Source organism: Triturus cristatus, chromosome 2_1, assembly GCF_964204655.1.
Source record: "Triturus cristatus chromosome 2_1, aTriCri1.1, whole genome shotgun sequence".
Lineage (NCBI taxonomy): Eukaryota > Metazoa > Chordata > Amphibia > Caudata > Salamandridae > Triturus > Triturus cristatus.
The window spans coordinates 10262164-10838879 of record NC_140581.1 but is presented as its reverse complement, the minus strand read 5'-3'; the positions used below and the strand labels follow the sequence as shown (position 1 = coordinate 10838879).

Sequence of the window (576716 nt, the reverse complement as noted above, 5' to 3'; positions counted from 1 at the left end):
TATAATCAGGTACTGTGAGATGAAGAAATAATGCACTGCGCCACGTTATAATCAGGAACTGTGAGATGAAGAAATAATGCACTGCGCCACGTTATAATCAGGTACTGTGAGATGAAGAAATAATGCAATGCGCCACGTTATAATCAGGTACTGTGAGATGAAGAAATAATGCAATGCGCCACGTTATAATCAGGTACTGTGAGATGAAGAACTAATGCAATGTGCCACGTTATAATCAGGTACTGTGAGATGAAGAAATAATGCAATGCGCCACGTTATAATCAGGTACTGTGAGATGAAGAAATAATGCAATGCGTCACGCTACAATCATGTACTGTGAGATGAAGAAACAATGCAATGCGCCACGCTACAATCATGTACTGTGAGATGAAGAAATAATGCACTGCGCCACGTTATAATCAGGAACTGTGAGATGAAGAAATAATGCACTGCGCCAGGTTATAATCAGGTACTGTGAGATGAAGAAATAATGCACTGCGCCACATTATAATCAGGTACTGTGAGATGAAGAAATAATGCACTGTGCCACGTTATAATCAGGAACTGTGAGATGAAGAACTAATGCAATGCACCACGTTATAATCAGGAACTGTGAGATGAAGAAATAATGCAATGCGCCACGTTATAATCAGGTACTGTGAGATGAAGAACTAATATAATGCGCCACGTTACAATCATGTACTGTGAGATGAAGAAATAATGCACTGCGCCACGTTACAATCATGTACTGTGAGGTGAAGAAATAATGCACTGCTCCACGTTATAATCAGGTACTGTGAGATGAAGAAATAATGCACTGCGCCACGTTATAATCAGGAACTGTGAGATGAAGAAATAATGCACTGCGCCACGTTATAATCAGGTACTGTGAGATGAAGAAATAATGCAATGCGCCACGCTACAATCATGTACTGTGAGATGAAGAAATAATGCACTGCGCCACGTTATAATGAGGAACTGTGAGATGAAGAAATAATGCACTGCGCCACGTTATAATCAGGTACTGTGAGATGAAAAAATAATGCACTGCGCCACGCTACAATCATGTACTGTGAGATGAAGAAACAATGCAATGCGCCACGCTACAATCATGTACTGTGAGATGAAGAAATAATGCGATGCGCCACGCTACCATCATGTACTGTGAGATGAAGAAACAATGCAATGCGCCACGCTACAATCATGTACTGTGAGATGAAGAAATAATGCGATGCGCCACGCTACAATCATGTACTGTGAGATGAAGAAACAATGCAATGCGCCACGCTACAATCATGTACTGTGAGATGAAGAAATAATGCAATGCGTCATGCTACAATCATGTACTGTGAGATGAAGAAACAATGCAATGCGCCACGCTACAATCATGTACTGTGAGATGAAGAAATAATGCGATGCGCCACGCTACAATCATGTACTGTGAGATGAAGAAACAATGCAATGCGCCACGCTACAATCATGTACTGTGAAATGAAGAAATAATGCACTGCGCCACGTTATAATCAGGTACTGTGAGATGAAGAAATAATGCACTGCGCCACGTTATAATCAGGTACTGTGAGATGAAGAAATAATGCACTGCGCCACGTTATAATCAGGAACTGTGAGATGAAGAAATAATGCAATGCGTCACGCTACAATCATGTACTGTGAGATGAAGAAACAATGCAATGCGCCACGCTACAATCATGTACTGTGAGATGAAGAAATAATGCACTGCGCCACGTTATAATCAGGAACTGTGAGATGAAGAAATAATGCTATGCGTCACGCTACAATCAGGTACTGTGAGATGAAGAAATAATGCACTGCGCCACGTTATAATCAGGTACTGTGAGATGAAGAAATAATGCACTGCGCCACGTTATAATCAGGAACTGTAAGATGAAGAAATAATGCACTGCGCCACGTTATAATCAGGTACTGTGAGATGAAGAAATAATGCACTGCGCCACGTTATAATCAGGAACTGTGAGATGAAGAAATAATGCACTGCGCCACGTTAGAATCAGGTACTGTGAGATGAAGAAATAATGCACTGCGCCACGTTATAATCAGGTACTGTGAGATGAAGAAATAATGCACTGCGCCACGTTATAATCAGGAACTGTGAGATGAAGAAATAATGCACTGCGCCACGTTATAATCAAGTACTGTGAGATGAAGAAATAATGCAATGCGCCACGTTATAATCAGGTACTGTGAGATGAAGAAATAATGCAATGCGCCACGTTATAATCAGGTACTGTGAGATGAAGAAATAATGCAATGCATCACGCTACAATCATGTACTGTGCAATGAAGAAATAATGCACTGTGCCACATTATAATCAGGTACTGTGAGATGAAGAACTAATGCAATGCGCCACATTATAATCAGGAACTGTGAGATGAAGAATTAATGCACTGCGCCACGTTATAATCAGGTACTGTGAGATGAAGAACTAATGCAATGCGCCACGTTATAATCAGGAACTGTGAGATGAAGAAATAATGCACTGCGCCACGTTATAATCAGGTACTGTGAGATGAAGAAATAATGCAATGCGTCACGCTACAATCATGTACAGTGCAATGAAGAAATAATGCACTGCGCCACGTTATAATCAGGTACTGTGAGATGAAGAACTAATGCAATGCGCCACGTTACAATCATGTACTGTGAGATGAAGAAATAATGCACTGCGCCACGTTATAATCAGGAACTGTGAGATGAAGAAATAATGCAATGCGTCACGCTACAATCATGTACTGTGAGATGAAGAAACAATGCAATGCGCCACACTACAATCATGTACTGTGAGATGAAGAAATAATGCACTGCGCCACGTTATAATCAGGAACTGTGAGATGAAGAAATAATGCACTGCGCCACGTTATAATCAGGTACTGTGAGATGAAGAAATAATGCACTGCACCACGTTATAATCAGGAACTGTGAGATGAAGAAATAATGCACTGCGCCACGTTATAATCAGGTACTGTGAGATGAAGAAATAATGCACTGCGCCACGTTCTAATCAGGTACTGTGAGATGAAGAAATAATGCACTGCGCCACGTTATAATCAGGAACTGTGAGATGAAGAAATAATGCACTGCGCCACGTTATGATCAGGTACTGTGAGATGAAGAAATAATGCAATGCGCCACGTTATAATCAGGTACTGTGAGATGAAGAAATAATGCAATGTGCCACGTTATAATCAGGTACTGTGAGATGAAGAACTAATGCAATGTGCCACGTTATAATCAGGAACTGTGAGATGAAGAAATAATGCACTGCACCACGTTATAATCAGGTACTGTGAGATGAAGAAATAATGAAATGCGTCACGCTACAATCATGTACTGTGCAATGAAGAAATAATGCACTGCGCCACGTTATAATCAGGTACTGTGAGATGAAGAAATAATGCAATGCGTCACGCTACAATCATGTACTGTGAGATGAAGAAATAATGCACTGCGCCACGTTATAATCAGGAACTGTGAGATGAAGAAATAATGCACTGCGCCACGATATAATCAGGTACTGTGAGATGAAGAAATAATGCAATGCGCCACGTTATAATCAGGTACTGTGAGATGAAGACATAATGCACTGTGCCACGTTATAATCAGGTACTGTGAGATGAAGAAATAATGCACTGCGCCACGTTATAATCAGGTACTGTGAGATGAAGAAATAATGCACTGCGCCATGTTATAATCAGGAACTGTGAGATGAAGAAATAATGCACTGCGCCACGTTATAATCAGGTACTGTGAGATGAAGAAATAATGCAATGCGCCACGTTATAATCAGGTACTGTGAGATGAAGAAAAAATGCAATGCGCCACGTTATAATCAGGTACTGTGAGATGAAGAACTAATGCAATGTGCCACGTTATAATCAGGTACTGTGAGATGAAGAAATAATGCAATGCGCCACGTTATAATCAGGTACTGTGAGATGAAGAAATAATGCAATGCGTCACGCTACAATCATGTACTGTGAGATGAAGAAACAATGCAATGCGCCACGCTACAATCATGTACTGTGAGATGAAGAAATAATGCACTGCGCCACGTTATAATCAGGAACTGTGAGATGAAGAAATAATGCACTGCGCCAGGTTATAATCAGGTACTGTGAGATGAAGAAATAATGCACTGCGCCACATTATAATCAGGTACTGTGAGATGAAGAAATAATGCACTGTGCCACGTTATAATCAGGAACTGTGAGATGAAGAACTAATGCAATGCGCCACGTTATAATCAGGAACTGTGAGATGAAGAAATAATGCAATGCGCCACGTTATAATCAGGTACTGTGAGATGAAGAACTAATATAATGCGCCACGTTACAATCATGTACTGTGAGATGAAGAAATAATGCACTGCGCCACGTTACAATCATGTACTGTGAGATGAAGAAATAATGCACTGTGCCACGTTATAATCAGGTACTGTGAGATGAAGAAATAATGCACTGCGCCACGTTATAATCAGGAACTGTGAGATGAAGAAATAATGCACTGCGCCACGTTATAATCAGGTACTGTGAGATGAAGAAATAATGCAATGCGCCACGATACAATCATGTACTGTGAGATGAAGAAATAATGCACTGCGCCACGTTATAATGAGGAACTGTGAGATGAAGAAATAATGCACTGCGCCACATTATAATCAGGTACTGTGAGATGAAAAAATAATGCACTGCGCCACGCTACAATCATGTACTGTGAGATGAAGAAACAATGCAATGCGCCACGCTACAATCATGTACTGTGAGATGAAGAAATAATGCGATGCGCCACGCTACCATCATGTACTGTGAGATGAAGAAACAATGCAATGCGCCACGCTACAATCATGTACTGTGAGATGAAGAAATAATGCGATGCGCCACGCTACAATCATGTACTGTGAGATGAAGAAACAATGCAATGCGCCACGCTACAATCATGTACTGTGAGATGAAGAAATAATGCAATGCGTCACGCTACAATCATGTACTGTGAGATGAAGAAACAATGCAATGCGCCACGCTACAATCATGTACTGTGAGATGAAGAAATAATGCGATGCGCCACGCTACAATCATGTACTGTGAGATGAAGAAACAATGCAATGCGCCACGCTACAATCATGTACTGTGAGATGAAGAAATAATGCACTGCGCCACGTTATAATCAGGTACTGTGAGATGAAGAAATAATGCACTGCGCCACGTTATAATCAGGTACTGTGAGATGAAGAAATAATGCACTGCGCCACGTTATAATCAGGAACTGTGAGATGAAGAAATAATGCAATGCGTCACGCTACAATCATGTACTGTGAGATGAAGAAACAATGCAATGCGCCACGCTACAATCATGTACTGTGAGATGAAGAAATATTGCACTGCGCCATGTTATAATCAGGAACTGTGAGATGAAGAAATAATGCAATGCGTCACGCTACAATCAGGTACTGTGAGATGAAGAAATAATGCACTGCGCCACGTTATAATCAGGTACTGTGAGATGAAGAAATAGTGCACTGCACCACGTTATAATCAGGAACTGTAAGATGAAGAAATAATGCACTGCGCCACGTTATAATCAGGTACTGTGAGATGAAGAAATAATGCACTGCGCCACGTTATAATCAGGAACTGTGAGATGAAGAAATAATGCACTGCGCCACGTTAGAATCAGGTACTGTGAGATGAAGAAATAATGCACTGCGCCACGTTATAATCAGGAACTGTGAGATGAAGAAATAATGCACTGCGCCACGTTATAATCAGGTACTGTGAGATGAAGAAATAATGCAATGCGCCACGTTATAATCAGGTACTGTGAGATGAAGAAATAATGCAATGCGCCACGTTATAATCAGGTACAGTGAGATGAAGAAATAATGCAATGCGCCACGTTATAATCAGGTACTGTGAGATGAAGAACTAATGCAATGTGCCACGTTATAATCAGGAACTGTGAGATGAAGAAATAATGCACTGCGCCACGTTATAATCAGGTACTGTGAGATGAAGAAATAATGCACTGCACCACGTTATAATCAGCTACTGTGAGATGAAGAAATAATGCAATGCATCACGCTACAATCATGTACTGTGCAATGAAGAAATAATGCACTGTGCCACATTATAATCAGGTACTGTGAGATGAAGAACTAATGCAATGCGCCACATTATAATCAGGAACTGTGAGATGAAGAAATAATGCACTGCGCCACGTTATAATCAGGTACTGTGAGATGAAGAACTAATGCAATGCACCACGTTATAATCAGGAACTGTGAGATGAAGAAATAATGCACTGCGCCACGTTATAATCAGGTACTGTGAGATGAAGAAATAATGCAATGCGTCACGCTACAATCATGTACAGTGCAATGAAGAAATAATGCACTGCGCCACGTTATAATCAGGTACTGTGAGATGAAGAACTAATGCAATGCGCCACGTTACAATCATGTACTGTGAGATGAAGAAATAATGCACTGCGCCACGTTATAATCAGGAACTGTGAGATGAAGAAATAATGCAATGCGTCACGCTACAATCATGTACTGTGAGATGAAGAAACAATGCAATGCGCCACACTACAATCATGTACTGTGAGATGAAGAAATAATGCACTGCGCCACGTTATAATCAGGAACTGTGAGATGAAGAAATAATGCACTGCGCCACGTTATAATCAGGTACTGTGAGATGAAGAAATAATGCACTGCACCACGTTATAATCAGGAACTGTGAGATGAAGAAATAATGCACTGCGCCACGTTATAATCAGGTACTGTGAGATGAAGAAATAATGCACTGCGCCACGTTATAATCAGGTACTGTGAGATGAAGAAATAATGCACTGCGCCACGTGATAATCAGGAACTGTGAGATGAAGAAATAATGCACTGCGCCACGTTATAATCAGGTACTGTGAGATGAAGAAATAATGCAATGCGCCACGTTATAATCAGGTACTGTGAGATGAAGAAATAATGCAATGCGCCACGTTATAATCAGGTACTGTGAGATGAAGAACTAATGCAATGTGCCACGTTATAATCAGGAACTGTGAGATGAAGAAATAATGCACTGCACCACGTTATAATCAGGTACTGTGATATGAAGAAATAATGAAATGCGTCACGCTACAATCATGCACTGTGCAATGAAGAAATAATGCACTGCGCCACGTTATAATCAGGTACTGTGAGATGAAGAAATAATGCAATGCGTCACGCTACAATCATGTACTGTGAGATGAAGAAATAATGCACTGCGCCACGTTATAATCAGGAACTGTGAGATGAAGAAATAATGCACTGCGCCACGATATAATCAGGTACTGTGAGATGAAGAAATAATGCAATGCGCCACGTTATAATCAGGTACTGTGAGATGAAGACATAATGCACTGTGCCACGTTATAATCAGGTACTGTGAGATGAAGAAATAATGCACTGCGCCACGTTATAATCAGGTACTGTGAGATGAAGAAATAATGCACTGCGCCACGTTATAATCAGGAACTGAGAGATGAAGAAATAATGCACTGCGCCACGTTATAATCAGGTACTGTGAGATGAAGAAATAATGCAATGCGCCACGTTATAATCAGGTACTGTGAGATGAAGAAATAATGCAATGCGCCACGTTATAATCAGGTACTGTGAGATGAAGAACTAATGCAATGTGCCACGTTATAATCAGGTACTGTGAGATGAAGAAATAATGCAATGCGCCACGTTATAATCAGGAACTGTGAGATGAAGAAATAATGCAATGCGTCACGCTACAATCATGTACTGTGAGATGAAGAAACAATGCAATGCGCCACGCTACAATCATGTACTGTGAGATGAAGAAATAATGCACTGCGCCACGTTATAATCAGGAACTGTGAGATGAAGAAATAATGCACTGCGCCAGGTTATAATCAGGTACTGTGAGATGAAGAAATAATGCACTGCGCCACATTATAATCAGGTACTGTGAGATGAAGAAATAATGCACTGTGCCACGTTATAATCAGGAACTGTGAGATGAAGAACTAATGCAATGCGCCACGTTATAATCAGGAACTGTGAGATGAAGAAATAATGCAATGCGCCACGTTATAATCAGGTACTGTGAGATGAAGAACTAATATAATGCGCCACGTTACAATCATGTACTGTGAGATGAAGAAATAATGCACTGCGCCACGTTACAATCATGTACTGTGAGATGAAGAAATAATGCACTGCGCCACGTTATAATCAGGTACTGTGAGATGAAGAAATAATGCACTGCGCCACGTTATAATCAGGAACTGTGAGATGAAGAAATAATGCACTGCGCCACGTTATAATCAGGTACTGTGAGATGAAGAAATAATGCAATGCGCCACTCTACAATCATGTACTGTGAGATGAAGAAATAATGCACTGCGCCACGTTATAATGAGGAACTGTGAGATGAAGAAATAATGCACTGCGCCACGTTATAATCAGGTACTGTGAGATGAAAAAATAATGCACTGCGCCACGCTACAATCATGTACTGTGAGATGAAGAAATAATGCGATGCGCCACGCTACCATCATGTACTGTGAGATGAAGAAACAATGCAATGCGCCACGCTACAATCATGTACTGTGAGATGAAGAAATAATGCGATGCGCCACGCTACAATCATGTACTGTGAGATGAAGAAACAATGCAATGCGCCACGCTACAATCATGTACTGTGAGATGAAGAAATAATGCGATGCGTCACGCTACAATCATGTACTGTGAGATGAAGAAACAATGCAATGCGCCACGCTACAATCATGTACTGTGAGATGAAGAAATAATGCGATGCGCCACGCTACAATCATGTACTGTGAGATGAAGAAACAATGCAATGCGCCACGCTACAATCATGTACTGTGAGATGAAGAAATAATGCACTGCGCCACGTTATAATCAGGTACTGTGAGATGAAGAAATAATGCACTGCGCCACGTTATAATCAGGTACTGTGAGATGAAGAAATAATGCACTGCGCCACGTTATAATCAGGAACTGTGAGATGAAGAAATAATGCAATGCGTCACGCTACAAACATGTACTGTGAGATGAAGAAACAATGCAATGCGCCACGCTACAATCATGTACTGTGAGATGAAGAAATAATGCACTGCGCCACGTTATAATCAGGAACTGTGAGATGAAGAAATAATGCAATGCGTCACGCTACAATCAGGTACTGTGAGATGAAGAAATAATGCACTGCGCCACGTTATAATCAGGTACTGTGAGATGAAGAAATAATGCACTGCGCCACGTTATAATCAGGAACTGTAAGATGAAGAAATAATGCACTGCACCACGTTATAATCAGGTACTGTGAGATGAAGAAATAATGCACTGCGCCACGTTATAATCAGGAACTGTGAGATGAAGAAATAATGCACTACGCCACGTTAGAATCAGGTACTGTGAGATGAAGAAATAATGCACTGCGCCACGTTATAATCAGGTACTGTGAGATGAAGAAATAATGCACTGCACCACGTTATAATCAGGAACTGTGAGATGAAGAAATAATGCACTGCGCCACGTTATAATCAGGTACTGTGAGATGAAGAAATAATGCAATGCGCCACGTTATAATCAGGTACTGTGAGATGAAGAAATAATGCAATGCGCCACGTTATAATCAGGTACAGTGAGAGGAAGAAATAATGCAATGCGCCACGTTATAATCAGGTACTGTGAGATGAAGAACTAATGCAATGTGCCACGTTATAATCAGGAACTGTGAGATGAAGAAATAATGCACTGCGCCACGTTATAATCAGGTACTGTGAGATGAAGAAATAATGCACTGCACCACGTTATAATCAGCTACTGTGAGATGAAGAAATAATGCAATGCGTCATGCTACAATCATGTACTGTGCAATGAAGAAATAATGCACTGTGCCACATTATAATCAGGTACTGTGAGATGAAGAACTAATGCAATGCGCCACATTATAATCAGGAACTGTGAGATGAAGAAATAATGCACTGCGCCACGTTATAATCAGGTACTGTGAGATGAAGAACTAATGCAATGCGCCACGTTATAATCAGGAACTGTGAGATGAAGAAATAATGCACTGCGCCACGTTATAATCAGGTACTGTGAGATGAAGAAATAATGCAATGCGTCACGCTACAATCATGTACAGTGCAATGAAGAAATAATGCACTGCGCCACGTTATAATCAGGTACTGTGAGATGAAGAACTAATGCAATGCGCCACGTTACAATCATGTACTGTGAGATGAAGAAATAATGCACTGCGCCACGTTATAATCAGGAACTGTGAGATGAAGAAATAATGCACTGCGCCACGTTATAATCAGGTACTGTGAGATGAAGAACTAATGCAATGCGCCACGTTACAATCATGTACTGTGAGATGAAGAAATAATGCAATGCGCCACGTTATAATCAGGAACTGTGAGATGAAGAAATAATGCACTGCGCCACGTTATAATCAGGTACTGTGAGATGAAGAACTAATGCAATGCGCCACGTTACAATCATGTACTGTGAGATGAAGAAATAATGCAATGCGCCACGTTATAATCAGGAACTGTGAGATGAAGAAATAATGCACTGCGCCACGTTATAATCAGGTACTGTGAGATGAAGAACTAATGCAATGCGCCACGTTACAATCATGTACTGTGAGATGAAGAAATAATGCAATGCGCCACGTTATAATCAGGAACTGTGAGATGAAGAAATAATGCACTGCGCCACGTTATAATCAGGTACTGTGAGATGAAGAACTAATGCAATGTGCCACGTTACAATCATGTACTGTGAGATGAAGAAATAATGCACTGCGCCACGTTACAATCATGTACTGTGAGATGAAGAAATAATGCACTGCGCCACGTTATAATCAGGTACTGTGAGATGAAGAAATAATGCAGTGCGCCACGTTATAATCAGGAACTGTGAGATGAAGAAATAATGCGATGCGCCACGCTACAATCATGTACTGTGAGATGAAGAAACAATGCAATGCGCCACGCTACAATCATGTACTGTGAGATGAAGAAATAATGCGATGCGCAACGCTACAATCATGTACTCTGAGATGAAGAAACAATGCAATGCGCCACGCTACAATCATGTACTGTGAGATGAAGAAATAATGCAATGCTTCACGCTACAGTCATGTACTGTGAGATGAAGAAACAATGCAATGTGCCACGCTACAATCATGTACTGTGAGATGAAGAAATAATGCGATGCGCCACGCTACAATCATGTACTGTGAGATGAAGAAACAATGCAATGCGCCACGCTACAATCATGTACTGTGAGATGAAGAAATAATGCACTGCGCCACGTTATAATCAGGTACTGTGAGATGAAGAAATAATGCACTGCGCCACGTTATAATCAGGTACTGTGAGATGAAGAAATAATGCACTGCGTCACGTTATAATCAGGAACTGTGAGATGAAGAAATAATGCAATGCGTCACGCTACAATCATGTACTGTGAGATGAAGAAACAATGCAATGCGCCACTCTACAATCATGTACTGTGAGATGAATAAATAATGCACTGCACCACGTTATAATCAGGAACTGTGAGATGAAGAAATAATGCAATGCGTCACGCTACAATCATGTACTGTGAGATGAAGAAACAATGCAATGCCTCACACTACAATCATGTACTGTGAGATGAAGAAATAATGCACTGCGCCACGTTATAATCAGGAACTGTGAGATGAAGAAATAATGCACTGCGCCACGTTATAATCAGGTACTGTGAGATGAAGAACTAATGCAATGCGCCACGTTACAATCATGTACTGTGAGATGAAGAAATAATGCACTGCGCCACGTTACAATCATGTACTGTGAGATGAAGAAATAATGCACTGCGCCACGTTATAATCAGGTACTGTGAGATGAAGAAATAATGCACTGCGCCACGTTATAATGAGGAACTGTGAGATGAAGAAATAATGCACTGTGCCACGTTATAATCAGGTACTGTGAGATGAAGAAATAATGCAATGCGTCACGCAACAATCATGTACTGTGCAATGAAGAAATAATGCACTGCGCCACGTTATAATCAGGTACTGTGAGATGAAGAACTAATGCAATGCGCCACGTTATAATCAGGAACTGTGAGATGAAGAAATAATGCACTGCGCCACGTTATGATCAGGTACTGTGAGATGAAGAACTAATGCAATGCGCCACGTTACAATCATGTACTGTGAGATGAAGAAATAATGCCCTGCGCCACGTTACAATCATGTACTGTGAGATGAAGAAATAATGCACTGCGCCACGTTATAATCAGGTACTGTGAGATGAAGAAATAATGCACTGCACCACGTTATAATCAGGAACTGTGAGATGAAGAAATAATGCGATGCGCCACGCTACAATCATGTACTCTGAGATGAAGAAACAATGCAATGCGCCACGCTACAATCATGTACTGTGAGATGAAGAAATAATGCAATGCGTCACGCTACAATCATGTACTGTGAGATGAAGAAACAATGCAATGCACCACACTACAATCATGTACTGTGAGATGAAGAAATAATGCGATGCGCCACGCTACAATCATGTACTGTGAGATGAAGAAACAATGCAATGCGCCACGCTACAATCATGTACTGTGAGATGAAGAAATAATGCACTGCGCCACGTTATAATCAGGTACTGTGAGATGAAGAAATAATGCACTGCGCCACGTTATAATGCGGTACTGTGAGATGAAGAAATAATGCGATGCGCCACGCTACAATCATGTACTGTGAGATGAAGAAACAATGCAATGCGCCACGCTACAATCATGTACTGTGAGATGAAGAAATAATGCGATGCGCCACGCTACAATCATGTACTCTGAGATGAAGAAACAATGCAATGCGCCACGCTACAATCATGTACTGTGAGATGAAGAAATAATGCAATGCGTCACGCTACAATCATGTACTGTGAGATGAAGAAACAATGCAATGTGCCACGCTACAATCATGTACTGTGAGATGAAGAAATAATGCACTGCGCCACGTTATAATCAGGAACTGTGAGATGAAGAAATAATGCAATGCGTCAAGCTACAATCATGTACTGTGAGATGAAGAAACAATGCAATGCGCCACACTACAATCATGTACTGTGAGATGAAGAAATAATGCACTGCGCCACGTTATAATCAGGAACTGTGAGATGAAGAAATAATGCACTGCGCCACGTTATAATCAGGTACTGTGAGATGAAGAAATAATGCACTGCGCCACGTTATAATCAGGAACTGTGAGATGAAGAAATAATGCAATGCGTCACGCTACAATCATGTACTGTGAGATGAAGAAACAATGCAATGTGCCACGCTACAATCATGTACTGTGAGATGAAGAAATAATGCACTGCGCCACGTTATAATCAGGAACTGTGAGATGAAGAAATAATGCAATGCGTCACGCTACAATCATGTACTGTGAGATGAAGAAACAATGCAATGCGCCACACTAAAATCATGTACTGTGAGATGAAGAAATAATGCACTGCGCCACGTTATAATCAGGAACTGTGAGATGAAGAAATAATGCACTGCGCCACGTTATAATCAGGTACTGTGAGATGAAGAAATAATGCACTGCGCCACGATATAATCAGGAACTGTGAGATGAAGAAATAATGCACTGCGCCACGTTATAATCAGGTACTGTGAGATGAAGAAATAATGCACTGCGCCACGTTATAATCAGGTACTGTGAGATGAAGAAATAATGCACTGCACCACGTTATAATCAGGAACTGTGAGATGAAGAAATAATGCACTGCGCCACGTTATAATCAGGTACTGTGAGATGAAGAAATAATGCAATGCGCCACGTTATAATCAGGTACTGTGAGATGAAGAAATAATGCAATGCGCCACGTTATAATCAGGTACTGTGAGATGAAGAACTAATGCAATGTGCCACGTTATAATCAGGAACTGTGAGATGAAGAAATAATGCACTGCACCACGTTATAATAAGGTACTGTGAGATGAAGAAATAATGCAATGCGTCACGCTACAATCATGTACTGTGCAATGAAGAAATAATTCACTGCGCCACGTTATAATCAGGTACTGTGAGATGAAGAACTAATGCAATGCGCCACGTTATAATCAGGAACTGTGAGATGAAGAAATAATGCACTGCGCCACGTTATAATCAGGTACTGTGAGATGAAGAACTAATGCAATGCGCCACGTTATAATCAGGAACTGTGAGATGAAGAAATAATGCACTGCGCCACGTTATAATCAGGTACTGTGAGATGAAGAAATAATGCAATGCGTCACGCTACAATCATGTGCTGTGCAATGAAGAAATAATGCACTGCGCCACGTTATAATCAGGTACTGTGAGATGAAGAACTAATGCAATGCGCCACGTTATAATCAGGAACTGTGAGATGAAGAAATAATGCACTGCGCCACGTTATAATCAGGTACTGTGAGATGAAGAACTAATGCAATGCGCCACGTTACAATCATGTACTGTGAGATGAAGAAATAATGCACTGCGCCACGTTATAATCAGGTACTGTGAGATGAAGAAATAATGCACTGCGCCACGTTATAATCAGGAACTGTGAGATGAAGAAATAATGCACTGCGCCAGGTTATAATCAGGTACTGTGAGATGAAGAAATAATGCACTGCGCCACATTATAATCAGGTACTGTGAGATGAAGAAATAATGCACTGTGCCACGTTATAATCAGGAACTGTGAGATGAAGAACTAATGCAATGCGCCACGTTATAATCAGGAACTGTGAGATGAAGAAATAAGGCAATGCGTCACGCTACAATCAGGTACTGTGAGATGAAGAACTAATGCAATGCGCCACGTTACAATCATGTACTGTGAGATGAAGAAATAATGCAATGCGCCACGTTATAATCAGGAACTGTGAGATGAAGAAATAATGCACTGCGCCACGTTATAATCAGGTACTGTGAGATGAAGAACTAATGCAATGCGCCACGTTACAATCATGTACTGTGAGATGAAGAAATAATGCAATGCGCCACGTTATAATCAGGAACTGTGAGATGAAGAAATAATGCACTGCGCCGCGTTATAATCAGGTACTGTGAGATGAAGAACTAATGCAATGTGCCACGTTACAATCATGTACTGTGAGATGAAGAAATAATGCACTGCGCCACGTTACAATCATGTACTGTGAGATGAAGAAATAATGCACTGCGCCACGTTATAATCAGGTACTGTGAGATGAAGAAATAATGCACTGCGCCACGTTATAATCAGGAACTGTGAGATGAAGAAATAATGCGATGCGCCACGCTACAATCATGTACTGTGAGATGAAGAAACAATGCAATGCGCCACGCTACAATCATGTACTGTGAGATGAAGAAATAATGCGATGCGCAACGCTACAATCATGTACTCTGAGATGAAGAAACAATGCAATGCGCCACGCTACAATCATGTACTGTGAGATGAAGAAATAATGCAATGCGTCACGCTACAGTCATGTACTGTGAGATGAAGAAACAATGCAATGTGCCACGCTACAATCATGTACTGTGAGATGAAGAAATAATGCGATGCGCCACGCTACAATCATGTACTGTGAGATGAAGAAACAATGCAATGCGGCACGCTACAATCATGTACTGTGAGATGAAGAAATAATGCACTGCGCCACGTTATAATCAGGTACTGTGAGATGAAGAAATAATGCACTGCGCCACGTTATAATCAGGTACTGTGAGATGAAGAAATAATGCACTGCTTCACGTTATAATCAGGAACTGTGAGATGAAGAAATAATGCAATGCGTCACGCTACAATCATGTACTGTGAGATGAAGAAACAATGCAATGCGCCACGCTACAATCATGTACTGTGAGATGAATAAATAATGCACTGCGCCACGTTATAATCAGGAACTGTGAGATGAAGAAATAATGCAATGCGTCACGCTACAATCATGTACTGTGAGATGAAGAAACAATGCAATGCCTCACACTACAATCATGTACTGTGAGATGAAGAAATAATGCACTGCGCCACGTTATAATCAGGAACTGTGAGATGAAGAAATAATGCACTGCGCCACGTTATAATCAGGTACTGTGAGATGAAGAACTAATGCAATGCGCCACGTTACAATCATGTACTGTGAGATGAAGAAATAATGCACTGCGCCACGTTACAATCATGTACTGTGAGATGAAGAAATAATGCACTGCGCCACGTTATAATCAGGTACTGTGAGATGAAGAAATAATGCACTGCGCCACGTTATAATGAGGAACTGTGAGATGAAGAAATAATGCACTGTGCCACGTTATAATCAGGTACTGTGAGATGAAGAAATAATGCAATGCGTCACGCAACAATCATGTACTGTGCAATGAAGAAATAATGCACTGCGCCACGTTATAATCAGGTACTGTGAGATGAAGAACTAATGCAATGCGCCACGTTATAATCAGGAACTGTGAGATGAAGAAATAATGCACTGCGCCACGTTATGATCAGGTACTGTGAGATGAAGAACTAATGCAATGCGCCACGTTACAATCATGTACTGTGAGATGAAGAAATAATGCACTGCGCCACGTTACAATCATGTACTGTGAGATGAAGAAATAATGCACTGCGCCACGTTATAATCAGGTACTGTGAGATGAAGAAATAATGCACTGCACCACGTTATAATCAGGAACTGTGAGATGAAGAAATAATGCGATGCGCCGCGCTACAATCATGTACTGTGAGATGAAGAAACAATGCAATGCGCCACGCTACAATCATGTACTGTGAGATGAAGAAATAATGCGATGCGCCACGCTACAATCATGTACTCTGAGATGAAGAAACAATGCAATGCGCCACGCTACAATCATGTACTGTGAGATGAAGAAATAATGCAATGCGTCACGCTACAATCATGTACTGTGAGATGAAGAAACAATGCAATGCACCACACTACAATCATGTACTGTGAGATGAAGAAATAATGCGATGCGCCACGCTACAATCATGTACTGTGAGATGAAGAAACAATGCAATGCGCCACGCTACGATCATGTACTGTGAGATGAAGAAATAATGCACTGCGCCACGTTATAATCAGGTACTGTGAGATGAAGAAATAATGCACTGCGCCACGTTATAATGCGGTACTGTGAGATGAAGAAATAATGCGATGCGCCACGCTACAATCATGTACTGTGAGATGAAGAAACAATGCAATGCGCCACGCTACAATCATGTACTGTGAGATGAAGAAATAATGCGATGTGCCACGCTACAATCATGTACTCTGAGATGAAGAAACAATGCAATGCGCCACGCTACAATCATGTACTGTGAGATGAAGAAATAATGCAATGCGTCACGCTACAATCATGTACTGTGAGATGAAGAAACAATGCAATGTGCCACGCTACAATCATGTACTGTGAGATGAAGAAATAATGCACTGCGCCACGTTATAATCAGGAACTGTGAGATGAAGAAATAATGCAATGCGTCACGCTACAATCATGTACTGTGAGATGAAGAAACAATGCAATGCGCCACACTACAATCATGTACTGTGAGATGAAGAAATAATGCACTGCGCCACGTTATAATCAGGAACTGTGAGATGAAGAAATAATGCACTGCGCCACGTTATAATCAGGTACTGTGAGATGAAGAAATAATGCACTGCGCCACGTTATAATCAGGAACTGTGAGATGAAGAAATAATGCAATGCGTCACGCTACAATCATGTACTGTGAGATGAAGAAACAATGCAATGTGCCACGCTACAATCATGTACTGTGAGATGAAGAAATAATGCACTGCGCCACGTTATAATCAGGAACTGTGAGATGAAGAAATAATGCAATGCGTCACGCTACAATCATGTACTGTGAGATGAAGAAACAATGCAATGCGCCACACTAAAATCATGTACTGTGAGATGAAGAAATAATGCACTGCGCCACGTTATAATCAGGAACTGTGAGATGAAGAAATAATGCACTGCGCCACGTTATAATCAGGTACTGTGAGATGAAGAAATAATGCACTGCGCCACGTTATAATCAGGAACTGTGAGATGAAGAAATAATGCACTGCGCCACGTTATAATCAGGTACTGTGAGATGAAGAAATAATGCACTGCGCCACGTTATAATCAGGTACTGTGAGATGAAGAAATAATGCACTGCACCACGTTATAATCAGGAACTGTGAGATGAAGAAATAATGCACTGCGCCACGTTATAATCAGGTACTGTGAGATGAAGAAATAATGCAATGCGCCACGTTATAATCAGGTACTGTGAGATGAAGAAATAATGCAATGCGCCACGTTATAATCAGGTACTGTGAGATGAAGAACTAATGCAATGTGCCACGTTATAATCAGGAACTGTGAGATGAAGAAATAATGCACTGCACCACGTTATAATAAGGTACTGTGAGATGAAGAAATAATGCAATGCGTCACGCTACAATCATGTACTGTGCAATGAAGAAATAATTCACTGCGCCACGTTATAATCAGGTACTGTGAGATGAAGAACTAATGCAATGCGCCACGTTATAATCAGGAACTGTGAGATGAAGAAATAATGCACTGCGCCACGTTATAATCAGGTACTGTGAGATGAAGAACTAATGCAATGCGCCACGTTATAATCAGGAACTGTGAGATGAAGAAATAATGCACTGCGCCACGTTATAATCAGGTACTGTGAGATGAAGAAATAATGCAATGCGTCACGCTACAATCATGTGCTGTGCAATGAAGAAATAATGCACTGCGCCACGTTATAATCAGGTACTGTGAGATGAAGAACTAATGCAATGCGCCACGTTATAATCAGGAACTGTGAGATGAAGAAATAATGCACTGCGCCACGTTATAATCAGGTACTGTGAGATGAAGAACTAATGCAATGCGCCACGTTACAATCATGTACTGTGAGATGAAGAAATAATGCACTGCGCCACGTTATAATCAGGTACTGTGAGATGAAGAAATAATGCACTGCGCCACGTTATAATCAGGAACTGTGAGATGAAGAAATAATGCACTGCGCCAGGTTATAATCAGGTACTGTGAGATGAAGAAATAATGCACTGCGTCACGCTACAATCATGTACTGTGAGATGAAGAAACAATGCAATGTGCCACGCTACAATCATGTACTGTGAGATGAAGAAATAATGCACTGCGCCACGTTATAATCAGGAACTGTGAGATGAAGAAATAATGCAATGCGTCACGCTACAATCATGTACTGTGAGATGAAGAAACAATGCAATGCGCCACACTACAATCATGTACTGTGAGATGAAGAAATAATGCACTGCGCCACGTTATAATCAGGAACTGTGAGATGAAGAAATAATGCACTGCGCCACGGTATAATCAGGTACTGTGAGATGAAGAAATAATGCACTGCGCCACGTTATAATCAGGAACTGTGAGATGAAGAAATAATGCAATGCGTCACGCTACAATCATGTACTGTGAGATGAAGAAACAATGCAATGTGCCACGCTACAATCATGTACTGTGAGATGAAGAAATAATGCACTGCGCCACATTATAATCAGGAACTGTGAGATGAAGAAATAATGCAATGCGTCACGCTACAATCATGTACTGTGAGATGAAGAAACAATGCAATGCGCCACACTAAAATCATGTACTGTGAGATGAAGAAATAATGCACTGCGCCACGTTATAATCAGGAACTGTGAGATGAAGAAATAATGCACTGCGCCACGTTATAATCAGGTACTGTGAGATGAAGAAATAATGCACTGCGCCACGTTATAATCAGGAACTGTGAGATGAAGAAATAATGCACTGCGCCACGTTATAATCAGGTACTGTGAGATGAAGAAATAATGCACTGCGCCACTTTATAATCAGGTACTGTGAGATGAAGAAATAATGCACTGCACCACGTTATAATCAGGAACTGTGAGATGAAGAAATAATGCACTGCGCCACGTTATAATCAGGTACTGTGAGATGAAGAAATAATGCACTGCGCCACTTTATAATCAGGAACTGTGAGATGAAGAAATAATGCAATGCGTCACGCTACAATCATGTACTGTGAGATGAAGAAACAATGCAATGCGCCACACTACAATCATGTACTGTGAGATGAAGAAATAATGCACTGCGCCACGTTATAATCAGGAACTGTGAGATGAAGAAATAATGCACTGCGCCACGTTATAATCAGGTACTGTGAGATGAAGAAATAATGCACTGCGCCACGTTATAATCAGGTACTGTGAGATGAAGAAATAATGCACTGCACCACGTTATAATCAGGAACTGTGAGATGAAGAAATAATGCACTGCGCCACGTTATAATCAGGTACTGTGAGATGAAGAAATAATGCAATGCGCCACGTTATAATCAGGTACTGTGAGATGAAGAACTAATGCAATGTGCCACGTTATAATCAGGAACTGTGAGATGAAGAAATAATGCACTGCACCACGTTATAATAAGGTACTGTGAGATGAAGAAATAATGCAATGCGTCACGCTACAATCATGTACTGTGCAATGAAGAAATAATTCACTGCGCCACGTTATAATCAGGTACTGTGAGATGAAGAACTAATGCAATGCGCCACGTTACAATCATGTACTGTGAGATGAAGAAATAATGCACTGCGCCACGTTATAATCAGGTACTGTGAGATGAAGAAATAATGCACTGCGCCACGTTATAATCAGGAACTGTGAGATGAAGAAATAATGCACTGCGCCAGGTTATAATCAGGTACTGTGAGATGAAGAAATAATGCACTGCGCCACATTATAATCAGGTACTGTGAGATGAAGAAATAATGCACTGTGCCACGTTGTAATCAGGAACTGTGAGATGAAGAACTAATGCAATGCGCCACGTTATAATCAGGAACTGTGAGATGAAGAATTAATGCAATGCGCCACGTTATAATCAGGTACGTGGGATGAAGAACTAATGCAATGCGCCACGTTACAATCATGTACTGTGAGATGAAGAAATAATGCACTGCGCCACGTTACAATCATGTACTGTGAGATGAAGAAATAATGCACTGCGCCACGTTATAATCAGGTACTGTGAGATGAAGAAATAATGCACTGCGCCACGTTATAATCAGGAAATGTGAGATGAAGAAATAATGCACTGCGCCACGTTATAATCAGGTACTGTGAGATGAAGAAATAATGCACTGCGCCACGCTACAATCAGGTACTGTGAGATGAAGAAATAATGCACTGCGCCACGTTATAATCAGGTACTGTGAGATGAAGAAATAATGCACTGTGCCACGTTATAATCAGGAACTGTAAGATGAAGAAATAATGCACTGCGCCACGTTATAATCAGGTACTGTGAGATGAAGAAATAATGCAATGTGCCACGCTACAATCATGTACTGTGAGATGAAGAAATAATGCACTGCGCCACGTTATAATGAGGAACTGTGAGATGAAGAAATAATGCACTGCGCCACGTTATAATCAGGTACTGTGAGATGAAAAAATAATGCACTGCGCCACGCTACAATCATGTACTGTGAGATGAAGAAACAATGCAATGCGCCACGCTACAATCATGTACTGTGAGATGAAGAAATAATGCGATGCGCCACGCTACAATCATGTACTGTGAGATGAAGAAATAGTGCGATGCGCCACGCTACAATCATGTACTGTGAGATGAAGAAACAATGCAATGCGCCACGCTACAATCATGTACTGTGATATGAAGAAATAATGCAATGCGTCACGCTACAATCATGTACTGTGAGATGAAGAAACAATGCAATGCGCCACGCTACAATCATGTACTGTGAGATGAAGAAATAATGTGATGCGCCACGCTACAATCATGTACTGTGAGATGAAGAAACAATGCAATGCGCCACGCTACAATCATGTACTGTGAGATGAAGAAATAATGCACTGCGCCACGTTATAATCAGGTACTGTGAGATGAAGAAATAATGCACTGCGCCACGTTATAATCAGGTACTGTGAGATGAAGAAATAATGCACTGCGCCACGTTATAATCAGGAACTGTGAGATGAAGAAATAATGCAATGCGTCACGCTACAATCATGTACTGTGAGATGAAGAAACAATGCAATGCGCCATGCTACAATCATGTACTGTGAGATGAAGAAATAATGCACTGCGCCACGTTATAATCAGGAACTGTGAGATGAAGAAATAATGCAATGCGTCACGCTACAATCAGGTACTGTGAGATGAAGAAATAATGCACTGCGCCACGTTATAATCAGGTACTGTGAGATGAAGAAATAATGCACTGCGCCACGTTATAATCAGGAACTGTAAGATGAAGAAATAATGCACTGCGCCACGTTATAATCAGGTACTGTGAGATGAAGAAATAATGCACTGCGCCACGTTATAATCAGGAACTGTGAGATGAAGAAATAATGCACTGCGCCACGTTAGAATCAGGTACTGTGAGATGAAGAAATAATGCACTGCGCCACGTTATAATCAGGTACTGTGAGATGAAGAAATAATGCACTGCTCCACGTTATAATCAGGAACTGTGAGATGAAGAAATAATGCACTGCGCCACGTTATAATCAGGTACTGTGAGATGAAGAAATAATGCAATGCGCCACGTTATAATCAGGTACTGTGAGATGAAGAAATAATGCAATGCGCCACGTTATAATCAGGTACAGTGAGATGAAGAAATAATGCAATGCGCCACGTTATCATCAGGTACTGTGAGATGAAGAACTAATGCAATGTGCCACGTTATAATCAGGAACTGTGAGATGAAGAAATAATGCACTGCGCCACGTTATAATCAGCTACTGTGAGATGAAGAAATAATGCACTGCGCCACTTTATAATCAGGTACTGTGAGATGAAGAAATAATGCACTGCACCACGTTATAATCAGGAACTGTGAGATGAAGAAATAATGCACTGCGCCACGTTATAATCAGGTACTGTGAGATGAAGAAATAATGCACTGCGCCACTTTATAATCAGGAACTGTGAGATGAAGAAATAATGCAATGCGTCACGCTACAATCATGTACTGTGAGATGAAGAAACAATGCAATGCGCCACACTACAATCATGTACTGTGAGATGAAGAAATAATGCACTGCGCCACGTTATAATCAGGAACTGTGAGATGAAGAAATAATGCACTGCGCCACGTTATAATCAGGTACTGTGAGATGAAGAAATAATGCACTGCGCCACGTTATAATCAGGTACTGTGAGATGAAGAAATAATGCACTGCACCACGTTATAATCAGGAACTGTGAGATGAAGAAATAATGCACTGCGCCACGTTATAATCAGGTACTGTGAGATGAAGAAATAATGCAATGCGCCACGTTATAATCAGGTACTGTGAGATGAAGAAATAATGCAATGCGCCACGTTATAATCAGGTACTGTGAGATGAAGAACTAATGCAATGTGCCACGTTATAATCAGGAACTGTGAGATGAAGAAATAATGCACTGCACCACGTTATAATAAGGTACTGTGAGATGAAGAAATAATGCAATGCGTCACGCTACAATCATGTACTGTGCAATGAAGAAATAATTCACTGCGCCACGTTATAATCAGGTACTGTGAGATGAAGAACTAATGCAATGCGCCACGTTACAATCATGTACTGTGAGATGAAGAAATAATGCACTGCGCCACGTTATAATCAGGTACTGTGAGATGAAGAAATAATGCACTGCGCCACGTTATAATCAGGAACTGTGAGATGAAGAAATAATGCACTGCGCCAGGTTATAATCAGGTACTGTGAGATGAAGAAATAATGCACTGCGCCACATTATAATCAGGTACTGTGAGATGAAGAAATAATGCACTGTGCCACGTTGTAATCAGGAACTGTGAGATGAAGAACTAATGCAATGCGCCACGTTATAATCAGGAACTGTGAGATGAAGAATTAATGCAATGCGCCACGTTATAATCAGGTACGTGGGATGAAGAACTAATGCAATGCGCCACGTTACAATCATGTACTGTGAGATGAAGAAATAATGCACTGCGCCACGTTACAATCATGTACTGTGAGATGAAGAAATAATGCACTGCGCCACGTTATAATCAGGTACTGTGAGATGAAGAAATAATGCACTGCGCCACGTTATAATCAGGAAATGTGAGATGAAGAAATAATGCACTGCGCCACGTTATAATCAGGTACTGTGAGATGAAGAAATAATGCACTGCGCCACGCTACAATCAGGTACTGTGAGATGAAGAAATAATGCACTGCGCCACGTTATAATCAGGTACTGTGAGATGAAGAAATAATGCACTGTGCCACGTTATAATCAGGAACTGTAAGATGAAGAAATAATGCACTGCGCCACGTTATAATCAGGTACTGTGAGATGAAGAAATAATGCAATGTGCCACGCTACAATCATGTACTGTGAGATGAAGAAATAATGCACTGCGCCACGTTATAATGAGGAACTGTGAGATGAAGAAATAATGCACTGCGCCACGTTATAATCAGGTACTGTGAGATGAAAAAATAATGCACTGCGCCACGCTACAATCATGTACTGTGAGATGAAGAAACAATGCAATGCGCCACGCTACAATCATGTACTGTGAGATGAAGAAATAATGCGATGCGCCACGCTACAATCATGTACTGTGAGATGAAGAAATAGTGCGATGCGCCACGCTACAATCATGTACTGTGAGATGAAGAAACAATGCAATGCGCCACGCTACAATCATGTACTGTGATATGAAGAAATAATGCAATGCGTCACGCTACAATCATGTACTGTGAGATGAAGAAACAATGCAATGCGCCACGCTACAATCATGTACTGTGAGATGAAGAAATAATGTGATGCGCCACGCTACAATCATGTACTGTGAGATGAAGAAACAATGCAATGCGCCACGCTACAATCATGTACTGTGAGATGAAGAAATAATGCACTGCGCCACGTTATAATCAGGTACTGTGAGATGAAGAAATAATGCACTGCGCCACGTTATAATCAGGTACTGTGAGATGAAGAAATAATGCACTGCGCCACGTTATAATCAGGAACTGTGAGATGAAGAAATAATGCAATGCGTCACGCTACAATCATGTACTGTGAGATGAAGAAACAATGCAATGCGCCATGCTACAATCATGTACTGTGAGATGAAGAAATAATGCACTGCGCCACGTTATAATCAGGAACTGTGAGATGAAGAAATAATGCAATGCGTCACGCTACAATCAGGTACTGTGAGATGAAGAAATAATGCACTGCGCCACGTTATAATCAGGTACTGTGAGATGAAGAAATAATGCACTGCGCCACGTTATAATCAGGAACTGTAAGATGAAGAAATAATGCACTGCGCCACGTTATAATCAGGTACTGTGAGATGAAGAAATAATGTACTGCGCCACGTTATAATCAGGAACTGTGAGATGAAGAAATAATGCACTGCGCCACGTTAGAATCAGGTACTGTGAGATGAAGAAATAATGCACTGCGCCACGTTATAATCAGGTACTGTGAGATGAAGAAATAATGCACTGCTCCACGTTATAATCAGGAACTGTGAGATGAAGAAATAATGCACTGCGCCACGTTATAATCAGGTACTGTGAGATGAAGAAATAATGCAATGCGCCACGTTATAATCAGGTACTGTGAGATGAAGAAATAATGCAATGCGCCACGTTATAATCAGGTACAGTGAGATGAAGAAATAATGCAATGCGCCACGTTATCATCAGGTACTGTGAGATGAAGAACTAATGCAATGTGCCACGTTATAATCAGGAACTGTGAGATGAAGAAATAATGCACTGCGCCACGTTATAATCAGCTACTGTGAGATGAAGAAATAATGCACTGCGCTACTTTATAATCAGGTACTGTGAGATGAAGAAATAATGCACTGCACCACGTTATAATCAGGAACTGTGAGATGAAGAAATAATGCACTGCGCCACGTTATAATCAGGTACTGTGAGATGAAGAAATAATGCACTGCGCCACTTTATAATCAGGAACTGTGAGATGAAGAAATAATGCAATGCTTCACGCTACAATCATGTACTGTGAGATGAAGAAACAATGCAATGCGCCACACTACAATCATGTACTGTGAGATGAAGAAATAATGCACTGCGCCACGTTATAATCAGGAACTGTGAGATGAAGAAATAATGCACTGCGCCACGTTATAATCAGGTACTGTGAGATGAAGAAATAATGCACTGCGCCACGTTATAATCAGGTACTGTGAGATGAAGAAATAATGCACTGCACCACGTTATAATCAGGAACTGTGAGATGAAGAAATAATGCACTGCGCCACGTTATAATCAGGTACTGTGAGATGAAGAAATAATGCAATGCGCCACGTTATAATCAGGTACTGTGAGATGAAGAAATAATGCAATGCGCCACGTTATAATCAGGTACTGTGAGATGAAGAACTAATGCAATGTGCCACGTTATAATCAGGAACTGTGAGATGAAGAAATAATGCACTGCACCACGTTATAATAAGGTACTGTGAGATGAAGAAATAATGCAATGCGTCACGCTACAATCATGTACTGTGCAATGAAGAAATAATTCACTGCGCCACGTTATAATCAGGTACTGTGAGATGAAGAACTAATGCAATGCGCCACGTTACAATCATGTACTGTGAGATGAAGAAATAATGCACTGCGCCACGTTATAATCAGGTACTGTGAGATGAAGAAATAATGCACTGCGCCACGTTATAATCAGGAACTGTGAGATGAAGAAATAATGCACTGCGCCAGGTTATAATCAGGTACTGTGAGATGAAGAAATAATGCACTGCGCCACATTATAATCAGGTACTGTGAGATGAAGAAATAATGCACTGTGCCACGTTGTAATCAGGAACTGTGAGATGAAGAACTAATGCAATGCGCCACGTTATAATCAGGAACTGTGAGATGAAGAATTAATGCAATGCGCCACGTTATAATCAGGTACGTGGGATGAAGAACTAATGCAATGCGCCACGTTACAATCATGTACTGTGAGATGAAGAAATAATGCACTGCGCCACGTTACAATCATGTACTGTGAGATGAAGAAATAATGCACTGCGCCACGTTATAATCAGGTACTGTGAGATGAAGAAATAATGCACTGCGCCACGTTATAATCAGGAAATGTGAGATGAAGAAATAATGCACTGCGCCACGCTACAATCAGGTACTGTGAGATGAAGAAATAATGCACTGCGCCACGTTATAATCAGGTACTGTGAGATGAAGAAATAATGCACTGTGCCACGTTATAATCAGGAACTGTAAGATGAAGAAATAATGCACTGCGCCACGTTATAATCAGGTACTGTGAGATGAAGAAATAATGCAATGTGCCACGCTACAATCATGTACTGTGAGATGAAGAAATAATGCACTGCGCCACGTTATAATGAGGAACTGTGAGATGAAGAAATAATGCACTGCGCCACGTTATAATCAGGTACTGTGAGATGAAAAAATAATGCACTGCGCCACGCTACAATCATGTACTGTGAGATGAAGAAACAATGCAATGCGCCACGCTACAATCATGTACTGTGAGATGAAGAAATAATGCGATGCGCCACGCTACAATCATGTACTGTGAGATGAAGAAATAGTGCGATGCGCCACGCTACAATCATGTACTGTGAGATGAAGAAACAATGCAATGCGCCACGCTACAATCATGTACTGTGATATGAAGAAATAATGCAATGCGTCACGCTACAATCATGTACTGTGAGATGAAGAAACAATGCAATGCGCCACGCTACAATCATGTACTGTGAGATGAAGAAATAATGTGATGCGCCACGCTACAATCATGTACTGTGAGATGAAGAAACAATGCAATGCGCCACGCTACAATCATGTACTGTGAGATGAAGAAATAATGCACTGCGCCACGTTATAATCAGGTACTGTGAGATGAAGAAATAATGCACTGCGCCACGTTATAATCAGGTACTGTGAGATGAAGAAATAATGCACTGCGCCACGTTATAATCAGGAACTGTGAGATGAAGAAATAATGCAATGCGTCACGCTACAATCATGTACTGTGAGATGAAGAAACAATGCAATGCGCCATGCTACAATCATGTACTGTGAGATGAAGAAATAATGCACTGCGCCACGTTATAATCAGGAACTGTGAGATGAAGAAATAATGCAATGCGTCACGCTACAATCAGGTACTGTGAGATGAAGAAATAATGCACTGCGCCACGTTATAATCAGGTACTGTGAGATGAAGAAATAATGCACTGCGCCACGTTATAATCAGGAACTGTAAGATGAAGAAATAATGCACTGCGCCACGTTATAATCAGGTACTGTGAGATGAAGAAATAATGCACTGCGCCACGTTATAATCAGGAACTGTGAGATGAAGAAATAATGCACTGCGCCACGTTAGAATCAGGTACTGTGAGATGAAGAAATAATGCACTGCGCCACGTTATAATCAGGTACTGTGAGATGAAGAAATAATGCACTGCTCCACGTTATAATCAGGAACTGTGAGATGAAGAAATAATGCACTGCGCCACGTTATAATCAGGTACTGTGAGATGAAGAAATAATGCAATGCGCCACGTTATAATCAGGTACTGTGAGATGAAGAAATAATGCAATGCGCCACGTTATAATCAGGTACAGTGAGATGAAGAAATAATGCAATGCGCCACGTTATCATCAGGTACTGTGAGATGAAGAACTAATGCAATGTGCCACGTTATAATCAGGAACTGTGAGATGAAGAAATAATGCACTGCGCCACGTTATAATCAGCTACTGTGAGATGAAGAAATAATGCAATGCATCACGCTACAATCATGTACTGTGCAATGAAGAAATAATGCACTGTGCCACATTATAATCAGGTACTGTGAGATGAAGAACTAATGCAATGCGTCACATTATAATCAGGAACTGTGAGATGAAGAAATAATGCACTGCGCCACGTTATAATCAGGTACTGCGAGATGAAGAACTAATGCAATGCGCCACGTTATAATCAGGAACTGTGAGATGAAGAAATAATGCACTGCGCCACGTTATAATCAGGTACTGTGAGATGAAGAAATAATGCAATGCGTCACGCTACAATCATGTACAGTGCAATGAAGAAATAATGCACTGCGCCACGTTATAATCAGGTACTGTGAGATGAAGAACTAATGCAATGCGCCACGTTACAATCATGTACTGTGAGATGAAGAAATAATGCACTGCGCCACGTTATAATCAGGAACTGTGAGATGAAGAAATAATGCAATGCGTCACGCTACAATCATGTACTGTGAGATGAAGAAACAATGCAATGCGCCACACTACAATCATGTACTGTGAGATGAAGAAATAATGCACTGCGCCACGTTATAATCAGGAACTGTGAGATGAAGAAATAATGCACTGCGCCACGTTATAATCAGGTACTGTGAGATGAAGAAATAATGCACTGCACCACGTTATAATCAGGAACTGTGAGATGAAGAAATAATGCACTGCGCCACGTTATAATCAGGTACTGTGAGATGAAGAAATAATGCACTGCGCCACGTTATAATCAGGTACTGTGAGATGAAGAAATAATGCAATGCGCCACGTTATAATCAGGTACTGTGAGATGAAGAAATAATGCAATGCGCCACGTTATAATCAGGTACTGTGAGATGAAGAACTAATTCAATGTGCCACGTTATAATCAGGAACTGTGAGATGAAATAATGATGCACTGCACCACGTTATAATCAGGTACTGTGAGATGAAGAAATAATGAAATGCGTCACGCTACAATCATGTACTGTGCAATGAAGAAATAATGCACTGCGCCACGTTATAATCAGGTACTGTGAGATGAAGAAATAATGCAATGCATCACGCTACAATCATGTACTGTGAGATGAAGAAATAATGCACTGCGCCACGTTATAATCAGGAACTGTGAGATGAAGAAATAATGCACTGCGCCACGTTATAATCAGGTACTGTGAGATGAAGACATAATGCACTGTGCCACGTTATAATCATGTACTGTGAGATGAAGAAATAATGCACTGCGCCACGTTATAATCAGGTACTGTGAGATGAAGAAATATTGCACTGCGCCACGTTATAATCAGGAACTGTGAGATGAAGAAATAATGCACTGCGCCACGTTATAATCAGGTACTGTGAGATGAAGAAATAATGCAATGCGCCACGTTATAATCAGGTACTGTGAGATGAAGAAATAATGCAATGCGCCACGTTATAATCAGGTACTGTGAGATGAAGAACTAATGCAATGTGCCACGTTATAATCAGGTACTGTGAGATGAAGAAACAATGCAATGCGCCACGCTACAATCATGTACTGTGAGATGAAGAAATAATGCGATGCGCCACGCTACCATCATGTACTGTGAGATGAAGAAACAATGCAATGCGCCACGCTACAATCATGTACTGTGAGATGAAGAAATAATGCGATGCGCCACGCTACAATCATGTACTGTGAGATGAAGAAACAATGCAATGCGCCACGCTACAATCATGTACTGTGAGATGAAGAAATAATGCAATGCATCACGCTACAATCATGTACTGTGAGATGAAGAAACAATGCAATGCGCAACGCTACAATCATGTACTGTGAGATGAAGAAATAATGCGATGCGCCACGCTACAATCATGTACTGTGAGATGAAGAAACAATGCAATGCGCCACGCTACAATCATGTACTGTGAGATGACGAAATAATGCACTGCGCCACGTTATAATCAGGTACTGTGAGATGAAGAAATAATGCACTGCGCCACGTTATAATCAGGTACTGTGAGATGAAGAAATAATGCACTGCGCCACGTTATAATCAGGAACTGTGAGATGAAGAAATAATGCAATGCGTCACGCTACAATCATGTACTGTGAGATGAAGAAACAATACAATGCGCCACGCTACAATCATGTACTGTGAGATGAAGAAATAATGCACTGCGCCACGTTATAATCAGGAACTGTGAGATGAAGAAATAATGCAATGCGTCACGCTACAATCAGGTACTGTGAGATGAAGAAATAATGCACTGCGCCACGTTATAATCAGGTACTGTGAGATGAAGAAATAATGCACTGCGCCACGTTATAATCAGGAACTGTAAGATGAAGAAATAATGCACTGCGCCACGTTATAATCAGGTACTGTGAGATGAAGAAATAATGCACTGCGCCACGTTATAATCAGGAACTGTGAGATGAAGAAATAATGCACTGCGCCACGTTAGAATCAGGTACTGTGAGATGAAGAAATAATGCACTGCGCCACGTTATAATCAGGTACTGTGAGATGAAGAAATAATGCACTGCGCCACGTTATAATCAGGAACTGTGAGATGAAGAAATAATGCACTGCGCCACGTTATAATCAGGTACTGTGAGATGAAGAAATAATGCAATGCGCCACGTTATAATCAGGTACTGTGAGATGAAGAAATAATGCAATGCGCCACGTTATAATCAGGTACAGTGAGATGAAGAAATAATGCAATGCGCCACGTTATAATCAGGTACTGTGAGATGAAGAACTAATGCAATGTGCCACGTTATAATCAGGAACTGTGAGATGAAGAAATAATGCACTGCGCCACGTTATAATCAGGTACTGTGAGATGAAGATAATGCACTGCACCACGTTATAATCAGCTACTGTGAGATGAAGAAATAATGCAATGCATCACGCTACAATCATGTACTGTGCAATGAAGAAATAATGCACTGTGCCACGCTACAATCATGTACTGTGAGATGAAGAAATAATGCACTGCGCCACGTTATAATGAGGAACTGTGAGATGAAGAAATAATGCACTGCGCCACGTTATAATCAGGTACTGTGAGATGAAAAAATAATGCACTGCGCCACGCTACAATCATGTACTGTGAGATGAAGAAACAATGCAATGCGCCACGCTACAATCATGTACTGTGAGATGAAGAAATAATGCGATGCGCCACGCTACAATCATGTACTGTGAGATGAAGAAATAATGCGATGCGCCACGCTACAATCATGTACTGTGAGATGAAGAAACAATGCAATGCGCCACGCTACAATCATGTACTGTGAGATGAAGAAATAATGCAATGCGTCACGCTACAATCATGTACTGTGAGATGAAGAAACAATGCAATGCGCCACGCTACAATCATGTACTGTGAGAAGAAGAAATAATGCGATGCGCCACGCTACAATCATGTACTGTGAGATGAAGAAACAATGCAATGCGCCACGCTACAATCATGTACTGTGAGATGAAGAAATAATGCACTGCGCCACGTTATAATCAGGTACTGTGAGATGAAGAAATAATGCACTGCGCCACGTTATAATCAGGTACTGTGAGATGAAGAAATAATGCACTGCGCCACGTTATAATCAGGAACTGTGAGATGAAGAAATAATGCAATGCGTCACGCTACAATCATGTACTGTGAGATGAAAAAACAATGCAATGCGCCACGCTACAATCATGTACTGTGAGATGAAGAAATAATGCACTGCGCCACGTGATAATCAGGAACTGTGAGATGAAGAAATAATGCAATGCGTCACGCAACAATCAGGTACTGTGAGATGAAGAAATAATGCACTGCGCCACGTTATAATCAGGTACTGTGAGATGAAGAAATAATGCACTGCGCCACATTATAATCAGGAACTGTAAGATGAAGAAATAATGCACTGCGCCACGTTATAATCAGGTACTGTGAGATGAAGAAATAATGCACTGCGCCACGTTATAATCAGGAACTGTGAGATGAAGAAATAATGCGATGCGCCACGCTACAATCATGTACTGTGAGATGAAGAAACAATGCAATGCGCCACGCTACAATCATGTACTGTGAGATGAAGAAATAATGCAATGCGTCACGCTACAATCATGTACTGTGAGATGAAGAAACAATGCAATGCGCCACGCTACAATCATGTACTGTGAGATGAAGAAATAATGCGATGCGCCACGCTACAATCATGTACTGTGAGATGAAGAAACAATGCAATGCGCCACGCTACAATCATGTACTGTGAGATGAAGAAATAATGCACTGCGCCACGTTATAATCAGGTACTGTGAGATGAAGAAATAATGCACTGCGCCACGTTATAATCAGGTACTGTGAGATGAAGAAATAATGCACTGCGCCACGTTATAATCAGGAACTGTGAGATGAAGAAATAATGCAATGCGTCACGCTACAATCATGTACTGTGAGATGAAGAAACAATGCAATGCGCCACGCTACAATCATGTACTGTGAGATGAAGAAATAATGCACTGCGCCACGTTATAATCAGGAACTGTGAGATGAAGAAATAATGCAATGCGTCACGCTACAATCAGGTACTGTGAGATGAAGAAATAATGCACTGCGCCACGTTATAATCAGGTACTGTGAGATGAAGAAATAATGCACTGCGCCACGTTATAATCAGGAACTGTAAGATGAAGAAATAATGCACTGCGCCACGTTATAATCAGGTACTGTGAGATGAAGAAATAATGCACTGCGCCACGTTATAATCAGGAACTGTGAGATGAAGAAATAATGCACTGCGCCACGTTAGAATCAGGTACTGTGAGATGAAGAAATAATGCACTGCGCCACGTTATAATCAGGTACTGTGAGATGAAGAAATAATGCACTGCGCCACGTTATAATCAGGAACTGTGAGATGAAGAAATAATGCACTGCGCCACGTTATAATCAGGTACTGTGAGATGAAGAAATAATGCAATGCGCCACGTTATAATCAGGTACTGTGAGATGAAGAAATAATGCAATGCGCCACGTTATAATCAGGTACAGTGAGATGAAGAAATAATGCAATGCGCCACGTTATAATCAGGTACTGTGAGATGAAGAACTAATGCAATGTGCCACGTTATAATCAGGAACTGTGAGATGAAGAAATAATGCACTGCGCCACGTTATAATCAGGTACTGTGAGATGAAGAAATAATGCACTGCACCACGTTATAATCAGCTACTGTGAGATGAAGAAATAATGCAATGCATCACGCTACAATCATGTACTGTGCAATGAAGAAATAATGCACTGTGCCACGCTACAATCATGTACTGTGAGATGAAGAAATAATGCACTGCGCCACGTTATAATGAGGAACTGTGAGATGAAGAAATAATGCACTGCGCCACGTTATAATCAGGTACTGTGAGATGAAAAAATAATGCACTGCGCCACGCTACAATCATGTACTGTGAGATGAAGAAACAATGCAATGCGCCACGCTACAATCATGTACTGTGAGATGAAGAAATAATGCGATGCGCCACGCTACAATCATGTACTGTGAGATGAAGAAATAATGCGATGCGCCACGCTACAATCATGTACTGTGAGATGAAGAAACAATGCAATGCGCCACGCTACAATCATGTACTGTGAGATGAAGAAATAATGCAATGCGTCACGCTACAATCATGTACTGTGAGATGAAGAAACAATGCAATGCGCCACGCTACAATCATGTTCTGTGAGATGAAGAAATAATGCGATGCGCCACGCTACAATCATGTACTGTGAGATGAAGAAACAATGCAATGCGCCACGCTACAATCATGTACTGTGAGATGAAGAAATAATGCACTGCGCCACGTTATAATCAGGTACTGTGAGATGAAGAAATAATGCACTGCGCCACGTTATAATCAGGTACTGTGAGATGAAGAAATAATGCACTGCGCCACGTTATAATCAGGAACTGTGAGATGAAGAAATAATGCAATGCGTCACGCTACAATCATGTACTGTGAGATGAAGAAACAATGCAATGCGCCACGCTACAATCATGTACTGTGAGATGAAGAAATAATGCACTGCGCCACGTTATAATCAGGAACTGTGAGATGAAGAAATAATGCAATGCGTCACGCAACAATCAGGTACTGTGAGATGAAGAAATAATGCACTGCGCCACGTTATAATCAGGTACTGTGAGATGAAGAAATAATGCACTGCGCCACGTTATAATCAGGAACTGTAAGATGAAGAAATAATGCACTGCGCCACGTTATAATCAGGTACTGTGAGATGAAGAAATAATGCACTGCGCCACGTTATAATCAGGAACTGTGAGATGAAGAAATAATGCACTGCGCCACGTTAGAATCAGGTACTGTGAGATGAAGAAATAATGCACTGCGCCAGGTTATAATCAGGTACTGTGAGATGAAGAAATAATGCACTGCGCCACGTTATAATCAGGAACTGTGAGATGAAGAAATAATGCACTGCGCCACGTTATAATCAGGTACTGTGAGATGAAGAAATAATGCAATGCGCCACGTTATAATCAGGTACTGTGAGATGAAGAAATAATGCAATGCGCCACGTTATAATCAGGTACAGTGAGATGAAGAAATAATGCAATGCGCCATGTTATAATCAGGTACTGTGAGATGAAGAACTAATGCAATGTGCCACGTTATAACCAGGAACTGTGAGATGAAGAAATAATGCACTGCGCCACGTTATAATCAGGTACTGTGAGATGAAGAAATAATGCACTGCACCACGTTATAATCAGCTACTGTGAGATGAAGAAATAATGCAATGCATCACGCTACAATCATGTACTGTGCAATGAAGAAATAATGCACTGTGCCACATTATAATCAGGTACTGTGAGATGAAGAACTAATGCAATGCGCCACATTATAATCAGGAACTGTGAGATGAAGAAATAATGCACTGCGCCACGTTATAATCAGGTACTGTGAGATGAAGAACTAATGCAATGCGCCACGTTATAATCAGGAACTGTGAGATGAAGAAATAATGCACTGCGCCACGTTATAATCAGGTACTGTGAGATGAAGAAATAATGCAATGCGTCACGCTACAATCATGTACAGTGCAATGAAGAAATAATGCACTGCGCCACGTTATAATCAGGTACTGTGAGATGAAGAACTAATGCAATGCGCCACGTTACAATCATGTACTGTGAGATGAAGAAATAATGCACTGCGCCACGTTATAATCAGGTACTGTGAGATGAAGTACTAATGCAATGCGCCACGTTACAATCATGTACTGTGAGATGAAGAAATAATGCAATGCGCCACGTTATAATCAGGAACTGTGAGATGAAGAAATAATGCACTGCGCCACGTTATAATCATGTACTGTGAGATGAAGAAATAATGCGATGCGCCACGCTACAATCATGTACTGTGAGATGAAGAAATAATGCGATGCGCCACGCTACAATCATGTACTGTGAGATGAAGAAACAATGCAATGCGCCACGCTACAATCATGTACTGTGAGATGAAGAAATAATGCAATGCGTCACGCTACAATCATGTACTGTGAGATGAAGAAACAATGCAATGCGCCACGCTACAATCATGTTCTGTGAGATGAAGAAATAATGCGATGCGCCACGCTACAATCATGTACTGTGAGATGAAGAAACAATGCAATGCGCCACGCTACAATCATGTACTGTGAGATGAAGAAATAATGCACTGCGCCACGTTATAATCAGGTACTGTGAGATGAAGAAATAATGCACTGCGCCACGTTATAATCAGGTACTGTGAGATGAAGAAATAATGCACTGCGCCACGTTATAATCAGGAACTGTGAGATGAAGAAATAATGCAATGCGTCACGCTACAATCATGTACTGTGAGATGAAGAAACAATGCAATGCGCCACGCTACAATCATGTACTGTGAGATGAAGAAATAATGCACTGCGCCACGTTATAATCAGGAACTGTGAGATGAAGAAATAATGCAATGCGTCACGCAACAATCAGGTACTGTGAGATGAAGAAATAATGCACTGCGCCACGTTATAATCAGGTACTGTGAGATGAAGAAATAATGCACTGCGCCACGTTATAATCAGGAACTGTAAGATGAAGAAATAATGCACTGCGCCACGTTATAATCAGGTACTGTGAGATGAAGAAATAATGCACTGCGCCACGTTATAATCAGGAACTGTGAGATGAAGAAATAATGCACTGCGCCACGTTAGAATCAGGTACTGTGAGATGAAGAAATAATGCACTGCGCCACGTTATAATCAGGTACTGTGAGATGAAGAAATAATGCACTGCGCCACGTTATAATCAGGAACTGTGAGATGAAGAAATAATGCACTGCGCCACGTTATAATCAGGTACTGTGAGATGAAGAAATAATGCAATGCGCCACGTTATAATCAGGTACTGTGAGATGAAGAAATAATGCAATGCGCCACGTTATAATCAGGTACAGTGAGATGAAGAAATAATGCAATGCGCCATGTTATAATCAGGTACTGTGAGATGAAGAACTAATGCAATGTGCCACGTTATAACCAGGAACTGTGAGATGAAGAAATAATGCACTGCGCCACGTTATAATCAGGTACTGTGAGATGAAGAAATAATGCACTGCACCACGTTATAATCAGCTACTGTGAGATGAAGAAATAATGCAATGCATCACGCTACAATCATGTACTGTGCAATGAAGAAATAATGCACTGTGCCACATTATAATCAGGTACTGTGAGATGAAGAACTAATGCAATGCGCCACATTATAATCAGGAACTGTGAGATGAAGAAATAATGCACTGCGCCACGTTATAATCAGGTACTGTGAGATGAAGAACTAATGCAATGCGCCACGTTATAATCAGGAACTGTGAGATGAAGAAATAATGCACTGCGCCACGTTATAATCAGGTACTGTGAGATGAAGAAATAATGCAATGCGTCACGCTACAATCATGTACAGTGCAATGAAGAAATAATGCACTGCGCCACGTTATAATCAGGTACTGTGAGATGAAGAACTAATGCAATGCGCCACGTTACAATCATGTACTGTGAGATGAAGAAATAATGCACTGCGCCACGTTATAATCAGGAACTGTGAGATGAAGAAATAATGCACTGCGCCACGTTATAATCAGGTACTGTGAGATGAAGTACTAATGCAATGCGCCACGTTACAATCATGTACTGTGAGATGAAGAAATAATGCAATGCGCCACGTTATAATCAGGAACTGTGAGATGAAGAAATAATGCACTGCGCCACGTTATAATCAGGTACTGTGAGATGAAGAACTAATGCAATGCGCCACGTTACAATCATGTACTGTGAGATGAAGAAATAATGCACTGCGCCACGTTACAGTCATGTACTGTGAGATGAAGAAATAATGCACTGCGCCACGTTATAATCAGGAACTGTGAGATGAAGAAATAATGCACTGCACCACGTTATAATCAGGTACTGTGAGATGAAGAACTAATGCAATGCGCCACGTTACAATCAGGTACTGTGAGATGAAGAAATAATGCACTGCGCCACATTACAATCATGTACTGTGAGATGAAGAAATATTGCACTGCGCCACGTTATAATCAGGTACTGTGAGATGAAGAAATAATGCACTGCACCACGTTATAATCAGGAACTGTGAGATGAAGAAATAATGCGATGCGCCGCGCTACAATCATGTACTGTGAGATGAAGAAACAATGCAATGCGCCATGCTACAATCATGTATTGTGAGATGTAGAAATAATGCGATGCGCCACGCTACAATCATGTACTCTGAGATGAAGAAACAATGCAATGCGCCATGCTACAATCATGTACTGTGAGATGAAGAAATAATGCAATGCGTCACGCTACAATCATGTACTGTGAGATGAAGAAACAATGCAATGCACCACACTACAATCATGTACTGTGAGATGAAGAAATAATGCGATGCGCCACGCTACAATCATGTACTGTGAGATGAAGAAACAATGCAATGCGCCACGCTACAATCATGTACTGTGAGATGAAGAAATAATGCACTGCGCCACGTTATAATCAGGTACTGTGAGATGAAGAAATAATGCACTGCGCCACGTTATAATCAGGTACTGTGAGATGAAGAAATAATGCAATGCGTCACGCTAAAATCATGTACAGTGCAATGAAGAAATAATGCACTGCGCCACGTTATAATCAGGTACTGTGAGATGGAGAACTAATGCAATGCGCCACGTTATAATCAGGAACTGTGAGATGAAGAAATAATGCACTGCGCCACGTTATAATCAGGTACTGTGAGATGAAGAACTAATGCAATGCGCCACGTTACAATCATGTACTGTGAGATGAAGAAATAATGCACTGCGCCACGTTACAATCATGTACTGTGAGATGAAGAAATAATGCACTGCGCCACGTTATAATCAGGTACTGTGAGATGAAGAAATAATGCACTGCGCCACGTTATAATCAGGAACTGTGAGATGAAGAAATATTGCGATGCGCCACGCTACAATCATGTACTGTGAGATGAAGAAACAATGCAATGCGCCACGCTACAATCATGTACTGTGAGATGAAGAAACAATGCAATGTGCCACGCTACAATCATGTACTGTGAGATGAAGAAATAATGCACTGTGCCACGTTATAATCAGGAACTGTGAGATGAAGAAATAATGCAATGCGTCACGCTACAATCATGTACTGTGAGATGAAGAAACAATGCAATGCGCCACACTACCATCATGGACTGTGAGATGAAGAAATAATGCACTGCGCCACGTTATAATCAGGAACTGTGAGATGAAGAAATAATGCACTGCGCCACGTTATAATCAGGAACTGTGAGATGAAGAAATAATGCAATGCGTCACGCTACAATCATGTACTGTGAGATGAAGAAACAATGCAATGCGCCACACTACAATCATGTACTGTGAGATGAAGAAATAATGCACTGCGCCACGTTATAATCAGGTACTGTGAGATGAAGAAATAATGCACTGCGCCACGTTATAATCAGGAACTGTGAGATGAAGAAATAATGCAATGCGTCACGCTACAATCATGTACTGTGAGATGAAGAAACAATGCAATGTGCCACGCTACAATCATGTACTGTGAGATGAAGAAATAATGCACTGCGCCACGTTATAATCAGGAACTGTGAGATGAAGAAATAATACAATGCGTCACGCTACAATCATGTACTGTGAGATGAAGAAACAATGCAATGCGCCACACTACAATCATGTACTGTGAGATGAAGAAATAATGCACTGCCCCACGTTATAATCAGGAACTGTGAGATGAAGAAATAATGCACTGCGCCACGTTATAATCAGGTACTGTGAGATGAAGAAATAATGCACTGCGCCACGTTATAATCGGGAACTGTGAGATGAAGAAATAATGCACTGCGCCACGTTATAATCAGGTACTGTGAGATGAAGAAATAATGCACTGCGCCACGTTATAATCAGGTACTGTGAGATGAAGAAATAATGCACTGCGCCACGTTATAATCAGGAACTGTGAGATGAAGAAATAATGCACTGCGCCACGTTATAATCAGGTACTGTGAGATGAAGAAATAATGCAATGCGCCACGTTATAATCAGGTACTGTGAGATGAAGAAATAATGCACTGCGCCACGTTATAATCAGGAACTGTGAGATGAAGAAATAATGCACTGCGCCACGTTATAATCAGGTACTGTGAGATGAAGAAATAATGCAATGCGCCACGTTATAATCAGGTACTGTGAGATGAAGAAATAATGCAATGCGCCACGTTATAATCAGGTACAGTGAGATGAAGAAATAATGCAATGCGCCATGTTATAATCAGGTACTGTGAGATGAAGAACTAATGCAATGTGCCACGTTATAATCAGGAACTGTGAGATGAAGAAATAATGCACTGCGCCACGTTATAATCAGGTACTGTGAGATGAAGAAATAATGCACTGCACCACGTTATAATCAGCTACTGTGAGATGAAGAAATAATGCAATGCATCACGCTACAATCATGTACTGTGCAATGAAGAAATAATGCACTGTGCCACATTATAATCAGGTACTGTGAGATGAAGAACTAATGCAATGCGCCACATTATAATCAGGAACTGTGAGATGAAGAAATAATGCACTGCGCCACGTTATAATCAGGTACTGTGAGATGAAGAACTAATGCAATGCGCCACGTTATAATCCGGAACTGTGAGATGAAGAAATAATGCACTGCGCCACGTTATAATGAGGTACTGTGAGATGAAGAAATAATGCAATGCGTCACGCTACAATCATGTACAGTGCAATGAAGAAATAATGCACTGCGCCACGTTATAATCAGGTACTGTAAGATGAAGAACTAATGCAATGCGCCACGTTACAATCATGTACTGTGAGATGAAGAAATAATGCACTGCGCCACGTTATAATCAGGAACTGTGAGATGAAGAAATAATGCACTGCGCCACGTTATAATCAGGTACTGTGAGATGAAGAACTAATGCAATGCGCCACGTTACAATCATGTACTGTGAGATGAAGAAATAATGCAATGCGCCACGTTATAATCAGGAACTGTGAGATGAAGAAATAATGCACTGCGCCACGTTATAATCAGGTACTGTGAGATGAAGAACTAATGCAATGCGCCACGTTACAATCATGTACTGTGAGATGAAGAAATAATGCACTGCGCCACGTTACAGTCATGTACTGTGAGATGAAGAAATAATGCACTGCGCCACGTTATAATCAGGTACTGTGAGATGAAGAAATAATGCACTGCGCCACGTTATAATCAGGAACTGTGAGATGAAGAAATAATGCGATGCGCCACGCTACAATCATGTACTGTGAGATGAAGAAACATTGCAATGCGCCACGCTACAATCATGTACTGTGAGATGAAGAAATAATGCGATGCGCAACGCTACAATCATGTACTCTGAGATGAAGAAACAATGCAATGCGCCACGCTACAATCATGTACTGTGAGATGAAGAAATAATGCAATGCGTCACGCTACAGTCATGTACTGTGAGATGAAGAAACAATGCAATGTGCCACGCTACAATCATGTACTGTGAGATGAAGAAATAATGCGATGCGCCACGCTACAATCATGTACTGTGAGATGAAGAAACAATGCAATGCGCCACGCTACAATCATGTACTGTGAGATGAAGAAATAATGCACTGCGCCACGTTATAATCAGGTACTGTGAGATGAAGAAATAATGCACTGCGCCACGTTATAATCAGGTACTGTGAGATGAAGAAATAATGCACTGCGCCACGTTATAATCAGGAACTGTGAGATGAAGAAATAATGCAATGCGTCACGCTACAATCATGTACTGTGAGATGAAGAAACAATGCAATGCGCCACGCTACAATCATGTACTGTGAGATGAATAAATAATGCACTGCGCCACGTTATAATCAGGAACTGTGAGATGAAGAAATAATGCAATGCGTCACGCTACAATCATGTACTGTGAGATGAAGAAACAATGCAACGCCTCACACTACAATCATGTACTGTGAGATGAAGAAATAATGAACTGCGCCACGTTATAATCAGGAACTGTGAGATGAATAAATAATGCACTGCGCCACGTTATAATCAGGTACTGTGAGATGAAGAACTAATGCAATGCGCCACGTTACAATCATGTACTGTGAGATGAAGAAATAATGCACTGCGCCACGTTACAATCATGTACTGTGAGATGAAGAAATAATGCACTGCGCCACGTTATAATCAGGTACTGTGAGATGAAGAAATAATGCACTGCGCCACGTTATAATCAGGAACTGTGAGATGAAGAAATAATGCACTGTGCCACGTTATAATCAGGTACTGTGAGATGAAGAAATAATGCAATGCGTCACGCAACAATCATGTACTGTGCAATGAAGAAATAATGCACTGCGCCACGTTATAATCAGGTACTGTGAGATGAAGAACTAATGCAATGCGCCACGTTATAATCAGGAACTGTGAGATGAAGAAATAATGCACTGCACCACGTTATAATCAGGTACTGTGAGATGAAGAACTAATGCAATGCGCCACGTTACAATCAGGTACTGTGAGATGAAGAAATAATGCACTGCACCACGTTATAATCAGGAACTGTGAGATGAAGAAATAATGCGATGCACGCGCTACAATCATGTACTGTGAGATGAAGAAACAATGCAATGCGCCACGCTACAATCATGTACTGTGAGATGAAGAAATAATGCGATGCGCCACGCTACAATCATGTACTCTGAGATGAAAAAAAAATGCAATGCGCCACGCTACAATCATGTACTGTGAGATGAAGAAATAATGCAATGCGTCACGCTACAATCATGTACTGTGAGATGAAGAAACAATGCAATGCACCACACTACAATCATGTACTGTGAGATGAAGAAATAATGCGATGCGCCACGCTACAATCATGTACTGTGAGATGAAGAAACAATGCAATGCGCCACGCTACAATCATGTACTGTGAGATGAAGAAATAATGCACTGCGCCACGTTATAATCAGGTACTGTGAGATGAAGAAATAATGCACTGCGCCACGTTATAATCAGGTACTGTGAGATGAAGAAATAATGCAATGCGTCACGCTACAATCATGTACAGTGCAATGAAGAAATAATGCACTGCGCCACGTTATAATCAGGTACTGTGAGATGGAGAACTAATGCAATGCGCCACGTTATAATCAGGAACTGTGAGATGAAGAAATAATGCACTGCGCCACGTTATAATCAGGTACTGTGAGATGAAGAACTAATGCAATGCGCCACGTTACAATCATGTACTGTGAGATGAAGAAATAATGCACTGCGCCACGTTACAATCATGTACTGTGAGATGAAGAAATAATGCACTGCGCCACGTTATAATCAGGTACTGTGAGATGAAGAAATAATGCACTGCGCCACGTTATAATCAGGAACTGTGAGATGAAGAAATAATGCGATGCGCCACGCTACAATCATGTACTGTGAGATGAAGAAACAATGCAATGCGCCACGCTACAATCATGTGCTGTGAGATGAAGAAATAATGCGATGCGCCACGCTACAATCATGTACTCTGAGATGAAGAAACAATGCAATGCGCCACGCTACAATCATGTACTGTGAGATGAAGAAATAATGCAATGCGTCACGCTACAATCATGTACTGTGAGATGAAGAAACAATGCAATGTGCCACGCTACAATCATGTACTGTGAGATGAAGAAATAATGCACTGCGCCACGTTATAATCAGGAACTGTGAGATGAAGAAATAATGCAATGCGTCACGCTACAATCATGTACTGTGAGATGAAGAAACAATGCAATGCGCCACACTACAATCATGTACTGTGAGATGAAGAAATAATGCACTGCGCCACGTTATAATCAGGAACTGTGAGATGAAGAAATAATGCACTGCGCCACGTTATAATCAGGAACTGTGAGATGAAGAAATAATGCAATGCGTCACGCTACAATCATGTACTGTGAGATGAAGAAACAATGCAATGCGCCACACTACAATCATGTACTGTGAGATGAAGAAATAATGCACTGCGCCACGTTATAATCAGGTACTGTGAGATGAAGAAATAATGCACTGCGCCACGTTATAATCAGGAACTGTGAGATGAAGAAATAATGCAATGCGTCACGCTACAATCATGTACTGTGAGATGAAGAAACAATGCAATGTGCCACGCTACAATCATGTACTGTGAGATGAAGAAATAATGCACTGCGCCACGTTATAATCAGGAACTGTGAGATGAAGAAATAATGCAATGCGTCACGCTACAATCATGTACTGTGAGATGAAGAAACAATGCAATGCGCCACACTACAATCATGTACTGTGAGATGAAGAAATAATGCACTGCCCCACGTTATAATCAGGAACTGTGAGATGAAGAAATAATGCACTGCGCCACGTTATAATCAGGTACTGTGAGATGAAGAAATAATGCACTGCGCCACGTTATAATCGGGAACTGTGAGATGAAGAAATAATGCACTGCGCCACGTTATAATCAGGTACTGTGAGATGAAGAAATAATGCACTGCGCCACGTTATAATCAGGTACTGTGAGATGAAGAAATAATGCACTGCGCCACGTTATAATCAGGAACTGTGAGATGAAGAAATAATGCACTGCGCCACGTTATAATCAGGTACTGTGAGATGAAGAAATAATGCAATGCGCCACGTTATAATCAGGTACTGTGAGATGAAGAAATAATGCAATGCGCCACGTTATAATCAGGTACTGTGAGATGAAGAACTAATGCAATGTGCCACGTTATAATCAGGAACTGTGAGATGAAGAAATAATGCACTGCACCACGTTATAATCAGGTACTGTGAGATGAAGAAATAATGCAATGCGTCACGCTACAATCATGTACTGTGCAATGAAGAAATAATGCACTGCGCCACGTTATAATCAGGTACTGTGAGATGAAGAAATAATGCAATGCGTCACGCTACAATCATGTACTGTGCAATGAAGAAATAATGCACTGCGCCACGTTATAATCAGGTACTGTGAGATGAAGAACTAATGCAATGCGCCACGTTATAATCAGGAACTGTGAGATGAAGAAATAATGCACTGCGCCACGTTATAATCAGGTACTGTGAGATGAAGAACTAATGCAATGCGCCACTTTACAATCATGTACTGTGAGATGAAGAAATAATGCACTGCACCACGTTACAATCATGTACTGTGAGATGAAGAAATAATGCACTGCGCCACGTTATAATCAGGTACTGTGAGATGAAGAAATAATGCACTGCGCCACGTTATAATCAGGAACTGTGAGATGAAGAAATAATGCACTGCGCCACGTTATAATCAGGTACTGTGAGATGAAGAAATAATGCAATGCGCCACGTTATAATCAGGTACTGTGAGATGAAGAAATAATGCACTGCGCCACGTTATAATCAGGTACTGTGAGATGAAGAAATAATGCACTGCGCCACGTTATAATCAGGTACTGTGAGATGAAGAAATAATGCACTGCGCCACGTTATAATCAGGAACTGTGAGATGAAGAAATAATGTAATGCGTCACGCTACAATCATGTACTGTGAGATGAAGAAACAATGCAATGCGCCACGCTACAATCATGTACTGTGAGATGAAGAAATAATGCACTGCGCCACGTTATAACCAGGAACTGTGAGATGAAGAAATAATGCAATGCGTCACGCTACAATCATGTACTGTGAGATGAAGAAACAATGCAATGCACCACACTACAATCATGTACTGTGAGATGAAGAAATAATGCACTGCGCCACGTTATAATCAGGAACTGTGAGATGAAGAAATAATGCACTGCGCCACGTTATAATCAGGTACTGTGAGATGAAGAAATAATGCACTGCACCACGTTATAATCAGGAACTGTGAGATGAAGAAATAATGCACTGCGCCACGTTATAATCAGGTACTGTGAGATGAAGAAATAATGCACTGCGCCACGTTATAATCAGGTACTGTGAGATGAAGAAATAATGCACTGCGCCACGTTATAATCAGGAACTGTGAGATGAAGAAATAATGCACTGCGCCACGTTATAATCAGGTACTGTGAGATGAAGAAATAATGCAATGTGCCACGTTATAATCAGGTACTGTGAGATGAAGAAATAATGCAATGCGCCACGTTATAATCAGGTACTGTTAGATGAAGAACTAATGCAATGTGCCACGTTATAATCAGGAACTGTGAGATGAAGAAATAATGCACTGCACCACGTTATAATAAGGTACTGTGAGATGAAGAAATAATGCAATGCGTCACGCTACAATCATGTACTGTGCAATGAAGAAATAATGCACTGCGCCACGTTATAATCAGGTACTGTGAGATGAAGAACTAATGCAATGCGCCACGTTATAATCAGGAACTGTGAGATGAAGAAATAATGCACTGCGCCACGTTATAATCAGGTACTGTGAGATGAAGAACTAATGCAATGCGCCACGTTATAATCAGGAACTGTGAGATGAAGAAATAATGCACTGCGCCACGTTATAATCAGGTACTGTGAGATGAAGAAATAATGCAATGCGTCACGCTACAATCATGTGCTGTGCAATGAAGAAATAATGCACTGCACCACGTTATAATCAGGTACTGTGAGATGAAGAACTAATGCAATGCGCCACATTATAATCAGGAACTGTGAGATGAAGAAATAATGCACTGCGCCACGTTATAATCAGGTACTGTGAGATGAAGAACTAATGCAATGCGCCACGTTACAATCATGTACTGTGAGATGAAGAAATAATGCACTGCGCCACGTTACAATCATGTACTGTGAGATGAAGAAATAATGCACTGCGCCACGTTATAATCAGGAACTGTGAGATGAAGAAATAATGCACTGCGCCACGTTATAATCAGGTACTGTGAGATGAAGAAATAATGCAATGCGCCACGTTATAATCAGGTACTGAGAGATGAAGAAATAATGCAATGCGCCAGGTTATAATCAGGTACTGTGAGATGAAGAAATAATGCGATGCGCCACGCTACAATCATGTACTGTGAGATGAAGAAACAATGCAATGCGCCACGCTACAATCATGTACTGTGAGATGAAGAAATAATGCGATGCGCCACGCTACAATCATGTACTCTGAGATGAAGAAACAATGCAATGCGCCACGCTACAATCATGTACTGTGAGATGAAGAAATAATGCAATGCGTCACGCTACAATCATGTACTGTGAGATGAAGAAACAATGCAATGCACCACACTACAATCATGTACTGTGAGATGAAGAAATAATGCGATGCGCCACGCTACAATCATGTACTGTGAGATGAAGAAACAATGCAATGCGCCACGCTACAATCATGTACTGTGAGATGAAGAAATAATGCACTGCGCCACGTTATAATCAGGTACTGTGAGATGAAGAAATAATGCACTGCGCCACGTTATAATCAGGAACTGTGAGATGAAGAAATAATGCACTGCGCCACGTTATAATCAGGTACTGTGAGATGAAGAAATAATGCAATGCGCCACGTTATAATCAGGTACTGTGAGATGAAGAAATAATGCACTGCGCCACGTTATAATCAGGTACTGTGAGATGAAGAAATAATGCACTGCGCCACGTTATAATCAGGTACTGTGAGATGAAGAAATAATGCAATGCGCCACGTTATAATCAGGTACTGTGAGATGAAGAAATAATGCACTGCGCCACGCTACAATCATGTACTGTGAGATGAAGAAACAATGCAATGTGCCACGCTACAATCATGTACTGTGAGATGAAGAAATAATGCACTGCGCCACGTTATAACCAGGAACTGTGAGATGAAGAAATAATGCAATGCGTCACGCTACAATCATGTACTGTGAGATGAAGAAACAATGCAATGCGCCACACTACAATCATGTACTGTGAGATGAAGAAATAATGCACTGCGCCACGTTATAATCAGGAACTGTGAGATGAAGAAATAATGCACTGCGCCACGTTATAATCAGGTACTGTGAGATGAAGAAATAATGCACTGCACCACGTTATAATCAGGAACTGTGAGATGAAGAAATAATGCACTGCGCCACGTTATAATCAGGTACTGTGAGATGAAGAAATAATGCACTGCGCCACGTTATAATCAGGTACTGTGAGATGAAGAAATAATGCACTGCACCACGTTATAATCAGGAACTGTGAGATGAAGAAATAATGCACTGCGCCACGTTATAATCAGGTACTGTGAGATGAAGAAATAATGCAATGCGCCACGTTATAATCAGGTACTGTGAGATGAAGAAATAATGCAATGCGCCACGTTATAATCAGGTACTGTGAGATGAAGAACTAATGCAATGTGCCACGTTATAATCAGGAACTGTGAGATGAAGAAATAATGCACCGCGCCACGCTATAATCAGGAACTGTGAGATGAAGAAATAATGCAATGCGTCACGCTATAATCATGTACTGTGAGATGAAGAAACAATGCAATGTGCCACGCTACAATCATGTACTGTGAGATGAAGAAATAATGCACTGCGCCACGTTATAATCAGGTACTGTGAGATGAAGAAATAATGCACTGCACCACGTTATAATCAGGAACTGTGAGATGAAGAAATAATGCACTGCGCCACGTTATAATCAGGTACTGTGAGATGAAGAAATAATGCACTGCGCCACGTTATAATCAGGTACTGTGAGATGAAGAAATAATGCACAGCGCCACGCTATAATCAGGAACTGTGAGATGAAGAAATAATGCAATGCGTCACGCTATAATCATGTACTGTGAGATGAAGAAACAATGCAATGTGCCACGCTACAATCATGTACTGTGAGATGAAGAAATAATGCACTGCGCCACGTTATAATCAGGAACTGTGAGATGAAGAAATAATGCAATGCGTCACGCTACAATCATGTACTGTGAGATGAAGAAACAATGCAATGCGCCACACTACAATCATGTACTGTGAGATGAAGAAATAATGCACTGCGCCACGTTATAATCAGGAACTGTGAGATGAAGAAATAATGCACTGCGCCACGTTATAATCAGGTACTGTGAGATGAAGAAATAATGCACTGCGCCACGTTATAATCAGGAACTGTGAGATGAAGAAATAATGCACTGCGCCACGTTATAATCAGGTACTGTGAGATGAAGAAATAATGCACTGCGCCACGTTATAATCAGGTACTGTGAGATGAAGAAATAATGCACTGCGCCACGTTATAATCAGGAACTGTGAGATGAAGAAATAATGCACTGCGCCACGTTATAATCAGGTACTGTGAGATGAAGAAATAATGCAATGCGCCACGTTATAATCAGGTACTGTGAGATGAAGAAATAATGCAATGCGCCACGTTATAATCAGGTACTGTGAGATGAAGAACTAATGCAATGTGCCACGTTATAATCAGGAACTGTGAGATGAAGAAATAATGCACTGCACCACGTTATAATCAGGTACTGTGAGATGAAGAAATAATGCAATGCGTCACGCTACAATCATGTACTGTGCAATGAAGAAATAATGCACTGCGCCACGTTATAATCAGGTACTGTGAGATGAAGAAATAATGCAATGTGTCACGCTACAATCATGTACTGTGCAATGAAGAAATAATGCACTGCGCCACGTTATAATCAGGTACTGTGAGATGAAGAACTAATGCAATGCGCCACGTTATAATCAGGAACTGTGAGATGAAGAAATAATGCACTGCGCCACGTTATAATCAGGTACTGTGAGATGAAGAACTAATGCAATGCGCCACGTTACAATCATGTACTGTGAGATGAAGAAATAATGCACTGCGCCACGTTACAATCATGTACTGTGAGATGAAGAAATAATGCACTGCGCCACGTTATAATCAGGTACTGTGAGATGAAGAAATAATGCACTGCGCCACGTTATGATCAGGAACTGTGAGATGAAGAAATAATGCACTGCGCCACGTTATAATCAGGTACTGTGAGATGAAGAAATATTGCAATGCGCCACGTTATAATCAGGTACTGTGAAATGAAGAAATAATGCACTGCGCCACGTTATAATCAGGTACTGTGAGATGAAGAAATAATGCACTGCGCCACGTTATAATCAGGTACTGTGAGATGAAGAAATAATGCACTGTGCCACGTTATAATCAGGAACTGTGAGATGAAGAAATAATGCAATGCGTCACGCTACAATCATGTACTGTGAGATGAAGAAACAATGCAATGCGCCACGCTACAATCATGTACTGTGAGATGAAGAAATAATGCACTGCGCCACGTTATAACCAGGAACTGTGAGATGAAGAAATAATGCAATGCGTCACACTACAATCATGTACTGTGAGATGAAGAAACAATGCAATGCGCCACACTACAATCATGTACTGTGAGATGAAGAAATAATGCACTGCGCCACGTTATAATCAGGAACTGTGAGATGAAGAAATAATGCAATGCGCCACGTTATAATCAGGTACTGTGAGATGAAGAAATAATGCAATGCGCCACATTATAATCAGGTACTTTGAGATGAAGAACTAATGCAATGTGCCACATTATAATCAGGAACTGTGATATGAAGAAATAATGCACTGCACCACGTTATAATAAGGTACTGTGAGATGAAGAAATAATGCAATGCGTCACGCTACAATCATGTACTGTGCAACGAAGAAATAATGCACTGCGCCACGTTATAATCAGGTACTGTGAGATGAAGAAATAATGCACTGCGCCACGTTATAATCAGGTACTGTGAGATGAAGAAATAATGCAATGCGCCACATTATAATCAGGTACTTTGAGATGAAGAACTAATGCAATGTGCCACATTATAATCAGGTACTTTGAGATGAAGAACTAATGCAATGTGCCACATTATAATCAGGAACTGTGAGATGAAGAAATAATGCAATGCGTCACGCTACAATCATGTACTGTGAGATGAAGAAACAATGCAATGCGCCACACTACAATCATGTACTGTGAGATGAAGAAATAATGCACTGCGCCACGTTATAATCAGGAACTGTGAGATGAAGAAATAATGCACTGCGCCACGTTATAATCACGTACTGTGAGATGAAGAAATAATGCACTGCGCCACGTTATAATCAGGAACTGTGAGATGAAGAAATAATGCACTGCGCCACGTTATAATCAGGTACTGTGAGATGAAGAAATAATGCACTGCGCCACGTTATAATCAGGTCCTGTGAGATGAAGAAATAATGCACTGCGCCACGTTATAATCAGGAACTGTGAGATGAAGAAATAATGCACTGCGCCACGTTATAATCAGGTACTGTGAGATGAAGAAATAATGCAATGCGCCACGTTATAATCAGGTACTGTGAGATGAAGAAATAATGCAATGCGCCACGTTATAATCAGGTACTGTGAGATGAAGAACTAATGCAATGTGCCACGTTATAATCAGGAACTGTGAGATGAAGAAATAATGCACTGCACCACGTTATAATCAGGTACTGTGAGATGAAGAAATAATGCAATGCGTCACGCTACAATCATGTACTGTGCAATGAAGAAATAATGCACTGCGCCACGTTATAATCAGGTACTGTGAGATGAAGAAATAATGCAATGTGTCACGCTACAATCATGTACTGTGCAATGAAGAAATAATGCACTGCGCCACGTTATAATCAGGTACTGTGAGATGAAGAAATAATGCACTGCGCCACGTTATAATCAGGAAGTGTGAGATGAAGAAATAATGCACTGCGCCACGTTATAATCAGGTACTGTGAGATGAAGAAATAATGCACTGCGCCACGTTATAATCAGGTACTGTGAGATGAAGAAATAATGCACTGCGCCACGTTATAATCAGGAACTGTGAGATGAAGAAATAATGCACTGCGCCACGTTATAATCAGGTACTGTGAGATGAAGAAATAATGCACTGCGCCACGTTATAATCAGGAACTGTGAGATGAAGAAATAATGCACTGCGCCACGTTATAATCAGGTACTGTGAGATGAAGAAATAATGCACTGCGCCACGTTATAATCAGGTACTGTGAGATGAAGAAATAATGCACTGCGCCACGTTATAATCAGGAACTGTGAGATGAAGAAATAATGCACTGCGCCACGTTATAATCAGGTACTTTGAGTTGAAGAACTAATGCAATGTGCCACATTATAATCAGGTACTTTGAGATGAAGAAATAATGCACTGCGCCACGTTATAATCAGGTACTGTGAGATGAAGAAATAATGCACTGCGCCACGTTATAATCAGGTACTGTGAGATGAAGAAATAATGCAATGCGCCACGTTATAATCAGGTACTGTGAGATGAAGAAACAATGCAATGCGCCACGCTACAATCATGTACTGTGAGATGAAGAAATAATGCACTGCGCCACGTTATAACCAGGAACTGTGAGATGAAGAAATAATGCAATGCGTCACACTACAATCATGTACTGTGAGATGAAGAAACAATGCAATGCGCCACACTACAATCATGTACTGTGAGATGAAGAAATAATGCACTGCGCCACGTTATAATCAGGTACTGTGAGATGAAGAAATAATGCACTGCGCCACGTTATAATCAGGAACTGTGAGATGAAGAAATAATGCACTGCGCCACGTTATAATCAGGTACTGTGAGATGAAGAAATAATGCACTGCGCCACGTTATAATCAGGTACTGTGAGATGAAGAAATAATGCACTGCGCCACGTTATAATCAGGAACTGTGAGATGAAGAAATAATGCACTGCGCCACGTTATAATCAGGTACTGTGAGATGAAGAAATAATGCAATGCGCCACGTTATAATCAGGTACTGTGAGATGAAGAAATAATGCAATGCGCCACGTTATAATCAGGTACTGTGAGATGAAGAACTAATGCAATGTGCCACGTTATAATCAGGAACTGTGAGATGAAGAAATAATGCACTGCACCACGTTATAATCAGGTACTGTGAGATGAAGAAATAATGCAATGCGTCACGCTACAATCATGTACTGTGCAATGAAGAAATAATGCACTGCGCCACGTTATAATCAGGTACTGTGAGATGAAGAAATAATGCAATGTGTCACGCTACAATCATGTACTGTGCAATGAAGAAATAATGCACTGCGCCACGTTATAATCAGGTACTGTGAGATGAAGAAATAATGCACTGCGCCACGTTATAATCAGGAACTGTGAGATGAAGAAATAATGCACTGCGCCACGTTATAATCAGGTACTGTGAGATAAAGAAATAATGCACTGCGCCACGTTATAATCAGGTACTGTGAGATGAAGAAATAATGCACTGCGCCACGTTATAATCAGGAACTGTGAGATGAAGAAATAATGCACTGCGCCACGTTATAATCAGGTACTGTGAGATGAAGAAATAATGCACTGCGCCACGTTATAATCAGGAACTGTGAGATGAAGAAATAATGCACTGCGCCACGTTATAATCAGGTACTGTGAGATGAAGAAATAATGCACTGCGCCACGTTATAATCAGGTACTGTGAGATGAAGAAATAATGCACTGCGCCACGTTATAATCAGGAACTGTGAGATGAAGAAATAATGCACTGCGCCACGTTATAATCAGGTACTTTGAGATGAAGAACTAATGCAATGTGCCACATTATAATCAGGTACTTTGAGATGAAGAAATAATGCACTGCGCCACGTTATAATCAGGTACTGTGAGATGGAGAAATAATGCACTGCGCCACGTTATAATCAGGTACTGTGAGATGAAGAAATAATGCAATGCGCCACGTTATAATCAGGTACTGTGAGATGAAGAAACAATGCAATGCGCCACGCTACAATCATGTACTGTGAGATGAAGAAATAATGCACTGCGCCACGTTATAACCAGGAACTGTGAGATGAAGAAATAATGCAATGCGTCACACTACAATCATGTACTGTGAGATGAAGAAACAATGCAATGCGCCACACTACAATCATGTACTGTGAGATGAAGAAATAATGCACTGCGCCACGTTATAATCAGGAACTGTGAGATGAAGAAATAATGCAATGCGCCACGTTATAATCAGGTACTGTGAGATGAAGAAATAATGCAATGCGCCACATTATAATCAGGTACTTTGAGATGAAGAACTAATGCAATGTGCCACATTATAATCAGGAACTGTGAGATGAAGAAATAATGCACTGCACCACGTTATAATAAGGTACTGTGAGATGAAGAAATAATGCAATGCGTCACGCTACAATCATGTACTGTGCAATGAAGAAATAATGCACTGCGCCACGTTATAATCAGGTACTGTGAGATGAAGAAATAATGCACTGCGCCACGTTATAATCAGGTACTGTGAGATGAAGAAATAATGCAATGCGCCACATTATAATCAGGTACTTTGAGATGAAGAACTAATGCAATGTGCCACATTATAATCAGGTACTTTGAGATGAAGAACTAATGCAATGTGCCACATTATAATCAGGAACTGTGAGATGAAGAAATAATGCAATGCGTCACGCTACAATCATGTACTGTGAGATGAAGAAACAATGCAATGCGCCACACTACAATCATGTACTGTGAGATGAAGAAATAATGCACTGCGCCACGTTATAATCAGGAACTGTGAGATGAAGAAATAATGCACTGCGCCACGTTATAATCAGGTACTGTGAGATGAAGAAATAATGCACTGCGCCACGTTATAATCAGGAACTGTGAGATGAAGAAATAATGCACTGCGCCACGTTATAATCAGGAACTGTGAGATGAAGAAATAATGCACTGCGCCACGTTATAATCAGGTACTGTGAGATGAAGAAATAATGCAATGCGCCACGTTATAATCAGGTACTGTGAGATGAAGAAATAATGCAATGCGCCACGTTATAATCAGGTACTGTGAGATGAAGAACAAATGCAATGTGCCACGTTATAATCAGGAACTGTGAGATGAAGAAATAATGCACTGCACCACGTTATAATCAGGTACTGTGAGATGAAGAAATAATGCAATGCGTCACGCTACAATCATGTACTGTGCAATGAAGAAATAATGCACTGCGCCACGTTATAATCAGGTACTGTGAGATGAAGAAATAATGCAATGTGTCACGCTACAATCATGTACTGTGCAATGAAGAAATAATGCACTGCGCCACGTTATAATCAGGTACTGTGAGATGAAGAAATAATGCACTGCGCCACGTTATAATCAGGAACTGTGAGATGAAGAAATAATGCACTGCGCCACGTTATAATCAGGTACTGTGAGATGAAGAAATAATGCACTGCGCCACGTTATAATCAGGTACTGTGAGATGAAGAAATAATGCACTGCGCCACGTTATAATCAGGAACTGTGAGATGAAGAAATAATGCACTGCGCCACGTTATAATCAGGTACTGTGAGATGAAGAAATAATGCACTGCGCCACGTTATAATCAGGAACTGTGAGATGAAGAAATAATGCACTGCGCCACGTTATAATCAGGTACTGTGAGATGAAGAAATAATGCACTGCGCCACGTTATAATCAGGTACTGTGAGATGAAGAAATAATGCACTGCGCCACGTTATAATCAGGAACTGTGAGATGAAGAAATAATGCACTGCGCCACGTTATAATCAGGTACTTTGAGATGAAGAACTAATGCAATGTGCCACATTATAATCAGGTACTTTGAGATGAAGAACTAATGCAATGTGCCACATTATAATCAGGAACTGTGAGATGAAGAAATAATGCAATGCGTCACGCTACAATCATGTACTGTGAGATGAAGAAACAATGCAATGCGCCACACTACAATCATGTACTGTGAGATGAAGAAATAATGCACTGCGCCACGTTATAATCAGGAACTGTGAGATGAAGAAATAATGCACTGCGCCACGTTATAATCAGGTACTGTGAGATGAAGAAATAATGCACTGCGCCACGTTATAATCAGGAACTGTGAGATGAAGAAATAATGCACTGCGCCACGTTATAATCAGGTACTGTGAGATGAAGAAATAATGCACTGCGCCACGTTATAATCAGGTACTGTGAGATGAAGAAATAATGCACTGCGCCACGTTATAATCAGGAACTGTGAGATGAAGAAATAATGCACTGCGCCACGTTATAATCAGGTACTGTGAGATGAAGAAATAATGCAATGCGCCACGTTATAATCAGGTACTGTGAGATGAAGAAATAATGCAATGCGCCACGTTATAATCAGGTACTGTGAGATGAAGAACTAATGCAATGTGCCACGTTATAATCAGGAACTGTGAGATGAAGAAATAATGCACTGCACCACGTTATAATCAGGTACTGTGAGATGAAGAAATAATGCAATGCGTCACGCTACAATCATGTACTGTGCAATGAAGAAATAATGCACTGCGCCACGTTATAATCAGGTACTGTGAGATGAAGAACTAATGCAATGCGCCACGTTATAATCAGGAACTGTGAGATGAAGAAATAATGCACTGCGCCACGTTATAATCAGGTACTGTGAGATGAAGAACTAATGCAATGCGCCACGTTACAATCATGTACTGTGAGATGAAGAAATAATGCACTGCGCCACGTTACAATCATGTACTGTGAGATGAAGAAATAATGCACTGCGCCACGTTATAATCAGGTACTGTGAGATGAAGAAATAATGCACTGCGCCACGTTATAATCAGGAACTGTGAGATGAAGAAATAATGCACTGCGCCACGTTATAATCAGGTACTGTGAGATGAAGAAATATTGCAATGCGCCACGTTATAATCAGGTACTGTGAAATGAAGAAATAATGCACTGCGCCACGTTATAATCAGGTACTGTGAGATGAAAAAATAATGCACTGCGCCACGTTATAATCCGGTACTGTGAGATGAAGAAATAATGCACTGTGCCACGTTATAATCAGGAACTGTGAGATGAAGAAATAATGCAATGCGTCACGCTACAATCATGTACTGTGAGATGAAGAAACAATGCAATGCGCCACGCTACAATCATGTACTGTGAGATGAAGAAATAATGCACTGCGCCACGTTATAACCAGGAACTGTGAGATGAAGAAATAATGCAATGCGTCACACTACAATCATGTACTGTGAGATGAAGAAACAATGCAATGCGCCACACTACAATCATGTACTGTGAGATGAAGAAATAATGCACTGCGCCACGTTATAATCAGGAACTGTGAGATGAAGAAATAATGCAATGCGCCACGTTATAATCAGGTACTGTGAGATGAAGAAATAATGCAATGCGCTACATTATAATCAGGTACTTTGAGATGAAGAACTAATGCAATGTGCCACATTATAATCAGGAACTGTGAGATGAAGAAATAATGCACTGCACCACGTTATAATAAGGTACTGTGAGATGAAGAAATAATGCAATGCGTCACGCTACAATCATGTACTGTGCAATGAAGAAATAATGCACTGCGCCACGTTATAATCAGGTACTGTGAGATGAAGAACTAATGCAATGCGCCACGTTATAATCAGGAACTGTGAGATGAAGAAATAATGCACTGCGCCACGTTATAATCAGGTACTGTGAGATGAAGAACTAATGCAATGCGCCACGTTATAATCAGGAACTGTGAGATGAAGAAATAATGCACTGCGCCACGTTATAATCAGGTACTGTGAGATGAAGAAATAATGCAATGCGTCACGCTACAATCATGTGCTGTGCAATGAAGAAATAATGCACTGCGCCACGTTATAATCAGGTACTGTGAGATGAAGAACTAATGCAATGTGCCACGTTATAATCAGGAACTGTGAGATGAAGAAATAATGCACTGCGCCACGTTATAATCAGGTACTGTGAGATGAAGAACTAATGCAATGCGCCACGTTACAATCATGTACTGTGAGATGAAGAAATAATGCACTGCGCCACGTTACAATCATGTACTGTGAGATGAAGAAATAATGCACTGCGCCACGTTATAATCAGGTACTGTGAGATGAAGAAATAATGCACTGCGCCACGTTATAATCAGGAACTGTGAGATGAAGAAATAATGCACTGCGCCACGTTATAATCAGGTACTGTGAGATGAAGAAATAATGCAATGCGCCACGTTATAATCAGGTACTGTGAGATGAAGAAATGATGCAATGCGCCACGTTATAATCAGGTACTGTGAGATGAAGAACTAATACAATGCGCCACGTTATAATCAGGAACTGTGAGATGAAGAAATAATGCACTGCGCCACTTTATAATCAGGAACTGTGAGATGAAGAAATAATGCACTGCGCCACTTTATAATCAGGTACTGTGAGATGAAGAACTAATACAATGCGCCACGTTATAATCAGGAACTGTGAGATGAAGAAATAATGCACTGCGCCACGTTATAATCAGGTACTGTGAGATGAAGAAATAATGCAATGCGTCACGCTACAATCATGTACTGTGCAATGAAGAAATAATGCACTGCGCCACGTTATAATCAGGTACTGTGAGATGAAGAACTAATGCAATGCGCCACGGTATAATCAGGAACTGTGAGATGAAGAAATAATGCACTGCGCCACGTTATAATCAGGTACTGTGAGATGAAGAAATAATGCAATGCGTCACGCTACAATCATGTACTGTGCAATGAAGAAATAATGCACTGCGCCACGTTATAATCAGGTACTGTGAGATGAAGAACTAATGCAATGCGCCACGTTACAATCATGTACTGTGAGATGAAGAAATAATGCAATGTGTCACGTTGCAATCATTTACTCTGCAAGGGAAAAATAACACAGTGCGTAGCACACCAAGCATGTGGTTTGTCAGGCACAAATGAGGTCAGGCATCATACAACAGTTCGATAGTTCGTTAGCAGCAATAATGCAAAGTGTAATACGACAGTTTAGGTGCTCCGTTAACAGTGCCCCCAATATGGATCAACGATGACACAAAAGTACTGCTTCTCAGTCCGGCCCCAGTGCTGCTCCTCCTTTGGCCAGCACGGGCCGAGATCCGAGCCGAAGCAACAGGCTCCCGCAGCTGTCGGAAGCAAGAGGCCGAGAGAATGTCCTTCCGGGCCCGCACTCCACTCCAGGTGGTGATCCACGTTACCTGGGGGGGGCGCAACCCCACTCTCCTCTCCTACTTCAATGACTTGTGCCTTGATCCAGAACACCGTCACAGGGTACGGCGATCTTGGGCCGGCGGCTCAGCTCCTCTGGGGCTGCTGGTCCGGGCAGCTGCTGTTTCACTCCGAGGGCCCAATTACCTGGCCCTCATTCCAGAAGTCTCAGTGAAGACCGAGACCCGTCCTCAGCACTGTGGAGGCTTACTTTGAATTTGGTGCACACACTACCCAGGCACTCCTCACCAGTGCCTCAGTTTGCCCCTCGACATGCACTCTGTGAGTTCGAGACTCGCCTCTCCTATGGTGCTCACATTGACCCGGCGCTTTTCACCAGCACCTCTGCTTGCACCTTGACATGCACCCTGAGCGTCCGAGTCTCTCCTCTTCTCCTGGTGCACACAATGTCCAGGCACTCTTCACCAATGCCCTGGCTGCACCACGACATGTACTCAATGCGTTCGAGTCTCACCTCTTCTCCCGGTGCTCACGATGACCAGGCGCTCCTCACCAATGCCCTGGTTGCACCATGGCACATACTCTGTGCGTCCAAGACTCACTTCTTCTTTCGGTGCACACAACGACCAGGCGCTCCTCACCAACGCCCTGGCCTGCACCATGACATGCACCCTGCACTTCCGAGACTCAGCTTACTCTTGCATGACCACGATCACAAGACACAATTTCTGAGGGTCTCAAGCTGCAAAGGCACGTGCACACCGCGTTGCTTGGGACTGCTTGGGAAACTTTTATGTTACTGTGTTTCCAAACAGGGAGCCAGCTCACCTCAGGCCCTTGGGGGTTACAAGACACAGCACAAAGCACAGTCGTCGTCAAGCAGGGGGACCCAGCGCCTCCAAGTACAGTCCCAACAGCCTCTCCCTTGGTTCGAACAGCAAACTGCAGACCAGCCCCAGATCACAAAGCAAGGATTGGTCTTTCCACAGCAGTCTCTTCAGTAGCTCTTTCTTTTTACAGAGGTTCCTCTTAACCACAGAATGGGTCCAAGCCTTTTCAGTCTCAATCCATCTCTGTTTCATTCCAATGTTAAGGGTTTTCAGCTCTCATAGTTATACCCCTTAATGTCTTTGAAGTCTGTTTGTGCTCAGGGGTCCCTGACCCCTCCCTCAATCAGTTCTGGGTGTCTCCCTCCCAGTGTCACCTTTCTCCCTGGGGGTCTGGATCTTTAGTCACTCAGCAGGAGATGGGACAATTGGTTTATAGCACCAGCCCAGGCCTTTTCACCTCCCGGGCTTCTCCTCTCCCTACTCTCTAGATCCAGACAGACAATCCACATTTCAGCAGAGACACACAGAAATGCCTAAAGCACAAAACTCAGCCACTTTCTAAAAGAGTGGTTTCTGAACACACAGTGACAAAAACACATTCACAGAAAGATGTGTTATGACACTGTGAGTTTATACATGCTAAACTTCACCTTTCCATTATAAACTTACAGGAAACTAGGCTAACAAACACAACACCCAGCCTCCCCCATTCTGTCCTATGGGCAGGATGGCCTTTCAGTAGTGAAAAACGAAATGGAGTGTTTTTCACTGTCAGAACATAACACACACCTTAATTATATGTCCTGCCTTTTACCTACACTGCACCCCGCCCAGGGATTACCCGGGACCTGCCACAGGGGTGCCCAATGTGTATGCAAAAAGGAAAGTAAGGCCTGACAAGTGGTTGCACTTGTCAGGACAACATGCTAACTTAGCAAACTGTGCACAGGCCCTATACTGCAGGCCTGAGTGCCCTTCTCCCGCGCTCCTTTGCATTTCTAGCCTTGGCACACACAGTGCACATCACTAGGGACTTTACTAGTAAGGCAAACATACCAATCATGGCCAATCAATTACCATTGCACTTTACATAGGGAACACTTGTACTTTGACACTGATCAGCAGTGGTAAAGTACCCAAAGCATCTAAATTGGCAACTCTGTCAGGAAAACGGTCTGAGGGAAAGCAAAGTGTTTAGGAAACTTTAGCCAAAAAGGCCAAGTTCTACAATGAGCATCTGTCTTGGTGACAGAGTTGAGCCCTCTATAGTCCACACAGAACCTCATTTCTATTTTCCCACCCTGGGGATGAGGTTTGGGGACCACAACCACTGGGCTAGCCGAGGGGCTCTCAGAGGGTTCAATAACCCCTAACTCCAGCATCTTGCTGACTTCAGCTTTGATGCTTCCCTTGACTTGGTCAGACTGACAATAGATCTTGTTGTTGACAGGTGCACTGTCACCAGTGTCCACATCATGGGTACACCAGCTTGTCAGACCAGGGGTCAGGGAAAAGAGCTTAGCATACTGTTGCAAGACTTGCTTGCAGTCAGTCTGCTGTTGGGCAGAGAGGGTGTCTGAAAAGACAACTCCATCCGCTGACCCATCTTTAGGGCTGTATGAGAGGAGGTCAGAGAGAGGTTTACTCTCTATCTCCTGATCCTCATCAGTCACCTTGAGCATGGTCATGTCAGCCCTGTCATTGAAGAGTTTAAGGCGGTTCACATGGATAACCCTCTTGGGTGTCCTGCTAGTGCCCAGGTCAACTAGATAGGTGACCTCACTCTTTTTTTCTAGGATAGGGTAAGGGCCACTCCATTTATCTTGGAGAGCCCTTGGTGCCACTGGCTCCAAAACCCACACCTGTTGCCCAGGTTGAAATTCAACCAGTGCAGCTTTTTGGTCATACCAGTGCTTCTGGAGCTCCTGGCTGGCCTCATGGTTCTTGGATGCTTTTTCCATGTGCTCAGCCATTCTGGACCTTAGGCCAAGCACATAGTCCACTATGTCTTGTTTGGGCTCTTGAAGAGGCCTCTCCCAGCTCTCTTTTACAAGACAACGTGGTCCCCTTACAGGATGACCAAACAGAAGTTCAAAGGGTGAGAAACCTACTCCCTTCTGTGGCACTTCTCTGTAAGCAAAAAACAGGCATGGTAACAGGACATCCCATCTCCTTTTGAGTTTTTCAGGGAGACCCATAATCTTCAGGGAAGAGGAGCTGACACCAGTAGGTGCACCCGTGAAAGGCGCACTTTGATGTAAGTTTGATTACAGGGATCTTTCCTCCACTCTCCTCCCATGGGGCATGTAGGATACTACCTAAGGGTTTGTTGAGAGCCCTCGTCTGGTAGAGTATGACATAGGTCAACCTACCAAGTGGTAATCTCATACCATCATTTTGGTAAGAACGTAGCCCTTATTAATTTGTTTGCTTTTTTGTCCTGATGAATGCCGCGGACCCTTTGGGCAAAGAAGGCAGAAATATGTGGACTAAAGTAACCACTACGGTGAGGGGACAATAATTTCCACCATCTTTGTATTGTCAGATACCGCCAGGCCATTCCTACACTACCAGGGTCCAGGACACTGTCACACCAGGCAGGGATATCCCCATTCCCCACTTCAGCACTTCTGTTCACTCTCTTCATTAAAACCCCTGGCCTGCCTGTTTCACAAAACGGAATCGGTCAGACTCAGAGAAATAACGTTTGGGGCCAGCCAGGGAATGTAAGACTAAGAGCTCACTTTGAGGGGATGGTGATGCTACGGTCACTGCGGGCTCCCTGCACACACCACTACCAGTGCTTTTTGGATCTTCTTAAATCTTTTGAGCTGGTCTCCAGGGTATAAAATTAACTTATATAAATTGGAGGCATTACATTTAACACTGGGAGACAATATAAAAAGTGGCTTGGTTAAGAACTTCACTCCCTTTCAGATGGGCAGGGCTAAGTCCTCCATTAAATACCAAGGTGTTAAAATACATAAAATTCCAGGGGATCTTTTCTCTGTCAACCTAGGCTCCGCCCTTCCCCCACCAGCAGACCTAATGTAGGAACGGGGGGTGCAGGAAAATTTGATTCTCGACTGGACTGGTCGAATAAACACAGTAAAGATGTCCATCACGCACTGCGAATATGGCTCAATTGAGCATACTCTGATGGCTGCAGTCACTAACACACTTTATTGGCAGAGTTCGAGCATCATGGATTCCGCAGCAGGTCTGACTCTTGATTCATCAAAGGGAAAGGGGGCGGGGGTGTCGCAGACGCCCAGGCAGCTACGAACTGTTGTTTAATGGTGGGGGTCCATGTTAGACTCTGAAAAGAACAGGCATAGTTAACTGCCCTCTCTGGGATCCTAGGTGAATAAGTAAGCAACATCGACCCCCCCCGAATGCCTATCTTGGTACTTACTTCCATGGGTACCACGTTGAAAAGATTGGACCGCTAATACTATGTTACTGCAAGGGTGTCGGTGACAGACTCGTCACAGGCAGCACACACCAATCCACTATAATCCACCTTTTAATCCGGACTCCTGCCCTAGTAATACCTTAGAAGGTCAAGCTTTTAGACTTTATAGCAGGGGTAGCGGTCAGAATATTTCTGATTACAGGGGTGGCTGCTCCAAAGACCATTTTGCCATGTGACGTGTATTTTGACCACCCCAAAAAAGAACACATATTATGCCCAGATTCATCGCTGCATCACTTATCCCCTTGTTCGCGCCACACAGCCACCCGAGACAAAACCTCATTCAAAACACTTTTCCCTAAGCTGAAGAGTACTAGAGGCACCATTTCTAATCTTTATCGAATGTTACTGTCATTAAAAGCTCCCACCTCCCACCATATGCACATAAGACAGCATGGGAATGCGCTTAGGGGAAAAAGAATACATTGCAGCAGTGAGAACAACTAGGAAGGGCTAGCCACTCATCTTCCATGTCAAACTGAGGCAGAGAAATTCATTACAAAGTATGGTACGGGTGTCATCAGACACCCCCACCTGGAGCTTAATGAAGCTTATTTATGCCTCTACTTTCTTAACTTCATTATTACTACCAGCCGCCGCAGAAGCAAGAGAGAGGTGGGGTGAAGTCAGAATAACTTACAAGATGATAGGGAAGGGAGGAGAGGGTAAGAAGCAGAGAGAGAGACAGAGGTACAGAGGGGTGAGCTGTGAGGTCACATACCAAGAGAGAGATGACGGAGCAAGAGATGGGTGAGGAGAGAAGGAAATATATATAGAAAGACAGGGTGTTGAGGGAGGGATACGTAGAGAGAAAGTAAAGACAATCAGTTAGAGGTAGACATGGGGGTGTGGGGTTTAGAGAGAAAAATTGAAGCGAGTAAGAGAGAGAAAGAATACTGAGGACTCCGCTACATTATGCTCCCAAACAGGGCGTTAGCTAACACGTCTGTGATTGTTCAACAACTTTGAGCGATGTTTGTAATTTTTAGGACAACAAGGTTATGGTGAAAATGTACTCTATTTTGCTCTGTAGAAAAAAAATATTTCTCTACTGTGGCCTACAACAAAACTCTAGTCCAAATTATCTATAATACTTTAGGCCTTCGATTCCCACTCCCGAATGTCACAGGACTCACTTTACTTCAGAGACCTATGTCGAGCCATCTTGAATCGTTACCGTTGTTTCATAGACTTACATACATACATAGATATCATTAATAAATAACAACTAGCGATGTGTGGTAGCTACTCAACTGTCCAAAGCATCAGCCGATATGCAGGAATTCTACCACAGCACCGGATAGAGCAGGACGTTGAGGCACTTGGGTTTGGTCCTTTTAGGACTGTGGGAAGATTTGGCTCATACAGTTCAAAGTGCTCACACCACTCAACAAGCAGTGGGCTTCAAAATGCTCCACTGCAGCACACCTAACACACCCTCACCACCTCCGTCGGAATGGGCAAGGCTCATTTGCTGTGTTTGTCTTTAGTGTGATGTTTGGATTTTTCACAATCTTATGACTGCTTCAGTGATGTAACATTGAGGGCAGCGCCAACACTCTGACAACTGTTCCAGCGCCACAGGCTTGGGCGCCTTTTTTGACATTTTCATGCGTTCAGGCCTTGATGCCTTTGTGTGACGTTTCCATGCTTCCTTGTCTGAGTACTTATGTGTGAGATGTCCATGCTTTGTGGCCTGGGTGCTTATGTCAGGTCACCATTTACGATTTGCTAAGATTTGAAAGTTAATACAGCTAAATATGGAAAATGTGATGTGCACCATTGGTTTTTCTTTTACAAAATGTTCTTGAGGGGAGAATTTCCCCCATGCAAAAAGCTCTACCAGTCGTTAAGCCCGCTGCGCTCGCTTGCTACGCACCGTATGGGGGCTGGTTTAACAAAACTTGTCAGGGCTGCTTTCAGTTCCCAGTCCGGCCCTGAGTGTCGATTAATTAATAATTTTTGTCAATCACAGTATGTCACTAACTTTGCACACTGCCACCTCACCCTGCTTGTGTTGTAATACCGGAAGCCAAAGCTTAAAAGTGAGGCAAACTTTAAAGACTTTGTGTGTCTTTTGAGTGAGCGCTGCAGGGCAGCCAGGGGTATGAATTGAAAAAGGCCTGAATGTGGATTGGCAAAGTACAATCCATTTGGCTTGTACTTGTAGTCATTCATGGATGGTAATGTATGTGCCGATGCAGAAATGCCTTTGGTGCAAACTGCAAATAAATATTAATTGTGCATGTTACTTAGATAAATTGACATCACACTTCGCACAGTTCTAGCGTGTTCTCTTTCACTTTGCTTCCCTATAATGTAATACACTGGACAGAAGAACATTTCAAGGATGATGAGGAGCCTGAGAGCAAACTTGCTAGAAAAGACCATGTTCTTACAACGGGCAAAGGGAGCAAGGAAGATGATGAAGTGCGAGAGAAGGCACTAGTTGAGAGTAACACCATGCTAGCAGCAGCGTTATCACCCCTACAGAAGAAAAAACACTAGATCGTCATCTTAAAGATGAGCAGCAGTATGCTGTGGAGATTACTGCAGAGACAGAGGAAACGTCAAACATTAGCAAACAGTTTGACATATTATCACTGAAACCACATTCAGACAGAGCTTTTAGGAGAGGCATTCTTCCTAAAGGTTGGATACTTGACCAAAACATGTATTTCCAACGCAAGCATCCGTGGTTAATAGTTAAAGGCCCTAACCTTGGCCGTTCTGTGTGTCGCCAAGTCCGTGATCTTGGTGCTGAGAGATCCAGGGGAATGAAATTATCCAAAGAGTGGACTGAGGCTACTGTGAAGGCATATGGCACGAGTATAGAACAACAGCAGAAGTCATTGAGGAAAAAGATTGGAGAACATTCACAAAGCAAGGCTGATGTTGCAACTTTAAAGAACTTATAAAACGCTTAAAGAGATCCTTCATTGCAAGTAACTGCAAAAGCGCAATCTGCACAAATGTCAGCAACAGCCAGAATACTCCGTGTAGCTTATAAGGAAGCAAAGCGGAACAGGCCAGCGTATGGTTTTGAAACAGAGACAGACTGCCACCAGTTAAATGCACTGGATGTGGGGCGAACTTTGCACTCCAATGTAGCTTGCTCAAACATACAACGCCACATATCCTCAGAAACTAAGAGAACAATATTTGACCAAATGGTTGAACTTTCCCCAAAAGTAAGTCTTTTACCAGATGAAGCCACTGCGTTAAATAGGAAACGTTCTTTAATTGTGAACATGCAAATGCAGCTACCTGGCATGGACTCCCCAGCTAATATTTTTGTTGACTTCATTGAGCTGAGTGATTTGTCAGCTGACGGCATAGCAAACAGTTTACTGTCTGCACTAAAAAAAGATGCAGTTAATATAAGTGAGGACTTTCTCTCCAAATGCCTGGCATCGTTGCTGACTGAAAGAATATCTTCTTTCATGTTTCTAAATCTTGTTGGTCCACCTTTTAATAGATTCATCCCCATCCCCTATGTCCAGTCATGGCTAGAGCAGCGGGTGACACTAGGAGTAAAGCAAGGAAAGGGGGAGACTTGGAACGCACAAGCAATTTAGACTGTTTCTGGGCTTTTCTAGAAAAATAGATAGTAGCCCAGTCCAACTGACGAAACACGAGTCATTGCAATGTTTTGAAAACGTTCGGCTTTACTGTGTTTGGATATTTAATTATTCTAGTTTATATAGTTATTTATTTGCATTTATAACACTTTGTTGACAGTGCCAATTTTATTTAATATTTTGTTATATTTACGTCTCTTCCTTGTTTGGATGTTATATTTATTGTTCTATTTTATATATTTTGTTTTATAAGACTTAACTTTTTCGTTTTTCATTTTAGAACAGTTATTTATTTGTATTCATATATTTTACTTTTAGTTATTTTATCTTAATATATTTATATTTTGTATGGCACTGTGGTCATTTTGCACTAATAGGTATGACTTACTTGAGAGACACGGCCAAATTCAAACTGCGCAGCCACTACCTATTCCTTTGGTCTAGGTACCTCTTGGACTGTTTGGGTTATATGTTCTGTGCTTTATGTTAAGATTCAAATCTTTAATTAAAAACTCATATTTTGAATATGTGCCTCTTTTCTAATCTCTGTGTTGTCTGTGTGATACAGAACTACATAGTTCCATGTTTTATTTATTATTCTGAATGTCTAGTAAATGCACATACAGCTCTAGGGGAGTAAGTTATCGTAACAAGCCCAATTAGTGATCATCTTTTATCAATTGTTTCTCTAATAGTAAATACTCTACTATATTGATTGACTCCACACCCCTTCGGCCGCTGAAAGAGACAGTGGCTGACTCATTCATGTATATTGCATGATTGTTTTCAGTTTATCTGTTTAGAGTGTTCTCACAACATTTTGGTTTATTTTGTCAGATAACTTGAGCTATGTCAAAGCTGTATCTTTGAACTCATAGACTCTCTTAAAAATGGCATGCCCTACCCCCAGTAATGTGCTTTCCACAAATCAGCACATAGAGCACTGAAACTGTCCCTTTTCAATGCATTAGTGATTTTAGCTAATTTATTCCAAAATTGTGCTTTAAATGCACTTTTGATTTAATCTTTTTCAACATGTTTCACAGGGCAGGAGAACCTCCTATCAAAACCTTACTCTGAGGAAGGCTCCCTTTCTGAAATTCAGATCGGGTATTATATCTGACTTTTAGCAGTGCCAGGTGAAGATGTAGGTGGAGCTAATAGAATAAGTGGGTGGAGCCAGAGAAAAGTGGATGTGGCCTCCGACAAACCTTTCACCACCTGCACTTCATATTTTGCAAATTAAGCACTGTGCACACTGACTGCAGAGTGCAGACAGTGCACTGCGGTGCGTGGGATATTAAGTGCGTGAATATTAGGGTACTGGGCCAGGTCTGACAGCCTGCCGGCTCCCCTGGTGCCTCAGCTGTTCTTGCCGGTACTGGCTACTACACTGCTACTGCTGCGCTGCCAGTGCCAGTCCTCAACCAACCTGTGTAGTCGTCGGGTCACGCTGGCTGGGGACTTAATTGGGCGCTGTTGATCGAAGTTAAACCACCACCAGTCCAGTCACGATGACTCGGTGGTGGGGTGCAGCCGGCCCGTGCGAGTACCCAAAATCCAGCCCAAATCAGTCGCCCATGCACCGGGACCAGTGGTCGAAGTGGGGGGGAACGGCAGGGCACGGAGTGCCCCTACTACTTCAATTCCAGCGATTCCGTTCCCCTACTTTTTTATTTTGAAAATGCGTCCCGGGACGCAAGAAATCACCATCGCCTATAAAGCTCGGTGTTCGAGCATGGGCGTAGGAAGTGTGGGGGACGCGGGGGACAAGGGTGGGGGGGACGAGGGGACAAAGGAATTTCCCCTCTCCCTTCTGTTATCGCAGGGCCATTAGCACGCGAAAGCGCTCCCTAATGGCCCTGCACTTGACCTGCCTGGAGTCAGAGGCCGCCCGCGCTCTGCCTTTTGTTCTGCTGCAGGAAGGCTCAGCCGTTCTGGGAAGGGCAGAGAATGGAGGAAAAATAAACGCTGTCTCTTTTCCTTCATGGCAAGGACCGTGCCCACTCCTCCTGACCTGCCTCTGGCGGCTGCCCTCCTCTCTTTATTCCTCCATCTCTTTCTGTCTCTGTCTCGCTCCTGCTTACGTGCTGATTTCAAGAGGCAGCTCTTAAGGTACTCTCTCTCGCCTCTCCTTTTCTTTATTTGTTCCCCTGTGAAATTGATCCAAAAAAGGCTGAACACTTTGGCTGTAAATGTCCTCATTTTCTGACCGTTTTCTATTGAATAGAAAAACTTCGGAATGGAGAGAAAAAATAGTTAAATACCTAAATAACGCAATGCAGAGTGGACAGCAGACAGGCCAGACTGTTATTCACACCCACACACATTAGCGCCACTTTACAGAGTTTGCCAGTGAAAGCGCTACTTTCTTTTTATCTTCTTTCTTTGAACAACATTGTTTTCCCAGGGTGGGTAAGTGCGCCATTCCTAAAGGGACTGCAATACCTGGTTGATGGGTAGAGTGGAAACGTTTAATATGATCGTTTTCAACTTTTTAATTATTTAAGCTTATAAAATGCGGCTCTGTGTTTGGGGATGTGGTCTTTTTTTAAACCAAACTGCATACATTTTGAAAGGATCTAAGCAATGGACATTGAAAGGGGTCCCTTCCTGGTCCTGTAGCCATGTCTTGAACTTTTCAGGCAAAATCACTTACTGATTTCTGAATAATGAGTTTAAAACCGTTAAGGTAACCATGTTTTTTTCTGATTACAGTTCACATGTTTTGCTTATTCTTGCATTCCCTATGAGTGTTTGCTTTTTCCAGGGTGTTGTTCATTTTTTCTCAGGCAGCATTTTACTGTTGTCTAGTGCATAATTTGAATTTAGTCGCAGCACAATTGAGTTGTGCTGAAGGCAGTGCGAGTTTCTCTCAGCGGGGCAGTATGGTGTTCAGTGTGGGAGAGAATGTGGCACTCTGGCCAGAGCTGCTGAATTTGGAACTGGAGAACCATGTTCAGACCTTCATGACCAGTTCACCATACCACACTCCTGACAGAGCTTATTCCGATGCTACACCTTAGAAGGCCCGATAGACCTTAGAAGCCCAGGTGTCTTAGCAACCGCAGGTGGACCTGTCCACCACAATCCATACTGCAGTTCACTTCCAGTCTTACGGGCAGGCATATGAAGAAGCACATCCTAGATCGACAGTGAATCTGTCACTGAGGTCACAAGACCCTTGAGGCCAGTCCACCTCACCCATTGGTACCTCCATTGGCCTTTTTCCAGCACTAGCAGTGCAACTTGCCAGGGGTTGGCAATGTAGGATTTGCATGCACACCAAACTTAGGGGGTGATTATAATGGCAGTGGGACCGCCACGTCACCCCGTCGGTGGCGGTCCCACCGCCATTGGTGACGGCATCACAGCCCGCCATATTACAATGGCGGGTGGTTACCTGGCGGTCGGAAAGACCAACCACCACGCACCCGACGGGCTTCTTGAGCCCGCCGGTGTGGTGGAGGGGCTCGTGGTTCCTACAATGCTGGTGGTGCCTACCATGCACCGCAGCAGGGATTACGATGTCCCTTACCCGCCAGCTTATCAATGGCGGTTCACCTGCCATGGAAGTGCTGGCGAAAGGGACATTGGGGGCCCGTAGCAGGCCCCTTTACCCCTGGCCCTCAGAAATTGGTCCTGGGGGGCATCTATGATGCCCCACAACATAGCACTGCACCATGTGACAGGCACCGATATATTTAACATGTTCCTTTTTTTTTTACTTTGCGGCGGATGATGCAGCCAGCAGCACCTGCTGCAATGTAAAAGATAGGCACTGCGAACACCGTAGTGGCAGTCGCATTGTATTGCCTATCGTGGGGCCTCCACCTTGAAGGCCAGCGGTCCCATTCCCCGATTCGATGGCGGTGGTACTGAAGTCCGCCTGCCATCGTAGTCAGCCCCTAAGTTTGCATTTTATGAATATGATTCAGCGGGAAATAAATTGATGTTTGCAATTTAATTGACTTTGGTTGGCCTCTTATCTATGAGATTTCCCTGTTGAATGTGCCTTTACATTATACATTTTCGGTTGTATGAATTGATTGCATACTACACTCTCCTACAGGTATTAACTTGAGTGTCATTAGGAGTGTCTGGGACCAATTGTTTTCTTAGGAATTGTTTTCTTTACTAACCTTTGCAAAGGGCCCTAAACTTCACAGCAACACAAGTCACATTTCTTTTAGTAATTTGGGATCTGTTTGAGCTACAAAATTGTTTTGGAGGAAATCGTTAGATTATGCAGCAGATGATGTATTATGTGGCAAATATGATACAGCCATAGTTAAGTGGAAAACATTTTTCCACTTAATTTTGCCCCAACATTGTAGATGATCAATTTGTAAGTTCCCCAAACCCAAAAGTCGAGTTTGGGCACAATTTGCATTTTAAAAGCAGCCCTATAACACAGGGCTGCTTTTAAACTGACCTCAGGCTTCAGCAGTGCACACATGCAAGCGCAGAAAGGGCTGCTGGCCTCTAAACTGCCATGCCCTATTATATTCTAGGGACTTAAAAGTAGTTCTAATCCCCCTGCCCTATTATGTACTAGGGCCTTATAGGAGAGGTCATGCCAATCATAGGGGTACCCTAACCCACAGTGCACCCTAGTGTGTGTAGGTGTTTTCACTGTATTTTTAAGTGCCTCTTTCAGAATAGCACTGGCTGTTTAGGCAGAGGCCAGGGTCAGTCCGTCAGGTACCACCAGTACCAGTCAGCAAAAAGTTGGGGAGTGCCCAGGGCGGCTTTGCAACACTAGAGAAACACAAACTCAGAATGTAAAACAAAACACCAGCGTTGGGGGCTTCTCTTCAATAATCAGAATTGATTTCTATCCTAATGAACCCATTTTCCAACATTAGGATAGGGAAAGACTGGGGAAAAATCATAACGTTCTAATCTATACATTTAAGTTTTTATGCAGCTCTTTGATGACGGTTAATAGCTCACTGTTCAATGTCAGGATTTTAACTTATAAACTTCAAATACCAAAAGAATATCTCAGACAAAAGTAGTAACTCACTGACCTATTGAATTAAAACTCTCACTAGACAAGCCTTCGATCTCTCTCAAAAAAAGAACATTAATCACCAAAGTTATCTTCACATTTTTATTGTTGCCTGAAAATTGCTGGAGACCAGGAATGCAGCAGCAGGTACTTTTCAAACCATAATGCACTTGCAAACACGACGCCCCCACCCTAAGTCAGCGGCCTTTGTTTGCTTTGTGCATTAAGATGCAAGATTCATATATGGTTTTTTTTAACATTTGGTCTCATTACTATATGAATGTAAATAACAATAAAGCATACATGCAAACTGTGACTACATGCCTGCTTTTCTCAATATTTCACTTCGAAAGTATGCAATTGTATTTGTGTAACGGGCGGTGATTTGTATAGGGTCACTGGAAAATGCACAAGGTTGTCCCTGTCCCCCCCAGAATTTTAGTGTCTCCTACGCCCCTGCGTTCGAGGACGGCGGCAGAGAAGTAACAGGACTCTGTCTTTTTCTTCTAAACCCAGAGAAGAAAAATACAGTGTCCGCTTCTGCTGTAGCTTCAGCTGCCTTCCCCCCTCCCCCCAACTCTTTCCCTCTTCCCTCTCTTTCTATCTAGCAGTTCTTCTCTTACAGAAAACCGGGATTTCAAGACGGGGTTTTACACTCTTTCCTCTCCTTTCTTTTATTTCCTTCCCTGTGAAATGGATCCAAAAAAGAAAATAATTTTTGCTGGAAATGTCCAGCATCTGGAATAAAAGGTTAAAAATAGGAAAAATAACTAAGTAAAGTAAGACAGACTGGTAGCCAGAGGCACTACTAGAGCCAAATTTCGGGGGGGGGGGGCTTAATCTCTAAGCAATAGGCAGAGTGGAGCTGCAGGGGCTCCTGGAGGTGAGAAACAGCAGCGAGGCCTCATTAACATGCAAATGGTCTTTAAAAGACCTGTGAAGTGCTCGGGTGCGGCTGTGTGTGTGCCAATGGGTGTTGCGCACCTGCTGGTAGCAAACTGACCAGATTGATTTTATTCACACCCAAACACATTAGCGCCACTTTTACAGAGTTTGCCAGTGAAGCGCTATTTTTGTTTTCTTGTCTTTGTTTTCCCTGGGCTTGCAACTAGTGCCCCAATCCTGGAGGTACTGCAAAGTGTGGATTGGAAAACAAAATGCGTCCAGAGATGTGGTCTTTTTACCATACTGCTTACGTTTTGTAAGGATATAAGCAATGGGCATTGAAAAGGGTCCATTCAGGGCCCAGTAGTCATGTCCTTAACTTTTCAGGCAAAAGCACTCACTGGTTTCTGAATAGTGAGTGTAAACGCATTAAGGTAACCATGTTGTTCCTGCTTACATTTCACATGGTTTGATACATTTTGCATTCCCTATGAGTGTTTGCTTTTTCCAGGATGTGGTCACTTTTTTTTGTAGGCTGCATATTGCTCTGCGTCATTTAAATTGAGCCGCATCCAGGTGTTTATAGCTGGCAACAATTGGGTTGTAGTTAAAGGCAGTGTGTTTTTCTCAGTGGGGCAGTTTGGTGTTTAGTGGGGGAGAGGATGTGGCCTATGGCCAGAGCTACTGAATCTGTAACTGGGGAACCAGGTTCCGCCTTAATAACCAGTCCACCAGACCACTCTCCTGAGAGAGCACAATCCCATGCTAGACCTTAGAAGGCTTCGCAAGGCCTTAGAACCGCTGGTGTCTTAGCACCAGCAGGTGGTTTGGTTATAATGCACTTAAGAGTGTATGGTTTGGCAGCATCACAAACAACCCCAGAATAAAGGTTCTGAAGGCTGCTGAGGGGCTCTGCTCATGCATGGGCACCCTCTCACATAAAACCCAGCACCCTGCCTTCAGGATTGATAAGGCCTGCCATAGGGGTGACTGATAGGTTTGTATGTGCAGTGATATGGAGAGATATAGTGAACCTATATCTCAGTAAGGGGTGCATGCACCACCTTACCCAGGCTGCAGTAGCAGACCTGTGGTGTCATTTTGGAAGGCTTCCCAGGGGTGACACAATACATGCTGCAGCCCCTGGTAGGCCTATGGGGTACCTATGCCCTTGGTACATAGTATACCATATACTAGGGACTTAAAAGGGTACCCCAGAATCCAATCTGGAGTGCACCTATAGTACTTGTAATCAATTTAAGGGAGAAAGCAGATAGGCTGGGATCCTGAATAGCAGGATCCCAGGCAGACTAAGTCAAAAACCAGCAAAACACCAGGAAAAAAGTGGGGCAACCATGCAGTCAGATTCCACCTTCCTACACAGATCACAAAGTGCACATAATGTAAATAGGTCAGTGGGCTACTGCTTTTGTCAGAGAGATACTTTTGTTACTTGCAGTTTAGAAGTTAAAATCCTAACATACAACAGTGAGCTATTAACTTTCATCTAAGAGCTGCATACAACCTGCAAGGTATAAATTAGAGCGTTATGTTCCCCCCCCAGTCTTTGATTATTCTAATGTTGCAAAAAGTGTTCTTTTGGACAGAAATCAATTCTGATTATTAAAGAGAACCCCCAACCATGGTATTAAGTTTTAAAATTCTGAGTTTATGTTTCTCCAGACCAATCTCTATTAAACTATACGGCCTACTAGTATGGTTGTCATGTGACTCCTACACCTTGTAGTCCTTAATCTTATGTAACATTTTCTATACAGTGATTTACACACATATTGATTGTCTCTGAGTAATGTGTGTGATGTAAAGTGCTCTGACACCCTACACTGGTATGAGCGGCGCTGTAAATCAAATTAAATGCATCTGAGAGAGTGTGGTTATGGAGACTTGAGGGTCACTGTTAAGGGGTGGTAGTGAGGGAATCTATTGCAGAGGTAGCCATTAGAGGGTAATAACAAACATTAATGCACAGGGCACCGCCAGTGCTAAGACCGGCCCTGCCCTTGAGGCCAGTCTGCCTCACCCATAGTTAGCTCCATTGGCCTTGTTTCAGAAGTAGTAGCTGCAACTCAAGTTCGCAAACTTCACAGTTTCTCTCCTTCATTCACAAGCACTTTTAACATGTGCTGCTTGCTGTGTGGTCACTGGAATTAAATATGCAGCAAAGGAGGACACAATTATGCCACAGTGTTGACTAAATTATGCATTTAAAAAAAGGCTGCAGCGTATATTTTCTGATATTTTATTATTTTGAGATTTGTACACATGCTAACAGTCTCTGGAAAGATTGTGCCTCAATAGTACCAGTGCAACGTACAAATGCAACAGTGAGAAAGGTGACCAGTCAACCTTTGCAATAAGCCATCCACTCTGGAGCAAAACAAGTCACATTTTTTATTAACTTTTGATACATTTGAGCTATAAACAATTTATTAGTTTAAATGATCAGATCATGCAGCAGATCTTGCATTAGGAGGCAAATATGGCAGAGCCAGAGTTATATCGAAAACATTTGCAAACTAGGATATTTTGCCATTCATGTTTGAACTGCTGTGGTGGAAAAAGGGAGAAGTGCTGATTGTAAACACCATGGCTCGGCGAATAATTGCTTGTGCTTCCACATTTTATCGTATTTGGGACATTCTGTGATTAGAAGCATATCCCACTTTGTGAATGTGTTTTACTGTCAATAACTCATTATAACCTTATATAATCATGTGTATCCATTGGTTGATTAAACTGGGCAGTGAAATGCCAAACAAATTCTAAAAATTGAGATATTTGCGCATTCTGGCCACACCTCTGGCTCCGCCCACTGAGCCAATCCTTGGGTTATTCCCGCCCTCTGATTCTCCGCCCACAGTTCCCCTACTTTTTTTCCCCCACTTCGACCACTGACCGGGACGGCAACACTGAACTAAGGGCCACGCCCGCGCGGAACACATCATCATTCATCAGAGATTGGTCATTACGGCACTGTGCCAGGCCTGACAGCCTCCTGCCTGCCACACCTGCTGCTGCAGCTGTTCTTGCCGGTACTGGCTACTACACTGCTACTGCTGCGCTGCCAGCCGTGCCAGTCCTCAACCAAAGTCGTCGTCGGGTCGCGCCAGTACTGGGTCGCGCTCAGTCGCACTGGCTGGGAAGTTACTTGGCTTGCCGTCATTGATTGAAGCTGAACCACCAGTCCAGTCACGATGACTCAGTGGTGGGGTGCGGCCAGCCCGTGCGGGTATGTTGGGGCATGGCAATGCGCAATAAGGAATCTGTGCATGCCTGCTGCCACCTGCCGCACAGCCCCAACCCAAAATCCAGCCCAAATCAGTGTCCCGACCCGCCCACGCACCGGGCCGGCAACACTGACGGAACTGACTAAGGGCTGCACTCGCGCAGAACATATCAGAGATTGATAATCATTGATCATTCAGTGTACTACTGTACAGTACTGGAATAATCGATGAGAAGAAGACATCAATTCTCCTCTTGGCTCAGGCTCAGCCAGGGCAGCACAGCACAAGCCAGGGCCAGGCAGGCTCAGTCACTGTACAGCCACACCCGCAAGTTCACCTGGAGTACTGTGTGGGACAGTGGGGACCGGGAGCCGGGACTAGTGTCAGGAAACTCAACTGTCGGGACTCAGGAGACAGGGGACGAGCTCAGTAGACAGCACTTACTGCGGACGAGTTCCTTAACACAACAGTAACACTCTGTGACACACTGCAATCCAGTAGTGAGGTAAATTAATATCAAAGTCAATGACGTGCAGCAATGCGTGTAGACCCTGCCCTGATAATTAAGTGCCGGTGCTAAGCACCAGAAAGCACCGGCACAAATTAAGCACTGGAGAAGTAGGATTTGCTGAGAGCATTCAATTCCAGCACAGAGAGAGTGCAGTGTGCACGGTTAGGCCAATCGGGCTCCCGGCAAAGGGGAATGGTAGACCAAGGGGGGCACTGAGAGGCGCAAGGAGTACTTGTAAGTGAAGTATGGTAAGTGTAAGAGCGGGCCAGGGTGTTCCGGTTCAAGAGACCCTGTCTAAGATGCGCTAATTCTGTCACAAGAGAGTTGAGTTTTTGCTCCATTCGGTTCAGAATCTTTGCAAGAGATTTGGAGGCGCATCCTGCATTGAGGGTGGGGTGAGGCGCAGTGGGATCTGTGTAAAAGGGGGAGGCGATCACCTTGTCAAGGGGATGGTCCATGGTGTCAGGACTAGGATTGGAAATAATCTCGGAGAGATGCTTGAGTCTGCCTTGTGAAGGGGAGTGTTGGAAGTGTCATTAGCCGATGATGTTCGTGAGACAGGTGCCTCTTCACATGGATTGCAGAGGACCTCTTTAGTTGCAGAGTAAATGGACGTCGAGGGGAGAGCAGGAGGTGACCATCTAGAAGGCGATTGTCTGGGGTGAGTGTGAGAGGGGGAATCTAGGCTGTTGGTTGTGTCCGGTGAGAGGAGGAGAATAGGCGGTCAGTTTCGAGTAGGGCGGGGCAGGGAGCTCTGAGCTATGTTGCTGGTCCATGTCCAAGGCCCTGGGATTGTCCCGCATCAGCGTGAGTGGAGTAGTGGTACCGCCCGGAGGAAGGGCCTCTGCTCCAGGCTTTGAGGAGGCGGGACTGTGAGAGGGGCCCTAATCCTAGGCAAGGCATGCGCACAATGAAGGTCTGTATTAGAAAGGTTGCAGGATAGGGGGGCATGAGAGAATACGTTGTGGAGGGCTGGATTAGCTGTGTGTGTTGGAGGACGTGGTAACATTGATGGAAGTATTCAAGGGGGACCCCTGATAAAGATGGAGGATTCTTAGGAGGAAGAAAGTGTGACTGTTCAGGGTGTGTGAGTTGTGTAACGGGGAGAGAGGCGATTGGGGTCTTTGGTCTAGTTGTGTGAGAGAAGCGGCCAATGTACTGAAATGTCTATCAAAGATGGTGAGGTGAGGGCCAGTGGCCTGTATGAGTATATCGCCCGTCCTGAAGATCGATATATCAATCTCACTTCTAAAAGAAAGGGAGGGGGATGTCGTCAGTTTTACTCCATACAAGTTTTCCTTGTTTTAGTGGCTGGAAGGGGGAGAAGAAAGATGTTTTTCCTTTTAGCCAGACGTTTGAAATAGAAAACAAAGTCGGTTTTCTTCACCCCCTAGTAGTTTATGTTTGAGATTCTTCTAAGCGTTCATGAGTCACGAGCACGGCTGGGGCTGAGTGATCCAGGCGCAAAAAGCATCCCCTGAGAAAAAATCCTACCTAGAGACAGGCTTGCGTCATCCCGCCAGGCTCCTAAAGAGCGAGCCGAACAGGCGGACCTCAACGCTCCCTGTGCTGTGTTATGGCTACCTCAATGCTCCCTGTGCTGTGTTATGGCTGCCACAATGCTCCCTGTGCTGTGTTATGGCTGCCACAACGCTCCCTGTGCTGTGTTATCCCTGCCTCAACACTCCCTGTGCTCTTTTATGGCTGCCTCAACGCTCCCTGTGCTGTGTCATGGCTGCCTCAACACTCCCTGTGCTCTTTTATGGCTGCCTCAACGCTCCCTGTGCTGTGTTATGGCTGCCTCAACACTCCCTGTGCTCTTTTATGTCTGCCTCAACGCTCCCTGTGCTCTGTTATGGCTGCCTCAACGCTCCCTGTGCTGTGTTATGGCTACCACAACGCTCCCTGTGCTGTGTTATGGCTGCCTCAACGCTCCCTGTGCTGTGTTATGGCTACCACAACGCTCCCTGTGCTGTGTTTTCCCTGCCTCAACACTCCCTGTGCTCTTTTGTGGCTGCCTCAACGCTCCCTGTGCTGTGTTATGGCTGCCTCAACACTCCCTGTGCTCTTTAATGGCTGCCTCAACGCTCCCTGTGCTCTGTTATGGCTGCCTCAATGCTCCCTGTGCTGTGTTATGGCTGCCTCAACGCGCCCTGTGCTCTGTTATGGCTCTCTCAACGCTCCCTGTGCTGTGTTATGGCTGCCTCAACGCTCCCTGTGTTGTGTTATGGCTGCCTCAACACTCCCTGTGCTGTGTTATGGCTGCCTCAACGCTCCCTGTGTTGTGTTATGGCTGCCTCAACACTCCCTGTGCTGTGTTATGGCTGCCTCAACGCTTCCTGTGCTGTCTTATGGCTGCCTCAACGCTCCCTGTGCTGTGTTATGGCTGCCTCAACGCTCCCTGTGCTGTGTTATGGCTGCCTCGGCCAGTCCTCCAGGGAGAATACGAGTGTAGGAAGAGGCCGCTGTGCTGCAGCCAATCAGCAACCTCGAGCCCCGGTGGTCCTCACCTGTAGCTCCTCTTTTGTAATGATTCCCACATCGAAGGCCGGCAGCCTGCCAGGCGGATGAGAGCCTTATTATGGGACGGATACCCCCGCGGAGGCAGAGGGGCAAGGCATTCACCACAGGCTTAATAAGACTCTTCAGGGAGCCTCAGATATTGAAGGCAGACCAGAGAGGAGAGAGGACAACCGCAATGGGGTAGCCACCCCCGCGAGTCCAGGAGGCCTCAGACTCAGACTCAGCACATGTTTCAGGCAGCCTCCGCTGTTAGGCAGACAGCCAGCGATGGCGGAAGGGTAGCTACAAGGGACTAAAGGTCCCCGCAGGTCCGGTAGGTAGGAAGCGGCCGAAACAAATGGGCACACACAAATGTCATCGACTGACTTGGGCTCACTGAGGCCTTGCAGCAAGAAGGGATGGAGGCTGGATTTGCGGATGCCATCGGATTCCCCAAAACTGGGTGGTCACTCCCTGGGTGGGTTTTACACATCTGGGTGCTCAGACTCTCGTTCTGAGTAAATCTTCTTTCCAGGGCACGAGCAGGGTCTTCTCGCTTTCCTCCGAAACGGTCTCGACCTCGTTACAATTATTTCAAGCGCAGAGCTGGTTACAAGGCAGGACCAAAGCAGGGGTGTTTTAAGATGAATGGATCCCTAGTCCAGGAGCTTCTCCATGGAGCTCCGTCTCAGTGACCATTTTGGCTACTTCAAATTTTTGCGCTAGTTGATTTTATCGCCCTTCGGATGAGGCGTGGGTGTTATGAGCCCCAATGCATCCCTACATAGGCCTATGTAGCTGCACAAACTTGTATCTACATTTTTCCTACCTTGCTCAACCTTGCTCTACATAACGACTCTGGCGCTGACCTTTTACCTAGTTAGGGGCTGAATAATTGTTGTGTGGTTTTCTTCAAAAACTAGCCGTATTTATTATGCATGAGGATTCTTAGTATCATATCTTAATCCCCTAGTTGAGGATTACCATCTTCTGAATAATATCTCTGTACAAAAGTCACCGCTATCATCATCCTTGGACAACAGGCCCACAGTACCATGACACATCCAGGTAGAACGCCTGAGGGTACCTTTCAGGTATAAATGAAGAACATCTTCACTGACAACCAGAGGAGGAGCATCCATGCTGACGCAAGATGCTGAGATTCCTGCGCGCAGAAACTCCAGCACGCAGTGGTCCGACATCCCTTGCAGGGGGTGTGACTCGAGACCAAGATGGGGCCCTTCGTTCTCTCCCATCAGGTAATGGGGTTGGCTCTTTCCTAGGGGATTCTTGGCTTTGCACTTACATACATGCCTGCTGGGAACACTTAGGTACTCTTAGCTAGGATTCGCATCTTAAGAGTACGCTCGATTACTGCCATGTACGCTTGAATACTGCCATGTATCTATATGCCTGCATATAAATTTCAATGGGCATTTTGATATTTCACTTTCCGGGTTCAGGAGTCCAGGCCGGCGGTTACTTCCTTAGTCCCTCTCCTTGCCAACTAGAGGCGCCATCTTTGGGCAGTGGGCACTCTAGTCTTTCAGCACCCGGGGCTATTTAAATGTGCGCCGCACGGATGCGCACTGCCTTGAGGGGTTTGTTTGATCTCTATTGCTCGTTTGCACATATCTGTTGATACCGCTTTAAAAAAAAGAACAAACACACATTTTTATTGTATTTTATACGAATCTGAATTGAAAGGAGGAAACTGTTTTAACTGATTGGGAATTTAGAAGGGTAGGGGCTCTGGGTATTTCGATATTTCACTGTCCAGGTTCGGGAGTCCGGGCCGGCAGTTACTTCCTTAATCCCTCTCCTTGACAACTAGAGGCGCCATCTTTGGGCATTGCGCACTCTAGCCTTTCGGCACCCAGAGCTATTTAAATGCACGGTGCATGGACGCACAGTGGACGAGCGCAGCAGGCGTGCCGCTGGTGCGCCAAAGGCGCGCCTAAAACAAGCCCGTCTGCACCCTTCAAAGTCCCGAAAGTGGCGAGCGCCAGCCATGCTGCCCGTCGGGTCCCAGGACAGGAGGTCAGAATATGCTACTCAAGGGATGTTTTGTGGGGTTGGAACTCCAACATTGTCCCCTTCGAGGTAATTGGATGTTTCCATTGGCAGCAACAACGTATGGCCGATTTGTAGTCTCAGGATGGGATTGGGACTTGCGATTTTCGACCAAGTTAGTTCCCCTTCTCCCCGTCCTATGAGGCCTCCCTCATTTCGGCAGCCCTGATTAATGTTCAGTCCCTTAGGAAACATTACACAGAGGTTTTTGTTCTCCTTGAAGACAGTTCCTTAGACCTGTTGTTCATTAAGGAGTCCTGGCTTGATTCTACCTCAGACATCGTTGTTACCCTTGCAACACCTGAGGGTTATAAGATTGCTAGGGCCGACGGCCCAGAAGGGAGGGGGGGCAGGATGGCCATTTTCCATAAGGAGAAATGGGATTCCCGCAGGGGGTTTGTGACCTTTTGGGGAGGCTGCGAGGCCCTTGATTTTAGTATTCACTTTTCAGACCATTTTACTTTGCAAGGTTCTTTGCTTTATAATCCCGCTGGTCTGGTGGGACCTTTCATAAAGGCTTGTGGGGATACTATAGTTCCCAGGGCGTTGAGATTTTCCCATTACATTGTCTTAGGGGATCTCAATATTTATTTTGACCAGGCTGAGGCTAAGGATGCGTGTGATTTCCTGGACATTCTTCATTTGGCCCAGTTGGACCAGCGGGTTAGTTCCCCCACCCATCAGGCTGGACACATATTAGAAATCTAGAGGGACAAGAGGAGCCCTCCTTTACTTGGCTTCTTATTAAACCTTTTTGTTCAAATTTTTAAACCTAGCGTGCTGCAGGGGCGGCCACATATCAGATCCAATTTGCTCTAACTTCCCCATCTCGATCAGTAACCCATGCATGGTTTCCTGGTCTAACCACTTCATGACAGACTTTTCATGGGACGTGATGAATGCGGGGTCTTGGACGCGTTCATTTTGCAAACCTGCATTTGGAAGAATTGACCCTGGAGCGTTCAATCAAGTTTTAGAAACCTCTAGACTTACCCTCTTGGGAGACCTCGAGGATCAACTTGATGGCCTTACCAGTTGGGTTTCCAATGCAGTTGGCATACTCACCCCACAGTGCTCTCCTAGGCTGTCTAGGGAATCTCCTTCTAAACCCTGGTTCAGCCAGGAACTTAAAGCACTCAAACAAAATGCAAGACTCTTGAGCGAGCGTGGCTTCGCAGTGATTACTGCCCCGCAGCTAAGCTGAAGCTCAGAATCAAACAGACAGTCTAATATAGGGCCATAACTTTAGCCAAAAGGCAATTTCATTCAAACCGTATTGACTCTGCTAAATACAACGCTAAAGAAATATTTGCGATTGTTCAGAGCTTTACATCTCTATCGGCTCAAGCTAGCGTGTCATCCACCTTTGTCTCCTGGTGCGACACCGTTTTGAATTTCTTCGTGGATAAGATTTGCACTATTCAGGTCGCGTTCTTATTTGGTGGCAATGAGACTCAGGCAACTGGTCTGTCTTCACCGGCTGGTGTTGAACATCGTTTGGATGTCTTCAAGCCGGTGGACTTGTCTTAACCTCTTAAAATTCTCAAGAGTTTCAAATCTGGCTCACCTTCGGATCCCTGCCCTGCTGGACGGCTGGCAGCAGCAGCAGAGGCGATCAATGCAGAGGTGAACAGCATTATCAACTTGTCGCTCCAGACAGGCAGTGTCCCATCAGTGTGGAAACAAGCTAAGATCTGGCCACTTCTAAAAAAAAATCGCTAGACCCTCTTAACCCGGGGAACTACCGGCCTATCACTCTTCTGCCTGACTTGGCCAGGTGTGCAAGAAGGTCGTTAACAAACAACTAATGCCATTTGTTGAGAGGTAGGGTATTTTGCATCCAGCACAGTCTGGGTTTCGGGACGGTCATAGCACCGAATCTGTGCTGGTGGAGGTCGTTGAGGCTATTCCGGGGTGTCCAGACACAGGGGGGAGGGCAGCATTGATTCTGCTTGACCTCTCGGTGGCATTCGACATGGTCCCGCATTCTCTTCTTCTCAAGAGACTTAACAGGATTGGTGTGTCAGGTACGGCCTGGAACTGGCTTAGATCCTTCTTGGAGGGGCAGGCCCAGCAGATTTGGATTCCTCCATCCTCCTCCTCTCTACAGCCTGTGACTACGGGAGTCCCCCAGGGGTCCTCCATTAGCCCCCTTCTCTTTAGCATCTATATGACTCCTTTAGTCTATCTGGCCGAGAGCCTGGGGGCTAAGGTGATGGCTTATGCCGATGACACCCAGCTGCTATTTATGTGGGACGATAGTGATGAGTCCGTCTCCTCGGTTCACTACTGTCCATCGTCCATTTTTAAATGGTTAGCGGCTGTGCATTTAAAATGTCATGAGGAGAAGTCAGAGATTCTCCTTTACGGTAAATTTCCGCCCAACTTGCGGGAATCTCTTTGGCCTCCTGAGTTTCCCTTGCCCACCTCTGCTGGGAAGCCGGCCAAGAACTTGGTGGATTGGTTCGACAAGAGCCTTTCTGTCTCAAACCAGATCAAGAAGTTGGCCGGCAACTCTTTTGGTCTTCTCAAGACTCTGAGGAAGTTGCTCCCTCTCCTTCCCCAGGCAGCGAGAGAAACGGTCACCCGTGCACTCATTTTATCCCAATTAGACTATGCTAATGCTCTTTATATGGGCATCCCGGGTTACTTGTTGAAAAAGCTCCAGGTGGTCCAAAATGAGGCGGCCAGACTTCTTCTGGGTGTTTCTGCCAGGAACAGCGCGCAACATCACCTGCGCTTTCTACACTGGCCGCCTGTGGTGGAACGGGCGAAGTTTAAAGCACTGGTTTTGGCCCACCGAGCTCTGCACGGCCTCAGCGCATACTACCCTCAAAACGGTTCTCTTTTTAAATACCAGCTATTCATTCCGTTGCCTTGTTCAGGTTCCCCAGTTCAAACCGCAGAGGCTCGGTGGCAGTTCGTTGGCAAGGAAGGCCGCTGTTGCCTGCAATGCGCTGCCCCTCGCCCTCCGTAACATTCAAGACCCAGCAGTATTCAAGAAAAACTTGAAAACACATCTTTTTGTCCAAACAGACACTCTCACCCTTCTTGTAGGCCTTGTGCCTGGACACTCGTGAGTATCCGTGCGCGCTACAAATTAAAATAACATAATTTAACATAACATATATTCACTGTGTTGGCACCATGGTCGAATTCAACCCTCTATTTACGCTGATGGTGCTCATAACTGTATGTATCTGCTTCTGTCGTATGGTTGTTGCAGCACACATATTTTATTCTACTATGACGCTGGTTCAATAAATTCTAATTGAAAACACCCCCATTGTTTATTCTCTGCATCTCTCTGAGAGAAAGTGAGCAGGAGAGACTGAGCGGAAAGTACTGTCTGTTTTCACGATCCCTGAAGGATCAAGGGTTGTCATGTTCAATAGTTGCCAGAAACTGTTCGCTCCTTGGTAAGGTTCGGCGACTCATAGTGGTGCTGTGAGCTAGCTGGTCTAAAGGCGAACATATCGTTTGGGGGGGTGTAGAATCAGTCTGGACACTAATCCTGTAGTTTATGTTGTCTACACGCACAGATCCTATATAGATTTGTAGGAGCTACATAACACTGGCCTCATGGGCTGCCTGGAGAAGGGTCGAGAACCCCAGCAGCTCCAGGCCGCCTCTTGTTTTCTTCGGCCTTACAGTCCCAAGTGTTTGGCGAACGAGACACAAGCAGATGCAGGGGAATGCTCCTCAGTACAGTGGGCCTGCTTCGGTGTCTGAAGTGGAGTTTTTACAGCATGTGTGTCAATTGTGGGTTGTGTAGCTAAGCATAACCAGCCATTTGCAGGATTTTTTTAAAACAATGTATAACTATAACTTGACTTAAAATGTTTTTTTAATGAAACATGTTTTTTTTGTCTTATGAGCAGATGAATCCAGTTTTTCTCAGTGAATGTTTGAGGCTTTTGATGGTGTACTGCGCCACTGACTGCTGCTGGTCACGGCTTCTGTTGTGCGCAGCTAGGGTCTGCCGCAGGGCTGGGCTCTGGCCAGCCCCACTGCCACCGGGGGTAACACAGAGTGAACTGTCAGCTGATGCTTCCAAGATTATAGCTGTCAGGGCCACCTGGGAGCAGCGAAAAACCATACATCATATCGCCTCAAAGGCCCTGATGTTAGAGAAAGTAGGTCAGCAGTGGGGAGAAACCGGGGCAAAATAAGCAAAAACACCCCTGGGCTGAATGGGCTGTGTTTGGGAGTTTCAAGGACTGTACTTCTGAGAAATAAAGCTGCCGAGAGGCAGTCCCTTGCACATTTATTGCTGAGTCAACACAAGCGGAATTGTCTGCTCACGCGGTGAATACATTATGTGGACTGAATCGCAGCCACTTTCTTTGCTTCTTAGTGACTTGCACTCCTTTTAGAGAGACATCTTGAGTAAATCCTGAGCAAATTCAGCACTTATGAGCATTTCCCTGTAAATCTCTTCAACGTCTCCAATGACATATTCTGTCTAATGTTTACCTCGTGGTTACAGGCCTTGTATTCTGATGGGGCTGGGATTTCCTAAAGCTGAAGAGGTTGTGAAGTGAGCACCATGTTTATTGTGCCTCCTCAGCAAAGGTTTTTATCGGGAATATAATCAGAAAAGAGTTTATTCATAAAAAACAAAAATCAATAACCCTTAGGAGCCACACATGTCTTCTTGCACGGCTCTCAGTGGCGGCCATGTCCTGAACAGACTGCACTGCTCCTCCTGCTGCTAGTGTCTTGCACTAATGCTGCTGGTGCCAGTGTGCTGTAACTGCCATGTTTGTGTAAAGGGAAGCTTGCACTGGGCTCTCAGAGGCGGCCATATCCTGAACAGACTGCACTGCTCCTGCCTGTGCTGTACCTCTTGTGAGAGGAGCTCACACTGCTCCTCCTGCTGCTAGTGTCTTGCACTAATGCTGCTGGTGCCAGTGTGCTGTAACTGCCATGTTTGTGTAAAGGGAAGCTTGCACTGCTCCTCCTGCTGCTAGTGTCTTGCACTAATGCTGCTGGTGCCAGTGTGCTGTAACTGCCATGTTTGTGTAAAGGGAAGCTCACACTGCTCCTCCTGCTGCTAGTGTCTTGCACTAATGCTGCTGGTGCCAGTGTGCTGTAACTGCCATGTTTGTGTAAAGGGAAGCTTGCACTGCTCCTCCTGCTGCTAGTGTCTTGCACTAATGCTGCTGGTGCCAGTGTGCTGTAACTGCCATGTTTGTGTAAAGGGAAGCTCACACTGCTCCTCCTGCTGCTAGTGTCTTGCACTAATGCTGCTGGTGCCAGTGTGCTGTAACTGCCATGTTTGTGTAAAGGGAAGCTCACACTGCTCCTCCTGCTGCTAGTGTCTTGCACTAATGCTGCTGGTGCCAGTGTGCTGTAACTGCCATGTTTGTGTAAAGGGAAGCTCGCACTGCTCCTCCTGCTGCTAGTGTCTTGCACTAATGCTGCTGGTGCCAGTGTGCTGTAACTGCCATGTTTGTGTAAAGGGAAGCTTGCACTGCTCCTCCTGCTGCTAGTGTGCAGTAACTGCCATGTGTCTGTAAGGGGAGCTTGCACTGTTGCTCCTGGTGCTAGTGTACTGTAACCATCATGTGTGTCTAAGGGTAGTTTGCACTAATACTGCTGGTGCTAGTGTGATGTAACTGTCATGTGTAAAAGGAAGCTCGCACTGTTCCTCCTGGTGCTAGTGTGCAGTAACTGTCATCTGTGTGTAAGGGGAGCTTGCACTAATGCCACTGGTACTAGTGTGCAGTAACTGTCATCTGTGTGTAAGGGGAGCTTGCACTAATGCCACTGGTACTAGTGTGCAGTAACTGTCATCTGTGTGTAAGGGGAGCTTGCACTAATACTGCTGGTGCTAGTGTGATGTTACTGTCATGTGTAAAGGGAAGCTCGCACTGCTCCTCCTGCTGCTAGTGTGCAGTAACTGTCATCTGTGTGTAAGGGGAGCTTGCACTAATGCCACTGGTACTAGTGTGCTGTAACTGCCATGTGTGTGTAAGGGGAGCTTGCACTAATGCTGCTGGTGCTAGTGTGATGTAACTGTTCTGTATGTGTAAAGGGAAGCTTGCACTACTCCTCCTGGTGTTAGTGTGCAGTAACTGTCATGTGTGTGTAAGGAGAGGGAGCTTGCACTGTTGCTCCTGGTGCTAGTGTACTGGAACCATCATGTGTGTGTAAGGGGAGCTTGCACTAATGCTGCTGGTGCTAGTGTGATGTAACTGTTCTGTATGTGTAAAGGGAAGCTTGCACTATTCCTCCTGGTGTTAGTGTGCAGTAACTGTCATGTGTGTGTAAGGGGAGGGAGCTTGCACTGTTCCTCCTGGTGCTAGTGTACTGGAACCATCATGTGTGTGTAAGGGGAGCTTGCACTGTTCCTCCAGGTGCTAGTGTACTGTAACCGTCGTGTGTGTAAGGGGAGCTTGCACTAATGCTGCTGGTACTAGTGATTTGTAACTGTCATGTGTGTGTAAGGGGAGCTTGCACTAATGCTGCTGGTGCTAGTGTGATGTAACTGTCATGTGTGTGTAAAGGGAGTTTGCACTGCTACTCCTGGTGCTGTAACTGTTCTGTGTGTGTAAATGGAGCTTGAGCTGGTGCAAGTCTGCAGTAACCGTTCTGTGTGCTGCTGATAGTTCAGCCATTCTTATATTTTGTAATTTCATCTGCACATGCAGCACAAGTTCTGTTTGGGTGCGAAAGAGTACATTTTTGCCTGTGTTGTAATTAGTACCATGCCTTAAAAATCATAAACCACTACTGTGGATACTGTGTCATTTGTGTGTGCACTGTTGTGGTGATGTAAAACCTTTTCCTATTCCCAAACTGGAAAAATTGGCTTTGTCATTATGGGTTTTATATCTGTTATCCTTGTCTTGTGACTTTGTTATCTATCTGCACTACATGAGCTGCACAGTAGTAGTTGTGCATCTGGTAGCAATGTTGACAGACTATAAATGCCCTTTTCTATTACCAACTGAGCGTTAGAAACGGATGGATCCTATATGAATTGGTGTGTGACCTGTGTAACCTGCTTCTTACCTAGGTGCCACCAGTGTCTGACCCACCTATCTCCTGTTTGCAGAGTGCATGAAATCTGCTACTCGGCAAGGTGCCACCTTTGAGAAGTTGGCCTGATATATGCTGTCCACTAGTTATAGTGGGCACCCTGTATCAGTCCAAACAACCCTTTATGGTGATAGGTTAAAGACAACCTTTATTGAAAGCTATCCTTGTGGTAGCCATGGAGAGCAGCCTTCAGGCTAAGTCTTGAAGGAATGTAAAGCAGCTTGTTTTACCAGTCTATAATGTCTTGAATGACCAAATGAAAAGACAACCACACCAGGTATATATTTAAAATATATGGGGCAGATTTATGGTGCACTTGCGCCACTTTTGCGCCGCCGTTGCGTCACTTTTGTGATGCAGCAGCGGCGCAAATCCTGCGCCATGGTGCGGGGTATTTACAACGTGACGCATCTGGGAGATGCGTCATGTTGTAAAGCCCTGCGCCACATGTAGGCGTTCCAGGGCAGGTGGGGGCGTTCCGGCGCAGGAACGCCTCCTAAAAGTGGCTGAGTGAAATCTACAAGATTTCACTCAGTCACTTTTAGGCCCATGCTGCGTCAAAACCCTGCGCCTGCTTGAAGCAGGCGTAAGGATTGACGCAGCATTGTACAGATAGGGCCCCCCAGAACATTGCTGGAGCTGCGTCGCACTTGCGACGCAACTCCAGCAATGCGTCACTTTTACTGCACAGATGCGTCACGCATCTGTGCCGTTTTTGCCCCATGGTGCGCCGCATTATAAATGCGGCGCATCCATGGTGGCGCAGCTGTGGCGCATAATAACTGGCGCATCCCTGCTGATATGCAGGGATGCGCCAGTTAACATAAATCTGCCCCGAAGTATTTAAGATGAAACACACCCCTCTAGTCTCTTTTAAGGGTGGGCGTAGTTCGCGAAGTAGCACTTCGCGAAGCTACGCAAAGTGAAGTTCGCACTACGCGAGCTACGCGTAGCACTTCGCGAACTGCGTAGTAACATGTTCGCACTGTGCAAGATGTTGTTTTCAATGATTGCACAGTGCGGACAAGCAACCGGCACTGTGCAATCATTGAAAATGGCATCTTGCACAGTGCCAGCTGTAGTTTTCTGCTGCTCGAGTAGATTTTTACTCGAGCGGCAGCTTTCTCAACGCAAACTGGTAGTTTCTCATCGCGAGCGGTCGCGAGCATACGCGACCCCTCGCAATGAGAAACCTCGCGTTGGGAATCTCGCCGGGAGGTTTATTTTCCATGCTCGCGATCGCCAACTTGATGTTGCTGATCGCGAACAAGGAAAAAGTTTCGCCGGGATGTCATTTTGCTTGCTCGCGGTCGCCAACTTGACGTTGAGGACCGCGAGCAAGCAAAAAATGACTGCAGCACTACGCAAAACTACGCTACGCGTGTTCGCACTGTGCTACGTGCAGTTCGCGTAGGGCGAAGTAGCGCGAACTTCGCAAACTACGCGAGCGTAGCGTAGTGCTTCGCCCAGGCCTAGTCTCTTTATGAGGCTAGAGTTCGAAGTACTTAAGTTACAAGGCAGTATTCAACAGTAAAAACACAAATACACGTTTGGGCCATAGGGGCGTACCAAACCATATACCAATAAAGTGGTATAAGAACCACAACTGAACTACACACAAGGCCTTGAGCCTGTAGAAGTGCTTGGACCACATGGAATCCCCCATGGCAGTGACACAGGGGACCCATGGGGGACGCGTGCAGTGTGAGAACACAGCCGTGAATCGCCGTTAACTTCTATGGGGAAAGTCACGGTTGGAAGTTAAGGTCACTTAGAGGATGACTACAAGCAAACCCTTTTTGACTTAGAGGTGTCTAAGGCCAACACCCACGGGAGCACCGGAGTACTCGAGTTACCTCACCCAGGGAAGCCGGGTGCATAGGTGTCAAATGGTGTCGGGTCGCGGCCTCGATTTCAATGGAAGCTGGCGAAGAAGTGCTGCTGCCGTGAAGAGGAGAAGTATCCGAAGAGATCCAAGCCCGGATCGAGGATGGAAGAAACATAGAAGCAGAGGGGACAGAGTCTGGATCACTTACCAGTGACCCGGGGCACGATAGTCCAATGCCGACAGATGTCGGGTGCTTCAGGTGAGTTGATGGGTGTCTTGACTCTTCAGCCACGAGGTCCAGAAGGCGTTGACGATGACCAGGAGCTGGATTCAAGCTGTCCCACGAAGTCTGTCGAGTGCTGCGGTGCCGACGACCAGAATGGACCCAACAAGCCTTGGCAACGGCAAGTCAAGTGGAAATAGAAGAAAGACGTTGGTGCAGACCAGCAAGGTCTGGGGGACTCACCCAGCAAGGGTAAGTCAGGGCACGTCTGGAGCAACCAGGAAAGCCCAAGCAGAAAAGGAGTTGCCTTCGTGGGGACCCACTTGCCAACGGGCTAGCGATCGCGAAGCAGCATCAAGCAGTCACACTGCAGACTGGCCCACGGGTCACTCGTGGAGTGGAGGCCAGAGATCTTCGGTGCAGATGGTTTTCAAGGCTGGGGCTACTCAGAGCCCAAAACACAACTTCGAGGAAGACCAGGAAGAGGATGTACTGCAAAAGATCACGGTGTCCAGGAGTCACGGTTCCACATCACCCATGACAGCCACGGGCCTCAGCTTTTCTGTGAACTCAGGGTAGCCTCGGGGAAGTCTGGAAATCCACCTCTGGTGATGCAAAGACTTCAGGGTCCGGTGGGAGCTTCAGAGTTGCAGACCAGACAGTTGCTTCTTTGGTGCCTGCCAAGCAGGGGAGTCACTCCTTGACCCCAAGGGAGATTTCTTCAGTCTTCTAGTCGAAATAGAAATTCGAAGGTCCAGGATATATGTTGAAGAGTTTCATCCAGGGTAATCTAAAGTCTCAAGGACTGGGTTCCCATACTTATACTAAGTTTGGGGGTTGGACATACTCTAGGGACCCACCTATGGGAGGGTTTGGAAAGAGGGGTGGTTACATCCATTTCCTTTGTCCTGTTTTGTGCCAGAGCAGGGGCAGGTAGCCCCTGCAACCGGTTTGAACTGGACTATGCAGAGGGACACCAAGTGTGCCCCCAGTGCAGGACTTCAAAGCACCAGAGAGTGCTCCCGCCCAGCCCCAATACACATCTGCCTGTCTGGGGAGGTGGTTACGCCTCCCTGGGACAGGAAACCTATTGTCCAGTCCTCCCCTGCCGGAGTTTCGGTTAGCAGCAGTAGGCCAGAACCGTGTCTGTGGCAGTGGCATCCATTTTGTGATGCCAGGACTTTAGAAAGTCTTTACCGGTAGACCAGTGTGAACATGCCTCTCCCTCTAGAAGGGTGGAATGCTACCCTGCCGCCAGAACTGGCAGGGGGGTAATATTCCAAAGCATTTGACACCAAACACAACATGTTTCCGTGCAACCAGTCCAAAGTTAGCATTTACCACGAGGTTATAATGCACTTAAGAGTATATGGTTAGGCTGCACCACAAACAGCATCAGAGGAGGTACTTCGAACGCTGCAGAGGGGCTCTGCTCATGCAAGGGCACCCTCTCACATAAAAACCAAGAACTCTGCCTTCAGGATTGTTAAGGCCTGCCATAGGATTGACTTATAGGTTTTTTATGTGTGTGTGCAATGGTAGTGATATAGGTAGCCTATACCACAGTAAGGGGTGCATGCACCACCTTACCCAGGCTGCAGTTGCAGACCTGTGGTGTCATTTTGGAGTGCTTCCCAGGGGTGGCATAATTGAGCCCCTGGTAGGCCTCTGAGGTACCTATGCCCTGTGTACATATTATACCATATACTAGGGGCTTATAAGGCACTCCAGAATCCAATTAGTGATGTACCTAATGTACATGGAAATCATTTTAGACAGGAAGCAGCTAGGCTGGGGTTCTTATAAGCAGGGCCACAGCCAGACTAAGGTCGAAAAACAGTGAAACACCAGCAAAAGTAGGGGTACCCATGTGAAGCAGATTCTACTCTCCTACACAACCCCCCAAACGCAGGGACATTAAACTAACCTTGACCAGTTGAGTCTTCATGTGCTAAGTGGAAATACCTAGAGAGTCCATCTGCATTGGCATGGTTACTCCCAGGTCTATGTTCCACTGTAAAGTCCGTCCCCTGTAGGGAAATGGACCACCTAAGCAGTTTGGGGTTTTCACCCTTCATTTGTTTTAGCCATAAGAGGGGCTTATGGTCTGTCTGAACAAGGAAGTGAGTACCAAACAAGTATGGCCTCAACTTCTTCAGAGCCCAAACCACAGCAAAGGCCTCCCTCTCAATGGCTGACCAACGTTTCTCTCTGGGGGTCAGCCTTCTGCTAATGAAAGCTACTGGCTGATCCTGACCTTCATCATTTAATTGTGATAGTACAGCCCCTACCCCCAATTCAGATGCATCTGTTTGGACAATGAACTTCTTGGAGTAGTCAGGACTCTGCAGAATGGGAGCAGTACACATGGCCTGCTTCAGGTCATCAAATGCCTTTTGACAGCTGACTGTCCACTGAACCTTTTTGGGCATTTTCTTAGAAGTTAAGTCATTCAGGGGTGTCACTATTGATTCATTTTTTTTTCTAATGTATTTTTATTGACTTTCTACTGCAATTATCCAGACATCAAAATGCAAGGCAACAACATATTCGTGCAGAGCACCAGTTACAGAGAATTGCAATATGCCAACGGGATACATATATAACACTGTCGCCAGTATCTGAATACTCCATGCGTCATTTTAGTTTAATATCGTAACATTTTGTTCCAAACTATGCTCTTCTAAAACACAACAACTACCCACCCCTCCTCCCCTGCAAGCCCGGCCAACAAGTCCCAATAATGACACATTTGCATGTCCAACACACAATCCTCTGTGTACCCTGGCTCCGCGTTCCGTGCCGTGTGTATCCTATATCCCTGATGTAATGACAGCTATACTCCCCGATGACGCCAGGGGCCCGCACGACCTTCGATCAGTAGTCTAAAGTCTGTGTAGACCCCACCCTGGTCCCTCAATAGGATAATATATCTACCGCCGCGTATTCTTCTATCATTGCATTCCAGTCTGTCGATATCGGTGTCCTACGTAGGCCTCTATATTCCTCCCTCTGTAGTTCAGCCCCCTCCGCCCTACCCCATCAAATTACCTCTGCATGCCAGTCCTGCAGGGACGGAGCCCTAGCGGCCTTCCACCTTGTGGTTATCGTTCTTTAAGCCAGGAGAAGCGCAAGGGTAGCAAACCTGTATATAGGGTTGCTCTTTTTCCCACAGGGGCCTAGTCCCAGTATGCAATATTCCAACGTGTCGTTACTGCGTGTTGGGGCAATGTCCTTCAGTATCTTGCTCACAGTCATCCAGTAGTGCCTCAGTCTCAGACAGTCCCATACCATATATATCAGTCCCGCATTGGGTGTGTGGCAGCGCGGGGACGTGTCGCTGGCATCGGGAAACATAGCGCACAGTCTACGCGGGGTCAAATAGGCTCTGTGGATAAGCATCAATTGAATAAATGTAAACTTAGTGTTACGAGACACTTTCTTGGGGAAGCTCAGTACAGTTTCCCAGTCATTGTTTGTGAACGGGCGTCCTTCATCCCTTTCCCATTTATCTCGTAGGGAGTGTAGCGAGATCGCTGTTTCAGTGCGAATCCCATAAGTTAACCATTTAGTCAGTCGTGCGCCATCACCCATTAGATATTGCATGGTGAACAGCTCATTTGTGGCGGGCTCAGTGTCCTCTGGTGACCATGTAGTGCGTATAAACCTGGAGATATGTGCATGTAATAGGAACAGAGTGTCGGGGGCAGCACGTTTGCGCACAAATGTGTCGTGCAGCATTAAAATACCCTACGAGAAGAACTCCCCTACGGTGGTGATGCCCACTTCTGACCATACCTGTATAGCTTTGCCAGTGACCACTCCTGCACGCGTGAGTATCCCCAGTAGCGGAATGGTGGGGGCATACGGCGGGGCCCCACTAGTATACCTCACTGCGTTTCTCCAGTAGGAAATGGCTATTCGCAGCAGGTGGGGTGTGGATGCTGGAATCAAGGCCTTTGGTAGCAATAGTCTGTGGATGACCCCTTTATCTCTGTCTTGCTGCGACATGTCTAACTCCTGTAAATTACGTCCTGCCATCCAGTACGCCAGCCATTGCAGCTGGCTAGCATAACTGTACGCTCTCAAGTCTGGCACTCCCAGTCCCGCCTGTTTCGTATTCAATTGTAACTTTGCCAGATTTATGTGTCTGCGTCCCGCGCCCCAAATCAGCTCTACCAATAAGGAGTTCAAGGATTTGAAAGTCGCCGTAGGCACTAGGACGGGCAAGTTGGTAAAAAAGTAAAGCAACCTTGGCAAGAGCACCATTTTGGTTATAGCTACACGGCCCGCCACCGATAGGAGCAACGAGATCCAGAATTTAACTTGGGATTTAGGAGCAGTGATGGCGCGTGTCAAATTGCCATCCAGGAGATCCGCGGCCTCACGGTATACTTGTATTCCGAGGTATCGGAAGGTGTCAGGCACTATATTGAAGGTGCAGGACCGTCAAAGTAATAGACATAAGACTTGGTAGCATTGATAGCCAAGCCCGAAATCTCCTGGAAGGTCACAAACATGGAAGGCATTGGGTCAAGATCCCCATCCATGTCTCTAATATAGAGAATGAGGTCGTCCACATACGTGGAGACCATGTGAGACATATGGCCATGCAGTATCCCCCTGCAGCCCAAATCGGATCGAAGACTATGAAGCAGGGGTTCCAGCGCCAAAATAAATAACAGCGGGGACAATGGGCACCCCTGGCGAGTGCCCCGGGCCACAGTGTATTGCTGAGATATATGTTGTCCGGTATGCGCCCGCGTACTAGGGTCCGTGTATAATAATCGCACCCATGCAATATACTCTTCCGGTATGCCAAACAGAGAGAGGGCATAGAACATATAGTCCCGGTGTAATTAGTCAAATGCCTGACGCAGATCAAGCGAGATGCAACCTTCCATGATACCCGTGCCAAGCGCGCCCAGAATAATTTGGTGGAGGCGCCTGATATTCAGCGCCGTATTCCTACCAGGCACGAACCCACACTGGTCGGTGTGTATCAGTTTGGGAATGAGCTTACAGAGCCAGTTAGCCAACAGTTTACTCAATATTTTATAGTCCGAATTAAGGAGCGATAAAGGTCTATAACTCGACAGGTCCAGACCTTCCCTCCCAGGCTTCAACAATGAAACCAACACCGCTTATAGAGTAGAAGTGGGGAGCACTCCTGCCCCGAATGACTCTTGATAAATGCACTGTAAGTGAGGTATTAGCAAGTCAGCATATACTACGTAGAATTCAACCGGCAAACCGTCGTTATCCAGGGTCTTATTACGTGGCATAGCTTTAATCGCTTGTCGAATTTCCTGTCCTGTTATTGGTCATGTTAAGTCGTCGCTCTGTTGCTGCGTGAGCTGTGGTAAGTGTAATCCGTCAAAAAAGGGTTCAAAATCTGAGTTAGTATGTCCACGTGGCGCTCTGTAGAGATGCTTATAGTAATCTCTAAATGCGGTGTTAATATCGAGTTGCGTGTTAACTGTGAGGCCCTCACTATTTCGAACCTCTAATATAGGAAAGGGTAAAGGAGCATTTTTCATGAGCCGTGCCAGTAGGGGCCCTGACCTGTCCGCCTGCGCGTGCTGCTTCTGTGTGTGGAGATGGTGGTCCACAATGCGCAGCTCCTCAAGGAGCGCTGCATACTGTATGTGGGCCTCCCGCAGTTGCGTCAACTGTTCATTTGTCCCCATTGCTTCCCCCTCCAAGACAGCCAGCTTGCCTTCGAGGTCAGTGAGCCATTCCAGGACCGCTGTCCGAACTCCTGTTTTTGTGCTAATAGCCACTCCCCATATAACTGTTTTGAAAGCGTCCCATTCCACCTGGCAAGTACTGGCAGAACCGGCGTTCTTCGAAAAATAAAGGGTAATCGCTTCCGATAGTGCCTGACAGAAGACTGAGTCCTCCAACAGAGTGGGTTGCAGTTTCCAGGTCGGTATCGGAGTGGGGATCTTACTCCAGTGAAGGGTTAGCTCCACGTGGTTATGGTCTGAGAAGGTCTTGCCCATATGAAGCACACTAGTGACAGACCCTAAGAGGGTCGCAGAGCACAGGAATCTGTCTATTCGGGTATGCAGATTAAGTGGTGTGGAGTAAAAGGAATATTCTCTATGGTCTGGGTGTTTTGCTCGCCAGGCGTCGTGTAAGCCCCATCCCTCTACCTATCCCCTCAGTGCCTCAGCTTGTTTTGTACTTTCAGTGGCGTGTAAAGGGGGGTGGGATCTGTCGAGCTCAATGTCCAGTACAGCGTTAAAGTCGCCCCCTAACACCCAGGAATAGTCAGACCACTCCGTCAGGATCACCCCCAGAGCCGCCAGATATTTATCCTGATCTGTGTTAGGAGCATAAACGCAGCCCATAACCACATGGGCCCCATCTAGTAGGCCATGAATCAGCACATATCTGCCGTTGAGATCTATCTTTTGCTCCAGTAGCTGAAAAGGGACACTGTTGCGCACCCATATCGCCGCCCCCCCTGGCAAATGTGGAGTAGGTTGTGGCAAACAACTGACCCTTCCACTTTTTTTGAAACATAGAAGCTTCAGCAGCGTTGAGGTGAGTTTCTTGCAGGAAAGCTATAGCAACCCTTCTCCTGTTTAATTGTGCTAGAATCCGATGTCTCTTATGATTTGAACCCATGCCCCTTATATTCCAGGTGCAGTAGGTGTATTTATTATGTGATGCCATCGTCGCGCAGGTAGCTTCGGTGTCATGCAGCATGTGTAGTGCGAATGTGCCCTGTGCCCTGTGTGCCCGCTCCACACTATATAGGGCTGTAAGGCCTTCCTTCGTCACATGATCTCATACGAATTGGGTAGGGTTAGACCCCTCGCTGCGCTCCAGTATTCCAAGGATTCGAACATTATTCCGGCGGGACCTCCCTTCCGCGTCATCCACCCTGTTTTGCAAACCCCGGAGTTGTCGTTGGAATTGTTCAAGTTGGGAGGTATGGGCAGTCTGTTGGGGTATAAGATCAACAAGCCCTAATTTGTTCGATTTGACCTTGTGCGGGAGCTTTTTGTGGTCCGCTTGGAGCAAGCCCAGGCTGGTGGACAATGCCCCCATCTGCGATTCTAGTGCTGAGCGTGAATCTCGTATCTCCTTTAGAATTAAGTCCAGCTTTGCAGCGTGGGGATCCGTTCCGGTAGGCGGGATCACGTCACCATCTGAATTATTGGAGGGGTCACTGCCGAAAGCAGGATGCGTGTCCTCGCTGGTGGTCACATCAGCTTGTTTGTTTTTAGGGCATCCCATTGTGCCTCAGCGACCGTATGTGCATCGCTGCTTCAGGATATGTACTGAAGGAGCTACTGAAGCTCCACTCCGCAGACACAAACACAGATTTAGGCCCAGTCCATAGGTTTGAGCAAGCAGCGCTCGCAGTGGCGTGCCCCAGGTCACAACCCCCAGTAATGCACCGGGCTCCATCCTACAGGGCATATTAACACCAATTTCCGTCTCCAGGCTGGTCAAGAGGCTCGTCTCAGCAGCTGCAATTGAGGCACATCACCGGCACCCCCCACCTCGGGCCGCAGATACATAGAGGGCAGCTCGATAGATCATGTCATTACAATCAGATGAAGGGAGCAGATGGCCACTTGCGCCCAGTAGCTGCCGCGGCAGCATCGCAGTCCCCCGGTCCTGGCAGCCGTACTGCGTCCCACAGGCGAAATCAACAACAGCAAATATAGACCACTGTGTCACGGGCGGCGCGCAGACATCCAGTCGTGTTTCATTCACCAGTGGGGTGGCGTGGTAGTATCAGTCCAGATGCCCCTGGCAATCCCGAAGTTAGGCCACGAACAGGCCTCCTCTCAGAAGCGTGCAATGCGGTCAAAAGAGTAGGATACGCAAATAGGAGGGCCACCCTCTAAAGACAAGTGTCTGTGGAGATGATTATGTGCTCACCGCACTTCCGCACGCGTCCGCAATTATGGTAGCGGGACAAGCTCGCGCCTGATAGCAGCCGCCATTTTGTCCTCCCTGCGTGGGCTATGTCGGAGGAAATCGGACCGCAAGCTGCCCGTCGTGGCCCCCCCCCCCCGCTGGTACCTGCCTGACACAGCCTCTGCTGCACCCCCATTGCGATCGCCTGTGTCGGCTGTCAGCGCCTCGGGAGCAAGCGGTGCATCCCTCCGAGTCGCGGCTCTCTGTGTCTGTTCGTCTTGCAGTCCTCACGCCTCACGGGGCCTTCATGCAGCACGAAACACAGGATCCACCGAGTCTAAAGTTGGCAGCTCGCAGCTATCAGGTGCTAAGGCATTCCGCTGTCGGGAGTGGTGGAGTACAGCCGTGTGGGTCTGGGTAAATGCAGGATTTTAGCAGAGTGTCAGGGTATGGGACGGAGCTCTCTCAGCTCCAGTGCGTAATGCTCAGCAGTTGGCAACACCCCCCCACTATTGATCCATACCCCTTGACAAATCTCCTATAGTACCCAGTCAGGCCTAAGAAGGCTCTCACCTGAGTCTGGGTGGTTGGAGCAACCCATTCCATGATGGTCTGGATTTTGCTCTGCAGTGGTTGAACCTGGCCTCCACCTACAATGTGGCCCAGGTACACAACCTGACTCTGCCCTATCTGGCACTTGGTGGCCTTGGTAGTGAGGCCTGCCTTTTGCAGGGCCTTAAAAACATTCCTTAGGTGGACCAGGTGATCCTCCCAGGTGGAGCTAAAGACAGCAATATCACCTAGATATGCTGCTCTAAAGGCTTCCAGGCCTGTGAGAACTGTATTCACCAACCTTTGGAAAGTGGCAGGTGCATTCTTCAAACCAAAGGGCATCACCAGAAATTGATAATGCCCACTGGGGGTCGAAAATGCTGTCTTTGGCTTTGCATCATCAGCTAGTCTGATCTGCCAGTAGCCAGCTGTCAAGTCAAATGTGCTAAGGTACTTGGCTGAGGCCAAAGTATCTATAAGCTCGTCTGTTCTTGTTATTGGATGGGCATCAGTCCTAGTGACTGCATTGAGACCCCTGTAGTCCACACAAAACCTCATCTCTCTTTTTCCACCACTGGTGTGAGGTTTTGGCACAAGGACTACTGGACTATCCCAAGGGCTATCTGAGGGTTCAATCACTACCAAATCCAACATTGTCTGGACTTCTGTCCTGATACAGTCCCTGACATGGTCAGCTTGCCTATACATCTTATTTTTAATAGGCAGACTGTCCCCAGTGTCCACTTCATGAGTGCACCAGGTAGTCTGACTTGGAGTCAGTGAGAACTTGTGTCTGAACTGATTGAGAACCTGTCTGCAATCAGTTTGCTGCTGGGCAGTGAGGCTGCCTGCCAAGGCTACACCATCAACTGACCCATCATCAGGGTTCTGTGAGAGCAGGTCAGGGAGTGGGTCACTCTCTTCCTTCTGTCCCTCATCAGTAGCCATGAGCAAGTCCATGTCAGCCCTGTCTACATATGGCTTTAGCCTGTTCACATGGAGAACCCTGTGGGGACTCCTGGGAGTTCCTAGGTCTACTAAGTAAGTGACCTCTCCCTTCTGTTCAACACAAGTGTGGGGTCCACTCTATTTGTCCTGGAGGGCTGCTGAGGTCACAGGCTCCAACACCTACACTTTCTGTCCTGGCTGGTAAACAGTCAGTACAGCCTTTTGGCCATGCCAGGCTTTTTACAGTTCCTGGCTGGCCTCAAGGGTTTTAGTTGCCTTTTTCATGTACTCAGCCATTCGTGAGCGGAGACCAAGTACAAAGGGGCAGATTTATGTAGCACTTGCGCCACTTTTGCGCCGCCGTTGCGTCACTTTTGTGACGCTCGAAAGGGTAAACTTGCCAACAAGGGATTTTATTTGGAACGAGAAAATTATTTGAAAGTTTCAAAGAACTTAATTAATGAGTGTGTTAAGATAAATTAACACCACAGTGAAATCAATCGACTTATCTAATCATCAGTCATTAATAACAACACACACGGGGGTTCATTCTGTGATTTAAACACAATGATCTTTATATTTTCTCGTTCCAAATAAAATCCCTTGTTGGCAAGTTTACCCATTCGAATTTATCTGCCCAAGCTCTCAAGGGTATATTGGGTTTGTCCCTTATTCAATCTCACTTTTGTGACACAGCAGCGTCGCAAATCCTGCGCCATGGTGCGGGGTATTTACAACGTGACGCATCTGGGAGATGCGTCACGTTGTAAAGCCCTGCGCCACATGTAGGTGTTCCAGGGCAGGTGGGGGCGTTCCGGCGCAGGAACGCCTCCTAAAAGTGGCTACAAGATTTCACTCAGTCACTTTTAGGCCCATGCTGCGTCAAAACCCTGCGCCTGCTTGAAGCAGGCGTAAGGATTGACGCAGCATTGTACAGATAGGGCCCCCCAGAACATTGCTGGAGCTGCGTCGCGCTTGCGACGCAACTCCAGCAATGCGCCACTTTTAAGGCACAGATGCATCACGCATCTGTGCCGTTTTTGCCCCATGGTGCGCCGCATTATAAATGCGGCGCATCCATGGTGGCGCAGCTGTGGCGCATAATAATTGGCGCTGATATGCAGGGATGCGCCAGTTAACATAAATCTGCCCCATAGTGCACTATGTCTTGCTTTAGGGGCTTGAGAGGTAACTCCCATCCTTCCTTCACCAAACACAGTGGACCTCTGACAGGGTAACCAAACAAACTTCAAAGGGGCTGTAGCCAACCCCCTTTTGTGGCACCTCCCTGTATGCAAATAAAAGGTAGGGCAAAAGAATGTCCCATCTACGCCTGAGCTTTTCTCGGAGCCCTTTAATCATGCCCTTTAAGATTTTGTTGAACCTTTCAACCAAACCATTGCATTGTGGGTGATAGGGGGTGGCGAACTTGTAAGTCACACCACACTCCTTCCACATTGCCCTTAAGTAACCGGCCATTAAGTTTGTATGTCTGTCTGATACAACCTCCTTAGGAAAACCCACTCTTGAGAAAATTCCCAAAAGGGCTCTTGCCACCACAAGTGCTGTAGTGGTCCTTAGGGGAATAGCTTCTGGGTACCTGGTAGCATGATCCACTACCACCAGGATAAATCTGTGCCCAGATGCTGTTTGGGGATCCATGGGACCAACTAGGTCAGTCCCCCCCTTTCAAAGGGCACGCCCACCACAGGTGGTGGTATCAGGGAGGCCTTTGTAGTGCCACCTGCCTTGCCACAGGCTTAGCAGGTTACACAGGAGCGACAAAACTCCCTTGTGTCTTCAGACATGTGAGGCCAGTGAAAGTGAGGGACCAGTCTGTCCCAAGTCTTGTTCTGGCCCAGGTGACCTGCTAAAGGGATATCATGGGCTAGGGTCAGTAGGAAGCCCCTGAACTTCAGAGGTATAACAAACCTTCTGGTGGCACCAGGCTTGCGGTCTCTACACTCTGAATACAGGAGTCCATCATCCCAAAACACCTTATGAGGACCACTACCATTCCCAGCAGCCTCAGCGGCAGCTTGCTGTCTGAGGAGTTCAAGAGAGGGGCAGTTCTGCTGCTCCTGGCTCAGATCTGCCCTGGAAGGGCCCCCTGTCCCCAAGAACCCAACCTGATCAGGCTCAAGCTCCTCTGGGACAGTTCCTTCTTCAGGACTGTGATCATCTCTCTCAAGAGACTTAGCCTTCTTCTGAGTCAGGGGGGAAGGCTCTGCCTTAACCCTTCTGCTCCTCCTCTTGGATGGCACTTGGTCCATTATTCCAGAATCCAAGGCCTGTTCAGTTTCAGACATTTTGGCCTGTGACCTAGTCACAGCAAACACATCTGCAGGGATGCCCAGCATTTCTGCATGAGTCCTGAGCTCTACTTCAGCCTAAGCTGAAGTCTCTAGATCATTGCCAAGCAAGCATTCGACTGGTAGGTTTGCACTCACCACAACCCTCCTAATACCAGTTACCCCTCCCCAAGAGACGTTGACAACTGCCAGAGAATGGTCTGTTCTGACGTTGCTAGCATTGGTCTCTTGGTACATTTCACCAAGTATAATTAATCTGCCCAGGATCAACAAGATCTTTTGTCACCATAGTGACACTTGCTCCTGTGTCCCTAAATGCCAAAGCCTGCACCCCATTGATTAACCCCTTCCACGCTCATGACGGAACCACGCCGTCATGAGTCACGGGCGGCGTGTGCTCATGACGGCGTGGTTCCGTCATGCCTCGGCCGCTCCGCCTACGCGGCACTAATTCCCCGCCTGTGCGGGCGAAGTACTGAGTGGGCGCAGTCGTGACGCAACCACGCCGTCATGAGCCCAGCTCGCCGGTGACTCATGACGGCGTGGTTCCGTCACGAGCATGGCGGCGCCGCGCTCACCCCGAACACCCCCAGCACTGCGGCGGAATTCGCGCCGCAGCGAAGGGGTTAAAGGCTGTTGCCTGTACTTGCCCAAGTTACTGGGACTCACATAGGGGGTCATATCCATGCCCCCATCACAGACAAGAACAGCCTGAGTGGTTTCTCTGATTAGGCCAGAGCCCATCTCAGTACCCAGGGTCAACCCTACTAAACCCTTGGCTTGTGTATTCCCACCACAAATTGTACCTGCACTAGGGGGAGCAGGTGCCTTAGGGGCATTGGTGGGGGCTGGAGTATTCTCTTTGGACTTGGTGCAATCACTGGTCCAGTGTGTCTTTTGCTTATAGACTTTGCACCATGGTTTCATTTGGCCTTTCCCTTTGTTAGACTGTGAATCCCCACCTGAAGAAGTTTTTTGGGGCCCTTGTGAAGACTTCTGGTCTTTACCCTTCTCCCCACCCTTGTCAGAGTTCTTGGAATCTTGCTTCTTTGGGTCACCACCTTGGTTCTGTACCTTCTGCCTCACCCTGGTTCTGACCCATTTGTCTGCCTTCTTTCCCAATTCTTGGGGAGAGGTCAGATCAGAGTCTACCAGGTACTGGTGCAACAGCTGATTTTGACAGTTATTAAGAGTCTGCTCCCTCATTATCAGATTGTACAATCCTGTGAAGTCACACACTTTACTGCCCAATAACCAACCTTCCAGAGCCTTAGCAGAACAGTCAACAAAGGCCACCCAGTCCCGATTTTGTGCCTTTTGGGTATCTCTGAACTTTAACCTGTATTGTTCAGTGGTTAGGCCAAACCCATCTATTAGTGCACTTTTCAAGACCTAGTAATCATCTGCATCTTCTTCTCTTACAGTGAGGAGCTTATCTCTTCCTTTGTCTGCAAAAGAGAGCCATAAGATTGCTGCTCACTGCCCTTAGGGGGCCCTCTGTATTTTACAGGCCCTCTCCAAGGCAGTTATCCATTTGTGGATGTCATCCCCACTCTGGTAGGGATCGACAATCTTACTTAGGTTTCTATGGTCATAAGACCTCTCCCTATCTCTAGGGAAGTTGCTGCCACCAAGGGACTCTAGTCCCTCCTTTTTACAAGCTCTGTAGAGCTCTAGGACTTCTCTATCTAGGGCCATCTGCTGCATTCTGAGGTTAAACTGGGTTTGCTAATCCAGCAGTCGCTAAGCAGTCACTCTATCCTCTTCTGGGAGGTTTCCCTCCCTCTGTGAGAAGAAATAGAGGTCCCTACAGATGAGTTAGACTGGACAGACTCCCATGAGAGAGATCTATCCCTTCTAACCCTACTTTCAACTCTTCCTGGAGGGACAAAGAGAGGGCCAATGTGCTCCTCATCCTCATCCAGGGGAGCTGGGTTCACCAGATCCTGATCATTGTCATCAGTCTGGTCAGCAGCAGAGTTTGGGCCAGGGGGAATTCCACCCGTAGGTCCACCCTCAGCTGCTGCCCCACCCACTCAGCTTACCCCTTCAGGCCCACTAGGCCCTGAGAGATCATCCAGCCTGAGTATCTGCAAGAGATGCTTGGTGGTTGGGCTGTTGCCTGTCTACAGTTTTCTAATAGAACATAAGGCCCTAAGCTGAGCAAAGGTGAGATCCTAATATTTATAGGGGAGAAGTCCACTGGCTTCTGGCAGGGACCCACTGGTTCCTGGCTGATTAGACATTACTAACGTGGAGTGGTGTATTGCACTACCTACACTAGTGTGGCCAACTAAACTCTCTTGAGTTGTAGAAAGGGTGTGCTAAGCCCTTTACACACAACTCTAAGCTCAGTAGAACTTACTGTAGCTAAACTTGATATTATATGTACCTCAGGTACCTTTAGTGGTTTTCAGTTGATCAAATCAATTGAGATTATCTGGTAAAACAATAGCAAGCTGGAATCCCACACGCTGCACACCAATGTGAGAAGTTGCCCTGATATATGCTGTCCACTAGTTATAGTGGGCACCCTGTATCAGTCCAAACAACCCCTTATGGTGAATTGGTTAAAGACAACCTTTATTGAAAGCTATCCTAGTGGTAGCTGTGGAGAGCAACCTTCAGGCTAAGTCTTGAAGGAATGTAAAGCAGCTTGTTTTACCTTATAATCTCTTGAATTACCAAATGAAAAGACACCACACAGGTATATATTTAAAATATATGCATTTAATATAAAGCACACCCCTCTAGTCTCTTTATGAGGCTAGAGTTCGAAGTACTTAAGTTTCAAGTCAGAATTCAACAGTAAAAGCACAACTACATGTTGGGCCCTAGGGGCGTACGAAACCATATACCAATAAAGTGGTATAAGAACCACAACTGAACTAGATGCAAGGCTTAGACCCAGTAGAAGTGCTTTTACCACAAGGAACCACCCAAGGCAGTGACACAGGGGACCCACGGGGGACGCGTGCAGTGTGAGAACACAGCCGCGAATCGCCGTTAACTTCTAAGGGGAAAGTCACGGTTGGAAATTAAGAGTTTAAGGACACTTAGAGGATGACTACAGGTAAACCCTTTTGGACTTAGAGGTGTCTAGGGCCAACACCCACGGGAGCACCGGAGTACTCGAGTTACCTCACCCAGGGAAGCCGGGTGCATAGGTGTCAAATGGTGTTTGGTCGCGGCGTCGATTTCAATGGAAGCTGACAAAGAAGTGCTGCTGCCGTGAAGAGGAGAAGAGTCCGAAGAGATCCAAACCTGTACTGAAGATGGAAGGAACCTGAAAGCAGAGGGGACAGAGTCTGGGTCACTTACCAGTGACCAGGGGCACGATAGTCCAATGCCCACAGATGTTGGGTGCTTCAGGTGAGTTGATGGGTGTGTTGACTCTTCAGCCACGAGGTCCAGGAGGTGTAGACGAAGACCAGGAGCTGGATTCGAGATGTCCCATGAAGTCTGTTGTGTGCTGCGGTGTCGGCAACCAGAACGGACCCAACAAGCCTTGGCAACGGCAAGTCAAGTGCAAATAGAAGAAAGAAGTCGGTGCAGACCAGCAAGGTCTGGGGGACTCACCCAGTGAGGGTAAGTCAGGGCACATCTGGAGGAATCAGGAAAGCCCAAGCAGGAAAGGGGTTGCCTTGTGGGGACCCACTAGCCAACGGGCTAACACTCGCGAAGGAGCCTCAAGCAGTCGCACTGGAAAGTGGCCCATGGGTCACTCGTGTAGTGAAGGCCAGATATCTTCGGTGCAGACTGTGCTCTAGGCTGGGGCTACTCGGAGCCCAAAGCACAACTTCGAGGAATACCAGGAAGAGGATGTACCGGCAAAAGATCATGGTGTCCCGGTGTCATGATTCCACATCACCCACAATAGCCACGGGCCTCAGCTTTGCTGTGGACTCAGGGTAGCCTCGGCGAAGGCTGGAAATCTAGCTCTAGTGATGCAAAGACTTCAGGGTCCGGTGGGAGCTTCAGAGTTGCAGACCAGACAGTTGCTTCTTTGGTGCCTGCCAAGCAGGGAGTCACTCCTTGACCCCAAGGGAGATTTCTTCAGTCTTCTAGTCAAAATAGAAAGTTGAAGGTCCAGGATATATGTTGCAGAGTTTCGTCCAGGGTAATGTAAAGTCTCAAGGACTGGGTTCCCATACTTATACTAAGTTTGGGGGTCGGACATACTCTAGGGACCCACCTATGGGAGGGTTTGGAAAGACGGGTGGTTACACCCATTTCCTTTGTCCAGTTTTATGCCAGAGCAGGGGCATGTAGCCCCTGCAACCGGTTTGAACTGGACTATGCACAGGGACGTCAAGTGTGCCCCCAGTGCAGGACTTCAAAGCACCAGAGAGTGCTCCCGCCCAGCCCCAATACACATCTGCCTGTCTGGTGAGGTGATTACACCTCCCTGGGACAGAAAACCTATTGTCCAGGCCACCTCAGCCGGAGTTTCGGTCAGCAGCAGGGGGCCAGACCTGTGTCTGTGGCATCCATTTTGTGATGCCAGGGTTTTAGAAAGTCTGTACCGGGTAGACCAGTGTGAACATGTTTCTCCCTCTAGAAGGGTGGAAAGCTACCCTGCCGCCAGAACTGGCGGGTGGTAGTATTCCAAAGCGTTTGACACCAAACACGACATGTTTCCGTGCAACCAGTCCAAAGTTAGCATTTACCGCAAGGTTATAATCCACTAAGAGTATATGGTCAGGCTGCACCACAAACAGCAGGGGCACCGTCTCACATAAAACCAAGCACTCTGCCTTCAGGATTGTTAAGGCCTGCGATAGGAGTGACTTATAGGTTTTATATGTGTGTGCAATAGTAGTGATATAGGTAGCCTATACCACAGTAAGAGGTGCAAGCACACCCTTACCCAGGCTGCAGTAGCAGACCTGTGGTGTCATTTGGGTGTGCTTCCCAGGGGTGGCATAATACATGCTGCAGCCCCTGGTAGTCCTCTGAGGTACCTATACCCTAGGTACATAGTATACCATACACTAGGGGCGTATAAGGCACTCCAGAATCCAATTAGTGATGTACCTAATGTACATGGAAACTATTTTAGAGAGGAAGCAGCTAGGCGGGGTTCCTGATCAGCAGGTCCACAGCCAGACTAAGGTCGAAAAACAGTGAAACACCAGCAAAAAGTGGGGGGTTCCCATGTGAAGCAGATCCTACTCTCCTACACCACCTGTGTGTGAAACACTTGTCTCCTGTTTGCAGCTGCATGTAACTTGCAGCCTGTTTCCAGTCCCAATGTAACCTGCTTCTTACCTAAGTGCCACCTATATCTCACCCACCTGTCGCCTTTATGCAGCCGGTACATAACCTGCTTCTCGCCTAGGTGCCACTTGCCTGTAACTCTTCTGGCTCCATTTTGCAGCCTGCATGTAACCTTCTTCTTGCCTAGATGCTAACTGCGCCTAAACCTCTTGTCTCCTCTTTGCAGCCTGCATGTAACCTGACTCTTGCATAGGTGCCACCTGTGTCTAACCCACCTGTCCCCTGTTTGCAGCCTGCATGTAACCTGCTTCTCATCTAGGTGACACTTGTGTCTAAACCCTTTGTCTCCTGTCTGCAGCATGCATGTAACCTGCTTCTTACCAAGGTGCCAACTGTATCTCACCCACCTGTCTCATTTATACAGCCGGTACATAAACTGCTTTTCACCTAGGTACCACTTGTGTGGAACCTGCCTGTCTCCTTTTTGCAGCCTGCATGTAACCTGCTCCTCACCCAGGTGCCACTTGTGTGTAAACCCCTTGTCTCCTGTTTGCAGCCTGCATGTAACCTGCTCCTCACCCAGGTGCCACTTGTGTCTAAACCCCTTGTCTCCTGTTTGCAGCCTGCATGTAACCTGCTCCTCACCCAGGTGCCACTTGTGTCTAAACCCCTTGTCTCCTGTTTACAGCATGCATGTAACCTGCTCCTCACCCAGGTGCCACTTGTGTCTAAACCCTTTGTCTCCTGTCTGCAGCATGCATGTAACCTGCTCCTCACCCAGGTGCCACTTGTGTCTAAACCCTTTGTCTCCTGTCTGCAGCATGCATGTAACCTGCTCCTCACCCAGGTGCCACTTGTGTCTAAACCCTTTGTCTCCTGTCTGCAGCATGCATGTAACCTGCTCCTCACCCAGGTGCCACTTGTGTCTAAACCCTTTGTCTCCTGTCTGCAGCATGCATGTAACCTGCTCCTCACCCAGGTGCCACTTGTGTCTAAACCCCTTGTCTCCTGTTTGCAGCATGCATGTAACCTGCTCCTCACCCAGGTGCCACTTGTGTCTAAACCCCTTGTCTCCTGTTTGCAGCATGCATGTAACCTGCTTCTTACTTAAGTGCCAACTCCGTCTGACCCACCTGTCTCCTGTTTGCAGCCTGCTTGTAACCTGCTTTTTACCTCGGTGATACCTGTGTCTAACCCACCTGTGTCCTGTTTGCAACCCGCATGTAACCTGTTTCTTAGCTCGGTGCCACCCGTGACTGACCCACCTGTTTCCTGTTTGCAGCCCGCATGTAACATGCATTCTATCTAGGTGCAACCTCGGTCTAACCCAAATGTCTCCTCCCTGCAGCTGCATGTAACCTTCTTCTTACCTCGCTGCCACCTGTGTGTGACCCACCTGTCTCCTGTTTGCAGCCTTGCATGTAACCTGCTACTATCCTCGGTGCCCCAAGTGTCTAACCCACCTGTCTCCTGTTTGAAGCTGCATGAAACCTGCTTCTCGCGTAAGTGCCAAATGTGTCTAACCAACCTGTCTCCTGTTTGCAGCTGCATGTAACTTGCTTCAATCCTCTGTGCCACCTGTGCCTAACCCACCTGTCTCCTGTTTGCAGCCTTGCATGTAACCTGCTACTATCCTCGGTGCCCCAAGTGTCTAACCCACCTGTCTCCTATTTGCAGCTGCATGTAACCTGCTTCTTACCTAGGTGCCACCTGTGTCTGACCCACCTATCTCCTGTTTGCATAGTACATGAAACCTGGTACATGGCCAGATGCCACCTGTGTGTAAAACACTAGTCTCCTGTTTGCAGCTGCATGTAACTTGCTTCAATCCTCTGTGCCACCTGTGCCTAACCCACCTGTCTCCTGTTTGCAGCCTGTTTCCAGTCCATATGTAACCTGCTTCTTACCTAGGTACCCCCTGTATCTCGCCCATCTGTCTCCCTTATGCAGCTGGTACATAACCTGCTTCTCACCTAGGTGCCACTTGTCTGTAACTCACCTGTCTCCTGTTTGCAGCCTACATGAAACCTGCTTCTCGCGTAAGTGCCAAATGTGTCTAACCAACCTGTCTCCTGTTTGCAGCTGTATGTAATCTGATTCTTACCTAGGTGCCACCTGTGTCTAAACCGCCTATCTCCCGTTTGTAGCCAGCTTGTAACCTGCTTCTATCCTCAGTGCCACCTGTGCCTAACCCACCAGTCTCCTGTTTGCAGGCTGCATTTTAACCGCATCTTACCTTGGTGACAAATGTGTCTAACCCAGCTGTCTCCCGTTTGTAGCCAGCTTGTAACCGGCTTCTTACTTAGGTGCCACAGGTGTCTAACCTACCTGTCTCCTATTTGCAGCGTGCATGCAACCTACTTCTCTCCTTGGTGCCAGCTGTGTCTAACCCACCTGTCTCCTGTTTGCAGCTGCATGTAATCTGATTTTTACCTAGGTGTCACCTGTGTCTAATTCACCTGTCTCCTGTTTGAAGCTGCATGTAACCTGCTTCTTACCTAGGTGCCAGCTGTGTCTAACCCACCTGTGTCTTGTTTGCAGCCTGCATGTAACCTGTTTCTTACCTCAGTGCCACCCGTGACTGACCCACCTGTCTTCTGCTTAAAGCTGCATGTAACCTGCTTCTTACCTCGGTGCCACCCGTGACTGACCCACCTGTCTCCTGTTTGCAGCTGCATGTAACCTGCTTTTTACCTCAGTGTCACAAGTGACTGACCCACCTGTCTCCTGTTTGCAGGCGGCATGAAACCTGCTTCTTACCTCGGTGCCACCCGTGACTGACCCACCTGTCTCCTGTTTGCAGGCGGCATGAAACCTGCTTCTTACCTCGGTGCCACCCGTGACTGACCCACCTGTGTCCTGTTTGCAGCCTGCATGTAACCTGTTTCTTACCTCGGTGCCACCCGTGACTGACCCACCTGTCTTCTGCTTAAAGCTGCATGTAACCTTCTTTCCACCTAGTTGCCACTTGTGTGTAACCCACTTGTCTCCTGTATGCAGACTGCATGTAACCGGCTTCTTACCTCGGTGGCTCCTGTGTCTGACCCACATGTCTCCTGTTTGCAGCCCGCGTGTAACCTGTTTGCAGCCTAGGTGCTACCAGAGCGTAAACAGCTTGCCGCCTCCTTGTAGCCTGCAATTAACTTGCGTTTGAGCTGCTTGTAACGTGTGGGTAGTATGCAGGGAAACAGTACAATCCACATTTAATCTGCTGGTAAACTGCATGTGGTGTGTATGCAACCTCAGTCAGCATGTAACCAACACGTCGGGTATCCTGCTTGTAACATGCATGTGAATTATTAGTAACCTGCATGTAACTGTCATGAATTGAACATGCAAATTGTGTGCATTCCCCAACCAGCATTAAACCTTCATTTAACAAGCATGCAACCTACGTGTAACTTGAGCTTATCATGGCCGTTTTCTTGCTTGTAACCTTCCTGTCCCTGGGTGTAGCCTGCATATAACATATATCAAGTCAAGGGTAATGTGCATGTAACATATATCCAGTCAAGGGTAATGTGCATGTAACATATATCCAGTCAAGGGTAATGTGCATGTAACATATATCCAGTCAAGGGTAATATGCATGTAACATATATCCAGTCAAGGGTAATGTGCATGTAACATATATCCAGTCAAGGGTAATGTGCATGTAACATATATCCAGTCAAGGGTAATGTGCATGTAACATATATCCAGTCAAGGGTAATATGCATGTAACATATATCCAGTCAAGGGTAATGTGCATGTAACATATATCCAGTCAAGGGTAATGTGGATGTAACATATATCCAGTCAAGGGTAATGTGCATGTAACATATATCCAGTCAAGGGTAATGTGCATATAACATATATCCAGTCAAGGGTAATGTGCATGTAACATATATCCAGTCAAGGGTAATGTGCATGTAACATATATCCAGTCAAGGGTAATGTGCATATAACATATATCCAGTCAAGGGTAATGTGCATGTAACATATATCCAGTCAAGGGTAATGTGCATGTAACATATATCCAGTCAAGGGTAATGTGCATGTAACATATATCCAGTCAAGGGTAATGTGCATGTAACATATATCCAGGGTAATGTGCATGTAACATATATCCAGTCAAGGGTAATGTGCATGTAACATATATCCAGTCAAGGGTAATGTGCATGTAACATATATCCAGTCAAGGGTAATGTGCATGTAACATATATCCAGTCAAGGGTAATGTGCATATAACATATATCCAGTCAAGGGTAATGTGCATGTAACATATATCCAGTCAAGGGTAATATGCATGTAACCTGCAGGTCAGAGTTTGGAATAAGAACAATGCAGCCTACGTTGTCACCGCTGAAAGCCACTACAGCCAAGCTAGCGGGCATCACCTTGGAATGTTTGGCATTACGACGCATGCCTTTACTACAAATTCCTTTTTGATGCAATTTTTGCCACACATACCTATACCACGAGGATGCCTGTACAACACATAACTTTTCTCCAAATATTAAGTGTATTTAAGGAAAGTTAAACATTATGTTTGTGTGTGTGTATGTGTGTAACTTTCATTTGTTTGGTAACATATTTGTTCAATTTTTCCTAAACTCCCTTTACCACTATCCACCCTTAAAACCTAAAATGACCCATGCCTGCCTTTGCCACTACCTAACCCCAAATCCGTAAAATCAATTTTAACACCCTTTAGCACTACACCCACCCAAACATCAAATTTACCTTTATCTCCCTTTACCACTACCCACCCATAAACCCTAAAATAAATATAACCTCCCTTTACCTCTAACTACCATAAGATCTACATATGCCCTTACCTCCCTTTACCACTACCTGACCCTAAACTCTAAATTACCTATACTTCACTGTACCACTGGCCACCTTGAAACCCTAAAATGAGCCTTACCACCCTTTTCTACTACCACCCTCATACTCTAAAATTACCCTAACCTGTAAAATACCTTAAAATTAGCCTTAGTATTCATATAGCTAAACTTACCTCAAGTTTGCTTACCATTCGTGGTGAAAGCATCTGTGTGGTAAAGGCATGCATGGTTAAGCTGTGTGGTAAAGGCATTGTTTGGGTAATGCATTGCTGTAAATGCTGTTTCACATGCCCTCAGTCCCCTCTATTCCCTAAGTTTTAGACCTTTACAGGAGACAGGAGCATTTCTCACCTTCCCAAGCATCACCTTGGCATCAGTACCAGGACCTTCAGAGGGAGGGGCTAAGGTGGGGGCAGATCTTGTTCAAACAAATGATCTCTGTGTCACGTCACATTCTAACACACGGACTATACCACATGTCAGGGGGATGACTGAGAAATGGGAATAAATATCAGCCCTCCTCCATCTAACAGCACCTCCCTGGCTCTGGGAGGGATAGCATCTCTCTGTCTGTCTCTGAGGAGCAGTGCCTCTCTGCCTCACTCTAAGACGCCTCTCTGCCTCACTCTGAGGAGCAGAGCCTCTCTGCCTCAATCTGAGGAGCAGAGCCTCTCTGCCACACTCTAAGAGCACCTCTCTACCTGACTCTAAGGGCACCTCTCTGCCTGACTCTGAGGAGCAGCACCTCTCTACCTGACTCTAAGGGCACCTCTCTGCCTGACTCTGAGGAGCAGCACCTCTCTACCTGACTCTAAGAGCATCTCTCTGCCTGACTCTAAGGGCACCTCTCTGCCTCACTCTGAGGAGCAGCGCCTCTCTGCCTCACTCTAAGACGCCTCTCTGCCTCACTCTGAGGAGCAGAGCCTCTCTGCCACACTCTAAGAGCACCTCTCTACCTGACTCTAAGGGCACCTCTCTGCCTGACTCTAAGGGCATCTATCTGCCTGACTCAGGTGCAGCACCTCTCTACCTGACTCTAAGGGCACCTCTCTGCCTGACTCTAAGGGCATCTCTCTGCCTGACTCTGAGGTGCAGCACCTCTCTACCTGACTCTAAGAGCATCTCTCTGCCTGATTCTAAGGAGAGAGCACCTTTGTGCCTGACTGTGAGGACAGAACACCTCTCTGCCTGACTCTGTGGATGACGAACCTGTTTGCGGCCTCATTCTGAAAGTAAGAGTGGCTCTGTGCCTAACTTTATCTTTACAGAACATTTGTGTCTACTTCTGAAACTTTACCACCTCTGAAACAAACTAATTCCTGCCTCCGATGGTCTCTGACTATAGAGCACTTCTCTCACTTTCTCTGAGGATAGAAAAATTATCTGATTTTCTCTGATGCACGACCACCACTCCGATGCAAAACTGCCTCTCTATCTCACTCTTATTCTGGAATGCATCTTTACCAGGCTCCCTCTGCTTCTAGAACACCTCTCTGCTTCTATCCGAGGATTGAACACCTTTCTGACTCTGAGGATAAACCACCTCTCACCCTCTTAGGAGAGCCCACATCTCTTTCTCTCTCTGAGGATAGACCACCTCTCTGCCTCTGAGGATAGACCACCTCTCTGCCTCTGAGGATAGACCACCTCTCTGTCTCTGCAGATAGACCACCTATCTTTCTCTGTGGATAGCCCACCTCTCTGCCTCACTCTGAGGATAGATCACATCTCACCCTCTGAGGATAGACCACCTCTCTGCCTCTGCGGATATACCACCTCTCTGCCTCACTCTGAGAATTGACCACCCCACTGCCTCTTAGAATAGCCCACCTCTCTGCCTCTGTGGATAGCCCACCTCTCTGCCTCACTGAGGATAGACCACCTCTCTGCCTCTGAGGATAGACCACCTCTCTGCCTCTGAGGATAGACCACATCTCTGCCTCTGATGATAGACCACCTCTCTGTCTCTGCAGATAGACCACCTATCTTTCTCTCTCTGAGGATAGACTACCTATGTGTCTCACTCTGAGGATAGACCACCTCTCTGCCTCTGAGGATAGACAACCTCTCTGCCTTTGAGATTAGACCACCTTTCACCCTCTGAGGATAGACCACCTCTCTATCTCTGAGGATAGACCACCTCTCTGCCTCTGAGAATATACCACCTCTCTATCTCTGAGGAAAGGCCACCTCTTACCCTCTGAGGATAGACCACCTCTCTGCCTCTGAGGATGGACCACCTCTCACCCTCTGAGGATACACCACCTCTCTGCCTCTGTGGATAGACCACCTCTCTGCCTCACTTTGGAGATAGACCACCTTTCTTCTTCTGAGGATATACCACCTCTCTGCCTCTGAGGATAGACCACCTCTCTGCCTCTGAGGATGGACCACCTCTCACCCTCTGAGGATACACCACCTCTCTGCCTCTGTGGATAGACCGACTCTCTGCCTCACTTTGGAGATAGACCACCTTTCTTTTCTGAGGATATACCACCTCTCTGCCTCTGAGGATAGACCACCTCTCTGCCGCTGAGATTAGACCACCTTTCACCCTCTGAGGATAGACCACTATTCTGCCTCTGAAGATATACCACCTCTCTGCCTCTGAGGATAGACCACCTCTCTGCCTCTGAGGATATACCACCTCTCTGCCTCTCTCTCTCTGAGGATAGACCATCTCTCTGCCTCTAAAGATATACCACATCTCTGCCTCTGTGGATAGGCCACCTATCTTTCTCTCTCTGAGGATAGACTACCTCTTTGTCTCACTCTGAGGATAGACCACCTCTCTGCCTCTGAGGATAGACCACCTCTCACCCTCTGAGGATACACCACCTCTCTGCCTCTGTGGATAGACCACCTCTCTGCCTCACTTTGGAGATAGACCACCTTTCTTCTTCTGAGGATATACCACTTCTCTGCCTCTGAGGATAGACCTCCTCTCTGCCTCTGAGGATGGACCACCTCTCACCCTCTGAGGATTCACCACCTCTCTGCCTCTGTGGATAGGATAGACCGCCTCTCTGCCTCACTTTGGAGATAGACCACCTTTCTTCTTCTGAGGATATACCACCTCTCTGCCTCTGAGGATAGACCACCTCTCTGCCGCTGAGATTAGACCACCTTTCACCCTCTGAGGATAGACCACCATTCTGCCTCTGAGGATATACCACCTCTCTGCCTCTGAGGATAGACCACCTCTCTGCTTCTGTGGATATACCACCTCTCTGCCTCTCTCTCTCTGAGGATAGACCATCTCTCTGCCTCTGAGGATATACCACATCTCTGCTTCTGTGGATAGGCCACCTATCTTTCTCTCTCTGAGGATAGACTACCTCTTTGTCTCACTCTGAGGATAGACAACCTCTCACCCTCTGAGGATAGACCACCTCTCTGCCTATGAGAATAAACCACATCTCTGCTTCTGAGGATATACCACCTCTCTGCCTCTGAGGATAGATCACCTCTCACCCTCTGAGGATAGACCACCTCTCTTCCTCTGAGGATAGACCACCTCTCTGCCTCTGAGGATAGACCACCTCTCTGCCTCTGTGGATAAACCACCTATCTGCCTCACTCTGAAGATAGGCCACCTTTCTGCTTCTGAGGATATACCACCTCTCTGCCTCTGAGGATAGACCACCTATCTGCCTCATTCTGAGGATAGACCACATATCTCCCTCTGAGGATAGACCACCTCTCTGCCTCTGAGATTAGACCACCTTTCACCCTCTGAGGATAGACCACCTCTCTCTCTGCCTCTGAGGCTAGACCAACTCTCTGCCTCTGAGGATAGGCCACCTATCTGCCTCTGTGGTAGACCACCTCTCTGCCTCACTCTGAAGATAGACCACCTTTCTGCCTCTGAGGATATACCACCTCTCTGCCTCTGGGGATAGACCACCTCTCTGCCTCTGGGGATATACCACCTCCCTGCCTCTCTCTCTGGGGATAGACCATCTCTCTGCCTCTGAGGATGTACCACCTATCTGCCTCTGTGGATAAGCCACCTATATTTCTCTCTCTGAGGATAGACAACCTCTCTGCCTCTGAGGATAGACAACCTCTCTGTCTCTGAGGATAGACCACCTCTCTGCCTCTGGGGAAAGACCACCTCTCTGTCTCATTCTGAGGACATACCACCTCCCTGCCTCTGGGGCTAGACCACCTATCTGCCTCTGAGGATAGACCACCTCTCCGCCTAACTCTGAAGATAGACCACCATTCTGCCTCTGAGGATATACCACCTCTCTGCCTCTGAGAATAGACCACCTCTCTGCTTCTGTGGATATACCACCTCTCTGCCTCTCTCTCTCTGAGGATAGACCATCTCTCTGCCTCTGAGGATATACCACATCTCTGCCTCTGTGGATAGGCCACCTATCTTTCTCTCTCTGAGGATAAACTACCTCTCTGTCTCACTCTGAGGATAGACCACCCCTCACCCTCTGAGGATAGACCACCTCTCTGCCTATGATAATAAACCCCAGCTCTGCCTCTGAGGATATACCACCTCTCTGCCTCTGAGGATAGATCACCTCTCAACCTCTGAGGATAGACCACCTCTCTATCTCTGAGGATCGCCACCTCTCTGCCTCTGTGGATAGACCACCTATCTGCCTCACTCTGAAGATATACCACATCTCTGCCTAAGAGGATAGACCACCTCTCTGCCTCTGACGATAGACCACCTCTCTGCCTCTGTGGATATACCACCTATCTGCCTCATTCTGAGGATAGACCACATCTCTGCCTCTGAGATTAGACCACCTTTCACTCTCGGAGGATAGACCACCTCTCTGCCTCTGAGGCTAGACCAACTCTCTGCCCCTGAGGATAGGCCACCTATCTGCCTCTGAGGATAGACAATCTCTCTGCCTCACTCTGAAGATAGACCACCTTTCTGCCTCTGAGGATATACCACCTCTCTGCCTCTGGGGATAGACCACCTCTCTGCCTCTGTGGATATACCACCTCTCTGCCTCTCTCTCCGAGGATAGACCATCTCTCTGCCTCTGAGGATATACCACCTCTCTGCCTCTGTGGATAAGCCACTTATATTTCTCTCTGAGGATAGACAACCTCTCTGCCTCTGAGGATAGACAACCTCTCTGTCTCTGAGGATAGACCACCTCTCTGCCTCTGGGGAAAGACCACCTCTCTGCCTCATTCTGAGGATATACCACCTCTCTGCCTCTGATGATGGACCACATCTCACCATCTGAGGATAGGCCACCCCTCCAGCTCTTTGGATAGACCACCTCTCTGCCTCACTCTGAGGATAAACCACCTGTCTGCCTTTGAGTATAGACCACCTCACACCCTCTGAGGATAGACCACCTCTCTGTCTCTGTGGATAGACCACCTCTCTGCCTCACTCTGAGGATAGACCACCTCTCTGCCTCTGCAAATAGACCACCTCTCACCCTCTGATTACAGACCTCCTCTCTGCCTCGGAGGATACAACACCTCTCTGCCTCACTCTGAGGATAGACCACCCGCTGCCTCTGGGGATAGACCACCTCTCTGCCTCTGAGGATAGACCCCCTCTCTGCCTCTGTGGATAGACCACCTCTCTGCCTCACTCTGAGGATATACCACCTCTCTGCCGCTGAGGATAAACCACCTCACACCCTCTTAGAATAGACCACCTCTCTGCCTCTGTGGATAGCCCACCTCTCTGCCTCACTTTGAGGATAGACCACCACTCTGCCTCACTCTGAGAACAGACCACCTATCACCCTCTGAGGATAGACCACCTCTCTGCCTCTGAGGACAGACCACCTCTCTGCCTCTGTGGATAGACCACCTCTCTGCCTAACTCTGAGGATAGACCACCTCTCTGCCTCTGAGGATAAACCACATCACACCCTCTTAGAATAGACCACCTCTCTGCCTCTGTGGATAGACCACCTCTCTGCGTCTCTCTAAGGATAGACCACCTATCACCCTCTGAGGATAGACCACCTCTCTGCCTCTGTGGATGGAACACCTCTCTGCCTCCCTCTGAGGATAGACCACCTCTCACCATCTGAGGATAGACCACCTCTCTGCCTCTGAGGATGGAACACCTCTCTGCCTCACTCAGACCACCTCTCTGCCTCTGAGGATAGACCACCTCTCTGCCGCTGAGGATAGACCACAACTCAGCCTCTGAGGATAGACCACCTATCTGCCTCTTTGGATAGACCACCTCTCTGCCTCACTCTGAGGATAGACCACCTCTCTGAGGATAGACCACCTCTTTGCCTTAGAGGATAGACCACATCTCTGCCTCTTGGATAGACTACCTCTCTACCTCACTCTGAGGATAGACCACCTCTCTCTCCAAGGATAGACCACCTCTCTGCCTCTGAGGATATACCACCTCTCTGCCTGACTCTGAGGATAGACCACCCCGCTGCCTCTGGGGATAGACCACCTCTCTGCATCTGTGGATAGACCGCCTATCTTTCTCTCTCTGAGGATAGACCACCTCTCTGCCCCTGCGAATAGACCATCTCCCTGCCTCTGAGGATAGACCACCTCTCTGCCTCTGAGGATAGACCCCCTCTCTTCCTCTGTGGATAGACCACTTCTCTGCCTCACTCTGAGGATAGACCACCTCTCTACCTCTGAGGATAAACCACCTCAGACCCTCTTAGAATAGACCACCTCTCTGCCTCTGTGGGTAGCCCACCTCTCTGCCTCACTCTAAGGATAGACCACCTCTTTGCCTCACTCTGAGGATAGACCACCTCTCACCCTCTGAGGATAGACCACCTCTCTGACTCTGTAGATGGAACACCTCTCTGCCTCACTCTGAGAACAGACCACCTATCACCCTCTGAGGATAGACCACCTCTCTGCCTCTGAGGATAGACCACCTCTCTGCCTCTGTGGATAGACCACCTCTCTGCCTAACTCTGAGGATAGACCACCTCTCTGCCTCTGAGGATAAACCACATCACACCCTCTTAGAATAGACCACCTCTCTGCCTCTGTGGATAGACCACCTCTCTGCGTCTCTCTAAGGATATACCACCTATCACCCTCTGAGGATAGACCACCTCTCTGCCTCTGTGGATGGAACACCTCTCTGCCTCCCTCTGAGGATAGACCACCTCTCACCATCTGAGGATAGACCACCTCTATGCCTCTGAGGATAAACCACATCACACCCTCTTAAAATAGACCACCTCTCTGCCTCTGTGGATAGCCCACCTCTCTGCCTCACTCTGAGGATAGACCACCTCTCTGCCTCACTCTAAGGATAGACCACCTCTCACCCTCTGAGGATAGACCACCTCTCTGCCTCTGTGGATGGAACACCTCTCTGCCTCACTCTGAGGATAGACCACCTCTCACCATCTGAGGATAGATCACCTCTCTGCCTCTGTGGATGGAACACCTCTCTGCCTCACTCAGACCACCTCTCTGCCTCTGAGGATAGACCACCTCTCTGCCACTGAGGATAGACCACAACTCAGCCTCTGAGGATAGACCACCTATCTGCCTCTTTGGATAGACCACCTCTCTGCCTCACTCTGAGGATAGACCACCTCTCTGAGGATAGACCACCTCTTTGCCTTAGAGGATAGACCACATCTCTGCCTCTTGGATTGACTACCTCTCTACCTCACTCTGAGGATAGACCACCTCTCTCTCCAAGGATAGACCACCTCTCTGCCTCTGAGGATATACCACCTCTCTGCCTGACTCTGAGGATAGACCACCCCGCTGCCTCTGGGGATAGACCACCTCTCTGCCTCTGTGGATAGACCGCCTATCTTACTCTCTCTGAGGATAGACCACCTCTCTGCCCCTGCGAATAGACCATCTCCCTGCCTCTGAGGATAGACCACCTCTCTGCCTCTGAGGATAGACCCCCTCTCTTCCTCTGTGGATAGACCACTTCTCTGCCTCACTCTGAGAATAGACCACCTCTCTACCTCTGAGGATAAACCACCTCAGACCCTCTTAGAATAGACCACCTCTCTGCCTCTGTGGGTAGCCCACCTCTCTGCCTCACTCTAAGGATAGACCACCTCTTTGCCTCACTCTGAGGATAGACCACCTCTCACCCTCTGAGGATAGACCACCTCTCTGACTCTGGAGATGGAACACCTCTCTATCTCACTCTGAGTATAGACCACCTCTCTGCCTCTGAGGATAGACCACCTCTCTGGCTCACTCTGAGGATAGGCCACCTCTCTGCCTCTGAGGATAGACCACCTCTCTGCCTTAGAGGATAGACCACCTTTCTCCCTTTTTCGCATAGGCCACCTCTCTGCCTCACTCTGGGATAGACCCCCTCTCTGCCTCACTCTGGGGATAGACCACCACTCTGCCTCGGAGGATAGACCAATTCTCTGCCTCTGAGATAGAGCAAATCTCTCCCTCTCTCCGAGGATTAAACACCTCTCTGCATCTCTCTGAGGATTGAACACTTCTCTGCATCTCTCTAAAGATAGACCACTTCTCTGCATCTCTCTGAGGATAGAACAATTATCTGCATCTCTCTGAGGATAGACAATGTCTCTACCTCTGAGGATTAAACACTTCACTGCATCTCTCTGAGGATAGAACTCTTCTATGCCTCTCTGTGAGGTAACAAGGAACACCTCTCAGCCTGTTTGACACTATAAACCTCTTTACCACCTCTGTTTCTAGAAATTCTCTTTGTCTGAAAAAGGAACACATATCTAGATGCTTCTGACCCCTGAGCACATCTCTTTTTTTCTGAGAATAGTACATTTCTCTGCCTCTCTCTGAGCACAGAACACATCTCTGTCTCTCACTGAGGCATTCCGCCTCCCTACGTGCCTCTGATATTAGATCATCTCTCTACCAGCCTCTGACTCTAGAACTCCTCATACTGGGCTCTGACTAAAGAGCACCTCCCTACCTGTCTCTCAGTCTAGAACACCCCATACTGGCCTCTGACTCTAGAACTCCCCATACTGGGCTCTGACTAAAGAGCACCACCCTACCTGCCTCTGACTATAGGACACCCCATACTGGCCTCTGACTCTAGAACACCCCATACTGGCCTCTGACTCTAGACACCTCATACTGGCCTCTGACTCTAGAACACCCCATACTGGCCTCTGACTCTAGACACCTCATACTGGCCTCTGACTCTAGAACACCTCTTTACCTCCCTCTAACTTTAGAGCACGTCATACTGGCCTCTGACTCTAGAACACCTCCCTACCTGCCTCTGACTATAGGACACCCCATACTGGCCTCTGACTCTAGAACACCCCATACTGGCCTCTGACTCTAGACACCTCATACTGGCCTCTGACTCTAGAACACCCCATACTGGCCTCTGACTCTAGAACACCCCATACTGGCCTCTGACTCTAGACACCTCATACTGGCCTCTGACTCTAGAACACCCCATACTGGCTCTGACTCTAGAAAACCTCATGCTGGCCTCTGACTCTAGAACACCTCCCTACCTGCCTCTGACTACAGGACACCCCATACTGGCCTCTGACTCTAGACACCTCATACTGGCCTCTGACTCTAGAACACCTCTTTACCTTCCTCTAACTTTAGAGCACGTCATACTGGTCTCTGACTCTAGAACAACTCCCTACCTTTCTCTGATACTAGATCATCTCTCTACCAGCCTCTGACTCTAGAACACCTCATACTGGCCTATGATTCTAGAACACTCCATAATGGCCTCTGTCTCTGGAAAACCTCATACTGGCATCTGACTCTAGAACACCTCCCTACCTGCCTTTAAGTCTAGAGCACGTCTTACTGTCCTCTGGCTCTAGAACACCTCATACTGGCCCCTGACTCTAGAAGACCTCATACTACTCACCCCCGACTCTAGAACACCTCATACTGGCCTCTGACTCAAGAACACCTCCCTACCTGCCTCTAACTTTAGAGCACGTCATAGTGGTCTCTGACTCTAGAACACCCCCATACTGGCCTCTCTCTCTAGAAAACCTCATACTGGCCTCTGACTCTAGACACCTCATACTGGCCTCTGACTCTAGAACACCCCATACTGGCCTCTGACTCTAGACTCCTCATACTGGCCTCTGACTCTAGAACACCCCATACTGGCCTCTGACTCTAGAAAACCTCATACTGGCCTCTGACTCTAGAACACCTCCCTACCTGCCTCTGACTACAGGACACCCCATACTGGCCTCTGACTCTAGACACCTCATACTGGCCTCTGACTCTAGAACACCTCTTTACCTTCCTCTAACTTTAGAGCATGTCATACTGGCCTCTGACTCTAGAACAACTCCCTACCTTTCTCTGATACTAGATCATCTCTCTACCAGCCTCTGACTCTAGAACACCTCATACTGGCCTCTGATTCTAGAACACCCCATAATGGCCTCTGTCTGTAGAAAACCTCATACTGGCATCTGACTCTAGAACACCTCCCTACCTGCCTTTAAGTCTAGAGCACGTCTTACTGTCCTCTGTCTCTAGAACACCTCATACTGGCCCCTGACTCTAGAAGACCACATACTACTCACCCCCGACTCTAGAACACCTCATACTGGCCTCTGACTCAAGAACACCTCCCTACCTGCCTCTAACTTTAGAGCACGTCATAGTGGTCTCTGACTCTAGAACACCCCCATACTGGCCTCTGTCTCTAGAAAACCTCATACTGGCCTCTAACTCTAGAACACCTCCCTACCTGCCTCTGAATATAGGACACCCCATACTGGCCTCTGACTCTAGAACACCTCATACTGGCCTCTGTCTCTAGAAAACCTCATACTGGCATCTGACTCTAGAACACCTCCCTACCTGCCTTTAAGTCTAGAGCACGTCTTACTGTCCTCTGGCTCTAGAACACCTCATACTGGCCCCTGACTCTAGAAGACCTCATACTACTCACCCCCGACTCTAGAACACCTCATACTGGCCTCTGACTCAAGAACACCTCCCTACCTGCCTCTAACTTTAGAGCACGTCATAGTGGTCTCTGACTCTAGAACACCCCCATACTGGCCTCTGTCTCTAGAAAACCTCATACTGGCCTCTAACTCTAGAACACCTCCCTACCTGCCTCTGAATATAGGACACCCCATACTGGCCTCTGACTCTAGAACACCCCATACTGGCCTCTGACTCTAGACACGTCATACTGGCCTCTGACTCTAGAACACCTCCCTACCTTCCTCTGATACTAGCCCATCTCTCTACCAGCCTCTGACTCTAGAACACCTCATACTGGTCTCTGACTCTAGAACACCCCATACTGGCGTCGGTCTCTAGAAAACCTCATACTGGCCTCTGACTCTAGAACACCTCCCTACCTGCCTCTAACTCTAGAGCACGTCATACTGGCCTCTGGCTCGAGAACACCTTATACTGACCCCTGACTCTAGAAAACCTCATACTGGCCTCTGACTCTAGAACACCTCCCTACCTGCCTCTAACTCTAGAGCACGTCATACTGGCCTCTGGCTCTAGAACACCTTATACTAACCCCTGACTCTAGAACACCTCATACTGGCCTCTGACTCTAGAACACCTCATACTGGTCTCTGACTCTAGAACACCTCATACTGGCCTCTGACTGTAGAACACCCCACACTGGCCTCTGACTCTAGGTCACCCTAAATTGGCCCCTGGCTCTAGAAAACCTCATACTGGCCTCTAACTCTAGAACATCACATACTTGTCTCTGAATCTAGAACACCTCCCTACCTTCCTCTGATACTAGAACATCTCTCTATCAGCCTCTGGCTCTAGAACACCTCATACCGGCCTCTGACTCAAGAACACATCATACTGACCTCCGACTCTAGAACAACTCTGACTGGCCTGCGACTTTAGAACAACTCATACTGGCCTTTGACTCTAGAAAACCTCATACTAGCCTCTGGCTCTAGAACACTTTTCTACCAGCTTCAGAATCTAGAGAATCTTTCTACTTCTCCCTGAGGATAGAACCTCTCTCTGAGGATAGAGCACGTCTCTGCCTCTCTCTGAGGATAGAACCTCTCTCTGCCCCTCTCTCTGAGGATAGAGCACGTCTCTGCCTCTCTCTGAGGATAGAAACTCTCTCTGCCCCTCTCTCTGAGGATAGAACCTCTCTCTGCCCCTCTCTCTGAGGATAGAGCACATCTCTGCCTCTCTCTGAGGATAGAACCTCTCTCTGCCCCTCTCTCTGAGGATAGAGCACATCTCTGCCTCTCTCTGAGGATAGAACCTCTCTCTGCCCCTCTCTCTGAGGATAGAACTTCTCTCTGCCCCTCTCTCTGAGGATAGAACCTCTCTCTGCCCCTCTCTCTGAGGATAGAGCACATCTCTGCCTCTCTCTGAGGATAGAACCTCTCTCTGCCCCTCTCTCTGAATATAGAGCACATCACTGCCTCTCTCTGAGGATAGAGAACGTCTCTGCCTCTCTCTGAGGATAGAGCACGTCTCTGCTTCTCTCTGAGGATAGAACCTCTCTCTGCCCCTCTCTCTGAGGATAGAGCATGTCTCTGCTTCTCTCTGAGGATAGAACCTCTCTCTGCCCCTCTCTCTAAGCCCCTCTCTCTGAGGATAGAGCACATCTCTGCTGCTCTCTGAGGATAGAACCTCTCTCTGCCCCGCTCTCTGAGGATAGAGCACGTCTCAGCTTCTCTCTGAGGATAGAACCTCTCTCTGCCCCTCTCTCTGAGGATAGAGCACGTCTCTGCCTCTCTCTGAGGATATAACTTCTCTCTGCCCCTCTCTCTGAGGATAGAACCTCTCTCTGCCCCGCTCTCTGAGGATAGAGCACGTCTCAGCTTCTCTCTGAGGATAGAACCTCTCTCTGCCCCTCTCTCTGAGGATAGAGCACGTCTCCGCTTCTCTCTGAGGATAGAACCTCTCTCTGCCCCTCTCTCTGAGGATAGAGCACGTCTCTGCTTCTCCCTGAGGATAGAACCTCTCTCTGAGGATAGAGCACGTCTCTGCCTCTCTCTGAGGATAGAACTTCTCTCTGCCCCTCTCTCTGAGGATAGAACCTCTCTTTGCCTCTCTCTGAGAATAGAACCTCTCTCTGCCCCTCGCTCTGAGGATAGAACCTCTCTCTGCCCCTCTCTCTGAGGATAGAGCACATCTCTGCCTCTCTCTGAGGATAGAACCTCTCTCTGCCCCTCTCTCTGAGGATAGAGCACGTCTCTGCCTCTCTCTGAGGATAGAACCTCTCTCTGCCCCTCTCTCTGAGGATAGAACCTCTCTCTGCCCCTCTCTCTGAGGATAGAGCACATCTCTGCCTCTCTCTGAGGATAGAACCTCTCTCTGCCCCTCTCTCAGAGGATAGAGCACGTCTCTGCTTCTCTCTGAGCATAGAGCACGTCTCTGCCTCTCTCTGAGGATAGAACCTCTCTCTGCCCCTCTCTCTGAGAATAGAACCTCTCTCTGCCCCTCTCTCTGAGGATAGAGCACGTCTCTGCCTCTCTCTGAGGATAGAACTTCTCTCTGCCCCTCTCTCTGAGGATAGAACCTCTCTCTGCCCCTCTCTCTGAGGATAGAGCACGTCTCTGCTTCTCTCTGAGGATAGAGCACTTCTCTGCTTCTCTCTGAGGATAGAGCACGTCTCTGCTTCTCTCTGAGGATAGAGCACGTCTCTGCTTCTCTCTGAGGATAGAGCACGTCTCTGCCTCTCTCTGAGGATAGAACCTCTCTCTGCCCCTCTCTCTGAGGATAGAGCACGTCTCTGCCTCTCTCTGAGGATAGAACTTCTCTCTGCCACTCTCTCTGAGGATAGAACTTCTCTCTGCCCCTCTCTCTGAGGATAGAGCACATCTCTGCCTCTCTCTGAGGATAGAACCTCTCTCTGCCCCTCTCTCTGAATATAGAGCACATCACTGCCTCTCTCTGAGGATAGAGAACGTCTCTGCCTCTCTCTGAGGATAGAGCACGTCTCTGCTTCTCTCTGAGGATAGAACCTCTCTCTGCCCCGCTCTCTGAGGATAGAGCACGTCTCAGCTTCTCTCTGAGGATAGAACCTCTCTCTGCCCCTCTCTCTGAGGATAGAGCACGTCTCTGCCTCTCTCTGAGGATATAACTTCTCTCTGCCCCTCTCTCTGAGGATAGAACCTCTCTCTGCCCCGCTCTCTGAGGATAGAGCACGTCTCAGCTTCTCTCTGAGGATAGAACCTCTCTCTGCCCCTCTCTCTGAGGATAGAGCACGTCTCCGCTTCTCTCTGAGGATAGAACCTCTCTCTGCCCCTCTCTCTGAGGATAGAGCACGTCTCTGCTTCTCCCTGAGGATAGAACCTCTCTCTGAGGATAGAGCACGTCTCTGCCTCTCTCTGAGGATAGAACTTCTCTCTGCCCCTCTCTCTGAGGATAGAACCTCTCTTTGCCTCTCTCTGAGAATAGAACCTCTCTCTGCCCCTCGCTCTGAGGATAGAACCTCTCTCTGCCCCTCTCTCTGAGGATAGAGCACATCTCTGCCTCTCTCTGAGGATAGAACCTCTCTCTGCCCCTCTCTCTGAGGATAGAGCACGTCTCTGCCTCTCTCTGAGGATAGAACCTCTCTCTGCCCCTCTCTCTGAGGATAGAACCTCTCTCTGCCCCTCTCTCTGAGGATAGAGCACATCTCTGCCTCTCTCTGAGGATAGAACCTCTCTCTGCCCCTCTCTCAGAGGATAGAGCACGTCTCTGCTTCTCTCTGAGCATAGAGCACGTCTCTGCCTCTCTCTGAGGATAGAACCTCTCTCTGCCCCTCTCTCTGAGGATAGAACCTCTCTCTGCCCCTCTCTCTGAGGATAGAGCACGTCTCTGCCTCTCTCTGAGGATAGAACTTCTCTCTGCCCCTCTCTCTGAGGATAGAACCTCTCTCTGCCCCTCTCTCTGAGGATAGAGCACGTCTCTGCTTCTCTCTGAGGATAGAGCACTTCTCTGCTTCTCTCTGAGGATAGAGCACGTCTCTGCTTCTCTCTGAGGATAGAGCACGTCTCTGCTTCTCTCTGAGGATAGAGCACGTCTCTGCCTCTCTCTGAGGATAGAACCTCTCTCTGCCCCTCTCTCTGAGGATAGAGCACGTCTCTGCCTCTCTCTGAGGATAGAACTTCTCTCTGCCACTCTCTCTGAGGATAGAACTTCTCTCTGCCCCTCTCTCTGAGGATAGAGCACGTCTCTGCTTCTCTCTGAGGATAGAGCACGTCTCTGCCTCTCTCTGAGGATAGAACCTCTCTCTGCCCCTCTCTCAGAGGATAGAGCAGGTCTCAGCTTCTCTCTGAGGATAGAACCTCTCTCTGCCCCTCTCTCTGAGGATAGAGCACGTCTCCGCTTCTCTCTGTGGATAGAACCTCTCTCTGCCCCTCTCTCTGAGGATAGAGCACGTCTCTGCTTCTCTCTGAGGATAGAGCACGTCTCTGCCTCTCTCTGAGGATAGAACCTCTCTCTGCCCCTCTCTCTGAGGATAGAACCTCTCTCTGCCCCTCTCTCTGAGGATAGAGCACGTCTCTGCCTCTCTCTGAGGATAGAACTTCTCTCTGCCCCTCTCTCTGAGGATAGAACCTCTCTCTGCCCCTCTCTCTGAGGATAGAGCACGTCTCAGCTTCTCTCTGAGGATAGAACCTCTCTCTGCCCCTCTCTCTGAGGATAGAGCACGTCTCCGCTTCTCTCTGAGGATAGAACCTCTCTCTGCCCCTCTCTCTGAGGATAGAGCACGTCTCTGCTTCACCCTGAAGATAGAACCTCTCTCTGAGGATAGAGCACATCTCTGCTTCTCTCTGAGGATAGAGCACGTCTCTGCCTCTCTCTGAGGATAGAACCTCTCTCTGCCCCTCTCTCTGAGGATAGAGCACGTCTCTGCTTCTCCCTGAGGATAGAACCTCTCTCTGCCTCTCTCTGAGGATAGAACCTCTCTCTGCCCCTCTCTCTGAGGATAGAACTTCTCTCTGCCCCTCTCTCTGAGGATAGAACCTCTCTTTGCCTCTCTCTGAGAATAGAACCTCTCTCTGCCCCTCGCTCTGAGGATAGAACCTCTCTCTGCCCCTCTCTCTGAGGATAGAGCACATCTCTGCCTCTCTCTGAGGATAGAACCTCTCTCTGCCCCTCTCTCTGAGGATAGAGCACGTCTCTGCCTCTCTCTGAGGATAGAACCTCTCTCTGCCCCTCTCTCTGAGGATAGAACCTCTCTCTGCCCCTCTCTCTGAGGATAGAGCACATCTCTGCCTCTCTCTGAGGATAGAACCTCTCTCTGCCCCTCTCTCTGAGGATAGAACCTCTCTCTGCCCCTCTCTCTGAGGATAGAGCACGTCTCTGCCTCTCTCTGAGGATAGAACTTCTCTCTGCCCCTCTCTCTGAGGATAGAACCTCTCTCTGCCCCGCTCTCTGAGGATAGAGCACGTCTCAGCTTCTCTCTGAGGATAGAACCTCTCTCTGCCCCTCTCTCTGAGGATAGAGCACGTCTCCGCTTCTCTCTGAGGATAGAACCTCTCTCTGCCCCTCTCTCTGAGGATAGAGCACGTCTCTGCTTCTCCCTGAGGATAGAACCTCTCTCTGAGGATAGAGCACGTCTCTGCTTCTCTCTGAGGATAGAGCACGTCTCTGCCTCTCTCTGAGGATAGAACCTCTCTCTGCCCCTCTCTCTGAGGATAGAGCACGTCTCTGCTTCTCCCTGAGGATAGAACCTCTCTCTGCCTCTCTCTGAGGATACAACCTCTCTCTGCCCCTCTCTCTGAGGATAGAACTTCTCTCTGCCCCTCTCTCTGAGGATAGAACCTCTCTTTGCCTCTCTCTGAGAATAGAACCTCTCTCTGCCCCTCGCTCTGAGGATAGAACCTCTCTCTGCCCCTCTCTCTGAGGATAGAGCACATCTCTGCCTCTCTCTGAGGATAGAACCTCTCTCTGCCCCTCTCTCTGAGGATAGAGCACGTCTCTGCCTCTCTCTGAGGATAGAACCTCTCTCTGCCCCTCTCTCTGAGGATAGAACTTCTCTCTGCCCCTCTCTCTGAGGATAGAGCACATCTCTGCCTCTCTCTGAGGATAGAACCTCTCTCTGCCCCTCTCTCTGAGGATAGAGCACGCCTCTGCCTCTCTCTGACGATAGAACCTCTTTGTGCCTCTCACGAAGGGAAGAAACCTCTCTCCCTGCCTCTGACTTTAGAATATCTGCCACGTGGTGTCTGCCTGTCTGTGTCTGGCACCGGGGCAGCCCTCTGCCTGGCACTGCTGTTAGAACACATCTGGACTCCCTGTGACTCTAGATTACCCTCTCGCTGTCTTCTGTGAATCACGTGTCTCTTTCTCGCCTACAGGGGGTCCCAGGCAGAAGGAGCAGCTCCAGACGGAAACACAAACAGTAAGTACCGAGAGATGTGCCTTATAAGCATCCGTAGATTGTGATGTGTCTGTTTATATAGGCTTAGCCCAACAGGAAATGCATATTTTGTTTTAGTAATAACTGCAAATGTTTCATAAATATGTTCAACATTTTAAAAACCATCCTTCTGGTTGAATCCAAGACACCATGCACGCATTGCTGGAGGTGACCTAAAGTTATACAATCCTCCATGTTTGTCCTTTGAGAAACAAGCGCTCAAGACCACGGCTGGCATCAGGAGCTCCTTCATGCAGTCACTCCATGCAGCCACTCCATGCAGCCACTCCATGCAGCCACTCCATGCAGTCACTCCATGCAGCCACTCCATGCAGCCACTCCATGCAGTCACTCCATGCAGCCACTCCATGCAGCCACTCCATGCAGTCACTCCATGCAGCCACTCCATGCAGCCACTCCATGCAGCCACTCCATGCAGTCACTCCATGCTGCCACTCCATGCAGCCACTCCATGAAGTCACTCCATGCAGTCACTCCATGCAGCCACTCCATGCAGCCACTCCATGCAGCCACTCCATGCAGTCACTCCATGCAGCCACTCCATGCAGCCACTCCATGCAGTCACTCCATGCAGCCACTCCATGCAGTCACTCCATGCAGCCACTCCATGCAGTCACTCCATGCAGTCACTCCATGCAGCCACTCCATGCAGTCACTCCATGCAGTCACTCCATGCAGCCACTCCATGCAGCCACTCCATGCAGTCACTCCATGCAGCCACTCCATGCAGCCACTCCATGCAGTCACTCCATGCAGCCACTCCATGCAGCCACTCCATGCAGCCACTCCATGCAGTCACTCCATGCAGTCACTCCATGCAGTCACTCCATGCAGCCACTCCATGCAGTCACTCCATGCAGTCACTCCATGCAGCCACTCCATGCAGCCACTCCATGCAGTCACTCCATGCAGCCACTCCATGCAGCCACTCCATGCAGTCACTCCATGCAGTCACTCCATGCAGCCACTCCATGCAGCCACTCCATGCAGTCACTCCATGCAGCCTCTCCATGCAGTCACTCCATGCAGCCACTCCATGCAGCCGCTCCATGCAGCCACTCCATGCAGCCGCTCCATGCAGCCACTCCATGCAGCCACTCCATGCAGTCACTCCATGCAGCCACTCCATGCAGCCACTCCATGCAGTCACTCCATGCAGCCACTCCATGCAGCCACTCCATGCAGTCACTCCATGCAGTCACTCCATGCAGCCACTCCATGCAGCCACTCCATGCAGTCACTCCATGCAGCCACTCCATGCAGTCACTCCATGCAGCCACTCCATGCAGCCACTCCATGCAGTCACTCCATGCAGTCACTCCATGCAGCCACTCCATGCAGCCACTCCATGCAGTCACTCCATGCAGCCACTCCATGCAGTCACTCCATGCAGCCACTCCATGCAGCCACTCCATGCAGCCACTCCATGCAGCCACTCCATGCAGCCACTCCATGCAGTCAGTCCATGCAGGTGCCATCACCCACCCTTAGGAGTTCAACTCTGACATGCCATTCTCATGCATGCTTAGGGGAGGGCTGTAATACAGACCCCCCAGCAGAGATCTGCTCTCACCACCCTCGTCACCGACCTCCGCTCCTGATAGCGAGGAGTCCGCCTGAGTGGGGCCCCGGCGGCTTCTCTGCACAGGCCTCATGAAGGAAGGTGTCTGTGACCCCAACCCTAAGAGGGGCTGGCAGAACAACCTGGGAGAAGGACAGGCGGGGGCATGTTTATGAAGAAACCATGCAGTGCTGCCAGCCACCTTGCATGCGAGGCTGCGTTATAGGGAGAGGGCAGGAACGTTGATGGGGGGCGGGGCGGGGGAGGGGGGGTGTTCACACGCGCTCAAATCAAATCATACAATTTTTATTCAGATTTTTTTAGATCCATAAAAGAGCATAAAATGTACAAGATAAGAATATATATATCTTTGGGATCACTGACATAATATCGACTACAAAAATATAGACTTACAAAAATATCGATGCCAAAATATAGAATGCCAAAATATCGAAGTCCTATCTCCAAACAGGAAATTACAAAAATATCGAATCCAAAATATCGTTGTAAATAATATAGTTAGTCAAAATATCGAATTTTTTAAATGTTTTAAAAGTAATGTTAAATTAATTAAATAATACATATAATTAACTGACACATACTTAAAAATACTTAAATAACAGTAAACTTAATGAATAATTAAAGTAAGTAAAAAAAAAAATTTAATACATATATCTTAACGTGATATTAATTAAAAATATTCAATATTTTCTGTGTAGGATAGCGGGCGCGTAAAATTTACTATTACCACTCCAGTAAGTGCAATAGTAGGGAAAGCGTTGCATAGCGGGAGGGTAAAAATTACTATTCCCACTCCAGAGAATGCAACAATAGGGAAAGCGTTGGATAGCGGGAGGGTAAAAATTACTATTCCCACTCCAGAGAGTGCAACAGTAGGGAAAGCATTGGATAGCGGGAGGGTAACATTTACTATTCCCACTCCAGTGAGTGCAACAGTAGGGAAAGCGTTGGATAGCGTAGGGGTAAAAATTACTATTCCCACTCCAGAGAGTGCAACAGTAGGGAAAGCGTTGGATAGCGGGAGGGTAAAAATTACTATTCCCACTCCAGAGAGTGCAACAGTAGGGAAAGCGTTGGATAGCGGGAGGGTAAAAATTACTATTCCCACTCCAGAGAGTGCAATAATAGGGAAAACATTGGATAGCGTAGGGGTAAAAATTACTATTCCCACTCCAGAGAGTGCAACAGTAGGGAAAGCGTTGGATAGCGGGAGGGTAACATTTACTATTCCCACTCCAGTGAGTGCAACAGTAGGGAAAGCGTTGGATAGCGTAGGGGTAAAAATTACTATTCCCACTCCAGAGAGTGCAACAGTAGGAAAAGCGTTGGATAGCGGAGGGTAACATTTACTATTCCCACTCCAGTGAGTGCAACAGTAGGAAAAGCGTTGGATAGCGTAGGGGTAAAAATGACTATTCCCACTCCAGAGAGTGCAACAGTAGGGAGAGCGTTGGATAGCGGGAGGGTAAAAATTACTATTCCCACTCCAGAGAGTGCAACAGTAGGGAAAGCGTTGGATAGCGGGAGGGTAACATTTACTATTCCCACTCCAGTGAGTGCAACAGTAGGGAAAGCGTTGGATAGCGTAGGGGTAAAAATTACTATTCCCACTCCAGAGAGTGCAACAGTAGGGAAAGCGTTGGATAGCGGGAGGGTAACATTTACTATTCCCACTCCAGTGAGTGCAACAGTAGGGAAAGCGTTGGATAGCGTAGGGGTAAAAATTACTATTCCCACTCCAGAGAGTGCAACAGTAGGGAAAGCGTTGGATAGCGGGAGTGTCAAATTTACTATTCCCACTCCAGTGACTGCAACAGTAGGGAAAGCGTTGGATAGCGTAGGGGTAAAAATTACTATTCCCACTCAAGTAAGTGCAATAGTAGAGAAAATAATAAATGTATTTTAATTTTTAAATTAATTAATTATTAATACAAAAACAAGTATTACAATTAATTACCAATCACACAAGAATTGATTATTTATTAATACCAATACATTTTTGTTTAATTAATTAACAATTAATAATTAATTAACAAACAATTGTTTTTCAATAACAAACATTAATAAATGCAAATAATACCAATTAATAATTAATTTATAATATATTAATTAAGGATATACACAAATTATTTAAATAATTATTTTTTTCCAATTATATTACTTCCCACCATATTCACGTATAAACACAATACCCGCTACAAATATTAATTGAATACAATTAACATAATTATCAATTTACCTATTAATACTAATTAATTACCAATTAATACTAATTATTTACCAATTAATAATTAATCAACAACCAATTAATTTGCAATACCAATTAATAATTAACTAATAACAATTAAATTACTTCCCACCCTATTCCCCTATAAACCCACAACCCGCTACAGAAGTAAAATGCAAAATTAAATTAAAGATATATTAATTAACAATATACACAAATAAATTAAATAATTATTTGTTTACAATTATATTACTTGCCACCATATTCCCCTATAAACACACTGCCCGCTACAAATATTAAATGAATACAATTAACATAATTATCAATTAAACAATTAATACAAATTAATTACCAATTAATACTAATTATTTACCAATTAATAATTAATCAACAACCAATTAATTTACAATACCAATTAATAATTAACTAATAACAATTAAATTACTTCCCACCCTATTCCCCTATAAACCCACTACCCGCTACAGAAGTAAAACGCAAAATTAAATTAAAAATAATTAATAATTCCTATAAATTATTATTTAATAATCTATAATTAAATTACTTCCCACCCTATTCCCCTATAAACCCACAACCCGCTACAGAAGTAAAACGCAAAATTAAATTAAAAATTATTAATAATTCCTATAAATTATTATTTAATGTACTATAATTAAATTACTTCCCACCCTACTCCCCTATAAACCCACAACCCGCTACGGAATTAAATTACAAAAAAATAAAAAAACATAAAATTCAATAATTTAAAAATATTCTAACATACATTCCAATAATAATACATACTTTTAACACATATACTAACACTTAAAACACTATAAAAAATTCGATATTTTTAACAACTATATTATGACTGTCGATATTACTTACTTCTATATTATTGCAATCGATATTTCTTACCTGTTTTTCGATATTCTTCACCACTATATTTTTGCAAGTCGATATTCTGTCCATTCGATATTTAAAACTCGATATTCTGGCTACTCGATATTTTTTTTTCGATATTATGTCTAGTTACCATATCTTTGATATAAGAACACAGTAGATAAAAAGAAACGTGCAAAGTAGTCCTTCCCAGAAGTGTACACATGTGCACAAAGATGCGTAGAGAGTGTCCTGTGGTACACACTGCGCGTTCAAGTGCCAACAAGTGCGACCGTTGGGCAAGGCCCCGGTATAATTTGGCTCATCAGGTGGCAGGTGGCGAGGGGCTGCTGCCTGAGGATCACCCGTAAGCTAACCCACCAATCTTGGCATTGTTGTAATGCTAATAAACCTACAGCAATATTTCTTTCCACACAAAAGGTGTCGTGTCTGGTTATTTCTCTAGCATTGCTGTAGAAGGGGCGGGGTGGTGAGTGTTGCCGATATTGGCACTATGTCCTGTGGTACAAACTGGGCGTTCAAGTGCCAACAAGTGCGACCTAATGTCTCCTACAAAATACTACAGCCAGCAGCAGCCACTGCGCGTCTGCCCCAGATCACACCCTCAGTGCAGCGGCGCTGTTTGTCGTTCTCTGAGTCATGCCATTGCTCCGGCCCATTTTAGTATCTCCCAATCATCTACTGGAACCCACTCTGGTCAGATGGACCTTTTTACTTGACCAATAGCGTGGAGGGAAAACAACACAATTATCAAAATTACTGTCCGCAATTTGCCATAATCAAGGACTCGAGACTTAATCTCTTGGCTCTCTGGTTTTTATTATCAGCATGAAGATTTGCAGATACAAAGTCCTCAATACGAGGCACAACAAGTACATAGGCACTAACACAAAAGCTACTCTACGGAGAATCCGCATACGGCTAAAAATAACTAAAAGTACAATCTCTAAAAGCATGAGGTAGAACACCACCAAGCAAATGTCGATACTAGGGACACTGAACCATACCATCTCTGTCCCTACTCTGCACTAGATGACATCCCTACTTAGCAATCCCTTGAGACCCTCATCGAATAAAAGGTGTCAGAGTGAAACTTCATAAGAAGACTTCACTTAGAGAGCTTGGTCTAAGTTGCCCCCTCTATCTCTTCGCCTAGCCTTCCTCTGCTCTGGGCTGCTCTGATCTGCCTCCACCCTCGGGGCGCTGTCCCTAATACAGAACCCCAAAACTCAGAACACGCCCTTTGCGCCTCCTCTTCTGCGGGGTCGTCTTTCAGTAAATTTCCACAGAGCGCTGTCCAGTTCCATCGTCCATCGCTTGGCCTTGAGTCCCAGACGCCATCCGCACTAGGAGTTACGATTGGCACATTCCAATACACTCCCATGTCTGGCTTTTACTACATAAGTCAATTTGTGAACAAAGAGCTTCTCTACTAACTACTACTAACTACTACTAACTACTAACGAGCAACTGTCCTTGCACCTGGGGTGAGATCATGCAAAGCAGACATTCTTCACATCTTTTAAGTTGCAATTTACTACAGCCTAAAACCTCTACTGGAATAAATCCCTTTTGGCCTATTGCCCTTGGCTAACATAAGAAAATACCAGGCCTTTCGCCTCAACGATATATGCGAATTCTGGCCACTACTTCGGTTACACAAGCAGGTTTAAATCACAGTATTGACATTTACGTCTTTCTTTCATGTGTGGTCAAACTAAACAGTCCACAGACACGAAGTCTAAGTTACACATTTCTAATACCACATTACTTTTCAGGCTAAACTCTATACATTTCTCTAATACCTTTACAATGTGCTTGTACATAGCTGGCACTTCTATTAAAATCGATATAGGTTATACAATTCGTAATACATTGCACACAAAATACCTGAGTACACATTTGATTATATGCGGGTGCCAACTAACAGTGAGTATAATGCACCCCTACAATTTTCAAACTTTTAAGCGCTACATCAGTTCCCCCCTTTGATGACATCCGTCATCACACCATTACATTTCTCTTCTTTAGAACTGATTTAGACCGCGCTAGTCATAACTTTGCCATGTCGAACTCCCTCCAGTCTCTTAAGACTCTCATATTGCTGCTCCTGGAGCTTCGCCATCCTTTTCTCGTTTGCCTTAAGAGCCCTTTCAACCTTGCCTCCTTGATACCACTTCCATGCCTTCACGCATCCCCACAAACAAATCACGGAAACCACAGCAATGATAATCGGCTTCAACACTGATCCCAGAAATCCTCTTCCCAAATTTGCAAACCAAGTTCCCACTCTTCCAAATCCTAATCCAATCTTCTCCCACACATTCTCCTCCGTCAAATCCATAATCTCCTTGTGAATAGTCGTGATGTTATCTATGTACTTCCCTATCTCCTTCGTGTTGTCTGGAATATATGTGCAGCATTCCTGAACCTTCAATAATTTGCAGACTCCGCCTTCTTTGGCTAGTAATACATCTAAAGCAAGGCGATTCTGCATAACCATATTCCGTATCGACAACATCTCTCCAGCCACCAACAACAAAGATCTCGCCGTGTTTATAGACAACTCATCAACCACAGTCGCCAACCTCCTAATCTTCACATCATTCAACACCACACCCATACTAGGTATCATTGCTCCGTATATGTCCCCAATCACTGCACCGGCATTCGTAGCCCTACGTTTCCTAGACTGTCGCTTCGTCTCTAACAACTCCAAGTCCTCGGTGTGATAGATCTTCGGGAATATAATAGCCAAATAGCATATGCCATACCAATTCGCAGGTAGCCTGACATAAGCATTCTTCCCACATACATAATATACTGTCGGAATTACCTCTACTGGACCTACCATAAAATTCTTAGCAGAAGCTTCCACTGTAAAGGTCTGAGAACAAGTGCTATGTCCTACTGCGACCTTATCCGTATCGGATTGAGGCCGTCCAATACACAAATTCCCTCTCTGTACCTCATCTAACGCTATTGGTCCATAACTTCCCTTGGATCTGTGAGCCCTCTCCTCGTCTGTCCAATCTACTGGACTATCTCCGGTGTGTCGTGTCTGGGTCAACTGTCTGTATCTGTCCTCTACCTGGTCTATGAATTTCTTCTCTATCTCAGATAACGCACATGTCAGGTTATTCCTGTGAGCATGCGCCGTATCCAACTTCATAGTCGGTCTAAAATACTTCAGGAGTCTGTCCTCTTTCTTGCTAGAATCATATTTGTTCAAATGCTTGATTGCTGGAACTTCAGGAAGTACCGTGTCAAAATTTGAAAAGAAATACTCGAACTGTCTCCTGTCATAAAATAAACTGAGTAATAAACTACAAGAAATCCCATATGTCAATGGGAGATGATGATACTTGATACCCTCATCCACTGAAGCAGGCAACTGCATGCACACATAGCAATCCTTCACATCTATCGCATCAACATACTCATACAGCAACCTTGCATACGCGTTAAGCTTGAAATCACCCTTCGACAAATCCCTGTGGAGTCTGCGATCTTCCCTCAACTTCGATATTTCCTGTTCTCTGATACTGTCACCTCTCTGCCCTGGGGTAATAGGTGTGGGTGCTCCCTGAACCTTCCCCTCTTGCCTGTGAGCCACCATGTATGAACTTATCACTACCGCAAATATGGTGACTACCACAACTCCTATCAATGTGCCTATTATCAGTTTAGCCCTACGATGTGGGTTTGCAGGATCTGCCATCTTCGGAATGTACTCAGTGTCCAATACAGTCTCTGAAAGGGTATGTCTTCTTCTCATTAATGTCTCTTTCGTGAACTTAGGCAAACCTCCCTAACTTTTCTTCGTTCTATAACGGAAAAATCCCTAATTTTGTTCTTCTTCCGCTCGGATCTAGGTTATCTTCTTCTCTGCTTGCAACCTTCTCAAATCAATCTAACATAAGCGCTGGTCCCAACAGTTCCAAGACTCCCTGCAATATTTCGAGCTTAAGAATGATCAGTTCTTGTGGGTCTGGCACAGTCGTGAACGTCGGGAACTCCAAATTGTCCAAGATCATACCTCGAATGACACTTAGGAATGGCGGACTCGGAATATGAATCGTCAAAATTCCTTCGATCTCCAATCCCGGAACCTTCAGCAACACTTCCACCCTCTGGAGCGGGACACTGTTGACCAATGTCATCGACCTCAACCTTCCCGTGCTCGGTAACCCTGGCATCAGTCACTTGATATGCCCACTCGGGTGAAGCGTACTTCCGACTTGGCACTCTAGTTCTCTTGGACCTTCTCACACCACCTTGAGGATTCTCCTCGTCTCCTGATTCTTCTTCTGGTTCTTCCGAAACTGGTGCAAGGTCTGTGTCTGGAGCCAACCTCAGGTTTACCCGGTTCTGTCTGGCGGGCCAAACCCTTTCTGCTTCGGTAGCACCTCCGATCTTCTCTTCGATACCCTGTGCACTGACCTCCTCTTCTTCGGCCGAACTTGATTCTGTGCTACCCACTGCACCTCTTGCTCCTTCGCCGGTTTCTGGGTCAGTACTTCTTTCACGTTCTTCCCCAGCTCGATTCAGTGCACCATCAGCCGCTTCAGCAACCCTTACAGCTTGACTGGCCCTCTCAGGAGGCTCTGTCGGCTCTCTGGGATCTTGGTTCTCGAGAGGGGCTGTATCTTCCAAGGGTGCTGGAACTCTACGGGTATGAGAAGCATGCACCCAGTTCGGTAAACCTTCACACTTGACGGCTGTGTTCGTGACAAGAATCACTTGGAAAGGGCCGCGCCACCTAGCATCCAAACAACTCTTCCTCACGTGCTTTCGGACTAGGACCCAATCGCCTGGGTCCAAGTCGTGGCACCGGTCACTCGCAGCTGGAACCGTTGCTGTCTGCACCTGCTGAGACACAGAACGGACCACGTCAGCAAGGCCTTTACAATAGTCCAGGATCATATCATCAGTGATATTTACCAGGGCAGTGGCAGGTATTGCAGGCAAACGCATCGCTCTTCCCATGAGGATTTCATGGGGTGACAACCCAGTCCTTCTATCAGGCACACTTCGGAGGCTCATAAGGACCAAAGGTAATGCATCAGGCCATTTCAGAGACGTAGACGAACACACTTTCGCCATCCGAGCCTTCAGAGTCCCATTCACCTGCTCCACTATCCCTGAAGCTTCAGGTCTATAGCTACAGTGTAACTTCTGATCTATATTCAAAGCAGCACAAAGCAACTTCATAACTTCGCTGTGGAAATGAGTTCCTCTGTCCGATTCAAAGGACGTCGGGAACCCGTACCTTGGAATGAGTTCTCTCAATAAGAGTTTCGCTACTGTGAGTGTGTCACATCTGCGTGTAGGGTACGCCTCCACCCACCTGGAAAAGACACATACTATCACTAATATGTACCTCAACCCATTACACTTCGGCATTTCGACAAAATCCAACTGCATCCTATTGAAAGGTCCCCCAGACCTCCCTATGTGGCTCAACGTCACAGCAGTTCTTTTCCCTACATTCATCTGTTGACAAGTGACACACCTCTGGCACACAGTTTCAGCCACTGCACGAAACTTCGGATTGTACCAAGTCTGACGAAACACTCTCATCATGGCATCCCTACCCAGATGTACAGCACCATGTATCAACCTCGCCATGGGATTCAACAAACTTTCCGGCAACACCGCTCGTCCATCATTCGAAACCCATATATCCACATCTCCCTTCTCACATCCCGCTCGTATCCAGCTGTCACGTTCCTGTTCCAAGACCCCTTCCTGAAGCTGTTTCAGTTCCTCCCATGAGTCTGCCATAGCCAACATCTGACCATACACCACTTCCTCCCCATTTGCTTCCATGTAGGTCTCAGTAAAGTTGCATCCCTGTTCTGCACAAAATCGGGCTACTTCATCAGCATAGTTATTTCCCAACGAAACAAAATCGTTCCCCTTTGTGTGTGCAGCACATTTAACAACAGCAATTTCATCAGGACCTTGCAATGCTTTTAACAGTTTCCGTACATGTTCACCATTTCTTATGGGTGAACCTGAAGACGTCATAAACCCTCTCTGGGACCATAGCTGTCCGAAGTCATGAACCACACCAAACCCATACTGGCTGTCCGTATAAATAGTTACACGGATCTTCTCGGCTGCCAAACAGGCACGAGTCAAGGCAATGAGCTCAGCCACCTGCGCGGAGTGTACTCCTTCTAAACAAGAGGCTTCAACCACACCCGTGATGGTGCATACAGCAAACGCTGCTCTCAATCGACCGACACTGTCTCTTAAACATGAACCGTCCACAAAGAAAATCTCATCTGACACTGGGAGTGGTTCATCGACAATGTCAGGCCTCGGTTTGGTGCATAGTTCCGTAACGTCAAGACAATCATGGTCCTCACAATCTTCATTATCATCTATAATTGGAACAGGTAACAATGTAGCAGGATTTAAAACAGCACACCTCTTCAATGTCACATTATCGGCTGCAAGGATAACTTGCTCATAACGAGTCAGCCTATTATTCGTGAGGTGCTGTGTTTTAGTCCTAGTCATCAACAATTCAACAGAGTGTGGCACATGTACAGTAAGAGGATGCCCCATCACAATGCTCTCACATCTCTCGATGCTGACACCTGTTGCCGCAACGGATCTGAGACATCCGGGCAACGCAGAAGCTACTGGATCTAAAGTAGCTGAGAAATAAGCAACTGGTCTACGGACACCTCCATGATTCTGGGTTAACACTGCTAATGCGCAACCTTCTCTTTCGCAGCAGAATAATGCAAATGCCTTGTTGTAATCCGGCATTCCCAACGCAGGAGCGCTACATAAGGCTTCTCTCAGCCTCAGAAATGATTTCAAACAGTCGTCGTCCCATGGTACCGGATCACTTACATCCTTTCGCGTCAGCCGCTGTAAAGGCTTCGCTTCAAAGGAAAAGTTTGGGATCCACTGGCGGCAATAGCCCACCATTCCCAAAAACATTCTAACTTCCCTCTGCGTCGAGGGAACTGGCATCCTCAGAATCGCATCAATGCGATCTGGAGACACTTTCCTTTTACCCTTCTCAATTCTGTGCCCCAAATACTGTACCTCAGGTAAACAGTATTGCAGCTTGTTTGGAGACACCTTGTGACCGTTCTCTCCCAGGAAATTCAACAACGCAATGGTATCGACCCTGCAAGCGTCTTCTGTCTCTGATGCGACAAGCAGGTCGTCAATGTATTGTACCAAAACAGAGTTTTTCGGCAACACAAGACTTTCAAGATTCTTCTTTAGGAGCTGATTAAAAATCGACGGGCTCTCCGTATACCCCTGTGGGATACGACACCATGTTAATATACGATTCTCTAGCCTAAATGCAAAAAGAAATCTACTCTCTTCATGTAGGGGAATCGAAAAGAATGCCTGACACAAGTCAATCACTGTGAACCATCCAGCTTCGCATGGGATCTGGAACAGTATCACAGATGGATTCGGTACCACTGGACAACATGGAACAACTATGTCGTTTATTTTCCGCAGGTCTTGCACTATCCTGAACTTCCCACTTGGTTTCTGCAGTCCCATAATGGGTGAATTACATGGACTACCCATGATCTCCACCAGAATTCCCTGCCTAATCATAGACTCGATCACAGGTTTAATCCCTGCAATTGTTTCAGGCGACAGTTTATACTGAGGTGTTCTCGGGAATTCCGCGTTCGGCTTAACCTGTATTTTCACTGGTTCCACTCCCCTGACTAAGCCGATCTCCTCTCCGCTTAGATCCCACACATCGGTCGATACAGACTCCCTCAAATCCTGTGGAAGCTCCTCCACTGTCAAAGCCGGGTACATTTCCACGCACACCCGCTGATTTGCAACCTTAAAGGTCGCGTCATCATCCCTTGTCTGTACCTCTACTCCTTTCGGGGTACAGTAGATTGTGCAATTGAGCTTACACAATAAATCTCTTCCCAACAGACAAACGGGACTAGAATCGCACACCACGAACTGATGTCGATCCCTAAAGTTTCCTATCCTGACTGGAATCGGTTCCGTTAAGGGGCTCACTAGCCTCTTGTTCGCCACTCCAACCACTTGTATGCATTCCCCCGAAAGGGCTACCCCCGGAATTACTGCTGATCTTATAGTTGACCTGGTAGCCCCCGTATCTACCAAAAAGGTAGTAGGGTGTCCATCGAGTTCTGCTTCCACAAAGGGTCCTCTCTGATCTACCTCTAGAATAGCCCTAAGTATGCAATCATCATCCTGACCTAAACTTAGCTGCGCCAGCAAATCTGCATCCCTCTCCTCTCCCACTTCGAACATGGGCATCTGCAAATAAGTCCGAGCTCCCTGCTGTATGTTCTGCATCCTGGGTGGCTGGGGAACCTGCACCTGCGAGACGCCGGTCCCCCCTTGCATCATTCTCGGTACAGTCACCGTCTGTACCTGCTCCGCCCCAGGGACCTGACCCATTCCTCCCTCCATCTGCGGTTGATTATAGGGGTTCAAGGGACACTCGCGCCTCCAATGTCCCACCTGGTGACACTGGTGACAAGCAGTCGTCTTCTTCAAGATCGCTACATCTATGCCTGTCCTAGGGTCAACGGGCCTCGGCCTTCCCTGACCCTGCGCGTTCTGATTCCCTGTCTGATAGTTTCCCTGTCTCCGCACCACCGGACCCCCATTCGGCGGTCCCTGAGCAGCTTGCATCTGAATGAGCAATAGGTTATCCTTCATCTTCTTGTGCTTAGACTCAATCTCATCCGTGCAGTACCTGGCATACCGCAAGATCTCATCTACGGGCTTATTCTGCCAACAGATCAAATGCTGCTGTATCATAAGACTGACCTCGGGCTTCAAACCCAGCACGAACTTAGACACGAACTGTCCCATGTCCTTCGTTTCCAGCTCATCTAAACCACTGTACTGCTTAAAAGCCTTCAAAAGTCTCTCATAAAATTCATGTACTGTCTCCTTTGGCTCCTGCACCGTCCTATCTATCTTCACCCAATCAATGTCTTGGGGCGAAACCTTCGATTTCAACCAGGTAATTACCTTATCGTACAGCCTCATTACCACGGGCGACGGACCATTCGTAACCATGTTCCTATCAGGCTCATAGTCCGGCCAATCAACAGCAATTTTACATGCGTTCCACAGATCTCCCGGAACCACGATATCAAATAAGGTGTTCAGATCTATCCAAAACACCTTCGAAATCTTAACGAAACGCTCAACTTGCTTGTACCACTCTGCAGGCTTCTCCCTGAGCCTGGGAAAATCATTCGTAAATGATGCCAAATCCCCCCTGCTCCATGGTACATGCACATATCCTCCATTCGCCACCTCTCTCAAGGGAAGGATCTTTACCTCCTGCAAATCTCCTTCAGAGCTCCCTCCTTTCGCTCCCCTAGAATTCTTTTTCCTAGCCCATTTCTCTTGCCATTTGTCAAGCATCAACCATATTCTCATAGCTACAATCAGTTCCTTAGTATGTGACCTTAGACCAACAACTCTTTTCTCTTCCAATTCCCGCTCGGTACAATGCATCCTATGGTTCCCTTGTAATGCTCTAGTCTTGGATAGATCCACCCCATATTCTCTAGCCAAACCCGCCAGTTTCTCATGTGCCGCTCGTGCTTTACGAGTCACATCTTTTGCTACAAAAAGCAATTCATCTGGAGTATATGTCACTACTCTCTCAAGAGGTAGGTTCCCATATATTATTTCATCCGCCTCTGCTTTAAGTCTTACTACATCTATCATTCCTGCCTTCAAGGCCCCTTTCAACACCTGACAACTTGCTCCACGTCCCTCATCATACTCGCATTCCGGCTCCTGCTCTCTCCTTTCTTCTGGTGGTTCTATGGGAGCAGAATGGCTCGTAAAGGCAACTGGGGTTGTCCCCGCTCGGCCCATATTCCAGCTCATTTGCTTCTTTGGCGGTACCCATGACCCTAAATCTGATCTCGACTCCATCAGAGTCCTCGGCCTCACCGGTCTCTCGTCCTCTTCGCCCCTAGATGTGTCTGACACCGCTGCTAATGGTGTACTCCATTGTACAGGGCTTGGAGGTCGGGCCGTTGCCCCTTCCAACTCACTTTCCCCACTTTCTCTCCTCGTTCTTTCTGCCACTCGTTCTGACCTCTCTATTTCCTCTGATTCCGGACTGTATATCGACACAATCGGTCCAATGGTGACCGGTACCCTCAAGGCATCCGGTAACCTCATCTCTCTTCCAATCCTTCCACTGGTCTCCGACTGACCCTGTGAACTCGCTGTCTCAAACGAGACCAACCCTTCCACTCGGGTCTCAGGCTGGATTGTTACCCTCCTAGAGTCTCCCCTATCACCCCACCTATCGTCCACTTCGTCTGGATTATAAGGGGGTGGTCTCTCGTCTAGCAATCTTTGCAATACCCCATCATCAGAATCACTATCCTCTTCCTGTGCTTTCCCATGCCTTATCCCCGTCTCCTCCATTAGCGCGGGATACAGTTTCGCTTCCTCAATTGTCTGCACTCTCCATCTTTTCTCCGCTGCGTCCCACTTGGCGTCCTGAAATGCCCTAATCGACTTCCTCATTCTCTCCTGACTTCTTCCCTTTTCCTTATCATGCGCTGCTCTAATCCACGCATGTAATGCTTCAAACTGTGCTGGTCTTGGCAAGGGTTTTAAGGACCCCATCACCGTCTTCAGTTGGTACAGCACTGCTAGTCTAAATGAGCCGTACCTCGGGAAAGCTAATTCCCCTTCACCTTGTGTAACCTTGTGCCAATTCTCGATCCAAACTATAGTATGTAACCCCACATTCTGTGCCATATAATGTGCCGGGGTATCCTCGGGAGGGGCTTCTTCTCCCCCACGAACAACCACATGCTTATCGCCTCTACACAACTCTCGCAAAGCCCTAAGGCACTTCATGATGAGCAAATTCGATCTCGCGCTCTATTTACTTCTGGTTCTCCAATCCTCCAATAACAGCGCGACTCACACCAACCGGCCTATCACAGCGCGACACTCTCTGACGTCACCTTCCTTCGTTCGCAGCAGTTCCCTTCTCCAAACTCGTTTCACGCTTACTCACGTCCCATTCATACACTGAAATAACCGATTAAGTTACTTCTCTGGCTGTCCGTCCACAGCCTCTGACTGTTCGTCCACAGTCTCTCGACCTTGTTGACCTCGATTGGCGCCCGTCTGCCCCCGTCCGGCCAGACAAATCGCCTCTGATAGGTTACTAACACTCCGATCTGCACACCACAACCCACGACCAGCGTTAAGTTGCCATACACACACGCATTCGCTCCCCCTATCTCGGTCCAGGTGATCGATGGTACCTCACGATCTCCTTTGGGTGGTCAACAAAATCTATCTCAGGTATCTTCTACACCACAATTCCCGGGCTGCGCGCGCTCACAGCCTGATCTCACATTCACACGACATACACAACAACTCCGCAAGACATCACACAACACATCAACACCGCAATCTACAACATCTCATTATGTTCATACTCACTCCTGGAACTGCTGCTTTCTGCCGCACCGCTACTCGCCGTCGATGCTCATCTGCTGCCGTCTGCTGCTCGCCATCTGATGATTCAGCATCACTTATCGTCTCTTGGGCCTCAAGGGTCACTTATCCCTATCTAATCTTCCCTCGCTATCAGAAAGAAACCATCCTCGTTTGCTACCAACTGCTCCGGCCCATTTTAGTATCTCCCAATCATCTACTGGAACCCACTCTGGTCAGATGGACCTTTTTACTTGCCCAATAGCGTGGAGGGAAAACAACACAATTATCAAAATTACTGTCCGCAATTTGCCATAATCAAGGACTCGAGACTTAATCTCTTGGCTCTCTGGTTTTTATTATCAGCATGAAGATTTGCAGATACAAAGTCCTCAATATGAGGCACAACAAGTACATAGGCACTAACACAAAAGCTACTCTACGGAGAATCCGCATACGGCTAAAAATAACTAAAAGTACAATCTCTAAAAGCATGAGGTAGAACACCACCAAGCAAATGTCGATACTAGGGACACTGAACCATACCATCTCTGTCCCTACTCTGCACTAGATGACATCCCTACTTAGCAATCCCTTGAGACCCTCATCGAATAAAAGGTGTCAGAGTGAAACTTCATAAGAAGACTTCACTTAGAGAGCTTGGTCTAAGTTGCCCCCTCTATCTCTTCGCCTAGCCTTCCTCTGCTCTGGGCTGCTCTGATCTGCCTCCACCCTCGGGGCGCTGTCCCTAATACAGAACCCCAAAACTCAGAACACGCCCTTTGCGCCTCCTCTTCTGCGGGGTCGTCTTTCAGTAAATTTCCACAGAGCGCTGTCCAGTTCCATCGTCCATCGCTTGGCCTTGAGTCCCAGACGCCATCCGCACTAGGAGTTACGATTGGCACATTCCAATACACTCCCATGTCTGGCTTTTACTACATAAGTCAATTTGTGAACAAAGAGCTTCTCTACTAACGAGCAACTGTCCTTGCACCTGGGGTGAGATCATGCAAAGCAGACATTCTTCACATCTTTTAAGTTGCAATTTACTACAGCCTAAAACCTCTACTGGAATAAATCCCTTTTGGCCTATTGCCCTTGGCTAACATAAGAAAATACCAGGCCTTTCGCCTCAACGATATATGCGAATTCTGGCCACTACTTCGGTTACACAAGCAGGTTTAAATCACAGTATTGACATTTACGTCTTTCTTTCATGTGTGGTCAAACTAAACAGTCCACAGACACGAAGTCTAAGTTACACATTTCTAATACCACATTACTTTTCATGTAGGCTAAACTCTATACATTTCTCTAATACCTTTACAATGTGCTTGTACATAGCTGGCACTTCTATTAAAATCGATATAGGTTATACAATTCGTAATACATTGCACACAAAATACCTGAGTACACATTTGATTATATGCGGGTGCCAACTAACAGTGAGTATAATGCACCCCTACAATTTTCAAACTTTTAAGCGCTACATCACCATCGAGGTGGTGAGGTCATTTCCTCCTACAGATCAGAGACTGCACAGCAGACATCAGACTCACGTTTCCATAAACCCTTCAGGACATCTTTATAAAATGCCAATTTCTAAGGTAAAAACAGGGGACATAAGAAGCGCTTTCTAACATCAACTTAAAACAAACAGAACAGAATAAAACGTGCAGTTGACTGGGTGGCTTCCCATCACATGGGCATGTGGGTACATGTTTGTCCATGCCTCCTTTCTGACTGCTTTCATTGTGTGGGGTGGCATCTCTCCTGGACCTTTGTTACCCTGTTTAAGGAGCCCTGTCGGCCCTGGTGTAAGGCCCCTCCAGACACCTTGATGCAGCCAGTCCTGGCTCTGTCCTCCTCTCTCGCTCCCTTTTCCTGATAACGTTTATTTGCAGCTCTTTTTGCTGAACTGTGAGGGACCGGCTGGACTCTTGGGGGAGGTTTTGTCATCTATGTCTCTCTCGGTAGTTTATTCATAAACAGCAGCCAGGGATTCTTGTCGCGGCGCTCGAGCAGAAGACAAACTCCAAACTAGGGCCCCATTCCCAAAGTAATCTGAGACAAAATCCCAACTTTACGACTTTCGTTATTCACAAAAGGCATTTAGGAGTCGTAAGGTCAGGATTTTATCTCAGATTACTTTTGTGAATGGGGCCCTTGTCTTGTGCATGTTGTTCCAGTCTCGCGCCATCTGTGACCCCTGTGAATATTCGCCCTGGGCTGAGCTGTGTCTTCCGGGTGTGATGCATTTATGCTCTGTGGGTCCTGACGCTGGCAGCCAGCAGGGGGCAGTCAAACGTCTTTGAGGGAAAGGGTTCTTCCTGAAGTTCTGAAACTGTAATCTCTGCCCTGATTCATAGGGTGCCCATGGGGTGGCTGCATAGGGTGGACCCATAGGGTGGCCCCATAGGGTGGCTGCATAGGGTGGCCCCATAGGGCGCTCCATAGGGAAGCGGCTGGGATGCATTTACACTTCTACAGCTGCAACATGTTGTGAATGACGATGTATGACCCAGTCTCTTTGCAGCTCTAAAGAGAGCCGCAGTTGCACCTATAGATTAAACGTGGCCAATCCTATGGGAACACCAGGGGCCAGAGAGGGAAAACCCACATCCGATAGGAACAGTTTTGCACTTCTCGCGCGTATGCTCTCTCACAAAGTGGGTCATTTTCCCCGCTCTCCCCCTTCCCCGACCATCCAGAGGTTTTAGTCCGAGTGAGCTTGAGATCTCTTTGCTAAAAATGTATTATCGACTTTGAAGTTCATTAAGCGTTCCAGATAGTAATCCCGCACCCTGTGCACATAGGAGCATCGGTGCTGTGTGAGAGCCTATTTTGTGCACGTCAGCATCCGCCTCCTCTTACACGCTGTCCACCTCATTTACGTACTTAGGGGCAGATTTACAAGAAAGTGACGCATTTGTAGAGATGCGTCACTTTCCCTGCGCCAACATTCCAAATCCTTGCGTCACCATGGATGCGCCGTATTTACAATACGGCGCACCATGGCGCAAGGATTGACAGATGCGTCAGAAATTTTGACGCATCTGTTGACGGACAAGTCACGCATTGCTGGAGTCGTGTCACAAGCACGACGCAACTCCAGCAATGCTCAGGGGCGCCCTATGCCTAACATGCTGCGTCTTTCTATACGCCTGCTTCAAGCAGGCGCAGGGTTTTGACGCAGCATGGACGTAAAAGTGACTCAGTGAAATCTTGTAGATTTCACTGAGTCACTTTTACGGGGCTTCCTGCGACGGAACGCCCCCCCCTGCATACATTAAACCTGACGCAGGTTTAATGTGGCACAGGGCTTCACAACGTGACGCATCTCCCTAGATGCGTCACGTTGTAAATGGGCCGCAACTTTTAAGCTGCCGCTGCGTCACAAAAGTGACACAACGACGGTGCAAAAGTGACGCAAGGGGCTTGTAAATCTGCCCCAGAGAGCATAGAGATGGGCGCGGGCGCAGCCTTGCCTAGCGCCCCCAGTAACCCACACTCATTTTAGATCCCGGCACTTCATTTTCGTTATCAGACTCTGACCCAGAGCAAGAGAGAAAAACATAGAAGAGGGACAGGAAGAGGAGAAAGATGGAAAACCAGTACAAGGAAAGGGGGATTCAAAAATGACATAATATGGTGAAATAAGCAGGCGGAGCCTGTCATGTGAAGAATGAAAGAGGTGAGAGATGCGATTGACTGCCTTCATATTCCATAGCCCAAACTTTGATGGCGGTGACTGTAGGCTTCTCGGCACACATGTCCCTCCAGCACTTTTAGGCCCTAATTACAATGCCTGACCGACATTGTTGCAGTAATGGAAACATCCAACAAGGAGTCCGCGGTCCCATCTGCCGCATTAGGATGTGACTGCCAGAATGGCGGTCCGAAGCGTGCCCTTTTTTATTGCCTCAGGTGCTGCCGGTCAGAAAAGGGCCGCAGCACTAGCCGCAATGATAAAGGGCATGTAAACAAACATCCTCCCACATGGTGCTTGGCACAAGGTGCATGGATGTTTGGGTGGGCACCACAGGGGCCCCCAGGCCTCAAACTGGAGGCTGCATAGGGCCGGGGACCCGGCTAGAGGCCCAAAAAGTCCTTTTCAGACAGCCTTTCAATGGCAATCGGACCACATTGAAAGGCTGCCTCAAAGTTGCATCGTAATCCCTACAGCGGTGCGTGAGCAGGCACCGCCCCATTGTAGGAGATTAGTTTCCGACTGATGGTCAGACGAGCCCCTTGAGTCCGTCGGGAATTGTCAGTCAGTCCATCCGCATGCTGCTTCTAACCGCTGCGCATCTTAATGTGGCAGTCGGACTGCAGCACCAGATGTCGGTGACCGACATAATATATAATGATACATATATACAATCAAAGCATGCACCATGGTACTGCATGATACCCATCAGGAAATGTGCTTCAACACACTAGAATGGAGCAGAAGGCACTTTATAAATACTGAATTACATTAAGGAGCATATTTATCAAAGGTCCGGGTCGCCCTTGTGCCACACAATGGGGAGCACGAGCGACGCAATGCTTGACTTTGATTCACCAGGGCTTGCAAGGCCACCGAGCACAGCCGTGCGTGGCTCGGCAAGTCTATAGTGCAAAGCAGAGCGCATGGCTGTGTTGCGCTACTCTGCCCCAGGGAGGTATTCCATGGGTCGAACATAGGTCTCCCAACGCATCCACCAATGGATGTTGGTGCATTCCCAGATTTACCCTTACAAGTAGACCTGGGAATGTGTTAAAATGCTGCACCTCCCAGCTGCGGCGCTACTTGGAGAAATACCTTTATTGTTTCCTGTTCCTTCCTCTTTCTATGTCTGCTGAATTCTGCAGCAAACGTAGAATGAAGAACATTTCTCAGGACAAACTTGCTTCAACTCACGCACCCTTGCACCATGGTGCATGGTGCCCGCATTGGTGCTATGCAGCGCATTGTGCACAGGCTCTGGGAAATGAGAGTAACGCACCGTATACCGTTAAGTACAGCTCATTCCTGCCCTTCCGCTATCACACACCACGGAGTAGCGGTCACCTTGCTGAGATCAGAGTTTTAAGATGGTCGAAGAACATTCCCTTGAAGCCCCAGGTGAGAGGGGGCAGACACAAGCAGGCCGTCTCTATGGAGGGCGGCTGAGGACCAGGGGTGTGCAAAGTTCTCATAAACCGCTCGACTGATGAATAGCTACGTTCACTCACAGGGGTTGCAAACTCACCGTCATCTGCTCAGAATCTGTCCTGGACCTCATGCATGTAACATAGATTAATCAATCAGGATTTTAAAAGCGCTGTTATTCACCCGATGGGGTATCCAGGCACTTGGCAGTGCTGGTTGGCTTATTCGACCAGCTAGGTCTAGAAACTACATTTCTGACAATAAATGCCCATAGGTCATATGAGGGCACCCCTGCTATGGGCAGTACCCCGTTGGAGAGAGTTAACACCTTTGATTATCTGGGAATCACTGTGGCATAAAACTGCAGCTAAAGCGGCGATAATGGGCTTGATAATATGCCGCAGAGAATTCCAATAGAAGCCCATGTTGACACCAGAACATGGGCTTCTAGGGGCATTCTCAAGGGCATATTATCAAGCCCATTATCGCCGCTTTAGCAGCAGTTTTCTGCGGCTAAAGCGGCGATAATTTTAACGCCGTCCTTGATAATATGTCCCTAGATCTCCCTGAATCTCTCCAGCTATACGAATCCAAAGCCGTGAGAGCAGCCCCTTGTGGTGCAGAGCTGTGAGGCTTTGAAAGGCTGGGCGACCCCTTCAGAGCTGAGAACCAGCTCCTGAGGAGTGGAGCCCAGCTTCCCCGTGCACGCCGCTCCAATCCCCATGGCTTGATTTAGGTAAGAAAAAGATTTCCGGTTAAGGCTAGCTGTGTCCACTACTGTTTGTCGGAGGATCTGGTCCACCCTAGAGCTATCCCCTTATGCTGAGACCCTAGACGCAGTGATCTCCCCAAACAAGCAGAACAAGCTAGGCTGGGTAAGGAACACCAAAGTCATGCTGCCAATATAGCGCTGGAGGCGCAGTGGGCACATGGGCATCCCGCCTCATTCCCAAGCAAAGAGCACACACCACTGAAGTATTGAGGCCGGGCCGCCCAGACAGTACCCGCTGGGCCGAGCAAGGGTGGGCTCAGTCTGGAGTTCACAGATTTGAATGGATCGTCCTGCTAGAAGCTGATCTAGATCCCATCCGAGTCCCTCGGATAGGAAGCTTTCCATGCAGCTCAGGTTTGGGACACTTCGCGCTTCGTCGCCTCTTCGAGGCGCAGCCGCATAGACTGAGCAGTCTTGGGGTCACCCAGTGTGTGAATAATAATGCAGGTTTAAACCCCGGGCCTCGTGCTAAGAATATGGGGGCAGATTTATGTTGCACTTGCGCCTCATTTACGCCGCCGTTGCGTCACTTTTGTGACGCAGCAGCGGCGCAAATCCTGCGCCATGGTGCAGGGTATTTACAAACGTGACGCATCTCCCAGATGCGCCACGTTGTAAAGCCCTGCGCCACATGTAGGCGTTCCAGGGCAGGTGGGGGCGTTCCGGCGCAGGAACGCCTCCTAAAAGTGGCTGAGTGAAATATACAAGATTTCACTCAGTCACTTTTAGGCCCATGATGCGTCAAAACCCTGCGCCTGTTTGAAGCAGGCGTAAGGATTGACGCAGCATTGTACAGATAGGGCCCCCCAGATCATTGCTGGAGCTGCGTCGCGCTTGCGACGCAACTCCAGCAATGCGCCACTTTTCGGCACAGATGCGTCACGCATCTGTGCCGTTTTTTCCCATGGTGCGCCGCATTATAAATGCCTACCCTGGCTGATGACGGCTGATAGCCAGAAACCGGTCCTAGGATGCTTGATTCCGGTCCAGGGAAGACATGGCTTGGCAGTTCGGGCTGGACTGTTCCCATGAGGCACAGGGTCAAGACTGATTTGCATATGGCCATGTCTAAACTGGGGTGGTGTAGTGGGCAAAAGAACGATGGATTTAACCCAGATCTCTTGACTGGGGGAGAATGTCTGCATTGTCAGCATTCCGTCCATCATTTGTTTGTTGTAACGCATTATAAATGCGGCGCATCCATGGTGGCGCAGCTGTGGCGCATAATAACTGGCGCATCCCTGCTAATATGCAGGGATGCGCCAGTCGTCATAAATCTGCCCCATGATGTATGGAATGCATTGTATCCTTCCAGCAGGTTGCATACCCAGGCACCATCTTAACGTTTCAATCAGTCATATAGGAGCAAATTGCACAGGGCACAATTATGGTTTTATGACAGATTAATGTTTGCTGCTGTGAATGACTATGTTTTATTAAACCAAAACGATTACCGGTTTTAACATGTGTTCTTTAAAAATGCTTTTATGGTTTTAACTGAAATAAAGCGAATGAATGAATGGATTCATATTGAGTATAACTTTACAGATCCGGTGTTAGGGGTTTGGAGCCAGAGTCAAAATTACATTTGGCTGCTTGGGCACTCCCGTTCCCTCCCACAAGGCCACATTTAGGTCATTTGTTGGAAAACTTTGCCCTCTTGTGGTCGTGTGTGGTAGTGCAGTTTGTCTTCATCAATATTTGCTATTAAGAACATCTAGGCCCTGATACTATGTCATTGAATTGCCCTTGATTCATTCAAGGAGACCCCGGGCAATGCAAAGGCTCGTTTGGAATTATAAAGACACGCAAAGTCTGATGTGTGTGGCCATGCATGAGTTTGATAAAAAATGTAAGGTTAGCGCAACGGCTTGTGGGGGTTGGGTTCCATTCCCTGGGTGGAGTATGGGCGTTTCTATGCATCCACCCATGAATTTTATGCGATTCCAGATAGACTCAGGTTTTTGAAGCTTGAATTGCGAGAACTCGGTATGCGCGCCACAAAGGGGCGCTCCGAGGAGGTTATGTGACATAGAAAGAGGAAATGGCTCCTTGGATTGTTTTTGTGCAGAGAAAGACTGACAACGAAGCACTCCAGAAACATTACCCTTATTCCAAAGCCCAAGGAGGTATAAACAGGGCAACTCTAGGGCAATGCGGCTTAGCCACCACACTGGGCGCGGACCTCCAGGGGGTGGGAGGCGTGCTGTCTTTTTCTAAAATATATTATTCGTTAAAAGCACCTGTAGCTGCATTCTTTGCCTCCAGCAATTTTCCTGCAACAATAAAAAGTCAAGATAACTCTGGTGATTAATGGACTTGCTGAGAGAGATGGAGTTTTGTCTCGTGGAAGTTTTGACTCTCATAAACTAGCATAGAGGGTTAACATGCCTGTTGCAAAGAACATGTACCTTGCAGATCACAGAACTGCATTTAATGTAGATGGGTCAGTGGTTCCCTGCTTTTGTCAAAGAGATCCTTTTGTTACTTGTAGTTTACAAGTTAAAATTCTAATATATAAGAGTGAGCTGTTACCTTTCGTTCAGGAGCTGCATGCAGAAATGCATGTGAGAGAGTGTGGTTATGCAGACCTGAGCAGCACTGCTAAAGGGTGGTAGTTAGGGAGTCCGTGCAGAAGGTGGTCATTGGGGGCACTGATAAACGCTGTCAAACTGGGCGCCACCAGCACTGAAGCCAGCCCTTGGTATAAATATACCACTAATGAATGCAGCTTGCCAGGTGCTGAAAAACCTGTCTTTAGATATCGTTTCCAAGTCCTGCATTCAATCTATTTTCAGGTTTAGCATCCAAGACCTCTTGTATATACTTTAGTATACACTTATTACTACAGAGGAAGAAAAAAGCAATTTATATTGGAACTACCCCAGTAGAGGACACCCTAACATTTCCCTATCTAGGGGTCTTAATTGATAGCTCCGGGCTATGGAACAATACAATTAAGACAAGGAAACTGCTGTACTGTAAATCTATCATGGCTTTAAAAAATTTTAGTCGGAAAATAGGGAGGAAACCAATTAAGGAAATATTGACTGTTTACAAAGCAACTTGTGTAGCTATCGTCACTTATGGAGCAGGCCTATGGGGATATGCAAACGTCAGCATATTACAAGTTGTCGAAAACAATTTTATGAAATATCTCCTGGGCGTCCCACAGAGTGTCTCAACATATTCTTGCCATATAGAACTAGGGGAACCATACTTAGAAGATATAATAAAAACTGCACCAGTACTATTATGGCATAGAATATGGACCGCAGATGAATCTGGTTTACACCGAATGATTATGGAAAATGCAATGGGCTTAGAGAAGTGTGGGAAAATCAGATGGCTGCATTATATTAATAATTTTCTCATGCTATTAGGACTAGGAGATTATTATACTGACCCGCCCTCTCTTTGTAATATTTCTAGGAAATGTTTAAAAGATAGATGTATGACCTATTTGCAAGAGACCAGAGCTAGAACAGAGTTTAAGAAATCTACGGTAGTAGCTCATGAGCAAATTGTAATTTGCAATAGTTTACAGCCATATTTAAAGCTACAAACGAGTGATTACGAAAGGTTTTTATTGACACGTTTTAGATTTAATCTACTATTCAGATCACTCAGCTTTCCAGCTATGAATAATTGGTCAAAAAACATGAGCAAATGTCCCTGCGATGATTTATCAGTGCAATCAGATATGCATATACTTTTCTTTTGTAAATTTTATACCAGACCAAGACAAATGTTTGTTGTTCCTTTGCTAAAAATGATGGAAATTAATCGGTGTCGCCCTGCTTTTTTAGCTGTACAGAAACTGGATAATATTTTAACTGTCGTATTTATTTCCTCATTCCTTAAAAATGTTTTTAAATTACGGAAAACAATTGAGATCTGAACTTACTCGTTTTTTTATTATATGTGGCCCTATAATTGTAAGTTTTATATAAGTGTAATTTTGTCTTTGTACTTTTATGGTTATTTTGTACTAATAACCGAATAAAGATTAACTTGACTTGACTTGACATACTTATATGTGTAGGTACTTTGTGGGCTCTGGAGATCAGCCCTAGGACGTGTCTGCTTCCAGTTAAGCACTTGGGGGCATATCAACAAGGGCTTTATCTTTGCTTTTTTGGCTTTAAAAGCCAAAAAAGCAGAGATAAAACTAGCGCCCTATCAACAACAGGGTGCTAACATGCAAATTTGCATGTTAGCACCCTTTTACTCTACGCTTCCCCTTGCATCTCTAATGAGATGCAAAGGGGGCGTTCCAGAGTAAAATAATAGGAGAAATGTCGCTAAGCGACATTTCTCCTATTATCAAGAATGTCGCTAACCCTGTTAGAGACAAAAAAAGCAGCGCTAACCGCGGTTAACGCTGCTTTTTTACGTCTGCTAATTTTCAGACTTAGCCATGATATCCTATGGAAGGAGGATATCATGGCTAAGTTTGCCTGTCCCTATCAACAAGGTAACGTGTGATTATCGCTGGGTTTCCAGCGATAATCACACGTTAGCCTGTTAGCGTGTAGATTTTTATCGCTATTGAGATAAGCGTTGCTAATAGCACGCTATCTCAGCGATAAAAATTCACACTAGCCGTCGATAATTATCCTCACGCTAAGAGCGCTGAGCGATAATTATCGCCGGTTGTTGTTGATATGCCCCTTAATTTTTTTATTGAACAGCCTCTATTTAACTTTCTTGAAAGAAAACGACCAGCAGAGGTCAGTAAAATACCAGAATCACTTTAGCATTCTCTGGATTCCAGTCCATAGCAATTGTCTTCCACGAGCACCCGTAGACAATAATATTTTTTCAAATTTTGTATTTTCAGTGAAATGACCACTGAAGGTCCTGATTTTATTTTTAAAACAGAGCTTTGGACTATACCATTTCCCGCTGAGAGGCAATATTTCTCTCCATGTGTTCCCATACCTGGCGTGTCACGCAGTTTGGTGCTCACTTTCCCTCTATGGTAAACAACAGTAGATGTTTCAGCACCCAGGCTAATGTGCTGCATAGCTAAATACATGTCAGCTCTCAAAGGCGAGACCAATTGCATTGCAAACGCTTGTTTTATTTGTTTAACTGAAAGAAAATATAGCGATAGGTCACCTCCCTTACCATTATTATTATTATGATCGAGATTTGATAAGCGCTTGGCAATGCGTGGGCACCCCAGGGCTTTTTGAGTCCCGCGGACCGTGATGGTACACTCCATGGGGTCACATCTCAAACAACAGAGCTTGAAGCCATTTCCTAAAGGGTCGTGCAGCAGGAGCGGCCCCACTCCGAGCCCACGAGACGGGTGGGATCACACGCATGTAGATGATTGGCCGACAAGGACACTTAGGTAGGGTCCAGTCCTCAGCCACACTGGGCGTCTTTAGGGGCATATTTACAATGAGGCGATAATAAATTATCGCCACTTTAGCTGCCGTTTTCGGCTGAAAAGCTGCGATAATTTTATCGCTATATTAGCAAGGTCACGCTAACACGTGAAACCTTGCTTTAGCGTGGGGATCTCTAACGCCCAGCTTTGCATTTTTAATGAGATGCAAAGTGGGCGTTCCTGACCTGACATGATAGGAGAAATGTCTGTCGCTAAGCGACATTTCTCCTATCATCAAGCACCACGCTATGAAGCATAGCGTCAGGAAAAGTAGCGATAACACCTGTTATCGCTACTTTCCTAACACCTGCTTCAGGACTGACTTAGCCATGATATCCTATGGAAGGAGGATATCATGGCTAAGTTTGTGAGTCCATATCAACAAGCTAACGTGAGATTATTGCTGGGTTTCCAGCGATAATCTCACGTTAGCCAGTTAGCGTGAGGATTTTTATCGCTATTGAGATAAGCGTTGCTAATAGCACGCTATCTCAGCGATAAAAATCCATGCTAGCCGGCGATAATTATCCTAGCGCTAAGTGAGCTTTGCGATAATTATCGCCGGTTGTTGTAAATATGCCCCGTAGTGACTCAACTTGGTGTACGAGATTCCCTCATTCCGCAGTGTTGCCCATGGTCAGAAACCCCCTCTCTGATTTGTGTTTCTGACCCGGGTTCATTCTCAGGTGCAGGACCGTGAGCTGGAGGGGCACTGGTGTGCCCTAACCTCACGCATGTTCCATAGGGCTCTCAGGAACCTCTGCGTCTGGCCTTGGGGTGCATGAGATGGCTGCACCCCTCTATGGCCGCACATCTGCCTTCGGCGCCCGGCTCCCTCTCACTCAGCCGCCACCAGGCCAGTGATGCCAAGCGCTGTACCCACTGGGGAAGGTCGTTTGTCAGCCCTAGAGGGACACGCTCAGGTGTGGCATTCAAAGGGACCTTCAGCTGTCTGTGAAGGGAGCCATTAACTTTCCCAAAATAGGTCGATGCAGAACAGGCCGAGGCTACATGCAAAAGGCAGTGACCCCTACCGCCAGGTGTATCAGGCCATGCATTAGGGTTCGTAATATAACCAATGTAGGACTTTGCAGTGGATTAATTTGTGCCTGTGCGTGAAGGGGACATTCTTCACTTGAGCACAGCCATATTGCCAGGCCTTGTCCAGAACACCTCTCCCCAAACCTGTTTGATATTCTCTTTTAGCGACAAATGTCGACGGTGTGGGGGCATCTGCTACTTCTTGATGGAAATATGAAATTATTTTAGTCACGCCTGTCCCTTCAATCCATTCAGTGAACACTATCAGCTCAGTGGGGGCTCAGGAGTGCGGGAAGCCTTGTCCTAGCAGCGTGTCCCAGTCCACGGGGAGCATTGCCCCCTCTCTCCTGACATGTTTGAAATGATAAAAACTCCCCACCAGGGAGTAGATGGGTCTCTCAGTACCTCCAATGCCTGCTGCTGTGGGAGAGCTGGCTAACATTAATCAAGGAGGGGATTGTTATCCACTGGCAAGAGAGGGGAGTATACCATACCTACGCCCAGAAGTTCCGCAGTGGCCCACCACACGCGGACCGTGATGGCATAACGTCCACTTCATCCCGTCTCCTATGGGGTTTTCAAACCACCACCGTGGTTCCCAGCTCTGGCCAAACCAGGGTTCTTTCATTAAACATAAGTAAGTCCTGCAGTGTCATGGTCCCAGTGTTGGGGATAGTGAGCCTGCGCCACTGGATAGTAAACAATGTACACAGGGTGGGCAGCCCAAGCCCCCCGCTAAAGCAAGGGGATTCAGATCTAGGAGGTAAGATGATAGCAAGGGGATTACTTATAGAATACTTTGTCCTAAAGGTATTCATTTAAAAAGACATCGGTCCTGATTGTGATCTTGGTGGACAGGTTACTCCGATATAAATCCCACAGGATATAACGGGATTTATATTTCGGCGGACGGGATATCTGTCAACGTTCTGACAAAGTAACCCGTCCACCAAGATCACAATGAGGCCCTGAGTCAAATGCAAGCAAAGATACTTCATCTAATAAGTCAAAGAAATAGGAAAGAGAAAGCGGCGTACATATGATCATTCAAAAAAGTCAAATGTATTATACACATGTGAATGTATTGTTTGCATGACGAAAGACCTGGCCAGCTGGATGAAGAACAACTGTCTCAAATTCAACACCAACAAGACACAAGTACTCATCTTCAGGAAAGGAAAGGACACCCTTTGGAACAACGCATGATGGCCAACTGAGCTGGGCCCAACCACAAAGCCCACCCAACACACCGGCAACCTCTGCATCATCCTCGACAGCCAACTATTCATGAAGAAGCAGGTCCGAGCCGTCTCCTACACTTGCTTCCTCACCCTCTGAATCTCAGAAAGGTCTTCAGATGATTCCAATCTAACTCCTGGCGAATAGTCCTGCAAGATCTCGTCACCAGCAGACTAGACTACAGCAACTCCCTCTATAGAGGAAACCCAGCCCAACTCATGATCAGACCCCATACTACCCAGAACACAGCAGCCAGACTCACCCTGGACCTCCCCAGAATGACCCATATCATGCCACAACTCAGGAAACTCCACTGGCCACCAGTTGCGAAGAGATGCCAGTTCAAGCAGTTCACCCACACTTACAGGGCACAGCACAATGAAGGACCAGCGTCCCTCAACAATTGAATGAACTTCCACCAACCTACCAGGAAACTCTGCTCTGGATCCCTCTCTCTAGCAGCCACAAGACGCCTCCGCCGGACAAATAGTGGAGGCTGCTCCTTCTCCCACCTGGCAGCTAAGACCTGAAACAACCTTCCCCTCCACCTCAGAGCCTCACCATCACTCAGGCCATTCAGGAAGGACCTCAAGACCTGGATGTTTAACCAATAGAACAGGCAGCATGATCCCTCAGAGCCTCGAGGCCCTCACAGTTGATGCAGCCATGCTCTACAAATCCTAATTGATTGATTGTTTGATTGATTGATTGACTGATTGATCGATTGCATAAGAGTCAATGAAGGCCATAGGATAAAAAAATAAAGAAACCTAACATACATTGATCTTGGACATAAAACCAAAAAGTTAATATCAGATACTCATAGAATAATGCATGAAAGTCCACTCTCTAAATGATTGGAATCAGTTTGATTGTGCATATCAATCAATCCAGAAGTCCATAGATGAATGTATGAGAAGGGGAGCAGCGTCCATTCTCTTTCTGATTTCGTTGACTTATTAGATTAAGCATCTTTGATTACATTTTGACTGAGGGCGTGATTAGATATTGGTCGGACTCCCTCCGTCCTTTTGTGGTGGTTGTTACAAGTACTCCATTGAGCTGATGGATTCCCACCTGCCCTATTCAGATGAGGCTGGCTGAACCACCGCCCGCCTCAACAGACTGTTTACCGCTGAGTAAGCGCCACACCTCGATGGTCGCGGCGGTCTCCTCTGCTGGCTTAAAGTACTCCATCATTTTCCTGTTGTTCTGGCGGTGTTCTAGCAGTGGATTCTGATGGAGTGAGTCACTGGTGGAGTGGAGACTGGTAAGTGCTCCCCACTTTGAACTAAACCAGTGATGGCACCAGGAAAATGAAGCAATTGAGCCTATCTCTCCCTAGAAGAGCTCCCTTGTCTCTTCCATCGAAGCACCTATCCATTCATCCTTTCACATTCTATCCATCTGCTGACATCCACTATTTCACTTTTATATTCTATCACATATTAAGTCTTTCATCCATCTTTCAAACATCCATAATTCCTTCCTTGCATCATCCATCTATCCATTTACTCTGCCATTCATCTATCCATTCCTCCATCCATTCTGCCAGCCATTCATCCACTCTACGATGCATCCATCCAACCACCCTGCCATCAACTCATTCACCTACTCTTCCATCCATCCATCCATCCATCCATCCATCCATCCATCCATCCATCTATCCATTCAGCAATCCATCTAACCATTCATCCATCCATCCATCCATTTATACACCCACTCTGCCATCCATCATTCCATTCCTTCATGCATTCTGCTAACCATTCATCTACTCTGCTATGCATCCATCCATCCTCCCTGTCATGCATCCATCCAACCCCCTGTTGTGTAGTTCCTATATATTCCTATATAGAATCTGTGCGTTCGGATAACACAAACTGTGAGTTTGGTGGCAGACTGAGTCTGAGCACCCCCACCCAGAATGTTAGCCTGTTTGCATTAGCTAGCTCACAGTGCCCCTAGGATCTCCTCTTTTCGGGGAGAGAATAGTTTCTGGCAACCTTAGAACATGACAACCCTGATCCCCCAGGATCGTGCAAACAATGTACTACCTTTCGCTCAGTCACTCGTGCTCACTTATTCGGTTTCAGAGAGTTACACAGAAAAAACAGGTGAGCGTGTTACAATAAGAACGTATTGCACAGTTGTTATTCTAGTGTAAAGTATATGTGCTGCGACAACCGTTAGACAGTAGCAGAGATAGATGATCAGCACTACAGTGAATATAAAAGGATTGTGCAGTTCCACCATTTTGCAATGATCATGAATACATACATGAATATACAATGTGTGATAAAAACAAAGCACATTCTCCTACGGTGCATATCAAGATGTACCTAAGTGTACCTAGCATGTGAGTAGGTGTGAAGCCAAGAATCCCTCTAGGATTAGTATAACCCCATTACCTGATACAAGAGAGTGTGGGACCCCGTCCTAGTCACGAGTTAGACACCCCTCAAGGGATGTGTCAGACCACTATTAGCTGGAGCGTCTGCATGCAGGAGCCTCAGCGTCTCTGGTCAGTGTGTCGGCCTGGAAGTCTCAGTTCCATCTAACTAACACTAGCAAGAGCTGCCGTATTTATACAGAAAGTATCTAGGGTTCCTATGTCCCTTGTTTCTTGTATTAGCATTGTTTGATTTGAGGATGACGTATGGGATGAACCTTGTATGTAGATATTATGCAGGTGGATGTAGCCCCTGCCTGGTTTCCAAGAACCCTTATGAATATTCATTCATACTTTGTTAGTCTAATGATGAAGTCATAGAACGCTATTTTTCAGGGAAAACCCTTCTTCTGAGCTCAGGACTAGAACTAGGTAAAGGTTCAATCCTAAAAGGCTTGTTATTGTGTAGTGTAGGGTGAGGTAATTTAGCTCAAAGGGTATGATGTTACCCGGGCCTAGATTAGGGTACCTATATGGAACATACCACCCACTCCTCTTCCGAATAGTCAACAATAAGAAAATGCTAGCAAACTACTATTTTTACTAGGTAGCAGTGCATAAAATTGAGCCTTGTAAAAACATATTTCTAAAATATTAATATCTTTTAAAATTAGTCTAAGAGGGGAAAAAAATATTCTGAAAATTAGTTTTTTGAATTGTTCCTTAAGCCAAAGTCCTAGACAAGTTTGTTTATATACTGTGATCAACTACAAGTGTTTAGAAGGCCATGCTTTTCTAGTGAAAGTGTCAATTTAAGGAAATGTTCCAAATTTAGTTGCGTTTTGAAGAAAGGAAAACATCTGAATTTTTTCCGAGCACACGATGAGCCAATTATAGATTAAGTGTCCTGGCTGGGAGACACAACATCGTTGTTGCTTGCTGCTGCAGGGGAAGGTGCTTTTAACACCTCATAGAGTGCGTCAATGGAGCGCAGATGATATTCAGCACTGCCAATTGCTAGTGTAGAGACAACCGGTGCTGTAGTCGATACCTGGGTGCTAGTGGTGCTACTGGTAGAGCTGATGCTCAACCCACTTGTAAAAGGCACCTGCCTGTTCTCGAAGAATGCAGCCATCAGTATAGGAATAAACTTGGGACATTGCTGAGCATGAGACTTCAAGTGCGCCAGCCTGGTATTCAAGTCCGAAGGCGTTTCAGTTGCAAGTGTCAAACAGAGATCCAACACGCATACTTCTCCACAGAACAGGCCTCGAAGAACAGGTAAGATGCAGTCCATTCAGACTGGTCTAAACGATAGGAACCAAGAGGCGCTCAGTTCCCGTAGGCGAGGTGTGCCCAGATGTTGTATCATGCGCTCACTGTATATCCGCTCCAGGAGCGCTTTTGCCATCTCGTTGGTGATTGGGCCGTCCATTACGTAGCAGATAAATGACAATCAGGATTCCTGCTATTGAGAGCAGGATCAGAGGTAAACCTCCAAAAATGCTTCCAAATACGGAGGGGCCGATTCACAGAACTAACTTAAGACAAAATCCTAAACTTACTACTTTTGGTATGCACAGAAATTAGGATTTTGTCTTAAATTTGTCTTAAGACAAACTTAAGACAGACTTAGGACAGACTTAAGACAAACTTAAGACAGACTTAAGACAAACTTAAGACAGACTTAAGACAGACTTAAGTCAGACTTAAGACAAACTTAAGACAAAATCCTAACTTAAGTCTGTCTTAAGTTTGTCTTAAGTCGTCTTAAGTTTGTCTTAAGTCTGTCTCAAGTCTGTATTAAGTTTGTCTTAAGTCTGTCTTAAGTCTGTCTTAAGTTTGTCTTAAGACAAACTTAAGACAAAATCCTAACTTCTGTGAATACCAAAAGTAGTAAGTTTAGGATTTTGTCTTAAGTTAGTTCTGTGAATCGGGCCCGGAGTGTTTAAAATTTGGAATAACTTCGAGGATTGTCTGAAAGGTGCTTAGAAATCCTTACTCTATGGTCTTAAATAGGTGTCAAATAGCACTTGTATCAGACATATTAAAGATACGACTCACCATTTCTACGAAATAAAAGGGGCAATTTGTACATATAAGTGCCTGTATCTCAGTCGAGGTCCTTGCGATTTAAAGATCAAAGGTCTCTCGAGCGGAGGTTAAGGGTACGGTTTGCTGTAAATGCATGGCTTTCAGTCTGCTCAAAGTATCAAACTGTATGAAGGAAACATTCAACGAAGGCCATAACGGCACCTCCCTGACTGTATTCATTGGGGGAAACAATACTTGCATACAGCAAGTAACCCTGGAGATCACAGTAACCAGATAGGCAATGCCCGGAAGCATCCCACAGCAACCTTGATTGTTCAGCATCAAGTAACTCCTATTCGAGAGCAGCTTGAATACCGGAGTAATCAAGGCCGCTGGAGTCCCTTTCATGTGGCAAGACAAATTTGATACCAAAGCATTACATGCTCCATGCAGTGAAATGTCCTGGCACATGAGAGAACTGCTTAAAGCGTTCTTGCAGTTTGTACCACTTAGAAACACTTCTCGATCCCCACTCAGGCATCGAAATCCGTATGGTAATTCCCAGGATTCCTTAATGTATTCCTTACCAATTTTTTCATATTTGCCTGCCTGCCTCTGCTCAAGGCAATATTGAAACTGAAAAGTAGTGACCGGTAGAGTTATGTGGCAATGGATTAGCCATTCAGTTGATGGTGATTCTGCTACAGTGAATGGTAATCTATCCAGTTTGTCCATACGCAGCATTGCATATTTAGTTCCCCTTTGTGCCATTTCTACCTGTTTATCTGTTAGATTGTATTCAGAAAACAGAGACGTCCTGTTGATAAAACACCAAGGCACATAGCCTGCCCGCAAAGAGTGCAGCGTCCAGCTTAATAACATAATAGAACGTAACTGAGATTGCCGGTGTTGTAATTTGGCTAAATCTTGTTACAGTATGTCTATCGCCTAAGGATTATATCCTGGAGGTCAAAGTTGTTAACCCTTTGTCTACCAGAGCTAGAGATTTCTCTAAGTTAATACGGTCTATTTCCCGTATTCTCTCTGCGGCCTCTTGTTGGGAAAATTTCATTATAGGCAGCATAAATGCCAGCATATATAAAACGTTTCAGACGGGGTTTCCTGGGACCAATAAAAAATCCCTAAAATCCATGTCTTGTGTGAGTAAGGATAAGTGTTGCTTCACTTCTGTGGGTGTTGAGGATTCTAGCCAATCAAAGCACAACTTCCCAACACTGTAGGATGTCACTACCCCTGGATGTCTTCTATTGTACATAAAGTGGGTATAGATACTGTACCCTTTGGTAATACCCAAGAATCTTTATTGACATCTGTTCGTGTCTAAGGGCCAAACCAGCCATTCTTTCCAACAAGGGTCTAATCCATTATACTATAAAATGTCATCTACTGTCGTCCCTTCCTGTGAAGTCGAATTTTGCCGCCCCTGTGATGGTGTTGGAAACCGAGGAGTGTTAAAGTGCTTGTTCTTGGCTAATCCAAGACAGGAAGTCTGTTGCACAGTTTCATTTCGAAATATCATCTGCTGTGGAATGTTGCTTTTCCTAAATAGCGCTTCTGTTCCCTGCACTTGCCAGTCCCTAGAACCCCAGACTGATTTTAAGTCCATTGTGTCCTTCCATGGGTCAAAACCCTGTTCAGACAAATGGGCAATAAAGGAAGCAGAGTACATCTGTTTGGTGTTTGTCAACATCATTTTCAGTGCAGTTGTCGCTGTAAGCTTATAATAATATGAGGTTGGGTCAGTAGTGTTAAAGAATGAAAAATATTAACATTTCTGTGCAAATGTTTGCAAGCTACTTTTTGGTGGTGTAGGGCAATGTTCCCATTGGTGGTATTCAAAAACATTTCTAGGTGAAATAGATATGTGCAGGAAATGATGACCATAATGTTGGTAACAGTAGAAAGTGTCATAGTCTGAAGTACCTTCTAACATTTCAGGGGCATATTCACAAGGAGATGTCGCCGAACCAACGTCACTTTATCGCAGCCAAAGTCATGATAAAAATACCTCCCCATTCACAAGCCGGTGTAAACAGCCCACAACACCAGTTTACCCGCGATAGCAGCCGCAAAAAACATCGCCACAGAGGACCCGCGCAACTATCGCTAATGAGATGCAGACTGGGCGTTCCCGTGTCAAAATCCGCAACAACATCACACCACAACATTCTCAACGACCAGCCACATCAGGCGGTAAGGCGCGTTAGCACCAGGGAATCTACACCTGCTCTGTTCTGGTGTAAAGTCGGACGCAGACTGTACCACAAAAGGGAGACCAGCCCAGGGCCACACCCGAAGGGCAACAGAAGCCATGGAGCCACCCATCATGAGGCCCAGACACCCAAGAGGGCCAAAACACCCTCCAACACCATACCCAGGCCCACAACACCCCTCCCACGGACCACCCCCAACCCTGGACTAAGAAACTGCACACCAACACCACAAATCCAAATACAAACATTTTGCCTGATGTTGCACAAGTAGGAAAATCAGCAGACATGCATGGCCAGGAAATTGAGACCCAGTCAAACAACAATGCAATAACCAACACAAAACACCATACAAAAAAAAGCCCAGACAACCCGTAGGATGAGTCCTAGCAGCTCCTCACTGGACAATCCATAGCACACAGCCTGGAAGACCAAATCCAAGAGAAGAAAGTGTGCCATGAGTCCATCAAAGGAAAGAGAGGGAGAGAGCGAGGGAGAGAGATGGAGTGAAATTGCACATGCAGCATAGGCCCCTCGGGCATCTGCCTCCACATGCCAACATGTGTGTGTGTATCGCCATCTGTACACCATGAGCCCAAGGCCGTGTCCCAATCTCAGCACCAAAGCCACATCACATTCCGAAAACGCAAGTAGTAGTCAGACAAACATCAGGGATGAAAACTCCATTATTCCAATGCAGAAGGTGGGAGGACACCTACACCTCTGACCTTGGTCCAGAACGCGCCTGAAACACCCTAAGAGAGATGCCATGGCAGATGGGGACGACTCTCACACCACGCAATCCGCAAATGAACTATCCGACTCATCCACACCCCACACACAGAAGCCCCTGCCTGTGGTACACCCGCATGGCATGCCCTTGACACTCAAGGAAACAGCAACCCACTCTCCTCAACTTTGTACACAGAAGCAAATCATTGCTCAGAGCTGTGGCATTTCCTCCACACAACTGTCGCAGTTCAGAAGGGTGCCGGATCCACGATACGCACCAACGCAATGGCAGGCCATACCAGGCACATGCACAACCCCGTCACGTGGAACAGTACGGTGCACGTATGCTGCATTTACTGGGCACAGTGCCACTGGCAGTGCTGCGGATCAGTTACCGGCTCAGCTTCCGCATTGCCTACGTCACATGCGTCCAGCCCTGGTTCCACTGTCGAACATGCACATTCGAGTGTCCCATGGATGTCTGCCTATCCAACACAACTGTTGATGAATTGGACTATGACTTGTGTCTGCGCCCCCTGTTGGATCACGAAGAGGAGTGTAACCGAGACAGCCGTGCATGGAATGACTTGACATACTGCGTATGTATTGCACAATTCCTCGTGTGCAGCTCCCTATTGGGCTTTGTTGCGGATTGGTGAAATGGCGTGGGCTGAGCACACCTGCCCGGACCACTTAATGGATTGGCTCACCCTGGGGTTCCTTGAACACGACAACGACGTACTATTGGAACACATTTCACATGAAGCTGCACGGGCATTCATGGACGAGTAACTATGTTTCTGCAGCCACATTCGATTGGTACCCACAGCACATGTCCCAACAACTTGTTGCATTGTGGAGATAGCTCACATTTCCCACCACAACAGAGGATACGTCTGCCTTCGTCTGGGCTCTGGTGCATGTGCATGGAACAACGCGTGTGTACACACACCTGTTCAAGGTGATGCAGGTCCATGTCCGGTGCAACACAGCGTCAGTTGACACACTGCTGGGGGAGAGCACAGACATGGCAATGTAGCACAACATGTGAACCTGTCGGACCCTCACACCTGATCACTGTCAGCGGAACAGACAATCGGTGCACTCCAGAGGCAGAGCACTATGCAGATCCCATGGGCAGTGAGTCGTGCCCCCTCACACGGGGAAATCGACAGACGCCAAACAACACATGACTCATCCAGCAAGGCAAGGTGGGCTGAGACCGTTGCCATAGGTGATGAATGTTGCCCATTTTAGCCCCAACATTTTCTGAACTTCGACGTGTACCCATGCTGCGTGTAAGTGTCTTAAGCATGTCCCTGCCTGTTGTGGCCGTTGCCTCGTCTGTACTGACACACACATGCCAATAAAGTCTATGTAACTCCACTGGTGTCTAACTGTGAGGTGTGTTGTTTGGATTGTCCACTTTTGCACCACAATGAGCATCGTCCCTACATAGGGAGGAACTGACTGATGCATGTGCAATGGGGGGTGTCCCTTTGGCAAGCTCCACCTCTGTGAGATAGACATTGTTATTGGATATCTGCTGGACGCCATGTGCACTTACGTGCCTTCAGCAATGTGAGTATGGTGTCCAACCCCATACCATGTGGAGCAATGTCATATATCACAATAGAATGTGTCCATACAGATGTGTGTGATTGGGTATGCGATGTGAACTTCTGGGGTCACATGTGCTGTAGGACACCACTCCTGGCCTGCTTTCGTTTGGATCAGTCCGACACACAGCCGTATTCAATACATGGACGTGTGCCTACGTTGGGGGTTGTGAGATTGTTGTTGATGTGCAATGGGGACACAGCTAGTACTCACCTTCACAGTCATCCAATTGGCCATGTGTCTCAGGGATACACATGCGCATAGATGTCAGTTTCCAGGGTGTACCTTAATGTGCGATCATTGTACCTACATCCAGCCATACCTCCATATGTGAGTGAACATAGTCATGACACATCTGTGTGATTTAGAATGTTTTGTTCACATTCAGGTGATTGCGGAAGCTGGGGTTGTACATGGCCATCCAAGCCCACATCAGATGGAAGCCCAGTGGTGGGCCAACCAGAGTCCTTTGGGGACTGCACAGTGATTGGGAAGAGGGAGAGTGCAGTCCGCAGCAGGATATATGTGTAATTGGCCAGCAGTGAAGAAATGGCAGTCCGTGTCAGGGTCCGGGTGAAAGTCGCAGAGTGTTCCGGGGGTCACTATGAGGTGTTTCCCAGGCAATGAGGCATAGGTCATAACCAGGCAGGGACAGGCCATACGGCGATAATGGCTGCAACTGCCTCCTTCCCCACACAGTAGTTCACATCCCTTTCTTACTCCCCTGATACAGGTTCTGTGTCTGGTGTGTCTGGTGTGTGGGGTGGGGTGATGGCTGCATCACTGTGTGCCACGGACACATCAGGGACGGAGCTGTGTGTGACGATGATCCTGCTGCAGTCATCTGGGAACGGCTCAGTGGCAGCAATGGCAAGATGAAGTACTGCAGGACTATGAAGTCCCCAGCTACTACTCGCTGGTGTCCATCCGTGTCAGACATCCTTCCAGCCTGCATCTGCTCCATGGTCTCCATTGACCTCCGCATCTGTCCTAACTCTGTGCTGTCATGGCTGGTGCCTGTCTTCCCACACAGTTCGTGTGTACGATTCATGGCACCAGCGAGGTCAGCCAAGGTCTGTGGCGGAGCATGGTGCGGGCAGGGGGTGTCCAATAGGGACTGTACGTGGTCCATGATGGAACTCAGACACCCACGTATGGCATCGAGTTTGCTGCCATGAGCTCAAAACCCACCCACAGCTGTTCAGCCAACTCCACCTGGGAAGACCACACATGTTGTATGTGCTCCATGTATTGGTCGGGGAGGATCCTGGGAGACAGCCGTGGTGGTGTGTGTTTCCTGCTGTGTGCTCTTTGCAGGTGGTGGGGTAACCTCGAGGCAGATGGCCTGCCCTGCTCCTGGGGGTGGGGTGCAGAGGCTGTCCAGTATACGTTGGAGGGTATCTTGACATATGTGCAGATTGTCCTCTACATCATCAATGATGGGGTTTGTGGTCTGCTCTGCAGTAAATGTTGATTGTCCCTCTGCAATGTTAATGGGAGATGCAGATTATCAGAGTTTCCCCTGTATGTTGATGCTTTTCAGATGTTTAAATACAGACTGCATGACAATGCACATTGGGCCCGATTCACAGAACTAACTTAAGACAAAATCCTAAACTTACTACGATTTTGGTATTCACAGAAGGCACTTACTCATTTTGGTATTCACAGAAGGCACTTACTCATTTTGGTATTCACAGAAGTTAGGAGTCCTAAGTTTAGGACTCCTAAATGCCTTCTGTGAATGCCGAAAGTCATAAAATTAGGATTTTTCGCAGTTTAGTAGTAGTATAGTTAGGACTCCTAACTTTAGGACTCCTAAATGCCTTCTGTGAAAACCGAAAGTTTTAAAATTAGGATGTTTCTCAATTTAGTAGTAGTAAACTTAGGACTCCTAACTTTAGGACTCCTAAATGCCTTCTGTGAATATCGAAAGCCTTAAAATTAGGATGTTTCTGAGTTCAGTAGTAGTAAAGTTAGGAGTCCTAACTTTAGGACTCCTAAACTGAGAAAAATCCTAATTTTAAGACTTTCGGTATTCACAAAAGGCATTTAGGAGTCCTAAAGTTAGGACTCCTAACTTCTGTGAATACCGAAGTGAGTAAGTGCCTTCTGTGAATACCAAAATGAGTAAGTGCCTTCTGTAAATACGAAAATGGTAGTAAGTTTAGGATTTTGTCTTAAGTTAGTTCTGTGAATCGGGCCCATTGTGTTTTGGTGGAGCTGGCTATTTGATGGCAGACAATGGGATTTTCGACTATATGATGGATGTGTGGTAGTACCCGTACATTATCATCAAACAATGTCAGTCAATGCCAGATGTGAGTGGCCAGTTACTACACACAAGCGGAACCTTATGTGTCCTCTGTCCTGTGGTGTAGGTGTTGCACTTTAAACAACATTGCCGTCATTGCTGATGTTCTGTGATTGCTATGTGTGTGTGCTGCATTGTGGGGTAGTTGCCCCTGCAGCTCTGATTTCGTGTGGCCTTCTCCCTTTGAGGCGGAGTGCATTTGAATTGTTTGCTTTTCGGGGCCTGATTTGCTTTTGACTTGGGTCATATGTGCTCTCGGACAGATTTTGTGGCCTGGTGCATTGTTCGTCTGCTGCGTGTATTGTAAGGCATGGGTTGTGGGTGCACGTGGACATGTCAGGGTTAGGTGAACTGCTGGTGAACTGTCACCAGTATACTGAGTGCACAGCTGAAAGTCTGAAGAGAACTAGTATTTCAAATTTGCAATATAGTAATGAAAACAGAAAACATCAGCATTGTTTAAACGACACATGTGTCAGTGAGACAATAATCCAAAAGTTTGAATCAAAACAATTTTTTTATGATCCAATCATAACAAACAGAAGGATTGCACATGGCGTCAATGCAAGAATAACATTGAAAATAAGAATACATTCATGTATGGAAACTTAAAAGGTAACAACAAAGTTAGACGTCAATTCATAAAGGAGTGCCCAATGCATTTCGGGATGAATTAACATCCCTTCTTCAGGGGCTGTGAAAATGAAAAGACGAAGGAAAAAATTCCTTGAGACTGAAGGCCGCAGTATCAGTCAGTTAAGTCAAAAGCTTCAAAATCAAACTTGGATGAAATCCCCAGAAGTTACTGTTCAGGTAGTTATATAATGACTGTGAACCGGCGTGGCAAGAATTGCCACTACACTGAGTTTCAGTATACTACGGGCATCATGGCCAGCTATGAGGGACGTCAACTTTGCTGTTCCACAAATTCAGTAGCGCGTTGTGACTGCAACTTCTGCACTCCGCTCGCTGCAACCCATGTCAGGGTTAGACCTTTTCCTTTACGGATGTGATCCGTACTGGGCAACCTCCATGTCGATTCGTGGGCCATGTCATTTTTATTTTGCTGCTGCCATGCTATCGGACATGCAGTGTTACTTGCATAGTCGGTGTGGGACACAAAGGCGCTGCTTTGTTGAGTCGGTGGTGATATTGGTGATAGGGGGTGGCTCTGTGCACATTGTGGATGGGGGCCTACTTGGCATTTCAATGTGTGCTGCAGTGTGCTAAGGCAATCAGGGACATGTTCCACAGTCATTGTGGGTGTGAAGTGTGCTACGCATATGTGTGCCCATCTCCCCCCGTCCCCTCCGACCCTGGTCGTTACTCACCCTGTTGCTGTTGGGTCAGGTCATATCGTGCTGTGTCCAGGCCCCCCAATCCAGCCATTGTCTCCTCACTGCTGACTGTGGCCACCAGTTGCTCCAGCTCATCCAGCTCCTCCTGTGTCGCAGGAGGCCCACCTCCAGTCGCCGTTGCTGCCTCCCTGTTGTCGGCGAGCTTATGTTTTGTCTGCCTTTTCAGATCATGCCAGCGCCTTTTGACCTCCTCCAGTGACCTCCTGGACACTCCGACTGCATTGATGTTGGTTACGTGTCCCTGCCATATTTGGGTTTGGGCTGCCAGTGCCACAGTGGAGGTGCCGAACAGATGTTGATTGTGTTTGGTCACCTCCGTGACGAGGATCCGGTCTTCTTGCGGACTGAACCCCGTCTTTCTCTTCCTCCTGTCCTTGCCCTTCGATGAACGCGGGGTTACTGGCTGGTGCTCCATGGGGCTTGTGGTGTCCATTTTTGTCCTCTGCACTTGGTCCGTGTGCATCCATATTGCTAAGCAGTTTGAAATGTTTTTTGGCTTTTTTTTCTTGCTTTTATGTTGCTTTTTCCCGCCAGACGTATGGGATTTGCAGGCCTGTGGCTGGTCTTCGCTGATTTGTGTACCGCGATTGTCCTCATCGCATGATTTTTCACGTTTGCGTTTCGCATTTTTGCGGCGTGGCGTCGATTTTGACGCTGACATTTGACGTGTTATCTGGTGTCTATCGCATGCTACCACCTTGTTGTGAATGCCACGTTGACACAGGGTTATTTTCCCGCGATGGGCTGCGATATTGAAAGTTGCATTACGCTACTCTTGTGGTAGTTATCACACGTTCTTGTGAATATACCCCTCAGTGTTTGGAAATGCAGCAGTTTTCTCTAAGTCAGACAACATGTTATTAGCAGTTTCAGTGTCCCAATCATCAGAAAATGTGCTGGAGGTAATGATATCACTTAATGAACTTTTAAATATATGAGAAATGTTTAAAAGTTTAGTCGGGACGAATATATCGAAATCCACCTTGTCCCAAACTATACCGTCCGGTATAGGAACTGCTGTAATGTTCACTGATGACAAGTCTCTTTGTTCACAATGTGAGGACTGATGTGGCTTCAGAAGAAAATTAACATTTTGGGCTGTTGAGCTTTGTTGAAGGTATCTTTCATTAATAAGCATGCTAAAAGTTATAACTAAGCCTAGCCAGAAAAAGAAGAACATTATCCCAGTAATTACCCAGAGTTCTACCCAAGGCGATGCCAGGTAAGTCTTTTTGAGAAAGTGCAGAAAGTTTGTGACTTGTTGCTTGCGTGTTTGTTTGGCTGGCATCGTTTCTAGTTCACCTAGATCCAAAGAAAAAGTCTCAAAGTTCATGAAGTAGCCAGAAGCAGTTCGATCAATTGTTGGAATTGCATCGGGATTTGTTGAAATCACATTTTGCTCTCGTCGAGGCATGTTGACGTAGATATCGGTATTTGGTCTGAGTGCAAATTGAGTGTCACTTTGAGTTCCATTTTGAAGATGAATTTCGGGTTCAAGAGGAACGAGTTCCATAGCATTGTTGTATAGTCTTTCATACTGTACAGGAGGATCCTCGAACGTGATGAGTCTTTCCATTTGAACTTCTTGGATTGTGGTGTGAGGAGGGCCTCTGCTACTTTGGAGTCCACGAGTCCTACTGCTTAGTATCCGCCACATAGTGTGGTTTGATTAAGTCGATGGAGAAGAATCTTTTCTCCTTTTTTCCTGGCAAGAGGTGGCAAAAGTACAATTCTTGTTCCTTGAATTGCTAGAACTGGTACAGGCTTTCTGTAGGATGGTCCAAATTCTTTTTTATCTGCAATTTTCTCTCTGACCAGATACCCGACTTTTGGGATCAAGACAGGTCTTGCCGTGACTACCTTGACTTCCCCAGTGGTGGTCTGTTTTATGTGGATGTTACTTTGTTGTGTCCTGGATTCATTTAGCTGCTGTAAAACAGCCAAACGATCATGGATATCAATTGTTTTTCCATCTCCCACTGCGCTTTCACAATCAAGCTCAGGTATCCAGATTCTCATACCAAACAAGACCCCGTAAGGAGTGACACCCCCCAGAGAACTTCTTGGCTGGTAGTTGAGGACTCTCTGTTCCTCATGTAAGTGATTGACCCAACTACCGCCCTTGCCTAATACCCTAGCTGTTAAAGATTGCTTTAGGTCCCGGTTTTTCCTCTCCACAACCAAATTTCCCTCAGGATGGTATGGAGAGGAGTACAGCAATGTTACGCCCATACTTTTCATGGCCTCTTTGAAAGCCTGCGAGCTAAATACCGAGCCTTGCTCAGAATGTAACATGGCAACTGCGTTTGGCCCCATAAAGACTCGCAAATCTTTGATAACAGTTTGAGCGTCCGCTGAGCGCTGAGGCCAAACCCATAGAAATCTTGAGCATGAATCCACTGCCACCAAGATATACTTGTAAGCCCCATCAGATTGTAAGGGGCCGCAGTAGTCCAGATGCACACAAGCAAGAGGTTTGTCTGATTTTAATAATGGTGTCTGTGCCGGGCGTGTTATGGTAGAACCTTTCACCTGTTGGCAGATGTCATATTTCAAGACATAGTCCTTAGTTTGTTTTGTTAGTCCTGGCCACCAAACGCACTGTTTCAATAAAGAAATCGTCGCTGTAGCACCTGTATGCGCAGAGCCCACACCCTTGTGTGCTGCAACTATCAAACCTTGCCTACGATCCATATTTGGTATTACTCTATCCCCCACTCCAGGAATCTGAGCATATGGAATGTTGTTTGCATCTAACTTGTAGGAGTATTTGAGTGGAAATATTTTAGGTACTGCTGTGCTGCCTTTGCCTGAAGCAATGACAGCTACCATAATATCACCGTCTATCCTCGTTTTTGAAGGAGTGATTGCAGCTACGGAAGCCGTGCGTACAGCCTCCTTTGCGGCTTTATCAGCCAATGAATTCCCTTCAACTTGAACGCCATCACTCTGATGACTCAGTGTGTGAATCACGTGCGCCCTTGGTAGATGGTTTTTCAACTCAACTACCTGTTCCCATAGCATTTTATACTTAATTGTGCCACCGTTTGCATCTTTGAACCCGTTTTGTTCCCAACCATGTGTACACAGTAAAAAGAATCACACACAATTAGTGTGGGAGTTTGTGATCCGTATTTACCAGTGCCAATATTAATGCTTTTAACTCTGCCAGCTGTGCTGTGCAGTCTCCTAGAGATTGCATTTAGGAGCAACTTGGATGGAACTTCCCATCCCACATGTGAACTTTAATGATAGCACATGCTGCGCTGTATTGTTGCTTACTCCCTACGGCCGGTTGAGCAGATCTGTCAGTGTAAATTATGTATTCAGACTGATCTAGAGGCAAGATTTCATTCTGTAGAGGATATTCCTGTTCATATTGCAGAAATGCCTGTGTTATTAGACTTGGATCAAATCTGTATTTAACGTTCATTGCAGTAAGAGAATTAGCTTATTTTATCTATCTCGGATGTAAGGCTTTTCCATCTGGAATACTAGCCTTTGTAACAGCTTCTAAAGCTGGTACCGGGGCTAAGACAATTATGCGTTTCCCCTGAGCCAGTGCTCTTTCTCTTGCTGCAGTGGTCTTAACAGCTGTCAGGATTTTCTCTGTTCAAGTGAAACGCATTTCTGCATTTGTGTACAGGTGTGATTTGTAAGAGATTGGTACTGTTTCGCCTTCATTAAAGGTTAAGTAGGTGTACCTGCATTGACCCGCTATTACACGGATCACCAAGTGGCGGACGTTTACGTGTGTTTGTAAGTATTTTGTAGCTATCATGTTTTCTTGTAGTGAACATAGGATATTTGTGTGCTCCTGTGTCCAATGTCTAACTGAAAAGTCAGGTTTTATTAAGTCGTAAAAAGGTTTTACTCTTTCTGCGTAATCCAAAATGAATGTTCTGCCAAAATTTAGGAATCCCAGTATTGATTGTAGATTTTTTAATGATTTTGGAGGTTGGAGCAGGGCACACTTTTCTAAAAAGTTATCTGCCAGACTCTTCCCCTCACTTGACAGCTCATATCCTTACAACAGGAGTTTGAGATGGGCAATTTTAGATTTTTTTAATTTAAATTTGTAGCCCTCAGATGCCAATCCCATAATGATGGTGTTCACCCTGGTCAAGTGCCTTTCTAAGTCATCGTCCATCAGATAAATATCATCCACATAGGACAACGATTCCTCATCAAAATTTTGGACTAACTCAGTTACTCTTGCTGAAAATACCCCGGTGCTGTTCTTATACCCCTGGGTGAGATGACAAAATTGTCGCTGGGACCCTAACGCGGAGAATGCGGCCAGATACCTGCTTTCAGGTGCTATATTTTGCCAGAAAAATCCATTTGAGATATCAAGTGTTGTTTTGTATTTTTTCCGCACAATGTTATTCATGAGTGCGGCACTGTGTGCATTTTGGACAGTGAATGTCTTTGTGCATGAGTTTAAATGTCTGTGATCTAAAACTAGACAATATGAGTTGTCCGTTTTTGAAACGGGAAAAAAAGGATTGTTCATTGGTGAAGTGTATGTTTCAATGATCCCTTGATATTCAAGTTGATCTAAGATCTCCCTGACCTGTTTCTTAGCTTCGTGCTTTCTTCGATATTGCCTTTGTGCATTTGGTGAAACCTTTAACGGGATCACGTGGTGGGTTGAATTCTTTTCCCATCCGGCATTTTTTTTGTAGAATACTGGAGCCAGAGCAAACGCCCACTTCCGTCCATATGTGTATTTAATATGTATGGGAACGAGGTTGGAGAGGGATGGAAAAATTATATCTTCTCCCCTAGTGCACTCGATAACGAATGCTGGCAACCAGTCTTGCTCTGCTAATAGGATGTCATATCCAGATGACAAGTTCTCCCAAAAGAGACCTTTAACTTTCCTGGGCTTGTTCCCCTCCATTTGTAGTGTTATCTCATGTAACGTATCTGGGACGCTCACCCTTGTATCTGGTGTTTCCACTGTGATGTAATCATTCAAGTCCGCTGTTACCAGAAATCCCATCAGATTCTGGCGAGATATTGTTACTTCTGCCGCACTGTCTAGCATCGCCTGAGCCCATTCCCCGTTTAGACGTTGTATCCTCAGACTTCTGGGCATGTCTGATCTTCAGCCCTGCAACTTTCTTATTTTTAAACTGATGTTTTGATTTTGGCTTTTCTTCTTTTTTGGAAGTATAGTCTTGAGTGTGCTGCTTGTCTCTGGACTTAGTATGCTCTTCTTTGTGTACTGACCATCCTTCTCTCTCTGAGGTTTTCTTCGAGCCCTGAAAGGAACAAGAGGAACGTGTGGCAGTTTCCTGATGCCTGTCAGGTTTCCTAATATTATCCTTATTCCGAAGGTTATACCTCTTTTCAGAGGCCTCCTGCGGAGGAGACCTACCTCGGGACTGAGATCTGTTGTCTTTAAACTTTTATTGTTTTTTATTATCCCGCTTCTTTTTAGAAGCAGTCGGTGTCTGCTTAGAAGTGTCCTTTTCGGGCTTGCCCATTAGTTGAGGTTTTACAGCTTTTCCCTCCAAACTATCCCTGCCTAAATCTGCATAAGCAGTTTCAATTATTTTGGGTAGTTCATTCTCCTGAATTAATGGAGAAAGCTCCCGTAGGCGTTGGCGGATTGCCACTGATGCTGCTTCCCCTTCAAAGTTAGCTCGTATTATGGCTGATACCTGGTCATAGTTATTTAATAACTTCATCCCTAGGTTCCGAGCAGGCTCTGCTCCGTACTCAGTTTGTATTTGTCTTGATATATCTGGTATTGCTGCTAATGAAGGAATACCATGAGTCCTGATATAAATGGCAACAAAGACTTAACCCCAAGTGGTACAATCCTCTAATTCTGGTGTTCTAACCATGGGCAAGCAGATTGTTAGCATTCTGTGTTTTTCAAATGGGGTAGTATTCGGGAACACTGCCTCAAGCTGTGTTATTTTCTAAGCTACCCAGAATGGCATTTGTTCACGTTTTGTGGGCATTTTGCCCATCACTGCATGTAGTGTTTTTGGTGTTATTTTAGTTGCTGTACCCTGAGAATCAGTACCTGTCACTGCAACTGTTGCTGGTTGGACTGTGAATGTTCTCTTGTCAAATTGCGTCAAGTTCTGTAAATTTTAATGAACTCTTTGTGTTGAGTGAGTAAGTCTCCTTGTGGCATTGTTTCAATGTCAGGATGAGGTGTGTAGGCTGCTAATATCAGCCATGTTGCTTCTGGTCTTCCTAAGGGACTGAGCCTTACTCCTCCTCTAACGTGGGGTAAGGTGGATGGAAAGGTGAAAGGATGGCAGGTTAAATGGATCAATAGATGGATGGATGGATGGACAGGGGAAAGGATAGCAGAGTGAATTATTCCTTGGATCCAGGACTGACATCAACTGATCTTTATTCGGCCTTCAACAACTGCCTTCACCACACTCACTGCACGTTTAGGCCCCACTCCAGTCAGCACAGTGTGACTCCACAGACACACCCCCCTCCCTTTGCACTGATATTCCTCTTCTATGGAGCCATCCGACACTCTTCTAGTCTTCGCAGCACTTCCCTACGTGACTGATAGTGGCCCCTTTCTGAGTTCCCTTTATTTCACATGTCATCTAGAAAGTACAATGTTTTATCAATATCTCTAAGTATCTCTTGCACAATTCTCTTAAGAAACCCTGCAGATGATGCTCTGAATCTCTCTTGCCCTATTCTCTAAAGAAACCCTGCAGATGATGCTCTAAATCTCTCTTGCACTATTTTTCCAAGAAACCCTGCAGAAGTTGCACTAAATCTCTTTTGCACTATTCCTACAAGAAACCCTGCAGAAGGTGCTCTAAATCTCTCCGGCACCATTCTCTTAAGAAACCCTGCAGATGACGCTCTAAATCTCTCTAGCATTATTCTTTCAAAAAACTCTATAGATGGTGTTCTAAATCTCTCTTGCACTATTATTCAAAGAAACCCTGCAGATGATGCTCTAACTCTCTCTTGCACTGTTGTTTCAAGAAACCCTACAGAGGTTGCTCTAAATCTCTAATGCACTATTCTTTCAAGAAACCCTGCAGATGATGCTCTAAATATCTCTTGCACTATTCTTTCAAGAAACTCTGCAGACGATGCTCTAAATCTCTCTTACACTATTCTTTCAAGACGCCCTGCAGATGATGCTCTAAATCTCTCTTGCACTATTCTTTCAAGAAACCCGGAATATGATGCTCTAAAGCTCTCTTGCACTATTCTTTCGAGAGAAACTCTGCAGATGATGCTCTAAATCTCTCTTACACTGTTCTTTCAAGAAACCCTTCAGATAGTGCTCTAAATCTCTCTTACACTATTCTTTCAAGAAACCCCGCAGAAGGTGCTTTGAATCTCTCTTGCACTATTCCTTTAAAAAACCCTGCAGAGGATGCTCTAAATCTCTCTTGCACTATTCTTTCAAGAAACCCTGAAGATGATGGTCTAAATCTCTCTTGCACTATTTTTTCGAGAAACCCTGCAGATGATGCTCTAAATCTCTCTTACACTATTCTTTCAAGAAACCCTGCAGAAGGTACTCTAAATCTCTCTTGCACTATTCTTTCAAGAAACCCTGCAGAAAGTGCTCTGAATCTGTATTGCACTATTCTTTCAAGAAACCCAGCAGAAGTTGCTCTGAATCTCTCGTGCACTATTCTTTTAACAAACCCTGCCGAGGATGCTCTGAATATCTCTTGCACTATTCTCTTAAGAAACCCTGCTGCGGATACTCTGAATATCTCTTGCACTATTCACTTAAGAAGCCCAACAAAGGATGCTTTGAATATCTCACGCACTCCTAAGAAACTCCGCAGATGATGCTCTAAATCTCTCCTGCGCTATTCTTTCAAGAAACCCTGCAGATGATGCTCTAAATCTCTCTTGCACTATTATTTCAAGAAACCCTGCAGATGCTCTAAATCTCTCTTGCACTTTTCTTTCAAGAAACCCTGAAGATGATGCTCTAAATCTCTCTTGCAATATTCAATCAAGAAACCCTCCAGATGATGCTCCAAATCTCTCGCACTATTATTTCAAGAAACCCTGCAGAGGATGCTCTGAATATCTCTTGCACTATTTTCTTAATAAACCCTGCCGAGGATGCTCTGAATATCTCTTGCACTATTCTCTTAAGAAACCCTGCTGCGGATACTCTGAATATCTCTTGCACTATTCACTTAAGAAGCCCAACAAAGGATGCTTTGAATATCTCACGCACTCCTAAGAAACTCCGCAGATGATGCTCTAAATCTCTCCTGCACTATTCTTTCAAGAAACCCTGAAGATGATGCTCTAAATCTCTCTTGCACTATTCTTTCAAGAAACCCTGCAGATGCTCTAAATCTCTCTTGCACTTTTCTTTCAAGAAACCCTGAAGATGATGCTCTAAATCTCTGTTGCAATATTCAATCAAGAAACCCTCCAGATGATGCTCCAAATCTCTCGCACTATTCTTTCAAGAAACCCTGCAGAGGATGCTCTGAATATCTCTTGCACTATTTTCTTAACCCCTTCCCTGCTCATGACGGAACCGTTCCGTCATGAGCCACGGTTGTCGTGTGCTCATGACGGAACGGTTCCGTCATGACAATCCTGCCGGCGGCCGCTCCGCCTGCGCGGCGCTGTTTCCCCGCCTGTGCGGGGCGACAACGCAAATGGGCGGAGTCATGACGGAACCGTTCCGTCATGAGCACAGCTCAACTGTGGCTCATGACGGAGCGGCTCCGTCATGAGCACAGGCCCGCCGCGCTGCCCCCCTGCCCCCCCCAGCGCTGCAGCGGAATGTCCGCAGCAGCGAAGGGGTTAATAAACCCTGCAGAGGATGCTCTGAATATTTCTTGAACTTTTCTCTCAAGAAACCCTGCCGTTGATGCTCTAAATTTCTCTTGTACTATTCTTTCAAGAAACCCTGCAGATGATGCTCTAAATCTCTCTGGCAAATTGCTTTCAACGAACCCTGCAGATGAGGCTCTAAATCTCTCTTTCAGTTTCAAGGAACCCTGCAGATGATGCTCTAAATTTCTCTTGCACTATTCTTTCAAAAAACCCTGCTGATGGTGTTCTAAATCTCTCTTGCACTACTCTCTTAAGAAACCCTGCTGAGGATGCTCTGAATATCATTTGCACTATTCACTTAAGAAGCCCTGCAAAGGATGCTCTAAATCTGTCTGGCATTGTTCTCCTAAGAAACACTGCAGAGGATGCTCTAAATCTCGCCTACACCATTCTGAGAAGATACCCTGCAGAGGATGCCATAAATCTATCTTGCATTATTCTTGCAAAAAACCCTGCAGAGGTTGCTCTAAATTTCTCTTTCCCTATTCTTTCAAGAAACCCTGCAGATGGTGCTCTAAATCTCTTTTGCACTATTCTTTCAAGAAACCCTGCATATAGTGCACTAAATCTCCCTTGCACTATTCTTCCAAGAAGCCCTGCAGATAGTGCTCTAACACTATTCTTTCAAGAAACCCTGCAGAGGTTGTTCTAAATCTCTCTTGCACTGTTCTTTCTAGAAACCCTGCAGATGATGCTCTAAATCTCTCGCACTATTATTTCACGAATCTCTGCAGTTGATGCTCTAAATCTCTCTTGCACTATTCTTTCATGAAACCCTGGAGATGATGCACTAAATTTCTATTTCACTAATATTTCAAGAAACCCTGCAGATGGTGCTCTAAATCTTTTGCACTAATCTTTCAAGAAACAATGCAGATGGTTCTCTAAATCTCTTTTGCATTATTGTTCCTAGAAACCCTGCAGATGGTGCTCTAACACTATTCTTTCAAGAAACCCTGCAGAAGGTGCTCTAAATCTTTCTTGCACTGTTCTTTCAAGAATGGTGCAGGAGAGATTTAGAGCATCCTCTGCGGGGTTTCTGAGGAGTGCGAGAGATATTCAAAGAATCCTTTGTAGGGCTTCTTAAGTGAATAGTACAAGAGATATTCAGAGCATGTTCAGCAGGGTTTCTTAAGAGAATAGTGCAAGAGATATTCAGAGCATCCTCTGCAGGGTTTTTTAAAAGAATAGTGCAAGAGATATTCAGAGCGCTTTCTGCAGGGTTTTTTGAAAGAATAGTGCAAGAGAGATTTAGAGCATCCTCAGCAGGGTTTCTTGAAAGAATAGTGCAAGGGAGATTTAAAGCGCCATCTGCAGGGTTTCTTGAAAGAATAGTGCAAGAGAGATTTAGAGCATCATCTGCAGGGTGTCTTGAAAGATTAGGGCAAGAGTGATTTAGAGCATCATCTGCAGGGTTTGTTGAAAGAATAGTGCAAGAGAGTTTTAGGGCATCATCTGCAGGGTTTCTTGAATGAATAGTAGAAGATACATTTCGAGCATCATCTGCATGGTTCCTTGAAACTGCAAGAGAGATTTAGAGCATCATCTGCAGGGTTTCTTGAAATAATAGTGGAAGAGAGATTTAGAGCACCCTCAGCAGGGTTTCCTGAGAGAATAGTGCAAGAGATATTCAGAGGGGAACAGCCATTACAACGCGGTTTTTACCTCGCGTAGCCATTACATCGCATGCGTTACAACGCATGCGATGTTACAACGCTATGCCATTACAACGCAAGTCTTTACATCGACTTGCGCTAGATTGCGTGCTAACATTACAAATAGTGTAGTTTACTATCCCAACACCTTCCCTACTGTTAAGTGGACTGGAGTTGGAACAGTAAATTACACTTTTCTAATGTTAGCACGCCATCTAGCGCACGCGTTGTAATGACTCGCGTTGTTACGTCATACATCCATATTCAGAGCATCCTCCATTGGGTTCTTGAAAGAATAGTGCAAGAGATATTTAGAGCACCTCCTGCGGGGTTTCTTGAAATAATACGTCTAGAGAGATTTAGAGCATCATCTGCAGGGTTTCTATAAAAAAGAGTGCAAGAGAGATTTAGAGCACCCGCTTCAGGGTTTCTATAAAAAAGAGTGCAAGAGAGATTTAGAGCATCATCTGCATTGTTTCTTGAAAGAATAGTACAAGCGAGATTTAGAGCATTATCTGCAGGGCGTCTTGAAAGAATAGTGCAAGAGAGATTTAGAGCATCCTCAGCAGGGTTTATTAAGAAAATAGTGCAAGAGAGATTTAGAGCATTCTCTGCAGGGTTTTTTGAGAGAATAATGCAAGAGAGATTTAGAGCACCCTCAGCAGGGTTTCCTGAGAGAATAGTTCAAGAGATGTTCAGAGCATCCTCCGTTGGGTTCTTGAAAGAATAGTGCATGAGATATTTAGAGCATCATCTGCAGTTTTTCTTGAAAGAATATTGCAAGAGAGATTTAGAGCACCCTCTGCAGGGTTTCTCTAAAGAATAGTGTAGGAGTGTTGGATCTGCTTCACATGGGTATCCCCACTTTTTGCTGGTGTCTCACTGTTTTTCGACCTTAGTCTGGCTGTGGCCCTGCTAATCAGGACCCCAGCCTTGCTTCTTCCTCTCTAAAATGGTTTCCATGTACATTAGGTACATATCTAATTGGAGTCTTTAGTGCCTTATAAGCCCCTAGTATATGGTATACTATGTACCTTGGGCATAGTTACCTCACAGGCCTACCAGGGTCTGAAGCATGTATTATGCCACCCTGGGAAGCACTCCAAAATGGCACCACAGGTCTGCTACTGCAGCCTGGGTAAGGTGGTGTTTGCACCCCTTACTGTGGTATAGGCTACCTATATCCCTACCAATGCACACACATATAAAACCTATAAGTCACTACTATGGCAGGCTTTAACAATCCTGAAGGCAGGGTGCTTGGTCTTTATGTGAGAGGGTGCCCATGCCTGAGCAGAGCCCCTCTGCAGAGTTCGGAGTACCTCCTCTGATGCTGTTTGTGGTGCAGCCTGACCATATACTCTTAAGAGCATTATAACCTCGCTTTAAATGCTAACTTTGGGGTGGCTGCACGGAAACATGTCGTGTTTGGTGTCGCTTTGGAATACTACCCCCTGCCAGTTCTGGTGGTGGGGGTAGCATTCCACCCTTCTAGAGGGAGAGACATGTTCACACTGGTCTGAACCCGGTAGGACTTTCTACTGCCCGGGCATCACAAAATGGATGCCTTTGCCACAGACACGGGTCTGACCTCCTGCTGCTGACCGAAACTCCAGCAGGGGAGGTCTGGACAATAGGTTTCCTGTCCCAGGGAGGTGTAAACACCTCCCCAGACAGGCAGATGTGTATTGGGGCTGGGCCGGAGCGCTTTCTCTTTTGCTTTGAATTCCTGCACTGGGGACACACTTGGTGTCCCTGTGCATAGTCCAGTTCAAACCAGTTGCAGGGGCTACCTGCCCCTGCTCTGGTGCAAAACTGGACAAAGGAAATGGGTGTAACCACCCCTCTTTCCAAACCCTCCCATAGGTGGGTCCCTGGAGTATGTCCAACCCCCAAACTTAGTATAAGTATGGGAACCCAGTCCTTGCAACTTTAGATTACCCTGGACGAAACTCTGCAACATATATCCTGGACCTTCAACTTTCTATCTCGACTAGAAGATGGAAGAAATCTCCCTTGGGGTCAAGGAGTGACTCCCCTGCTTGGCAGGCACCAATTAAGCAACTGTCCAGTCTCCAATTCCGAAGCTCCCTTTGTATGCCGAAGTCTCTGCATCACCAGACGTAGATTTCCTGACTTCACCGAGCATACCCTGAGTCCCCAGTGAATCTGAGCCCCGTGGCTTTCGTGGGTGACGAGAAACCTTGACCCCTGGGCATTATGTACTATTGCTGGTACATCAACTTCCTGTTTATCCTTGAAGTTTTGCTTTGGGCTCTGAGTAGCCCTAGCCTTGGCACTGACTGCACCGAAGATCTCTGGCCTCCACTCCATGAGTTATCCGTGGGCCAGGTTCCAGTGCGACCGCTTGAGGCTCCATCGCGATCGCTAGCCCGTTGGATAGTGAGTCCCCACGAAGGCAACTCCTCTTCTGCTTGGGCTTTTCTGGTTGCTCCAGATGTGCCCCGATGTACCTTTGCTGGGTGAGTCTCTCAGACCATGCTGGTCTGCACCGACGTCCTTCTTCTCTTTCCACAAGACTTGCCGTTGCCAAGGCTTGTTGGGTCTAATCTGGTCGCCGACATGACAGCACCCGACAGACTTCGTGGGACAGCTTGAATCCAGCTCCTGGTTGTCATCGGTGCCTCCTGGACCTCATGGCTGAAGAGTCAAGACACCCATTAACTCACCTGAAGCACCCGACATCTGTGGGCATTGGTCCATCCTGCCCTCGGTCACTAGCAAGTGACCCAGACTCTGTCCCCTCTGCTTTCAGGTTCCTTCCTTCCTAGATACAGGCTTGGATCACTTCGGACACTTCTCCTCTTCACGGCAGCAGCACTTCTTCGCCTGCTGCCATTGAAATCGACGAAGCGACCCGACACCAAAAGACACCTATGCACCCGGCTTCCCTGGCTGAGGTAACACGAGTACTCCGGTTCTCCCGTGGGTGCAAGCCCTAGAAATTCCTAAGTCCAAAAGGGTTTGGTCCTAACTCGATTCTAAGTGTCCCTAATCTTTACATTTCCAACCGCGACATTGCCTATAGAAGCTAATGGGAACCCGCGGTTGTGTTTACACACTGCACACGGCCCCCGTGGGTCCCCTGTGTCACTACCTTGGGTGGTTCCTTGGGGTCCCAGCGATTCTACACGCTCTAGGCCTTGCATCTAGTTCAGTCGTGATTCTTATATCACTTTATTCGTATATAGTTTGGTACGTCCCTAGGGCCCAAACATGTATTTGGGCTATTACTGTTGATTGCTAACTTGTAAATTAAGTATTTCAAACTCCAGTCTCATAAAGAGACTAGAGGGGTGTGTTTTATCTTAAATACATATGTTTTAAATATATACCTGGTGTGGTTGTCCTTTCATTTGGTCATTCAAGAGATTATTGACAATTAAAACAAGCTGCTTTACATTCCTTCAAGACTTAGCCTGAAGGCTGCTCTCCATAGCTACCACTAGGATAGCTTTCACATAAAGGTTGTCTTTAACCTATCACGATAAGGGGTTGTTTGGACTGATACAAGGTGCCCACTATAATTAGTGGACAGCATATATCAGGCCACCTTCTCACATTGGTGTGCAGCGGGTGGGATTCCAGCTTGCTATTGATTTACCAGATAATCTCAATTGAATTGATCAACTGAAAACCACTAAAGGTACCTGAGGTACATATAATATCAAATTTAGTAACAGTAAGTTCTACTGAACTTAGAGTTGTGTGTTAAGGGATAGCACACCATTTCTACAACTCAAGAGAGTTTAGTTGGCCACACTAGTGTAGGTAGTGCAATACACCACTCCACGTTAGTAATGTCTAATCAGCCAGGAACCAGTGGGTCCCTGCCAGAAGCCAGTGAGCTTCTCCCCTATAGATATGAGGATCTCTCCTTTGCACAGCTTAGGGCCTTATGTTCCATTAGGAAGCTGAAGACAGGCAAACGCCCAACCAACCAGCATCTCATAAAGATACTCAAGCTGGATGATCTCCCAGGACCTAGAGGTTCTGGTGAGATAGGCAGAGTGGGTGGGGCAGCAGCTAAGGGTGGGCATAGGGGTAGAAACTCCCCTGACCCTACCTCTAATGCTGACCAGACTGATTACAATGATCAGGATCTGGTGAACACAGCTCCCCTGGATGAGGATGTGGAGGATGACAACAATGCTCCTTCCTTTATTCCTCCAGGAAGACTTGAAAGTAGGGCTAGAAGGGATAGATCTCTCTCAAGGGGATCCTTCCAGTCTAACTCCTATATAGGGACCTCTGTCTCTTCTCACAGAGGGAGGGAAACCTTCCAGGAGAGGAGAGAGAGACTGCTGAAGCATGAGCAAGACAAGGTCAACCTCAGAAAGCAGCAGATGGCCTTAGATAGGGAAGCCTTAGAGCTCTACAGAGCTAGTAAAAAGGAGAGACTAGAGTCCCTTGGTGGCAGCAATTTCCCTAGAGATAGGGAGTGTTATTATGACCAAAGAAAACTAAGTAAGATTGTCCCTCGCTACCAGAGTGGGGATGACATCCACAAATGGATAACTTCCTTGGAGAGGGCCTGTAAAGTACAGAAGGGTCGCGTCGTCGATTTCAATGGAAGCTGGTGAAGTGGTGCTGCTGCCAGGAAGAGAAGTGTCTGCAGCGATCCAAGCCTGAATCTAGGATGGAAGGAACCTGAAAGCAGAGGGGACAGAGTCTGGGTCACTTACCAGTGACCTGGGGCATGATGGACCAATGCCCACAGATATCGTGTGCTTCAGGTGAGTTGACGTGTGTCTTGACTCTTCAGCCACGAGATCCAGGAGGCACCGATGATGACCAGGAGCAGGATTCGAGCTGTACCACGAAGTCTTTCAAGTGCTGCGGTGTCAGCGACCAGATTGGACCCAACAAGACTTGGCAACTGCAAGTTACTGGAAATCAGAGAAAGAACTGCAGTGCAGACCAGCAAGGTCTGGGGGGCTCACCCTGTGAGTGTAAGTTGGGACACTTTGGGAGAAACCATAAAAGCCCAATCATAAGAGGAGTTGCCTTCATGGGGACCTACTAGCCAACGGGCTAGCGATCGCAAATGAAACTTGAAACTGGCCCACGGGTCACTCGTGGAGTTTAGACCAGAGATCTTTAGTGCAGTTTGTGCTAAAGGCTGGGGCTACACGGAGCCCAAATCAGATCTTCAAGGATGAACAGAAAGTCGATGTACCAGCAATAGTACACGGTGCCCAGGGGTCAAGGTTCCTCATTACCCACGATAGCCACGGGCCTCAGCTTTGCTGTGGACTCAGGGTAGCCTCTGCGAAGTCTGGAAATCTACCTCTGGTGTTGCAGAGACTTCGTCGTCCAACAGGAGCTTCGGAATTGCAGACCGGACAGTTGCTTCTTTGGTGCCTGCCAAGCAGGGGATTCACTCCTTGACCCCAAGGGAGATTTCTTCCATCTTTTACTCGAAATAGAAAGTCGAAGGTCCAGGATATATATTGCAGAGTTTCGTCCAGGGTAATCTTAAGTCGCAAGGACTGGGTTCCCATACTTATACTAAGAGTAGGGGTTGGACATACTCTAGGGACCCACCTATGGGAGGGTTTGGAAAGAGGGGTGGTTACACCCATTTCCTTTGTCCAGTTTCGTGGGAGAGCAGGGGCAGTTAGCCCCTGCAACTAGTTTGAACTGGACTATGCATAGGGACACCAAGTGTGCCCCCAGTGTAGGACTTCAAAGCACCATAGAGTGCTCCCGCCCAGCCCCAATACACATCTGCCTGTCTGGGGAGGTGGTTACACCTCCCTGGGACCGGAAACCTATTGTCCAGGCTTTCCCTGCCTGAGTTTCAGTCAGCAGCAGGAGGACAGACCCGTGTCTGTGGCAGAGGCATCCATTTCGTGATGCCAGGGCCCAAGAAAGTCCTACCGGGTTAGACCAGTGTGAACATGTCTCTCCCTCTAGAAGGGTGGAATACTACACCCCCGTCACCAGAACTGGTGGGGGGGTAGTATTCCAAAGCGTTTGACACCAAACACGACATGTTTACGTGCAGCCATCCCAAAGTTAGCATTTAGCGCGAGGTTATAATGCACTTAAGAGTATATGGTCAGGCTGCACCACAAACAGCATCAGAAGAGGTACTCCGAATGCTGCAGAGGGGCTCTGCCATGCAGGGGCACCCTCTCACATAAAAACCAAGCACTCTGCCTTCAGGATTGTCAAGGCCTGCCATAGGAATGACTAATAGGTTTTATGTGTGTGCAATGGTAGTGATATAGGTAGCCTATACCACTGTAAGGGGTGCAAGCAGACCCTTACCCAGGCTAGTGGTGTCATTTTGTAGTGCTTCCCAGGGGTGGCATAATACATGCTTCAGCCCCTGGTAGGCCTCTGAGGTACCTATGCCCAGGGTACATAGTATACCATATACTAGGGGCTTATGGTTTAAGTCTGTTGACATTAAATACCCTGTGGGGACTCCTAGGGGTCCAAGGTCTACCATGTAGGTAACCTTCCCTTTCTGTTCAACAATTGTATTGGGGCCACTCAATTTGTCGTGGAGGACTGCTGGGGCCACAGGCTCCAACACCCACACTTTCTGTCCTGGCTGGTAAACAGTCAGTACAGGCTTTTGGTCATGCCACGCTTTTTGCAGTTCCTGGCTAGCCTCAAGGTTTTTGTTTGCCTTTTTCATGTACTCAGCCATCCTGGAGCGGAGACCAAGTACATAGTCCACTATGTCGTGCTTTGGGGGCTTGAGAGGTAACTCCCATCCTTCCTTCACCAAACACAACGGACCCCTGACAGGGTGACCAAACAAAAGTTCAAATGGGTTGTAACCAACCCCCTTTTGAAGCACCTCCCTGTATGCAAATAAAAGGCAGGGCAATAGTAGGTCCCATTTTCGCCTAAGCTTCTCTGGGAGTCCTTTAATCATGCCCTTTAAGGTTTTGTTGAATCTCTCAACTAAACCATTGCATTGTGGGTGATAGGGTGTGGTGAACTTGTAGTTCACTCCACACTCCTTCCACATAGCAGTCAAGTAACTAAGATATGAAGTTTGCCCCCCTGTCAGATACTACCTCCTTAGTAAAGCCTACTCTTGAGAATACACTCAAGAGAGCTCTTGCCACCACAGGTGCTGTAGTGGCCCATAGGGGAATTGCCTCTGGGTACCTGGTGGCATGATCCACAACCACCAGTATAAATTAGGCCTGGGCGAAGCACTACGCTACGCTCGCGTAGTTTGCGAAGTTCGCGCTACTTCGCACTACGCGAACTGCACGTAGCACAGTGCGAACACGCGTAGCGTAGTGTTGCGTAGTGCTGCGGTCATTTTTTGCTTGCTCGCGGTCCTCAACGTCAAGTTGGCGACCGCGAGCAAGCGAAATGACATCCTGGCGAGACTTTTTCCTTGTTCGCGATCGCGAGCATGGAAAATAAACCTCCCGGCGAGATTCCCAACGCGAGAAGGTCAGGTTTCTCATTGCGAGGGGTCGCGTATGCTCGCGACCGCTCGCGATGAGAAACTACCAGTTCGCGTTGAGAAAGCTGCAGCTCGAGTAAAAATCTACTCGAGCAGCAGAAAACTACAGCTCGCACTGTGCAAGATGCCATTTTCAATGATTGCACAGTGCCGGTTGCTTGTCCGCACTGTGCAATCATTGAAAACAACATCTTGCACAGTGCGAACATGTTACTTCGCAGTTCGCGAAGTGCTACGCGTAGCTCGCGTAGTGCGAACTTCACTTTGCGTAGCTTCGCGAAGTGCTACTTCGCGAACTACGCCCACCCTTAGTATAAATTTGTGCCCAGATGCTGTTTGGGGATCCATGGGACCAACAATGTCAATCCCTGCCCTTTTAAAAGGGAAACCCCACCACAGGTAGTGGTATCATGGGGGCCTTTGTAGTGCCACCTGCCTTGCCACTGGCTTGGTAGGTTACACAGGAGCGACAAAACTCCTTTGTATCTTTGAACATGTGGGGCCAGTGAAAGTGAGGGACAATTCTGTCCCACGTCTTGTTCTGGCCTAGGTGTCCTGCTAGGGGAATATCATGGGCTAGTGTCAATAGGAAACCCCGAAACTTCAGAGGTATAACCAACCTCCTGGATGCACCAGCCTTGGGGTCTCTACTCTCTGAGTAAAGGAGTCCATCATCCCAATAAACTTTATGGGTGCCACTAGCATACCCAGCAGCCTCGTCAGCAGCTTGCTTTCTGAGGGGTTCAAGAGAGGGGCAGGTTTTCTGCTCCTGGCTCAGATCAGACCTGGAAGGGCCCCCTGTCCCCAAGAACTCAACCTGGTCAGGTTCAAGCCCCGAGGAGACTGATCAGCATTCTGAGTCAGCTGAGAAGGCTCTGCGTTAACCCTACTGCTCCTCCTCTTGTGAGGCACCTGGTCCATTATTCCAGAATCCAGGGCCTGTCCAGCTTTAGACATTTTGGCCTGTGACCAAGTCACAGCAAAGACATGATCAGGGATCCCTAACATTTCTGTATGTGTCCTGAGCTCTACTTCAGCCCAAGCCGAAGTCTCTAGATCATTGCCAAGCAAGCACTGTACTGGCAGTTCTGCACTTACCACAACCTTCTTAAGGCCAGTTACCCCTCCCCAGGAGAAGTTAACAACTGCCAGAGAATGGTCTGTTCTGACATTGCTAGCATTGGTCACTTGGTACATTTCACCAAGTATAATCTGCCCAGGATCCACAAGATATTGTGACACCATTGTGACACTTGCTCCTGTGTCCCTGGAGTCCCAAGCCTCTACTCCATTTATCAAAGGCTGTTGTCTGTATTTGCCCAGATTACTGGGACTCAGACAGTGGGACATATCCATGCCCCCATCACAGAGAAGCACAGCCTGAGTTGGAACTCTGACTAGGCCAGAGTACAGCTCAGAACCCAGGGTCATCCCTACTACACCCTTATTCAGAACATTGCCACCACCTATTGTATCTGTACTAGGGGGAACAGTTGCCTTAGGCGCAATGGTTGCTGGAGTAGATTCTTTGGACTTTGTGCAGTCACTGTTCCAGTGAGTTTTCTGTTTACAGATTTTGCACCAAGGTTTCTTTTGGCCTTTTCCCTTACTTGACTGTGACTCCCCATTAGAAGAAGATTTTTGGGGCCCTTGAGAAGACTTCTGGTCTTTACCCTTGTCCCCACCCTTGTCAGAGTTCTTATTATCCTGCTTCTTTGGGTCACCACCTTGGTTCTGTACCTTCTGCCTCACCCTGGTTCTGACCCATTTGTCTGCCTTCTTTCCCAATTCTTGGGGAGAGGTCAGATCAGAGTCTACCAGGTACTGGTGCAGCAGCTGAGTTTGACATTTATTAAGAATCTGCTCCCTCATTATCAGATAGTACAATCCTTTGAAGTCATACACTTTACTGCCCAATAACCAACCTTCCAGAGCCTTAGCAGCACAGTCAACAAAGTCAACCCAGTCCTGATTTTGTGCTTTTTGGGTGTCTCTGACCTTTAACCTGTATTGTTCAGTGGTTAGGCCAAACCCATCTATCAGTGCACTTTTCAAGACCTGGTAATCATCAGCATCCTCTTCTCTTACAGTGAGGAGCTTGTCTCTACCTTTGTCTGCAAAGGAGAGCCATAAGATTGCTGCCCACTGACCTCGAGGGACCTTCTGTACTTTACAGGCCCTCTCCAAGGCAGTTATCCATCTGTGGATGTCATCCCCACTCTGGTAGGGAGTGTTAGAAATGGGGGTCTCTAGTTGGAAATGGCCGGCCACTGTCCAAGTAGGGACTATTCTTCCAGAGTAAGAGAGCTACACCCTTTGATAACCCCTGTTCAACCCTCTGGTAACGTAGCACGAGCAGCCAGGCTTTTCTCAGAGGCAGTGTGTGAAGCATTTATGACCATACACAGTAACACAGTGAGGAACACTACAAAGGGAACCACACAAGTAGTTATAAAAAATAAGTATCTTTATATATAGACTTAACACAAGACCAATAACAGTAAAAAGCCACAATACTGTAAAAATAGGATTACTCTTAAAATGCTGCAAAAATAGTTCAAAGTGTGCAAAGAGGAGTTCAGTTCAAAGCAGTGGTCTCTACTACTCTTTTATTTACAAAGTACATGGATTTCATAGCAAAACAAGCAAAATGTCGCAAAGGAGCTGTAGCGATGATTTTCCACACGCAAGGCCGGCGATGCGTTGAATCCTTGCTGTGAGGGAGGATGATGCGCCGATCTGCGGAAGCGTGCGGGGACAAGGCGACAAACTTCTGCACGCTAGGCCGTTGATGCGATGACTTCCTGCCACGAGGGTGGAGACGATGCGATGATCCTGTTGTGTGTGCGATCAGGTTGCGATGAGAGAAAATAGCGCTCCGCGAGGGAGCGACGATCCTGATGCAATGCGATGAAATGGCAGACGCCCGGCGTCCGCGCTGCGATGTCGTGAAGCGATGAACTTGATGTGATGATATTTGGTTAGCGAGCACTTGGAGGCCCGCAAACGTGCGATGATTTTTGGTTGCGAGCACTCCTTGGCAGCAGCGTGATGATTTTACAGGCGCTTTCAGCTGTAGCGGCTCGCAAAAGGGCGTTAGCAACGATTTTCAGCACTCTCTTCTCCACAGTAGAACTAGAGACCCTGGAACTCACAGGAGCCTCACCTGCAGATAGAAATCCTCGCTGGGAGGAAACAGGAGGCTGGTGGTGGAGTCTGATGTGCCTGACACTCCTGCAAGAGGCTAGCTCTCTTCTAGCCCTTGGGTGATTGCTGTAGCAAATATAAAAGTTCCTTCAAAGTCCTTTTCCTCTTCTTCCAAGTCCAGTAGTAACCACTGCAGGCCAGTCCAAGAAACAGCACACAAGCACAAGGACAGTCACCTCCTGCAGATTCCTTCAGTTACACGGACAGAGGTTCTTCTTGTTGTCCAGGAGCACTACAAATTGTAGGTGTTTCAGCACAGATATTTATACCCCAAAAGTCTTTGTTCCTAGGGGTCACAAGCCTCTGAACCCAGCCAGAACCAGTTCTGCTCAGTCCTGGAGCACTTTATTTACCAGGCTGCATCATTCCTTTCAGAGTGCAGGACAGGGACATCAGACGCACCACAGGAGGTGGAGCCAGCATTGTGGAGGGAAGGCACAGCCCTATTCAGGTCCCAGGTGCAACTCCTCCCACCCATCTAGATGCAGATCTCTCCATTCACCACTGGGACACCTCACCCTGTCTCCTGGAATTCCCCAGCCCTGTCCCTCCAAAACCAGACAGCCAATACACATACCAGCAGAGCACACTGGAAGGCTTAGGCAAGAAAATACCTACTTTCTAAAAGTGGTATTTTCAAACTCAGAATATAAAAATAAACTTCACTAAAAGATATATTTTAATATTCTGAGTCCAGGCATACTAAATTCGTTTTTAGGTCTCGCCTGACCCAGCGCATGCGCTGGTCTGGCGAGACTTATTGAGAGGGCTCCAAAAAGTGCTACCAGGCCTGCCTAGAGCTACAGTGCCTGTGCGCAGGCGCGCGCGCCGCACTTTTCCGAGATTACTTTGACTTTCGCGGCTGCAGGGCCGCTTTGATGTTTGATCACGATCGCGGTCACTTTTGCGGCCCCACGGCCTCCCTATAAAACCTAATAGGTTCATTTGTCTCGTCTTTTCTTGGGTTTTGACAGTCTTGCTGTTTTTGGTGTTTTATTAATCTGATTTCTTACTGCATCTATTCACATTAAGGCTTAAGACAAGTCTGTGTCGGTTTTTGCATGCTGGCTTATATTTGCATTTCTTGAAATTGGTTTCTGCTTTTCATGGTGGTGTATTTTCAAAATTCCAGCAGAACACATATCTTACTTTTAATTTAGGTTTGTCCTCTAAAGGTGCCTCATTGCCACTCTGGGAACTTCAATCCCGCTATAACCTAACATCCCACATACTTCAGGGATAGAAATCCCATCACCGTGTGCTTAGACGTCCATCCTCCAACCATCACTCTAAGGCGAGAACTGTATGAAAGGCAGCTCAGCATTTAAAAACCAAGGGAGTGCAATATATAATCCTTTTTTTTTCTTTATTATAGTTCTTCATTCACACTTTTGCTGCTAAGAGGTGTGTAACTAACCGGGGTAGTTCTTTGTTAATTGAACGGTCCTACGTTTACCAGTGTTAGATTGATAGAGGACTCAGTTGTCCTTACTGGGATTTGGACTTGTGACTTGCGGATGTCCGCAGCTAGCGTTCACCTCACTGTACTACAATTTAATGATTCAGCCAGTGTGTGTGAAATCCCATCTGCCCCATTATGTAACCCGTGTTTTTTGTTCTTTCCAACACAGCTCACTGTTCATTTGCCTCGGTGAAACTCAAAACAATAAAATGGATTTTGAATGTTTCGATAGTTTGTGAAAATGTCAAGTGGCTAAACCTTTTGTACTTGGTATCTATCCGGAAAACACAAGTCAAGCCTAGTTTTGGGAGGGAGTCCAATCATAATTTATATGTCGTCTGATTTGGGAAACATGTGCCCTGCCAAGCATTTGCTCTTCCTGACAGAATTACTGTGGAGTCCTTTGCTCCACGGAGCAGTGCTCCTCCCGCTGCAACAAAGCTCGCTGGTGCTGCACACCTCTTATGCACTGAGGCGACACTGGCCTTTTCAGTGGAAGGGGAGAAAAAAATCAAAGAACGAGATCTTAAGACAGTAGCTTGAGAGGTTTGGTGCGCATGATCCAGCTAATAATTCTATGATGTCGCACTACGAAAGGAGAGCTTGCCCACATATGGAACTTGAAATTAACTTTTATATCTGGCATTAGCCAAGAGCTTTTGATTATAATAATAAAAAAATACATATAAAAAATGTACAGCTACATATATTTTAAGTCTATATATATATATTTTTTATGTACCCCCACACACACTCATATATGTGCTTGTATACTTTTGCAGCGAAAAATGCAGTGGTATAGAAAAAAACATATTTCACAGTAAACAACGGACCTGATTTACAGTTCCCTGTGAAATGCGGATGTCATATTAATGAGAGCGCCCACACCACTATTCCAGAGGTATAGCATTGTATGGGCTGCTAGGATTTTCCGCAAAGGATTACCAAATTATTCAACAAGGTTTTTTACCTGCGTTCCACGGTCTGCTTTATCTAGTCTATGAGCACTGTTTTCTTTAATGATTTTCCCCTGTTCAACCCACGACGTGCTTTCCTACAAGGCAGCACACCACCCTCTTTTATACTTTAACTAGTAATTGCGGTTTGCTTTAATTATAGCGGCGCGCTTCTTTATTTATTTACTTTGGCAGCGTGGTCTGCTTGAAGTACAAAGTCTCCCACAAACAATCACGCAGCCAGTTTACAGCACAACAATTTTGTAGAAGCGCTGGGCCCGGTGACCGCTCAGATTGTGACAGTGGGCTGCCCTGGAGGGCTCTGTCTGCATCCCAATTGCTGAAAATTTCTCTTTCCTCTTCCCCCCTCCGAGTGCCCCCTCCATTGCCCTAACCTCCATCCTGCCCCTCCCCCCGCTGCAATACTTTAATCTACTTCTTTCTGTTACAGTCGGAGCCACCGGAATTATGCAGATTTTTGGCCGCCGTGTTTTCTGCATAATTATTGATTTGTGGGACTTTATCGACATAATTCGTCATCTGCTATACAATCTACAGATTTTAACAACAACAAAAATGTTTCCAACTCAAACGGAACAAACATTAATAAAATCACGGTGATCTGTTTGCCCTGCAGTGTAAGGCCCTATGTTACGGTTGACTGGTCATCTTTCAGATGCTTATGACTGCATTTGGATGTTAAACTGGTAATAAGGTGAGACCTTTGCCCAGACAGTGATAACCTGTGGAACAAGCATTGGCATAGCCAATAGGTCTCGCTTTTGGGACCTTATAAGTGTTTAGCCATGCAACAGTTGATGTTGTTGCACAAAGGATATTGTGCTGCATAACTAAATACTTATAAGGTCCCAAAAGCGAGACCTATTGGCTATGCCAATGCTTGTTCTACCATGTTCTTTGGGTCAGTTAGGACTATAGGATGTAATAGCCAAACCTCCCATTCTGGCCTATGGAGAACAGGTAGCCTTACAGTAGTGAAAAACGAACTTGGGTGTAATTCACTACCAGGACATGCTACACACACCAGGGCATGTCCTACCTTACACATACAATGCACCCTACCAGAGGGGTGGCTTACATGATGCCAAGGGAAGGCTCAGGGGCTGGGAAGTGGGTGCACTTCACAGCCAAGATGGCAGTTCTGGACTGCACACAGACTCTGCAGTGGCAGATCAGAGACACACTTTACAAGCTGCTTCTGTGGGTGGTGCAAACCAGCGCTGCAGGCCCACCAGCAGCATTTGGTTTACCAGCCCTGGGCACACACAGGCCATGCTACTAGGGACTAACAGGTAAACCAAATAAGCCAATCATGGATATACCAATTCGCATGTCATATTTACACAGGAAGCATTCGCACTGTGGCACTGAATGGCAGTGGCACAGCGCCCAGAGCATCTATTACCAGCAAAAACAGAGGACACAACAGCGAAAAATGGAAGGGAGACCCACGCCAATGGTGTCAGGTCTAACACCTGGACAATAGGTTTCCTGTCGAAGGGAGGTGTAACCACCTCCCCAGACAGGCAGATGTGTATTGGGGCTGGGCAGGAGCACTCTCTGGTGCTTTGAAGTCCTGCACTGGGGGCACACTTGCTGTCCCTGTGCATAGCCCAGTTCAAACCGGTTGCAGGGGCTACCTGCCCCTGCTCTGGCGTGAAACTGGACAAAGGAAATGGGTGTAACCACCCCTCTTTCCAAGTCCACCCAAAGGTGGGGCCTCAGAGTTAGTCCATCCCCTAAACTTAGTATAAGTATAGGAATCCAGTCCCTAGGACTTTAGATTACCCTGGATGAAACTCTGCAACATATATCCTGGACCTTCGACTTTCTGTCGTGACTAGAAGATGGAAGAAATCTCCCTTGGGGTCAAGGAGTGACTCCCCTGCTTGGCAGGCACCAAAGAAGCAACTGACCAGTCTGCATTGCTGAAGCTCCCGCCAGACGCTGAAGTCTTTGCATCACCAGAGGTGGATTTCCAGACTTCCCTGTGGTGACCCTGAGTCCACAGCAAAGCTGAGGCCCGTGGCTACCGTAGGTGACGAGGAACCATGACACCTGGACACCGTGATCTTTTGCAGCAGCAGCATCTTCCTGGTCCTCCATGAAGTTGTGCTTTGGGCTCTGAGTAAGCTCCAGCCTTGAGCACCTTCTGCACTGAAGATTGCTGGCCTCCGCTCCACGAGAGACCCGTGGGCCAGATTCAAGTGCGACCTCTTGGGGCTCTTTCGCGATCACTAGCCCGTTGGCTAGCAGGTCCCCATGAAGGCAACTCCTCTTCTGCTTGGGCTTTCCTGGTTGTCCAGAAGTGCCCTGATTTACCTTCGCTGGGTGAGTCCCTCAGACCTTGCTGGTCTGCACCGCAGTCCTTTCTCTGAATTCCTGTGACTTGCCGTTGCCACGGCTTGTTGGGTCCAATCTGATCGCCGACACCGCAGCACTCAACAGACTTTGTGGGACAGCTCGAATCCGGCTTGTGGACTTCATCGAGACCTCCTGGACCTCGTGGCTGAAGAGTCAAGACACCCATCAACTCACCTGAAGCACCCGACATCTGTGGGCATTGGTCCATCCTGCACTCGGTCACTGGCTAGTGATCCAGACTCTGTCCCCTCTGCTTTCAGGTTCATGACATCCTAGATCGAGGCTTGGATCTCTTCGGACACTCCTACTCTTCACGGCAGCAGCAGTTCTTTGCAGGCTTCCATTGCAATCGACGACGCGACCCAACACCAAAAGACACCTATGCACCGAGCTTCCCTGGGTGAGGTAACTCGAGTACTCCGGTGATCCTGTGGGTGCTAGCCGTAGAACTTCTTAAGTCCAAAAGGGTTTGGTCCTGACTCGATTAGAAGTGTCCCTAATCTTTAAATTTCCAACCGCGACATTGCCCATAGAAGATAACGGGAACTCGCGGTTGTGTTCTTACACTGCATTCTGTCCCCGTGGGTCCCCTGTGTCACTCCCTTGGGTGGTTCCTTGGGGTACCAGTGATTCTACAGGCTCTAGGCCTTGTGTTTAGTTCAGTCATGGTTCTTATACCACTTTTTTGGTATATGGTTTGGTACGCCCCTAGGGCCCAAACGTGTATTTGTGCTATTACTGATGATTGCTCACTTTTAACTTAAGTACTTCGAACTCCAGTCTCATAAAGAGACTAGAGGGGTGTGTTTTATCTTAAATACATATATTTTAAATATATACCTGGTGTGGGTGTCCTTTCATTTGATCATTCAAGAGATTATAGACTGGTAACACAAGCTGCTTTACATTCCTTCAAGACTTAGCCTGAAGGCTGCTCTCCATAGCTTCCACTAGGATAGCTTTCAATAAAGGTTGTCTTTAACCTATCACCATAAGAGGTTGTTTGGACTGATACAAGGTGCACACTATAACTAGTAGACAGCATATATCAGGCTACCTTCTCGTGTGGGATTCCAGCTTGCTATTGTTTTACCAGGTAATCTCAATTGAGTTGATCAACTGAAAACCACTAAAGGTACCTGAGGGACATATAATATCAAGTTTTGCTGCAGTAAACTGAACTGAACTTAGAGTTGTGTGTTAAGGGATAGCACACCCTTTCTACAACTCAAGAGAGTTTAGTAGGCCACACTAGTGTAGGTAGTGCAATACACCACACCACATCAGTAATGCCTAACCAGCCAGGAACCAGTGGGTCCCTACCAGGAACCAGTGAGCTCCTGCCCTATAAATATGAGGATCTCTCCTTTGCTCAGCTTGGGGCCTTATGTTCCATTAGGAAGCTGAAGACAGGCAAAAGTCCATCCACCCAGCATCTCATAAAGATACTGAAACTGGATGATATCACATGGCCTAGTGGGCCTGATGGGATAGACAGTGTGGGTGGGGCAGCACCTGAGGGTGGGTCTAGGGGTGGAAACTCCCCTGACCCTTCCTCTGATGCTGATCAGACTGGTGACAATTACCAGACTCTGGTGAACCCAGATCTCCTGGATGAGGATGAGGAGGATGACAATAAGGCTCCTTCCGTTATTCCTCCAGTTAGACCTGACAACAGGGCTAGAAGGGATAGATATCTGTCAAAGGGATCTATCCAGTCTCACTTCTCTATAGGGACCTCTGTCTCTTCTCACAGAGGGAGGGAAACCTCCTAGGAGAGGAGAGAGACTGCTGAAGTATGAGCAAGACAAGTTCAACCTCAGAAAGCAGCAGGTGGCCTTAGGTAGGGAAGCCCTAGAGCTCTACAGAGCTAGTAAAAAGGATGGACTAGAGTCCCTTGGTGGCAGCAATTTCTCTAGTGATAGGGAGAGGTCTTATGACCATAGAAACCTAAGTAAGGTTGTCCCTCCCTACCAGAGTGGGGATGACATCCACAAATGGATTACTGCCTTGGAGTGGGCCTGTAAAGTACAGAGGGTCCCTCAAGGTCAGTGGGCAGCAATCTTATGGCTCTCCTTTGCAGACAAAGGTGGAGATAAGCTCCTCACCATAAGAGAAGAGGATGCTGATGATTACAAAGTCTTGAAAAGTGCACTAATAGATGGGTTTGGACTACCAGAGACACCCAAAAAGCACAAAATCAAGACTTTGTTGACTGTGCTGCTAAGGCTCTGGAAAGTTGGTTATTGGGCAGTAAAGTGTGTGACTTCATAGGATTGTACAATCTGATAATGAGGGAGCAGATTCTTAATAATTGTCAAAATCAGCTGTTGCACCAGTACCTGGTAGACTCTGATCTGACCTCTCCCCAAGAACTGGCAAAGAAGGCAGACAAATGGTTCAGAACCAGGGTGAGGCAGAAGGTACAGAACCAAGGTGGTGACTCAAAGAAGCAAGATGCTAAGAACTCTGACAAGGGTGGGGACAAGGGTAAAGACAAGAAGTCTTGTCAAGGGCCCCAAAAATCTTCTTCAGGTGGGGATTCACAGTCAGGAAAGGGTAAAGGCCAAAGAAAGTACTCCAGCCCCCACCAATGCTCCTAAGGCACCTGCTCCCCCTAGTGCAGTTACAATTGGTGGTGGGAATACACAGAATAAGGGTGTAGTAGGGTTGACCCTGGGTTCTGAGACGGACTCTGGCCTAGTCAGAGTTCCAACTCAGGCTGTGCTTGTCTGTGATAGGGGCATGGATATGTCCTCCTGTGTGAGTCCCAGTATCCTGGGCAAATACAGACAACAGCCTTTGATAAATGGAGTAGAGGCTTGGGCATTCAGGGACACAGGAGCAAGTGTCACAATGGTGACAAAAGATCTTGTGGATCCTGGGCAGATTATACTTGGTGAAATGTACCAAGTGACCAATGCTAGCAATGTCAGAACAGACCATTCTCTGGCAGTTGTTAACTTCTCCTGGGAAGGGGTAACTGGCATTAAGAAGGTTGTGGTAAGTGCAGACCTACCAGTACAGTGCTTGCTTGGCAATGATCTAGAGACTTCAGCTTGTGGTGAAGTGGAGCTCAGGACACATACAGAAATGTTAGGGATCCCTGCACATGTCTTGGCTGTGACTAGGTCACAGGCTAAAATGTCTAAAACTGGACAGGCCCTGGATTCTGGAATAATGGACCAGGTGCCTCACAAGAGGAGGAGCAGTAGGGTTAAGGCAGAGCTTTCCCACCTGACTCAGAATGCTGATCAGTCTCCTCAGGGGGATGATCTTGAGCCTGAAGAAGGAACTGTCCCACAGGAGCTTGAACCAGACCAGGTTGGGTTCTTGGGGACAGGGGGCCCTTCCAGGTCTGATCTGAGCCAGGAGCAGAAAACCTGCCCCTCTCTTGAAACCCTCAGACTGCAAGCTGCTGACGAGGCTGCTGGAAATGCTAGTGGCACCAATAAAGTTTATTGGGATGATAAACTCCTTTACTCAGAGAGTAGAGACCCCAAGCCTGGTGCTTCCAGGAGGTTAGTTATACCTCTGAGGATTAGGGGTTTCCTATTGACACTAGCCCATGATATTCCCCTAGCAGCACACTTAGGCCAGAACAAGACTTGGGACAGAATTGTTCCTCACTTTCACTCGAACAGCATGTCTGAAGATACAAAGGAGTTTTGTCGATCCTGTGTAACCTGCCAAGCCAGTGGCAAAGCAGGTGGCACTACAAAGCCCCCCCTGATACCACTACCTGTGGTGGGCGTGCCCTTTGAAAGGGTAGGGATTGACATTGTTGGTCCCGTGGATCCCTAAACAGCATCTGGGCACAGATTTATACTGGTGGTAGTGGATCATTCCACCAGGTACCCAGAAGGACCACTACAGCACCTGTAGTGGCAAGAGCTCTATTGAGTGTGTTCTCAAGAGTAGGCTTTCCTTACGAGGTAGTATCTGAGAGGGATGCAAACTTCATGTCTAGTTACTTGACTGCTATGTGGAAGGAGTGTGGAGTGAACTACAAGTTCACCACACCCTATTACCCACAATGCAATGGTTTAGTTGAAAGATTCAACAAAACCTTAAAGGGCATGATCAAAGGACTCCCAGAGAAGCTTAGGCGAAAATGGGACCTGCTCTTGCCCTGCCATTTATTTGCATACAGGGAGGTGCCTCAAACTGGGGTTGGCTACAGCCCATTTGAACTTTTGTTTGGTCACCCTGTCAGGGGTCCATTTTGTTTGGTGAAGGAAGGATGGGAGTTACCTCTCAAGCCCCCAAAGCAAGATATAGTGGACTACGTACTTGGTCTCCGCTCCAGGATGGCTGAATACATGAAAAAGGCAAACCTTGAGGCTAGCCACGAACTGCAAAAAGGCTGGCATGACCAAAAGGCTGTACTGACTGCTTACCAGCCAGGACAGAAGGTGCGGGTGTTGGAGCCTGTGGCCCCAGCAGCCCTCCAGGACAAATGGAGGGGCTCCCATACAATTGTTGAGCAAAAAGGGGAGGTTACCTACTTGGTAGACCTTGGAACCCCTAGGAGTCCCCATAGGGTACTTCATGTCAACAGACTTAAACCATATGTAGACAGGGCAGACATGGACTTGCTCATGGCTACTGATGAAGGACAGGAGGAAGAGAGCGACCAACTCCCTGACCTGCTTTCTCAGAACCCTGATGATGGGTCAGTTGATGGTGTAGCCTTGGCAAGCAGCCTCACTGTCCAGCAGCAAAGTGACTGCAGAAACCTTCTCGGCCAGTTTAGACATATGTTTTCTCTTACTCCAAGTCAGACCACCTGGTGCACTCATGAAGTGGACACTGGGGACTGTCTACCTGTGAAGAATAATATCTACAGGCAACCTGACCATGTCAGGGACTGTATAAGGACAGAAGTCCAAAAGATGTTGGATCTGGGTGTGATTGAACCCTCAGTTAGCTCTTTGGCTAGCCCAGTAGTCCTGGTACATAAACCTCACACCAGTGGTGGGAAAAGAGAGATGAGGTTTTTTGTAGACTACAGGGGTCTCAATGCAGTCACTAGGACTGATGCCCATCCCATCCCTATTGCGGATGAGCTGATAGATACTTTGGCCTGGGGGTGTAGGAGAGTAGGTTCTGCTTCACATGGGTACCCCCACTTTTTGCTGGTGTTTCACTGTTTTTCGACTTTAGTCTGGCTGTGGTCCCTCTGTGCATAGCGAACTCACCGCCGCTGCCCGAGTCGTTGGTGAGGAGGACTCTCTTGACCAGCAACTATCGTGGCAGGAGCCGCGTCACCACCTCGCGCCAGCCGGCGCTATAACTCCCCGCCTTGTCCCCGGCAGCGCGGGTCCCTCTGTGCATAGCGAACTCATCGCCGCTGCCCGAGTCATTGGGGAGGAGGACTACCTTGACCAGCACCTATCACAGCAGGAGCCGCGTCACCACCTCGCGCCAGGTGCGCTATAACTCCCTGCCCTGTCCCCCGCAGTGCGGGACGCGCGCGGGCGAAGCCCGGGCCAAGGGCGGGCCCGTCCCTCGTCAGGAAGAGGCAGGGCCATTCCCCCTTCACCGGCCTAAGGATTGATGAAGCAAGGTACTGTTGGTCTGGCTTAGTCCTATTCCATCGTTACTACAAATATGCTGAACTGGTGAGAGTGGACTAATGGATGAAAAGGGTGGTAATTCCAAACCACAGGTTATTTTGTCATTTTTCCTTGCTCTTGTCTTGTGGACTCAAAGGGGCATATTAACAAGCCAGGCGATAAAATTATCGCCGCTTTAGCGGCAGAAAACTGCCGCTAGAACGGCGATAATGGGCTTGATAATATGCTCTAGGGAATTCCATTTGAAGCCCATGTTAGATGTCCTTCACGTCTAACATGGGCTTCAATTGGAATTCCATAGAGCATATTATCAAGCCCATTATCGCCGTTTTAGCGGCAGTTTTCTGCCGCTAAAGCGGCGATAATTTTATCGCCTGGCTTGTTAATATGCCCCTTATTTAGTAGCACTAGTAGCACTAGGGTGCTTGTTACAGTGGGGGGTTTAGCGAACCCACTAAGATTTGGTTCCATATCTTTCTAATTATCTATAATACAACTGTTTGGTAGTTAAGCATGGGGAAAAGGAAGGCTATTGAAGCTCCGGGAGGGGGTCCATCTGGGAAGGGGAAAGCCCAAAAAGGGATTTAAAAATGTTGTCACTAAAAGGAATAATGGTGTCATGGACCGTATAGATAATTTGATAAAAGACTGTGAAGAGATGTTGATAATTCCACACCAGACGCAGCGAATAGGGCTAGTAGTTCTCAACATTCTTCCCCTAAAAATCAATCCTTGTCTACAGGCTCTATATCTATACCGGCCATGTTTAAAAAATCAGCAGACAAGGGCATAACTGAGCCCATCGTAGTGGGGAATTTATTAAGCGAGATTGTTCAACCCTCTGATGAGCAAATAGTAAATGCTAGCGATTTGAAGTGTATTGTAGAATGCAGTAATAGATTTACCCCACTACTGACCCTAGCTGAGAATACTGTGTTGGCTAAATCGAAAGAATGTACAGGCTCCGAGGGTGTTGTATACCAAACAGCATCATCACACCCTTGTAAATGTGCATGCATGAGGGAGATCCGACCAGAACAAGCACGCTTGATACTACAGCCGGGTGTACTTATAGAACTCGTTAATGTCTTAACGGCCTTGATTGAAAAGCTAACTGAAAAATTAAATGATATGACTAAAATGACTAACAATCAAACGCTGTCAGACTTCGTACATCCGGGGGGTCTTCGGGGGATGTCTTAGATATGGCAACCAAGGGTAAGCCCCAGGATGGGGCTGAAACAGTATTGTCTGTTCCCCACTCAATCCCAAATGAGACTCAACCGATTATCTATGGGACCCCGCATCCCTATGCCCAGTCCTACTGTGAAAGTCACCTCGTTTCCCAGCAAGATAACAGGAGTTATGGCGACCAAGCCAATAAAAGATTGTTATATCTCCGAAGCCATGTAGGCCTCCTTCAGTATTGGCCATATCAGTCTCAACGAAGTCCTTTGCCTTATAGTACAAAAAATCAAATATATTTAATAAATGTACCTAAAAAAAAGCCTAGTCTACTCAGGGAAGACGAAAAATCCCTGATCAATAAAAGTACCCAGTGGCTTCGGCATGTGAGGAACTGTAGGTCATTAATAAGGGAAGACATTCTTGCTGTCCATGATTTGAGAGGACTGACTATAGTTCAGATTACGTATGCCTAACTCTAAATTCAGCCGAATTAGCGGACAATTTAGTGGCATTTGACCTAAGAACGTCTCATTTGAACCCACCCATAATTAGGAGAAAATATAATGCCCCCGCAAAGTTCCCGAACCAGAAAGGAGTTACCCCCCAGGAACTTCACAATGAGGATTCCCTTTTGGAAAAAATAGATTGATGCCTAAACCCATCCCTCTTTCAAATCAGCAAACTATCCATAAAACTAATATAGTTGGTGTTAGAATTAGTCCCCCCCAAACGACCATAAGAATAGTAAGAAGGGCCGTGTTCCTGTGGAGGGAGGGATTAGGATTCTTTCCACCCCGCCCCAGACCACTTGTGCTCTGGATATGCGGACAGAGGTCCAGGGAGCTTGTGTGCAGGAGGCCTCCTGTAATATTATGCATGATTATGTGAAACCAGGATTAGACTTTGTTTCCTGGAACATAGCAGGGCTACACTCTAAGATAGTCTCATCCAATTGGTCAGACTCTATAGAAAACAACGATATATGTATCTTTCAGGAGACTTGGTCTCTTGAAAGTATATTCCGTCCAGGGTATTTGAACTTTTCAAAACCGGCTGTTGGAGGTGGAAAAGGTAGACTATCTGGAGGGTTAACAATTTGGGTGAGACAAAATGCCGGGTATAGGGTTGAGGAAGTATCGATTAATAGTCATGATATACAAGCCATCCAGTTATGCCATGATCATCAACCAAAAGTGATAGTGCTAAATGTATATGCCAGGGGCACAGTGGGAGGGAAGTCGTCAGAAACTGTTTCCCTACTTGATACCTTTGTGGGTGACAACAGAGGTAAATGCATTATAGTAATCGCTGGTGACTTTAATTGTTGTTTTGAGCTATTGGACTCAGAGGATGGCTATCTTGGTGAAGAAGAAGATTCTCAGTGGAGTATACCTGCTCTGACCCTCGATCCAATAAATAAATGGACTGCGGCTGCCCTCCAATTACAAAAAGGGCTTAAAAACAGTGAATGGGAGGTCAAACTCTGACAGTAAGGGCTCCTATACGTACTGTAATGGTTTACAAAGGAGCCAAATAGATTATTTTTTATTAATCTGGAGCTGTGGGCTCTACTCATTGATATGGAAGTCTGTGAGAGAACAGAAAGTGACCACAATCCCCTGTTATTATCTTTACGGTTGCAAGTTTCAAATATCCTGGCACACCCGTTGGAGCATGTTACGGCGGGTGTTGTTCTTACAAAAGATATGAGAAGATTAAAATGGTAATGCTAATCGACAACAGTACCATACTGGAGCAGATGACAGCTGAGGTTGAGAATTCACTAGCCGTCCTTGCAAACTTAGAATCTCAGGAAGTTATTAATCCAAATATCCTACAGGTGCATGACTCACTGTTTGCTAACTTAAAAACCCTTTTTATTAAACCATGCAATTCTAAAAGATATGTCGCCCCCAAGTCTGCTAAATGGTACAACAAGGCATGTAGAGTAGCTTATAAAAACTTGTCCAAAGCTATTAAATCGAAAATTCAATCAGATATAAAGAATGCTAGGCCTTTTTTATAAAGCTACTCAGCTTAAAGCTAAGAAAGAGGCTGATGATCAACGATGGTGTGATCTCTTACAAGCAAGTAAGGAAAGGGGTATGCAGAAGTTCTGGGAACTTGTTAAATTGGGCAGTAAAATACCCCACAACTTTGTAGCCCCCGAACAGTGGGTGCTTCACTTTCAGGCCCAATTTAATTCCACAAGTGCCATCGTAGTCCAACCTCAAATAGATAAGTCTGACTTAGCTGTGATTTTTAATAGGCCAGAGGTGGAAAAAGCTCTAAAATCTATACCCAAAGGAAGAGCTCCTGGCCCGGATTGTATCCCAGCGGATCTGTTTTTATATGATAAGGATAACTGGCTTGAATATATCTTAACACTCACAAATGCAATAGCTAGTGGTGCTCCAGTCCCTGAGTCATGGCGTGGAGCAGAAATCCTCCCAATTTACAAAAAAGGAGACCGCGCCAATCCTAGTAACTATAGGCCTATAAGTTTGATTGATTCAATGATGTCTCCCTTACAGGCTGGTTTTCGTCCAAACGTCAGTACGATAGACCAAGTGTTTAGGTTTATATTAATTTACTGGCGTGTGGCAATTATCGCAGGTGGTACGATCTACGCTGCCTTCATCGATCTCAAATCTACATTTGATCTAGTTCCCCGTAGTAAGATATAGGGGGCTTTGGAAGTTTTGGGCATGCCTCCAGAACTGCTATCTCTGGTGGTCAAGCTACATAAGTCACATTTTGCCCAAGTAAGGTGGGGGTCCCAGGGTAAGACTACCGAAAGATTCACAGTATCTAAGGGGGTTCGCCAAGGATGTGTCTTGGCGCTAACCCTATTTAGCTTATTTATAAATAGGGTTGTTAACTACTTTGCCTCGTTGCCTACTGACGTTCCCTCTTGCAGGTATGAAGGTCCCTCTGCTTATGTTTGCAGATGACACCCTGATTATTTCAAAAACACAGAAAGGGTTGCAACGGGCACTAAACCGATTTGAGGAATTTTGTGCACATCATGAGTTGCTGATAAACGTGGACAAAACCAAATTTATGGTCTTGCACAAATATAAATCAATTAGAGGGAATGTGTACCTGAATAACATCAAGCTAGAACAAACTGATGTTTTCACTTACATGGGGGTAACCCTGGGTAGAAAACTAAACTGGCAACCTCAAATCAATTTGATGGCGCTTAAGCACGCCCAATTAGCTGGTGTGCTGGGGAAAGAACACAGATTATCTCAGACCAAGCCGGTGGGACCAGCACTTCAGATCTATAATACCAAGGCCAAAGCCTCAGTTCTATATGGCGCAGAGTTATGGGGCCCAGAATACATTTCTAAGAGCTCTAACTGGCCTCCCCCAATCCAGCCCCCTGAAACCCCTTTACCTAGATCTCGGGTGCTATACGCTTGAGGAGGCAGCACAATTTATACCAGTAGCCTTCTGGAGAAGGCTTTGGTCTATTCCGGAGCTGGCTGTTTACGCTAATGCATTGAAAGATGTCATTGAAGACATGGGACAAAGCCATTTATGGGAGGATCCTGTCGGCAACCCTTTTCCCATTAAGAGGATTTTCAAAGAAACTTACTGGAATATGGTTAGAATAAAGTCAGTGTTCCACCCTCTGAATACCTCTTTGACCAGGTTATTTCTGGAGCAGAAATGTGTGGCCCAATACGAGGATTACTGGGATTTTACATCAAAACCAGGTGATAAAAAACTTTATTCCCAGTTCAGAGTAGGTACCATCCCGGTCAAAGCTTTCACCTGTAAATGGAAGAGTGTATCGGGCAACACATGTGTATTTTGTCTAGAGCAGGTCGAGACAGTCCCCCATATACTCTTTGTTTGTCCGGCGTATCAATCCCCCAGAGCCAAATGGATTAAAGTTCACTGTTCCAATATGGGTACCCGATCTTGTGCCACGGCTTTCCGATTATAAATATCAGGTACAGAAGTGCATATCGTGATTGCCGTGGCCAAATTTCTGAGTTGGGCATGGAATATAAGGGCGAATAAGATGAAGACAATCTGAACACGTCAGTACTTTAGGTTTAGGTCTAACAATCCTCGGGCCCAGGGGGGAAAGAAAACTTATAAACAGTCATGAGTTGTGCTCTGAGTATCTTCCCTTCATTTTAATGTACTGTTTTTATCATAGAGTCTTATAATGGAATGTAAGTTTTTTTACTGATACGTTTTTAATTGTTAGTGTTTTCTATATTGTGTATTATTGCCAAATGAATTTATACAAAAATGTTATTATTGTATATAATGGTTGTGTCTTTTATGATCATAATGATCGCAATAAAGACGTTTTGACTGACTGGCTCTAAATCTCTCTTGCACCATTCTTTCAAGAAACCCTGCAGAGGATGCTCTACATCTCTCCTGCTCTATTCTCTTAAGAAACCCTGCTGTGGATGCTCTAACTCTCTCTTGCACCATTCTTTCAAGAAACCCTGCAGAGGATGCTCTAAATCTCTCTTGCAGTTTCAAGGAACCCTGCATATGATGCTCTAAATTTCTCTTGCACTATTCTTTCAAGAAACCCTGCTGAGGATGCTCCGAATATCCCTTGCAATATTCACTGAAGAAGCCCTGCAAAGGATGCTCTGAACATCTCTTGCACTATTCTCTTAAGAAACCCTGCAGATGATGCCATAAATATATCTTGCATTATTCTTGCAAGAAACCCTGCAGATAATGCTCTAAATTTCTCTTTCACTATTCTTTCAAGAAACACTGCAGATGGTGCTCTAGATCTCTCTTGCACTATTCTTCCAAGAAGCCCTTCTAGATGGTGCTCTAATACTATTCTTTCAAGAAACCCTGTGGAGGATGCTCTAAATCTCTCTTGCACTATTCTTTCAAGAAACCCCTCAGATGATGCTCTAAATCTCTCTTGCACTATTCTTTCAAGCAACCCTGCAGATGATGCTCAAAATCTCTCCTGCACTATTCTTTCAGGAAACCCTGCAGAGGATGCTCTAAATCTCTCTTGCACTATTTTCCTAATAATCCCTGCAGAGGATGCTCTGAATATCACTTGAACTATTCTATCAAGAAACCATGCTGAGGGTGCTCTAGATATATCTTGCACTGTTCTCTTAAAAAACACTGCAGATGATGCTATAAATCTCTCTTGCACTATTCTTTCAAGAACCCGGCAGAGGATGCTCTGAATATCCCTTGAACTATTCTATGAAGAAACCCTGCTGAGGATGCTCTAAATATCTCTTGCACTATTCTTTCAGGAAACCCTGCAGATGATGCTCTAAATCTCTTTTGCACTATTCTCTTAAGAAACCCTGCAGATGATGCTCTAAATTTCTCTTGCACTATTCTTTCAAGAAACCCTGCTGAGAGTGCTCCGAATATATTTCCCACTGTTCTCTTAAGAAACCCTGCTGAGGATGCTCTGAATCTCTCTTGCACTATTCTTTCAAGAAACTCTGCAGACGATGCTCTAAATTTCTCTTGCACTATTCTTTCAAGAAACACTGCTGAGGATGCTCCGAATATCTCTTGCAATATTCAATGAAGAAGCCCTTCAAAAGATGCTCTGAAAACCTCTTGCACTATTCTCTTAAGAACCCCTGCAGAGGATGCTCTAAATCTCTCTTGTACTATTCTCTTAAGAAACCCTGATGAGGATGCTCTAAATCTCTCTTGTACTATTCTCTTAAGAAACACTGCAGAGGATGCTCTAAATATCTCCTGCACCATTCTCTTAAGAAACCCTGCAGATGATGCTCTAAATCTCTATTGCACTATTGTTTCAAGAAACCCTGCAGAGGATGCTCCAAATCTCTCTTTCACTATTCTTTCAAGAAACCCTGCAGATGATGCTCTAAATCCCTCTTGCAAATTGGTTTCAAGAAACCCTACAGGTGATGCTTTAAATTTCTCTGGCACTATTCTTTCAAGAAACCCTACAGATGATGCTGTAAATTTCTCTTGCACTATTCTTTCAAGAAACCCTGCTGAGAGTGCTCCGAATATATTTCCCACTGTTCTCTTAAGAAACCCTGCAGATGATGCTCTAAATCTCGCTTGCACCATTCTCTTAAGAAACCCTGCAGTTAATGCCATAAATCTCTCTTGCATTATTCTTTCAAGAAACCCTGCAGATGGTGCTCTTAAACTCTTTTGCACTATTCTTCAAAGAAGCCCTTCTAGATGGTGCTCTAACACTATTCTTTCAAGAAACCCTGCCGAGGGTGCTCTAAATCTCTCTTGCGCTATTCTTTCAGGAAACCCTGCAGATGATGCTCTAAATCTCTCTTGCACTATTCTTTCAAGAATCCCTACAGATGATGCGCTAAATCTCTCTTGCAATATTCTTTCAAGAACCCTGCAGAGGATGCTCTGAATATCTCTTGCACTATTTGTGAGAAGTTGGCCTGATTTATGATGTCCATCAATTATAGTGGGCACCTTGTATCAGTCCAAACAACCCCTTATGGTGAATAGGTTAAAGACAACCTTTATTGAAAGCTATCCTATTGGCAGATATGGAGAGCAGCCTTCAGGCCAGTCTTGAAGGAATGTAAAGCAGCTTGTTCTACCAGTCTACAATCTCTTGAATGACCAAATGAAAGGACAACCACACCAGCCAGATATCTAAAATGTATGTATTTAAGATAAAACACACCCCTCTAGTCTCTTTATGGGACTGGAGCTCTAAGTACTTAATTTACAAGTCAGCAATCAACAGTAATAGCACAAATACATGTTTGGGCCCTAGGGGCGTACCAAACCATATACCAAAAAAGTGGTATAAGAACCACGACTGAACTAGACTCAAGGCCTAGAGCCTGTAGAATCTCTGGGATCCCAAGTAACCACCCAAGGTAGTGACACAGGGGACCCACGGGGACCGTGTGCAGTGTGTAAACACAGCCACGTGTTCCCGTTAGCTTCTAAGGGCAATGTCGCGCTTGGCTATTTAAAGATTCGGGACACTTAGAATCGAGTTAGGACCAAACCCTTTTGGACTTAGGAAGTTCTAGGGCTAGCACCCACGGGAGCACCGGAGTACTCGTGTTACCTCACCCTGGGAAGCCAGGTGCATAGGTGTCTTTTGGTGTCGGGTCATGTGGTGAAGAAGTGCTGATGCTGTGAAGAGGAGAAGTGTTCGAAGTGATCCAAGCCTGGATCTAGGATGGAAGGAACCTGAAAGCAGAGGGGACAGAGTCTGGGTCACTTGCCAGTGACTAGGGGCACGATGGACCAATGCACACAGATGTCGGGTGTTTCAGGTGAGTAGATGGGTATCTTGACTCTTCAGCCACGAGGTCCAGAAGGTGCCGATGACAACCAGGAGCGGGATTCAAGCTGCACCACAAAGTCTGCCGAGTGCTGCTGTGTCGGCAACTAGATTGGACCCAACAAGCCTTGGCAACAGCAAGTCACTTGGAATCAGAGAAAGGATGGCGGTGCAGACCAGCAAGGTCTGGGGGACTCACCCAGCAAGGGCAAGTCGGAGCAAACAGGAAAGCCCAATAAGAAGAGGAGTTACCTTCGTGGGGACCTACTAGCCAACGGGCTAGCGCTTCGCGAAGAAGCCTCAAGCGGTCGCATTGGAAACTGGCCCATGGGTCACACATGGAGTGGAGGTCAGAAATCTTCGGTGCAGTAGATGCTCAAGGCTGAGGCTACTCTCAGCCGAAAGCACAACTTCGAGGAGGACCAGGAAAATGATGGTGTTGCAAAAGTTCACAGTGTCCAGGGGTCCATGGTTCCATGTCACCCACGATAGCCACGGGCCTCAGCTTTGCTGTGGATTCAGGGTATTCTCGGGAAGTCTAGAAATCCACCTCTGGTGATGCAAAGACTTCAGCGTCCAGCGGGAGCTTCAGCGATTCAGACTGGTTGGTTGCCTCTTTGTTGCCTGCCAAGTAGGGGAGTCACTCCTTGACCCCAAGGGAGATTTTTTCAGCCTTCTAGTTAAAGTATAACATCGAAGGTCCAGGACATATATTGCAGAGTTTCGTCCAGGGTACTATAAAGTCGCATGGACTGGGTTCCCATACTTATACTAAGTTTGGGGGTTGGACATACTCTAGGGACCCACCTATGGGTGGGCTGAAAAAGAGGGGTGGTTACACCCATTTTCTTTGTCCAGTTTCGTCCCAGAGCAGGGGCAGGTAGCCCCTGCAACCGGTTTGAACTGGACTATGCACAGGGACACCGAGTGTGCCCCCAGTGCAGGACTTCAAAGCACCAGAGGGTGCTCCCGCCCATCCCCAATACACATCTGCCTGTCTGAGGAGGTGGTTACACCTCCCTGGGACAGGAAAACTATTGTCCAGGCCTCCCCTGCCGGAGTTTCGGTCAGCAGCAGGAGGCCAGACTCGTGTCTGTGGCAGAGGCATCCATTCTGTGATGCCCGGGGTTTTAGAAAGTCCTACCGGGTTAGACCAGTGTGAACATGTCTCTCCCTCTAGAAGGGGGGAATGCTACACCCGCCGCCAGAATTGGGGGGGGGGGTAGTATTCTAAAGCGTTTGACACCAAACACAACATGTTTCTGTGCAGCCATCCCAAAGTTAGCATTTACCGCGAGGTTATAATGCACTTAAGAGTAAATGGTCAGGCTGCACCACAAACAGCATCAGAGGAGGTACTCCGAACGCTGCAGAGGGGCTCTGCTCATGGAGGGGCTCCCTCTCACATAAAAACCAAACACTCTGCCTTCAGGATTGTTAAGGCCTGCAATAGGAGTGTCTTATAGGTTTTATATGTGTGTGCAATGATAGTGATATAGGTAGCCTATACCACAGTAAGGGGTGCAGCACACCCTTACCCAGGCTGCAGTAGCAGACCTGTGGTGTCATTTTGGAGTGCTTCCCAGGGGTGGTACAATACATGCTTGAGCCTCTGGTAGGCCTCTGAGTAACCTATGCCCTAGGCACATAGTATATCATATACTAGGGGCTTATAAGGCACTCCAGAATCCAATTAGATATGTACCTAATGTACATGCAAACCATTTTAGAGAGGAAGCAGCTAGGCTGTGCTCCTGAATAGACGGGCCACAGCCAGACTAAGGTTGAAAAACAGTGAAACACCAGCAAAAAGTGGGGGTACCCATGTAACGCAGATCCTACTCTCCTACACTGTTCTCTTAAGAAACATTGCAGAGGCTGCTCTAGATCTCTCCTGCACCATTCTTTTAAGAAACCCTGCAGCAGATGCCATAAATATCTCTTGCATTATTCTTGCAAGAAACCCTGCAGAGGATGCTCTAAATCTCTGTGGCATTATTCGTTCAAGAAACCCTGCAGATGATGCTCTAAATGTCTTCTGCACTATTCTTCCAAGAAACCCTGTAGATGATGCTCTAAATCTCTCTTGCACTATTCTTCCAAGAAACCCTGTAGATGATGCTCTAAATCTCTCTTGCACTATTCTTTCCAGAAACCCTGTAGATGATGCTCTAAATCTCTCTTGCACTCTACTTTCATGAAACCCTACAGATGATGCTCTAAATCTCTCTTGCACTGTTCTCTTGGGAAACCCTGCAGATGATGATCTAAATCTCTCCTGCACCATTCTCTTGAGAAACCCTGCATAAGATGCTCTAAAACTCTCTTGCACTATTCTTTCAAGAAACCCTGCAGAGGATGCTCCAAATCTCTCTTTCACTATTCTTTCAAGAAACCCCGCAGATGGTGCTCTAAATCTCTCTTGCACTATTCTTTCAAGAAACCCTGCAGAGGGTGATCTAAATATCTCTTGCAGTATGCTTTCAAGAAGCCCTGCTGATGATGCTCTAATTCTCTCCTGCACCATTCTCTTAAGAAACCCTGCAGATGATGCTCTAAATCTCTCTTGCACTATTCTTTCAAGAAACCCTGCAGAGGATGCTCCAAATAAACTTTCACTATTCTTTCAAGAAACCCAGTAGATGGTGCTCTAAATTTCTCTTGCACTATTCTTTCAAGAAACCCTGCAGAGAATGCGCTAAATCTCTCTTGCACTATTCTTTCAAGAAACCCAGCAGATGATGCTCTAAATCTCTCTGGCAAATTGCTTTCAACAAACCCTGCAGATGAGGCTCTAAATCCCTCCTGCACTATTACTTCAAGAAACCCTGCAGATGATGCTCTAAATCTCTCTTGCACTATTTTTTTCAAGAAACCCTTCAGATGATGCTCTAAACCTCTCTTGCACTATTCTTTTAAGAAACCCTGCAGAGGGTGCTCTAAACCACTCTTGCACTATTCTTTCAAGAAACCCTGCAGAGGATGCTCTGAATATCTCTTGCACTATTCTCTCAGGAAACCCTGCTGGAGATATTATAAGTATCTCTTGCACTATTCTCTCAAGAAACCCTGCAGAGTATGCTTTAAATCTCTCTAGCCCTATTCTCTTAGTAAACACCACAGCAGACGCTCTGAATATTTCTTGAACTATTTTCTCAAGAAACCCAGCTGAGGATGCTCCAAATATTTCTTTCACGATTCTCTTTAAAAAACCTGCAGAGGATGCTTTAAATCTCTCTTGCACTATTCTCTTGAGAAGCCATGTAGAGGATGTTCTAAATCTCTCTTCCACTATTCTTTCAAGAAACCCTGCAGATGATACTCTAAATCTCTCTTGCCGCATCCTTTCAAGGAATCCTGCAGATGATGCTCTAACCTTTTCTCGTACTATTCTTTCAGGAAACCCTGCAGATGATGCTGTAAATCTCTCTTGCACTATTCTCTCAAGAACCCCTGCAGAGTATGCTTTAAATCTCTCTAGCCCTATTTCCTTAGTAAACCCCACAGAGGACACTCTGAATATCTCTTGAACTATTTTCTCAAGAAACCCTGCTGAGGATGCTCCAAATATCTCATGCACGATTCTCTTAAAAAAAAAACCTGCAAAGGATGCTCTAACTCTCTCTTGCACTATTCTCTTAAGAAGCCATGTAGAGGATGCTCTAAATCACTCTTCCACTATTATTTAAAGAAACCCTGCAGATGATGCTCTAAATCTCTCTTGCCACATCCTTTCAAGAAACCCTGCAGATGATGCTCTTTTTCTTGCACTATTCTTTTAAGAAAACCTGCAGATGATGCTTTAAATCTCTCTTGCACTATTCTTTCAAGAAAACCCTGCATATGGTGCTCTAAATCCCTCTTGCATTGTTCTTTCTAGAAATCCTGCAGAGGGTGCTCTAAATCTCTCTTGCACTATTCTTTCAAGAAAACCCTGCATATGGTGCTCTAAACCTCTCTTGCACTATTCTTTCAAGAAACCCTGCAGAGGATGCTCCAAATCTCTCTTTCACTATTCTTTCAAGAAACCCCGCAGATGGTGCTCTAATCCTCTCTTGCACTATTCTTTCAAGAAACCCTGCAGAGGGTGATATAAATCTCTCTTGCAGTATGCTTTCAATAAACCCTGCAGATGATGCTCTAATTCTCTCCTGCACCATTCTCTTAAGAAACCCTGCAGATGATGCTCTAAATCACTCTTGCACTATTCTTTCAATAAACCCTACAGAGGATGCTCCACATCTCTCTTTCACTTTTCTTTCAAGAAACCCTGCAGATGGTGCTCTAAATCTCTCTTGCACTATTCTTTCAACAAACCCTGCAGAGGATGCTCTAAATCTCTCTTGCACTATTCTTTCAAGAAACCCTGCTGATGATGCTCCGAATATCTCTTACACTATTCATTTAAGAAGCCATTCAAAGGATGCTCTGAAAAATTCTAGCACTATTCTTTTAAGAAACACTGCAGAGGATGCTCTCAATCTCTCCTGTACCATTCTCTTAAGAAACCCTGCAGATGATGCCATAAATATCTCTTGCATTATTCTTGCAAGAAACCCTGCAGAGAATGCTCTAAATCTCTCTGGCATTATTCGTTCAAGTACTCATGCAGATGATGCTCTAAAGGTCTTCTGCACTATTCTTCCAAGAAACCCTGTAGATGATGCTCTAAATCTCTCTTGCACTATTCTTTCAAGAAACCCTGTAGATGATGCTCTAAATCTCTCTTGCCCTAATCTTTCAAGACACCCTGCAGATGATGCTCTAAATCTCTCTTGTACTATTCTTTCAAGAAAGCCTCCAGATGATGCTCTAAAACTCTCTTGCATTGTTCTCTTAGGAAAGCCTGCAGATGATGCTCTAAATCTCTCCTGCACCATTCTCTTAAGAAACCCTGCAGAGGATGCTCCAAATCTCTCTTTCGCTATTCTTTCAAGAAACCCTGCAGATGGTGCTCTAAATCTCTCTTGCACTATTCTTTCAAGAAACCCTACAGAGGGTGATCTAAATCTCTCTTGCACTATGCTTTCAAGAATCCCTGCAGATGATGTTCTAATTCTCTCCTGCACCATTCTCTTAAGAAACCCTGCTGATGATGATCTAACCCTCTCTTGCACTATTCTTTCAAGAAACCCTGCAGATGATGCTCTAAATCTCTCTTGCACTATTCTTTCAAGGAACCCTGCAAATGAGGCTCTAAATCTCTCCTGCACTAATACTTCAAGAAACCCTGCAGATGATGCTCTCAATATCTCTTGCACTATTCTTTCAAGAAACCCTGCCTATGATGCTCTGAACCTCTCTTGCACTATTCTTTCAAGAAACAATGCAGATGATGCTCTAAATCTCTCTTGCACTATTCTTTCAAGGAACCCTGCAAATGAGGCTCTAAATCTCTCCTGCACTAATACTTCAAGAAACCCTGCAGATGATGCTCTCAATATCTCTTCCACTATTCTTTCAAGAAACCCTGCCTATGATGCTCTGAACCTCTCTTGCACTATTCTTTCAAGAAACAATGCAGATGATGCTCTAAATCTCTCTTGAACTATTTTTTCAAGAAACCCTTCAGATAGTGCTCTAAATCTCTCTCGCACTTTTCTTTCAAGAAATCCTTCAGATGATGCTTTAAATCTCTCTTGCACAATTCTTTCAAGAAAACCCTGCATATGGCGCTATAAATCCCTCTTGCATTGTTCTTTCAAGAAATCCAGCAGAGGATGCCCTCAATCTCTCGTGCACTATTTTTTCAAGGAACCCTGCAGAGGGTGCTCTAAACCTCTCTTGCACTATTCTTACAAGGAACCCTGCAGATGATGCTCTAAATCTCTCTTGCAAATTGCTTTCTAGAAACCCAGCAGGTGATGCTTTAAATCTCTCTGACACTATTCTTTCAAGAAACCCTGCCTATGATGCTCTGAACCTCTCTTGCACTATTCTTTCAAGAAACAATGCAGATGATGCTCTAAATCTCTCTTGCACTATTCTTTCAAGGAACCCTGCAAATGAGGCTCTAAATCTCTCCTGCACTAATACTTCAAGAAACCCTGCAGATGATGCTCTCAATATCTCTTCCACTATTCTTTCAAGAAACCCTGCCTATGATGCTCTGAACCTCTCTTGCACTATTCTTTCAAGAAACAATGCAGATGATGCTCTAAATCTCTCTTGAACTATTTTTTCAAGAAACCCTTCAGATAGTGCTCTAAATCTCTCTCGCACTTTTCTTTCAAGAAATCCTTCAGATGATGCTTTAAATCTCTCTTGCACAATTCTTTCAAGAAAACCCTGCATATGGCGCTATAAATCCCTCTTGCATTGTTCTTTCAAGAAATCCAGCAGAGGATGCCCTCAATCTCTCGTGCACTATTTTTTCAAGGAACCCTGCAGAGGGTGCTCTAAACCTCTCTTGCACTATTCTTACAAGAAACCCTGCAGATGAGGCTCTAAATCTCTCCTGCACTAATACTTCAAGAAACCCTGCAGAGGTCGTGGGGTCTCAGGATCCGAAGTTAGGATTGCCAGGAGGACCTCCTTGGGGTATTGGGCCACTCAGTCTCGGGCTTTGATGGTCGGGCACAGAGTGGTGCAGGATCCGGAGTCTGAAGTTTAGTGAGTTTGAGCAAGCCTGATGCTAAAAGGTGATAGAGTTTGTTAGAGGCAGGACCTCGGGGCTCCGGGGGGTCTGCTTCTGCTGTACATACTGTTTCTTTGCTGTATGCAGGTTATGGTCAGGTAGGGCTGGGGCCAAGTCAGTTGATATGCTCAGTTTCTTCCTGTCAACACAGCTCTGCGGGCCTTTTTTCTGGCTCGAATCTGCGGAGGTAAGGTTCAGGGTCGGCCCAAAATTCAAATTTTAGGGGCATTAAAGTGTTGTGCATGTCAGGACCAATGGGTCCCATCCTTTGGGTGGGTACACCCCTATTATGCCACCCTCCAGTGGGAAGGGGCATGAGCCTCTTCCTAATTGACTGAGTCCCACATCTTCAAGATGGAGAGGCCTGAAATGTGTGCTTCACCTCACCTCTCTCACCTGAGGGGTGGGGTTGGCAAATGTGGGCACACCTTTCTTCCTAGTTTGGATTTCTCACCAATTCTCCCACCTAAGTGGGGGGCCAGAACCGAATAGGGCCAGAACCGAATAGGCTGCCATCTTTACCTCCAAATTGACATACCCCCTCTCTGCCAGCACATACGTCAAAACAGTGCCCAAAGCATTTCTATTTTTTTTCACTGAAAATGGCTGAAATATGTGGACTCTGGGTCAGCTGGAAGACATGGAACTGGACCAACCATGGCAATTTCTGGATCCAAGAGACCCAGAAAACCCAGGTTGGTTTGACTCACATGCGTCTCAGTGTTTTCTTGCACAGTAAGTCCTGCAAATGTCAAAGGATGGGTCAATAGAGAATATGTTCCACTTAAATATGTTACAGAATACTTCTCCCAACTAAAATGTTGTGCCCCATGTTCAGATTGACCTCACACACCTAATGAAACTAAACCTTAGCTAGAACCAAAAGAAGGCTTTACTGGAGCACTTTGACCTCCTCTTGTGGATGAGGGACCCACTCGGAGAAGGAGGACTCCATTCCTATCAGGAAAAGTGACAGAATGCCGGTGGGTAAAGGCTGTTGTTGGCATTCACAGATTCTGAAACTTTCTCTCACAAAACTTTGAGGAAATTCTGTGATTTTAACCAGACTGTGACATTTATAGGGCAGTCTAGGTAAAAACAAAATGTTGTTGCAGCCACAGACTTCATGCCAGCCTGGAATACTGCAGCTAACCACATCACCAGAAAGACTGAAATCTTTATGTCTCCATGTTGAATTTTGGGGCTTTTCCATTGAGGTTGACATAGCCCACTCATACAAGCAGGGTACTTCTTTAATTGGAAGAAGTTTAGAAATACAACATTATTTAACATTTCATATTGCTCTAAAATTTTTTAATTTATTGGGTATTCAAAATATGTCAGTGTGAAAGCATGAACCCAGCTTGCAAACCGTCCTCTGAATCGCACGAAATTAAGTCTCATTTGTGATGGAGTAACCCGTCCGCCATACTCGAAATCAGGCCCTAAGTCAAATAGCCAATTTTCCTAAACATTGATTCTTGGGGACATTTAAAAAGTGCATTGCGTTTCTGCGTACCCATTTTTCATTCATTAGATTTTCATTTTCAGCTGCAGCTCAGTTGATACTAGAGTGATTTTTTGGATAACCAACATGCTCCATATATCCCAGGGAGTAGAACATTTTGTCCGGTTAGACTACATTGGCAATTGCTGCAAGAACGTTCCAGATTAAAGCATTTCCATCTACTTTCATTTTTTTCCAATGATTTTTTATTTCAACGATTAGTTTCTTTGAGAAAGCCACACACAGTTTATAAAATTACCCTTTGCAGAATTCTGAATTATGTCCCTTTTCAGAAAAGTACAGCCTTCTGAGTTTCACACGTTCTTACCACTATTGCTAGTTTATAACTGCAGCAATAAATATGAAAAATTGATTACCATTTGAAAATTAAAAAATCTGTGGTAAATAAAAAATAAAAAAATTCAAGACTGTTGCTTTTGGTAGATAGGAAGAAGAGAATGTTGCAGCACAGCTGCCATTTTAATTGCTGACATTTCCGGAGCAATGTTATACTTTCTTGTTTGCATATTTTTCCAATGTTTTCCCCAAAACACAACATACTGCTACATTTTAGTATTCTTTCAGCTTCCTCCAGGGGGATCAACTAACCCTGGGCACTAGGGGAAGATTTGCATGGTTTTGCGACAGGTTGCATGAGGTTTGAGGCAGAGCCTTGACACAAAATCATTTTTGGGCTTTTACTAAGCCACACAAATCTATTTTGCATGGCTTAGTAAGTGCAAAGTAATGCAACGCAGCGTTGTGTCACGTAGACATCACATGGGTGAGGCACAGTCGCTCCCGTGCTTCCACCCTTGTATTTTGAAGCAAACCCAGATGTACAATGACTTGTAAACCTGAGGTAGGCCGCCCGACAGAGGCTGAACCAGGAGGATATCTTTATTTCTCCTTGTTACTTCCTCTTTGCATTCTGCAGCGCACATAGAAAGAGGGAAATGCCCCATAGGATTGCATTGGTTCGGGAAGGTGTCCTTACTTGCACAAACCTGTCCTGTCAGTAACACAGGCACTCTTGCACCACAGTGCGAGGGTGCCTGAGTATGCCATTGCACGACGAGGGCTGAGGAGCACCATATCTTAGTAGACATGGCGCTTTTCATCTCTCTCCCACACACACAACACACTCTGGCAATGTGCCTTGCTGCACTGGTTTGTGATAATTCTTAATAAATCTGCCCCTAAGTTTTCAAGAACATTAAAATAAATATCTGGCTTTCACATGGAGACTGCACCAGGGGGCAGTGGTGTTTTGTGACCATACCTTGGCAAGCATGCTCGAGTCAGGAGACATGGGATGGAAGAGAGCCCAGGAGAGCTCTGGCAAGGCTCAGCTCCACAGAACAATGCGGCGGTGCTGCAGACCCAGGCTGCTGTAGACAGCTCTGATCAGGGCTTTCATTTTATTTTATTTTCTAATAACCCGCTTTCCCCCATGTCCTCCAGCCCTCCCACCCCTCACACATCCTGCCCCCCTAACTCCTATTCATGCCAGCCGCCACTGTGTTTTTCTCATATACATCTTTATAATGCATGCCTTTACCACACATTTATGGTAAGTTGGGAGTTCCCCCCCACAACCTCTACTGTAGCCTAGTAAGGATGCGTAAGACAGGCTCTTCTGTGGCCATGCCCTAGTCGACTCTCTGGGGAATCCTGCATCATACCTGCTGATTGAATGCGCTTGAAATGTCGATTGTTTGCAGATAGCAAGAGCCATGAGCCCCTCTGCAGTGACTCTGTAGCCTCCAATATCGGTGACCCTCTCATCCTCCCCAGCCAATCCCTCTGTTTGCAAAGCGTCACTTGTTTTCCACGGACACGCCATTTTCATTTTATTATCTCTGTCCTGGCTGGTAAATGTTGCTTCTGTTCCTTAATATCATAACAAAACATAAATTCCACTTTTAAATTGCTTTTCGGGAGGAATTAAAATGTGAAGGTCATTCCTTGAACCCAAACAGCCGCTCTCCTGTTGCCTTTTCTTGTGTTCACATCTCTCATTTGTGTCCCTCTCAATTCCATCGCCTTACCCTTCAAATTCGGAGTCACTGACCCTGTTTGTTGTCTTGTTCCCTCAGGCAGCTGACACCTTTGGGACCCCCTGGATCCTTGGGGCGCCGCAGGCGTGAGGACGCGCGCCCACCATGGGGAACTACTGCGTGACGTTTGTCAACGAGACCCCCTACGTGTTCAGCTATGCTCACACCTATTGGGGCAGCGAGTGGAACATTCAGGCAAGTACGGCCCTAATGGACGTCCCCATTTGTGTCGGATGGATGCGCCCTCTATTTCTCTCACCTGCATCCCATGTCCGAGTCGCTGTTCTTTCACTGCTGACAGTTGTCGCCTTGACAGGAATCCTCGTCCAATCGAGTGGTAGGACTCCTGCTTTCACTCTCCGCTCCATCTTTTTTTTTAAGTTCAAAAGATTTTTATTGGATAAGTAAAGGTGTCAATACATGAGAAAAAATACAAACATGTCTTCAATTGGAGGAGAAAGGTAATACATGGTAGTGAAAATATACAATTAATCAGAGGATAACAAAGGTTTGAGGCTAAATATCAAAAAACAGCGCTGGTAATAATGAACAATAAAGTAGCTTATATAAAAAGAATAATGCAAATGAAAAACAATGTCACTCAGGGAGGCTTAGAGACCTCTTGCTGAATAGGCGATACATGGGAAGAGCGTTTAGCACAGATATCTAGATACAAGGTTACAGGAAGCCATAAATCATGTCGTTTAGCAGCTAAACTAAGGGGGTGCACAAAGACAGTATCTAGCCTGTGATTATAACACACATTGTACCACCATGCTTTGAAAGAGATATTCGTAAAGTTTTTCCAGTTGACGGTGATTTGCTGGAACGCAACAGCTAACAACAAATCAACAATTTGCGCATTAAGATGAATGTCATCCCAACAAGGAGAGAGGCTCCCTAAAAAAATATTGACAAAAGAGAAGGGGGATGTAGTATGGAATATGGCATTGATTTGGGCCCAAACTAGTGTCCAGAAATTTTTCGTGAAAGTGCAAGAGAAAAGCATGTGAAAAAGAGTTGCGTTAGGAGCAGAACAGGACCAACAGAGATCAGGTGTGGAAGAAAAGCTCTTATTCAACATCTGGGGAGAGAAGAGAAGTCTGTTGTAAATGAAGAAAAGAGTTTGTGTGAGGGAAGCAGCCCTAGATGTCTTGCGAAGTTTGGTCCATAGTTTATCCCAAAGGGAGGTGGGCCAAGAGATGGCAAAATCAGATTCCCACTGTTCCTCAACTTTGGATTTTGGTCTTGGTGTGAGAATCATATGGAATGAGTGGTATAATGAGGAGGCTGTAGGGTGAGTGCGCAGGAAGGAATGAAGCTGTGAGGTAGGGTTGGGAGGGCGAGGATGCATGGGGTGGTTAGAGAGAAGAGCATAAGTGGACATGACTGCATTTTTAAGCGCAAGATACTTGCAGGCAAAAGAACGGGGGAGATGGAAGTGTTGGCTGAGAGCGGAGAAGGATAAGAAATCAGAATTAGAGAAGAGTTGAGATACCCAGATTAAACCCCTCTGTCTCCAGGTTTTCCAATAAAAGGGTTTGCGATTGATGGTTATACTGTTGTTGTGCCAGATAGTGGAATTGAGAAACTCTGCTATAGAGGAAGGGGGGCTTGGAGAGGTGGAGAGAAGCAGCTTGGCTGTGAACTTGTGGATAGGAATGGAGGAGAAGTGAGGCTTGCGAGAGAATGAGAGGTATTCAGCAAAAGTGAAAGGGGATAAGGAAAGTCGCTCAATGACAACCCATAAGGGGGACGGCTCAGCAGGGTCTTGCAGCCATTGGGAAGCTTGCCGCAAAAGGAATGCCTTGTGGTAAGCGGGAAAATTTGGAAAGTTAACTCCACCCTCAGACTTGGGGAGTTGCAATCTGAACAGGGACATACGAGCTTTTTTGCCGGACCAAAGAAAGGAAGAGAGAATAGTGTTGATTTTCTTAAAGAACTTAGCAGGGATAGGAATTGGGATGTTAGAAATGGTGTAAAGGACTAACGGGGAGAGCATCATTTTAATCGTGTCAAGACGGCCCCACCAGGAGAGGTATAATGGGTGCCATCTAGAGGTGAGGTCGGACAATTTTTGGATGCATTTATTGAGGCATAACGAAACAGTGTCAGAGAGGGAGGAAGTAATGTGTAAACCTAGATATTTGATATGTGAGGGGCTCCAAGTAAAATTGGACGCCATAAAGTCCGGTTTAAAAGTGAACTTGGTAAGGGGTAAAATCTCACACTTGTCATTGTTTAGCTTATAACCTGAAATCTGAGAGTAGTCATGGACTTCAGCTAGGAATGCGGGAATGGAAGATGTGGGGTTAGACATGAATAGTAGAATATCGTCTGCGTAGGCAGCAAGTTTAAAATTAGTTTGGGAGATTTGGAAACCATGTAAGTTGGGATTTTGACGAAGCTTTGAAAGAAAAGGTTCCAGGGCCAAATTAAAAAGAAAAGGGGAAAGAGGGCATCCCTGACGAACACCCCTACCCAGATTGAAAAAAGAGGAGACTAGACCGTTGGCGCAAACCGCCGCTCTAGGACTGGAATAAAGGAAGGAGATAAAAGAGATGAAATGTGGGCCAAATCCAAACCATTTGAGGGCGGAGAAAAGGAAAGTCCACTCCACCCTATCAAACGCTTTTTCCGCGTCTAGGGCAATGGCTGCTAGTGAGTGTTGGAACTGTGGAGATTTGGAAAGGACATTAAATAAAAGTCTGGTGTTATCTGTGATGAAGCGACCTTTAACGAAGCCAGATTGTTCAGGGCCTAGCAGATCGGGAAGAAAAGGGTCTAATCTAATGGCGAGAGATTTGGCATACAGTTTATAATCAATGTTAACCAAAGAAATTGGTTTGTAATTCTTACAATGCTGGGTGTCTTTGCCTTCTTTGGGTATAACACAGATGTGGGCATCAGAAAATGTACCTGAGGAAGAGCCATTCAATATGAAGGAATCAATAAGGGAATGGAGTCTGGGCAACAACAATTTGGAAAAATGCAAATAAAATTAAACTGTGAATCCGTCTGGGCCAGGGGCCTTATCTTTCTTGAGTGATTGAAGTGCTGAAAGTAATTCATCACTAGAGATTGGTGATTCAAGGGCGGATAAATCAACAGGGAAATTGGAGGGTGGTTGGATGGTGGCAAAGAAAGTAGCAAGAGAATGAGGAGTGGGGTGCGTCTCAGAAGAGTAGAGTTTGGAATAAAACTGGGAGAATTGCTCTAAAATATCAACATCCGTATGCTTTAAAACAGAATTAACATCGTAGATAGATTCAATATTCAGTTTGTTTTGCTTGACTTTTAAATAATTGGCTAAGACCTTCCCCGCCTTATTTTTACCCCCATAGAATTTTGAACTGGATTTCAACAAATACAATGAAGCATCCTCAGTGGATTGTTTGTTAAATTGCATCTTAGCAGCAATGAGAGCAGTCAAACTTTCTTGCGAATGGGATGTATAGAAGGAGTGTTCTAATTTTTTAATCGTACAAAGGAGGTCACTGGTGCGTTTACGAGCGTTCTTGCGTTTAGTAGCCACAAAGCCGATAATAAAACCTCTGGCTGCTGCTTTATAGGCGTCCCAGACAACGTGAGTAGGCATAGTGGGTGTGTCGTTAATGTTGAAAAATTCTGTGGTAAAGTCTACAAAGGAGGCGGAGAATTTGGGGTCAAGGAGTAAAGTGTTGTTAAAGCGCCATCTCTTTGGTCCAGTGGACTTGGGTAAAATGTCAATGTTTATCAAAACGGGGGCGTGGTCAGAAAATAAGATGGGGCCTATGTCAGCGTGGGTGAGGGATTGGGACATATGATGGGAGAGGAAAATATAGTCAATACGGGACTGGGAATGATGAGTCGGGGAGTAGAAGGTGAATTCTTTAGAGGTGGGGTTGCAGAGACGCCAAGAATCAATGAGTTTATGCTGGGATATCGCTTGAGTAAAGAGCTTATGAGACTTATTAGGGATAAAAGATGCCTTGGAGTTCCTGTCTAAAAAAGGATCAAAGGGTAGGTTACAATCACCTGCTAAAATAAAATTATCATCAATATATTCAGTGATGCGGGAGGCCATTGCGCGCCAGAAGACCTGATCACCTCCAGTAGGAGCGTAGATATTAAGGAGGGAGAGAGGGACGCCTTTTGAGGAGAGTTTGACGTACAACCATCTACCATCAGCATCTGATTCAGAAGCCAAGAGCAAATGGGTAAGAGACTTGCGGACTAATACAACCACACTGTTTCTCTTACCATCACCCGGAGATGAAAATACAGCCCCCACCCAACCTCTCTTCAGTTTAGCAGCTTCAGCGTCAGACAGATGGGTTTCTTGTAAAAAGGCAATGTCTACATTTAATTTGGCTAAATGAGAGAGGATTTTTTGTCTCTTGATAGGAGAATGCAGACCTTTAACATTCCAGGAAACAATTCGAACTGACATTAAAGAATAATCAAAAAGTGGACCAATTGGAGAGTAGGACAGCAAGGAAATGCCTCACAACGGGCAAGAGCATAAGAGGAAAAGAGAATGAGGTGAGAACTTATGTGAAAAGACAAGGGTAGAAGAAAAAGTGAGAGAGGAACCAGTGAAGCCATAAAAATAGGAAAGAGCCAAGAAAATAAAAAGAATGTTAAGAAGATACAGCAATACTCAAAGATAATGGTAAGTAAGGGCCAAGGGGGAATAGAATAGGTAAAGGGAGATGAATACAAGCAAGAGAGCCAATGTACAATGGGGAGAAGAAAAAATGAAGAAAGAAAGATAAGGGAGAAGCCTGAAAAATGCAATGACACCAGTAAATCTGAAAACAACGAGGGAAAAGGTAAAATAAGAAAATATAAAACAAAGAGAAACATGATAAATAAGGAATGAAGAGTACTTACGAGGGGTAGCATGGGAAAAATACAATCAGGAACTGGGAATAAGCGGAAACACACGTGGAGATGAGGGGAGGGAGGTAGGGCCAACTGGGAGAGGCAGGGCATTCGGGGTGAGGGAGACGTCCAACCAGGGATAACACAACGGAACGCAAAACAATGATCTGTGAAGGGAGAAAGAGAACATAGTTAGAAACTCGAATACACGATGATAAAGAACAAACATATGACCAACTGAGGAGCCCGATTAACACTGTCAGACGATAAAATGAGAGGTATAATCTTAACGAAAGGTCATACAGTCTGAAGAACATGCAAAAAAATGAAAGCATTAAAGCAGGACAAATTAGAGAATCAAGCTGCAACTGCAAAAATAAGTCATGGTGGGTGGGAAGAGGGACCAGCTATCTCCATGTCGGGTTGACCGCAGGAGTTCAGGAAACTCCGAAGTCGGGCAGGGTCCTCATATGTCATAGTCTTGTTATTATAAGTGACCTTAAAAAGACAAGGATGAAAAAGCCCATATCTGGCACCAATGGAGCGTAGGTCAGGTCTCATATCTAGGAAGGCCTTGCGACGGTTTGCAGTGGTCCTGGCATAATCTTGTGCAAAGAACAGGGTGGAGCCTGACCAAGTGAGGCGAGGAGAGGCTTTGGCGGCTAAGAGGACTTTCAACAAGTCTGTGTACTCTAGAAAGTACATTATTACCCCTCTAGGCTTCGTTGATGTGGAAGGAGAGGAGGATGCTCGACCAAGTCTGTGGGCACGCTGGATATTCAATGAGGTGTCTTCAGGTAAGTGGAGAAGCTTCGGGAGAAAGGACTTGAAAAAACTGATGGGATCATTCCCCTCACAACCCTCCACCAGGCCGTAAAGGCGAAGATTGTTGCGTCTGTTACGATTTTCGAGGTCCTCCACCTGCTTCTGAAGAAATGAAATCTGCGTGTGCATGTGGGAGACCTTGGACGCGGATTCCTGAAGAGAGGAGACGTCACGTTCCACCAGCGATACTCTTTCGTCCATCGAAGCCCAATTGTCAGTGAGAATCTGCAACTTAGCATTAGTCTCCTCCATGTAAGGGCGCAGGGCCCGTATCTCTTCGAGGATTAGCTCCATAGAGATGGGCGAGGAGGACTTAGGAGGCGAAGGTGGGTCTTTCTTTAACCTCTTAGAGTTCACTTTTGCCGAAGGCTGTGAGGAGATGTCCGCAGTCGATGTCATCTCAGTTGAAGGTAGAGACTGAGAGGCTTCCAAGTGGGCCAGTGCCGTGAATAATTTGGAGTTCTTAATGTAACTACGTTTTTGAACCTGACTAGAGCAATGCGCCATCAGCACGCCAATGGAGCGTGAAGTCAAAAAAGAAGAAAAAATATCTTATTGCCCAACTGAAAAAGGAGCAGGGAGCAAATTAATAAAGGAAGGAAAATGCCAGGCCACAGAATTGGAGTCAAAGGTGTTGGAGACTGGAAGCGTAAGATGGCCGCCATATATGAGGGAAGTTGAAAATTCCAGTCAGCAGAAAAAGGCAGCGGAAATAATCATATTGAAGAGAAAAAAGTCACCTTAGAGTGCAGAATGTCCACATCTGTGCTTCAGGAGGTGCTGGGGTCAGTAGTTTAAGCACGAGGCGTCCAGGGGATCCATGCGCGGCAAAGCGCACTGCTGAGGCAATCACGGGCGAAAATAAACAAGATGGCGGCCGCGGCCGATGACGAGCCGCGACCGAAAATAAAATGGGATGTAAAACCCAAAATAACTGTGCCTCAGCGCCAGAAAAGGATTAAAAATGATCCTGGCATGTTCCGACAGGGAAGACTGCCCTTCGTTGGTGGAAACTGAGGCGCGAACCGCCAGTAAACCCTGGTGTGAACGGAGCTCCTAGCCGAACGCCGCCATCTCCTTCGGGCGCCAAGCCACGCCCCCCCTCTCCGCTCCATCTTACAAGCCTCTTTTTTCCTTCAAACTTCCCCTCCTCTTAGTTTTCTAAAGGATTGAAAGGGCTATGAAGATGTATTTTAAGCCAGTAGTGTGAAGTTCACAACTCTATCACTGTGACATTTGCAGAAGTTGCGCAAAATTCCCGGTGTAAATATACCCTAAAAACTGTTGCACAGGTTGGTACTTACACAATCTCCTAAAAGCATCTTTCTTCACTAAGATATATTCAAATTTAACAAATGCTACTTCATTGTATTATTTCAGTAAGTAAGTCTTGTCTTAATATTCTCGTAACTGAGGGTTCAAGTTAGAGTTTGGGTACTCCATTTCAAACATGGCGGATACACAGGCGACCCAAGCCTTGGTGTGACAGCCTCACCTAGAGGGCTCCAGGTGGCCTTAAGTGTTCTTTCAATGGCGCACCCATCGGGTTCATCAGCCTGATGACGTACGGGGGGTGCAGGAAAACACAGCAGAGTGCCTGCTCGGATGGATGGAGAAATAACTTTTCTTTCCTGTCACAGCCTGGGACATCCTTGCAGCGAGGGTCAGGAAAAACTCAACTATGCCCCCCACTCCCTAGGAAGGAAGCCCCAGGATGGGGGGGGGGACTCAAACAGACTCCTGCTTGATATGGTTTTGAAAAACACAAAAATAGTAGTAAAATGTTTGGTGGATGGTTGTTGAAAATCAACTGCGGCTGTCTCCACTAAGCGTTTGCTCCAAGGGATGAGGGTGACCGCGGTTCCTTTCAATGGACAGAGATGTCTACTGGTCTGGCGGTCATCTCTATGTGGCATATTTACAAGCGGGCGATAAAAAATTATCGCCGCTATTGCGGCCGTTTTCGGCTGAAAAGCGGCCATCATTTTATCGCCTAATTAGCAAGGCCACGCTAACGTGTGAAACCTTGATTTAGCGTGGGGATTCCTGACCTGACATGACAGGGGAAACGTCGCTAAGCGACATTTCTCCTATCATCAAGCCCCACGCTATGAAGCATAGCGGCAGGAAAAGCAGCGATAACCCCAGTTATCGCTACTTTCCTTACGCCTGCTTCAGGACTGACTTAGCCATGATATCCTATGGAGGGTGGATATCATGGCTAAGTTTGTGAGTCCCTATCAACAAGCTAACGCCACATTTCGTGAGATTATCGCTGGGTGGTTTCCAGCGATAATCTCACGTTAGGCAGGTAGCGTGAGGATTTTTATCGCTGAGGAGATAAGCGTTGCTAATAGCACGCTATCTCAGCGATAAAAATCCATGCTAGCCGGTGATAATTATCCTCACGCTAGGAGTGCTGAGCGATAATTATCACCGGTTGTTTTTGATATGCCCCTAAGTTTGTAAGACGCAGTACCGTTGAGATGGGGAGGAAATATTCTTCACTATGCATAAACGAACTACTTTATCGGCCAACCTTAACTCAGGCCTTACCTGTTAGTCTCTTTAACTTACAAAGCAGGATTCTTCCTCTCAGCCTCAATGTAGATGAATGTGTAAGACTTAGAACTACAAGATTCCTTCTCTCCTCCATCCCAGAACCTTCCTCTGATCAGGAAACAGCAGTCTGCGTTTTGTGAGAAAAGGCAGAGACATTGGTTACACATCTGTCAAAGACATCTGCACACAGGCCATTTGGTTCTCAGCCAGACTAGACTGCCTTCATCTCAGCCACCATGAGTGCCCTACTGCTGCACCTGGAGCTGAGACTCCCCAACCATTGGCATGGAAAGCCGGCTGCGGCCGGTAAGATGCTGCCACCTGATTGCAACTGCCTTTCAAGGCACTATTGATGCCATGGTGAGCATTGTTTATGTGAACCCTTGGAGTATCTACTACACAGGGAAGCCACCTTCATTGATGGATCCAACTCCCAGACCTTTCAGGATGAAGCTACCAGGGAAGGGGTGTGGCGCCGCTGAGGCTGGAATCTGGGGCTCACGGTTCGATCCCCGGCGCCGGCGGCAGTTCAGCCCAGCACCATGTGACTCTGGGCAATCGCTCGCTTAATCTTCCCGAGGGCCCCCAGCGCCGGGATGCCTCCGGGCAGCTGTTCGCGCTTTACAAATACTGGATTTACATTTACATTTACCAGTTCAACCTCCAGTTCTTCAACTCTTACTTCACTGGTGAGAGCTGTGTGACCCTCAACTCCAAAAGCCAATCAAGGGCTGCACAGGATGTGACCTCACAAGAAACCCATAGAAAGTGCCAGGCCAGTTCTTTGGGGTCCGTAGGAGTCAACATCGACCCTTGCGACACGTTTCCTGTTGTCGCTGGCATGACAGGAGCCAGATACAACTGAAGGGCCACAGAATTGAAAAGTCCTTTCGTTTAAGGCAAATGCTTACAGGAAGTAGTGAGGTCAAAGGTATAAAAGGTTCACTCTTAAAGTTTAGTATGGGAAGTGCAAATAAATAGCGTATATTAAATAGGATGTCCACTCTGAGGTAAAACTTTTATGCCGTAAATACCTTTTGCTGCTCTGAGACCAGTAGTCTGGTGAAAGCAACCATGGTGCAGCCATTGGCCAGATACATGTTTTTCCAGAAGTGCGGACTTCCGCTGATAGCAGCGGCACTTCTAGGCGCACATACTATAAAAGGTGAAGCCTGCACATTCTGTGGTAAGTGCGATCTAAGTGAGGCGAATCTGATTTCAAATTTGACGAAGCCAATACGAATGTCCCGGCAGCACCTTAGCAAGCAGCACAGTCGGTGCAGGAGTTTGCCACACGCAGCTAATGTTCGGGCGGATGGGGAGCGTGAGTTGGGTTAAGGCATAAATCACCCACTCTCAGTCCCAAAGCACTTTCACGCACACCATGTTTAGCACTTAGATTCCCTCTGGTGCTGCACAGCTCGTTGCCTCATCACATCCATTATTCTCTCCTGATTCACCCCTAAGGACCTCTTTTCGATACATGGGGATGTGTCTTAAACAATGCTAAAATCCCCCTCAAATTTCGAAATATATTGCTCCCCGCCACTATTGCTCAGATATGAATTTACCTTAAAAAATCAAAAGACAAGAGGTGTTTGGCAAAAGAGGGACAGGTTGGTTTAATGAAATGCCGCTGCCTGAGGAGTACTGACAGAGCTGAGTCTGAAGAAAGTCTCTCATCGAACACAAGTTTTGGTCCACAATTGATCCCGTTCATGAAGTACAATAAACCGATCTGTAAATCTTGGCCAAGTCATAAACAACAAGTACAACCACCTGATAAGGGGGACACAGGTGGCGCTCGCCCTCAGCGAGAGCTGGTGTGGGCCAGTGTGTATGTGTCCAGATGTCCGGGATGGGGAGGGCATGATCCCTGCATTTGGTGTGTACACTGTGTCCTGACTGACTGAGTGTTCCTAACTTTATGTCGCATCTATCTTTGTGGCATTTTGGGAACGTGCACCTTTGGCGCAAAGTGTTTTATTGGGGCCAATTTCCTTGGACCTGTTGGTGGTGTACCTCCATCTCTGCTTTCCTTTTTCACATGTTTGTCGTCAGGCTAAGTGCGACCCCACCTCTGACCTGCCAATCAGTAGGCTGGATTTTGGGTTGCAGGGCCTGTCTGACCACATGTCTCTGACTCGGGGTTGATGGGGAGGTCACCTTGGATGAATCCGACTGAAATGGTATGAGTTCATTAAATTATGTACAATCAACATGGCGTCATTGCTCTCGTTCTTTCAGACATCCTCAGTATCTTGTGTTCAGTTGTCATAGCGTACATGGATATGGTCTTAACTGATATTATCATTGTTATGCGTGCATATTATGCCGTATTTCTATTGGTATCAACAATGTTTGCATACATATATTGTGGCGTACGTTGACATGGTTTTTACTGGTATTAACATTGTTATGCCAGCATATTTTATAACGTGCACCAACATTGCACTTATTGGTATCCCCGTGTCGGGCCTGCGTGCGCACCCATTGCAGGATGTTAACAGTTTCCCAAATCTCTATGTTATGTTAAAATGAATTTATAAAGCGCACGTACACTGGGGAGGTTTCATGGCACTAATTTGGTTGAGATACAGGTCATAAAAGAGGGTTTAGAAAGCCTGTCGGAAGCGCCAAGTTTTTAAAAGACTTCAGAAACCAAGAAGATTGGTACAGGAGCGAATTTTGGGGGGAAGAGAATTCAAAAATATGGGGGCCAAGGTGGAGAACCTGGCACCATCAGTACGCTTTAGTCTGAAATGAGGAATAAGTAATACATTTTTGTGAGCTGAGCGAAGATTTCGTGTAGGAGCGTGTTGGAAGGCGGACCCCGAGGGGGGGGGCCCTCTCACGGCACGAAGTAGCCGAGCGCTGCCGAGAAGTCTCCTGAGAGATCCTTCTCCTATCCCGTACTAGCACAGTAACACCACCACACCGGACTCAAGGAGGTTGTCTCAAGACAAGCAATTCTTTATCATCAATAAAAGGTTACGAGTTCAATATTTACACGAAGGGATCGAGGGATCCACCAAAAGTCTCAATGTCTCTTTGGAAGGGTAGGGGTAGCGGGACAGTCTTTGGCAGGAATGTGGTATGAGGGTACCTGGGGCCCAGTTCTTATCCTCACGCTGGAGGACCTCCGATCTCGGAGGGGTCGAGCCGCGACGGCGTCAGCAGGGCTCTGGCGTACAGTTCGTGGAGAGCCGCGATTCAATCAGCAGGGCTCTCAAGATGGTCTCTGTTCAGCTCGAGCCGCGACGTCGTCAGCAGGGCTCCGAGGAAGGTTCCAGCGAGGTTGGGCCGCGACGGCGTCTGCAGGGCCCCGATGTTCCAGGTGGTTCAGCAAAGGGTTCACAGGAGGGAGCCGCGACGCAGTCAGCAGGGCTCGTGATGGTTCCGGCAAGAGTTCGTCTCCGTAGGGTCAGCCGCGATTCGATCAGCAGGGCTCTCGACTCCGGGATACAACTGCCGAGCTGTGGTGGGGTCGCCCCAGATATAGGTCTGGAGCCCTTTGATGTCCGGACCTATGCGCCCGAGGGGGCGGAGTGGCCGGGTGAAGGTGGCCAGACGCCCAGCAGGGGAGGCGCCAGGCCCATGGGAGTTTGCAGGATGATCACACCTCGAGAGGGGAGGACAGTTGGGGGTCCCATCGATACTGTCCCCCGCCGGGGCGATGAATGGTTCCTGCGGCACCCCCTGGCCAGTTCGTGGTGCCTCGATGTCGGGGCTTCGTTGGGGTCGAGGCTGGGTTGAGCGGGGTCGCGCCGGCTGGGGCACGGTGTGACGTGGATGCCAACAAGATGGCGGAGCCACGAGGCGTATGCGACCACGTGTAGCTCCGGGTGAAGGGCCTTGGTGCAGTCCAGACGGGTGGCCCGTGACGGCCGGGGCGGGGAACGGCCACAATCCAGGGGGTTAAGGACCACGCCACGAGGCCAGGTCCAACAGGCGTCCCCCCCAGCCGAAGGCATGGAGAGTCACCCATCTCCTTGGGGATTCTCCTCGTCAAGGCGGAAGAAGCGGAACAGGCCGTCGGCGTTGGCGTGGTCATTGCCGGGCCGGTGTTCGACGTCAAAGTCCATCCCTTGTAGCGAGATGGACCATCGCAGCAGCTTGGGGTTCTCGCCCCGCATTCGCATTAACCATTGCAAGGGCCGGTGGTCGGTCTGGACCCGGAAGTGGGCGCCAAAGAGGTAGGGCCGGAGCTTCTTGAGGGCCCACACCACAGCGAAGGCCTCACGCTCAATAGTGCTCCAGCGTTGCTCCCGGGGCAGTAGTCGCCGGCTGATGAAGGCCACTGGTCTGTCGAGCCCCCTTTCGTCAGTTTGGGAGAGGACGGCCCCGATCCCATACTCGGAGGCGTCCGTCTGTACCACGAACTCCTTCTGGTAGTCCGGGGCTTGCAGCACCGGAGCAGTACACATGGCCGTTTTGAGGGTGTCGAAGGCTGTTTGGCAGCGGGGTGTCCAGTGTACCTTCTTGGGCTGTTTTTTGGACGTTAACTCTGTGAGGGGGCCAACAATGCTCCCATAGTCCCGGATAAACCGCCGGTAGTATCCGGTGAGGCCCAGGAAGGCCCGGACAGCGGTCTGGGTAGTGGGGGGTTCCCAGGTCTGGATGGCATCTATCTTCGCTTGGAGGGGGGCCACCTGCCCGCTCCCCACTTGATGGCCCAGGTAGGTCACGGATCCGTGGCCGATTTGGCATTTGCTGGCCTTGATTGTGAGCCCGGCCCGCTGGAGGGCGGCCAGGACGGCCTCCAGGTGGAGGAGGTGCTCGGCCCAGTGGTTGCTGTACACGGCAATGTCATCTAAGTAGGCCGCGCTGAAGGCCTCAAGCCCGGCCAAAACCTTGTTCACCAGTCTTTGGAAGGTGGCCGGGGCGTTCTTCATTCCGAAGGGCATCACCCGAAAGTGGTAATGCCCATCCGGAGTCGAAAAGGCGGATCTTTCTTGGGCGCCGGGGGTGAGCTGGATTTGCCAGTACCCGGCGGTGAGGTCCAGCGTGCTCAAGTAGCGAGCGGCCCCTAGGCGGTCGATCAGTTCGTCGGCCCGGGGTATCGGGTGTGCGTCCGTCTTGGTTACTACATTCAGGGCTCGGTAGTCCACGCAGAATCGCAACTCCGGGGGGTGACCGGGAGCTGCGGCCTTGGGCACCAGGACGACAGGGCTGGCCCATGGGCTGTCGGAAGGCTCGATGACCCCCAGGGCCAGCATCTTCGCTACTTCGGCCTGGATGCAGGCCCGCACTCGGTCAGGCGCCCGGTAGGCTCTGTGTCGTATGGGGGGGTTCTCCCCGGTGTCGACGTCGTGGACGCACCAGTGGGTCACCCCCGGGGTGAGAGAGAAGAGGGCTGCGTAGTCCCGCAGTAATCGCTGGCAGTCGTTGCGCTGCTCCGGGGTCAGGGACGAGGCGAGTTGGACCCCTTCGATCGATCCATCGTGACTGTCGGATTGCAAGAGGTCGGGCAAGGGCTCGGAGTCGTCCTCGCTCCCCTCGTCGGTCGCCAGCAGCAGGCTCAGCTCGGTCCGGGCGAAGTGGGGTTTTAGCCTGTTCGCATGTAGGACCCGGAGGGGGTTCCGGGGGGACTCCAGATCGACCAGGTAGGTGACGGGACTTTTCTTCTCCACCACCTTGAAGGGCCCGGTCCACTTGTCCTGGAGGGCGCCGGGTTCGACCGGGGCCATGACCCATACTTTCTGACCTGGCTCGAATTCTACCGTAGAAGTGTTGCGATCGTACCACCGCTTCATGTCCTCCTGGCTGGCCTCGAGGTTGGCTTCGGCTATGGCTCGGAACTTGCGGGTCTGGTTTCGGAGGGTCAGGAGGTATCGGTAGACGTCAGGAGGGGCGCCTCGGGGCTTCATCTCCCAGCCCTCCTTGACCAGGCTGAGTGGTCCGCGGACCGGGTGCCCATACAATAGTTCAAACGGGCTGAACCCCAGGGACTTCTGCGGGACCTCCCGATAGGCAAACAGGAGGCAGGGCAGCAGGACATCCCATTTCCGCCTGAGGGGTTCTTCCAGGCCCTGGATCATCCCTTTCAATGTTCGGTTGAACCGCTCAACCAGCCCGTTCCCCTGAGGGTGATATGGGGTCGTGAACTTGTATGTGACCCCGCCATGTTGCCACAGGGACCGCATGTACCTGGAGATAAAGTTCGTGCCACGGTCGCTCACCACTTCGCTGGGGAATCCCACTCGGGAGAAGATCCCCATCAAGGCCCGGCCTACCACAGGGGCCGTTATAGTTCTGAGCGGGACCGCCTCCGGGTACCTGGTGGCGTGGTCCACGAGGACCAGGATGAAGCGGTGGCCCAGGGCGGTTTGGGGGTCCAGGGGTCCCACAATGTCGATTCCGACTCGTTCAAACGGGGTGCTGACGGCGGGAAAGGGCTGTAGGGGGGCCTTGACCCGACCCCCCGTCTTTCCGCTGGCTTGGCAGGTCTGGCAGGACCGGCAGTGGTTGTCCACATCTCTCCGCATCCGAGGCCAGTAGAAGTGGGTCACCAGACGACTGTACGTTTTGTCTTGCCCCAAGTGTCCGGCGAGGGGCACATCATGGGCCAGGTTGAGAAGGAACTCCCGGAAGCGGAGGGGGACCACCAACACGTGGCCGGCCCCGAGTTCTGCCACTTTCTGTTCACTGTACAACAGGCCCTCGGCCCAGTAGATCCAGTGGGTGCCGGTCTGGTCACCGTTGGCTTGCGCGGTCGCCTGCTGTCGGACCCCTTCGAGAGAGGGACAGGACTGTTGCTCTTGCTGGAACTGCTCTCGGGTGGGGCCCCCTTCATGTTGCCATTGCGTCAGTTCTGGTAGGGCACTCGGAGAAGCCATCTCTTCGGGGGAGGATTCGCTGGGCCCGGAGTCGGTGCCTGCCTCCTCCTCGCTGCTGGCGGGAGGGGGTGTGAGCCCCTCGGGTCGGGCCGTCCCGGAGGTCGAGGAGGAGCGGGGGGCCTGGGCGGTCATGGACCGGGTGATGGCGCAGGCCCAATCAGCCAGTCCCAACATTCGGAGGTGCTCTCGTCGTTCTACTTGAGCCCAGGGGGAACTCTCCAAGTCGTTCCCCAGGAGGCAGTCGACCGGGGCGTCGTCGCGCACCGTCACCTTCAGCAGGCCCGTCACCCCTCCCCACTCGAAGGGGACCAGGGCCATCTGGCATAGGCTTTCACTGTTGTCGGCCGTCCGCACAGGGCACAGCACATTCGGTAGAATCTGTTCAGGGGTCACCAGGTGGCAGCGGACAGCGGTGATACTGGCGCCGGTGTCGCGAAGGGCTTCGGCCCGTTGTCCGTTGACCGTGACCTGCTGCCGGTACTTCTGGGTGTTGGTTGGGATGGGGGTGCAGGGTACCATCTCTCGGCTACCCAGGCAGACCAGGGACATGGCTGCCGGCTCCCACTCAGTGTTTTCTCGGTCGAGGGCCTCTTCTTCCTCCTCTCCCCCCAAGGCGGCGGCTGTCAGCTGCCGGGGCGGGGGCCCGCCGGCCCCGTTTCTTCGGTTCAGGGGGCAGGCCGGGTCGCTGGCAAAGTGTCCGGTTTGTTGGCAGCCATAGCAGGTCACTGGTGGCCGTGGTCCGGGTCGGGCCGGGCCCACCCTTCGCGCTAGGCTCGGGGAGAGATGTGGCTGCGGTGGCCCTCGAGGGGGGCTCCTGGGGGCCCCAGCGGGAGGGTCTCGGTTACTGTTCGGCCCTCCCCCCCCACCGCGCTGGCGTGGGGGTCCGTTGGGGTTCCTCTGGTACTCCCCTATTGAGCTCCGGGGGACCCGGGAGTTGACCCATCGATCGGCCTCGACGGCAAGTTTTCGCGGGTCGGTCATTTTGCTGTCGAGGAGGTGCTGTCTCAGTTCCACGAAGCAATTATTGGAAAGGTGTTCCCAGACGATGAGGTCGACCAGTTGTCCGTAGGTGGTTACTTTGCTGCCTTTGATCCACCCTTCTAGGGCCCGACTGAAAAAGTCCACATATTCCACCCATGTGGTACCCGGGATTTTCTTGCAGTCTCGGAACCGCTGGCGGTACATCTCCGCTGTTAGCCCGTATCGGGTGAGCAGGGCCTCCTTCATGTGATCGTAGGAGGTCATCACCTCCTCCGGTAGCTGGAGCAGCGTGTCCCGCCCTTCACTCAGGAATCGCCCCCACAGGCCTGCGCCCCAGTCTTTTCGGGGCACCCGATGGGAGGTCATGGCCACCTCGTAGGCCTTGAACCATTGTTGGATATCGTCATTCTTGTAATACTCCTTGACGACCTCCTTCGGGATATGCACCTTGGCCTCGGGGGGCGGTAGAGTGTCTCTAGTACTGGGGGTGTTGGTCCCTCCGTTCTTGGCCTTGATCTCGAGCTCCTTGAGACTGCGCTCGTGCTCAAGAGTTAGTTTCTTTTCCTCCAACTCCCGGTGTCGTCTCTTCTCTTCTATTTCTTCTTGAAGGCGTAGCTGCTCGAGGGCCAGTTTCTTTTCCGCCAGCTGGAGTTCGCCGTCCAGCCGCAGTCGGGCGAGCTCTAGTTCGTGGCTCCGGACCTTTTCCCGCTCTCGTATTTCTTCCTCGGAGAGGCCGGTTTCTAGGCTCTTTCTTCCTCCGGTTGCCGGGGTCAGTGCGGTTGCTGTGGTCTCCGTCAGGGGCAAGGGCCCTTCTTCCTGGGAGGGGCCTGCCCCAGCCTCCAACCATGCCCTCAGAGCTTTCTGCATCTCTTCCTTGGTACCGAGGCTGGTGGTTGCAATGCCTTTGTCTCTGCAGAACTGTTTTAATTCTTTGTGCGTATATTCTTCCAGCCGTTCGGGCTGGAACTCCATTGTCGCGTTGTTTTCCTGGCTGCTCATGACGCTATTCGTTTGGATGGGTAGCTAGTGGGTACTGGCTGGTACGTACTGCGTTCGGCTCGGATCCCGTCGCTGGCCACCAAATGTTGGAAGGCGGACCACGAGGAGTCGGTGAGACCACCAAGGGGGGGGGCCCTCTCACGGCACGAAGTAGCCGAGCGCTGCCGAGAAGTCTCCTGAGAGATCCTTCTCCTATCCCGTACTAGCCCAGTAACACCACCACACCGGACTCAAGGAGGTTGTCTCAAGACAAGCAATTCTTTATCATCAATAAAAGGTTACGAGTTCAATATTTACACGAAGGGATCGAGGGATCCACCAAAAGTCTCAATGTCTCTTTGGAAGGGTAGGGGTAGCGGGACAGTCTTTGGCAGGAATGTGGTATGAGGGTACCTGGGGCCCAGTTCTTATCCTCACGCTGGAGGACCTCCGATCTCGGAGGGGTCGAGCCGCGACGGCGTCAGCAGGGTTTTGGCGTACAGTTCGTGGAGAGCCGCGATTCAATCAGCAGGGCTCTCAAGATGGTCTCTGTTCAGCTCGAGCCGCGACGTCATCAGCAGGGCTCCGAGGAAGGTTACAGCGAGGTTGGGCCGCGACGGCGTCTGCAGGGCCCCGATGTTCCAGGTGGTTCAGCAAAGGGTTCACAGGAGGGAGCCGCGACGCAGTCAGCAGGGCTCGTGATGGTTCCGGCAAGAGTTCGTCTCCGTAGGGTCAGCCGCGATTCGATCAGCAGGGCTCTCGACTCCGGGATACAACTGCCGAGCTGTGGTGGGGTCGCCCCAGATATAGGTCTGGAGCCCTTTGATGTCCGGACCTATGCGCCCGAGGGGGCGGAGTGGCCGGGTGAAGGTGGCCAGACGCCCAGCAGGGGAGGCGCCAGGCCCATGGGAGTTTGCAGGATGATCACACCTCGAGAGGGGAGGACAGTTGGGGGTCCCATCGATACTGTCCCCCGCCGGGGCGATGAATGGTTCCTGCGGCACCCCCTGGCCAGTTCGTGGTGCCTCGATGTCGGGGCTTCGTTGGGGTCGAGGCTGGGTTGAGCGGGGTCGCGCCGGCTGGGGCACGGTGTGACGTGGATGCCAACAAGATGGCGGAGCCACGAGGCGTATGCGACCACGTGTAGCTCCGGGTGAAGGGCCTTGGTGCAGTCCAGACGGGTGGCCCGTGACGGCCGGGGCGGGGAACGGCCACAATCCAGGGGGTTAAGGACCACGCCACGAGGCCAGGTCCAACAGAGCGTATTTGTTAATCATATTATCAACAAATTTCGGGCTCTTTCTGAAAAGTGACTTAAAAATAAGACATCCAGTCTTGAAAGCACACCGCGGAACAACCGGACGCCGGTGTAAGTGCTTCAAGAGCGGAGTAATGTGATGATGCCTAGGATGGTGGACAATCAGACGTGCAGCCTGGATTTGTACTATCTGCAAGCCTCTGGAGAGATAGAGGGGGATGCCCGAATATAATGAATTGGCATAGTCGACATGGGACAAGGCGATAATCACCTGAACCCGGGCATCATGAGTGAGAAATCTACAAATCTTTTTTATTTTGTGAAGTTGAAAAAAGAGGTGGAGATCACTGAACTAATCTGAGGCTTCAGAGTAAGATCCTGACTGATGATCACCCCTAAGCTTCCAGCCGAACTAGAAGGAACAGGGGGCTGACCCAGCTCCATAGGCCAGAAATGAGGTCCCGATGGATTTTTAGCAATGCCACCTGTTAAAACCAGCCCCGCCTTGTCCGGATTGAGTTTTAAATGGTTCTTGCTCATCCATTGGTCGATTGAAAAGCATGAACCGACTCTGAGGAGTTACTGGTGAAGAAAATAAGCAGAAAATCATCTGCATAGTGGAAAGTGCAGACTTTGCGTAAAGATTGAACAACAGGGGAGAAAGAGAGGAGCCCTGAGGGACTCCACAAGAGATTTTGACTCTAGGGGCAGTGAACTGGGCTGTACAGATTGCCTGGGAGCTGTTTTCCAAAATGGAGCTAATCCGGCTGAGGGCAGGACCCGCAATTCCTGCATCCCTCACATGGTCGACCAAAAGGGAGTGGTGGACCATGTCGAATGCAGCGGAGAGATCAAGCAGGACAAGGGCCTGCGAGGAGCCACTGTTGACCTCACCACGGAGGGTGTCTAGAATTGCAAAATGCGCCGGACGAAAGCCAGGTTGATGGGAATCAAAAAATTCGGATTCCTCCAAGAAGTCTATAAGACAATCTGTAACATAGGTTTCCAAAATCTTAGCTAAATAGGAAAGAAGGGAGCTAGGGCGATAGTTTGTCAGGATGAGTGGATCTGATCCCACCTTCTTTAAAAGGGGAACAACAATTGCCTCTTGAAAAGTTACAGGGACAGTTCCTTGAGACAAAGACTCATTTAAGAGGTTGAGAGCAGGACTAGGAAGGATGGTAAAAATTTCCTTCAAAATGCTGGGAGGGCAACAGTCAGTGGGAGAGCCCGATTTGACTTTTGAAAGAAGGTTTATAAAAGTGTGTGAAAGAGCTTCGGTTTAAAATGGGATGAGAACTAAAGTCCAGATTTTGACAGACTGGGATGCTGGACTTAACTTTATTAATTTTTTGTCGATAAAAAAGAGGTTCAAAGCATTGCAAAAAGTTTGTGAGGAGGAGGGTTTGCGTAGTATTCTGTCGGGGTCTATCTTATTCCTTACTGTCCATGTGACACACCACCTAAATGATAGTTCACACGCTTTGCAAAACCATTGGTATGGAGATGATAGTGGTAAATCATACGACAGCTAGATATGGCATTGCCTTAGAAGCTCAAACATTTCTTGTGACACAAATTGAACTCCTTTATCTGTAAACCCTTACCTCATAAAATTACATTGCCAGTTCCCCTCCTTCCACTTTTTATAATAATCAGCAAGCACTAGAGCAAATTTACCACATATGGCCAATTTACAGATTGCAAAAATGGAAAGGATTCCTGCAAATTCTTAAGAGTCAAAGAACATATAATAAAACCTTAACCACCTCAGCAATCTTAATGACACACAGCACAAATGTTCTTTGTAGTAATCAGTTGACCCAGACGTCCCTCTTATTCCATCCCAATGACTCTGAGCCTCAAACCGGAATGGAAAACACATGTCTCCCCAACATCTGCATTTTGTCCCACTCCAAAGGCAACTACTCTACCATCTTGGCAAAGGGTTGAATGCTTCTTGGGACCTGTCTCTGGGCCACCCTTTAACAACAAACTTACAACCCATGCACAGGTCTTCATAACTCTCCAAAGCTTGAGAGCTCTCCTCTTCTGAACAAGCATCAATGGCTGCCATCAAACTTTTGCCATCTCCCACTTTTGATCGCTCTTTTGAATAAGAGGCAATGGAATCCTAGGCAGATAATCTGCTTTGCTTTGATGAGGTGAACTCAAAAATAATACTGAAGCAACTTGGAGTACAGTCTTGCAATCCTGGGGGTCGGATGCCTAGCAACATTGTCACTAAAATAAATGTCAGTAGCTTATGGTCTATGTAGGAGAGTAGGATCTGCTTCACATGGGTACCCGCACTTTTTGCTGGTGTTTCACTGTGTTTCGACCTTAGTCTGGCTGTGGCCCTGCTAATCAGGACCGCAGCCTAGCTGCTTCCTCTCTAAAAGGGTTTCCATGTACATTAGGTACATATTGAATTGGATTCTGGAGTGCCTTATAAGCCCCTAGTATATGGTATACTATGTACCTAGGGCATAGGTACCTCAGAGGCCTAACATGGGCTGAAGCATGTATTATGACACCCCCGGGAAGCACTCCAAAATGGCACCACAGGTCTGCTACTGCAGCCTGGGTAAGGGTGTGCTTGCACCCCTTACAGTGGTATAGGCTACCTATATCACTACCCTATACAGACACATATAAACCTATAGGCCACTCCTATGGCAGGCCTTGCCAATCCTGAAGGCAGAGTGCTTGGTTTTATGTGAGAGGGTGCCCAAGCAGGAGCTGAGCCCCTCTCCAGCATTTGGAAATACTTCCTTATGGCTGTTCTGTGATACAGTAGAAAATTGTGTGATGCACACCATTGTGTTCTCTGAAGACATCATAATATTCACCTTGTTTAATAGTTTTAAGCTTATAAAGGCGTGCAAGCACGGTCCGCGCCCTGTCCGATTGCGCATACAATGTAAACTAAACACAGAGGAACCACATTCCGGGAACCCTTCCGGCTGCACAGCCAAATCCTGGACTGTTATGAGTCCAATAAATCAATTTGTCTTCTTTATACTCTTAATTACTTCATGTACTTTAACCGTTTCTTCCAATTTCTCATCAATTTATTTTACTCATACGTCTGTTATACTGCAAAGAGTGACACAAACAAGGAAGGAGTGTACGTTTCCACATGTCGCAATTTTATTGGCAACACCCACAAACAGTGGCCAACCCCTTTGATTCTCTGTGGGGATTTAAATATCTCTCTGGACCATGGGTCTGGGGCATACACGGGTCGGAAGCCCAGGGTTTATAGGGCTTTTAATTCTTTAAAAACTAGTCATGACCTGGTAGATATCTGGGCTTCAAAGAACCTCAACGATCCCGGGTATACGTATTTTTCCTGCCCACATCAAAAATACGTTAGGATTGATTATTTCTTCTGTACAAGGGATCTTGCCTAGCAAGCCAGGATTAAGAAACTCCCTAAAATAATCTCTGACCATAATCTCCTGATTTTAGAACTTGAAATATCCAGTTTTAAAAGACCACGGAGTAGGTGGACTTTCGATAGGAAACTCCTTGTGAACAGTGAATATATTATTCATATGAAAAAGTGGGCACAGGAATTCTTCGATATAAATAGGTTCAGGGCTAGTAGGGGGGTGGTCTGGGACACATTTAAGGCTGCCCTCCGAGGCGAGACCATCTCTTTTGTTATTAGGTCTAGAAAGCAGCAGGAATTAAAAAAGCAACAATTGATGCAAGACCTAGTTGGGGCAGAAGAAGAGCCCATTACGCAGATAGTACAGGGACTGGAGAGAGATCTAACTCAGTATCGAATTATTGCACTGAAAGCAGAGCTTACTAACTGGCTAAATCAGAAATCAGCTGAGGAGTATCAGTCGCACCGTAATAGTGTTTATGAAACCGGAGATCAAGTCGGTCGGAGGTTAGCGCTTCCCACTAGGCAGAAGAGAAGCCTATACCGATCCGGAAGACATAATTAGGGAGTTCCAAAAATACTACCAGGCTCTCTATCAAGATGATATTAATAAAACTCGAGAAGAGGTCTCTCAAGGTATGGTAGGGCTGTTTGCAGGCATTACTATTAGTGAAGGGATGGACGGATCTATGAGAGAGGGACTAGAGGCAGAAATTACATTTGAAGAAGTTCAACTTGCATTGTCAAGGTTGGCATCAGGAAAGGCGGTGAGCCCCGATTGTATACCTCTCGAGGTCTACAAAATCATGGGATCAACTATTACACCCTTGCTTTTAGATCTGTTTAAGGGTGTACAATACAGTGGAGCCCCCCTGAGTCTTGGAAAGAGACCGCCATTGTAATCTTTCCTAAGAAAGGGAAACCGTTGGATAATCCATCATCCTCCCGCCCGATTTCCCTGATTAATTCTGATATAAAAATCTATTAAAATATTTTGGCCAATCGGCTAGGGAGGGTCATAGAACACCTGGTCTTCCCATGGCAGCATGGGTTTATCCCGGACAAAGGAACAACGGACCATACCATTAAATGATGGCCTCATGGTCCCTGTACCCATGTGTCTTTGAAAGTGAAGCTTAATGTGCCGCTGTTGCAAGTGTTTTATGTGTTCTGCTAGGAGTAGAATGTTGTCACCATCCAGATGGAAGAACATGAGAGCTGGGACAGCGGGTCTGAAGTTGTTTCCTAGGAGGAATGATTTTCCTGTCTTCAGGAGAGAAAGTAGAGAACATGTTTTCCAAGAGTGGGGCTGGCTGTTATACAGGGGGGATCGTCGTGACTTGTCATTATATGAATGGTGCGGTTTGAATCTATTTGGCTTCTTGCTTTTGATATAATTGTTCCTTCTGGTTCTTAACGAAATGTAGTGGCCTGAGAGACTTGGGGTGCAAGCAGATTTCAGCAGAGGGAGCTTAACTCATCTGCGTTATATCATGACCAGTTATTAGACTATTCAGGCAATTACAAATTATTCTGGCGAGGGTTAATGTTACTAGAAGTATGCATTATGAACGAATGGATCACGCATCCGTATGCATTATGAACGAATGGATCACGCATCCGTATGCATTATGAACGAATGGATCACGCATCCGTACGCATTATGAACGAATGGATCACGCATCCGTATGCATTATGAACGAATGGATCACGCATCCGTATGCATTATGAACAAATGGATCACGCATCTGTATGCATTATGAACGAATGGATCACGCATCCGTAAGCATTATGAACGAATGGATCACGCATCCGTATGCATTATGAACGAATGGATCACGCATCCGTATGGATTATGAATGAATGGATCACGCATCCGTATACATTATGAACGAATGGATCACACATCCGTATGCATTATGAACGAATGGATCACGCATCCGTATACATTATGAACGAATGGATCACGCATCCGTATGCATTATGAACGAATGGATCACGCATCCGTATGCATTTCTTGAGCTTCAAAACTTTGCTTAAGGAAAAAAGTTTTTACTTTCTTCATTTTACAAAATATTTAAAGGGCAGTGAAAAAAGGAAGATCCAAAGTACTGTAATGTTCTCTTTGCACTGGAAACACCATATATAACCAAATGGAAATACATTAGATGGAGCGATTTTATGACTGAAAAACATAAAAATATATGTCTCTATTTCCATTGCCTCCATGCTGGGCCACCCTTCGCAAAAACAGCACTGGATTCTATTCTTCAACTTTCAGAGCAAACGTAAACTCCCGCTGACAAAGTTAGTAGGCGCGGGAATGGATGCCGTAGAACGATTCATGAAAAGAGTGCACGCAAGACTTTCGTTTCGAAGTGAAACTCATGACACTGAGCATTTGGCAGTCGAGGTTTCACGAGACACATGAAACTCATGGGAAGAGGCACTTTCCGAATATTCCCCATGTTCTTTTCACTAACAAGACCAAACACCTCTGCCTGAAAATGCTGCATTGTTCCAGGCTAGCTTTAGCATCATGCCCCAGCTGCAGAACACACCCTCACTGCGCCATATTTACACTAACCTCTCTTAGGAGTAGAGCTCTCTGGCTGCCTCCAGGAAGTTGCCTTCACCCCCCTTGCTGCTGGGAGCTCACGTCACCAGCACCCACGCACCATGTCATTTATGAGGCCCCGACTGAACAGGTGCAGCGCCGGCGACGCACTACGGTGCGGTGGGCGCTACAGCCACTGCCCGCTGAATGGCTGAGGGGGCGCGGGAGCCCGAGGGCTGCGGGGCCTATATTTCGTTTTACTCTGACTTACTCATGCCCAGTATGCCCATATATGCCAACAGACCGGATCCAGGCTGGAGACCCCCGATTTTTAAAGCCGAACGTTGCTTTGTTTTACGTCATTTTCTTCGGAATCTCCCCCTTTCCTGCTCTGAAATGTTCTCATGTGTGCCTGCCCCCCCTCTGATTGAAACTCTGATGGTCTCGCCTGAGGCCTGCCGTGCAGCTTTGGTGGCAGGAGACCGGCGAGGCTCACTAGCTATTATGAAAATATGGCTGCACGGTCCCTCTTGCTGCCTCGGATGCCTCACGTCACGTGCACTATTTTAAGTGCGCATAGCAATGCCACTGAGTGAAGCCCCACCCTATGCCCCACCCTAAGCGCACCGCGCATAATTTAATTTATGATGACTGATGATGCGAGCGTAAGGAAACTACAATACACATCCCATAGTGCCAATATCGGCAATTGTAGTCACATAAACACATGATACATCAATAAACCACACAACACTTTGTAAGTGGAGAAATATTGCTGCAGGTTTATTAGCATAACCGATATGCAAACATGGTGGGTTATCTTACGGGCGATCCCAGGGCAGGCCAACACCTATACCGCCTGCCCGTCTGATAAGCCTAAATTACACCGTGGCAGTCGCCAATTGGTGCATACCAAACATTGGGAGGGGCCACCCCTCCCATCCGTGGACCACCAGTCCACTCGCTTACTCACGCCCCCCCCCCCCCCGAAAGAGGTGGGCGGAGCGTTCATGGCAGCCCCCGGTTGCTCAGACCCACAACCGCCCGTAGAACTAACGGGGCGCCGTAGTTCTTCCAGGGGACAACGCTAAGACATCCCTGGGTATCCTTGGCTTAGCACCACGCTGTGCTGCTGCATGAAGTACCCCTTGGTATCTGCAGACTCTGGATCTCCCTGTAACTCCTCCACAGCCTTGGGAGTGGCCACCGTCACTACCAGGGCCCCACACCAAGGTAGGCCTTTTTACCTACAACATACTGAATACCGGGCTTCTCCCGGTCCAGCCAAACAAGTCTTAGCCCATACAGGACCGGAGGCCAGCATGCCCCATCAGGAAAGGTGCCTCCATCCTTTCTAAACTCCCCGTTGATTTTTGACTGATATGACCCAAAACCAATAATAGGCGTTGGTCCAATGTTACCAATGCCTGGCTCAAGAGCAATACCTTTAACAAGCCACTCCTGCCAGGAGGTGCCAATGCGGGTGGAGGTAAGAGATGATAAGCCCGCCTTACTTCCTCTTTCACTCAGTATCTGAGTCTAGCCGAGTCGGAGTATGTCCATCGCATTCCGTCAGTCACCACCTTATGTGAAGCCTTGCCCTCCCAAACTTCTGCTCGCATACCAGGGAGCAGACAGGACAGCGCGACCCAGAGAGGAACCAAAGTATAAATACCTCTCTTCTTTGAATACTGGGAATGCCAAGTGTCCTCCTAATACTTTGAAGCCCAATTGTGTTTAACCCAGGGGTTTCCCCCAGTCATATGGACCATATCGCCCTAGTTGGATGACAACTTCCACACCTGGATCGCTGCCAGGCAAGGCTGCAGGGCAGGGGAAATTGGCCGTTACCGTTACTCAAATCAATGGTACCTGTTTAAATCGAACTCAAGGACGGGATACTAAGTGAACCTACCAGGATCTGCACCTGTGACCAGAGGTCGGACCCAAGCCCCTCTAAGTTCTGCCGCTCGACCTGCCTGTTAACATGAACCCCAGGGCAGACCTCAGGCATCTAACCCACGCTTGGCCATGCCTGAGCTAAAACACCTCTGAAAGGCATGACAACAGGCTAACCACCAACCTTGCATTCTGAATGTTCGCTGACAACTGCCAAGGAAAATGCGCATAACCGAAGCAACTGGTACCATGCCATCAAATTTTCAATTTAACCTTCTATGACTGCCAAAGTGTGCTCTTGTGGTTGTCCAGCTTAGTGCTCCCTCCCATCCATATCAGCCCTAACCAGGCAACCCGCACCCTCTTTGCACTGGCACACTCCCGCCCCAGCAGACAGAGAGTGCCTGTTCGTATGTAGCCCCAACTTTACGTATGTCACTGACGGTATACCATGGTATGATGACACTCAGCTGACTCTACTGCTGAGTACATGTTGCACCATCACCGGTATGTCTTTGCCTGTACCGTGCCTGGCTGCAAAGAGTGAGACATTGCCAGCCCCAGTCCTGTGCGAAAATAGGAGCTTTACAGCTGCTGGTGCTATGGATGATACACTTAGCCCGATGAAACAGGATGTACTTCCCTTCCTGCTGGTGTGCACGAACCCACAGCCGTTGGCTCTCCATGGTTCAATACCTTCCTGCTAATAATGGTTTCCTTGAAGAATGTTGACAAAACTATGTACTGCAAAGGCGGGACTGCAAGGTCTAATAAGTTTCTGGAAGGACACCTAGTTCACACCCCCAAAATTACCAATTGTCGCCGTGTTGCCTGCGCAGGGGCAACCTGTCAAAGTATCCAACGCAACCAAGAAGTCTAGCCTTACCCAGAACAGTGACCCCAACTGGTCCTGAAGCAAGACAAACCATGCAAGGGCAACTCGGCCGCCTCCCTCCGACTTTCATGCTGGTTTTAAGCTGAACAGATTGACAGCTGATAGCTCCGATCCCCGTGTGACCCCTGCTTGCCATCTTTGCCGGGGGGGGGGGGGCCTTCAGGACTACTTAGCATGCCCCATTCTACCAGTGCCTGAAAGACCTTTGTCATGCTGCCTGGACTAATGATTCTGGCCCTGCACTAGAAGCTCCCGCTTCGGCCTTGGGTCAAAACAATTCGCCAGGAACATTGCTTAGCAGAGTGTGCTGCAGGGTTCTGCCTCCTCATCCATCGCATCCAGTTATGTAATCAACACTCCTCAGCCACCTACAGCAAGCAGGACTGGACTCCAAGAGTCACAACAGGAATCACAGCCACAACCCCGGGAACGGACGTGCTCACCCCAACCTACTGATGCACAGACCGCTTGCATATTGCTCACCGTATGGCTGAGACCAGAGAGGCTGTTAACTTAAAGCCCTTTTAGATGAACGTTAGACAAACCCGACAGGGAGCATCATGTGAATTGTGGTCTTGACCACTACACCCGCCTGTGGATCAGCCCCGGTGAATTTTGTCGTGACCCCTACTAAGCCCTTAGCGATCACCATCAACAACCTGCAGTGGCCAAGTGGCAGGCACCCAGCGGGACCTTCAAATCCCAATTATATCCAAACCCATTATCTATTTTCTCTGACCGCAAGTGACAGGATAATGTATTCACCAAACCCAATGTAACTGAAATTGCACGCGGCACTTGTCAGGAGACATTCAACATCTGTCCTTGAAGCGCAGCAGACGTGGCAATCGAACTAGAGAGCTGACACGCCTCTATTTCCCTTGAACTCCATGTATGACAAATGAGACAATCCAGCCACCCTCCCCCTCCAAGGTTAGAAGGATCGCTTGGGCAGGAGGAAAGCTCACTGTAACCAACAAACCAAATCCTACCACAGGGAAGCACAGTTACTGCGAAAATGGGTACCCGACCTTCCACAGGGGCCAACAAAATATCGCCACGATAGCCCGAGTGGTATCGGTTCAACTGCCTCACTCATAAAAGTACCGGGCACTCAAAGTAAAGCCCGCCCTCCTGTATACTCATGCAAGCTTTCAGGTTGGCACTGGGCAAACTGCCCACGATCGTTAAAATCATTTTGGGTCGACAAATGACTGTCCTGCCGTTAGCAATGGAGTCTTGGAGCAGACCTAAACCCGGGCCTCCCGGGGTTGCACGCTGTGTTTCAATCAGGTAGACATACTGCACAGTACAAGTATGTAAAGCGTGTATCACTGTGGCCTTATGTGGTCGGGGAGAAAAATTTGTATGGGTCCCTCCCCTTGGAGTATAAACTACCCAATAGTGAATCCAATAAGTATAAGTCTCTGTTGATCCTACACTGTCTTGTAAATCCTGAGACTACCCTATGCGGAGATACTCTCATGCGCAATGCTGCCCAGGTATAGCGCGTTGCACATGATCGCCAGTTGGCTTGGAGCCCAAATAAACTAGATCCCCTCGAATTCTCATTCTGCAGTTCCTGTCTTGTTGTGAGCTACTGTTTTTGATGTTGCACGAAACCACACATAAAAACTGACCGTGCAGTGAAGAGCTATACCAGAAGCCCTGTAGCATGGCTCCTGAACCAGTGTGTAACTGCTCTGCTGTCTTTGACCAGACCTATGCACAGCCCCTGTGCATGCCCTACCCTGGCGAGCCTGGCATGTTGACCGATCCGGACACGACCTGGCAAAGCATGCCCATAGCCTGCTAACGAAGGAGACTATCCTACTCTGATAAGTGTAGTCTCAACCCTCAGAGTTCTGAAATCTGTGTCCTCAGAAGTGGTTACAGGATCAAAATTCGGAGCCCATGGCAGCACGACGGTTGCTGCTGTGCATAATTCTGCGGTGTTCCTATGGGTCACCAGATTTGATGTGCCCTGGATATATTCTCGCAGTCAGTGAAGGGTATTAAGAAAGTGATTAAAGCACTCTGCTAGCTAAACATAGTGACGCTAGACTCAATAGGCCCTTACAGGGTGGAAGCTACACCTAGCATGAAGTGACATATGCTAGGGTTAACTGTGCCAATAGTAAATCTGCCATAGCCACTGCTACATCTGTACAATCGATCTCTGAAGTACTCCATAGCACGATAAACTCACTCCCCTTATACAAGCAGACTCTGCAATTTATGAAAAACAAGTAAGAGACGGAGCCGCACTTCTAAACGTCCAGGGTTGCCTATCAAACCTTTGTGAATTTAAGCGAAATGATGCTGAAATGTAATGACAGTTCAATGCAGAAAGTTGATGCTATCTAACAGCTAATTAAACCAAATACACGCCGGCTGATGGCAGGGTAAAGCACAAGTTTCACCTAAAGCTGTTCACTTCGGCACGTACATCGAGACGCCCCATATTTGCACAAACTTAGAATCGGCATACTCCCGCGCTACAGTCCGCAAAGAGTTCCACAGAAAAACCTGACACTTGTGCCACCATATGCCAAGGCTCCCGTCCGGCGGCCACATCCTTCCGCCCACACCTAGCTCCTGCCATGCTGCCACCCTTGGTAACACCACCTACTAACCCTGACACACGTGCAAGCACGGCACTTGCGCCTATTCCAAGCCCGCAGAGCTATGTGAATGGCTTGGGGTGCGGGCAATAGTGATTAATGTAGAATAAATTAGTCCCTGCCTGTTGTGGTCATCTCTAAATAGACAGACAGCGCCAACTCCTGACCGGCTGTCACAAGCGCCCGGTGTGCAATAAGTGACGTGCAGCGCACTCTGCATGTGTGCTGCGGAGGCAGCACAGGACCAACCAGCAATGGCCCGTCCCGCCGTTGTGACAGGACTTGAACTCGCGGACCACAACGCGCACAACCAGGATATAACTTAAGAAAGGTTAACATCGACGTCACTCACAACTACTGCGATGGACGGGAGTGATTTGCCCAGAATCACAGAATGATGAGCGTAGTTACCGAGACCCGAACCCGGTTTCCCTTATTTGAGTCGACTGCCCTAACCGTTAGGCTACATCCTCTCCCCAAGGGCGTCCACGTGTACAGCTGACCCCCGACATCTACAGTACCATCCTGATCCGCATCAACATATTACCAAGGGCAGAAAACCCCTAAATTGTGCCCCTGCTTCCACAGCATGGCGGAGAAAGAATGCCCGAGTAATGGGAGTGACCACAGCACCCCGGTGTAGCCGCCAAACGTGTCCAGTCCGCCCCATGCAGTTTGTGCTGGCCAAGTCTCCTTTCGCCGCTCCCCAGCTATAGAAGTACTGATCCTCAGGGCAGGGCCTCGGTCGGAGGCCCCCGCATGTACTTTTTAGTCCGCGGAAAATGGCGAGCGGTAGCAAGGCCTTTCAGTGCATCGAAACCAGCACTCTGCGGGGGGCAGCGCTTGGAGGCAGCTGAGCGGCCCGAGGAGCGGTATCTGGGCCAGGGGCAGCCCAAGAGTACATGGCTCTTAAAGGCGCAGCACTGCGGAGCAGCTTCGGCTTTCGATCGGGAAAATAGCAGCCGACCTAGAAGTAGGGACAGATGTTATGTGCGGATTGCGAGCTGCCGTCCAGAGTGATCATTTCTGCCTAGTCTCCCTGCAGGTCCCTTTGTCTGCGGAGTATGTTGCCGCGTGATGTCTGCTTTAAAAGCCCACTGCCTCTCTTCTAAGACCGTTACTACGGCGCTAGAGTCGTGCACGGGAAGCCATTGGCCTCATATGGTGTGCACTATAAGGGCCTCTCCTACATGATGCACCGACGTACAGCAATGATTAAAATTGCAGCTTCCTAACATACTTCGGTTCTGGAATACTCCTTCTGAATTGCCGAGTGCTATAGACACATCCTCAATAACACTGGCGCCGTTGTGCAGCCATATGACCTAGTGGCATCGCACGGTCCATTCTGGCTGGGTCAGCGGAGCGGAAACATCTTGCACTTATCAAAAGCCGCACACATCGAACTGCTCGCGCTCAATACATGGTCAGCCTTGGGGTTGGATCCAGCGGATACGGCAGCGTGTGCAAGCTGCACAACCTAAATTAAACACAAGCCACCGCATGGGAGGTAATGAAAACCAGGAAATTGGGGCCTTAACCCCTGGTTTAGTAGAGAAAGAACAGCCATTAATCAGGGTGAGCTCGGCGCTCACACCTTGGACCATGGTGCCACTGCACTGATGATGGATAACTTGCCTGGTGTCAGTGCACCCCATGCGTGTGCGAAACAGAAACGCCCGTTACAACCCGAGCACAGTAAGTGTGTTTGTTGGACTTGGCCCTTTTCCCTGAATTTTTTCGCTTTTTATGGGAAACCACGTTGTGTGAATGCATGTTAAATGCAAATGTTCAGTGTTAAGGTGCAGGTGCTCTCTTCCCCCAATATGGCTGCCACAGGCCCCTGCTACTGTGGAGTGGCCTTTTTAGTAGCACCCTAGTTGCCAGGAGCTGGCTGGGACCCTACAACATTGTTGCAACACCAGCCCGCCATTTTGTCCTATGGCTAGAGTGGGGAAGCTCCTGGAACTTGCTGGAACCTTCTAGAAGAAGGGTGGGGTTTACTTTTGCCGCCTTAGAGAGGGGTCACCTGACCTAGGGATACTTAAGGGAAGGAGGGAACATTTTCTAGTCAGTTGGGGCGACGCAGACCTGGGGAAACCCACGCAGGAGTTTTAGGCGGTAGGGCCTAGTCAGGGACTTATGCCACTGAAAGTGACAGGGCTTAGGTGCTGCCTTTCAAGTTGAGTGAGGGATCCTGAACTAGCCCACTGATCTGGCCCAGCGGGAGGGGAACCCAGGGACAACCTACCAAGCCTGACTGGAAACTCCCTTCAGTCACCAACTCAACCTACCCCCCCATGGAACAAACCTACTAAGGGCGCCAGAACCAGCAAGCGCCAAAAGGACAACAGAAACCTACAACTGAAACTTACCACAGAAACCTACAACTGAAACTTACCACAGAACTGCTGGGGGATCGACCAGGTATCTGCGCTGTACCACTCCTGCGCTCCCTGACTTAACCTGGGCCCCCTCTCTAGCAGGTTCTGCCGCTGGCGTGTGGCCTGCCACCTACCAGCCTACTTGCCCTGAGCTGGGGCATCTCGGAGGGAAGAAGGGGCGCTAGGCGCCAAAGCACTTGCCACCCCCCAAGCTGCAGGCCACCCCTTAATTTCTACCCCCCCCCCTGCTGAGGGGGGACCTGAAGAGCACTCACCGCTGCGGCCCGGGGCCAGGGCGACGATCCCCATCATCTCTGGGGCCCGCGGGGAAGACCGGGGCCCCGCCGCTGTGGTCGCCGCCTCTGCGACGTGGCCCTCCGCAAGGAGAGGGCTGCCAGAATCCCCGGGAAGGCCTCGTTAGGCCGAGCCATCCTGTCGAGGCCGCGTAGGCCTGAAGCCAACGACTCCGATCACCTGACGGGGGGCGGACTGCCAAACGCCGCCCCCGCCGCTGAGCCATTGGTCGAGAGGGCCGCGCCCCCGCAGACCGTGCTGTCATTGGCGGCTGCGGGCGCGGGCCTCTGAAGCCTGCAGGGAGATCCCTGAGTCCCCCGGAGCCATCTACGATCACTGCCGATCTCCCCGGCCACGTCTGGCCCGGCAGGGAGCCGCGCGCCATCTTCCTCGGCCCAGACATCGCCGGGAGACCTACGCGGCTGGCGGGAGGGGCTGAAGAACCAGAACCTTATGGGCCTGGCGGCGCAGGGTACGCCTAATATCTTCTGGGTTCTCCTGCTCAGCTACAGAGAGACACGGGACACTCTGTCAGGCGTAAAAGATCAGGTTTATTAGCTGCAGCTAGTACAGTTGCCCCAGAAGTACACGAGGTAGCTTCTCAGGAGACTGCCACTTCACTCCATGGCGCACAGTCTTTTATAGTACATAGGTGATATATACATTAACCAAGAACACACCTAAAACATACAGGGATAGCCAGTAAGAAAAGTCAGAAAATAGACCAGAACCAATAGGGATAGTTGGAAAACAGAAGTGTCATGTAACTCGGGGAAAACCTCTCCTCCATGTGTGTCTGTCACCCCTCCCCACAAGTTAATCAGTCTAAGGGCCTGTAACTGACTTCGCAGATGGCGAGACACCTTTGTGTGTTTTAGAGGACAGTTGTGAAATGAGAGAATACGAGCAGAGGACAGCGAAGGCCATATGATAAGATAGAGTCAGGAAAGAATAGTGCGAACCAATAGATAGTTGAGACAGGGATTAAGGAAACCAGACGTGGATTAGTGTACTCGGCCAGTCCCTGACACCAGCTTTGTAAACAGAGGCAGAAGGCTTATTTTGACACAATGTTGCAGAACAGAGCAGAAATGCAGAAATGACTTCGTTCGCCGTGCTGCCTGAGTGAGGGCAACATAAAATGGCGGTGGTGCACAAAATGGCGGGTCGATTCGATCGTGATCGAAAATCGAATTTCCTCAGGGCTCCGTGGAGAGTGAGCCCCCGCCCGGCCTGTGCGCAAGGGCCTAGCAGAGGCCGAAGATACAGGTAATCCCCAGGGAGGAGGGCAGGAGGCCCACGAGACCCGGAGCACGCCCCTCCCCCGGGGAGATCTGTCATGGGGCTTTTGGGCCCCCCACTGCCGCGGAGCGGGAACAAACTGGGATACGGCCCCCCTTTAATAGGTGCCTGACTTAACGAACAGGGTGGGGATCCAAGGATAGCATTACGAGGCCTCGGGCCAACTGGAACAGTGGAACTCCTGCCCCAAGGGCCCTATCCAATGTTAGAAGTGATGAGATGTAATGCTTTAATTAATGGCTCTGATACCATGCTGCAGCTACTGCTGTAGTGCCCTGAGTCCTTCCCAGCCTAGCGCTGTAATAAAATTACAAGGCTGAGTGTCCTAATGAAACGCCTAGTTCAGCGCTATGTTTACAGGCGATGTTTTGAAGCGCTAAGGATATGCTATTTGCAGCGCTATGGTAAAAATGCCCATTTCGCAGCGCTATTGATTGGCTATGAGCAGTGCTATGTTTAGATGCTAGTTTTGAAGCGCTATTGTTCTGCTATGTGCAGCGCTATGCTTGAAGGCCATGTTTGGAAGCGCTATTGATTTGCTATGTGCAGCGCTTTACTTGGATGCCATGTTTTGAAGCGCTAGTGATTGGCTATGTGCAACGCTTTGCGTAATTGCTGTGTTTGACGCTCCCCAGGATCGCCAGGTGCTGCGCTTTGATTACATGCCAGGTTTTATTGTGTTAATGAACGGCCCAATGGACTCCTAATGAAATGCTTTTGATTCTAAGGTTGATCTAGATAAAGCTATTTGGTTTTAATCAACCTACTGGGTTGGTGTCAATTATTGCGTGCGTTCCCTGTTTCAGTGGATGTGTGTGCTGTATGGTCACTTTACACGTAAGCCTTTGGGTGCCTACCCGCTCGAGTCACGTTACCCCCAGAGGGCCTGGTGACCCCCGGTCCTACAGTGTTCTTCTCAAAACCGGATGTGGCCAGGAGAAGGGGCCAACAGTTAATTCCAGGGAATTTACCATAACTATAAACTGAAAAGAGGGTGTTTCCCGGTGGAATACGCAAATCCACAGCCTCTGCTAGTGCCTCGGGGTGAACATCCTCAGTGTGGCGCACGACGGCTGTGTGGCGTGTACAGTCATGCAGCAATGTTTATTTCCCAAATCCCCAGACGTTTGAAAGCGTGTGACAAAAGTGCAACGGGCTTGACTCGGAACGGAAAGACCCAAAAAACAGCCCACGCTTGTACAGATACGCTCGTTTGCATTTGAGGGGGACACGCTCATAACTGGGGTTAAACGTAGCAGAACACTCCCGTAATTATAGGTACAGAGGCGGCAAGCGCCCTCTGCTGAAAGCCCTACATGCTGCGCATTGTGCTCTCGCCGAATTCAATGCTGGGTGGGGGCAGGCCCTAGGGGTGCAGTGATGCGAGGAAATGGAAGGCTGTTGAGTGGTATGGAGTGACCCATGTGCCGTGGAGGCATATTTGTGGCTCCATGCCACCGGGCTGGGGTAGTGATCCCGGGCCCCGCCGCTACTTATGCCGCGCTGATCCCGCCAGTGAGGAGCCTGCACCCCGAGGGCTTGCGGGTCCCAGTAAGGACTTCGAGGGACCTGACCCACCTCCTAGCTCCGCAGCATGCCCCGCCCCCCCACATGGCCCCCACAAGCGACCGCAACATGTTCGGGAAGATGCATCCGCAGCAATCTCATAGCTGGGTGCGAGGCGGCCTCTCTTATGGTCCAGGTCCGCCGTAGATTGCTCTGTGCCGTCTCCGATCCGAGCAGCTTGTCGGTGGAAGTTAACACCGCAAACCCGCTCAGTGAGCTGTTCCCCACCCCCTCCAGCGGTGGACCGGGAATGGGCAATGGCCGATACCGGCCGCAAAGACCAGTAGGGGAGGAGGGTGGGGGTGGGGATACACTCACCGGGGCATTGGATCGACGTGGAACTCGTTGATGGACGTGGCACAAGGCGAGACGGCGAGGGTCAAGAGGCCAAAAGATGGGCGGGAACAGCCTAAATACTCCTGTCCCCCTCCCGGAAGTGAGGTCGGCCGGACGTCTTCTATGGACGTGGCTCAAGGAACTAGACCGGCGACTCCAGTGCCTTCCTATGGCACTAAGGCGGCCGCCCTTTTGAGGGGCTGCTGCGCAACCCCCCGGGCAGCCTTGCAGACGGACGTGTGTATTGTTTACTGGCTCCATTACCTCGGAGGGCCCCCCCTCAGCAGCTGATGGTGAGGCTGAGGAGCCCCTGCTGTATCTGAAGCCAGGGTTCATGGCTTTACCAAAGAGCAGAAGACACGCTATGACTCACAAGGGACAACAGGTCTGAAGGGCTGCTCATGCCGTCTGAAGGGCTGCTCTTGCCATCTGAAGGGCTGCTCTTGCTGTCTGAAGGGCTGCTCTTGCTGTCTGAAGGGGTGCTCTTGCTGTCTGAAGGGCTGCGCTTGCTGTCTGAAGGGCTGCTCTTGCTGTCTGAAGGGCTGCTCTTGCTGTCTGAAGGACTGCTCTTGCTGTCTGAAGGGCTGATCTTGCTGTCTGAAGGGCTGCTCTTGCTGTCTGAAGGGGTGCTCTTGCTGTCTGAAGGGCTGCTCTGGCTGTCTGAAGGGCTGCTCTTGCTGTCTGAAGGGCTGCTCTGGCTGTCTGAAGGGCTGCTCTTGCTGTCTGAAGGGCTGCTCTTGCTGTCTGAAGGGCTGCTCTTGCTGTCTGAAGGACTGCTCTTGCTGTCTGAAGGGCTGATCTTGCTGTCTGAAGGGCTGCTCTTGCTGTCTGAAGGGCTGCTCTTGCTGTCTGAAGGGCTGCTCTGGCTGTCTGAAGGGCTGCTCTTGCTGTCTGAAGGGCTGCTCTTGCTGTCTGAAGGGCTGCTCTTGCTGTCTGAAGGGCTGCTCTTGCTGTCTGAAGGACTGCTCTTGCTGTCTGAAGGGCTGCTCTGGCTGTCTGAAGGGCTGCTCTTGCTGTCTGAAGGGCTGCTCTTGCTGTCTGAAGGGCTGCTCTTGTTGTCTGAAGGGCTGCTCTTGCTGTCTGAAGGGCTGCTCTTGCTGTCTGAAGGGCTGCTCTTGCTGTCTGAAGGGCTGCTCTTGCTGTCTGAAGGGCTGCTCTTGCTGTCTGAAGGGCTGCTCTTGCTGTCTGAAGGGGTGCTCTTGCTGTCTGAAGGGCTGCTCTTGCTATCTGAAGGGGTGCTCTTGCTGTCTGAAGGGCTGCTCTTGCTGTCTGAAGGGCTGCTCTTGCTGTCTGAAGGGGTGCTCTTGCTGTCTGAAGGGCTGCTCTTGCTGTCTGAAGGGGTGCTCTTGCTGTCTGAAGGGCTGCTCTTGCTGTTTGAAGGGCTGCTGTTGCTGTCTGAAAGGCTGCTTTTGCTGTCTGAAGGGGTGCTCTTGCTGCCTGAAAGGCTGCTCTGGCTGTCTGAAGGGCTGCTCTGGCTGTCTGAAGGACTGCTCTTGCTGTCTGAAGGGCTGCTCTTGCTGTCTGAAGGGCTGCTCTTGCTGTCTGAAGGGCTGCTCTTGCTGTCTGAAGGGCTGCTCTTGCTGTCTGAAGGGCTGCTCTTGCTGTCTGAAGGGCTGCTCTTGCTGTCTGAAGGGCTGCTCTGGCTGTCTGAAGGGTTGCTCTTGCTGTCTGAAGGGCTGCTCTTGCTGTCTGAAGGGCTGCTCTTGCTGTCTGAAGGGCTGCTCTTGCTGTCTGAAGGGCTGCTCTTGCTGTCTGAAGGGCTGCTCTGGCTGTCTGAAGGGGTGCTCTTGCTGTCTGAATGGCTGCTCTTGCTGTTTGAAGGGCTGCTCTTGCTGTCTGAATGACTGCTCTTGCTGTCTGAAGGGCTGCTCTTGCTGTCTGAAGGGCTGCTCTGGCTGTCTGAAGGGCTGCTCTGGCTGTCTGAAGGGCTGCTCTTGCTGTTTGAAGGGCTGCTCTTGCTGTCTGAAGGGCTGCTCTTGCTGTCTGAAGGGGTGCTCTTGCTGTCTGAAGGGCTGCTCTTGCTGTCTGAAGGGCTGCTGTTGCTGTCTGAAGGGCTGCTCTTGCTGTCTGAAGGGCTGCTCTGGCTGTCTGAAGGGGTGCTCTTGCTGTCTGAAGGGCTGCTCTTGCTGTCTGAAGGGCTGCTCTTGCTGTCTGAAGGGCTGCTCTTGCTGTCTGAAGGGCTGCTCTTGCTGTCTGAAGGGCTGCTGTTGCTGTCTGAAGGGCTGCTCTTGCTGTCTGAAGGGGTGCTCTTGCTGTCTGAAGGGCTGCTCTTGCTGTCTGAAGGGCTGCTCTTGCTGTCTGAAGGGCTGCTCTTGCTGTCTGAAGGGCTGCTCTTGCTGTCTGAAGGGGTGCTCTTGCTGTCTGAAGGGCTGCTCTTGCTGTCTGAAGGGCTGCTCTTGCTGTCTGAAGGGCTGCTCTTGCTGTCTGAAGGGCTGCCCTTGCTGTCTGAAGGGCTGCTCTTGCTGTCTGAAGGGCTGCTCTTGCTGTCTGAAGGGGTGCTCTTGCTGTCTGAAGGGCTGCTCTTGCTGTCTGAAGGGGTGCTCTTGCTGTCTGAAGGGCTGCTCTTGCTGTCTGAAGGGCTGCTCTTGCTGTCTGAAGGGCTGCTCTTGCTGTCTGAAGGGCTGCCCTTGCTGTCTGAAGGACTGCTCTTGCTGTCTGAAGGGCTACTCATGCCGTCTGAAGGGCTGCTCTTGCTGTCTGAAGGGGTGCTCATGCTGTCTGAAGGGCTGCTCTTGCTGTCTGAAGGGCTGCTGTTGCTGTCTGAAGGGCTGCTCTTGCTGTCTGAAGGGCTGCTCTGGCTGTCTGAAAGGGTGCTCTTGCTGTCTGAATGGCTGCTCTTGCTGTTTGAAGGGCTGCTCTTGCTGTCTGAATGACTGCTCTTGCTGTCTGAAGGGCTGCTCATCTTCATGGGTACATTGGTAGGGGATCAGTTTTAATAACTGACAAAAAGAGTTCAGGAGCAGGTTAAGCAGTGCTTAGCAGGTAGGATAACTCCGTAAACTGCAGGGCACTGAATGCAGGCAAAAGTCAATGAATGGATGAATACATGCATGAGTGCAAGAATGAGTGAGTGAGTGTGTGGGTGGGTGGTGAGTGACTGAGTGCATAGACTGTGTGGATGGAAGGATACAGATACTGTCAGTTATAAATGAGACGTAGTCGTTTTGCCAATAATTCTTGCGCATTGAACCAGTGAATTAGGTAGTTTACATCATGGCTTACATTTTGTCCGCTGGTCCTATATTTTGTGACTTTAACTCTTTTTTGTCATTTATGGGATGATGTCTCTCAGTACTGAAATACAAGTTTTTTTCTTTTCTCCCTTAGGGCCAGGCTGTCCTTTTGCCAGGTCAGAGAAGGCAGTCCAGGCAGCAAGGAATCATAAGTCGCTTGTATGTAAAATATGGAAGTCACAGTGGACATGCTTGTCTTCAGTCTTGTGACTTATGGCGCCAGTACACAGGCATCGACAGCCCATCATTCTACATCCGTGTCATCAATTGGGACCGGTCCAAGATACAGATGGTGTGTAATCGTGGTGGACCTGCCCCCATCTGCCCCAACTATGGTAAGATTATGGTGCAGGTGGTTAGAAATATCCTTGTGAAAAGGGAGTCAGTGTTAAGATCTGCACCTTCTCCAGACTCAGTGTGTTTGATTAAAGTTGCTAAAGTCAAGGTCAAAGGGCTGCCTGGTCCCCATGGAGGGTCCTTCATCCTGTGTTTCATCAAACATGTCATCCATGAAGCACCACTTCAGCTGGATTTAATGTTTTAATGAGCTATACACCATAGGTCTTAATGGCTTAAGAGGGCAATCAGCAAAGATCCCACATGCTTCTTACTCCATAGATGATAAAATACCTGAATTTAGCCCTGAAGTAAGAACCACCATTAAGGAGGAAGTCATTTAATTACGGCAGCCTACAGGATTTTAGTTAAACAAAAAACTCAAGATGATGCCTGGGTTTTTTCCCCTCTTGGCAGGGTATGCTCAGATGTGGGTTCCTTGCTCACTTTGCCACTGGATTCAAGCTAGCCTGGCTGATGAGGGGTGTTACCCAGCAACATGTCCAAGGATGCTTGTTTCTGGTCCCCTGTCCACCTTCAGTACATTAGAAACAGTTTGAGTTCTTCTGTGGTCTGTGAGCTTCGTGGCAACATTGTGTTGCACAATATTACTTGTTAATCTATTGCGTACAGTCTCTAAGACATCCTCAGTGCAGGATTTCAAACTCCGGAAGCATCTGCTAAACATCAGAAGATGCACATGGATAACCACAAACCTTTGATATGATTGGTTGAGCTACCATACCATGAATGTCTTGGTTCCCATTAGAAAATAGCCACTTACACTTAAACAACTCACACATGATCAATGAGGTGATCAATAGTTATCATCTGTGGCACATAATTGTTCATTAGAAATCAGTGTGCCAGCCCTCTTGGTTCAGTGTCTCACACAAGCTCAATTAGATGATCGGCTAATGGCCCCAGACACTTTTGTTCTCTTTTTAGGTATTGTAACCTCAAGAATGACACAGGACCACGTGCGGCGTGGGTCCTCAGCTCTCTTCTTTTGAGGGGATCCTCTGTAGTCCTTCACACTTGATTCAGGCTCCACTGTGCGACCATGCAAAGCACCCCACTCTCCATCAAAAATCCCATGAGTGTGGCTTATATCGGAACAGTCAGAAAGGCTCCTGAGATTTCCAGGTCTTGTTCAATCTGCATATCTTGCAAGACTTTGTTAAATATGAGGGGCCTAATTCACAAAAGTAAACTTAGATCAACAGTCTAAGTTTAGACCTGAAGTCTAACTTTACTACTACCAAAGTTACACTTTTGGTCTAAGTTTAGTAGTAGTAAAGTTAGACTTTAGGTCTAAACGTAGACTTCTGATCTAAACTTAGACTTTTGGTCTAAGTTTACTTTTATGAATCAGGTCTTTGTGCTTGGCCACATTTTGCTTGCAGGCTTTGTTGGGACCAAGTGGCATTCAATTTATTCGTATTGATCAAGATTAAAAAAGTTATGGATCTGCATTTAACATAACTTATGTTCCAAACAAGTGGACACCTTCATAAAGTGCAATGTCCAATGGGATGCCAATAAAGTTGTTGACCAGATACTTTCATTTCTGGCCTTTGATGGTGTTTAAAACACCTTGATGGTCCTGACACACAAATCTTGATTAATTATTTTTTGTATTTTTTTGTTTTCATATCACAAGTACTTGCTGTAACTGTTAAGAAGCTACAACTTTAGTAGTTTAAGATCTGCTTTCTTACCTTTGCAAGTATTATTATATCCTTCGATTGTTCGTGCTGTGGGTTGCTTTTTGTTCCTTGCCATCATATTAGGAAGTGTTATGCTGGTTAATTGCTAGGCCAGTTTTATGTTGAAATTATTAGGAATGGGCATTGAAATACTTTGTTTTTATGATATTTCTTTACAGCTGTCTATATTTATTTTGACAAAAATAAACCGATTTGACTGCTATCAAAGAGGTCTGCTTCTGATGTCTCTGTTTCACACTTCAGGACTGAGACAATCGCTAAATACCTCAGTGAGAACCCAAGAGTGTTTCTCGCCTTCGGAAGGAGTAGTTGTTATTAAGCAGTGAGGTGAGAGCTGAGATACTGGAGACACTTTGACAGTGTACATCCCCTCATGGCCCTCTGAATGTTGGGTGCTCCTGAAGTCCCATCTGGCAAATCTGTGACTAGTGAGTCGACAAGCGAACTCCCTCTAACAAATGAGTTGTGTCTCACATTTGCCCTTTTTTACCAACAGTACTTATTCAACATACCAGCTTTGACATTCGCGGCACGGCCTACTTACTTTCTGCCCCTCAAATTTTATGATATATGTGCCTTCTCAGTTTACTCTATATTCGCTTCACATTTGTTTGTCTTGAACAGAGATGAAAGGAATTGATGGAGTTTCATTTTGTGGAATTACATGGAATTACAATAAAATTCTGTGGAATTCTGGAAAAGGTCAGAGTTGGCACCACAATGTGCAGTGCACACCACTCAGTGCTGTTATATAAGTAAGTGAGGGCACTGAGGGGTATCCACTCCAGTGTGATGCACACCCCTCGGTGCCCTGACATAAGTATGCCAGGGCACCGAGGGGTATCCACTCCAGTGCAGCACACACCCCTCAGTGCCCTTACATAAGCATGCCAGGGCACCGAGGGGTATCCACTCCAGTGCAGCACACACCCCTCTGTGCCCTTACATAAGTATGCCAGGGCACCGAGGGGTATCCACTCCAATGCAGCACACACCCCTCAGTGCCCTTACATAAGCATGCCAGGGCACAGAGGGGTATCCTCTGCACTGCAGCGCACACCGCTCAGTGCCCTTCCATAAGTATGCCAGGGCACCAAGGGGTATCCATTCCAGTGCAGTGCACACCCCTCAGTGCCCTTACATAAGTATGCCAGGGCAGAGAGGGGTATCTACTCCACTGCAGCACACACCCCTCAGTGCCCTTACATAAGTATACCAGGGAACCGAGGGGTATCCACTCCGCTGCAGTGCACACCCCTCGGTGCCCTTACATAAGTATGCCAGGGCACCAAGGGGTATCCATTCCAGTGCCGCTCACATCCCTCGGTGCCCTGACATACATATGCCAGGGCACCAGGGGTATCTACTCCACTGCAGTGCACACCCCTCCGTGCCCTTACATAAGTATGCAAGAGCACCAAGGGATATTCACTCCAGTGCAGCGCACACCCCTCGGTTCCCTCACATAAGTATGCCAGGGCACAGACGGGTATCCACTCCACTGCGGCACACACCCCTCGGTTCCCTGACATAAGTATGCCAGGGCACCAAGAGAAATCCACTCCACTGCAGTGCACACCCCTCTGTGCCCTTACACAACTATGCCAGGGAACCGAGGAGTATCCACTCCACTGCAGCGCAGACCCCTCAGTGCCCTGACATACATATGCCAGGGCACCCAGGGCTTTCCACTCCACTGCAGCACACACCCCTCGGTGCCCTAACATAAGTATGCCAGGGCACAGAGGGGTATCCACTCCACTGCAGCACACACCCCTCGGTGCCCTTACATAAGTATGCCAGGGCACAGAGGGGTATCCACTCCACTGCAGCACACACCCCTCGGTGCCCTTACATAAATATGCCAGGGCACCGAGGGGTATCCACTCCAGTGTGGTGCACACCCTTCGGTGCCCTTACATATTTTTTTTTTATTTTATAAGTTTTATATAGCGCTAGCTCCACCCGGGGGTATCAGAGCGCTTTACATTTGCATAAAAATTATTTAGGAAAAAACAGAGCAAATTGTTAAATAGTAGTAAGGCAATTATACATGGAGGACTAAAAGATTCAGTTGAGCACATACCAATAATAACAGTAAGAGGAGCAAGAGGGTAGGTTCAGTGGATAAAATAGCGCATGGAGGGATAGGGTATGTGAGAAGGCGATGGAGGGGAAAAGTTAGGATAGGAAGAGGGGGGTAGGGTGGAGAGGAGTGGGGGCTGTAGAAGTGTGAGAGGCGAGGGGGAGAGCGGTGGGGTCAAAGGGAGGAGGGGTGGGTAGCACAAGTATAGTAAGAGAGGAATTAAGTACCCCAATATTGATTGAGCAGGTGTACTTTAAGGTCTTTTTTGAAATTGATATAGGAGGAGGTACAACGGAGAGCTTTGGGGAGGGCATTCCAGAGGCTGGGGGCTTTTCCAGAGAAGGAGCGTGCCTGCGAGGCTTTTTTCTTTAATAGCGGGGGGACGAGAAGAAGTGCGTTTGAGCTTCTCAACGTCCGGGAGCATCCTGCTTTAGTGAGTTTATTGGAGAGGTGACTTGGTATCTTTTGATAAAGGGCTTTGTGTGTAATGCAGGCAATTTTATACGAGGATCTGCCTTCAATGGGAAGCCATTTGAGTTCTTTGAGGGCAGGAGAGATGTGTTCAGAACGTTTACAGTCGGTTGTTAGTCTGGCCGCTATGTGGAGGACGGATTTGAGGGGGGCAAGGTGAACTTTGGGTGTTCCAGAGAGTAAAGCGTTTCCGTAGTCAATCTTGGAACGGACTAAAGATTGGATAACCGATTTGAAATCTTCCGAAGGAATGAACGGTTTGATTTTTTTGAGACAACTACTACAGCCTCACGTCCCAGATTAAAACCAACTACATTTTCTACACTAAACGACCCTCCAAATGGAAAAGCACCTTTCTGCGCAGCCTACCAGTATCCAAATCAAGCAAAATCCCTTACGGTTTTAAACTATCCACCACTCCCTCATCACTGTTCCCTGGGGAAATTGACATTTCCATTTTCAAAACTGGCAACAACCTGATTCAAGCCTCTGAACGCCACCTCACAATTTTCCAACACCACTTCAACACCTTTTCCCACCAGTTGTCCACACACGCTCCTCTCCCCACTCCTACACATCCCCATGACCCCCCAATGCCTTTCCCTGCCTCCCCGACGCTAACCCCTCTCCCTCCGGTCATACCTAACCCCAATGCCACTCCCCTTTCTCTGTCCCACACTCTTTCACCCACTCCTGAACCCCTCCTAGAGTCCTTTTCTACGCCTCTTCCCCCTTCTGCTCACCCGCAAGACCCCTATGAGATCTCCACTGCTTCACCAACACTACCCCTCTCCTTCCTGTCATTCCAGTCCCTTACGATACTCCACTTTCTTGGTCCTCCATTCCGGCCTTCCCTCTGGTATCTACCCCCTCGAACTCATTTAACTCACATTCCATCCCCCAAACTTCCTGGCTCCCCAGTGTCCAACCCCCTCCTACCCCTAATCATTTCGTAAATTCCCCTCTAGTCCAAACCCTGGATACCACATGCCTCCCCGCCCTCCCTCCCCCTCTCCTAACTACACCCCTACCCCCAACTCTGATATTACATCTCCCTACAACCCGTACGCCCTTTCCTCTCCTCAGTCCCTATCTCCTACCTCCATTATTACGTCATCCTGTACCTCGCCCCTCTATATTTCCCAACCCCTGACCCCACCTCCTGACCTTCCCCTGACCTCCCCCACTTACACAATCCCAGTCCTACCCCCTCCCCATGACCACTCTCCCTCTCCGAACAACAATCCGCCACCCATGAGCAATACTGACCCCACCCCACCCCCTACTTCTACCACAACCTCACCTCTCCTCACTCGCTTAACTCAGACACTTCGCAACATTGACTGCAATATCTCTACCTTGGTTTCTGAACTTGCGCGATTTCAATCAATTCAATTCTCTCAACTCCAGAACCCGCCCCTGTTTGACCTCCTCTTCATGCTCCAGCCCCCCAAAACGCCCATATCCTAAGCGTTGGCCAACTACACCTCTACTCAGCCGTACACTCAGGCCTCTTCGCTCCCTGAGAGTCTACTCCACGTCCGACATCTCTGACCTCTGCGACTCTTACCTTGACAAGTTCCCTCCTAATGACCCATCCCTCCCTCACTCTATCATCCCTGTTATCAAGGGGACCTGCAGAATCCACTCTTCCCCCAGCTCCCCCAGACCTCCCCCTCAACTTACCATCATTCACGTACACCCTCCTCCCAATAACATCCCCAAACCCCTATCGTGCATGCTCGTGAACTGCCGCTCAGCTGTTCGACATGCAACCGAAATATCAAAAACCATCCTTAACGACGATATTGACATCGCCTTCCTCACAGAAACCTGGCTCCAAGATCACTCTACACCTATCCTTCACCTACTCACCCCCCCTGGCTACTCCACACTGAAAATATGAAAGAGCACCGAGGGGTATCCACTCCAGTGTGATGCACACCCCTCGGTGCCCTGACATAAGTATGCCAGGGCACCAAGGTATATCCACTCCACTGCGGTGCACACCCCTCTGTGCCCTTACATAAGTATGCCAGGGAACCGAGGAGTATCCACTGCACTGCAGCGCAGACCCCTCAGTGCCCTGACATACATATGCCAGGGCACCGAGGGCTATCCACTCCACTGCAGCACACACCCCTCGGTGCCCTTACATAAGTATGCCAGGGCACAGAGGGGTATCCACTCCACTGCAGCACAGACCCCTCGGTGCCCTTACATAAATATGCCAGGGCACCGAGGGGTATCCACTCCAGTGTGGTGCACACCCCTCAGTGCCCTGACATAAGTATGCCAGAGCACTGAGGGGTATCCACTCCACTGCGGTGCACACCCCTCGGTGCCCTTAAATAAGTATTCCAGGGCACCAAGGTGTATCCACTCCGGTGCAGCTCCCACCCCATGTTGCCCTTACATACATATGCTAGGGCACCAAAGGGTATCCCCTCCAGTTTGGTGCATACCCCTAAGTGCCTTTACATACGTAGCCCGGGCATCAAGGGGTATCCACTCCAGTGCAGCACACACCCCTCGGTGCCCTGACATACATATGCCAGGGCATTGAGGGGTATCCACTCCACTGTGGTGCACATCCCTCGGTGCCCTTAAATAAGTATTCCAGGGCACAAAGGTGTATCTACTCTGGTGCGGCTCCCACCCCACGTTGCCCTTACATACATATGCCAGGCCACCGAGGGGTGTCCACTGCACTGCAGCACACACCCCTCGGTGCTTTGTCATAAGAATGAAAGTAAACCGAATACTATGATCTGCAATTGTTTAAATGGGGCTGGAAGAGGGAGCAGTCCTTCCAGTCCCTCTATGTTTAACCTGCAGTCGTTTTTAAAAATAGAGGGGCTGCTCCCTCTACTAGCCCTGTTTGAAAACTAATTACACTGTTGATTAAGTCCGCTGGTGCAGTGGCAGAATTTATTACTAACTGTGAGAAAACTGCCCTGTTTGTAGGTGTTCCCCCACATTTTGCTTGAATTTGGATAACAGGATGCTGGTGTGTGACTCTGACAGTGCACTGAAGCCTGATAACCAGACCCTAGTGCCAGTGCTCTCTCCCTAAAACTGAGAGATATAAATTGACAAGTCCCTAGTATATGGTACCAGTAGTACCCAGGGCATGGGTGGTAAAGGTGTCCACAGGGCTTGTAGCACTGTTTATGCCACCCTGACTTACCCAACAAAAGATACGACAGCAGGCTTGCCGTTGTGGACTGCAGGAGCTCCGACATTTTCAAAACACAGGGATGCACCATATTCACAAGAATAAGTCGCACCCTTGTGTGTTCCCTAGCACTGGCACTAAATCTATCTGCCTAGCGCCAATGTAGGCACCCTTGAATCATAGTGCAAGGGTGCCTGGGCTGCAGGGAATGATTGTTTATGTGCCTGATTGGGACTCTTCCTGCACATAAATAGGGACTAATGGTGATTTGTTACTTCTATGTGTTCTGCATTCTGCAGAGCGGGTAGGGTGGCCGACAAGATGGCCGAATAAGAAGTGGTTTTCAGTGCTCCTACTGGAACACAGGGAGATTCGTTAATATTCTGCGATGCTTCTCTAGCATTGACCCCACGATCATTGTCGCAAACAGGCACTACTCCCTCGGGTGATTAAGATCGTGACTTAACATGTTGACACTGCGAAACAGATTGCAGTGTACAGACGCCCGTGAGATGAATGCGCTATCTTGGGTCAACATAGACGGCTCCGCTTTCAGGTTCTTAACAGAGCATTGGCAGCTAGTTACGCTCCCTGGCTCTGTGATAGCAGCAGACTGTGGGGGTGGCTGGCCCTGCTCCCAGCCTGGGAAGTGCACAATGCTAATTGGGAGCTCACCCACTGTGGTCCTCAGCAGGGAGTGGCCTCGCTACACACAGGGTGGCCTGGAGATCGGGCTGAAGTGGTGGGACTATGTCAGGACTGTCAGACCTCTAGTCAGGAAAAGACTGTCAGTGAACACCGTAGTGGTTAAAACTAGAGGAAGAATCAGGAAGGCTAAGGGGCAATGTAAATTACTGGCAAATACAGATTTAAAGATGGCCGCCAAGACTCAACAGTCAGGTCAGCAGCTTAGCGCTCTAGCGTTCGCTCTCAATCACGAAGATCCAGGTGAAGCGCCCGTGCTGTGGCGCACTTCACCTGAGAACTGAGGAGGAGAGAAGTTGTTACTGAGGTGCGCCGTGAAAGATAGATAGGGAAAAACTTTGTTGCGCATCACAAACCGTGATATTGGGCAAGTTCGGAATTCCTGTGGAAGATGTCTTTGGAGTGCGGTAAGACTGTTCCGTGAGAAGCATTTGAGGGGCATGCGAAAGGAGATATTTGGAAGTGTTGCATGTGCGGTCATGCGCATTTATTAAAAAGAACACTGAGAGGCACTGAGAGGCTTAGAGCATGCACCTTGTTGAACCGCATTAGTTATTCAGTGAACGAGAAAAGCGGAGTCAGCACAGGTTACGAGTAAATCCTTTAAAGCGCTTGTAGATTACAATTGCCAAATAAGTACCGATGCTGAGAGAATAATTACGGAGTAAACATACCGGCTAGTAGAAGATTTATAGGAAAAGAGATGAGTAATTCATTAACAAGTTATTATTGGAGTTAGTAAAACCTAAGAAGAATTAGGACTAAAACAAAACAGTGAATTATAAATACCTCAAGTAAGGTGAAGCAAGACTTGATTAAATTGACACTTACCAATACAGAATCCAATTATACGCCCTGCTGTTTTCCAGAATAGATGAGGAAGCTGTAAAAGAAAAAGATAATGTAAGAAAGAGAAAAAGAAACAACTAAGAATTAACACAATTTAAACCTTTAGTTACAGCACACAGAAGCAAGAATAAATAGAAATAGAAGAGAGGCAAAGGTCACACCAAGACGGGGTAGGTGTACAAGTTACATTAAGTTAGATAGGATGAATAGCAGATAGGGTACAGGATTAACTAATGTCATTATATCTTGCAGTCTAAAAGAACTCGTGTAGCCTGAAGAAGACAAAAAGGAAGAGTCAGAAGCAGAGGAAAAGATTAGAAGCAGTGTGACTGTCTCTTCTCTGTCCCATCCCCTTTCCCCCCTGGGGTTTGTTTGGCATACACGCTACTATGTGCGTGTTGCTGAAGAACCCTGGTGAGGCATTGGGAACTTGCGGCATTCTGCTCCTGTGCATTGAATCGAGCGTGGTTTGACAGAGTGAAGTGCCCACGAGTTTAATAGCACCTGAGCAGAATGACGGAAGGTTTGGATTTAAAGAAACTAGGAGAAATCTTAGAAGGAATACAAAGCAAGTTAATAACAGTTCGGGAAGAGAATAGGGAGCTAAACAAAGAGACTACAGATTTAGCCCAAAAAGTGAGTCGTTTAGTATCCAGTCCCAGTTTTAAATAATCAGCTTCACTTGAAGGGAATCTTAGTGAAACTATAGTTCCCCAACCCAAGATTACTACTCAAGTTATTCATTCTCTGTCCCCGGTAAATCCTTTGGCACCTCCTGAGCATTTTGGCGGAGACCCCCAGAAGGCTCAGGTGTTCCTGACACACTGCACTTTACACTTCATGTGCCGTCCGGCAGTTTTCCCTGATGCGCAGTCTCGAGTGGCATTTATTTTGTCGTACTTAAGCGGGGACGCTGCGTCTTGGTCAATGCCTCTGGTGACCAGAAATGATCCAATATTATATGATTTGGATGAGTTTAAAAAAGAATTTCTTCGAATATTTGACAGACGAAGGGTCTCCCAAGCAACAGACAACGAGTTATTGGAAATTAAACAAGGCAATCGAGATTTGGTTGCCTATTTGGCCCAGTTCAATAGGTTGATTGTGGAAACTGAATGGCCAGAGAACAAACGAGCTGCAGTGTTGTATCGTGGTTTAAAAGATTAATAAAAGATGCCTTGGCGCAAGTGCCCAATAGACCCATGGAGATTTCAGCACTAATAGATCTGGTTTTAGAAATTGACTTCCGCCAAAGTGAAAGAAGAGGAGAGAGAAAAAGAGATTATCGTCCCAGTGTTCCTAGATTTGATCGAGTCAGAGTAGAAGGCAGCAAAGAAATGGACTCAATCAAGGGTGGAAAACCTATGCAAATCGGAACTATTCGAGGACCTCTCTCTAAGGAAGAGAAGGAGAGGCGAATAATAAATAAACAATGCCTTTATTGTGGAAACAGTGGACATTTCGTTCGTAATTGTCCACAGAAACCCAAGCAATCACCGACGGAAAACGCCTCGCACCACCAGTAAATGGAGTTGGACTGGTGGTTGCAGAGGCAAAGACAACTCCGGCAGCTCATACATTGGCAAATACCCTACAATCGGCATCTCCACATCTGGTGCTAATGATGATCTTACGGTTCCGGGAAAAGATGGAATGGAATGGAATGGAAAGAACATTTGTAGAGCGCGATAGCTACCCTGAGGCGTCCTAGCGCTATAGACAGTCGAGTGTGGAGGGGCGGAGAGGGAGCCTAGTCTGATTTGTTAAACAGCAGGGTTTTTAGCTTTGTAGGGGAAGAGACTTCCAGAGTTTAGCCAAGTTGTAGGAGAACGACCGGCCCCGGGATCTGGCTCTTGTTGGAAAGGCGTTCGCCGGAGGGGGGTTCGATGCCCGTCTTGCCCACCCCTTTGACCCACCTCTCCCACGTAGGCCGAACCAGGCGCGCACACCCTGAGATACACTACGAACAGAGTGACACCACACGTATTCTTTGTAGGACAATAGGTTCTTTTATCGATGATTTCAAGGGATCTTTATGATCCAAGATGCAAGCAGTACAGCAGTAGCACGTAGTACCACAAATCGGTCTTGGGAAATGGGGGTAGCGGGACAGTCTTTCAAGATAGTGTCTCTGCGAAATACCCTGCGGATAGCTCACAATCCTCGAGCTGGAGGGTGTCGTGTCTCTGGGCGATCTCTTACCGAGTCGTCCTCAAGGGGAGCGCCGCGAGGTTCTCAGCAGGCACAGGTGGTCGGAGTTCGGGAGCCGCGATTACGTCAGCAAGGCTCAGATGGTTCAATAGCTGGGGGCCGCGAGTCACTCAGCAGGCCTAGGTGGTTCAGTGTTCGGGAGCCGCGACCTCGTCAGCAGGGCTCAGATGGTTCAATAGCGAGAGGCCGTGAGTCACTCAGCAGGCCCAGGTGACTTCAGCGTTCAGGAGCCGCGACAGCGTCAGCAGGCTCGGATGGTTCCAGGTCTTCTCTGCATTCGTTTCTCCGGCACCCCTTGTTATACTCCGCTGGCTCTTTGAAGTCCGGAGTCCTCGCAGAGGGGGGACTGGGGTGACGGAGGGGGTTCGGCGGGATTTCCTGCCGCCGCTCACTTCTTTGGTCTTTTCAGGTGGGTCTGGGAGGGACCCCAGACGCTCGGCAGGGGAGGCGCCTGCTCCCCAGGGGCCTGGTGGCCGATCGAGTCCTCCCGGGGAAGGCGACCCGAGGTGTGACTGGGCTGGCACCTATGGGTCTGGTTCGAGGGTTCCCGCTCCCTCGGTCGGACATGCGTGGTAGGGTGTCGAGTCTGTCAGGGCTCTGGCCGGCCCTCGGATCTGGGTGGCTGGGGCGGCCGGAGTCGGAGATGTTGTGTCTTGAGGGTGGTTGCAGGTTGGCTGGGTGATGGGGAGGGCAACGCCGTGAGGCCGGTCTCACACGCGTCCCCCCCAGCTGAAAGGCGTGGAGAACTACCCATCCACTGGGGGGTTCTCCTCGCCGAAGCGGAAGAACCGGGACAGGCTGTCGGCGTTGGCATGATCCGTCCCGGGGCGATGTTCGACAGTGAAATCCATCCCTTGGAGAGAGATGGACCATCGTAGTAGCTTGGGGTTCTCCCCCCTCATCTGCATTAGCCACCGCAAGGGCCGGTGGTCCGTCTGTACTCGGAAATGGGTTCCGAACAAGTAGGGCCGTAGTTTCTTGAGGGCCCAGACTACGGCAAAGGTCTCTCGTTCTATAGTACTCCAACGCTGCTCCCGCGGCAGCAGCCTTCGGCTGATGAAGGCTATGGGCTGATAAATGCCCTTGTCGTCGAACTGCGAGAGGACGGCCCCGATGCCGTGTTCGGATGCGTCGGTCTGGACCACAAACTCTTGGGAGTAGTCGGGGGCCTTGAGTACGGGGGCGGTGCACATGGCGGTTTTCAAGGCGTCGAACACCTGCTGGCACGGGGTGGTCCACTGCACCTTCTTCGGGAGCTTTTTGGAGGTCAACTCCGTGAGGGGCCCCGCGATACTACCATAGTTTTTAATGAACCTCCGGTAGTACCCTGTAAGGCCCAGGAAGGCCCGGACCTCCGTCTGCGTGGTGGGGGGCTCCCAGGACTTGATGGCGTCGATCTTCGGTTGGAGGGGGGCGACCTGGCCGCTGCCCACCTAATGCCCCAGGTAGACCACGGAGCCTTGCCCGAGCTGGCATTTGCTGGCTTTCACTGTTAGGCCGGCTTGGCGCAGGGCCATTAGTACTTGTCGGAGGTGCTGGAGATGCTCGTGCCATTGAGAGCTGAATACGGCGATGTCGTCAAGGTACGCCGTGCTGAACTCCTCGAGTCTGGCCAGGACCTTGTTCACCAACCGCAGGAACGTGGCTGGGGCGTTCTTCATCCCGAACGGCATGACCCTGAAGCGGTAGTGGCCATCTGGCGTGGAGAAGGCAGAGCGTTCTTTCGCTCCCTCCGTGAGAGCAATCTGCCAGTATCCGCAGGTCAGGTCGAAAGTGCTGAGGAACCGGGCGGCCCCCAGGCGGTCGATGAGTTCGTCGGCGCGGGGAATAGGGTGAGCGTCTGCTCGGGTGACCGCATTGAGCCCCCGGTAGTCCACACAGAATCTTAGTTCGGGGGCGACCCCTGGGGAAGCCGACTTCGGGACCAGGACCACGGGGCTGGCCCAGGGGCTGTCGGAGGGTTCGATTACTCCCAGGGTGAGCATCTTCTGTACCTCGGTCTTGATGCAGGTGCGGACCCGGTCAGGCACCCGGTAGGCTCGGTGTCTCACAGGCGGGCTGTCGCTGGTGTCCACGTCGTGGACACACCAGTCGGTGACCCTTGGAATGAGGGAGAAGAGGTCTGCGAATTGTCTGAGCAGCTGGCGGCAGTCGTCGGACTGTTGGGGAGTGAGGGTGGTTGAAAGTCTCACTCCCTCCACGGAACCATCCAGGTCTTTAGCGCACAGGGGGTCGGGCAGGGGCTCGGTGTCTTCTTCCGCCCCATCATCGGTGGCCAGTAGCAAACTTAATTCTGTTCTCACAAAGTGGGGCTTGAGACGGTTCACGTGGAGGACCCGGAGGGGGTTCCGTGGGGACTGTACATCGACCAGGTACGTGACCTGGCTCTTCCGCTCGATCACCTTGAAGGGACCAGTCCATTTATCTTGTAGGGCGCAGGGCTTCACTGGGGCCATGACCCAAACCTGCTGGCCCGGCTGGAACTCGACCAGGGTTGCGTTCTGGTCATACCAGCGCTTCATTTCCTCTTGGCTGGCCTCGAGGTTCGCCTCTCCGAGTTCTCTGAACTTCCTCGTCTGGTTGCGGAGCGCCAGGATGTAGCGGAACACATCAGGGGGTGTCCCCCGGGGGCTTGTCTCCCAGCCCTCTCTGACCAGGCTCAGGGGCCCTCGGACGGGATGTCCGTATAGCAGTTCGAAGGGGCTGAACCCCAGAGACTTTTGGGGAACTTCTCGGTATGCGAACAGGAGGCAAGGGAGGAGGACGTCCCATTTCCGGCGCAGGGGCTCTTCGAGGCCCAGGATCATTCCCTTCAGGGTTCGGTTGAAGCGTTCCACTAGGCCGTTGCCCTGGGGGTGGTAGGGGGTCGTGAACTTATACGTGACTCCGCACTGCTGCCACAGGGACTTCATGTAGCGGGATATTAAGTTAGTGCCGCGATCACTCACAACCTCGCGGGGAAATCCGACACGGGAGAAGATCCCCATGAGAGCCCGGCCCACCACGGGAGCCGTCACAGTGCGGAGGGGGATGGCCTCGGGGTAGCGGGTGGCATGGTCCACCAGGACAAGGATGAATCTGTGGCCCTGGGCGGTCTTCGGATCCAGGGGTCCCACAATGTCGATGCCGACCCGCTCGAACGGGGTACTCACAACGGGGAACGGTTGTAAGGGAGCTTTGCGTTTTCCGCCACTCTTCCCACTGCCCTGGCACGTGAGGCAGGATTTGCAGTGTACTTCTACATTCGCTCGCATCTTGGGCCAATAGAAGTGGGTCACCAATCGCTGATATGTCTTGTCTTGGCCTAAGTGTCCTGCCAAGGGTACATCGTGGGCCAGGCCCAGGAGGAGGCTCCGGAAACGCAGGGGTACCACCAGTACCCGGGCTGCGCCTAGCTCGGTGGACTTTTGCTCGCTGTATAGGAGGCCATTGTCCCAATAGATCCAATGTGTGCCGGTTCGGTCACCGGCGGCCTGGGCTTTGGCTTGTTGTCTGAGTCCCACGAGGGAGGGGCAGGTGGCCTGTTCCTGGCAGAACTCTTCACGGGAGGGCCCCCCCTCACAGCGCCACTGGGCCATCTCGGGCAGTTCTCCGAGCTCAGTCAGGGCCTCCGGGGCGGAAGGGTCCGGCCCTTCTCCCGGGTTTGTGTCTTCTTCTCCCTCTGAAGGAGGGTTGTCCGCTTCTGGTAGGGTGTCCCGGCTCTCGGGGATAGTGTTCGGTAGGAGGGCTTCACCGCCCTCGGAGAAAGGCAATCGCGCGGTCATGGAGCGCGTGGTGGCGCAGACCCATTCTGGTAGGCCCATCATCTCCAGATGGGCTCTTCGTTCTACTTGCCCCCACGGGGAACTCTCCAGGTCATTGCCCAGGAGGCAGTCTACGGGCTGTGATGTCCGGACCGCTACCTTCAGTTCTCCGGAGACCCCTCCCCACTCGAAGGGCACCAGCGCCATCTGGCAGAGGCTCTCAGAATTGTCAGAGGATACGACCGGACAGAGGGCACCGGTTAGGATCTGGTCTTCTGAAATTAGGCTGCGGTGGACCGCGGTGACACTCGCCCCGGTGTCGCGGAGGCCCTTGACTCGGTGGCCGTTGATGGTCACCTGCTGTCGGTATTTCTTTGTGTTGGCGGGAAAGGGTGTCCAGGGGACTATTTCTCGATCACCAAGGGAGACCAGGGCCATGGCCGCCGGTTCCCATTCTTCGGAGTCCTCCATCTATTCCCCCAGAGCCACGGAGGCCATCTGCCGGGCCGTGGGGTTGGTCGTTGTGGTTCGCTGATACTGGGGACACTGGGGGTCATTGGCGTAGTGTCCGGGCTGTTGGCAGCGGAAGCATTTGATCCTAGCTCGTGGACCTAGCCGTCCTGGGGCTCCGGTGCTTGCTGGGGACGGGGCTGAACCCGCCGCTGGTGGGCTGCTGGGGGGGCTGGTTGAGGACCCCCCGGGGAAGTCTCTTGGTCGGCCGTGGTTCCCTCCGCCCCTCTGGCGGGGGGGGCCTTGACTGTGGCGGCCGTAGTCCCCCACGGGGCCCCGGGTGGCTCGGGTATTCACCCAACGATCAGCCTCAGCGGCCAGCTTCCGAGGGTCGGTGAGTTTACTGTCCAGGAGATGCTGGCGCAGTTCTACAAAGCAATTGGCCGCTAAATGTTCCCAGGCAATCAGATCAAACAGTTCTTCGAAGGTGGAGACCTTGCTGCCCTTGATCCACCCGTCCAAGGCTCGGCTGTAAAAGTTCACGTATTCTACCCACGTGGTGCCCGGTATCTTCTTGCAATCTCGGAACCGTTGTCGGTACATTTCGGGGGTGAGTCCATACCGGCCCACGAGGGCTTCCTTCATGTGGCTGTAGGAGTTCATGACCGTGGAGGGCAGATCTAGCAGGGTGTCTCTTCCTTCGCTTAAGAACCGGCCCCATAGGCCAGCCCCCCAATCCTTCTGCGGGACTCGGTGAGAGGTCATGGCGACTTCGTAGGCCTTAAACCACTGCTGGATATCGTCGTTCTTGTAATACTCCTTTACCACATCCTTGGGGATGTGGACTTTGGTTTCCCCGGTGGAAGCGGACGGTGGATTCCCGGGTGGCTGTGACTTTTCGCTTTTAGCCCGCCACTCGATCTCCTTCAGGCTGCGTTCATGTTCTAGCTGGAGTTTCTTTTCGTCGTGCTCTCTTTGGCGTCTCTTCTCTTCGAGTTCCCCTTGTAGCCGTAACTGCTCGACGGCCAACTTTTTCTCTGCCAGTTTTATTTCTCCCTCGATTTTTAGTTTTGCCAGTTCAAGTTCGTGGTTGCGGCTTCTCTCTCGGTCCGCTAGCTCCTCGGGGGACAGGTTCCCCTCTGGCCCGTTGTTTCTCGCCGGGATGCTTGGTGGTTCATGGGCAGAGTCTCCTTCCGTTTGGGTCGGGGGCGCCCCCGTCTCGACCCAGGTTTTCAGTACTTTCTGGAGGTCTTCCTTTGTGCTTAATCCGGTGGTAGCGATGCCAAGGTCTTTGCAAAGCTGTTTTAATTCTCTATGTGTGTAATAGTCCAATTGATCCTCTCGGAACGGTGAGCTTATTTCGGTACCTGCGGCACCCAGGGAGGTTTCTCCTTCCATCTCTGTTTGGTAGTGCGTCAGTCGTTCACTGCACGCTCTCTTTCGGTGTCGGCTCGGATCCCGTCGTCTGCCACCAAATGTTGGAAAGGCGTTCGCCGGAGGGGGGTTCGATGCCCGTCTTGCCCACCCCTTTGACCCACCTCTCCCACGTAGGCGGAACCAGGCGCGCACACCCTGAGATACACTACGAACAGAGTGACACCACACATATTCTTTGTAGGACGATAGGTTCTTTTATCGATGATTTCAAGGGATCTTTATGATCCAAGATGCAAGCAGTACAGCAGTGGCACGTAGTACCACAAATCGGTCGTGGGAAATGGGGGTAGCGGGACAGTCTTTCAAGATAGTGTCTCTGCGAAATACCCTGCGGATAGCTCACAATCCTCGAGCTGGAGGGTGTCGTGTCTCTGGGCGATCTCTTACCGAGTCGTCCTCAAGGGGAGCGCCGCGAGTCACTCAGCAGGCCTAGGTGGTTCAGTGTTCGGGAGCCGCGACCTCGTCAGCAGGGCTCAGATGGTTCAATAGCGAGAGGCCGCGAGTCACTCAGCAGGCCCAGGTGACTTAAGCGTTCAGGAGCCGCGACAGCGTCAGCAGGCTCGGATGGTTCCAGGTCTTCTCTGCATTCGTTTCTCCGGCACCCCTTGTTATACTCCGCTGGCTCTTTGCAGAGGGGGGACTGGGGTGACGGAGGGTTCCTGCCGCTCACTTCTTTGGTCTTTTCAGGTGGGTCTGGGAGGGACCCCAGACGCTCGGCAGGGGAGGCGCCTGCTCCCCAGGGGCCTGGTGGCCGATCGAGTCCTCCCGGGGAAGGCGACCCGAGGTGTGACTGGGCTGGCGCCTCTGGGTCTGGTTCGAGGGTTCCCGCTCCCTCGGTCGGACATGCGTGGTAGGGTGTCGAGTCTGTCAGGGCTCTGGCCGGCCCTCGGATCTGGGTGGCTGGGGCGGCCGGAGTCGGAGATGTCGTGTCTTGAGGGTGGTTGCAGGTTGGCTGGGTGATGGGGAGGGCAACGCCGTGAGGCCGGTCTCACAGCTCTCTTAATCTTGGGCACTCTGGCCAGAAACAAGGAGGCTGATCTAAGTTATCTATTGGGTAAATAGGGAGAACTCAGGGAGTGGTTAATAATGGTGCCCGTTTTCCAGAAGGCTCGATGAGCAATACATAGACTCTTGAATGATATTCTTTCCCTTATTGGGAGCCAGTGAAGTTTCCTTAATTCAGACTTAACAGAGAGGCGGCAAGGGATCTGAAGGAGAGTTCGTGCTGCACAGTTCTGGATGACCTGGAGCTTATTTAGAGTAGCCTGGGGGGCTCCTAGGTAGAGGGCATTCCCAAAGTCCAGACGAGACAAAACAAGACCCTGGATCATAATTTGTCTAGCTTTAAAGGGTAGTAGAGGAAGAATTTTCCGGATTAGCCTAAGTATACCGACGCAGGTTGCTGAAAGTTTGGCTGCCTGGTAGTTAAAGTCAAAAGATTTGTCCAGCCAAATGCCCAGGCTCTTGATTGAGTCCTTGGGAATGGGGGTGGTCCGAGACACACTGGCCAGAAGGAATTGATGATGTTGTTAGAGGAGTTACCTAGGAACATCAGCTCTGTCTTGTCACCATTTAGTTTGAGACAAGAGGATGTCATCCATGAGGTCACCACTTCTTAACAATCCCTCAAGTTGTTATTTGCCCGGGTGTGGGGTTGATTTAGGGCTACCACTAACTGAGTATCGTCCGCATAGGTAACAATTTTTGTCCCAAAGGGGCGGACGATCTCAGCAAGGGGGCTCATATAAATGTTAAAAAGCCTAGGGCTCAGGGAAGAGCCCTGCGGCACACAACATCCGACCGGTTTGCTCGGAGAGCTGACGTCGCCCTTGAAGACCTAGAAGGAACGGTCAGAAAGGAAGGATTCAAACCATCTGGGGATTTTTGTTGATATTCCTAGGCTGGTGAGTCTTTGCAGTAGGATGCTATGATTTACAGTGTCAAAGGCGGCACTTAGGTCCAGGAGGTAAATGGCTGCAGTGCCTCCCTGATCCATGATCCTCCTTGCCTCCTCTGTCACGGCTACAAGGGCGGTCTCAATTCCATGCATGGGTCTAAATCCTGTCTAGGAGGGGCCAAGCAAGTGATTGGTCTCAAGAAACTCTGTCAATATCTTATTGACATGTTTCTCTAAAATCTTGCTGAGCCAAGGTAATAAGGAGATTGGACGGTAGTTCCCAGGGTTATTTCGATCCAGGTTTTTTTTTTTTAGGAGGGCTTTAACCACAGCCTGTTTCCAGAGGAGCGGGGCTGTCCCGGTAGCTAGGGAGGCATTGAGTAGATCAAGAATAGTCGGTAGAATATGTGTGGTGACTGACAGCAGAGAGCGCGGGGGTGCTGGGTCATTAGGAGAGCCCGATTTAACCTGAAGCATGATGGACTGTAGCATGGAACAATCAAGAAAGGGAAGTTTGTCAAGTGTTGCTGGGAAATGAGGCTCTGTCTCAGTAGGTTTAACGGCCGATGTGGGAATCTGGGTATGAGGAAAGGAGGTGTAAATAGTTTGTATTTTATTATAGAAGAACTCTACAAGGTCATTGCAGCGGGATTGGGCATTAAGGGGATTAGGGTTTTTTTCAGGAAGTTTTGAAAGGGTCTTTACAATTTGATAGATTTCTCTAGGCTTGGAGGCCGCTGCGTTGATCTTGTTTTCGTAGAAGGCCGCTTGAGAGATTATAATTGCGTTTTTATAAGATTTTATCACGGCTCTATATGCGATTTTTCTGGGAAGTGAGTAGTCCAGACGCCATTTACTCTCCAATTTTTTATATTGACGTTTTCTTTCTCGCAGATCTTGGGAATACCAGGGGGCCGTCTTAGTGCCCCGCTTAGGCTTAATACTCTTTATAGGGAGTACAGAATCCAAAGAGTTTGAAATCCATCTGTTGTAGTTTTCGTTGGCTAGGGTAGGGTCAGGGTTGAAAAATGGTCTGAACACTTTGAGGGTCACTGCCCATTCACAGCCTGAGAAAGTTTTGACCAATTACGTTCCTTCCGAATAACTATAGTGGGGGAAGGAAGGGTATGTGCAGTGGCCCAAAAGATGGGAAGCAGGAAATGGTCCGTCCATGGCAGACGGGAGGGGTTTCCCACAAGTAAATCTATGCAATTACTAAAAATAGGATCAGGAGGTGACCCTTAGAGTGAGTGGGTTTCATTACTAGTTGTTGAAGTTGTAAAGCCGCAAGACTAATAGTCAAATTATCTGAGGCATTGTGGTCAGTGGGTCAGATGCTAACACAAGTAACCGTCATGATTGATTCTGGAGCTACGGGCAACTTTTGTGATCTTAAGTTCGCCGAAAAAATCGGATTGAAGGCTATCAAGAAGGAAAGGAGTGAAGCCGTGCGAGCCGTCGATGGAATGAATCTTTCATCGGGACCCATTGTGAGCCATACTGAGCCAGTAGAGTTGGAATCTGAAGAAGGACATTTAGAGATACTGCAATTCAACTTAATAGATGCCCCACAATTTCAATTAATACTAGGCCTCCCTTGGCTCACGGAGCATAATCCAACTATCGATTGGGAGGCTCGATCAATAGCCTTGGATTTTAAGTATTGCAAGGAGAATTGTCATAAGGAATGTGAAATAAACCAAGAGAAATCACCGGCATTTCATTTGAGTGAGAAGGAAATAAGTACAACAAAATTACCAGAAGAATACAATGAATTTCAGGATGTTTTTAATGAGGTGAAGGCCAAAAGACTCCCTCCACATAGAGACTATGATTGTAAAATAGAGCTGGAACCTGTGTCCAATCTTCCCTGCAGTAGAATATATGCTTTAACTGAGCGAGAAGATGAGCACCTGAAGAAGTATATACAAAGATACCTTGAGAATGGATTCATTAGACCGTCCCAATCTCCTGTCTCTTCTCCACTATTTTTTATTCCAAAGAAGAATGGAGAATTGAGAACCTGCATTGATTATAGAGCAATCAATCGAATAACCATCAAAAATCGATATCCTTTGCCCCTCATATCAGTGCTGTTGGATCAGGTGAAAGGAGCAAGAGTCTACACAAAATTAGACTTGAGGGGGGCTTACCATCTTGTCAGAATTCGTGAAGGAGACGAATGGAAGACGGCATTCAGAACCAAGCATGGGCTTTATGAATATCAAGTAATGCCATATGGATTGTGCAACGCTCCAGCCGCCTTTCAACATTTCATTAACGATGTATTGAAGGAGTTCATTGATCGGAATGCTATAGTATCTATAGATGATATACTAATTTATTCGGACACAGAGGAAGAACATAAGGAACATGTTAAGAAGGTCTTACAGAGATTACGAGAAAACTGTTTGTTTGTCAAGTTAGAGAAATGTGCCTTCAATGTAACTACAGTGGAGTTTCTGGGGTCTGTGCTTGCATCAAGCGGGATAACCATGGATGAACATAAGATCAAGGCAGTCAGAGATTGGGAAACCCATAAAACCGTGAAAGAAATTCAAAGTTTCATTGGATTCGCGAACTTCTATAGAAGGTTTATTCAAGACTTCTCCAAAAAGTTGATACCCATTACCAGATTATTGAAAAAGGGTGTCCAATTTGAATGAACGAAGGAAGCAGAGGAGGCGTTCATTCAATTAAACAAAGATTTCACAAATGCGCCGATCTTACTTCATCCAGATCCCACAGAACCTTTCTTTGTGGAAACTGATGCTTCCAACCTGGCACTTGGAGGAGTATTGTCTCAAAGGCACAAAACTACAGGACAGTTGCATCCGGTGGCTTTCCGTTCAAGGAAATTGACAGCAGCGGAGGTAAACTATACCATAACGGAAAAGGAGATGTTGGCCATCAAAGACGCCTTTAAAGAATGGAGACACTATTTGATGGGTGCAAGACATGTGGTCGCCGTATATACAGATCATAGGAATTTGAAATTTTTGAAGTCAGCCAGAACGTTAACACCAAGGCAATTGCGATGGTCATTGTACTTTTCAGATTATGACTTCATCATAACTTATCGCAAAATGGTAAGGCAGACGCCTTATCCAGATTGGGTACAGAAGGAGTTTTGGAAGAGGTCAAGGATCAGGCTATCATTCCAGCAGAGAAGGTGATTGGAGCAGTCTTGCAAGATTCACTAGAGGAAAAGAATCAGAATGCAATGACGTTGGAAGAGATGACAGATTGGGTGGAAGGTGATTCAAGACGAGAAATTAGAGAAGGGTTACCATATCACGATGGTGCACTTTATTTGCCCACACCAGAAATGCAACAAACAGCCTTGAGAGCATGTCATGATAGCATTTTGGCAGGGCATAAGGGCATTACAAAGACAAAAGAATTAGTGAGACGACGTTTTTGGTGGCCAGTTGTAATAAAAGATGTACGACAGTATGTAGCCACATGTGAGATCGGCGCTAGGGGTAAATCGGAGCGGCAAACACCCCAAGGGTTATTGCGACCGTTACCCACACCACCTTACCCATGGCATACAGTCACCTTAGATTTAATAGTAGACTTACCATTGAGTCAAGGGTTTGACACCATATTGGTTTGTGTGGATCCTTTTACCAAAATGGCCCATTTTGTACCTTTAAAAGGACTACCCACAGCTAAAACCCTAGCACACACTTTTAGCCAAAATATTGTTCGAGCACATGGTATTTCAAAGGTAATAATATCAGACAGGGATTCTCAATTCTTATCCCATTTTTGGAAGGCCTTCACCAAAAAATTGAACATTGAAACTAGATATTCCACTAGTTATCATCCTGAGTCTGATGGGCAGACGGAACGTGCCAATCAAGAATTAGAACAGTATCTGAGACTGTGTTTGTTAGATCAAGAGGGTGATTGGCCAGATTACCTGTGGGCAGCGGAGTTTGCGCATAATAACGCGAAAAACGTGTCCACAGGGTATTCCCCTTTCTATTTGAACTTTGGAAGGCATCCCCATCAATCATTAAGTTTCCAGGAAGTGGATGTTCCCGCAGTTACAGATTTAGTCGAACACATGACACGAGTGCATAGTTTAGCCACAAAAAATGTAACCAAAGCTAAAGAGGGTTACAAACACTATGCAGATAAAAAGAGAAGAAGGGAACCTGAGTTACAGGAAGGAGATAAGGTTTGGTTGAACACTAAAAATCTGAAACTAAAAGGAGTCAGGAAGATGCAGCCAAGATTTGTAGGTCCCTATCAAATAGACAAAAAATTGAGTGCCTTAAACTATCAGTTGAGGTTGCCCAAGGGGTTGCGCATACATCCAGTATTCCAGTCTCTTTATTAAAAAAGACATCGAGTGGTGTACGAATCAACAAACCCCCAAAACCAATCCAAACAGAGAGAGGAGAGGAGTTTGAGGTACAACAGATTTTAGATGCTAAGGTGCGGAAAAGAAAACTGTACTACCTGTTGGATTGGAAGGGTTATGGCCCGGAGGAAAGATCTTGGGTATTGTCTTCAGATGTTCATGCCCCTCAGTTAATTAAAGAGTTAAACAGCAAATTCCCAAAAAAGCCCAAGGAGAAAGGAAGCACTTTGAGGGAGGGTACTGTCAGGACTGTCAGACCTCTAGTCAGGAAAAGACTGTCAGTGAACACCGTTGTGGTTAAAACTAGAGGAAGAATCAGGAAGGCTAAGGGGCAATGTAAATTACTGGCAAATACAGATTTAAAGCTGGCCGCCAAGAGTCAACAGTCAGGTCAGCAGGTTAGCGCTCTAGCGCTCGCTCTCAATCACGAAGATCCAGGTGAAGCGCCTGTGCTGTGGCGCACTTCACCTGAGAACTGAGGAGGAGAGAAGTTGTTACTGAGGTGCGCCGCGAAAGATAGATAGGGAAAAACTTCGTCATGCATCACAAACCGTGATATTGGGCAAGTTCGGAATTCCTGTGGAAGACGTCTTTGGAGCGCGGTAAGACTGTTCCGTGAGAAGCATTTGAGGGGCATGCGCAAGGAGATATTTGGAAGTGTCGTGTGTGCGGTCATGCGCTTTTGTTAAAAAGAACACTGAGAGGCACTGAGAGGCTTAGAGCATGCACCTTGTTGAACCGCATTAGTTATTCAGTGAGCGAGAAAAGCGGAGTCAGCACAGGTTACGAGTAAATCCTTTAAAACGCTTGTAGATTACAATTGCCAAATAAGTACCGATGCTGAGAGAATAATTACGGAGTAAACATACCGGCTAGTAGAAGATTTATAGGAAAAGAGTTAAGTAATTCATTAACAAGTTATTATTGTAGTTAGTAAAACCTAAGAAGAATTAGGACTAAAACAAAACAGTGAATTATAAATACCTCAAGTAAAGTAAAGCAAGACTTGATTAAATTGATACTTACCAACACAGAATCCAATTATACGCCCTGCTGTTTTCCAGAATAGATGAGGAAGCTGTAAAAGAAAAAGATAATGTAAGAAAGAGAAAAAGAAACAACTAAGAATTAACACAATTTAAACCTTTAGTTACAGCACACAGAAGCAAGAATAAATACAAATAGAAGAGAGGCAAAGGTCACACCAAGACGGGGTAGGTGTACAAGTTAGATTAAGTTAGATAGGATGAATAGCAGATAGGGTACAGGATTAACTAATGTCATTATATCTTGCAGTCTAAAAGAACTCGTGTAGCCTGAAGAAGACAAGAAGGAAGAGTCAGAAGCAGAGGAAAAGATTAGAAGCAGTGTGACTGTCTCTTCTCTGTCCCATCCCCTTTCCCCCCTGGGGTTTGTTTGGCATACACGCTACTATGTGCGTGTTGCTGAAGAACCCCGGTGAGGCATTGGGAACTTGCGGCATTCTGCTCCTGTGCATTGAATCGAGCATGGTTTGACAGACCCGGCAAAGACTGAGACGGCTCGGCAGGCCGTGAACTACATTCACCAAAAAGGGGGGCGTCGTTGAGTGGGTAAGGGCTCCTAGATGACCTGCCAGCTTCCCCTTAGAACTAGACTGAGGCCTGCTGACCAGGAGATATCTGGTTATCAGGGCAAGGCCTAGACACAGCTGGCTGCCGCTTTGCGGATATTGTAGCCCCTGGAGTTGCAGGACATGAACCTGGGGCTGGTGGGAGCCTGAGGAGCGACTGAGGCCTAATGGGGTTATAACAGCCAGGACCCGGCTGGCTCGGAGGTGAGACGATACAGTACCAGGGGGCTCCCCACCGCACACAAGGATACCCTAGCGCCAATGCTGAATGTGCTGGGACCCTGGGAAATAACGCAGAGGTAAATACCACGACTGTTAGTGGAGTTCTCTCGTAACCAGGAATTTACCACCACTATGCATCACTTCCTGAAATACCGGGAGATAATCCTCAGACGCTGGATTCTTGACCTCTGGTCCTTGGATGACCAGGTTGGTGGAGCAGAGGCAAGTTTAAAACTAGAGACGATCAGCCAACCATAAGACCACCGGGGTTGTGCAAGAGGAGGAGTGTACCTGATTCGATCAGACTACTCAGGGTTCAATTCTATACTCGAGGGGAGGACACTCCTGTTGGCGGATGAGAATGTGCTGAGGCCTTGGATTCTCTGGGGTGGCTTCACACAAGGCACGATAACTAGAGTGGAAGTAAGCACCAGCGACTCGAAGTGTTGTTAATATTGCTCAGCTCTTGAGGTGCATCGAGAGGACTGGGCCAACATGGTGAAAGAAAAATCCAACCGAGCGCAGTCCAACAAGATCCTAAATTATGTGCATCCCCTGCCTCAGATCAGCAAGACCTGCAGGGGGGAGACAGTGCTGAGGAGACTCTGACCGTTGTCCACTGAGACCCTTCATTAACGATGTCTTGGCAAAAATCCAGTCTCCCAGAGATGACATGGTAAATAGGATAGATGCAGTAGCCATCAATGTCAACTTCCTGCGCTGTGACTTGCGCAAGGTCTCTGATAGAGTCAGCATGACTGAACAACATGTAGAAGACCTCCAGTTGGAAGTTATATCACTCATGGAAATGGTCATGGACTTGCAGAAAAAGACGAATAAGCTTGATGACCGGTCCAAAGATCAGGAAGGTCAATCGAGAAGGAATAAACTACGGTTCGTGGGGTTTCCGAAGCGAGCGGAGGGTCCCTCAGTGGAGCTGTTTCTGAAGGACTGGATTACGAAGGTCCTTGCACCTGGGAGAATCTCCAGGTTCTTTAAGATTAAAATGACTCATAGAGCGCTAGTCCCTCTGCCGTGGCCTGGGGCCCCACGAGAGCCATCATTGCCAGAGATTGGGACGTGATCCTGCAAGCCACCCGTACAAAGGATGCCCTGCTCTTTGTAGGTCACCCGATCGCAATTTACCCTAATTACATACAGCGGGTGCAAGACCAATGGAGAAATGTTGTGACCATCAAGAGATGATTACAGGATGCAGGGAAAAAGCACAGCCTCCTTTTTCCAGCCAAACTACAAATTGAACATAAAGGCAAAGCCCTGTTCTTTCTTCTCCGCAGCGGAGGAATCTGACTGGATGGATACTACAGGGGAGCCTGGAATCTACCGGAACTCACAGCCTAGATCAAAAAAGGCAGCAGGACCATCAGATCCTACTATGAGGCAAAGCCGACCATTTAGGGGGCCGTCGCGAAAAAACGCCAGCGATTCTGGACGTGTTTGGGTGTGTGCAGATGGCATCCTACAATTGGCAGAAGTCTTCTGAAATGGCCTCATCGGACATAGTACCTGACTGTAACTTTTCCTGACAAACACGGACACCTATCAGAATTCTCGGGGAAGTACATATTGGGGACACACTTCAAATGTGTTTTAAATAGGGGAACGGTAGAGTATTGACCCCCTGTGATCAGAGAGGAACGTGTCTCTCTTTAGAGACTGGGTCCTTTCCGGGGAGCTTGAGGCCTTGACCTTGCACTCCATCGAGTACCCGGCCACTTGCAACGCATTTCCTTAAAGGGGCATGGCTACTTCACATTGAGAGAAAAGGGAACACTTAGCATACAACTATGGCCAGTGATGCCGCGGATGGGTATTTTTCTCAAGGAATTTGTGGGGGTTGGAATAGGTCAGGAGATTTGGATGCTAGCTCCCCTTGAGACCGGGAGGGATGGACCCATGTCACTGCCCAAAGGGTGGGGGGAGGAATTGGGGGTTCAACCAGTTATGTCTGTTATGCAAAGGTTATGGGGGTTCAGGGGATACATGTCTGGGATACAGTCTGTTGATATGTGGCCTGTCTCTGTGGAGGGTGTAAAGGTGGGAACCTAGAGACAATATCAACCGCGAATCACCATGGTTTCCCCCATGATGAAATTGCTTACCTGGAATGTGCGAGGTATGGCAATTCTCAAAAAGCGGAGACGGGTGTATGCCTACTTAAGAATGTATAGATTATCTATAGCATGCCTCCAAGAAACTCATGTCTGGGGTGATACACTGCCTTATATAAAACGTAGATGGAGAGGGCAGCTATACACCACTTTATATTCAGGATTTGCATGCGGGCCCTCATTTGTGTGGCCTAGGGGTCACCTTTCAACACTTACGTCATGTGGTTGACCCAGAAGGAAGTTATGTGATTTTACATGGCAGGATTAATGGCCAGGAGATCTGTCTTATCAATGTATAGACTCCTCTCTTGTATAGCCCGAGCTTCTTCCCTGATGTAGTGGCTGCAGCGATTCCATATTTAAGGGTGGGGGTGATTATGATGGGGGATGTTAATTGTGTGATGGATGGGACATTGGACGGTGAGCCTCCCCGACAGAACGCTAAACCAGGGATGACAGAGCCCCTTGGAGACACCTGGAGGGATTGCGGTTGTGGGATGTATTGAGGATGAGTTATCCACACAGCAGAGTCTTCTCCTGTCATAAGCCAGCAACTAACACATTCAATAGACTTGAAAGTGTTTTGTATCAGCAGAGCTGGTCCCTATGGTGGAGTAGATAGCATGCCCACTGAGGGATATCTTGCACCACTCTCCAATAACGCTATCCGCCGATACTAGGAGGCCCAGATCTGAAATCCCCACATGGAGGTTGTGGGCAGAGGTGCTCACAGCCCCACCCTATGCTGCCACAGTGGAAGGAGAGCTTTCCAGATATTTTGAAGCGAGTTGGAGTTTGTCATCCTCAAGAGCGGTGGAATGGGAAGCAATGGAGGTAGTGATCAGGGGGGTTTACATTAAAACACCATATGGAGTGCGCCAACAGCTTCAGCAGGACATCAAGGTGCAGGAAGAGAAACTAGCAGAGATAGAGACGTCCCTCCCGATGGCTCCCTATCTTCTGGAAGAGTGGCGCGCAGCTCAGGAGCCTCTGTAGGCAGCTCTATGCCATTTATAAAAGTTTCACTACACAACGTACGGGCAGCATCTGCATATGGAGGAAGACCGGTCCGGGGCCCTGCTCCCAAAGCTAACAAGAGAGAGATGCCTGCGCCCCCCACAGTCCACAGAGGGAACCACAGTCTAGCATCAAAAGGCCATTCTGGACATCCTATTGGATCAACTGGCCAAAGTGTGTTTGGAGCGGCCTTCCTCGCCCTCAGAGGAGATTGCTGGTTTTTTCGCCACCCTGGGATTTTCCCAATAAGAAGATATGGCAAGCCACTTGCTAGAGACCCCGATATCTAAAGGAGAACTGATGGAGGTTACATAAGCTTCAAAACAATCAAAGACCCCGAGAGTGACAGATGTTAGTCCGAGTCCTATAAGAGGTTTGCACCGATACTGGTGGACTGCCTTTTGGGGTATATCATGAAGCGCCCCAGAACCAAACTCTACCGACCTCTTTGAGAGAAGCCCCAGTATTCGTGATCGGAAGGGCAGACAGGGACCCCCGGTAGCCAGGTTTGTACTGACCAATTTCCCTGTTAAATAGAGATCTAAGTATCGTGAGCGGAATTATGGCGGCCTGGCCCCTTCACAGATGCAGCACTTTATACCTCCCCACCAGGCGGGCTTTATCCCCAAGCGCGGTACCACCTCTAACCTGCGGAGGGCGCTCTTCCACCTTAGATCGCGAGGATCATGCCGTGGCGTTAATAGACATAGAGCGAGCCTTTGATTCGGTGAATTGGTCTTACATCTGGGAGGTCTAGCAAATAATGGGGGTAAAGTTGGAGTTACTTGAATGGATGCAATGACTGTACTCGGCTCCCCGTGCTGGAATACCAATGGGGAGGCTGGCATCGAGGGCTGTTGCACTGCAGCCCGGCACGAGGCAGGGATGCCCGTGGTCGCCCCTCCTATTGGCGATGGTGATAGGGCCGTTAGCAGCGGCTTTTAGAGCGGAACTAGGTGCGTGGGGGATCCCATTGGGAGACACTAATCAGGTGGTTTCAATGTACGTGGACATTCGACAACCCCTTCAAGCGATTCCGATACTACTAGATATGCTCCAGGGGTTTGGTAATATTTTCGGATTCCAAATAAATCTTGGAAAATCAAAACTACTTCTGATTGGATGGTTGGCCGTACATGCGATGCTTCCAGAGGTGGGACTCCCATGGGGGCAGCACTTCCTCTATAGGGCACCTCAGTGTGTTGTTTGCTACACTGGATGGCTGACAGGAAGACCTGTTATTGGGCATTAAGCATAAAAGGGTTAGCCTGACCTCACTGCAGCGAACATGGCACACTGGGGGGTTCGCGGTGCCATGTCTCGAGTTCTATTCTATGGCCTCTCAGTGACCGCGCGCCGGCCACTCTCGGGATGGGCAGCCGAAGGGGAAGCGCCCTTCACAGCAAAGCATTGGATTCAAATATTCAAGGGGATTGAACACGTGGACTCGAATACCTGATTTCGACTGATACAATACAATTTAGTCCACAAAACCTACGTTCTCCCCAAACATTCAACAGAATTTACCAAGTCACAGGGGCAAAGTCCCCGCTGTGGTGAGGTGGGTGCAGACTTCACACATATGTCTTGGTCTTGCCCAAGTATGAGCCCTTACTGGACCAATATTTTGGCCAAAGTGGAGGAGGCTCTGGGTTGGGTGGTCCCTCGGGAGATGTGCGCGGTCCTGCTGGGCTTACTTCCTCATTCTAAAAATAAAAACCTCAGTCGGAAATGTGTGACGTCAGCGCTTGTACTTGCAAAGCTCCGAGGAGCCCTATCACGGATGAGCGGGCCGCTCCCGCCAAAAGTAAGGGTGTGTTATTGAAGCTTGTTTATGAATGCCTCGGAGCCTGCCAGTGAATGCGAAAACAGCAAGGGCTTGGAGAGGCAAAAAGCAATGCTGCAGGTGTGTGGATGTGTTAACAGCAAGCGCTTCGATGAAGAAATAGCTTGGATAAGGCCACAAATAAATCGCAAACCCTATTCAAGCTGGTTAACAACTTATCTAATCCATTCTGTACAGCTCCAGCTATCCCGGCCTCTCAGGATCTGTGTGATTCTCTGGCCGCTGCATTTGAGGAGAAAATAAGAACCATCTTGAATGGACTCTCAGTGCCCGGACAGCTGGTGTCACCGTTACCTCCTTCACTGGAATCTCTCCGCTACTCGGTGTCGCTCCGGGATAATAACAGGGTAGATACCTTTTGTTTACCTTGCTTTCCCATTCCTACATCGGAGGAATTTGATTCACTGGCCAATGGAGTGTCTTCGGGCTCACCATTGGATCCAATGCCTCATAAGATCTGGAAGGCATTTCAGGATGAGCTGTTCCCTCCACTTTACTCCATCTGCTGTCAGTCACTGATGACGGCGACAGTTCCAGTTAGCTGGAAAGTGGCAATAGTAACTCCACTATTAAAGAAGGCTTCTTTAGATCCATCATGTCCAGCTAACTATAGGCCCATCTCGCTCCTACCTTTTGTAATAAAGGTCCTCGAGAGATGGGTCACAAGAGCCTTGTCCAACTATCTGGAATTAAACTCCTGCCTGGACACAGCTCAGTATGGCTTTAGGCCGGCACATGGCACTGAGACCGCATTGGTTACCGTGTTAGATGATCTACGAACGCGTGTCGACAGGGGCAGGTCAGTTTTCCTGGTGCTGCTGGACATGTCGGCCGCGTTCGACACGGTTGACCATGCGGTTCTCCTGGAGCGTCTCCATAGTGCGGGAGTAACCAATTTAGCTTTTGATTGGTTAACGTCTTATCTCAGTGACAGACAGCAAGCGGTGGCTTTACCACCATTTCGATCAGCCACTCGACAGGTGAATCAGGGAGTTCCTCAAGGGTCGGCGATTAGCCCGATCCTGTTTAATTTATATCTTCGACCCCTTATAGTACTGATTAAGTCATTCGGCATATCAGTCATCAATTATGCCGATGACACTCAACTGATTTTCTCATTTGAGGGTAGTGAGTCGGTTTCGAAAGACACCTTTCATCGTTGTATGTCGGCTACAGCTGAATGGCTGCGAACTAACTCACTCCAGTTCAATGGGTCCAAAACGGAGGTTCTCCATTGCTCTCCTGACCGCCTCCCCCGTGCGCTGCCTGATGATTTTTGGCCACCTTCTATTCCTGGCTCTGTGGCAGGAGCTAAATCGGCTCGTAATTTAGGAGTGGTATTCGAACCGGACCTACAGCTGGATGGTTCAGTAAATAAGACCACAGCGACTTGCATGGGCCTGCTTCGTGCCTTACGCAAAATCTTGCCAATACTCCCCCAAGGTTTTAGAGCAGAGGTGGTGCGTAGTATTATACTCAGTAGATTAGACTACTGTAACGCACTGCTTCTAGGAGCTCCTAAAAAACTGATCCTTAAGTTGCAGAGGATCCAGAACATGGCGGCGAAACTGGCTTTATCGCGCCCACGCTCTGCTTCCTCCTCTGCAGCCCTAGCTGATCTACACTGGCTGCCGATACAACAGAGGATCGCGTTCAAGGCGGCATGTCTTGTATTTAAGGCGTTGCATGGACTTGGACCAACTCCACTCCAGGGCCTGTTTTCATGGTACCAAGCTGCCCGGCCTCTGAGATCCTCATCGGCGTTTCTGGTGCGGATCCCAAGGATCACTAGAGTAAGGATAGGTGGCCGCGCTTTTAGCTACGCGGCCGCCTCACTATGGAACTCCCTTCCTCTAGTGCTGAGGGGTAATCAAGATCTGCTTTCCTTTAAAAGGGACCTTAAGACCTATCTGTTCCCTAGGGCAATGTAAACATTCTTCCGATGGTTTAATGGGGTCTCAGCGCCAGGATACCCTTGGGGTGACAGATGCGCTTAATAAGAACTAAATACATACATACATACAAATATCGAAAATAAAAGGAAAATATTGATAAAACGACCTCTATAAGGACAAGAGCGCACGAGACTTTGTAACCACATTTACTCTGCACATATTTTAAGACTACACCAGGATTCTGACCTGCTTACTCAAGGTGACTGCTGTGCCACTGGTACAGCATTGACAGGTCACTCTCAGGGCGCCTCCACCCCGACAGCCCATCAGCGATGGTGGGACTCTCTGGCTCCTTCCCTTGGAGTCCTCATCGTGGGCTCCTCGGAGGGAACCACATGGCTGTAGGCAGCGCAGCGCAGCGCAGCCGCACCAGGCACAGTGGAAGCCCCTGGACAGGGGTGTGGGCAGGAGCGCCGAGCCCTTGATGGCGAGGGCATCCTGGGAAAGGGCGGGTGTTCCCCTCTTCCTCCCCAGATTCACATCTCATGAGTTTAGCAGACAGTCTGACAGACTGGCATCTTTCAAGTGTCCCAACCTGCCCCCTGGTCATCCGGCCAATCAGAAGCAAGGAGCCTTTCTTGCGAATCTCTGCCTCTGGGAGGCACAGAGCCCACGAGGGACAAGCCCCGCCGATGCCCCATGGCCTCCTGCCCTGTACAACCTGGAACATGGACATGCACTTCAAACCCCTTAGTTGGGGTCAGCGCCGCTCACATGGGAGCAGCTGGATGATGTCATCACTCATCAGTCGAAAATCACCCTTCTTCTTGTGTAGCGTCTAAAGCAAAAAACACATTCTTCACTCTGATCTCTGCCATTCCCTGCACATGACCTCACACATGAGATCAGTTATGAGATCACAGTTTACATTACTGATGACATCACTGGTGACATTAAATATGACATCTACATAATCAGTGATAGCCGTTGCCGGTCTGCATGGCTGGCACAATATTCCTCTCGACCTCCTAGATCGACACATGTTCCTCCCCTCCTGACTCCGCAGCTTCAGACCATGAGTATAAATGTTGTCATTTTGGTATCTCAGGTGATAACAGATGCAATGTGCTTACTTTACAGCTCTGCACTCTTAAAGCAGGCACTGCATAAACCCACCATTGTTATCACATCCTCCTCTGCGAAGGAGCGTTAAAGAGGCATAACAAAGTGTCCCTATTCAGAGATAGGAAAGCTTCCCTGGGACCATCAGTATGTGTGCTGTGTGTTGGTGTTGTATCACAAGCGCTTTAATTGACACTTTGGGGCAGATTTACCTGCCCCTTGCGACACATTTACGCCGTTGTTGCGTCACTTCTGTGACGCAGTGGCGGCATAAATCATGCGCCATGTTGCGCCGTATTTACAACGTGACACATCTAGGGAGATGCGTCACGCTGTAAAGCCCTGCGCCACATGAACCCTGCGTCAGGTTTCATATGGGCGTTCCAGTGCAGGGTGGGCATTCCCTCGCAGGTACGCCTCGTAAAAGTGACGCAGTGGAATCTACAAGATTTCACTGAGTCACTTTTACGGCCATGCTACGTCAAAACCCTGCGCCTGCTTTGAAGCAGGCGTAAGAATTGACGCAGCATGTTAGGCATAGGGCACCCCGAGCCTTGCTGGAGCCGCATTGTGCTTGCGATGCGACTCCAGCAATGCGCCGCATTTCCGCTGGGGGATGCGACACGCATCTGCCCATCCATGCACCATAGCGCGCTGCATTGTAAATGTGGCGCATCAGTGGTGGCGCGCGGGGGGTTTTGCGGGTTTGCAGAGATGCGCCAGACCTTGTAAATCTGCCCCTTTGTGTGAGTCAGCACCACTTAGCATAGCCAACCATAAAAAACCATAAAAAGCTGCCACGGCACACAATATTCTCATTTATTTACATGCTATGGTAATGCTACAATGTTATGGCATCTTCATTTATATCATATTTTGTCCTTAAATTTTCAGGAAAAGAAGCAGAAGACCAACTGAAACGACAAATAGTGGAGGCAGAGCGACAGCAGCGAGAGGAGGAAGAGAGGAGGCAACACGAGGAGGCAAAACGGAAGAGGAAGGAGGCAGAGAAGCGAGAACAGGAGCGGCAGCAGAGGATGAGGCAGATCGAAAAACAAATGGAGAGAGAAACGCGCAGCCTTGAGAAAAGGCTGAAGAAAACGTCAGAGAAACTGAGAAACATGAGCCTCCAGCGAGGGCAAAGCAGCGAAGAGCGCCTGCGCGTCATGGACTTTGGGACGGACGATGACTCTGAAGCGGTGGAGATCAATGAGGTATGGTGGACCGAACCAGTCATCCAACATCTGTGACTGAAGTGAACACATGTGGGGATGTGGGGTCTAGAGCGGCACAAAGCTTGGAAGCGAAAGAGAAAGCCTGGGAGCGGGAAACTTGATGGAGCAAGAGGGAGGAGGGAGGGCACGGGGGGGGCAGAATTAGTGGCAATACTAAGAGAAGAACACCAAACACTGGATCTAAAGCTAGGAATGCACTCATCTGCTTTGTCATATCCAACAGCCCATGAATGTCAGACCGTCATTTGTTGATTATTTTTTTATACCTTATGTCCCAGCAGGAAACCAAGGGGCGTATTTACAAGCTGGAGATAAAAAATTATCGCCGCTTTTCCCGCCGTTTTCGGCCGAAAAGCGGCCATCATTTTATCGCCTAATTAGCAAGGCCAGGCTAACGCGTGAGATACAAAGTGGGCGTTCCTGACCTGACATGACAGGAGAAATGTTGCTTAGTGACATTTCTCCTATCAGCAAGCCCCACGCTATGAAGCATAGCGGCAGGAAAAGCAGCGATAACCCCTGTCATCGCTACTTTCCTTAGGCCTGCTTCAGGACTGACTTAGCCATGATATCCTATGGAGGGTGGATATCATGGCTAAATTTGTGAGTCCCTATCAGCAAGCTAACGCCACATTGTGTGAGATTATCGCCGGGTTTCCAGCGATAATCTCACGTTAGGCAGTTAGCGTGAGGATTTTTATCGCTGAGGAGATAAGCGTTGCTAATAGCACGCTATCTCAGCGATAAAAATCCATGTTACCCGGCGATAATTATCCTCACGCTAAGAGCGCCGAGCGATAATTATCGCCAGGTGTTGCTGATATGCCCCCAAATTTGATAAACGTTTTATTTAACCAACACCTACATCGTGACAGTCTTCTCTGGCTGGACTCCAGTCTACTCGTGGGCATGCCTACCCTTCCATGGCTCAACTGGCAACGCCCCCACACACTCACCTGTATGGAGACTTAATAATAATTGAGGCTCCCAGTTTTATGGCATTTATTTTTTTAACAATTCCGTCTGCATTTGTCCATATTTATTTTTGGGCCTTTTTATTCGTTTTAATCCACATTAATTTTGTGTTTTGAGAATTAATGGAGTCATAAAATTGTATATTTCCACACTTATTTTAGCCGATAAACATTCACTCAAACTATGATGTCTGCCGCATATTAGCAAATGAAGCAGTTAATATCACAAAATGCAACACCCACAGATACATTTCAGCATTATAACCATGTATATGTTTAACAAATGTCTGCATTTAAGGGAAGTTCATCCTGCTTTTTAGCTCCACGTGCTGTCGGCAACATGGCGAGTCTCTCACAAAAACACTTACAGAATAAATACAGAAGAGAAGCACATTGTTTCCAGTAAGAATGGATATCTGGGAGCCTTAATAATACAGACTGGCATGTACATGTGCATTGAACGTAAAAGAGAGTCCGTCACTCACTCACTCTCTAAGCAGGATGATGAACAAACACTCCTTCTTGTAGGAAATATCGAGCTCCTCATATCACCCTAGTGACATCACGACAACTTCATACGTTTTCAAACTGAATGTTTAAAATTAGTTTCTTCCAAACTCCGATTTTCTCCGATCCTCCGAAGAGCAGGTCAGCATCATTTCACAGCCACTGCCACTGCCACTGCCACTGCCACTGCCACAGCCACTGCCACTGCCGCTGCCACTGCCACTGCCACAGCCACAGCCACTGCCACTGCCACTGCCACAGCCACTGCCACTGCCACTGCCACTGCCACAGCCACAGCCACTGCCACTGCCACTGCCACTGCCACTGCCACAGCCACAGCCACTGCCACTGCCACTGCCACTGCCACTGAAGTCTGAGCTTCTGAAGGTTAGACGTTGTTGGACTTAAGAATAGTACCAGTTATAAGTAATTGGCTCACTATAACTCACGCCCCACCAAGCAGTTCATGACTCAGGACATCTTCAATGACATCATTGATGACATCACAGATGACATCTCAAATAGCATCACAGATGGCATCACTGATGACATCATCCACCAGGCATCTTTTCAATTTATCCTACAAACCAATGCAGGTGTTGACCGCGTCCACAACTATTCAAGGAGAGACCACTCCCTCCACACACTAAGGTCTCATGATGTCCCCAAGCCTTCACTGTGGGTCACATCACATAGGGTTTCCAGTACCTACAGACACTCTAATCCTGTTACGTGATGAAGCCCTTAGTACGCACAGCCTCTGTCCTGTGGACAGCTCTTCAGGGAGAACCCATACTTTCCACACAACCAAACCCCATTTAGAGGCAAAATATAGAGCAAACAGTACAAACGTTATAGAATATTAGTCCCAAATTTAGCTTACTAAACGTCTTTCAGTGTGATAAGCATCAACAGAACTGTCAGTCATAGGGTGATGTCATTAGTGATGTCGTTTAAGATGTGACTTGAGATGTCATCAGTGATTCCATCAATAACATCATTGAACATGTCATGAGTAATGCAGTATGTGAGCTCATAAGCGGAGCATGCGATGGACACAAGCCACTTAACTATAACTGGTGAATGTAAGTGTTGTGTGATGATATTTTAACTTACATTTCACCTAAGTATATCCTTATAGTGTCCCTTAAACCGTTGTTTTGTTTTATTGTGAGTTTTACCTATTTATATGGGCCCACTCCCAGTTTTTTTTTTACTAATAATTTCTTTTTAAAAATGATTAGGCCCTGGTGAATGGGGTACCTGGGGCCCCAAATGGTCCAGAGAAGGGGGCCAGGTGGCCCTTCTTCCTGAAAAAGAAATTTAAAATAAACTGTAACTTGTGGGAGGACAGCCTTTCTTCACCACCCTGCAAATGCACCTCCTGTGGAACTCCTGTTCGGGTAAGGACGTCGCCTTGGCTGCTGAGAGTCCTTAAGGGGCCAAGAAGACCTCTTGTTTCCTCCAATAAGCCCTACACAGTGGGATTGCTGAGAGGTAGTCAGAGGCCATGTCCCTTTCTCCACCACTCTACAAATACACCTCCTGGTGCGGTCCTGGCTGCGGGATGTTGTTGTCTTGGCTGCTGAGGGTCCTTAGTGACCAAGAAGACCTCTTGTTACCTCCAGTAAGCCCCACACAGTAGGATTGCTGAGAGGTGGTGTGAGAAGGTGGCCTGATATATGCTGTCCACTAGTTCTAGTGGGCACCTTGTATCAGTCCAAACAACCCCTTATGGTGATAGGTTAAAGACAACCTTTATTGAAAGCTATCCTAGTGGTAGCTATGGAGAGCAGCCTTCAGGCTAAGTCTTGAAGGAATGTAAAGCAGCTTGTTTTACCAGTCTATAATCTCTTGAATGACCAAATGAAAGGACAACCACACCAGGTATATATTTAAAATATATGTATTTAAGATAAAACACACCCCTCTAGTCTCTTTATGAGGCTGGAGTTCAAAGTACTTAAGTTACAAGTTACCAATCAACAGTAAAAGCACAAATACACGTTTGGGCCATAGGGACGTACCAAACCATATACCAATAAAGTGGTATAAGAACCACGACTGAACTAGACACAAGGCCTAGAGCCTCTAGAAGTGCTTGGACCACAAGGAACCGCCCAAGGTAGTGACACAGGGGACCCACGTGGGACGTGTGCAGTGTGAGAACACAACCGCGAATCGCCGTTAACTTCTATGGGGAAAGTCGCGGTTGGAAATTAAGAGTTTAAGGACACTTAGAGGACGACTACAAGCAAACCGTTTTGGACTTAGAGGTGTCTAGGGCCAACACCCACGGGAGCACCAGAGTACTCGAGTTACCTCACACAGGGAAGCCGGGTGTATAGGTGTTAAATGGTGTTGGATCACGTCGCTATTTTCAATGGAAGCTGCTCAGGAACTGCTGCTGCTGTGAAGAGGAGAACTGTCCGGAGAGATCCAAGCCTGGATCTAGGATGGAAGGAACCTGAAAGCAGAGGGGACAGAGTCTGGGTCACTTACCAGTGACCAAGGGCACGATAGTCCAATGCCCACAGATGTCGGGTGCTTCAGGTGAGTTGACGGGTGTCTTGACTCTTCAGCCACGAGGTCCAGGAGGCGTAGATGACAACTATGAGCTGTATTCGAGCTGACCCATGAAGTCTGTCGAGTACTGCGGTGTCGGCGACCAGATTGGACCCAACAAGCCTTAGCAACGGCAAGTCACTTGGAAACAGAGAAAGGAAGTCGGTGCAGACCAGCAAGGTCTGGGGGACTCACCCAGCGAGGGTAAGTCAGGGCATGTCTGGAGCAACCAGGAAAGCCCACTCAGAAGAGGAGTCGCCTTTGTGGGGACCCACTAGCCAATGTGCTAGTGAGCGTGAAGGAGCCTTGAGCGGTTGCACTTGAAACCGTCCCACAGATCACTTGTGGAGTGGAGGCCAGCAATCTTTGGTGCAGGAGGTGATCAAGGCTGGGGCTACCCGGAGCCCAAAGCACAACTTCAAGGAAGACCAGAAAGATGATGGATCAGCAAAAGATCATGGTGTTCAGGGGTCATGGTTCCACGTCACCCAGGGTAGCCTCGGGAAGTCTGGAAATCCACCTCTGGGGATACAAACTCTTAGGCGTCAGGCGGGAGCTTCAGAAATGCAGACCGGACAGTTACTTCTTTGGTGCCTGCCAAGCAGGGGAGTCACTCCTTGACCCCAAGGGAGATTTCTTCAGTCTTCTAGTTGAAATAGAACATCAAAGGTCCAGGATATATGTTACAGAGTTTCGTCCAGGGTAATCTAAAGTCTCAGGGACTGGGTTCCCATACTTACACTAAGTTTGGGGGTTAGACATACTCTAGGGACCCACCTATGGGAGGGTTTGGAAAGAGGGGTGGTTACACCCATTTCCTTTGTCCAGTTTCGCTCCAGAGCAGGGGCAGGTAGCCCCTGCAACCGGTTTGAACTGGACTATGCATAGGGACACCAAGTGTGAAGGACTGGGCTATTCTAAGACCCAGCGGTGCCAGGGGACAACACCTGAAACCTTCGTGGGTTACCTGTTCTGGCGTACAAAACACAGAGACACGGGACACTTCCTGCGGCGTCAAAGATCAGCGTTTATTTACTGCAGGGATACAGAAATCGCAAGAAGTACACAGCGTGTAGGTTCTGAGAGACTGCTTCAAATTGCACAAGTGGATCGCTCCTTCTATACACATTTTCGTCATTTGGACACCATAACGAACAAAAGGTTACAACTCAGTTCCCACAGTAAAGTTCAATAAGGTCGCATTCATGTTTTCAGAAACCCGGAACATAATTACAGCAGCATTGCCGGTTCCCAACTGTAAAAGCACATTATCCTCACATTAAGCACATTCCATTCTGACCGTAACGAATTAGAGGAAGGGACAGAAACAGATGCAAAGGGAATAAACAAGGATGTGCACAAGTTTAGAAAACAGTGTAGAGAGCAATATAGAAAACTTGATTGCAGGATCAAAGGACTCGTGCCTAATGTATGCACGACTGAAACAATAACCTAGCACACCAAGATGAGCCTCGAGCGGAGCCATCTGCACTTGCCGTGTCATCCCCCTCACCATAAAGACCTTCAAAGGAACATGTGTCCCACGCGAAGGTTTGGGAATCCCAGGGTCACGAAGCGGACAGTGTCCGTTCGCTGGCTACTTGAGGGCAAGAGACAAAATGGACGCCGTATCTAAAATGGAACCCAAGGGTTGAGATGGACATACCTACAAATGAGACGAACCATCCATAGTAGCGTAGCGAAAACGCGTACACCCACTAAACTCGTCATTTGCGGTTCGTAGATACCAAACTCGTCCCTATTCGAACGCACCCAAAATGTCGTTCCGATTCCCACGGAACCTCAGACGCTCCTTTTGCCCTCATGTAGGCAAGCACTAGTCGAGATCAGAATCGATTTCGATATTCATCAAATCGTTCAGTTGCTGCTGGAACATCATTCTATTCATCAACGTCTCCTTGGTAACTGATGGCCGTCTTATACACGTCGTAGCACAGAGGCCACATAAAGCCGGACCACACTGCACGCAAAGACAACACGTGAACAGAAACGTTACAACAACTCCTACGATCATCAGAATCTTCCAACCCCAGGTTGATATCAGGCCCCAAAACCATCCTAGAAGCGTCCAATTACCCTCGTCCACGTGTATGGACTCGGAAATCTTATGCAACTTCGAGATGGCTTGGTAAACGGTTGGAGCGTTGTCAGGAATGAAAATGCAACAGCTCGAATGAATCACTTTGCACACACCACCTCTGTCTGCAAGAACAACGTCTAGAACCATACAGTTCTGCAACGTCATGAGTCTATCCGCTTGAAGTTCCGCTGTCAAATTACCAAGAGCACTCGCAGTTATGTTAGCAGTCAATTCTACCACACGGGTCAACTGTCTCAGGTTCCTACTATTAACCTTAGGTCCCCAAAACGGCAAGAAACCCTTAAAGAAATCTCCTGCTTCTTGACCCGCAGTGTCCTCTTTGCTGACAACGCCTCTCACAACTCTAGTTTGGTGATAGTCTGAGGCAACCGTAAAAGTCGGTGGCAAAAGATTCGCAATATAACAGGTTCCCGAGAAGTCACGAGGCAACCATGTATATGCACGCTCATAACATACGAAATAGGTACCCTTGGCAGTCAGGAAAACAGGGGAAGAGAGCATCGGTAGAACGTACGTGTCAGTACAAGCACTCTCCCCAAGCTGGGCTCTCGGATTTCGACCAAGACCTTTCAAGCAGAAATTACCGAGGTGGGGTACGATCCATATTGGAGACGAGCTCTTGAGCTGTCTATCACCCACTGACATACTATACTCAGTCTCACTCAGATCTTGATAGGCTTGTACCTCTTCATCTGGAATAAGCGATGCATCAAAAATATCTCGATCTAGATCAGCAATCGCTATCGCCAAAGGCTTGTGGTACGGACCAGGACCAAAGTTTGCAGAACGTGGCTCTCGAATGGGGTAGGAATCTAGTGCACTACGGAACATAGTTTGGAATGCTTGAGCTGACCCTTGGGAACTGTAAGGAAGAACCAAATACGGAATACCTCTATCCATGGTATGTGGCATTAACCCACACACCCAACAGTTGGTAGTATTCATCACCAACTGATGCTGATGCAAGAGCTGAACGAAAGAGTTATTCATGAATTCCGCACGTCTAACCTGTTCATGTTGGGGCAGAGGATGAAAGGAATGTGGGGAAACAGTAGTAATAGAACTTAGTTTAGGAGGAAAAGTAGGTGAAACGGAAGGCAATAACGACTGTATTCCAAAATACACTCCGCCCACCAATAGCATAGAAACAGTCAGGAACAGTAGAAATACCTGAAACAAAAAGCATTTCGTTCGTACAATCTTATGCAATTTTGATCTTTGCGCCGACATCCTTTCTACTTCCAACAGCTTACAGAACGCCATCCTCTAAAAACCGTCCGTGACGTCCTTGACGCACTTCGTTCTGAGTAGCGATTATCAATCCCCAGGAATTCCCAGGAATCGACAAAAGGTAACTGACCTAGTGTCAGGACCCTGCTAAACAGGAGGAAGTACCCGCACGGCCCTACGGTTAACCCGGATGATAGGTTTTCCTAAACAAACATCAAAAAAATCTCTCAGCTGTAAAAAGTACACATAGAAAGAAACTCAAAAATCAGCAAAGGATGCAATTGTTCTTAATATTCGTAGCAACAGTAACGATAATATGAGTCCAAAAAGGTTTATTAGTCTTTGTCATGTGAACGAAGAAAATATCGACTTCTTCCAGGTCGAGTCTGCTCTTCAAATAATTGTTCAGCTGATGAAACAGTGTTTAATCGATCAGATGACAATTCAAACCTTGAGTTCTCCAAAACTGATGACTCAACAGATGTGTCTGGCTGCAATGAATTGTCTACTACAGGTTGAGCATCGCTAAACGGCACGTAACGTAGAGGAGTCTCGGTTTCCGCTGTCGCAATACCAGTTCTCACCCAATTATCTGCTGGTGAAGGGATCAGAACCTTTTTGGTATGGGTGGCATGCACCCAGTTCTTTCTGCCTTCCAACCGAACTGCAGTCCTTGTAGCTAACAACACTTGAAAGGGACCCACAAATCTTGGCTCCAAGTTGCGTTTTCTGCCAAAATTTCGGGTAACAACCCAGCCACCCGGTTGGAGCCGATGTCCAGGACCCTCTGTCTGTGCCGGCAAAGCTTCAAAGACCTGTTGATGAATTAACCTCAGTTTAGCAGTCAGATCATGAAGATAATCAATTAACATTGGATACTCAAGGCTATCAAAGGCCTTAGGCCTCGGGACTCCCCAAATGTTTGCAGGGCGGCCGAACACAATCTCATATGGGCTAAGCCCTACTCGAGAGTGTACAGTCGCCCTGGTTGACAAGAGAGCCAGAGGCAAAGCATCAGGCCATGACAAACCAGTCGTAGCTTGTATCTTTGCAAGTTTCAGTTTCAGAGTACCATTGTACCCTTCAACCAAACCTGCTGCCTGAGGATGATTGGCGCTATGGAATTTCTGTCGAATTCCAAGGCCCTTACACACACTCTGCATCACACTTCCCACAAACTCACTTCCGTTATCTGACCACACAATCCGTGGCATTCCATACCGAGGAAAGTATTCCTTCAGTAGGACTTTCGCTGTGGACAGGGCAGTATTATCTTTAAGAGGATAGGCCTCTATCCATCTGGAGAACGCACAAACCACAACTAAAACGTACTTCAGGTTATTGCATCTCTCCATATGGATGAAGTCCAACTGGATAACCTCAAAGGGACATGTAGGAGGGGCAAAATGGCCAGGTGGAGTGGGAGTGCCCTTGCCAGGATTATACATCAAACACACCATACAATTCTTAACCACCCTCTCAGCACATTTAGCAATACCATCATTCTTCCATACAGGAGATAATACCTTACATATACCTTTCGCGCTAATGTGTGACAAGCCGTGAGCCATAGTCACAACGGCTAGCACATATGCATCCGGTAACATCCACCTCTGACATTCCGACAAATCAACCCAACATCCATGGGTGTCTAACTTTCCCGTACCTTCTTTCTACTTGGTCTTTTCAGTTTTAGTGGCCTCATTCTGAATTGCTTTCACGCTCTCAACAGTGTCTTCACACATACCAGTCTCCGTCGGCCACCTCACCGAACTCATAACCTACATTCGGGACGCAAGATTATTAGCCGTTTTTTTAGCAATCTCATCCGCAAATGCATTACCGCGACCAACATCATCCGTAACCTTTCGATGCGCACTACATTTAACGATCGCCACCTGTTTAGGCAATGTAAGTGCATCCAAAAGATCGTTCACAAGCTGTCCGTGTTGGATCTTCGTACCATGCGATGTCATAAATCCTCTCTCTCTCCACAATCGGCCAAAGCTATGTGCAACACCAAACGCATACTGTCAGTAAATACATTCACTCGCTTTCCTTTAGACAGAACACACGCTCTCGTCAACGCAATCAACTCTGCCGCTTGCGCTGAATTCTGACTCAACCTCGCAGTTTCCACAACCGTTCTCAATGTCACTACAGCATACGCAGTCGTCACATCACCATTCGTCAACTTAAAACATGAACCATCAACATACAAAGTGCCATCGGGGTCTGTCAATGGAGTGTTTTTCAGGTCCACACGACCCTTCGTTTCTTCTTCGGTTCGCAAATAACAATCATGTGGTGGTACATCATTTGATTCCACATTAGTCGGCAACAATGTCGCCGGATTCAGCACATTACAACGCTTGATCTGTATATGACTTGCCAAAAGTGTTAACTCGTAACCGGACAACCTTGCACTCGTCAGATGTTGAGTTTTTGTACGATTCAGGAGAGTGTCAACTGCATGCGGAACCATCACTGTGAGCATATTATCCATAACCAGACCTGCGGATTGTCGAATAGACACCGCAGCTGCCGCTGTCGCTCTCAAGCAACTCGGCAACGCTCTAGCTACCGGGTCTAAGGTCGAGAAAAAATATGCACATGGGCGCTGCTTACCACCAAATTGTTGCGTCAAAACACTCAACGCACAACCTTCTCTCTCGTGAACGTATAGTAAAAATGGCTTACCATAATCAGGTGTACCTAACACAGGAGCCGAACACAACGCATCACGCAGTTCAGAAAAACTTTTCTGACATTCTTCCGTCCAAGGCAAAGGAGTCGAAACATCCTTGCACGTGAGAGCTATCAATGGCTTCACTAACAGTGAAAAATTTGGGATCCACTGTCTGCAGTATGACGTGATACCTAGAAAGGCACGCACATCTCTTTGAGTTGTTGGCACAGTCATTCGAGCGATCGCTGCAATTCTCTCTGGGGTCAACCTTCTTCCCTCCTTTGACAATAAGTGACCTAGATAGGTTACTTCTTGACAACAATATTGCAATTTAGAAGGTGACACCTTGTGATGTAAGTCACATAAATGCTGCAACAGTGATACTGTAGCAGTTTTGCAAATCTGGTCAGTGTCAGCAGCTACCAACAGATCATCAACATACTGAATCAAGGCCGCACCAGCCGGTAACACAAACGCATCAAGTTGACTCTTAAGAGCTTGGCTGTAGATCGATGGACTCTCACAGTTGCCCTGAGGTGCGCGTTTAAACCTGAAACTGCGACCACCTAAGGAGAAACCAAATAGATCTCTGCTTTCCTCAGCAATCGGAATGCTAAAGAAAGCATTCTTCAGATCGATTACCGAGAACCAAGATGCAGAAGCTGGAATCAGAGTCAGCAAAGCCGTAATGTCAGGCACCACGGGAAACTGTGGAATCACAATTTTATTTACCTCCCTCAAATCAATAACAAAACGATACACAGGAGGCTTGGATGGATCAGTTCATTTCAAAATAGGTAACACAGGACTATTACACACGTTACCCCGGGTTTCTTCGATGACATCCTTATCGATCAAATCGTAAATGATCGCTAATAGTGCTCACTCTCCATCAAGAGAGATACGATATTGGGGAATGCGTGGTAGTCGCACATTCGATTTCAATTGAACAACTTAAGGCGGTATATCCAACAGGCCCACGTCGTTGGGACCCGTCGCCCACAAAGACTTAGGAAGAGAACTCAATTCCGATGGGAGCTTATCAGTCGACAAATACATAGGAGAAATCACTTTCTGACCGAACGTAAGCTCCACTCCCGCAGGAGAACAGTACAGAGTCGCGTGTAACCGCTTCAACAAATCCAGGCCCAAAAGATTCTCACCACAACCAGTAGTCAAAAGCAAAGGAGCTTCTAACTCACAAGACCCAATCGTAAGGGGCAACGGACAAGAAACTGGATTCCGAACGGGGGCGCCAGAGAATCCAACGGAAACATTCGTTAAGCCAGACAAAGGCGCGCCAGGGAGTTTCGAATGCATGATGGAGCTTTTCGCTGCACCCATATCCAGCAGAAAAGGTTCAACTACACCCATTGTGGCAACTGCGACGTAAGGCCCTCTCTGATCAACCGGAACTGATACCACTCCCTTTCTTTGTCTATGGCTGTCCTAATAATTACCGTCAGCAGCAACATCATGCTCGACATAATAGTCATCCACATGATACTGTGCAGATCTACCAGATGATAAATCGCGCCGATCAAAGCAATTTTGCGAGTCTGCTGGAATGGCAAAATGCTCATTCTGATTCTGAGTAACACCGCGACCCCTACCACGTGATGCTTGTTGAGGACCACTACGACCTCCTCGAGCCGAAACGCCATTGTTTCGGTCACGCAAGACTGGACAATTAAACTTCAGATGGCCCTCACCCCGACAATATGCTCATTGATTATACCCCAACATAGTTCGTGGTGTAGAGGAGGCAGTACGCGGCTGCGACCTAGTGAACTGCGACTGTAATTGATTGTGCTGTTGCGAATCATTTTGAATCGAGCGCGGAGGATACGCTTGCTGCAATAAGACCTTAGTTTTAAGATCCTTCGTTTTCTTATCTGCACGTTCGCTTTCTTCTTTCTCTCTATTTTCGTAGTATTGGGCCGTAGCTAATATTTGAGCAGTGGTAGAAACAGCCCACGAACTTTCAGAATTCTTCAATTTGTTGCTTAGTTCAGGCAACAGATTCGATACAAATTTATCAACTAACAGTCGCTGACCTCCCTCAGTGCCCATATCCTGACCACTATGATCGATGAATGCCTCCTCAAATCTCGTGAAGAAATCGGAGACACTCTCGTCCTTCTTTTATTTGCACGCGGACAGTTTGTCCCAGTTAACTCTTATTGCCGGCATAAGCGTCTTCCTAAGTGTAATTATCCTCTGGGGCAGATTCCCAATGAGCTGCTCAGGTTTAGCCCCACCAACTTGCCGTGCGTCAGCCGCAGCAAGAGCAGCCCAATCACCGCCTAACTCGGCTACGTGATTCTCTTGGCGGATTTTCGCCCAAATCGGTTGAGGTACTACATTACCGAACAACATGTCGATGTCAGCAAGGTTCATAATAGTAGCATCCACTAATTGGGATAACTCTTTATAATAACCTGCCGGATTTTTGCGGGGGTCAGGCAAAGTTTGCTTCACCTGCAAAACTTCCGATCCCTTCCATGGGAGGTGTATCCAAACTCTCTGAAAGTGTGGTGGAATAGCAGGGACAGCAGCAGCATCACCTGGCATCCACACTGGGGGAACTTCCCGCATAGGGTACTGACCAGGTTGTGCCATCCACTCCTCAGTTTCACCCTTAAACAATGCTCGAGGTGATACCGTAGATCGAAAAGAGAACAGACGCTCTAAAGCATGTCGAACACTAGCACCCACAATCATACCACTCGAAAATTGATTCTGAAGTTCAGTGATCTCGGGCGGTACATTGTCTACCACATCATTATCCAACTCTTCTCTCAAAGATTTGCACATTTCCTCATACACAAATCTTTGTGTGGGCTCATTAAACTGAGAAAACGTCTCGAAAACTATACGCGAAGTGTACTTCGCAGGATGACTAATCCATTTACGCGCCAGTTTCACTAACGACTCACGTTCTCTACCATCAGGAATTTGACTGCGCCTCTGAGAGACATCAGAAAGATCAGACCCAAGTATCGGCCCAAAAAGCGGAGAATAGAGATTAGCGACAGCACTAAATATACGCCTACGAACAGAAGGGGAAGAAGAAGGAAGTACAGGAGTAACTACATTAGGGGTAACCGTAGAAATAGTAGAAGTAGTCGAGATAGCAGGAGTAGTAGCAACAATAGGCTGAAGAGGTACAGGCAAAGGAGCAATAGGGAAAACAGCGGGTAGCGGAGGAGGAACAATTTGTGGCACAAGGGGATTCGGAAGAACAGGAGGAACAACAGGCTGTCCAGCAGCCGCCAAGACAACAGGTTGAGGAGCAGGAGGAATCACAGGACCCACAGTATCTGGTGCATAGGGAGGTGGTGATTTCAATAGATAAGACAATAAGGGGTCCTCGACCGTTTCTTCTCCCATCTTATCAGGACTAGACGGTAAAACCGGATAACATTTATCCACCGCCATATGATGTAATCTAGCAGAAACTTCCTGCTCCTTCTCATCCTTGTCTCGCTGATACTGTTCTGCATTTCGCATTACCGCAATAACACCGTCCCTCTATTTGTCTTAGACTGTTTAATTTCTTTCTGCTTGGCCTCTTTACGCCATAACCGAAAGGAATCAAACATGGCCGGCCTAGCCTTCTTTTTAAACAATTTAATTTCAATATTATCCAATATCGCAGTTTCGAAACTACCATGTGGTGGCCAACTAAGAACACCATCATTTTTAGTATATCGAATCCAACATTCATTATATACGATAGGACCTACTCCGTGGCGACTATAGAGCTCATAAACTGGAGTTCCAACTGGATGTATCGGACATGAATCCTCCAGTCGGGAATCCATGCTGCAACATTTAAGGAAACCAAACAAAGTACTACGGCCAGGCATCGTGCACACTAACCGAGTTTACAAACTTCAAGGGCTATCGAATTACGATGTCCTCGCAAAAAATGCAAGACCCTCGGTTTTTGGCAATTGCAATTGTCAAATAAAACCCAACAACTAAGAACCAACAACTAAGAACCATAAATGCAATGGAACCATGCAAACAACCAAGTCTACTCTGGGAGCGACCCACAAATACTTAACTGAAAGAGCAATGGCGTCACCAGGAAGGCCCGTCTATCGTCTTGCCGTACAAAGGACTACGCCAGGTGCCAAAACAGGTCGACAGTCAGGGCATCAGTCCGTCTCAGCCGTAAGGAGGCGGGAATCTTCGCGGGAAAAGTCTTCAGGCCACTTATTTCGACAACTCGATCGATGAAGCGGGGTGCACCTTCCCTCGGAGATTTCACACGAAGTTCCTCACGATCGTCGGGCTTTGGACCGGTACCGCTGATGTCGCCCCACGTTGGGCGCCAACTGAAGGACTGGGCTATTCTAAGACCCAGCGGTGCCAGGGGACAACACCTGAAACCTTCGTGGGTTACCTGTTCCGGCGTACAAAACACAGAGACACGGGACACTTCCTGCGGCGTCAAAGATCAGCGTTTATTTACTGCAGGGATACAGAAATCGCAAGAAGTATACAGCGTGTAGGTTCTGAGAGACTGCTTCAAATTGCACAAGTGGATCGCTCCTTTTATACACATTTTCGTCATTTGGACACCATAACGAACAAAAGGTTACAACTCAGTTCCCACAGTAAAGTTTAAAAAGGTCGCATTCATGTTTTCAGAAACCCGGAACATAATTACAGCAGCATTGCCGGTTCCCAACTGTAAAAGCACATTATCCTCACATTAAGCACATTCCATTCTGACCGTAACGAATTAGAGGAAGGGACAGAAAAAGATGCAAAGGGAATAAATAAGGATGTGCACAAGTTTAGAAAACAGTGTAGAGAGCAATATAGAAAACTTGATTGCAGGATCAAAGGACTCGTGCCTAATGTATGCACGACTGAAACAATAACCTAGCACAGCAAGATGAGCCTCGAGCGGAGCCATCTGCACTTGCCGTGTCATCCCCCTCACCATAAAGACCTTCAAAGGAACATGTGTCCCACGCGAAGGTTTGGGAATCCCAGGGTCACGAAGCGGACAGTGTCCGTTTGCTGGCTACTTGAGGGCAAGAGACAAAATGGACGCCGTATCTAAAATAGAACCCAAGGGTTGAGATGGACATACCTACAAATGAGATGAACCATCCATAGTAGCGTAGCGAAAACGCGTACACCCACTAAACTCGTCATTTGCGGTTCGTAGATACCAAACTCGTCCCTATTCGAACGCACCCAAAATGTCGTTCCGATTCCCACGGAACCTCAAGTGTGCCCCCAGTGTAGGACTTCAAAGCACCAGAGAGTGCTCCCGCCCAGCCCCAATACACATCTGCCTGTCTGCGGAGGTGGATACATCTTCCTGGGACAGGAATCCTACTGTCCAGGCCTCCCCTGCCGGAGTTTCGGTCAGCAGCAGGAGGCCAGACCCGTGTCTGTGGCAGTGGCATCCATTTTTTGATGCCAGGGCTGTAGAAAGTCTTTACCGGGTTAGACCAGTGTGAACATGTCTCTCCCTCTAGAAGGGTGGAATGCTACCCCCCGCCAGAACTGGCGGGGGGGTGTATTCCAAAGCGTTTGACACCAAACACAACATGTTTCTGTGCAGCCAGTCCAAAGATAGAATTTACCGCAAGGTTATACTGCACTTAAGAGTATATGGTCAGGCTACACCACAAACAGCATCAGAGGAGGTACTCCGAATGCTGCAGAGGGGCTCTGCTCATGGAGGGGCACCCTCTCACATAAAAACCAAGCACTCTGCCTTCAGGATTGTTAAGGCCTGCAATAGGAGTGTCTTATAGGTTTTATATGTGTGTGCAATGTTAGTGATATAGGTAGCCTATACCACAGTAAGGGGTGCAGCACACCCTTACCCAGGCTGCAGTAGCAGACCTGTGGTGTCATTTCCCAGGGGTGGTATAATACATGTTCGAGCCCCTGGTAGGCCTCTGAGGAACCTATGCCCTAGGCACATAGTATATCATATACTAGGGGCTTATAAGGCACTCTAGAATCTAATTAGAAATGTACCTAATGTACATGGAAACCATTTTAGAGAGGAAGCAGCTAGGCTGGGGTCCTGATTAGCAGGGCCACAGCCAGACTAAGGTCGAAAAACAGTGAAACACCAGCAAAAAGTGGGGGTACCCATGTGAAGCAGATCCTACTCTCCTACTGGTGGTCAGAGGCCACGCCCCTTTCTCCACCACTCTGCAAATGTGCCTTTCGGCACACTGCTGGTGGTGGGATGATGGGCCTCAGAACTAAAGTGGACTTCTTCCCCCAAACACAGTGCGCCAGGAGGCGTGTTTGCAGAGTGGTGGAGAAAGGGGGCACTAGTCAAGGGGACTTCATACAACTATCAGTTGTGCTGCAGGAGTGGTTTAGACAGGGTTGTGGCCTGCTATCAGATCTCAGCAGTCCAGCTTTATGGAACCTACTTGAGGTAATAGGAGTGGTAGTTGGCTCCCAAGGACCCTCAATAGTCAAGAGGACTTCATTCTATTACTTGTAGTGCACCAGGAGGTACGTTTGCAGAGTGGTGGAGAAAGGGGGTGTGGCATGCTATCAGAACTCAGCTATCCTGCTGTATGGGACTCACTTGAGGTAAGAGGAGGGGTAGGTGGCCTTGGAGGCCAACCACCCCTCCTACTACCACAAGTAAGTCATACAGAGCAGGATTGCTGAGTAGTTGTCAGAGGCATGCCCCCTATTTTCCACAACTCTGCAAACATGCCTCCTGGCACACTTCTAGTTGGGGGATAAAGTGCCTTGGCTCCTGAGGGACCTTGGGGGCCAAGAAGCCCTCCTGGTACCTCCTGTAAGTTCTACACATCAGAATTTGTTCAAGATGGTCAGGGCCCGCCCCCTTGCTCCACTACTCTACAAACGTTACTACTACTTTAAAAGCCATAGAAATTCACTGAAAAAACAGGTTAGCGGGACATTATAGTTAGGCTCAGGTTTCACTCATACAAAAGAAGAGAAATTCAGCAGTTATAGTTAGCTGAGCTAAATATAACTTACGCCCCTGCAATGCACTGCTTATGACCTCACATATTACATCACTCATGACATGGTCAGTGACATCACTGATGATGTCTCAAATGACTTCACTTATAACATCGCTGGTGATATCATCCTCAGAATCTTACAATATAACTTTTCATTCACTCACCCCAACTTCCACACTACCAGTCTCAAAAACATTGACACAACCATACCAGTATGTGCACACCCACTCACTGATTCATAGGTCTACATGCACATTCACTCATACACCCACTCATACACCAACTCACTCACTCATACAGCCCCTGATATATCCACTCATACTCCCATACAGCCACTCACGCAATGTCAGTCATCCACAGAACTACTTGCACACATACTCACTCATTCTAACGGGATTTTTTGTTGAAACCTCTATACTGTAAAGGGCGATTTTTAGTGCACTGAACTCGCCCACAGTGCAATTGCCTATGTTTGCTCTGTTTTTAACTGATTTTATTGTTAAAACATAAACTGTAAACGGCGATTGTAGCGCTTTTGTTTACTCACCACATTTGCGATTTTGCACAATTCACTCACTCCCCGGGACCGCTGCTACACGCGGGACGCCATCTTGGGAGGACGCAGGTCAGCGGGCCAGGCTTCTTCTTTCATCCCCAGACTCTATAAATAATGAGGCTGGCATGAGCGCGCCGCTGGCGTGCCGAAGGCTTGCCTAAAGCAAGCCAGTCTGTGCCCGTCCGCGCCAAGGCTGCGCCTAGCGCCAGTCCCCCTGCCCAATCTGACTCAGGGAACCCAAGTACTATCTCCTACTCTAGTGAAACACTTCATAGCATGAATCCAAACTAATACCCAAACTGCCTATATCTGCAGCCCATACATTGGCTCCCACACTCTCAGCTGACTTGTGCAGGCTGCCGTACCACTCTGCCTGAACTAACTCTTCTCCTAACTAAAATTCCAACTAACTTTAGCAGTTACAAAAAAAAAAAAAACTTTGCCCAATCAATCATGGAAATGTGTCCTTTTAAACGCACGCTCTTTTGTCAAGCACAGTTCAGAGTGTCATACATTTATTGTAGATGAGGAAATAAACATTGCGTTCATCACAGAATCCTGGACAGATGACGCCTCGGGCCCAGACATGGTTAATGCCACCCCGCCCGATTACCTGTGCTATACATTGAATAGACCAAACAGGAAGGGGGGAGGTCTCGCGGTTTTATACCATAACTCCATTAGGGCTTCTTTTAACCCTCTTGCTAATTCAGAATATGAAGCTTTAGACTTTTGCTTCTACCTCTCTCATCACTTCACTTTCAGAGGTACTCTCACTTATAGAGCACCGGGCCCTCGAAGTCAATTTATCAGGCATGCAGACAGCTTACTGTCAAATGTTCTCAGCACAGACTCACACACGATACTCGAAGATTTTAACTTCCACTTGGAAAATCTCTCGGATCACAATACCTCTAACTTGCGGGACTTTATGAGTAACGTTGGTTTTGAACAATTGGTGATTGGTGCCACACATACAGCCGGACACACACTCAACGGCATCTTTACTAACGAATCACAATTGCACTTTACTGACACTCTCCCAGTAGTTTGGTCAGATCACATGGCAGTACATTTTGAACTAACCGCTCCCAATCGTCACACTTATATTCCAGAAAAAAATATACAAATAACTAGCAGAGCCTGGAACAAGATCAATGATGAAGAACTACAGGAGCTGCTAACTGCAACATTGCCCTCTCTCTCCACAGATTTGGAAGAGACTGCCCAATCATATACTACATGGCTTGAGGCAGCCGGCAATAAACTTGCGCCAAAAAAACTCATCCGCCCTAATAGGGCACGTCCATCCTCCCCCTGGTACTCTCAGGAATTAAGAGACCAAAAATTGGTCTGCAAACACCTAGAGAGAAACTGGAGAAAGAAATATGTAGACAGCAATAAGAACGAATATAAACTTAGCTTAATACACTATAAACAGCTGCTTCTTAAAGCCAAACGAGAGTACTTCACCAATCGAATTAACATCTCAAAAAACTCAAGCAAAGAACTATTTAAAACAGTTACCTCATTAGCATATCCGTCTACCCCCACTGTTTTGGCGAATCAGGAATTATGTGACAATATTGCTCAATTCTTCCAGCTTAAAGCGGAGTCAATTTTCTCAAACTTCACCAATGCAACAGCTAAATCTGCTATCCTTCATTCCGATGACAATCCATTAGGAAGGGGCCCTAATATACACTTTGATAGATTTGACCCTGCAACACCCATAGATACATTACATCTTATCATGATAACGAAATCTGGCTCTCCCTATGATCCCTGTCCAATCTCCATTATAAAACAAGCATTGGAACCAGTAGCTCAGGTTCTATCTTCCCTCATAAACTCTATGTTCTCAGAAGGCTACTTTACCAAAATCTGGAAAAGCGCATCTATTTTGCCTCTGCAGAAAAAAACCACCCTGGACCCTAAAGACCCAAATAATTTCAGGCAATTTCTAGACTCCCCTTCCCGGCGAAAATAGCAGAAAAACTTATGAACTCACAACTAAGTAGGTTCCTGCTAGACTCACAGGCATTGAATCCCTCACAATATGGCTTCAGCGCTGGGCATAGCACCGAGTCAGCCCTTATCAAGTCAACTGAAGAGATCAGGTCCTCACTTGATCTAGGAGGTAAAGCTGTGATGATCATGTTGGATCTTTCCGCGGCCTTCGACACGGTCCATCACGTTCTATTGATGGACCGTCTGCGGGAGATTGGAATCCATGGTACCGCCCTAACCTCTTACGCTGACGACACCCAAATCGTGGTGACATTAGTGCCAGGTTCAATGATGCGAACAGCATCACGTCTCCAAGAGTGCATGTCAGCGGTAGGCAGCTTGATGGATCAGAACTGCCTTAGACTAAACTCTGGTAAAACGGAGGTGGTGCTGTTCGGCAATGACCCCAGCTTTTGAACTCCAGCCTGGTGGCCGGACTCTCTTGGCCTCTTACCCACCCCCAAGAAAAAAGCTAAAAATCTGGGAGTATGGGTTGATAACAAACTCAGTTTTAAAGACCATGTAAATGCGGTTGTATCCTCCACCTCCTTTACTCTCACAGCATTCAGAAAAATAATGCCTTACCTCCCCAAAGATAGTATTCAAACAGTCATCACCACGTTAGCTCTGTCCAAACTTGACTACTGTAATGGGCTCTACCTCACGCTGCAAGAAGGGCTCATGCACAAACTGCAGATCCTCCAGAATGTAGCAGCACGATTGATCAATAGTACACCAAAATATGCATCTATCTCAGCTGAGGTGAAAAACCTCCACTGGTTGCCTATAAGGAAAAGGACTCAATTTAAAGCTCTATGCCTGGTCCACAAGGCACTACATGGAGAAGGCCTCGAGTTTCTTAAGCAACAATTCGCCTGGTATGTGCCAAAAAGATCGCTGCGCTCGTCAGAGGCAAAGCTGATTTCGGTACCCAGAGTGCATAAACCTAGCTGGGGAGGCAGAAGTTTTGTAGCATGCGCAGCTAAGGCCTGGAATGGCCTTCCGCTGCACCTTAGATCCACAACAAATCTATTCTCTTTTAGGAAGGCCTTAAAAACCTGGCTTTTCTCTGCGTAATCTTTGGCCTGGTCGCCTTCCTGTGGCCTCCGTAAGACTTCACACAGCGCCAGGACACCCTTGGGTAACAGTGCGCTCTATAAATTGCAATAATATAACATAACATATAGTCAATCACACAGCCACTTACTCACCTATATATTTATACACACAACAACTCACTTATTCATACAGATAGTAACACATACTCACTCACCTATACAATCACTGACACAAACACACTCACCCATACAGCCATTCTCAAAATCACTATGTCACACATACAGTCATGTATATACTCCAGCACTCACCTATACTGCTTTTCACATATGCAGTTACTCACCAATATACCACTGACATATCCATTCACTCACCGACACAGCCATACACACACTCAGTTACTCACACAGCTCCTCACAGATGTACTCACTTACCCATATAGCCACTGACTCACCCACTCGCTCATCCATACAGGCAGTCACACCCCCTCTCCCACCCAGACAGACATTCATACACCCATACAGATACTCAGACAACCAATCAATGACCCATACAGCCACTCATGTACCCACTCACCAACCCATACAGCCTCTTAGATATCAACTGACAGACTGATAGAGGCATTCCGACAAACTTGTCACTCACTCACCCATACATTCACTGATACACTTAATCACTCACTTATACAGTCAGTCACTCACCCACTAAATTAACTATACAGGCACTCATACACTCACTGATTGACCAATACACATTGGTATATATTTTTAACACTCATAAACTTTTTAAAAACACTCTCAGTCATCAGTGTTGTAATTTGAAATGTCATCAGTGATGTCACTGACCATGTCATCAGTGATGTAATATGTGAGTTTATAAGCAGAGCACTACGGGGGCATGATTTCTAGTTAGCTCAGCTAACAATAACTGCTGAATTTCTCTGGTTTTGTGTTAGCGAAACCTGAGCCAAATTCTAATCTCTGGGTTTTTTTCAGTGAATTTCCAACTTTTTTTAACAATTCCTTTTCTTAACTATGATGTCCCTGTAACCTTTGTTTTTTCAGCCATTCCAACGTAATCAGTAGACCCGGGGCTGTGCATCCAAGCAGTCCGGGATGTGCTCCAGCAGCCCTATCGTACACAAACATGTCCCTTTCTACAGGAGCTTCTTAAATAATTTATTTATGCTTGATGCCTCGTCACCAACACGTTTCGGCCTTCGCCTTTCTCATTGTGTGGTGCGAGAGCCAACACTACTCATGCATATTCTGTCTATTCCAAGCTCTACAAATGAAGTCATTTTGCTCAATATTATTGCAAAATGCACAGCTAATAAATGAAAAATTATATATCCAGGTTAAAATTAATTGTTGTTAATATACAATTGTGTAATGAGCATTATCTCTTCATTCTTTTTGTTTAATTTATATCTACCCATTCATTGTGTAATCGTAGCCTTAAGCATTGCTGATGAAAAGTGGTCGCCAAAACAGTCTTCCATTTAGAGGCTTGACAGCACCAATAATAATTAACATACATATATATATATATATACTTTTCCTGTTCTACTGACCAATGATTCATTATGACAATTGACCCAAGGGGGCTGGAGTGAGTCAGATCAATGGAGTTTGCATATTGGCAATAGTCGATACAGAGTACACTAGGTATCTAATCCCATACATATTAATTACTCAAATAGTTATAAAATGGGAATTTCCTACCATTTACCACTCATGGGAGCTCTAAATGCCCCTACGAGCAAGTGTCTAGGCCAGGTGGGCTAATCTCATAATGCTTTTCTCAGAGCTGAATTTGCTACAATGCTCTTCACCCTTGAATAGGAACGTTACTCATCTTGCCACTCTCCTTATTTACTCAAGTGCCTAAAACTTACGTAAAAAAATAATAAATACTAAATAATAAAAAAATTCTATTTGATACTATTTATATTAAAATTGAATTTTATTGAGTCAGCTCTACAAAAAACCAACCATGATAAACAGTGCTTAAACTTGACGAAGAGAAGACACAGTATTATTAAGGAAAAATACATTATTTCTTACATCGGAAGATCACATTCACTATGTTAAAAATGAGAGTATTAACTATGCATGGTTTGATAAACCACGCTAACCACCTAAATTGTATTGTATACGCGATATCTGTATACTTTCCCAGGTGCACTGCTAATTCTTCACTGGGGTTGAGTCCTATAGATGTAAGTGTCTCAAAATTAATAATGAACCGGGATTCTAAGATCCTTCATTCCCATTCCCTGTCGCCCCATCTTGTTTTCCTATGTAATCTAACACCACAAATGACAAGAGTTTATCCTTCTGTGACTATTTTTCCTTACAATGTTGGGCCACTGGGTAATGGTCATCATTTTGTCTTATAGCTCTCTTATGTTGCAATACCCTCTTCTTCACTTTGTGAATGGTTCTAGCAATGTAGTACTTCCCACAAGGACAAACAAGGCAATAGATGCAAAAAACTATGTTGCAGTCAAAGCTCCCTCTAATCTCAAATTCCCTGTTACTGTTTGGGACCCTGATTTTGGTGCAGTTCGAACAACTTACACAAGTCTTGTATCTCATGCAACATGAAAAGCCTGTTCTATCTGCATTTCGTTGATGGATGGCCACATTAGATGCAAACATTTTATGACTGAGATCATCTTGTAGAGATCTACTTCTTCTGAATGTTATTTGCTGTGTCTCATGCAAGTATCTGTTAAAACCTAGTCAGTCTGTTAGATGTACCCGTTCTTGTTAAAAATATTTCTAATTTCAAATGACTGATTAGAGTTTGTGGTAATAAACCTAACCTGATCTTGCTCATCTTTTGTGATTCTCTTGTCCAGGTGGAGTAAGTTGGACCTCGGTAAGGTATCAACTCTAGTACATGAGTTTGTTAATTTAGCATCTTTCCCTGAAACTTTTGATCATCAACCCCTTTTCCTGTTTATATTCTTCCTGGGTGCTACAGTTTTGTTTAGCCCTTAGTAACTCTCCATGAGGGATGCTGCAGATAAGATTTGTTGGATGTGTGCTAGTGGCGCTCAAAATACTATTTCCAGCAGTTTATTTACGATGTTGTGTCATGACAAGTTGGTTCTTGTGGACTACTATCTCTACGTCTAGAAGGACTATCCTCTTTTTACTGGAATGTGCTGTGAGATGAAGGTCGAGATTTTTCAGAATTAGATTTTTGACAAATGCTAAGGCTGAGTTTTCATTTCCCTTTCAAATCACAAAAATGCCATCTATAAACGTGGTTCACATCACAATATAGTTATCCAACCCTTCCATTTGGGTTGACACCTGCTCCACCCACCAGCCCATTAAAAGATTTGCCTAGCTGGGGGGAAAGAAGGTGCCCATTGCTGCTCCCTGGTCCAGTTTATATGTCATTTGTTCAAAATATATAAGGAATTGTTCTTCAAACTATACCAAATCATGTCAATGAGCATTTCTGTATGAAGCAGTAAGGACACTGGTCTTGCCCACAAAATATTTCAAACGGCCGGGATTCCCAGGCCACGCCTGATAGACGTATACAATCTGGTCACATCTAGTGTTACTAGTACATAATCCTCCTCCCAAGCAACCCCTCAATCAAGGTAAGAAAATGAGCGGTATCTTTTAGATATACCAGTAAGGCTATCACAAAATGGCTAAAGTAGTCATCAATGTATTTCAAACTTTGTTCTAATAGAGAGCCAAGAGAAGGCACAATCTCTCTCTCTGGGGGTTTGAGAGCATTCTAATGCAGTTTAGGCCACAGATATTGAACAGGGATTATAGTATGCTCACATTTAAGAAATTGAAACTCTTCCCATTCAATCAAACCTTTATCCTTCCATTCACCCAACATTTCTACATACTTTAAGTTGGCGGACAAAACCTCAGTCTTACTATAAAGTTTGTAGCATAATAGGCCAATAAGTTGTCTTTCTACTTCTGCCAAATATTTTTTTGTTCAGGACAAACAATTATGTTGTCAGACTATCTAAGTACTATAAACATGCCCTCTTAAGATTTTCAAGGGCTGTTATTTGCTCACTTTAAATATTTCTTCTAGCTTTACCCTTGGTACGTATCTAATACCCTTCAGTTCTTTCATGATATCTTCCCAAGGCATCACAATGTATAACTGGTGTAAAAGTGGACTTAGGGCATGTATGTTCAAAAAGGGGTCCTCCTGGTTCACACTTGCTACATTCATTTGGGCTAGTGAATGCAATAATCCTATATCCACAATACATAGTATGTTCAACCTCTCTCTTTATCTTTTTACTCTAGGTTTCGGTTGTTGTAAATCGAACCACTTCTTAAAATTAAACTTTCTAAGGAAGCAAAGTGAATTGATCTTAGTCTGTAGGAGGAGAATAGGATGAGCCTAAGGATGAAAGCCTAATGTCAACTTGTGATAACTCACGATCTGATAGATTCACTACAGTAATTTTGTTGTTTTCCTCGGCCCTCGTTGTTACTTCTATGGGTTTGGCTTGTTTTCCTCTTCCATCTTGCCCTTGATTTTCTGTTTCTCTTGTTCCACTTGTTTTTCCCCGTACTCCGCATCCCCACCATCACAGAAAATCCTGATCCATGTGCTGCTGCTTGGATTTGTCTCTATTCAATAGTTGGAATTGTCTCAGAAAGTGTTTTCTGCTCAATTTGCTAGATTGCATGTTACATGCCAGAGTACCTGCTGTTGTATCAGATACATTACTGCCTGACACATGACTCTCCTCTGTGGTTTTATCTCTGTAACTGACAGTGGTCGCTGCATTACCTATGAATTTTGCAATAATATTGAGCAAAATGAATTCATTTATACTGCTTGCCATAGACAGAATATGCATGTTAAGATGACACCTATTTTGTGAAACTCTCCTGAAACTGAACATGTTTGTAGTCCATCATCGATAATTGTGACTTTGTGTATGTAACGAGTTGTGTAGGCTCTCACACAACTCCATGAAAAAGCTGTGATTTGTTGGCATCAAGCATAAATACATTAATTAAGAAGCCTGGAGGGTCATGGTCACTCCAGCTCAGCTCAGCTCAGCTAACTGTAACAGCTGAATTTCTCTGGTTTTGTACGAGTGAAATGTCAGCCTATCTATAACGTCCCTGTAACCTTTGATTTTTTTCTGTAAATTTCTAGGGTTTTTTAAATGCTAATTCCTAACTATAAGGTGCCTGTAACCTTCCTCATGATTGTGCACTGTGGTGGCAATGACCTAGGCACAATAATTAGGGTAGGACTAGAAATCCTAACGAAGCATACGTTTTCTTAAAATGATTATGCTTTTCCCTCACACTGACTTGGTGTACTCTAACATATGCCAAAGACAGAAATGAAAGTGCTCCCTTCAATTCTGTCGACAGATTGACAAAGCCAGAAACAAGTTAATACAACTTTTTATGCATTCCTCAGAGACCATCACATGGGCTGTATCTATAACAACAATCTGCGTTTTGACAAGCATGGAATTTATAGAAATGATGCAGCGCACTTTACAGACGAGGCAACAGAGTGTTTCTAAGTAACCTGAAACGCTGCATCCGGCCTTATTGTTGTGTAGTCCCTGTAAATCTATATAGGCTCTGCATGTTTAGACAAAATAGACTGTGGGGTTGGTATGCAGACTGATTCCAGACACCCCCACTGGGTATGTTAGCCTGTTGTACCAGCTCGCTCACAGCGCCACTGCAAACTCCTCTTAACAAGGAGAAAATAGTTCTTGGCAACTATCAAACATGACCACTCTGTCCCATCAGGGATTGTGGAGACAGTGCAGTACTTTTCGCTCAGTCACTCGTGCTCACTTTGCCTCAGAGAGATACACAGAATAAACGGTGGGGATGTTTTCAATAAGCATTTATTGAACAAGTGTCATTCTAGGGTAAAATAGGTGTGCTGAAACAACCATAAGACAGAAACGGATGTCAATGATTCTAAGCACCAACAGATTAAAAGAATGGTAGATTTCTACCATAGTGCTAAAACAATTAATACAGGCAGGATAAAAATACATGACAGTAATAATGGGTACTCCTACGATGCAACCCTAACTAGATGTACCAAAGTGTACCTAGCATATATGTAAGTGTAGAACCAAGAATCCCTCTAGGATAAAATCAACCCCATTACCTGAAGTGAGAGACTGTGGGACCCATGTTGGTCACAAGATGGACACCCTGCAAGGAATGTCAGAACACTGCGAGCTGGACAGTCATGCATGGAAGTCCTTTTTCTCCTCTTCCTGCCTCAGCAAAGATATGGTTTTATATACCTAAAGTGGTACCCTCGGGGGATCTACCTTGCTTTGTCATGTTGGACTTTGGATGATAGAAGAAATTACCCTTATACATAGGAGATGGTAGTACTTCTGAGTTTCCAAGAATCCTCATGCATAATGAGTGAGGCTAATTTTCAGGAAAAACCCCACATCCTGTAAGTAGTACCATAACTAGGCAAAAAGTCAGTCCCAATTATTTTTATGTAGTATAATGGCAGGGTAAATGTAGGTGAAAGATTTGGTTGCTACCTGAGCTTATATTGGGGTACCTAAATAAAACATAACATTATGTGTAGCAGACATATACACACAACTAATGCAACAGCCCTTGTGAGAGCCACCGTTGTACCCAAATATTGTAAAGCTATTTTTTGTTGCTGACAGTCTTTGCAACAATGCCCGATCACCCGCAGACACCTAGCAAAAACAGAAAACAAAAGCAGACATTCAATGACCACCAAAACGTCTTTCAAAACATGTTTAAACTCATATTTTCTACTAAGTTTCTTTAAGAACCACCTTTCAGGCCTATTTTCAGTTCTCACGGTTATTTGGGATGTCACGATGACGTCGTTAACCGCGATGATCATGCAATTTCCATGAAGTGTCAAAGACATTATCCACACATATTACAGTATTTTACACACTAGGGGTTTCTTACACTATTCTCTAAAAAATATTTTATCTTTTGTGTTGACACCAGAGATAGCGATGGCGTCGGTAATTGTGATGCCCGCCGATACGTCGCGAAAGTGGAAAAAAAAACAGACATTCAAGGGACAGCGACACACCCAAAAATAATAAATAAAAAAATTCATTTTGAACATTGCAATACACAGAATACTATATACATATTTCTTTCAATGCATGCTTAAACTCGTATTTTTCTACTAAGTTTCTTTAAAAACCATCGTTCAGACCATCTTTCAGACCTATTTTCCATTTCCGCGGTTATTCGGAATGTCGCAATGAGGTCGTTAACTGGGACGATCACTCCTTTTCATAAAGTGAAAACCCATATATGCACACATTTTACAGTATTTCACACACTAGGGGTTTACTACCGTACACTTCAGACTCATGTTTGTCTTGCGTATTTCTAGAACAACCAACTCTGCAACCTATTTTCCGATTTTGTGGTAAGGCCGGAGTTCATGAGGGTGTTGGTCATTGAGAACTCCGTGGTTATGTTGCAAAGGCAATAAACCAAAAGCAGGAATTCAAAAGCCACCACTACATTAAAAAATGATAACTGTATGAATAATTCTAACCATCACAGTAGATAACTCACTAAATAAATAACTCTATAAAAATATTGATCAAAATCTCAATATCTTTATCAGAATGTGTATTAATGATTTACAGATTTGTTTTATATTCAACCATTATTCACGATGTCTTTGATAGTCGCGATGTCCCCTTGATGGTCCACGGGGGGGCCACACCGGCAGTCGCGGCGTCTATCGCACATATCGCACGTGATAAAAAAATCTATTTTAGACACGTAACTTGTAACTTGTGTCACTAACCTCAATTTATCAAACAAGGGGTCAGAGTACCTCTACTCTGACCCCTTATGTGGGCTTTCACACAAATTTCAAGTCCCGAAAACTGTTCCCGATAGATAAAATGGCGGTCACAACTTTCTGTTCCGGTTCTATTGAGCCAATCAGAGAATTCCCGTTAGCGCGTGTATTTGTGATTACCCATGAAACATACGCAAAATATACGCAGTCGGAGATATCACAATAATTTTGGGCTTCAATTTAGCAAAAACTACTGAACAGATTTACAACAAATAGGCAAAAGGCACTTCCTTGAACCAATATCTACCTCCCTGCCAAATTTGGTGTAAGTCCGTTCAGCGGTTCGGTCTGGAGGTGTGGCTAAAGTTTCCGTTGGAAATTAACATTATGAAACGCACCCTTATTTCGCTCCCCAAAATCTCAGTCCTCACTGCACAGATCAACGCCAAACTTTACACAGCAACCAGAACCTACCTTGACATTTTTTCCAGATTGGTCAAACAACGCCACAGTTATAGGCAAGTCAAAAAAACCTTTTCCTATGGATATAAATATCTGTATCTATAGATATAAAAAAGTAAACAATATATATATATATATATATATATATATATATATATATATTCACTGAAAAAACCATGGGTTTCACACACGTTATAGTTAGGAATTAGCATTTAAAAAACCTTAGAAATTCAGTGAAAAAACCATAGGTTTCACACACGTTATAGTTAGGAATTAGCATTTAAAAAACCTTAGAAATTCAGTGAAAAAACCATAGGTTTCACACATGTTATAGTTAGCTGGACATTTTACTCGTAAAAAACCAATGAAATTGCCCCGTTATAGTTAGTTCAGCTAACTATAACTCGCGCGCCCGCAATGCACTGCTGATGACGTCACATATTACATCACTCATGACATGGTCAGTGACATCACTCATGACATCACTGATGACATCTCAAATGACATCACTGATGACATCACTGATGACATCATCCAGTGAATGTGGGTTTTTCTGAAAATTAAATATGTTTTATATATGTATATCTCAAGGTCGATGGAAGAATAAATGGGTATATAAGTGTCTAAATGGATGATTTGTTTTTGAAAAATTGATTGTTTAACTGACTGATTAAGTGTATCATAGTGAATACATGTTTTAGTGAGTAATGTTTAAATATGTATATATCTGTATCAGTCTCTCACTTTGTGTATAAGTGGCTGCATGGGTTGGTGAGTAGCTACATGGGTGTCTATATAGGTTATTAGTTGGTTTTTTGAGTATCAGTCTGAGTGTCTGCATGGTTCGGTGGGGGGTATTACGTAGTGCATAGGTGCATGAATGAGTGACTCACTGTTTGTATGTGTTGAACAGACCATGTGTGCAGGACTGCATGGGTGGATGAGTGTGTGTATGGGTGTGTTAGTGAGTGAATGACTGTCTCAATAGTGTCTTTATGAGTAACTACATATGTTTAAAACTAGTATATGTGACTATTGGTGTATATATGTGAGTATATGCAAGGGTGAGAGATTGGAAGAGTTCCTGTATGAATAAGTATGTGTTTCTATAAGTGATTGTTTAAAAGACTAAGTATGTGTAAGTTTCCGTAGAAGTAAGTATGGTGGTGTGTGTATAACTGTATATGCAAGTAAATGTATGTTTGATTCTTTATTAGTACGAGTGACTATGTGTGTGAGTAACTCTATGGATGAGTGGCATTGTGTAACAGGATGTATAGGTGTATGAGTACATATGATGAGTGAGTACATGTATGAGTGACTGTATTGGACTGTTGGTGAATGAGTGGATGTGTATGTGGATCTTAGAATTACTGAAGAGGTTGTTGTAACTGGTATTGGTATGTCCATTGTTTTGAAAATTTTAGTCTCTATTTTTGAATGTGTGTGTCAAAGGTTATATTAGGGTGAGAGGAGGTCTGCCACTCTATCACAAGGATGATGTCATCAGTGATGTCATCAGTGATGTCATTTGAGATGTCATCAGTGATGTCATGAGTGATGTCACTGACCATGTCATGAGTGATGTAATATGTGACGTCATCAGCAGTGCATTGCGGGCGCGCGAGTTATAGTTAGCTGAACTAACTATAACGGGGCAATTTCATTGGTTTTTTACGAGTAAAATGTCCAGCTAACTATAACATGTGTGAAACCTATGGTTTTTTCACTGAATTTCTAAGGTTTTTTAAATGCTAATTCCTAACTATAACGTGTGTGAAACCTATGGTTTTTTCACTGAATTTCTAAGGTTTTTTAAATGCTAATTCCTAACTATAACGTGTGTGAAACCCATGGTTTTTTCAGTGAATTTGCAAGGTTTTTTAAATGCTAATTTTTTTTTTTTTTTTTTTTTTCTAACATATTTTTAATTTAATTATCTTACCTTTTATAAAGACTATGATTAAATTTTTAAAATTCTTTAATATGTTTTTTTAAATATATTTTTTAAAATAAACATGTAAAATTTATTTGCAGTACTTTTTTTTAAAAAAAAATATTTTTTTAGTATGCGTACCGTAAGCTCACGGTAAGCGTACGGTTTACGCAACGTCCGTAATCTATCTACGCTGCTTGCGTATAGTTACGCACTTTGCGTAGCCGCGCGTACTGCGCGTGGGACGCGTGCGCGCTTACGCTACACGCGCACGTTACGCGGAAGTGTCGGGTAGTGACTGTTATGCACATGCGCGCAAGCGCGTGTCTTTTTTACGCGCATGCGCACTTTTGCCGTAAGCGTACCGTAAGCGTACCGTAAGCGTACGGTAGGTCATGTGATCATGAAACACAACTTTTGATTGGTTGAAACTACTTTCAGTTCTAGAACTCTCCTACACCACACCCATTCCCCTCATTTCTGCTTGTGATCCCTTGGGAGAAGGAGCTGGTTTGTCTTTGGGATACGATGGCAGAACAGCAGAGCTCTTCTGAGAGTGAGGCTAGCACTAGCAGCACTGTCTTGAGGCAGAGATCGAGGAAACAAAAGCCCTCTTATGTATGGGATTATTTTACTTTTCCTGAAGGCCAGCAAAAGGTAAATGCACCCTTAGTGACTTGTAAGCTGTGTAAGCGTGTACTTTCTAGAGGTAATCCTAACAGGAAGTATTCCTTTGGGAATCACACCATGAAGAGACACCTCCAGGATGTACACAGAAGGACACATGGTCATCTTTTTGGAGGTAACTCTTCAGAAAGACGAGCCAGTACATCCACAGTAGCTCAGCCTGGACCATCATCTGCAGGGCTGACTCCTTCTTCTGCAGGTCAGGTGAGCCCTTCATCTGTGGGGGGAGAATCTCCTTTTGCTGGCCCTCTGGAAATGAACCCTCGATTTCGGAAGGTTGATATTCATTGCACATTTTGTAAAGATCTAATTTGCCATAGGGAGACCAGTGTTTCCCTAGTGAACAACAAAATAGATCAGCACATTTGTCGCTTTGAATAATTTTCCCATGCTTCCTTTCCTCTGTCCCTGCATGAACACAACGGTTCTTCTAAGAGCCAACCTTATCTTTCATCTTTTTTTTACATATGTTTTTAAAAACTTTTTTTTATTTTTTTTTTACCGTACGCGTACGGTGCGCGTACTTTTTTTTTTTTTTTTTAAAAACACTAAAAATCATTTATCACATTACATTGTCCTTGAGAGACTACAATTATTATTATTGACTTACCATACTCACTGAAAAAATATTTATTCATTTGTTTTTTTTAAAAATAGTTTTAAAAATGTTTGTAGTTTTCGAAAATTTTCTATATCTATCTGGAAAAAAAGAAAAAAGTATTAATATTTTTAAAACATTTTATAATACAGTACACATATTTACATTTTTTTCCCAAAAATATTTTTGCCTTATTTTTGCTGTTTTCAGAATATATTGCATTTCACTATAAATTGTGAAAGCAATTGCATTCATCATTTTACAGCGGGCAAAAAAAAATACCAATCACAAAGATTGTATTAAAAATGCCCTGATTCTTTTTTTACTTAAACTTAACATTATAGAAATGCATAATATTGTTTATCTTTTTAGTTGCAGAAGGTATATTTGCATTAACTAAATGCTCAATTTTTTCCTCTCCTTTTCTATTGAAAACATTTTTTCCAGTACAGACATTTTGTACATTTTTCCTTTTTTTGAATATGTTCTTTAAAAAATCTTTTGTTTGCTTACCAGAAGATTTTTTCTTTTTCCCAACATGAGCATCTCCAACTTAACTTAGGTCCTCCAGTTGTCTTCAAATATAGGTTTTTTTTGTGGTCTTTCTTTACTCTGGATTTTGTAGGCATCTTAAATTTTGTTCACTGCTCTTCAGCAATACCTGAAAAAAACTAAAAAAAAAATTCCTTTATTTTATTTAAATATATTACTACATTTTTTATGTTCTTTAGAAATCTTAAAATACTATAAACCCCTTTCCTATAAATGAAAATCACAATAACACCTTCACAAATTAAATTTCTAAAAATAATTCCTGTGTGCACACAAAGTCATGCTTTGAAATTAGGCAGAAAACTGCTTTTTCAGACCAGCACCATGTGTAACCTGGTTGACTGCCTACACTCCAGCAAGGGCAACCAGCCTTAGTGATGCTGAATGTATTTGCATTACTGACTGAAACCTCAAACCCCACTCGCTTGTGAATACTGTGCATGATTCCACAGGGTAAGCAGCTGGGTGTGTGCTAAGAGTCTGCTTCTGCACCAAAAAATGGCTCCCCCTTTCCATCTAATGCAACTGTGAAATCACCAGAGCAATACGCAATAAATCTCTGCCTATAATTCCTCTCTGCACACAGAGTCATGTTTTCACATTAGTCCCAAAACGAAATTTCTTTGCCAATTTGAAAGCACACTTACTGCTCTTTTTTTTTTCGGGGCAAGTGAAAATCACTTTTACAGACTGACACATTATGAAACCACCATGTGTAACTACAACAAAAACAATTTCCATTTCTATTATTCATTTCTTAAGTTACCACATACATCCCCTCTCAAACTGTAAACTCACCTTTAAAATTAGTTAGTTGTGAAAGAAATGTGACACTCAAACAGCAGATTATCAGAGCCAGGATCTCTGTTGTGTTCACCTCTCTCCTCTCAGCAGAACCAGATAATGGCAAACTTTCCCTCTATTTTTCCACACATATACTTGTAAGTTTCAAATCTCAGTGCTTCCCCCTTTTTTTCAAATGTAATCACACATTTCTATTGGTTGAAAACCAACCCTTTTCCAAAAGTACCCTTCCCCCAACTTGACTTCTGCCTAGTACCCTTCCCCCAACTTGACTTCTGCCTGCTACCATAGCAACAGCTCATGGAACACTGCTGTGTTGAGTTAGGTCAGAAGTTCGCCAAACAATGTTTCAATTCCACAGAGCAAGAGTGCTTGACTTTTCAAACCTAACAGCAAATCCATAGTACTGTTCTTTGGTTACACATTTTTTTTTACCAATACAAAACATGCTTCTATTAATTTACACATACAGCCTAGTTTTTATTCTAGAATGGTATGAAACAGCCAATCAGTTCTTTTTGTTTTGAAAAAAATATGTATGCCTCCATTTCCAAACTGTCTTTCTTTTCATATTGCCATTCTACTGAAAGACACCTCCTGAGTGCATCCAGTTCTCCTTTGAAGATGTTCACAGTGTGGATTGTAGGGCACAGCTATGTCTTCTGGAGTGAAAAGTTTGCAGAGAAAACAGGTATGGTGAGAGACCTTGCTTTGCCAAATGTAGACATTAAATGGATTGGTCAGAGAGGGTTAAAGTGGCACCAATTGATGCCATTGGTGAAATCCTTCATTCAAATCCAACCCCCTGACCTCATAATAGTGCACTGTGGTGGTAATGACCTAGGCACTTTGACTGGGGTAGGTCTGGAAATGCTTATGAAGGACACCTTTGCACAACTGTTTACACTTTTCCCTAAAACTGCCTTTGTGTTTTCCAACATATGCCAAAGGCAAAAATGGAACTGGTCCAATCATTTCTGTCCACAGATTGACAAAGCAAGAAAGCACGTCAACAAATCTGTTTCTGCTTTCCTCCGTGACTATGGTATGGGTGCCATTTACCACAACAACTTGCGTTATGACATGCAAGACATTTATAGAGGAGATGGTGTGCACTTCAATGATGAGTCTTCCTCTTGAACCTTAGACTCTGCATCGGTACTTACTTGTAGGTACCACTAAAAAAATGACTTCATAAACACAACAGCTCTTTTTAGAGCTCCCTAATATCTAAACTCTTAAATCTGCTTTTCATTTATTTTTTTTTATTTTTTTTACCGTACGCTTACCGTAAGCTTACCGTACGCGTACCCCGTGATTTTTTTTAAAATCAATAAATGTTTTTTTTGTACTTTTCTGTCCTTCTTTGACCCCCTTACAAATGTTAGGGGGTCTGTAACTCTCCTCATTGCCCCCTTTCCTTGTTTTCACTCTTTTTTTTCAGAGTGAAATACACAAAATGGCGGCCGCCGCTTCCTGGTTTCGACCGATTCGAATGTTTACTAAGATCTAAGAGCCAATCAGAATCGCGCTCGCGCACGCCACCGTACGCTTACCGTAAGCGTACGGTAAGCGTACCGTAAGCGGGCTCAGATATATATATTGATTTAAAGGCTATTTTCTCAGAATCTACTGAACAGATTTACACCAAACCTACAAAAGGCACTTCCTTGACCTAGGGACTACCTCTCTGCCAAATTTTGAGTAATTCTGTTCAGCCGTTCGGGCTGTAGCTCGTTCTAAAGGTCCTATGGAAAAATGCATGGGAAAAACGCGTTTTGGGACCCCCCTTTTATCTCAGCCCCCGCTTGACGGATCCCCCCGAGACTTTCAGGGTAGGAGCGGAGCGTAGCGCCCCACCTATTTTGAGAAATTCGCGAGGATTCGTCGACCGGCGCCAAAGTTATTCAAAATAGAATGTTGAGGTTTTCCTATGGAAACGTGGTCCTAACTATAACTACCTACTGGCGACCGCCAGTAGGTAATATATATATATATATATATATATATATATATATATATATATATATATATATATATAAAAATTCAATTTACTAAAAATATGTAACATGTTAAAAAACATTACTATTTAAAAATATTATATTTTTAGCTACACAAAAGCATAATATTACAAAAGACTTCCTGAAAACAGGGTATTGAGACTGGGTCGCACAAGCCGAGCTTAACAATACATCATGGGGGTGGTTTACAAATGAGTGTATGGATTTAAAAACCAACACACCATATATATGATGCCGTGGCTATCCTCAGAAGAAGGTCATAGTCTGACCGAAATGCATTAGGAAGTGCCAACGTTTTAAATTAATAAAAGGGGTTACCCTAAGGAGTGCGACTCAATCCTTTCCCAGGTGAGAGGTTGTGAATAATATATATATATATATATATATATATATATATATATATATATATATATATATATATATATATTTTTTTTTTTTTTTTTCCACAGTTTTACTCCCTTGCTTGGAGGGTCAAGTTCAAACAGCGTGAATGGAAAACTGGATTCTTCACAAACAACCCACTGGAGGGAAATAAAAAGGATTGAAATGAAGGACTATTGATGACAGCAATCACTGCAGGGCGTCGGTACACGAAGGAAGACTTCAAGCTCCATAATGCCTCTTAATTGTTTTGCACCGAAGCAAGCCCACCAGGGAGCGGGCAACTGATATTTAAAGGAGCTGACCTGGCGCCCTCGAGAATCTGCCAGGAAATAGCACACCAGCCCGTGAACAAGGTGCAAGCAGCACTGAAACGCGTAGGGCATCTGTATTGGTTTTAAAAGAATGCCGGTTTGCTGAAATTAAAGGACTCTGTACCAAAAGATGGGGTCCAGCTTGATTCCTGAGTGCACCTCCAAGCAAGGGAGTAAAACTGTGGAATATATATATATATATATATATATATATATATATATATATATATATATATATATATATATATATATATATATATATATATTACCTACTGGCGGTCGCCAGTAGGTAGTTATAGTTAGGACCACGTTTCCATAGGAAATCCGCAACATTCTATTTTGAATAACTTTGGCGCCGGTCGACGAATCCTCGCGAATTTTTCAAAATAGGTGGGGCGCTACGCTCCGCTCCTACCCTGAAAGTCTCGGGGGGATTCGTCAAGCGGGGGCTGAGATAAAAGGGGGTCCCAAAACGCATTTTTCCCATGCATTTTTCCATAGGACCTTTAGACAGGGCTACAGCCCGAACGGCTGAACAGAATTACTAGAAATTTGGCAGAGAGGTAGTCCTCAGGTCAAGAAGTGCCTTTTGTAGGTTTGGTGTAAATCTGTTCAGTAGATTCTGAGACAATAGCCTTTAAATCAATATATATTTCTGAGCCAGCTTACGGTGCGCTTACGGTACGCTTACCGTACGCGTACGGTGGCGTGCGCGAGCGCGATTCTGATTGGCTCTTAGATCTTAGTAAACATTCGAATCGGCCGAAACCAGGAAGCGGCGGCCGCCATTTTCTCTCTCGCACTGAGAGCGATTTTTAAAATATAAAGCCCAAAAACATGTAAAGGGGCTGTTTAGACAGCTCCCACACACATAGCCATGTTGAGGGAGTCCCCAAAGATCCCCCAAGGCCAAAAACGGAATTTTTATTTTTTCGGTAATTTCGCCGATTACGCTTACCGTACGCGTACGGTAAAAAATAAAAAAAAAAAAAAAATATCCTCACTCTCTCCACCCCGTGTGCAATTGGTGCCCGCGGTGCACCAATTGTGCATGGCTTATTAGAGGTTGAGATAAACTAAAATATTTTAAAAAAAATAATAAAAAAAACAATTATCCACACTCTCTCCACCCCGTGTACAAATGGTGCCCGAAGGGCACCATTTGTGCATGGCTTATAAAATATACGAAAAATTAAAATATTACCTTTCAAAACGAAGTGCATCATATGTCCTCCATGTGCGCACGGTGCGCGAAGCGCATCGTGCATACATGGCCCATCTAGCGTAACGTGGGCACGCGGTGCGTGTAGCGCACCGTGTGCCCACCGTGCGTGCACGGCACTAACTGCGTAAAGTGGGCGCGCGGTGCGCAAAGCGCACCGCTTGCTCACTGTGCGCGCACGGTGCGCGAAGCGCACCGTGCGCACACGGAACGAACTGCGTTAAGTGGGCGCGCACGCCACGAATGGCGTAAAGTAACTTAGCATTTAAAAAACCGTACAAATTCACTGAAAAAACCATAGGTTTCACACACGTTATAGTTAGGAATTAGCATTTAAAAAACCTTGCAAATTCACTGAAAAAACCATAGGTTTCACACATGTTATAGTTAGCGGAAATTTTACTGATAAAAAACCAATGAAATTCCCCCGTTATAGTTAGTGTAGGCAACTATAACTCATGCGACCGCAATCTTCTGCTGATGACGTATGTGTCTTTATGAAAAAAAAATATTTGTAATATATGTATAGCTAAAAATGTATGGAAGAAGACATGGGCAAATAAGTGTCTAAATACAGTATTAGCATCAGCAGAGGATTGCGGTCGCGTGAGTTATAGTTGCCTGCACTAACTATAACGGGGGAATATCATTGGTTTTTTATCAGTAAAATTTCCGCTAACTATAACATGTGTGAAACCTATGGTTTTTCAGTGAATATATATATATATATATATATATTAATATATTATTCACTTAAAAAACCATAGGTTTCACACATGTTATAGTTAGGTGGATATTTCTCTCGTAAAAAAACAATGAAATTCCCCCGTTATAGTTAGTTCAGATAACTATAACTCGCGCGGCCGCCACTCTATCACAAGGATGATGTCATCAGTGATGTCATGAGTGATGCCACTGAGCATGTCATGAGTGATGTAATATGTGACGTCATCAGCAGTGGATTGCGGTCGCGCAAGTTATAGTTATCTGAACTAACTATAACGGAGGAATTTCAATGGTTTTGTACAAGTGAAAAGTCCAGCTAACTATAACACCCCTGAAACCTATGGTTTTTTCAGTGAATTTCTGAGGTTTTTTAAATGCTAATTCCTAACTATAACGTGCCTGAAACCTATGGTTTTTTCTGTGAATTTCAAAGGTTTTTTAAATTCTAATTTCTAACTATGCCTACAGAGATAGGACATGTGAAGAAAGAAGAAAAAATGCACAGAAAGAAAAAAAAGAAGTGCAGAAAGAAGCAACAGAAGTCCTCAAAGACGAAGAAAAGTGCAGGAAGAAGGATAACGTGCAGAAGGAACAAAAAGAAGAGCAGAAAGAATCCTTGGTGCAAAATCATCCTGTACCCTCAACTTTTTCAGACGGATACTGGTGGTAACTGAGTCTGACTAACCAGTCCTAGAGCCAGTGCTATGTTAAAAGACACTTAGAATACAGTGAAAACACCTACATACACTTGGGAACATTATGCATTGGGGTCCCCCTGTGATTAGCATGACCTCCTCTGTAAGCCCCTAGTATATAATAGAGCAGGGGGGTTAAAACTACCTCTTAAAACAGGCCACAGGGCGTTTTTGCACACGTTAACTCAGGCCCCGTCCCCTCCCTTCACCACTGTGTAAACACGCCCTGTGTCCGTTTTTAGTTGGGAGATTAAGTTCATTTGAATCCTGAGGGTCCCTAGGGTCCAACTAGTCCACTAGGTACCTCCAGTAAGTGCCACAGAGCTGCGTTGCAGAGAGGTGTAAAAAGTGGCACGGCCTTGACCACCTCTCTGCAATGCAGCTCAGTGGCGCTTACTGGAAGCACTTGGTGGGCTAGTTAGCCCCCAGGGGCCCTCAGTATTGAAGGGAAATTATATCCCCAATTTAAAACGTGCCATAGTGCGTGTTTGCACACGTCACCTCAGGCCCCGTCCCCTCCCTTCACCACTGTGTAAACGTGCCCTGTGGCTGTTCTAAGTTGAGAGATTAAGTCCCCTTGAATCCTAAGGGTCCCTAGGGTCAAACTAGACCACTAGGTACCTCCAGTAAGCGCCACAGAGCTGCGTTGCAGAGAGGTGTAAAAAGGGGCTTGCCCTCAGAACACCTCTCTGCAGCGCAGCTCCCTGGCGCATACTGGAGATGCCTGTTGGGCTAGTTGGCCCTCAGGGACCCTCAGTATTGAAGAGGAATTAATTCCCCAACTTACAACTCGCCAGGGGGCGCGTTTGCAGAGTGCTGCAAGGAGGGGGCGTGGCCTCCGGCACGATGCCAGTCTTTTATTTATTTTAATTTTTTAAGAAGGGGGGGCTGTGTGGTTCCCCTTCTTATTCTAATTTATTGGCCCTGATGACCCCATCCCCCAGGGCCTGTCTCCTAGTTATATTTTTTTGACCCCAATCCCCAGGGCCGGCCACTGTTTTTTATTATTTTTAAAAAATATATATTTATAGACACACCTAGGACATGCTGGACAAACCGTACATACCTATCACCATGACGATTTGCGTGATATTCATTAAAAGGCGACTATGCATACAATGAATCCACGTGGAATGTATTTACACCACTAGTGAAGCTCTGACATGTCTGATGCCCTACCGTGCCTAATCCCGGTAGACACCCTTGTCGTTTATTTATACAAACATGGGTAGCTATTGATGGGCACATTTAATACACATGCACACCAAGCCATTCAAAGGGGATTCAACAAGAATTCGACCAAAACTATGCAAGAAACCCCCCTCACGGTTAATAAAACACACATCCACTGCCGGATGTGTAATACTTTTTATTTTACTCTCTGGAAAGGGGACGAACATCACTTGAGAGTCACAGCGCGCTCTTGGCAGAGCCCAATGCTGTGTTACACCCACCATTGCCTGCCGAGTGCCACACACCTCTGTGTTGTATTCCACCAGCTGGTGCATATGCTATGACACTCTCTAGCCCATGTGCACTGTAACACCACCCCGTGAATATGTCATGCCACACTTGTCTTCGCACGGGTTATATTGCCCCATCTAACGTGCCTTACTCGATGCCTATGTTATAACGCACAGGGCTATGCCATACATATTACAATCTGGGATCCATATCTTTGTCACAGTGCATATGCAACGTTACACTCCCCAGCACATATTTTATATTACAACTTTAGAGACTAGTTAGGTTACACAACACTGCCCTGTGCATATTACACTCCAAGGTGCATATCGCATAGCACGCGCTAGTGCCTGTGCTATCTCGCGCTCGCCAATGAACCTGTCATTGCGCGCAATGTATTGCATATTATATTTCATGCCCGGTTCGTCTTATATCACACTTTTTGGTGCATAGTTTATACCATACACTATATCTAGTTTTAATTTTCAATCGTGCTCTCAGGAGTATGTTCTATATAACACTGTGTTCACCTACCCTTTTCACGGGCATTACATTTTGCGATAGGGGGTGGAGGGTCAGGGGGTGTTTCTGCCAAGTGAGCCCGGAGTCACAGTCACAAACGCCCTCTTCTTCCTGAATAAAAGTGAGATTATGCTGCATACTTCTTCATATTTTAAGTAGTTCACACAGACACACATTTTAAAAACAATAAAGTTCCTAATACCCGCCTTCTCTGAACAGTTAGCTTGCTGCCCCATCCCCCTCCTCCCTATCCTCTGTTGTGTGAATCCATGGACTAGCCTCCTCCCTCCTGCCATGCATGGTCTGATGTGCTGCCACTGCCCTCAATTTAGTATGATGTACCAGTCCACTCCTCCTGCCCTCCATTGCCCAATTCTATGCCCCATCTTAGACCTCCTGCTTAAACTCTGTGCTTAGATTGCTGCCCCTATTCTCCTTCCCCCTGCCCTCCGATGTCTTTGTGCATGCCCCTGCTCCATCCTTTTTGCCCACCATGTTCCATGGACCTGCCACTCCTATCTACTCTGAGTGTTCTGTTGAGCTGCCACTCCCCTCCCACCTGCCTAGCATTGTCAGATGACTGTAACCTGTCCCTGCCACCTCCACCCTGCCTGTCCACATGCCATGCCCCTATCCTCTTCCTCCTGTCCTACATGGTCCATTGTACTGCCACACCCTTCTGCCCTCCCTGGTCTGTTGTGCTGCAACTGCTCCTCCTGCCTGCCCCGTGCAGTCTGTTGTGAGGCCCCTTCCCCTGAACTTTCTTGTCTGTGCACAGGTCCTGACCCTCCCTTCTATCCTCCATCATCCTTTGTGCATGCCCCTGCACCCTCCTTCTTGCCCATCATAGCCATTGTGCTGCCACTAACCCGGGGAACAACCTTTACAACGCAACTTTTACAACGCACTACCATTACAACGCATTTTTTACAACGCATAATCCATTACAACGCATGATATTCCAACGCATGACACTACAACGCATTTTTAAAAACTACCATTACAATGCATTCCATTACAACGCATACTACCATTACAACGCATACCATTACAACGCATAATATTACACTATACAATCCAACACTTACCCTACTGATGCACCCCCTGGAGTTAGAATAGTAATTTTTACCCCTATACTATCCAACACTTACCCTACTGATGCACCCCCTGGAGTTAGAATAGTAATTTTTACCCCTATACTATCCAACACTTACCCTACTGATGCACCCCCTGGAGTTAGAATAGTAATTTTTACCCCTATACTATCCAACACTTACCCTACTGATGCACCCCCTGGAGTTAGAATAGTAATTTTTACCCCTATACTATCCAACACTTACCCTACTGATGCACCCCCTGGAGTTAGAATAGTAATTTTTACCCCTATACTATCCAACACTTACCCTACTGATGCACCCCCTGGAGTTAGAATAGTAATTTTTACCTCTATACTATCCAACACTTACCCTACTGATGCACCCCCTGGAGTTAGAATAGTAATTTTTACCCCTATACTATCCAACACTTTCCCTACTGTTGCACCCCCTGGAGTTAGAATAGTAATTTTTACCCCTACACTATCCAACACTTACCCTACTGTTGCACCCCCTGGAGTTAGAATAGTAATTTTTACCCCTACACTATCCAACACTTACCCTACTGTTGCACCCCCTGGAGTTAGAATAGTAATTTTTACCCCTATACTATCTAATACTTACCTTAAATGTAATTTAATATTATGCGTTGTAAAGGTATGCGTTGTAAAGGTAGTATGCGTTGTAATGGTAGTGCGTTGTAAAGGTATTTTTTTAAAATGCGTTGTAGTGTCATGCGTTGTAATGTCATGCGTTGTAATGGATTATGCGTTGTAAAAAATGCGTTGTAAGTGCATGCGTTGTAATAGTGTGTGTTGTAACGTCATACATCCCACTAACCCTCCCACTTGCCATGCATGGTCTTCTGTGCTGCCATGGCCCCTCCCACCTTCCCTGTGTGGTCAGTTAGCTGCCCCTGACCCCCTCCCACCTTTCCTCCATGGTCTGTGTGTATGCCATCACAGTCTCACTGTTGCTCTTCATGGTGTGTCTTGCTTCTAGTGCCCATCCTGCCTGACCTCCATGGCTATCTTGCTGCTCCTGCCCTTCCCCTTGCCCCCAGCCCTCTGTTTACATGTGCAGACCCCTACTCCCTCCCTCCTGGCTTGTCTGTTCCATTGTAATTCCCCTGATCCGTCCCTCCTGCCCTTTATGGTCTGTTATGCTGCAGCTTTCTCTCCTGTCTGTCCATTATGGTCAGCTAGCTACCATTGCCTCTTGCCCCTCTGTTCTCTGTTGTCCATGTGCATGGTCCTGTCCCCTCCCTCTTGCTTTCTATGAATTGTTGTGCTGCACTCCCGTCCCGCATGCCCTGTGTGGTGTATTGTGCTGCTGCAAACCCTGATGCCTGCCCTGCAGGGTCAGTTTGGTGCACCTCTCCATGTCCCTCCTGTCCTCTGTAATCCAAGTCCATGTCCCTACCCCATTTCCTTCCATGATCCAATGTACCATACTTGCAAACATTTTGAGCTTGGTAAGAGGGAGATTTTGAAAAAAAACTGGGGTATTGATTTTCCCCTTTGAGTTACATTGAAAAAGAGGAGATTGTAGACAGGAGACAGATCAAATAAAGCCCATTTGAGCTTAAAAACATTGGACGTTTCCTGGCTGAATCGGGTCTGTTGGCATGTATGGTTGTACTACCACTGCCTCTTCCTTCTGCCCACAATGGTCTATTACATTGCCACAGCCTCTCTTGCAAGTCCTGTATTGTTGGTTTGTTGCCCCTGCCCCCCTTTCCACTGTCCTCCATAGTCTGTTGTGCTGCCACGGCCCTTCCTGCCTGCTCAGTGTGGTTAAATTGTTGCCTTTGCACCCTCCTACCTGCCTTCAATTTTCAGAGTCCGTGCCCCTGGCCTCTGCCTCTCAACAGTATCCTAATGAACAACTAGATTGCTAACATTCTATATTTATTACAAAAGTGTGGAACGCCTGACGTGATCTTGATGTAATCAAAACTGTAATACCTAGAGCATTTCCTTTAGAAATTACATATATGAGAGGGTCTTATTGGCATCAAAATTATGGTTAGTGCTCTAAAAGACTAAAATAAGGACATATTTTCTGAGTTTTCAAATAGCGACAAAGCACTTTTAAATTATTTGTTATCTTTATGTTTTTTTATCCAGTTGACCACTTGATTAAATGTTGCACTTAGGGGAGAGGATGTGGTGTTACTTTCAGAACTGCAGACGTTGCAACTGGGGAACCAGGTTGGAGTTTCTGCTTCAGCTCGACATTCTGTGATTCTGGCCAAATCACTTAGTCTCCCCATGTCTACAACCAAAATGAATTTGTTCTTGTGTGATGTAACCAATGCTCATGTAAAGCACTCCAATACCTGACAAGTCTGCACTATATAACACTGCAAAAACACAAAATAATAAGTGTTTTGCACACTTCTGTCATTGGGCTATATTAGGGCTACATCTGGGTTGTTTTGGGCTACATTTGGGCTCTTTTGTCTCCGGTGGCCATCTTGGGAGATTTATTTGTTATGAAGTTTCCTAATTTCCTCATGTACTGCAGTCTCCTCAGTAGGAAATGCTTTCAGTTTTTTAGGTCTCGTGAGCCAAAGGCTCGAAGAGACATTTTATATGTGGGCTTCTCAAAGTGCTGCCGTGGCCTAAAGCTACAGTGCACGTGAACGTGCACGCGCGCAGCGCCATGTGTCTTTCCTCTGTAGCGATCGTAATCACGATCACTTTCACTTTCGCGCGCTCCTCTGTTGCTGACATTCCCCCCTCCCTTCTCGCCCAGCCCTTCTTGTCACCTTGGCTTGTTTATAGCGCGAACTCGACCCGAACGAAGGTCGAAGATAAAAAGCGCTTTTACGCGAGCACCAGTTACAGTATACAAGGACACATTCATTTTTTGCAGGCACAGGGAGATTAAGTGCTTTGCCCAGGATCACTGTTTGTCTTACTTATCCATGCGTTCTCACTCAACAAACTTTCTATATAGCATAGCAATCAAAATAAATTGTCAATTTCAAATTAATTCTAAACTGGCCGCCAAGGACCATGAATGCATGATTCTCAGGGCTCCTAAATGGGGATGAAGAACTGGACCATAAACTTGGTCTTACACACTTAGCCTCACTCTTTTAACCTGAATATTTCAGTGAATCACTCTCTAAGAGATGTAAAAATGTATTAAATGATGGACTATTTACCACACACGTTACAATTACAGCCATGCGAGTTTCACACCTGAAAAGAGCGGGTTTGCAATAATTTCAGGCATAATCCTGTAAATTCAGTCAACTCGTGTTTTGCATGATTCCTTGTTTAAATTAGATTTTTCTAGAGCACGTGAAATGAAGTCCACCGGGGTGACCTGCGTTACCCGCTTCCTCTGATAACTTCTGTGGGGCAGGAACGCCTGAGCCGCTAGAGGTCCCTGTTTAGCAGACAACATTTAATGAACGACGCCCATGAGAGAGGTGTCATGGGCGCCAATAAATTACACACTGATTAGGAATTCCTACCTAATCCTTCAAAGCCTGGTTAACTGTGGCAGCGGCTCTATGTACTTTGCATACACGGTTATACTAATGTGCTATTATTATATTTCTTAGTGCGCTGGTCCTCCATTATTTCAGCGCATCATTATCCGATGCTCCTTTATCTTATCATAACTACTGATTATGAGAAATAATTAATTTTGCTATTCTATTCACTCTACGGGCAAAGAGGCTAAAGGCAGATATTCGATTGCGTAAGAGGATTTGTTGTGCTTGTTTTCACATGCAGTAAATACGCAGCTGGTGGAAGAAAGGGTGTGGCTTAACAGCTACAGCGGCCGACTTTGAAGCACCAGGTTTGAGTCTTGTGGGTGGCTCAAGCATCCTGTGATTCTGGGCAAATCACTTCATCTTCCCGTGCCTAAAAAAATAAATGAATGTGTTCTCTGCAATGCAACTGGTGTTCGTGTAAAGTGCTTAGGTACCTTCGGGTCGAGTAGGCGCGATCTACTGGATGTAGCCTAATGGCTATAACAGACGCCCTCAAAGCTGGAGAACCGGGTTCGAGTCTCGGCAACGGCGCTCAACACCCTTTGTTACTGGGAAAATCACTTAATCTCCCCGTGCCTACAATGAACGTGTCCATCTGGATTGAATTTGGTGCTCTTGTAAACGCTCTGATACCAGATTTCTCGGGTCTAGTTCGCGCAATGTACAACTCTACAAAAACTATATATTGGCTTCCAAATGCATATCTATTCATGTATTTAGGAGAGTTTGGCAGCAAATGCCATCAGCCACTCAACCTTATAAACAGCAGTTTCGAAGTACTGGGAATTTTTTATTTATTTTTATTTACCGATCCATCTTGGATTGGCAAATTAAAAACAATAGGCAACTGCGTCATTTGCTAGGCCCTTGCTTGCACAGTGATGCATGTGTGCACATATGAAACCCAGAAGGATGTGATAGGACTCACGCCCGCTCCCTCATTCCCTGAGTTTTTGACACCCCTATAGCTCTAAAATATCTAAGCAGGTTAAACGTTTGCAGGGCGACTCGGGGGGATGAAGCCCCCACCCTCAGCAAACTTTCACTTTTGTTAACAATCCAGTTACAGCGGAGGGTTTATCTACATACACGTCACTTCCCTTCAAAGCTCACTCATCTCAAATAACTCATCCTCCACCGCGTGGGACCGGGGCTGGTCACATTTCTGTTTGTTTTGCACAATATTTTAAGCATATTTTTTCATACTGGTGTGCTCTGTGTGTACAACATCCATGCACTGCGGCTGGGGATACTTGTAACCTGAAGGATGGTGTCAGGCTCCTTTCTTGTCCCCTGGAACGCAGTGGACACCACAATGGCACTAATTCCAATATTGGACAGAAGCGCATCCCTACCAGAAGAACGCCTCATAAACATTGTTCCCCCGGGTAACTGGAACGGATCGAGGTCAGAGCAGGCTCAGTTCTACGAGGTGTGTTTTTACTTTCAAAGAATTTTTATAATGTATCATTTATACTTTATTATGCATGTATTCTGTGTTTTCTTTTATGACCTAATTTAGGTCGAATAAAGATTTTTTGATGATGATGACTCGGGAAACCTTCTTTGAGACTCAAACACAGAGCCTCATAAACGAAGGATGGACATTTATAAATATCTCTATTACAGCATACCATAAACTACTAGAGTCATTAGCTTTTAATCAAGGTTTTATTAATGTGTCTATTTTTTACTCGCTTTCTGTTCTTTGTTTATATGTATTCTTCTTCAGTTGTTTGTACAGCGCTCCGATGTCCGCAAATCGCGTTCACACCTTATAAAACACCCTAAATAAATAAACAAGCATTTACAATGCAATAGGTCTCGCATTTGCGAGAGTTTATGCTATTGGCATTGTAAATGACAATGCCTTTCATTTATTTGTTTAAAAAACCAACACATTAATAAAAGGCATTGTAATCTATAATGCCAATAGCTCAAACTCTAGTAAATGCGAGACCTATTGCATTGCAAATGCTTGTTTACTTTGATTCCATCATGAAGGTATTCAGTCTGCATGTCAGAATTTTTTAATGAAATAGAAGAGGATTTGAGAAGTCACTCAAAATGTGCCCTCATTTTCTTTCTTCAGCATTAATCATAATTTCTATGGCAAAATGACCCCCCCCCCATTGTGTTCCTTTTTAAATTAAATGTTTTAAGTGTTACCAGTTTATTCCAATCAAGATGGCTTCAGGTGTGCCATACTTTTGTCATAATGAAGACAGTAAGCACTCTAGTTGTTTTTAAGAACACTCTGGGACATTCTGTCATTGGGCTATACTTGGGCTACATCTGGGTGATATTTGGGCTACATTTGGGCTCTTTTGTCTCTGGTGGCCACCTTGGGAGACTTATTTGTTATGAAGTTTCCTAATTTCCTCATTTACTGCAGTCTCCTCAGTAGGAAATACTTTCAATTTTTTACTTTGATTCCATCAAGAAGGCATTCAGATGTGTCACACATTTGCCATAAATTCAGAATGTTAGCACTCTTTTTGCTCATTAGATCACTGTAGTAAAGCTACTGCTCACCAGGGAAAACTGCTGCTGGTATTGAAAGTGCATGTTTCAGTCTGCATGTCAGAATTTTTTAATGAAATAGAAGAGGATTTGAGAAGTCACTCAAAAGGTGCCCTAATTTTTCTTTCTGCAGCACTAATCATACTTTTTATGGAAAAATGAACCCCCTCATTTTGTTCCTTTTTAAATTAAATGTTTTAAGAGTTACCACTTTAATCCAAGCAAGATGGCTTCACGTGTGCCATACGTTTATCATAAGTAGGACTGTTAGCGCTCTAGTTGTTCTTTGGAACACTCTGGGAAGCTGCAGTAGAACACAAAGGAATCAACTGACAGTCTCTGCCCTTGTTGGATGTACATGTTTTACTGAGAATGTCAGACTTCATTCTCACATGACTGAGAAAGATAATGTAAATTTACAGAAAATAAGCTCTCAGTTTAGCTTATAGATCACCTTCCAAACCTCTGTGGGAAAAGCATGAGAAAATATTTTTCTCTCAATCATGATATCCCAGCAGAAGGCTTTTTCACATGGTGAAATCACCTTAGAACATACCACAATTCCTAAAATGAGTATGGTACCATCAACAAATGATTTATAATGTAACTAAAGTCTTAAAACCTTCTATTAACTGCAATGCTTTTTAATGAGGTGCTATCATGTATATTGGTCCCAAGTTGGCTGCCAACACTTCTTGGATGAAGTGCTGACATCCAATCAGATCTCAGGATGAGATGTGTGGTAAGGCTCCGCCCACATATATATATGATTTTACTTTTGATTTTCTCAGGAACTACTGAGCAGATTGACACCAGACCTGCAAAAGGCACATCCCTGACCTGAGGACTACCTCTTTGCCAAATTTAAAGTTATTCTGTTCAGCCGTTCGGGCTGTACCTTGGACTAAAGGTCCCTATGGAAAATTGCATGGGGAAAACGCGTTTTGGGACCCCCCTTTTTTCTCAGCCCCCGCTTGACGAATCCCCCCGAGACTTTCAGGGTAGGAGCGGAGCGGAGCGCCCCACCTATTTTGAAAATTTCGCGAGGATTCGTCAACCGGCGCCAAAGTTATTCCAAATAGAATGTTGCGGATTTCCTATGGAAACACGGTCCTAACTATAACTATCTACTGGCGACCGCCAGTAGATAATATATATATGTATATATTACCTACTGGCGGTCGCCAGTAGGTAGTTATAGTTAGGACCACGTTTCCATAGGAAATCCTCAACATTCTATTTTGAATAACTTTGGCGCCGGTCGACGAATCCTCGCGAATTTTTCAAAATAGGTGGGGCGCTACGCTCCGCTCCTACCCTGAAAGTCTCGGGGGGATTCGTCAAGCGGGGGATGAGATAAAAGGGGGGTCCCAAAACGCATTTTTCCCATGCATTTTTCCATAGGACCTTTAGACAGGGCTACAGCCCGAACGGCTGAACAGAATTACTAGAAATTTGGCAGAGAGGTAGTCCTCAGGTCAAGGAAGTGCCTTTTGTAGGTTTGGTGTAAATCTGTTCAGTATATTCTGAGAAAATAGCCTTTAAATCAATATATATATCTGAGCCAGCTTACGGTACGCTTACCGTAAGCTTACCGTACGCGTACGGTGGCGTGCGCGAGCGCGATTCTGATTGGCTGTTAGATCTTAGTAAACATTCGAATCGGCCGAAACCAGGAAGCGGCGGCCGCCATTTTCTCTCTCGCACTGAGAGTTAGGTTGTAAAATAAAGCCTAAAAACATGTAACGGGGCTGTTTAGACAGCTCCCACACACATAGCCATGTTGAGGGAGTCCCCAAAGACCCCCCAAGGCCAAAAATGCAATTTTTATTTTTTCGCTAATTTCGCCGATAACGCTTACCGTACGTGTACGGTAAAAAATTATAAAAAAAAACCACTATCCACACTCTCCCCACCAATTGTGCATGGCTTATTAGTGTTGTGATAAACTAAAATATTTTAAACAAAAATAATAAAAGAAAAAATTATCCACACTCTCTCCACCCCGTGTGCAAATGGTGCCCGAAGGGCCCCATTTGTGCATGGCTTATAAAAATTACGAAAAATTAAAATATTACCTTTCAAAACGAAGTGCATCATATGTCCTCCATGTGCGCACGGTGCGCGAAGCGCATCGTGCGTACATGGCCCATCTAGCGTAACGTGGGCAAGCGGTGCGCGTAGCGCACCGCGTGCCCACCGTGCGTGCACGGCACTATCTGCGTAAAGTGGGCGCACCGCGTGCTTACTGTGCGCGGACGGTGCGCGAAGCGCACCGTGTGCGCACGGAACGAACTGCGTTAAGTGGGCGCGCACGCCACGAATGGCGTAAAGTAACTTAGCATTTAAAAAACCGTACAAATTCACTGAAAAAACCATAGGTTTCACACAAGTTATAGTTAGGAATTAGCATTTAAAAAACCTTGCAAATTCACTGAAAAAACCATAGGTTTCACACATGTTATAGTTAGCGGAAATTTTACTGATAAAAAACCAGTGAAATTCCCCCGTTATAGTTAGTGCAGGCAACTATAACTCACGCGACCGCAATCTTCTGCTGATGACATATGTGTCTTTATGAAAAAAAAATATTTGTAATATATGTATAGCTAAAAATGTATGGAAGAAGACATGGGCAAATAAGTGTCTAAATACAGTATTAGCATCAGCAGAGGATTGCGGTCGCGTGAGTTATAGTTGCCTGCACTAACTATAACGGGGGAATTTCACTGGTTTTTTATCAGTAAAATTTCCGCTAACTATAACATGTGTGAAACCTATGGTTTTTTCAGTGAATATATATATATATAAATATATATGTAAATTCGGAGAAAACACTACACAATATATGACCCCCTTCACTCCTACTGCAATAATGATCAAGGGCAGCTACAATTGCAGAACAGTATTCGCTGTATATGTCCTGGCGTGCACCTGTGGCTTCAGGTACGTTGGTAGTACAAAGCTACAGGTGCATGTCAGAATATTGCAGCACCTGCGAGCCATTGTTAATAATGGCACAGCGTACCCAGTTGCCAGACATTTTAAGTCAGCACATAATAACGATCTTAAGTGTCTCAAATACTATGTGATCACGGCGGTACCTAATCCGTACAGAGGAGGTAATAGGGAGCGGTCTCTGCGCCGATTGGAATCGCGCATGATCCTCGAACTAGACAGCAGATTTCCCAATGGGCTCAACAACACGGAGGATCTACACAACTTCCTATAATATGATTTATAGTAGTGACTTGCTATCTCACACCTGTTATATGCACATATTACATGAACATTAGGTAGATAATCTCAACACATATGAATGAATATGAATGAATGAATTAATTCAGTTATGATGGGATTCTATACTAGTTCTCAGATGGTAATCTATTGTTTTTAATCCCAGAATCCGGATATTAGATGTAGTTTATTTTTTAGCACTAGCACTTTACAAGCTTGGCAGGGCGGCTGCCCTACCTATAAGCAACAACACTTTTTTTGCACTGAATTTTGCACTTTATAGACAATGTGATCCGAGTTTTTAATCTATTCTATCAACAGACATTTCCAGCAATTTTAGCTGTTGTACTATTTTTAATTTGCCAGTTGATTAGGATGATATAAGGGAGCTAAGCTAGTTTACAGCATTTATGCAGTTATAGGAGTCTCACTCCACATTATGGTACCCCACTATATATATACACCAGTCTAACCTTGGCTATTTCAGGCATAATCATGTGAGGCTTTTTTTGCACAGTACAATCAGCACGACATATTAGACCGCATTATGCAGTAGTACATAGTTTTAACATTTAATATTTAATATTTAATATTTAATGTTCAATTATTTAACATCCAGTGCATTTTAGATATTTATTGTATTTGAATTATGAATATATTTTCAAATTGTTTTAATTCATTTGCATGTACTAATTTATTGTACCTTGACTAATGTGCAATTAGATTATGCTCACACTGATCCAATTCTAAGACTCACCCATTTTGCCTGCGGGGAAAACAGTGAATAGTACAGCACGTGGAAAAAACAAATGTCTGAATAGAAGAACTAGCGGATCGAAAATAACCCACTATGTGAAAGTGTATAACTTAGTATGCTGTTTATGTTTATTACTCATGTTACACGGGAAAATAACACAACATAGAATAAATACTGCAGGCGGACTGCGTTTCCGCATGTGATCAAGGACACCTTGTTGTCCGAAACACGTCATACGACTTTGCTGAATAAAGACCTGGGGGCAGATTTATGAGCCCCTTGCGCCACTTTTGCGTCACTTTTCCCATGTTGAAAGTGACGCAAAAGTGGCGCAAGGGGCTCATAAATCCGCCCCCTGGTTTCACCAGTGATGTCACTGACCATGTCATGAATGATGCAATATGTGACATCATCAGCAGTGCATTGCGGGCGCGCGAGTTATAGTTAGCAGAACTAACTATAACGGAGGAATTTCTATGGTTTTGTACGAGTGAAATGGCCAACTAACTATAACACCCCTGAAACCTATGTTATTTTCAGTGAATTTCTAAGGTTTTTCAAATGCTAATTTCTAACTATAACGTCTCTGAAACCTATGTTTCTTTCAGTGAATTTCAAAGCTTTTTTAAATGCTAATTTCTAACTATAACGTCTCTGAAACCTATGTTTTTTTCAGTGAATTTCAAAGGTTTTTTAAATGCTAATTTTTAAGTGTGATAGTAGTTATACCTATTTTTATGTACTGATTTTCTACAGTTTTTAACTGTTTATTTATAAATATTTCATTCATTAAATAACATTCTATATTTTTCTGAAAATTGCAAAAAAAAAAAAAAAACATTCAAACTGAAATATTGATTAATTTTCGTGTTTTACTTTTTCATTTTAATATATTTATATTACTTTCTTTAAAAAAAAATGTTTTCCAATTTTTTTTCGGAGTCGCGCACTCAAAGCTTACACATCACGGTGGGTGCGCGCATTCTAGCCGCCATTTTAGAAAAGTCATGAAGGATCCGCGTATGGTGTGCAACGGCTGCGTGTTTTTCAGTTACATCATATACATTTAATATTACGTGATGTGCACGATTAGAATGTGACCAGTTGGCGACTCCTGCTCCCATGCATTCGCGACACATGTGCATTACGAAACGATATGCTTGCGTGGTTTCGGGTCCCGCGTGACATCATATACGCGCTGGGGCGCGCTGGGTGCGTGACTCCCACAAAAATTGTATGTTCCAAAATGATATGTATGTGTCTTTAATATACATATTAGGGCAAGATATTATTTATGATATTCATAAAAATAATACATTTGTACTTATAATGAACTTATATTATTATTAAATATATTTTCGCGAAGTCGGATATGTGCATCGTGAGTGCAGAGAACCAGGTCAGCAGAGCTGCTGTAGAGCCAGAGAAACCAGGTCAGCAGAGCTGCTCTAGAGCCTAAGAAGCAGGTCAGCAGAGCTGCTCTAGAGCCAGATACCCAGGTCAGCAGAGCTGCTCTAGAGCCAGAGAAACCAGGTCAGCAGAGCTGCTTTAGAGGGAGAGAACCAGGTCAGCAGAGCTGCTCTAGAGCCAGAGAACCAGGTCAGCAGAGCTGCTCTAGAGCTAGCGAACCAGGTCAGCAGAGCTGCTCTAGAGCCAGAGAAACCAGGTCAGCAGAGCTGCTTTAGAGGGAAAGAACCAGGTCAACAGAGCTGCTCTAGAGCCAGAGAACCAGGTCAGCAGAGCTGCTCTAGAGCCAGCGAACCAGGTCAGCAGAGCTGCTCTAGAGCCAGAGAAACCAGGTCAGCGGAGCTGCTTTAGAGGGAGAGAACCAGGTCAGCAGAGCTGCTCTAGAGCCAGAAAACCAGGTCAGCAGAGCTGCTCTAGAGCCAGAGAAACCAGGTCAGCAGAGCTGCTTTAGAGGGAGAGAACCAGGTCAGCAGAGCTGCTGTAGAGCCAGAGAAACCAGGTCAGTAGAGCTGCTTTAGAGGGAGAGAACCAGGTCAGCAGAGCTGCTCTAGAGCCAGAGAAACCAGGTCAGCAGAGCTGCTTTAGAGGGAAAGAACCAGGTCAACAGAGCTGCTCTAGAGCCAGAGAACCAGGTCAGCAGAGCTGATCTAGAGCCAGCGAACCATGTCAGCAGAGCTGCTCTAGAGCCAGAGAAACCGGGTCAGCGGAGCTGCTTTAGAGGGAGAGAACCAGGTCAGCAGAGCTGCTCTAGAGCCAGAGAACCAGGTCAGCAGAGCTGCTCTAGAGCCAGAGAAACCAGGTCAGCAGAGCTGCTTTAGAGGGAGAGAACCAGGTCAGCAGAGCTGCTCTAGAGCCAGAGAACCAGGTCAGCAGAGCTGCTCTAGAGCCAGCAAACCAGGTCAGCAGAGCTGCTCTAGAGCCAGAGAAACCAGGTCAGCAGAGCTGCTTTAGAGGGAGAGAACCAGGTCAGCAGAGCTGCTCTAGAGCCAGAGAACCAGGTCAGCAGAGCTGCTCTAGAGCCAGCGAACAAGGTCAGCAGAGCTGCTTTAGAGCCATAGAACCAGGTCAGCAGAGCTGCTCTAGAGGCAGAGAACCAGGTCAGTAGAGCTGATTTAGAGGGAGAGAACCAGGTCAGCAGAGCTGCTTTAGAGCCAGAGAACCAGGTCAGCAGAGCTGCTCTAGGGCCAGAGAACCAGGTCAACAGAGCTGCTCTAGAGCCAGAGAACCAGGTCAGCAGAGCTGCTCTAGAGCCAGAGAAACCAGGTCAGCAGAGCTGTTTTAGAGGGAGAGAACCAGGTCAGCAGAGCTGCTCTAGAGCCAGAGAACCAGAACAGCAGAGCTGCGCTAGAGCCAGAGAACCAGGTCAGCAGAGCTGCTCTAGAGCCAGAGAAACAAGGTCAGCAGAGCTGCTTTAGCAGGAGAGAACCAGGTCAGCAGAGCTGCTCTAGAGCCAGAGAGCCAGGTCAGCAGAGCTGTTCTAGAGCCAGCGAACTAGGTCAGCAGAGCTGCTTTAGAGCCATAGAACCAGGTCAGCAGAGTTGCTCTAGAGGCAGAGAACCAGGTCAGTAGAGCTGATTTAGAGGGAGAGAACCAGATCAGCAGAGCTGCTTTAGAGCCAGAGAACCAGGTCAGCAGAGCTGCTCTAGAGCCAGAGAGCCAGGTCAGCAGAGCTGCTTTAGAGCCAGAGAACCAGGTCAGCAGAGCTGCTTTAGAGCCAGAGAGCCAGGTCAGCAGAGCTGCAATAGAGGGTAAGAACCGGGTCAGCAGAGCTGCTCTATAGCCAGAGAACCAGGTCAGAAGAGCTGCTGTAGAGCCAGAGAAACCATGTCAGTAGAGCTGCTTTAGAGCGAGACAACAAGGTCAGCAGAGCTGCTCTACAGCCAGAGAACCAGGTCAGAAGAGCTGCTGTAGAGCCAGAGAAACCATGTCAGTAGAGCTGCTTTAGAGCGAGAGAACCAGGTCAGCAGAGCTGCTTTAGAGGAAGAGGACCAGGTCAGCAGCGCTGCTCTAGAGCCAGAGAACCAAGTCAGCAGAACTGCTTTAGAGCCATAGAACTGGGTCAGCAGAGCTGCTTTAGAGCCAGAGAACCAGGTCAACAGAGATGTTGTAGAGCCAGAGAACCATGTCAGCAGAGCTGCTCTAGAGCCTAAGAACTAGGTCAGCAGAGCTGCTCTAGAGCCAGATAACCAGGTCAGCAGAGCTGCTGAAGAGCCAGAGAAACCAGGTCGACAGAGTTGCTTTAGAGCCAGAGAACCAGGCCAGCAGAGCGGCTTTAGAGCCAGAGAACCAGGTCAGCAGAGCTGCTTTAGAGCCAGAAAACCAGGTCAGCAGAGCTGCTGTAGAGCCAGAGAAACCAGGTCAGTAGAGCTGCTTTAGAGGGAGAGAACCAGGTCAGCAGAGCTGCTCGAGAGGGAGAGAACCAGGTCAGCAGAGCTGCTCGAGAGCCAGAGAAACATGTCAGCAGAACTGCTTTAAAGCCATAGAACCGGGTCAGCAGAGCTGCTCTAGAGGTTGAGAACAAGGTCAGCAGAGCTGCTGTAGAGCCAGACAAACCAGGTCAGCAGAGCTGCTTTAGAGAGGAGAGAACCAGGTCAGCAGAACTGCTTTAGCGCCAGAGAACCAGGTCAGCAGATCTGCTCTAGAGCCAGAGAACCAGGTCAGCAGAGCTGCTCTAGAGGCAGAGACCCAGGTCAGCAGAGCTGCTCTAGAGGCAGAGAACCAGGTATGCAGAACTGATTTAGAGCCAATGAACAAGGTTAGCAGAGCTTTTCAGAGGGAGAGAACCAGGTCAGAAGAGCTGCTTTAGAACCAGAGAACCAGGTCAGCAGAGCTTCTCTAGAGCCAGAGAACCAGGTCAGCAGAGCTGCTTTAGAGCCAGAGAACCAGGTCAGCAGAGCTGCTTTACAGCCATAGAACCAGGTCAGCAGAGCTGTTTTAGAGGGGGAGAACCAGGTCAGCAGAGCTGCTCTAGAGCCAGAGAACCAGGTCAGCAGAGCTGCTCTAGAGTCAGAGACCCAGGTCACCAGAGCTGCTCTAGAGGCAGAGAACCAGGTATGCAGACCTGCTTTAGAGCCAGAGAACCAGGTTAGCAGAGCTCTTTAGCGGGAGAGAACCAGGTCAGCAGAGCTGCTTTAGAGCCAGAGAACCAGGTCAGCAGAGCTTCTCTAGAGCCAGAGAACCAGGTCAGCAGAGCTGCTTTAGAGCCAGAGAACCAGGTGAGCAGAGCTGCTTTAGAGCCAAAGAACCAGGTCAGCAGAGGTGCTTTAGAGGGGGAGAACCAGGTCAGCAGAGCCGCTTTAGAGCCAGAGAACCATGTCAGCAGAGCTGCTCTAGAGCCAGAGAAACCAGGTCAGCAGAGCTCCTTTAGAGGGAGAGAACCAGGTCAGCAGAGCTGCTTTAGAGCCAGAGAACCAGGTCAGCAGAGCTGCTTTAGAGCCATAGAACCAAGTCAGTAGAGCTGATTTAGAGGGAGAGAACCAGGTCAGCAGAGCTGCGTTAGAGCCAGAGAACCAGGTCAGCAGAGCTGCTTTAGAGCCAGAGAACCATGTCAGCAGAGCTGCTCTAGAGCCAGAGAAACCAGGTCAGCAGAGCTCCTTTAGAGGGAGAGAACCAGGTCAGCAGAGCTGCTTTAGAGCCAGAGAACCAGGTCAGCAGAGCTGCTCTAGAGCCAGAGAGCCAGGTCAGCAGAGCTGCTTTAGAGCCATCGAACCGGGTCAGCAGAGCTGCTCTAGAGCCTAAGAACTAGGTCAGCAGAGCTGCTCTAGAGCCATAGAACCAGGTCAGCAGAGCTGCTGTAGAGCCAGAGAAACCAGGTCAGCAGAGCTACTTTAGAGGGAGAGAACCAGGTCAGCAGAGTTGCTTTTGAGCCAGAGAACCAGGCCAGCAGAGCTGCTTTAGAGCCAGAGATCCAGGTCAGCAGAACTGCTTTAGAGCCAGAAAACCAGGTCAGCAGAGCTGCTGTAGAGCCAGAGAAACCAGGCCAGTAGAGCTGCTTCAGAAGGAGAGAACCAGGTCAGCAGAGCTGCTCTAGAGGAAGAGAACCAGGTCAGCAGAGCTGCTCTAGAGGAAGAAAACCAGGTCAGCAGAGCTGCTCTAGACCCAGAGAAACATGTCAGCAGAACTGCTTTAGAGCCATAGAACCGGGTCAGCAGAGCTGCTTTAGAGCCAGAGAACCAGGTCAGCAGAGCTGTTGTAGAGCCAGAGAACCAGGTCAGCAGAGCTGCTCTGTAGCCTAAGAACTAGGTCAGCAGAGCTGCTCTAGAGCCAGAGAACCAGGTCAGCAGACCTGCTGTAGAGAAAGAGAAACCAGGTCAGTAGAGCTGCTTTAGAGAGAGAGAACCAGGTCAGCAGAGCTGCTTTAGAGCCAGAGAACCAGGTCAGCAGATCTGCTCTAGCTGACACTGACTGACTGACACTGACTGATTGACACTGACTGACACTGATTGACTGACACTGACACTGACTGACACTGACTGACACTGATTGACTGAAACTGACTGACTGACACTGACGGACACAGATTGACTGACACTGACTGACTGACACTGACTGACACTGATTGACTGACACTGACTGACTGACACTGACTGACTGACTGACACTGACTGACACTGACTGACTACTCTCTACTACTCTACTACTAACTCTCTACTACTCTCTACTACTCACTTTCTACTACTCACTCTTTACTACTCTACTACTCTCTACTACTCACTCTCTACTACTCACTCTCTACTACTCACACTACTACTCACTCTCTACTACTCTCTACTACTCACTCTCTGCTACTCACTCTCTACTCTCACTCTCTACTACTCTCTCTACTACTCACTCTCTACTGCTCTCTCTCTACTACTCTCTAGTACTCACTCTACTACTCACTCTCTACTACTCTCTACTGCTCACCCTCTACTACTCCACTGCTCTCTACTACTCACTCTCTACTACTCACTCTCTACTACTCACTCTCTACTACTCTACTACTCTCTAGTACTCTCTCTCTACTACTCACTCTCTACTACTCTCTACTACTCACTCTCTACTACTCTCTACTACTCACTCTCTACTACTCACTCTTCTACTCTCTCTCTACTACTCACTGTCTACTCACTCTCTACTACTCTCTACTACTCACTCTCTACTACTCTCTAGTACTCACTCTCTACTACTCACTCTCTACTAGTCACTCTCTACTACTCTCTACTACTCACTCTACTTCTCTCTAATACTCTCTCTCTACCACTCTCTACTACTCACTCTCTACTATTCTCTACTACTCACTCCCTACTACTCTCTACTACTCACTCTACTACTCACTCTCTACTACTCACTCTCTACTACTCTCTACTACTCGCTCTCTACTACTCACTCTCTGCTACTCTCTCTACTACTCTCTACTACTCACTCTCTACTCTCTATTGCTCACTCTCTACTCTCTACCTCTCTACCTCTCTCTCTACTATTCTCTACCTCCCTACCTCTCTACCTCTACACCTCTACCTCTCTACCTCTCTCTACACGCACACATATGCACATATATAATGCATATATATGCATATGCATTTATATATATGTATGTATATATATATATATAGAGTCAGAGTCAGAAACAGCTTTATTCGATTTTAAAAACAAAACCATACATATATAACATTTCATTCATGGCAAAAGACAACAAACTTTAAAAGACAAAATGTTACCATTTAAAAATAATCTAATTCATGGAGATCCTGAATCTTATAATAGTTTTAAGAAACATTGACACAGAAGAGATAAGAAATTCATCATCTAACATTTGCAATCTGACCAACGCCACTCTACATTGCCTCAACCCTAACTTTTTTAAGACGGGTCGAAGAATACTTTTCCTTGGTTCTGAGTAGTATTTGCTGAAAAGAATACAATGAAGGGAAGATTGAACAGAGACCAGATCACAGGGACAAGGAATAAGTTCCTTTAGCCAGCAATTCTTCTCAGGGAAGGTGACTAATCTAAAAAAGATATCTGCCCTGAAGCGAGACAATAACATTCGGGTATAACAACTAGGGACTAATTTCAAGTATGGCTGAATACCTTGATTTTGAATAAGTAAATGGTTGGCCATAACAGAACTCTTGCATTTCTCTGTCTGCCAGCGTTGCTCCGTTAGGAAATGCAGGCAGGTTTGCTTGAGCTTCTTTCTTGATAAGCCCACCATACTGTCTGGAGAGTCGAAAAATTCCGGGTGACCCATCTCCGCAAAGAAATTTTTTAGGTATTTAAACCATGACATTTTCGGGACCCCATCAAGACCTAGACAGTCCTTGATTATATCCCTATTCAGGCCTGTCTCAATTCCAGACCAAACTTTATGCCACAACAAAATGGGCTCCAGTTTAATAAGGTCCGAAATGTATGGTACGCCCAGCTCTTGATGACAGACATAAGAAGAAGTGGACCCAGGCACTGCCAGTAAATAACGAAGGAAGGCATTCTGACAAGTCTGAATGCTTGGGGTGTTCACTATGCCCCAAATTCCTGCACCGTATAGTGCTATGGATACACATTTAGATCTATAAATATCTAACAAGACTGGTACTGGCCGGCCTCCTACCTTATTAGAAAAATGTTTAACAGCCCCTATTGCTCGCGAGAATGCTAGTTTTCGTGATTCGCCTGCTACTGTCCAAGTTCCCTTTTTATCAAAATTAATACCTAGATAAGAAAAAGTATTTACAGTCTTGATTTTTGTGTTAGATAAAAATGAATTACAATTAAGATTCTTCTTTTTTGTGCAGCACATGTTGAAAGTTTTGCTTATATTGATCTTTAGGCCCCTGCTACCCATATACTCTGAAAAGTTACTGATCGATCTCTGAAGACCGATTTGGGTCCGGGCCATGATTACAGCATCGTCTGCATATAAAAGAATGGGGATGTAGGAGTTACCAATTTTAGGATAATCCTGCTTGTCTTCCAGGAGGTGAGACGCAACCAAATTAATATATATATTAAACAAAAAAGGAGCTAAAATGCAGCCTTGTCTCACGCCCTTTCCTATAGGGAATTTGGAAGTGCAATCCCCCTTGTCCCCAAAACGTATCCTAGCACCTGCCTCCCGGTATAATTCTCTGATAAATATTAGGAGGTTTGGGTCCACTCCCATGTCCTGCATAGTTAGCCAAAGTTTATTGTGATTAATGCAGTCGAAGGCCGAACTTAAATCCACAAATGTAAGAAATAAATTCTCATTTTTGGCCTCGACGTATTTGGCTACTAGGAGTGCTAGGTTCAATCCTTGCTCTATTGTTCCCAAGCCTTCCCTAAAACCATATTGAAACTGAGAGAGAATACCTCTATCGTCAACCCATGTTTGCAATTTGTTAAGTATAACTCTCCCCGCGATCTTCATGAGTGAGTCAAGTAAGGAGATCGGTCTATAACATTTCGGTATATTGCGATCACCTTTCTTGAAAATGGGCACCACGATGGCTTCCTGCCAAGTCAGTGGCAAACCCACTTTAGTAATGCTGTTAAGGACGTTAGTTAAAAGCGGAGCCCATAGCTTATTGTTAGCCTTAAAAATGCCCACGGGTATTCCATCCGGGCCCGGGGCCTTTCCCGCTGGGTTCTTGTCAATAGCTGTCAGGACTTCCTTCATAGAAAAATCAGCATTAATTGGATAAGGTACTACATCGTGAGTTCTTAAATGTAGCCCCCTTTCTGTCACTACCTGAAAGTCTTCTTGGTAAAGCTCCCGGAAGTAGGTCACCCATGTCTCTTCCGTAATAGCTATTTCAATGGAATCTGTTGCATTATCAGTAAAAAAAGGAGCATTCACCGCTTTCCAGAAAGCAGTATTATTTTTTGAATGGCAAGCTTCCCGAAGGGTATGCCAGGCTTCCTGTTTAATTTGTTTTTTCCTTTTTTTAACTGCCTGTTGATAGGCAAGTCTAGCAGATCTAACTTCAACCATTACCCTAGGGTCTCGTTTTAGTTGGGCCATTAAATGAGCATGGGTCTTACTACACTCTCTATCAAACCATCTCTTAATTCTGTTAGCCCCAGAATGCAAAGGTTTCATAAGTAACTTTCTAATTTCCTCAGTAATACTAAGGAATGCATCATTGACTTTAGAGGGTTCAACGTTCTCTGTGAGGCAGGTATTAAATTCCACTTCTTTAGAGCAAATAAAATTTCCAAAGAAGGCCACTGGTTCCACTTTGTCCCATTTTAGGGTATAACCATTCTTCCTTGCGAGTTCCAGTCTAAAATCATATAGATTCTGGACCGTAGAAGCAGTGTTGCTTTTTCCCCTCAGTATGGCAAGGGACATACTAAGTGGTAAGTGATCACTCATTGCTACCTCGCATGTTTCAAACGCACGGATATGGTGAAGATATCGTTTAGATATTAACATGAAGTCAATGACTGATTTACAGCCCCGTCCTATAAATGTGGGGTTAAACGGAACTGGTGGAGAACATAGTTCGTTTACGAAGCCCAGGTCCAGGGAGAAAAGTATATCGTTTAAGTGGTTTCCCAGAGATGTATGGGAAAAATATGCCGAGGGAACACCATCCATCTCTCCCAGACCACATGTATTTTGGTCGCTAAATGGGCATAGGGAGTAGTTGAAATCACCAATCCAAATCACACAGAAATCAGAGGGTTCTTTTTCATCTATATTTTTAAGGGTCTCGTGTAGTTCTTTAAAAGTAGGGGCCCATAATTCTTTCGGGATGTTGTTATAGAAGTTTATCAAATTTATATGTTGCTTGCCCCTAAACGTTATATGCAAAATGTGATAAAAAACAGAAACAGGAAAAAAAGAAATCTTAGTTTCCTTTAAACAGTTTAAAAAGTGCATAGACCCCCTTTATTTCTCCCTCTTAAGGTATGTATTGCTGGCGTATGATAGGTGCGGTAACCATTCATATGAATGGGATCAACCGACCAGCATTCCTGGAGGCAAATAATCGAAAACTGTTTCACGAAGGAGATGCAGTTTATATCACCTAGCCTAGAAGACAGCCCTGCAACGTTCCAGGACAGAAGTGTAATGGCAGGACCTATGTCACCCTCTGGCGATAAAGTCACAGTAGCAGTTACACGGGGAACCACACTTTCAGAGATTCCACTATTAAACAATGTAAGATGGTCTGTTATCTCTTCACCCACGGTATTAGTAGGGATGGTTTCAGATTTGTCCACTAAGGAAGTTGGCAATTGTGCGGGCCATGGGTCGGACAGTAAGATTGACACATCATCTACTACGACCTCCCCTACAAATTCAGATGCATAAGGATTTAGGGGTAGTCAGTCGACCATGTCTAGGCAGCTGTACCTGTTTGTTCTTGGAAAGGTCTCCAGCCAACCCTGTTCGACTAGAGCCGGCCTGCCTCTTTCGAAGTTGGTATTTATTTTGCCCCTCCCTACCTGTTCCCACATGCTATTATTTGCTTGATAAGGATAAAAATAAGCAAGGGGTAGTGGAGTGATGTTTGTGTTGGGCAAAAAAGGTTGTACCTGCTGGATGTATTTTGCAGCCTGTGTGTCTTTAAAGTTAACAACAATGCAATCCCCCGATATGTCTTTATTCCTTCTGCCCACCCAGCTGACTCTCCGAACAAACAGAATTTTGGTATGGGTATAAGGAGGGAGTGGTCGATTAGTATTGAGCCAGTGCATTGTTTTGTTCTTCAACTCAAGGTATGACTCAGTGGTTTTTCCTTCCAAGCCAGGTACCCCCGTCAGTATAATAACATATGGTGAAGATTCTGGTGGGAGGTCTAAAGTGGGTAGCTTGAGGACATCACCTTGGATGGGATCAGATCTGTTTTCTATTACATTTATATTCTGTACCATGACATTATTGGCTTTTGCATTGACATCAGAAGATTTCTGCGGGGGCTTTACTCCTGTATGTGAATTTTTAGGACCAATAACAATTGTAGTATTTTCAATACAAACAATATCTTCGCATTTGTCCAGGGATAATCCCGGGTGCCGATCCAGAGAGGGCATAGACAAGGAGGAAAAGGTTTTCTCTTTTGAGTTGCTTACAAGGTTAGCAGGGGGAGGATGTTCACAGAGCTCTCTAAGTAAATCTGTCTTCAAAGATTGATTGAATTCAAGATTAGTTAAGGCGATCTATTCTAATTTCTTGAGACGCTCCTCTATCTTAATAAGTCTATCCAGGATCGGGTGGGTTGAGTATTCAAAAACTTCCCTTATTTTTAAATAAAAACCATCATCTAGTTGCCTGGTTAGATCTGAAGTTGCTTCAGTCAAAGATTGGTCAACAGCACCCAGAATATTATTAGGTGCAGGTTTAGTACTTTTAGATTTTGTCGATCTGAATTGACTCCCCTTTTTCCCTCGCGGAGCAGCCTTCTGTTTTGGTTTAGCTCCTGAGATTAAGGCAGAGGAGGGGGAGGGGGAGATAACCTCAGAATTTGCGTGTATTTGTGCTCGGGTAGATACGCCTTCTGATTGGTTGGTCACAACATCAGCCAAAGTAGTTACAGGCCTAGTTGTGCTTCTAGCATCTTTACCCCTCTTTCTTTCCAAGGTTAAATCCGTACTGATATCAATGCTTTCGCCCTCACTAATCGTGCAATCAGTTAAAATAGGATTTGTGATATTTACCCCAGGTGTAACGGATAGAGCGATTTTCCCTAAGGATGAACGTTTGGTGGTAAGAGGATCCAACGAGAGACGCCGCTCTGTGAGATCTATTTCTCGTTCTAATAAATTAGCAGCTCTTACAATAAAATTGTCCAAAGTTCCTGCCATAGTGGTGCCAACTACGGTACTTTTGACCCTAGACATTCCTTCCACCGTTTTCATTATGGTTGCTTCTATCAATTATACTAGCAAAATGCACAGGGGGTAGCCCAGCCCAGCGTCTCCAGTCTCGAACGGCCTCCGCCCCGTGCTGCGTTCCGTGCGCGTCCCGCTAGCGGGTGCAGTCAGGGGACTTATATTAGTGGAAGATCCGAAAGGAGGCGTGGCCAGGAACAGCAACCAGGTGTGTTAGATGAAATCGGCAGAAAGCACCCTGGTCCTCGCAGTCCCGGAAATCAAAGCCCCCACAGCGTCCCTTCAAAATGCAGCACAAGCGCCCCCACAGGTCTGGTTACACAAATATATATATATATTCACTGAAAAAACCATAGGTTTCAGGCACGTTATAGTTAGGAATTAGCATTTAAAAACCCTTAGAAATTCACTGAAAAAACCATAGGTTTCCGGGGCGTTATAGTTAGCTGGGCTTTTCACTCGTACAAAACCATTGAAATTCCCCCTTTATAGTTAGTTCAGCTAACTATAACTCGCGCGCCCGCAATGCACTGCTGATGACGTCACATATTACATCACTCATGACATGGTCAGTGACATCACTCATGACATCACTCATGACATCTCAAATGACATCACTGATGACATCACTGATGACATCATCCAGTGAATGTGTGTTTTTCTGAAAATTACATATGTTTTATATATGTACATCTCAAGGTAGAATAAATGGGTATATAAGTGTCCTACACACTTGTCATTCACACCTGCAATTCCCCAGTCAGTATCCATACACTTTCAGCAAACACCCTGTCTCTCCCTTTGCACTCCTCTAGTGACCCATTCAGCGCCATGTACTAATCCATTGACTGCGCCAACACCCAACCACTTATAAATTCACCCAGGCACTCTCTTTGCAGTACTCTAATCATTCAGTCAGTACCCAAGTACTCATGCAGTGAGCCACACCTTAGCACATGGACTGCTTCAAAAACCTATCCACTATGCATGCAGTCCTCTAACCACCTACACACTTGTCTTTCACACCTTCAATTCCCCAGTCAGTATTCATACAATTCCAGCAAACATCCTGTCACTCCACTTGCACTCCTCTAGTGACCCAATCAGCATAATGTACGATTCCATTCACTACGCCAAAATCAAAACACCTATAAATTCACCCAGGCACTCTCCTTGCAGTACTCTAATCGTTCAGACAGTACCCAAGTATTCATGCAGTGAGCCAGGCCTTAGCACATGGACTGCTTCAAACCCCTATTCACTATGCATACAGTCCTCTAACCACTACACACTTGTCTTTCACACCTTCAATTCCCCAGTCAGTATCCATACACTTCCAGCAAACACCCTGTTACTCCCCTTACACTCCTCTAGTGACCCACTCAGTACCATGTACTAATCCATGTACTGCGTCAAAACGCAACCACTTATAAATTCACCCAGGCACTCTCCTTGCATTACTCTAATCATTCAGTCAATACACAAATATTCATGCAGTGAGTCAGGCCTTAGCACATAGACTGCTTCAAACCCCTATCCACTGTGCATGCAGTCCTCTAACCACCTTCACACTTGTCTTTCACACCTTCAATTCCCCAGTCAGTATCCATTCACTTCCAGGAAACACCCTGTCACTCCTCTTGCACTCCTCTAGTGACCCATTCAGCACCAAGTACTAATCCATTCACTGCGCCAAAACCCAACCACTTATAAATTCATCCAGGTGCTCTCCTTGCAGTACTCTAATCATTCAGTCAATGTACAAGATTTCATACAGTGAGCCAGGCTTTAGCACATAGACTGCTTCAAACCCCTATCCACTATGCATGCAGTCCTCTAACCACCTACACACTTGTATTTCACACCTTCAATTACCCAGTCAGTATCCATACACTTCCAGCAAGCACCCAGTCACTCCCCTCGCACTCCTGTAGTTACCCATTCAGCACCATGTACTAATGCATTCACTGCACCAAAACCCAACCACTTATAAATTCACCCACGAACTCTCCTTGCAGTACTCTAATCATTCAGTCAATACACAAGTATTCATGCAGTGAGCAAGGCCTTAGCACATAGACTGCTTCAAACCCCTTTCCACTCCAACAACCTACACACTTGTCTTTCACACCTTCAATTACCCAGTCAGTATTCATACACTTCCAGCAAACACCCTGTCACTCCCCTTGCACTCTTCTAGTGACCCAATCAGCTTAATTTACTAATCCATTCACTGCGCCAAAACCCAAACACTTATAAATTCACACAGGCACTCTCCTTGCAGTACTATAATCATTCAGCAGTACCCAAGTATTCATTCATTGAGCCAGGCCTTAGCACATGGGCTGCTTCAAACCCCTATCCACTATGCATGCAGTCCTCTAACCACCTACACACTTGTATTTCACACCTTCAATTCCCCATTCATTATACATACACTTCCAGCAAACACCCTGTGACTCCCCTTGCACTCCTCTAGTAACCCTTTCAGCACCATGTACTAATCCATTCACTGCGCCAATACCCAATCACTTATAAATTCACCCAGTAACACTCCTTGCAGTACTCCAATCATTCTGTCAGTACCCATGTACTCATGCACTGAGCCAGGCCTTAGCACATGCACTGCTTGAAACGCCTATCCACTATGCATACAGTCCTCTAACCGCCTACATACTTGTCTTTCACACCTTCAATTTGCCAGTAAATATCCATACACTTCCAGCAAACACCCTGTCACTCCCCTTGCTCTCCTCTAGTGACCCATTCAGAACCATGTAATAATCCATTCACTGCTCCAAAACCCAACCATTTATAAATTTACCCAGGCATTCTCCTTGCAGCATTCTAATCATTCAGTCAGTACTCAAGTATTCATGGACTGAGCCAGGCCTTAGTACATGGACTGCTTGAAATGCTTATCCACTATGCATGCAGTCCTCGAACCACCTACTCACTTGTCTTTCACACATTCAATTCGCCAGTAAATATCCCTACACTTCCAGCAAACACCCTGTCACTCCCCTTGCACTCCTCTAGTGACCCATTCAGTACCATGTACTAATCCATGTACTGCGTCAAAACCCAACCAGTTATAAATTCACCCAGGCACTCTCCTTGCAGTAATCTAATCATTCAGTCAATACACAAATATTCATGCAGTGAGCCAGGCCTTAGCACATAGACTGCTTCAAACCACTATCCACTATGCACGCAGTCCTCTAACCACCTTCACACTTGTCTTTCACACCTTCAATTCCCCAGTCAGTATCCATACACTTCCAGCAAACACCCTGTCACTCCCCTTGCACTCCTGTAGTGACCCATTTAGTACCATGTACTAATCCATTCACTGCACCAAAACCCAACCACTTATAAATTCACCCAGGAACTCTCCTTGCAGTACTCTAATCATTCAATCAGTACACAAGTACTCATGCAGTGAGCCAGGCCTTAACACATGGACTGCCTCAAACGCCTAACCACTATGCATGCAGTCCTCTAACCACCTATTCACTTATCTTTCACACTTTCAATTCCCCAGTCAGTTTTCATACACTTCCAGCAAATACCCTGTCACTCTCCTTGCACTCATCTTGTGACCCATTCAGCATCATGTACTAATCCATTCATTGCGCCAAAACCCAAACACTTATAAATTCACCCAGGCACTCTCCTTGCAGTAATCTAATCATTCAGTCAATACACAAATATTCATGCAGTGAGCCAGGCCTTAGTACATAGACTGCTTCAAACCACTATCCACTATGCATGCAGTCCTCTAACCACCTTCACACTTGTCTTTCACACCTTCTATTCCCCAGTCAGTATCCATACACTTCCAGCAAACACACTGTCACTCCCCTTGCGCTCCTCTAGTGACCCATTTAGCACCATGTACTAATCCATTCACTGCGCCAAAACCCAACCACTTATAAATTCACCCAGGAACTCTCCTTGCAGTACTCTAATCATTCAGTCAGTACGCAAGTACTCATGCACTGACCCAGGCCTTAGCGCATGCACTGCATGAAACGCCTATCCACTTTGCATGCAGTCCTCTAACCACCTATTTACTGGTCTTTCACACCTTCAATTCGCCAGTAAATATCCATACACTTCCACCAAACACGCTGTCACTTCCCTTGCACTCCTCTAGTGACCCATTCAGAACCATGTAACAATCCATTTACTGCTCCAAAACCCAACCATTTATAAATTCACCCAGGCACTCTCCTTGTCGTACTCTTATCATTCAGTCAGTACCCAAGTACTCATGCACTGAGCCAGGCCTTAGCACATGGACTGCTACAAATGCCTATCCACTGTGCATGCAGTCCTCTAACCACCTATTTACTTGTCTTTCACACCTTCAATTCCCCAGTCAGTATTCATACACTTCCAGCAAACACCCTGTGACTCCCCTTGCACTCCTCTAGTAACCCTTTCAGCACCATGTACTAATCCATTCACTGCGCCAATACCCAACAACTTATAAATTCACCCAGTCACTCTCCTTGCAGTACTCTAATCATTCAGTCTCTACGCAAGTACTCGTGCACTGAGCCAGGCCTTAGCGCATGCACTGCTTGAAACGCCTATCCACTATGTATGCAGTCCTCTAACCACCTATTTACTTGTCTTTCACACCTTCAATTCCCCAGTCAGTATCCATACACTTCCAGGAAACACCCTGTCACTCCCCTTACACGCCTCCAGTGACCCATTCAGCACCATGTACTAATCCATTCACTGCGCCAAAACCAAAACACTTATAAATTCACCCAGGCACTCTCCTTGCAGTACTCTAATTATTCAGTCCGTTCCCAAGTACTCATGCACTGAGCCAGGCCTTAGCACATGGGCTGCTTCAAACATTTATCCACTATGCATGCAGTCCTCTAACCACCTACATACTTGTCTTTCACACCTTCAATTCCCCAGTCAGTATTCAAACACTTCAAGCAACCACCCTGTCACTGCCCTTGCACCCCTTTAGTGACCTTTTCAGCATCATGTACTAATCCATTCACTGCTCCAATACCCAAACACTTATAAATTCACCCAGGCACTCTCCTTGCAGTAGTCTAATCATTCAGTCAGTACCCAAGTACTCATCCTGACAAAAAAAAATTCAGTTTTAATATTAATTTTTTTTTCTATTTATATAAAAATATATAATGTAATTTAAAAAATATGATATGTAAAAATAAACAGTTAAAAACTGTAGAAAATCAGTATAAAAATACATATGACTAATATTACATTTAAAAATTATAATTTTAAACACCTTTGAAATTCACTGAAAAAAACATAGGTTTCAGACATGTTATAGTTAAGAATTAGCATTTAAAAAACCTTTGAAATTCACAGAAAAAACCATAGGTTTCAGGGCTTTTATAGTTAGCTGGACATTTCACTCGTACAAAACCATTGAAATTCCCCCGTTCTAGTTAGTTCTGCTAACTATAATTCGCGTGCCCGCAATCCACTGCTGATGGTGTCACATATTACATCATTCATGACATGGTCAGTGACATCACTGATGACATCACTGATGACATCTCAAATGACAACACTGAAGACATCACTGATGACATCATCCTGTGAATGTGGTTTGGTTCGCTATTTAAATATGTATTATATATAGCAATCTGCATTGAAGAATGAGTGGATATATAAATATCTGGATGGAGGATTTAGTAGCAGTGTGATTGACTGTTTACTTGACAAATTTATAGTGTCTCACTAAATATATTGGATAGTGACTATAGTCACTATAGGCCCGAGTTATAGTTAGCAGAACTAACTATAACGGAGGAATTTCAATGGTTTTGTACGAGTGAAATGTCCAGCTAACTATAACATGTCTGAAACCTATGGTTTTTTCAGTGAATATATATATATATAATTTTGTCAATTTACTTTTAGGAAAATATTATTAATATTTTCATTGATAATTAATTATGTAAAATGTGTAACTATAGTTGACAAATATGTTTTAAATGTTTGCTGTGTAGTTCATAAAGGTATTGGGTAGGAGGTTACTTAAGTATTAACAAAATATTTATATATATATATATATATATATATAAAAAGCAGGAGACCTCTGAGCCCAGAGGTCGATAGTACACGCACTCACTCGGAATCCAAGATGAATTATCAGTTCGTTTTTTATTTCAAAAAGAAAAGTTCTTCAGCACAGCACTGCCAGTCAACAACAACACTGGCCCAACGCGTTTCGGTTCTCACTCGAACCTTGATCACGGGTTACCAAACACAGTGGTCAGACATTATTTATGTCAGTTAATGCTACTACTTCCTGTTTAAGCACTTGCAAGGCATGCTGGTCATTGTAGTGCGTGTGTTTGCGAATTGTGCTGGTAAATACACAAAACAAAATTTGTCAAAAATTAAACAAAATTAAACTCCAGTAACTGGCGGAGAGAATGCTAATTTGAAGGTTAAACTTATTAACAATCCATAAGTGGAACGCTACAGGCAACGCAGTAGATAGTCAAATAATACTGACAATAATCAAATAAACATAAAGCATGGTGTTCAATGCAATTGTTTGTGTGACAAGTAGAAGAAAATTATTTTGATATATGTGTATATCATATTAACCCTCTAGTGGTATTAATAACACTATGTACAAGTCTCATGTGAAACTACAAGTCACAAGCAGAAGAAAATACACCCCTCTGGTGGGGAGGCACATATTGACACCAAATTCAACTGATACAAGTGAATAAACAAAAAGGCCAAAGTCCTCCTTCTAGTAGGGGTTTGGCTATATATATATATATTATTTTTTTTTGTGCATGCGAGTGTTGGGGGTTGAGGGGTCTGCATTAAAGCACTTTGCAAAGGGATACCAGTGTGCTCTCCTTATTCAGCATTGAGGATACTATGCTGAAAATGTTCAAATTTTACACGGCTCACCACCGCTGGATTGAAGCACCAGGGAATTAGGAGGATCGACGGCGGTGTGGTCCGGTGCATGAAGTTATTTTGGCCGTTTGCCCCGAGGCGTAATGAATATACAGAAACTGGAACCTGAATACCGATTCCGGAAAGACGACAAGCGGAGGAACGAGTGACCTGCCAACTGTGAGCGGAGGTGAAGCCGGCGTCTGAGGACGCGAGCGTATTTTCAGACTCCGGTTGGTAAGTGTGAGCTCTTTTATTTCCTGCATAAAATGAGAAGTTAAGCCTCTGTCCCGTATGGCAGCCGCATTGGATGCTGACCCCTGTCAGAACCCTTAGAGCTATGCACGCGAGTGTTGGGGGGTTGAGGGGTCTGCATTAAAGCACTTTGCAAAGGGATACCAGTGTGCTCTCCTTATTCAGCATTGAGGATACTGTGAGAAGTTGGCCTGATATGTAGTGCTCACTATTCTAGTGATCACTGTGTATCATTCCAAACGACCCTTATTGATGATTGGTTGTAAGTCAACCTTATAGACCAGCTACCCTAGTAGCGTGGATACGAGCAGTCTTAGGCTAAACTCTAGAGGGCGTGTTAAGCCAGCTGTTTACCATCACATATACCCCTTGAACACCAAGTGAAAGGACACCACACAAGTTGTTATGAAAATAAAAGGATATTTATTTATAACAAGACTACCCTGGCTCTTTATGAGTCAGGGAGCTAAGCACACTACAAAACTCTTAGGAAAATACTTCAGTTGCACAATTTACACAAATGCCCGAGGGGCACGAGAAACCATCTACTCTAACAGTGAAATGCGAATGGTTAGAGTCTGGAGGTACTGATTCCGGAGTGTTCCGATCAGTGGGACTAAACGAAAAAGGAACTGGACACTTGTAGAGCGAACCTGCGATGGAGCACCGAGATGCTCGAGTTACCTAGCCCGGAGGCTGCGGCTGCGTGAAGTTCGGCAAGATGTCGGGAGTCCTCGTGTAGTCTCAGGAGCCTGAAAGAAGAAGTTGCTGGCAGGCGACCAGTGACGATGTTCAGAGCGACCCAAGCCTGGATCGGTGATGAAGGGGACTCAGTTCTCAACTGCTAGCCAGCGATCGTGTGGGTACCAGGGGGGTACCGGCTGAAGTCACCTCGACCAGGTGAGTGGGTGACGTCGGACTCGGCTGTTCCTCGGACCAGGAGGCGCGGCGGCGACCAGGATGGAGGGCGAGCTGTCCCACGAAGGTGTCTGCTGTCGATGATGCTGGGCCCAGGAAGGGGCAGCGGATCTTGGCAGTGGCAACCCAAGCGGGGGAGTCAAGATGGTGTCGGGAGTGGACCAGGAGGGTCCGTGGTACTCCTCTGTTGAAGGGGAGCAAGAGCCAGTCTGGAGCAACCAGACCGGTGATGCGAATAATCTTGGAGCGTCGTGAAGAGGGCCACAAGCCGGTCGGCAAGTGGTCGGACAACGCTGGGAACAGCAAGAAGCGGAAGGGCCCCCACGCAGATCTCGTGGATGCTGGGGAGACAGATTTCGATGCTGGAGCTGCTCGGGGTTTAGGGCTTCTCAAACCCTAGGTGCACTCACTCGAGGGTCCCTCGGTGGGCGTGCTAGATAAGCGTCGTGCAGGTTCTGAAGATAGCCGGTCCCGCAGGTCTCGTCACACCTACGACTCTCAGCTGGGCTGATGAGGTAGGTAAAAAGGTCAGAGATGGCAGGGAACTCGGGTCTCGTCGAGCTGGGCAGTCTTGATCCGTAGGAGACGTACAGCAAACCGCAAGCGCTTAGGTGGTGCCTGCTGGTGCAGGGTGGCTACTCCTTAGCCACAAGGGAGAGTCTTCAGAAATAGTCAAGAGTTCCTTTCGTGGAAAGTGGTTCGTGATTCGGAGTTATCCGATTATCTGATTATCCAATTTGGGAAGGGGACTCGCTCCTACCTTTATTCTAAGAAAAGGGGCTGGCCCGTGACTAGGTTCTACCTATGGGTGGAGCCAGGAGGGGGGTGGTTACACCCCTATCCTTTGTCCGGCTTCGCGCCAGCTCAGGGGCTGGTGTGCCCCCGAAACTGGTTTGAGCCGGGCTATGCACAGTGAGCACCGGGGTGCCACTTGCAATCACCTTCCTTTCAGCCCTGCCTACCTGGGATACACAAACCCTGTCTGGGATGGTGCTAACACCGCCCTCGACAGGAAACCCTTTGTCCAAGCTCCCCTTGCTGGAAGGTCCCCCAGCAGCAGGAGGTCAGACTTGTGTCTGGTGGCAGCATCCATTTTGTGATGCTGAGGCTTGAGTCAACTTTAACCGGGGTTCAAGGTTACTTCCATGTCGTGTCCCTCTAAAAGGGGGGAATGCTAACCCCGTCGCCAGGACTGGCGAGGGGTTCGTATTCCCACTCGTATGACACCTTACTCGACATGTGTAGGTGATGTGATGCCAAAGTTAGCAAATAACCGCAAGGATTATAATGCATTAAAAGTAGTTGGCCCGCGTCACCATGGAACGGCTGTTAGGACTTGGTTCCGCAAGCCGTCGACGGGCTCAGCTCGCGCCAGAGCACCGTCCCACATGATTCCCTGCACTCTGCCTTCAGGATTGATAAGGCCTGCTATAGGAGTGACTGATAGGAATCCATGTGTCCATTTTAGGGTTTAGGTGTAGGAATACTACACCTACAGCAACGGGTGATTACACCACGTGGCCCCAGCTGTCGTGCAGCCAGTTGTGTCAGATTTGGGTGGCCATTCCAGGGGTGGCATAATACATGCTTCAGCCCCTGGTAGGCCCTGGGTACACCGATGCCCTGGATACCTGTGGTATGCTGAGACAGGGACTGACAAGGCGGCCCAGTTCCAATTAGTGGATGCACCTAATGTACATGTGTGTTAATTTCGAGAGAGAACAGCTAGGCTGTGGGTCTGATTGGCAGGCCCACAGCCGGGGAAAGTCGTAAACCAATGAAGCAAAAGCAAAAAATCTGGGTGATCATAGGATTGCAGACCCTACTCTCCTACATGACCCCCCCCCCAAACTTTGGGACAATAAGCTAACCTTGACCAGGTGAGTCTTCTTGCTCTAAGTGGAAATACCTGGAGAGCCCATCTGCATTGCCATGATCAGTGCCAGGTCTATGCTCCACTGTGAAGTCCATCCCCTGTAGGGAAATGGACCACCTAAGTAGTTTGGGGTTTTCACCCTTCATTTGATTTAGCCACAAGAGGGGCTTATGGTCGGTCTGAATCTTGAAGTGAGTGCCAAACAAGTATGGCCTCAACTTCTTCAGGGCCCAAACCACAGCAAAGGCCTCCCTCTCAATAGCTGACCAATTCTTCTCTCTGGGGGTCAGCCTCCTGCTAATAAAAGCTATGGGCTGGTCATGACCATCAAAATTCAGTTGCGATAGAACAGCTCCCACACCCAGCTCCGAAGCGTCTGTTTGGACAATGAATGGTTTGGAGTAGTCTGGACTCTTTAGGATAGGTGCTGTGCACATGGCCTGCTTTAGGTCATCGAATGCCTTCTGACAGCTTGCTGTCCACTGAACTTTTTTTGGCATCTTTTTACTTGTCAGGTCGTTTAGCGGGGTCACAATGGATCCATAATTTCTGACAAATTTCCGGTAATAACCAGTCAGGCCCAAGAAAGCTCGAACCTGAGTCTGGGTGGTTGGAGGAGCCCAGTCCTGGATGGCCTGTATTTTACTCTCCAATGGTTGAACCTGGCCTCCACCTACAAGGTGGCCCAGGTATACAACCTGTGTCTGCCCTATCTGGCACTTGGTGGCCTTGATAGTGAGGCCTGCCTTCTGCAGGGCCTCTAACACTTTCCTCAGGTGGACCAGGTGATCCTCCCAGGTGGAGCTAAAGACAGCGATATCGTCCAGATACGCCGCACAGAAGTCGTCCAACCCAGTGAGAACTCGATTCACCAGCCTTTGGAAGGTGGCAGGTGCATTTTTCAAACCAAAGGGCATTACCACGAACTGATAATGCCCACCCGGGGTAGAAAATGCTGTTTTGGGCTTGGCCTCCTCAGCTAACCTGATTTGCCAATACCCAGCTGTCAGGTCAAACGTACTTAAGTAGTTGGCCGAGGCCAACCGGTCGATAAGTTCGTCTGCTCTTGGTATCGGGTGGGCGTCAGTCTTAGTGACCGCATTGAGACCTCTGTAGTCCACGCAAAACCTCATCTCTTTCTTACCGCCCTGGGTGTGAGGTTTCGGCACGAGCACTACGGGACTAGCCCAGGGGCTGTCCGAGGGTTCAATGACTCCCAGCTCCAACATTTTCTGCACCTCTGTCTTGATGCAGTCTCTGACATGATCAGGTTGCCGATAGATTTTACTCTTTACGGGCAGACTGTCCCCAGTGTCGACCTCATGGGTACACCACTTGGTCTGACTGGGTGTCAGAGAGAACATATGTCGAAAGGATTGAAGAACCTGTTTACAATCCTCTTGTTGATGTCCAGAGAGGCTGCCACAAAAGACAACACCATCTACTGATCCATCGTCAGGGTTCTGAGAGAGCAGGTCTGGGAGAGGGTCACTCTCCTCCTCCTGTCCCTCCTCTGTGGCCATGAGCAAGCCCATGCCCTCCCTGTCGACATATGTCTTGAGCCTGTTTACATGGAGCACCCTGTGGGGGCTCCGGGGAGTTCCCAGGTCTACCAAGTAGGTGACCTCTCCCTTTTGCTCAATGATCGTGTGGGGCCCAGACCATTTGTCTTTGAGTGCTGCTGGGGCCACTGGCTCCAGCACCCACACCTTCTGTCCAGGCTGGTACACAGTCAGGACAGCCTTTTGGTCGTGCCAAGCTTTCTGTAATTCTTGGCTCGCCTCCAGGTTTTTAGACGCCTTTTCCATGTACTCCGCCATCCGCGAGCGGAGACCGAGCACATAGTCCACAATGTTTGATGCCGGCTTTCTGAGAGGTCTCTCCCATCCTTCCTTTACCAAACAAAGGGGTCCCCTTACAGGATGTCCGAACAGAAGCTCAAAAGGGCTGTAGCCAACCCCCTTCTGCGGGACCTCTCTGTAGGCGAACAAGAGGCAGGGTATCAGGACATCCCATCTCCGCCGAAGCTTTTCAGGTAGTCCGTGAATCATCCCTTTTAGGGTCCTGTTGAATCTCTCAACAAGCCCATTGCATTGTGGGTGATAGGGTGTGGTGAACTTGTAGTTGACACCACATTCCTTCCACATAGCAGTCAGATATCCCGACATGAAGTTTGCACCTCTGTCTGAGACGACCTCCTTAGGGAAGCCCACTCTGGAGAACACTCCAAGTAGGGCCCGTGCCACCACAGGTGCTGTAGTGGTCCTAAGGGGAATAGCTTCAGGATACCTGGTGGCGTGGTCCACCACCACCAGTATAAACTTGTGCCCTGATGCTGTCTGGGGTTCCATTGGTCCGACAATGTCGATCCCCACTCGTTCAAAGGGTACCCCCACCACTGGTAGTGGTATGAGGGGGGCCTTTGTCGTGCCACCTGACTTACCACTGGCTTGGCAAGTGACACAGGAGCGGCAAAACTCCTTCGTATCTTCGGACATGTGGGGCCAGTGAAAGTGTGGAACAATTCTGTCCCAAGTCTTATTCTGGCCTAAGTGACCTGCAAGGGGAATCTCGTGGGCCAAGGTGAGAAGGAAACCTCTCAGAGACAAGGGGATGACCAGCCTCCTGGTCGCACCAGGTTTGGGGTCTCTTGCCTCGGAGTACAGGAGTCCATCGTCCCAGTACACTTTGTGGGTACCTGTGGCGTTCCCTGCAGCCTCAGCAGCGGCCTGCTGTCTGAGGGGTTCAAGTGAGGGGCAGTCTAACTGTGCCTTCCCCAGGTCTTCCCTGGAGGGTCCCCCTGAGCCCAGAAACTCAACCTGACCAGGTTCAAGCTCTTGCGGCTCAGTTTCCCTCAGTTCTTTGAGGTCAGCCTCCTCGGAGACTTGATCCACGACCTGGGGCAAGGGGGAAGGCGAAGCCTTACCCTTACTGCTCCTTTGCTTGGAAGGTGTCTGGTCCGTTCTTCCAGGATCCAGCACCTGTTCAGTGGGGCATCTTTTGGCCTGTGACCTGGTCACAGCAAGGACATGTGCTGGCAAGCCTAACATCTCCATGTGAGTCCTCTGCTCCACTTCTGACCATTGTGACGTTTCCAAATCATTGCCCAACAGACATTCTACGGGGAGGTCTGAACTAACCACAACCTTTTTCGGGCCACTTACCCCTCCCCAGGAGAAATCAACAACTGCCATACTGTGATTGGTAGTGACGTTGCTGGCATTGGTCACTAGGTAACTGGTACCTAGCATGATCTGTCCAGGGTCCACAAAGTTAGGCGTCACCATGGTGACACTGGCACACGTGTCCCTGTAGGCCTGAGCCACTTTTCCATTTATCAAAGGTGTCTGTCTGTATTTGCCCAAAGTATTGGGACTGGCATCAGGGGACATATCCATATCCCCTGTACAGACAAGGACGGCCTGAGTGAGCGTGCCGACTAAGTCGTCACTCCCCTCGGTTTCCAAGGTTAACCCAACTAATGCCTTGGGAGGCGCACTACCACTGCTGACTGTACTAGGGGGCGCAGGTGCCTTAGGGGCTGCAGTGGCAGGAGTTTGCCCTCCTTTCTTGGTGCACTCACTAAACCAGTGAGTCTTACTTTTACAGTACTGGCACCACCTTTTTGACTGGCCTTCTTGAGTCTTCTTCTTCTGTGAAGCCTGACCCCCACCCTCTTTGGTTTGTTGGGGACCTGTCGAAGACTTCTGGTCATTTTGTTCGTTCTTGTTACCCTTTTGGTCTGCTTTCTTCTGACCACCCTGGTTCTGATTCTGGTTCTGCTTGACCCTTGTTCTGACCCATCTGTCTGCCTTCTTTCCCAATTCTTGGGGAGAGGTCAGATCCGAGTCGACAAGGTGCTGATGCAACAATTGGTTCTGACAGTTGTTTAAAATCTGTTCTCGCATGATAAGATTGTACAATCCTGTGTAATCAGTAACCTTGCTACCCAGCAACCAGCCTTCCAAAGCCTTAGTGGCACAATCGACAAAGTCAGCCCAATCCTGAGACTGAATTTTCTGGGTGTCCCGGAACAGCACCCGGTACTGTTCCGTGGTTAAGCCGAACCCATCAATCAGTGTGTTCTTCAGGACTTGGTAGTTGTTAGCATCCTCAGCTCTTGTAGAGAGGAGCTTGTCCCTTCCTTTACCTTCAAAGGAAAGCCACAGTATAGCTGCCCACTGACTTGGGGGGACGCACTGGACAGTGCAGGCCCTCTCCAAGGCAGTTATCCACTTGTGGATGTCGTCCCCTTGTTTAAAGGGGGGCACTATTTTACTCAGGTGTCTAGTGTCTATACCCCTGTCTTTCTCTCTATTGAGAATGCTGCCACCAGTGGGATCTAACCCACTTAATTTCTGCTCTCGGGCCAAGGCAAGTCTTTCTTTGGCGAGGGCAAGTTCTTCCCGCTCGATCCTCAGATTGACCTCCCGCATCTTCGCTTCATGCTCCCTCCTCTGAGGGGAAGTCATTCCTCTCTGAGAAGATGCCTGAGAGACATGTGTATGAACCGATCTGCCAGAGCCTCTGGAGAGAGACCTAGCTCGTCCGTTCCCAAGGTTAAGCCTGCTTGAGCGTGGGCCCGGGGCTCCCCCAGTTCCATTCTCATGCCTGCTTAAGTTGGTCCTTGTAAGCCTGCCGACTACCACTGGACCTTTGTCTGCCTCGTCTCCCGATAACTCGTCCTCGTCCTCCTCCTCTGTGTGGAGGTCGAGGTCTGGGTCACCGAGGGTTCCCTCTAAGGGAGGCATGTTCCCATCTGCACTGGGGGGACCTGGGTTAGAGGACCTCCTAGCATCGTACGCCTCTAAGAGACCTATCAGAATTGCGATGGTAGGGTTAGAACCCTGGTTTAGCTTCCTGGAGGCACACAGTTGTCGCATCTCCTTGAAGCTAAGAGCTGCATATCGTGACACGACCTGTGGAGGGTCACTGACCACTAAGGGAGTCTGCGAAGACTCTCCGTGGACCGACATGCTTTTCTAGTGAGGTGTAAGTGATGCACCTACCTACACTATGTGTTTACCTACTGATCCCTTGCTAAGAGTTGTAGTCAGGGTGTGCTAAGCCCTGTTACACTACAACAGCCGGTTCAGTAGAACTCGGAGTATTCTAAGTTAAGTTATATGTACCTGGGTACTTATGTGATCTTTCACTGCGATATTCTTAGGATACGTGTGTGGTAAAACAACAGCAAGCTCAAATCCCAACCGCTGCTCACCAATGTGAGAAGTTGGCCTGATATGTAGTGCTCACTATTCTAGTGATCACTGTGTATCATTCCAAACGACCCTTATTGATGATTGGTTGTAAGTCAACCTTATAGACCAGCTACCCTAGTAGCGTGGATACGAGCAGTCTTAGGCTAAACTCTAGAGGGCGTGTTAAGCCAGCTGTTTACCATCACATATACCCCTTGAACACCAAGTGAAAGGACACCACACAAGTTGTTATGAAAATAAAAGGATATTTATTTATAACAAGACTACCCTGGCTCTTTATGAGTCAGGGAGCTAAGCACACTACAAAACTCTTAGGAAAATACTTCAGTTGCACAATTTACACAAATGCCCGAGGGGCACGAGAAACCATCTACTCTAACAGTGAAATGCGAATGGTTAGAGTCTGGAGGTACTGATTCCGGAGTGTTCCGATCAGTGGGACTAAACGAAAAAGGAACTGGACACTTGTAGAGCGAACCTGCGATGGAGCACCGAGATGCTCGAGTTACCTAGCCCGGAGGCTGCGGCTGCGTGAAGTTCGGCAAGATGTCGGGAGTCCTCGTGTAGTCTCAGGAGCCTGAAAGAAGAAGTTGCTGGCAGGTGACCAGTGACGATGTTCAGAGCGACCCAAGCCTGGATCGGTGATGAAGGAAACCTGAAAGCAGAGGGGACTCAGTTCTCAACCGCTAGCCAGCGATCGTGTGGGTACCAGGGGGGTACCGGCTGAAGTCACCTCGACCAGGTGAGTGGGTGACGTCGGACTCGGCTGTTCCTCGGACCAGGAGGCGCGGCGGCGACCAGGATGGAGGGCGAGCTGTCCCACGAAGGTGTCTGCTGTCGATGATGCTGGGCCCAGGAAGGGGCAGCGGATCTTGGCAGTGGCAACCCAAGCGGGGGAGTCAAGATGGCGTCGGGAGTGGACCAGGAGGGTCCGTGGTACTCCTCTGTTGAAGGGGAGCAAGAGCCAGTCTGGAGCAACCAGACCGGTGATGCGAATAATCTTGGAGCGTCGTGAAGAGGGCCACAAGCCGGTCGGCAAGTGGTCGGACAACGCTGGGAACAGCAAGAAGCGGAAGGGCCCCCACGCAGATCTCGTGGATGCTGGGGAGACAGATTTCGATGCTGGAGCTGCTCGGGGTTTAGGGCTTCTCAAACCCTAGGTGCACTCACTCGAGGGTCCCTCGGTGGGCGTGCTAGATAAGCGTCGTGCAGGTTCTGAAGATAGCCGGTCCCGCAGGTCTCGTCACACCTACGACTCTCAGCTGGGCTGATGAGGTAGGTAAAAGGTCAGAGATGGCAGGGAACTCGGGTCTCGTCGAGCTGGGCAGTCTTGATCCGTAGGAGACGTACAGCAAACCGCAAGCGCTTAGGTGGTGCCTGCTGGTGCAGGGTGGCTACTCCTTAGCCACAAGGGAGAGTCTTCAGAAATAGTCAAGAGTTCCTTTCGTGGAAAGTGGTTCGTGATTCGGAGTTATCCGATTATCTGATTATCCAATTTGGGAAGGGGACTCGCTCCTACCTTTATTCTAAGAAAAGGGGCTGGCCCGTGACTAGGTTCTACCTATGGGTGGAGCCAGGAGGGGGGTGGTTACACCCCTATCCTTTGTCCGGCTTCGCGCCAGCTCAGGGGCTGGTGTGCCCCCGAAACTGGTTTGAGCCGGGCTATGCACAGTGAGCACCGGGGTGCCACTTGCAATCACCTTCCTTTCAGCCCTGCCTACCTGGGATACACAAACCCTGTCTGGGATGGTGCTAACACCGCCCTCGACAGGAAACCCTTTGTCCAAGCTCCCCTTGCTGGAAGGTCCCCCAGCAGCAGGAGGTCAGACTTGTGTCTGGTGGCAGCATCCATTTTGTGATGCTGAGGCTTGAGTCAACTTTAACCGGGGTTCAAGGTTACTTCCATGTCGTGTCCCTCTAAAAGGGGGGAATGCTAACCCCGTCGCCAGGACTGGCGAGGGGTTCGTATTCCCACTCGTATGACACCTTACTCGACATGTGTAGGTGATGTGATGCCAAAGTTAGCAAATAACCGCAAGGATTATAATGCATTAAAAGTAGTTGGCCCGCGTCACCATGGAACGGCTGTTAGGACTTGGTTCCGCAAGCCGTCGACGGGCTCAGCTCGCGCCAGAGCACCGTCCCACATGATTCCCTGCACTCTGCCTTCAGGATTGATAAGGCCTGCTATAGGAGTGACTGATAGGAATCCATGTGTCCATTTTAGGGTTTAGGTGTAGGAATACTACACCTACAGCAACGGGTGATTACACCACGTGGCCCCAGCTGTCGTGCAGCCAGTTGTGTCAGATTTGGGCGGCCATTCCAGGGGTGGCATAATACATGCTTCAGCCCCTGGTAGGCCCTGGGTACACCGATGCCCTGGATACCTGTGGTATGCTGAGACAGGGACTGACAAGGCGGCCCAGTTCCAATTAGTGGATGCACCTAATGTACATGTGTGTTAATTTCGAGAGAGAACAGCTAGGCTGTGGGTCTGATTGGCAGGCCCACAGCCGGGGAAAGTCGTAAACCAATGAAGCAAAAGCAAAAAATCTGGGTGATCATAGGATTGCAGACCCTACTCTCCTACAGATACTATGCTGAAAGTGTTAAAAAAAAAAAATATATATATATATATTATCTACTGGCGGTCGCCAGTAGATAGTTATAGTTAGGACCGTGTTTCCATAGGACGTCTCAAAATTCTATTTTGAATAACTTTGGCGCTGGCTGACGAATCCTCGCGAAATTTTCAAAACAAATGGGGCGCTCCGTTCAGCTCCTACCCTGAAAGTCTCGGGCTGATTCGTCAAGCGGGGGCCGAGAAAAAAGGGGGGTCCCAAAACGCGTTTTCGCCATGCACTTTTCCATAGGACCTTTAGTCGAAGGTACAGCCCGAACGGCTGAACAGAATTACTTGAAATTTGGCAGAGAGGTAGTCCTCAGGTCAGGGAAGTGCCTTTTGCAGGTCTGGTGTAAATCTGTTCAATATTTCCTGAGAAAATAGCATTTAAAAGCAAATCAATATCAATATGTGCGCACCGTGCGCGCACTGTGTGCACTTATTGATATTGATATGCAGTTCCTGACCCCCTAGCCTTTGTCAGGGGGTCACAGAAGGACCCCCAAGGGTGAAAAAAACGTTTTTTTTTTTTTTTTTAATCGCGGGGTGCACGCACCGTGCGCGCACGGTAAAAAACCTTTAAAAAAAAACATATAAGAATGTTAAAAGGGGGCAGGGTAGAGAGTTTCTGGCCCCCTAGCCTTTGTCAGGGGGTCCCTGAAGGACCCCGAAGGGTGAGAAAAAACCGGAAAGGTTCGCGCACAGTGCGCATGTTGCGCGCAAGCTGTAAATGCCATAAAAAAAAAAAAAGATAAATAAATTAGCATTTAAAAAACCTTTGAAATTCACAGAAAAAACCATAGGTCTCACACAAGTTATAGTTAGGAATTAGCATTTTAAAAACCTTGCAAATTCACTTAAAAAACCATAGGTTTCACAAATGTTATAGTTAGCTGGACATTTCACTCGAAAAAAAACAATGAAATTCTCCCGTTATAGTTAGTTCAGGCAACTATAACTCACGCGACCGCAATCCACTGCTGATGATGTCAGATATTACATCACTGATGACATATGTGTCTTTCTGTAAAATAAATATTTGTAATATATGTATAGCTAAAGATTAATGGAAGAATAAATGGGTAAATAAGTGTCTAAATACAGTGATGTAATATCTGACGTCATCAGCAGTGGATTGCGGTCGCGTGAGTTATAGTTGCCTGAACTAACTATAACGGGGGAATTTCATTGTTTTTTTTCGAGTGAAATGTCCAGCTAACAATAACATTTGTGAAACCTATGGTTTTTTAAGTGAATTTGCAAGGTTTTTTAAATGCTAATTCCTAACTATAACGTGTGTGAAACCTATGGTTTTTTCTGTGAATATATATATATATATATATATTATCTACTGGCGGTCGCCAGTAGATAGTTATAGTTAGGACCGAGTTTCCATAGGAAATACGAAAATTCTATTTTGAATAACTTTGGTGCCCGTTGACGAATCCTCGCGAAATTTTCAAAACTAATGGGGCGCTCCGTTCAGCTCCTACCCTGAAAGTCTCAGGGTGATTCGTCAAGCGGGGGCTGAGAAAAAAGGGGGGTCCCAAAACGCGTTTTCCCCATGCATTTTTCCATAGGACCTTTAGTCGAAGGTACAGCCCGAACGGCTGAACAGAATTACTTGAAATTTCACAGAGAGGTAGTCCTCAGGTCAGGGAAGTGCCTTTTGCAGGTCTGGTGTCAATCTGTTCAGTAGTTTCTGAGAAAATAGCATTTAAAAGCATATAAATATCTATAAGCGCGCACCGTGCGCGCACCGTGCGCACACCGTGCGAGCACCCTAACGTGCGCGAGCGTAATTCTGATTGGTGGTTACATGTTAGTCAACGTTCGAATCGGTCAAAATCAGGAAGTGTCGGCCGCCATTTTGTTTGTTTTCAGTGCGAGAGTGAAAAAGAAAGGTGGCGAACGTGAAAAGGGGGCAGGGTAGAGAGTTCCTGACCCCCTAGCCTTTGTCAGGGGGTCCCTGAAGGACCCCGAAGGCAGGAATTTATTTTTTTTAAATCGCGGGGGTGCGTGCACCGTGCGCACACGGTGAAAAACCCCCAAAAAACATTTTTAATACGTAGTTTATTGTAAAATAAATATATAAAAAAAATAATAATACAGAAATAAATTAGCATTTAAAACACGGTACAACTTCACTGAAAAAACCATAGGTTTCACACACGTTATAGTTCGGAATTAGCATTTAAAAAACCTTGCAAATTCACTTAAAAAACCATAGGTTTCACACATGTTTTAGTTAGGTGGATATTTCACTCGTAAAAAAACAATGAAATTCTCCCGTTATAGTTAGTTCAGATAACTATAACTCGAGCGACCGCCACTCTATCACAAGGATGATGTCATCAGTGATGTCATGAGTGATGCCACTGACCATGTCATGAGTGATGTAATATGTGACGTCATGAGCAGTGGATTGCGGGCGCGCGAGTTATAGTTATCTGAACTAACTATAATGGGGGAATTTCATTGGTTTTTTACGAGTGAAATATCCACCTAACGATAACATGTGTGAAACCTATGGTTTTTTAAGTGAATATATATATATATATGGCACAGCGTTGACTCAATTTTACGGCATTCCGGTGCTCTAGGCGGTGCGAAAAGGCGTGGAGACGGCGGAGTCAGCCGTTAAAATATCGAACCAGTTCCTTTGACAGGAAAAATCCACACGCACTCCCTGGTGTGATTATCCATTCGTTTTAATCAATTTCATAACAAGGCATGGCACATCAAGCAGGTTAACCCAACGCGTTTCAGTCTTCTCAGACTTTGTTCACGGGAACAAGGTCTGAGAAGACTGAAACGCGTTGGGTTAACCTGCTTGATGTGCCATGCCTTGTTATGAAATTGATTAAAACGAATGGATAATCACACCAGGGAGTGCGTGTGGATTTTTCCTGTCAAAGGAACTGGTTCGATATATATATATATATATATATATACTTTTTTTGTCTACCCTCGACACCGGCACCCACTGTGGAAAGAGCCCACTACCGTGGACTAATTGGTGGTTAAAATTTATATATACCTTCCTTGGTGTCCAAAAGAATGAAGACAAACTCCAGAGCAGTAATTCTTCAGAATTCTTTAATAGGGAAACCAGCATTTGCATTCCTGATTTTATTTTCTTGGCTGACTGGTTTTAGAGCCCCCAGCTTCTTAATCAAGGGATTGCTGAAATCTCGCACCTAATATATAACACAAGCAATATCTGAATTACACACTTTACATAATTATTTAGCAATGAAATATTTTTTATAAATTGGCATTAATTATTAAATATTATAATTAGTTTTACTGCACACCCTTTACACCATACAAAAGCAACAAACTACATCAAATAAAAATAGAAAATGGATTTATTGCACAATTTACGTAATTTGTTAGCAATTAAATAATTGATCATAACAATAAATAATTATTAATTAATTATCATTAATATACTTCCCACAATATACTTCTACAGCACCCACAACCCTCACCTAAAACTTAAATTGAAAATAAAAAACTAATCACACAATTAACACAAAAATGATCAATCGAATAATTGATATTTATTCAATTATAATTACTTTTCTACCCTCCCAGTACTAAAAATGACAAAAAACTATTATATTACATTCAAAACCAACTAACCATTTACAAACTATATTAAAACATTAACAATATTTATACAAATTATTGACAACACGTACAATTACAATATATAGCAAAATACATAAAATAATAAAAAATCAATATTATTAACAACAATATTTTTAACATAAATATTAACAACATAGATATTTTTGTGATCGATATTAACATTTTCTATATTTTTACAATCAATATCACTTACCTTAAAATCGATAGTCTTGTCAATGATAATATTCTAGATGAAATTTCTGTATAATGATATTTCCAACTCAATATTTACATAGGTCGATATTACATTTGCGGTATTATTTCAGAATACCACTTAATGGCCCATCCGGGGTGGAAGGGAGGGAGGTACTGAACCCAACCTCACTTACTCACTGAATAAGCTGTGTCCTGTATCCACACAAAGGGCTGCATACACTCCTGTAGTGAGTCTGGAGCCAGGACAGGAAGAGGGACCTCTGAGTACCTCAAAAAACCTGTCTTCGAAGTCTCTCCCAATTCAAAGGCTCAACTGGGCATAAATGCTGGACCTCTGACACCATGAATTCAGTACAGTTCTGGACCTCAAAGACGGACTGCTGTGTTACTGAAAATACTCCACTCTGGTGGATTGCTGTTAAAGGACTCCTGGCTTGCTGTGTTCTCTGCTTACTGCTGCTCTCTCTCTTGCATGGGTGAAAAGGACTGGACATATATCATTTGAACCCAGATTGACTACAAGGGCTAGCTGGCTGGCCTCCTATCCTAAGTCTCAGGGACATAAACGACTTCCAACTGTTCTGCTCCTACACCTGGACTCTGCCATCTGTGAGTCTGTCCTGCCAATTGGTGCCACCCCAGCCCCGGATCTTTGGAAGAAGGCCTAAGGTGTTTGCACCAGAGCAACTGATGCATCCTCTGCTGTGAGAACAGAATCGAGGCATCACCACTGTTGCAGGAACAGACCGTGAACATCATCTTCGGAACCAGTGCATCACCTTCTGAACTACCGCTTTGGAGCTAACGCATCGCCACTACGACTTGGAAAAATCGATGCATCACCCCTACTGCATGGGAAAAATTGGCATATCACCTCTGCTGTGGGATCGACAACCACGCATCACTTGGCTGCAGCCCTCATCTTTGTTGATGCAACCTGGATTAAGTGACTCTTGTTCAGCTGGCCTCGCTGGATCCCTGTATCTGGCCCGTGCTCCATCGCAGTCAGCCAGAACATTGGACTTTGTCCTGCCTGTAGGGTGCAACCAGATATTTCAAGTACGCACTCAGGGGCAGGTTTACAAACCCCTTGCGCAACTTTTGCGTCATTTTGAGCATGGGAAAAATGACACAAAAGTGGTGCAAGGGCCTTGTAAATCTGCCCCTTATTGCTTTTAAGAGCTATTTTACATTTTATTCTTTAAAAATGAATATCGCTTGTTTTACTGATTGGATTTTTCACTGTTTTGTCTAGTCATATTTATTAAATTAAGTTCTATTTCTCTAACCTGATGTGGTATATTTTTTTATACTGATTTCACTGTTTTAGTGTTTGAAGTGTTGCACAAATGCTTTACACAGTGACTCTAAGTTAAGGTTGACTGCTCTGTGCCAAGCTACCAGAGGGTGAGAAAAGTATATTTTAGAGGGTGTCTGACCCTTACTTTGACTAGGATTATGGTTGCTGTTTGACTAAGTTTAACAGCCCAGTCAACCAATAACCCAATTTTTAACATTGGTGGCCAAAGTCGGCTAAGGACTTGTGTGCGTGTGCAATGGCATACAGTAACTTCGTGTACACTACTAACTCACACCCAAGACCAATTTGAAAAGTATATTCTCCATAATTGGCATTTTTTATTTTTCTCCAATCTCATGTCTCTGGCTGGTTCTACAACTGGAACAATGAAATTTGAGCTGGCTAACCTGGAAGCATATACAGTGGCCCAGCTCAAAGCAGAGCAGTGTCTCTTCCTGTGGCCTACCTGTAGAGGAACTGACACAGAGGAGGAAGGAGAGAGAATTCAAACTGCAGCTGGCTAAATATAAAATGGAGGAAAGGAAACTGATAAAGAAGAAGAAGGCTGGTAATGCCTTGGAAGAAAAACAAGTGTGATTGGCTCATAAGCGGAGCCTTAAAGAATTGAACATCAAGGCCAGACAGACAAATTCCAGCAGTTTGGTGGCATCGTCCCTGCAGCACCTGAATGAGAGAAAGGGGTTCACTTACCTAAGTATTTGGTAACCAGTTGTGTGGTTGGAGATGGCATTGGCAAGTAGTTTTCTGCTTATGAAGTTGCACTGAAGGGCCATAGGGTTCCCGAGGAGCACTGGGGGGTGGTCTGTCGAAACGCATGCCTGCATGGGAAGGGACACACTTCTTACTCTAGAGGTTGGTAAACACACCAAGTAAACCCTTCTGAAAACCATTGTAATTGCCAAGTTTGTGCTGACCCCTGAAAAGTATCACCAAAGACTCCCAAAACAATTCTGGGTAGTTTTTTTGGATTACTCCAACAGGGCACTAAATGGTTAGGCGGGCAGCAACGTAAAGGATTATGTTGGGTTGTACAATTTAATCATGAGAGAGCACATGCTCAATATATGTTTTACAGAATTGCACCAGCCCTTAATTAACAGTAAGTTGACTGACCCCATGAAGCTTGTGAAGAAGAGGGACCTCTGGGCTAGCAGCAGAGTGTCCAAAAGGGTATATGGGGGGAGTCCCAGAAAGGTGGTCAGAGTTCCAACCAGAAGAAAGAGTCAGGAGAAAAATATAAGAGTAAGTCCTCAAAAGGCCCCAAAAAACTCTCACAGGAGTAGTAGTAACCAGTCCCAATCTAATGCTAAGAAGAAGGGGTTCTATGATCACAAGGCAGGGAGCTTTGTACCCCAATGTACAGAGTGCTACAAATATGGGCACAACAAGGGTGATTGCAAATGTACCCTGATTCCAAATGAGGGTACAGTCTCCCACCAGTGGCCCGACACCTGGCTTGGCAATTATAGTGCTCAGAGAGGAGGTCGTCCCAGATAGCTTTTGGGGACAGATAGATAGATCATGTGAAAGCCCACATGCCAGCTAATTCTGCAAAGTATAGGCAGTGGGTCACCATTAATTGACAATAGGTGGAGGCTCTGCGGAACATAGGAACCAGCATGACTACTGTCAGGTGTCAGCTGGTGCCTGCAGCACAGGTCCTATCGAACACATTCCACCCAGTCGTAGTCATCCGCATTCGAGAGAGCTATCTGTCTGTGGCTCTGGTTCTTTTTGAGTGGGGGGTGGTCTCTTCTACTCTGAAAGTAGCTGTGAGAGATGCCATGCCTGTTGATTGTTTGCTAGGCAATGACCTGGAACACACTACCTGGAAGTAGGTAGAGCTCAGCTCTTACTTGGCAATGATAGGATTGCCTGAGTGGGTAGTATGACCACACGGTCCATGGCTGCCCAGAAAGCGAGTCAAGGGTATCTGGAGAGCAATGGTCCAGACAACTGCAAGTGGCGTAGGAAACCAGCCCCTGACATTCCAATGGAGGAGGTTTATGAGGTCCTGAAAAGGAGGCCCCCAAGCCAAACGGGAAGACATTGCTACCTTGGGGGACAAACCTGATCTTGCTAGCTGGCAAATTGAGGGTGGGCCCACCTGGGAAGGAGTATGTTAAATGCAGAAAGAGTGTCCCACTCTTGAGGCGACAGGCATTATCCCATGCAGCAGGTGAAGCCTCTGCCGATCACCTAATCTACTGGGAGAATGATTTCCTCTGTAGTGAGCCTAAGTCTTCTGCCTCTGAGGCAGCCTGTGTGCTGTTGCCCCCCTCCCCCAGTGTTACAGGGCCTTCCTACTGCGTTTGGCTCATGATATACCTCTAGCAGGATGTCTCAGGCAGAACAAGACCAAACTTGTCTCCCACTTCTATTTGCCCAGAATGAAGACAGCCTCAGATGCATTCTGCAGGTCCTGTCTCACCTGCCAGGCCAATGTGAAATTAGTGGAAAAGCACAAAGCTTCCCTGACCCCCACTACCAGTCGTTGGCACCCAGTATGAAGGGCTGGGCACCAAGATCATTGGACTCTTGGACTCCAAGAAAGCCTTAGGCAACAGCTTTGTCTTAGTATTAGTAGACAATGCCACCTGCTACCCAAAGGCCATCCCTATGTGGTCAGTGACAGTACCCATGGTGGCTAGATCTCTGATGGGGATCTTTACCCTTGTTGGAATCCCCAAGGAGGTAGTGTCTGAAAGAGGCAGTAACTGGATGTCTGCATGAGGTGCATGTAGGATGAGTGTGATGTAACATACAAGTTCATCACATCCAATCACCACCAAACCAATGGACTTGTGGAGAGACATAACAAGACCTTAAAGGGCATTATTGTGAGCCTGCCTGAGCCCATGAGGCATAAGCGGGACATCCTCTTTCCATGCCTTCTCCTTGCCTACGGGGAGGTGCTTCAGAAATGTTAGGTTCAGTCCCTTTGAACTTCTCTAAGCCCACCCTGTTAGGAGACCGCTGAGCCTTGTAAGGGAGGGTGGAAGTAAGCTCCCAAAAATACCCTCAGTATGTGTCAGCTACATGCTGGTCTTTCCCAACCAGATGCATTGCTTCTGGAAGAAGACAAAAAGCAATCTTGAGGCCAGTCAAGAAGTAATGAAGCTCTGGCATGACTAGAAGGCCACTCTGGTGGAGTTTCATCGTAGCTAGAAAGTATGGGTCATGGAACCATTAGAGCCTAGGACTCTCCAGATATGTGGACTGGCCCATACAGAGTCAAAAAGCGAAAGGGCGTGTCTACATACGTCGTTGATCTCTAGACCCCTAGGAACCTCAGATGGTATACTCTATGTGAATCGGCTCCAACCTCACTTCGAGAGGTCTGAAGTGAGCATGCTCCTTGTGACAGATGAGGAATTGAAAGAGGAGAGCAAAGCTCTCCCTGACCTTTCTGCACAGGAACACAATGGGTCAGTGGAGGGTGTCAACTTCTCTTCCACCCGATCCCAGAACAGCAGAGGAAATGTTACCAGTTTCTGGGACAGTATGCCTCAATGTTCTCACTCGCCCCTGGACTCACACCTCTGTGCATCCACGATGTTGACACAGGAGACAGCCTACCTGTGAAGTACAAAATGTACAGGTTTGCAGACAGGGTGAGGGCCAGCATTAAGGGGGAAGTCTCCAAGGCTCCAATAGTCCCTGCTCCAGCCCTGCGGTGCTGGTACCAAAGGGTGCCCACTGGCACCACACCAGTACCCCAGTTCTCTGTGGACTGCCAAGGACTCAATTCTGTCATGAGAATTGATGAACACCAGAACTGATGAGCTGGGTGGGCTGGGCACTGCCAAATTTGTCAGTACCTTTGAATTGACATCAGAGTATTGGCCGATCACTCTGACTAAAGAGAGGTCGGCATTCTCAAACTCAGAGGGCAACTATCAATTTTGGCTAATGCCCTTTGGCTTGAAGAATGCCCCTGCTACCTTCCACAGGTTGGTTAACAGATTTCTGGCTGTGACCTTTTGTGCGACCTACATCATGGTCTACATTTCCAGATGGGAAGAATACTTGCATACCATTCACAATGTGCTCTGGCCCTGCAACAGGCAGGCCTGATGATCAAGGACAGTAAGTACCAGATCACGCAGGGGTCTATGCAATACCTCCTAGTAGGCGATGGCAAGATGCGCTCCCTCCAGGACGGCCAAGACTGAAAGTATCTTTACCTGGCAACCACCTAAATCCCAGACAGAAGTGAGAGTCTTTCTAGGTCTCACAGGCAACTAATGAAGATTTGCTAAGGGTTGTGGTACCATTTTTGACTCCTTAACTGAGCTGACATCCAAAAAGCAGCCCAGACTGATGATCAGTGATGGGCATCACCTCAAGAATTTGGAACTCTGTCCCACTTAAATAAGACTGAATCCTTCAACTACTTATTTCAAGAGAGTTGTTAAACTACTATTTGTTAAGTCTGGGCGGTGAACTCCACTCTGCTCGCAGATTTCGCAGAGTTTTCCGCACTCCCTGTTACACGGAGATCACTGAGTAATATTTCCTCGCTCGCATTTGTCAACGTCAAGTTGAGAGTGAGGAAAATCAACCTCCAGGCGAAATTTTTCCTCATTCGAGAGTGTCAACATCAAGTGGGCGAGCGCCACCGTGGAAGATCAACCTCCCGGCGAGATTTCTCAACGCTGGCGGTCAGATTTCTCATTGCGAGTGGTTGCGTATGCTCGAGACCTCTCGCGTTGAGAAACTGTCAGTTTGCGTTGAGAAGCTGGTGCTCGAATAAAAATCTACTCGAGCTGCAGGAATGAAGCAGCGCCCGCTTGCGCTGTGCATGGTGCCATTGGCCAGGATTGCAGAGTGCGGAGAAGCCTTTGGCACTGAACATCAATGCAAACAACATTTATCTAATGCCCTCCGCCGCTTGCGGAGCTCTGCGTAGCGTGGCAGTGTTTTTTTGCACTTTGTGGAGTTCTGCATAACGGAGCTCCGCGAACTCCGCCCAGGCTTACTATTTATGAACACATTTCTTCCCTAGACCCTAGGATCGTCTCACTCCAAGCATTTTAAGACTCATCAACTGCACTCTGGATTACTACTATATGATTATGTTATCTGTTTCTGCATTGTGGTGACAACCCCCCTTATCTGGGGTGCAGCCTGCTCCTGTACTGTGCTAGATTATGACAGTATGATTATTGTGCACTTGTTGTGGTATTGCCGTTTCTGATTTCTCTGTAATATCATTAAGTTGTCACCACCCTCATCTGGTGTCTTGACTCGCCTGTACTGCTCTATATTATGTAATTACTGTTATTGCCGGCTTGTCATGCTATTTTCTTTTTGGATCTATCCGTCATTACATTGAGGGGTCAACACCCTCTTTGCAGTGTCGGCTTATCCAGTACTGTTCTAGATGATGACACTATGGCTTTTATTTGTCTCTGCTATCTTTCATTTGTAAATCTCTCCGACACCCGAGAAGGTGATGTCTGTGCTATATAAAACTTTCAACTCAAAAATAAGGAATCTGGACAGAGGCTTGCAGAAAGCCTTCAATACCCTGACAGACGCCATGAGTACAGCAACAGTACTCGAGGCACCTGATTTTTCCAAGTAATTCATTCATCCTGCAAATGGACAAGTAAGAGAACGGCATAGGGACAATGGGCCCGATTCACAGAATTAACTTAAGACAAAATCCTAAATTTACTACTTTTGGTATTCACAGAATGCAATTACTACTTTTGGTATTCACAGAATGCACTTACTACTTTTGGTATTCACAGAATGGATTTACGACTACTAACTTTACGTCCGCACTCGGGCCGGAGATTCCGGCCCAGAGGCGGAGCTTCCGGGCCCAGAGGCGGAGCTTCCGGGCCCAGAGGCGGAGCTTCTGGCCCGGAGGTGGGGATTCCGGCCGGTGGGGGAGATTTAGCCATGGCCGAAATCTCCACCTCCTGGCCGGAAGCTCCACCGCCGGGCCGAAGCTCCACCTCTGGGCCGGAAGCTCCGCCTCCGGGCCGAAATCTCTGGTCCGAGTGCGGACGTAAAGTTAGTAGTCGTAAATCCATTCTGTGAATACCAAAAGTAGTAAGTGCATTCTGTGAATACCAAAAGTAGTAATTGCATTCTGTGAATACCAAAAGTAGTAAATTTAGGATTTTGTCTTAAGTTAATTCTGTGAATCGGGCCCAATGTTAGCACAGTTGAATGAGGTGGGCCTAGATCAACCGGAAGCCTTCTTTAGTAGATGCCTACTTCCACAGGAGAAGAGGTGGATAGAATTTGAAAGAGACATTTTTGCTGTGATCTGTGCACTGAAGAAGTTGAGACCCTACCTGTTTGGGACTCCTTTCCTGGTTCAGACAGATCACAGACCCCTCAAATGGCTCATGCAGATTAGGGGAGAAAATTCCCAACTGTTGAGGTGGTCCATCTTCCTACAGGAAATCTCCACCCCTAGAGTAAAATCTCCACCCGGGGGTTGGAGATTTTGTCTGAGTGCAGAACATCTGCCTCCAGTGCAGAAACTCTGTCTTAACTGAGCTCAAATGTAAAAATACTACTCCTAACGTATCTTTGTGAATACCGAAAGTCACAAACTTAGACTTTTGGTCTAAGTTTACCTTTGTGAATCGGGCTCTGATTGCCTAAACTGCTTAGGGATAATTTGATTGGTTTAATTGTAGATCTTTCTTAAAATCACCTTGTTAGCTGATTCAGAGTGATGAGAGATGTGTGGGACAGTATGCTTCCAATGCATATATTTTGTACCAAAGTTCACTTTTGAAGCAAGCACAGTAGTTCCAATTGATGACACACATTGTCAAGACTGGCACACACATTCATCACTCAGTAAATGAAGGATGAAAACGTATGTAGATGATACTTCTAGACAAAGGCACATGAGTGGTAAGTGAAGCGGTCTTCTTGTATAGCATAAATAGAGTGATGGTTCATGGTTTAAACTGATAAAATAACATTCACATGTTTCTTTTTCTTTAGATAAAGGATGTTGAGGAGAAATTCCAACAGCTCTTAATTTATAACAACATGAAAGAAGAGAAAGGTCAGGAATCCCAGGAAATTGGTGACCGGATGAAAACACTACAGCAGTACCTTGTAGCCCAGTTCCTGATGAAGAAGGGCATACCCATCTGGTGTCACAGGGGTTTGAACAACGCCTTTTATGTCGAGAATATTTCACTAACTGAACAGTTGAGTCTCCTTAAAGCAATAATACAGGTAACACTGAAAGAAGACGAGATGACGCATTACACAGATGAAACAAATGACATATCTACCTATCGTCTTCATATCATAGATGTACTCTACAACACAAACAAGACCTTAGCTGGAAAACTATCGAGAGCAGTCTTTTCTGAGCTTTCCAGATCCAGCCAAGACTTTATTGAATACATATTATTCAATGGAATATGGACCCCAATCCAGGCGGTTCGATTCACTCTAAACGTGCAGGAGAGTAGGGTTTCGCAAGAGAAGGTGGAGGCCGTCCTCCAACGTGTACAGACGTACCAGATTGATTTAAACACGACCATAGCATCTTTGAAGGACCAGGATCCTGTGCTGCATCTACAGCAACATGTAAAGAATGAGAAGGACAAGGATTTAAAAACCCTACTAGCGGAAATGAGGAAAAACAATCATCCTGAAAATGTTCTTTCTATCCTGGACCAAGTGCTCAGTGAAGTTGAAGCTCGGCTTCCAGCATATAAGACCCTAGATCTGGATGAAGCGATGAAGAAAGAAGGTATTGCCATGACCAGATCAATAGACTTTGAAAATCCTGATATTGAGATACTGGTTAAAATTTTGATTGGCTTGTGTGTGGCTGTGCAGGACACAACGACTATTATAACTAATTCGGGAGAGAAGATTGAGGGCTATTTGCCACGCATGACTCAGCTCGCATCTCTGTTGACTCTGCTAATTTCTAAAGCCCCTGAATGCAATGGTTGTCTTTTGGAGATCGCCACAGGAGAGGGCAAATCTACCATTGTGGCCATGCTCGCCCTTATTCATGCCATCCGTGGAAAGAAGGTTGATATAATCACAAGTTCACCAGTACTTGCCCGTCGAGATCAAGAGGAATGGAGCAAACTGTTCAAGATGTTTGATTTCTCTTGTAGTGTTGTGCCACCTCCAGGGTTAGATGAATGTACTGACTCAAGAGAAATTAACAAGGCAATTAAAAAGGCTTATGCTGCTGATGTTCTGTATGGTACGATCGGGAACTTTGCTGCTGACATTCTACGACAAGAGTTTGAAAAATCCAAAACTCGACGAGATCGTACTTTTGACATAGCCATTGTGGATGAAGTGGACTATATGACCTTAGACAGCGGCGTCCAAGTCACATACCTTTCACATGCAGCAACAGGAATGCGACACTTAGAACAACTGCTAGCAGCCATCTGGGGGAAGATGTGCACTTGCCAACGCATCCAAGATGCCAAAACTGGTGACATTCTTTGGGCCACAGGAACACAATATTTTCACAAAGTTGCTGCAGCAGCTGTCATGGGGCCGAGCACATCAGAGCATTTTTCTGCCCTCGACATTCTAATGCCGGGACTGCAGCTGGGGTTCTTTACTGAAGAGGATGTGAAGAAGCTTCAATCCACCCTTGTAAAGTCTGATCAGCCAATCACTCAAGAGCCACAAGACTCTCCAATCAAAGAACTCATGGATAAACTTGGGCCGGCTCAGCAGCGAGATCTCTTGTCTATATTTCAGAAAGTTCTTGAAGATGCCATTGCTTTTCAATTTTATGAGGTAAAGGATGGAAAAGCAGCTAAATTTGAGATCATTTCCTCATCGGATAACTCCTCATCGGACAACAATTCCACATCTGATCATGACAAAATTTGCCTTCTTCTCCAGGAACATGGCCTTGCCTGTGAGGTGATGAGTGACAAGGACCTGATAGAAGCAGCTGTCACTGAACTGGAGACACGAATACGCTTCTCAGATACCTATCAGCCACCAGATAAAGAAGAGATGAATGAAGAAAACTTTATTCTCCTTCCAGCCTACCTGAAGGAATACACACAGAACAGGATGAATGTCTTCGTGGAAAATGCTTTGAGGGCCATAGTAATGGAGAAGGATCGAGAGTACATGATAGAATCAGCCACAGACAGAGGAAAAGTAAAATCCACTACACCCATCCATGAATACTACACCATCATCCCAGTGGACTTCAAAGCCACCGGTGTGCTTGAGAAGAACAAGCGCTGGGGTGACGGCCTACAGCAGTTCCTGGAGATGAAGCACCAGCTGGCGATATCACCACTGTCCAATGTCACCAATTTCATGTCAAATTTCCATTTCCTTCAGCGATACACTAAAGGCACAGGCATGTTCGGGGTCTCTGGGACCCTAGGGGATGAAGCAGAGGTTGAGTTTCTTAAAAAACACTACAAAGTATCCTGCAATGTTATGCCTACTCACCGCCATACTAAGAGGACTGAGCTACCAACTCTACAGGTCGTAGGAGGCCATGAAGCCTGGATCAAAAGTATCTGTGAACATGTGAAGGAGCGCACAAGTCCAAACCAGTGGGGCAAGGGCCAAGCAGCTTTAGTTGTCTGCGAAGATGTGAAAACAGCTGAAAAGCTTCAAAAAGAGTTAATAGAATTAAAAGCTGTTGCAAATCCAGATAAAATAACCTTGTACACCAGAAGCGATACACACAATATTGAAAAAAGTATCTTTGATGCAGGAGATGTTATCATTGCCACAAACCTCGGTGGAAGAGGCACAAATGTGAAAATCACTAAAGATGTCAATAAAAGTGGAGGACTCTTTGTGATTCTCACCCACTTTCCTACAAACATGAGAGTGGAAAAGCAAATATTTGGCAGGACCTCTCGCAAAGGAAACCCTGGAATGGTACAAATGATATTAAACTATGATGGCCTGCTGCCCTCCTATCAGGACAAACCCATTGAGCTGATGAGACAAGCCAGAGCAGAATACCATAAAAGACACATCACAGAAATGGAGTCTAATGAGCTCCTGGAAGTACAGATGCGGGAGAAACTGTTTCGGATGTTTTGCAAACATCTAAACATTTTTCAGCGTAATTACAATAAAGTGGAAAAACAAGACATCTACATGTCTTCTGATCTCCTGAACTTTCGTGAAATCTTTGCTTCCTCTAAGACGACAAAGTTAGATTACCACCCGGCTCTCAATGCGTTAAAGGAAAGATGGGCTCTTTGGCTCACACTACATGCGAAAGACATAGATGAACACAAAGACCTCAAAGAGCTCAAAAAAGATCTTGGCCAAGTGATCCAAAGGAGAGTAGAAAGCCTCCTGCAAGGGGAATCGGATAACTTCTACGACTTCATCAAACAGGCTATGGATCGCATGTACCTCCACACTCAGAACAAAGCATCGGATTATGGGGCGCTATCATTCTGGAAAAAAGCAGAAAAGACTGATCGGGTGTACCGGGCCGTCTCACTCTACAATCAGGCCTACATTACAATCAATCTGGGACAGGCAGGCTACCTGCAGAGGGCAATGGATCTCTTGAAAGAATCTAAGAAAATGATCGAAGTCTATGTATCGGAGGTGTCGAACACTACCGTTGCCTGCCAGATGTCCTGCTTAGCCAAGTTTGAACCTCACAACAGAGACGATCCCAACTTCACCAAACAAATGCAGACCCGGATGAGCCTGTTTAAGTCTTGGATCGATTACATTGATAAATCCATCGCAAAGCTAACTGAGTTCCAAAAAACCCAGAATAATGCTATCACCAAGGACCAAGCTGTATTCTCTTTGGCCAATGATGATAGTCCTATAACCAGTGACGAGCTGACTGTGCTGTATGACTATGGCCTGTCCTTTGTGTTTGAAGTGGAGAAGAAGCCAGAATTCTGCATCAATGCTCTCGTTTGCTTTATTCTTGGAGCTCTGCAGGTCCTCGCTGGGGTCCTTGTGTGTGTTTTCACCTGTGGGACGGCTAGTCAGTTCGGGATGGGTCTGGTTTCTGAGGGTGTGTCGGACATGATATCGGGGATCGAAGGGATGATCAAAGGTGCATTCAATTGGGCAGAATGGGCAATATCCAAGTCCATTAGTATGGGGCTATCACTCATAACTGCAGGATTTAGCTTCATTAAAAAGGCAGCACAGGCCGCTGTGAAAGTGACAAATGGTCTACTAAATGGAACCAAAACATTTGCATCTGTTGCTGATGACATCATTCACTCTGGAAAAGCTCTTGTGTCTTCCATTCACACATCTGCAACATCAGCCGCCTCTGCCATGTCCAAAGAGGCTCTGTCCAACTCCATCAAAACCCTTGCCTCGAGTTCTGCCATGAAGAACAACTTTGTGCAGGCAGTGAAGTACACTGGCCAAGAATTGGCCACACAAGGGGCTCTGAGAGCTGTAGATTATGGCATGGATGCAGCCCTCGATACTATCTTCAAGAAAATATTTGAAAATGCCTTCAAATACACGATAACAATGTCAGTAAAGGGGCATGAAGCTTTGAAACAAACAATGATAAAGTTTATAATTGCTAATGGGGTGCCGGAGAGTGCCCTGAAAACAGAAAACCCAACAACTTTTCAGTTTCGAGAAGCCCATAAACAGATGATGACTAGTGTAATAAAAGATGTCTGCAGTTCCGCAGTCAGTGACATCGCAGATGATCAGAAAATCCTGATGAAGTTTTCCAGTTACCTCAACTCCATGAAAGGTGGCATTCTGGAAATCTTAGAAGAAGCCAAGATGAAAGGAACCATCCTAAAGGGGTTCAAGCTCAGTGTTGAAGTTGGAATCAAAATGGCTGACTTTGTGCTGATGATAAATTGCGCCCCAACTCAAGAAGTGATTGAAAATAGAGTCATTCCGTTTATAATCAAACAATGCAATGGGCTCCCTTCTGCTGCCGACTACAAGGATGATGGACGCCGCAACTTTCCAATTGTAGAGACAATGAAAGTACAAATGTTGGAATTAATATCCAAAGAACTCAATGATAACTTTGTTGCTTTGCATTCGAGCTGCCTAACAAACTTAGTAATTAAACCTTTGCGAACAGAAGTGAATAAGCATGTTGGGAAAACTGTAGTCAATATTCTTGGAAGGAATAAGACTGAGAGATTCTTCATTGAACAAAAACACAAAAGCGAAATGAAAAAGACACAAGTTGAGGGAGCAAAAGCTGAACTGACAGAAGCTGAGAAGAAAGAGATCAAAGATTATGTCAAGAAAATGCAGGATGCCAGCCATCCCGCCACAGAGCTGGACCTGAACGTCCTCACCAAGAGTGACCTTATGGGGGGAAAAGGAATCAAGATCATCATGGTGGACGAGAATCAGAAGAAGATCTCCACGGAGGTCTACCCGGGCAAAGACTCCGCCGCCGGCGTCATCACCCTGCAGCTGCAGAAAGTAAAGGAGAACGATGAAGGGTAAGACGTTGACAGATAATAATTCATGTGTCCACTCATAGAGATTTGTTTGATTTCTGTTAGCTATCTGCTGACTATTTTCTAAATAATGTAGATCATTTTTAGGAAAAGCTCTTTCAGCAATAGCACACTGATCAATGAATGCACGTCAATTGGAGGGAAGATGGGCAGTCTGCACTGGTAGCCGGCACTGATGACCTTCACTGATATCATCCACTGATATCCTACACTGATATCCCGCACTAATATCTTTCACTGATAGTCCTCAATCACAGCCGCCACTTAAAGCCTGTACTTCATTCTAATGCTGCCCATCAGTCTCCCTGAACCGTGCCCTCTATGAGCCCTGAGGGTCGCTGCAGTCCTCCTACTGGGCACAGTGCCGTCTGCCCGTTGGCATCGAGGAAACAGAAGAATGAATCCATGTTCTAACTGTTTTATGACAGAGGGGTGTATTGAAGGGCACGCTCTCTGGTGGGTGGGAGGCCTGCGCACTCATCCGATTGGCAGAGTCTCTGATAGACTGGTCAAAACCTGTCCCCAGGATTTAAAGATCCCACCTGGCTTGACCGACAGGTTCCAACTTTCAATAAATATAGACTGCTAGTTCCAGTAAACATAGACTGCTACTTTCAGTAAACATAGACTTTTATTCTCAGTAAACATAGATTATTACTTTCAGTAAACATAGACTGCTACGTTCAGTAAACATAGACTACTAGTTTCAGTAAACGTAGCCTGCTAGTTTCAGGAAACATTGACTGCTACTTTCAGTGAACATAGACTGCTAGTTTAAGGAAACATGACTTCTAGTCGGCCATATCCCAGATAAGATGTATGTTTCTGTAATATCAGTGCTTAATTTGTGCCGGTGCTTTCCGGTGCTTAGCACCGGCACTTACTTAGCAGGGCCGGGTCTATGCATCTGCTGCTTGCACGTCACATTTGCTTGATATTGTTGACTTGCTTGACTAGACTTAATTGATTAAATACCCCTCCTCCTCACTGACTCAGTGCAGAGTGTTATTCTCAATGTCTCCCGTGACCGCCAGAGCCATTCAGGTGGCATTGGCGCCACGGCCCTTAGCCCGTGAGCGGGAGACCGAGTGGGACACTAATTGGGCTGGATTTGGTTCTTCCGGGGTAGGGGCTGTGCGGCAGCGTGAGCGTCCGCAGATTTTATTCAGATGATTGCCACGCACTAGCACACCCACGCACCTCACGAGTCCTCATCAGCAAGCATTAGGTCAGGCTGCCCGACGACGTTAAGAGCAGGCAGCACCAGGCCCAGTTTATACTAGGGATAAGGCAGTGTGCCCCGGACCAGCCCACCACATAACCGTCGAGGCGTCGATCCGTAAGTACTAAAAACTTACTAGCACACAGGCGTTGCCAGGATCTGGCTAAAGGGGTGGGGAGGTCAGTGAGGCAGGCCTGCGTGGGAGCACGAAGCCGCAGGCAAGATGGTAGGCCCCCTCCACGGGTTGCAAAGCAGGCTAGTGCTGCCTGGTGTCACGGAACACGACTGCCTCAGAAGCCCTCAGCAGTGGTGGAAGGTGAGTCCACACTCACTATCTTCTGTTTGTGCCGTCATCTACATTGCCTCTTCACCGGGTTACACCGCTCCGCTCATCCAGGTCTCTCTCAAGTGGCGCCACAAAGCTGGTATAAAATGGCACACTAGCCCCGGGCCAAGGCTGAGAGATTCAGTGCCTCCCCTGATCGAGGGGATCTGGGAGGCAGACGTCGATCATCAGCAGGGCTGGTCCGGGGCATCAGCATGGCACGGCTGGACATCAGGAGAGCCGTGAATATTATAAAAAAAAAGGATCTATGTGGCCCGCGGGAGCCCGGAGCTCAGATGAGCTGTGTCCTACTGCATTCCCATTCAAGCCACGTCCCCTTCTCTCTCACTTTTATCCTATGATAGAATGGGGCTCTGCCCCCACTGTTTACCCCAGTAGCTCACAGTATAATATTACTGAGGCACTTCCATCCTCAGTCAGACAAACCTCAATTCACAACAATTGTCCCCAGTTGTTACAAATACAGACACTTCGGAAATTATTATTTACAGCAACTGTTTTTCAGTCTCCACTACTGTTAATAAAATGATTATTTTACCCATTAAGTTAGGACAACTACTAATAAAATCCTCAAAAACTCAGGTGCGTCACTTATTTCGCTACCTCGTTACCTGGCCCCCCTCCTTTTTATTATCTACATTAATGGGCTGAACAATTTGCTTAGAACCTCGACCCATGACGTTCCTCTGATTAATGGCAAACTCTCCCCGTGCCAATATACGCAGATGACGCGGTCCTCATAGGCCGCACTCCGAACTCCCTGCGTATTTTAGCACAGACTTTTGTTGGGTATATGGATAGTTTGGATCTATGTGTCAATGTTAACAAATAATTTTTAATGTCCTGTGGGCCCGGGAAGCGACAGCTAAGTTCTATTGTAGAACTTGTTACCTCGTTAAAGCTGAAATTCGTTTTTTTCACCACACAAGAAAAAAGTGGCGACAGCGCGATATAATCTCAGGGCTTTATCATCGATCATCCAACAGAGGTTCATAAATGATAAGAGTTTCGGAATCACCCAGCGCTCCTTGGTCGGTCACGACTCTAGTGTTTGTTGTACGTCTTTGGCAAATAAAAATAAAAATAACTGGTTTCAATAATACCTGTATTTACAGTAAAACTATGGCCGATTTTACAATAACTGACCTCCACTAGCAGTATGTATATTAGTAAATTATAGCAGTAATAAACGCGGACACGTCACTGTCCACCCCCAGCCTGTGGCATAGCTTGGGCCACGGCCGTCAATGAGCCTCTTGGTGTGGCACTGCACGCACCAGCGTCTGTCTGTGTTCAACTTTAAATTAGGATTTTCCTGCGCGGGCCCGGCCATCGCACAAACATTATTTGCTGGCACTAAACGAGTGTTGTAAGTTATTGTCTCGCGCAGAAGAAGTTGCACGTAGAAGTTCACACCTGAGAGCCCCGGCCATAGCACCGAATTGTTGCTTATTTTTCGGGTCATTACTCGTGTTTATAGACTTGGGAATATTGGCACCAGCCAGCTTTAACGACGTCTTGTCAAAGGCGCTGAGGGACATCTCTTTGATGTATTTACAGATGGGTTTAAGAATCCTCTCAGCCCGCTGAGCAATTTTAGATTTAAACCCTCCTTTTAGAGCCTTGGATGTCTGTCAGTGTCAGTGTTTTTTCGCCTAACAAGTGCCACATCTAAACGTGTGTGCATGATGGAGCGTGTGACAGAGAAGGAAAACAAAAGTGAGGTGCGACAGAAATGACATTTCTAGAGCGGGACATGTCATAACTAAACCAAAGCCAAACCAAAAGTGTCAGTTCAGAACAAAAATGTGGTTAGAACAAGAAAATAAATGTTAAAAGCACAAAAATATTTTTATTTCACTCTATTTTTTCACACATTTGCTGAATTCAGCTCCTGTATTGTTTTTGCGAAGTGCAGTCTACCCTTGACCCCCAAAATGATCCCAAAATAACAATTTCAACAAAGCACTTGGAACTAATGTGCTTCCTTCCAAAAATTCCAAAGGGCAAGATTTGCGTCAGCTTTGCGTTTGTGCTGAACTGTGTAGCGCCAAGTTGTAGGTCGAGTAAAGCTTATTTTCCTTTGTTCCAATAACATTGTGTTATTCACAAAGCCTGCTTAGAAACGGAGAGGCCGAGCGTGCTCTGTACACCACAGTAACTCGAGGGGGAGATACAAAGGCCAACGTGCATGATTCCAGCAGGTATCTCCACTCCAGGATTCACGAGTTACTGCGCCCGGGATCGGGTAAAAATGGAGGCCGCGGGCGTACTAGGCCCATTCCTGCATGATGTCCCCTGATCCCAGGCCCTGGTGTCGACGTTTTCCATCTCCTTCCGGCTGGTGGAAAGTGTGCGCCGTAAAGCATTGTGGATTCTTGATTTTTATATAGTGCGAGCTTGACCCGAAGGTATCAGAGCGCCTTACATGAGCACCAGTTGCTTTACATACGGACACATTCTTTTTTTTGTTTGGCCCAGGGAGATTAAGTGATCTGCACAGGTCGACTGCTCAAGCTCCTAGACCACATCTTTTCTGTGCTCCTGTACCCAGAGTTCGACTGGAGCACAAAATACACAATTAGGGGTGTGGCCTAAATCATGCAAACTAGAATCATGCATTTAAGAAATTCATAAAGTTCTATTTAACAAAGGATAATAAAATAGCAAAATGTTACATGAGTCCTGTGCACAGCATAGCCAGGCAACACACACAAACTAGCATGCTTACACAATAGTGATGTAGGGAGTGTGTCATGGGCCCTAGTGTAAGAAAGGACATGGGTCAGCACTGAGAGTGCCCTGTAAGGGAAATACTTTTTTATTTCCGCAAACTGAAGCAGCAACTAAGTACTTATAGAGAGTGGCAGCTCGCAGTGGAAGTGCTGCGGGGGCGGGGGAGGGGCAGAGTGGGGGGGTAGTGAAATACCAGGGTATCCTATTGCCCTCTTGTTGGCCTCCACAACATGTAGTAGGAATAGAAGCCAAGAGAGGAACTCTTTTTAGATCATTTAATAGATTTAGACACTACAGTGTTGAAAAACAATAAGCTGAGAGCCGTACAAAAGTAGCTCAGGTAAGTCCTGAAATTAGGGAAGGTCTCCTGGTTAGTAACTGCCAAGAGTGGGGGGCATTTTACCTCTTTCAATCACAAACTACAAGGTGATGGATGAATTGCTTGAATTAATCTCAATTATTGGTGATCGCTCTGGGTCGTATTCTAGACCGTCACTTTTTGCCGACTGCGCCATTTCAGGCAAAGACCTGCATTGTTCAAACCAGTCTTGGTCCGAATCCAATAGGTGGTATGGTGTGCAAAATAATGATGGGCCGGGATAAGGCCACTAATTATTAATAGAAAATTAGATTAATTCAAGCATTCCATCCTTCCCTTTTTTGTGCCACTAGAACCAAGCTATACTCGACGTGTGAGCCCGAACAAAGGTGACACCGGTCTCGGGTGCTTGTGTTCCAGTTCAGGGAGGACCTGGCCCAGCTGTTCGGGCTGAACTCCTCTATTGGAACAGGGTCAGGTCTGATCTGCATATGGCTGGATTCAATCTGATGTGGCATGTGGTGCAAAACAATGATGCAGTGGGATGTGGCAGGAGTAATTACCAGTGGCTGAGATTATATCAAGCATTCCATATGTACATTTTTTGTTTACTTCAGAATTCTTTTTTTTAAAGCTTTATACAGCACAAACTCGACCCGTAGGTATTTGAGTGCTTTACACACAACACATTCACGTACGTACGCGCGCGCATAGCCACGGGGAGATTAAATGATTTGCCCAGAATCACGGGATGTTGAGCCTACCCCAGACTCGAAACCAGTTGCACAGTTCCAAAGTCGCCCCCCCCAGCGCCTTGAGACTCTCCGGGTGAGCAGTGCGCTATACAAATGCCTATGATTGATTGATTGATTGTTCTTTACCTGCCTGTTTCTGCTAGGCAAGAAAAAGTTGCTTTGTTTTGGCAACACTTTCTAGACATTTTGAGACTTCCAATGAAAAAAAAAACTGGGGCACTTACTGGGGTGGACCATTGGCTAATGGTTTTTTTACATCATATTCATCTAAGGCTCCACCATCAGAAAATAACTGGCTCCTCCAATTCTATCATTAATCACCACAGGGGCAGCTCTAACCAATTCTAAGCATCCTAAGCAGACAGGTAATGTCAAGACGCAACATCTACCGGTAGATGCATCTTGCAAAGGGGCCCCACCCCAGCTACTGAAGGCTGATTTCACAATTATATGTAAAGTTGATCCACCACTCATTTGGGTGTTCCACACCTGCATGTGTTCCAGCCACCATAATATTTCCATGCTTGCCTACTCTTAGAGAAAAGCTTCCTGCAAACAAAGCTGACCCTTTTGAAGGTGTTGGCTCTGTAATCATTTCAGGGCCTGGTAATGAAGAAGCCCCAGGAATATGACTTTAATAGAGTTAAGGGGAGGATGTAGCATAATGGTCAGACTTTGGAACTGTGCAACTGGTTTCGAGTCTGGGGTAGGCTCAACATCCCGTGATTCTGGGCAAATCATTTAATCTCCCCGTGGCTATGTGCGCGCGTACGTACGTGAATGTGTTGTGTGTAAAGCACTCAAATACCTACGGGTCGCGTTTGTGCTAAATAAAGCTTTAAAAAAAAGAATTCTGAAGTAAACAAAAAATGTACATATGGAATGCTTGATATAATCTCAGCCACTGATAATTACTCCTGCCACATCCCACTGCATCATTCTTTTGCACAACATGCCACATCAGATTGAATCCAGCCATATGCAGATCAGACTTGACCCTGTTCCAATAGAGGAGTTCAGCCCGAACAGCTGGGCCAGGTCCTCCCTGAACTGGAACACAAGCAACCCAGGACCGGTTTCACCTCTATTCGGGCTCACACGTCGAGTATAGCTTGGTTCTAGTGGCACAAAAAAGGGAAGGATGGAATGCTTGAATTAATCTCATTTTCTATTAATAATTAGTGGCCTTATCCCGGCGCATCATTATTTTGCACACCATACCACCTATTGGATTCGGACCAAGACTGGTTTGAACAATGCAGGTCTTTGCCTGAAATGGCGCAGTCGGCAAAAAGTGACGGTCTAGAATACGACCCAGAGCGATCACCAATAATTGAGATTAATTCAAGCAATTCATCCATCACCTTGTAGTTTGTGATTGAAAGAGGTAAAATGCCCCCCACTCTTGGCAGTTACTAACCAGGAGACCTTCCCTAATTTCAGGACTTACCTGAGCTACTTTTGTACGGCTCTCAGCTTATTGTTTTTCAACACTGTAGTGTCTAAATCTATTAAATGATCTAAAAAGAGTTCCTCTCTTGGGTTCTTTTCCTACTACATGTTGTGGAGGCCAACAAGAGGGCAATAGGATACCCTGGTATTTTGTAAATTGGCAAGGGAGACCATATCTTGTATCCCAAAAACTCCCCTCCCCCAAATATGTTTTTGAATGCATTTGGCATAAGAGTTGGTTATTATTCTTGGTGCGCGCGTGCGGCCTGTTAGGAGCCATTCTTTGTTTTCTGATGAAAACATCTTTCCAAGGGATTTCAACCAACAATATTATGATTCCATTGACGCTGCGATCAATCTGGTCTCCTTGTTCCTCCACGACTGTTCATCTCGACCATACTGCATGTTCTGGCCTGGACCTTATAGTCTTTAGGGTGACCTTATTACCTCTAAGAACCCAACTCCAATAAATGAGTGGTCTTTTCTGAGTGCCTTTTTAGTGGGTCATCATGCACGGAAAAAAAACATGGCCAATTGAAAAAGTTTTTAACCTGATTTCTGGACACTAACTATTGTGAGCCCGGGCTTCAGACAATGTCTCTCCTACTAGCCTCAGCGATGATGTCACCTCCAGATTTAGCGAGTGTATTCATGAACGTCTCAAAGGCTTTGCTTCTCTCCACAGCAAAAGTGGAAAACCTGAACCCTTTGGTGATGGATTCCCTAAAGACCTCTCAAAAGAAAGAAAATGTTATGAGTGTGGAAGATCAAGTTGAAATATTCACCCTCTGCTTCTTAGCTGGACATCCTAGGTCAGTCGGAAGAGTCGGTCAGTCGGAAGAGAAATATATTTAAAGTCAAGGCTACTCATATGAAATCTCTTACTATTGCTGGCTAGATCACAGGGCACGTCTTTGATGTCATTAGAGTTGTGAATAATCCCCCTCTTCTATGAGAGTACGAGATCCTTCTGATAATTCTGAAGAAGTTAGTAAGTCTTCAATCAGAACCCCATCTCCACTGAACTGTTATTGCCACACCTTCAAGACTCATAGAAGAAACTGAGCCTCATTTTGAAATAAAGATGAACTGGCTTCACTCTGGCATTATATTGTAATATAATCTCTGACACATCATTACTAAATTAGGTCCTGGGCATGGTTCCGGGGGAATGGGGCAGACCTGTCTATCAGCTTCTAGCTTATTGGACCAATTAGTGAACTAGTTTCTTACACAAGTGATGTTTCAGACTGCCTCAAATTTGTCCATGTCATTCCTTTACTAAAGCATCCAACAGCCGAGTTGGGGGATCTCACCAACTTCCATCCTGTCTAAGACATTCCCCTTTGTGCTAATTTTACTGAAAGTTGTGGTGCAGCACTACTCACACAGCACATCTCTGAACATATTAATTTGATGAGTTTCAATTGGTTTCCATCAGGTCTGTAGCACAAAAGCACCTTGCTCCAGATAGTCAGTGACATACTTTGCATTCTTGATTCTGACGTTTCTTGTCTACTTCGCCTTCTCAACTTAACTGATGCATCTGATCCAGGTGCCATCCTAAGCTCAGGAGGATTCTGCATGGGCATTGATGGTGTTTTCCTGAAACCTTTGCTCTTAATTTGACTACTCCGTGTACGACTTGGGTGCAATGTGGATCTATTGAATGCACTTTAGGATTGCCTGGAGAATATGCTCAGAATATTATTCTTAAAAGGTAACAGGTGTCTATTTTAGAGGGTCACTGCTAAGATGAAAAAAACAACGAGGGAAAAATGATGTGTTAGACCTGTAATTCTACGCACCTCCAAAGTTCCTGTTTTGTTAGCCTCAGCACTGTTAACCAATGCTAGAGTGCCTGTGCTCATTCCCCTAAACATGGCCTGACTGGCATATTTAATCCACCTATAAGTCTCTTGTGGAGTGGTATACCACATACACAGTGCCTGTAAATTAAATTCTACTAATGGGTCTGCAGCACTTATCATGCCACCCACTTAAGTAGCACTTCAAAACATGTGCTAGGCCTGCAATCGCAGGCTGAATGCAGTTTTAAACTGCCATGTCGACTTGGCATCTAAACCCCATTATCAAGCATAAACTCCCCTTTTATTGCAAATGAGTCACACCTAAGGTAGGCTCTTCTTGGCAGCACATAGGGCAGGGTGCTGTGTCATTAAAGCCTGACCATGTACTTTTACATTTTACATGTCATGGTAGTGAAATACCCCTCCGATAGGATAACATGGGAGATTCCTTATTACATTTAATAAGCTGCAATTGCTAATTAGCCACCTTCCAGGAGAAGAGCATCCGGACCTTCAACCCCATTTTTCAGTGCACTGCTGGACCTGCAGAAGGACTCACAGAGGTCAGCCTTCTGCTGGGACCTACTGCGCACTCTGCCAGACTGATGCGTTACCTGCCTCGCTGCCTGGAGCCTGCCTCGCTGCCTGGAGCCTGTCTCGCTGCCTGGAGCCTGCCTCGGCCTGGAGCCTGCCTCGCTGCCTGGAGCCTGCCTCGCTGCCTGGAGCCTGCCTCGCTGCCTGGAGCCTGCCTCGCTGCCTGGAGCCTGCCTCGCTGCCTGGAGCCTGCCTCGCTGCCTGGAGCCTGCCTCGCTGCCTGGAGCCTGCCTTGGACCCTCAGAGTCCAGCCCTGCTGTTGAGCCCTGAATCTTCACCTGCACTAAGAATTGCCTTAAGTGATTCCAACGGGCAGTTTGCGAGCCTCCTGCTCAGAGCAACATTGACATTCATGGCTGCCATCATCTTGAACCCACACCTGGACCCAGTCTGAATGACTCCCGGACCCACAAATAGGGCCCTACAAGTCCTGGACTCTTCATTGTTGTGCTAAATGTGCCTAGGTGGTCAATCTAAAAAAGTGAGGACTTAGACAAAATTTGGCTAAAAAGTGCCCTGAGAACCAGGAAGAGACTGGGACCAACCTGCTCGCCTATCTGCCCAGGGTACTTGCTGGTCGGATTGACTGCACAGCTTCTCCCGCTGTGCTCTTCTCCACATCAGAAAATCTGTTTCAGTGATCGGTAGTGTAGTTCCTATACCCCTGATTGGCTCTGCGCATTGGTGTAATATACACTATAGTTTTGACATAGGACTGAGGTCAGTATGTCTCTATCGAGTACATTAAACGTAATTACTTGTGTGTGCCAGCTAACTCAGAGGTCACTAGAAACTTCTCGAATACACAAGAAGGGATTAGTTTCTGACAACCGCATAAACATGACAACTTTGTTTCCCTTAGAGTCGGAACAATCTCAAAACCATGGAAACCATAGATAACAGTTTCCCTCAGTCAGTCGTGCATGCTTCGTTTCTACAGAGTTGCACAGAAATAGAGAGACGGGTGTTTCAATAAAAAGGTTTTATTGCACAGTCTTATTTCTCATGCAAGAGATATGAACTGCTACAATCATAAGACAGGCTGCGAAGTACAATATGTACAGAGTTAGCAGTAAGATAAAATAATACTGCAATAGCATGGTTTGTAGCTATGACACATATTAATTAAAATACATACATAAATAACACAGGCTAAAATGTGAATACTCATCTGATGCTTCTAAATAGTTCTACCCCAGTGTACCTAACCTAAGTGTAGTACGAGGTAAGAAGTAGGTGCTGTTTTCTAAAGTATAGCTAGCTATAGCTATAGTTTTGCCAAGAGTTGCCAAAAGTTTCTCTAAGTTCTAGTCTGCTCCATACCTTAGAATGTGTGAGGTTGGAATCTCTTTCCGGGACTCGATATCTAACACCCCGCAAGGGGAGTCAGAAACACTGGAGCTGGATTCTCTGCGAGGAGGATGACAGTGTCTGGTCAGTGCATCAGGCGGGAACTCGATCTCCTTCCGAACTTGCCATGGTGAACCGCAAGTAGGAAGGAGAACTGGACCGTACCAGAACTCTGGTTTGCCAGGGCAAGTGCAGGTATATTTATACCTTGAAGGTGTTTAGGAATGCCTGTATTGACGTAAAAGTCGGGCATCGGAACGTCATGAATGAACCCCTAAGGAATAGATGTTCATGCATACTAAATGAGTTCTTGGAGAAATCAATATCCAAGCAAGGGAAATTCCTAAAGGCTTAAGAGTCTGGTTTTCCAAGAACTCGTTGTGACGTGGATTGTCGGATGTAGGAGACCATGCCTGTATTTATTTGGTTAGCATGGACAATGCCTAAATAAGGGCTGAATGTTCTGTCAAAATAAGGGCAATATGAATTGTACCTATATAAGGGCATAAATCGGGAATCCTATATACGGAATATAAATCTACACACAACACCCACTCCAGTTTCGTATGAACAACATTACTAAATTCTAAACATACTAAACATGTCTAAAAGAGAGTATTGCATGGTTATATAAAACACGCTAAAACATATCTAAAAACATATGTCCTAAAAATGCATTACAAAACCATTGCTATGCATAAGGTGCTGTACATATTAAAAGCAATGTTTCATTCTAAGCGTATTTGAAAAACGCCAACAAGAATGAATCATAAATATATACATTTGATGAAATGGCTCGTTAATACAGAAGAAAAAGGGCCGAAACCATTTCATATCAGGTTACATAAATCAATTTATGTTTATGACAGGGTGGCTCAATATCCCTGGAAGATTTTCAAAGAATTCTGTTCTCTATGAATAGTTCTACTATAAGCAGATTACTTGTGTTTCAAAAAATGAAAAAATCAAAATTTGAAAAAAAATGTAATCATAGGAAAACGTTCCAAAGTTAGTCCCTTGTTTGAAAAGATCGACGGCCAAATTCAGAGTCTCAACGGAACACTGTGTGCCTGAATCAAAAGTCAGTGTGTGGGCCTGGAGAAAACATGAAATCTTCTAATTCTGTAGACAAAAATTCATCTACCATTGTAGGTGAAAGTTGGAAAACCTTGTTTAGAAGATTAACTGCACATAGATGTGAACTATCGCCTTCAGCATTGGTCGCATCAGCAATGTTCGAATCGGATGTTACCTGCGTGCCTGTTGTTTCCTCTGGTACTTCAGGAGTAGCAATTTGCGTCTGTGAGATCTCAATGAATGCAGTCATCAGGATTGGCAGCCGCTGGGGACAACACAGAACACGGGCCTTACTAGGTCCAGCAGAGTATCGATATCCGTAGGCATGACTGATAGGAGCGTTAGACAGATGTCTAGCACACATTCTTCACCACAGAGTAGGAGGCGTAGAACAGGTAAGATGCAATCTTGCCAGATTGGTCTGAATGACAGAAACCATGTGGTATTTAATTCTCGTAGACGAGGTAAACCCAAAATGTGGATGATGCGCTCACGACATTTCATCTCCCATAGAGCTCTCTCTATGGTGCTGGGAGTGACACTGGTGATTTGGCTTGCCATATCGTAGCAGTAGGAGCAAAAATAGGATCCCTGCAATGAGTGCTAAAAGGAGCGGCAGTTCGCCAATCACAGAGTGCACGAAGTTTGGAAAAATACCGAGGACTGCTTGAAAAGGTGTTAACAGTCCTGCACACACGTTCTTAAATACATGAACAATCCCGCTTGTATCAGACATGTTTAAGATACGACCTAACATTTCTGAGAAATGTACAGGGCAGTTTGTATACAAAAGGGTATGTATCTCAGCAGAAGTCCTTTCGACTTGTAGATCATAGGTTTCTCTGGCCGAGTTCAGTGGCACTGTTTTCTGTAAAACAATGGCTTTCATTCTGCTTAGAGTATCAATTCGTATAGAAGAGATGTTCAGTACACCTTGACTGTGTCTATTTGTGGAAACAAGACTTGCATACAGCATGTGACCCTGGATGTAACCGTAACTAGATATGGAATACCTGGCAACATGCCACAGCAGCTGTGATCATTCAATATAATGTAACTCCCATGAGAAAGTTGGCCAAAAATTGGATTAATCACTGCAGCTGGTGAACCTTGCAGGTAACAGGATAAGTTTGTAGTGGAACCATCACAGGCCCTGTGTAAGTTAATACCCTGGCAAAGTAGAGAACCGCTTAGTGTGTGTTCACTGTTTTCACCGCTAAGAAACACTTCACGTTCCCCACTCCAACATCTATGTGTATAAGGTAAATTCAAGGATATCTTGATGTATCCTTTACCCAACCTTTCATATTTGCCAACTGGTATAAATTTTAGGCAAAATGGAAAATGGAAAGTTGTAACAGAAAGAGTTATTTTACCCTGTATGATCCACTCAGTAGCTGTTTTTTCTGCCACTGTGAATGGTAACTTTTCCAGTTTTTCAATGCTCAGCATAGTGTAGTCTGCTCCCCTTTGTGCCAGTCTGATCTGTTTATCAGTGAGATTGAATTCTGAACACAGTGAAGTAGTATTGATTAAACGCCAAGGCACATAGCCTGCACGCAAGTTTTGTAGCTTCCAGCCTAATAGCATGATAGAACGTAGTTGAGACTGACCAAGTTGCAACATGACCAAGTCTTGTTCCATGATGTCTATGACAGAAGACACAATGCTGTCCAATGAATATATTCTGGACGACAGAGTTGTTAACCCATTGTCTACTACAGAGAGAGTTTTCTCTAAATTAATACGATCAATTTCTCGTATTCGTTCTGCAGGCTCTGCTTAGGTAACCTTCCATGCTTCGTTATAAGCAGCGTAGATACCGGCATATTTGAAAAGTTTTGGAAGCAGTTTTCTTGGTCCTAGCAAGAAATCCCTAAGGTCTGCGCCTTCTTGAAGTAAAGTTAAGTGTTGTTTAACATCCATCAGTGTAGCTTTCTGTAGCCAGTCAAGGCAGAGTTTCCCTACACTGTATGTTGTCACTACCCCTGGATGCTGTCTTTGAACATAGTGATGGTCTGGCCTATTGATAGTGAAATCCTGTGTTTTATTCAGGAATCAATCTTGACAGTTGTTTGTGTCTGTGGGCCAGAGTAACCATTTTTTCCATTCTGTATCTGATCTGTTGTGATGCAAAATATTATGTACGTCGACCTCCCCCTGTGTTGTGCTATTACTTGCAGGTATAGGTATGGTCGGTGTGTTCATGTCTTTGATCTTGGCTAATCCAAGGCAAGACGTTTGCTGGACAGTGTCATTCAAAAGCATAATTTGCTCAGGGATGATACAGGCTCTAAACAAAGCTTCTACCCCCTGCACTTGCCAATCTTTTGTACCCCAGACAGATTTTGCCTCAACGTTGTCCTTCAGAAAATCGAAACCCTGTCTAGACAGTCGGGCAATAAAGGCTGCAGAATAAATCTGTTTCATATTGGTTAACTTATTTTTTGTTCCTGTTTTGTTCACATTTTTAAAGTAAAACGTGGCCGGATTAGACAAATTGTGGCCTGAAAAATATGGAAACTTCATTGCAAAAGTTTTTGAGCTACCCTTTGGAGGTGTAGGTCAATGTTCCCATTATTTATACATAAATACATTTCTAGGCGTTGCAGATTTATGCTAGAAATGATGACCATAGTGGTTATAACAATACATTTGTTCATAGTCTGATGAACCCTCTAAATATTCATGATTTGTGAATACAGTAGACATCTCTAGATCAGACATCATGTTATTAACAGTCTCAAAGTCCCAATCATCAGAAAAAGGTACTAGAGGTAATAAAGTCACTTAATGAAATCTTAAATAAATGTGGAATCTTAAAAAGCTCCAACGGGCCAAAAATGTCATATTGAGTTTGGTCCCAAACTATACCATCATGTATAGGAACGGCTGTGGTATTCACTGCAGACAAGTCTCTTGTTTCTCGATGGGATGATTTGTGTGGCTGGAGATTTAAGTTCACTCTTTTACTTGCTGTGTCCATTTGAATATATCTTCCATTTATCAGCATACCCAGAGTTAATACCAGAGCTAACCAAAGTAGAAAGAAGAATATCCCCAAAACAATCCATAGTTCAATCCATGGTGAAACCAGATAAGTCTTTTTCAGGAGATGAAAAAAGTTTTGTTGCTTGTTCTTTGAAAGTTCCTTGTGCTGGCGCCGTTTCAGGCTCGCTGGGATCCTCAGAAAACTTATCAAAGTTCATGAAATAGCCAGAGGCAGTTCTATCAATGGTTGGAATTGCATCAGGATTTGTTGAATTCGCTGGAACCAGTTGATCACTTGTTACTTTGTTGTAAACAGGTGTATCTGGACGAACTGTTATTTGGGTCTCAAGAGGTACAAGGTCCATAGCATTGTTGCTTAGTCCTTTATTTCTCACTGTAGAATCTTCAAAGGTGATGAGTCTCTCAGTTTGAACCTCTTGGATTGTAGCTAGCGGAGTGCGTCTGCTACATTGGCGGAGTCCACTTGGCCTACTGCTTATTATCGGCCACATAGTGTGGTTTGATCAGGTCGATTGACACAAATCTTTTCTCCTTTTTACCAGCAAGGGCCGGCAGAAGTACTGTTCTTGAGCCGTGGATTGCTAGGACAGATACTAGTTGCCTGTAAGAAGGCCCAAATTCCTTCTTTTCCACAATCGTTTCTCTGACTAGATCACCAAGCTTTGGGACAGCCGGTTTTCCCTCAGTGATGGTTGGCTTCAGGAGCACGTTGCTCTGTTTTGTTCTCAGTTCATTTAAGTCCTGTAAAACAGCCAAACGATCTTTGATATCAAATTTCTTATTTTCCATCACTGTGCCTCGCATATCAAGGTCTGGTACCAACATTCTATTTCCAAATAGAACTTCGTATGGAGCGACTCCCCCTAGAGAACTTCTTGGCAAGTTGTTAAGTGTGCACTGGACCCCATAAAGGTGTTTGACCCACCCATCACCCGAACTTAATACCCTAGCTGTTAAAGACTGCTTTATGTCCCGGTTTTTCTTTCCACAACAGAATTTCCCTCATGATGGAATGGAGAGGAATACCGCAATGCTACGCCCAAACTGGCCATGGCTTCTTTGTAAGCTTGAGAGCTAAACGCAGGGCCCTGGTCAGAGTGTAGTGCCAATTGCGTATGTGCCGATAAAAACTCGCAAATCTTTTATAACAGTTCGAGCATCAGCCGAGCGCTGAGGCCACATCCATAGGAACCTAGAGCACGAATCTACTGCGACCATGATATATTTATAGTTCCCATCCCTTCGTAAGGGACCGCAGTGGTCCAGGTAAACACAAGCTAATGGTTTATATGAAATTAACAGTGGCGCCTGCGCAGGATGTTTCACAGTAGAGACTTTCATCTTCTGGCATATTTCACATTCCAAAACATAATTCCTGGTCTGTTTCCTAATGCCTGGCCACCAGTATCCCTGTTTTAATAACAACACTGTGGTGGAAACACCTGCATGGGCAGAGGAAATCACTTCATGTCCTGCTAGGATTAGTCCTAATCTGTGTTCCATGTTTGGTATTACCCTATCCCCCACTCCAGGGATTCGAGCCAAGGAAACATTGTTGGCATCAATTATATATGAGTATTTGAGTCGAAATTGTTTAGGTAACGCTGCACCGCTGCCTTTGCTTGAAGCATGGACAGACAGCATTATTTCACTGTCTATTTTCGTTTTTGAACGAGTGATTGCAGCTACGGAAGCCGTTTGCACAGCCCCTCTCGCGGCTTCATCAGCCAATGAATTCCCTGAAACGTGAACGCCATCACGTTGATGACTCAGCGTGTGTATCAGGTGAGTGTTTTTAGTCTGTTTCGCAACTGAACTACCTGTTCCCAAAGCATCTTATGCTTGATTGTGCCACCTTTTGCATCTTTGAAACCATATTGAAGCCAATTCTTTAAATATTCATTGTAAGATTGAAAACAGTAAAAAGAATCGCACACTATGAGTGTGGGGAATTCGCGATCCGTGTTTTCAAGTGCCATCTTGAATGCTTGTAGTTCAGCTCGCTGAGCTGTACAGTCTCCTAGAGATTGCACTTTTGTGACCATTGGTCTGAATTTGCCATCGCGCATACGACCTTTAACGATCGTGCATGCTGCACTGTAAGATTGTTTACTCTCCGTAGCGGGTTGTGCAGATCCGTCAGTGTAAATTATGAATTTGTACTGAACAAGAGGGAGAATTTCAGTAGGCAGAGGACATCCGTGTTCGTATTGCAGGAATGCTTGTGTTTTCAAATAAGGATCAAAAACATACTCAACATCAGTTGCAGCAAGAGAATTAACCCATTGTATCCATCTTGGATGTAAAGCTTTTGAATTCGGAATGCTCGCTTTAGTAACTGCCTCTAAGGCTGGTACAGGAGTCACTACAAATATTCGTTTCCTCTGTGCTAGGGCTCTTTCTTTTGCTACAGCGGTTTGAACTGTTGCCAGAATCTTTTCTGTAGAAGTGAATTTCATTTCTGCTTGTGTATACAAGTGGGATTTGTATGCAATTGGTACTTTTTCACCTTCGTGAAAAGTTAAGTAGGTGAATCCGCTTTGACCTGGAATGATTCACATCACTAAGTTGCGTACGTTTACGCGTGTTTGCAAGTGTTTTGTTGCTAACATGTCTGTTTGAAGTGAACGCAGAATTTCTGTGTGTCCTTGTGTCCAAGTTATGGCTTTAAAATCAGGTTTGATTAATTCGTAGAGAGGTTTAACCCTCTCTGCGTAGTTTAGAATGTAAGTTCTTCCAAAATTCAGGAGACCTAGAATCGACTATAAGTTCTTCAGCGTTTTTGGAGGTTAGACCAGCGAACACTTTTCTAAAAAGTTGGCTACCAGGCTTTTGCCTTCACTTGAAAGTTCATATCCTAGGAAAAGGACGTTAAGATGGGCAATTATGGACTTTTTAAAGTTGAATTTGTAACCCTCAGAGCCGAAGCCCAATATAATGGTGTTCACCCTGTTCAAGTGTCTGTCCAGTTCATTGTCTGTCAGATATATATCATCGACATATGACAATGCCTCGTCATCATAAATTTGTAGTAACTCTGTTACCCTTGCTGAGAATAACCCCGGGCTGTTCTTGAACCTCTGTGGGAGTCGATAAAATTGACCCTGGGTCCCCATTATTGAGAAAGCGGTCAAATATCGACTTTCAGGTGCCATTTTTTGGCCAAAAGAAACCATTTGAAATGTCAAATGTGTTTTTTTACTTTTTACGCACAATGTTATTCAATAATGCTGTACTATGTGCATTTTGCACAGCAAATGTTTTACATGAGTTTAGGTGTCTGTAATCCAAAACTAGACGATATGTATTGTCTGGTTTGGAGACAGGAAACAAAGGATTGTTCATTGACGAGGTGCATGTTTCAATCACCCCCTGGTATTCAAGTTGATCTAAGATCTCCCTGACCTGTTTTTTTAGCTTCTTGCTTAACTGGGTACTGCCTTTGTGCAGTTGGTTGATTTTTTAACTGTATTTTGTGATGAGGTGAGTCCTCATCCCATCCTACATGATTCTTATATAATGCTAGGGCCTGGGCCACTGCCCATTTCCTGGCATAAGTATATTTTAAATGTATTGGAATATGGTTAGAAAAGGCTGGCATAATGATGTCTTCCCCATGTGGGCACTCCCTGACAAATTCTGGTGGCCAGTCTCGTTCTGCTAGAAGTATATCATAACCCCTTGAAAGATGCTCCCAAAAGAGTGCTTTCACTTTTCATGGTATGTCTCCCTCCACCCCGAGTGTTATTTCATATAACCTATGCGGAGAACTAACCCTGGTGTCTGCAGTTTCAACTTGAATGTCCTCATTCATGTCCACTGTCTCCAGAAGCCCCTTCAGGTTCTGGTGATCCTCTGTAACTTCTGCTGCACTGTCTAACATTGTCTGAGCCCATTCTCCGTTCTTTAGTTGCGTTCTCAGAATCCTCGGCATGTCAGATCTTAAGACCTGCTACCTTCTTCTTGGAGAATTTAGGTTTTTTTTGTTTTTCTGAACGAGTTGATCGTCTTTGGACTTCATGCGTTCTTCTTCTCTGACCGTCCTCTTCTTTCGGATGTCTGTGATGATATCTGAAAGGTATGAGAGGAACGTGTATCAGTAGCTTGATACCTGTCAGGTTTTCTCAAATTATCCCTATTCCTGAGGTTGTACCTCCTTTCAGAGAGCTCTTTTTGAGGAGACCTACCTCGGGATTGAGAACGCTTCTCTTTGCAATGTTGTTTGCTATTTTCCCACTTCTTTTTAGAAGAGGTAGGAGTGTTTTTAGGAAAGACCTTATCAGGACTTTCAGACAGTTGTGGTTTAACTGTATAGTTCTATTAGCTTTTGTATGTTTTTAAGTAATTCCTCGTCTAACATCGATTCAATGTCAGGGTCAGGTGTGTAGCCGGCTAAAATCGGCCATGTTGCTCCTGATTGTAATGTTTTAGGGCACCTTTAAACCAGAGCTCATGCGAGTGGAATTTCGATATCCTCGAAAGGAACATATTCCTCAGGTGGTTCATCTTCTTTGTAGAAGTGAAACACATGTGTTACTGGATTTGATTCTGGGAATACTATCCATGAATAGAATACCTGTCTGGTGAGATTCATGTGCCTCTATTACAAAAACTGCTCTACCACCTCTGGGTGTTAGGCCATGTTTTATAAGTTTTAGAGTGATGGCTCTCCTTAAATTTGGATGGATGATTATAGCATCCTCGTCGGTTTCTTGAAAACCAGTATGATTAAAAGCTGCTGTGACTTGGTCAGCCGCAGCTCCACCAGTATCAGTGTTTGTGCCGTTTTCGGTCACTGTTTAATGAAAGTTTCAGAGCAATTTTCAAGGGAAATAAAGAAAAGGTGCACAATATTTTGGAACACTGTATCCTTCAACGTTGAACAAACCAAACAGCTAATACATAGGATTTTTGTCCTACTCAGCTATGGCGGATATTATCCCTACCCACTCCAGACGTCTTATGGAGTATTGTGAGTAGGGTCTCTGAGAAAAGCACGGCTGAGTTACTTCAGTATCTAGCATTAAATTAGTGCCTTACCAAACCGTTGGGCGCCATGAGGTGTAGTTCCTATATCCCTGATAGGCTCTGCGCATTGGAATGATATACACTATAGATTTGACATAGGACTGAGGTCAGTATGTCTCTATCGAGTACATTAAACTTAATTACTTGTGTGTGTTAGCTAACTCAGAGGTCACTAAAAACTTCTCGAATACACAAGAAGGGATTTGTTTCTGACAACCGCATAAACATGACAACTTTGTTTCTCTTAGAGTCGGAACAATCTCGGAACCATGGAAACCATAGATAACAGTTTCACTCAGTCAGTCGTGCATGCTTCGTTTCTACAGAGTTGCACAGAAATAGAGAGACGGGTGTTTCAATAAAAAGGGTTTATTGCACAGTCTTATTTCTCATGCAAGAGATATGAACTGCTACAATCGTAAGACAGGCTGCGAAGTACAATATGTACAGAGTTAGCAGTAAGATAAAATAATACTGCAATAGCATGGTTTGTAGCCATGACATATATTAATTAAAATACATACATAAATAACACAGGCTAAAAGGTGAATACTCATCTGATGCTTCTAAAACGTTCTACCCCAGTGTACCTAACTGAAGTGTAGTACGAGGTAAGATGTAGGTGCTGTTTTCTAAAGTATAGCTAAATATAGCTATAGTTTTAGTTTTGCCAAGAGTTGCCAAAAGTTTCTCTAAGTTCTAGTCTGCTCCACATCTTAGAATGTGCGAGGTTGGAATCTCTTTTCCGGGACTAGATATCTAACACCCCACAACGGGGGACAGAAACACTGGAGCTGGATTCTCTGTGAAGAGGATGACAGCGTCTGGTCAGTGTGTCAGACTGGAACTTTCCTTCCGAACTTGCAGTGGCGAACCGCAAGTAGGCAGTCGAGCTGGATCGTGCCAGAACCGTGGTTTGCCAGGGCAAATGCAGGTATATTTATACCTTGAAGGTGTTTAGGAATACCTGCATTGACGTAAAAGTCGGGCATCGGAATGTCAAGAATGAACCCCTAAGGAATAGATGTTCATGCATACTAAATGAGTTCTTGCAGAAACCAATATCCAAGCAAGGGAAATTCCTAAAGGCTTAAGAGTCTGGTTTTCCAAGAACTCGTTGTGACGTGGATTGTCGGATGTAGGAGACCATGCCTGTATTTGGTTAACATGGACAATGCCTAAATAAGTGCTGGATTTTCTATGCCTAAATAAGGGCAATTTGAATTGTACCTATATAAGAGCATAAATCGGGAAACCTATATACAGAATCTAAATCTACACACAACAGATCCTTTGCCAAAGGGGTACTGACCTTGTGGAACTGTCTTTGGCTACAGCCCTTTGCTTCCTCCTGCTGGAGTTGTTCGACTTCCATTTTTGAGGACTAAGTCTGCACATAGAAAGCTTCACTGCAGCTTCAACCCAAGTCAGCCTGACAATAATGATCCCTCCTTGAACACCCCATGCAGCCGTTCCCCGCTGAACTTTACCTTCCCAGACAATTTTCTGCAAGATTTTTCCTAAGTCAGAGATAAGCGCTGACCAGCGTCAAACCACTTCTCGTAGCCAAACCGTGCTTTATCACAGTCTGCCTTAAAAACATCTAAAATTCCTAACTCTGGTTCTACTGATTGGAGTTTTGTCATTTTGGTGTCAAATAATTTAATAGAATGTACTCTATTTTTATAAATTGGTTTGGGATTTTTTATTGTTGTTAAGCTTGGGTTTTTCAGCGGATTTACCCCAAGAATGTTTGGCCTCCTGTTTTTATTGGTTTTAGGACTCTGGTCCCTTTACCACTGGTATACAGTGCTAAAGTGCATATGCTCTCCATGTAAATTGTGTTTATGGATTGGTTTTTCCATGTTTGGCTGATTTGATTTACTGTTAAGTCGCTATTACAGTGCACTGTGTGTGCCCAGTACCTGTAAATCAAATGCTGCTAGTGGGCCTACAACACTGGCTGTGACACCCACACATGCAGCCCTTCAAAGGGTTCTCAGACCCACCACTGCAGTGTCAGCACACACTTGTGACTGCCATGTCGACCTGGCAAAAGCAACCACTTTTAAGGCGCCCCTCAGGTAGGCCCAGGGTACCACGATGAGCAGTGTGCAGTATATGTGAAAGGTAGGACATGCACATGTTCCATGTCCTGATAGTCAAATACAGCTTATTTTGTTTTTACTATTGAAAGGCTATCTGTCCCATAGGAATGAATGGGAGTTGCTTTGTAACATCTTACAAGCATAACTTCCCATTGGGATAAGATAGAGAAATGGAGTGTGGGCTCTCTGAACTCAGAATTTAATGACACATCTTTTAGTAAAGATGGTTTTGAAATTGTGTGTAATAGTCTTAGAGGGTATTATTTGTAAGACAATTTCTAAGGGAGCACAATTAATTGCTATGAGTATGGAAGCAAAAACAGGGAGACAATAATTTGCAAAAACAAAGAGAGACTTTTGTATATATTGTGTCATATATTTAAATTTAAAGACAAGAAAAACACTGTGCTACCTTGAAGTGCTTGTGAAATAGTGAACGGCACAAGTGACACATGAGGAAGTATGTACAGCGGACAAGGAGCACATACAAATCAAATTATATACAAGGTGTATTCGTAGTAATGGCCATACAATGAATGCAAATAAACAGAAGGTGATTTAAATGGGCAATCACGAGAAAGGCACCGTATATTTTGCTGTAAAGTCGACAGCGTTTCGACCTATATGCAATGTTAGGCCATCATCAGGACCAGGTTACAGGTAGTTACAAAATAGTGCTGTGGGGAGAATAAAACACTCAATTGTGGGCCAAGGTAGTGGAAGACAAGAGAAAATGGAAAGGCCATGATGGCAAGGAACTGAGCCAAAGCGGAACGTCTATGACAGGTAAGATGCGACAGCTGAACCCAGTAGTGGGCAGGAGCTGGTGAGCGCACTTGCAGAAGAAATACTGTGTGTCTAGGCTCAAAGAGAAGGGAAGAAGTGAAACTTGGTAACGGGGTGAGGGGAATTTGGAATACGCAGGACAATAAACTCCCCCAGACATTAGGAGGGAGAAAAGAGCCCTGCGTGATAATATGGCCAAAGACATGTTCCACAAGGAACTTGACATAAAAATAACAACCAAAACAATAAAACCTACACTAAGCAACAAAAAAGAAAATCCACAAGAAATGATTGGAATGTTCTCAGAAAAATGGGGACTAAAATATGTTTCAAAGTGGTGTTGATCATGATAAACTACATGGGGACTATAGTTCATTGAGACACATTAATACTTTTGAAGTGCTCTCCTTCAAAAGGATGAAACATGAATTGACTTAAGAGAAAGAAACTCTGTAAAATCTTGGATTGAAAACTTCTGGTTATTCCCAATGGAAAGTCAACCATTTTGGAATGGATAATTTGCATGATGAAACCCCGGCAACTACTCTGAAGTGCAGCTAATTGTTTTTTTCCCCTACATGGAAACTCAAACAGGAACCAGACGTACTAAAATCAGACTTGGTCAGGCTCCAACAGTAACATTCCAGCTCACACTACAGACCGGAAACCAAGTAACCTCAGACTATTTTCAACCCGTTTAGGCCCGATCAGTAGGACGGAGTTTGGGTCTTATGGGACAGTAAACATGGTCTGTAAGTCCCAAGTAAAAGTGTGTCTGCAGGTCTACTTTCGCAGCCCTGCATGAGCACCCAGTCTGCTCAAGAGTGACTCTGCACACACCATGTGCTGCAGATCTACACCACCAACTTAATGTAAGTAAGTCACTCTTAAGATTGTCCTCCTAAGCGCAGGAGGTAGAGTGCATGATTTTGAAGGTATGGATATATATGTTTATACGCCTACAGTAACCCTGTAAAGCAAGGTTTATCTGTAAGTGATCAACGGTCAATAGAGTAACTTGGGCTGGCTACAGAGTAAACTCAAGTTAGCCAGCTCCATTATGGAGAGACTGAATTATGTTGTGTTTGGTGTCAAACACCATGTTTTTTCACCCGAAGTTGTGGCTAGCCTTATGGAAATGTACGCTAATGTGAACAATTAGTTCTCGCAGGAGAGTAGGATCTGCTTCACATGTTTACCCCCACTTTTTGCTAGTGTTTCACTGTTTTTCGACTTTAGTCTGGCTGGGACCCTGCTATTCAGGGCCCCAGCCTAGCTGCTTCCTCTCTAAAATGATTCCATGTACTTTAGGTACAGTTCAGATTGGATTTGAGGTCCCCTTATAAGTCCCTAGTGTATGGTATACTATGTACCCAGGGCATAGGTACCCCAGAGGCCTACCAGGGGCTGAAGCATGTATTATGCCACTCCTGGAAAGCCACCCAAAATTACACCACAGGTCTGCTACTGCAGACTGGGTAAGGTGGTACATGCACCCTTTACCGAGATATAGGTTCACTATATCTCACCATATACAGCACATACAAACCTATCAGTCACCCCTATGGCAGGGCTTATCAATCCTGAAGGCAGGGTGCTTGGTTATATGTGAGGGGGTACCCAGACATGAGCTGAGCCCCTCTGCAGCCTTCAGAATCTCTTCTCCGGGGTTGTCAGTAGTGCAGCCTGACCATATACTCTTAAGTGCGTCATATCTTAAACGGTTAATGCTAACTTTGGACTGGCTGCACGGTTTGTTTAGTAATAAATACATATATTTTATATATATACCTGGTGTGGACATCTTTCATATAGTGACTCAAGAGATTATAGACTGGCAAAACAAGCTTCTTTACATTCCTTCAAGACTTAGCCTGAAGGCTGCTCTCCATAGCTACCACTAGGATAGCTTTCAATAAAGGTTGTCTTTAACCTATAACCAATAAGGGGTTGTTTGGACTGATACAGGGTGCCCACTATAACTAGTGGACAGCATATATCAGGCCAACTTCTCACATTGATGTGCAGCGTGTGGGATTCCAGCTTGCTATTGTTTTACCAGATAATCTCATTTGAGCAACTAACTGAAAACCACTAAAGGTACCTTAGGTACATATAATACAAGCTTAGTATACAGTAAGTTCTCCAGTATTGGGGTGTCTTTCATAGATTCACATGCTTGAATATTCCCCGTCGTCGGAGTGGGAGTCCCACGGTAAATAATATAGCAATATATACAGCCATAATATATATATATATATACATAAGTAATCATATAAAAACAGAGATATAAGTAAGTGATAACATCAAGAATGTCCCTATATGAAATCTCCATAGAGATACATGGAAAGAGAAAAAAGACATTCGCAGTCTATCTCTGTCATTATGTTAGTCCAAACTACGGCCAATCAGGCGCCAGCTCCTCTCTAGAGCCTTCTCCTCAGAGCTTCTCACCTCAGATTTTCTACCGCACGTCGTGTGAAAGGGAATCTCACTGAGCTCTGCTCAGTTTTTTCTCTTCAGGATGACTTCAAGTAAGAAGTCTTTGTTTAGACCTTGTTCTTTTGTGGAAAGCTACGTTATTCTCAGAAGATCCACACAGTAAGTGTATTTACTGTCTTTACCCTAACCATAAAGTGGGTGAATGTAAATTCTGTAGAATTTTCTACAAAAACTCTGAAAGACAGGGAAGGCCGTCTCTTGTTGTGGCTCCAGAGACTTAAGGATAAAGATGAAGTAATTTTCTGAGGTAGAAAACTTTACTTCTGGCCGTTCCCTCACAGCCTCAAAACGCAGTAGTGTACAGGAGTTACCTGCTCCTTTTCCTTAAAAAGAAGAAAATGTCTCTGACTATGACATCTGCCACTCTTCTTCATTGAATACTGCTGTGTCGCCCACGAGACTTAGTTCTCAGGCTAGTGAGGTTTTCAACTTTCCAGTTTAAAAAAGATTCCGACCGTCTACGATGGCTCCGTCTACGATGGCTCCGTCTACGATGGCTCCGTCTACGATGGCTCCGTCGACGATGGCTCCGTCGACGATGGCTCCGTCGACGATGGCTCCGCCGACGATGGCTCCGTCGACGATGATTCCGTCGACGATGATTCCGTCGACGATGGTTCCGTTGACGATGGTTCTGTCGACGATGGTTCCGTCGGCGATGGTTCCGCCGACGATGGTTCTGTCGGCAATGATTCTTTCGATGGTGGTTCCGTCGACGATGGTTCCGTCGACGATTCCGTCTACAAAGATGTCTTCAATAGCCTTCTATGCCTCAGAGCCCGTCGACTGCAGTCTCATCGGTAAAAAAAAAAAAAAAAAAAGGGTTTAAAAAAGACGACTTCTGCACAGAGGTCATTAAAAATCCAAATCTCTTCCACATATACAGCGACTACTTAGTCCTTTGCTGCTGTTCCTTTATTACCAATACCACCGAGTACTTGACAAGATATGTCAGGTGAGGTTTTATCGGTGGAGGATTCCCGCCTTCCTTCACCATTGTTTTACCAGTGACTCAGATCAAGATTCAGAAGAAGGTTTAGCTGAATCGGTTGGGACGGCACACAGTCCCTTAGATTTAGTAATAAGATGCCAGGAAGATAATAGTGATGATGAGGAACAATTTTATCAGGAAGAAATTCCTAGGAAGACAAACTGCGACGCTACCATTGTCACTGATAATTAATCTGCAACTCATGTTGGACGACTATAATCGGCGGTTTTTTTCCTTTATCACCACAAGTGTCTGTGGTTCCGCTTATTCCAGTGGTGCCAACAACTATATCGGAACCGGTACCGGCTCCAATACTTTCTGTGGTAATACCTACAGTACCGCTGAGACATTCTTCAACTCGGACAGTACCTCCTCATGATACTGAAGAAGAAGAAATTCCTCAGGACAGGGAGGATGGTGAGATTCTCGATGATGGTGGCGATGCTGATGATGATGATGATGGTATGGCGGAGTGGGATAACTATCATGCCCAAACACCATCTCCCTCTCCGGTGCTACCTGGTGACTCACCACCTGTTGATATGCAAGTTCCACCAGTTAAGGGATAGGACAGCACAAAGGTTCAAATTAACGAAGGATTATTTCCTGTACGATTTCAAAGATCAGCCTGTTAAACAAACACATACAATCCCTATAATCGAATTTATTTGGGAGGAAGGCAAAAAGATTATGAAGGCCTAAAATAGTTTTCCAGCACGGGTGCCTAGATTGGAGAAAAAGTACAAATCACCATTAGGAGCACCAGCGTGCCTCACTGGTCAAGTAAGCCAGATTCTGTAGTCACACAGGCAGCGCAACGCCGGGCTAGAAACCCTGCATCTACGATCACTGCACCACCTGATCGTGGTGGATGTCGTTTGGATGCCATAGGGTGAAAATTCTCTTCGATGGCTTCCACCATGGTGAGAGCGGCTAATGCTTTAGCCGTCCTGCGTCGTTAGGACCGTCAAGTATGGGCGGATATGTCAACACTAGTTGAGCAACTGCCGGAACCGTCAAAGACCATGGCATATGACGAAGAGGCTTTACTCGGAGATCATGTGGATGAAGCTCTCCAATCGATAAAGAAAGATACAGACACTGCTCGCTCTCTGGGCACATTGCAATTTCGAAAACAGCCCTTTCGGGGTGCACGCGGACGCCGCACCTCCTCTAATTTTCGAAGAGGAAACAATCAATATCGACCTTATAACCAGGGTTCAAACCGATATTCCTCTAACCAACAGCAAACTTCTCGACAGCAGTCTTCCAAGACTTACAGAGGAAAATCCTCTTACAAGGGTTCCACTCCTAAGAGATATGACTTGTATCAGTCCCAGAAAATTGGAGGTCGAATCTATCGGTACTATTTTCAATGGTCCTCCATACAAGGAACCGGTGGGTTTTGGAAATTATAGAAAGAGGTCACACTTTGGAGTTCATCGAATTCCCTCCACCCATACCACCTACCGGACTACCACCGGCTCATATCAAAGAACTGTTACAACAAGTTCAACTTCTATAACACAAGGGAGCCATAGGAGTAGTACCAAGATCTCAAAAGAGGGAAAGGATTTATTCCCGATTCTTCCTTATCACCAAGAGGAAGGGGGAATGGAAGCCCATTCTAGATCTGAGGGCTCTCAGCAGGTATCTAAAGAAACAATTTTTTTCATAGGCGAACGCTTGTAGAGATCTTGCGATTATTTTCACAAGGAGATTTCATGGAAACAATCGACCTCCAAGATGCATATTTGCATATCTCCACACTACGACAACATCGGAAATTTCTTCGTGTTCGAGTGGGTCGAGAGGATTTTCCAGTTCAAAGTATAACCAATTGGACTACGCTCGGCCCCTCGAGTGTTTAAAAGGGTGCTAGCCCCTGTGGTAGCGTCCTACGTTTCCAGGGTGTTCAGATCTTTCTATATCTGGACGACTATCGCCTAAGATCACGATCGAAAGTTCAACTTCTACAACACACACATCTTTGCCAGGAGGTGTTTTCGTGCCTTAGGGCTCTCCATAAATACCACAAAGTCCCATCTACAGCCTTCTCATCGCACGGATTTTCTGGGAGCAACTTTAGACACAGTGTCAGCAAGGGCACTTTCTCTCCCAAGACCGTCTTCAAAAAATTCTCCGACTGGTAACCCTTATCAGATCAAAAAGATCCGTTTCTGTAAGAATATTGAAGTCATTTCTGAAAATGGCGTCATCATGCATTGCATTGATCCCTCATTACAGATTACAGACACGCCCCATCCAAGGAGAACTGGATGTCCAAAAACGCCAGGTTACAAGTTCTTTAAACAATGTTGTAAACGTCACAGATCGGATGAGGTTGGCGCTAAAGTGGTGGACACAACCGTTAAATCAAACAGAAGGCATTTCTTTTCTGACAATGATACCAGACATGACAATAACAGACGCCTCTCTGGAAGGATGGGGTGCTCATTTGGAGGATTTATCAATAAAAGGAAAATGGTCAATATGTCAAAAAAAAAAAAAATCATAATAATAAATAAATAAAAACCTGCCACGTCAACAGGTTGGAACTTATGGCTATATATTTCTGGCTCTCAAAGCTTTTCATCCTTTAATCCAAGGAGAATCAGTCCTGATACAGACAGACAATACAACCTGCATGCACTATATAAACAAGCAGGGCGGAACAAAAAACTCCGAAACTGTCTCGACTAGCTCAGTTGATTTGGGATTGGTCTGTCAACCATCGCATCATGATTGGGACAGTTCATCGACCAAGGGTATCCAATATCCTGGCGGATTCCCTGAGCAGGTCCTCCTCTTCGACCCACGAATGGGAGTTGCATCAACCAACTCTAGAGAGGATATTTCAACGATAGGGTCGCCCACAGCTGGATCTCTTTGCCACACTAGAGAACCGGAAATGCCGAGATTACGCAAGCTGGCATCCCCACAAAGGATCTCTGGGCAATGCCTTTTTGATGAACTGGTACAATCTGTTTGACTACGTGTGTTCTTCCCCCAATCCCACTCATACCTCGAGTTTCTGTGGAAGATGCGGAGGCAACCTTGCCATCTGCTTCTATAGCCCCCCGTTGGCCTCGACAGGCATGGTTCTCAGAACTACTCCTACTGTCTCAATGCGAACCAATCCTTTCTACATCCTCGTGCAGATCTCTGACGATGGACAAGAAAAAAAAAAAAAAAAAATTGTCATCCGAATCCCTCCTCACTGAGCTTATCAGCTTGGAACCTGAGCACTGTGAATTTGCCCATTTAGACATTCCACAGGACTGTAGAGACATTTTGGCTCAGGCGAGGGCTCTTTCTACGGTGAAAACGTACAAATTAAAGTGGAAAAGGTTCTCCACTGGTGTGCATCTAATGGGGTGCACCCGTTTTCACTCCAATCCAGAACAATTGTTACCGTTTTTTCTTGCATTTCGCTAACTCCGGATTCTCTCATGCAACCTTTAGGGGTTTTTTCTGGCGGCAATTTCCCGTTTCCGTCAGGATGGTTCAACTTCCCTTTGTTCTTCAAGGATTATCCATCAATTCTTGTAGGGGTTATTTTGCAAATTTCCTCCTGTTAGACGCCCTCCTCCATTGTGGCATCTGAACATCGTATTGGCTCAACTAATGAGACCACCGTACGAACCGATTCACAAGGTCGAGTTGAAGTATCTAACATGGAAGGTGGCTCTTCTTCGGGCGCTAACGTCTTCACGTCGCGTCCGTGACATTCATGCATTTACAATAAATCCACCTTTTTCCTACAGTTCAAACCAGATTCTGTAGTATTGCGTACAAATCCAATTTTCTTGCCGAAGGTGCCTTCAGACTTTCATATTAATGAACCAGTGATTTTAAGAACTTTCTTTGCTAATCCGCAAACTCCTGCGGAGCAGAGATTACATTCCCTGGATGTATAACGATGTTTAACAGTCTACATCAGCAGAACGGCTGCTTTACGAAAGACTGATCAACTATTCTTAGCGTTTGGACGCTTTCACAAGGGTCGTCCAGTGACGAAACCAACTATTGCACGTTGAGTTTCAGCTGCTATCGCCTTCTGCCATAAAAAGGCAAACAAGCCATTGCAGTCACCAGTGAGGGCTCACTCCACCAGAGCAATGTCTTCCTCAACTGCTTTATTTGCTGGAGTGCCTTTGCATCAGATCTGCAGAGCAGCTACGTGGTCGAGCAGACACATGTTTACAAGACACTATTGCTTGACAATCTTTAAACGAGGAGTAGGCTGCAGTTGGGCAGGCAGTGCTTCGCAATCTTTTTAAATAAGATGAGCCTCTTCCTTCCCTCCTCCATATTGTTTCCATTTATAATTGACATAATGATGCATTTATACTGTTACAGTTATTCAGTACTGTCATATGCATAAGAAGATTGATTGTCATTACAATTTCGAAGCTGTGTGATCATGGAAACAATGATGATTGTTACTGCTAGCTATTCTATATTCAAGCATGTGAATCTATGAAAGACACCCCAATACTGGAGAAGAACAATTGTTACTTACCTGTAAACAGGTGGTTCTCCAGTATTGGTGTCTTTCATAGATTCACATGCGACCCTCCCTCCTCCCTTTCGAGGCTCTCTTCTCCTCATACACTCTAAAGGTCACTTTGGTGCTACGAAAATCTGAGGTGAGGAGCTCTGAGGAGAAGGTTCTAGAGAGGAGCTGGCGCCTGATTGGCCGTAGTTTGGACTAACATAATGACAGAGATAGACTGCGAATGTCTTTTTTCTCTTTCCATGTATCTCTATGGAGATTTCATATAGGGAGATTCTTGATGTTATCACTTACTTATATCTCTGTTTTTATATGATTACTTATGTATATATATATATATATATATTATGGCTGTATATATTGCTATATTATTTACCGTGGGACTCCCACTCCGACGACGGGGAATATTCAAGCATGTGAATCTATGAAAGACACCAATACTGGAGAACCACCTGTTTACAGGTAAGTAACAATTGTTCTTCTACTGAACTTAGAGTTGTGTGTTAAGGGATAGCACACCTTTTCTACAACTCAAGAGAGTTTAGTAGGCCACACTGGTGTAGGTAGTGCAATACACCACACCCCATTGGTAATGTCTAGTCAGCCAGGAACCAGTGAGTCCCTGCAAGAAGCCACTGGGCTTCTCCCCTATAAATATGAGTATCTCACCTTTGCTCAGCTTAGGGCCTTATGTTCTATTAGGAAGATGAAGACAGGCAAAAGCCCAACCTCCCAGCATCTCTTGGAGATACTTAGGCTGGATGATCTCTCAGATCCTAGTGGTTCTGGTGGGGTAGGCAGACTGGGTGGGGCAGCAGTTGAGGGTGGACCCAGGGGTGGAAACTCCCCTGACCCAACCTCTGCTGCTAACCAGACCGATGACAATTTTCAGGATCGTGTTAACCCAGCTCCACTGGATGAGGATGAGGAAGAGGAGCACAATGGCCCTCTCTTTGTCCCTCCAGGAAGAGTAGAAAGTAGGGTTAGAAGGGATCGATCTCTCTCAAGGGAGTCTGTCCATTCTACCTCATCTGTAGGGACCTCTATTTCTTCTCACAGAGGGAGGGAAACCTCCCAGGAGAGGAGAGAGACACTGCTGAAGTATGAGCAAGCTCAGTTTAACCTCAGAAAGCAGCAGATGGCCCTAGATAAGGAAGTCCTAGAGCACTACAGAGCTAAAAAAAAAGGAGGGACTAGAGTCCCTTGGTGGCAGCAACTTCCCTAGAGATATGGAGAGGTTTTATGACCATAGAAACCTAAGTAAGATTGTGCCTCCCTACCAGAGTGGGGATGATATCCACAAATGGATAACTACCTTGGAGAGGGCCTGTAAAGTACAGAGGGCCACCTAAGGGCAGTGGGCAGCAATCTTATAGCTATCTTTTGCAGACAAAGGAAGAGATAAGCTCCTCACTGTAAGACAAGGGGATGCTGATGATTACCAAGTCATGAAAAGTGCACTGATAGATGGGTTTAGCCTAACCACTGAACAATACAGGTTAAGGTTCAGAGACACCCAAAAAGCACAGAATCAAGACTGGGTGGACTTTGTGGACTGTTCTGCTAAGGCTCTGGAAGGTTGGTTATTGGGCAGTAAAGTGTGTGACTTCACAGGATTGTACAGTCTGATAATGAGGGAGCAGATTCTTAAGAACTGTCAAAATCAGCTGTTGCACCAGTACCTGGTAGACTCATATCTGACCTCTCCCCAAGAATTGGGAAAGAAGGCAGACAAGTGGGTCAGAACTTGGGTGAGGCAGAAGGTATAGAACCAAAGTGGTGAACTCAAGAAGCAAGATTCTAAGAACTCTGACAAGGGTGGGGAGAAGGGTAAAGACCAGAAGTCTTCACAAGGGCCCCAAAACTCTTTTGCATGTGGGGATACACAGTCTAACAAAGGGAAAGGCCAAAAGAAACCTTGGTGCAAAGTCTGTAAGCAAAAAATAAACTGGACCAGTGATTGCACCAAGTCCAAAGAAAATTCTCCAGCCCCCACCAATGCCCCTAAGGCACCTGCTCCCCCTAGTGCAGTTACAATTGGTGGTGGGAATACACAAGCCAAGGGTTTAGTAGGGTTGGCTCTGGGTACTAAGTTAGGTTCTGGCCTAGTCAGAGAAACCACTCAGGCTGTTCTTGTCTGTGATGGGTGCATGGATATCACCCCCTCTGCAGAGTTTTTTGTTTTTGTTTTATATAGCGCGAACTTGACCCGAATCCAATCGGGTATCAGAGCGCTTTACATAACACCAGTTACATTACATGAGGACACACATTCTTTTTTTGTTAGGCAGAGGGAGATTAAGTGATTTGCCCAGAATCACAGGATGTTCAGCGTCATTACCGAGACTCAAACCCAGTTCCCCAGGTCCGAGGTCGAGAGCCCTAGCCGTTAGGCCAACTCCTCTCCTCTCTGTGAGTCCCAGTAACTAGGGCAAGTACAGGCAACAGCCTTTAATCAATGGAGTACAGGCTTGGGCATTCAGGGACACAGGAGCAAGTGTCACAATGGTGACAAAAGATCTTGTGGATCCTGGGCAGATTATAGTTGGTGAAATGTACCAAGTGACCAATGCTAGCAATGTCAGAACTCCTGGAGAGAGGTAACTGGCCTTAAGAAGGTTGTGGTAAGTGCAGACCTACCAGTACAGTGATTGGCAATGATCTAGAATCTTCAGCTTGGGCTGAAGTGGAGCTCAGGACACATGCAGAAATGTTAGGGATCCCTGCTCATGTCTTTGTTGTGACTAGGTCACAGGCCAAAATGTCGAAAGCTGGACAGGCCCTGGATTCTGGAATAATGGACCAGGTGCCTCCCAAGAGGAGGAGCAGTAGGATTAAGGCAGAGCCTTCCCACCTGTCTCAGGAAACTGATCAGTCTCCTCAGGGAGATGATCTAGACCCGGAAGAAGTAACTGTCCCAGAGGAGCTTGAACCTGACCAGGTGGAGTTATTGGGGACAGGGGGCCCTTCCAGGTCTGATCTGAGCCAGGAGCAGAAAACCTGCCCCTCTCTTGAACCACTCAGAAAGCAAGCTGCTGATGAGGCTGCTGGGAATGCTAGTGGCACCCATAGGGTTTATTGAGATGATGGACTCCTTTATTCAGAGTGTAGAGACCCCAAGCCTGCTGCATCCAGGAGGTTGGTTATACCTCTGAAGTTTAGGGTTTTTTCTATTGACACTAGCCCATGATTTTCCCCTAGCAGGACACCTAGGCCAGAACAATACTTGGGACAGAATTGTCCCTCGCTTTCACTGGCCCGTATGTCTGAAGACACTAAGGAGTGTTGTCGCTCCTGTGTGACCTGCCAAGCCAATGGCAAAGCAGGTGGAACCACAAAGGCCCCCCTGATACCACTACCTGTGGTGGGGGTTCCCTTTGAGAGGGTTGGGATTGACATTGTTGGTCCCATGGATCCTCAGACAGCATCTGGGCACAGGTTTATACTGGTGGTGGTGGACCATGCCACCAGGTACCTAGAAGCAATTCCCCTTAGGACCACTACAGCACCTGTGGTGGCAAACGCTCTCTTGAGTGTATTCTCAAGAGTAGGCTTTCCTAAGGAGGTAGTATCTGACAGAGATGCAAACTTTATGTCAAGTTACTTAACTGCTATGTGGAAGGAGTGTGGAGTGAACTACAAGTTCACCACACCCTATCACCCACAGTGCAATGGTTTAGTTGAAAGGTTTAACAAAACCTTAAAAGGCATGATTAAAGGACTCCCAGAAAAGCTTAGGTGAAGATGGGACATACTCTTGCCCTGCCTTTTATTTGCATACAGGGCGGTGCCTCAAAAGGGGATTGGTTACAGCCCTTTTGAACTTTTCTTTGGTCACCCTGTCAGGGGTCCATTGTGTCTGGTTAAGGAAAGATGGGAGTTACCTCTCAAGCCTCCCAAACAGGACATAGTGGACTATGTACTTGGTCTCTGCCCCAGGATGGCTGAGTATATGAAAAAGGCAACCAAAAACCTTGAGGCTATCCAGGAATTACAAAAAGCCTGGCATGACCAAAAGGCTTTACCGACTGTATACCAGCCAGGACAGAAAGTGTGGGTGTTGGAGCCTGTGGTCCCAGCAGCCCTCCAGGACAAATGGAGTGCCCCCCATACAATTGATGAGCAGAAAGGGGAGGTCACCTACTTGGTAGACCTTGGAACCCCTAGGAGTCCACACAGGGTACTTCATGTCAACAGATTAAAACCATATGTTGACAGGGCAGACATGGGCTTGCTCATGGCTACTGATGAAGGACAGGAGGAAGAGAGTGACCCACTCCCTGACCTGCTTTCTCAGAACCCTGATGATGGGTCAGTTGATGGTGTAGCCTTGGCAGGCAGCCTCACTGCCCAGCAGCAAACTAACTGCAGAAAACTTCTCAGCCAGTTCAGACATATGTTTTCTCTAACTCCAAGTCAGACCACCTGGTGCACTCATGAAGTGGACACTGGGGACAGTCTGCCTGTGAAGAATAAGATCTACAGGCAACCTGACCATGTCAGGGACTGCATAAGGATAGAAGTCCAAAAGATGTTGGATTTGGGAGTTATTTTACCCTCAGATAGCCCTTGGGCTAGTCCAGTAGTCCTGGTACCTGAACCTCACACCAAAGATGGCAAGAGAGAGATGAGGTTTTGTGTAGACTACAGGGATCTCAATGCAGTCACTAGGACTGATGCCCATCCCATCCCCAGGGCAGATGAGCTAATAGATACTTTGGCCTCAGCCAAGTTTCTAAGCACATTTGACCTAACAGCTGACTACTGGCAGATCAGACTAGCTGATGATGCAAAGCCAAAGGCAGCATTTCCCACCCCAAGTGGGCACTATCAATTTGTGGTAATGCCCTTTGGTTTGAAGAATGCACCTACCACTTTCCAAATGCTGGTGAATCAAGTCCTTACAGGCCTGGAAGACTATAGTGCAGCATATCTAGATGATATTGATGTCTTTAGCTCCACCTGGGAGGATCACCAGGTCCACGTAAGGAATGTTTTGAAGGCCCTGCAAAAGCAGGCCTAACTATCAAGGCTACTAATTGACAGATAGGGCAGAGTCAGGTTGTGTACCTGGGCCACCTTGTGGGTTGAGGCCAGGTTCAACCATTGCAGAGCAAAATCCAGACCATAATGGAATGGACTGCTCCAACTACCCAGACTCAGGTGAGAGCCTTCTTAGGCCTGACTGGGTGCTTTAGAAGATTTGTCAAGGGGTATGGATCAATAGTGACACCCCTAAATGACTTAACCTCTATGAAAATGCCCAAAAAGGTTCAGTGGACAGCTAGCTGTCAAAAGGCATTAGATGACCTGAAGCAGGCCATGTGCACTGCTCCCATTCTGCAAGTCCTGACTACTCCAAAAAGTTCATTGTCCAAACAGATGCATCTGAGTTGGGGGTAGGGGCTGTACTGTCACAGTTGAATGATGAAGGTCAGGATCAACCAGTAGCTTTCATAAGCAGAAGGTTGACCCCCCAGAGAGAAACGTTGGTCAGCCATTGAGAGGGAGGCCTTTGCTGCGGTTTGGGCTCTGAAGAAGTTGAGGCCATACTTATTTGGTACTCACTTCATTGTTCAGACAGACTATAAGCCCCTCTTATGGCTAAAGCAGATGAAGGGTTAAAATCCCAAATTGCTCAGGTGGTCCATTTCCCTACAGGGGATGGACTATACAGTGGAACATAGACCTGGGAGTAACCATGCCAATGCAGATGGGCTCTCCAGATATTTCAACTTAGAACATGAAGACTCAACTGGTCAAGGTTAGTTTAATGTCCCTGCGTTTGGTGGGGTGGGATGTAGGAGAGTAGGATCTGCTTCACATGTTTACCCCTACTTTTTGCTGGTGTTTCACTGTTTTTCGATTTTAGTCTGGCTGGGACCCTTCTATTCAGGGCCCCAGCCTATCTTCTTCCTCTCTAAAATGATTCCATGTACTTTAGGTACAGTTCACATTGGATCTGAGGTGCCCTTATAAGTCCCTAGTATATGGTATACTATGTACCCAGGGCAAGGTACCCCAGAGGCCTACCAGGGGCTGAAGCATGTATTATGCCACCCCTGGAAAGCCACCCAAAATGACACCACAGGGCTGCTACTGCAGCCTGGGTAAGGTGGTGCATGCACCCTTTACCAAGATATAGGTTCACTATATCCCACCATATACTTCATATACAAAACTATCAGTCACCCCTATGGCAGGCCTTATCAATCCTGAAGGCAGGGTGCTTGGTTATATGTGAAGGGGTGCCCAGGCATGAGCTGACCCCCTCTGTAGCCTTCGGAATCCCTTCTCCGGGGTTGTCAGTAGTACAGCCTGACCATATACTCTTAAGTGCATTATATCTTAAACGGTTAATGCTAACTTTGGACTGGCTGAACGGAAACATGTTGTGTTTGGTGTCAAACATCTTGGAATCATTCTCCTACACCAGTAACTGTTGTGGGACTATGATCCCACCCTTCTATAGGGAGAGACATGACAGCACAGGTATACCCAGTAGAAACGTAATAGAGCCCTGGCATCACAAAATGGATGCTGCAGCCACAGACACGGGTCTGGCCTCCTGCTGCTGACCGAAACTCTGGCAGGGGAGGCCTGGACAATAGGTTTCCTGTCACAGGGAGGTGTAACCACCTCCCAGACAGGATTATGTGTATTGGGGCTGGGTGGGAGCACTCTCTGAGTGCTTTGAAGTCCTGCACTGGGGGCACATTTGGTGTTCCTGTGCATAGTCCAGCCCAAACCGGTTCAGGGGCTTCCAGACCCTGCTCTGGCGTGAAACTGGACAAAGGAAATGGGTATAGCCACCCCTCTTTCCAAACCCTCCCATAGGTGGGTCCCCAGAGTATGTCCAACCCCCTACCTTAATATAAGTATGGGACCCCAGTCCTTAGGACTTTAGATTACCCTGGACGAAACTCTGAAGCTGAATCCTGGACCTTTGACGCTCTACTCAAGACCAGAGGACTGAAGAAATCTCCCTTGTGGTCAAGGAGTGACTCCCCTGCTTGGCAGGCACCAACTAAGCATTTTGCCGGTCTGCATCATCGAAGCTCCCGCCGGACTCCAAAGTATTTGCAGCCCAGGAAGAGGATTTCCAGGCATCTCAGAGGCCGACCCGAGTACCCAGAAAATCTGAGACCCGCAGCCCTCTTGAGTAGTGTGGAACCGTAACTCCTGGTCACCGTGCATTTCTGCAAGTGCACTAACTTCTCGATGTCTCTTGAAGTTGTACTTGGGCTGACTTGTAGCCCCTACCTCGAGCACTGAATCGACTGAAGATTGTCAGCCTGGTCATTCTGAGTGACCCGTGGGCCATCATTTTGTGTTTCGTCTCGAGGTCCCTTCGCGATCCCTGGTCCATTGACTGGTGAGTCCCTGAGGGGGTAACTTTGAATTTCCTTGGGCTTCCCTGGTTGCTCCAGAAGCGCCCGGACTCCCAACCAAGTGGTGAGTTCCACAGACCTTGCTGGTCTGCACCGAAGCATCTTTCTCGTTTCTGCGTGGGTTGCTGTTGCCAAGGCTTGTTGTGTCCAATCAGGGCAACGACGCTGCAGCACTCGACATCCTTTGTGGGACAGCTCAAATCCAGCTCCTGGTTGTCCTTGACACTTCCTGGTCCTCGTGGCTGAAGAGTCAAGCTTCCCCTCTTTCACCTGAAATCCCCCGACATCGGTGGGCATCTGCTCATCGCCTTCCTGGTCACTGGCTAGTGACCCAGACTCTGTCTCCTCTGCTTTCAGGTTCTTCTCGACTTCGATCCAGGCTTGGATCTCTTCGGACACTTCGCATCTTCACGGCAGCAGCACTTCTTTGCCAGCTCCCATTGAAATTGACGACGCGACTCGACACCAAAAGACACCTATACATCCGGCTTCCCTGGGTGAGGTAACTCGAGTACTCCGGTGCTCCCATGGGTGTTGACCCTAGAACTTCCCAAGTCCAAAAAGGTTTGGTCCTGACTCAATTCAAAGTGTCCCTAATCTTCAAAAATCTAACCGCGACTTTCCCCATAGAAGCTAACGGGAGCTCGCGGCTGTGTTCACACACTGCACACAACCCCCATTGTCACTACCTTGGGTGGTTCCTTTGGGTCCCAGTGATTCTACAGGCTCTATGCCTCGTGTCTAGTTAAGTTGTGGTTCTTATACCACTATTTTAGTATATGGTTTGGCTCGCCCTTAGGGCCTGACGTGTATTCGTGCTATTTTACTGTGATTTTTGAAGTGTAAGCTATGTGTTTTGACCTCTATTCTCTTTAAGAGACTAGGAGGGTCTGTTTAGTAATAAATACATATATTGTATATATATACCTGGTGTGTATATCTTTCATTTAGTGACTCAAGAGATTATAATCTGGTAAAACAAGCTGCTTTACATTCCACAAGACTTAGCCTGAAGGCTGCTCTCCATAGCTACCACCAGGATAGCTTTCAATAAAGGTTGTCTTTAACCTATAACCAATAAGGGGTTGTTTGGACTGATACAGGGTGCCCACTAGAACTAGTGGACAGCATATATCAGGCCAACTTCTCACAGTTCTTCAGGAGGCGTACATCTCCAAAAGGCTGTCCACCCCTTTAGGGTGGGCTAGGAGGTCTGTAGAGCCGCAGAAGAGTTCTGCCATGCTGGAAGACCCTGAATTAGAGGACTCTGGCTAGAAAGGTGATGTGCACCCCCAGGATGTTGTCACCCCAGGGGCGGGTTAGCCACAGGGACCAGTAGCCCATTTTCAACTGTCCCTCATGACCTTAATGTCCCCTAAGCTAGGATTTAAGCAGCTCCCCTGACACCAGAACCTCAGTTTTGACTTTGAATCTGGGAAGAGGCACAAACAAGACACCATCACTAAAAACAGGAAATTAGAGTCTGTCGCAGTGCGAAGAGAGGACACTTAAGTTCCCTGAAGAGATCATATTCTGGGACCCTGTGTTCACCATGAGTCCAGCAAGAGGGACTCCAGTGGATGCCAGTAACGGAAGCAGACTTGCAAGGATTGGTTTGTCCAGTTCCCCTGCAAGCTGCAGGAGAATTGCAAGCCGCTGGGCCTGTCGATAGTGAGCCCTGCAAGACTGGAGTGGTAGCCAAGCTTTCAAACCTCTATTCCACTCCTGTTGTCCTCCAGCCACTGAAGTAACTGCAGATTACATTTGCTGCAGCCAACACTTAGTAATCACCAGTCAGGTGCTCGAACCCATGAACGACAGCTCCAGTGGACCCCATTCAGTACCAAGGACAGCCAAGTCACCTCTGAATCTGGACTCCCTTAGCAACGTAGCGAAGTAACGACTGTCGGAACTTGATCTAGGGTTCCACATGGCCTTATCCACAAGAGTGTTCATTTGAACTCACCCTGCAAGTGTCCAAGTGTCACCTGTGTTTTTCCACATTCATTTCAATGGGACCAGTTTGACTTGAAGTGCATCTATTTTTGAATACTTTAAAATTTCACAGCTCCAGTTGCATGTGTGATACAAAGTTCATTGTGGTGTCTATATTCATATAAAAATACACTCTATTTTTATAAATTGGTGTCATATTTTTTTTGAGTTGTCTCAATTTCTTATGCACCATAATGGTACTGTAAAATGCTTAACACATATTCCTCAGGTAATGCCTGACTATTTTTTGACACACTTTCAGGACTGAGCTAAGGATTATTGTTGTTGAATCCAAGGATCACCTACTGTGTATTTTGAAAATATTGTATTAAATGACCCCCCAGCCGTACCACATAATATTCTACCACACATCACTAATGCGGTCTCGGCCTGCAGTACTGTCTTTGAATTACGTCGGAGTAATCGGAGTCATTTTAGTAATTCCATGCTAATCTTTGAGACAAAATTACAACTAATTACGTGATAACTCCTGCTTGCGTAAGTATGAGTAATTTGGGGAATACAAATTCTACCACAAGAGCACATTTCCCTGTTAGAGCTCTATTGCATTTGCTCTATTTCTTAGCGCAAAATGCTTCCTCGCGTCAATTTGAACGGAAGAGCACATTTTGTGCTACGCAAATAGCGATAAATGCTGGGGGTAAATTGGGGGAAAATCCTACGCCTGCGTCACATTCAGCGATTGCTAGAGGCTGCCTTTGCTCTCTATTCATTATTCAAAATATTGCTAAACGTAGAATCACACTTTTTGGGTAAATATGCAGAATCACACAGAATTCTTGGAAAAAATGCTTTTTAACGCTACACTGAATTATGTGAGTTACTCCCACTTCTAGTCAACAGCTGTATACATCACCTCTTCTATCTTGGCGAGCATTAGGACATTTCTGTCAATACCTGCATGCAGAGCACCAGCCTCTGCCCCAGGATTGTTTGTGTGGGACTACAAAAAAGAGTCATCATGAGAGTGCACATAGTTGAGTTACAGATCACAGGGTCCTGTGTTACACTTGAATCCTTGGACATCCCCTCCCACTTATTTTCATCGATACTTCAAGTCAGTATAAATTGACTAGACAGGGGCACTGCTCTTTGCACAAACTACCATAACTTTCATTATTGCATTGGTGATACACATCTTAAAATGAAATGAAGTAAACTTATAGAAGGGCACAAATGTCCAAAGGTGTCAAGGCGCTAACGACAGCACTAGACTAGACTATAGGAACAAACTCTCTTCCCATGACCTCCAAGGGCCTGCATTTCATAAAGCGAAGAGACAAGTTTTAAGGTCTTTCCTAGAAGCCATGTGGCTTTTCAGACTAGTTACACGATGGGACAGGGAATTCCATAATTTTGCAGTGGCCACTGAAATGTTCTGCCTTCCCAACTCTTTTTTCAAAATTTGGGGACCACCACCAGATTCTGAGTCACCAATTGAAGAAGTCTGGTTCACAAAAATTGCTCTTAGCCTTGACTTATGCAACGCCTTGAGTGCAATGCGCAAGGCCTTTAATATGTTTTTTCGCTGGTAGCTAGTAATGCTGAATGAATTCCGCCGAGATTGTTGGAAATTTGGGGATATCCATTATCAATCTCTCTGCTGCATTCTGGACAGTTTGCAGCATGGTCAGATATGGCTCTTTGATATTCAGATAAAGCCCTTTGCAGTAGCCATGTCATGAGGAGGTCAGGGCCAAGAACCACTACTTGACTCGCTGGTACTGGGATATAAGGGAACATTTTGCGGAGGATCCTGATGATATTAAAACCTGCAGATCAAAAGCAAAATGCTGGTCTACAATAACACTCAGATCTTTGCGGCTAATTGGAGGGTACCGGTGGCGATCCCTGCTTATCTAACCACCAGCAATTTTTCCCTATGGAGGGTTCGCCTCCAAAAATGATGTCTTCTGTTTTGCCTGCACTTAATTTTAAGCAGTTAGTTCTCTTCTAATTGGCAACTTCCTTCCTGCAATTGTTAACATTGATGGATATGGAATGTCTGACATCTGTGATAGACACAATTATTTGTCTGTCATCTATGTATCAGAGATCCTGGAACCCAAAAGATTGAATCAATTTAGCCTGCGGGGATACATATAGATTAACCAATGTTGGGCTCGCTGAGGCACCCCACATGGCAGAGCAAAAGAGGCCAACTTATATAGGCTGTAGGTCACAATTTGAGATCTCTCGGTGGGAGTCATTTATACCTAGTTGTAGTGGTCGATCTGTCAGAAGCGTTGGGGAGATGGGTTCAAAGTCTGCAGACGGATCCAATAGGAATGGTACCCCAGCCTGACCCACATCGACAAATGTTCTAATGCTGTCCACAGCTGTGACCAAGGCACTTTCTGTGCCACGGCTGCTCCTGAATCCAAATTGAGACGTGTCCAGCAGTTTATCTCCCTTAATATAGGACACAAGCTGGGCATTTAGATGTTTTTCTAAAATGTTTGTTGATCTTGGAAGCATAGAAATGGGCAGCTAGCTTTTTAGATTCTTGGGGCTAGATTTGTTTTTTCCATAAAAGCCTAGCTGCTGCTTCTTTGCACACGCTTAGGTGGCATCCTGTGATTATGGCCCTGTTCATGATGGAGGTCAAGGCGGTGGTGATTGTGCTGGATACTAGGTGCATGACTTTGGGAGGGCATGGCTCAAAAGGGGACCCAGACTTTATGTTAAAAAGATGGAACTCTGTTTGTTCTGCTGTCAATTGCGTGAAGGGAGAGAGGACCACTTTATGCTCTGTAAATCCCTCTCTGCTTTCTATAAGATTTAACTTTGCCTGTGGATCAAAGTTTGTGGGATTCTGTTTATCATAAGTAGACAAATCAAATTCTGAATAGATGGTGGGAATCTTTGATTTAAAAATAGTTTGCCAACCTATTGCAGAAATCCAGGGATCTTTACAAGCTGGTTGGGTCAGGAGAGGAAAAAAGGTTTACCACTCTAAATAACTCTCTAGTGGAGTTGGCGGAGTTCATTTTGTTAGTACAGAAGTTTGATTTCTCCTCTCTAATTGCTCATTTGAAATCCCTAATGAGGGTTTTTTGTCTCGTTCTTGTTGTTGACATGCTGTCTGAGCTGTCTGAGTCAGCACAGAACCATGGAGCTGTTGGCAGCTTCCTGTGCTTTTGAGTTGCCATAAGAGTGGCAACCAAGTCCAAAGCAGAACTGAGCAAGGATAAGAATTCCACCGCAGCCAGATCAAAGTCCTCAGGGTCAGTCCTGTTTCTGGTTCTCAGGGCAGTGGAGAAGGTTTCCTCAGATGAGCCCTTCCAGTTTCATTTGGCCACTCTTGTTCTAGTCTTGCTCAAGTTGTCTTGCATAGGCATCCAAGAGAGTGTGAAACCAACCAACTAAGGAGGAGCTCTGTGCTGAGTTGCGGCAGTGGGTCATTAGAAGAGATTCCGTCCAGTGCTTGTCCTGCACTATGTGTAGGAACATCAATGAGCTTGGAAGGACTGAAACAAGACATAGTGTCAATAAATGACATCGATTCTTTACCAGAGACTCCCTCTAAATGCAAGGTAAAGTCTCCCAATATTATGAAGTTAACTTTCTCTAGGTATGGTTCAATCACTTGACCTATTTCTAGGATGAAGATCGATCTAGGGCCTGGGTGTACATAAACTAGATGCCAGAAATGGATTTTGTTGGGATGTTTTTTGAATGAGAGGTTTAAGGCCTCACGTGGAAGTAAGCTCTGTACGGGTTCCCTAAGGCAGTGGTACTTTGCTTTATGGATTATTGCTAGACCTCCTCTGGTCATATTTTTCCCGTCATGTCTGAGTATTGTGTATCCCGGGTCAATGACGTCCACAAAGTTGGGGCCAGACAAGTCATGGGTCCAGGTTTCAGTAAATAGGACCCAAGCAGGGTTGCATGCCACAATGAATTCAGCAAATTCTATTTTACTTTTAATTAGAGCCTTAGCAGTGATCAGGAAGCCTATACATTTCTCCTCTTTGGAGCTAGTCTCCTTCTTTAAATGCTCACTCTCTAGTGTACTATTGAATTTATTAGGTGGGCTAGGTTAGAAAAAAGTAATCCCAGTCAGGAGCCTGCATGATATGCAGGTCTGATCTTTACTCTGATGGAGCTAGTTATAACCAAACGGGGAATAACTTAGGGCCCGATTCCGATCACGCTAGGAAAGTCTTCCGTACGACTCGGATCTAGAGGGCTTTCTGAGTGAAACGTGCTTCTGGACTCCGAGCAAGCGAGTACAATGCATCTGTATGCTTACGGACTTGGTTCGCTCAGACTCCCATTGAACTCTATGGGAGCCTGTTACCGACTTGTACATAGGCTCCCATTGCAAAATGGGGTGGGTGGGGAAAAGCGTACATCCTGTGGTGCCAGCCACACTGTGCATGCTTGGATCGGGGGACCCATGGGCATCCCCCATGACAGATTCTGAGGGCCCCGGGTGAAGGGGGGCCTGCTACGGCCCCTCGATGTACGATTCCGACAGCCGTTTTGTCACGCTGAGACCGAGTCGATGCAGCTGTCCAAATCGTGCATCGCTAGGTCAGAATCCAGCTCCATTGTGTGGCACCTTTCCGCTACAAACAAGAAAATTAATGTGTCCTCATGTAATGTAACTGGTGCTATGTAAAGCACTCTGATACCCTATTCGGGTCAAGTTTGCACTATATAAAAAACTCTGTAAACAAGTCGTACAGACTGGATCGGGTTTAGAAACGATTCACAATCTTCCCATCGTACTTGGTCATTCGGACCTGTGTATAATTCGGTCGTAAACAAGGGCTATGAATCGGATCCAGGAAAGCCAAATCCAATTTGGAGGTCTTCCGAATGACATTGGACCCTAAATGTCTTACCTTAGTTTCTTACGCTCCAGAGTTCCAACCATGAGTAAGATAACAGTAGGTGTGAAATGGCCAGGGATTCAGGTGCATGGTGCAGTCCGGGCATTGATGGGCACGGACCGGCTTGTCTTTGGCACACCTTCAGCATGCCAGCAACATGCTACTGTCTGCTTCCGCTTCGTGTCTGGTCACTCGGTGACAATAAGTAGGCTTCTCCAACTTGGAGAAAATGCCTAGACAGCTGCCTGCCCAAGATGGTGATGTATAATGTCAACCAGGAATTAAGGCAGCTGGATGGACTCTCTATGCAACAATCGGCTATGCCATGGCAGACCAGAGAATAATCTGGTCGAACAAACAGTATTGTCTAAAACCCCAACCTTGTGGAGAACGGCGCAAAAACAAGCACAAGTGCCAAAATAAGCAGAAATTTGCCTAAATAATTTAAAATATTAAAAGCGGGGTGTGCAATGCAGCACTTGCCTATGATCTAGTCACACTCATGTGCACTGATTGGTCTTAGGTCGGCATCTCCAAGTAGAAGAAAACGCCAAGACCGCTGCCTGCCCAAGATGGCTGTGGATAATGTCAACCAAGAAGTGGGGCAGCAGTATTGACTACCTTCGCAACAATTGGCTATGCCGTGGCAGACCAGAGAGTCAGATGCATCTCCAGAGACCTAGAAAGTAGAGTTGCAGTGATTCCCCTTTCGGGCCCACTTTGGTTCTCCTCTAGTTTCGCGTTTTAGGCCGCCTCTACTCGCTTTGCACAGCCACGAACAACACATTCTTTGGATTTCATCTACACATTTTGTACAAGGTTGCTGGCAATCCATAACAGCATAGTGTACTGTTTTCTTTGCATGTTCAACAACAGTTCATACTGGCACATGCATCAACAATGCCATTTGCGATTCCTTATTAGCGAAAAATAAGGATTCGCTAATAAGGAATAGCAAAAGGCTATGCATGTAGAAATTGATTAGAAAATTGCGATTTCTAAACACTCCTTAATTGCGAATCGCAAATTGCGAGTCGCAATTAAGGAATACCTCCCCATTCATTCCTATGGGCCTAGAGGCCCATAGGAATGAATGGGAAGACATTCTCAATTTGCGATTCTCAATTAGAGAATCGCAAATTGCTAATGCAATTTCAAGGGTGCCAGGGTGTCAAAAGGACACCCTGTTGCACCCCTGAAATCTGCATATGAGTACATCTTGCACACACACATGCCCCAAGGGCATGTGTGTGTGTAAAATGGAACTTTGAAAAATGCACTTTAGTGCATTTTTCAAAGTTTTTGCAAATTACCATGAAGTTCAACTTCATGGTAATTTGCTCCCTATATTAGCGAAATCGCTAATATTTTTACTTTCATGCATTGCATTTAAGGAATCTCAATTTGAGATTCCTTAAATGCAATCGCAATTTAAGTAATCGCAATTTAGAGATTCCTTAAATTGCGATTTTTGCATTTGGGATGATGCATCCCAAATGCAAAAATACTGGTCGCAAAGGGGCAGATTCTGAGAATCTGCCCGTTTGCGACCGGTTTTTGCTTTGATGCATGTGGGCCTAATGTTTAGAAAGAACACAGTCGCTCAGCTGCATCTCCAGCACAATAGTTTTATGATATAAACTATTTCCCGGCCCCTTCGGGCTAGACAGGAGAATTCCAGCAGAGAGACCTGTCCTGGAGCAAATGACGCAGTTCGGGATTCTCAATTCCTCTCTATTACCACAGACAGAATGATTTCTCAGTCACACACATCACACAATTCATATGCTGGTGGGGCCCATAACACCAACATTCCTTCTATCAAACTATCCGTACCTAATAAGAGGACATTGTTCCCAAACACTGCTCTGGAAGGAAATACCACTTTCCCTATATCACACCTAGCATCCCTTCCATCGAAAGGGTCGATCGGATCAATCTAGTTGGATTGAATTTAATGATACATTACTGCTTCAACAAAAAAAACAGGCAATACTTTTCAATGAAATAACAACCCGACACATGAGTCAATTCAATTATTTTATCTACTTAAATGCAGATTAAATCTTAATAATCCAATCTCATCTTGTCATATTGACCTCTTCTGGCTAATTTGTCGTTTTCTAAGTCAGAGTCTGGTCCTCAGTCAATTCGTCATAGTTCTGTTCTGTCATGCAGAGTCACCGTCCTCTCCGTCAGCATAACATCAGGAAACTGGAAACTACGCTTTTTTACCTCTCTAGTCTACCATTATTTATAGTGAATTTACATTGCAATAAGTAACAAATACAAGTTTGAGGGGCTCCGATTGGTCCATTGGGTATACATCTTGGTGCATCAGGAAACATTCGATGAAGTTCCCATACGGGAAAAGTTTCATTAGGTCAGGGCTCGACAATTGTATTAGTCCCATGTATCTTTTGTTTCAGGAGAACTGGCGCTTCGCCCAGGGTGGCCTTGCTGGGCACAGTTGTGACAGGTCACAAAGGGGACACGGTTGCTGAAGTTTGCGCAGGCGCACTTCTCCTTGTTCCACCATTGATGTCATTCAGTACAGTCGGATTCGTTCGGAATCCATTTTGCCGTAGGCCCAAATGGTCAACTTAAGCAAAGAGACACAAAACGTAATTAATACATTGAAATGATTAAAACAATGTTTTCCCCTTACTAATACCCATATGTGTGTGCATTTATCTAGCAATACGCAACATTTAAAGCCCTTAATACTTGTTTATTTAGGCACAAATTACAATAACATCACAAAAGCAACGTTTTCCACATTAATATGCATACAGGCTTAGTTCACATATTAATTAGTCATGCAAATGCATTCCCACGTGTATTCTTTCTATTAATAAGGTTGGTTAAACACCACACATCAACTATTAATTGAATTATGATTAATTAATTATTTGTTTTAATATAAACATGCGAAAATGAAGTGGGTACACAAAAAGAAAATAATACCCGCTCCAGCACAAACACACCCAGAGCCTGACAGATAGTCAGGCTCTTGTTGACTATGTGTCACCCAGATGGAGCAAACAGTACAGATGGAGCAAACAGTATAGTCCAACCCCCACCACCTTGTGGAGAACGGTGCAAAAACAAGCACAAGTGCCAACGTAAGAGACAAATCTTAAGAGGTTTACTCCCAAAAACATCTCTGTCCTTAGATCAGCCTGGGAGTGAATGATTGTGCAACAGTCCAATATCCTCTACATTTTAAAATAATTTGTGCACATATCACATATGAGTAGAGATACGGCCCTCATGGTAAGACGACAGCGCCCCCTGTGCTTCTCTATGATAACTTTACTTTTATTAATACTTAGGTGTGACCTTGTGTGCTTTCCATTGATTGATGTGTGCCCCCCATGCCTTGCCACTACGATGGTCTAAAAATTAAAAAATAGAACAGCCCCACCTCAATTAGGAACAGTAACCCTGCTTCCTATTCATGTACATTAAAACTTACTGGTCTTACTTATGACAATTGTGTTGCAGGACAGTGCTGCTCTGCCACACGTCGCAGGGAAAGGAAAGGTATTTGCCGTATTTGTCACATCTGGTGCATTCCTGTTCTTTGCCCCTGCACTGGCGCCATTTTGACTGCCTGGCGCCAATGCAGGCATCCTTGCACAATGGAGCAAGGATGCCCGTGTTGTAGGCAGGATTGTTTTTGTGATGCAAGGGCCACTTCCTTGCGCAAACAAATCCTAAGAGGTTTTTTCCTCTTTCTGCAGCACAAGTAGAAAGAGGACAATAAAGAAGAGAAATAAAAATAATTCTCCTCGTTATGCTTCTTCTGGGGAGGAGTACCATCTTACTGCAGTCCCAAGTTTACAAGTTCTTGTAAATCTGGGAATGCATCAAAAAGCATGGGACTGGCATGGGAACATCCACCACAACGCCCATGGAATGCCTCCCCTGCGCAGAGTCAGGCAACGCAGTGATATGTGCTGGGTTGCTTCACCACAGATTTTTGAAGCCATGCAAAGCCACACGGGTTCATAAATCTGACATAGAGGCTTGCGTCACCCATATGCACTTTGCATGGTGCAAACATGATGCAAGCCTCTCGTAAATACCCCTACCAGCTTGATTCCCTCCATTCTCTTGCACCCATGGCTCAATTCTGCCCGTGAAGTAGACATGGGAGATGTTGTTCTGCTCCATGACTGTACCTGTTTCATAATGTAGGGTCATCTAAGCTGAGCGTACATTTGTTTCTCAGTACAGTACGTTTGTTGTGGACATGGTCTAATTCATTTGCTTTTTCTAGGGATTCAAACACGACTTCAAAATTTCTCAACATTGTCAGAGGAAAGGAAACTCTATACAAAGGCCAATTCAACTTGGTGGCGGCTGATGGTTCTATGATCCCAAACGAGTCTGGAGACAACTCCCTGTACCATGTTTTGGCGATGGCTAAAGGGGTCCAGGCAAACGAGGATATCACAAAGGAGGCGAAACATCTCAGAGAGATGGTGCACAAGGAGGTAACGTGACATTAAATATCCTTTCATGGGTGAGATGACACTTCACAGGCTGGGTGGAGATGTTGACGTGCTCCTCTGCAGTAGTGAATGCAGAGCCCCACATATCGCATCAGTCCTGCCACTCCTTCTGTTGTTAATATGTGAATGATTCTTCTTTAAGCTTGTTCCTTATTCTAAAAAATGCTTCTTTTCTAGTTCTGGTGTCAGTGTGCTGTGAAGAGTCCCCTACCCCACATCCCAGCATATATTCCTGCTTGTCTCATATTATGAATTCAAATCTAAGTGTGTGTGTGAGTGAGCCTGGGGATCCACATCTCTTTGACTCACACATGGCTCACTCCTTCTAATCGAAGTGTGTGAGTGAGCGTGGGGCGCCTCACTCAAAGCCACATCTCTTTGACTCACACATGGCTCACTCCTTCTAATCGAAGTGTGTGAGTGAGCGTGGGGCGCCTCACTCAAAGCCACATCTCTTTGATTCACACATGGCTCACTCCTTCTAATCGAAGTTTGTGAGTGAGCGTGGGGCACCTGACTCAAAGCCAATCTCTTCTATTCACACCTGGCTCACTACTTCTGGTGTCAGGGTGTGAGTAAACTCTGAGTGACAATTGGACGCCCTCTTCTGCTCTGGACATAGCTCCCTCATTTTGGGTTGGATTTACTTTGAACGGGGCTGAGACAATAGCTAAAATACAAACATTTTTGTTTTTTCTAAAATTAAAAAACTGATGGGCATGCTTCTTCGTCAACAGCAGCTCGTGACATGTTTTAGGTTACTCTTCTCTTCCTGTCCCTATTCTTCCATTTTGTGTACACTTCTGTGATCATCTTATTCCTTCCAGTTAGATTCCCTTGAATCTCAGATTCTGTCTCTACAGACTACAGACATCAACAAGTCCACCGCTCCCAGAATCCAACAGGTCTTCTACTGGCTTCTGTCAGAATTTCTTGTGTCCTTTTCTCTTCTCTACCTCCCTGTGTGGGATTTCGCAATTGAAAACATGACTGTTGAACAGTAAAAATTACTTTCTGTACTGGATGACTCTGTCGCAGGGATTCCGCTTGTAAAGCAGGACTGTGCCTTGGGATGACAGGACTTCAGAATATAGAGACTGAGTCTCTCTAGAACATCAGTATCTGTCAGCCCAAATCCTGGCTATCTCCCAGCGCCTCACCTGAACTCAGAACCTTCCCAGAGTAACAAGGGATTTTTGCAATTTAGAAAATAACCCTCTAGCCACCATGGGAACTGTGGAAGAAAATAATCACCTTTCGTCTCTCACTCATGCATGCTCGTAGTAAACATAAGAAAGAAAATTAAAGAAAGTTTACAATATATTTATTGAAAGTATCGTAGGTGTGGCGCAGCGGCCATGGCAGCTGAACTCCAGAGCACGAGGCTCACGGTTCGATCCTCGGCTCCGGCGGCAGCCCAGCCCAGCACCATGTGACTCTGGGCAACAGCTCACTTAATCTTCCCAACGGCCCCCAGAGCCTGCAGACCCTTAGGGGTGATTTGTTTGCGCTTTACAAATACCGGGTTATTGTGAAGCAAAAGTGGTGCAATGACTAAGTAGATATCATTACTATCAGGCTGTATCAAATAAACATCCCCACCATGGCAAGCTATCTATCTGGGCCTATCCTTTCTGTATGAGCACAGGAATATATACGTGATCTCTGGGATCGGCAAGAGACCCCAGACCTGGTGTATCTAGTTAGGTGGTCGGCACCATGAGTAAACTCAGCTAACTTAAGGCCGTATGTCAGGCTCTGGGTGTCTTTGCTCCAGGACAGGTCTCTCTGCTGGAATTCTCCTCTCTGGCCCGAAGGGGCCGGGAAATAGTTTATATCATAAAACTATTGTGCTGGAGATGAAGCTGAGCGACTGTGTTCTTTCTAAACATTAAGAACTGTTGCTGAACATGCAAAGAAAACAGTACACTATGCTGTTATGGATTCGCAGCAACCTTGTACAAAATGTGTATATGAAATCCAAAGAATGTGTTATTCGTGGCTGTGCAAAGCGAGTAGAGGCAGCCTAAAACGCGAAACTAAAGGAGAACCAAAGTGGGCCCAAAAGGGGAATGAATGCAACTCTACTTTCTAGGCCTCTGCTAGGGATAGTAGGTGCCCCTACTGTTTCCAATGCATAATAAGTGCTTACAGCAGGTGTTAATTCATCCTGTGTTAAGCTTAGGCTACGTCAGCTTCAGCTGTCTGTAAATAGATTTGAATGTTTCCGATACCCACAGATGCTTAGAGTGGGCTCTGGAGATCAGACATTGCTGGGTCTCATCTTAGAGTGGGCTCTGGAGATCAGACATTGCTGGGTCTCATCTTAGAGTGGTCTCTGGGGATCAGACATTGCTGGGTCTCATCGTAGAGTGGGCTCTGGAGATCAGACATTGCTGGGTCCCATCTTAGAGTGGGCTCTGGAGATCAGACATTGCTGGGTCTCATCTTAGAGTGGGATCTGGAGATCAGACATTACTGGGTCTCATCTTAGAGTGGGCTCTGGAGATCAGACATTGCTGGGTCTCATCTTAGAGGGGTCTCTGGGGATCAGACATTGCTGGGTCTCATCTTAGAGTGGGCTCCGGGGATCAGACATTGCTGGGTCTCATCTTAGAGTGGGCTCCGGAGATCAGACATTGCTTGGTCTCATCTTAAGAGTGGGCTCTGGAGATCAGACATTGCTGGGTCTCATCTTAGAGTGGTCTCTGGGGATCAGACATTGCTTGGTCTCATCTTAAGAGTGGTCTCTGGAGATCAGACATTGCTGGGTTTCATATTAGAGTGGGCTCTGGAGATCAGACATTGCTGGGTCTCATCTTAGAGTGGGCTCTGGAGATCAGACATTGCTGGGTCTCATCGTAGAGTGGGCTCTGGAGATCAGACATTGCTGGGTCTCATCTTAGAGTGGGCTCTGGAGATCAGACATTGCTGGGTCTCATCTTAGAGTGGGCTCTGGAGATCAGACATTGCTGGGTCTCATCTTAGAGTGGTCTCTGGGGATCAGACATTGCTGGGTCTCATCTTAGAGTGGGCTCTGGAGATCAGACATTGCTTGGTCTCATCTTAAGAGTGGTCTCTGGAGATCAGACATTGCTGGGTCTCATCTTAGAGTGGTCTCTGGGGATCAGACATTGCTGGGTCTCATCTTAGAGTGGTCTCTGGGGATCAGACATTGCTTGGTCTCATCTTAAGAGTGGTCTCTGGAGATCAGACATTGCTGGGTCTCATCTTAGAGTGGGCTCTGGAGATCAGACATTGCTGGGTCTCATCTTAGAGTGGGCTCTGGAGATCAGACATTGCTGGGTCTCATCTTAGAGTGGGCTCTGGAGATCAGACATTGCTGGGTCTCATCTTAGAGTGGGCTCTGGAGAGTCTCATCTTAGAGTGGGCTCTGGAGATCAGACATTGCTGGGTCCCATCTTAGAGTGGGCTCTGGAGATCAGACATTGCTGGGTCTCATCGTAGAGTGGGCTCTGGAGATCAGACATTGCTGGGTCTCATCTTAGAGTGGGCTCTGGAGATCAGACATTGCTGGGTCCCATCTTAGAGTGGGCTCTGGAGATCAGACATTGCTGGGTCTCATCTTAGAGTGGTCTCTGGGGATCAGACATTGCTGGGTCTCATCTTAGAGTGGTCTCTGGGGATCAGACATTGCTGGGTCTCATCTTAGAGTGGTCTCTGGGGATCAGACATTGCTGGGTCTCATCTTAAGAGTGGTCTCTGGAGATCAGACATTGCTGGGTCTCATCTTAGAGTGGGCTCTGGAGATCAGACATTGCTGGGTCTCATCTTAAAATGGGCTCTGGAGATCAGACATTGCTGGGTCTCATCTTAGAGTGGGCTCTGGAGATCAGACATTGCTGGGTCTCATCTTAGAGTGGGCTCTGGAGAGTCTCATCTTAGAGTGGGCTCTGGAGATCAGACATTGCTGGGTCCCATCTTAGAGTGGGCTCTGGAGATCAGACATTGCTGGGTCTCATCGTAGAGTGGGCTCTGGAGATCAGACATTGCTGGGTCTCATCTTAGAGTGGGCTCTGGAGATCAGACATTGCTGGGTCCCATCTTAGAGTGGGCTCTGGAGATCAGACATTGCTTGGTCTCATCTTAAGAGTGGTCTCTGGAGATCAGACATTGCTGGGTCTCATCTTAGAGTGGTCTCTGGGGATCAGACATTGCTGGGTCTCATCTTAGAGTGGTCTCTGGGGATCAGACATTGCTTGGTCTCATCTTAAGAGTGGTCTCTGGAGATCAGACATTGCTGGGTCTCATCTTAGAGTGGGCTCTGGAGATCAGACATTGCTGGGTCTCATCTTAGAGTGGGCTCTGGAGATCAGACATTGCTGGGTCTCATCTTAGAGTGGGCTCTGGAGATCAGACATTGCTGGGTCTCATCTTAGAGTGGGCTCTGGAGAGTCTCATCTTAGAGTGGGCTCTGGAGATCAGACATTGCTGGGTCCCATCTTAGAGTGGGCTCTGGAGATCAGACATTGCTGGGTCTCATCGTAGAGTGGGCTCTGGAGATCAGACATTGCTGGGTCTCATCTTAGAGTGGGCCCTGGAGATCAGACATTGCTTGGTCTCATCTTAGAGTGGGCTCTGGAGATCAGACATTGCTGGGTCTCATCTTATAGTGGGCTCTGGAGATCAGACATTGCTGGGTCTCATCTTAGAGTGGACTCCGGAGATCAGACATTGCTGGGTCTCATCTTAGAGTGGGCTCTGGAGATCAGACATTGCTGGGTCTCATCTTAGAGTGGGCTCCGGAGATCAGACATTGCTGGGTCCCATCTTAGAGTGGGCTCCGGAGATCAGACATTGCTGGGTCTCATCTTAGAGTGGGCTCCGGAGATCAGACATTGCTGGGTCTCATCTTAGAGTGGGCTCCGGAGATCAGACATTGCTGGGTCTCATCTTAGAGTGGGCTCCGGAGATCAGACATTGCTGGGTCTCATCTTAGAGTGGGCTCCGGAGATCAGACATTGCTGGGTCTCATCTTAGAGTGGGCTCCGGAGATCAGACATTGCTGGGTCTCATCTTAGAGTGGGCTCCGGAGATCAGGCATTGCTGGGTCTCATCTTAGAGTGGGCTCTGGAGATCAGGCATTGCTGGGTCTCATCTTAGAGTGGGCTCTGGAGATCAGACATTGCTGGGTCTCGGCTACACACAGCTTTAGCTGTCTGTAGGCAAAGTTGTTGTTTCCAATCCAAAGCAATCGCTGAGACTTGTCTTTGGGTAACCCCCTTGCCCATGATTCTATGGGTTTATTTTCCATCTAAGGTCTCCTCTCTTGCCTGGATGACTATCTTTCTAGTTCTTGTGTTTGGCCCACCCAAGAACATTTCAGTCCTGCTTGTGTCTTATCAATGTTTACTTCAGGGGACTTTTTCGGGGTTTCTCTTCAGACAGTTATACAGCTTCATAACCTCTTAAAGTGGTCTCTATGCCTGCTCATGATTGGTTTGCTTTTTTGCCACAGTCGCTCTTATGCTCGGAGTGTGTGGTCTTCCCCTTCCCCTCTGTATGTAAGCATCTGTTTTTTTCCTCACTTTCGTCCCTGTCTTTAAAGTGTGGTAGCTTTCCTTGCTCCCATGATCATTTAACACCCACCTCATGCCTTTGAGGCCCCCCAACTCATATATGTTCCTGCCTTGCTGTATGTGTTACCTGTGTGTTAAGGGAAGACTCTGAGATACTGCATTCATTAAAAGTGTCACGAAAAGAGTCTTTCAAATTCACTTCGACTGATAACCATTGTAACTCTTTCCCTTGCTTGACATCACATCCAAGATATCTTTTTTTGTTTATTTTTTACTTCACTTTTGACTTCCACAGACTTTTCTCTGTTTGCAAATTGAAGGCAAAAAGAACAAGCATTTGCAATGCAATCGGTCTTGCCATTGGGATCTTGTGAGTGTTTACCCAGAGCTATTGGATCTGGGTAAACATGTTTAAGTCATGTTATTAAAAATTAGTTAATTTAACAACAGCCCACAAACCACTCTGTACAGACTTCCCATTGCAAGAGCTACTAGAATTATGTGGCAAATGTATCTAAATATTCTAACACAGTTATCGAAATTATGCAGCACGTTCTCTTGCAGAATTAATTTAATCCATTTGAACTAAACAAAATATGTTTTGAAAAAACTGGAAATAGAGTGAGAAACTATGGGGTACATTGATGGCAAGCACTCAAATCAAAGTACCCCTAGAGCAGGTGGAGTGAAAAGGGCTTGTAGGATACGGATGACCATCATCTGACAAATCTGCGTCACTGAGTTTCTTAAGTGCACAGCAAAAGGATTGCCAACCCTGGAGAGGTTTAGACTTAGAGGCTCAATATCGTAGATGAGCATGTGCTGCGCTCCGCTGCCTTTTGGCTAGATCTGCGATAAAGAAATACCACATACATACATGTAGATCATAAAGGAAACAACACAGCCTAGTACATACGTTGATGTGGGAGGGGAAGGAATGCAAAAAGGAGGTGAGGATGGCCAACCCAAGTCCTGTGGTGATTCTATCATGAATTTGATGTCTTTGCTAAGACTCAGAGCTGGCCTGCGGAGCATCCCAGAATGGAGGCCTAATTCCCTCTGACTGGCTCTCAATTGGCAAAGGTCGCAGAATAGTTTGTGTTTATTACTTTCCTTGTCTATGGCTGGTTAAGTTAAAGGGTGGAAAGTTTTCTGGGGAGATGTATCTCTGCAACAAACTGACAGGGCAGACCCAGGGCTCTCTACCAGTGATGCACCAAACGGCAACGACCAGAAGAATGGAGCTCCAGGAACCTACAGGAAAGGAATCAAGCACAAGATCTGCCATTCACCAGCAGCTTCCTGCCATGTGGCTGCACTGCTTGAAGCGAAACTGCTGTTGAATGTAGCAGGTCACAGGGAAGCACAACTGAGAAGCGGAGAGCACAGCAGAGGTTGAAGAGGTTTAGTCTGCCGCGGTTGAGTCTGCGTCTTGCTGCAACGTGGCACATGTATCCCTATATTTTGTAACAATGGGGACAAATGACTGAACTGTCACCAAAAGGAGACTAAGCAGGCTCTTACTAGCATAGATCAGAAGACCCACACTATGCCAAGGCCTTGAAGATGCTCCTCAGACTCCAGAAGATGGATGGATGTTTGAGGGTCAGCTGTGTGGGACCAGCATGGGGCTGTAGGGTTCCTCGTAAACACTGCTCGGCCTATGGGGGGCTCTGTTGGAAGGGGGGCTGTAGGGTTCATCGTAAACACTGCTCGGCCTATGGGGGCTCTGTTGGAAGGGGGGCTGTAGGGTTCATCGTAAACACTGCTCGGCCTATGGGGGGCTCTGTTGGAAGGGGAGCTGCATGGTTCATCGTAAACACTGCTCGGCCTATGGGGGGCTCTGTTGGAAGGGGAGCTGCATGGTTCATCGTAAACACTGCTCGGCCCATGGGGGGCTCTGTTGGAAGGGGGAGCTGCATGGTTCATAGTAAAGACTGCTCGGCCTATGGGGGGCTCTGTTGGAAGGGGAGCTGCATGGTTCATCGTAAACACTGCTCGGCCTATGGGGGGCTCTGTTGGAAGGGGAGCTGCATGGTTCATCGTAAACACTGCTCGGCCTATGGGGGGCTCTGTTGGAAGGGGAGCTGCATGGTTCATCGTAAACACTGCTCGGCCTATGGGGGGCTCTGTTGGAAGGGGAGCTGCATGGTTCATCGTAAACACTGCTCGGCCTATGGGGGGCTCTGTTGGAAGGGGGAGCTGCATGGTTCATAGTAAAGACTGCTCGGCCTATGGGGGGCTCTGTTGGAAGGGGACCTGTAGGGTTCATCGTAAACACTGCTCGACCTATGGGGGGCTCTGCTGGAAGGGGTATACTTGGTAAGACATGATGGGTCTTGAGAGCGGTCACAAATGATCAACATACTAGGGATTACCGCTGTGTTTCTGACTAGAATGACGCGTGCTTTCCCTTGCTATAGGCCGTCACTCTAAAAGTGACTTCCTGTCACCACAACAAACACATGCCACGTCCATGACATGAAGGCATTGGTTTATTTGAGATCTTACAAAAGCCATTACACGCTCGTTAATCTATGATCTGCTCTTTGGGATCCTGTGTGTCGGGCGTTTGGTGTCCATCCTACTGTCCTAATGCAATGCACAGTCATTGTTTTTTGTAGATTATGAATTTTAGGTCTCGTCAAGAGATGGTGTTAGCTTTCTAGCCAGTCCTGTGTTTCCCCAAAAATCATAATAACAATGCATCCATATGATATATTGTTTTATACTCTGCCTTTGGCCGGTCCCACTCACCCATTATTCTGTTCTATAGTTAAAAATATTTCCTTCCACTCACTACAGCAAACATCACGGGGCAGTGGCCACCCCACTGCCCCCCCTGGCCCTGTAAGCTTCAGCATTGTGCCTGGTCACGTGTCCACAGCTGCTTGTAAAGTGCCCTTCAGTGCCAGGCCTGGTGTGTTTGAGCAGCTGGGCCGCGCCTTTCTTTATTTTTACATATTACATATGTTTGCGCATAAAGAAAACACTGCCAGCTTACCATGGCAAACCTGTGGCTTTACCAATGCTGCTTGGAGTGATTTAACAGTGAACAGCTGTCATTTCTTTAGAGCCAGAGTAATGGAAGCCTATGCCTGACAGACCCACAAGACAAGGGCCTAGATGCTGCATGTTATGCCATTAACAGCCTTGTCCTTTTTTTGCATTTTATTATTAATCAAGGGGTGTGTTCTGTAGGATGTGCAGCTTCAGTGAGATCAGTGTGCTGTGCTCACTGAAGTGTGGCCTTCGGGCAGTCCATCCCTCCTAGATCTCTCCTATAAGGTCTGCTAGTGGGGCTGCATAGTACCCCCAGGGGCACCCCGCTTTCCCCCCTCCCCCAAATTAGGTTACCCAATGAAAACCCAAGAAACAGTTGTAAGTGGGTAACAAATGCTGCAGGTTTATTACATAATTCCAGTATATGTAATAGGTGGGTTATCTTACGGGCGATCCAAGGGCAGGTGGCCATCTACTTCACCTGCCCGCCTGATGAGCCGGGCAGCACGGGAACGACCCGCAAGTGCTGCCCCCCAAGTGATTCTTTTTTACGATCACGTGCCGTTGAAATTCTACTCACACCCCCCCTCTCGGGGCGGAGCGTCGCATAGCAAGCCCCCGGTTGTTCAGGCCCACAACCGCCCGCAGGCCTAGCGTGGCGCCGACCGGCTTCCGGGACCTCTCTGGAGGCTCCTCGTTTTGGCTCAGGCACCACGTGGTGCCGCGCAGAGGTACCCTTTGTACCGGCCTGCTTCCAGATCGCCCTGTAACTCCGCCTGCAACGAAAAGGAAAACATTACAACGCTCAGAAAAACCCCCCCCCAACCACGCCTACGCCGGGTAAGCGGTAGGGAGGGAAAAGGCAAGGTGGGCGACAAAAGAGGTCGCCAGTGAGGGTGGGGGAAGGCTAAATAGCCTCCCCCTCACACCTGGGCCAGGAAGTGACGCGCGGCCCTGACACGGAGGGGGGCACCAGTCTGTGTCCCTGCCCCCCCCGAAGGAGGGAGTGGGGAGGGGTGACCGGGGCCCCGGGGCCACTAAGGCGCCGACCGCCGAGTGGCCCCCTGCGGGGGCCGCGGTCAGCGGCATAGTACCCCCAGGGGCACCCCGCTTTCCCCCCTCCCCCAAATTAGGTTACCCAATGAAAACACAAGAAACAGTTGTAAGTGGGTAACAAATGCTGCAGGTTTATTACATAATTCCAGTATATGTAATAGGTGGGTTATCTTACGGGCGATCCAAGGGCAGGTGGCCATCTACTTCACCTGCCCGCCTGATGAGCCGGGCAGCACGGGAACGACCCGCAAGTGCTGCCCCCCAAGTGATTCTTTTTTACGATCACGTGCCGTTGAAATTCTACTCACACCCCCCCTCTCGGGGCGAGAGGGGGGGTGTGACCGGGTGACCGGGGCCACTAAGGCGCCGACCGCCGAGTGGCCCCCTGCGGGGGCCGCGGTCAGCGGCATAGTACCCCCAGGGGCACCCCGCTTTCCCCCCTCCCCCAAATTAGGTTACCCAATGAAAACACAAGAAACAGTTGTAAGTGGGTAACAAATGCTGCAGGTTTATTACATAATTCCAGTATATGTAATAGGTGGGTTATCTTACGGGCGATCCAAGGGCAGGTGGCCATCTACTTCACCTGCCCGCCTGATGAGCCGGGCAGCACGGGAACGACCCGCAAGTGCTGCCCCCCAAGTGATTCTTTTTTACGATCACGTGCCGTTGAAATTCTACTCACACCCCCCCTCTCGGGGCGGAGCGTCGCATAGCAAGCCCCCGGTTGTTCAGGCCCACAACCGCCCGCAGGCCTAGCGGGGCGCCGACCGGCTTCCGGGACCTCTCTGAAGGCTCCTCGTTTTGGCTCAGGCACCACGTGGTGCCGCGCAGAGGTACCCTTTGTACCGGCCTGCTTCCAGATCGCCCTGTAACTCCGCCACAGCCCTGGAGGCGGCTAACCGTCGCAGCCAGGGCCCCCCACCAACCCGCTATAGTCTTACCTGCACCTCTCCTATCTAGGGCTTCCTGCAACTAGCTGCAAGGGAACCATCCCTGCAGACAGAAGAGTTTGACATTCTGCCACCTCATGACAGTTTGACAGTGCTCGCGGGACTCAAACCCTGTGAGATCCCTTATAACCACAGGCCCAAGACTTACCAGTGAGCTATAGCTCCTGGAGTTGTAGATGGCCCCATCTATGTCCCCAATCCCTAGACGCTATCCTAATCGGATAGGGTCTGTTGAAATAGAGGGGCCTGTGAAGATGTGCGATAACTATTCGCCCCCCAGCGGGAAGGTTACACCTATTCACAATCCTGGGCCTGACCGCTTTGACTATTATGACGAGAAGGGTTACTTAACATTTGTACAGTCCCCTCAGATAGTTAACCTGGGGCACGGGAGTGCACCTAACTGCCAGCGCGTGACCATGGGCAAGGGGCGACTCTTGCCCCTGCCCACCATCCCTTATACCTTATAGGAATTATGCCCCTACGGATCCCTCAGTGATGATCCCCTAGGCATACCAGCTTCGGGAATCTGTTTGGCTTAAGCGTTGCGCGCTGTCATAATGTCCCCTTGTGTTTGCCCCGCTGACACCCCAGATATTGGGGCAGCAGCACCCATAGCGCGGTAAAAGTGTCCGTAAACCAGGATCCCAGTCTCCTGCAGCTGCCGTACGCGACCATTGATTCCGGTGGGGAGTGCCACCAACCGCAATGGTCCTCCAAGCATTACGGAAAGCCCATTTTTACCTGGGCCTCTCTCCAATTGATGGTGATTACACCCAGCTGAAGGCCAGAGGCCCGCCTAAGGAGCCTATTCACTTGTTTTGCTACCCGGCTCCCTTGTGGGAGGGCCACAGAGTTAGGGCAACGCGTGTGCTCCCAGGGCACGGTGCTGCTGGAAAGCAGATATCTGATACTCACACGCTGGTACCTTATCTGTTGCTAAATGCCCTACTGCAGGAAGTTTCCCAAGAACCGTAGACTTCGCGGTCCCACCTAACTTGATCCCATCACCTGGGGGGAACCCAGTGGTGGCAGGACCTGCATGGTAACGCCATCCCGGCGTAGCTATCGCTTATTTGTGCCGCCGAAGCAGGCAATGCCCCCTTAGTCTCAAGTTCTACCCCTAGAGGATAACCTTGGGAGCAGACAAGTCTGTGGGAACCAACCGGAAACTTTGGTGCAAATACCGGCCCTATTCTGAACGTAGCGAATGCTGCACGGTCAATAATGCCCTGATGCCCTGGGGCTCTACGTGGTCTTTACCAAACTTTGAACGACCGCACACTTGCTATATAACAACCATACCACCCACCAGCCGGGTGGAAGGTCTTCATTGAAGCAACCCGAAATCTGTCTTTGGTTGCAGGGGAATGCCCCCCAAAGTACATCTGGACCTATTCCTATATGGTTCCTTCAGCTACTCCTCCTGCAGGCCTAACTCTTGGTTATGGTGCCCAGCTCAGTGTTCTGCAGGCCAATCGGCTTAACCATGAACTATCGGTCGATTTGAGACAGAGGTAAACCACGGGTTGCAATCCGCTCGCGAGCGGCGCACCCGCAACCACTTGGACAATCACGCCGGTAACCTTGTGCCGTGATTTAGGCCCTAGTGATGCGCTATGTGGTGACCACTTATTCTTTTGCCGCTATGTCAGTGCGTCCCCGAATTCAATGCGATTGGGGCGCTGAGCTGCACCCATACCTAACCCATCTAGTGGCTCAATCCAGACTTCCTTTAGCATTAGATAATAACTACCATTCTATCTCGGTTGCGTTGCCCTGCCCGACTAGGCACCCACCCGGGTGTCTAGGTTACAGTTAGATATGTGTGAGTTCCCCATATCAGTGACCGTTGAAGGCGGCCCACATAAGCATGTTGGCGGGGCCAAGTTGCGGGCTTAAGCATACCTCTTTTAGACTGTCGGCAGCGACCCGTGTTTAACTGTTACTAAAATGGCAATGACAGTTCTACGTTAGGACTATCCCCACACTGGTCCGCCCTGCCCAAGGACTGATGCACCTGGGAGGGCGAGGCCGTAAGCAAAAGGGGTGGGTAACGAGACAACAACAATGACAAGCGACCCAAGCCCCCTTTCAGCAAAAGGCTGGAGACGAGCGACACGTGGTCACGTGTGGTCAGGATCGGACTGCGCGACCCTTACTGTAATTAGCACTTATATGTCGCGCGAACTCGACCCGAAGGTAATGGCGCGCCGTTCATGAGCACCGTATATACATACATCATCAGGCACGTGGATAATAATTATCTGGCCAGAGTCACCGCGTGACCCGCCCGAAGGTGTTGGGAGTGCAGAACATGAGCCCCGTATTTACATACCTTATTCGGGCACGGTCGATTAGTGATTAGCTCAAACCGTACTGCGCACCAAATAATTAGAGCGCCGGACACAAGCACCGACCAAATAACCCGTTCAGGTGCAGGAGGAGTCGTAATGCCCGGGATCGCCTAATGCGCGCGAATGTGGGCACGAGCAACTTCTTGTGAGTAATACATATACCTGTATCATGTGTCTGCATCATAGGAAGCCAGCCACCACATGTTGCCTATTTATCTAGCGCGCGCTCGACCGGAAGTTTTGTGAACATGCCTGCACTTGTATCAAGCATCTGCCTTATAGGAAGCCAGCACATACATGTTGCATATTTGTGTCGCGCAAACTCGACGCCAAAGGTATTGAAGCGCTGTATATGAGCACCGTACTTACACAAGCCGGCACGGGTAGAATAGGGGATTCGTACCATATAACATGATCGCCGTGCCCGGCCACACGAGCACCGCACCAGATTAACCCTTGAGGAGCGGGGGGGATTAGTAATACCCGTAATCGCGTGATGTGGACAGTGCATGTCTTGGTATCATGTGTCCGCCTTATAGGAAGCCTGCAATTACATGATGAATAGTTATATCGCGCGAACTTGACCGGAAGGCATTGGAGCACTTTAACATGAGCACCGACCGAACCGCGCGAGTACCGCACCAGATTCTCCATTGAGGTGCGGGGGGGTTTATTAATGCCCGTAATCGCGTATGTGAAAATTGCATGCACTTGTATTATTTATCTGCCTTATAGGAAGCCAGCAATACATGTTGCATAATTATATAGCGCAAGCTGAGGGTGTTGGAGCGCCTTACCTGAGCACCTTATTTACATTACACATTCAAGCACGGGGAGCTTACAAGATTCGTATCATACTAAACGGTCCCCGTGCCAGGTCCATTGCGCCTGCCGCACGCAGCCCACTGCATGCCCCCCCACCCTCAACGGCAGCGTAGCCGACGGGCGATAACCTTAACCAGGGAGTGCCACATGAGTTGCACCTCCCGCGATCAGCGGGGACCCAGCCAGCTCCCAGCCGTGCAGTGCTGGTGTTATGGGGCCGTGAACCCACGCTAGTCTCCTACGTGCTCGAGTATATGGGAGCAAAATCTTGCGAGCAATGCATGCACTGGTATCATGGATCTGCCTATATAGGCAGCCCGCAATTACATGTTGCATATTTATATAGCGCGAGATCGACCTGAAGGTATTGGAGCGCTTTACATGAGTGCCCTATTTACGTTACACATCCAGGCACTGGGCGCTTAATTCAAAATACAATATTACGTGATCGAGTGTACCAGATAACACGCGCACCGCACCCGATTATCCAGTGAGGTGCAGGGGGTATAGTAATGGCTGCAATCGCGTAATGTGAACGATGTATGTACTTGTGCCATGTATCTGCCTTATAGGAGGCTAGCAATTACATGTTGCATATTTATATAGCGCGAACTCGACCGGAATGTAATGGAGGACTTAACCTGAGCACCGTAATTACATTACACCTTCAAGCAGGGGGTGCTTAAGAGAATCGTACCATATTACACACTCCCCGTCCCGGATCACGCAAGCGCCGCACCAGATTATCCATTGAGGTGCGGGGGGGTTTAGTAATGCCCGAAATCGCCTAATGTGAACAATGCATGCACTTGTATCATGTATCCGCCCTATAGGAAGCCAGCAATACATGTTGCCTAAATATATAGCGCGAACCCGACCCAAAGGTATTGGAGCGCTTACATGAGCACCCTATTTACCCTTGGTGCCCCTGATATGCCACTTAAGGCCCTAGAGGCAGCCAGCAGTTACAGCTTGCATAGTTATCTAGTGCACCCTCGCCCCGGAGGTCTTGGCGCCAAGTGAGCGCCGTATTCAAATTCCATATTCCGACACTGAGGGCTTAGTCCGCTATCTCCCGCTCGAATGTCCCCGATCTTAATCACCGTTTAAATGACACATCGGGGCACGTGAATATTGAAACTCGCATAATTGCTTGCTTCTTGACGGGCCCGGGGAGATCAAGTGATTTGCCCAGGATCCCAGGCTGTTCAGCGTCATTACCGAGACTCGCCCCAAATTCCTCGGATCCGAGGTCCGGCGCACGCGCTGCCCCAGCCAATGTGTGCGCGACCTCACGGCAACTTGGCCTGCAGCGGCAAGCCAAGTTCCTATCAAGATGATGCGGTGTTCGGTTGAGAGACACCCTCGAAAGTGTCATTATTAAATCCAGGAACACATCAATACAAGTTAATCTTCTTTATTGATGACAGCACGGCAGTACATCCATCCAGCTGCAGGGTGACTAACAACTCACACCACCACTGGCCAGAACCGTCCCTCGTTCCATGCTGGAACTTGGAACTCAAGCAAAACATAACACAGCGCAAGCCACTGCCAACACTGTGCAACACTTAAAGAAACATACACATTAAAATACAACATATCCCCCTTCTTTACACAAAACAAAAATAAGAAAATAAACTAAAATCAAAAACAAAGTAAAACAAACATTTAACAATACCAGAAAGATGTTAAACATAATCATTCAATTTTTTGGGAAAAAACTTAACCCGGTCAGAAGATCTGTTCTTAGAACAACCAGGATCATATCCCTTCACACCTCCTGATTCAGCCATAGGACCAACCTCACATTCATTGGTGCGCATTGATTCAACAGGCACCTCATTTAAAGTACCATGCCTAACATTTAGAGGACACTTTGCAACTCTTCTAGTGTTCCAGACCTTCCCATCCTGAGTAGCAACTGAGTTCCTAAAAACTCTTTTGACTTGAATTGCTTTACCATATCTACTAGAACCCTTACAGATGATTCCTGGTTTCCGAATTCTCACCCAATCCCCAACTCTAAAACTAGGGACACGAGTCCTCCACTTCTTATCAAACCACAAACACGTTCTCATCTGTTTATGCTTCACCCTTGAAGCAACATCCTCAACACACTCACTGCTCTTAATTTGCTTCACACACTTATCTCGAAACCACCAAGGACAAATTTTAGAAGCAGGCTCTCTTCCTTTCAACAGTCTGAAAGGACTCACTTCAGTAGTGGTGTGAGGGGTTATTCTGTATAACCATAACCTCTCTCTAACTGTATTCAACCAATTCTCACCTTCTTTCATGGACTCCACAATAAAATCCTTCAACACTCTGTTAAACCTTTCTACCTGTCCATTTCCATGCGGTCCATACAAAGAAGTAAAAATATGTTTAATCCCACACTCTTTCACAAAATCTTTCATTTCCATTGAGGTGAATTGCACACCGTTATCAGTGACCAAACAAGAAGGACAGCCTTCTCGTGCAAAAACCTCTTTTAAGAAATTCAAAACCACATCTGTGGTAACTTTGTTCACAAATTTCACTTCCGGCCATTTCGAATGATAGTCTACTAACACTAAAGCAAATTTACACCTTTCCGGGAGCATGTTGAAAGGGCCTGAAATATCAAAAGCTAACCTTTGCCATGGTTCCTTTGGCCACTCTACCATCCTTAAAGGAGGAGTTTTAACACTGAGCATCCTTTCACTTGAAACACATTGTTCACACTCTCTTACTTCACGATCAACCAATCTATCAACCCCAGGCCACCAAAAAAAATTCCTAATTAGGCGTTTCATGGATGAAATCCCTGGATGAGTTCTGTGGGCAATCTTGAGTATAACTTCTTGCATATCTTTTGGGGGAAAGCACTTACCCTTCTTAAACATAAAATTTCCTTCTACTTCTAATTCACCTGCAACCTTGAACCAAGGTAATAACTCCGGTCTGATTAAATTTTTACCAGGCCAACCTTCCAACACAAACCTCTTAATGTTTAACCAATCCTCATCCTTTTTGACACTTTCTTCCCACAAAGCTTCACTAATATCCTGAAACTGTGCAGGAATGATGTCATTTATGTTTAAAACAAAATCAATCTCCCTCACTACATTTACGACACTAGGAGTACAAGGTAGTCTTGAAAGACAATCGGCAGTGACGTTACATTTTCCTGGAACATATTCTGTTTTAAAATTATACTCCTGAAGCCTAGAAGAAAGCCTCGCAATTCTCGCAGTGGAATTCCACCCACCACCCGAAGACAAAATGTTGACTAACGGCTTGTGATCTGTTCTTAACACAAATTTTCCTCCCCAAACATACAACTTGTAATGCTCTATTGCCCAAACACACGCCAGTAGCTCCTTCTCAATCACAGCGTACTTTCTCTCTGACTCATTTAGAGTACGCGAAGCGAACGCCACGTTCCATTCGTCTCTACCGTACCTCTGCGAAAGTACACCTCCGATGCCATATAAACTGGCATCTACAGTGATGATACACTCTTTATTAACACAAAATGGCCTCAAAGTGGGTGCACGTACTATGTCCTGCTTAATATTTTCAAACGCTTTCTCCTGGTCACTACCCCAAATGTACTCAGTGTTCTTCCGTAGTAAAACTCTCAGAGGTTCCATTTTGCTTGCAAAATTGTTCACAAATTTGCTATAATATTCACACATCCCTGCAAAACTCAACAATTGTTCTTTGTTTTTAGGAGATGGTGCATTTGTGATGGCGTCCACATTAGATTTCTTTGGTACAACCCCATCACCTGAAAGAGTGTGGCCAAGGTACTCAACAGATTTCCTGTACAATTTACACTTACTTTCCTTCAGCGTAAGACCACTACTCTCCAATCTACTACAGACCTCTCTGAGGTGAACTCCATGTTCCTCCTCATTTTTTGAGAAAACCAAGATGTCGTCCTGAAAACATTTCACAAAAAGATCTACATCTCTAAATATTCTAAACATAATCCTCTGAAAAACCGATGCAGCTGAAGCCAAACCAAACGGCATTCTGGTGTAACGATACAGGCCTTGTGGAGTAATAAACGCTGTAAGATTCTTTGACTCCTCTGCCAAACAAATTTGATGGTACGCAGACCTTAGATCTAATGTAGAAAATACTTTTGCTCCCTCTAGCATTGACACCACTTCATTTATGTTCGGCAGAGGATGACAGTCAATCACAATGTTCGAATTTAAAGACCTCAAATCAACACACACTCTCAAATTTTTGTCTGCTTTGCGTACCAAAACGATGGGAGAAACCCACTCTGAAGACTCAATCTCCTCAATAATTCCCTCCTCCGTAAGTTGTCTCAACATTTCTCTCAACTCCTCTCTAACATTTATTGGTACACCTCTCAACCTCTGTACTACAGGGCGTGCCTGAGGTTTCAAAACAATTTTGTGTTCAAAGTCTTTTAGCTTACCCAATTTCTCACAAAAAACTTTTTTATACTTGTCTACCAACCTTTTCACTTTCTCATTATTGTCCAAAGATGCCACCATCCCATTTGAGTATTGATCCCCAAGTATAACTGGTTCATCTGCTCGTGGATTTAGCATTATACCTAGCTTCCACTGGTCTCGCCATCCTAGAACATTCACTCCTTTTATGGCAATGTACAATTTAATTTCTACACATCTACCCTTAAACCACAACTTGACAGTAAAATACCCTTCCATATCAATCCTAGTACCATCAAAACTCTCTGCAATGACATCACTAGCATGCAACTTTTCCCCCACACTTGCTTTCTTCAACCTCTCTTCAAAATATTCTTTGGATATTATAGTCCACGGCGATCCAGAATCAGCCATGAGTTCAAGATCCACACCCCACACCTTGACCAAACATTTAGGAGACTCCAAAATAATCTCATTACCCGCACCCTTATTAACAATAGAAACTACAAAACCTCTCTCGCAAACTGTATTGACTTCATTTTCTTCCCTTCCTGGCTCACAGTTATTAACCTCACTCCCACAAATGGTTGAAATTGACCGGGGAGTAGGGGTAAAATTAGAAGAACCACTCCTTCTATTGTCTCTGCACACCATGCTGAAATGACCCCATCTTCCACACTTCCTACACTCCCTGCTTATTGCAGGACACCCTCTGAAAGATGCCAAATGTGTTCTGCTGCCGCATCTATAACACATGTTTTGACCACCCTGGTGCACATTACTCCTGAATGTATTCACACTGTTGAACCTGTTACTCACAATTTTTTTTTCTGAACCCTCCTGCATGTTGCTTCCACCATGCATGCTGCTTTTCTTTTTTTTTTTTTTTTTTTTTTTTTTGTGAAACCGTTTATTACAATCTCAAATATATACAGGTATGGGCCTACAACCTTCCGGCCGGCCGCTAAAGTGACAGAAATAAATGACATATATACAATAAGGCACTTGGCGTTACAGAGACGCTAAAGCAGGAGGTATCAACAACGTGGGCCACATGACTCTGAGCCCACAATACGGTTTCGTTTTATACAACACAACAACATAAAACCACACCCGCAAGGCAACCCGAGAGCGAAAGTGACAACATATGCTCCTCAAATGGGGGGACCCCAACCATACACTAAAATCGAAGGAGGGGAAGGGGAATAGGTCCAGGACTGGGAAAACACTGTGCCCGGGATTGAGGGAGGGGGTCATCTAGGGGGACGGAGCTGGTGAAGCGGGAGGCAACAATGGCGGCTCGCAAATACCCCCGCGGTAGGCGTTCCAGGGGCCCCACACCTTCAGCCACGCCCCAGGCTTACCCCGCGCCACATACACCACCTTCTCTCGGAACATGCACCAATCCATGTGTTCTTTCCAGGCCGGTACAAAAGGGGGCTGGACTGTTCCCATGAGGCACAGGGTCAGACTGATTTGCATATGGCCATGTCTGAACTGGGGTGGCGGAGTGAGCTAAAGAACGGTGATGGATCAAACCCAGATCTGTTGACTGGGTGTGAGTGTTTGATTGGTTCTGACGCTCCGTCCATCACCACCCCCTTTTGTACCGCTTTGTTCGCCATAAGTTGGCAGGGTATGCTCAGACGTGAGTCCCTTGCTCACTTTGCCACTGGATTCAAGCAAGCCTGGCTGAAGACGGCTGAAATGCCAGAAACCGGTCCTAGGAAGCTTGTTTCCGGTCCAGGGAAGACATGGCTTGGCAGTTCGGGCTGGACTGTTCCCATGAGGCACAGGGTCAGACTGATTTGCATATGGCCATGTCTGAACTGGGGTGGCAGAGTGGGCTAAAGAACGGTGATGGATTAAACCCAGATCAGTTGACTGGGGGTGAGTGCTTGCAATGTTCAACACTCCGTCCATCATTTCCTTTGGTTTCTGCTTTGTTCGCCATAAGTTGGCAGGGTATGCTCAGACGTGAGTCCCTTGCTCACTTTGCCACTGGATTCAAGCAAGCCTGGCTGAAGACGGCTGAAATGCCAGAAACCGGTCCTAGGAAGCTTGTTTCCGGTCCAGGGAAGACATGGCTTGGCAGTTCGGGCTGGACTGTTCCCATGAGGCACAGGGTCAGACTGATTTGCATATGGCCATGTCTGAACTGGGGTGGCAGAGTGGGCTAAAGAACGGTGATGGATTAAACCCAGATCAGTTGACTGGGGGTGAGTGCTTGCAATGTTCAACACTCCGTCCATCATTTCCTTTGGTTTCTTCTTTCTAGGCCGACACTGCCGGGGGCCTCTGGGATCCCCACAGTTGAGCGATGTCACGTTTAGCAATCATATAACCCAGCGTCACCCATCGCGTCTGCGGAACCGAGTAGTCGGTCGGTTCCCACACATTCAGCAGGCATCTCCTCGCTTCAGGCACCAGCACGACATGCGTAACCGCTCGCAGGACCTCATGCACACCACGCCAGAATCGCTCCACCCTCGGACATTCCCACAGAATATGTAAAAAGGTGCATGCTGCTTTTCACGTTATTTTTTATAACACATACTTCCTCTACACTTTCACTTTTTTTTACATTCTGCCTGACAGTCTGCATCCAACTCTCAGACTGTTCCACTGCTTTTGCATTAGCAATAGCCTCTGTCAGGCTAGGATCCCCCATTACCCACAAGTTCTCTTGAACTTTCTTGTTCCTCACATGCACGATAATCTGATCCCTTATCATTTCATCTGCCATCATTCCAAATTTGCAATGAACACACAGAGCTCTTAACACCGTTAAAAAGTCATCGAACGATTCTTCTTCCTTTTGCTTTCTAGTATAAAACTTAAATCTGTTCAGTGCGATACTTGTAGCAGGTTTGAATCTTTTTTCTAATCTCTGTAGCGCTTCACTATAAACATTAATATTCTCCTCCCCTACTTGAGGTGCACTTGTGGTAAAGCTCTGAAAACATCTTGTCCTTCCGAACCCAAACAGTGCAGTAGGATACTCTTTTTCCTCTCCGCACCCATTCTCTCTCCATCAATCGCTTTCATGTACGTCAGAAACTCTTCTTTCCACCTTGTCCATGGTAGAGGTGGATCTCCCTTATTCTGTAAGAACTTTCCTGGAGGATCAAATTGCATCTTTATTTCTCTCTTTTCACTTCGAACACTAGTCTTCCTTTTCCTTTACTTTTACTGTCCTAGTCTCTTTTCCTACACGTGTGCTTCACAGACTGCGCAACAATATTACTTTCTCCAGTAAACCCTCTGTCTTTGGTTGGACAACGCACACCTTCCTCTATATTCTCCTCATGTGAAATTTTCCTTTGCGTTTTTTTTTTTTTTTAAAATATAAAACACATTTCTATATATATCCTCAACTGATCCTCTCTTTCTTCTTTATAAAATTATTTCTTGCTTTCCTTTTGTCACGAAACACATGTGCTGCTAAATCTCCTTATTATCCTTCTCTTTTGCCAAGTAAAACAAACAGCTCTTCACCATGCGTTTGCAACGATAAACTTTGAATGAAACAGAGTACTTCCCACCTTTTTTCCTTGAACCAGCTCCTTATTTTACACTTTATACGAGATCGCCGTTGCTTCCTTGTAACCCAGAACACGTTACGCTAATCATCCGCGTCGCGCACTTCGTTCTGCTCCGCTCTTTTGTTGTTCTCCGTTGCTAAGCAACGCTGCTTATTCCTCACGCTCCGCACGTCTTTGCGCGTTCAGCGTGATGACGATGACTGTACGTCAGAGCCTTCCTCCTTCCTGCACCCAGACGCGAATGGAGAACGCTTCTTCCGTCAACGTTCTCTACCTCGCTCCACCAACATCGAGATGACGGTAACTTCTTTTTTTTAAATATTTCTAAGTATATGTCTTACACATCGCTCCTTGCGTCCAAAATGCTACTTCCACGCCGTCTTTCTTCCTCTGTACACCGCTTCCGATACTTTCCCTTGTGACTTCCTTTCGCCTTTTTTTTTTTAAATCCGCTTTCTTCTCTTTTTTTCCCCGTGGATCCAGTTACTCTCAGTTCCCGTGCTTCACTGACATGAGAGATTTTTCCGCTCGTCGCCAATATTAAATCCAGGAACACATCAATCCAAGTTAATCTTCTTTATTGATGACAGCACGGCAGTACATCCATCCAGCTGCAGGGTGACTAACAACTCACACCACCACTGGCCAGAACCGTCCCTCGTTCCATGCTGGAACTTGGAACTCAAGCAAAACATAACACAGCGCAAGCCACTGCCAACACTGTGCAACACTTAAAGAAACATACACATTAAAATACAACAGTCATGAAACCTAAAACAAGAACCGTGAATCTGCACACATCGCAACGAACACAGGAATGCCACCAATTACACCCTTGCAAATGTAGTCCACGAGGAAACGGGCAATGCCTACGAAACGGGACAACCCCGCAAGCCACCATCCAGCCACACCGGCTGAACAGCAAGGTCGCGTGTCCCTCGATCACAAGGTGGACGCCGCACCCTTGTGCAGCGCGAGCTCGCCGAAGGAACCTGAGCGCCCACATGAGCACCGTAACCATCTACACGCCCCGGCACTGCAGGCGCTTCCCCACCAGACCGCCGGACCTACGCGTGTGCACGCACGCACCCTCCCCCAAGACACTGCATCTCTCCTCGGGCCAAGCATTGCATGGGGGGGGGCGCCGACATCATTGGCCCGCGAGCTCGCGGCCTGCCCCCGCACATCGGGTGAACCCTGACCAAGCGGGCCGCACCGCACCCTCAGCGGCACCCACCGCCCAGGACCACGCGGCCCGCCATGTTCCCCCCCCTGCGCGGCGCCCACCGCTCCGCGCCATGTCCCCGGGTCCGCAGTGAAAGGCAAGGGTTAAATGAAGCACTTGGACGCTTCTGTCTGCTTTTGAAGAGGTGATGTGGTTATCACGGATCTCGGCAGCAGGCTCCCTCTACGCTGAGCTGTAACGTTTGCCTCAATGCCTGTCCCGCTCCACACAGCACCAGCTGCCCCACCGCGGACACAGCAATCGTCAGCGCGAAAATTGGCCTCCACGCGCTGGGGGCCGCCAGGGACGCCAAAACCGCACGGGGCTGGGCCGCCCGCCCGTGTCGGAAATCGATCCCCGATGCCCTCAATCGGGAGCCGGCCGTCACGAATGGGGCACATCAAAGACACCGCGCGAGCCCCTGACCCACCTGCCTCCGAGCCCTCGCGCCCCTCGCTGTCTCAGCGGGGCGCGGGCTCCACGGCCCTCCAGGAGCCTTAATTTACACAAGTACAGGCAGTACGCAAGGTATTGCCCAGAGTCACAGACGCGCTGTGAGGTTCCGGCGTGTGTCGCCCTGTCCGCGGCGCCACACCTCATCGCAATGATGCGGCCCGGCAGGTGATGCATCGCGTGGCTCGGACCCGACACCTCGCCCTGAATTCAAGCGAATTAAACCCAGGAGTGTGGCTACTATTGGTGCAGCAGGTGCAGTGGCACCATGTCCGATGACCCTTAGGGGCATATTGAACCCTGATATTGTCTGTATTTTACCACCGTCACAGCAGCGACAAGGACAGTGTTCCTTGTTTGCACCAGGACCCATGGCACCCTGCACAAAGCTGTGAAACCCTGGGCGCTTCTGTGGTAATCCCGCGGCCCCTGAGAAACAGAACGGGGGGCGACTGGCCACGCGGTGTGCCACGGAATAGAATTTCAAAAGCTCCGACTGACCCACGTAAGCAGCGTGACATGGGCAGCTGCGGCCTCTGGGGGGCGCTGTGACTGGGGGATATTGTTCTCTCCCAAAACACGAGTGAAAGCTGGGGAGAGCCCCCACGAATGAACGATGACCGCCCGCCACCCTCTGCAGAGTGATTAGCCCGAGCTCGCGGGCTGAGTCCCAGCTACCGTGCTGTTACAGCGACGCGTGGGATGACTACCGCTCATTTGCCGGCGCCACTAAACCGTAGCAACCGCTTACTACGCTACCCCAACCCCCATCTTGCGCCCCCTCCGCCCGTGGCCATCCGAGCCACAGGGCCCCGTCGACCTGGTACTGCCCAGGGACGGGGCCGGGGCGGAGTGGGAGCAGCAAGACTCACCGTTGCTGACGAAGAACACCAAACCGGCGTGGGGGTCGGGATCGCAGCTACGAGGCGACAGCGACCGATAAAGGCGAGGTGGGCGACAAAAGAGGTCGCCAGTGAGGGTGGGGGAAGGCTAAATAGCCTCCCCCTCACACCTGGGCCCGGAAGTGACGCGCATTGCGCGTCACTTCCGGCCCTGACACGGAGGGGGGCACCAGTCTGTGTCCCTGCCCCCCCCGAAGGAGGGAGTGGGGAGGGGTGACCGGGGCCCCGGGGCCACTAAGGCGCCGACCGCCGAGTGGCCCCCTGCGGGGGCCGCGGTCAGCGGCAAAGAATCATCTATGAGAATGCCTCTGAGCACAGAGTATCCAGGTGCTTAGTGTGAGCAAACGCACCCCTCTTCTAATCCAGAATGAACTTCCAAAGAAGGGGAAGTCTGTGGCCCTTTGAGGGACAGCAGATAAGAGTAACATCAGATAGAGAGATCACTGTGCCCGGCTACTTCCTGAGTATGCAGCACCTCGCCTTTATATCAGGAGATCCCGACGACACGTCACACCTTCATCCACAGTGGACATCTCAGTGGCCTGTGTTGCTGTCCCATCCGATTCCTTTCAGACCCTCAGAAGCCACATTTGATCATGAAAGGAATCAAAGACGTGGGTGGCGAGTTTGAGCTTCGCAGATGTCCACTCCGCGCTGATTCGTGTATACGTCGTTATGCACTAAAAACTGGGTGGACGGGACATACACCCCTTTTTGGCAGATGTCCTGCACACACCAGCCTCTATGACCCACCCTGGTACCATAGGGTTAATTGTGCTTTGGACCCACCATGTTTCTTTATAGAAATAGGTTTCCCTCCTCCGTCAGACACAAGAACTGCCTTATTCACACCATAGAGGGAGCTATTTAAGTGTAGTGTAGGAATCACTGTTTGTAAGTTATTAGTTAAAACAAAGTGGAACTTTTTCCACAATCAAGCGATCCCATTGGTACATGTTCCACAATCAAGCGATCCCATTGGCACATGTTCCACAATCAAGCGATCCCATTGGCACATGTTCCACAATCAAGCGATCCCATTGGCACATGTTCCACAATCAAGCCATCCCATTGGCACATGTTCCACAATCAAGCGATCCCATTGGCACATGTTCCACAATCAAGCGATCCCATTGGCACATGTTCCACAATCAAGCGATCCCATTGGCACATGTTCCACAATCAAGCGATCCCATTGGCACATGTTCCACAATCAAGCGATCCCATTGGCACATGTTCCAGTGCCTTTGTAAACTGGCCAAGCCTTGTCTGTGTCGGTCCTGTGGTGTGGTGTCCAGTCCCTCGAAAGTCACAGATGGATGTGCCCGTTTAATGCTGGACACGTCCCTGTGAGACCAGGGGGGTCGGCGGAGGGGGGCTGGCTTTGTCTTTCGTTACACGCCGAAGTACATCCTACAACAAGGTTATAAGTGGCAAGCAGAGACATGCGTTGTTTGTTTTAACAAGCTAATGTACGTCGGCTTCGTGCCAGGCTGGTTAGAGGGGAGAACTGGGGAGATGGGGGGGGCTGCATAGTTTTCACGTGTTCGGTGGCAGCAGATCTGATAAGAGATTCGTCTCAGGAATAAACGAGACATAACAAATTGGTAACAATACGTGAAGAAGACAGCGGTATTGTGAAACCAAACCAAAAACATAACAAAAAAAAAACACGTCTAATTTCAAATCTTCCCAGTTATTCGCTAAATTACTGCAAATTTGAATGAGAATTTCCAGCTAAACCAGCAAGTCCTTCTAGTAGAAAACTGTCAATACCCTTCTGTGATAAGGTTACTCCGACTCCATATCCTGTGACAAGTTATGTCTGCGAACGGCGGCAAATAGGAAGGAGACATGAAAGATGCATCCATGTGCACAGGGAAGACCGGCCGCCAGGAGGGCCCTTGGCTTTCATTCATTGGCGATGCCAGGGTCCAGGCACCATTACACCCTTTAGAGAAAGCCGAAGCCTCACGGAGGGGAGGCTGTGATTGCCGGGCCGTGTAACTTTAGAACAGATAGCTGAAAGCAATCTCCCTTCTTCCCGTGACTCCCCCTCTTTGGGCTGGGGGTGCAGGGTGGGGAAGCTTCCCCTGCCGCACTCGTGCTCTGGAGGCATGCTGCAGGGACAGTAGCTGGCACTCTGCCCGGGCTCCGCTGCCTCGCGCTCTGCCCGGGCTCCGCTGCCTCGCGCTCTGCCCGGGTTCCGCTGTCTCGCGCTCTGCCTGGGCTCCGCTGTCTCGCGCTCTGCCCGGGCTCCGCTGTCTCGCGCTCTGCCCGGGCTCCGCTGTCTCGCGCTCTGCCTGGGCTCTGCTGTCTCGCGCTCTGCCTGGGCTCCGCTGTCTCGCGCTCTGCCTGGGCTCCGCTGTCTCGCGCTCTGCCCGGTTCCACTGTCTTGCGCTCTGCCCGGGTCCACTGTCTCGTGCTCTGCCTGGGCTCCACTGTCTCGTGCTCTGCCTGGGCTCCGCTGTCTCGCGCTCTGCCTGGGCTCCGCTGTCTCGCGCTCTGCCCGGTTCCACTGTCTCGCGCTCTGCCCGGTTCCGCTGTCTCGCGCTCTGCCCGGTTCCGCTGTCTCGCGCTCTGCCTGGGCTCCGCTGTCTCGCGCTCTGCCCGGGTTCCGCTGTCTTGCTCTCTGCCCGGGCTTTGCTGTCTGTCGCTCTGCCTGGGCTCCGCTGTCTCGCGCTCTGCCCGGGCTCCGCTGTCTCGCGCTCTGCCTGGGCTCCGCTGTCTCGCGCTCTGCCCGGGCTCCGCTGTCTCGCGCTCTGCCCGGTTCCGCTGTCTCGCGCTCTGCCTGGGCTCCGCTGTCTCGTGCTCTGCCCGGGCTCCGCTGTCTCGCGCTCTGCTCGGGTCCCCTGTCTCGCGCTCTGCCCGGACTCCGCTGACTCGCACTCTGCCCGGGCTCCGCTGTCTCGCGCTCTGCCTGGGCTCCGCTGTCTCGCGCTCTGCCCGGACTCCGATGACTCGCGCTCTGCCCGGGTTCCGCTGTCTCGCGCTCTGCCTGGGCTCCGCTGTCTCGCGCTCTGCCTGGGCTCCGCTGTCTCGCGCTCTGCTCGGGTCCCCTGTCTCGCGCTCTGCCCGGACTCCGCTGACTCGCACTCTGCCCGGGCTCCGCTGTCTCGCGCTCTGCCCGGTTCCGCTGTCTCGCGCTCTGCCCGGACTCCGCTGACTCGCGCTCTGCCTGGGCTCCACTGTCTCGCGCTCTGCCCGGGTTCCGCTGTCTCGCGCTCTGCCTGGGCTCCGCTGTCTCACGCTCTGCCCGGTTCCACTGTCTCGTGCTCTGCCTGGGCTCTGCTGTCTCGTGCTCTGCCTGGGCTCCGCTGTCTCGTGCTCTGCCTGGGCTCCGCTGTCTCGCGCTCTGCCCGGTTCCGCTGTCTCGCGCTCTGCCCGGACTCCGCTGACTCGCGCTCTGCCCGGGCTCCGCTGTCTCGCGCTCTGCCTGGGCTCCGCTGTCTCGCGCTCTGCCTGGTTCCGCTGTCTCGCGCTCTGCCTGGGCTCCGCTGTCTCGCGCTCTGCCCGGGTTCCGCTGTCTTGCTCTCTGCCCGGGCTTTGCTGTCTGTCGCTCTGCCTGGGCTCCGCTGTCTCGCGCTCTGCCCGGGCTCCGCTGTCTCGTGCTCTGCCTGGGCTCCGCTGTCTCGCGCTCTGCCCGGGCTCCGCTGTCTCGCGCTCTGCCCGGGCTCCGCTGTCTCGCGCTCTGCCCGGTTCCGCTGTCTCGCGCTCTGCCTGGGCTCCGCTGTCTCGTGCTCTGCCCGGGCTCCGCTGTCTCGCGCTCTGCTCAGGTCCCCTGTCTCGCGCTCTGCCCGGACTCCGCTGACTCGCACTCTGCCCGGGCTCCGCTGTCTCGCGCTCTGCCTGGGCTCCGCTGTCTCGCGCTCTGCCCGGACTCCGCTGACTCGCGCTCTGCCCGGGTTCCGCTGTCTCGCGCTCTGCCTGGGCTCCGCTGTCTCGCGCTCTGCCTGGGCTCTGCTGTCTCGCGCTCTGCCTGGGCTCCGCTGTCTCGCGCTCTGCTCGGGTCCCCTGTCTCGCGCTCTGCCCGGACTCCGCTGACTCGCACTCTGCCCGGGCTCCGCTGTCTCGTGCTCTGCCCGGTTCCGCTGTCTCGCGCTCTGCCCGGACTCCGCTGACTCGCGCTCTGCCTGGGCTCCACTGTCTCGCGCTCTGCCCGGGTTCCGCTGTCTCGCGCTCTGCCTGGGCTCCGCTGTCTCACGCTCTGCCCGGTTCCACTGTCTCGTGCTCTGCCTGGGCTCTGCTGTCTCGTGCTCTGCCTGGGCTCCGCTGTCTCGTGCTCTGCCTGGGCTCCGCTGTCTCGCGCTCTGCCCGGTTCCGCTGTCTCGCGCTCTGCCCGGACTCCGCTGACTCGCGCTCTGCCCGGGCTCCGCTGTCTCGCACTCTGCCTGGGCTCCGCTGTCTCGCGCTCTGCCTGGTTCCGCTGTCTCGCGCTCTGCCCAGACTCCGCTGACTCACGCTCTGCCCGGGCTCCGCTGTCTCGCGCTCTGCCCGGGTTCCGCTGTCTCGCCCTCTGCCCTGCCCGGATTCCGCTGTCTCACACGCTTGCGGATAGAGTGAGTGAGGTGGCGGGAGCGTGCCGTCTCTAGGACGCATCTGCAACTTTCTCTGTTGCCCCTAGTAACAGGCTAGGAGTGGAGTCACGAGCGCACGCCTGCCGGATGGAATGCGCAGGTGGGGTGGAGCAGGCTCGCTCAAAATAATCCTCAGGGACAGACAAGACCCTCTAGTCAAAACAGTACCGTGTGGCCATGTAGTCCATGACAGAAGTCCCCGTAGCAAGTATGGTAACACCTGACCTAAAAGGGGCTATCATCACCGGAGATGGGATACGTATGTTCTATAAAAAATTAACCGCTCGTGATCAAAATTCAAGCAAGTTTGCTGAAAGTGCAGGTTAACTTGCTGTCCTCTTTCCCGATTGTACCCCGCCAACAACCATTCAACTGCTGCTTGACTTTTGGGGCACTACTTTAAAAACAAGCATTTGCAATGCAATAGAACTCGCATTTATGTGAGTCCAATTGCATTTAAAATGGGAGTGCGGGACGGCAAAAAAGGACAAATGGGAGTGAGGGGGGGAGTGGTGGTGGCCCCAAATGTCACGGACTGCTAAAGGAAAGGGGGTGAGCCATGGGAACAAAATTGTTTTTAAAGTAAAGGGGCTGATAGCCATGGAAAGATACAAATCAGAGCATGGCCGCCAGGAGGAGGGACTAACAAGCCAAAAACCAATCAGAAGCCAGCATTTACGATCTAAGCCAATCCAAAAGATGGGCGGAGCTTAATCAAAGCTTCCCCGCTATATTGTATACTGCTTGTCTCACAAAGTGATAGCAACGCATTCGCGCTGCAACGCTAGGCAAGACCTGAAACTTGACAGTCGTTCAAGTGTAGAAAAGATTTGCAATAAATGAATCAAAATAAAATAAAATTGAGCACATTTCAGGTTATGAGGCCCTTTTAACAGTATCTATTGAAAGAAGATTATGAAAGAAAAACAACCAATCTATGGGCGGCTTTGAACGGCCAAGCATTCGCCAAACAACAGAACATGCAATCCGCCGGCTCATGGCGCACCTTTCCTGCTCTGACAAGGAACACACTCTGCTCTGCAGACCTCGCAAGTGTCAAAAAGCCCTTCCTTGCCTATTTTTCCAGTCTTAGTTCTCTGTTCCCAAGTTCTCTCTGCTGCTTCATTCCTTTAACGCTCTTTGCCTCCTCGTCTATATGTTTGCATTTGTTTGGCAATGCCACACCACAACCCCTTCCCAAACATCTGGATGTTCTGTTTGTGTTACCAAATTAAGCTCTGCCTCGTTTCCCATGCAAAAGAAGCCAGGCTTCCTTCTTACTTTTGTTGTGCCATCGGGCATTGAGTTTCCTTTGGAAGGTTGGTGCAGTGGCCTGTGCGTCAGCGGGGTGCTGGCGCTCGCTGCGAAGCAGTGGGCTACTGCGTCAAGGCGCTGGCCTTGTTCTGCAGAGAGGCAACCTTTCATTTATTTCTAAAGAGGAAGTGTTACTCAGCAGGTGAGACAGGTTCCTTGTACTTGCCAGTTTGTCATTTTGTTATGAAGATATAGAATATAAAAGAATGTATTTATTCATTTATATTACTTATACTGTATATGAGATATTTGTTTGTAACAAGTAAATGGTTTTGAAAAATAAAACAAGGGGCATCGGTTCTCATTATATAAACACTGAAGGTTTTTGTCTTTCATTTTGGTGCAGAGTCAACAAGCAGGCCTTGTCTCCATCACCTAGTCTAGAGGAAAGGAGAGCCCGAGACTTCAAGAAGAAGAGATCTCCAAGGGGAGGGTCTTAGCGGGCAGAAGGTCACGGAAGCAAGAATAGATCTCCAAGGGGAGGGTCTTAGCTGGCAGAAGTCACACAAGCAAGAATAGATCTCCAAGGGGAGGGTCACAAAAGGAAGAATAGATCTCTAAGGGGAGGGTCTTAGCGGGCAGAAGTCACACAAGCAAGAATAGATCTCCAAGGGGAGGATCACAGAAGCAAGAAGGAAGAATAGATCTCCAAGGGAGGGTCTTAGCTGGCAGAGGTCACAGAAGCAAGAATAGATCGCCAAGGGGAGGGTCACAGAAGCAAGAAGCAAGAATAGATCTCCATGGGGAGGGTCACAGAATCAAGAATTGATCTCCAAGGGGAGGGTCTTAGCTGGCAGAAGGTCACGGAAGCAAGAATAGATCTCCAAGGGGAGGGTCTTAGCTGGCAGAAGTCACACAAGCAAGAATAGATCTCCAAGGGGAGGGTCACAAAAGGAAGAATAGATCTCTAAGGGGAGGGTCTTAGCGGGCAGAAGTCACACAAGCAAGAATAGATCTCCAAGGGGAGGATCACAGAAGCAAGAAGGAAGAATAGATCTCCAAGGGAGGGTCTTAGCTGGCAGAGGTCACAGAAGCAAGAATAGATCGCCAAGGGGAGGGTCACAGAAGCAAGAAGCAAGAATAGATCTCCATGGGGAGGGTCACAAAATCAAGAATTGATCTCCAAGGGGAGGGTCTTAGCTGGCAGAAGGTCACGGAAGCAAGAATAGATCTCCAAGGGGAGGGTCTTAGCTGGCAGAAGTCACACAAGCAAGAATAGATCTCCAAGGGGAGGGTCACAAAAGGAAGAATAGATCTCTAAGGGGAGGGTCTTAGCGGGCAGAAGTCACACAAGCAAGAATAGATCTCCAAGGGGAGGATCACAGAAGCAAGAAGGAAGAATAGATCTCCAAGGGAGGGTCTTAGCTGGCAGAGGTCACAGAAGCAAGAATAGATCGCCAAGGGGAGGGTCACAGAAGCAAGAAGCAAGAATAGATCTCCATGGGGAGGGTCACAGAATCAAGAATTGATCTCCAAGGGGAGGGTCTTAGCTGGCAGAAGGTCACGGAAGCAAGAATAGATCTCCAAGGGGAGGGTCTTAGCTGGCAGAAGGTCACGGAAGCAAGAATAGATCTTCAAAGGGAGGGTCACAAAAGGAAGAATAGATCTCTAAGGGGAGGTTCTTAGCTGGCAAAAGGTCACAGAAGCAAGAATAGAACTCCAAGGGGAGGGTCACAGAAGCAAGAATAGATCTCCAAGTGAAGGGTCACAGAAGCAAGAATAGATCTCCAAGGGGAGGGTCTTAGCTGGCAGAAGGTCACAGAAGCAAGAATAGATCTCCAAGGGGAGGGTCACAGAAGCAAGAATAGATCTCCAAGTGAAGGGTCACAGAAGCAAGAATAGATCTCCAAGGGGAGGGTCTTAGCTGGCAGAAGGTCACAGAAGCAAGAATAGATCTCCAAGGGGAGGGTCACAGAAGCAAGAATAGATCTCCAAGGGGAGGGTCTTAGCTGGCAGAAGGTCACGGAAGCAAGAATAGATCTCCAAGGGGAGGGTCTTAGCTGGCAGAAGGTCACAGAAGCAAGAATAGATCTTCAAGGGGACGGTTACAGAAGCAAGAATAGATCTCCAAGGGGAGGGTCTTAGCTGGCAGAAGGTCACAGAAGCAAGAATAGATCTCCAAGGGGAGGGTCACAGAAGCAAGAATAGATCTCCAAGGGGAGGGTCTTAGCTGGCAGAAGGTCACAGAAGCAAGAATAGATCTCCAAGGGGAGGGACACAGAAGCAAGAATAGATCTCCAAGCGGAGGGTCTTAGCTGGCAGAAGGTCACAGAAGCAAGAATAGATCTCCAAGCGGAGGGTCACAGAAGCAAGGATAGATCTCCAAGGGGAGGGTCACAGAAGCAAGAATAGATCTCCAAGGGGAGGGTCTTAGCTGGCAGAAGGTCACAGAAGCAAGGTTAGATCTCCAAGGAGAGGGTCTTAGCTGGCAGAAGGTCACGGAAGCAAGAATAGATCTTCAAGGGGAGGGTCACAAAAGGAAGAATAGATCTCCAAGGGGAGGTTCTTAGCTGGCAAAAGGTCACAGAAGCAAGAATAGATCTCCAAGGGGAGGGTCACAGAAGCAAGAATAGATCTCCAAGTGAAGGGTCACAGAAGCAAGAATAGATCTTCAAGGGGAGGGTCTTAGCTGGCAGAAGGTCACAGAAGCAAGAATAGATCTCCAAGGGGAGGGTCACAGAAGCAAGAATAGATCTCCAAGGGGAGGGTCTTAGCTGGCAGAAGGTCACAGAAGCAAGAATAGATCTCCAAGGGGAGGGTCACAGAAGCAAGAATAGATCTTTAAGGGGAGGGTCTTAGCTGGCAGAAGGTCACAGAAGCAAGAATAGGTCTCCAAGCGGAGGGTCACAGAAGCAAGGATAGATCTCCAAGGGAAGGGTCTTAGCTGGCAGAAAGTCACAGAAGCAAGAATAGATCTCCAACGGGAGGGTCACAGAAGCAAGAATAGATCTTCATGGGGAGGGTCTTAGCTGGCAGAAGGTCACAGAAGCAACAATAGATCTCCAAGGGGAGGGTCTTAGCTGGCAGAAGGTCACAGCAGCAGCTGCTCCCGAAGCTTTCAATGAGCAGCAGTAGGATCCGAGCAGATTTATACTCTTCTCCAGCCAAGATCTCACTCCTCCTGGAGGTCTTGTTCTCCCCACCTCTCTCTCTTTGTTCTGCTTTTCTCCATCTTACTCTGACGATGAGGATGGTGGAGATCTTGCAGTGCCTAAAAGAAAGTACATTCGTGAGGAAGTATTTTGGGGAATAATTAGTTACCAATCAATAAAGGAATTTGAAGAGCTTCCAATTACCCGTGAGGGTCTCCAGGGGCTGCGGTTACTAACGGCTTCGTGGTGATCTGCTAATTTGAAGAGCCAGGTCTTGAATCCTATGCTGAAAAGCTGGAGCGAAGGGGTGGTCCCGAGGTCCTGGGGAAGGTCGTACCAACCTTTGGCTGCCAGGTTTGAGAAGGAGCATCCTCCGCTGTTTCCTTGGCAGATCCAGGGGGTGTCTGCGAGTATGAGGGAGGCAGATCCAGGGGTGGTCTGTGAGTAAGAGGGAGGCAGATCTAGGGGTGGTCTGTGAGTAAGAGGGAGGCAGATCCAGGGGTGGTCTGCAAGTAAGAGGGAGGCAGATCTAGGGGTGGTCTGCGAGTAAGAGGGAGGCAGATCTAGGGGTGGTCTGTGAGTAAGAGGGAGGCAGATCTAGGGGTGGTCTGTGAGTAAGAGGGAGGCAGATCCAGGGGTGGTCTGCGAGTAAGAGGGAGGCAGATCCAGCAGGTGTCTGTGAGTAAGAGGGACGCAGATCCAGGGGTGGTCTGCGAGTAAGAGGGAGGCAGATCCAGGGGTGGTCTGCGAGTAAGAGGGAGGCAGATCCAGGGGTGGTCTGCGAGTAAGAGGGAGGCAGATCCAGGGGTGGTCTGCGAGTAAGAGGGAGGCAGATCCAGGGGTGGTCTGCGAGTAAAAGGGGGCAGATCCAGGGGTGGTCTGCGAGTAAAAGGGGGCAGGATCGTAGGTGTCTGGTCATTTGATGGAAGGTCAAGTGTTTGTTGATGTATGCTGGTCCATCGTCGTGCAGGGCTTGGTATGTGTGGGTCAACATCTTGAATCGGGAGCCGGTGCAGCTTCTTGAGATTAATCCTAGAACCTTCAACTTGGTACTGAAGTGGAGAATGGTACAAGCATGTTAACAGACCGTCCATTCTCAAGTTACCTCTTGATTGTACAATTCGAAGCTTAGAGAGTGGTAGGATGCAGAAAAATAGTGGGTGCAAGACTCATGGGGAGGTTATACCTATGAGTCATGAAGAGGAGACAAAAATGGGTGCTATATCCTTTGCTTTCAAATTTACCAGAGCAGACAGCTTTTGTGGGGGAGCACATTTTATATGTGGAGTCTGTAGGTCCAAATTCATGAAGGGGTTCACCTCGATCGCAGAAGGAGAAACGTAACAGACACAGAAGCTGCTAACAGACCCTTTGCTGCAAATGTTCCAGGCAGCGATTCTGATCGAGCACAATGTGTTACCTCCAGGTAAGAGGCAGAAGCGTCATCGACAAGAGCATATTCAGGTCTGAATTAAGGAAGTTTTAAAATGCGCCGGACTGTGGACTTTTAAATGATTTGTTTGCGCCATTCCATATTATCGTTTGACTAGGAGAAGATGATCAGCCATGTGAGTGGCGCCGACACAGGACGTGTGATCATTCTTCGGACGGATCTCTTTTCCAACGCAGATAGAAAGATCCTTCAAATACAAAGATTGTTTGGGATTGTGAGAGTAATGAATGCCAGAGGTTCTGACGATGCTGCTTTGCAGAGAGAGCTCTTTGCCACCAGTCAAAGGTCAGCTGGCTCTGGTTCAGAAAACAGGGAGGGCAGCAATGCAGGGACATTGGGCGGTTCATGTGATTTGTCAAAGGTTTACGATGGATTCCACTCAATCCACACAACCTTACGATGGATTCCACTCAATCCACACAACCTTACGATGGATTCCACTCTATCCACACAACCTTACGATGGATTCCACTCTATCCACACAACCTTACGATGGATTCCACTCAATCCACACAACCTTACGATGGATTCCACTCAATCCACACAACCTTACGATGGATTCCACTCAATCCACACAACCTTACGATGGATTCCACTCTATCCACACAACCTTACGATGGATTCCACTCAATCCACACAACCTTACGATGGATTCCACTCAATCCACACAACCTTACGATGGATTCCACTCTATCCACACAACCTTACGATGGATTCCACTCTATCCACACAACCTTACGATGGATTCCACTCTATCCACACAACCTTACGATGGATTCCACTCAATCCACACAACCTTACGATGGATGCGTCACGTTGTAAAGCCCTGCGCCACATGTAGGCGTTCCAGGGCAGGTGGGGGCGTTCCGGTGCAGGAACGCCTCCTAAAAGTGGCTGAGTGAAATCTACAAGATTTCACTCAGTCACTTTTGAGCCCATGCTGCGTCAAAACGCTGCGCCTGCTTGATTCAGGCGTAAGGATTGACGCAGCATTGTGCAGATAGGGCCCCCCAGAGCATTGCTGGAGCTGCGTCGCGCTTGCGACGCAACTCCAGCAATGCGCCACTTTTACGGCACAGATGCGTGACGCATCTGTGACGTTTTTGCCCCATGGTGCGCTGCATTATAAATGCGACGCATCCATGGTGGCGGAGCTGGGGCGCAAAATAACTGGCGCATCCCTGCTGATATGCAGGGATGCGTCAGTTATTATAAATATGCCCCGTGGTGTCTAGTGGAATTATGTGGTTTGGTTTTTAATGTTAGTTGTGGAATTGTGTGGCATGGAATTGTGTGGTGTAGGGTGTATTTGTGTAGTGTAATTATGTAGGTTGGTGTGCAGTGGAATTATGTGGATAGTAATTATGTAGTATGAGGTGTATTGGAATTATATGGAGTGGTGTTGTTTGTTATGGAGTGGAATTATTCAGAACGGTATTTTGAGTTTTGGAGTGGTATGTAGTAGAGTTTAATTGTGTGGGGTGCTGTTGAATTTATGGCATGATGTGGAATTCTGTGGTGAGTATTGAATGTATGTGGTGTGTTGTGTAATTATGTTATTGAGTTGAATTATGCGGTTTGGTGTTGAATTATGTGTGTAGACTGGAAATATGTGGAGTTGAATTATGTGGTGTGGAACTGTGTGGATAGCTTTGCCTTTTTGTTAATGAAAAAAACCAATTGGTTGGAGCTTTGCTCCAGACGTGTTTTTTTGGGTGCTTTGAAAAAAAAAAGAAAATGTATAATAGTTAGTTTTTTTGGTTTAACAAGTGTTTAGGTAATTAAACATAACAAAGAATTACTGCAAAAAATGGTGGTGGGGAAATTTACAAGATTTTAAATCTAGCCTCTTTATTTTTTTAAATGCATCACAGAGGAGGGGCGGGTAGAAGGGCGAGGTGGGCGCAACACGGAGCGCGAAGGAGGGAAGAGAAGCACAGGAGGGGACAGCTTGAAATATGTGCACTTACGCAAAGTGCTTACGACAAGAAAAAAGCAGCCCCCTAAAAGAAAACAATGGAAGGACAAATAAATTAGGGATGTGCCCGGGTAGGAAGAGACACAAAATGGAGACTGCAAGACATGCAACAGTACTGTGGCTGCGAAGACTGTTAAGCAGCGTTTCCAGCACCTCTAAATATATCTGTTATTCCCACATGAAGGAGGGCAGCTATCCTGACAGTAGAGCTGGTGTCTAGAGATGCTCAGAACTGGCTGCAGCAACCCAGGTGGAAAGAAGAGTGTTGAAGGGAGTGTGACCATGCACTGCCTTTACCAGTATGCCTGTGAGTGCATTGGGTGCCGGGCAGCCCAGGCTGTGTGCTCCCCATCTGTACTTGGTGTGTGTAGATCTAGGGCTGCTCAGAGGTCATTCATTGTCAGACATTCTGAATCTGAATGAGGGGATCCCCACTGAACCCCTTTCATTTGTATCAAGACGCACGTTGCAACAACTCTTGCATCGTTCTCACTGCCCTGCATCTTCGGGGGTGTTGTGCCAGGCTGGGGCATGGATCAGTGTTGCCTTCATCCTCTTAGAGACACTGCCTTCTGGTGCCAGGCTGGGGCATGGATCAGTGTTGCCTTCATCCTCTTAGAGACACTGCCTTCTGGTGCCAGGCTGGGGCATGGATCAGTGTTGCCTTCATCCTCTTAGAGACACTGCCTTCTGGTGCCAGGCTGGGGCATGGATCAGTGTTGCCTTCATCCTCTTAGAGACACTGCCTTCTGGTGCCAGGCTGGGGCATGGATCATTGTTGCCTTCATCCTCTTAGAGACACTGCCTTCTGGTGCCAGGCTGGGGCATGGATCAGTGTTGCCTTCATCCTCTTAGAGACACTGCCTTCTGGTGCCAGGCTGGGGCATGGATCAGTGTTGCCTTCATCCTCTTAGAGACACTGCCTTTAGAGACACTGCCTTCTGGTGCCAGGTGCTCTCTCAGCCAAGCCCAGCATGAGGGCTTGTTTTTCATTGCCCCTGATTCATAGTTTGTCTTTGTTGAGAGAAAGCAAGATTCCACCTCTGTGGCCAGATTATAGGATGTTATCTGTGATGCCATGGAGGGCGTTAGGGCTGTATGCGGTGGAGGAGGGGTTAAGATTGAACAGCTGATCAGAAATCCGGCATGTTAGAGTTCTGTTTTAGAACTAGACCGGCCTTAATGAAGCTTGGCTACCAAAGAGCGGGATAACAGATAGTCATATGTTGCGCAGCGGCCCGCCCCTTGGAGGGCGGCCGCCTTAGTGCCACAGGAAGGCACAGGGGTGGGAGGTCGAGTCCCTGGGATAGACCAAGGGAGACCCCAGCAGATAGCTGCTTCCGGCGGGGAGGAGTCAGGGGGTACATATTCTGTCTCCGCCCCCTCCTCGCCCACAGCTGCACACAGCAAGTACCGTGATAGCGGTCACATGCGCCGCCGGTCCGCGACAGGGCCTCGAGGCTCTTGGCACGGGACCCACTTCCTGCCCTCCATTGTTCTGTGCTTCTGTGACCACCGAGGATGGCCTGCCTGCTGCTGGGCCTCGTGGAAACTTTGGACATTGAGTGGGCTCTGACCAATATCCCTGCCCTCTGAGAAAGACCTTCGGCCGCAGTCCATCCAAGCACCACTTCCTGCCCTACTCCATAAACAGCTGTTTTTATATTCCACGAATGCCCCGCGGGATTTCAATCAGCAGCGAATACTTCAAGATCGTATCTTGACACTGATTCTCCACATGGAATCAAACTTAAAACAATTCTCAAAACACTTTCTATGGATGCGCGCGCACAATACCAGCACTAAACGCTCCTGCGGAAATCAAACCTTCCAGAGAGAAGATATTGAATATTTGAGCAGAGTGTCAGCTGGGGCCAGGGACTGAAAATGGGGGTTCATCAACTGTAGGCAGAAGACTGGAAGCTGCCACGGAATTCAACAGCTGTTTCCAGGTGTGAGGCTCATTTTCCAGCTGTCTTCGATTCGGCCCTGCCTGCCCTACAAACCTGGTGCAGCGTCCAGAGCAGTCTTTTGTAGGACGTTTGCAAAGCGGCTCAACCTTTGGGAAATTGTTGTTTGAGGAGACATTCAAATCGTCAGACAGTCTGGTTTTTCCTATTAGGACCTACGCAAACTATGCCATATATGTTTGCAAAATGTTCAAAGACTGTGTACAAGATATCCATCAATCTACCCTAGGGTTAGACAGCAGATGTCGGAGTGAGAATCCGTCCAACGCTTTATTCCTTCCTGCAGGGAAGACCCAGAATTGATAGTACAAAATACTGCTTTTAAGATCCCTCCTCTAAACTAACACCACCTCCAAAATGTCCAGCCTCCGCTCCCTGTCCCCCTTGGAATATTGTACTAAAGCTTTTCAGGATCAAACTTGCACAAAAGTGCACTTTCTGAGGAAAATGACATGCAGAATCTACGTAATTAGTGAAGAAAATGCTTTTCACTCGATCACACAGTGAGCTGCCTGGCTCTGTGGCTTTCCTGATAATCAGGTGTTTCCTTCTCATTTAATCCCACTAGCAAAGGGTTGTGGGGCGTATCAGCAAGGGCGGCGATAATTATCGCTGAGCGCACTTAGCGCTAGGATAATTATCGCCGGCTAACGTGGATTTTTATCGCTGAGATAGCGTGCTATTAGCAACGCTTATCTCAATAGCGATAAAATTCCAAGCGCTAACTGCCTAACGTGAGATTATCGCTGGAAACCATAGCACGCACGGCAACCATTTCAGTGTTTACCACTAAGAATCCTCCAGCGGTGCTTGTAGACAAGCGATCCACTACTGTTGATAATTTTCTAATTCTGTTTGCATTCAGAGATATTCCCACTGCTGGTATCAATGCTCCAAAAATGTCTCCCACAATTTCTGTCCAAGATTCTCTCTTACTACGTACTAAATAACTACCTAAACTATGTACACCATCTTCTCCTCTATCCATATGAAACATTTTCGGAAAAACCAGGCCTACGTAACATGTGCCATACCAATGGTCGGGCAAACGATAATATGCCCTGTTCCCACAAATAAAATACAGTCCAGGGAAAACTGGATCTTTTCCACCTTTAAATCCCCATCCACCCATGATTCGGTATGTATCATGGCACTCACTGTTACCTAAAAAGTAATTATCATATACAGTTTGATCCCTTTTAATGCATAATTTCCCGTTCTGAGGCCAATCTAAAGCCAGAGTTGGACTAGCTTCACCCTTTAAGTGTTTTTCCATTTCTACATCCCATACGGTCTTTTCCACCTTTCCTTCAGATGCCTTTCTTTGCATTTTCAGTCTCTTTTCTTCAACCATGTCTAAGAATGTCTTTTCCTCTTTCTTCAAACTGCAAGTCAAATTGTTTTTAAATATGTATTCTAATGTTAGTTCTTTAGTTTCTAAGAAAAATTCACCTAATACCTTAGCAAGTTTCACCTTGTTTAGTTTATTAATTGCAGGTACTTGTGCGAAAATGTTATCTTTCATTTCATTTCATTATCTTTATTTCGACTTTAGGAATGTCATAAAAGAGATCACAATACAATACAAAACAAATCATTACACAATATAGTATACATTTCTAGAATAAAAAGATGAGAAATATGCATCTTCCGATAGGGATATTAATCATAAAAAACATCTTCATTGCCTGTACAGAGTATCAGCAAGGAGTCTCGCTCATCATTGAAAAACTCATGTATAGTGAACAGAGTCTCATTTTACCACGAGACTCCTTCTAATATTCCACATAGCCGCTAAGAATTTACTTACAGCAAAAACAGTTAATGGGGATAGGTCAGATTTTAATATTCGATAGGCATGCAAATAGTGCCTAAACCCCCAATTTCAGCAAATGGAAATGATCCACTTTTTCCTGGGATTCAAATATGAGGGGAAAATGTTATCTACATCTGAAAAATAATACTCTAATTTTCCCGTCTGATAAAATAAACTGGCTATTACATTACATGTTATTCCATATGTTACTGGGAGGTGATGATAAGTCACTCCTTCTGAAACAGAGGCAGGTAATTGCATACAGACATAGCAGTCCCTTACATCCATTGTCTTTACATATTCATACAATAATTTTGAAAACACATTGTTAGAAAAATCAGTTATAGACCTATCTTTATGTAAATAATTTGTATCTATCACAGTTGGTACTACCTTTGGAATCTTTACTACATTAGTTTTGTTTCCACTATGTCCTTCTAATGTATCTATAGTAACCTTAAAAGAAATCAGAAGCATTAATAATCCTGTACAACAGCAACACATTTTACACCATCTTCTCATGAATGTACATCTACCTTTGCTACTATCTATGTTAGCCATCTTTGCTAAAAATGGACCGTGTCTTTTGACTTAGCCTCTTCTACTTCACAACTAGTTTTCTAACCCAAGGTTCTAAACCTTCTCGGTTCTACCAGTTTTATCCTTTTGTCTTATTCTATTGTTTCTTCTTCAGCAGCTCTCTTGGTCTATTCAGTTTGTCATCTCATCATCTTTTGCCTTCTTTTCATGATCCGGATACAGAATTTTGTGAACTTCCGTTTCTTACACAGAAATCTGTCCCTCTCTCTCTGTACCTGTCCTTGTTCACTTAAATTGGTTATTTCAGGTGGAATTTCTCTCAACCTTTCATCAGGTACTTTCTTTTCACTAATCTCCTTTATTGCTTCTTCACTGTCTTTTTCTCTGTTCTTTCCTTGTTCTTTTCTGGAACATTGCGTTCCTTGTTCGTTTTCGGAATCTGATCTAGTGCCAGAAATCTGCAATCTTCTTCTCAGAGAGCTACTTCTAGAGACTAATGTTAGACTTGGTTCTGTTTCCCCCCTTTCAGAGTTTTCTCTTGTTTTTGGCTCTCCGTCATCTGACTCAGTACTTGATTCTGTTTCATCAAAATATTATTTTTCTGTGCTGTCCACTGGATTTGGAATTCTCAGAGTATGTCTCGCATGGATCCAATTTTTCAGTCCAGCACACTTTACAACTGTGGTTGTGGTCAAGATGACTTGTCTCAGTTTTCCCCACCTTGGAACCAAACAGTTTCTTCTTATGTGAACTTTTATCCTTACCCAGTCCCCTGGGCTCAGATCATGGGCTGGCTTTTTTTCAAGGGTAGTGGCATCCGCTCCAACCTGATGAAACACAGAATGAACTGCGTCATCCAGGCTTTTACAGTATTCCAACACCATGTCATCAGTTAATGTCATCAGCTTGTTGACTGGTATAAATACGTGTCGCATGGCGCGTTCCATGATGATTTCATGGGGGCTTAACCCTGTAGTTTTGTCTGGAATTGATCTAATAGTCATGAGAACCAGAGGCAAGACATCAGGCCATTTCATACCTGTGGCCAAACACATTTTCCCTATTCTGTTTTTGATAGTACCATTCATCTGTTCAACCACACCAGAAGCTTCTGGTCGGTAGGCACAATGTAGTTTCTGTTGTACATTTAATGCTTCACAAATCAATTTTATGATCTCATTATGGAAATGTCCTCCTCGGTCTGATTCAATTGTTACTGGGAACCCAAATCTAGGGATGAATTCTCTCAAAAGTAGCTTTGCCACTCTCATCCCATCATTTCTTCTCGTTGGAAATGCTTCCACCCACCTGGAGAATAGGCAAACCACAGCCAGAACATACCTCAGTCTGTTACAGGGAGGCATTTCAATGAAATCCACTTGCATTCTGGTAAAAGGCCCTCCCTCTCAGCCTATTGTTCCTAGACTTACTACTGTCTTCTTCCCAGTGTTGTATTGCTGACAAATTAGGCATCTTTGACACAAACTTTCTGCTACAAGTCTGAACTTTGCATTGTACCAGGTCTGTTTAAATGACCTGATCATAGCGTCTCTCCCTATGTGTCCTTGGCCATGATACATCCGTGCCATGGTAGACATCATGGTAGACATCATGCTATCAAGCATAACTGGTCTTCCATCTCGATAAACCCACACATGATCCTTCTCTCTTGGGGCACATCCTGCTTTTATCCACTGTTTCATTTCCTCATCTCCTGCTTCTTCCTGCAATTGTCTTACTTCTTCCCATGTTCCCACAATGTTAGTAAACATCAAAGAGCAAGAAAACGTTTCTTTTTCCTTAGACGATTAATAGAATTCTGATTTCGTGCGCAATATTGTGCCATGGCATTTGCATATCTGTTCCCTGTGGAGATATAATCACCACCGTGACTATGAGCAGCACATTTCACAACAGCCAATTGCCTAGGCAGCTGTATCGCCTCAAGCAACTTTCCAACCACTTCAGCATTCTTAATAGGAGTTCCACTTGAGGTTAGGAAACCTCTCTGTAGCCATAGTTGGCCAAAGTCGTGGACAACTCCGAAGCCATACTGGCTGTCAGTTATCACAGTCACTCTTTTCCCAATCTTACAAGCTCTAGTCAGGGCCACTAATTCTGCTACTTGGGCTGATTTTACTCCTTTCAGATAGGATGCTTCCAACACTGCTGCGACTGTGCATACTGCATATCCTGCACTCAGCACTCCTTCATCTGTTCTCAAACAAGACCCATGCAAAACAACAGTTGATGGACAGAATGCAGAACAATGTCATACATTCACCCCAGTACAGAGATCTGGGCCTAAATCCATCGTTTTTTTGCTCACCATACCATTCCAGTTTGAACACAGCCATATGCAAATCAGTCTTGACCCTGTGTCTCATGGGAACAGTCCAGCCCGAACTGCCAAGCCAGGTCTTCCCTGGACTGGAACCAAGCATCCTAGGACCAGTTTCGGGGTTTCACCCCTCTTCAGCCAGGATAGCTTGATTCCAGTGGCATGGAGAGCAAGGGACTCACGTCTGAGCATACCCTTCCCACTCGGGGTGACAAATGCAAAAACAACAATTGATGGACAGAATGCAGAACAATGTCATACATTCACCCCAGTACAGAGATCTGGGCCTAATTCATCGTTTTTTTGCTCGCCATGCCATTCCAGTTTGATCCCAGCCATATGCAAATCAGTTTTGACCCTGTGCCTCATGGGAACAGTCCAGCCCGAACTGCCAAGCCAGGTCCTCCCTGGACTGGAAACAAGCATCCTAGGACCGGTTTCGGGCTTTCACCCCTCTTCAGCCAGGATAGCTTGATTCCAGTGGCATGGAGAGCACGGGACTCACGTCTAAGCATACCCGTCCCACTCGGGGTGACAAATGCAAAAACAACAGTTGATGGACAGAATGCAGAACAATGTCATACATTCACCCCAGTACAGAGATCTGGGCCTCAATCCATCATTTTTTTGCTCGCCATGCCATTCCAGTTTGAACCCAGCCATATGCAAATCAGTCTTGACCCTGTGCCTCATGGGAACAGTCCAGCCCGAACTGCCAAGCCAGGTCCTCCCTGGACTGGAAACAAGCATCCTAGGACCGGTTTCGGGGTTTCACCCCTCTTCAGCCAGGATAGCTTGATTCCAGTGACATGGAGAGCACGGGACTCACGTCTGAGCATACCCGTCCCACTCGGGGTGACAAATGCAAAAACAACAGTTGATGGACAGAATGCAGAACAATGTCATACATTCACCCCAGTACAGAGATCTGGGCCTAAATCCCATCAACAAACAACACAAAATCACTCTCTGGCAAAGGTACATCTTTTATATCTGGTCGTGGCTTTGTGCAGTACTCAAGTACATCCAAACAATCATGATCTGCTTCATCTCTGACTTCCACATTCTCAGCATCAGGCAACAATGTTGCAGGATTCACATTCAACCATCTCACAAGACTCACATTAGTTGCACCTAATATGACCTTTTCATACTTAGATTTAGACTATGGGGCATATATTGAGTACGACTCCTTGTTAAAAGAATCGCCACATCATGAGGTGCAAACACTTTCAATGGATAACCCATCACAATTCCCTCACTCTGCTCTAAACTTCGACATGTAGCAGCCACTGCTTTCAAACACCCAGGTAAAGCTACAGCTGCTGGGTCGAGCATTGATGAAAAATCTGCAATTGGTCTCCTTAGTTTTCCATGTTTCTGTATCAACACAGAGAGTGCACATCCATTTCTCTCACTGCAGTACAATTCAAACTCCTTCTCATAATCAGGCATACCTAATGCAGGTGCTTCGCACAATCCATCTCTCAATCGTTTACATGCTGCTAATTCTTCCTTGTTCAAATCAATGGGATCTTTCACATCACTTCTCGTCAGTCGCACCAAAGGTTTTGCAATCAAAGAAAAGTTACTGATCCACTGACGACAATATCCCACCATTCCCAGAAACATTCTCACCTCTCTTTGAGTCATGGGAGCTCTCATTCCTTTTATGATTCTGATTCTGTCTATCGGTTTTTTTCTCAGTCCTTTCTCAATGTTATGCCCTAGATACTGTTCTTCCTTTTTGCAAAACTGTAATTTTGATGGTGACACCTTTAGTCCTCCATCTGCCAAATGATTTAGCAAGGCTCTAGTGTCTACGTCACAAGCTTCACGGGTTTTCGACGCCACAAGAAGGTCATCGATGTATTGAACTAACACTGAATTTTCGGGCATTTCTAGACTTTCCAAAGACTTCTTCAATAGCTGATTAAATATCGAGGGGCTTTCTGTATACCCCTGTGGGATTCGGCACCAAGCCAAAATACGCTTGCCGAAACAAAATGCAAAAATTTGCTGACTGTCATGGTGCAATGGGATAGAAAAGAAAGCATGGCATATATCAAACACTGTATACCATTCTGCATCATGGGGAATCTGATATAAAATCACTGATGGATTTGGTACAATGGGACAACATGACACAACAATTTTATTCACCTTTCTCAGATCTTGTACTATTCTGAATTTCCCATTAGGCTTTTTCAGTCCCATTATTGGTGAATTACATGAACTACTCATTATTTCTCTCAAAATTCCTTGTCTGATCATTTTCTCTATTACAGGAGTTACTCCTTCAATTATTTCAGGTGTCAATTTATATTGAGGGACATTTGGATAGCTTACTGCTTCTTTTACTGTTATTTTTGCTGGATCTACATTTCTCATTAGTCCTACATCTTCTCCGGTGAAGTCCCATACTTCTGCTTTTACAGATTGTTTTAATTCCTTAGGTAATTCATCAGGGTTAAATACAGCATAGCTTTCAACAACCTCATTTTCTCTGTTAGCTATTGTCATCTTATTACAGTACATCATCATCTGGTGTTTCAAATGCTATTCCATCCGGAGTACAAAATATAGTGCGGTTCATTTTGCACAATAAATCCCTACCTAATAAATTCACAGGACTGGTATCACACACCACAAAGCGGTGCATTTTCGAACATTTCCCTATGGTAACTTTCACTGGTTCTGTAAGGTAAGTTTTATTCTGTCTGTTGGACACACCAACTACTTGGATCGTTTTATCCGAGAGAGGAAGATTCTTAACATCAGCTGATCTAACAGTTGATCGAGTAGCTCCAGTATCCACTAGGAAAGTAATATTTTCATCACTAACCTTCTCATCTACAAAAGGTCCTGTCTTGGCTACTTCTAGAGTTGCGCCAAGTACGCACTCTTCTTCCTCCCTTCGGCACCGTCAATAGCTTTCTTCTGCGTCACTCTCATCGCGTTGCAGCCAATACTGTGAGACAGCACTAGCGCGTGGCAGCTTATTTACCTGTTCTTCATCGTAGAATCCTGATTCATTACTATACTTCTGTGTGTTTCTGCTCTGTGGAAAAGGCGGTTTTGGCACCTGATTCTGTGGGGGAACAACTTGCTGCTGTTGCTGCAGTTGACCACTCACCTCACTCTGCACCTGTTGATTTAATGAGGGATTTCCATTGTTAGTACTTGGGGGAAATTTACACTCGGATTTCCAATGCTACCACAATTATGGCATGGGAACTTCCTTTTAGCTTCTTCTATATTTCGTTTTCCTTTCCCAGGACCAATTTTTTGTCTTGTTCCTGTATTAATCGCTTGTTCTGCTAATTGTGCTTCCTGCCTCTCTGCTACTTTTACCTGTACCCACATAGCCTTTTCTTTCAATTTTCGCTGCTTTGCCTCAATCTCATCACTAAAATATTTAGCATGTCTCAGTACTTCATCTATTTTCTTATTTTGCCAATCAACAGTATGTTGTTTTATAATTTCACTAATTTCTGGACGTAGACCATATACAAATCTGTATACAAAATGACTCAAATCCTTTTCACTCAGATTCTCATCTCCACTATCAATCAATCAATCAAGAAATTTGTAAAGCGCACTACTTACCCGTGAGGGTCTCAAGGCGCTGAGGGGGGGGGGCCGCTACTGCTCGAAGAGCCAGGTCTTGAGGAGTCTTCTGAAGGTGAGCAGGTCCTGGGTCTGCCGTAGATGGGTGGGGAGGATGCTCCAGGTCTTGGCGGCGAGGTAGGAGAATGATCTGCCACCGGTGGTCTTTCGTTGGATGCGGGGGATAGCAGCGAGGGCGAGGTTTGCTGAGCGGAGCTGGTGGGTGGGGGTGTAGAAGTGGAGTCTGTTGTTCAGGTAGGCTGGTCCGGCGTTGTGGAGTGCTTTGTGTGCGTGGGTGAGGAGTTTGAAGGTGATCCTCTTGTTGACGGGGAGCCAGTGCAGGTCTTTCAGGTGGGGGGTGATGTGGCTGCGGCGGGGTAGGTCGAGGATCAGTCGTGCGGAGGCATTTTGGATACGCTGAAGTAGATGCAGGTGCTTGGCTGGGATTCCTGCGTAGAGTGTGTTGCCGTAGTCCAGCCTGCTGCTAACGAGGGCCTGTGTAACAGTTCTCCTTGTTTCGGATGGGATCCCCTTGTAGATCCTGCGTAGCATGCGGAGGGTGTTGTAGCAGGAGGAGGAGACGGCGTTGATCTGCTTCGACATGGAGAGGGAGGAGTCGAGGACGAATCCGAGGTTGCGTGCGTGGTCGGTGGGGGTGGGTGCCGGTCCCAGCGTTGTCGGCCACCACGAGTCATCCCAGGCCGAGGGGGTGGGTCCGAGGATGAGAACCTCCGTCTTGTCCGAATTCAGTTTCAGACAGCTGCTCTGCATCCAGTCGGCGACGGTCTTCATTCCCTCGTGGAGGTTCATTTTGGCGGTGTGTGGCTCCTTGGTGAGGGAGAGGATGAGCTGGGTGTCCTCGGCGTAGGAGATGATGTTGAGGTTGTGCAGACGGGCCACTTGTGCGAGGGGGAGTCATGTAGATGTTGAACAGCGTCGGGCTGAGTGACGATCCCTGGGGGACGCCGCAGATGATGTCGGTGGCTTCAGATAGGAAGGGTGGGAGTTGAACTCTCTGGGTTCTGCCGGAGAGGAAGGATGTGGTCCAGCTGAGGGCTTTCCCGTGGATCCCGGCTTCTTGAACACTAAACTGTTTAAAAGCTAGTATTAGCCTTTCATAATATGCATGCTGTTTAAAAGCTAGTATTAGCCTTTCATAATATACATGCACTGACTCTTTACTTTCTTGATGTGTTCGGTCAATTTTTACCCAGTCTGTCTCTTTAGGAGGTACCTTGTTTTTCAGAAATGCAATAACCTGTTCATATTTCTTCATTACCTCTGGGTCTGGAGCTCCTGTTATGGTACTATTATGTCAAATAGACTGTTCATATCGATCCATAATACTTTAGACAATTTTACAAATCTGTCTACCTGCCTGTACCACTCGACAGGCTTTTTGCGCAGTTGAGGGAAATCATTTGTAAAAGACAAAATGTTTTGTCTCGTCCATGGGACATGTACATATCCACCTCCTGGAATCTCTCTCATAGGACACTCTGTTACTACCTTTTCTTTTTCTCTTACAGGAAATGCTGCAAATGTTTTATCTGATGCATCATCACGCTTTCTATACCACCTGCTTTTCCATTTTTCCACATCTCCCCATTTTCTCAATAAGACAATTATTTCCTTAATCTGACTTATCCGTCCTGTGGTATTCAAATTTTCGATATCTTTTTCAGTGAAATCAATTCGATATGGATTTTGCAAAGGTTTGACCCTTTCAATGTCTATTCCTATTTCATTTGCCACTTCTTCTAACCTTTCATGTAGGTTTTTCGCTCTCCATGTCACACTTTTGCACAAAAATAGTAATTCCTCATCCTGGTAAGTTTTTAATTTCTCTGTGGGAATAGTTCCTACTATTAACTCTTCTAATACCATTCGTAATTTGGTCACATCTATTGATTGGGATTCTTTGTATTTTCTTTGTAGACTTCTTAACCATTCACTTAATTCTTCTGTAGATGGTCCTACTGGTTTTTCTATGCTATCTTGTTCTGAATTCTTTTGTGGTTCTAACAATGACTCTACTCTCGTTCTACTTTTTTCAGGATAATTCTGACTTATGAATGGATTGCTTGAAACATTTGGTTCGATCATACTTATTGTCTGTCTCCATGGATTCTCATTTTGGCTCGGTTTTGGCTGTTCAACCTGTTTATGGCTCTTATAAGGAACTGTTAAACAGTGTTCGCTATCTTTTCGTTTATCGAATGTGGGCATTACTGGACCTATCGTTACTGGAACAGTTACGGCTTCCAAATTTTTAGTCAATTCCTGTATTTTCTCTGTTAATTCTAAAGTGGTTTTTGCCAATTCCGCTGAATTTTCACCATTTATTCTATTCTCTGACTTCCTTTCTACCTCTCTAATGGAGTTACTCTTCTCTAAATCTTGCGACATTGGTTTTGTCTTAATAATTCGTAAGGTTTCTCTCATTGGGGCACTTGGTGTTAATATCTGTGGTTCTGGTCGGTACGGTGGTGGATTTTTATAAAACATGTCATCAAGAACATCATCCTCTGATTCATTCACTCCATACCCTCTTGATTCTACATTATGTCTTTTCTCGGTACATTTTCGTCCTTCATTCTCCTCTACAGTTCGTACAGGAAACAGACCTTCAGTCATGCTAGCATTCCGCCACCTTCTCATCCGATCATCATGACTTTCATTTCCGTACTGTCTACCAAACATGTACCTATATCTTCCACCATTCCTCTGTCTCTCTCGATCATGCATCTCATCTTCCCATTCTGTCAATGCCTCAAACTGCGTCGGTCTAGGTCTTGATTCTAAATTCATCATTTTCTCTCTCAAGTTTCTCAGAACTGCCAAATTAAATGAACCATGTTCTGGGAAAGCCAGGACTCCGTCGTCCTTCGTATATTTCACCCAATTTTCTAACTAAATACAAGTATGATATTCATATTTTGCAACCATAAAGGATGCGGGGGTTTTCGGTGGAGGAAGTAACTGCCCTTCCCTAGTCACAATCGGTTTGTCCTTTTTAAACCACCTTTTAATTTTACCAAACCAATACTTTTTCTCTTTTTCCGGTGGATTGTAATACATTTTTCTGTCTTCCGTGTATCGCTAGTCTCTCCTTACAACTGTACTGTTATTCTGTCCAATCGTAGCGCGACTCACACTAACGCACCAATCCGGAGCGTCTACATCACCTCTGTGAATCTCCAATCTCAGCGCGACTCTCACTAACGCACCAATCAGGAGCGTCTACGTCACCCTGTATTTCTCTAATCCTAGAGCGGCGTACACTAGTGCACCAATCAGGAATACTTACACCTCCAGCCAACTGCCCAATCCCAGCGCGGTCTTTCTGACATCAACAGCCGCTGCTCCTACTCCTGCTTCTACTGACCCCTCCTTTACAAAAATTTCTCAGTAAGGTTTTCAAACTTTTCAAGTTTACAATTCTGTTACTAACTACATAAAAGCACCACCATTGTCCGCTTCGCTAACCAAAGAATAGTAAAAATACCTTTTTCACAAGAATCCCGTCTTTCCCGAGAGCAGCGCTTACCTCTGCCCTACTACGGAATCGTTACTTCCATTGATAGAGTAGCACATCCCTCTACCTTACCCTTCTAGCAAGCATTAGCTAACCACTTCTCTAGAATTAAGACACTTAGTTGGAGACCCAATGCTCCTGAGAAATAAAACCAGAGTTTCGCAATTAACCGGAATGCCTTTTCATTCGCGCACTTTCACACGGGAAAATGTAGGACATTCACACAGAATTCTGCCTTTCCCGAGAACAGCGAACAGTCTGTCCTACTACAGAATTATAGCACTCGTTAACAAAGTAGCACTTCCCTCTACTCTGTCCTTCTATCAAGCTCAGAGAACACCTGCTACCTTTCCAGTGATAAGCGTTATCAGAGTACCTTCTGGCCTCCTGGAACCTAAGACCAAAGTTTCACAGGTAACTTTTGCTATCATACACACTTCTATCATACAGAAAATATCTCTAATGGCAACACGCGACGATGCTACCAAATCGAACCCAGACAATGCGTTGTGCAACTTCAATCGTTACACGTCTTCCCCTGTGTACCTACAGGGCAACAACAATTTCGTCTTTCCCGAGAGCAGGGCTTACCTCTGCTCTACTACGGAACCGTTACAAACTTCCGACTTCCTACATCCCAGAAGCCGTGCAAACAACATAAAACTCGACACAACTCAACATAGAGTGTTAATACATAAACCAATACCAATCAATAATCTATAAGCAATGTACAAGCAATAATCACCAAACCCAAACAATAACAACCATCATCTTGCTACCAGAAAAACTGATGCAGCGTGGAATCCAAAATCCTCCCTTCGTCACAGACTAAATATCTCAATAACACATTCGATCAATACATTCATTGGTGGGGCCCATAACACCAACATTCACACTTCATTGGTCTGTCTCTCTGAGAGATGATTGTTCCAAACGCTGACATGAAAGGAAATATCTTATAACCTAAAGAGTAATGGTTTTACATTAAGCATGCATAAATTATACATAATCCAACATATTTTATATTGAACCTTCTAGACATCTCCTTCCATGTAAATCGATGAATCTAAGTTAGTTGCGGGTCGGATGATCTTCTAATTCCCTACTTTACATCTGAATTTTAAACATTCTATATAAATAAAACAACCAACTCTTTTGTCGATTATCAATAACAAGCTTTATCTCAATCAATGCAGATTAAAATGAACTGTTATTCAAAACCACAGATCACCATATTTACCTATTCTGGGTAATTGTCGTCCTCTAAGTCAATCAGGTTGTCCTGTGGCACGCTACAGTCCCACAGATTGGGTTGAGACCATAAGCGTGTACCAGTCAATCTATGCCCATTTAATTGTAGAGTTCAGATCATCAGGAAATTGGGCAGCAATTCAGTCCGTCAAAGATTCAGGGAAACAGCCGTCCTGCAGCGTCACCGTCCTCTCCGTCAGCATAACGTCAGGAAAACAAAAGAGAGTGCAAGCATCTACTCACTATTCTATGGTAATTTCATAGGAAAATCAACAAATAATTGTAACAAATATAAATTTTGGACGATCCTCATTGGTAGATTTGGGGTCCGTCGGTAAAGTTCTCACATAGTTTAGTCCATTAAGTCATCACACTTGCTGTTTCCGGTGTTAAAGAAAGTCCTTTGTCTGCAGGGTTGGCATTATTCCCAGTACGACTTTGGTGGGTACAGCTTGCCTGGGGTCAGGAGGAGGCCACTGCTGTCCTTTCTTGCGCAGGCGCACTTCACCCAGAACCTCGTGGAGTATCGTCAAATGCGTTGTGTCAAGGGGGCAGCCATCTTTGTGAAGGCACGAATGGTTAACTTAAGTAAAACAAACACAAAACGTAATTAATACATGGAAATGGCTAATAAAATGTTAAACCCTCATGATAGCAACATTCAAAGCGTTCATACTCACCATTTAATGCAACTTACATTTGCGTCACAAAAGCAACATATAACATGCAATATTCTTATTTTCTCATATTAGTATGCGTACATAATTTAGTTTACATATTAATTAGGCCATGCAAATGCAAATCCCACGTATAATTCATACATTAGTAGACTTGATTAATAATCCACTTCAAACTCTTAATATGATTATAATTAATTGATTATTCTAATTAGTATGGACATGCAAATTGGGGAGGGTATACAAAATTTTGCATTACCCGCTCCAGCACTTCCACGTATAAATTATTGCATGAGGGCATAGAGTTTTCCACAAACAATTTCTAGCCTACCAACAACTTTTTATTAAAATAAAGCAAATCTGTTTTATCCCACTTCTGCTTCTCGTGTGGGATGGAGACGGCTGATTTCTCTCAAACATATTTGCATCTTTTGCACTTCAAGACTGGGGAAATGCACCCTCTCCATGTTTTACCGTATTTAAGAAAAATTATCTCTAAAATAGCATGCAGGGTACCTGCTCCGTATTTTGCCCCGGCGCACATCCCATTTGCCCCGTTTCGGATTACAGAAAGAGCGAGCAGCGCGCACGGGTTTTCTTCTTCAGTTTTGCAAAGTTTCTGTAAACATTTATTTGTTGCAAAGCTATACCCTTGCCGTTTCTAAGCGCTGTAAATGAAAGATGTTAGTAAAAGGCAATTTAAGGGTACTCAATTTAAAAGTGAACTCTATTGTTCTAAGGAAAATAATTCAGACCAGCTGCCCCTCATTTAAAAAGACTGACAGGATTAAAAGGAGGCCAACAGGGACAAAACAAGCATTGGCATAGCCAATAGGTCTCGCTTTTGGGACCTTATAAGCGTTTAGACAGAGCTATTGGCTTTGTTAATGTCTTTAAACTGTGTTGTAGAGCATTGTGAGTGTTGTGCAGCATGTTGAAAAGTTATAATAAACAAGCATTTGCAATGCAATAGGTCTCGTATTTACGCGAGTTTGAGCTAATGACATTGCAAATGACAATGGCTTTTTTTTTGTTTTCGTTTTTAAAACATAAATAAAAGGCATTGTCATTTGCAATGTCAATAGCTCAAACTTGCATAAATGCGAGACCTATTGCATTGCACATATTTGTTCTCTCTTTTGCTGAGGGTCAAACAATGAGGATGTGGAAAATATGCGCTGTGGCCCCAAAGTGCCAATGGTGCCCGAGAGGGGTCGGGCAGAGAGCAGGGAGGAAAGGAAGCAGAAACCTATCAAGAATGAGGCAAAGGAAAAAGAAGCATAGGGTGGTGGGAGAAGGACATGCGGTGAAATCAATACTAGCTGCATTGGTACTTGGCAGCGCCCGGGGCGGGCTCTGCAGAAAAGCTTTAGACCTTTGCACTGATTTGTTTATGCATAAATTAAGACCACATCTACAGTAGCTTATCACTAGTATACCTAAGATAAAAGGACCTTTTTGGTCCTGTGCGAGATTCTGCACCAGTGGCATGAGTTCACTGAAGAGTAATATTTACAGTATTTATGATAATTTCTTGTTATATACAACGCTATTACAGTTACTAAGCGCTATAAATAATAGCTGCCGTGCCTGACCCAAGTTAAAGATACTCAATACCACAAACAACTCTAAAAGGTAAGTCCTTCACTGCAGCTAGCGTTTTTCTGGCAGCCTGCTAGCACGCATCAACTCCGCTCAAGAAGGAGCACAGCATAGACTAAGTGCTCATTCATTACTTGGCCTCTCGCTGACACTTAGCTGATCAACTCAACAGAGCGGGCTCGACTCTGGGATTGAGTCCGATGTTGCACAAGAGAGCAGTGATTAACTCTAAATGAAATGATCCCGCGTCCGCCGCAGATCTGTGAGCTCGCTTTCCTATGAAGGTTAATCAAAGACTTGTTACTTAAAAGCTGTCAGACAGCTCTGTTTATGATGAGGGAGTGCTAAGAGACTGTCGGTTTGCCTGGGGAGCGCTTCAGTCTCCTCAGTCGCAGTTCCTGACCCTACCCGCTTAGGCGCTTACCTCCCTTGAAGGGTCCCCTTGTAGGTGGGGGTCCAATCTGCTATGGGCCAGCGAGAAATTAACTGCTAGAAGCCACTTACGATGACTGAAGTGCTGTGCACTAACTAGTCAGTAAGAGATGCTAAGGCTGATTATGGGGAGATGGGTAGCAGTGTTCATAAGTGATGAGAAAGGGGGTGCATATCTAATCAGGTAGTGGTGGAAGTCGCTAATAGAGTACAGTGTACATGAAATGAGTGTACAACTCCTGCTGATTTGCTATCGAGAGACTACTAACAAAAGCACATTTTAGCAGAGGGCACAGTGTCCTACTAATATAATCAGTGCAAATCCATAAGTGACTAAATATGTTGTGGTCTTTGCATCCAGTGCCACACGAGCATTTGCGCGGGGCCACCGGAGCACATTAATGAGCTAGTGCTCGGAAGGCATTGCAACGGTCATGAGCGGAAAAATAAATGAGATTCAAAGAAAAGAAAGTAAATGTTTCATCTGATCTATTAGTGTAAATGAAAAAAAAATAGAAAAGCACATTTTTATTTAAAAAAGCTGGAGATGCTGGGGATTGAACCCAGAACCTCATACATGAGAAGCATACGCTCTACCACTAAGCTACATACCCAGATAGATAACTGCCCTTCTACCAAATCCTTGAAGATAGAGGGCATACATGCTCGTCAGTGTTTGACGTAGTATGTATCAATAGCGAATACTAACGTAAAATTTGTACGATAGTACCAACCCCTACATTTTTATGTTGTCTCACTGCATGTTCTCACAGTTTGTTTTTGACTGTATTTTTATGCACTGCCTCTCAATTTCCATATTTTTGGGGTTTCTATATTTTTATAGATTTTGGAATTTTAAAAAAATATAGAAACTGAGTTGTCTAACATTATTGTGTGGGTAATTGAGAAACTGTGAAACCAGACATGGTAGTGTCTTTCTATCCGGCCAGCGATCGTTATTTAATTCTACTAATTTCTTTAGCCATTATCAGCTCCAATTCAGCTGTATGGATATCAGTTTCGGTCGATACATCCATGAATATTATTATCATCAATAATACATTTAGTAATAATAATACATGGCTATGTAGACCGTCACCCAGAAATATACATAAATCATAATCCATTTTACGTAGCAAAAGAAACGGAGATGCTGGAGAATCGAACTCAGGGCCGCATGCATGCACAGCATGCGCTCTAGCACTGAGCTACAGCCCCTCAGATAAAAGCTGTACCGGAAGAAGACCATCTATCTCACCCACATCTTCCGCTGTGAGTGGTGTGAAAGATTGTAAGTGAGCGTCATCGTGCCCTCACAGAGGCCCCTCACTGCCAACAGCATTTCCACCGCACTTTATCCTTTTTTATTGTAACACAAACACGTATTTAGCAAAGAGCATGCAGTGTGTTGGCCCATTTTGGGAAACTTAAAATATTTTAAATGTGAAGGCACTGTCTAGCTCTTACCAATTTCGACGCCTTATCAGGGGTAGTGGGCGCTATATAAATGCAATTACAAATGCATCATTATAGTCTACTCCCACTCACACTTCAGTTTTCTACAAAAGCCAGACCTACCGAATTTGTCAGTATTTGTTTCCGAATCTGCACAGCAACGCCAGGTTGAGACCAACCCGTTGATGGCGGGCTAATTCCTCCACTCTCATTTCCCATTCACTCCCACTCTCATTTGAATTTGACCTATGGGCATCTCATTGTAGGGTGTAAACACACAAGTGAGTGACCAGCTCTGCTCCTTCGCCCTGCAGCGCACAGCCTGCTTTCAGTGCATCTGTCATGCTCAGGATCGAACGAAGCAGCACTGAAAACGCGCTGTGAATTTCCGCCAACTTTATGTGTGTGGGAGGTGGGAAAGTTGAAGGGTCAGGATGCCGATAGTCATCAGCCGAACCACTGACTGAGATGTCTGTAATTAGGTCAGGTGACGGCCATGAATAGTCCTTTGGAGTTTGGACTACAAGGCGTTGTAATCCTCGTGCTCTCCCTATTCAAATGGAGAGACGGACATGGGGAAGGCCCTGATTGCCAGCAGTAATCTCTCCTCCCCCCACACACACTCCTCGCCTCCCTTGGCAGGCACTTCTATAGCTTTTTATTAACATGTGAATCCCTCGCCCTGCTTGGAAAGACTGCCCCTGGCCTACTTAAAGAATGTCTCCGAGTTTTCCAATCATTTGATTCTGCATAACAGCTAAATAATGCCACTCTGCTTGAATGTAAATTGCTTGAGCACCCAGAAGAAAGGGCAGATGGCATGCGGCGCTCTCATGGGTGCTGCTGCTGCCGCCGAAAGCCACATCGACCACATTTCCAAATCCTAGAACAAATTTGAGCATGAACTTGTAAATATATGGAAATATCCCCACATTATGACACGCACCAGACTTTTTACGAGAGCCTTGCTAGGAGCAGACCATGCTTGAAAGTAGCATGCTGGGCTGGAGGAATGCCGCCGTTCTATTCCGAACACGGGGAGCGCGTCTTAAATAAATAAACAAACGCGGCGTGAGAAACAGATGACACACTGCAGTTAATTAAAACAAGTGCGAGTTGCGGACGAAAACTGTACTTAGGCCCCGCTGCTTTGGAACTATACGGAAGTAACTGGAGGATCAACAGCCAACAGAAAGCACGAACACAACACAATGCCTCAGGTAAGCCAATCACAAGCGGAAAACTAAATTACACTAAATTTCAGCCAACATATAGATTACTTCAGGTCTCGCTGAGACAGCGCATGCAGCGCATGCGCTGCCAAACACGAGACCTAAAAAAGTGTTATAACCATTTTTGTTGCCCTATAAATAACCAAGAAAACTTTATGTACAGCTGAACGACCCCCATAAAAACAGATTTAACACAAAAAGTGTGTTCTAGTTTTTTTGTCCATGCAATGCTGGCAACTTTTCCCTGCCTGTTCTAACTTGTTATCGTTTTTTTGTTATGGGGGAGGGGGACATAAACCGCTGGGGGTGGAGGTTGGGAAATAGTCCCTCAATTACAATAGGAGCAGAGGAGCAACACTCGGGGAGAAGCAACAGATGCCAGAGTCCGAGGGCAGACTGAGGTGGTGCGGAGTGATGCTGAGGTGGGGGTGACAGGTGATCCTGAGTGATGCTGAGGTGATGCTGAGGTGGTGGTGACTGGTGATCCTGAGTGATGCTGAGGTGATGCTGAGGTGGCGGTGACAGGTGATCCTGAGTGATGCTGAGGTGATGCTGAGGTGGCGGTGACAGGTGATCCTGAGTGATGCTGAGGTGATGCTGAGGTGGTGGTGACTGGTGATCCTGAGTGATGCTGAGGTGATGCTGAGGTGGCGGTGACAGGTGATCCTGAGTGATACTGAGTGATGCTGAGGTGGCGGTGACAGGTGATCCTGAGTGATACTGAGGTGATGCTGAGGTGGCGGTGACAGGTGATCCTGAGTGATGCTGAGGTGATGCTGAGGTGGTGGTGACTGGTGATCCTGAGTGATACTGAGGTGATGCTGAGGTGGTGGTGACAGGTGATCCTGAGTGATGCTGAGGTGATGCTGAGGTGGCGGTGACAGGTGATCCTGAGTGATACTGAGTGATGCTGAGGTGGCGGTGACAGGTGCTCCTGAGTGATGCTGAGGTGATGCTGAGGTGGTGGTGACTGGTGATCCTGAGTGATACTGAGGTGATGCTGAGGTGGGGGTGACAGGTGATCCTGAGTGATACTGAGTGATGCTGAGGTGGGGTGACAGGTGATCCTGAGTGATACTGAGTGATGCTGAGGTGGGGGTGACAGGTGATCCTGAGTGATACTGAGGTGATGCTGAGGTGGCGGTGACAGGTGATCCTGAGTGATACTGAGGTGATGCTGAGGTGGCAGTGACAGGTGATCCTGAGTGATACTGAGGTGATGCTGAGGTGGCGGTGACAGGTGATGCTGAGTGATACTGAGGTGATGCTGAGGTGGGGGTGACAGGTGATCCTGAGTGATACTGAGGTGATGCTGAGGTGGCAGTGACAGGTGATCCTGAGTGATACTGAGGTGATGCTGAGGTGGCGGTGACAGGTGATGCTGAGTGATACTGAGGTGATGCTGAAGTGGTGGTGCACTGGTGCCGAGTTGGTGCTGTGCTAATTCTGAGGTGATGCTGAGGTGGCGGTGACAGGTGATCCTGAGTGATACTGAGTTGGTGGTGACAGGTGATCCTGAGTGATACTGAGTGATGCTGAGGTGGCGGTGACAGGTGATCCTGAGTGATACTGAGGTGATGCTGAGGTGGCGGTGACAGGTGATCCTGAGTGATGCTGAGGTGGTGGTGACAGGTGATCCTGAGTGATACTGAGTGATGCTGAGGTGGCGGTGACAGGTGATCCTGAGTGATGCTGAGGTGATGCTGAGGTGGTGGTGACAGGTGATCCTGAGTGATACTGAGTGATGCTGAGGTGGCGGTGACAGGTGATCCTGAGTGATACTGAGGTGATGCTGAGGTGGCGGTGACAGGTGATCCTGAGTGATACTGAGTGATGCTGAGGTGGCGGTGACAGGTGATCCTGAGTGATACTGAGTGATGCTGAGGTGGCGGGGACAGGTGATCCTGAGTGATGCTGAGGTGATGCTGAGGTGGCGGTGACAGGTGACAGGTGATCCTGAGTGATGCTGAGGTGATGCTGAGGTGGTGGTGACAGGTGATCCTGAGTGATACTGAGTGATGCTGAGGTGGCGGTGACAGGTGATACAGAATGATACTGAGGTGATGCTGAGGTGGCGGTGACAGGTGATCCTGAGTGATACTGAGGTGATGCTGAGGTGGGGGTGACAGGTGATCCTGAGTGATACTGAGGTGATGCTGAGGTGGGGGTGACAGGTGATCCTGAGTGATACTGAGGTGATGCTGAGGTGGGGGTGACAGGTGATCCTGAGTGATACTGAGGTGATGCTGAGGTGGGGGTGACAGGTGATCCTGAGTGATGCTGAAGTGGTGGTGCACTGGTGTCGAGTTGGTGCTGTGCTAATTCTGAGGTGATGCTGAGGTGGGGGTGACAGGTGATCCTGAGTGATACTGAGGTGATGCTGAGGTGGGGGTGACAGGTGATCCTGAGTGATGCTGAGGTGATGCTGAAGTGGTGGTGCACTGGTGCCGAGTTGGTGCTGTGCTAATTCTGAGGTGATGCTGAGGTGGCGGTGACAGGTGATCCTGAGTGATACTGAGGTGATGCTGAGGTGGGGGTGACAGGTGATCCTGAGTGATACTGAGGTGATGCTGAGGTGGGGGTGACAGGTGATCCTGAGTGATACTGAGGTGATGCTGAGGTGGGGGTGACAGGTGATCCTGAGTGATACTGAGGTGATGCTGAAGTGGTGGTGCACTGGTGCCGAGTTGGTGCTGTGCTAATTCTGAGGTGATGCTGAGGTGGCGGTGACAGGTGATCCTGAGTGATACTGAGGTGATGCTGAGGTGGGGGTGACAGGTGATCCTGAGTGATACTGAGGTGATGCTGAGGTGGGGGTGACAGGTGATCCTGAGTGATGCTGAGGTGATGCTGAAGTGGTGGTGCACTGGTGCCGAGTTGGTGCTGTGCTAATTCTGAGGTGATGCTGAGGTGGCGGTGACAGGTGATCCTGAGTGATACTGAGGTGATGCTGAGGTGGGGGTGACAGGTGATCCTGAGTGATACTGAGGTGATGCTGAGGTGGGGGTGACAGGTGATCCTGAGTGATACTGAGGTGATGCTGAGGTGGGGGTGACAGGTGATCCTGAGTGATGCTGAGGTGATGCTGAAGTGGTGGTGCACTGGTGTCGAGTTGGTGCTGTGCTAATTCTGAGGTGGGGCTGTGTGGGTGCTGCATTGATGCTCTGCTGATGCTGGGGTGGTGCTGCACTGGTGCTGAAGTGGTACTGAGTGATACTGAGGTGGTGCCGAGTTATACTGAGGTGGAGCCGTGTGATGCTAAGGTGGTGCTGAGTGATGCCGAGGAGGTGCTGAGGTGGTTCTGGGGTGGTGGTGAGTGATGCTAGAGTGGTGCTGAGTAATGCTGTGGTGGCTTAGAGTGATTCTGTGCTGCTGAGACGGTGATGCTGCACTGATGCTGAGGTAGTGTGAAGGTGCTGCACTGGTGCAGAGCTGGTGTTGAGGTGGTGTGCTGGTGTGGAGGTGGTCTGCGCTGGTTCTGAGGTGGTGCTGCGCTTGGGCTGAGTGATGCCGAGGAGGTGCTGAGGTGGTTCTGGGGTGGTGGTGAGTGATGCTAGAGTGGTGCTGAGTAATGCTGTGGTGGCACATAGTGATGCTGTGCTGGTGCTGTGCTGAGGCGGTGATGCTGCACTGATGCTGAGGTAGTGTGGAGGTGCTGCACTGGTGCAGAGCTGGTGTTGAGGTGGTGTGCTGGTGTGGAGGTGGTCTGCGCTGGTTCTGAGGTGGTGCTGCGCTTGGGCTGAGTGATGCTGAGGTGGTGTTATGCTTCTGTTGGTGTTGTTGGAGTGCAGTTGCGTACAGTGGCCTTGCGTAGATGACTGGCAATGAAGGCAACTCTGCTCACAAAAAGCTGTGTAGCTCTGCAAAGAAGTGCCTTTTTTCTATGATATACAATCAGAAGCTTAACAGAAAAGTGAATGTAGTGAAAAAGGCCTTTACACAATTGCAATGCACCAGGCAGTGTTTCATTTTTCAAAGTCAAAAAAATGTTTGCCTTTGCAGCACTCGCCATATTCTTAAAAATGCATTTTCTCCCTTTCATGGTTATCTGGCATCACAGGTACGCTGCACTATGAAGAGGGAAAGTGTGAAACCAGCAAATGGCAGAGAACAGTTCATTTGTTAGAGAAGGGAGACCTTATTAGACATGTCTAACACTGTCATTTTATATGTGCAGATTACATTTGGTTCATGCAAAAGTGTAAGAATTTTGATCCAAATGATATTGAAAAGTGTCCCAGTGCATCATGGGTCGCATAACAAATTGCCACAGCTTTCTATACCATCGTAAATGTTGCATTGGGTGTCTTTAGAATGAACTTTTTTTGTTTTTTGCAAGGAAACACAACGTTTTGGTTAGATCCTATACATCTTGGCAACAATCACCCAGTAATTCTTTCTCTATTGAGTAACAATAAAGAACAGCAAATGTGGCTTGCTATCCCCAACCGGTAACTTAGCAGCTGAGGAAGTAGGCTTTAGTCCCGGTGGGAAGCTTCAAAACCAGTGATTTATGAAGGGCAGAGAGGGGTGATTTTTATGGAAAAGCAAGGAGTCGGGATAGAGACCCTTGGGCATATCTACAAGGCGGCGATAAAAAATTATCGCCGCTTTTGCGGCCGTTTTCGGCCGAAAAGCGGCGATATTTTTATCGCCTAATTAGCAAGGTCACGCTAACGTGTGAAACCTTGCATTAGCGCACGAATTCTTAACGCCCAGCATCATTAGAGATGCAAAGTGGGCGTTCCTGAGCTAACATGACAGGAGAAATGTCGTTAAGCGACATTTCTCCTATCATCAAGCCCCACGCTATGAAGCATAGCGGCAAGAAAAGTAGCGATAACGCCTGCTTCAGGACTGACTTAGCCATGATATCCTATGGAAGGTGGATATCATGGCTAAGTTTGTGAGTCCCTATCAACAAGCTAACGCCACATTGTGTGAGATTATCGCTGGGTTTCCAGCGATAATCTCACGTTAGGCAGTTAGCGTGAGGATTTTTATCGCTGAGGAGATAAGCGTTGCTAATAGCACTCTATCTCAACGATGAAAATCCATGTTACCCGGCGATAATTATTCGCCGGTTGTTGCTGATATGCCCCTAAATGTGAGCATATTACCGTAAACAATTACAGGTCATTGATGGTGTTCCTTATAACGGCAGGCACTTTTCAAATAAAATAATCTTCTTGGGATAGTTTCAAGTAAAGTCAGAATAAAAACAACAGATTCCACTAGCAGCCTCACAGCATGTTTTGTTCATGCGAATAACATCCGCATGGAAGAGGCTACGTGATAATTTTTACAACACTCAACCGTAAAGTGTACTGTCTCAGTGGAGTAATCCCTCGACAATGTGGGCCTGTTTTTCATCTCACGGTCAGAGGTTCAAATCCGGTTATGTTAACTCTAGCCTTTCATCCTTATGAGGTCAACAACATTAGTAATTTAAATTTCAAAAGGTTGAATAAGCCTGTTGTCCGACTACGGTTAATACAATGAGTCCCGCTGTGAGAATTACATGTTTTTATACCCAAATATGGCCACACAAAAATACACGTTTTATAAAGACTAATTAAATAAAGAGTGCAACAAACTTGCCATTTCATTTTTTATTATATGGATGGCTGCATTAGTCTTGTTGCGGCGTGGGAACGGAGTGTTATAAGAGCGTGCTACTCGGTTTATGTTTACCATGGGGAGCAAAACTGGCAGGGTTGTTAGAATTCAGCTTTACTTGTAACTTAATACACCAGGTGCATTGAGGCTCTTTCTTGGCATGGGAGGGGAGGACAAAGAGGAGAGTTAAAGTTGCTACTGTATGTGGTAAAAACAGTATACACGTTCAATGTGCAGTCTGGAGAGTTTCAAAGTCGTACATAAATGTGCTGAAGAAGAGGCAGAAAAGCAGTATGCTTCAAATGCGGGTGCCATGGTCGTATGTGCCTGGCATCATTAGCTCCTCATTGGAAAGATGCTAAAACAGCTGCTCATGTAGACAATCACAGAACCGAAGAGTTCTATTATTCTAAACATAGCATACTTACGGAACAAAATGTGAGCGTATTACTGTAAACAATTACTGGTCATTCATGGAATTTCTTATAACGGTAGGCACATTTAAAATTAAAAAATCATCCCTGGATAGGTTCAAGTAAAGTCAGAATAAAACAAGCGCATTCCTCGCGCTAAAAGGAGGCAGCAGGGGGAGGGGCGAGAGGAGGGGGCGAGTGAAAGCGTTTCACTTGCGGGAGCGTGCAGCGCCAGGAGCGATAATTGCTACCATATGGCACCGCGCGCTCCCGCAAGTGAATCTCCAGACGTACACGCGTTGCCATTGAAGGTAATGGAACACCTGCAAGTTTTTGGCTGAAAAACCAAAGCGATCGGAAAAGGTCTTTTTGCCTATCAGCGCATGCGCGCTGCATAGGCGAGACCTAAAAACGAGTCTCAAGAGGGAAAGCTAGTGGTTTAAGGCAGCTCGCTACATCCCCTGCTAAAGGGGCCCCACAGCTCTTGAGTGGGGCTCATTCAGCTCAAGGGCAATGAATAGTGGGAGGAGAAAGCCGACCTTAGGTAGAGAAAATGATAGAAAAAGACAGAGTCAAGGAAATGGCGAGAATAGAAAGACAGTGGGTGGTCCACTTACAAGGCACGCTCCTGTATGGCATAAGCAAGGAAAGTGTTGGCTGGAGATATGCATTAAAACACAGATGTCACCTAGAGACGGTGACTGCAGGGGGGGGTGCCACACTGTATCTATAAAACGAAAAGCTCTCGTTTGCGAGTCGGTCTCTCCAAGGCAGTTGTCGCCAGCTGCGGCTGAGACTCTCCCTGACACCAGAGGCTGCCAGAGAGACACCGAGGCGGAGCATTCTGAGGAGTGAAAGACCTTATCTTAAGGGGGCTCACTAACCTCACAGCGATCGTACCTACTCCCAGGCCGCCGACCAGGGACCTGTGGGGCGCAGTCTTGGTTCCAAGACAGGACGAGCACACTTGAGTCTTGAGCCAGCAGGAGGAAAGGAGTTCTTCTGAACAGCAGATAACCGGTAAAGCGAAAGGAAACTGTACTTGGCCGGTGCTCTTCAGCCTACAACAGAAGTGACCTATCGGCTGCACAATCCAATGAGGAAGCAGCACAGAAGAATGACACGGGAGTCTGCCTATGGTAAGCAGCAGGCAGGGAATATGTCGTTTTTTTATTACAAAAGGTCTTGTGCGCTGAAGCTCGACCTAAAAACAGCAATTGCCTCAGTACCAGAATGGGGAGACTTGGGGATGGTGTCCTTTCGTTATTTTCAGTAAGATAGCTTCATCCGAGCATTGATGGTCACCTCAAAGCAGATCATTCCATTAATCTCAGGGAGAGGTTCTCTGACATCAGTAGCCTTGTAGGATGCATTTCTGTCTATCTTCATACGGCAATCATACTAGAAGCATCTAAGGTTTGCAGTGGGGGAGCTTCATTGCAGAGTTTAGGATTTTCAATATAATCTCTTTGTGTCTGTTCACAGAGATTTGGCTCCTTTGCTAATGATACTGCACAAGTAGGAAAATACAAGTTTATCCCTTTTAGGACAATTTAATAGTCACACAGTCATAGGGCCAAGATGTGCGAGACATTCAGAGAACTGTCCAAGCCCTGGAGTAGTTTGGGTTTCTGATGAACTGTCATCTCCACCTGCAGCATCACAGAGTCTGTACATATGTTGTTGTAGGAAGCTGGCTCTCCATATATTGCACTAAAATGAAGTGTGTTTCACAGAAAGTCCAGTAGATCCCTTACTGGTACACAGAGATTAAAGTAGATAATACTAACGCTCTATTTGTAGTAGTGTGGGTGAGGAGGGAGGCTGATCAGAGGGTAGTGCTCAGCATTTATGGTACTCACTGAGGCACTAAATAAAACACACACTAAAGAATAAGTTCAAGGCCAATTTATGAAACAAATGTCGATTTTTATGTATTTTTTAAGACCAATAATTTCTATCTAGAGGAAGTACTTGAGGAGTTATGATTTTTTAAGAGTTCGGAAAATATATCATTTTGTGGGCAGTTATGCACCATTGAAGTCAATCGAGAAAAGCAGTAAAAAAGTATTTAAAATCAGGCAATGCGTTCACGAAGTTCACCTTCCTGTTTTAGGTCGACAGCAGGACCAGGTCCAAAGTTCCAGCAGCAGAGGGTCAGGAGTGCCCCGGATCCGCCTGGGAGCGGGGTGCCGCACGTGCTGCTTTCTGGTATGCTATGACAATGCGGCTACCTGGGAAGACACCGCACAGAAGGAATTAGAGGTAAGTCTGGCGGGTTGCACTGGAGGAGGTCACAAGGCTCGCAGGATCATTGGAGCACATCTGGTTCATCATTACCGGGACCGGTGGGGTAGGGTGCAGAGGAGATCGGTCAGCCGGGCGTCTTGTTTTGAGAAGTCCTCACAGGTGAGGAGCAGGCAACATGAAGAGGCGATTTCGGTACAGCTAGGCCACTCAGGATGTGGGTCTCAGGGGTCTCAATGTCCTTCAATTGGAGCTTGTATCTGGAATTGTTCAAGTCCAGGATGGATTATTTGTCTTGTTGTTTGCTGTAGGAGTTCTGGTACCCAGGGTATTGGTATGGTGTAGCTCCGGTATGTCTTGGTGTCTCCAAACGTGGTGGGGGGACTGATCAGACCCTCAGATTGGATGGTGATGATGGTGGTATGCAATTCATGACAGAAACGAGATTCTAAACATGTCATTGATTGGAAAAACATACACTACAGTAACTGTGACTTACTTAAAACAGGCAGGGTGAGATCTCGGAACAATTTGATATTCAAAATTTTACTGTGAACTGGGATGAATCTTTTTTCAATCAAGACAGTTCATGTTTGGCGGGCGATTCAAGGGCAAACACTGTTAGAAGGTGTTTTTGTCCTCTCCCAGTGGCAGGATATCAGAGTATGTATTCCATGAGCTATACAAGAGGCTTGGTTGTTTAACAGTAGGCCTGTTTGCACATCCAGACCATTCGCATTAGCAATTGAAATAGGTGCTTTGAAGGGTCGGTGGTCAATGACCCTTGATGTATTAATGTCCCCCAATTCCCTGGTCCCACTGTCAGTGTCCAAGGTTCGGAGGCTCCCACTGGTCAGCGAGGCTGGGCTTTTCTCTTTCGAGAGAGATGTTAGTGCAGGAGGTTTGGATTCTTCTTCTAGATACTTACTTGGTTTGGCAGCCTACTCTGCCCCGATATCCCTACAACTTCTAAGGCTGTTAGCTTGGAAGCTAAGAGGAACGAGCGTATGAATTTGGGTGTATTACATTCAGTATCATTGTCCATTCAGCCAAGAAAGTGTGAAATCATTCAGTTTCCTCAGTGAGGCTTCGTCTGGGGTTATCAGTAGCATCCCTAAGACTACAGAGGACATCCATTCAATCTTGTCCGACTCAATAGGATCGCCTAAGTGACATTGAAGGATGACTGGATGGATAGATGAGAGGGGTTGGAGTCCTGGGGTGCAGTTAGGAGTTTATTTCTATCCTGAGATTTACAATTAGTGCTTTTGGGTCTTCGAAATTGATCTTTTAAGTAGGCCTGGGCTTAAAACTCCACTCTACTCGTGGAGTTTTGAGAATTCTGCAACTCCGTCTTCCATGGAGAAAGCAGAGTTACTGATAAACTCTGCACTCGCAAAGGAGCAGAGTTTTTGTTTTTGTTGGCACACTCGAAATCACGCCTGGGCAGTGTTTGCAGAGTTTTACTCCGCGGAACTCCGCGAAGTTTAAGAACTTCTTTGTTGTGGCCATGCCTTCTTGCTGGTTGTTGTGACCATGTGAGACTGGTTGCCATTTTGTATGGGCAGCCAGTGTGCTTTTGCCATAGGCCTGCATGTGTTCTTTGTTGTGGTCATGGTTCTCAATGCTTGTTTCCTGGTTCTCAATGTGGTCAGAGGCCATTTTGTGTGGGCAGCCAGTGTGATATTGCCATAGGCATGCATGTGTTGTTCTTCTATCATTATGTTGTGACCATGTCTCCTTGCTGGTTGCTTCACCATGGGGTCGGAGGCCGATTTGTGTATCTGCCAGTGTGCTTTTTTGCCGTAGGCCGGCATGTCTTTAAATTGTTCCCAGTGTCTTCTTGCTCAGTGTTGCTGTTGTTGATGGTCGTGTGGCACTGGCTGACTGATTTATATATATATTTTTATTTTAGGGTTTTGAATTTTACTATTTTACCTTTTATTTTTTTTATTTTAATTTTTTAATTGTATTTTATTTAAATTTTAATATTTTTCAATTTTTGTAATGTAACTGTAATATTTTTTTTTTTTGCAATTTCCATAACATCTGCCATCAAACAACCCCATGTCTCCTATAGGTGACAACAGCATTCATTGACAAAGGATTATTACATTGTCATGTGTCAGCTGCACCTCCCTGAGTGCCACATCCCATGTGATGCACATAAAGAAAACTATTACATCTGTATGTTGTTGTTCTTGCGCTTTCTTATCGTTCCTGAGTATACACCATGAACGTCTATGTTGGTACAGTTTTACGAATGGATGCACTGTATTGTTAAGTATTTATAATAACTTAAGTACACAGTGACCACACTAGATGATGCTGTTTGTTTGTACTACTAATTGAACTGCAACAACGCCACGTTTCGCTGATATTCATCTTGCTTGTTTGTTTTTAGGTGCACAAGAGACAACATCATAGACAGAAGGCCTGTGCACGAAGTGACGAGTGACTGCACAGCATGAACATCTCTTCAGCTTGTGAAGATAAGTGCCGCTGCCAACCGACAGGTTCAGGATAGCCCCAAAGAAAGGTGCTATCAAGAAACTGGCCAGTGATAAGAAGTAGTTTACCACCACTAGTATGTCGTCACAGACATTTTTCGGGCAAAACTATCTGTGCTTGCAGTACCGGCCTCCGGGGAGCAAGCTCCGGGCAGCCCAGCGTCAGTGGACCCGCACCAACTTCGGCCAAAGCCCATGATGTCACATAGGCAGCCAGTCTTATAACGGCAATGCCGACAAGCAGTAACATTGAAATGAACTTATCTCTTTTACACAGTAGTACCCATTCATTGCAGGAAACTCCGATAAGTGGACAAGAGCAGCCGCAGCCAGCAATAGTAGTTGCTCCTGAAGTAAGAGCAGTTCAAGAGATTGAGCATCATGCTGAGGAAGTAGAAGAGGCCACTTTTTTAGAAGATACATTGTCTTTCGGATCTCCAGCATGAAAAAGGAGTGTTCGTCCACCATCTTCTACTCCAAGCCCCCCTTCTGATGATCAAGACTCGACTTGTATTCCGCCTCAGGTGGAGAGTGAGACACGTTAGGAGAGGCTAGGGAAAAGGAAGGTTCCTGAAAGCCTTAAAGTTATGGATATAGATGAGGAAGATGATGACGAGGCAGTCATCATTGATGTTAGCCCAGCCCCAGTGAAGACTGACATTGCCCCATCGCAAACTGCTCTGAGGGATACCACCCCCACAGCCAGCTGCCATATTTGCAAAGCCCCGGCAGCGACCTACATCCACACACACCCCGGTAGAAGGTGTTACTGTCGAGAGGCAATGTCAAAACACCCACCTACCACCAGTTCATCAGTGACACCAGTGTCAGAAAGTGGACCCTTCCAGTTAGCCAGAAGGAGCAGGCTGTTGCCATACGCTCCATTTGCGGAGCAAGTGTTATTCTGGGTAAGTTTGGTACAAACTGTGGCACCGGAGGCCAAACAACCCATTTGAAAAAGCAACTCACCGTCCAGTGGGAGGAGCACCATAGCGGCCAAAACACTGCAAGTGGCGTTGCTGAAGGAGGTGAAAGGCTAGGCAGGGAATCCTATTTGATCACGGTGAAAGGTGAAGAAGAGGAAGACGTTTTCATTACACAAATCAGCCCTTTCTCCAGCAGTGCAGTACTATCGCCCACATCAGCAACATCGAAATGGCATAAACTAAGGTCGAGCCACCAAGGCAAGAGCGTACAGTGACTGCCCCGCTGAGACACACTTTGAGCTTACCACTGTCTGCTCTCAAGAAGTCACCTGCATCAGTGGCACATGAAAAGAAAAAAGTCCAGACTGCTAATCCTGGTATAATTAGGCAGGGAGGCAGTACGAACGCAACCACCCAACATGTACAACTCAAAGCTGGCTAAAATGTTTACGCTGGACCTCATCCCTTTTTCTTTCGAGGAAGGAGTGGGTTTTCTAGAATTTGCGGCAGCCATCTGCCAGAAATTAAAGGTATCAAGCCAGTTCTATTTTGCCAGAGTTGCTGTTCCAGTAGAACATCAGGAAGTGCTTGAATTGATTGGATAAGCTTTGCAGCAGAGTGCCGTTCACAGTATCCGCCTGCAGACAGACATGTGGACCAGTTGTCAGGCAGTGATTACTCGTAATAATGATCCACATTTGTAAAGCGCGAACAATCACCCATAAGGGTCTCTAGGCGCTTTGGGCCATCTTGAAGATTAAGCAAGCTATTGCCCAGAGTCACATGGTGCTGGGCTAATCTGCCGACGGTGCTGAGGATCGAACCGTCATCCCCGGATTCCGGAGTCAGTCGCCCTGGCCACGGCGCCACACCTCTTCCTCCACATACATCTGTGCACACTGGATCTCTTTTGTGGTGGTTAGAGAAATTATATCTGCAGGTGTTGACACTGCTGAGATTTTTAATGCTGCTCAGAAACGTGCGAAATTAGCCATGTTCGCCATGGAGAAATCCCATACTGCTGCAAACATCTTTGAAGACATTAAAAACAAGGTCTTTGAATGGCTGCGAACAAGAGGGCTTAACATTGGATTTGTTGCCACAGACAATGGCAGTAATATCATTAAGGCCATGGCAGATGGTGGCAATTTCGGGGTCCTGTGTTACGCGCACTGCAGCAACAGCATTGTATAAGACTTTCTCAAGAAACAAGACCGAGTCAGCAACCTACTGGTCACCTGCATAAGAATCTGCACACATTTCAGCCATTCTTTTAAAGCCCGGAAGCAGCTGGGGGTCATTAAGCCTGATAATCAAATGTCAGTCAAAGCACTGATACAGGAGGTGCCAACACGCTGGAACTCCACTTATTATATGTTGCAATGTCTGTTTGAGCAGTACAGACCAATCAATGCATATATCATGCAAAGAGGGTATGCAACTGCGAAGCGCATGACCATTGACATGGACTAATGGGCCTGAGTCAAGTTCCTGACAGAGATGCTGCTTCCTTTTAAGGCGTTCACAGGGGAAGTCAGCAAGGAGGACTGTACCATAGGCCAAGCTATCCCGTTGTTGCATATGCGAAAGGAAGAGCTAAAGGAGGTGTCTGCAATGTATGCTGTTGGGGATACAAAAAAAGATGAGTATGAGTTGATGGAAAATGTAATCGTGGAGAAGTGTGGCTCAATGGTTAGAGCGGCAGACCCTGATGCAGAGGTCTGGCCTGGGACCAGGGTTCAATTCCCACCTCGGCGGATCTTGGACTTAATTCCCTGGACCTGATAATTCTCGCCTCGGTGCCTATTCTAATCATGGGTCCCACTCTGCAACTCTGGACAATAGCTTGCTTAATCTCCACAACGGCCCCGCCAGCGCTAAGGATGCCTGGGTTTCACCTTGGGGTGCCCAGGAGTGGACATCTCACAGGAAAAACCAGGAAGGGTTCTACAGCGGTATGAGTACAAGCGCCGGGATGCCTCAGGGTAGCTGTGCGCTATACAAATACTTCACATTTACACACTTACTTCACATTTAATCCTTCACTTTTCTGGTAATGCAAGGGTGCAAAGAGACATTGTGACATCCAAACATTACATCTGTGGCACAATTCTTGATCCACAGTACAGACCATTACCGACCACATTCATTCCTTTTCAAACAAAAAAATGTGCCCCGATCGCGAAACGGAAGTCAGGCACGTCTGCCTGACCTGGGGCGGAGCCTGCAGCCTGATGGAGGACGTCCAGAGAGGCGGCCGAGGCCGCCGATGGCAGCGCGGGGTTCCCGTGAATAAGGGAAGCCCCACGTAGTGCTGGCCTTATCGAGAAAAGTCCCAGCCCCAGGAGAGGGACCGGGTGAAGAAGGACAGAGTCGTCTACCCGGATGAGTGCGGGACCAGCCGCGAGAAGACGGAGCCTCCATGTGTGGAGAGGAGAGCCCCGCACGCGGCTGCCCCCCTCTGCACTGGAGAAGAGCCGGCGAGAGAAGGGAGACGGAGCCTGAGCACAAGCCCCGGTGAGTGGGGCCGAGGCCATTCTCTTCTTATTCATTATGGGTGCTCTCGAGGCACCCGGGCAGTCTCGCCGTTGTGGGCCACTCCAACGTTGGGGCACATTTGTTTAAAGCGCCCCAGTGGGGCCCTGAGGGCACAGATGTGCCAGGGCCCCTTCCCTTTATTTGTCTCAGCTGCCCCGCTTGCAGAGGGCAGCTGCACCAATGGGGTAATTTCATTCAAAGAGGCCCACTGGGGCTGAAGGGGCACAGTCGTGCCAGGTCCCATTCATGTTGGCCACAGTTGCCCCTCTTGACAGTGGGCAACGTTCTTGGCATATTGTCCAGAGGGCACAGGGAGTGCCCATGCCCACGTCTGATCACAGCTGCATGGCAAGTAGCGTCAGCTGCACCATTTAGGCCACAGTTTTTTGGAGACATTTTGAAGGAGACAGGAGTGAGATGCGCTCCTCTGCCCCAGGGCAGTTGCGCACATGGATTCTGCTGCATTGGCAGCCGCCCTGACATTTTGGACATAGGGCATTTGAGCCCATTTGAGAAGGCCAGTTGGCCAGGGGGACTGTGAGGTTTGTAGGGCACCAGACCCCAATGTGATTTATATGGTGTTAGGAAATGTGATTCATGTGCTGTGATTTACGCACCCTGATTTATGCCTCAAATGTGGTTTTATGATTATGAGGTTGTGCACACTGTGCTTATGTTTGAGTTATTCTCTACTGTGATTTATGCCCCTAATGTGAGTTATGCTTCGTAGGTCATGGTCTAATATGTTTATGCTTATGAGTTTGGCACAGAAGATACTTCACGCCTAATGTGATACTGGGCATAATGTGGTTTGTGCTACAGGATGATGCTGAGTACAGTGTTTGCCAGTAATTACTGGTTGTGTTCTACGCTTATGATATGTCCTACATTTACTTTGTGATGGTTCTGACAGTGGTCCGATTGGCCCTGTAAATATTGCCCAGTGCCAGTTGGCACAGTGTACATTGTGTGATTAATATCCTAATGTGTTTTATGATAATACAAAGGCTATTTTTGAGATGAGCTTGTGTGGAGTTCCTTTTGTGGTGTGCCCGGGATGTTGTTGCTGTATGCGTGTGTTGCGCAAAAGCCTTACACATTGCCTCCGGGATAAGCCTGACTGCTCGTGCCAAGCTACCAAGGGGGTGAGCAGGGGTTATCTTTGGCATGTAACTCCCTTGCCCTGACTTGAGTCACGTCATTTATAGTAGTAAGCAGCATATTTTAAGAGTGTTTGGCCCAGAGAAGCACAAACTTAGGATTTAAAACGTACCACGGCGGTTGATTTTACTAAAAACAATGTATTTTAACCCAAACAAAGCCTTTTAGCAACATTAATATAAATACAAACTGAGGAAAGTAATGTTCGAACCTATACCCATCAGTTTTAATACAGCTCCTTCAAGGTAGTTCACAAACAATTGTCTTAAATTAGGATTGTAACTGACGTACTGCAAGTAACAAAAGCACAAAACCAGTAACCCACTGAGCTCGCCACATAAAATGCACTTAAGTGACCTGCCTGGTACATGTTCTTCGCAGCAGGCACATTACCCCTCTGCACTACTTCAGGCAAAGCACTGATCTTGAACATTTTTCACAAGAGCTATCTCAGCATGATTTTAATTGTTGCCAGTAAACTCTTGGACACACAAGGAATTCGCAAGAAGGTGGTTTTATTAGTGAAAACACAGCACCTGAGGGGGGAGGCGGCCCCCACATTGCTGTAGTTAAAAGGACAGATTCCCATGTCCTTCTCAATGGTGGACAGAACCAGCAAAAGAAGCGCTGGTGAAGCTGCTCACAAATACACAGATTACACAGGCCTCTGCACTGAAAGCAAACTGAAACACCATCAGGTGGGCCCAGCAGCACAACAGCTGAAACAAACAACACTCTATCACAAAAGAAAAATGATTCTTAGAATTCAAACCAATGTAAAAACTATTGGGAAAAGGAGGGCCCTGCACTTGGAGGGAAGCCCGCAGCACCCTTCACAGAAAGACGGGCTCATAGTCTCACACCTCCGTGCTGCAGCGAGCTGCCCGATAGTATCCGTCTGTCGAGGTCAGGAGGTCAGGAGGACAGTCAGACCGGCTGCTGTCTTTCTCGGTCCTAGGTCAATTGGCAGGAACTTTAAATGAAACACACATCATGCTGCCGCAGCCTGCTCCGAGTCCCAGCCCTGCAGCATACTCAGACATAGTGCAAATATTGGCATCTCTCCCCTCTTAACAGTAATTGGACGCGCTGCAATAAATATTCAGTTCACACCAGTTTTTTGGGGAACAGTTTGCTGCAGGTTAATTTTCATACATGAAGTATGCCAACGTGGTGGGTTAACTTACGGGTGATCGAAGGGCAGGCAGCGGTGAGTAACATAAGCTGTCCGCCCACCTCATGAGCCAGACAGCACCTTGGCCAACCCAATCAGTACTACCATTTTCAGGGAGATTTCCCCCTTAATTACCATGGACCAGCAGTCCATGATTTTACAGCGTCTTTTTGGGGGCAGAGCGTTGCATAGCAAGCCCTCAGTTGCTCAGGCTTACAACCTCCTGAAGGACTAGCAGGGTGCCAACATTTTAATCCAGGGTCCTGCCATAAAGACTCCAGGGGTTTGCATAAGGCACCCCAGTTGTGCTCCTAAAGAGGGTACCCCTAGGTACCAATCAGCCTCCGGATTGCCCTGTAACTCTGCCAATGCTCTGGCGGTGGCCACTGTCATATGCACCTCCTTCCACCATGGCAGGTTCGATAACCTCCTGCAACCTGCAGTTACCAGTTCCTCTAGCAGGACCAGTTCCCTATCTATCTCTGGCAGGTTTGCTCCGTCCTTATTTGGGTACCATGTGGTGTTTGCATTAATGAGGCCATGCGTTAATTTACCAAGCCCTTCTTATTTTATTTTATTTTGAAATTAAGTTGAACCAAGCCCTCCTGCTTGGTGGGCTTCCACATAGCTTTATTTACCCTTCTGTTAAAATGCACAATGGACTCCTCGGAAGTTGGGAACTACTGTTCTCTTCTTAACCACAGTTCAGTGTGTTGTCCCTATGGTGCCCTCTGTGCCTATTTGTGCCTTCTGATTATGAGATGGCTGCGCCCTCTAATTCCCTCTCACTGCCCAAGCCCCGAACTCAGGATTCGCTGGTAACTATATCCAAACTGGCATACTACCAAAGTGAATTACGATATTGTTTGCTGTGCCAACCAGGTGGGCTTCTCACTGTCGCCATTATAATAGGCCAGCCTACAAACAAACATGGCAGCCTTCCTCTGTTGTGTAGTGCCTAGAAGTATAGAGAATCTGAGTGTTTAGACAACATTAACTAAGGGGTAGTTGTCAAGACTGATTCCGGACACCCCACAGTATATGCCAGCATTTAGCCCCTAACCTTACCAAGGAGCGAATAGTTTCTGTCAGACATCGAACATGACAACCCTTGATCCTTCAGAGATATTGGAAACAGTGCAGTACTTGTCGCTCAGTCACTCATGCTCACTTAGTCTCAGAGAGATACGCAGAATAAACATTGGGGACGTTTTTAATAAACATTCCTTGAAGCAGCATTATTCTAGTATAAAAAATATGAGTTGCAACAATCAACAGACAGAAGCTAACATAAGAGATTACAAACACCAACAGAGTAAATAGAAGATAGAATTCTACTATGGTGCTAAAACAGTGAATATATATGCAGGCATATATTAATGATAATTATCAAAAGTACTCCTACTGTGCGGACCCTATTTAAGTGTACCTAAGTGTGCCTAGTATGTATGTGTGTTAAAAGCCAAGAATCCCCTAGGAAAGAGCAAACGCCATTACCTGATGTGAGAGAACGAAGGACCCCGTCTTGGTCTCGAGTTGGACACCACACAAGGGGCGTCAGACTGCTGGATGTTTAAGTTTCTGCAGGTGGAGACCCCAGTGTTTGTGTCAGTGTGGAAGCTTCTCCTCAGTCTATCTAGTGAAAGTATGGTTCTTTTATTCCATCAAGATAGCCTTGGGGTTCCTTACAGTATCTATATGTTGTGAGTATGTAAATGAGCCTAAATCAATACCTGCAATTATGCAAAGTATATCCATCGCCCTAGGATGAAGATGACCATGACTTTAATACAGTGTGTGTTAATCCTGTTATGTACGTCCTGTGCAAGGGAATTTTCTAAGAATCTTCATGCATTATAAGTGAGGTTAGTTTCAAAGAAACCAATCGACATTTATACAGCACATAACTGGGTAAAATGTCAGCGCTAGAACCGTTATGCAGAGCAAGGTAGGACAAATGTAGGTGAAAGGTCATTTGCTACCTAGGACTAGGTTAGGAAACATAACACCCGCTCCTCATCTAAAGGTCAACAAGGTGAACCTATGCTAAACATATGCCACTTAAATGCATAAAACATCTTCATAAAATCAGTGTCTAAAAAATCTAAAAATATGTTGCATGTAAAAAAAGATGCTGTTGATAATTTTAAAAGCTCTATAGGTACACTAAAAAATTAGACAATATATGATCAGACTGAGTGTGCACATCCAAAGCCATAGTGCTTAGTGAGAGCAGAAGAAAATATGGTCTTGTTTTGGAAAAAGGCTGAATTGTTCCCATCACATGAAGAGCCAAATGTTTATGTGTTCTGTGTGGGAGATGCAACATCACTGTCCCTCGCATTTGAAGGCGATGGTCCCAGTAACACCTCTTGTATCAAGTCAATGGAGCAAAGGTGATCTTCCGCAGTTCCCACAACAGCCCGTGAGACTGCCATAGAGCCGTTGTCTATTCTGCCAGGAGTTGAAGCATCCGGTGGAGGCTCCAAGAATGCCATCATCAACATTGGAATTCACTGAGGAAACTGATACCCGTGGGCCTTTAAGGAGTCCAGTAGAACTTCTGCATCTGGCTGCACAACCAATGGAAGAGTCAGAAATATGCATTTGTATCCACAGAACAGGCAGCGGAACACAGGCAAGATGCAATCAAACCAGGCTGGTCTGAATGATAGGAACCAAGGCTCGCTCAGGTCCCAAAGCCGATGTGTGCCCAGAAAGAGCACCATGCGGGCACGACAATGTCGCACTAGCAGTGCCACTGCCATTTCTAGATGACCTGGGATGTCCATTGTGAAGCAGAAAAATTAAAATCAGGATGCCCACTACAAGTAATAGGACCAGTGGAAGCCCTCCAAAAATGCTTCCCAATACGGAGTGTATGAATGCTGGACTAACTCTGTAGATTGTTTGAAAGGTGCTCAATAGCCCAGAACCTATACATTTAAATATGTACACGATCCCCCTCTCAGCAGACATGTTAAAGATACAATGAACTGTTGTGTAGCTCATATTAAATTATACAGAATCTTGATCAGCATTCACTGTAGGATTGGTGTTAGAATGACTCAGAGCACCCCCTCCGGGTATGTTGGTGTTTTGTACCAACTTGCTCACAGTGCCACTAGGATCTCCTCTTACCAAGGATAGAATAATTTTTGGCAACCATCGAACATGACAACCCTGATCCCTCTAGACCGTGGAAAAAATATACTACCTTTTTCTCAGTCACTTGTGCTTACTTAGTCTATCTCAGAGTGATACGTAGAATAAACAGGCTGAGCATTTTCAATGAGTATTTATTAAACAGTTGTTATTCTGGTGTAGAATAGATGAGCTGCAACAACCATTTCCGGTCCAGGGAAGGCATGGCTTGGCAGTTCGGGCTGGACTGTTCCCATGAGGCACAGGGTCAGACTGATTTGCATATGGCCATGTCTGAACTGGGGTGGCAGAGTGGGCTAAAGAACGGTGATGGATCAAACCCAGATCTGTTGACTGGGTGTGAGTGATTGATTGGTTCTGATACTCCGTCCATCACCACCCCCTTTTGTACCGCTCTGCAACAACCATTAGACAGAATAAGATATAAATGATTTGCAGTACTATAAAGGTAAATTGATGGTATAGTTCTACCATCTTACAATAATCATGAATACACACGAGTATATAAAATACATGATAAAAAGATGCGTACTCCTACGATGAATCCCTAACTGGATGTACCTAATTGTACCTAGCATGTATTTAGGTGTTAAGCCAAGAATCCCTCTAGGAAAAAGTCAACCCCGTTACCTAAAGTGAGAGACTGTGGGACCCCGTCTTGGTCTCGAGTTGGACACCCCGCGAGGGATGTTAAACCACTGCAAGCTGTAGTGTCTGCATGCAGAAACCTCAGCGTCTCAGGTCAGTGTGTCCGCCGGGAAGTCCCGTTCTCCTCTATCTCTCTTAACAAGATGTGATGTGTATATACCCATAGGTCTCCTCAGGGGTCCTACCTCGCTGTATTACTGTCTCGGACTAAGAATGACGTCGGGCATGAACTCTTTACATAGATATTATACAGGAGATGGTAATCCTGCTGTGCTTCCAAGAGCCCTCATGCATAATGTATGAGATTTCGAACTAGGGAAAACCCGTGTTCGAAATACAGTGTTGTATCTAGGTAAAAGGTCAGTCCCTGTAAAGAGTTATAAGTGTAATGTAGGGCTGAAATAGGTGAAAGGTAATGAAGTTACCGGGGCCTATATTATGCTACCTATATGGAATATAACAGAACGATTTCCCTGAAATGGAGCGGGAAGTTCGTACGGACTAATACCTGTATCTCAGCGGAAGACCTTGCCAACTGGAAGACAAACATCTCTCGGGCTGAGGTTAGGCCACATCCTTCTGTAACTGTATGGCTTTCAGTCTGCTCAGAGAATCAAACTGTATAAAGAAAACATTTAATGAAGGCCGCAACATTGCCTCTCTATCTGTGTGGGCCGGTAGAAACAATATTTGCATACTACAAGTAACCCTGTGACCAGATATGCAATGCCTTGTACCATCCCACAACAACCTTGATCATTCAGCATCAAATAGTTCCCATTCGAGAGCAGCTTGAACACTGGATGAATCACGGCAGATGGAGAACACTTCAAGTGACAGGATCAATTAGCAACCAAAGCATTACAGGCTCCGTGAAGCGAAATATCCTTACAAACTGGAGACCCACTTAAAGCAACTGCTGAGAAGAACTTTAGTGTCCCCATTCTTGCATCTAAATCTATACAGTAATTCCCTGAACTCATTTATGTACCCTTCTCCTAGTGCTTCATATCTGCTTACCTGGTGATAGTGGAGACAGTATTGAAATTGGAAAGTTGTGACTGCCACTGAAATGTAGCCATGGATTAACCATTCTGTAGAAGGTGACTCAGCCACGGTGAAAGGAAATTGGTCTATTTAACATTGTATATTTTGCATCTCTTTGTGCCATTACTATCTGTCTTTCTGTTAGAATGTATGCAGAAAATGGAGTTGTACTGTTAATATGACGCCAGAGCACATGGCCAGAACTCAATGATTACAGCGTCCATCTTAGCAGTATAATGGACGTCAATTGCGATTGCCCATGTTGTAAAATAGACAAATCCTGTCCCATTATATCTATTGCAGAAGACTCAATGTTGCCCAGGGAATAAATCCTGGATGATAGGGTGGTCATACCATTGTCGACCACAGCCAAAGCCTTTTCTAGGTTAACCCTGCCAATCTCACGCAATCTCTCAGCAGCCTCCTGTTGACATATTTTCCATTGCTCATTGTTAATGGCATATAGGAAATGCTTTTGACATGGTTTCTGGGGACCTAACAAAAAATACCTAAGTTCCATGTCATCTGAGAGAACAGACAAGTGTTATTTCACTTGGGACAGTGTCGAGGTCTTTAGCCACTCTAGGCATAACTTCCGAACTCTGTAAGATGTCACTACCCCTGATTGTTCTGATTGTATGTAACATTGATCAGGCCTATGGATACTAATTCCTTTGCTGATACTGCGGTATCTTGACTTATACCTATTTGTGTCAATAGGCCAAATCAGCCATCCCTTCCAATTGGGGTTAGATTAATTGTATGAACCATTGTGTAGTATGGCATCTACAGTACCACCACTGTGTAGTGTGTAATTCTGCCAACCCTCAAAGTTTGTAAGTGAGGGAATCTGAGGTGTGTTCAAGTCCTTGTTCTTGGCTAGCCCAAGACTGGAAGTTTGTTACACTGTTGTTCAGGAAAAGAGTTTGATGTGGTATGAGGTATGCTCGAAATAGGGTCTCACCTCCCTGACCCTGCAAATTCTTAGCCCCCAGACAGATTTTGTGTGTATAGTGTTCCTCAAAAAGTCGAAACCCTGAAAAACACAATTGGGAAATAAAAGAAGCAGAATATTTCAGCTTGGTGTTGGTGAGAATATTTTTATTTGCAGGTGTAGGTGCAATCCTATAGTAATAAGAGGCCAGGTCTGAAGTGTTAAACCCAGAAAAATGAGCAACCTTCTGTGAAATTTTGTGGAACTACCTTTTGGCGGTGTTGGGCAATGTTCCCATTGATAGTAATGCAAAGCCTCATGTGGGATACTTGCTTTGTGCAAAAAAAGGCGACCATATTGCTGGCAACAAAACATGGTGTCAAAATTAGATGTACCATCATACAATTCATCGTATGAAAATGCAGCAGATTGTTCTAAATCAGACATCATAGTATTTACAGTTTCAAAGTCCCAATCATCAGAGATAGTACTAGACGTGATGATATCACTTAGAGATATTTTAAACAAATGTGACATTTTCAAAAGTTCAGTAGGACCATACACATCATAGGAAACTCTGTCCCAAACTATTTCTTCAGGAACTGGAACTGCTGTAATGTTCACTAAGGACAGGTCCCTCTTTTCACGGTGTGATGATGCATGTGGTTTCAGGACCAAGTTCACATGTTGGACTGCAGAGCATTCTGGGGGGTAATGTTCATTTTGGAACAAGAAAAAGAGTCACTACACCTATCCAAAGGACTAGGAACAATAGACCAATTGCAATCCAGAGCTGTATCCAGGTAGAAAAAAAGTAAGTCTTTTTCAGCCACAAGTAGAAACCATGAATTCATTGTTTGTGTGGAACCCACGCTGGTGGTGACTCAGGTTCACTTGAATCCAATGAGAAATTGTCTACATCAATGAAGTAACCAGACGCAGTCCGATCTATCTTTGGTAGCTCAGCAGGTTTTGAGGAACTGTCAGATGCCTCCTGTCAAGACATGTTCACATAGATGTTGGTATGTGTTTCATTTGTAGTTTGCTGCTGTTCCATTCCATTGTTGGTAACTCTGTCACTTTGTGAAGTGGAGTCTTCAAAAGTTATTAATGTTTCCATCTGAACTTCCTGTGTGGTAGCGAGAGGAGATCAATGGCTACTCAGGAGCCCACGTGGCCTACTGTTGACTGATGTTCATATAGTGTGGTTTGATCAGATCAACTGAGACAAATCTTTTTTCTTTCTTGCCAGCAAGAGGCGGAAGAAGTTCCTTGGGCAGCCAGGACAGAGACAGGCACTCTTTTTTGTCCACAATTGTTTCTCTGATCAGGTCCCCAATCCTCAGGACCCAAGGCCATAACAACTTTCACTTCTCCAGTGACAGTGCGTTTTACATGGACGTTGCTTTGTAATGCCCAGAATTCATTAAGTTCCTGTAAAACAGCCAAATGATCTTTGTTGTTAAATGGTTTTTCATCCACCACTGAGTTGTCACAGTCGAGGTCAGGTACCCACATTGCTATTCCAAACTGGGCTTCATATGGAGTACGGCCCCTAGTAGCTTTCTTGGGATGATGTTTAGTGCCCTCAAGACCCCATATAGGTGATTGGCCCAACTGCCACCCTGCCCTAATACCCTTGCTGTTAAGGATTGCTTTAAGTCCCGCTTCTTCTTCTGCACAATCAAATTTCCCTTGGAATGAAACAAGATGGAGTACCGCAAGGCCACACCCAAACTTCCCATGGCTCCTTCGTAAGCCTGTGAGCTAAAGGCAGGGCCACGTTCGGAATGTAATGTGCCAATTTGCTTATGTCCCTATGAAGACTTGCAAATCCTTTATAGCAGTTTGGGAGTCAGCCGAGTGCTGAGGCCAAACCCATAGGAATCTAGAGCATGAACCCACTGCCACTAAGATGTACTTGTAAGTAGGCCTGGGCAAAGCACTACGCTACGCTCGCGTAGTTTGCGCTACTTCGTACTACGCGAATTGCACGTAGCACAGTGCAAACACGCGTAGCAAAGCGTAGCGGTAATTTTTTGCTTGCTCGCGGTCCTCAACGTCAAGTTGGCGACCGCGAGCAAGCAAAATGACATCCCAGCGAGACTTTTTCCTTGTTCGCGATTAGCAACATCAAGTTGCCGATCGCGAGTGTGGAAAAATAAACCACCCGGCGAGATTCTCAACGCGGGGAGGTCAGGTTTCTCATTGCGCGTGGTCGCGTATGCTCACGACCACTCGCAATGAGAAACTACCAGTCCGCGTTGAGAAAGCTGCCGCTCGAGCAAAAATCTATTCGAGCGGCAGAGAACGACAGCTCGCACTGTGCAAGATGCCGTTTTCAATGATTGCACAGTGCCGGATGCTTGTCCACACTGTGCAATCATTGAAAACGGATTCTTGCACAGTGTGAAGAGGGTACTACGCAGTTCGCCAAGTGCTACCGTAGCTCGCGTAGTGCGAAGTGCACTTTGCCTAGCTACGCATAGCACTACTTCGCGGGTTACTTGTAAGCCCCGTCAGATTGTAGGGGGCGACAGTGGTCCAAATAGACACATGTGAGAGCTCTGTCTGAAATAAGTAAATCTGTTTGTGGTGAACGTGCTATGGTGGAACCCTTCATTTGCTGACCGATGTCGCACTAAAGGACAAAGCCCTTGGCCACCAATAACACTGCTTTAGTAGTCAAATGGTTGCAGCGATACCTGCGTTTGCTGAACCCAGACCCTCGTGTGCAGCTAGAATTAATCCTAATCCCCGATCCATGTTTGGTATTACTCTAGCCCCCACTCCTGGAATTTGGGTACATATAGAATGTTTTGTGCATCTAACTTGTAGGAGCTGTTGTGCATAATGTTTACAGCTATCATTATCTGTCTATCCTCATACTACAACAAATGATTGCAGCAATAGCAGCAGTTTTCACTGTTGCCTTGGTGGCTTCATCAGCCAATGAATTCCCTTCAACGTGCATGCCAACACACTGATGAATCAATGTGTGAATTACATGAGCCTGTGGCAAGAGAGACCGCGTCTGCATATTGTTGGGACGGAACTTGCCGTCCCGCATATGTCTCTTCACATTCTCACATGCTGCGCTGTATTGCTGTTTACTTCCTACAGCAGGCTGGGCAGACCCATCAGTATAAATGATGTATTCGTACTGATGTAGAGGCATTATTTCATTCGGGAGAGGATGTTCTTGTTTGTACTGCAGAAATGCTTGTTTCTTTAATGTAGAATCATATTTGTAGTCTACATCTGTTGCAGTGAGAGAATTAGCCCATTGTATCCATTGCAGATGCAGTGCTTTTGCTTTTGGAATGCTTGCTTTGATAACTGCCTCTAAGTTTGGTACTGGAGTCTCAACTATTATGCTTTTCCCCTGAGCTGGTGCTCTTTCTCTCACTATAGCAGTCTGTACTGCTGTCAGAATGGTTTCTGTGAATGCAAAAACACATTTCAAAGTTTGTGTACAAATGGGATTTTTATGCTATGGGTACAGTTTCGCCTTCATTGAAGGTTAGGTAGGTGTGCCCTGAATGACCCGCGACTACACGGATCACCAAATTTCTGGTATTTACTAGGCCTGGGCGGTAAATTCCGTTCCGCTCGCGGAATTTGCGGAATTTGCGTAATTTCGCGTTCCGCGGAGAACGCGAAATTGCTCAAAAGTCTGCTTTCCGCGATTTCGCGAAATTTTTGCTTGTTCGCGTTCTCAAAATGCGTGTTCGCGAGATATTTCTCCCCGAGCACGCAAACAGCAATTGTGAACAGGAAAAAAGCATCGCGAACAAGGAATTCCGCGTGTTCGCGGAATTTCTGCGTGTTCGCGGAGATTTTTACCGTTTCGCGGAGATTTGCGTAACGCAATTACGCAAATTCCGCCCACCCCTAGTATTTACATGTGTGTATAAGTGTTTGGTAGCTATCATGTCAGCTTAAACTGAACAAAGGATTTCTGTGTGTTCCTGTGACCAATGTTGTACTGCTAAATCAGGTCTGATTAGGTCGGAAAAAGGTTTAACCCTTTCTGTGTAATCCAAAATGGATGTTCTGCCAACATTTAGGAATCCTAAATGGATTATAAACTTTTTGGAGTCTTTGGAGGTTGGAGCAGCACACATTTTTCAAAAGAATTAGCTGCCAGGCTTTTTCCTTCCTTTGATATCCCATATCCCAAAAATACAACTTTGTGATGGGCAATTTTTGATTTTGCAAAGTTAAATTTGTAGCTCACTGTGGTGAACCCCAGAATTACGTAATTCACCCTTTTCAATTGATCCAATAATTTGTCCGGTCATGTAAATATCATCTATGTAGGACAATTCCTACTAATCACAATTTTGAAGTAACTCTGATACTCTTGCTGAGAACAACCCCGGGCTATTCTTATACCCTTGGAGCAGTCTACAGAATTAGTGTTGAGAGCCTAGTGCCCAGAATACTGTCAAATATCTGCTTTCAGGCACTATATTTTGGTAAAATAATCCATTTTAGATATCTAGTGTTGTTTTGTATTTTTTCTGCACAATGTTATTCATTAATGCGGCACTGTGTGCATTTTGTAACTCGAATATTCATGTGCATGTGTTTAAATGCCTTTAGTCTAAAACTAAACAATATGAATCGTCTGGTTTCATTACAGGAAACAAAGGATTATTCATGGAAGAGGTGCAATTTTCAATCACATCTTGGTATTCAAGTTAATCTAGGATCTCCCTGACTTGTTTCTTTGAGTCACGTTTTATTGGGCACAGCCTCTGTGGTGTAGGAGTAGATTTTAATGGGATATTGTGGTGAGGTGACTCAGCATCCCAACCTACATGATTGTAGTAAACTCCTGTGCAAATGAATGTTTACGTGACTCTGGGACAAGGTTAGAGAAGGATGGTAATTTTGTGTCTTCCCCTTTAGGGCAATCCATAACGAAATCAGGCAGGCAATCCTTTTCAGCCAAAAGGATGTCATATCCATTTGTCAGTTTCTCCCAAAATAGACCTTTCACTTTCCTGGGTATGTCCCCCTCCATTTGGAGTGTAATCCTGTGTAAACGATGTGGGACACTTACCCTTTTATCCGGTGTACCCACCGAAATATGTTCATTCAACGCTGCTGTCATCAAAAATTCCATCAGGTTCTGGCAAGCTATTATTGCTGCTGCTGTGCTGTCTAACATCATCAGAGCCCATTCCCTGTTCAGTAGTAGAGTCCTTAGTTGCCTGTGCATTTCTTATTTTAAGGCCAGCTACCTTCTTCTTTTTAAATTGAGGTTTAATTTTGGGTTTATCTTCTTTTTTGATAATATAGTCTGAATTGCGATGTGTCTCCCTTTGCAGCTTGACTCTCTCTTCTGATCTGCTTTCTGACCGTCCTTCACTCTCCGAATAAGTATCCTGATACCTGTCAGGTTTTTTAATGTTATCACGGTTTCTAATGGTATATCGTTTCTCAGAGGGCTCCTGTTAAGGAGACCCACCCCTAGATCGTTATGCATTTTGCTTATTATTTTTAAATGGTTATGATCCCATTTCTTTTTTGAAGAATCGGGTGCTTGCTTTGATTTTTCCTTTTTAGGATTACTCGTTACTTTTGGTTTTAGAGGTCTATCTCCCAAGTTATCTCTACCCAGCGAAGCATAGGTATCTTCGATAATATTTGGTAATTCTCGCTCTTGTTGTACAGGAGTGAATCCTCTCAGGCGTTGGCGTATAGCTACCGCCGCTGCCTCCCCTTTTATGTTCTCTAACATAATTGCTGATATCTGGGCAAAATTGCCTATCATTTTTATCCCCAAGTCAAAGGCAGGCTCTGCCCCGTACTCATTCTGTATTTGTTTCAATACATCTAGAATAACTGCTATTGAGGGGGGTTCCATTAGTTCTGGTAGAAACAGCAGCAAAATCTGTACCCCAAGTGGTAAATCTTCTATCAGGAGAGCTATCCCCATTGGCAAGCAAATTGTGTGCTTTCCCTGCGGGCCCGTATGGGGAAATACTGCTTCAAGCTATGCTATTTTTTCTATGCTATCCAGAAAGCTAGTTGCCAACGTTTAGTGGGCATTCTTCCCATAATCGTGTTCAGCGTTTGTGGGCTTATTTTTGTTGTAGGCATTTGTGGTTGACCAGCTTGACTAGCCCCCGCAGGTTAAATTGTAAGTGTTCACGTTACGAACTGTGTAAGATTTCTGTGTAGTTTTACTATATCTTTGTAAAGTGTGCATAAGTCTGCTGCTGGCAATGTATCAATCTCTGGATGCCGTGTGTAAGTAGCTGGGACCGGCCAAGTCGCTCCGTCTCTGCTGAGCCGACCGAGTCTCACATTTTCTGTGGTGTGGGCGCCTTTAAACCAAATAGTATGTTCTTAATAAGTTAACAGGACTTCTATGTCCACATATGGAAAGTGTTTTTCAGGTGTCTCCACTTCAATGTAAGTATGAAACAAATGTGTGTGTGCATCTGCAGGTGCAAATCTAACCCAAGAATAGAATACCTCTGTTCTAATCTGAATGCCTCGTGTGCCTCAATCACAAAGGTAACATTTCCACCCGTTGCTGGGAGGCCGTGTTCTACTAATTTTATAGTAACTGCATGTCTGCAATTTTGTGTAATGTTAAGAGCAGCATCCTGATGTTCTTCCCCTGCATTCGGAACGCTACGCTCTTGGACAGACATTGTGAGAGGAAGTAGTATTGAAAAGGGGGCTTTGCACAATATGGGGAACTATAATCCTTCAAGCTTGCACAAACCTACAGCCAATACATAGGATATACTTACTCAGCTGAGGCGGATTTCCCTTCCCACCTCAGACGTCTGTGGGTTGAGGTGAGATGGGGTCTCTGAGAAAGCATTACTGAGCTACTCAGATTTGACCATTAAATAAGAACCAAATCAATGTTGGTCGCCATGTCATGTAGTTCCTAAAAGTATATAGGATCTGCGCGTTTAGACAACATAATCTAAGGGATTGGTGTCAAGAATGATTCCGGACAACCCGCAGGATATGCCAGCCTTTAGACCAGTGCCACTATAAACCCCATATCTTTACCAAGGAGCAAATAGTTTCTGGCAACCATCGAGCATGACAACCCTTGATCCTTCATGAATCGTGGACACAGTACAGTATTTCACTTAGTTACTCGTGCTCACTTCATCTCAGAGGAATACACAGAAGAAACGTTGGGGACGTTTTCAAGAAGCATTTATTGAACCAGCTTGATTGTAGTATAAAACACATGAGTTGCGAAAATTGTAGACGGAAGCTAACGTAAGAGATTACAAGCACCAACAGAGTATATAGAAGGTAGAATTCTACCGTATTGCTAAAACACTGAATATATGCAGGCAAATAATATTGACAATAATCAAGCATACTCCTAGTATGCGGACCCTATCTAAGTATACCTAAGTGTACCTAGCATGTATGTGGATGTAAGACAAGAATACCCTAGGAAAGAGCGAATCCCATTACCTGATGGGGTAGCAAGAAGGACCCCATCGTGGTCTCGAGTTGGACCCTCCACAAGGGACGTCAGACCACTGCGTGCTGATGCTTCTGCGTGCAGGGACCTCAGCGTCTGTGTCAGTGTGGAAGCGTCTCCTCTGTCTATCTAGTGATCGTATAGTTCTTTTATACCATAAAGAGAGCCTTGGGGTTCCTTACACAATCAATATGCTGTGAGTTCAATTATGTAAATGAGCTTAAATCAATACCTGCAATTCTGCACAGTAGTTCTATCTCCCTAGGATGAAGAACACCATGACCTTTATACAGAGTATGTTAAACCTGTTATGTACGTCATGTGCAGGGGACTATTCTAAGAATCCGCATGCATAATGAATGAGGCTAGTTTCAAGAAAAACAAATCAACATTTAAACTGCGCACAAGTGGTTAAAAGGTCAGTGCTAGACTCGTTATGCAGAACAAGGTGGGACAAATGTAGGTGAAAGGTCTTTTGCTGCTTAGGCCGGGGTTGGGGAACCTAACACATGAGGTTCATTTATTGAAGCCAGAAAAATAAGAACTCTGTTGCCGCAGGTGTCAATCCTGCTTAATTTGGGTTGACGGGACTGCGCATGCCCCGGGGTGTCTGGTGAACTGCTGCCCCAACTCCAACTTACTGGAGCTGAGCGGTAAGCCTTTTGGTGGTGAATAATATATAAAATATAGGGCTTTTCCCTAATTACATAAATTGAGAGATCCTTAACCTGCCACACAACCGTTGAGGAGCAGAGGCAGGAATCAACATGCCATGAATGGGCGTTTCCATAGAATTAGGCAATGCTCTTCCATGCGAGATCTGAATTAATCATTTAAAAGATGGGGACACCGAGAATGGAATTCAGGCTAGTTCACCTAACCAAGAATGGACCCGACACTCCTCTGCTCATCCTGCTGTGACCCACAATTCCTATCTTGCTGGCCGTGACCGCGAGGGACACAATATGGACCTAGCAGCTCCCCTAACTGCCCCCTCTGAACCTAAGCTGGGCTATCCCGCACATAATTCCAACCTCCGCTCGCATGGCTCGTGCTGCTACCCTGACCTCTGAATCTGAGCTAGGCCATCCCAGAATTCAGGACCTGGCTGGGGCCTGGGCAGACCACAGGCCAGCCTCACCTGCTGTTGATGGTGGGCCCTGCTTACCCTTGCACCCACAGGCCCAGTCACCTCTGCCCCTGAACTCTGATAAGCAATAGGTGGGTTGTCGGAATGCCCAACAGTGCACTGCGGAAAGCCCCTGAGAAAGGAGCCACTCAGCGAGGCGATCGCTTCTTGTAACCGGGCAGGTTGCCCTGCTCAATGTACATAAGGCCCCGAACAGAGGGGCAGAGGCGCTTCTCGTCGTCGACTGGGAGTGCTATGTGCACATCACCACTCCCACGGAACTCCGAAGAGGGCGGCCCTAGTCCTGGACAAAGTGTCAAGCATGGCCAGTGAATGAGGGCAAGTGTAAGTACCTTGCCCCAGCCCACAGCTCGCCAAAAATCATTCAGCAGGGGCGCCAGACTTTGGGGGGGGGGGGGGCTCCCATGGGGAAGGGGCCCAGTGAATGGTGCACGGGATGTGCCTAATGCAGCACTAAGAGGATTGCCCTCTTGCAGGAGCACACTGCGTGTGCCGCTGGAAGCCACAGAATCTGTCCATGGGCGCCAACCTGAGAGGCTCCAGTGCCCCACTCTGACAGAGGGTGTCAATTCAAGATAGAAAGAAGAGCGCCCATTGTGATCTTCTTCAGATAATGCAGCACGTGGCTGCCAAAAGGTGTCAGTGGAACTAACTGGGGGTGAGAGGGGTGCTGCCAGTTGCTGCAACACAGAGAAGGTGCCCTCCCTGATTCACTTTGCCGGCAGGCTCTATACTCACTGCTATGAGCAAGATGGAACTGCAGACCAGGCGAAGTGGCCGCGGCGGGTCCAGCTGTTTCTAATGCAGTCATTTGAGCCCAGCTCACAAGCGAACACTCACATGTCTCACTCACAGTATGCCAGTGGCGTGAAGGAGTTAAAATGCTTTACTAATGCATGTTAGTGCTGTGATGCGGATAACCACACTATAATGCGTTAGTCTAACGCCTGATGTATGGTACCTGGCAGAAGTGTAGTAATCTTCATTACTTCAATACTTCATTGCTTATTCCAAAGCTTTTGTTATCAATTTCTCACCCTGCAGGTTGTGAAGGGTAGAACCCTTAATAAAATAGAAAGAAGGAAGCCCGACTTCCCTTAACATATCAAGAATTAAATAAAAGATGTTGTGTGAAGGGTGCTGTAGTAAGACATTGTATTCCTAATGCCAAAGTAAGAAATGGGGTAAGGAATGCAGAATAAAGACAATTGCTGATAAGTGATCCAAACGTTAGCACTTCCTCTCTCACATTTCACTCACATGTCTTGTGCCTTTACCAGCCTTAAAGGGTTCAAACTGTGTCACATGTCTTCATTCAAGTGAAACAAGCAAGACAAGGGATCAATGCATGAGGCAACTCCAACAAAGTTTTAGACAATAGGAAACTGAAATAGAAGATCAGAGGAAACTGCAAAAATAAGTAAGGCACAAAAAAACAAACAGCTGCAAAGCCTCAAACAACAATTGCCTCCGAGCTAAAGAGTGACATTTGTGCTGTGCGTATTTGCTGAGTTTCAACAGAATGCGTGTTGAAGTTGCTGTGCTCCTTAGACAGACAGCAGAAGCCGCAGCCACTCGCGCTCTCTTAGTTTGTTGTTCCTGTGCTTCTTAAACAGACAGCAGAAGCCGCAGCCACTCACGCTCTCTTAGTTAGTTCCTGTGCTCCTTAGACAGACAGCAGAAGCCGCAGCCACTCACGCTCTCTTAGTTAGTTCCTGTGCTCCTCGGACAGACAGCAGAAGCCGCAGCCACTCGCGCTCTCTTAGTTTGTTGCTCCTGTGCTCCTAAAGCCGACAGGAGATGCTGCAGCCACTCGCGCTCTCTTAGTTTGTTGTTCCTGTGCTCCTCGGACAGAGAGCAGAAGCCGCAGCCACTCACGCTCTCTTAGTTTGTTGTTCCTGTGCTCCTGAGACAGACAGCAGAAGCCACAGCCACTCACGCTCTCTTAGTTTGTTGTTCCTGTGCTCCTGAGACAGACAGCAGAAGCCGCAGCCACTCACGCTCTCTTAGTTAGTTCCTGTGCTCCTCGGACAGACAGCAGAAGCCTCAGCCACTCGCGCTCTCTTAGTTTGTTGCTCCTGTGCTCCTAAAGCTGACAGGAGATGCTGCAGCCACTCGTGCTCTCTTAGTTTGTTGTTCCTGTGCTCCTTGGACAGAGAGCAGAAGCCGCAGCCACTCACGCTCTCTTAGTTTGTTGTTCCTGTGCTCCTGAGACAGACAGCAGAAGCCACAGCCACTCACGCTCTCTTAGTTTGTTGTTCCTGTGCTCCTGAGACAGACAGCAGAAGCCGCAGCCACTCGCGCTCTCTTAGTTTGTTGTTCCTGTGCTCCCTGGACAGAGAGCAGAAGCTGCAGCCACTCGCGCTCTCTTAGTTTTTTGTTCCTGTGCTCCTTAGACAGACAGCAGAAGCCGCAGCCACACGCGCTCTCTTAGTTTGTTGTTCCTGTGCTTCTTAAACAGACAGCAGAAGCCGCAGCCACTCACACTCTCTTAGTTAGTTCCTGTGCTCCTTAGACAGACAGCAGAAGCCGCAGCCACTCGCGCTCTCTTAGTTTGTTGTTCCTGTGCTCCTCGGAGAGAGAGCAGAGGCCGCAGCCACTCGCGCTCTCTTAGTTTGTTGTTCCTGTGCTCCTTAGACAGACAGCAGATGCAGCAGCCACTCGCGCTCTCTTAGTTTGTTGTTCCTGTGCTCCTCGGAGAGAGAGCAGAAGCTGCAGCACTCACGCTCTCTTGGATTATTGTTACTGTGCTCCTTAGACAGACAGCAGAAGCCGCAGCCACTCGCGCTCTCTTAGTTTGTTGTTCCTGTGCTCCTTAGACAGACAGCAGAATCCGCAGCCACTCACGCTCTCTTAGTTTGTTGTTCCTGTGCTCCTCGGAGAGAGAGCAGAGGCTGCAGCCACTCGCGCTCTCTTAGTTTGTTGTTCCTGTGCTCCTTAGACAGACAGCAGATGCAGCAGCCACTCGCGCTCTCTTAGTTTGTTGTTCCTGTGCTCCTCGGAGAGAGAGCAGAAGCCGCAGCCACTCGCGCTCTCTTAGTTTGTTGTTCCTGTGCTCCCTGGACAGAGAGCAGAAGCCGCAGCCACTCGCGCTCTCTTAGTTTGTTGTTCCTGTGCTCCTCGGAGAGAGAGCAGAGGCCGCATCCACTCGCGCTCTCTTAGTTTGTTGTTCCTGTGCTCCTTAGACAGACAGCAGATGCAGCAGCCACTCGTGCTCTCTTAGTTTGTTGTTCCTGTGCTCCTGAGACAGACAGCAGAAGCCGCAGCCACTCGCGCTCTCTTAGTTTGTTGTTCCTGTGCTCCTCGGACAGACAGCAGAAGCCGCAGCCACTCGCGCTCTCTTAGTTTGTTGTTCCTGTGCTCCTCGGAGAGAGAGCAGAGGCCGCAGCCACTCGCGCTCTCTTAGTTTGTTGTTCCTGTGCTCCTTAGACAGACAGCAGATGCAGCAGCCACTCGTGCTCTCTTAGTTTGTTGTTCCTGTGCTCCTCAGAGAGAGAGCAGAAGCCGCAGCCACTCGCGCTCTCTTAGTTTGTTGTTCCTGTGCTCCTTAGACAGACAGCAGAAGCCGCAGCCACTCGCGCTCTCTTAGTTTGTTGTTCCTGTGCTCCTTAGACAGACAGCAGAAGCCGCAGCCACTCGTGCTCTCTTAGTTTGTTGTTCCTGTGCTCCTCGGAGAGAGAGCAGAGGCCGCAGCCACTCGCGCTCTCTTAGTTTGTTGTTCCTGTGCTCCTTAGACAGACAGCAGATGCAGCAGCCACTCGCGCTCTCTTAGTTTGTTGTTCCTGTGCTCCTGAGACAGACAGCAGAAGCCGCAGCCACTCGCGCTCTCTTAGTTTGTTGTTCCTGTGCTCCTCGGACAGACAGCAGAAGCCGCAGCCACTCGCGCTCTCTTAATTTGTTGTTCCTGTGCTCCTCGGACAGAGAGCAGAAGCCGCAGCCACTCGCGCTCTCTTAGTTTGTTGTTCCTGTGCTCCTTAGACAGACAGCAGATGCAGCAGCCACTCGCGCTCTCTTAGTTTGTTGTTCCTGTGCTCCTCGGAGAGAGAGCAGAAGCTGCAGCACTCACGCTCTCTTGGATTATTGTTACTGTGCTCCTTAGACAGACAGCAGATGCAGCAGCCACTCGCGCTCTCTTAGTTTGTTGTTCCTGTGCTCCTGAGACAGACAGCAGAAGCCGCAGCCACTCGCGCTCTCTTAGTTTGTTGTTCCTGTGCTCCTCGGACAGACAGCAGAAGCCGCAGCCACTCGCGCTCTCTTAATTTGTTGTTCCTGTGCTCCTCGGACAGACAGCAGAAGCCGCAGCCACTCGCGCTCTCTTAGTTTGTTGTTCCTGTGCTCCCTGGACAGACAGCAGAGGCCGCAGCCACTCGCGCTCTCTTAGTTTGTTGTTCCTGTGCTCCTGAGACAGACAGCAGAAGCCGCAGCCACTCGCGCTCTCTTAGTTTGTTGTTCCTGTGCTCCTCGGAGAGAGAGCAGAGGCCGCAGCCACTCGCGCTCTCTTGATTTATTGTTACTGTGATCTTGAAGTAGGATGTTTGCACCAATTCACTCTTTATCACTCAAGCTGGCCTAATCACGTAATTTCTGTCATTTCGCATCATGAGAGTAATATGTAATTACTGCAAATACTCTGGCATAATTAAAGTTTTGTCAAGGCCTAAACATCATCAGCAGAATCTTATACTCTCTTATACTGATGTCCGCACCCTGCCACTGTGCATTGAGTTATTACATTGAGTGTTATTACTGGTGTCCAGGATTGCACACTGTTTGACTCCTGTCTATGTTTTTTTCCAACGTCTGACAGGTCTCTGAGCACCTGGACCAATATGGGGCACTTGTGAAGAAGCAGCTGGACTTTGAGAAGTTGTACACCACCCCCGGAAAGTACACAATCCAGGTTATAGACAGAAAACCCATAGACTTCAGGTGGGTGATATGAAACTAGAACGCTGCTGCCTGACACAACTCTGATAAAGCAAGAAGAGGCACGTGGTGGCTCTGACACCCACACACCTTGGGTACACTTTTGTACAGCAGACTTCCATTGTGGTGATCATTTTACGGCCAGTCATCAATGCAACAGTTTTATTACAGGTTTTTATCACAGACCCTTTTAAACTGAGCTCACAAATGAATATACATTGTTTGTTAAATGCACTAATTTAAGAACAATGTTAGTGGTTCACTATCTTCTAAAATCCACGAGTTGCCACAATTTCAGCCACAACTCTGTTTCATTCACAAGCAAGAACCTTCACCCTTGTTGCATTGGTGATGCTCAGAGGGTGGCATGGGTGACACCAACTGGCACAGATGCTGTATAGACACTGGTATGGGTGACACAGACTGGCACAAATGATGTATAGACACTGGACTGGGTGACACAGACTGGCACAGAGGATGTATAGACACTGGCATGCGTGGCACAGATGATGTAAAGACACTGGCATGGGAGACACAGACTGGCACAGATGATGTATAGACACTGGCATGGGTGACTCAAACTGGCACAGATGATGTATAAACACTGGCATGGGAGACACAGACTGGAACAGATGATGTATGAATACTGGCATGGGAGACACAGACTGGTATAGAAGATGTATAGACACTGGCATCAATGATTCAGACAGGCACAGATGTTATATAGACACTGGCATGGGTGACTCAGACTGGCACAGATGATGTATAGACACTGGCATGGGTGACACAGAATAGCAAAGATGATGTATAGACACTGGCATGGGAGACACAGACTGGCACAGATTATGTATAGACACTGGCATGGGAGACACAGACTGGAACAGATGATGTATGAATACTGGCATGGGTGACACAGATTGGCACAGATAATGTATAGACACAGGCATGGGTGACACACACTGGCACTGATGATGTATAGACACTGGCATGGGTGACACAGACTGGCAGAATGATGTATATACACTGGCATGGGTGACACATACTGGCACAGATGATGTATAGACACTGGCATGGGTGACAGACTGGCACAGATGATGTATAGACACTGGCATGCATGATACAGATGTTGCATGGACACAGACTGCAAAGATTATATATAGACACTGGCATGAGAGACACAGACTGGCACAGATGATGTATAGATATGGGCATGGGTGACACAGACCGACACCGGGGATGTATAGACACTGGCATGGGTGACAAAGACTGACACACATGATGTATAGACACTGTCATGGGAGATTCATACTGGCACATATGATGTATGGACACTGGCATGGGTTACACAGACTGACAAGAGTAACGAATGCGAACCTGGCATAAGCAAGGACCAGAACCCCAAATCAGAGTAACCAATGCAAACCTGGAATAAGCAAGGCTGAGAACCCCCAGTCAGAGTAACAATTGCAAACCTGGCATAAGCAAGGCCCAGAACCCCCAATCAGAGTAACAAATAAAAACCTGGCATAAGCAAGGCCCAGGACCCCCAATCAGAGTAGCAAATGGAAACCTTGCATAAGCAAGGTCCAGAACCCCCAATCAGAGTATTGAATGCAAACCTGGCATAAACAGGGCCCAGAACTCCCAATCGGTGTAACCAATGCAAAACTGGCATAAGCAGGGCCGAGAACCCCCACTCCATGTAACCAATGTAAACCTGGTCTAAGCAGTTTCCAGAACCCCCGCAATCGGAGTAACAATGCAAATCTGGGATGAGCAAAGCCCAGAACCTCCAATCGGAGTAATGAATGCAAACCTGGAATAAACAGGGCCCAGAACCCCCAATCAGAGTAACGAATGAAAACCTGGGATAAGTTGAGCCCAGAACCCCCAATCAGAGTAACAAATGCAATCCTTGCATAAGCAAGACCCAGAACCTGTAATCAGTGTAACAAATGCAAACCTTGTGATAAGCAAGGCCCAGAACCCCCAATCAGTGTAACCATTGCAAATCTGGCATAAGCAAGGCCCAGAGCCCCCCAATCAAAATAACAAATGCAAACCTGGCATAGGCAAGGCCCAGAACCCCCAATCAGTGTAACCATTGCAAACCTGGCATAAGCAAGGCCCAGAGCCCCCCAATCAAAATAACAAATGCAAACCTGGCATAGGCAAGGCCCAGAACCCCCAATCAAAATAACAAATGCAAATCTGGCATAAGCAAGGCCCAGAGCCCCCCAATCAAAATAACAAATGCAAACCTGGCATAGGCAAGGCCCAGAACCCCCAATCAGTGTAACCAATGCAAACCTGGCATAAGCAAGGCCCAGAACCCCCAATCGAAGTAACCAATGCAAACCTGGCATAAGCAGGGCCCAGAACCCCCAATCAGTGTAACAAGTGCAAACCTGGCATAAGCAGGGCCCAGAACCCCCAATCAGAGTAACAAATGCGAACCTTGAATAAGCAGGGCCTGGAACCCCCAATCAGATTAACGAATGCGAACCTGCCATAAGCAGGGCCCATAACCCCCAATCAGAATGACACATGCAAACCTGGCATAAGCAAGGCCCAGGAACCCCAATCAGAGAAACAAATGCAAACCTGGCATAAGCAACGCCCAGAACCCCGAGTCAGAGTTACTAATGTAAACCTGGAATAAGCAAGGCCCAGAACCCCCATTCAGAGTAACGATTGCAAATTTGGCATAATCAGGGCCCAGAACCTCCAATCAGAGTAACGAATGCAAACCTGGCATAAGCAAGGCCCAGAACCCCTAATCAGAGTAACAAATGCAAATCTGGCATAAGCAGGGCCCAGAACCCCCAATCAGAATAACGAATGCAAACGTGGCATAATCAGGGCCCAGAACCCCTAATCAGAGTAACAAATGCAAATCTGGCATAAGCTAGACCTAGAACCCCCAATGAGAGTAACAACTGCAAACCAGGCTTAAGCAGGGCCCAGAACCTCCAATCAGAGTAACAAATGCAATCCTTGCATAAGCAAGAACCAGAACCTGTAATCAGTGTAACAAATGCAAACCTTGTGATAAGCAAGGCCCATACTCCGCAATCGGTGTAACCATTGCAAACCTGGCATAAGCAAGACCCAGAACCCCCCAATCAGAGTAACAAATGAAAACCTGGCATAAGCAAGGCCCAGAAACCCCAATCGAAGTATCCAATGCAAACCTGGCATAAGCAGGGCCCAGAACCCCCAATCAGAGTAACAAATGCAAACCTGGCATAAGCAGGGCAAAGAACCCCAATCAGAGTACGAATGCAAACCTGGCATAAGCAAGGCCCAGGACCCCAAATCAGAGTAGCAAATGCAAACCTTGCATAGACAAGGGCCAAAACCTCCAATCAGAGTAATGAATGCAAACCTGGAATAAACAGGGTCCAGAACCACCAAACAGTGTAACCAATGCAAACCTGGAATAAACAAGGCCAGGAACCCACAAACAGAGTAACCAATGCAAACCTGGGATAAGCAAAGCGCAGAACCTCCAATCGGAGTAATGAATGCAAACCTGGAATAAGCAGGGCCCAGAACCCCCAATCAGAGTAAAGAATGAAAACCTGGGATAAGTAAAGCCCAGAACCCCCAATCAGAGTAACAAATGCAAACCTGGCATAAGCAAGGCCCAGAACCCCCAATCAGAGTAACAAATGTAATCCTTGCATAAGCAAGGGCCAGAACTTGTAATCAGTGTAACAAATGCAAACCTTGTGATAAGCAAGGCCCAGAACCCCCAATCAGTGTAACCATTGCAAATCTGGCATATGCAAGGCCCAGAACACCCAATTGAAGTAACCAATGGAATCCTGGCATAAGCAGGGCCCAGAACCCCCAATCAGTGTAAAAAATGCAAACCTGGCATAAGCAAGGCAAGAAACTCCAATCAGAGTAAGGAATGAAAACCTGGGATATGCAAGGCCCAGGAGCCCCAATCAGAGCAACAAACGCAAACATGGCTTTAGCAATGCTCTGAACGCCCAATCAGGGTAACAAATACAAACCAGGCATAAGCAAGACCCAGAATCCCCAATCAGAGTAAAGAACGCAAATCTGGCATAAGAAAGCCCCAGATCCCCCAATCAGACTACCGAATGCAGACCTGGAATATGTAGGGCTCAGAATCCCCAATCAGAGTAATGAATGCAAACCTGGCATAAGCAAGGCCCAAAACCCCCAATCAGAGTAACAAATGCAAACCTGGCAGAAGCAGGGCCCAGAACCCCCAATCAGAATAACGAATGCGAACCTTGAATAAGCAGGGCCTGGAACCCCCAATCAGATTAACAAATGCAAACCTGCCATAAGCAGGGCCCATAACCCCCAATCAGAGTGACACATGCAAACCTGGCCTAAGCAAGTCCCAGAACCCCCATCAGAGGTCAAATGCTAACCTGGCATAAGCAAGGCCCAGGACTCTCAATCAGAGTAACCAAAAGAAACCTGGCATGAGCAAGGCCCAGGAACCCCAATCAGAGAAACAAATGCAAACCTGGCATACGCAAGGCCCAGAACCCCCAATCAGAGTAACAAATGCAAACCTGACATAAGCAACGCCCATAACCCCCAGTCAGAGTTACAAATGTAAACCTGGCATAAGCAAGGTCCAGAACCCCCATTCAGAGTAACGATTGCAAACTTGTCATAAGCAGGGCCCAGAATCCCCAATCGGTGTAACCAATGCAAACCTGGCATAAGCAAGACCCAGAACCCCCCCAATCAGAGTAACAAATGAAAACCTGGCATAAGCAAAGCCCAGGAGCCCCAATCAGAGCAACAAACGCAAACCTGGCTTTAGCAAGACCCAAAACCCCCAATCAGGGTAACTAAAGCAAACCTGGCATAAGCAAGACCCAAAACCCCCAATCAGAGTAACAAATGAAAACCTGTCATAAGCAAGGCCCAGGACCCCCAATCGGTGTAACCAATGCAAACCTGGCATAAGCAGGGACCAGAACCCCTAATCAGAGTAATGAATGTAACCCTGGCATAAGCAAGGCCTAGAATCACCAATCAGTGTAACCAATGGAAACCTGGCATAAACAGAGCCTAGAACCCCCAATCGGTGTAACCAATGCAAACCTGGCATACGCAGGGCCCAGAACCCCCAATCGGTGTAACCAATGCAAATCTGGCATAAGCAAGGCCCAGAACCCCAAATCAGAGTAAAAAATGAAAACCTGGCAGGAGCAAGGCCCAAAACCCCCAATATGATTAACAAATGCAAACCTGGCATAAACAAGGCCCAGGACCCCCAATCAGAGTAACAAATGCAAACCTGGCAGAAGCAAGGCCCAAAACCCCCAATCAGAGTAACAAATGCAAACCTGGCACAAGTAGGGCCCAAAACCCCCAATCGGTGTAACCAATGCAACCCTTCCATAAGTAGGTCCCAGGACCCCATTCAGAGTAACAAATGCAAACCTGGCATAAGCAAGGCCACGAACGCCAAATCAGAGTAACTAAAGCAAACCTGGCATAAGTAGGGCTCAAAAACCCCAATCAGAGTAACAAATGCAAACCTAGAATAAGCAGGGACCAGAACCCCTAATCAGAGTAATGAATGTAAACCTGGCATAAGCAAAGGCCCAGAACCACCAATCATTGTAACCAATGGAAACATGGCGTAAGCAGAGCCTAGAACCCCCAATCGGTGTAACCAATGCAAAAATGGCATAAGGAGGGCCCAGAACCCTCAATCAGTGTAACAAATGCAAACCTGGCATAAGCAAGGCTCAGAACCCCCAATCAGAGTAACTAATGCAAACCTGGCATAAGCAGGGCCCAGAACCCCCTATCAGAGTAATGAATGCAAACCTGGCATAAGCAAGGCACAGAACCACCAATCAGAGTACCGAATGCAAACCTGGCATAAGCAAATCCCAGAATCACCAATCAGTGTAACCAATGCAAACCTGGCATAAGCAAGGCCCAGAACCTCCAAACAGAGTAACCAAAGCAAACCTGGCATAAGCAAGGCCGAGAACCCCCAGTCAGAGTAACAAATGCAAACCTGGCATGAGCAAGGCCCAGAACCCCCAATCTGAGTAACGAATGTAAACCTGGCATAAGCAATGCCCAGAACCCCAAATCAGAGTAACTAATGCAAACCTGGCATAAGCAGGGCCCAAAACCCCCAATCATAGTAACAAAGGCAAACCTGGAATAAGCAATGCCCAGAACCCCCTATCAGAGTAATGAATGCAAACGTGGCATAAGTAAGGCACAAAACCACCAATCAGAGTACCGAATGCAAACCTGGCATAAGCAAATCCCAGAACCACCAATCAGTGTAACCAATGCAAACCTGGCATAAGCAAGGCCCAGAACCTCCAAAAACAGTAACCAAAGCAAACCTGGCATAAGCAAGGCCCAGAACCCCCAATCTGAGTAACAAATGTAAACCTGGCATAAGCAAGGCCCAGAACCCCCAATCAGAGTAACAAATGCGAACCTTGAATAAGCAGGGCCTGGAACCTCCAATCAGATTAACGAATGCGAACCTGCCATAAGCAGGGCCCATAACCCCGAATCAGAATGACACATGCAAACCTGGCCTAAACAAGTCCCAGAACCCCCAATTAGAGTGATGAATGCTAACCTGGCATAAGCAAGGCCCAGGACTCTCAATCACAGTAACCAAAGCAAACCTGGCATAAGCAGGGACCAGAACCCCTAATCAGAGTAATGAATGTAACCCTGGCATAAGCAAGGCCTAGAATCACCAATCAGTGTAACCAATGGAAACCTGGCATAAACAGAGCCTAGAACCCCCAATCGGTGTAACCAATGCAAACCTGGCATAAGCAGGGCCCAGAACCCCCAATCGGTGTAACCAATGCAAATCTGGCATAAGCAAGGCCCAGAACCCCAAATCAGAGTAAAAAATGAAAACCTGGCAGGAGCAAGGCCCAAAACCCCCAATATGATTAACAAATGCAAACCTGGCATAAACAAGGCCCAGGACCCCCAATCAGAGTAACAAATGCAAACCTGGCAGAAGCAAGGCACAGGACCCGACTCAGAGTAACAAATGCAAACCTGGCATAAGCAAGGCCCAAAACCCCCAATCAGAGTACGAATGCAAACCTGGCATAAGCAGGGCCCAGAACCTCCAAACAGAGTAACCAAAGCAGACCTGGCATAAGCAAGGCCGAGAACCCCCAATCTGAGTAACAAATGCAAACCTGACATAAGCAAGGCCCAGGACCCCAAATCAGAGTAACCAATGCAAACCTTGAATAGGCCAGGGCCAGAGCCCCCAATCAGAGTAACAAATGCAAACCTGGCACAAGTAGGGCCCAAAACCCCCAATCGGTGTAACCAATGCAAACCTGGCATAAGCAGGGCTCAGAACTCCCAATCGGTGTAACCAATGCAACCCTTCCATAAGTAGGTCCCAGGACCCCATTCAGAGTAACAAATGCAAACCTGGCATAAGCAAGGCCACGAACGCCAAATCAGAGTAACTAAAGCAAACCTGGCATAAGTAGGGCTCAAAAACCCCAATCAGAGTAACAAATGCAAACCTAGAATAAGCAGGGACCAGAACCCCTAATCAGAGTAATGAATGTAAACCTGGCATAAGCAAAGGCCCAGAACCACCAATCATTGTAACCAATGGAAACATGGCGTAAGCAGAGCCTAGAACCCCCAATCGGTGTAACCAATGCAAAAATGGCATAAGGAGGGCCCAGAACCCCCAATCAGTGTAACAAATGCAAACCTGGCATAAGCAAGGCTCAGAACCCCCAATCAGAGTAACTAATGCAAACCTGGCATAAGCAGGGCCCAGAACCCCCTATCAGAGTAATGAATGCAAACCTGGCATAAGCAAGGCACAGAACCACCAATCAGAGTACCGAATGCAAACCTGGCATAAGCAAATCCCAGAACCACCAATCAGTGTAACCAATGCAAACCTGGCATAAGCAAGGCCCAGAACCTCCAAACAGAGTAACCAAAGCAAACCTGGCATAAGCAAGGCCGAGAACCCCCAGTCAGAGTAACAAATGCAAACCTGGCATGAGCAAGGCCCAGAACCCCCAATCTGAGTAACGAATGTAAACCTGGCATAAGCAATGCCCAGAACCCCAAATCAGAGTAACTAATGCAAACCTGGCATAAGCAGGGCCCAAAACCCCCAATCATAGTAACAAAGGCAAACCTGGAATAAGCAATGCCCAGAACCCCCTATCAGAGTAATGAATGCAAACGTGGCATAAGTAAGGCACAAAACCACCAATCAGAGTACCGAATGCAAACCTGGCATAAGCAAATCCCAGAACCACCAATCAGTGTAACCAATGCAAACCTGGCATAAGCAAGGCCCAGAACCTCCAAAAACAGTAACCAAAGCAAACCTGGCATAAGCAAGGCCGAGAACCCCCAGTCAGAGTAACAAATGTAAACCTGGCATAAGCAAGGCCCAGAACCCCCAATCTGAGTAACAAATGTAAACCTGGCATAAGCAAGGCCCAGACCCCCAATCAGAGTAGCAAATGGAAACCTTGCATAAGCAGGGCCTGGAACCTCCAATCAGATTAACGAATGCGAACCTGCCATAAGCAGGGCCCATAACCCCGAATCAGAATGACACATGCAAACCTGGCCTAAACAAGTCCCAGAACCCCCAATTAGAGTGATGAATGCTAACCTGGCATAAGCAAGGCCCAGGACTCTCAATCACAGTAACCAAAGCAAACCTGGCATAAGCAGGGACCAGAACCCCTAATCAGAGTAATGAATGTAACCCTGGCATAAGCAAGGCCTAGAATCACCAATCAGTGTAACCAATGGAAACCTGGCATAAACAGAGCCTAGAACCCCCAATCGGTGTAACCAATGCAAACCTGGCATAAGCAGGGCCCAGAACCCCCAATCGGTGTAACCAATGCAAATCTGGCATAAGCAAGGCCCAGAACCCCAAATCAGAGTAAAAAATGAAAACCTGGCAGGAGCAAGGCCCAAAACCCCCAATATGATTAACAAATGCAAACCTGGCATAAACAAGGCCCAGGACCCCCAATCAGAGTAACAAATGCAAACCTGGCAGAAGCAAGGCACAGGACCCCCTATCAATGTAACCAATGCAAACCTGGCATAAGCAAGAACCAGAACCTCCAAACAGAGTAACCAAAGCAGACCTGGCATAAGCAAGGCCGAGAACCCCCAATCTGAGTAACAAATGCAAACCTGACATAAGCAAGGCCCAGGACCCCAAATCAGAGTAACCAATGCAAACCTTGAATAGGCCAGGGCCAGAGCCCCCAATCAGAGTAACAAATGCAAACCTGGCACAAGTAGGGCCCAAAACCCCCAATCGGTGTAACCAATGCAAACCTGGCATAAGCAGGGCTCAGAACTCCCAATCAGTGTAACCAATGCAACCCTTCCATAAGTAGGTCCCAGGACCCCATTCAGAGTAACAAATGCAAACCTGGCATAAGCAAGGCCACGAACGCCAAATCAGAGTAACTAAAGCAAACCTGGCATAAGTAGGGCTCAAAAACCCCAATCAGAGTAACAAATGCAAACCTAGAATAAGCAGGGACCAGAACCCCTAATCAGAGTAATGAATGTAAACCTGGCATAAGCAAAGGCCCAGAACCACCAATCATTGTAACCAATGGAAACATGGCGTAAGCAGAGCCTAGAACCCCCAATCGGTGTAACCAATGCAAAAATGGCATAAGGAGGGCCCAGAACCCTCAATCAGTGTAACAAATGCAAACCTGGCATAAGCAAGGCTCAGAACCCCCAATCAGAGTAACTAATGCAAACCTGGCATAAGCAGGGCCCAGAACCCCCTATCAGAGTAATGAATGCAAACCTGGCATAAGCAAGGCACAGAACCACCAATCAGAGTACCGAATGCAAACCTGGCATAAGCAAATCCCAGAACCACCAATCAGTGTAACCAATGCAAACCTGGCATAAGCAAGGCCCAGAACCTCCAAACAGAGTAACCAAAGCAAACCTGGCATAAGCAAGGCCGAGAACCCCCAGTCAGAGTAACAAATGCAAACCTGGCATGAGCAAGGCCCAGAACCCCCAATCTGAGTAACGAATGTAAACCTGGCATAAGCAATGCCCAGAACCCCAAATCAGAGTAACTAATGCAAACCTGGCATAAGCAGGGCCCAAAACCCCCAATCATAGTAACAAAGGCAAACCTGGAATAAGCAATGCCCAGAACCCCCTATCAGAGTAATGAATGCAAACGTGGCATAAGTAAGGCACAAAACCACCAATCAGAGTACCGAATGCAAACCTGGCATAAGCAAATCCCAGAACCACCAATCAGTGTAACCAATGCAAACCTGGCATAAGCAAGGCCCAGAACCTCCAAAAACAGTAACCAAAGCAAACCTGGCATAAGCAAGGCCGAGAACCCCCAGTCAGAGTAACAAATGTAAACCTGGCATAAGCAAGGCCCAGAACCCCCAATCTGAGTAACAAATGTAAACCTGGCATAAGCAAGGCCCAGAACCCCCAATCAGAGTAGCAAATGGAAACCTTGCATAAGCAGGGCCTGGAACCTCCAATCAGATTAACGAATGCGAACCTGCCATAAGCAGGGCCCATAACCCCGAATCAGAATGACACATGCAAACCTGGCCTAAACAAGTCCCAGAACCCCCAATTAGAGTGATGAATGCTAACCTGGCATAAGCAAGGCCCAGGACTCTCAATCACAGTAACCAAAGCAAACCTGGCATAAGCAGGGACCAGAACCCCTAATCAGAGTAATGAATGTAACCCTGGCATAAGCAAGGCCTAGAATCACCAATCAGAGCAACAAATGCAAACCTGGCATAAACAGAGCCTAGAACCCCCAATCGGTGTAACCAATGCAAACCTGCCATAAGCTGGGCCCAGAATCCCCAATCAGAGTAATGAATGCACACCTGGCATAAGCAAGGCCCTGACCCCCAATCTGAGTGACAAATTCAAACCTGGCAGGAGCAAGGCCCAGAACCCCCAATCAGAGTAACGATTTCAAACTTGGCATAAACAGGGCCCAGAACCCCCAATCAGAGTAACAAATGCAAACCTGGTATAAGCAAGGTCCTGAACCCCCAATCAGAGTAAGGAATGCAAACCTGGCATAAGCAAGGCCCGAAACCCCCAATCAAATTACCCAATGCAAACCTGGCATAAGCAAGGCCCGAAACCCCCAATCAAATTACCCAATGCAAACCTGGCATAAGCAGGGCCCAGAACTCCCAATCAGAGTAACAAATGCAAACCAGGCTTAAGCAAGGCCCAAAACCCCCACTATGAGTAACAAATGTAACCTGGAATAAGCAAGGCCCAGGACCCCCATTCAGAGTAACAAGTGCATTGAAACAGTTTAGGATCCAAGAGAGACAAGAAGGAACTACTTTTTTAAGGTGACAGAGGAATAACTTTGCCTCTAGGTATGAAGAACTCAGTGAAAGCTCAGAGAAGAGAATCTTGAAGATGTTGTTTCTTTACGGTCAAGTGGCCTTTTAATAAGACTCAGTGATGGCGGGGGGGGGGGGTTTGTGAAACTCATGCATTTTGCTTCTACATAACTGTGTTATTTTCTGCAAAATTACACAAAATGACATTTATTAATGGAAATTGCAAATACACATGTTAGCATTTAGGTGCCAGATGTGCGACCCTTCCACTTTGTGACTCACAAAATGGAATTTACAACAGTGTCTCAGACATTGTTTGAGATTCCTAATGGGGCCTCAAATTTCCTACCTCATTAATATTTGTGAGGTCGGTGCAATTTGCGACCACACCCAGGGATGGTGGCCTGCTGGGGTCAGCAGAGCACCATGTCTGTGACTGATTTTTCAATAGAAAAAGGGGTGCATTTAAAAAAGAAAAATGAAACGTTACTGTTTCATTTTTTAAGAGTAGTCAGTGGTCCGTGGAACCTCTGCCAACTCTTAAAAAATATTTTCAATGCCAGTCACAAAGAGGAAGGGGTCCCCTGGAGACCACTTTCTGTTTGACAGTAGCTTACCACCCATGTGAAATGGGTGGTAAACTGTGAGTGTTTTGCAGATGCAATTGCGGCCGCAAAACAATCTTTCATTGAAGTGCAAGTTGCTATTAAGAAGTGACGCCTTTAGCACGTCCCTTCCTAATAGCGAGTAGCAAACTCTATTTTGTGAGTCAGTAATAGGTTTGTAAATAAGGCAGACCTATTTTGCAGTTTCAAACAAGCCAATTTTCTGTTTGTAACCACCAAAAATGGCCGTACAGCTGGCCCTTAGTTCTTAGAATCCCATTTTATACTGTGAAATTTAGGGCCTCATGTAGGTGGCTAAATACCGGTCAGGTATTTAGGCATTTGAGATGTAGGAGGCATGATTTAAGGATTCGGTAATTTACCGAATCGGTAAAGGATCGGTAAAATACCGAATCAGTAAAATACAGATTCGGTAAATTACCGAATCCTTAAATCATATGTAGGGAGCACTCAAGTGAGTGAATTTCAGTAGTCAGGATTCGGTATTTAACACCAACTACAGGTTGATGTTAAATAACGAATACCTTTCAAAAAGCTAAATTTGGCTGCTTTGAAAGTGCCATGTGGCAGACATACATGCCCTTAGGGCATGTATGTGCGCCACATGTGCACACATGCACGAATCAGGGGTGCAACAGGGTGTCAATGTGACACCCTGCCACCCATGATTATGCTTCCCCTATTACCGATTCGGTATTTACCGAATCGGTAATAGTAAATGGCTTCCCATTCGTTCCTATGGGCCTCCAGGCCCATAGGAATGAATGGGAAGGGATGCATTATTACCGATTCGGTAAATACCGATTCGTAAATACCGATATTTACTGAATCGGTAATAATTACCGATTGTTTACCTACATACTATATACCGATTCATAAATACCAAATCGGTAAAATTCGGTATTTATGAATCGGTAAATAGTATGTTACCTACATATGGCCCTTAGTGCTATAGTTTAGCCCAAAATCCATCCTTTTATCAATGTTTGATGCAAGGACACATTTTGGGCTAAAAAACAAATGTGCATAAAAGACAAAAGCGCTTCAAGCAACAGCCGCTGGCGTTCTGTTGTTCTTATGGGTTTGCGATACATTTTTACAGTAAATGGGATGTTAGCAGTAAATGTTTACCACAAATGACATACCATTTTGAATAGTTGGCATAATGGAGTCATTTTGGGAATTTGTAAAAAAGGATCATTCGAAATTCACGAAAATACACCAGCGTGATTTGAACTTCTTTCAGGGCTAGTGATGAAAGCACACACAGCAACACCCGTGGCACGCCCCTTTAACGCAATGTAATGCGTAAAAGTGGTCCATATTTACAAGGCCATGAAAAGTCGCGCAGAGAGACTTTACGTGGCCTTGTAAATGTTGACAAGCCCACTGCGCCGCCGGGGCATCAAAATAAGTGATGCCCTGGCAGCGCAATGGGCTTGTAAATAAGCCCCTCTGTACATAAATATTTGAACCTTGACCTTTTGTGAAATAGCATAGATGAACATAAGAGTAGAAGTTAATGATTATGTACTGTCTGTGAAATGTCTTTATTTCTGATTGTATATGCTCTTTTTTTATTAATTAATTTTTTAATATCTAAATTGATTTAAATATAATGATGTATATAGTAAAATCAAAATGATTACCTGTTGTTTATCATGTTATGGTCCACAATAGTTTTGTCTTGATGTTTATTTAGTTTCTTACAAAGTATGTAAACACAATATTTAAATTCGTAATACTTTCTCCGCTATTTTTAATTGTTGCAATATTTTTGTTGCAAATATTATGTGAAACAAATGTGTTAGCAGGGAGATAATATATGGCTCATCAGAAGCAATGTTATAGGGGCTGGGGCAGTGTCACTCTGAATAAGGTGCATTAAAACACACGGGACAGTAGCTTGTTTATTTTGTGGTCTGGCTGGGGCCCCTGCATGATGTCTGATTGTTTCTACTATTCTGCTCCTGTGTATGTTTGTTTAGTTTAGGTGTCTGTCTGGAGCCCCCGCATGATGTCTGGCTGTTTATTGTGTTCTGCTCCTGTGTATGTTTGTTTATTTTAGGTGTCTGTCTGGAGCCCCCGCATGATGTCTGGCTGTTTATTGTGTTCTGCTCCTGTGTATGTTTGTTTAGTTTGGGTGTCTGTCTGGAGCCCATGCATGATGTCTGGCTGTTTATTGTGTTCTGCTCCTGTGTATGTTTGTTTATTTTAGGTGTCTGTCTGGAGCCCCCGCATGATGTCTGGCTGTTTATTGTGTTCTGCTCCTGTGTATGTTTGTTTAGTTTGGGTGTCTGTCTGGAGCCCATGCATGATGTCTGGCTGTTTATTGTGTTCTGCTCCTGTGTATGTTTGTTTATTTTAGGTGTCTGTCTGGAGCCCCCGCATGATGTCTGGCTGTTTATTGTGTTCTGCTCCTGTGTATGTTTGTTTAGTTTGGGTATCTGTCTGGAGCCCCCGCATGATGTCTGGCTGTTTATTGTGTTCTGCTCCTGTGTATGTTTGTTTAGTTTGGGTGTCTGTCTGGAGCCCATGCATGATGTCTGGCTGTTTATTGTGTTCTGCTCCTGTGTATGTTTGTTTATTTTAGGTGTCTGTCTGGAGCCCATGCATGATGTCTGGCTGTTTATTGTGTTCTGCTCCTGTGTATGTTTGTTTATTTTAGGTGTCTGTCTGGAGCCCCCGCATGATGTCTGGCTGTTTATTGTGTTCTGCTCCTGTGTATGTTTGTTTATTTTAGGTGTCTGCCTGGGTCCCCTGCGATAAGTCTGCCCGGGGCCCCTGCATTATGTCTGCCTGGGCCCCTGCAGGATGGTGGACTGTTTCTTGTATTGTGCTCCCGTGTATGCTTATTTATTTTGGGTGCCTCCCTGGGGTTCCTGCATGATGGCTGACTGTTTATTGTATTTGCGCTCCTGGGTATGTTGGTTTATGTTGGGTGTCTCTCTGGGGCCGCTGCATTATGTCTGCCTGGGCCCCTGCAGGATGGTGGACTGTTTCTTGTATTGTGCTCCCGTGTATGCTTATTTATTTTGGGTGTCTGCCTGGGGTCTCTGCATGATGTCTGACTGTTTCTTGTATTTTGCTCCTGTGTATGTTTGTTTATTTTGTGGTCTGGCTGGGGCCCCTACATGATGTCAGACTGTTTATTATATTGTGGTCCTGAGTATGTTTGTTTATTTTAGGTGTCTGTATGGAGCCCCTGTATGATGTCTGGCTATTTATTGTATTCTGCGCCTGTGATTTTTGTTGTTTATTTTAGGTGTTTGCCTGGGGCCCCTGCATGATGTCTGCCTGGGGCCCCTGCATAATGTCTGCCTGGGGCCCCTGCATGATGTCTGCCTGGGGCCCCTGCATGATGTCTGCCTGGGGCCCCTGCATGATGTCTACCTGGGCCCCTGCATGATGTCTGACTGGTTATTGTATTTCTGCTTCTGTGTGTAATCTCCTCTCCATTATCTCATCCTTCTGTCTCTTAGCTCTCCTTGACAGACATCGAGCCGCGCCGAGCAATCCCCCGATGATGAAAGCCAGGAGCCCCGGCGCAGCAGCAATAAACCGAGCAATCCCCCGATGATGAAAGCCAGGAGCCCCGGCGCAGCAGCAATAAACCGAGCAATCCCCCGATGATGAAAGCCAGGAGCCCCGGCGCAGCAGCAATAAACCGAGCAATCCCCCGATGATGAAAGCCAGGAGCCCCGGCGCAGCAGCAATAAACCGAGCAATCCACCGATGATGAAAGCCAGGAGCCCCTGCGCAGCAGCAATAAACCGAGCAATCCCCCGATGATGAAAGCCAGGAGCCCCGGCGCAGCAGCAATAAACCGAGCAATCCCCCGATGATGAAAGCCAGGAGCCCCGGCGCAGCAGCAATAAACCGAGCAATCCCCCGATGATGAAAGCCAGGAGCCCCGGCGCAGCAGCAATAAACCGAGCAATCCCCCGATGATGAAAGCCAGGAGCCCCGGCGCAGCAGCAATAAACCGAGCAATCCACCGATGATGAAAGCCAGGAGCCCCTGCGCAGCAGCAATAAACCGAGCAATCCCCCGATGATGAAAGCCAGGAGCCCCGGCGCAGCAGCAATAAACCGAGCAATCCCCCGATGATGAAAGCCAGGAGCCCCGGCGCAGCAGCAATAAACCGAGCAATCCCCCGATGATGAAAGCCAGGAGCCCCGGCGCAGCAGCAATAAACCGAGCAATCCCCCGATGATGAAAGCCAGGAGCCCCGGCGCAGCAGCAATAAACCGAGCAATCCCCCGATGATGAAAGCCAGGAGCCCCGGCGCAGCAGCAATAAACCGAGCAATCCCCCGATGATGAAAGCCAGGAGCCCCGGCGCAGCAGCAATAAACCGAGCAATCCCCCGATGATGAAAGCCAGGAGCCCCGGCGCAGCAGCAATAAACCGAGCAATCCCCCGATGATGAAAGCCAGGAGCCCCTGCGCAGCAGCAATAAACCGAGCAATCCCCCGATGATGAAAGCCAGGAGCCCCTGCGCAGCAGCAATAAACCGAGCAATCCCCCGATGATGAAAGCCAGGAGCCCCGGCGCAGCAGCAATAAACCGAGCAATCCACCGATGATGAAAGCCAGGAGCCCCGGCGCAGCAGCAATAAACCGAGCAATCCCCCGATGATGAAAGCCAGGGGCCCCGGCGCAGCAGCAATAAACCGAGCAATCCCCCGATGATGAAAGCCAGGAGCCCCTGCGCAGCAGCAATAAACCGAGCAATCCCCCGATGATGAAAGCCAGGAGCCCCGGCGCAGCAGCAATAAACCGAGCAATCCACCGATGATGAAAGCCAGGAGCCCCGGCGCAGCAGCAATAAACCGAGCAATCCACCGATGATGAAAGCCAGGAGCCCCGGCGCAGCAGCAATAAACCGAGCAATCCCCCGATGATGAAAGCCAGGAGCCCCGGCGCAGCAGCAATAAACCGAGCAATCCCCCGATGATGAAAGCCAGGAGCCCCGGCGCAGCAGCAATAAACCGAGCAATCCACCGATGATGAAAGCCAGGAGCCCCGGTGCAGCAGCAATAAACCGAGGGTTTCTAAGCCGGCGCCTTCAGTGCCCGTCAGGAGCACAGATGTGTGAATCAGGACTCCGCATCTCATCATTGCCTCACGGGTTCCATCAGTTGTCTTGTCAGTTCAGCTCCGCATTTCATGATTATTTTATGTTGTTATAAATGTCTTGCTCACTGTTTCTTGTTGGAGTTATTATAAAATGTGACACATCTCTGGGACACTCTTAAATTCTGCAGAACATTGTAGGCCTGGCCTTTACAACTAACAGATCATTTTAGGAGCATTCATGGACCCGCCACATAAGACACCTGCTGCCTGCCCAGGGTGGAGTCCCTAGAGCCCCTACAGAGAGCGGGGCAGGGGCAGAGAGCGGGGCAGGGGGCAGAGAGTGGGGCAGGGGCAGAGAGTGGGGCAGAGAGCGGGGCAGGGGCAGAGAGTGGGGCAGGGGCAGAGAGTGGGGCAGGGGGCAGAGAGCGGGGCAGGGGCAGAGAGTGGGGCAGGGGCAGAGAGCGGGGCAGGGGCAGAGAGTGGGGCAGGGGCAGAGAGTGGGGCAGGGGCAGAGAGTGGGGCAGGGGCAGAGAGCGGGGCAGGGGGCAGAGAGCGGGGCAGGGGCAGAGAGTGGGGCAGGGGCAGAGAGCGGGGCAGGGGGCAGAGAGTGGGGCAGGGGGCAGAGAGTGGGGCAGGGGGCAGAGAGCGGGGCAGGGGCAGAGAGTGGGGCAGGGGGCAGAGAGCTTAGAAAGGTGGATCTGAGGAGTTCTGTGAAGGAAAGCAGCTGCCTCAATAAGAAAGACCGCACACCTTTGGAAACAATAAAAAAAGTCAAATCTGGACGCCCTCCCCCCCACATCATGGAGACCCTGCCACCTCTCTACTCCCAGCCATCACTGCATTGTATGACCCCTCCCTCAGTACTGCGGCTTTCTCATGTGCTCGGTCAAGTGTACAAGTCATGGCCAAACCCAAAGCGGTTCCCCTGAACCCCGTAAACTACAGACCCCTATCGCTTCTCCTCTACCGAAGTAAAAACTGTGAGACCTTAGTGGATAAACACCTCTCCTTCCACTTGGAAACTAATGCCATCCTAGACGCTTCCCAATCAGGTTTCAGAGCTGCTCATAGTACAGAAGCGGCACCAATGGTGGAACTGGACACCAGCAGACTCTCCCTTGATGACGCTCTTCCTGCCGTGTCTGTGCTGCCCGCCTTACCCGCAGCATTCAACACCTTCTCTCTATGCATCAGGATTCAGAGGCTGACAGAGATTGGTGTCTGTGGGAAATCTCTAGGGTGGCTCCAACATACCCTTAGCGATCAGACTCAGACAATACACCTGGGACCATTTCAGTCTTGAGTCATTCCCTAGACAAAGAGGTGCTACAGAGCCCCTCGCTGAGCCCCTCGCTGAGCCCCTCGCTGAGCCCCTCGCTGAGCCCCACGCTGAGCCCCTCGCTGAGCCCCACGCTAAGCCTCACGCTGAGCCCCACACTGAGCCCCTCGCTGAGCCCCTCGCTGAGCCCCTCGCTGAGCCCCACGCTCTTCCACATCTATGGAGCCCGACTAGATCGAGTGGTAGGGTCCTGCAGCTTCGATGCCATCTCATACGCAGATGACACGCAACCGATCCGCTCCATGGGTACCAGCCCGAAGCCACAAAACACAGGTTTGGCGAATGTGTGAGGAATGTCACTTTCCCGGATATCCCAGAATTGCCTACAGTTGAACAGCGACGAAACAGACATTCTGCTGTTGGGCAAGGCCCACGCATGCTGGTCGGACAACTGGTGGCTGTCCGAAGTGGGCATCCCCCCCTTCCTTGCAACGCCGCTTGCAACAGTAGACCTGAAACTACCCGAACAATCTGTACTTCCTGTGTCCTGCTCTGCTTTGTAATGTCCTGCGATGCATTTATACTGCTGTGACCCCCCATGGCCTGAGCCATTCTCCCGTCGCCTGGTTCTATCGCTTGCTTTCATGTGCAGCGCTCTGATACCTTGGTGGGCCATGTTTCTGCTATATAAACCCTTTCAAGGAAAAGAAAAGAAAAAATCCCCAAAAAGGGGTCAAAACTCTTGCCATTCTAATTGAGGCAAACCTCTCCATGAGAGAGCAGGCAGGCTCCCTTGGTGGTCCCTGCTTTGGAATGATGTCTGTGCTAGAAAAGGGGTTCAGTGGTTATCACCGCACAGCAGAGGAACTCTCACTCGGGCTCTTGTGGTCGCCCGCTCTGATCATTGAAATGCCCTTTTGGTTGGATCCTACGCATCACTGCCATACAAGCTTCAGGAGCTTGACAACACTGCTCACCCAGTCTGCAAGCTTCGCCCGCGGTCTCCCTCAGAGTCCACTCCACGATCTCTTCTTGACTTCCAATCAGGACACACTCTATCTTCAAACTCCCGCGCTTTGGGGCGTAAACCCTATCCAGTGAGGGGGCTGCAGATCTTCAAAACAAACCCCAGGCGTATCTTCCCACCAGAAGCCTGAGATGGAAAGAGCAGCTCAGAGGCTCCCTCTGCCCATCCATGCAGCCCTGACTGTGGCTGCTTCAAAATGATCCTCAAAGCATGGCTTTTTAATGCACTCATTGTCCATTCCTCTTCTTGCTCTAACGCCTAGATACCCCTCCGGGGGTGATTCACTGCGCTATATTAAGTGTTTACAACATAACGTAACATAACCTTGGTCCCTTTGGGCAGCAGATCCTGAGCAGCCATTGCCTCACGTTCCTACTGGCTTCCGGTGTGTTCCATCCCCTTTTCCGAGATAAAAACACTGATTTCTTTAACCCCTTCCATGCTGCGCAAATTCCGCCGCTGTGCTGACGGAATCTTGCGCGGGCGTGGTCATGACGGAACGGTTCCGTCATGAGCACAGCTCAACCGTGGCTCATGACGGAACCGTTCCGTCATGAGCACCGAAGGGGTTAAAAGGAGTAAATCCCTCACCGCCCTCAGAGGGCCAGGTTTATGAATGCCCAAATACTTGTGCCTTTCCTGGTGCCCCCCCCACCATGGGAGATATTTACGCCTCTGTGAGAAGATTTCCACACCCGGACCCTTCTGTAGGGCCTTCGTCTGTGAAAGCTGCTTGGTGACCATGAATCAGTGAGGGTTTGCACCTGCAAAGGATGGCGTGTGTGCCAGGAAGTGGCTGCTTGGTGAGCATGAACCAGTGGCATGGGTTTGCACCTGCAAAGGATGGTGTGTGTGCCAGGAAGTGGCTGCTTGGTGAGCATGAACCAGTGAGGGTTTGCACCTGCAAAGGATGGCGTGTGTGCCAGGAAGTGGCTGCTTGGGGGTGCATGAACCAGTGAGGGTTTGCACCTGCAAAGGATGGCGTGTGTGCCAGGAAGTGGCTGCTTGGTGAGCATGAACCAGTGGCATGGGTTTGCACCTGCAAAGGATGGTGTGTGGGCCAGGAAGTGGCTGCTTGGTGAGCATGAACCAGTGAGGGTTTGCACCTGCAAAGGATGGCGTGTGTGCCAGGAAGTGGCTGCTCGGTGAGCATGAACCAGTGAGGGTTTGCACCTGCAAAGGATGGCGTGTGTGCCAGGAAGTGGCTGCTTGGTGAGCATGAACCAGTGAGGGTTTGCACCTGCAAAGGATGGCGTGTGTGCCAGGAAGTGGCTGCTTGGTGAGCATGAACCAGTGGCATGGGTTTGCACCTGCAAAGGATGGTGTGTGTGCCAGGAAGTGGCTGCTTGGTGAGCATGAACCAGTGAGGGTTTGCACCTGCAAAGGATGGCGTGTGTGCCAGGAAGTGGCTGCTCGGTGAGCATGAACCAGTGAGGGTTTGCACCTGCAAAGGATGGCGTGTGTGACAGGAAGTGGCTGCTTGGTGAGCATGAACCAGTGAGGGTTTGCACCTGCAAAGGATGGCGTGTGTGCCAGGAAGTGGCTGCTTGGGGGTGCATGAACCAGTGAGGGTTTGCACCTGCAAAGGATGGCGTGTGTGCCAGGAAGTGGCTGCTTGGTGAGCATGAACCAGTGAGGGTTTGCACCTGCAAAGGATGGCGTGTGTGCCAGGAAGTGGCTGCTTGGTGAGCATGAACCAGTGAGGGTTTGCACCTGCAAAGGATGGTGTGTGTGCCAGGAAGAGGCTGCTTGGTGAGCATGAACCAGTGAGGGTTTGCACCTGCAAAGGATGGCGTGTGTGCCAGGAAGTGGCTGCTTGGTGAGCATGAACCAGTGAGGGTTTGCACCTGCAAAGGATGGCGTGTGTGCCAGGAAGTGGCTGCTTGGGGGTGCATGAACCAGTGAGGGTTTGCACCTGCAAAGGATGGCGTGTGTGCCAGGAAGTGGCTGCTTGGTGAGCATGAATCAGTGAGGGTTTGCACCTGCAAAGGATGGCGTGTGTGCCAGGAAGTGGCTGCTTGGTGAGCATGAACCAGTGAGGGTTTGCACCTGCAAAGGATGGCGTGTGTGCCAGGAAGTGGCTGCTTGGGGGTGCATGAATCAGTGGCATGGGTTTGCACCTGCAAAGGATGGCGTGTGTGCCAGGAAGTGGCTGCTTGGTGAGCATGAACCAGTGGCATGGGTTTGCACCTGCAAAGGATGGTGTGTGTGCCAGGAAGTGGCTGCTTGGTGAGCATGAACCAGTGAGGGTTTGCACCTGCAAAGGATGGCGTGTGTGCCAGGAAGTGGCTGCTCGGTGAGCATGAACCAGTGAGGGTTTGCACCTGCAAAGGATGGCGTGTGTGCCAGGAAGTGGCTGCTTGGTGAGCATGAACCAGTGAGGGTTTGCACCTGCAAAGGATGGCGTGTGTGCCAGGAAGTGGCTGCTTGGTGAGCATGAACCAGTGAGGGTTTGCACCTGCAAAGGATGGCGTGTGTGCCAGGAAGTGGCTGCTTGGGGGTGCATGAACCAGTGAGGGTTTGCACCTGCAAAGGATGGCGTGTGTGCCAGGAAGTGGCTGCTTGGTGAGCATGAATCAGTGAGGGTTTGCACCTGCAAAGGATGGCGTGTGTGCCAGGAAGTGGCTGCTTGGTGAGCATGAACCAGTGAGGGTTTGCACCTGCAAAGGATGGCGTGTGTGCCAGGAAGTGGCTGCTCGGTGAGCATGAACCAGTGAGGGTTTGCACCTGCAAAGGATGGCGTGTGTGCCAGGAAGTGGCTGCTTGGTGAGCATGAACCAGTGAGGGTTTGCACCTGCAAAGGATGGCGTGTGTGCCAGGAAGTGGCTGCTTGGTGAGCATGAACCAGTGAGGGTTTGCACCTGCAAAGGATGGCGTGTGTGCCAGGAAGTGGCTGCTTGGTGAGCATGAACCAGTGAGGGTTTGCACCTGCAAAGGATGGCGTGTGTGCCAGGAAGTGGCTGCTTGGTGAGCATGAACCAGTGAGGGTTTGCACCTGCAAAGGATGGCGTGTGTGCCAGGAAGTGGCTGCTTGGTGAGCATGAACCAGTGAGGGTTTGCACCTGCAAAGGATGGTGTGTGTGCCAGGAAGTGGCTGCTTGGTGAGCATGAACCAGTGAGGGTTTGCACCTGCAAAGGATGGCGTGTGTGCCAGGAAGTGGCTGCTTGGTGAGCATGAACCAGTGAGGGTTTGCACCTGCAAAGGATGGCGTGTGTGCCAGGAAGTGGCTGCTTGGGGGTGCATGAACCAGTGAGGGTTTGCACCTGCAAAGGATGGCGTGTGTGCCAGGAAGTGGCTGCTTGGTGAGCATGAATCAGTGAGGGTTTGCACCTGCAAAGGATGGCGTGTGTGCCAGGAAGTGGCTGCTTGGTGAGCATGAACCAGTGAGGGTTTGCACCTGCAAAGGATGGCGTGTGTGCCAGGAAGTGGCTGCTTGGGGGTGCATGAATCAGTGGCATGGGTTTGCACCTGCAAAGGATGGCGTGTGTGCCAGGAAGTGGCTGCTTGGTGAGCATGAACCAGTGGCATGGGTTTGCACCTGCAAAGGATGGTGTGTGTGCCAGGAAGTGGCTGCTTGGTGAGCATGAACCAGTGAGGGTTTGCACCTGCAAAGGATGGCGTGTGTGCCAGGAAGTGGCTGCTCGGTGAGCATGAACCAGTGAGGGTTTGCACCTGCAAAGGATGGCGTGTGTGCCAGGAAGTGGCTGCTTGGTGAGCATGAACCAGTGAGGGTTTGCACCTGCAAAGGATGGCGTGTGTGCCAGGAAGTGGCTGCTTGGTGAGCATGAACCAGTGAGGGTTTGCACCTGCAAAGGATGGCGTGTGTGCCAGGAAGTGGCTGCTTGGGGGTGCATGAACCAGTGAGGGTTTGCACCTGCAAAGGATGGCGTGCGTGCCAGGAAGTGGCTGCTTGGTGAGCATGAACCAGTGAGGGTTTGCACCTGCAAAGGATGGCGTGTGTGCCAGGAAGTGGCTGCTCGGTGAGCATGAACCAGTGAGGGTTTGCACCTGCAAAGGATGGCGTGTGTGCCAGGAAGTGGCTGCTCGGTGAGCATGAACCAGTGAGGGTTTGCACCTGCAAAGGATGGCGTGTGTGCCAGGAAGTGGCTGCTTGGTGAGCATGAACCAGTGAGGGTTTGCACCTGCAAAGGATGGCGTGTGTGCCAGGAAGTGGCTGCTTGGTGAGCATGAACCAGTGAGGGTTTGCACCTGCAAAGGATGGCGTGTGTGCCAGGAAGTGGCTGCTTGGTGAGCATGAACCAGTGAGGGTTTGCACCTGCAAAGGATGGCGTGTGTGCCAGGAAGTGGCTGCTTGGTGAGCATGAACCAGTGAGGGTTTGCACCTGCAAAGGATGGCGTGTGTGCCAGGAAGTGGCTGCTTGGTGAGCATGAACCAGTGAGGGTTTGCACCTGCAAAGGATGGCGTGTGTGCCAGGAAGTGGCTGCTTGGTGAGCATGAACCAGTGAGGGTTTGCACCTGCAAAGGATGGCGTGTGTGCCAGGAAGTGCCCGACTGCAAGTTCCCTATTCATTAAATGAAGATAAACACAGCTTTGAGTTAATGCTTGGGAAATCCACAGCGGTGTCACCCACAGGTGGAAAGGAACACTCTGGCCATCTTTCATACCTCAAAGCTCCTTCCTTGATGTCTGCTGCCCCTTCCGCCACAGCCACACCATAGCTCTCTCTTCCCCGAGTCCTTTGTGTCACTGCAGACTGGGGTTCTCCAGCAGCTTCCAAGACAAACCCCAATGTGACTGGTGTGCGCTGCTTCTATGGTGCTGGGAGCCAATAGCTGGTGATGCGACGAGTTTCCCCATTGACAGACTTCCATGCTCACTGCCACAACTACGATGACACCGTGCTTACCAATAATAAATATTCATGTTTATCAATACATTCGATTGTGCCCTCTCTTGTGCGTCTGTCATTTGTTTCAAGTGTGTAAATGACTTGTAAAGTGTGACCCTGGCTGTGGTACAATGAAGCCTGGTATTGTACAACTAGGTTTAAAAGTTTAACAGGTTTGTAGCGTGAGAGGGAAGCAAGGAGATTTGGTTTCAATATTCATAGGATGAAAGGAACATTATCGCTGGGTGAACATTCCAAGGACAGAGTAACGCTTTAAACTGAAAAACCACCGAAAGTGACCAGGTGTCGCTGTCTCCAGCAACTGTAACTTGCGTCCCCACCATGCACAGTTTTGTCATCAATGACGTAAATTCAGATATTTCAGTCAAGTTGTACATGATGTCAGAGATTATGTCATGAGTGATGTAGTATGTGGGGTACCGAGTAGAGCACGGAGATGGCATGAGTTATAGTTACATCAGGGCACATGTGATTATTACTTGAGATACCTATAACGGGGAATTACAGCATTTATTTGTAGGTTAAACTCTTACCTTGCCACTGACATTTTAACCCAACTACAATATCACTTTATACTTTGGATTTTTCATGGAATTTCTAGTTTGTTTTTTTAACATAAAATAATATTTTATTACGACATGGAAAGCAAGCCCCGTGCTGCACACTGCGGTGCATGGGCCAGGCCCTGCGGCAAACACTCAACAGACAGCCAACCCCTTGCTGCACACTGCGGTGCATGGGCCAGGCCCTGCGGCAAACACTCAACAGACAGCCAACCCCTTGCTGCACACTGCGGTGCACGGGCCAGGCCCTGCGGCAAACACTCAACAGACAGCCAACCCCTTGCTGCACACTGCGGTGCACGGGCCAGGCCCTGCGGCAAACACTCCACAGACAGCCAACCCCTTGCTGCAGACTGCGGTGCACGGGCCAGGCCCTGCGGCAAACACTCAACAGACAGCCAACCCCTTGCTGCACACTGCGGTGCATGGGCCAGGCCCTGCGGCAAACACTCAACAGACAGCCAACCCCTTGCTGCACACTGCGGTGCACGGGCCAGGCCCTGCGGCAAACACTCAACAGACAGCCAACCCCTTGCTGCACACTGCGGTGCATGGGCCAGGCCCTGCGGCAAACACTCAACAGACAGCCAACCCCTTGCTGCACACTGCGGTGCACGGGCCAGGCCCTGCGGTAAACACTCCACAGAGAGCCAACCCCTTGCTGCAGACTGCGGTGCACGGGCCGGGCCCTGCGGTAAACACTCCACAGACAGCCAACCCCTTGCTGCAGACTGCGGCGCATGGGCCAGGCCCTGTGGTAAACACTTCACAGACAGCCAACCCCTTGCTGCACACTGCGGTGCACGGGCCAGGCCCTGCGGTAAACACTCAACAGACAGCCAACCCCTTGCTGCACACTGCGGTGCACGGGCCAGGCCCTGCGGCAAACACTCAACAGACAGCCAACCCCTTGCTGCACACTGCGGTGCACGGGCCAGGCCCTGCGGTAAACACTCCACAGAGAGCCAACCCCTTGCTGCAGACTGCGGTGCACGGGCCGGGCCCTGCGGTAAACACTCCACAGACAGCCAACCCCTTGCTGCACACTGCGGTGCACGGGCCAGGCCCTGCGGCAAACACTCAACAGACAGCCAACCCCTTGCTGCACACTGCGGTGCATGGGCCAGGCCCTGCGGCAAACACTCAACAGACAGCCAACCCCTTGCTGCACACTGCGGTGCACGGGCCAGGCCCTGCGGCAAACACTCAACAGACAGCCAACCCCTTGCTGCACACTGCGGTGCACGGGCCAGGCCCTGCGGCAAACACTCAACAGACAGCCAACCCCTTGCTGCACACTGCGGTGCATGGGCCAGGCCCTGCGGTAAACACTCCACAGACAGCCAACCCCTTGCTGCACACTGCGGTGCATGGGCCGGGCCCTGCGGTAAACACTCCACAGACAGCCAACCCCTTGCTGCACACTGCGGTGCATGGGCCAGGCCCTGCGGTAAACACTCCACAGACAGCCAACCCCTTGCTGCAGACTGCGGTGCACGGGCCAGGCCCTGCGGCAAACACTCAACAGACAGCCAACCCCTTGCTGCACACTGCGGTGCATGGGCCAGGCCCTGCGGCAAACACTCAACAGACAGCCAACCCCTTGCTGCACACTGCGGTGCACGGGCCAGGCCCTGCGGCAAACACTCAACAGACAGCCAACCCCTTGCTGCACACTGCGGTGCATGGGCCAGGCCCTGCGGCAAACACTCAACAGACAGCCAACCCCTTGCTGCACACTGCGGTGCACGGGCCAGGCCCTGCGGTAAACACTCCACAGAGAGCCAACCCCTTGCTGCAGACTGCGGTGCACGGGCCGGGCCCTGCGGTAAACACTCCACAGACAGCCAACCCCTTGCTGCAGACTGCGGCGCATGGGCCAGGCCCTGTGGTAAACACTTCACAGACAGCCAACCCCTTGCTGCACACTGCGGTGCACGGGCCAGGCCCTGCGGTAAACACTCAACAGACAGCCAACCCCTTGCTGCACACTGCGGTGCACGGGCCAGGCCCTGCGGCAAACACTCAACAGACAGCCAACCCCTTGCTGCACACTGCGGTGCACGGGCCAGGCCCTGCGGCAAACACTCAACAGACAGCCAACCCCTTGCTGCACACTGCGGTGCATGGGCCAGGCCCTGCGGCAAACACTCAACAGACAGCCAACCCCTTGCTGCACACTGCGGTGCACGGGCCAGGCCCTGCGGCAAACACTCAACAGACAGCCAACCCCTTGCTGCACACTGCGGTGCATGGGCCAGGCCCTGCGGCAAACACTCAACAGACAGCCAACCCCTTGCTGCACACTGCGGTGCATGGGCCAGGCCCTGCGGCAAACACTCAACAGACAGCCAACCCCTTGCTGCACACTGCGGTGCACGGGCCAGGCCCTGCGGCAAACACTCAACAGACAGCCAACCCCTTGCTGCACACTGCGGTGCACGGGCCAGGCCCTGCGGCAAACACTCAACAGACAGCCAACCCCTTGCTGCACACTGCGGTGCACGGGCCAGGCCCTGCGGCAAACACTCAACAGACAGCCAACCCCTTGCTGCACACTGCGGTGCATGGGCCAGGCCCTGCGGCAAACACTCAACAGACAGCCAACCCCTTGCTGCACACTGCGGTGCACGGGCCAGGCCCTGCGGTAAACACTCCACAGAGAGCCAACCCCTTGCTGCAGACTGCGGTGCACGGGCCGGGCCCTGCGGTAAACACTCCACAGACAGCCAACCCCTTGCTGCAGACTGCGGCGCATGGGCCAGGCCCTGTGGTAAACACTTCACAGACAGCCAACCCCTTGCTGCACACTGCGGTGCACGGGCCAGGCCCTGCGGTAAACACTCAACAGACAGCCAACCCCTTGCTGCACACTGCGGTGCATGGGCCAGGCCCTGCGGCAAACACTCAACAGACAGCCAACCCCTTGCTGCACACTGCGGTGCATGGGCCAGGCCCTGCGGCAAACACTCAACAGACAGCCAACCCCTTGCTGCACACTGCGGTGCACGGGCCAGGCCCTGCGGCAAACACTCAACAGACAGCCAACCCCTTGCTGCACACTGCGGTGCACGGGCCAGGCCCTGCGGCAAACACTCAACAGACAGCCAACCCCTTGCTGCACACTGCGGTGCATGGGCCAGGCCCTGCGGCAAACACTCAACAGACAGCCAACCCCTTGCTGCACACTGCGGTGCATGGGCCAGGCCCTGCGGCAAACACTCAACAGACAGCCAACCCCTTGCTGCACACTGCGGTGCACGGGCCAGGCCCTGCGGTAAACACTCCACAGAGAGCCAACCCCTTGCTGCAGACTGCGGTGCACGGGCCGGGCCCTGCGGTAAACACTCCACAGACAGCCAACCCCTTGCTGCAGACTGCGGCGCATGGGCCAGGCCCTGTGGTAAACACTTCACAGACAGCCAACCCCTTGCTGCACACTGCGGTGCACGGGCCAGGCCCTGCGGTAAACACTCAACAGACAGCCAACCCCTTGCTGCACACTGCGGTGCATGGGCCAGGCCCTGCGGTAAACACTCCACAGACAGCCAACCCCTTGCTGCAGACTGCGGTGCACGGGCCGGGCCCTGCGGTAAACACTCCACAGACAGCCAACCCCTTGCTGCAGACTGCGGCGCATGGGCCAGGCCCTGTGGTAAACACTTCACAGACAGCCAACCCCTTGCTGCAGACTGCGGCGCATGGGCCAGGCCCTGTGGTAAACACTCCACAGACAGCCAACCCCTTGCTGCACACTGCGGTGCATGGGCCAGGCCCTGCGGTAAACACTCCACAGACAGCCAACCCCTTGCTGCACACTGCGGTGCACGGGCCAGGCCCTGCGGTAAACACTCCACAGAGAGCCAACCCCTTGCTGCAGACTGCGGTGCACGGGCCCGGCCCTGCGGTAAACACTCCACAGACAGCCAACCCCTTGCTGCACACTGCGGTGCACGGGCCGGGCCCTGCGGTAAACACTCCACAGACAGCCAACCCCTTGCTGCACACTGCGGTGCATGGGCAGGCCCTGCGGTAAACACTCCACAGACAGCCAACCCCTTGCTGCACACTGCGGTGCATGGGCCAGGCCCTGCGGTAAACACTCCACAGACAGCCAACCCCTTGCTGCACACTGCGGTGCACGGGCCAGGCCCTGCGGTAAACACTCCACAGACAGCCAACCCCTTGCTGCAGACTGCGGTGCACGGGCCAGGCCCTGCGGTAAACACTCCACAGACAGCCAACCCCTTCCTGCACACTTCGGTGCATGGGCCAGGCCCTGCGGTAAACACTCCACAGACAGCCAACCCCTTGCTGCACACTGCGGTGCATGGGCCAGGCCCTGCGGTAAACACTCCACAGACAGCCAACCCCTTGCTGCACACTGCGGTGCATGGGCCAGGCCCTGCGGTAAACACTCCACAGACAGCCAACCCCTTGCTGCACACTGCGGTGCATGGGCCAGGCCCTGCGGTAAACACTCCACAGACAGCCAACCCCTTGCTGCACACTGCGGTGCATGGGCCAGGCCCTGCGGCAAAAACTCCACAGACAGCCAACCCCTTGCTGCACACTGCGGTGCATGGGCCAGGCCCTGCGGCAAAAACTCCACAGACAGCCAACCACTTGCTGCACACTGCGGTGCATGGGCCAGGCCCTGCGGTAAACACTCCACAGACAGCCAACCCCTTGCTGCACACTGCGGTGCATGGGCCAGGCCCTGCGGCAAAAACTCCACAGACAGCCAACCACTTGCTGCACACTGCGGTGCATGGGCCAGGCCCTGCGGCAAACACTCCACAGACAGCCAACCCCTTGCTGCACACTGCGGAGCATGGGCCAGGCCCTGCGGTAAACACTCCACAGACAGCCAACCCCTTGCTGCACACTGCGGTGCATGGGCCAGGCCCTGCGGCAAACACTCCACAGACAGCCAACCACTTGCTGCACACTGCGGTGCATGGGCCAGGCCCTGCGGCAAACACTCCACAGACAGCCAGCCCTTCGGCCATGCGCGCCAGGTGAGGTTTGGCCATAGAGCCTGGCCTATGAGCAGCCAAACCTACACCAAGCACAGCTTCCTTCAGCACTGAAATATGACAAGGGAAACTATTGCCTTATCAAGAGGTGAATATATGTATGGGTATGTAGGCAGCACAAAACTACAGGTTCATGTACGTATATTACAGCATTTACATGCAATTGTTAACTCAGACCCAGCATATCCAGTGGCACGACACTTTAAACTGGAACATAACAATCATTTCAATCGTTTCTAGTATTTTGTGATCAACACCATACCTACCAACAAAAGAGGGGGAATCGAGAGAAAATATTGAGGCAACTCGAATCAAGCTATATAGTTGAGCTCGATACCAAACGCCCTCAGGGACTGAATCTAGGAGAAGATTTGCACAACTACCTGTAGTTATTACATTCAGTAGGCTGCCTTTATATATACCTAGCAGTGGCTTTTCAGATGGAATATCTATGCTTCTTTACTAGTAACAATATCAGGATGTAGTACATGGATTCAAGAAGTCTTTTATTGGTTAGTGTATCAACACTTATGCACTTTAGAGCAAGGGGACTCCCTTGCTTTCTGTACAAACGAGTCATGTAACGCTGTTTTTTATCGTAACAAGTATCAATTGTTTCTTCCTGTTTATTACATGCCATTTCGTATTCTGTTTATAACATTTCACTTTTGACACTTTTTAGCACTGTTTTGCACTTAATTTTGCACAAAGGCACTTTTTATTATGGATATTTGTTCGTAATCAGAATGTTTCCTGATTACGATAACATTTCTGTCGATTACCAACAAAGTCTACATTGCAGTATTTACACAGGTTTAGTTAGTGATTTTAGTATTGAGAAATATCAAAGGGACTACGTATAATATGGAGTTTTTTTTATTGCGTTTTTAAATGTTCCAGATGGTACTGCATTTATCTACTATTTTAGCATATGAGAAATTTGCATTTGTGCATTTTAATATTTTTATATGTACTATTAATTTGTGGATAATCATCACAACACACATTTGTTAACTAATATTATATGTTTACCATGGAATTTGTAATAGCAATCTGCCATTTCTTTGTTGATCCCTCGAAACGATTCAGATATACCAAAATTACAGTTTGTTGTTTATTTCCATAGTGCGGGACTCAGTTCAGTTCAGTTCAGTAGATCTTTATTTCGATGATTAAAAACCATCATAAAAATACATTGTACAAATACATTAATTACATTTCTGAACCGGACATCATTAAAAGGAAGGTTAAAACATTTAAACATATGGCATTATATACATCGTTGCTCAGTCTCTTGTATTTCTTAGTCTTACTACTATTTTCAGAAAATTCATAATAGAGCACAGGATACGCACATCACTGGCCTTTTGCAAAAAGAGTAGGGCAGTCTTGGCTTGACGGAGTTTTACTTCTTTTAAAATATCAACAAGAAATCTGCGGCGGGGAATTCGATAAAAAGAACACAAAAGTACAAAATGAAGGGTGTCCTGCGGAGACCTATTGTCGCAGCCGCAGACTCCCTTCTGCTCAATTGTTAAAGTAAAACCTGATGGATATGCTAAAATATTATGTAACAAATTGAGCCTAAAACGACACATTAAAAATCTATCCTGCTGGTTGTACATTAAAAATAAATAGGGCTCCATGCCTTCTCCATTACTCACTAGACGGTGTGCCACAACCGATTTTTTTGCCCAGTCGGAGCTTAATCTTCGCAATTCAAGTTTTTCTAGTAGCTGTTTTTTAATTTGATGTCTGCAAGCGGTGGTAATGGAAGTCGGATCAGTGAATAGTAACGACTGATCGATCCATAAAACCCATGTAGAGTGTAACTTTACTAGCCTTTATGTATTTTGCTGCTAATAAGTAAAGGTTGAGGCATTGATCGCTTGTTGATTTACCCGATCTAAAGCCATATTGGGTGTCTGCTATGACATGGTGCTCTTCTGTCCAGGCCATAAGGCGATTTAAAACCGCCCTGCCCAGCAATTTGGCTGACACGTCTATCAACGAGATTGGTCTATAGCATTGAGGATTGTCCCTACTCCCTTTTTTGAAGATAGGGACAATCAATGCCGTAGACCAAGATCGCGGAAGACCAGATTTTATAGCTGCGTTTAGCACCCTTGTCATTATAGGGGCCCAAAGATCGATGTTGCTTAGATAGAGGTCTGGTGGCGTACCATCAGGCCCCGGAGCTTTGTTACGTGTCAGGCCTTGGATTGCTTGGGTGATTTCTTGAAGTGAAAATTCTGATTCACCAAGCCGATCCCCGTCCCAACCCCCTACAGACACAGTATCACTGCTATGATTGCAAAGGCCCTTAAAATGAGCCACCCACTGTTCGGGGAGTATATTATTACTAAGCACCGGAGCATTACAGTCTTGAAAGCAGGGTCTATTGATGATTTTCCAGAATTCATTAAAATCTCTATTCTCCCCAGCCTCCCTTAGGTCAGCCCAGACTTCCGCTTGAAGCGTGGCCTTCCTCTGTTTTACCTTTGTTTTGTATATGTTTCTACAGAGAGCTACTTTCTGCTTGTCCCTAGGTTGGGTTTTAAGGCATGATTTTAAGTCTCTCAGTGCTCGCGAGCATTCGGAATCGAACCAGCGTGGTTGGGTTCCGTTCTTTTTGGTCCCTTTTACTTTCAGTAGTTCGCCCACCAAGTTGGTTAGTGACTCGAACACTGAGACCAACACACCTCCCTCTACTAAGGGATCAAGACAATCATAAAACTGTTTTTTACCTTTTTCTGCTAGAGTTCCATAGAACTCTTGGGCATTGATTTTTGCCCATCTAAGTCGCCTCCCCTGGTCCACTGGTCGCAACTCGATGGCTGCCGGTTTACTTCTAATGGAGCGACCACTATATATTAATTCCATCGCCAATGGGTTATGGTCACTGAAGGGACTCCTATTTATTTTCACCTCCTTGACCCAGTCCTTTGCAAAGGTAGATATCATAATATAGTCTATAATGGAGTGGCATCCCCTACCTTTGAATGTTGGAGTGAGAGTACCATCCCTACCCTGGGCCACCAAGTCTATTGTATGTGTTAGAGCATAAGTGTCTTTTAGCTTCATAAAGTTTATGCCCTCCTTGCTGTGCTCGAAGTGTGGCCCACTCTCTACCGGGCATGATGACCAGTCGACACTTACGGGGAACAATTTTGGGCAAAGATGGCAATTTAAATCACCCATAATCAAGACTATAGGTTCTCCTACCCCTTTCCTATGATTAATCTCATAATTAAGTCTGTTATCTAGTTCCTGGATTACTGAGTAATTCCCATCCACTGGCCCTGCCTTTAACCCCAATCTCCCCCAGCCGTTGAAGAAGGATCTTGTGGGAGACAGTATCAAAGGCCGCGCTGAGGTGTTACCTTCATCCATCACAGCCCGTAATTTCTCTGAAACTGCCAGTAGGGCAGATTCAGTGCTGTGTCTGGCCGGGAAACCCTTTTGTGATCCGTCCAGGTATTGAGTCAGGGCGGTGTTTACATGGGACTTCATAATTTTAGCCAGATACGGGAGTAAGGAGATTGGGCGGAAGTTATCCGGCAGAGACATTGCCAATGTGGGCTTCTTCAGCAAGGGAATCACCTTTTCGTGCTTCCATGATTTAGGAATCTCCGCAGTTTGAAGTGACCGATTAATCAATTTCCGACCCTCCACTAGGAGGCAGTCATAACATTTCTTAGAGAGGTCAGGTTTTAATGGGTCGTCGAGAGCCAGATTTGATCTTGACTGCAAGCACATCAAAGTTTTTAAAGGACATGGGAGGTAGATCTTGTAAGAAATAGGGTATGACTGTCATAGAGGAGTTCACTAGAGGTTTGGAAACTCTTACCCTTGTTTCCAGGCACTGTTGATGCCTTCTACCTTATCGATGAAATGTTTGGCCAGTGACTCACAGTGTGTGTTATCAGATATGATATTATTATCCTCTGCTGGGAGTTTTACCATCTCTTTCAGCAGGTTTAGGAGGAGTGACTCTCCTCCTAAACCTTATTAGGCCCAGGGAATCAATCCTCCAGGGCTGTATTCATTGTAAAGTGGAGGAGAGGCCAAATTACTCCCCATCCAGAGCCTCATTGGGCCCTGGGGATCTCATTGCCTGAAAGTCTGCGCCAGCCCCCAGTATTTTAAATCTGGCCAATAAAGTGGGTATCAGCTGAAAGTACTGCAGTGTGAGCACAGACTACACCAGGGTGCACCGTGGCACCGTGGCTGTTACCTGGGGAGGGATGTGGTCTTACTTGAGCTGACTGGTAATGAAGAGAAGCCACTACAGAGCGCTCTGGAAGATGTTGGTGTGGCTTGTGACCCTGTAGCAAAGAGGATAACATTGCAGCCTGTAGTAAAGATGCCTCTCTTCCCTCCACCCCTTCCTTCTTGCCTCTTCCCTGTTCTTAACTGATGTTACTTATATGTAGTTATAACATAGTTGTTGAGAAACCTCCCACATTTTGCTCCTAAATTAAGTGGTGCTTGAAACTTCTTATCCCTGTGACATGGACTGCTAGCGGCTTGACAGGATCCCACAGATTAATATGCTCTTTTTGTACATTTCTGCTAATTGGCTCCATTCATTAGTTGATATTTTGTACTGTAAGAAAAGCGTTTTCATGGCCTCCATCTATCATACAAATGTTAAAAAGAATACATTTGAAAACATATTGGGGCAGATTTATGTTTCCTGGCGCATCCCTGCAAATCAGCATGGATGCGCCAGGAAATATGCGTCACGCAAGTTTACCCTTGCGCCACCACAGATGCGCCGCATTTACAATGCAGCGCATCGTGGCGCAAGCATAAACAGATGCGTGACGCATCTGATGGCGTAAGGCGGCGCATTGCTGGAGTCGTGTCGCAAGCACGACGCAACTCCAGCAATGTTTAGGGGCTGCCCATACCTATCATGCTGCGTCATGCCTTACGCCTGCTTCAAGCAGGCGCAGGGTTTTGACGCAGCAGCGTCGGAAAAGTGACTCAGTGAAATCTTATAGATTTCACTGAGTCACTTTCCCGAGGCTTTTTCCGATGGAACGCCCATCCTGCATACATTAAACCTGACGCAGGTTTAATGTGGCGCAGGGCTTTACACCGTGACGCATCTCCATAGATGCGTCACGATGTAAATAGGGTGCAACGTGGCGCAGGGTTTACGCCGCCGCTGCGTCACAAAAGTGACGCAACGGCGGCATAAAAGTGCCGCAAGTCTGATATAAATCTGCCCCATTGTCTGTAAATTAATATCTGGCATGTAGGAACCAGGTCCCATAGAAGGTACTTTCTGTGAATAAGGAGAGCACCAAACAGGCAGCAGCAGTGGTAGTATGTGTAGAAACAGTAGCCCATAGCAGTAACTTTCTGTAAGTAAAAGGAGCAATAAATGAACATCAACAGTGGTACTATATGCCAGGCCCATAGCAGGCACTTACTGTAAATAAAAACAGTACCATAAGCACATCAGCAGAGGAACTATGGAAGGGACCCAGGTCTCATTGAAAGTAAAGAGAGCACCATAAGCACATCAGCAGAGGAACTATGGAAGGGACCCAGGTCTCATTGAAAGTAAAGAGAGCACCAGGAGCACATCAGCAGAGGAACTATGGAAGGGACCCAGGTCTCAATGAAAGTAAAGAGAGCACCAGGAGCGCATCAGCAGAGGAACTATGGAAGGGACCCAGGTCTCATTGTAAGTAAAGAGAGCACCGGGAGCACATCAGCAGAGGAACTATGTAAGGGACCCAGGTCTCATTGAAAGTAAAGAGAGCACCAGGAGCGCATCAGCAGAGGAACTATGGAAGGGACCCAGGTCTCAATGAAAGTAAGGAGAGCACCAGGAGCGCATCAGCAGCGGAACTATGGAAGGGACCCAGGTCTCATTGAAAGTAAAGAGAGCACCGGGAGCACATCAGCAGCGGAACTATGGAAGGGACCCAGGTCTCATTGTAAGTAAAGAGAGCACCGGGAGCACATCAGCAGAGGAACTATGTAAGGGACCCAGGTCTCATTGAAAGTAAAGAGAGCACCAGGAGCGCATCAGCAGAGGAACTATGGAAGGGACCCAGGTCTCATTGAAAGTAAAGAGAGCACCAGGAGCAATTCAGCAGAGGAACTATGGAAGGGACCCAGGTCTCATTGAAAGTAAAGAGAGCACCAGGAGCGCATCAGCAGAGGAACTATGGAAGGGACCCAGGTCTCCTTGTAAGTAAAGAGAGCACCAGGAGCGCATCAGCAGAGGAACTATGAAAGGGACCCAGGTCTCAATGAAAGTAAAGAGAGCACCAGGAGCACATCAGCAGAGGAACTATGGAAGGGACCCAGGTCTCATTGAAAGTAAAGAGAGCACCAGGAGCGCATCAGCAGAGGAACTAGGGAAGGGACCCAGGTCTCATTGAAAGTAAAGAGAGCACCAGGAGCACATCAGCAGTGAAACTATGGAAGGGACCCAGGTCTCATTGAAAGTAAAGAGAGCACCAGGAGCACATCAGCAGAGGAACTATGGAAGGGATCCAGGTCTCAATGAAAGTAAGGAGAGCACCAGGAGCACATCAGCAGTGGAACTATGGAAGGGACCCAGGTCTCATTGAAAGTAAAGAGAGCACCAGGAGCACATCAGCAGTGGAACTATGGAAGGGACCCAGGTCTCATTGAAAGTAAAGAGAGCACCAGGAGCACATCAGCAGTGGAACTATGGAAGGGACCCAGGTCTCATTGAAAGTAAAGAGAGCACCAGGAGCACATCAGCAGTGGAACTATGGAAGGGACCCAGGTCTCATTGAAAGTAAAGAGAGCACCAGGAGCACATCAGCAGAGGAACTATGGAAGGGACCCAGGTCTCAATGAAAGTAAAGAGAGCACCAGGAGCGCATCAGCAGTGGAACTATGGAAGGGACCCAGGTCTCAATGAAAGTAAAGAGAGCACCAGGAGCACATCAGCAGAGGAACTATGGAAGGGACCCAGGTCTCAATGAAAGTAAAGAGAGCACCAGGAGCACATCAGCAGAGGAACTATGGAAGGGACCCAGGTCTCATTGTAAATAAAGAGAGCACCAGGAGCACATCAGCAGTGGAACTATGGAAGGGACCCAGGTCTCATTGAAAGTAAAGAGAGCACCAGGAGCACATCAGCAGAGGAACTATGGAAGGGACCCAGGTCTCAATGAAAGTAAAGAGAGCACCAGGAGCACATCAGCAGAGGAACTATGGAAGGGACCCAGGTCTCATTGAAAGTAAAGAGAGCACCAGGAGCGCATCAGCAGTGGAACTATGGAAGGGACCCAGGTCTCATTGAAAGTAAAGAGAGCACCAGGAGCACATCAGCAGAGGAACTATGGAAGGGACCCAGGTCTCAATGAAAGTAAAGAGAGCACCAGGAGCACATCAGCAGAGGAACTATGGAAGGGACCCAGGTCTCATTGAAAGTAAAGAGAGCACCAGGAGCGCATCAGCAGAGGAACTATGGAAGGGACCCAGGTCTCATTGAAAGTAAAGAGAGCACCAGGAGCACATCAGCAGAGGAACTATGGAAGGGACCCAGGTCTCAATGAAAGTAAAGAGAGCACCAGGAGCACATCAGCAGAGGAACTATGGAAGGGACCCATGTCTCATTGAAAGTAAAGAGAGCACCAGGAGCACATCAGCTGAGGAACTATGGAAGGGACCCAGGTCTCATTGAAAATAAAGAGAGCACCAGGAGCACATCAGCAGAGGATCTATGGAAGGGACCCAGGTCTCATTGTAAGTAAAGAGAGCACCAGGAGCACATCAGCAGAGGAACTATGGAAGGGACCCAGGTCTCAATGAAAGTAAAGAGAGCACCAGGAGCACATCAGCAGAGGATCTATGGAAGGGACCCAGGTCTCATTGAAAGTAAAGAGAGCACCAGGAGCACATCAGCAGAGGAACTATGGAAGGGACCCAGGTCTCATTGAAAGTAAAGAGAGCACCAGGAGCACATCAGCAGAGGAACTATGTAAGGGACCCAGGTCTCAATGAAAGTAAAGCGAGCACCAGGAGCACATCAGCAGAGGATCTATGGAAGGGACCCAGGTCTCATTGAAAGTAAAGAGAGCACCAGGAGCACGTCAGCAGTGGAACTATGGAAGGGACCCAGGTCTCATTGAAAGTAAAGAGAGCACCAGGAGCACGTCAGCAGAGGAACTATGTAAGGGACCCAGGTCTCATTGAAAGTAAAGAGAGCACCAGGAGCGCATCAGCAGAGGAACTATGGAAGGGACCCAGGTCTCATTGAAAGTAAAGAGAGCACCAGGAGCAATTCAGCAGAGGAACTATGGAAGGGACCCAGGTCTCATTGTAAGTAAAGAGAGCACCAGGAGCGCATCAGCAGAGGAACTATGGAAGGGACCCAGGTCTCATTGTAAGTAAAGAGAGCACCAGGAGCGCATCAGCAGAGGAACTATGGAAGGGACCCAGGTCTCATTGAAAGTAAAGAGAGCACCAGGAGCACATCAGCAGAGGAACTATGGAAGGGACCCAGGTCTCAATGAAAGTAAAGAGAGCACCAGGAGCACATCAGCAGAGGAACT

General features: G+C 46.6%; 1 protein-coding gene across 1 annotated transcript; it reads left to right on the top strand.

Moving 5' to 3' along the window:
- Window positions 1–113320: 113320 nt before the first annotated feature.
- On the top strand, window positions 113321–555507 carry LOC146863607 (uncharacterized). The gene is made up of 9 exons (XM_085627628.1): window positions 113321–113897; window positions 129894–129937; window positions 222698–222853; window positions 261549–261789; window positions 295663–295982; window positions 390319–395774; window positions 444934–445150; window positions 538142–538263; window positions 553780–555507. The coding sequence occupies exons 3-9, from the start codon at window positions 222764–222766 to the stop codon at window positions 553787–553789; spliced, it is 6456 nt and encodes a 2151-aa protein (XP_085483754.1). The 5' UTR covers window positions 113321–113897; window positions 129894–129937; window positions 222698–222763; the 3' UTR covers window positions 553790–555507.
- The last annotated feature ends 21209 nt before the right edge of the window (window positions 555508–576716 follow it).

Coding starts and splice junctions, on each gene's coding strand:
- LOC146863607 (XM_085627628.1), top strand. CDS start 222,764: ATGGGGAACTACTGCGTGACGTTTGTCAACGAGACCCCCTACGTGTTC. Junction 222,854..261,548: donor GCAGCGAGTGGAACATTCAG/GCAAGTACGGCC, acceptor TTTCTCCCTTAG/GGCCAGGCTGTCCTTTTGCC. Junction 295,983..390,318: donor AAGCGGTGGAGATCAATGAG/GTATGGTGGACC, acceptor CTTTTTCTTTAG/ATAAAGGATGTTGAGGAGAA.